At 40.9% G+C, this 477,298-nt stretch overlaps 7 protein-coding genes across 26 annotated transcripts; 6 read left to right on the forward strand and 1 right to left on the reverse strand.

Moving 5' to 3' along the window:
* The first annotated feature begins 531 nt into the window (after positions 1-531).
* suco (SUN domain containing ossification factor) lies at positions 532-43,790 on the forward strand. 7 transcript variants are annotated; one of them, XM_086283876.1, is made up of 25 exons: positions 532-779; positions 20,834-20,948; positions 22,721-22,822; positions 23,917-24,236; positions 25,012-25,152; positions 25,505-25,688; positions 26,640-26,751; positions 27,161-27,288; positions 27,539-27,606; positions 27,719-27,826; positions 29,249-29,354; positions 30,741-30,761; positions 30,997-31,052; positions 32,054-32,145; positions 32,412-32,477; positions 33,605-33,688; positions 35,646-35,715; positions 35,832-37,223; positions 37,374-37,461; positions 37,601-37,705; positions 38,675-38,829; positions 39,048-39,139; positions 39,254-39,292; positions 39,914-39,969; positions 40,401-43,790. In XM_086283876.1, exons 1-25 carry the CDS (start codon positions 727-729, stop codon positions 40,968-40,970), a joined length of 4,323 nt encoding a protein of 1,440 aa, XP_086140002.1. In that variant the 5' UTR covers positions 532-726; the 3' UTR covers positions 40,971-43,790. The 7 variants fall into 7 exon arrangements, 6 of the variants coding, with proteins under 6 accessions (XP_086140002.1, XP_086140004.1, XP_086140003.1 ...); XM_086283878.1 differs by lacking the exon at positions 39,254-39,292; XM_086283877.1 differs by lacking the exon at positions 30,741-30,761.
* A 1,529-nt stretch (positions 43,791-45,319) lies between these two features.
* On the forward strand, positions 45,320-51,079 carry mysm1 (Myb-like, SWIRM and MPN domains 1). The gene is made up of 20 exons (XM_086283882.1): positions 45,320-45,461; positions 45,636-45,708; positions 45,784-45,854; positions 46,227-46,301; positions 46,394-46,478; positions 46,621-46,719; positions 46,919-47,441; positions 47,521-47,755; positions 47,836-47,966; positions 48,048-48,151; positions 48,244-48,321; positions 48,410-48,492; positions 48,584-48,638; positions 49,286-49,336; positions 49,430-49,504; positions 49,604-49,792; positions 49,896-50,028; positions 50,206-50,311; positions 50,442-50,499; positions 50,614-51,079. The coding sequence occupies exons 1-20, from the start codon at positions 45,406-45,408 to the stop codon at positions 50,908-50,910; spliced, it is 2,577 nt and encodes an 858-aa protein (XP_086140008.1). The 5' UTR covers positions 45,320-45,405; the 3' UTR covers positions 50,911-51,079.
* A 396-nt stretch (positions 51,080-51,475) lies between these two features.
* On the forward strand, positions 51,476-62,510 carry oma1 (OMA1 zinc metallopeptidase). Its single transcript, XM_086283883.1, is given in 9 exon segments — positions 51,476-52,764; positions 54,484-54,712; positions 54,888-55,061; positions 55,167-55,274; positions 58,138-58,266; positions 58,411-58,485; positions 58,894-59,043; positions 61,017-61,120; positions 61,122-62,510. Coding segments are annotated over 9 exon segments (1,539 nt in total). The 5' UTR covers positions 51,476-52,426; the 3' UTR covers positions 61,354-62,510.
* Positions 62,511-105,352: 42,842 nt separating this feature from the next.
* dab1a (DAB adaptor protein 1a) lies at positions 105,353-333,250 on the forward strand. 11 transcript variants are annotated; one of them, XM_086281773.1, is made up of 18 exons: positions 105,353-105,751; positions 238,983-239,039; positions 280,387-280,670; positions 297,912-298,051; positions 299,718-299,816; positions 310,733-310,864; positions 315,503-315,622; positions 316,080-316,118; positions 316,565-316,627; positions 318,003-318,056; positions 322,347-322,493; positions 324,209-324,271; positions 324,390-324,486; positions 325,316-325,722; positions 326,349-326,544; positions 326,647-326,795; positions 328,196-328,292; positions 331,264-333,250. In XM_086281773.1, the coding sequence occupies exons 3-17, from the start codon at positions 280,601-280,603 to the stop codon at positions 328,274-328,276; spliced, it is 1,857 nt and encodes a 618-aa protein (XP_086137899.1). In that variant the 5' UTR covers positions 105,353-105,751; positions 238,983-239,039; positions 280,387-280,600; the 3' UTR covers positions 328,277-328,292; positions 331,264-333,250. The 11 variants fall into 11 exon arrangements, with proteins under 11 accessions (XP_086137899.1, XP_086137897.1, XP_086137903.1 ...); XM_086281771.1 differs by lacking the exons at positions 105,353-105,751; positions 238,983-239,039 and adding an exon at positions 251,462-251,792; XM_086281772.1 differs by lacking the exons at positions 105,353-105,751; positions 238,983-239,039 and adding an exon at positions 276,525-276,707.
* A 2,768-nt stretch (positions 333,251-336,018) lies between these two features.
* LOC147301179 (uncharacterized) lies at positions 336,019-346,500 on the forward strand. 3 transcript variants are annotated; one of them, XM_086281690.1, is made up of 21 exons: positions 336,019-336,146; positions 336,249-336,338; positions 336,696-337,864; positions 337,977-338,146; positions 339,015-339,203; positions 339,301-339,583; positions 339,688-339,806; positions 339,933-339,961; positions 340,076-340,110; positions 340,273-340,441; positions 342,155-342,314; positions 342,447-342,570; positions 342,673-342,707; positions 342,796-342,871; positions 342,991-343,025; positions 343,725-343,794; positions 343,876-343,935; positions 344,043-344,062; positions 344,250-344,295; positions 344,844-344,936; positions 345,036-346,499. In XM_086281690.1, the coding sequence occupies exons 2-20, from the start codon at positions 336,330-336,332 to the stop codon at positions 344,932-344,934; spliced, it is 2,889 nt and encodes a 962-aa protein (XP_086137816.1). In that variant the 5' UTR covers positions 336,019-336,146; positions 336,249-336,329; the 3' UTR covers positions 344,935-344,936; positions 345,036-346,499. The 3 variants fall into 3 exon arrangements, with proteins under 3 accessions (XP_086137816.1, XP_086137818.1, XP_086137815.1); XM_086281692.1 differs by having other exon boundaries at positions 336,088-336,338; positions 344,844-344,960; positions 345,036-346,500; XM_086281689.1 differs by having other exon boundaries at positions 336,089-336,338.
* On the reverse strand, positions 345,998-359,541 carry prkaa2 (protein kinase, AMP-activated, alpha 2 catalytic subunit). The gene is made up of 10 exons (XM_086281693.1): positions 359,361-359,541; positions 358,011-358,152; positions 356,101-356,194; positions 353,781-353,925; positions 352,146-352,233; positions 351,727-351,951; positions 351,168-351,330; positions 350,658-350,996; positions 350,398-350,524; positions 345,998-349,393 (listed from the first exon to the last, which is right to left on the reverse strand). The coding sequence occupies exons 1-10, from the start codon at positions 359,458-359,460 to the stop codon at positions 349,143-349,145; spliced, it is 1,674 nt and encodes a 557-aa protein (XP_086137819.1). The 5' UTR covers positions 359,461-359,541; the 3' UTR covers positions 345,998-349,142.
* A 1,840-nt stretch (positions 359,542-361,381) lies between these two features.
* Positions 361,382-389,549, forward strand: plpp3 (phospholipid phosphatase 3). Of its 2 annotated transcripts, none has more exons than XM_086281590.1 (7): positions 361,382-361,930; positions 373,748-373,902; positions 377,381-377,473; positions 378,088-378,275; positions 378,374-378,431; positions 381,918-382,094; positions 387,465-389,549. In XM_086281590.1, the coding sequence occupies exons 1-7, from the start codon at positions 361,792-361,794 to the stop codon at positions 387,591-387,593; spliced, it is 939 nt and encodes a 312-aa protein (XP_086137716.1). In that variant the 5' UTR covers positions 361,382-361,791; the 3' UTR covers positions 387,594-389,549. The 2 variants fall into 2 exon arrangements, with proteins under 2 accessions (XP_086137716.1, XP_086137715.1); XM_086281589.1 differs by lacking the exon at positions 373,748-373,902 and adding an exon at positions 374,282-374,439.
* The last annotated feature ends 87,749 nt before the right edge of the window (positions 389,550-477,298 follow it).

Below are 477,298 nucleotides of genomic sequence, written 5' to 3' on the forward strand. Positions count from 1 at the left end.
AGTTAAGATAATGTCCCATTATATGATATATAATAAATATAAAAAATTATGTCGGCAGAAAAAAATAATTAGCCCATTTCTCATTAAACACCGATAACCATTTTCCAGGATTTAAAAATATTTATGGGTTTAACTACTTGAAGGTGTTTTCCAGTGGTGAAGAAGGAAGTATACAGTGTACAAATTCTTTCACTCACCCTCATTCATACACCTCATATTTGAATGAATGTAAGTTAATTTACATTTTTTTAAAAAGTGCTAGGACTATATATTCACGTCGACACATTTCACAGTTGAGCAATAACTTTAACTATTGCATGCTTAAGTGATTTGCTTATCAAGAAATAGGTGACGCGTCCTGCTCCACAGCTACCAACTCATCCTCAATCGAAAGGGGTGGGGCTTTCAAATTAAACTAGTGTCGCTAAACGCCTTTTCATTGGGCTACGAATTCTCAACGCTTATTTGATTGGTTAGATTTTTCAGCGGGGGTTGAACATAGCGAGATCCAGCTACTCGTCAACAGCAGTGGCCACAGGAGCCTAAAAGGAGGCGGACAGCTGGTCCGCATAATGAAAAATAGCACCCCCTCAAGTGTGGGATTTGCTGTTTTTCATGTTTAAATTAACACAGGTACTTAAAGATTCTCTTCGGTGTGTTGTGTAGCCGTGATCCATTAGGAGAAAAACCCCAAGGAGCGAGGATGTTGGTCCCCGCGGGAAGATAATGAAGAGACTGCGCGTTTTGTTGGTGTGCCTCATTGTAGCTCTCCTGTGCTGGTAAGCTTTCATCGACATCTAATTCTACATCCTCACTATAATCAACATGTCAGGCAAAACACAGTCCTAACAATAGGTGGAGCAGGCTTTGTGATGCTCGTCCCCACGTAGCTTTGCTTGGTGTCTTCTGCCGCATAATATCCGTCAGTCATCAATGCCCCTGCTACACAGCTAACATTAACAACGTGTTACAATCTGTGGCGTTTTCTGGACTTTCTTATCCTAAGAACAGCTCTGAAATTGTTTTGTTTGTACCCAACTTACTGATAAGCTTTATTTATTAAATGACTTAAATTATGTCAGAAGGTTTGGTAGCCAGCTGTTGACTAGCGGCATAGCTAGCTAACCTAAAAACCAGTGAAGTCGGGCTACTTGTCAGGTAACATCAGTGACCACCAAGGCAAGCTGGAGGCGACCAACTAAACTCTTTATCTCTAAACTTTTTAATGCTAAAAAAATTCAGTCTATCTCCCCTTGATTTAAACTATATTTCATGACTGTTTATTTTCCAATGCCAAATCCATAAGGGCATCAACTGCTATCCTGAAATCGACCAGTCAGTCTGACCGGCTCATAAAAACTCGAGATGACATGTATGTTGTCATATGAAACAAAAAAGCAGCTAAATCAAGGAAATGCTACCATTGTTTGTCCAATGATTTATAAGTTACTACAGTTATAAAACTTCAATGTGTCTTTGTATATTGTGCAGAGAAAACCATACTCGCAAGAGCTAGCTTATTGTAAAATCATTGTAAAATCACCGAACTTCTACATACTTAACATAGATTTAACAGCGACATATTGGAGATCTGTTATTACATTCTGGTAAATAAGTTCCCCTCCTAAAAATGATAGTTGTTCTCCAAAGTATGTGCGCACAGAGGTCTGGTAGATTAAACAAATTCATGAGTTGTATTAATCTCGGAGGCATGCAGCAGGTAACAGTACGCAGGGTTTGTGGAATGGGATTAGCAGTCTGGCTAAAGTGCCACCTTTATCCAGATTGGTGACTCAGAAGCAGGTAGCTGTCCAGCTTTCTCTGCCATTCTGGTAATTTCTTTGTGATAAATATGTCAGTCTCACTTTATTTGAGAATGTAGATTCGTTTGCTCTTTAGGAGACTAAATAACCTAAAAAATAAATAAATAAAGACACATTTGATGTACGTGAAAATCCACCCATCCGTTTTCTTTGGCTTATCGGTGCTCAGGTTGTGGGTATAGCACAGCTTTTAACTTTTCCTGGGGGATACTGAGGTGTTCCCAAGACAGCCGAGAGACATGGTGTGTGGCGTAGGCCTCCCTTGGGGTAGAGGCGGAAATTTAAAACTCCCAAGCTGTACAAGAAAATTTCACGTTACTTAAAGTGTGTAGTACGTTTCCAGGAAATAATCACCTAATATTTGTGTTCCAAGATCCAGCAATGGTTCTGGTTGCTTTCCTGTAATGGTTATTTGATTCACACTGTTGACTATAGTGTTAAAGGAAGCATGTTTGTCCTTATTTCCTTAAAGCACTGAATTTTAGTAGTCATGTTTTATGGATCATGTCAGGCATTCGTCTTATATAATGTCTTCATGAATAAGTAAAACTTGCACTCCAGCACTTAGTGTACTGTAGCTCCTTCATAGGGTTGCATATTTTGAAAAAGAGTTGCATATTGGCACAAGCAAACAAGAGCTGTTATTGGATTGCAAACCTGGTACTTCATAGCTATTACACAAATAAGATTTGATTTGATGATGAATTGTTATTTATAAATTCCTAATTTAGTCATTTTAAGCACACTTTATATTCTTTTGTAAAGACCCAACATATTATATAGCAAGGAAGCTAACTATTCCAGCAGGCCTGCTGCTTGCAAGTCAAGTGTCTGCTTGCCTATATTAATGGGCCCTTTTTCCACTTTCCCACAAACTAATGACAATGCTGCTACACGTACAAACTTCATTAGTAATGCAAACCCTTTTTAGCGTGCAGCTTCTCACTCCTCCTTGCCAACTCTCACACGTCTTGGTAGGAGCAAAGAAATGGGGAATGTGATCCTTGCAGTAATCCGATGGTCTCCAAGGCAGCTGTGATTTTTAGGCTTTGAAAAGGGGGCTCTGTATTAGATTGCTGGTAACAAGTGTCTATGGGTAGGTGTGTCATGATCATTGACCTGATGCTTTTAATAACTCTGCTTGTCCTGCTTCAAATGACCTAGCCTGATGTTGTTTTTGTTGTTCTTTTATGGATCAAAATCTATGCTTTTATTTTATTTCTTTGTGTGTGTGTTTGTGGTTGAATTGTTGCCTGTTTTTATAGGGTGTTTTAAAGCTGCTTGGCAGTACATCTCTATGCTGCAGTACTCAGAGAAGCACAACAAAGTGTTCTGCATGTGTCATGCTGCCCCTTCACGTGTGGTCAGCAAAAGGGATCTTACTGTGCCCACAATAAGCTAGCTCAGACTGTTGACATCAGCATTGAGGGGAGGGGAGTGTGTGTGTGTGTGTGTGTGTGTGTGTGTGTGTGTGTGTGTGTGTGTGTGTGTGTGTGTGTGTGTGTGTGTGTGTGTGTGTGTGTGTGTGTGTGTGTGTGTGTGTGTGTGTGTGCGCTCTTGACACCGTTTGCATGAAACTGCATATTTCCAGGATGATTATCTGTAATGATAGCTCACCAGATATGTATTTTCTTCTTATTTAGATGCTAACTTTAGCGCAGAAATGTTGTCTGAGTCTGGTGGTTCAGCATTTAAGATAAGAGAGAGATAAGATAAAACTTTATTAATCCCTCGGGTGGGTTCCTCTGGGAAATTTGGTAAGCTGTGAATTGGGATTCATTAGAAGCAGAAGGTAACTTAAAACCCACACAGTCCTCACTCTACAGGTGATTTAGGAAAGTAAACGGGTTGGTCTTGCATGTGTTCTCCTTCTAGGTTAGCACCAAAGCAAATGAACAAACACGTCTTTTGGCATCACAAGCAGATGCAAATAAAACGCCAAAGCACCCTAAAGCAATTTTAACTGCACTAATATAATGACATATAAAAGTCCAAGTTAACAGCACAATTAAATTATTCCAGGTTAGAAACTGTTAGAACTTGTTTGACTTTCTGTTAGACAATTGGCATCTTTCTCTTAGTTGTATATTCTGGAAAATTACCCGAGATCCACAAAAGGTTTTCTTTATTTAATTTTTGGGGTGTGTACTCAACGCCCTTTACTGCATATATTGTCACCATCTCATTCTGTCCTTCTGAAGGATGGCATAGAAAGATAATTATTATATAACCTGATTAGTACTTAAGAGATACCTCTGCAACCAAGTGATCAGTTGGGGGTTTTCTATTATATTCCATTAGAGTGTAGATATTGTTAATCATCCAGTTGTTAACAAAATCAGCGAAACATACAAAGTTTTTGAACATGTTCATTTAAATTGGGCTGTGTGCTGATCGTGTTGAATTTTAATCTACTGACTTTTATGATTTTTTTTTTTTTTTTATGATTTTTTTATTTATTTATTTATTTTTAATTGTGCTGTTAACTTGGACTTTTATATGTCATTATATTAGTGCAGTTAAAATTGCTTTAGGGTGCTTTGGTGTTTTATTTGCATCTGCTTGTGATGCCAAAAGACGTGTTTGTTCATTTGCTTTGGTGCTAACCTAGAAGGAGAACACATGCAAGACCAACCCGTTTACTTTCCTAAATCACCTGTAGAGTGAGGACTGTGTGGGTTTTAAGTTACCTTCTGCTTCTAATGAATCCCAATTCACAGCTCCAGTCCTTGAGCAACTCTGAGGGTGAGGCTGTGTTTTGCAGTGCAAATATTTTGCTAGGAAGAAAACCTAATAGACGGCTCACAATGAGCAGTAGTTCAACAAATATAAGATGAGATCATTTTCTTTTCACTCTATATAAGCTGAAAGAGACAGAGTGTCAGGCTTCAGACTGCTCTGAATGCTCCGATTCAGGCTTTAACTTTACAAAGTTAAAAAGTGAGGATTTACTGACGTTTAGCAAATGCAACTTGCAATCTCACCCACCTGATGCTCGTACCTTGTGTTTTCAAGAAGCGTCCAATCAGAAGGAATTTGGCTTTTGTGTAATGTGTTCTTAAAATGAGAGGTGCTAAAATTGCTTGTTTCGGATAGTGGGTAAACTGAGGGGCTTCACCAATGCCCAGTAAAAGATTAATGAGGATTACTTGAGGCACTTTCATACAGTATTGTGCTACTAAAACAAAATGAAAGAAGTGGAAATAAGTTTAATAGAGCGTTTGTACAAAAAACATATTTCTTCACTGTGAGCTCCAGTTTCTGTCAAATTTTGCTGTTAGGGATTCTGAGTGCCTTACAAAGAAGGAAGTCAGGATATAGCTTGTGGACATTCTTGTTATAAGAACTGTGTTCTGCCCACATTGTAAAAGTTCCTTTTTGGTGGGGGTAGTTGTTACATAATACAGTCCTCCTTATGTTCCCCACATGCACCATGAGTACACACTCACGGAGCACCCATACTGGGAACTGTAAGTAAATGTCACAGTGAAAACTTTGTGTGCTTTGGCTGTTTCAGCTGGGAAATGGGAGGCTGGTTGGACCGTAAATCGGAAGGTTACAAAGGAGGCCTTGAAAGAAGACAATAATGCTTACTGGGCGTTCTCGTAGCTCACCCCCTCGCAGCTTCTCATTTCATCAGCTGGCTTGTGGCTGTACTGTGATGCGTCTGTGATTCAAAGAATGTAGCACAATGTCATAAGCTCATACATGTGTTACCTGCTCATCTGTCCATGTGAACGCAACTTGCATAATAGAAAAAGAATGGTCTGCAAAGATGCTTTTAAGGGTTATAAGTTTACATAGTGGTGTGCTATTTTGTTTTTTTCCTTCTTTATAGAAGTTGGACTCTAGGGACTCTAGGTTGAGTGTATACAAACATTGCTACTGCCTGCGCCTGCTCACTGACTATTTGGTACAGTAATTTGGGGGTTTATGGTAAGCTATTTACACTGTCTTTAATGACTGAGTTTAAACATAGAAACAAAACTTGCTAAATCTATGCATGTAGGAAGAAGGAATATATAAGTAATAGATTTGTTTTGTAACATAAGGGATTCCATCATGAAATATGCCAACTGGAGACCTGCTCATTGCTTCCATTAACTTGTTATCTTACCCTTCACTTAATTTGAGTGAAAAGGCAGTTTATCTCAGCTAAGGTCCTATTGATTTCAAATGCTGGATTTTAAAACGTTGAGGTATGTAACTGAACAGGTTTCTAAAGAGGGGGAATAAATAAATAAATCACAGCAAACATGACATTTGACCTAAAAGCCAGAAAAATCTGGAGTCATCCTTTTCATGTTACAAACCAAACCCAGGCACTATTGTTCGCAGCCTTTTCTCTTGAGTTTAATCCAAACCTTTTACACAATCCATCTCTTGCTTCTGTTTTTCACAAAAACAGGACAGAGCCAGGAAGTTTAGCTCGATCATTGTTTATTTCAGTCAGTATTGAATAAAATAAATTGCTTTCTGAATTTGTTTTTAAACTGATCATTTTAAAATGCGTTTGTTTTTCACAGCCAAAATGCGCAGCTTGAATGCATGATTTTTGGAAGCTGTAGGTAATCTCACTTTGTCTCTGCTTGTCTCTACTGCAAGCCCAGAGAATAGAAGCTGAGTAACACAGTCCAAATTTGTGTTGTTGTTGAACCAAGGTCTTGCCCTGCGGGCTGGTTGCTTTAGTTTTTATGTGAGGAGACAGAGCTGGACTGGCACTAAAGCACATGCCTTTGTTCCTGCCCACTGGCCATGGAGCCTGATGAGCACATAAAACTCTCTTGCTTTCTAGCCTTCTCATGTCCCAGCTGCATACCCCTCTGTATGCTAATGCTTTCTGCTGCCACTTTTTCTTTTAGCAGTCAACAACTGTGAAGTGTGCCACCAAGGCAGTGCTAGACAAAATGGTCTGATGTGGTTTATATAAAACTGCCCTGAACTTTTCTAGCCATTACCCAGAGTTGCTGCATGTTAAAACCCAAATGTCCACATCAGTTGCAATCTGCATTAAGACTTTACCCCTGTTTTTTACGTTGGTCTTGTCTTGTGTTAAAAGTTATGTGCAGCCCTTTCATTTACAGCAGTTTTGATTCTCCTTTGTTAAGATCAAGCCAACATGCCTGGAAAGAGAACCTTTTAATCAACAAGGTCTGTGAGATCTAGGTAAACCTGTCCATTAACGGTTGCCTTCACCTGATTGTTGTCTCCAAAGCTCCAGTGGTCTCTAACCTGATCTGCTTTCTGTGACATGAGTGTCTGATACTTGCTGGCTCTCTTGTGCTCCCCATGGCTTCTATGCAGGTCTCCTGAGGTGCACAAAGCCACCTGGTTGGATCTCTGTTGTCCCTGTCTGCAACCATCTGGATGAATCTATGCCCATCACCATCTCTTTATTTATTTGCTTTACACTTGAATCATTAACAAAAAAAATCACCTTTGAAATTAGACTTTTAAAAACCACCAGTCCATTTGTTTTTGATTGTTTACAGGTAGCCAGAATAATTGTAATAATGAGTTTTGCTGTTGTCAATCTGCCAACTTCACTTGTCAACTTGTCAATCAGAGCAACTTCAGACTTGGGTACTGCGTGATTTTTCCTGACATTTTCCAGAGCTTATGTTAAAATAGCTTTTGTCTTGATCTCTCACTTCCGTCACTTAAAAAAGATTTTAGTAATCACATTCAAAGTGTGATGTCCCTCAGTTGTATTTAAGACGCACAATACATATATGCGTAACTTTAAATTATTATTTTTTTTATCTCAGACCTGATGATATGAGGAGGAACGTATTTGCACAATCTTTCTTCACAAACATAATAATTTTCTGGGAAGTCGTTCAGTGAGCGCTGAATACGGGCCAACAGCCTGAGGCTTTGTCAGTGGTTTGAAAGAAAATACTACTGTTTGCTGCGATGGAGAATAGTATTCAGAGGGTGGAGATGTACGTCAGAAAACTAATAAAATATCACTGCATGTGTTTACTTGTATGACACAAGGGCATGGTAAAGGTTAGGGAGGGGATTCATTTCACTTGCTTTTCTTACTAGATCTCCTTTTCTTCTTGTGGTTACATTGTTTATGATTCCTGACTAATTAATGCTGCAAATAATTTACAACATTTGAAAGTATATGCTAAGTATATAATAAGTCTAAAATAATTCATAGAAGATGTGTTTTATCTTCAGTTGTGTTATGGGTCTGAGGTCATTTGTAATAGCTGTATACAGTAAATACTCCCAAGTTTGGTGTATAAATTTCCTTTGCTTTTTCTTGCCCTTTTTGAGAAAGGTACTACCTTTTTTCCGCCCTGTGAAAATCTTCTGTTTCTTCTTTTCTCCCTTCCCCCTCTCACTCACTGCTCTTCACTGTTTACCTTTTAGCTGCTACTGACAGGCTCTCATGCATGAGTTTTGTGTGTGTGTGTGTGTGTGTGTGTGTGTGGGACCATTTCTGTCCCTTTTTCTTGTTGGTATGGTTTGGTCTTCTAATGCATGAAGCGTGTCTGTCGGCAATTCCCAGCAGGAGGCCTTTTTTCCCACAAGGCTTAGACAATTTTAAAGATAAAGAGATGTTTTGCTGGAGCTTGTACATTAAGAGAATATCATCAAATCGTCTTTACTTTACTGAATCCAAATTGATTGATAAGCTGTTATTATATTAAAAATCAACATATCACAGCATTTTTCTTTGCAAGCTCCTTTGACTACGATGACCTGGATGACTGAGAACCTTCACAGACAACATATCACAGTACTTGTCACTTTCCAGTCTTTTATTTTTCAAACCTGGCTCCCTTCTGGGTTTTTACAGGGTCCAGTTTGCAGTGAAACATCTACGACAGATGTAAATGTTTCACCACGCTGCAGCACTTTGGTACACTTTGTGCCAAGTTGAATTTTTAATGGGTTTTTGTTCTCCTGCTGTGCTGGCTGATGTATCCATGCAGGCCAAGAATGCACATGTATTGTTGTATCCACAGCCACCCATGCTAACTCTCACTGGCAAAGTGGCTTTTCCTATCAAATTGGATTATATCACATGAGTGCATCTTTCAGTCCCATTGGTCTGGGTCGATGGTCCTGATGTCTCATCGGCAAGCCTCTGTGGGACGACTGCAGTAATGTACAATGTCACTGCTGCTAATGGGATCTTTTCTCTAGTAGAGATTTGTTTATTTTTGGCTATAATAGTTTTAAAGCGTGGTGTTTAACAGTAAATATGGGTGTCAGCTCAGTTTTTAATTAGTTTTCCTTGGCCTCATATAGTTCCTTAATCTTATAAAAATGAGTATAAACATATTTATGAAATGTGGAGGCTGAAGTAAGACAGACATATTTATTTATAAGCCATCATCATTCAGTGGAAATTTAAATAAAATGCCCTTACTAGGTTTAGTCCTATTTGATTATAATACAAAACTCAGTGTGGTATGTTTTTGATGTATTATACATCATATATGGAACACAGCAGGAGCAGGGCATTGGCAGCCAAAAAACACCGTTAAATCCTCCAATTTTCTCCTTGACTTTTTGGGTTAGTAGCACTCAGGACTAGCTGTTTATGTGTTTGCATTCATGCTAACCACTGCAGTTGAATTTCAGCAAAATTAAAAGGATCATTTTTATATTAATTTAGTTTTGTGTCAGACTTATAGGGAGCCAGATGGACAAAAAAGCCACATAAGACTCTGGAGCCCTGGGTTTGAAACCCCTGGGTTAGGCATTTAATCAGTAACAATTATAGTATCCAGTTCATGAATGCTAAAGTGCAAACATTTTCTGCAGGTTTTTCAGTGTGAAGTTTTAATGTTCATAGGGGAAACTGGTTGCATTTATTGATGATGATGATGATGATGATGATGATAATAATAATAATAATAATAATAATAATAATAATAATAATAATAATAATAATAATAATAATAATAATAATAATAAAAAAACAACAACAACAATTAATTGAATTATTTAAAAAATGAATAAAAATAACTTTATCCACAAAATCATACTAAACAATCTGGATATGTGACAAAGGGCTGCATGCATTTGTTTCCGTTTATGCAGTTTTATTTTTCTTACTAGATCGCAGAACTAAGCGAAACGTGAATGATGGTGAAAAAAAATCTGTGAATAATAAAATACAAATCTTATTTGGCTTTGTCTTTGCAAATGTGTTTAAAATTAGGTGCTCAATGGTGTTTTTGCGCAAACAGTCTTTGCCAGCGTGACTTTAAAATGTTTATCCAACTGGTGTTAAAATGGTTATTGCATTTTACTGTAGCTCTTTTATTTTGGATTCATTTTATTTGCAGCTGGATTCCAGAGTCCTGTTTTAGTCTTCCCTTTTTTTTTTTTTTTTTTTAGTTTCAGTTTTAGCTGTTTTTATGATAGGAGTGGCATTTATCAGAAGTTAAGAACCAGTTTTACAATAAAAGCAGTCATGCATGTAGAAGTGTCACTGTCAATAGGCATTTTCACCAAAGCCTCAAACTGGTTGCTTTACCAAATTAAGTAAAGACTAAAACTTAAGACTTTTTTGTCTTTTTTTTTTTTTCAGTTATGTTGGGTTTTTTCTTTCTTTTTCCCCCTCTAAAATATATTAATTTATTTGTGATTTATTCCCAGGTTTTTTATAAAATCAGTAGACTGCTGGCTGGTTTAGTGAATTATGCCTGTAGAAGCAGCAGTGCTGGTGACTTGGCCTACTTGGTGCACCATGGGATAGCTCCCAAATAGAGGTGTCTGTTCATTCAAACTACATCCTGGATAAAGGCTCCTGTGTAAATGTTGAAGGTGTGTCACAGTGCTGGTATACTCAGAGTGATCCGTATAAATCATAAAGACAAGTTTCACAAATACTTTAAAGTGGTTTGGATTATAAGCGTATGTGTCCTTTCAGGATCTAAAGTCTACTCAAGTGTGTTATTAAATTGTAATTATGTGATATTGAGAAGGAACAGGATGAGGTTTTGGCGTTATGTAACAAACTGTCACGTACACGTTAAAGTCTGACGTCTGTTTTAAGGGATGCAGAATAAAAGCTTTATCACTCTGAGCTTTAACCCTTTAAGACCTACCATAGAACCAAGTTCGCCAGAGCTTATATTATATTTTTACATGCTGTGGAGCCATTTTTGGGAGCATTTCAAGTTGCTATACATCAATACAACCATTATAGCCCAAACTTTAATAATATGTCTGCATTAGGTGCATAGTAATTACATAAATTGCAAAAAAGTGCAATAAACTACAAAAAAATTGAAAATCGTTTTTGTTTTTTTTAACATATATTTCTAGTTAGAGAAATTTAAGAGGCTTATCCCTCAAAACTGTAAATACAAAAAAGTTACACAAACTAGTTTCCCACCACAGGAAATTTATTTTGAGTGTCTTCATAGTTTTATTTTTGAAATACACCAATTTTTATATACTGCAGGAAAAACGAAAATAAATATTATAGTGCAAATTTGCAAAATAACAGCATATGCATCAAAATAAACTATTTCCAGCAGTGCAATATGAGTCTTAAGCATCCCAGAAACGACACAGAAAGTCATAAAGTCAAACATAACTTTTTAAAACACATAACAAGTAAAACACAAGCTCATAAGGCCCCGATCGTAAAAAACTACATTTCCGCAAAATGACGTCACTTCCGGTTTCGGGCAGGTCATGCGGTCATGTGATAGTTCGCGCTGATGGACGTAGGAAGTGTTACAAACAGCTGATGGATCGGCGAAGCGTGTTTCTGGAATATCATGTTTTTGTTGCTGCAAGTGATTTTTATGCAGTTTTTGCAAAGCTATATGTGGAAGGAAACTGTGACCTAGGACAAGCTGATGGCATAAGATGTAAGTACAACTCCTCCAGTTTCATATGCAAAAAAAATTATTGCGCTAGCTTACTTGGTTGCAGAGCTACCGGGATTTAAAAATAGTTACGCAAAACAGAGCGTGCCCGCTCCGATCGGCTGTAAAGGGTTAATACAGTTTAAATATTCATTTGTGACATGCAAATTTTGGCTCAGCGTCAGTTTTCGTATCAGACAGCTTTCAAATAAATGCAGTTAATTGAATAATAAAAGTGGCACATATGATTAAAACTTAACCAGAACGTCACTGATGATGTGTTTCATCTGGTACCCGATTAATCAAAGTTCTCATTATATTAGCTATAAAATCACAGATGTCACCTTGTTGTTGACCTTGGGACACCGTTTTAATTTAAGACACTAAGATCTGACAAGTACTCAAGGAAAGGCAGTATTTCTTGTGAAAATGGATAAGTGCCTGTAAAATGACTGATGTGGCCTTGACCTTAGAGCAGCGGTCCCCAACTTTTTTTGGCGCCACGGACCGGTTTATGACAACAATATTTTCACAGACTGGCCTTTAAGGTGTCGCAGATAAATACAACAAAATAAAACTAGTACCGGTACCGAAAAATAGATTTATTCATAACACACATGAAAAGACCGAGGAAAACAGAGTTAACGATAAAAACGATAACAAAATAACGCTGAAAACTGATTTAAAAAAACCCTGAAAACTATACATTTCACACCTGAGCCTCAACTCTCACGGGCTCAGGTACCAAACGACTCACGGACCGGTACTGGTCCGAGGCCCGGGGGTCGGGGACCGCTGCCTTAGAGCACACTTTGGGTGAGGACCCATCATGTCTTTATTGCGTGTACACTTGATTATAGTCTGACTAATATTTGATGAGGTGTAGCCATTAATAAATTTGTGAATTGTGGCTTGGTTAATGATGGACACATTGCCGAAACAAACTCATAGCCCATTGACCAGATAACCTAACTGGTGCTCTGCTCCTTCAAAACTAGCTCTAAATGGTCCATTAGACTCCATTATTTACTGTTGCAACTTCCTCAGTATTATTTTGTTCCACACTTAGTTGGGTTATCATAAAGCAGTTTTACGATTTAAATTGGTTGATCCCTCGTTAGCTGTTAACAGACGCTTAACCTTCACCTTTTCTATCTATCCATTAGTTGCGTTAAAGCTTTTGTGCAATTAGTCTGACAGGGATTTTTTTTCCAATTTGTCCTTTAATTTCAATCTTCTGTTCACTTAGTTGTTGCACAGACTTTTTTTCTTTTTACTTTCCAGCTACTGGGAAATCCTGACAGGTTAGGACAGCTGCGAACTCCACTTTGATTCTAAGGAAAAGACTGAGATATTTCAACCTGTAAGCAAAAATTAGGCAAGTAAGTAAATGAAGCAACACCCTCTGAGTCAGGTGTGACTGCTTTCTGATCTGATCTGATGCTTGATAAGTACAGGCCTGTATCTTTGTGTCAGAAGGCAGGGCTAGTTATTCTTAATGGCTGAAGTATATTGCAGTGCCTCTACTCCTCCAATACGTCAAGTCAGCACATAGCATTATAGCACTTAGGCAAATGAACCCAGTACTCAAACCCCATTACAGTAACTTGGATCACTCCAAGCGGAGGAAGGCAGTAAGAAAAATGCAGCATTGCTAATGTTTACAGGTTAATGCGTCTGCAGCACTAGGTAGTAAACATGAGCATTTGACAAGTGTTGAATATAGAGGGGGAAAATGCATTCAGTGATAGTTATCAGTCACCTTATAGGTGACAAAATAGGGTACAAATTTTGACATGGTTTTTCATGGAAAGGTTAAATTGCATGGCAAGTTTGTTGATCGCAGATGAGGAAAAAGATGAAATGATTATCAAAAGATTTAAAAAGAAAATGTAGTCTGCATAAAGACTATAAAAAGGCTGACATGAGACTGGAGATAATCAGAAAAGGGAGATTCAGTATTTTAAAAAGCAAATTAAGAATTTTGCGGTCAGCGGTGAGGAAAATTCTTTATTATCTTTGATAAAGAATTTTATCACTCTCGTTGCGTGACGCGAGTGATAAGGAACTCTCGGAGCTCTCAAGGCTGAATCATGTGAACAAGGAGCTGTGTAAACTAGTGCATGACCATGTAGTGCTTGAAAATGAAAAATCTTGAAGATCCCTGATGTACTTCACCAGCGGTCAATAAACCAGGCCAGAACACCTGCTTATACCAGCAATGTGCTGCAGCTAGACCCTGGTTAAGAACTCTCTGAGTTGGGAAGCGAGCAGTTTTCCAGTTCAGCCGCTCTGTCCTGGTGGCTACGAGGATGCATCAGTGAAGAGGATTATGGAGGATCAGCAAGCTTTAGAACAAACTGCTGTTGTCCGTTATTTCATGCTTCAATGTGGAGCAAAACTGGCGTGCACACAGACTCCAACTTGCACACGCAAACATGGTCAGTCCTCTTAAGGCCGAGCTTTAGGCACTGCCCTCTGTTTTCCTCCAAACAGTGACGGCATGTTTTTGTCTGCTTGGCAGATGCTCTGGCCTACTTTTCCAGGCAAGCCCTGGCACATCTCCACGCCCCATAATCCACCTCTGGCCACGTGGATCCTGGATTCTCTCCTCAGCTCTTTTACCTCTCCCATGTTCCTGTCTCTATTCAGTGTGAAAGTAAAACATTGTGTGTCTTTCTGTCAATTTCTGTGGCTAAGGAAAATAAATCCTCAGCAATTGGGATTTTTGAATTTCTTGTTTGTTCGTTTTTTAAAATTCTGTGTGTGGTTAGGCTGGGTTGGCTTTACAGTCAAATTTAAAGAGAAAAGTTGAACTCAAGTTTAAGCTGTTATTGACATGGTTTTCCTTCTTAACTCACTCCAGCCAGCAACTCCCCTCATATCTGGAATAATGTGAACATCACAAGACTCTCCTTTCCCTGTGGACACAGGACAGATAATGTAGTATTCACTCTGCTCTTTATTATGAATTTAAAACCATAGTAATTTGAGTAATTTAACCTTATTTGACATTTCTCCTTTTAACTTGTTGTTTGTGTCAAAATAGAAAGTTTTTCTTTAATGGATTTCTAAACTTATCATTTAAAATGAATATGTGTGTCAGGGAGAGTTTATGTAATGGAGAGCAACAAGCTGGTCAGAGATTTAGGTCAGGAAATCGAAAGACGGCAACTAATCTCCTGTGACTGACGTTGAAGGCTACATGTGCTGCAGTGTCATGTTGGGACCAAGATCAGTTTGTATGACAGGGCAGGATGATGACCTTTTGTATATGTTATTGATATTTCATTTAAAAAAAAACTAATTGGTGAAAGAGGAGAAAGGTCATAGGCGTACATCAATATGTCTGAAATCTTTAAGACAGAAGGAAAACTTCCTGCGTGACAAGAGATCAGAGGGCACTTTGCATGCCGTGCAGCTGGTGATAAAATTAGACTTGTTGTCGGCAGATTAAACAGTTCTCGCTTTGTTGCCTCTGCAGTTTTGTCTCCTGTGTCAACCCAGTCAGTTAGTATAGTACAGTTGATTCGATAAGGCTGAATCGTGTCTCCCGATTCTGAATGCGCCTAAAGCCAACAGGAAATATCAGGGGATTTGTGTGCTCGGAACCAGCACAGACATGTAGCTATTGCCTCTCTGTGCATCTGGCTATAAAGTGTTATCTTCATCATTATTAGGAATATTTCTTGCTTTTAGAGACTAATATGCAAAAGGCAAAAGACTTACTGAAAATCCTAGGACCGTATGAGTTCGGTCAGGAAACAAGAAGAGAAGCAGAATGGGGAAGACTCTGCCGACTGCTGACTCATGCTCTTCCTTCTTGAGGTTAACCCACTACTGGTATGTAATAAATGCCATACAGTGTGTTGCAGTGTTCTCCCCACTTCTTCACTTGTGGGTACTATGTTCCCCCTCCCACTGTTGCATACACTTTTGAATTTTAAAAAGTAGGTCACAGTATACCACCAAAGCTGATACTCTCACATCGGCTCTTTCTGCATCATCCCCATGAATGAATGGAGCCAGGCCAACCGTGCCTCCCACTTGTTTGACATTTTGGTTTGGGTTTAAATGTCTCAGTACAAACAGCATATTTTTGTCCTCTTGAATTGCTCCGTATACAACCCCAATTCAAAAAGCAGAACACTGTAAAGCTAAAAAAGGAACGCAATCATCTGTAAATATTGTAAACCCATATTTTATTCACAATTGAACTTAGAAAACTTAGCAAATGTTTACCTGCCTTTTACACAGTGTCCCACTTTTGGGGGGGAATTGAGGTTATTTATTAATCTTTGTATTTGAATGTTTTTCATTTGATTAGACACATTTATGACTTTGCAAGTTTCCCTTTAAACATTTTCCCAGTGAGTCACATTGGGGATGATTGTGAGATTTGCATTCATGATCAAGGAAGTTTATACAGACGTGTACTGTACTGTGAGATCTGTTTGTCACCCATCTGCATTTTACACAAGGGCGCTTATCTGAGAGATTGAATGATAGCTTTAAAAAATGATAACAAGCAGTGTTTAGTTGATGTGTTTAGTTGATGCATCACTGAGCATGCTTTGCACAGAAGCAGCAGCTGCAAAGTCACTTCTGAAGTCACCTTTTTTACTTTTTCCATTTGACCTTATTGGCCTTTATCTGAAACTTGAAAGTGAAAAAGTCTAGGTTTCATCAGGCAAAAATAAGGAAATAATCATATCAGAACTTGGCAAAGTATCCAGAGGATGTCCGATCTTTGCAAAATTTGAAATTATTCTAAGGCTTTGTGGCAGTTGTAGAACGGCTTTACGTAAGCAGATCATGCAGAGTCAAGAAATCACAGGACAAAGCTGCAGGCGTCTTATAGCTAAAGGTTTCTGACCAAAACCACACAGGATCTTGTTTTAAAAAGACAGCTCAGACTCCAAAATTATCTGGTACCTGTCACTTATTCTATTTCCTCTATAACAATAAAAGTACAGTTGGTGTGAGATGCACATTTAAAATTTATATGTTAAATTGATGGGTTTGCACTGTATTTCAGCTTCTGAATTGGTGTAATACATGCATAGAGGGAAAGTGAAAATAACATTATTACTTCATCTTACTCCTATTTTTGCTATATTGATTGTTTGTTTTCTTTCAGACTCTTAACTCAGACACAACCTCTTTTATCTTCCGTCTCATGATCGACTGCTTGTCTCTGTGTAATTCCAGGCCACGCATGCACTTTCAAGTTATAAATGATTTTTGGATAAGTCACGAAGACTAAAAAGGTGGAAGCAACCAAAAGGAAGCTGCACAGCACAGCTGTTGCATGTTGACGTGATGTGTTTTCACTGATTGTTAGCAATGCCATTATTGATTCTGCTTTACTGGTCAGATTATTTCCTTAACTCGACACACATGTGATTCAATAGATCTGCAATGCAACAGTTGATTGGTTTAGGAAAAGCTTGCACTACAAGCTTTACGACTATGTACAGGAAGAGAAATAAGGGAACAAAAACCATCACTGCAGAGAGTATGGAAGAGTTTTGCAGGCAAGGACCTGGTAAGCGATTTGAGGTGGCTGTAGCCTGAAAAGTTTAACAGAAGTCTATTATAATCCAAAATAAAATGAATTGGCATGTTGGTGTCAGGCACATGGCATGGATTTTCCTGGAATTTTTGTTTTTTCAGAAGATTTTTGAGTACATTTTGTTCCTTTTTGATATTAGGGTAAAGAGTCTGTATTTGACTGTGTGGGCATCTATGATTCATGTCTGTGTGTGAAACACTGGTTTAGCTTTTGAAGGCATGGAGTAGCTCTGACTTGACTAAACATGTGTTTTAATGATTTTTCTGCTCTTTAGTCAGCACGTGATTATTAGGTAACGAATCAATATTTTCATGAACGTTCATGTTTGTTTAAAATTGAAGTTAAAAGTATTTTAGGATAAAACCATTAATCATCCCTGTTGCATACATGGATGCCACGCTGACCTCAAGATATGCTAATGGTCTGTTACATAATATCGTGACGTCACTGAATGGGCGAGGTCTTCCCTTTACATTCATGTGTGTTTGAGTTATAAGGGGTCACAGGAGACATTTGAAACGCAACACAAAATAGCTTAAAGCTATGGATCTAAGTTTAGTCAGGAAGATACATTAGCTTGTGCTCCATATTTACTCCTTAGTGTCTGTCTAGTGATTGGCTCTTAGGGTTCCCCCTCTGGCTTTGTGGCTCATTTTATCACCTTTGGGGGAACGCTTACACTACGAGGTGTTAACACATATACGTTCGTGCACATATTTCATCATTTCATTTTGACAGCTGTGTCACGGTTTTTGCTGGCTTGGAGATGGCTATGCTTGTAAGCATGAACAATCCACATACAAAAGAGTCGATGAGTCTGTATGACTTTAATTTAAGAGCGATCTATAAATTTTTCTGTTTAACAAGATAAGATGTCTGTAGTACTTGAATAAATGAAATGACAATTAACAAATGTGGTTAAAATATGCTTGTGTAGCAACCTGTTTCTAAACCAATAGTAAATTTAATTCCTCGGTTTTAGAGTTTAATACTCTTTAGAATTGAGCTCTGGCACAGATATAACACTTTGCTCCTCTGCCCAATATATATATATATACTGGGGTAAAACCATAGACTGGGCTGTGATTCATTTTGTAATAAACTGAGTCATCTTTATTAACAATGGCTTTGTTGTATTACTAAATTGATCCCCTTTTAAATTTGTTGCATTTATTTTTGTAAGGACTTGTAGATAACATGTTATTCAGTTATATGGGGGGAAAAAAAGCACTTTATCAAATCACCAAATGTTGGCATCAGCCGTGTTATACTGGGGCTTGGTGAATCCCATCAGTAGAGCCTGACTGACTATAGCATTTGTTTTTAATGATATTATTTTTATTATTATACTGATGTGATAATGATATTTGATTGTGGGTTTGTTAATTTTTTTTTATTGATTTATTTTGTTCACTTTTAAAGTGAGAATTCAGTCGATCACCATAAAGCATGAACAGATTTCCCTTAGATTTATGTAATTATTTACACTCTGCCCAACTCTGCTCAGATCTGCTGATTGTGTTTTTGCTGCATCAAGTGTTTGTGTACACTTGATGAATGCTGTTACTGATAAATCAGCAAAAAGCATATATCGCCTGATGATATCGGGCCTGCCACCAAAGACACTAGACCTCAGTTTCTCTAATATCTGAAAGAGAAACAATCTAATTTAACCATCCCTTTAAGCCAGCTTCTTATTGCCTGACCTTCCTAAACAGAAGGTTTGGTGAATGTCTGTGCCCGAGATGATTATATTAGAGGGGTCAAAGCTTTCAAAAGATGTTCTTCTCATGTTTTTTGTTTTGTTTTTTTTGTTTTTTTGGTCTTGTCTATTTAGTCTCTTCAAACATAGAATATACAGATGGCAGGGCTCTCTGAGTGACAGGACACTGACTTGCACAGATGCTTGTCTGTCAGTGATTGCGTATGTTGCTCACTGTGCATCTCCTTACTCCTGACAGCCAGGCTGACAGAGCGCTAACATGATTGTCCATGTGCTTCGCTCTCTCCTGACATTTGAGCACTCAAGGCTAACTGTTTCAGCCTGAGGATCACATGGCACTTGCGAGTAGAGTTGTGTCTTTCTGTCTGTCTGTGCAACAGTTACTGATGGGTGTTTTTTATGCTTCAGGTTTGAGCTTTGTATGCTTACTTTCATAAGTGCACATGAGCTCTAGTTTAAATGAGCAGGCAGTTTCCATATTGTGGTTTCTTACATTGGAAGCTTTGACACGGTTTGTTGATTTTTCACCGACGTGAACTAAATTATTTAATCAGTTTAAGTTTTCTGTTTTGCTTCCCAAATGTGTGAGTTCTTTCTTTAAAGCTAAAGCCATTCAGTTTAACTAAATCTATAAGCCAAATGAATGGCTCAAAGTCTGTATGCTGACTAACTTGTTCACCCTGTTATAATATCAACTAACTGACAGATGGCTTAAGTTAACTTGTTAACACAGTTGAGACCTACCTCTTGTTTCATTTTGCTTTTCATTTCTACTCCACTAATATAGTAATAACTGAGAAACAGTTGTGCCTATCTTTCCCGCCTCCCTGCCTTGTTTCTTTGTTCGGTCTCTTGCTTTGTTTGCCTTTTATTAGCTCTGGTCTTGTGGTTTCATAACCTTTCCATCCTTGTTTGATCTCCTTTTTATTAACTTACTGTTGAAGTTGACATTCATTTGATATAAGGTTAACGTGCCCCCCCACCACCACTCGCACGCGCACACACACACACCCCACCCCAGTAATTTTTGAGATTATGTGAGTTTGAACACGCTGCAGGTTGGTGGAAGTTGGTGAACATAACCGCGAGTCATGGGAATCTCAATATCTCACAAAATGCTCATTTCACCTGAAGTATGAAACTTGTGTAATTTAAAAAAACAAAACAAAAACCACAATAGTGTGTGTCTTTGCAACTTTGTCAATTCAGTAAAAGTACTTTTATTCTCCTCACAGTCGGTGATTTAATGTGACACCATTAAGAGCTACGAATTAGCGAAATTTTCAGAACAGCTGGTGTAGAACACCTGCGTGTTTAAATTGATAGGCATTAGTAGTTTGACAACAAGATACATGAAGAAGCAGTGCAGAAAGTGCTCAGGCTACACTTTTTTTTTCACTTGACTTTCAGATGGCTAAAAGAATTACAGCAATATCCTAAGCCAAATTTGAATCAAAGAAAATAGTTTGCCTTGAGCAGCTTATAAGAATACACATGACAAAAGGAATTTGGTTTACCCTGTTTTGTTCATGCAATTCTGTTCCTGTCTGTCTCTCCTTGTAACTTAATGTGGACTCCTTCCTTTGGTTTTAGCCCTTGTTTTGAATCTCTACTTTTGCTCTCCTGTACTCGAAGCTTTCTTTGTTCTCCTATAGTCAGTGCTTTAATTAACTGTGTGAGTGGCTCTTTCCCCCAAGGCTACTTAGGCTAGCCTAAGTATTTCTATAGTAATCCTTGTTTTGTTTGTTTGTTTGTTTTTTAAGTGTGTGTGTGTGTGTGTGTGTGTGTGTGTGTGTGTGTGTGTGTGTGTATATAAAGGCTTATAAATGTTCTAACAAATCTTCTCTTGTTTGTCTTTCAGGTACCCTAGTCAACATGTCTATTGTTCAGAGCAGAGCTTGTCTGGCTCAGGTCAGCCTCGACAGGAGAAAGATCCTGATGGCCTCGAGCAGGAGCAGGACTCCACGCAAAACAAGGTGTGTAGAAGTTCTGGCCTTTTCATGTATCTCAGCTTTTGACTGTAACAGATTACAATTTGGAGACCTGTATAATCGTTCTTAATGTGAAAAACAGAAACGGTCATCTTAACACCAAGTTCTACCTGTGGGAGTTGGGTCATGAACTTTAGTGACCCAGTAAACGTTGACGAAAAATGGGCTGGTGTGTTTGCTAAGTTGGCACCTATTGATCCAGTTTTGCGCTCCAAGGCCCTTCTTTTTTGGCTAAGGTTCTTGTTATTTCAGTGACCTGCTGTTCTGAGTAGGAAAGTCTTCAATTAGCAGTGTTTAAATGGAGTACACCTTTAAGTGCTTAAAAACTCACTGATATCCTGGAGACCAATATGTTGGTCCGTCAGAAGTGGATCACTGTCTGCCCAACTAAAATTCCTGTTTTACAAATAAGGTTAGGGAGCATTTTCGAAGTATCCCTCCAGCAATTAATAATTATATATATTTTTGGGTAGGATCATATCAGACACTCTGAGCTTTTATTGCCTATTTTCTTTATCTTCTTCCTGTGATCTGATGGCTCACAAGTGCTGTATTTCAATTAATACTTTGCCAGTGTTGCGATGTTTATAATAGCCTAAAGATACCCAGCTAGCTGTTGAGTGGCAGATAAATGTGTCAACTAGTGTAAAACCCTCCAAAATCTTTCTAGTATTTACTTTTTTCTTCTTTACATCAATCACAACCCATCTTTATACATCAACTAGGTAACTATAGCTTACCAATACCTTCTAACATCTGGAAGAACGGCTCAGCTGATCACTTTAATGGAGTTTAGTGAATCTGGGCTGTTTTTAAACATGAATGGTACCGCTGAACATCTTTGCTTAAGGCAAACAAAAGAGTATTTGGATCTGAAAATAGCTAATTACATCAGACTTAACAAGCACAAAGAGAACCAGAAGACTTTATCTGGGAACACATTAAAAAATAGCTTCCTGAGACTATCCAAAGTGTAGTCAGTGGCTATCCAGGCCAAGACTTCCTGTTCCATCTGCCACCATCAAATGTTGATAAGATTAATAAAATGACAATCTGAGTAGTTGGCAGACAATAATCGATGGTTATGACACTGCATTTTGGAGAGAAAAAAATAGACAAAAAGTGGAACCAAATCCAGGTAAATGGTTACTCACAAAGCTGAGTAACCAGCCCAGTTACACGCAGTCAGAACCTGGTCTGCTCTGCAGAATCAGTCATAGAGGTTGATGTGATTTAGGTTAGGACCTGCCCTATGGGTTCAAAGCGCTACATGTTTTCTCAGGCTTTCATGGCTAAATATTGTCTAAACTGAAAGTAGTTCATACAAAGTGTGTCAATGTCATTGCAGCCATTCGAAGTAGGACGAGGAAAATTGTAGATCGCCTCACTTTTAAAAACATTTGAAATGCTTCTCTGTATTCATGTGTCAGTGAGTATCAGAAATGAATGATAATTTGGGGAAGTGAATGAGTTTTGGTATGCATTTGTGGGCACAGAAGAAAAAGAATCATTGTTTGAGGTCCAACAACAAACAGCTCTGCCAGCAGCCCTGGCAGTCAGTCATTAGCCTTATAATGTTGCCTTTGTCCATCGACAAAAGGCTTTTTCACATCAGCAGGTGGAAAGACCTTTTGCTTTTGACATTTTTACATACAAAAAAACTAATTTTTAGAATAAAACTCAATCTAGTAACAATGCCAGTAATGTCATTAACTTGTATTTCTTATCCTGTGTTCTTATTATTCATTTTCTCCTAGGTGGTGGAAGAGTGGAAGACAGACACATCATACGATATGGGGCTAGAAACCGAGAGAGCAGCACGAGAGAAACTACAAAAACAGAGCATACACCATGAAGAGGTAAAAAGACACATCAGTTATTGGACGTTTTCCAGAGTATCGCTCAAAAAGTTAAGTTACAGTGAACAGGATACTAAGGCAGGCTTTAAAAAAAGAAAAAGTGTCAATATAAAAAGGGAAATTGAGGTTGTAAATACCTTAAAGGTGGAGTGTGAGGCAGAGCTCAGCTTTTAAGTGTGCACCATAAACTCTTAAAAGTATATTATGTATGTGGGACACAAACACATGAACTGGAAAAGGAAAATGATAAATAATGTTGATCTTAATCTGATGGCACTGATCTAGGTGAGCAGTTAAATTGCATCAGAAATAGGGCTGTGCGATATGACCAAAACCTCATATCCCGATATAATACATCTATCGTCCGATAACTATATAAATCACAAAAATTTAACATTTTCTGTAAATTCTGTGAATCTCGGGCAGCTCGACTTGCGTGAAGTGTTTCCAGCTGGGCGTCATGTAGCTGGAGTCAAGTGTTTTAGATGCATGAAACTATATATATATATTTTTTTTTAGACATAAGTTGTAAAGGCAGCCATTTTCTTTGAGTATTTATTACACGACGTGCTGCGGGGAAGAGCATGTTCTAACGTTTGAGTCTAAGGTTTATTTATTTATTTATTTATTTATTTATTTATTTATTTATTTATTTATTTTAGCACCTGACTGCTATTTTTTGCTTCTCATCCGTAGATACTCTGCATACTCTTTCACGTGATTCAGTTTATTTTGAAAAGTCTCAACAGGATCTTGAGCTTTATTGTGAAGGGTTTATGTGGAAAATAAACAAGCGGACAGCGATGGTTTTACCGTCGTTGTTGCTAACGACAACGCATTAAAAACAGGCGCTTGTCCGTCTGAAGTGTGGTTATATTAAATATAAGAGAAAGAGAGAACTTTAAGAAATAAATATAACCACTACGGTGACTATCAAAACGATGAAAAAATATTGCCGTAAACGTTTATTTTGCGACACCACGAAACAAACGATAGCGTAAAATGAAACTGTAGATGTTTTTATATCGTCATCCGATATATGTCGTTATGTCGAACAGCCCTAATCAGAAATGTACTTTTTCTTCTGTTACCAGACTGTGAAGCCACAAGAAGCTGGAGAGGAAGAGACAAAGCTAGACCCAGAGTCGGATACTGTACCTGTTGCCCCTGAGCCAGAACCTACCCCAGATCCCCAGGCTGACTTGGGCCTGCAGATTCACACACAGGACCACGACCATGATGCCCCAGTGCTCGCCACTCCAGAACCAGTTCCAGCACAGGGCCAAGTGACCACAGATACCCCAGCAGAGACTTCAAGTGAACCAATTCCCAATCTAGACTCAAACCCAGACACATCCCCCGATGAAGCTGAAAACAAACCTACCTCACAGAGTGCTGGGCTGACCCACACAGGGTAAGCTCAGATTCACTTCATCAAGCCAATGATCTGGTGTCTTTCAAGAGAAGTTGGCTATAACCACAAAACTGAAATTGGAGAACTGAATTTCTAACCCTACATCGCTAAAAAAAACAAACATAGAACATGTTGTTCTTCTTAAGGTTAAAGCCAATTTCACGACAGTCCAGGTCTAACGTAATCCGTTTCAGTGCCACTATTGTCATGTCAGACATTGCAAATGTGTTTTGGTATTTTTGTTTGACTTATGTTTCCCTCAGTTGCTTTTTCTTCACAATTATTTACGCAAAGTGACTCATCACACACTAGAAGATGAGTCTAAAGAAGATCTGACCCCATGGATGTTTCAGTTATTTTTCATGGAGCATTGTGCTGGAGCAAGGGACTGTTTATTTATTTTCTAATGGTTTTTGTAATGGAAGTTTAAAAAAAATAAAGAGAATCATCCCTATGGACCTGGAACTTTGACCCAGATTAGTCTAAATATCTCCTACAACAACAACATGTCCTTCCCATGGTATCTTCTGTATTCAGAGCTGGGGCATTTCAATCAGCATTTCAAGTCCTAATCAGCTAGCCACCAGCAGCAGCCAACCACTCTGCCCCCCTCTTCCTTTTCTCTCCCTCCCGCTCTCATGCCTCTGTGTCATTTATCTCCTCCCCATTGTCCCCATCCCGCCCTCTCCCCCACCCTACCCTCCACCCTACCCTCCTGTCTACCTTCCCCAGTGTAAGGAGGTGTGGTAAACGCCATGTCCTTTCTTTCCCTCAGTGCAGTGCGGGTTGCCAGTGCAGGAGATGAATTCCCAGTAGACAGCTTTGTCTTTGCTGAGCACTCTGATTCACAGTGCGGGGTCATTCCCCCCGAACTGGCAACCTGTGAAAGCTCCCCTTTTGGCAGCCCTCTCCTCAGGTGAGTTTCTAACCACCAGAAGCCAATCAAAGCACAGAGACTGATAATGAAGGTACAAGCTACACCTCTCTGCTGTGCCCAACCGTCAACCGCTGGCCTTGCTCTCTACTTAATGTTGCTTTTTTTTTTTTTCTTTTAAAATTTCCCTTCTTTGTTTTGCCTGCTCCAACCAAGGATTTAAAAAAAAAAACAAAAAACGTCAAATTCAATTTTGTTATTATTTTTTTTAACTCACATATTTGACATAGCCTTAAACTTATATTTATTCCATGCCCTTCTGTTCCTTTATTCTTCCCCTGTCCATTTCTTTCTGTTCCCTCTACTCCACATTGGTCCCCTCTCTGTGATGTAGCATGGATGAGGCTGTCACAGAGGACCAGCAGACAGATCAGAGGCACAGCTCTGGTCCTGAAACAGAAATTCAGTCGACTCCAGGCCTAGTGGACCAGGAACAAGAGCGTGAGGTGCTCGAAGATGGGCTGTCTGTTTTGGAACAAGTGGGCAACACCTCACACCACCAACACAAAAAACAGCAGGTTAGAGGCTTTGTGGTGTTTGGGAATTGTTATTTCTGTTGTGAAAGAAGCAAATCGCATGTAGCATATGGCTTGAGGCATTACAAAACTGCTGGTATCATGATGGAAAATTTGACAGTTGGACACGTGGTGGGAGAAAAAACTTAGACCAAGGTACAGTCAACGTCCTTATTTCAGGTGAGATGTTCCTGAAATATGATCTGAGGGAGAAGTTTATTTTGGAACAACTGCAACGACATGAGCACTGAGCTTGGATATAATAAGATCGGTGGCCTGAGGCTGAGTAAGTCCACCTGTCCGCACAGACTGCAAAACTTTCCGAAACCTGCCGTCTAGGTGGCCATGAACATTATAAATATTCAGCATGCACATCTGTTCTAGCAAAGGGCAACATTTGAATGTTTCAGTTTGAAAATGTTGAGTCAGCCTGCTGTCAGTTGCTTTTTCATGGTTGAAGGACGATTGTATCTGGGGAAAGTATTTAGTTTCGGAGGACGGGAGGGCTTGTGTTCATAGTGTATTTGTACCTCATTTTGCTGATTTGGAGCTGAGATCTGATGACTAATCTGTATGTGGCTGGCAATGACTCTTGTTGGGCTGTTAGGGTGTTTTACATAAGAGGCTGTCTGAGTTGTGGATTTTCAGAATCAGGCTGTCTTGTGAGGCTCAAAGGGGCACTTACATAATCCATCAAAATATTAATCACAGCTCAGTGCATCTCAGTGCTTCAGTCACCACGGGCTAGCTTTACTACCACGAATAGAGGATGGGCATCTTTTAGTTGTTCTACCACATGCTATGCTTTTATAATAAGGTACTTGCTTAGTGAGTCACTGATGCCAACTAACCTTGTTAACAGAAATTCAAGGTTCACTTCTTCCACCATGTAAATATTTTTGCATATTTTTTGGTGTCTGATATTTACATTCTGGATATGTGTGTATGTTTCAGACAGGGGAAACAAACGCTCCCAGGGAGACTGATCCCTCTGTGCCCAGCAAAGAGGACATCCCTACCTTTGATGAATGGAAGAAGCAAGTCATGGAGGTGGAAAAGGAGAAAAGTATGTGGATTTATTGTACAGACACGAGACAGCTCGTACAGGGATGACTAGAGACACGTCACATGAACAACTAAATTCTTGTTTAAGGTTGGGTTCAGGCACCTCAAAAATAGCTTGCTGATGTTAATCTGACTGTGACACAACATGTTTATGCCATTGCTTCTGTAAAGAAGACTACTTACTACCCGTTTGTATGCTGCGTCTTTTCTCGGTTGCATCCTTCCTTATGTTCTGTTCCTGTATAGCTTCCTTCTTTTTTTCCCTTCCTTTTTACGCTATGCACACTGTGTGCAGCAGTCAGTGGAGCATGTGTTTATGCATGTTGTGCAATATGTCTATTCTTTGCGGTTTGGCACCACTCATTTTCAAGGCTCTCGAAAAGACCTAATGTAGTGCTTTCTCTGTCCAGGTCAGTCTCTCCATACCTCAACCAGCAGCAGCCCCCATCCAACAAAGAAGGTCCAGAAAAACTTCAAGAATAACTACGCTTCTGTAGAGTGTGGAGCCAAGATACTCTCTGCCAACAGTGAGGCCAAGGTTAGTCGCACATCACGCTCTGCCGCCTACACACAAACGCGAATCCTCACGTAATGCTGTCATTATGTGTCAACAGATGTGTCAAATGACTTTATACTTGTTCGCTTAGCATTTAAGCTGAGACCAGACATCTAAGCACGCATGAAACAATTTTTGTCACATTTTGACTGCAATTGTATAAGGAAACAAGCAAGATTAACAATGTTGGGGTGATGGTAGGATTTTAATTCAACTTTTTTTCTTCTTTCAGAGCACGTCTGCTATTCTCATGGAGAATATGGACTTATACATGCTGAATCCATGCAGCAACAAAATTTGGTGGGTCCCACAATAATGGTGGGGTTTAACTGAGCCCAATTTTTAGCTTTAAAAGTTTTATAATAATTATTATTTTTTTTGTTTGTTTGTTTGTTTTTTTGCTTCTCTACAGGTTTGTGATAGAACTCTGTGAGCCTATTCAAGTGAAGCAGTTGGACATTGCAAACTTTGAGCTTTTCTCATCTACACCCAAAGACTTTCTAGTTTCCATCAGTGACAGGTATTCACTTGTTTTTTTTTTTTTTGTTTGTTTGTTTTTTTTGTCCTTTTAAGCTAGTGTGCAATTGAAAAACTACACTCAGCATGCTGTCAGACAGTTATAGCAGACAAAGCTCTGTAAGCCCCATGCCACACCATTTACTTCCCCTGTTCATAACGGCATGTTCATGCATCGATTTTTAAAATTTTTTTTTTTTATCTCATTTCGTTATCTTAACCATGATATTTGTAGTATTTGCATTGACAAGCAGTGAAAAATAGTAACCACAAAGCTTCATATGTTCTTTTAAATTACTGACATAATACTTTTGTCCACACTGGGATTCTGTTAGGACTAACATTCATTTAAAGCCCCCCCTTTAATACCACAAACTCAGTTATGTAATGTTGCTTATTGCTACGTCAGTATGACTGTCAACAGATCTTTTTACTGTCAGTTTTGCTGACAGCCATGCGCCTCAGGTGTAGGGGGAAAAAACTGAAACAAACAGGCACCATGCCAAAAACGAAATTATGTACCGCTGCAGCAAGGCTCAAGCCGTCCCACAAACACGCATCTCACAAGCTGCGTAGCTGCACTAACCTGCTCAAATGATTTGCATAGGCCTTGCATCTACATTTCTAGTGTTGTATAGAAAGTAGTATATTTTCAGTTCATTTCCACATGAAATTAAAAGTCAGTAGATGAGCGAAGGAAGAGGAAAGCTCAATGTGTCACTAAAAAATATTAAAAACCAAATTTTTATTATTTATTTATTTTTAGCTAAGGACATACATAGTGGTTACCAACTTAAGCATATAGAGACCTTTCATGTTTCCCATTTCCAAACTTGCACTGGGGCTAAATAAAGTTTCACAATAGTTTTGCATAATTTTTTTTTGTTATTTTTTGCTCATAATAAATTAATATTAAATGTTTTTTGTTTGTTAGTTGTTTTTTTTTTTTAATCAAGTACTTTTCTTTCTATCATCACTGGCTGGATCATATTCAGTTCCTCCTAGAAGAAGTCAGTTGTGAACTGGTGGTATATATAAATACAACAGTTGCCTTACAGCTCTTTATATTGTAAGGTAAAGGTCCTACAATATTAGCAAGAAACTGACAGCTATCCACCATAACCCATTTAGAGATGAGGGGAAAGCCAGTACTCTATAATTAAAGCAGTTTCTTAACCAGTTTTGCATTCATTTTTGTCCCCTAGTATTATCACCTCTAAATTTAGTGCAGTCAGGGCTTGTGTTGTCTTTGTTAAAGATTTATATCTAGCGCTGTCTTGCTCCATAATGCCGATAATTGCCACTCTTAGACATGGCATGAATATAATGACATTTGTATCCACCCTGTGAGGTCATGCCAGATGACATGTTACAAAATCGATCTTCCTCACATTCACATCGTACGTTTCCCCTCTCTCTGTTGCAGATATCCTACCAACAAGTGGGTAAAGCTGGGAACTTTCCATGCTCGCGATGAACGGATAGTCCAGAGCTTCCCACTAGATGAACAGCTTTATGCTAAATATGTGAAGGTACTCCTGTTTACTTGCAGATAGAATAATAACATATCATAAAGTATACATAAAATGTCCCCATTTTCAGTGGTATATTAGAAATCTTAGACATGGATATACACACATACTGACATGGTTATATACAGAAGTTAAAGGTGTAGGTCCAGGGAGTGTCTTGTGACTTAATAGAAAGTTACTGATGACATCAGGGCAGTCATCTTTTGAATAGCTAAATTATGGTGACTGTGAGGGCGTAACTGTTTACATGTGAGAATTGCATAGTAGAGGAACTCGACGACTGTTTTGATTGTATTTAACATGTGAGCGTCACGACTGGCCGTCTTGGACTGTGTGGATTGTACTTACATCACGCTAGAGTTTATATTAAGCCGTGATCCTTTTTCAGGGCGCTTACAGTAGTTTCCACTAAAATGAATTTAAATTTCAGATGGTTAAACATTAGGTTTGCCACTGAATGTTAAGGAAAACTAAACAGACAAGAAGCATTAAAAAAATTTTTGTCCCTACGCTCATGGTTCAGATTCCTAAATGCTCCCATATCTGGGATTCTGTCTCCATCCGTAAGTCAAACCAGATGTGCCTCATTTCTGCTTAAATTGCAGCGTAACAAACAAAGCAAGGTGTTCATCGATGGATATCACTTTATTATCATTTTTTTCTTTTTTGTCATACACATAGCCTCCTAAGGAAATTTGTTGTCCATTGTATTTATGAAATCTGCTTCTTTCTGATTAAGTGTGTTAAAGGTTGGCTATGTAGTTATGTCTGTGAGCTTTCACACAACAGCCCATTATTATCTATAAAAATGGGTTTGAAAGTGTGATCTAAATCGGTGCTCTTCTAAACGGTCTCTTTCCTTACAATCACTTTTGCCAATAAATATTCAGTGTAGACTTGTTAAGCAGGTGATTAATACTTGGATAATTATCCTTTTTTATGTAACTCGTGGGTGTTTTGTGTAGGAGCTTACTGTTGATTCACATCTATTCTGAACCAGTTTTGTTTCTATTACATAAACTTGTTTTTTTTTTTTGTTTTTTTTTTAGATTTCAGCTTCATCTATTTTTAGTTTCTACTTCCTGAGCATCTTATTCTTTCTTTTTTTTCTTCTTTTTTTAATGAGTAGTGAGCCTGTAAGTCTGTCTGTCTTTCCCTCAGTCTTGCTTGTGTCTTTCTTGCAGCTTATTAGAAACATCTGTTTAGTGTCTTGCCTGTGTTCTGTTGCAGAATGGTGATCTTGCATATATCAGCTGTGTGTTTGTCGTAGAAGAGAGCTGAACCGTACACAGATTCTTGACTTCCTTGTAGCTTGAATCAGCTCTTACTGATTTCTTTTTCTTGTTTTATTTCTCTCTCCTTCTCTTTGTCTTCTTCTCGCATCAGATGTTCATCAAGTACATAAAGGTTAGCACTCTTCTCTTTCTGTCAGAGGTTATAATGGGCTGAAATAAGAACACTTTTATTTTTTGTATACTCAAATGGGCGAGTAGAGTTTCATCTTTAATGCATGTGGATAATAAACAAGTAAAACATGCACAAACTGTCAAAGCTTGGCAGTTCTACTAATTTGGTGGGTTGTGGGTTCATGGAGTTGTGCATATTTTTATACTGTTTAATAGCTTAACTATTGTACCTGCAGGTTGAACTTCTCTCTCATTTCGGATCTGAACACTTCTGTCCCCTCAGTCTTATCAGGTAAGTTAAAGAATTTCCTTTATCTTTCTAGACCTTTCTCTAATCTTATCAACCCATGGGTGGCTGTAGCTCATCTACTAATTGGGAGGTTGGTGGTTCGATCCCTAGCTGCTTCCTGGCTCTGCATGGCAGCTATCCTTGGGCAGGATGCTAACCACAACTGTTTTACAATGCGTTTATATAGAAAAAGCATAGGAAAAAGTGCTTGTGCGATTGGGTAAATTATGCAAATTGTAAGAAGCACTATTTAATAAAACCAAATAAAAGTTAATATTTTCTAACAGTTATGCCATTCCTTTTTTTTGAAGAAGAAGAAGAACAGTCTTATCGTCTTGTCTTGTTCCAGTTTACTTAATTAGATCTTGAAAGTTTCTGGAATCTGTCTTTTAAAACACAACCGCCTTTATCATAAGCAGTGTTGACAAACAAACACTTTGATTTTATTACATCAATGCAAATTGTTATCCAGGCAGCTGTAATTACAGGAGCGCCGCTATATCATGAAAGGTCTGTTATGATTAGATTTTGTTGTTTACTTATTAGGCACCACCTTAATAGTTGTTGTTGTTGTTTTAGATTAAATTCTGAATGTTGTAACACAGCTAAAATGCCTTTTCTTGCACAGTGAGTCTGATGATGAGGGTTCCTTAAGAATGTCCACTTTAAAGACTTTAACTGCACAATCACAATAAGGGAAAAAAAGGAATTAAAAAAAAAAAAAGAAACAAAAAAAAAAGATTGTTTTGGTGTTTTTTTTGAAGTTAATTTCCCTCAGATGGTACTTCTTATATACAGTCATCACTTGTGCGTCCATATCCAACACATTGTTCAGTTTCCGTGAGTTTTTATCTTTTATCTCAAAATGTGCTCAACTGGCATTGTTTTCTTAGAGCTGCATCAAAAAATTCCACTGCCTCCGCTGTGTGGTAATTTCAACTCTTGACCTTTTCTGTAGGTCTGTTTGTGTAACGTATTGTTTTGTTTTTTTTTGTGTTGTGTAGGGTGTTTGGTACCAGCATGGTGGAGGAGTATGAGGAGATAGCAGATTCTCAGTACCCCTCAGAGAGACTTGAGTATTTGGATGAGGACTATGGTAAGATGTTGACGTCGATTTCAAATGTACAAATTTCAAATTTGTATGTAAAAGACCAGAAATGGATGTGTTAACATTAAATGAATTCATACTGTACTTTCATCATTGTGCAAACCAGTGCCACAAATCTATAGGTTATACCAGGCTCAAAAAGCCAAAATACATTATTCTTCAAAGTAGTTACCAAATACATTACTTCGATTTCTTGCCTTTGTTTTCCAATTAATATGATTTTATTTTAACTGCTACCACGTGTTTCTCTTCAGACTATCCTCCTGGCTACCAACCAACAGAAGACAAGGCCTCCAAAAACCTGCTTGGTTCAGCAACCAGTATGTACACATACACACGTTCTTATAAATGCAGTCGTGAAAAATAGATTTTCACAGAACTTTATGCAGTTGAGCTGGTTCACTAGCTTGTTTGAACCACTTTTAGTGGCAATAACTTGAAGATCAGTGTCTCACATCTTTAAGGGGGAATTCTTCATGTTGGCGCAGCCCTCATGAGGTCCCTTCACACCATTTCAGTCAGATTGAGGTCTGGACTTGGCACCATTGTTGCACCCTGATTCTTTTTTTTAATATTTGCTGCTGTGCTCTGTATCTTATATTCCTGTAACGTAACCCAGTTTGGGCCGAGCTTTTGCTGTTGGTCAGATGGCTTCAGCACAAAAGCGGACAGCCCTACCTGATCGAATTTAAAAAAGGAATAAGAAAATGTGTCAACTGTCATGAAAAATGTTAATGAAAATGTTTCGTTACATGTCATCAAACTGCAGCTACAGTAATCTGGTGTTTCCATCCTATGTTAAAGAAGAACTATTTTATGATTTGTGCAAGTTTGGCTTTAATACTGTTGTATCCAGTCATAGTGCACACAGTTTTTTCAATTATCTCAGACCTCATACAGTTGTTGGTACAGCAGCCAACTTTATGGCCTGTTGGGTATGAACTCATTCACATACTGTTCAACTTGAAGTATTTTAACCCACTTGGTATCCTGCGTACACACTGTGGGCTTTTTGAGTTGCATAAATTTTGCTGCTTGGCTTTATTTATTTATTTATTTTTTCCGGAAACCACACACACATGCACAAATACACTGGTGCCCTTCTGTCTCCTGAGTTAGCGAAGGAGGGGAACGGTGCACCCCTGAAAATGTACCGTGCACACAAGTCTCAGAGCTCTAACCATAAACCATAAAAGGGCTTCAGAGTGGATGGACCCTGGAGGAAAGGCTTAAAATAAAACTCATGACAGTAAATCCAGGGGACATAATATAGAAGGAGAATACAGTCATCAGAGAGAATGGTTAAGAAAATAAAGCAAAAACATATGGCACAATATGTGGTTTGGCTTTGATGTGTTTGGCCTGAAGCTGCTGTCAGTCAGAAATCTCATGTCATGGAAAATAAATGCATTGCGTGGATGTTCTTCTTCTTTGTTTTTGTTTTTAGATGCCATCCTAAACATGGTAAACAACATTGCTGCTAATGTGCTGGGAGGAAAGCCAGAGCTGGAGACTGGAGCAGAAACGGGAGGTACTGATTTCTCAGAGGCCACTTTTTAGACCTTTTTTTTAAAGTTTACTTTTCTGGGTTTTTTTTTTTTTTGGGGGGGGGGGGTATTTTTCTACCATCACATTTTCACATGCAACACTTGAACAGTACACCATACACAAGTCAACATTTTCAGCCATCTTACATTCATCAGAGTATCTTAGACTTATTTATATTGCTTCATTTTTAATTTTCTTAAAAAAATAACCTCAAAATAAATCCATTCATACTGATTTTGGGGTTAGCCCAAATGGGCGCTGAAGTAACTTATATTTGCACTGCTCTAAGCATAAGTGTAAGGCAAAGTATAAACACATCCATGCACATGTGTAACATAAGCTAAAATTTGTTTGGCTTCCCATTCAACTGCCAATAAAGAGCTGATAAACTCAAGTTTCCTGTTTTATAGACATCACATTTAGGTGATCTGTTACTGTCTCTTTAAAAGTTAAAGTAAATTACAGATTTAAACTACAGATTGCCAGGAGAACGTTACACATGCTGATTAGGGGCACATTTTTTATGTGTGTAATGTACATGTAAAAATGGTCTAGTACTCGTGTTTCGCAAACTACTTGTGTAACTATACTAAGAGATACTTGGTCCACCTCTGCAGGTCAGATTTAATCAGCAATCTGACATTGATGGCTCAGCCTCTTCACATATTCCCCTTTGTTAGAAAAGACCTTGACTTGAATTCTGTTGCATGTTGCTCCCACACTTTAGCTCGAGGTAATATGACTGGTCTATCTGTATGAAGTGTTATGGAGCAGGGATTTCCGAGTCAGCACTATAAAAGACTTTTACCGAGATTGTTGAGCATGAATCATCCATCCAACAGGTTTTGTTTTGTGAAGGTGCGTGCACGTGTGAAAAGCTAATTGGAAATTCCGGTTAACAAACGTCCAGATTACATAATAGGTTTCACACCTTCCTGAGGTTTAGATGAAAACTTCCTTAATGTGAAAGCAAATTGTAGTTGTGCTTCTTCTATAGACCGTATAGCGTTATCTTATGAAATCCCTTTAAAAACAAATTCAAATGTATTTAACACTTATAAAGCAAACTGTAATGCTGTGTTTTCACTCCTGTACTCTGCTCTTACTGTGTGACTGCCTTTTTCCTCGCGTTCTCCAGCCAGCCTGTCTTTCCACATCTTGTTTAGATTAACTGCTTCAAAAACTGGGTCACTTTATTTCCTTGGCTAAAGTGCAAACATATGCATAGACTGAATGTTCATGTGTATATGTGCTAAGAGAGCCAGATGTTTACTTGGCTCTTAGCAGGAGGTCCCTAGCGGTATTTCAGCAGAACTTTGGCTATCTTTGTTTCAGTTCTTCTTGGCAAGGAGCTCAGCTAAATTAAGACAGTTAGGCCTATGACGCTGAGCTTTCTTCTAGTTCTGTCTACCACACAGAGCGCTATCAAAATGACTCCTTAGACAACTTTTCTCTAGTGTGGTTGACTTAAAGAGGGGAGGAATCTATTAACAGATTTGGCTCTTATGTTTCTTTATGCTTTTAAAAATTCATTGTATTTAGACCTGTTGGTTATGACAACTGATAAAAAAAAAAAAATACATTAAAAACCCCACAAATTCATCCTTTCAATTATTAGCACAACTCTATAGTGTCTTTTTACTGCTTGCTCTCTACAGTGGCTGTTTTTATTCCCATTTACACCCACTGAGTGAGGCAGAATTTGGGAGAGACACAATCAGTTCAAACTGGAACAGACTGGTTCACAGCATTTCTCCCTTTGCCTAAACATGGGCATTCCAGCCTGGAGGGACTGTGCACCTACACTGTCCCTCCTACAAGAGGGTGGAAAGAAACGAGCCACTGCCAAGTTAGAGGGTTCTACGCAATCTTAAAAACAGTAGCCAAGTGTTATTGCTGTGCTGTGTTTGTTAATTATTGTGTGTTTCTCCAACCCCCAGGTAACGCAACAGAGGGGGGTGAAAAGGAGAGCACAGAGTCAGCTAAACCAACTGAGGCCCTACACACAGTGTAAGAGCCATCAGAGATATACCTTTATTCATTTAAATTGAATTCAGTTCCACGTGATGAGCTTTTCAACTCCAAATCCCACAGAAAGCATGTTTTTTGTTTTTTCTTTTCTTCAGACTGCAACCTTCAAAGCCAGAACAACCTACAACAGAAGAGGTCTCTGTCTCTAGTGACTCCTCCACATCTTCCCACTCATCATCTGATCCACATAAGGATGTGGATCAGATTGTCACTCTAGTAGAGGAGGAGGAAGAGGATGAGGAGATCAGACTGTCAACTGTTACTCTATTGGAGGAGGAGGGAGAGGATGATGAAGAAGGGGAAAAGAGCGAGGAGGAGATGAGGAAGGAGGCAGACAGGAACCAGTGGGAGAGCCAGGCTTACTGTCCTTTCACCTCCTTCTCCTCCCTCTCTCTGTCTTGCATGGTCACTCTGCCTGAGCTGCTCCATCGCTGGTGCTCTGCCAGGCTGGCCAAGGAGAGACTGCGCAGCCTTAAGAAGAGGCAGCTTAGCACTCAAACACAGACTCACCCTACTGTGAGCACACCTGTCCTCACACACACACCTCCACTGATTCCTATTCCTGCCCCCACACCTATCCAAGAACCCCTTCCTCTCACAGAAAAAGCTCCAGAACTCGAGGTGCCTGAGAAGGGGCAAAATGAGTGCAAAGCTCTCAGTGAGGAGTACACCACTGACACGCCTCTCAGCACTGACACACCTGATTCATACACTCCCGAGCTCAACATCCTCCTAGAGCCCAGCAGAACCTCCACCATCCCCCCTCAGAGTTTCTCAGACAGCCACAGCTCCCTAACACAGCCTACCCCAACCCCAAAGGAGAACTTGTTACCTTTAGTTAAAGACGCAACCCTAGATCCTGTCCCCACTCCTCTCCTCCAAGCTGTCTCTATCCCAAAGACGCAGCACGCCAGCAGCGTCACCCCCACGCTTTCTGCCAGCACTCCCCCGTTATCTCAATCTTCTGAGACGGCTTCTCCTGTCGTCGCGGTTCCTCCTGTCAAAGATCAGCCTGTTCAGCCTCTTCCCACTGCTTCAAGACCTGAGGATTTTATCTCCCCTCCCACTGAGCTGCCAGCAGCTTTGCCTTCAAATGACATTCACACAGACTCAGTTAAGTCAGGCGTAGACAGCGGGGACTCGCAGAGACAAAATGTTCAGGCCTCCCAGACCCACGGGGAGCAGGCTGATTCACTTCCTCAGACAGGAGAGCCTCATCGGGTGGAAGAGACTGTAGAAGAGGAACTGCTGAATGCTAGTGGTAATGGCAACGCTCAGCGGACGGCTACAGACTTCTATGCAGAGCTGCAGAACGGTGGAGATTATAATGGTGGAGCAGTGAATGGGAACAGCGTGTTAGTTAACGGAGGCGCAGTCCACGGATCCAGCCAGAAAGAGAGTGTGTTCATGAGGCTGAACAACAGGATCAAAGCTCTGGAGATGAACATGAGTCTGTCCAGCAGATACTTGGAGGAACTCAGCCAGAGGTGAAACCACTGGCCATGTTGAACTTTTCAAATCTAAACTGCAACAAAAAGCAAAGTTTCAGTACAGATTTTACTGCCCTAATTTGTTTCAGATATTTGCAATCTGGGAGAGATTATTAGAAGTTATTTATATGTATCTGTGATTTCCAGATATCGTAAACAGATGGAAGAGATGCAGAAAGCGTTCAATAAGACCATCATCAAGCTGCAAAACACCTCCCGTATTGCTGAGGAACAGGTCTCATTGCATTAATCATCTTAAATCACAGTAAAATATGTTTGCAGTTAAGAGTCTTATTTACTCAATCTACTGACACCTGAGCAGCTGTGCTGACTAATATCTTCTTTTTTTTTTCTTTTTTTTTGTATATTTTCAGGACCAGAAGCAGACAGAGTCCATCCAAGTCCTGCAGAGTCAGTTGGAAAACGTCACTAAACTGATGCTCAATCTCACAGCTACAGTCAGCGAGCTGCAGAGAGAGGTATATTGCTATCGTTGATTGCTGAGTAGACTATCTATTGCTTAGTTTTTAACAGAATTGTCTTTTTGTGTTTGGCTTAAAACCTTGTTGCTTGTGTTCAGAGAAAGATTTATTCTTCCTGTTGAAAATAGATCATGATGCTTCTGGCTCATTAACATAATGTAGTTTAAACACCATCTGTTGTCAGATCTCTTGCTGTTCCAGATATAGTCCAGGTTTGATTTTTATGTTCGGAGTAATGATTTTAGTAGTCGGGACCTTGAAATCCATCTGAAATGGAGTATGCCAGATAGTAGGTACCAGCCAGAGTAACTAGAGGTGAAATGAAGTATAATGGAATATAACATTCGTTTTACCTACAAGTTTGTTTATAAGTAGATAAACAGACAATTTAAGTAGTTTTTTTTTTTTTCACATAAGTATAGTGTCTGTGTGAAACCTTAATATTCATGGCCATCATGTATTGTTTTAACTTTTTTTGTTTTGTTGTTTATTTAAAGTCTTTTGCTTCTTCCAAAACACGTGCAGAGTTTGACTTGAGTGGAAAACATTTTTCTGACTTGAATATTTCAACATGTTTGGCTTTGACTTTTCACCAAGGCACATTTTCTGAGCCCACATGATTAAATGCAGTTACATTAAAAAGGATAGAGGATAAAGTTTGTGTATCCTTTTTAGAATAACAATTTGTGGGTAGTTTGTCTTGGTTTTTCCTTCTCTCTCTCTCTCTCTCTCTCTTTTTTTTTATTTTATTTTTATTTTTTTTATTATATAAATTCACTGGGCCTTTTGCATACAGTGTTTAGGCCAAACTAAAAGTGCTTTTGGAGTAAGGTCACGGAGGACATGGTACAAAACATCACAACTGGGGAAAAGGACCACTCACGGTATCATAAGTCGACGTAGCTGTTGAATGTTTGATGTGTTGTGCATTGTTTCACTGTTGACTGCTGAAATCGTCCTCTGCAGGTATCGGACCGTCAGAGCTACCTGGTGGTCTCTCTGGTTCTGTGTCTATTTCTGGGGATCCTGCTGTGTCTGCAGTGCTGCCGCAGCTCGGCCCCCGGCCCCAGCACCAACTCTACTGCTCTTCCCAAGAGCAACCACTACCCCAGTCCCAAGAGGTTTGTCACCCGCATGCATGAATAGGATATTTTATTTCTGAAGCTTTGCTATGACATTTGTTAAGTGTTGTTCAGTGTTTTCGTATTAGACTGAATACTGAAGCTGTTGTCTGTCGGTTGCTGTCATTCCCGTCTTGCTACTAACTGTAGAAAGATTGACAATCAAGGAATGAATGTAGCATCTTGTAAATGTCAGTCATTTTTCCCTCCCTTATCAGATGCTTCTCCTCTTACGATGACATGAGCCTGAAGCGCAGGGTGACCTGCCCACTTGTTCGCTCCAAGTCGTTTCACCTGTCCTCTACAGAAGGTAAGAGGTCTTCTTCCTACGTGCCCATTCACTTTTCAAAAATCTCTCCTCCAACACACTTTTGTTTTACCCATATGTTTCCTCCTTTTGTTTTTCCAACTGAAACATAAGCAGCATTGAGATCTGACACTACAGTCACGCTGCAAACATCATGTAATCTTGCCTTTGGGCACTTTCAGGCTAACTGCTTTTGATCACTGCGTCTATTGCCACATATCTCTCCCCATCCAAACACTACTTAGCCTTGCTTCATTCTCTCCATCGCTCACTCTTTGTACCTTTGCTGTTGCTTTAAGACATTTTGCCAGGTTTAGTGACTGATATCCCTCTTGTTGCCACTGCCTAAAGCAACACACGCCCACAAGGAAAGGCTGGTGCAAGCAATAAAAGTATCAGCTCTTGAAACCTTAAACTCCCGCTGCTGTTCATTACCCCCTAATGACGTGCATGCGTGTGTGTGTGAGAGAGAGAGTTTGCCCTTGAGGGTGGGAGGCTGTCATTGCCAGCTTGCCACATGCAGGCATAAGGAGTGTAATAATAGAGCACAATGCTTTGCTGGCTCATGGTAGACATTTGCAAGTAGTATTCCTTAATAAAAACAACACCTGCTTTTCTATGATTTCAAATCTTGTTTTAACAACAAGCTATTACTACAATATGGATTTATGCCTTTTCATCTTTAAAACTACTTGCAAGGTCGCTTCATGCTTATTACATGTACGTATTCCTGTATCCCATTCCATCATTAACCTAGCCCCTTTCTCCCCTCCCCAGTAGGTCCAGATGACTTGTACATTGTAGAACCTCTAAGGTTTTCTCCAGAGAAAAAGGTACAGTGTCTGTTGGCTGTGATGGCCGTCGTATACAAGTACTGTGTTTTCTCGTCTCAATGAGTCTTTCTAATACGTCTGTTTTAGAAAAGGGAATTCTTTATTTTGTGGAGTAAATGAGATGAGGTATCAGCTGAGCAGTGGAAAGAATTGGCGAAATACCCATTAGCGTGTGTGTGTGTCTGTGTGTGTGTGTGTGTGTGTGTGTGTGTGTGTCTGTGTGTGTACTGCCAGCTTTATTCGCTTCAAGTTTTTAATATTTTTAGATAAGCAGGTTGAGTAGTATGTTTTTGTTTTCCTCATTTCCATCATTCCCTTTTGAACTTTCCCACCTTCCTCCGACTATTGTTTGTGACTTAACGTTATTAGTTGTTTAGTTTTCTGCTGATCTTTCTTAAGTAATTTCTCCATCTCTTATGTTTACCTTGCAGAAAAAACGCTGCAAGGCAAAGTCTTTGGACAAAGTTGAGACTCTGAAGGCATTCGATCCTTCTGCTCTCCTCACTAACGGGGATCCCAAGTTTAACAGCTTCCACCCGTGTCTCCCTGCGCCACCATCCTCAACACGCCCCCTACCTCTTCCTCCTCCTCCTCCTCCACCTCCTCCTCCCTTGCCTCCTCCCCCTTCAACACCACAGGAGGGCCCATTATTGCCCCGTCGCGCCTCTAAGGAGTTCCCCTCAGAGACTAGCAGCTGCAGCTCGTCCACCCATTCTGAGGAGTCGTACGCCAGCCGGCTCCCCCCTCCTTCTCCCGTCTTCCCCGCTGATGGCGTGTGCAACGGCCACGGCCTTTCTTTCCCCCTCAGCCAGCCGGTTGCTAAGTCCCGTCAGGAGAAGCGCTCAACGAAGCGGCGGAAGTCTCGCCAGACCGAGCTGCAGTTCCCGCACATGCCAGTGGGGAGCGTTGGTTCTCTGCCCAGCCTGCAGCAGCTTATGAAGGGAAACAAGGAGATGAGTGTCGGGACCATCGGGGTGACAGCCGTCACCGGACATGTCTGAATCCTCACGCGTCACCTTTACACGATTATCTGCTCACACCTGTGCACACACTACACGGTAGCAGACATGACAGACAGAAGAGGTCTTACCACAACCCAAAGAACCACATTTCCCATGAGCACCCAGGCGCACCGTGGAACTGAATTGGCTATGGCAGCAGTAGCTCAACATCATTCAGTTCTTATTCACTCCTGTCAAAGACCCGTTTACGGTTATGTGCCTTTATATCTGTTCTAGACCTTCTAACTCTTAAAAACATGAAATGTAAACAGTTGTTGATGTGCACAAAAAGACACTGTGATAGGAAGTGAAACACCAAGAAGAGTCAAAACTATTGAAGTGTGTTTGAGAGATTTTATTTTATTTTCATTTTTCTACTGGATAAGCACATTTACCCATGAAAGTGGAGCACCAGTGAATTCATTTCCCCACTCTGAGCACAGTGAGGAGAGGTGCTGGTCTCAACTCCGTGTTCCTTGAAAAGTATTAGGCTGCTCTTTGGGATGAAATATGTCATTATAAGAGGACTGTGGAGCATGACAAATGACTTCTCTTATTCTTATTTCCTCCTGTCTTTCATTGCCATCATTTAACCTTTTCCATCCTGCCTTAGTCTCTAAATGACTGCAGGTGTTTGTTTGGGACCAGTGGGTAAAACCGTCTCATTCTCGCCTTCTGTCTCTGTCAGTTTGTTCCAAACCAACCACGAGAGCTGAATGAAGAAAAGTCTACATGAGCGTATTAGCCCTTTTCTTTTCTTTTCTTTTTTTTTTAAGTGTCTCAATTAACTTCATAAAACAAATACAGTAGCAGCAGTCCAGCTCCTGTAGACCCTGCTCAGTTTGGGCTGGGCCCAAAAATGCTGTCACATTAGATTTTGTAACTGTGATAAAACAGCTCAGAGGCAAGAAGCTGTAATATATTGTTTCATTACTTTTATAGTTCTTTCATTTGTAACTGAGCCATGTTTCTCTTAGCATTGCTGGTTCGGCTTGTTTGAGTTGCTGTCAGAGCCAGTATGGGGCAAAGTGTTTCCTGTTAAGGGCACAGTTTACTGTAGGGTAACCTTGGGTAACAGAGCTGAATGTTTACGCACACCCTCTCGTGGACCTTGCAGATGGGTCTGACAGATCAGCTTTATTTATCTATTTATTTATTTAAATGAACAGAGAATTTTCTAACCTAGTCGCTGGTTTGCCAGTCTCCCAGTCTTGCAGCGTCACAGTGGCTCAATGCAAGTTTGTTACATAGAATTACTACTCAGTGGTACTGACACATACAGTCATGGTGGATGGCTCAAACACATTTGCTTTCTTTCGTTTTCTTACCTTATAACGTCGTCTAATTGTACTTGGCTCAGCCTGAAATATCGGACAGTAATCGCATTTTATATCCAGCAAAATAACAGTTAAAGGCTACATGTATGTTGGGAACACGCTGCTGCTTCTGTGTGTTTTCAGAGCTGCTGGAAAGTTGGAGATGCTTTTATTAAAGAAAAAAGAGAGAGGCTATAACAATGACTGTAGTACTGTGCTGTCTTCTGTCTGCCTTTTCAGCATCTCTGCTGGATTGGCTAACTGATTTTATGTTACCCTGGCTGTTTTGTTAATGTATATTCAATATAACAATTCAGCAAAAACACTGCAGGAAGCTGCAGATTTATTTTTGTTTGCTTTTAAAGAATAAATTTAACAGAGGTTTTTTTTTTTTTTATTCCCCCTTCTATTTATGCAATTTCATAGAGGTTCTGCATGGTTGGCGTTGGACGTCTTGACAGAATTTTCTTCTAATGCTACCATCCCATATGAGTGTCATTACCTGTTTTGACCAGCTTCTACTGCTCTTCTTTCCTTACATATCTTTATCCAGAAATGTCACCTCTGACCCCCTGTGCACGACTTCTGTCTGACTGTGAAGAAAACTTTAAATATGCCTGCTTTGATTAACCACTCTACCATGTTCCTATTGGCTTCAAATGCTTTTTCATTCTGCTTGCCTGCTTTTCTGTCTAGCTTTTTTGCTTTTTTTTTTTTTTTTTTTTCTTGTGCATTCTTACTGTGGTCGTACACTCCTTTTAAGTCTTTTTTTTTTTTTTTTTTGGATGTCATGTGTTTGCCCCACATCGAATGACAGCGGTCGTTTGTGAGGAAGAAATGAATTGTTGCTGAATAAAAGGGAACGCAGTAAAGATTAATCCAATTCAGAACACTATTAATGTGGTTACTTATATTCCAAGAGCCGAGCAAATCCAGAGGGTGGTTTGTTTGGTTTTTGTTTTTGTTTTTTTTGTTTTTTTTTTTAAATCCCTGTTTGAATGTGTAATATGTTTGTGTGTAAACCTGTACGCATGCGAGATTTTTTTTTCTTGTCGTGTGTGTGTGTCTGTGTGTGTGTGTGTGTGTGTGTGTGTGTGTGTGTGTGGGTCTGTGTGTGTGTGTGTGTGGGTCTGTGTGTGTGTGTGTGTGTGTGTGGGTCTGTGTGTGTGTGTGTGTGTGTGTGTGGGTCTGTGTTATGAAAAAGACTACTTTAAATCGATTTAAACACATAACACAGCAAACAACAAGAAAGCACTTGGAGAGAAATTCTAAATGCTCAGTGTGCACTTTGTATGACTCCTTATGCCGTTTTGTTTTTCTACCCTTTATGTCAAGTGCTACCTTCTCTCTATCCCTCTCTCTCGCCCTCTCTTTGTCTCTGTGAGTACTCTGAAGAGCTGCACAGTATTTTTGAGCAGGAGTGAGTTACTACAAAAAACTGTAGTGCCATTAGAAACTGTGAATTCTTTCTAAATAAAATGTTTTTGTTTCTTTTTGTCTTTCAGTTGGAGTTGTTTCATGTCAGATTTTAGCAAAATTGCTATTTCACTTCTGTTGTCCCTAGGCAGGAAACATTTATTAAAGAAAAGTAGTGATAGCAGTATACAGATTTGGGTATACACGTACTTCATAGAATCCCATCCTCAGAGTCTCAAAAGTAATTGGAAAGTTGGCTTAAAAAGAAATTAATAGCCATGTGACACCTGTTGTTTTGTTCTTTTATGATGAAATGAGTATCAGGAGCGACCACATCAATGATCTGGTGCTTTCTTAAAAAGAATGAATACGCTGTCCAGCTTAGCAACAGCAAGAAAAACCCTTCACAATATCTAACCAAATCAGTAACACCCTCAGAGAGAATGGCATATCCCCAAAATCTACAGTTAAAAGATGCTTTCATAAATGCAAATACAAAGGTTTTATAAAAAGGTGTAAACCACTGGTTACAGAGCAAAATGTGGCGAAGGTAAGGAACGCCACATGACACAAAGGATACTGCATTATCTGTCAAACATGGTGGGGGCAATGCTGTGTCATGGATGTGTATAGCTGCCACAGTAAATGGATCATTAGTTTACTGATGTGACTGCTGACAAAAGTAGCACGGGGCTATACTCTCTCCTTACGTTCAGCAAAAAGATGCAAAACCAATCAGAAAGAGCTTTATAGTGCTAATGGATAATAACCCAATACAGTCTCAAGGCAAAGAAATGGCATAGTCCAAGTCAGTGAAGATCCATGAAGAAGTAAAAACTAAAGGTGGTTGTGGTAAAAGTCTAGCAGAGTATCTCAAGGGAAGGGAAACAGAATTCGGTCATATCAAAATGCTGTAGATATCATCAAATGTGGATATGCTGTATCCGAAAGGATTCTCAACCTCTGGAAGACAATGAATGTAAGTTTTAAAAGGAATCCTCATATTTAAAGCTGTTTGTTTCTTCAATGACTTTGAACCCTCCCCGGGCTTTTATGCCTACTCATTCCTATGAGTTTCTAGGGAATCACTATCCATCTTTATTATGTTGGGGGAAGAAATATATCAATAACATATAAAATATTACATATGTAACAGCAGTATATGTTTAAATTTGATGAATTAGAAGTGTAATACAACTGAACATTAAAGTGCGCATCTTATGCTCATCATTATTTATTTACTTATTTATCTTGCGGTGGGCATCACAATGATTTGCGGTCTAAAATGAACCATTTTTACCTCTTCTCACTGCAGGGACAGCTTCCCTTTAAGGCTGACTTGCTGCCGCTATTAAACAGAAGGTTTAAGGGTGGGTAGTTGGGACTGTTGTGCTCATGATATCCTGTAATATGTCTCTGACATCATATAGATCCAAGAGAAAAATAAGAGCAATTAGAGAACTCTGAAGCCTGAACTTAAGGATAGCAACGTTTTTTATTTTTGTTTTTAATAAGCGTCCAATATAAAAAAGCATAATAAACCCACTTTAAGGTGAATTTAAACCAGAAGGTGGCAGTAAAGCAACTTTAAACATATTAAACGACATCCAGCCACAGGGTGTCGCTGTGAGTCACACTGGCCTCTGTTCTCCTCCAGTGCGCGTTCTCTGTTTTCTCTCTGCTGTTTACGTTTATCGAGTAACATGGAGGACGAGGTGGATGTTGACATCGAAGGAGATGACTTTGATAACAATATTGGGTAATGACGCCTGTTTATTTGGATTAATTGATGGCTGTGCTGTTTGGTGGGCTTCTGTGCTGTGGTCTACGCGAGTTAGCGGTGACCCGGATGTTGGCGCAGGATAACAGCAGCTGGGATTAGCTCTGGAGGCATCTGCTCTGCTGATCACAGCTTCTTTCCTCGCTGTTTTAGGGAGATGGACGGAGGAGGTTTGGTGCAGGAGCAGTTCATGCAGCCTACAGGGAAGAGCAGCGCCTGGATACTGGTATGACTTCGTCAAGCTCCGTTGTTTTTCTGGCTGTGGGTGCTCGTGTTGACTCTCCGTCTCTCCTTTGTACAGCCCTGGGAGCTGGACAGCTCCATCAGCCCGGAGAACAGAGAGGTGATAGAGAGGATGCTGCTAGAGGAACAGTATCCTTTTACTGACCTTAAACGCACTGCATAGTGATGCATTGAGGTTAACTACAGGAATCACAGGACGTAGCTGGGAAAGCTTCGGATTACCTAATAACTGCCCCATGCTGTGGCTAATGTAAACATACGGACAGATGACAAATTAAAAGAAAAAAATGTAACGCTTGACCTTACAGTAAATGGAATTACAGTGGGGGAATATGTTATATTATTTTATGTTCACTTGTCCTGTTGGTGCAGGAGTAACCCAAAACATCTCAACCTAGTTTCAACCAGTAGCTGAAGCTCCTTATATTGTGTTGATTACATAGTTTAAATACTAATTTTGTTGCTGGTTATGAAATCAGTTGTCCTCAACTATAATCGAAGATATTACCTGACAGGTAAGGAGATTCCCGACCACATTTGGCACAGTGATCCTCACAAAAAAAACAAAGTGAAAAAGTGAGTAATTTCTTCCATCAGCCTTGATGATGAGCGCAGTACACTGATTCCTCATTTCCTTGCTATTCATGAACTTGTCTGTGTGTGGACAGGTCTCCGGCCAAGAACATAGCTTCGTCTGCTGGTTCATCCTCTCGATGGTCCCAACAGGAGAAAGAACTGTTTGAGGAAGGCCTGGTATGCTTACACTGCAAGTTAACTTTTGTGTCTGAAATGTAATTTCTGTTTGGGAAGGTCAGCCTTTGATGGATTTAATAATTGTTTTAAGTGAGTCAGATTGTGTGTATTGTCCAAGTTGCCGAGGTGTGTTGTTCTACAGGCTCGGTTTGGTCGAAGGTGGACTAAGATTGCTAAGCTTATGGAAAGCCGTACCGTTCTTCAGGTTAAGAGTTACGCCAGGCAGTATTTTAAACATAAGGTAAGACAGTCCACCTGGATTATACTAACAGCACAAGACAGGTTTCTGTTATGTAAGCTTAGTTGTAGTCATCTGCAGATATAAACCTGCAATTTAGTCGAACTACATACGCTCTATGCAACCAGAAGGAGTCCTTAGCAATGGTATGTTGGAAAATAAAAATCAAGAATAAACAAACTTTTGTGTACACATTTTTCAGGCAAAATCAGATCCTGGTCCTGCGGCTCCCTCTGTAGCTCCCATAATACACCTACAACCTCCTCAGCCCACCTCCAGTCAAGTGTCTACTCTTGCCAACGCTGTCCGCATAGAGAAGCTTTCTGACGATGAGGATGAGGATGTAGACATCACTGACGACTTGAGTGATGACGAAGAAGGCAATAAACCACAGGCAGTCCTCAGCAGTGATTTCTGTGGGCCTGAGGAGAAAACAGATTCTGGGAGTCAAAGCCCCACAGAAGAACATGTAAGTCTGAGTGGGGTAGAGAGCATCCATGAGACGAAGGAGAAACCGAGCCACACCTCTCTTTCTCCGCAAAGTCTTCAACCCTCATCTTTCCCTGGTTGCTCAGAAGATCCTGGAGTAACAGAGCGAGATGAGAAGGTCAACAAGACGGCATCGGTATTTCCACAAAGCTGTCAGACACCGCCTCACGCAGACTCAAAGCAGATGTTCTCAACAGGCATTGCTCAACTGGAAGAAGCTTACAGTGATGGAATGGGTACTTCACACTTACTGTGCTTTGTGTATTTACCTCACTGTCATAGGAAAAATTAATGACACACATTATGATGTCCTAGATTCTTCAGACAAGATTGAGAAGAATCTAAATGATAGACCATACAATGACCAGGAGGAGGAGGAGAATGAAGATGATGAAGAGGAGGAGCTGAAGGCCCCCGAACAAGAAATAGAGATGGACACAGAGACCATCACCGAGGATGAGAAGCAGGCTATCCCAGAGTTCTTTGAGGGGCGACCATCAAAAACCCCTGAAAGATATCTGAAGATTAGAAACTATATCCTGGATCAATGGTAAACTAAGTTTACATGTTCGATAACTTTGTTTACACAACTTTGCACAGAAAGTGGTTATTACTGTTTTTGTCCACTAGGCTGAAGAGCAAGCCCAAGTACCTAAACAAGACATCGGTCCGCCCTGGTCTAAAGAACTGTGGAGATGTCAACTGCATTGGGAGAATACACACCTATCTGGAACTCATTGGAGCAATCAACTTCAACTGCGGTAAGTCTATTTCTCTGAGTCTTCTGATTTATGAATTTTTATCTTCTTTTTGATGTTAAAGCTCTGACTTCCTTTTTGTAGAGCAAGCTGTGTACAATCGTCCAAAGGTGATGGACCGCTCCAAGCATAAGGAAGGCAAAGATGTACTGGAGGCCTATCAGCTCGCCCAGAGGCTGCAGAGCATGGTCGGTACCCATAAAGCAATAGACTCTGACACTGGAAGCATTTAAATTTTAAGCATGCCAGAACTTGACTTGTAACTTCTGACTGGTTGTAGCGAACCAGGAAGCGGCGTGTGCGGGACATTTGGGGGAACTGGTGTGATGCTAAAGACTTGGAGGGACAGACATATGAGGTATGGACACTGCACAACAACTTTTAATCAAATTACGATTTACATTCTTACTAATATGTTTACTGATTCTGTGTTTTTTCTTTATCAGCATCTAAGTGCAGAAGAATTAGCTCTGCGGAGAGAGGAGATGAAGAAGCAGCCTAAACCTTACAAGATGTCCAGATACCGAGGGTGAGCACAGTGGACTGATGCAAAATGTACCAAATTATAAGCACAAGGAGGTTTATGATGTGGATGTTTATAATCCCACTCTATCCACCAGCTCTTTTGACCCCTTCCAGCTGATTCCCTGCAGATATTTTGAAGAGGATATAAAGGTCAGTGATCATTCTTATCAAGATTTTTCACCGATACACTGACTAACCACACCACTTTTAAAAAAAAAAACCCGGAAAAATCATGGATGTGTCTCTAATTGGCGTGGCCTCTATTGATCAGGTTTGTTCTGTTGCATCTTCCAGATACAGAATGGATACTAGACTATTTGTTTCTTGAGAAATTCTTCAGGAGATTTTTCAGTGTAATTAGTCCAGCTGGGGTAGACTAATGAGGGAGAGCCATTTTCATGGGGATGGGGAATGCTTAATCTGCAGTTAATGGGTGGTACATGTCAAAATTACATCCACATGAATACCACCACAGGACTTCTAATGGTGCCTTTGCTCCAATTGAAAGCACACATCCCAGGTTAGGTGGGCAAAGCTAAATTCAGTGTGATGTCAGTGTGTCTGTTGTTGGCCCTGTGAGGGACTGGCAGACTCTCCAGGGTGCTCATTGCCCTATGTCAGCTGTAATATACTTCAGCCCAGCCTATGTTGGATAAGGAGTAGGTGACTGGATTATTAGATATACCTTATATCTAATAAGATTATATTTTCTTCATTTTTTGTTGCATAAACTAAGAGGATCCTTTCTCCAAAGTAGTCATCATTTATTCTAAGCTGTTCTTTACTGATCACCCTAGGAACCATTCCAGGTTATAGTCTGTGCTGAGACTCTTCTCATCATGGATATGGTATGTTATACACACAGTCACAAGCTGATTAGTTTTTTTCATATATGTACAACAGATTTTACCTATACTGACAGATAACTTTTCTGTAATCAGCATGCACATGTGTCAAGGGGGGAAGTCATTGGTCTGCTAGGTGGAACTTTTAATGAAGAAGCAAAAGTATTGAAGGTAGGTCAAGAAGTCTGAACCAATGTGACAAACAGGATAAAACTCTAATCACATTATATTCAGAAAACTATATTTTGTGATTAATAAATCTGTGTTTAGATCTGTGCAGCAGAGCCATGTAACAGTGTGAGCACAGGTCTGCAGTGTGAGATGGATCCAGTGTCTCAGACACAGGCCTGTGATGTGCTGTCATCCCTGGGATTCAGTGTAGTGGGCTGGTACCACTCGCATCCCTCCTTCCACCCTAACCCTTCATTGCGAGACATAAACACGCAGCACCAATTCCAGGTAAAACTGACTGAATGAAATAAGTTTGCACATGAGTTACTTGTGAACTTCTGGTTTTATTTTCACTTCTGGTATTATTATTTATTTATTTTTAATCTTTCAGAGTTATTTTTCACGTGGTGGAGCCCCGTTTATTGGGATGATAGTGAGCCCATATGACCCAGCTAATGCTTCCCCCCACTCCCAGACTACCTGCCTATTGGTAAAAGAGAACCAGGAGCCTTCAGGCCCCCAGAGTAAGTCTAACACACACACACACACACACACACACACACACACACACGACTCAAACTTCAAAACAGTTAAGATCAAGAGGCTTTGAAATCAAGCTGACAATGTAGGTCAGTGATTTTGTGTACGCAGTAACACACTTTATCCTCTGGCTCAGTCTCTCAGCCTCTGTTCCTCCCCAGAGCTGCCGTACAGATTCGACTTCCTGTCATCACAAGACATCCCGGACTGGGAGCAGACGATGAGGAGGGCTCAGTGGATCATCCACAAATATTCTCAAGCACTAGGGTGAGTGAGACACAAGACTGTATTGTGTAATCTTGAACTGGTGCCCTAAAGCTGATCCTAAATTTTATTGAAATTGTTTTGGGTGGTGTGTCTAAGCATTTTATTTTTCATTTTTGCCGTGGCTGGTCAGGAGTGTGCAGATGGACAGACTATTTCGGAGAGACTCCCATCTCACATGTTTGGAGAAGGTCAGTTCGACCATCAGTCCTCCCAGTTTGCAAATTTCAGTGACTCTATGGAGTGACTTTGAGCTGCTTTTACAGTTTTAATGTGTGCCTAACTACACGACCTTCATCATGTAGATGCTGGCATCACTGGCGAGATACTTGGAACCCCTCCCAGATGAGGTGGGAGACTCCTTTCTCACCCAGATCCAGGCCCTTTTCAAATCTGACTTTATTTCCAAGCAGCAGTTGCCTGATTCTGAAGAAGGAGAACCTTTAAATATCTCATCCAAGCTGGTGGACTCGGGCGAACTAACTTTTGATCAGCCGATCAGCCCAGAGGAAGAGAAGGACCAAGAAGAATCTGAGACTACTGGCAGCACCGTGTTGCATTTAGGCTCTGTATTGTCGACCGAACATGACTATTTACTGTGAATAACCATACAGCAGCATACTTAATAGTGAATGACACCTTTTGTGAATACATTGTGGCATTCATTACTGGGTGTGTGTGAGATAGTTTTTGTCAGTGAAGTTATCATGAACGTTTTTTCTCAGTTTAACAGATTTCTTTTTGACATCAAAATAAAAATCTATTTTTATATTTCAGGTCTTTTTATGAATGTTCAGTGCAACACATGAATATATATTTTAATGATTTATGTTTAAAGTTTTGTCATTTACTCCTCACTAAGGTTTACTGTCCAAGGGGACAGTACTATGTTTTTAGAACATGTGGTGGCCAAGACATTCAAAGGGGCTCTTGATAAATCAGATAATCAGACAGGCAGTAGTACGGTTAGGTTAACTGGTGATTCTAAACTAGTTGTATGTGTATGATGGACTGTCCAGGGTGTACACTGGCTCTCATGCTATGGCAGCTGGGATAGGATGTAGCCCCCACCTGTGACTCTAAGTTGGATTAGCAGAAGAAAATGGATGGATAGTTACACTAAAGTGTAAAAATACCCTTAAGTGAAAAACCCGCATTCCAGTTCCCATTTATGTTAAAATTAGGATCAAAATAAACTGAAAATACCAAAAGTGAAAGTGCTCATGATGCCAAAGTAATCCCATGAAGCAATCGAACATTGATTGATCATTGATCAATCAGTGGTTTATTTCACTTTAATGTTGAAGCCGGAGCTAATGTTAAAAATACTTTATATACACAACTGGTTAACATAATCAGCGGTTTTCACACACTTGTGTTCATGTCTGAAGTTTGACAGTTATTGAGATTGGTAGTTATGGCATTAATCTGGCACACGATTTGGGAACCTCTACAATAAAATAGGATAATTTATTAGTTGATGTGTGTTATTTTAACTGCAAAAAAAGTTAAATAGTAAAACATGAAAATAAATGTGCTTGAGTACAAAGTAGAATATTTGCCTCCAAACTATGGTGGATTAAAAGCAGTAGCCTGGGTATGATTAAAAAAAAAAAAAAAAAAAAGACACACACTTAACATGTAAATATATTCAGTTAACTTCCAGCTCTATAATATAACGCTTAGCTCGTTTATAATATAACTTTGAGCTGTGTGTGCGGAACGTTCGTAACGGGGCTGTTTCTAGGTGGAATCATTTGGGAGGAGCGCGCGTTCCAGAAACTACAGTTAACGCTAGTTTGTAATTTTAAAGCGCGTCCTTTTGGCTCACCGGGCATTAATGTGTTTCAGCTCAGCGTGTAATGGTGTTAAAAACCAACTTTTGGACTGGTGAAGGCATTTCAGAGTTCCGCGGCTCCCCCCAATAACCAAATTTACGTGTACGTAAATTTCACTTCTAGCGATGACATTGACAGCTGAGAGCAGCTCCCCAGGTGTCACTACCGGATTTATTTTGACCTTTAGGATGAGATAACCGCATTGCGTTGACTGTTTTTGGTCAGTCCTCGTATAAATTAAAAAAAATTGTATCATTAAAAAATCAAATTAAATTAAAACATGGCTCTACTTTGCGGAAGTCTTTTCAGGAGCTGTCACTTCAGTTTGCTTTCGTCGCATCTTATCGGGAACCTCCGGGTATGCACACGAGCTGTTTACCCTCAGAGCAGTTGGCGAAATACCATAAGCACATCTGTACGCTTGAGAGCTTCTTTGACTGGACGGACAACGAGTTATCAGATTTACTCCAAAGCCACTGCTCCTCTTCCCTGTGGTCCTGTCCTGACCCCATGTGGACACTACTTCCACACTTCTGCCCGCCTGAGGGCCCTGCCTGCTCCCCTCATTTGGATGATAATCAAACCTCTGCAAAAGATTATGGCTATAATACTGGGCAGGTAGGAAAAACATAGTGTTTGCAGGAAGGTCCACAAGCTTTTGGATAGACACAGTTTTTGTAGTTTGTGCTTTGAACACCACCACAGTGGATTGTAAAAAATTTAAGGGTTCAAATGCAGTCTTTGAGCTTTTATTTAAGGGGTTTCAGAAAAGAATTGCAATAAATATTTAGAAATTACAGGCATTTTTATACATGGCCCCCTCTTCTGAATAATAATTTTACACAGTATCAATTATTTTGTTATGTAGCTCCTTGTCCAATTTGGGGACAAGGAGGCAGGCCAATACACCACAGACTTTTTCATCACCAAGTAATCTCCAATGAACCTTACCCCACTAACTGCATGTCTTTAGACTGGGGTTAGGAGCTGGAGTACAGAGAGAAAGACCCAAGTCATATGGTGGATTCAAACCCAGGAGCTTCTTGCTGTAAGGCAGTTGGGCTAACCACTGTGCTACCATGCTGGCTGATTGTGATGCTCCTTGGCTGTAGTCTCCGATAAAAGGCTGGCAGAATATTGTGAATCCAATGAAGCTTGGATGAAAATCCTTCTTTGGCTGAGAGTATAGCCCTCTAGACCCCAGATGTGCTAGTTCTATCTGTGGCCACATCATCAGTAAACTCGAATTAGTAATTTTTTGGCAGCTATACCTGCCGTGCCATAACATTGCCTCCACGATGTTTGACAGATCTCTGTAACCAGTGGTCTACACCTTTTTGAAAATCTGCTGTATTTCCACTTTTGAATGCATCTTTTAATTTTACACTTTAATGTCGTCTACCTATTTTTGTGCTTCTGACAATAAGGAACTTGGATAAAATTGGCTGTAAACAGCTAATGGAAGACTTTTGTTAAACAACTTGAATTAAAGTTGAAAGTTTGCACTTCAAACATAACTTAATCTTTTAAATAATATTAAGTAAAGTGTGGTGGTGTACAGGGGCAAAATCACAACCAATGTGTCACCCCCCCTAAAAAGTATAGACTGAAGTGGTTAATCAGTATAAATACGACACTATAGTCTATAATGGTCTACAAATTCAAATAGATGTAACATTTTAAATTTGGAATGTAAATAAAAAGCAAGACTTTAATAAGGTGTGTCAATAGAAAAGCTCTTAATACAGATGATAAATTGAGCATCCTTTTTGCTTTAAGGCATAATATCATTTAACAACACTTAATGTTTAATTAAATAATGAACACGCTCCTAATTGTTTTATCAACTGTTTTAATTATTGGATTTAAATAAGAACAAATAAATTACTGTCTAAATTGTTTCCATGCTTTATGTTTTAATTAACTGGTACAAAGTAATCCATGAAACCGAGTGACTGTGATGGTATCATTTAGCAGACATAGCAGACATTATTTTGTCTCCCCCTCCCTGCCTCCAACAGAATAGAGAGCAGGCATTTTTTTTGGCCTTTGAGCAGTACTACAAAATTTACCTGCCGAATTTATGCACGTTTTGGCACTTTATTTGAGGTTAGGCTTCTCTGGAAAGAAAAGAGGTTATTGTTCTGCATTATTATCTTACATTATTATGGGAAACTTTGGTTGCTAATCTTTCATCAGGCTTTTTCTCCGAGCATTTTTTTTTTAAACATGCTTCAGATAATTAATTTAGTTCTAATTGTTGGAATAAGGTGTTAAATGTACTGCCTGAGCTACATAAGGATTTACAGCAGCACTAAAGCCCCTCTTTTTGTACAGGAGCATAAGGAAGTGGTGGGTGGCCTTACCAGACAAACAGCAGCAGCTGGTGCGCAAATATGCATGGCAGAAGCGCTGGCAAATAGCAGGGGGTGCAGGTGTTGCTATTATGATTGTAGCCCTCTTCCTCCTAACGCACCTTGACGAGTCCCCCCTGACAGGACGGACCCGCCTTCTTGTGTTCAGTAAAGAGAACTACATGGAGATGGCAGCTCTGACTTCAGATGCGGTGAGAGACGTTGTGTTGCATGTGACATTGTGAGAAAATCACAAATATCCATTCCACAAACATTTCTAAGAAGATTTATTGAGTCAACAAGTAAGAAGGTGAATAGTTAAATGGAAAAAATTTCATTTTTAATGAAATTCTTCCTTAAATATTTGTTGTCATCTCTGTGTTTCAGTACATGGAGGAGTATGCAGAGCTGCTTGTTCCAGTCACTGACCCTCGTCACCAGGTGGTGAAGTGGGTGGTGCAGCACCTGGCACAAAGGAACAAGGACATCCCTGAAGTGAATGACATCAGCTGGACTGTCCATGTGGTGCAAAGTCCCAGCGTTAATGCCTTTGTACTACCGGTAAGTAAAGACAAGCTGAACACTAAAAATTTTACTATTATAAGGTGCAATCTAGTGTTTACACACCTACAAAGATTAAAAAGTTATTTCCCATTCTTTGAGTAGAATGGAAATGTCTTCATGTTTACTGGAATGCTGGAAGCCATTGCAGATGTTCACCAGCTCACTATTATACTGGGACACGAGATGGCTCATGCCTTACTGGGACACGCTGTAAGTACATAACGCTCCACGGACTGTTTGCTGTTATAGCATAGTTTGTACTCCACATCATAAATTTACCTTAAGACTTGACCTTGAGAGTGAATAGGTTTATTTTTTACAATTAATACAGGGTTTCTCTGGATCATTAAAAAGTCTTAAACTCTGAAATTGAATTCAAGAAAAATAAGACCTTAAAATATTTCATATTTCCCCAATATCTGCTGAAGGTATTAACTTTGGAAATGGTTTGTTTAAGCCTGGTATGTGTGGGAAAGAATATAATGTGAAGTACTGGGTTGTATGGATTGTTGAATTGTTGAAAATGGCTTGTGTATAAAAGCCTAAAAATAGTGCATAATTTTGACATTATTGGATCTTAATTCTTATTTCTTGAAGTCCTAAATGGACCTTAAAAAGCATTTATTTTGATTGTTAAAATGATGTTGGAACTAGAGCAGGGCGATATGGCCAAAAATATTTATCACGATATATATTTGAAAATTTGCGATAACGATATAACTGACGATATAATTGATGCGAGACAAAATACAACTCCACAACATTACTAGCGCAAAAAGACAACCTTCCATTTATTTTCACTTAAACAAGAAGCTGGTTTTTATGTACATTAAAGCTTTATAAAAATGTAACAGTGCAAATGCAAATGCCTTGCTGAAAGTTTAACCAAAAGGCATTTCCAGTAGAAATGGGCTGACATATCCTGAGCATAACCATGTATAATATCCACTGAAGTTAAAAAGAGGTGCTTTGCAACATCAAACTGCAGTGTGCAGTACGTATTTTTCGGACCATAAGGTGCACGGGATTATAAGGCACATTAAGCGAAACAAAGCAGTCAGATAAATCAAACTTTATTAAACTCATTCTTCTTGCTTCCTCCACTTCTGTACCATTGATTCATTAATGTTGAATTCTCTGGCAGCTGCTCTGTTCCCATGTTGTTGCAGTATATTAATGACTGACCTCGTATTGTGGATGGATTATCTCAGTTGTTCTTCTGACTGAAGTTTGGTCCGTTTACAGCATCCTGCCATGCGATTGCATTTGTCTCTAACTATCAGAAACCTTAACGTTAACCTTTTTAAGTGGAAAAGTGTTAGTGTTCGTCCTCCAGCTTCACTGTTTATATTATGCTAACATAGCTGTGTTGCTAGCGATCACGTAGCACATCATTAAATACCAGCTAGTCCAACTTCAGTAACCCTATAAACGTCACTGCTGTTTAGTTTCCTGTCTTCATTTATGTTGGAAGTGATAGCAGAGCTGTACGTTTGATTTTTTTCAGAAATCTCTCAGTCTCTCAGTCAGAACATGCTAGCGAAACTAGCGAGCTAACTTCCGCTAGCTTCCTGCTAACTTCTAACTCCGTTAAATGTAATAAATTTTGTTTTCATGGATGCCTGGAAGTTAAACTTCATAGTTACACCTGGTAAAGCAGCAATGCTGATCGTTTTATTAAAGATGAAAGAATTTAGACAATTTTTAATTCTCAGTGATGCTGCAGTGTTCGTTTGACCTGAAAAAGACGGAGTTTAGGACCCAGATTACTCCCAGATTTAAGAGCATCTTAGTCCGACAATAACGACGGCCGCTTGCATGTTCTGCAAAAAAATGTGCTTTGTCATGTATCTGACGGACAAACACCAAACCAGTTCCACATCACTGAAGTTGCACCATTTTTACAAACCAATTCTGGTTCATTTGTTTCACTCAACAATCGGCCATGTGCGTATGAAAACAAAGCCACTGCGCATGCGCGTTTTACTCATATTCTATCGCGATATTTCATTTTCCTATCGTTGCATAACATTATACCGGTATTACCGTGAACGGTATAATATGGCCCAGCCCTAGTTGGAACTATTTATTATAAGTGGAGTTATACAATAGGCAAAGAATTACGCCTGCCACTGGTATTATTAACAGAAACAAATTCCTTGATTGTATGTTTTCTCTCATGCATTGAGTGCACACTCTTCCGTAACAGACAAGCACTCAGTTGAATGCAGCAAACCTCACACCTGTTTAGCTTCTGAGGCTGAAGTGCTGCAGTGCACAAAGACCTGTGCAGTATGCTGACATCTAATAGGCTTAGCTGATCAGCAGCAGATGTTGCAGTGAATGAGTCACTGAAAACACTTAAAGTGCAAATATTGCTCAAGAACAAACTTTAGTCATTTATTAGCCCTTGGCACAGTCTTGGAGGTTCCACACAGCACTGTAAAATATGCATGTGGACCCCCTACAGGTGCAGAATATACTGCATTATACACTGAGATCTCCTGACTATTCATCACTTCTGCTCTGTCTCGGAAGTATCATATCAGCTGAAGTGGCATCTGTTGCAGTCTTGTTGCATCAGCCGTTGATAAAAGACTCGGTGACAATCACATCCAAACAGTCACTAATCCTGCCGGTGCTGTGATGACCAAAGTGACCTCAGGCACTGCTGTGCTTTATTAATTCTCCGCAGATGGCTGTCTTTTTCTCTCTCTCTCCAGCTTTAAAGCCCATTCTTCTTGTTCTAAAAAAGTGTCTAATGAAGTTGTGGGTATTTCAAGACTTTAAACGTCCTCAGAGGAAATGCTTGAAGGAGATTTTAATTAGATGAAGGGAATGAGCATCGATGGGCTTGGTATTACCCAGTAGGTGTGCTCTATTGGATTGGCTGTTAAAACCTCTAAATCTGTTACAGCGTAAATGTTCCACTAAAATAGATGGGAACAATCAATATGTTTCAGCAGCCTCAATCACCTCCCCAAAACTTTTTACCTCTATTTTTCTGTTCTTATATTTTTCTCTTTTATCCTCCTTCCTTCCTTTTCTTTTCCTTCCCTCACTGCCTCCACAGGCAGAACAGGCCAGTATGTCGCATGTCCTGGAGCTCCTGTCTGTTGTTCTCCTGATAGCCATCTGGGCCATGTGTCCTCACGACAGCCTGTCAATGCTGGGACACTGGGTACAGGGCAAGCTTAGAGAGGTGAGGAATTAATATTCATTATCTGAAAATGTATATGAAGTATTAAAGTTACAGCAGTTTAAAAAAATGACTGGAAGATAAAAATGTACAATAATCTTGTAGTTTTTACACACCTACACAGAAATCTGCTTTTTTCTTTTCTAGCTGCTGTTTCAACGCCCTTTCAGTCGGAAACTGGAGGCTGAGGCAGATCAAGTCGGATTGCAATTGGCTGCTAAGGTATCACTGTCACCAATTTGGTCACCATTTATCTGGCTCAAGCGGTGCCTTCTTTTGTGTTTTCACCTGTGTTTTTTCGTTGGTTGCATTCACTCCGATGATATTTTTAGGGTTAAAAACATGCAACCAGGCTAATGACTCGAGGAAAAGTGTTAAATCCAGCTTTTTGGAGCTTGAGATTGAAAGAAAAATTCAGGAATAATTTTAAAATGTTTTTACTTTTTATAAACTGTTCTTTATTTTAACCTCATTCAGTTTCCTCTAATGTTCCCCAATCATACAATCTGTCCACGGGACACTAGGGGGCACTGTTGTCAAAGGAAACTAAAGTGAAGATTTTTATCTCAGAACAAAACAGTGGGATGCCACTTCTTGTGTGTGTTTCTGAGGTGTGTGTATTATTTACAGGCATGTGCCGATGTGCGAGCAGGACCTGTATTCTGGCAGCAGATGGAACTCAGAGACCAACTATCAGGAGAGCCCACCTTGCCTGAATGGCTGTCCACACACCCATCGCACAGGAACAGAGTCGCTCAGCTGGACCGTCTCATACCAGAGGTATAGACACACGCAGTATTTTTTCCTTAGATTGTTTCCCCCTAAACTGTTGTGTCGGTTCTTAGTCATATGCTTGTCCCAACTTTGAAGTGAAGAAATCTGTGAGGCCTGTGTGGGGACACAGCCCTACTCCTTTCTGTTTTTCAGGAGAAACAGTGTAGCTTTAGGAGCTGTTGGAAAGATTCTTAATGGAACTAATGAAGCGTCTGGAGAGATATAAATCCACCTGCAGACATGGAGAGGAGGGCAGAAAGGAAGGAGAAACGTGGGGTTTTAGGAAGACAGCAAAAACATTTTGCTGTGCCAGGGCCTGGATGTCTGCTTAGCTGAATGTCTTGAAGGATTTGAGTTGAGTGCCTGAAAGAAAACAGCCCCACATTAGCAGCTCAGTGTTGGCAGTGTGACCAGCCAATCAATGGTATCTTAAGTCTATAAGGAAATCAACAACCAGTTAAGACAGCAGTTTCAGTTGTGAGGACTGTCAGCATCCACAGTCCTCACAACTTTTTCTGTGCGTGTAAGTGTTAGCAGAAAGGTGGATTAATAATCTATGTATTAGACAGCAGTGAGGTTAACCTTGACTGTTATTTGGACTGTTGGAGCACTGTCAGATGCTCCAAGCACAAAGACGAACAGATGGGTAAACCACTAATTGTCCATCAGGTGCCTATGTCGTTGAATATGTGCATGTTCTGTGTATGTGCTCGTGCACCCGGTCGTATCCCTGTGAGGTAGATTGACCTCTAGCAGCAGTTGTTGTCGAGACCAGGCTGTAGCCACAGGCAGTGAAGTGATGAAGACTGTTGTTTGGGGATTAATTGCCCTGCTTTGTGTGTGTGGTGCTGAGAAGACTCGGTTTCTGGTACCTCCAATGCTTAACTGTTCGATCCAGCATAGCAGCATGTATGAGTCAGTTAACAGCCGAGCTCAGTCTGGTGAAAGCGATGCATAATGTGATGTTTTTAACCTTGCAAAGGGTGACAGCCTCAAGCTACCTAACCCGACTCTTGTGGGGGCACTCCACCTCCACGAGCGCGCTCATCATCCTTAAGCACAGCACATCAAGTCCACCGGTAACATGAGAGGGAGAGCCTGTTGAGTGGGAAGTACACGTATGTGCTCAGTCTTGTAGGTGGTGCTAAGTGAGAGATTAATGACTTGGGATGTGCGTAGGTGTGTGAGACAGACGGAGAGAATATATTTATCGGCCGGGGTGTGATTGAAGTTTCCATTAGCTCCGTCACATACTGGAATATTTTTAACCATAACCATTTTAGCCAAGCTAGTTACATGGCTCTTTCATGCTAATGTTGGCCTACAATAGCTGCTTCCATGTCTTTTACTCAGAGACACTTTATAATTTTCTGTTTCTCTATAAAACCATAGAATGTATATAAAAGATGGACGTAGCTTCCAAGTCAGTGCAGAAGTGCATCAAAACTGCATTCTTTCAAATGGCCAGTAGTGGGCAGTACATCTGTTTGTGAAAAGAAGTCTATGAGGAAACGATGCTACTCCTCAGTAAACACTTTCCTCATGAGTTTTTGCTCTTAATTGCTAGTTTTAAGACTGATTTAGCATAGCACGAGGTTCGTTCAGTTAATTAAGATCCCATTAAGAGTAAAGTAGACATTAAAACAGGTATGCTTTAGGGCATAATTTAAAAGTCGCTCAAGTCAGATCCTCCACTTGTCAGATTTAGAAAAACTAAGACAAAACTTAAGTCCAAAGGAGGCTTTAAAAATGTGACTCTGCTGTAGCGTTTGAGCTTTTGACAAGCAGGAGGGCACATGACTGTTTGAAAGGTGTCAGATGGTAACTATAAATGTGACTTTGCATGAATTACGTTTAATGTGCCTGCACGTAAGCTAGCATTTTAGTTTGTACATAGAGTTTTCACCAGCCCTGGTTAATCTTGTTTTGTTTTGCTTAAAGTGTTTGTGTGTCTGTCCTTTTGCTTTATATCTGTTCAGGCTCTGGAGCTGAGGGAAAGATGCGTCTGTCCTGCTCTGCCTGCTACTGATCCTCGTGATGTTTTCTCCAAGAGCGTCCGTGTGTTGCTGAAAAACACCAGGGAGTGAAGGGCCAGAGAGGGGAGACAAACCTGTGTTGACCCACAGCCCCACCTCAGTCCCCACAAGACTGCCTGCAGCATTCATTGCCCAAACTGCACTTCCTTCTTCCCCAGATGCAGATCATTTAAGCAAAGGCCCGGTCCCAGCTGCAATTCCAGAGAGAGTTATGGCAGCCCGTGCCACTGCTACTGCTGCAGAGGAGGGATCCCAGCACGTATTGCAGAGCACCAGCTGACAGGGGTGTTAAATCATCACCAACTTCCTTGAATAAACTTGACTGACTATAGTGGAGTATGAACTGCAGCTAGCAACTTTTCTCTTATTGTCTATTAAATTGAAAAAAAAATGCACCTGAGTGCGTAGGTGCTAAAAGGGTTAAATTCTCACCCACCATTGCAGAGACTGCAGATACCACCACAATTGAGGGTGGAGCTGGCGGTTGTTTTACAAAGGAAGTGACTGCGGGTCATTATATAAATCAGTAGAAAATTGAGGTAAAAGGCTGACGAAGATAAATCAAGAATTTTATCCATGCCTAATGACTACAAAGATACCACATTAATTAGATAACCTTGAATAGGAAAATACTGAATTAATTAGCTTCCATACATTGCCAGATTAATATGTGCATTATTCATTGACACACGGCAACAGATGAGAGTAAGCACTTACGTGTGCTTGTTGGAGGCAGCGTCCATGGCATCCAGAGGACATCTACATTCTCATTATGACTACTGCATTCTCATGCCACACGCACAGCACTTTATCTGTTTTCTAGCCCGGGGGACTTAATGGTGTAAATTTATGCTGGGTTGTTTGCGGGTTTTAAAACACAGCGCACTGCACGGGAATGCCAATATCAGCCGTCAAGCTTTGAGAAATCTTTCATGGGATTTTGTAAAATCTTATTTAACAAGGCAAGTTGACTGAGAAAACATTCATATTTACAACAACAGCCTGCGGGAGAAGACATACTGTGAAGAGGGGAGGGCAGTTATGGTTCAAATCTTGGTAATGTTTTATGTGTGTGTGTGTGTGTGTGTGCGCGCGGAGACGAAATGGTACACTTGGTTACACTGTGAAATCAAAAATGATACTACTATGTTTTTTTTGGGTGGGGAGGTAAATTATTTCATTTGTGTCACGCTTTTTAGGCACCGAACCTGAACTAGCCTCCAAAAACAACAGTTGGGAGTCTTACACCTGCTGTGGAGGCTTTCTCTTACAGGGTAAAACACAGGGTAGGTCTATATTAGGGTTGGTTTCTCCTTTAGAGTAAGTGGTCAGTCCATAACAAGCCAATGAAAAGCACATATTGGTTTTTTCACATTCATAACTCAGCGGATATGTATTCTGTTTGCAGGTGACTAGCGAATAAAATTCATACTTGGATATCTCTTCTTTTTTTCTCCTTTATTCTAAAATCTATAAATTGACATCGATCAAAGGGGCGCATACAGCTAAACAAACAGAAATGTAATATGGATGTGCGTAAAATTATCTGCCTGTGTGACATTACGTAAGGGAACATCAAATGCCTCGCATCGTCACACCAACCAATTAGATTCTGGGGTGAAAGATGAGTTTCTTTTGAAGTGTGCGTGTGGCGGCAGCGGTTTACTTATTGATGCTTGGCTCCTGGGGAATATCCTTGCTGTCTGTTCACAGCTGATCAGAGAGATGTAAAGTTTTGAAATCTCATTGACCACATTATGCAAAGCCAGTTGTAATCAAATGGAAGCTACTAGGATATCCATCAGTCAGCCTCATCCCAGCTCTTTTGTAATGTCTGCCAACTGCTACAAGTTGTAGCTTCTTGAATACGAGATCAATTTTGTGTAAATTATGTGTATTAAACAGCTTTGGAGTATGGGCCTTTTCACTATCTGCTGCTGAACACAAGTTGTCTCTTTTGGCAATTTTGACCTTTTTATGGACTTTTGAATACACAGGTCCCATTCATTATAATGTAGATAATCTATTTCAGGGTCATATTGTTGCATGCACACTGTGGCAGCTGGATGCAGCTTCCTCCCCACTCGCAGAGAAATTGGAACATGAGCAGGCAACAGATGACACACTCACACCCAGAGGTAATTGTAATGAGCGTGATACAATACACACACTGCGCTGAGTAATTGTAGCCTACTGCTGGAGTCTAAACAATACTTTGACAGAGGGATTAATCAAGGGAAACAAAGAGACAGCAGTCAGATGGATTGAAAGGACAGAAATAGAAAACAAACTGGAACCATGGGGATTGACAGGAGAAAAGAAAAGATTTCATTTCAAGTGTGTGAAAGAGAGAATCTTTTGGGGTGATTTACATGCAAATCAGATGTTTAATTTTTAACATGCAGCACGAATCCTGCATGGGAAAGTCCTGTTCGATGTGGTTTCTCTGTTCGCATGCGCAGCCTTGAGCAGATAAGATCTTTTCCACAAACTAAGTTCAAAATCAAATGTCTACTTTATGTCTGTAAATTCACCTTAAGTCTCACATTGTTTTGAGTTTGTATAGTCTTCCACCCACTAGAGACATCAGACAGCTTCTGAGACCTCTGCAAACCGCTCACAGGTATTTTGAGGTATTGACATAAACACAGAACTGTTGAAAAGTAGAAGAAGGAACAGTGAAGGCAGCACACCCACACCACAGAAAGCTGAATGCTTGATAAGTGGCAAACTAAAGATGCTGTTTTCCCAACAAAAACACTCCCAGAGAGAGTAAAGGCAGTGAAAGAGCAACACAACACATCTGCTGTGTAGGTGGCTGAATGATGTCCCAGAATGCAGTCTGGCTAACCTTTGACCTCCCTGTGGAGTATTGCTCGAAGTGGCTCATCCACGGTTCCATTTCTTGGATCCGCCCCGACAAAGACAGACACACAAATGCAGCAGCTGGCTGTTATGTGCAGAGGGAATATGGTGATGGAAAAGCGTGTGTATGTGTGTCGCTGGTGTAAAAGTTGCTGCGTCCTTCCGCTGCACATTAATTATACATGTGGCATGTGGGTGTCTGATTGAAATGAATATTTTACTCCTTTTAATCACTGCCATTGCCAGAGTGATGGAGCATCTGGATGTGTTACCTGGGTAATTAAAGACGCTGTCTCAAACATGCACACATTCAAGTCTCAGAGGTTGTGTCTGCAGTATGAGACAGGAGCACCCCAGAGGCTTACTAATGAGTCAGAATTAGATTTGGAATGTTTTACAGCAATGAGGCTCATAGAAAAGTAAAGACCGCTTTTTAAAATATTTTGTTATTGTCGACATGAGCCATTAAAAAAAGTGCTAGACATTGTATAAATGTAATAAAAACAGAATGTGGCAGTTTTTAAATCACCTAAAACCTAAATTTGTTATTTGAAAATAGTGCTTTTTTGTAATTTGTACGCTGCATATTTTCTGTGGGCCCATTTATAGCTCAGGCTCTTAATGCAGAGCAGTGCTGTTGTGTTATATGCAGAATGTGGATTGCTGAAAAAAGCAATGTCTTCCCTAAAGAAGACATTGGTGAGCTAGCAGCACCGTTTAGGCTGAAGCGGCACTGTCTAGCCTCTTGATGTCACAGACTTCACAGATCCTGACTTTTTAAAACTCGATCTTTTTCTTAATTTCTTGCATTTTTATGCTAAAAACCATAATTCTTAATGTGTTCCCTGCAGTCTTTCACAGAGTGTTGAAAACCTTGCTATCTTTATTCATAGAAGGCTCCTTTTATACTCCAAAGACTCGTCTTGTTGCTGACTTGTTGCCAATTGACCTAATTGGTTGTGGGATGTTGATTTTCAAATGATTCTATTTTCTTTTTACTTTGTTTACCTAGTGTCCCAGGAGTTTTGGAAATGGGTTTGAATAGCCCAAGGCTTTTCCAACTCTCTTTTGGGCCGTGTGGCATGCAGAGTGTTGGGCTGAATGTGATCTTAGCAAAAAGAGTAGCTATTTTAAACTCCTCATATGCTTTCTGTAGTTATGCAATCTGAGCATATTACAGGAGAAGCCACAAGTATGAACTATATAAACTATTTGTGTATTTACTATACAGCTCTAAATATCAGTGAGAGTTAATCAGTTCATCTTTCACTTTTGGATGACATGATTATGGTGCTATTAGGATTTTTTGTGTTTCGTTCCCAGTTTAAAATTGTCACTTTATGTGCCTTTCTCTCTTCTCTGAATATGTCTGCCACCAACATTTTATTTTTAGCAAATAGGGCAAAACCATGTTGCTTAGAAAGGCAAGAGTTGTTCTTTCTCAGCCTGGAGTTGTTTAAGTAGGTTGATGATAGTCTCTTTTCTCCCACATACAAATTTTGTCTAGTGCAGCTTCATTATGAGTTGCACTACTGTGCAAAAGTCACCTTTCATTTCTTTATACTTTGCTTTGAAAGTGGGAAATAGGTAGAGTGATTTATTGAAACATCTGCAAACATAAATGTAAACAGAAAGTAGCAAAAATTTAGTGCGGACAATATTTGGTATGATCACTATAATTCATCAACAAAGCCTGAACTCTCTTAGGCAAGATTTCTTGTAATTTTTTTAAGTAGTCTTCAGCAATAGTTCTCCAGGCTTCTTATTCTTAAAGGGCATTCAAAGCTCGTCTTTGGCTGTTTTCTGCTTTAATAATGTCGAGATCGTTGGGTTTGTGGAGGCCAGTCAATGACTGATAATAGTCCATTGTGTTTTTTTCCATCCAGGTATACTTTTCCTGGATTGCCAATGAGTTTGGGATCATTGTCATGTTGAAAAGCTGTCATGCTGTTGCCACTTGGACGCTTTCCATACGGTGTTATATCCTGAATCTGACAGTACTATTCTACATTCATAATTCCATCAGTTTTGACAAAGTCCCCTAAGATGCAAACCATGGCAGAGCCTCTTCTCTATTTTATTACTTAGATACTCTCTGGACCGTCTCCATACATACTGATGATTTGAAGTTAACATTTCAAATTGGGATTCCTCACTCCCTCAGAACTGATTTGACTGATTTTCTGTCCAGTTCTTGTCCTTGTGTAATTTTGCAAACCAGCCTTTTCTCCCTGTTGGCTTTCGTTGAAAATCCTTTCTTGGCTTCTTGACAGCCATCCTTCCACTACAACCATTTCTGATGAGCTTTTGGTGAAGAGTAAAAAGTATGAACTGAATGACCAGATGCATCTCTCGGGTCCCATGCCAAGTCTTTGTTGGATTTCTTATCCTAAGAACATGACTTTCAGATACTATTTGTTTGCTGCAGATTTTTTAAGGCCTACTACTTCTTTCTTTATGACCTATATTTGTCTGGTTTCAAATTTGCACACCATGCTGAGATTTGCCAAGTTTTTCACCTATAGCACTTTGGGAATCACTTTCTTGGTGCAAAAATACTATTTTATGCCTGTCAAACTGTGTTATCTCTGTTATTTCTCATAGATTCAACTAAAGAAATGAGAAAAAAATAATGTGTTTTTGTGACAAAATCAGTTGCTAAGTTGTCTATTATGTGTAGACACATGACTGGGTCGTCCTTTGAGTTAGGTGTCTTTTTTATGCCTGAATGATTAGTGATCAGTGTTAAGTGGCTGGAGAACTATTGTTGAAGACCTCTTTAAAAGATAATTGACTCCTTGGAAGCAAAACGTAAGTAAATGAAAACTTTTGCAGTGTTGTATATCTGAAGCTCATATCTGCATTGCTCACACAGAACAGCTGAAATATTCGATTTCAGATACTCCTTAAAATAACACAGTAAAAACTGTAGCTGAATGAATCAATCTGGTGTTTTTTTACATGCTCTTTGGGCTGTGGGTTCCAGTGAGCTGAGCTTCTTTGTGAACAGCAGTGAAGAACATGTATGGGGTCATCAGGGCTATCTGGGTATGCTCTTTCAGCACACAATGCAGGTATTCCTCTAATGGCTCCTTGTGTCCCCTCAGTCTGTCTTATCATCTTGATCTATGCTTGTGTGCGTGTGTGTGTGCATAGCTGAACTGGTGGAGGTTTTTATAGTCTGGCTGCTCTGATGCTATTAGAGATTAGGATGTTAACACAGTCCCTCATCTGACTGCATCGATTTCAACCCTTGCGGTGGAATCACATTAATACTAACAACGTCAGGTTACAAGCTTTGTAGCTCTCTTTACCCCCCTCTCTCCTTTTACATCTGCTTCTCTGTCAGTGTTGATTTAAATTTGAATAACCAGCTTTCTTGTCAGTCTTTCAACAAGGAGAGGGGCCAGTTTAATGAATGGAACGATGGAAGGAAGATTGCAGAAGCAGAGGGAGACTAGAGGATGTGGAAATGACATGAGATGAAATTGTTTAAATCAGTCTTCCTCAGCTGCTTTGACACTAGTTGCGTTCACTGGTGGAGTGCATCAAGTCACAACTTAGGGTAAATGTAAAACTTTGTTTCATGGGAAATGGGAAAAATAAATAGCATGAATCAGTTTTGTCCATTTGTGGGCGGGCAATGAAAAATAATAATACTGAAAAAAAGGTTTGAAACTTAGCTGTGAATGCAAAATACTACATTTTCCTTCTTTAATACTTGCTATTTTTGTAATGAGTTTGAAGGCACAGTCTGAATATTTTGGTGTCCATCTCTCAATAGAGAAATGTTTGGTCCACTGGTATAAATCAAAGGAAAAACCAAAGTACTCTTTTCCATATCTGTGTCCGTCAGTGCAGTAGTGCATTGTATACTTCCTCTCACCTCCTCTGTGATCCCTGTGAATCCATCAAAACAACATGGGGGAGTAGGATTCAGACCAAAACACTGTCAGTCAGTGTCAGCCAAATTCAAGAAACTGTGACGGAGCAGTTGTGCATTTAGACCTAAAGTAAGCTACAATTGGAAAGCCCAGCAGGTATGTTTTGATGACTTCCACTTCAGGAGAACACCTTCAACACAGCTTTTAGGGAAAGTTTTCATATGGTGAACTCCCAAATCTCTGAGCCTCTCAATACATGTTTTTTTGTGGTACACAGTACAATACATAAAGGTACAGTAATAATATGACGGTACAAAAATTATAATGTAATCATTGATTCTGAACAGTTTCCTGTAATATTAATACTGTCACCAATGGTGATGAATTGAATAATGTATTTGAATAAGTCCACCTAAAATGTGAACTGTACAACAATACATGCTGGTACCCATGGGCCATAATTACTCTAGGCCTTGACTCTTAGTCAGGGTTCTGTATTAATGTTACTCACGTGTTACTCATAACATTGACGCTGTTTACCAAAAGGCCATTAATTTACAGCATTTATAAAGTTCAGATAATAATGATGGCTAACAAGGGCAACAAGAAATGCAGGGAGATTTTAACTGGGACTTTATCTAATCAGTCAAAGAGAAACCACCTGAGTTTACTGTAGGTCTCCGGCTCTGTTTTTACTACAATTACAGCATTAGTTGCGTCCATTATTAGTTAATATAGTCAGTTAGGTGCTAAAAATGTTTTTCAGAAGCACAGTTGGGATAATTTCCTTCTTTTACCATAAGGTTGCAGCACTGTGCACATCATGTCTTGGCGTTAATTCAGCTGGAGCCGTGGAGAGTTACAAGCTAGCAAAAGGTAAGATGGTTATTTTAACTTAAGGAAAATAATTATTCATGTTTGTAATAAAATAATACATAAGGAAAAATTAATTTTAATTCAGTTTGGCGAAAAGAGGCAACATTTTAAGAATTGTCTTCTAAAAAAGCCATGGTTAAAATAAACAGTTGGCTAATGCATTTACCTAAACATGCTGTTAATTGTCCTATAAACATGGTAAACCTCCAGCAGATTAACATTTATGAAGGCAAAAAAAAAAAATTAAGATACCACATGCTGAAGCCTGCCACTACATGATTTTGTTTGGCTAAAACATGCTGCATGTTAGATTTTCTAGGGTAAAGATGCTCTCAAAGTTGTTTTCTGGCTTTACAATGAATGCGAATGCATAGTATCACCTGACAGAATGAACAAGAAAGACATGCTATCTGTCTACTCCTAGTGATGGCTACTTTGGAAAAGAGGCCTGACTCAGGTATTACTGCCCGTGTGAGCTTGTGTGCATTTGTCTGCTTACAGCTACTTAAGAGGGATATTATGAGGGATTAAGTCTGGAATAAATTAGAATAAATTCACATTAATCCTTGTATGTTTGTTTTTAGTGACATTTGTTTTAAATTTGACATTATAATTCCAGCTTGGTGCTCGGGGGGAAACTAGCTTAACATTGTAAGCCACTGCAAGCTTTTAGCTAAGGTTCATAAAACAGACTTAGTGCCAAAACCTCTGTGACTGGGAATAACTGTGTGCTTTCTGTTGGTTTGAGTCCAGCTTAGTTCCGTGGGCTGTATATGTTTAATGAGTAACTTTGATAGCTGAGACTTGGAAATTGTGAAGAAAACCCCCACAGAGCCCTTATTAAACCAAAGCACCGGCTCACATTATGCCTCAAAGTCCTGCAGATCTGCCAAGAAAGTGAAGTTCCACACACGGTGTATGCTGAAGTGTGTGTCTGTAAATGTACATCTGTGTTATTCAGACATATGTGTAAGGGGGAGGGTGTGGAAAACCAGTGTTGAGAATCATATTATTTTTTTCAGCATATATTCTCAGTTCACTTCCCCTTCAGCTGTCCTCTCAGAAAACCCGTCTATCCATAGGTTCATCCATCCTTGCTCACGCTAAGCAGTGCTGTCTCGTTGCTATGGTTTCCATTATACTTCCTGCCTCCTTTGGTTTGAAGGACAAAGCACTGACAATAGGTAGATGGGTAGTATTTAAACAGAAGGGAAAGAGAAAGACTTAGTAAGCACACATATATGCTACTTTTTCTTTATTGTCACCCGTTGTTTAAGGTTATCGCTCACTCTCTGGTCTTTGAGCCACATCCCCTCAGTTCCAGGGGAGGTAGAAAGTCAGCTCAACACCAACACCTCCTTTGGCATTTGATGTTTAACTCTGTAGGCCGTATCTTTTAACTGATCAATAAGCAGGTGGTACAGCACTCCCTCTACTCTCTACGGGACAGGCTGCAGTTACACAGGACTGCACCAAACGAAATCAGCTTGCATCAGGGCTGTGTTATGCTCAATGACTGTGCTGCACACTGCCAAACAGTACAGGAAAAAGGATTTGCTCCCAGATCTATAACCAGCAATTGCACATGCACACGCAACTGCTTTTGTGTGTTCGCATTGTGTTTGTATAAAGTCTTCAGGCTGTCAGAAATTAGGCTAAAACTGTGGACTTTATATAGCTGACCTGGTTGGAGAGTGAGGAGGATTCACTGCAGATGAGTGGGAAGAAAGAGGGTCTTGGGGTTTGTGTGTGTGTGTGTGTGTGAGACTGAAAAAGGAAAGGAAGGAATAGAGAGAGCAATGGAAAGCGCTTAAACACAATCCTTTCCCTGCCACACGCATCATCCCCTTCACTGTGTGATTCACTCACCCCCTCGCTTATTGTAAGGTTCTTAGGGCCTTCCTTAACTTTTAATAAGAGTCTTTAATAAGTCCCCAGATCATGGCTTGGTCGGTCAGGGCTTCTATTTCAACACAGCTCTGCTTAAGCTTACTCTAAAATAGATCTGCTCCCTCTTTTCTCTTCCCCCCCTCTGCCCCCGTTCTCTCGTCTCTATATTTCTCCACGAGATTGTAAAAATATTTAATAAACTTTGGACGAATGAAACAAGGTTGTATCGACCTCTGTGGTTTGTGTGAATATAATCAGTCTGACAAAGTTGTTTGACAGGGGATATTCCAGTTTTAGTACTACTTCCATCCTGAAGGTCAAATGTGGCAAAAATGTGATGTGAGATTTGTGTCATGTTGTTGTTTAACTCTTTCCCTCATAAGGAGATGATATTTGACTGCCTCCCCTGTGCCCTTAACGGCAGATATAGATGTTGTTTGATGACAATTAGACCATTCTTTTTAACTAACATCTAATGCAAACCCAGCTATTTTGTTCTATAAGTATGCCTGACATGTAACAGAAACTGCTTGGTTTAGAAAAGCCCTTCAAGGGTTACTCCTAACAGGCTTTCAAGGAGTAAAGAGGGATCATTTGGATTCCTAAACCTTCTCAACCAGGTATGTCTAAACCTAATACTGAGTCCCAAACCTAAAGACAGTCTTTATCATGAAATGTAAGAAATTATGTTAGAATGACTTGCTTTTTTTGTCCATAAAGTGAAATCAGCACGAGGAAAACAAGCCACACACACATGAACCGAATTGCTAAAGCAGCTTGGAAAATATGTAATCTTGCAGTTGCCAATTTCTACATGGTTTACTTTGGTGATTTTTTTTGTTGCGTCTCTGTGTCATACTTAAGTCAGTCTCTTTGGCCTACTTAGGCGTATTGTAAGTAGCACACTGAGCTGCAAGTCCTTTCCCTGTAGACTCAGGCTGAATAATTGAGTGGTGCCGAGGCAGGGTAATAAGCTACACTGCCACTGTAATAACCTGCTGGACAATGTGTGAGTGTGCGCTCATGTTGCATGGGCGCGGTAATGGCTGCTATTACTCGAGGGCTGGGGAAGCAGACAGACGCTGCTTAAGGAACCAGACATGTTATGTGAGCATATGTGCTTCGGTGTCTTTCGCATGCAGGCTGCAGTACAGATGCATGACCAGTTTAGTAATCTCAGTATCTAATGAATCATCTAGAGTAGGTTTCTGCCACAATTTACATCAGTTTATTCCCCATATAGTGATTTTCTCTTAATATATGTATGTCGTTTTTTATTCACTCAGTTTGATATAATATGAATTAGAATGTGAATTACAATGATATCATATCTATAAATAACTTCTACACATTAATAGACGTACAGAGAAAAATAAGAAGTTTAAAGACAGACAGCTGAAGTTGCCATGTGTGACCAGATGTATCAAACAAAACAAAAAAAATGTCACTGACAGGTTTCATGTTAAATCTCATAATTGGTATGCTACTCAGTTTGACCCACTTTCAAAGGTGCTCTTGTTACCTGAAGGTAGAATTTTTATATACCAAATATTTTTTCTGCCCCCCACTGGTTTGCTTCAACTTTCTCCTCTTGTGTGTGTATATCTGAGAAATACTCCCCACTGTGAAATGGTACACACAACTCAGCAGTTTCCTCGCTGCCAAGCGCCAGTATCACTCTACAGCTGAATGAACCCCACCCCTGCTGTAATCTCAAACCAGCATCACTTAGATCCCATTAATTCTTAATGCACAGTCCTAAACCTGAAATTCTTCAAAACCTCCCTCAAGTTTCGCTCTGCTCGGTCCTCTTTTCATCTGTTTCTCTTTGGACGACAGACCGATTGGCTGCTTATTTGATTGATTTCTTGATTCTACTTAATAATTCAAAACTAAATGATAAACAAAATCCAGGTCCTTAACAGAGACTATACATCACATTGCCTGATGTCACCATCCTTCCTCCTTCTGCTTTGTACCTTTCACAGATGAAAGCAATGCCTCCTGGTTCCAAGTTCCAAGTTCAACTTTATTGTCACTTCAACCATATACAGTTTAAAAATACACAGTGAGGCGAAACAACGTTCCTCCAGGAACCAAGGTGCTACAAGACAAGTTAGTGCAAAAAAAAAAAAAAAAAATATAATATATCTAGTAATAATATTGTGCAAAAGAGCATTTACAGGTTGGTGTGTGCGATGGTTTGGTGGTGTAGGTCAGTGTGTTTGCGCTTTGTGTTGGTTAGTCAGTCCAGTCTCAATGTTTTGAGGTATTTGAGTTAAGCTGAGTGATAATGTTAGTGTATGTGTGTGTGTGCATGTTTATCAGTCAGTCCCTTTTTGCTGAGGAGACGGATGGCTTGTGGAAAAAAGCTGTTGCACAGTCTGGATGTGCGTGCCCGAATGCTTCGGTACCTTTTTCCAGATGGCAGGAGTGTAAAGAGTGTGTGAGAGGGGTGTGTCCGATCAGCCACAATGCTGGTGGCTTTGCGAATGCAAATGGTTACTGAAACATGACAAATCAGAAGGAGAGTGGAAGAAAAGCCATTCATCACAAAGTTGGAGTTGACAACAGTTTTTCTGCAGCGTTGTGCATAGGTGAGTGTTTTTTCTCCCCTGGCTCTGTGTACACTTTGAAATACCCATCTCTTGCTGTTGTACTAGTGTATATGAGAACTGTGCAGAAATATTGTTCTTTTTGTGTTGTGCACAAAACCGACTGCTGCAAACGAACACCCAGACATTTCTTCTTGGCAGCCGTGTCTCCCTCCTTTTGTCAGTCTGTCCATGTCTTCATTTTGATTCTGACGTTTATCCACCGCCCCACGTTGACAACCAATATAATACCCTGTCATTCATTCACCTTGTTGCTTGGCTTGGGTCGCTCTAACAGAATCACCCTATTACCCAACTAACTAACTTGTGATATCACACACACATACATACACAGGCATTGAGTTTAAGCTGTCTATGTGATGGATGTGCCCTCTCAGACAGGACTGCTGTGTGTTGCATCTCAACCTTCAGCCTCACCTTCAGGCTATTACTAAGGCAGTGCTCTGTGTGTGTGAAGAGGGAGAGTGTTTGATCATCAGGACTTTTACCCAAAGTACTGTGCACTGTGTTAAAACACACACACCCACACACACACACACACACACACACACACACACACACACAGGGAATCTCCCCTTTTCACTTTCTCTCTCTGTCACACACATGCACACACAGGCTCCTAGTGTCTGATAAAGACCTTTTTGGCAGAGGCTCTCCTCTGTGCTGTGGGCTCATTAATGCTCCGAGTGTGTCCCTGTGACTGAGGACTAAGCCCTCAGCCCTTATCAACAACAGCAGGCCTCGTCGGCTACACACATACACACCAACACGCACAAAAATAGACACACAATGGATTATGAAGAGTGTGGATAAGTCGCCAACATCAGCTCAGATATCCCCTTACAGGACAATGACAGACACCCCCTCTCCCATCCCACTGTCACAGTCATGGAGAGTGTGTTTGTGCTTAAGGGCTGGAGGGGAAGTGGATAGTACTGCTTTCCAATTGATCCGTTTGTATTTGTTGATCCATCTGTACACAGTCCCTATCATGGATAGGTCATTTTTGTCTGAGCGTGTTGGGTGCAAACTTGGGCATTGTTCGCCGTGTGTTATTTCAGCTCAGGATGACACAAAAGCTTACGCCTACTCTCCTTGCGAGTACTATTTGTTTCCTTTAGCGCACACACAGATGCTCGCCCAAACACAAACTGTGTGGTTATTTGCATATTTATTACTGCACTGTGCTTGTGCTCAACAAATTGATTGTCTGTGTGTGTGTGGTTAACTGGGTGTTGGTGTGGACTAACGTTACAAACCTGGTTCAGGAAGGACAGTATGGACAGATGCTGGTTTATGGCTATTTCACGTTGGCACAATTTGTTCAGCTTGGTGTACTATTATTATTCCTTTATCCTGATGCACAGCAACACCCACCTAGCACATTCAGCCACGTGCACATACCTGCATACCTGGGCAGAATGCTACACATGCATTACCACCATAGGACTTGTAAGGCATTTGAACTCTGGAGGGATTTTTACTGTAGTGGTTGTGTTCTCATTGCGTTGGGGTTTTTAATGGGTGTGCTTAGGTGTACATATATGTCAACAGGAAGTGCAGATACTGTCTTAAATGACATAATACTGTTTATTAGTGTATAAGCAACAGGTTATCAATAAAACAGGTTCCTTGTGGGTCTCTTTCTGCAGAGAGCATTTGATGATGGTAGGACTTTCTACAGAATAGTGGCACGAGCAGCATTTCTTCTTCAGCAAGATTGCAGCACTTGCTGTGTAGCAACAACTGAATGAACTGACTGTGGATGGTGTCATTATCCCAGATGGATAAAATTACTAAATTAATTTAAAAAAAAATATAGAATAAGTTGACAAATACAAATAAGTGGACTTTAAAACACCTCTATTTGGCATGCCTCTGTACTGTAGCAGCACTGTACTGTTTTTATCCTTTCATTGTTTTATTTAAAAAAAAAGTGTGTTATTAAAAAATTGTTTTTCAGGAATGCATGCACAAATTCTGCATTTTAATAAATGTTCTCATAGATTTTCAGTGGATTTTATTGGCCTGGGAGTCATGACAGTTGTTCCGCCTCTTAAAGCCCTCCGAGCAAAAACAATGCAAATTACCAAAATGTATGTTGTCATTTTTATTTTTATTTATTTATTTATTTTTTAGATGCACGGGTTTCATCTCATCACGTCCCTCTTTCTTCTTCATCTCACTCCCGAAATTACTCTTGGAGCAGCAGATGCAGAATTTACAGCATATACAAAAACATTGTTTTTAAATTTCATTCGGAGCTTTTTAATCTTAGCTCTTTATACAAGAGAACAAGTGGACCGGATGTCCTCTGGTGGGTTCAGATCTAATCATGTTGAAAGGCAGCCAGTGTTGCTTGCGGCGCTCGATAATTGGTTGACCTCAGAACCGCTCCAACTCTTTTTGAGGATTTGATATTTTAAAGCTGATGTTAAAATGGAAACGGCTGGTACTAACGATGGTTCTCCCTGCTTTGCTGTCTAATTCATCAGATTGTCCTCCTAGATTTGGAACAGTCAGGCGTCTGGCTTCTTACTCACAGCGATGTTATGATTAATATGGCTCATTAATAACTACATCTCAGGCCTGGAGAGATGGAGAAGCAGAGAGGGCAGGTTTTGAGTGAGAAACAGTGGGAAAGCTTTGTCAGTGATGTAACAACACTTGGAGAGGGAGCCGAACTTGAGAACACAATCTGAAATGAGTTTGTCGGTTTACTTGTCAATGGTTTATTATGTTGGAAAATTTGGGAAATTTATATATCTGCCTTTTTGTTTATGTGTTGAGTGGGCAGGATATGGTGGGCTATATGTGCTGTGTTAGTTTTGTGTATGTGTATGATTGTAGCCTTGGCATATCTGGTGCATGTGTGTGTTCCTTTTTTCTGTTAAGGGAATTGAGAAGCATCTCTTTAATTTGGCCTATAATTGAATTTGGCCCATGGGCATGCCATAATCTTCAGAGAGATGGCAGCAGATGAGAAGGGGATGAGAAGAAGTGGCAGAGAGAAAGAGAAGGGGACAAGAGGAGAGGCAGCAGAGAGAGGGAGAGGGTGGAGAAAAAGGAGGTGGCATATGGACGGGAGATGAGAAAATGTATAGTGGGAAGAAAAGGGGGATAGTAGGGAGGCAGGGGATGGGGGAGGACACAACATTGCATCCTCAGTCATCTGTGAGACTTCATAAGTACTGGGTGCATGGGTGAGTGGCTGGCAGTCAAGTCAATATGACATATGAATATTGCAGGAGCCATTCTCTCGCCTCCTGCCCTCCTCAATTATTAACGTCTGGCTCAGAGTTGGCTCAACTTTTACTTGAGGCATTCCTCTCCAATACTCCTGAAAACGAATGAGAAACACAGACAGATGGACAAATAGACATAAAGACAGCAGAAAAAAGGCAACAGTCAAGTAGACAGCGAGGCACACAATGTAGATGGAGCAGAAAGAGATGAGGTTTTCAACATTCCCGACAGTTCATGTCTGCAGAGAAGAAATGGACTTTGTTGGCTCATTTCAAACAGACCAAAATAAACGAAAGATCTGCAGCACTAGCCATACAGATGGCCACCCTGCTCAGGTCAGTGTGTCTTCAGGCAACATGTTTGATAACAAGATGTCTGTTACACTCCATATTCACAAATGTGCTAATGTTAAATGTTTTTGAAGGGTGTGAAAGAAATTAAAGATCTTACCCTTTGAAAAATATCAATACTGTGGAGTTGTGTGTAATGGTAATTTGCAAACATCAGGTTAAAAAACACATGGAAGTCATAAATAATTTGTTTAACTGTAATGGTTTCAGTTTTAAATTACAGATCAAAGCTCATTATATTTCTGATTTCTTTTTGTCTGCTTTATAAGGCCTGACTATACTTACTGACCACTTTATTAGGCACACCTGTTCTGCTCATTAGCAGAAAAAAATCGAATCAGCCAATCACTTGGGGCGATCGTGGCTCAAGAGTTGGGAGTTTGCCTTGTAATCGGAAGGTTGCCGGTTCGAGCCCCGGCTTGGACAGTCTCGGTCGTTGTGTCCTTGGGCAAGACACTTCACCCGTTGCCTACTGGCGGTAGTCAGAGGGCCCGGTGGCGCCAGTGTCCGACAGCCTCGCCTCTGTCAGTGGCTACAATGTAGCTTGCCATCATGTGTGTGATAGTGTGTGTGAATGGGTGGATGACTGAACGTGTAAAGCGCTTTGGGGTCCTTAGGGACTAGTAAAGCGCTATACAAATACAGGGCATTTACCATTTGGCAGCATTTGGGCGTGTAGACATCCTCAAGATGGCATACTGAGTTCCCTGTACCCAAAGATCCCAGTCCAATGCAGCACCTTTGGTGGAACAGGAGAGTCTCATCGTGATTGTGCAGACAACAAATCTGCAGTAACTGTGTGATCTTATCACATTAGTACGACCTAAGAAAACATGAGGATTTTTTCCAGCACTTGTTGCTACAACAAATTAGGGTAGTTCTGAAGGCAAATGAGGGTCCTGGCAAGGTGTACCTAATAATAAAGCAGCTGTTATATTTATATTAAACTAATAACTAGTCTGTTATGGTAACTTGTAGGGAATGTCATCATTTTTACTGCACCCCGTACTCAAGGGTGGAGTGCTAGAGAAAGCTAACACTTATTTTTAGGGCTATAATCTTTAAAGAGTGGTCGAAACATGCCCAGGGAGTGTCAGAAAGTATTTTTACTTTAAATTACATCATTGGTTTCTGAATTCATCTGAAACATATGGTTTGTGATATATATTTTTTTCAGTATAAATTGGAAATGTGCAAAAAAAAGGAGCTTAATCTATAATTGAGAAAACTTTTGTTTTGGTGCCATGCTGTCATCTTTCATCCATACTGCATAAGTGCACAGAAATGTAAGGTAGTAGTTATTCACAGCAGACTCTAATTGGCTTCAGTCATTGTGTCAGGAGGTGGACCCAGTCAACCTACGTGCTACGAGCTACACTGCTGATATGCTAAACATAAATTAAGCAGGATGTTTGGAGGATGACCATTAAAATGACTGATAACTAATGTCATTTCCAATTAGTGTTAAGTATGATTTAAAAGCATTAAAGTGTGACATTAAGCCTCTGAGTGTGTCACATCGGATATGCACAAGTTCATGACCTTAAATGTGATGAATCCATGAAATAAAGTTTTGAATAGGTCACAGCTGCTACACTGAGTGTGACTCTTTGTCCTTGAGTGACATCATCATTGGGCAAAGTGTTACCCTGATGCCAGCCTAGTTGCTGACATTATGGCTCTTGTTGGCCCTACTGGCAGGTGAGGTACAAAGATACCAAGGTGGGAGAGGTGGGCAAAGAGGTGCTGTAATGTAACAAGGCCAGAGGGTGGGGAGGGTCAAATTAATTGACAGGGTGTCAGCACAGCAACAGGGTGATCAGGGCGTAAGAGCTTCTACCCAGCTGGGTAGTAGATTTGGAAAGTGGATGTCAAGGTCTCCTATGCTGTTTACACACTTCACACAAAAAGTCCACATTCACAAACACACACAGGCACACACGTTGCCTGTGTTTTCAGTGCTGACCTTGTTGGGCTGACAGAGTTAGCAGGCGCAACACCTCTCTTTGGCAGCATCATCTGTTTGCTTAGAGCAGAGCAGTGCATTACTGTGTGTATGTGTGCTTATCTGCATTGTCTGTGACCCCCCCCCCCCTCATTGGACTTAGTGATTCATCCCTTACATATCCACAAGTTAAGGCATTGTAGAATAAACAGGAAAAGAGTGAGAAAGGGTAGAAAGAAACGATGGGTTTTCAGTTTGCTGTGTTACATTGTAGCTTGTTTTTCTGGCTTTGGCAATAACAGATCAGATAGTCAAGTTCAGTTCAGACAGTTAAGTTCAATCTTTGAACTTAACTCATGAAAGCAGAATTGACAAGTTACACACATGCAGCTTTAGGTTGTTTTTTTTCCAGCCTGCATCTTTATAATCTTTTTGCATCTACATTCAACGTGTGCTGTTCTGATTAGGTCCCTGCTGTGAACACGCAGAATCAGAGTATTTGCTCCTGAGTGAAGATAAAAGAGTGAGCTACATCTTTTTATTCCCAAGAGGCATCACCCATACAGAAAAGCAATAAAAAAAACCCCCCATAAGAATCACCCATTTAAAACAGCAGTGAATGCCTTGTAAGGCTTGCATGTCTCTCACTTTTACTCATGAAAGTGGGCATACGCTCATGTTTTGGCCTGTATAGTGTGAATGTGTTGTCCTAGTTCACCTAGCATTTTCTGACCTTTAGTCTTATTTTGGCTGAGGCTGATTTTTAGAGCATGAGCAGTTGGTCTGGTTACCGCGGCTCACTACATGTTCAATGTTGACTGAAATATACCAGCTAATGCTTGGTCAGATTCTTAAGCTTGTTTATTTTACCCAACGGATGCTTGCAATACACTGACTCGCTCACAAGTCAAACATGATTTTCATGGGGAAAAAAGGAATTTGTTGAATGTATTTATGTTTCCAAAGTAGAAGATTTTTTTTTTCCCCTAACACCTTAATTTTTGTCTTACTTTGATCACCTTTTAATATTTTGGTTCATCTGATTGTTGGGGTTTTCTCTGTTTTCCCTGTATTATTGGAGGGTCTTTACCTTACAATATGAAGTGCCTTGAGGCAACTGTTTGGTGCTATATAAATAAAACTGAATTGAATTTAATTGAATGTTTTAGAGTTGGTATTGTTACTTTATAATGTTAACAGAGTTTTTGTTACTGCTGCTTCCAGAACCATTAAAAGAGGCGACAAATATGTATACAGATGTTAAGAGTCATGCTTCATGTGATTCTAGGCTAAAACTAAGTGCACCCCGTGATTGTGTAGCATTTTGTAGAACCACCAGCAATAGCTTGATGTAATCATGGTCGACTCAATTACTGCAAGGTGCCCAGGTTGTGTGGCTATAAAACAAGCCCTAATCATCATCCCTCCTGACAGTAGGTATAAAGTCTTTGTGCTTTAAACCACAAAGATTGGTTTTCACCAAATGTGGTGCTCTACCGTCTTCCCAAACACCTCCACCTTGGTCTTGTCTCTTCCAAAGGATATGGATCCAAAAGCCTTGTGGTTTGTTGAAATGCAACTTTGCAAACCTAAGTCATGTTACCATGTTCTTTTTAGAGAGAAGGGGCAACCCTTCCCAACAAGCCGTACTTGTTTAGGGTTTTTCATGTACTCAGGAACTGTCATGAACTTCTCTGAGTAGTGCATTGTCTAAACTTGGACCCTGTGAACTTTAATTTTCACATGGCTCTATGGTGTATTGCCACTGAGCCTAACAATATGACTTTGGGTCCATATTGCTCTGCCCTAGGAGAAGGTATAGATTATTTTGAAGCTTTCTAACAAGGTATATTTCATATATCTATATATATCTATATATATATATCTATATATATCTATATCAAATTCAAATTTTATTTGTCACGTACACAGTCATACACAGTACGATATGTAGTGAAATGCTTGGACAACTGCTCGTGACCTAAAGAAAACAAAAAAGGAAAAGGCTATGAATAAGATAGGAAATAAATATGAAAAATTAAAAAGGGTAAATTTAACTAAGAAGGAATAAAATATAAATTAAGGTTAAAAATGAAATAACTGTACAACACAAATTAGAATGAAGGGTAAATTTAACTGGGAAGGAATAAGATAAAATATATAAATTAAAGTTGAAAATAAAATAACTGTACAACAAAATACACAATATAGAACTATATAAGAATGTATGAAGAAATCTAAATATAAATAAATATATACACAATAACAGCAGCTGTACAAGTATTAACCGGAAATGAAGAATATAGTGACCAGTGTTGTGCAAAAAAACAATGTGTGCAAAAACAATGTCCAGAAAGTCCAGTGTGTGTGTGTAAGAACCATATGTGTGGGTCAGTACTGTGTGGTGGTGTGATTGAGAGACCGTATCGCCTGCGGGAAGAAGCTCCTCCTCAGTCTCTCTGTGTTGGTCTTCAGGGAGCGGAATCGCTGTCCTGACCTCAGCAGAGAGAACAGTCTGTTGTTGGGATGGCTGAGGTCCTTCACGATCTTCCTGGCCTTGGTCCGGCACCGCCTGCTGTAGATTGAGTGCAGGTCAGGGACACTGGTCAGTATATATATATATATATATATATATATATATATATATATATATATATATATATATATATATATATATACTGACCAGTGTCCCTGAATACACAGACTCAGTCTGTGGATTTATCAGGAAATGCGTGGAAGATGTCGTCCCATCCAGAACAGTCAAATCCTTCCCAAATCAAAAACCCTGGATTAACGGAGATGTTCGCGCGGCACGGAACACCGCCTTTGCCTCCGCGAACACATCGGACTACAAACACGCACATTACCAACTCCGGAAGACGATCAAAGCAGCCAAACGTGAGTACAGGGACAGGGTGGAGCAACAGTTTGACAACCCTCGGAGTATGTGGCAGGGACTAAACACGATCACAGACTTTAGAGGGAAAACCAGCACACCGCAGACCACGGCCTCTCTGTGTGAGGATCTATTCTACGCTAGATTCGACACAGCGAACACCATGAGACCGGACAGTGTGCGCACCGCGGATGACGTCAGTGCGCACACTGTGTCTGAGGAGGATGTGCGGAAGTGCTTCAGGAAGGTGAACGCACGCAAAGCTACTGGTCCGGACGGGATTCCCGGCCGCGTCCTCAGGTCATGCGCGGCTCAGCTGGCTGGAGTGTTCACGCACATCTTCAACCTTTCCCTCTCTCTGTCTGTAGTCCCAGCCTGCTTCAAAATGGCCACCATCGTCCCTGTACCCAAATCCTCCACCATCTCCTCATTGAACGACTGGCGACCTGTAGCCCTGTCCCCCATCGTAAGCAAATGCTTCGAGAAGCTGGTCAGGGACACTTCATCTGCTCTGCACTACCCGACTCACTGGACCCTCTACAGTTTGCATACCGCCACAACAGGTCCACTGATGATGCCATAGCCCTGACACTACACACTGCCCTGTCACACCTGGAGAAGAGAGACACGTATGTGAGAATGCTGTTTGTAGATTACAGCTCAGCATTCAATACCATCGTTCCCTCGAAGCTGGACAGGAAACTGCAGGATCTAGGACTGAGCAGCTCCCTCTGCAGCTGGATCCTTAGCTTCCTGTCTGACAGACGCCAGGTGGTCAGACTGGGCAGCATCACCTCATCCCCCATCACACTGAACACTGGTGCTCCACAGGGGTGTGTACTGAGCCCTCTCCTGTACTCACTCTACACCTACGACTGCACAGCCACTAACAGCTCCAACATCATTGTGAAGTTTGCGGACGACACTACAGTGGTGGGTCTTATTACCAACAGTGATGAGACAGCTTACAGGGAGGAGGTCAGCGCCCTGACCCACTGGTGTCAAGACAACCATCTCACCCTCAACGTCGCAAAGACAAAGGAGTTGATAGTGGACTTCCGGAGGTGCAGAGAAGTACACACCCCCATCACCATCAACGGCGCTGCTGTGGAGAGAGTGAGCAGCTTCCGGTTCCTTGGCGTACACCTGGCTGAGGATCTTACGTGGTCAGTACACACAAACAAAACAGTGAAGAAGGCGCAGCAGCACCTCTTCTTTCTCAGGAGACTGAAAAGATTCGGCATGAGCCCCCGCATCCTCAGGACCTTCTATCGCTGTGCCATTGAGAGCATCCTCACTGGATGCATCACCACCTGGTATGGCAACAGCACCGCCTACAACTGCAAAGCTCTCCAGCGAGTAGTGCGGTGCTCTGAACGGATAATTGGAGGTGAGCTTCCCTCCCTCCAAGACATCTACAGGAAGCGCTGCCTGAGGAAAGCGGGGAGGATCATCAAGGACTCCAGTCACCCCAGCCATAAACTGTTCAGACTGCTTCCATCAGGAAGGAGGTTCTGCAGCATCCGGTCCCGTACCAGCAGACTGAGAGACAGCTTTTTCCATCAGGCCATCAGACTGCTGAACACGTCATAGACACCTCAGCTTCACTACTGGAACTTCAACATTATGCACTCCACACTGTATATAAATGCCACTTGTTTTGCACATATTCAACTCTGTATATTTTATATATTTTATTATTATTATTATTATTATTATTATTATTATTATTATTATTTTACTATTTAATTTGTAAAAATGTGTATACACACACACACACACACACACACACACACACACACACACACACACGTAGGAAAATATTTAGTATACACATCCAGAAATGCATACACTATTATATATTGTACATATATTTATTAGTTTCAGGTTGGCCATTCTTGTATTTTGCTCGTTTGTGTTGTTGTGTTTGCACATCTCTGTTGCTTGTGGGGCTCGCACACAAGAATTTCACTCGCATGTGCTGTGCCAGTGTGCCTGCACATATGATGTGACAATAAAAAGTGATTTGATTTGATTTGATATATATATATATATATACATACATACATACATACATACATACATACATATATAAAAAATAAATATTTTTTTTAACTTGCCTGGAAGGGTTTGAATATGTGTATGGACAGACTGGTAAGTGAGAATGTTTGTGTGCTCAGATTCAGAGTGGCTAAAATGCCTGTATTTGTGTAGCAGTGTCCCTGGCTGTGCGTTGCTGTTGTAGCAGTGATTGACGAGGAACTGTGAGTGTGCAGTATAGGAGCAGAGCTCAACCCCATTTGACTGATCTGTAAATATTCCCTCTTTCTGCTGCCTCAGCAAGTCTCTGCAGGAGCACAACACATGGATCACAATGGCAGGGTACAGGCAGGGAGGGAGCAAGAGGTGTGGGGAAAACTAACAAGTACAGGCGAATGATGCGGGCTGGGGGGCTGTGGGGACTGGAGAAATGGTTGGAGGAAACAGTGAGAGAAGAGTGGGGCTGCAGAGCTCTTTTCATCAGAACTGCAACACTGGGTCCTGAGGCCCTGTTGGAGCATAGCCAGAACCACAAAGCAGCAAACACAGAGGTTCAGTTTACTCTTTTTTTCCTGTTGTTCTTGCGCTCTGTGTATCTCTGTCCTTCTTTCATGTATCACATCTTAATCTAACAAACTCACAGTGGAAATTGCAGGGAAAGATGCGATGTGTCTCAGTTCATTAGGAGGTTTGAAATTCTGGTGCATAATCAAAAATATGAACAAAGTCGATGCTGGTTAAAAAGAGGGTAATTGGAATAATTATGTTTTAATAACTAGTGTGTTTAGGAAATATAGAGCTAAAGCTAAAAGACAGCAAATTTTTGGACTGAGAGCAACAGACACCAACAGAGAAACACAAAGAGAGAGAGGTGCAGGTAGCGAGGCTGTTACCTCAGTCTTGCTCTCCTGGGTGTTCAGTCACTCTCTCTCTGCAGTCATGGTGGGAGGCAAATGCTTGGCTTCAGATGAAATGGACATATTGATATTAAAGGCCGCCCCTGCAGTGGAGCATTCCTAGGTAATTGTCTAAAGTAAAAAGACATTTTAGTCATGACCTTTTTGAATCTATTTCTTTTACACATTTCTGTCTGATGCACTCATGCACTCACAGAAATGCGCATACTCTCATCTTCACATGCTGAGTGTTTTGGGGTGGAACTAAAATCTTTTAAAGCCACTTTGTAAGGTTGGTCCATTGGCTAATTCTATTCAGTGTGAAATGAAATTGCAAGCCTCGGTGAGGCATGTCCAAGTCTTGATTCAGAGGCCTGCAGCTTCTTTAAAGGCAGGATTTAAAAAGAGCAAAGGTTTGACACAAAGTGGCTTTGTTGATTGCATGAAATTAGGTCCTGCATATAGGCTTTTTACACAGCTCTGCTCTTTTTCTAGACCCTGTTCTCCTTCTTACTTATATAAAGCCTGCGAGCATTTCCATTACTCTTTTGACAGAAGCCTATGACAAAAGCGTTCCTGTGTGGTAATATGATTACATTAACATGGAGGAATGGAGCCAGTTGGTCCTAGAAAGCTCAAATCAAACAGGCTCTTGGAATGTCTGCTATTGCATTTAGCAAGACAAAGACAACTGGAGATCTTCCAGTGTTATTAGAGAGCTTTGTCATTCTTTTAACTTTGGTACCTGTTTATAATTTGTATCTATCCTCTTGTGTCTGTTTTGCATTTTCTCAAAGGGATTCTTGAGGCTCAAATACTGCCAAAATAGATCAAACTTAGCTACCAATGAACGTAGTAGCACTGTTATCTGCTGTCATGGCGTGGTTCACAAGCAATGTGTGCAGTGCACAGCATAGCAATAGAGACCAGAGTGCCTAGAGATGCACCGATCGACTGTCCAGGGACCAGAATTGGCGGATTTAGTGTTCTCAGTCCAGACCAGTTACTGAGTGACTGGCTGGTTGGCCTTACGCATGTCTGATTATGATCCTTTTCATACATGTACAACACGCACATAGTGGTGCAGGTAAGTAAATTGGTTTTAAGACATGTTTTAAAAGTGGTAAATCCCCTTAACCCTGCTGAACATGGATGTTTTAAAGAAGCTAACAAAATGAAAGTGGGTCTAGTTAAAGCTGACCAGAAATCAGAGTCAGCTGTAAGGGCCCATTTTATCCACTAGACATTGGTTGCATCATGTACTGACCGTGATGTCATCGCACACCTAAATGTATTTATACTTCCTGTATAGCCCATGTGCTGCAATGGCAAAACACACGGGGGTTACACAAGTACTCGACCAGCTGAAACGACACCAAAACATGGCTTGCACCAGTGGATGTGATGCCACTTTTGTCGTACAGTAAACAGCGAGTATAATGTTCCCGTACGCCAGCAGTTTCGATATGAGCAGTCAGAACATCAAAGCATTTACAAGCAAAATTATGGAGATGAGTAAAAAAGAGAAAAGAGTCAATGTCCTGTTACCTGGTGAAATTATAAACGTAATGGAAAATGATGTAAGCACATTTCTTTTGTTCATATAAATCTTTTGCTTTTGTTTGGTAACGTAAAATATGTTAGGTAAATGTCGATATATACAGTATGGCAGCATTTTTTTTTTAGATCCTGTAATTTAACTATTTACCACTTGAAGTAACTCTTAAAGCTCCTTTTTAAATGTATTCCAGGTCGTTTTATAGAACAAAATTGATGCGTGTGGATCAGAAGTTAGAGTCAGGGTGGTCTCCGCTTATGCAGCTACCCTTGAAATAACCCAGAAACCATTCTAATGTCAAACTTTGTCTTTATTGACATATACTGAGATTTGAAAACTGGTCATTAAGGATACAGGGGAGGTCGTCAAATGTGAAAAACTGTATGGGGGAAAGAGTTATTGCATTTTGGGGGAAATGATAACATTTAATAGGTTATTTCATTATGAAAATAACATTTTGCATTAAAGATTTTTTTTTTGTATATGTTACCAATTATAGTGGAATCAGAAAACATCAGCATTGGGAGGTCACCTTTAATGTCAGACTCACAAATCAAAAATCAGAATTAGCCAAGAAAATTATATCTTTAATGCGTTAAACTTGCTGCTGAAAGCCAATGGCCAAATGAGGGCTGGACGTATTGACAAAGTGGTTGTTGCACATGAAGGTTACCTTTCTCGCAGACGGTGCGACTCATGTCTTATTAATGTGTTTTTGATTTGGCAACTTATAAAAACTTAGTTGTGTGTTCTTTACCCTGGTGCTGTTACACCCCGGCACAGTTTAGGCATGTTTTTAGGCAATTAGTTCTTTTTTTGCTAGCAGAAAGAATTGACTTGTGTTGCATGAATAATTTGATTTGTATTGCATGAATTCAGAATTGAAATCATGCAATACAAAGTCGCTGGAGATTCGTTAATTGTTTTCCTTTTTGTGCGTGTGGGACTTAACTGTTCTGTTTTTCATTTGAGTGAGAAAAGCAAGTGTTTCATGCTCTTGAAACACTCTGTTGTTCCACCACTAAGTGCTATTGTTCTAGTTCAAGACAGCATTTAAACGTATGTATTAAATTTGTGTTTTGGTTAAAAATAGGCTGTCAAAACACCATCTGAAGTTGACAGGTCTGCACTGACACTCCTCTATATGGATATTATACAAAGCACTTTAAGACACTATACAGAGTATTATAGGAAGCCATTGAAGGCAAGCAGTGATGCAGGCTGCATAATTCAGTGCTATTCAGCTGTCATATTTTATTTTCAAGTCATACTTGAATTACTTGGGTAAACTGAGTGTAGACACACTTTGCATTGTTCTTCAGACTGGCATTGGTATGATGTGATTAAAGAAAGCGTTTAGTTTTTCTGTTCTTTTAAAGATTTTTCCATGTCTGTAGTTTGCTAGACAGGGTTGTATTTAGTTTGCCAGGTGATACATGAACCTACTTGACGATATTATTAAGCAAGAGATCTTTCTGAAGATAACAATTGAGCCTTTAAAACCTTTTCATACTTCACAAAAACCCAGATGAGATCATTGAACCATGAAACCAACAGCGAGTGATTCAAAGCACAGACAAATTTGTTCAGATGAAGGCTTATTGAGGGAGGTTTCATCAGACAAATTAATAATACTGAGACAGATATGAAAAGCACTGTGTTATATATACAAGTATTTTAAACTAATGTTGCCTGTGGAGTCCAAAGAACTGCTGAGAACATAGCAGTTAGGCATAAAGACTTGTTTTTAGACAGTGTTGTTTATAATGAATGCTGTACCACACTGGAGGCCATAAATGGACAAGAACATCACGTAGTGATGGTCTGAGCTGGAATATTGGAAAGTGAGAAAATGTATCAGACTATATGTTCTCTAAAGAGCACCATTATCAGTATACATTGAATTAACAGCTGGAACCTGATGGTAGAGTCTGAGCTATGTCAAGTGTTTAGAAACTGCTGCTATGAAAGGGTACATTTTAACTTGAGGAGCCAGCAGATCTCCCAAGTATCACTCTCTTTTACACAACATTCAAATTCAGCTGCTGTGGTAAGAAAAGCTAATGGATGCTCTTTAGGTTTGTACAGAGTAAGAGGTGCTTCAGCTAAGAAATATGCCGGAGATACCTTATCTATGTAAAAATAAATGCATAAATAGATAAAATTGAGTGGTGCTTATGATCCTGATTAGTGATTTTTGTGCACACTAATTTAGTTTAGTCGAAGCTAGTCTATAACAAATTACAGCAGCCCATATATTTGTGATATCAGGAAAATAACCTTTTCTGCTTTAAACTTATATTTAATCTTTGCACACTAAGTGTTTTTAGACACCAAGTTGTGGAAAGGTTTCAAATTTATTTTACATACTTCTCAAAGCTTAAGATTCATACTGAAGTTTCCAGTTTTTCTCTTGTAATTGTCTGTCATGCACTCTGCATGATAAAAGGGCTGCAGCCTTACTCTAGCACATTCACGCTGATGCTCTAGCCTGTCTCTAACAGTTTCATATTCCTGCCTAAAACTCAGTCTGGTGATGCAATGGATACCACTAAGCACAGAGCAGAATTTATTTCACAAGCTGACATTACTTTAAACTATTAGACCATATTTGGTTTAGCTTTATGTGCTTATCAGTTTGAGGATTTGATAGATGTGCGTGTGTACTGTAAATGTTTTTGCGGACACTGACGTTAGAAAGGACAGAAAGGACAATACGGCTATTGTGGTGATTGATCTTTAAAGTTGAGTGGTTTCACATCTGATATCAGGTCGGACAAAACATCCCACTCTTAACACGCCGGCGTGTCACTCTGTGTGTGAAAGCAAGGGGAGAAGTGGGCATTATAACCTCGTTATGACCCCAAGTTGTTCTCGTAATTAAAAGATAACCTTTAATGAGGCTTTGTCCTCAGAAGCGCTATCCGTGGAAATGTCACATTTAACCAGACGGGAACACATCCTGGGTTTGCACGCACATACATGCGCGCATTAATGTGAACACACACCCATAAGCACATACACATACAGTGGGGAATGTGTTAAAAGTGTCCTGTCATGCCATAAATGTCATCTGACTGTAACATTCAGGGACTGCCTCTGTGCTTTTTGCAGATGGATCGTGTGGGTGGGAAGGAAACGGGCTGGGAAAGATCAGCCTGTCACAATGTGTTGTCATCATGTATTGAGGAGAACAGTGAGCTGAACACATGAACAAATTAGTGTAATCTGCACATAGTTTTTTTATGAAGTCAAGTTGTCATAGCAGAATCTGTTCCATACAATTAAATATCTGATTATTGAACCTGATTTTCTTGACAAAACAATGTCAGAATCATTTCATTATCAGGGTCTCTGGCAGCTGTGCATTCTCTAGATTGGGTTTAAACCCAGCAGGGAGAAACTCTTTGCACAATCAGACCCACTGCTCTCTCTGTGTGCTCAGTTTCTTTTTGATCTCTCCTCTCTTTTCTCTTTTCTGCACGCTTTCTTCTATTTGCCTCCTTCCTGCTTCCTATCTGGCTTTTCTTTGAACAAAAACAACTTTTTCTGACAGTCCATTTATGAGGAGATGGATTGATGTGTGTAAGTTGTATTTTCAAAGATACACCCCCACTAAAAAGGAAACCTAAACACACACTCATACTTAAACACACAGATACACACACGGAGTACCGTTTCACATACTGCTAGATATCCATCGGGGAGCTATTGTTTGTAATAAGGTTAAACCTTGCACTGGTTGTGGTCACTGAGGTAAGCTCCTGAGCTGACATAGTTTTTTATTAGGAGTAAATAGATTTGGCTGGAAACTACTCCCCACACATTCATTTGACAAAAGCAATAAAGTCAAGCTGGAACTCTTATGACACTTGGATAGTTCTGCGGGGCTTTTATGATGCTGCTTTATTTAAATATCCATGAATATATCAGAAATGTATAGATGACTCTCCACGTCAGATAACTACTCGGATAATTTTGGAAGAGGAAATAGGATTTCTTTGAATGAGATGCAACAAATACTTGTAGGTTGCGAGTATATGAGAGACATCCCATGCACGTACACACGCACACAAATGCAATGTACATTTTAGCATGTTGGCATTAGGGGGGAAAAGTGACGTGTTTGGCTATTCATTGCTGCTGTAGCAGAGAGTGAGGATGTGTAAGTGTCATTTCACTGTAAATCGGTTTAGAAGTGAAACTGTCAGCTTGCATCAAACAGATATGTGACGACTTTTGAATGCTGAAGAGGTGCGTGTGTGTGTTTGTTTATGTTGGCTCTTCTGCACTGCAGCCTAATGCAGAGATGTACTCTTCTACTGTTAGATTTGTATTGTTGATTGTCATTTATGCTTAGAAATATTTACTTATATATGCTTAGAGTTTTGTAATTAGTTGTAGATTGGTAGAGGTTTTGATCCTTGATAGTCTGCAAACTTTGTGTGTATTAGACAGCACTTTGGGAGCATGAGAGGTCATACCGTGTCTTATTGTTTTATGGTAGGATTAACGTAGTTGCGTCTGTTCTAGTCTAAGTGCTCTTTGTTTAGATGAACTGCAGGACTTCCTCACCGTGTTATCTAGGATGAACCATCTAGGGTGAGGGGGAGGCTACCCTCTTCCTGACCAAGGATGTTTGACCCTTTGATCAGCAGTCCACACACACACACACACACACACACACACACACACACACACACACACACACACACACACACACACAGGCAAGGTACTCTTTGTGTGTATGTAGACGTCATATGTTAATGAACTTATGCATATTCATGTAACCTCAATAAAAGAACAGTGGTACGGGAGAACGGACGAGAGCAACTGGGGTCAAGCGAAGGAACGGTGCCTGTCCGGTTCTCTCCCGTGCACGAGAAACATGAAGAAGCTTGCCTACTTGTGTCTTGCTTTGCAGTGTAATTATATTGCCTTTAACGTTCCAGCGGATGGGTTCAAGCTACAAACCTATCATCTACTGTATTGGCTACATCCCACACCCTTGTGCATACACGCGCACGTACACACACGCTGGCTTGCATAGTGTCAAGATGTACCAGCAGACACAATCACATAGACATTCCCCCTGCATCTTGTGCTCTCGTCACGCCTCCCTGACATTTTCTCATTGTCTGAATCTGAGATGAATACACACACAAACAAACACACACATACGCAGTCGCACAAATTATACCACCCGCACGAACACGTTCTTTAGGTTAGAGGACAATTTGTTCAGCATCTGTGAAATTAGACATGGGGTTACAATGTAGCCTTTTCAATACTGATCACTGTCAAGTCTCTGCGTTAGTGTGTCTCTCTCTCTGTGTGTGTGTGTGTGTGTGTGTGTGTGTGTGTATTTGTGCATTTTATTCAGAAGAGAGTTAAAAGAAACTCATTGTGTTAAGTTGTTTTGTGAATTTGTAGTGAGCCCCAGTGGTTTAACTTAATTCATGTAGCATAAGCAGAACATCTTCACCTTCTATATATTTATGGACCTGCAACATGATGCTTTTTTTCTTCATGTGGCTGAAAAAACTGCTTTGTGTAGGAGTGACTAGGGCTGGGTATCGTCACTGATTTCTAGAATCGATTTGATTCCAATTCACAAGGTTTCGATTTGATTTGAATCGGGGAAATTTTGCCTCATATTATAATTCTGATCACTTATCAGTACATATCTATATTTTTTATATCTATAAAAAGAAAGCTGACACTTGTGAGACTTTATCAAAGGTAGCTCGTCTTCTGACACGTACTAAAAGATGTGAACACATTTCCCTGGTGCTTGCTTCTCTTCATTGGCTCCCTGTCCGCTTCAGAATTAACTTTAAAATTTTATTGTTAACTTACAAAGCCCTGAATGGACAGGCTCCCGGGTATTTGTCTGACCTCTTGCAGACTTATACCCCCTTTAGATCTCTTAGATCAAGTGATCTTTTGCTTTTAGCTGTACCAAAGTCGAGACTGGTTCATAGAGGCGATCGAGCATTTGCAGTTGTAGCGCCTAAGCTGTGGAATAATTTACCCCTATACATCAGACAGGCTCCCACTGTAAATCTTTTTAAATCTTATCTTAAAACGCATTTTTATTTACTGGCTTTTAATACAGCATGAGAGTTATTTGTTAATTCATATTTGGTGTTTGCTATCAATACTCTAAGTTATTTTATTAGGTATGTTGTATTCTTGTACAGTTATTTTATTATGTATACTGTTTTAGCTGTTTGGTGGTTTTAGAAATTTTGTGAGGTTTAACCTGAGATTCTGGCGTTTCGGGCAAAATAAATTTATATTTAAAAATCAATCAATTCAGGATTTTAATGAATCGATATCATGTTATCCAAGCCACAATTGATTTTAATCGATAAATCTATAATCAAAACCCACCCCTAGGAGTGACCGCCTTAGGCCTTCAAGGATCTGTAAGCCATTATGGACCTCCAACCTTTTATTTTCCATTAGTAAGCTATCACTTTGCAAGCCTTCTACTAATTACGTTTATTGTAACATTTACGCTTAGCTATGTTTGCAATGTCGTTTTGAAAAAGTAGTTTTCCACCTTGTTGTATGCAGATGCTGGGGGGCTTACTATATGACTAAAAAAAAAGCTTAAACCATGAATTTTATAGTAATATTGCCATAGAAAACAAAAGGGGGAGGAGGGGACAGATATCATATTAAGTGCATATAAAGCTTAGGATGATCGTATGTTTTGGTTGCCCCTCAGGCTCTGACATATTTTTCTGCTTCCATCAAGCATTAATATGCAGTCTGATGTTGACTATTACCCGTGTTGCCAACTGTTTCTGCTTGAGCTATGCTTGCTTGATCTCTGATGTGTTGCTGTTGTTTTTTTGTTTGTTTTTTGTCCTTGTTTAAGTGCAGCTAATTTTCCCGTCTTCATTATGGCAATGAGCAGCAATTACTGGGAGATATGTGACAGAACTTAACATTTTTTGTCAAATTTAAATCAAAGCAAACAAAATGTGATTTGTGTTTTTAAATCATCACCAGTCTTGATTATGTTTCTCTCTATCTTTAAGCTTCTGCAATTTCTATCTCCCATATTTTTTTCTATCCTCCAGCATGTTGTGGTTTTGGGAGTTTGGTTGTTTTTGTTTCCTGTGTACAGAATTGAGAGCAGAGGGTCATTTTAATGTTAGAGTATAAACTGAGTTAGTGAAAGGAAAAATAACTTTATGTGAACCCCTGTATTTGTGGGGTTACCAACAACCTCTGTGTAGCAAGTATTTTACTGCTGTGTTCCAGTTCAGATGCTGCCTGCTTCACAGGATACATCCCACTGGTGGGAGCAAAGGCCAAGGGGAAAATAATCCTCCAGTAGCTGCCCGTCAAACATTATGCCTGGTTTACATTTTATACAGTTTGTCTGAGGGCACTGTCACCTAACAGCATAAAGCTTCTGGGTTTGAATACACTGGTCATCTGGGGTCTTTTTGCATGTTCTGGAAGGCCTGGTCTCCTCTGGTTTCTCACTAGTTTTTCTCCAGGTTCCTCAATTTCCTCCCACAGTTGAGCTTGAATGGTAACTATACATTAGTTGTAGGCCTGAATGTGTGTTAATTGATGTCTTTCTCTGTCGTAGTTATGATTATCATGGAGCCTGCCCTGCATTCCACCCGTTCAACCCTATTTGGATAATGTTATTGTTGGGATACAACGATAACACGGTCGTGCAACACTTTCTGAAATTATGTTAATAAAAATCCCAACTGCTGCTCTGACAGAGTCAAATTTAGCTCGGTGTAATATAAAAATAATAGGAAATAATGATTAACCGCTAACGGAAAACAACATAATTTGACAGCACGCATGGAATGGGTCAGTGCTGTTTTCAATAGGAGTCTCATTTGAATTGTGTGTAATGCTGAGGGATGGAGTGAACAATGGCAGTGTCCTACTAACTCAAGCAGTAGAAGTTTGTGTCTAGAGAAACCTTTGAGCTAGAACAGTCTTTGTCAGCCTTTTCAGATGAATCAGGCATTAAAATGCAGACTTACCACACTGTATGACATTTTTCTTTGCTGGTGCTACATGGGCTGCTGTTGAAGGAAGCATTGGTGGTAGTAAAATCAGAGAACTGTATTAGAAGCCCCTGTCTCTCTCTCTCTCTCTCTTTCTGTGTGTGTGTGTGTGTGTGTGTGTGTGTGTGTGTGTGTGTGTGTGTGTGTGTGTGTGTGAGAGAGAGAGAAAGTGAGACTGGACTCTAGTTAATCAGAGCTGTCTCTGTGCTTGCTCCTTGAATCCCCTGTTGGTGAAAACTGAGTTTGTCTGGGAGCTAAAAGAGACTGGTGAATTATTAAAGCTTGCTGAAGCTTCACTCACAGAGAACCAGCAGACTACCGAGACGCCACAACACACACACACATATACACACTGAGAGGCCAGTTCAATGTAATACCCGCAGGGTACCGTACTCACAATCGCTACACATGAAGAATGTTGACTGTTCATGCTGAGCAAAGCTTGTGGATTTCACTGTTTGCAGCTGCAGACAGACTTTAGTAGCCTTTCAAACATCCAGCTATAGGCTACTCTTACTACAGCTCACTACAACAGGAAAAAAAAAATCATCCCACCTGGCTTACAACATTTTCAGCTTGTAGGCTGAACTCCAAGTCAGACGAGCTTTATGAAGAGCCTCTGCCTTGCACTCTAACCTTTTAAAGATTCATTCTCATGGCATTTCTGTTTTATTAGATGACCAGCTGATGTAAAATAAAAGGCAAAAGTTCTGGGTTACAACCCAGCTTTTTATTAGTAGCCACACACAGCCGGCTGTTTTCGATTTGGTTGTGAATTCATGCAGTTCACAGAAGTGTAAAAAAAAGTGACTCCAGGGGCTTGGATATGAAATTCTTGTCAAGAAAGACAGAACAAATGGAATTCATGAAAATGACAACCACCAACCTCTGTCCATCATACTGACTACTTTCAAAAATATCTGCTTGACATGCTTTTTATGGCTGTCTACATACTGCGATTGTTCTTAGTGTGGTGTACAAAAATGTGGATTAAAGCTGATTTGTTTGTCATCCATAGCATGCAGATATGTTTTGAACCACTATTCTGCTATAACCTTGGCTTTTGGTTCACTATCAAACTGCATTCATAGAAAAACACGGCACTACCCTTGGGAGTGTAAAGACATATTTTGATTTTTTTTATTCTTTTGAGCCTGTAAAATAAAAGAAACTGTGCAGTGTTGCAATCCTTTGTAGGAGGCATTGACATTTTTGTCTACAGCTGTCCTGGTAAGATGTATGTTGTATATTTATACATAGTAAGTCCCTGGAATCAAAGTGCTACTTCACTTTTCTCCCCCTAGGTTTCATTTTTTTTCTAGAGTAACATTCAACTGTACTGAGAAAAGACTTTGTTATTCTCTAAACATATGGGTGGAAAGAGCAGTTGCTACAACAATGTTGCAGCACATTTTTCCACTTGAGAAACAGTGAGTACAGAGAGAATAAAGCCACAGTTTATTGTGCCCAGTGGTTTAATTAAAACGCTAAAATGGAGCTCATAGTATGGGTCTTAAGCAGGAGCATGAAGTCGTTTGTGCCATCTAGATGAGCTGATGATCAGCTGATTCCTTTAAGTGCCATCTTCATAACCATCCACATAATAGAGTGCTCTTCCTAAACACTCTGCTCTATACATCTGCTGTGTGCCTGCCACATTGGCCACTAGTGTAGGGCAGGCTAAAAATGCCCATCTTTTTTAAATAGTTTACTTAATTTAAGCTGCATCAGCTGTTTATTATGACCAACGTGTTGTTCATGGATCCTTTTTACTTTTTTTTTAGATAAATCTTTCTCCTCACCCCACAGCTGGTTGGAAAAAAAAATACTTGTCACTCCCTGATCTTCTAGATATTCTGTTTATTGAAAGGGAGTTCTTCCTTCCCACTGTTGCCAGGTGCTTAATCATAAGGGATTGTTAATATTAGTTATTAACAATAGCTGTGCTTTTATAGCCTATTAGATAATATCAGTTAGGGTCTTTCCATAGTGGGAAAAGGTAATTACCAAAATGTTTACCAAATTACCTCTAAAATAGTTTAAACTCGCTGTACTGTCCCGTGAAGAAAGATTCCACCAATCTGCAATTTCCAGATGGTTGAAACAAATGTGTTCAATTATTTGCTAATGCTGTTTGATCAAGGTCTTGTATATAGTAATTGTAAAAGTCTTTGAAGGTGCAAGGGGTTACACAGTAAATGCCCACATTTACTATTTGCTATCATTTTCTAGTCTTGGGAGATTGCAGCTAATCTATTCTTGCAAGCCAGTGGCAAGTTGCAGCATTATCTGCTATGTGAGGCAGCCTCCATTGAGTGCTGCTAGTCAAGCTGGCATTCATTATCAAGCAGGTAATAACACAGAGCAGTGGGCCTAACTCAACCGGCAGTGGACTCATTAATATAAACAGGACCCTAAACCCAAACTCAATTTACTTGAAAGCCTCTTTGCAGACGGGGGTTCAGTGAAGAGCCTTTGCCGGAATGTGTGCGAGCGCGTGCGTCCGCATGTGTGTCTAAGAAAGGTATTAGTCATTCCTCTCCTACAGCCTGACACACCAGTGCACAAACAGTGCTGCGTGTGTGTGTGTGTGCATTACAAAGCTCCAATTAGATAGCTGATCAGTGGTGTATATTTAAGTAGTCACTCATCTCTTTTCGCTCCCTACCCCCACCCTCCCACCCCCCCATATCTGTGCCATTAATGAGTCCAATTAGCACATGCAAATATTTACTTCTAACCAGCATTTGTGATTTATCACACTGTTCACTTTTTAAAACAAACAGTCTGAGTCATTTGTGTGTATGTCCATGCACATACATATGTGTGTGCAGGTTTTCTTGCTTTATTCATGAGGGCACATCAACTCATTAGGCCCTCCTGTAGTGTAAGATCATCAGCAAAGCACAGAGAGGAATCAAAAGACAGTGAACATCACAATATAAATCTTTGCTGGAATTTTTTTTTACATTTTTTTTTGTTTTTAAGCTATGCAGACACACATACACCCCCATGTATCAGTCATTGATTTAAGATAAGATAAGATAAGATAGAACTTTATTAATCCCTCGGGTGGGTTCCTCTGGGAAATTCGATTTCCAAAAAAAGCACAGCAACGACCGAAGTTACAGTTACAGAATTGTTATATATATATATATATATATATATATATATATATATATATATATATATATATATATATATATATATACACACACACACACACACACACACACACACACACACACACACACACACACACACACACACACACACACACACACACATATATATAAATACAGAAACAAATATAAATAAAATATACAAAGGGGATAAATAGAATAAATAGGAATAAAAAATAAAAATACAAGTGAATTGCACATTTCAAGTATTGAGTCTATTGCACTGTTGACTATTTACAAAAAGTATTGCACAAGGTATTGTACAGTGAGGTGAAGAGGCACTACAGCTTAGTTGTTCCCCCCTCCTTTGTCCTCCTGTTTCCCCTCCCTCTCCCCTCCAGAGAGGAGTTAAACAGTTTGATGGCGTGTGGGACAAAGGAGTTTTTAAGTCTGTTAGTTCTTGTCTTTGGGAGAAGCAACCTGTCACTGAACAGACTCTTCTGGTTGTTTATGGCCGTGTGCAGAGGATGCCCAGCATTGTTCATAATGTCCATCAGTTTCTTTAGTGTCCTTTTCTCTGCCACTGTCACCAGAGTGTCCAGCTTCATGCCGACCACAGAGCTAGCCCTCCTGATCAGTTTCTCCAGCCTGGATGAGTCCTTCTTTGCTGTGCTGCTCCCCCAGCACACCACAGCATAGAAAAGTACTCCAGCAACCACCGACTGGTAAAACATCCTCAGGAGCTTCCTGCAGATGTTAAAAGACCTCAGCCTCCTGAGGAAGTACAGTCGGCTTTGGGCTTTTTTATACAGGTGCTCTGTGTTGCATGACCAGTCCAGTTTATTGTCCACCCACAGCCCGAGGTACTTGTACTTGTTGACCACCTCCACCTCCTCCCCCTCTATCTGAACCGGCAGTGGACCTTCTCTGGACCTCCCGAAGTCCACAACCAGTTCCTTAGTCTTTGAGGTGTTGCGACTGTAATGGGTACCACTCCAGTACCATCAGATTAATGACACCCAGGGAAACAGAGATGCTCTTTTGGGGAGTTATTGCTGAGAGGTACTTAAATCTGCTGCACATAGCATTTTAAAATATCAATATATCATTGGGCAATGTGTTATGATGCCTGGGTAGAATTGACATAAATAAATGGATGCTATTGTAGCTTTGTAGCCTTTTTTTCAACCTCCTTTGTGCTGTGATTCTCTTCAGAACATTCCCTGCAAAATATGACTAATTTACCTCAGATTTTACACGGTGTGGACACGCATTAATGAAACATGCAGATTTTTTCCCTATTGTTCAGCACCAAAATGGAATATGATGTACGTGTCCAAGTAGTCAGAGAAAATTGAGGTGCATATGTGCACTGCAGCTACTATGAACAGCACACATACCTGTTCCCCATCCTCTGCATGTTCTTGTTGAGCAGCCGTCCAATTTCCATTGGATCTCCAGGGAAGATGAAGAACTGCTGTTGCCGTCTAAGATGGTGGGATTAGACTATATAGGATAAGATTCAGTCTAAAGCAGCAGGTGAATGATACCCTAGACCGCCAGTATAGAAACCTTACCAGTAAGGTAGCTGGAGGGAAAACTTGGAGAGCCTACTATACTTTTACTTTCACTTGTGACTTGATTGTCAATTGGCTGCTTGTGCAGACCTTTGGATTTTGTGCCTCATATAATTTCCAAAGAAGCATACAGCCCACAGCCCACACTGTGAGGAGTCGCCATCATATGCATGTTATGGCTGAATGAAAATGATGCACCACACTCTAAACCATTACAGTTTCATATTCCTGACTAATCAGAACAGTGATACATTAATCTACAACAGTTAGTAGACGAAGAAAATGTTAAGATATCAGATCCATTTATACAAGAGCATGACGCAAAAAGACAATACTCACTAAAGCCATTAAAAGACATTATTATTATCTATATTTTTGCAATATAAAAATCCTAAGGTAAATTTCAGGGGAAGATGCAAATGTTGAGCAGCACGCTTTGCCATGTTGGCAGTTCGTGGAATGAATATGTGGGAGTTCAATGGAGCCCAAATCAAGGACTAATATATTCAAGAGTGTGTACCAATTACTTTTTATGATTATCTCTGGTCTGTAGGTGGGTGTGACGAATAGGAATTGGTTTATGTACTGCCATTTATGTGTTCATGTTCACGTGGGTCCTCTGTAAACTGTAATATATAAATTAATAATGTGGAGCAATAAAAGTGTAAAAAGCAGGAAATTATTGAATAGTTTGTATAGTAAAAGGCATATAATAGTGTCAGGCTGGTAAGCAGTGACTGTTATACACAGATGGTTTGGAAGAGCTGTTGGAAATCCTCATACTGACCAGAATTCATGATTTAGAACCAGGTAGAAAATAACTGCTGGAGGGTAAAGAACCAAAATGACTTTGCCTTTTGGCTAATTTCAGATGCGTAGTAATTTTGACTACTATTTCCAGCCACATACAGCAAAAACACCCTAATATGTAAGAAACAGTTTGTTACCTTCCTGCAAACCAAATAGTTGTTGGGTAATGTCTTATTACTAGCTGCAATACAAGGGAGTGATATGTGTAGTGCTGTGTTCGATGAGGCAAAGATATCGATTGTGTTGGTACTCTAGACTGAGCCATTAATGAAGCTGTAATGTTGTAAACCTGTGCCTATATGCAGAAGCAGTAGGTGAAAAGGGGTTTTAAATATTATATTACAACAGATTCAAAAAGCTTATAAATCATTTAAGTCAAAATTGATTAGTGTTTTCTTCTTTCCTGGTTACCATTAACATTATGTCCCTTTTCCCTATTTGGTTGGATAGGCTGTGTATTATTCTTAACCTGAAATAACTGCTGCATTTAGTAAAAAATGGTAAGTAACATTTAGTTATCCTTTAAAAATCACAACACACATTTTAAAATGTATTACCTATTAGAGGCTGGGTTCATCCCTGGCATCATAACAGGACTCACAAATCGCCGTTTCTCAGATAATCATGTTCTCTTAAGAAAAGAATTTGCATGATTTTGCAAATTTGCAGAAGTATAATCTTATAGTGAAACTCAGCTGAAATTTTATTTCAAGGATATCTTCCACAAATGCAGTTTTCTGTATAACAACATTTTCTTGAAATCTGACGTTCTTTAAGTGTATGCTGTGTGATCCTCCTTCATATGCTGGAAAGGATCACACAGCGTTTAGTCTCTACCTCCATCAACAGAGATGACTGGCAACATTTAACCTTTGATCTCCAAAGTGGTTCTTGCTGACTCCTCAAACCAGAGGACGATGAGAACACGATTTCTAATTATTATATCTCAGCTTCAGCATTCCAGTACTGCATGTTACCCTCTTTTTCTCACCCATCTGTCCCCTCACCTTGCTTCTTCACCCCCCCTTCACTGCCTTTTTTCTCTGTCGCTCAGCAACCATCCGTAATTAATGAGCTTTTACTGTTCGATCTGATCTACCTCAGGATTGGACACGTCTGATAAGCCGAATGGAATATACACACAGTCCTGCCCCTCTCTACTCAGCACTGCCTGGAAATATAATTACTTGAGAATGAATACACACACATATGCGCACACATTTTACACACACAGAATGAGTAAGCCCAGGTTAATACCAATCTTTTTCCTCTTCTCTGCACTAATTAGAAATGTACTGACGAGTCATTTGTTTGGAAGTTGAATGCACTGTGAGCTTGTTGTCGTTATTCAGAGACTCAGAAACTTAAATAATTAAATCTATTTAATGTTACGCTTTAGTGAGCGTATGTGTGTATGTTAATGACATGCTCTAATGCTCTTAATGAGCATGTGACAGTGCCAGGGAGATGGAACAGCATTCCACATCTAAATACCACTCAGCTAGTCATTACCTAAACGTAATCTATCTCCTCTATGTCAAATGCCAGTTAACACGCTTGCTTATCAATCTGCCCCTATGGCAACACTCGACAGCTGTCAATTGACTGCTCAAGTGGTTCCTCATAACAGTTTGGTCTCCATCGAAGAACGATGCAGGTGCATACATGTTTGTTTTCTCATAGTTTTGACACATGTAAGGGCAGAAGCACATCCTATATAAGCACTCATTCAGTTTGGAGTGAGGCAGCACAGTCAGGTTTATTGCTGTGACCATAGCAACAGCTGTGAGTAGAGATGGAGATGGAGATGACATTTTTTTGTGGTGATGTACTGAATGTCCTTGTTCAGATGAGAGAGGAGAGTGAGGGTTGAAAGCACAGTCAGACTGATGGAGAGACAGAGAAAGGGTAGAGAGGGCTGGAAGAAATTTTTAGAGAAGACTGAGTGAAGGCTTTATTTCATATCCTTTTAGCTGTTTGTTCTACAAGCCGGCAGAGCTCAGGGATGGACTCTTTATGAGTTTTTTATTTTCTCTCTGCTCCCATGAAAAGTGGCTTTCCCTGCTTATAGTGTTTCCTATGGAGACTCAATCGGATGTGAGCCCAACAACAGATGAGAGGTGCTGTTCACTTGCTCGGAAAGCTTTTAAAAAGTAATTATGTTTAAAAAAAAACCCCAAACAAAATACTAATAAAAATATGTTTTGCATTTTATTTAATTATCATATTCACACTAAAAAGCTGCTTTCATACATTCGCTGCAGTGCTTACCAAATGGGGAATCTCCAGGGCTAAAAAATTAAGCTAATGCTTAAGTGGCAAAAACTGCCGTTCCTCTAGGTGCCAACTGAGGCTGACTCCAAATCTCTATAAACACCCAAATTAAAATGCCCAACTGTACAGCATTAAAAAAAGGTCATTTACAGCCTCATTTGGCCTCTAGGGGGATAGCCATATTGATAGGTGTGCCAATTCAGATACCTAAAGCTGATCAGCTTCTCCCAGATTTCGCCTCCACTATTAACTTATTAAACTGGACCTCTTTGCTGTGTTTATGCTGTTGGTGCCTTTTGGAGCATTTTTATCTGGAATTATCTGGTACACAATATGGCTTAGTGTGAGCGCTACACCGTCCAAGAAGTGCAGCAGTTTTAGTGAGTGAAATATCTAAATCTAGTAATTTATAAGTCTGTCACTCAACACTAATGAGGTCATATTTCTGTTTTTGCATTGCACCTGTATAGTTGATTAAGGCAGCTTGCCTACCAAGTTAGCGTTATTTAGCACTCCATGATGCCAAAAAGTAAAAAGGATTCCAAAACACTAAGGTTGAAGCTTGAAGTTCAAAACCAGTGGCTGACATCTTGATGTCTGTGTCCATCTTTCATTCTGTCTATAGTACCTACGCCACAGAGATGCCTGTGACAGATCAAATGTTCAGTGCAGTGTTATGCTAGATTGCGAAGAATATTGCAACTGATAGTCCGAGTGTTGCATTTACATTAAGAGAGTGGGTGCCGTGTGTCCTGCACAATCTACCCAGGCAGCTACCTTGTTTAAACTGCACATAGTATTCCCAGTGGTGCGAATTTGTCTAAAGCGGACCGACTGTGTGCAACATGTGAGAGCTGTGGAAAATATTCTGACCTAATTCTCCCCAAATCGTCCAAAAATTACGTGTGTGCAACTTGGCTGGGACATGTTAGGAAATGAACAAATGTATAGACGAGCCAGTATTTGTAGCATGGCATGCTTACTTTTTCTGTGATGTCTAGATGTCCGTTTTAAAGAACTGCTGTTTTTAGGCATAAATATTAGCGTTCACTGTGTTGGCTAAAGCGACTATCAATTAGTTTCCAAAATAAATGCTATTTCAGTCAGTAAGAAACAATCATTTAGTTTACTTAAGACTGAAGTCATATACCACAATGTTACCACTTGAGGTTTAAATTAAATTGTAGTCACTGTGTGTCCTCAAAGCCTCAAATAGTGTTTCCTGCCTTGAAATGGTGTTAAATGTATGATGTCATAATTGACATTATGACTCTAAAAACAAAAGATATTGCAGTATTATTTTGTACTGCACTGCTTAGTGCCTGTCATAACAACAGACAGAATTTTGGTAAATTATTGATTTTCCAACACCTGTCCAAAGTGAGCCTTTCTGATACAGTGACTGCAGTCTCTTTTTCCTGGATTGCTCTTTTTTTTCCCCAATGGGCAATGCTCCACTTGACTTCCCCTCCCACTCTTTATGTGTTCATCTCTTTCCACTCCACTATGTGGGTCTCAGTGTGTGTAGTCTGTCTGTGGCTAATCTGTGTGTTAAGGAGGGCTGAATAAGCTTGTCTTTGTCAGGGCATTAGGTTTGGAGAGGATGAATACTTTAAATGATAAATAGTGGGGGTGAAGGTGGTGGTGTGTGGATTTAGATTAATCTGGGGCCACTGTGTCCCTCTTTTATTGCTGTCTTCTTGACTGTATATGGTTTTTTGTGATCTGTATGTTGCTTATTTGTGTTAAAAGGTAAGCAAAAAAAAAGAGTATCTGAGCTGAACAGAACTGTTTTGGGGTTTTTTTTTTCATCTCTGTATCTCTGTCTTTGTATAAAAAATATTTGGTAGAAATCAGCTAGGGGTATGGACAAATAGCTGTGATCATACAGTTCTACAAGTATGCCCATAAAAAATGAAAATCTTGTCTCATTTAGATCTGGCTGATCTCTTCTTCCAGGTAGTCTGCTTGGGCAGTACTTTTTTAGCAGCATCTTCTTGACACAACTGTAATGCTGTTAAGACTGTTGCTGATATTGGTGTCAGATCAAACAGAAGATTTTAGTGAAACATCATTCAGAAGCATGCTCATCAATTTTTGACATGCACTGGGTTATGTACCGTGAATTGATGCCCAAAGGGTTTACTGTATTGTTATGAGACATCTGACGGAGCATTTTTAACTCAAAGAGTGGCATTACATGCTTCCATTGGCCGCACCAATTGAATCTTCACTCACCAACTGACCTTCTTGCCAAATTTGGCTCCACTCAACTTTCTACTTTTCCCCAAAGTGAAGTCGATTGGTTGCTGTTTCGACACACTGAAGAAGATCCAGCGCACATTACAAATGCACAAGTGCAAGTTGTAAGAAGAGATTTTCAGAACATGTTTACAAAATAGCAGTTGGAAGGAAACTAACTTGAAGGGGTTACTGGCCAAGTTTAAATGAAATGTCTTTTTATTTCTTTAAAGGCAGACAGAGAACTTCACAATCAATAGACAGCCCACAGTCTGCAGGTTTTTATTCCAACTAAAATTTCACTCACTGACAAGTAATCATTATAGTAGAGAAAAAGAGAACAAAGTAAGAGCGTAAAATCACTTGAAGAGGTGACTAAAACTCCCAAACTTGAACTTAATCTTTATTTTACCTTTAGCAAAAGAGTGAAAATGGTCTTATGGACATGTTCGCATGAGATGATTGCTTGGTAGGTGCATGTTGCTGTTTCAAAAAGAAACAAAATGTATAGTTAAACACATTTGACTGAAGGATTGTAGCAACAGTGAAAGGGAGGGTTTACAAAATGGTCAAGGTGATAAGATTTTTATTGGGGATGAGGAGGAGAAATTAATATATCAGAGGGACAACTCAGGTTGAGTAGTTCAGAGACAAAGTTAGCCAGACATGCGGAAAAGAGGTAAACAATTCAAGGAGAAAATTCATGGATCTAGTAAAGGTGGACACGGAGAGGATTGGTGTGACAGAAGAGGATGCTGGGGATAGGGTACGATGAAGGCAGATCATCGACTGTGATAACTCCTAAAGGGAGGAGCCGAAAGAAGAAAAGAGAGAAACAGGTTTTTGACTTTCTTCTTGGTGCTTTTAAGGTGTCCTTTTCATCCTGTGTTCACTAACACAATCTTGCCTTGAAGATATATTAGTGAGAAGATAAGATTTTACCTACATCTCAGCTGCAGGATTTTCTTGTCTGATTGAAGGGAAATGCCTGAGCTGGGGATGAGAGTGATGTATACTTTAGTTAAATGAAGAAGAAAGTGAGGAAGACAGGATTCTGCTATTAGGTGGAATGTGGTAACTGTGCAAGAGGAAAGGAGGGGGGCAGCGGCAGAGCAAGAGTGAGCCAGGCGGGCTAGGTTGCTGACTCGGAGCTCTGCTGCGGTGAGCTTTGAGCTAGCGACTCTCTGAGCTTTCTGGCTGCTCATGTGTCTGTACACTGCTGTGGTGCAGACCGTATCGTAGCCACGCTAGCCTCCCTCCAGCACTTTAACAGCTCAGTCAGTCAGCAGCTCCTGTGTATTTCAGCGGCAGCTAGGCTTTACAATCTTTAAGTGTCTCTGTCTCTAGCTGAGGATTTCCTGTCTGTGGAAGGATTTTCTTCTCTCTCTTTCTGACCAAAGCAGAGAGAGGAGGAGAAGGACAGATAGTAAGAGGAGAGGAAAACAGGAGAAGGAAGAGCGACAGTGGGCCGGGAGTGACCTTCGTGGTGTGGTGGCAAAGCAGAGGAGGAGGAACGGGACTAAGCGGAGGATCCATCAGGTGTGTGTCAGCACTTAAAGGGATGAGTAAGAGAGAGTCTGCTCTGTGTTTGAATTTGTATTCGGAGGCTGTGAGTGACTAAGTAGAGAGGATACCTTATATGAGTTAAATAGACTTTATTTCTTTGCAGCAGCATGTTATTTTCATACTGAAATTCAGTGCAAGTGTTCAAGTTAACTAAGAAGTACAAAGCTCAGGAGAGGAGTTGTAAGAGTAGTAGATAAGCATTAAGAGGGAGATATTCTTCTGTGACATGTTGTAGATGAATACATCCTTACAGAAGTCAGATATAGAGATGCTGATATGAGGAGAGCAGAGGAAATATAAATGGAGAATACTGGAGATGGATGGAACAGGAGAGAGAGGGAGATGTATGTTGTGCCAGCCATTGCTCAGCGAGGATGACAGACGTGTTTGTGTGTGTGTTTTTTCTCACTGGCTTGGACTTGGCTGGCAAGAAAAACGTCTGTATCAGAATATCCATCACTTTGGGCTGGGCGCTGCCTCAAGGTTGCAGGCTAGAGAAGTATGCTCTCACAGATATTTGGGAGCATCTGTGCGTCTTTTAATTAATGTAATTTAGTACTTCTGTACAGTAATATCATAGTATTAGTTATTTTTTGGGGTACTGATATGTAGGAGTGTTCATTATGAAAAGATTAAATGTATTAGAGTATTGTCTCACTACAGGACTTGTTGCCAGATAAAAAGGTACAAAGCTGAAAATATTTTGAGCCGATATCAGATTAGTTGAGCGGAGTGACTGTACCTCAGTCATAAGGTGCAATGCTGCATGATGGATAGCCAAGTGGTGGTGCTTTTTCTCTTTCTGGCTACACCTTCCTTTTATTCATTTTGTCATGTTTGCTCAGCGGCACCTGAGCAGTACAGGATCAGTGCTGCAGAGCCCATGTTGAGAAAACCTCTTCTCCAAGCTCATTTTTAAAAAGTTAAATCACTCATTTTGGACGTTTTTAGCACTAAATTTCTACATTGTACACTCAGCTAGATGGGGATATCCAAGACAGAATATGCAAGTCATTCGATTGGCTTAGAGCCAGTCGAGTGTATCAGTAATTTCTTTTGTGTCTCTTTTGTGTGTGCATTTGTTTGTTCAACAGCCAAAGCCTGAACTTGAGGCCTAAGGGGACATGTACTATGGGTGCATGAGGGAGAATGAAAGGCTTGGTCTGCATGCCTTGAGGATGGTCTCATTCAGTATCTGTTATTTCGTTTCCTTTTTCCTTTTTGACAACCCATCATGTCTTTCTTAGGTAACATCTTGACTTTGACCTATTGAGAACTGGCTCAGACGGATCCGTGACTCAGCAGCCGGCACACACTTATCTACTTCCACATATATGTACGCTCTCCTGGGCTTTTGCTAGTCTTGAGGTTATTAAAATTCTGGCTTGCTCCTCTATTTCTATAGCTCAAAATTGGCACAGTGAAAATTGGCGCTGATGTAGAGTGGATATGAGTGGTAATATTACTTTGTGTGAAAAAAAAAACAGAGGTCTATTGTGTTGTACTGGCAGCTGTAATATCACATTGTTTGTTGTGCTACATTTTCTGTGTACAAGTGTGTCTGAATGTGCGTACAGGTGCTGTGCAGCTCTCATAACTTTGTACCCTTCGTACAGCAGAACATCATTTGTTAAACCAAGAGAGGAAAAATGTAATTACATTCTCCTTACACTGTCTGCCAACAAAGAGACAGGCTTTTTATATCTTGGATTTTACAAATCTCTTTCAATCATCAAATGGGCCAAATGTACCTAAAACGGTATGCTTTTACTGTATTCATTTGGCATGCAGCATGGCTGTGGGAATGAGAAAGTTATGCATACACAAATGTGTGTATGTTTGCAGAAGTGTGTTATCCATGTGAAGGCAAAGCTTTTCCTTGATAGGTCCTGACAGAGAATTCCATTTACCACGTAGGCGTTTGCTATATAGACTCTATGGATGAAGTTTGCTTTAAAGAACTGTAAATACATGTGAAGGCGCATAAATAAGCAATATAAATGCACATTTTTTTATGGTATTTATGTGTATATATAGGTGACGGCTCTATGAATGCACATATTTATCAAATGTACTGTGTCCTTTTGTGTCCTTTATGTGTTAAGAACCTTGGTCGTGGTAAATGAGGGAAGGGTGAGATGAAAAAAAGAAAGCTTCTCTTCTTCCATCCCTCTCTCTGGTGCTGCTTTGTGCTATCATGGCTGTAATGAAGGCTCATTTATCTCCATCTCAGCACAGTCTCATCATTCACATATGGCCTGCAGTAGCCCTGGATTGAGGATGAGTGTGTATTGCTTAAGGGATGGTCCTTTATGCATGTGTTGTCTGAGGATGGATGCTGGACGGGATGCAGAAACTGACCTGTTGATGTACCTGTTGAGTGGAATGAGTGAAATAGGTCAGATTTGATACGAAAGGGCAAACGTTTTCTGTGTTTGGTCAGCATTGTGAGGGCAAACGCTCAGCGTAGAATTGGATCAATGGACAAGGATTACATCCAGAGGTCAGGTTAAGTAAGCGTCCATTTGAGCTGTAGAGCCACCTCCTCATCCTGGAGCTGAGAGGCAACGAATGGAATAGGCAGATTGGGAGACAGACATACAGAGAAATAGTGGGACGTGTGTAGAGAGATAAAGGCTGAGTAATGTCATCATAGGCCCCAGGTCTGATTAAGAGCCTCTCTGAGCATTCCCAGACACTGTGCTGTGATAGGCCAAGGTCACTGCGAATCACTGCACAGTGCTGCAGATTGATGCTTAACTCCGTCAGGAAATGGCACAATCTAATTTGGCCAATGGGCTTCCTCCCTACTTCAGATGAAGAGGACGATTCTCCTCACCCTGGGGCCCTTTGAGGAAGTTTGCGTGTGAATGTCTGCTGGCTTGCAGCCTGTGTGGTTGAGTGATTGTACGTGTGTCTGGGTGCATTCATTCATTCTCTGCGCATTCTATTACTTCTCACCATGTGCAGATCTATATGGATGCATTTCGGTTTAAAAGTACTCCTGTCTATGTGTGTTTATGCCTCTCATACAGTATGTGTGCAACACCACACCTGTCAGCATGTGGTTAAGAAAGGCAAGCAAGTGATTGGCAGGCTATGATATTAGTTTGGGAATAATAAGACTGTGATAACTCAGCAGCGTTTCCCTCCAGAGAGTGACTCCCAGGTAATCACATTGACTCAACACAATCACTGTCTTGCATGGCAGTGCCCAGGACAGGACAAAGCTCTTTTTCATTTCCTCTTATGAATGTCATGGGTCCTGGTGTGCGTGAAGTGTGTTGGTGTGTGTATGGGAGTGATGCAGTTTAATAGCTTATGGTTATGAGTTTAGATTTCTTTTGGATGTATTTTGAAAACTGTAATGTCTCAAGGTAGGTGGCAAAGAGTTTACAGATATTGAAGTTGCATTTAAAAAAGCCTTAAAATAATGCTATACAGTGGTCCCTCGTTTATAGCGGGAGTCACGTTTTAAAAATAACCCCCGATAGGTGAAATCCGTGAAGTAGCCAGCTTTATTTTTTACAATTATTATAGATGTTTTAAGGCTGTAAAACCCCTCACTACACACTTTATACACTTTTCTCAGACAGGCATGAACATTTTCACACTTTTCTCTCTTGTTTAAACACCCTCAAAGTTCAAACCTTGGTAGAAAAATAAGTCCAGTATTATACAATGAAACAAAGATCAAACCCTGTTTTCAGGTCCAGAACATGGGAATAGAGCAGCTGAGAGAGTATTCAACATTAATGAATCAATGATATGGAAGTAGAGGAAGCAAAAAGAATGAGTTGAGTAAAGTATGACTTATCTGACTGTTTTGTTTCGCTTAATGCGCCTTATAATCCCAAAAATACAGTAACTTCTGCCTTTCTTTAGCATGTCCAGATGTCCAACTTTTTGAGAGATGGTTAGCATCTTCCTCTGCCCTTTTGGTGCTATCGCAGGTGCCTTTGATGCTGCAAAACGTTTCGTCGAAATTGTTGTGTTCGTTGGGGACAAAACATATAAACATGCAGTACAGCACTTCAGAAGCAGAATTTTGGCAATTGAAGATTTATGTAAATTTGACAAGCAGAACACATTCTGTACTGTACAGGAGACACAGCATGGAGGAGATTGATTGACAGTGGTCTACAGCCTATCATGACGCAGAACACAATGTGCTGTTAAAAGTATTTATTTTTGTGCATAATTGCACAAAGAAAATCTGCGAAACAGCGAGGCTGCAAAAGGTGAACCGCGTTATAGTGAAGGACCACTGTATATAGATGAAGTGTGGTCTCATTTTCCATATTTTGAGAGGTGCTGGTATTGGTACAAAAAAAGAATACTGCAAATTGTCCAGTTCCAGTCTGCGGCTGGTCCATTCTCTAAATGTAATGCAATAATTGTTTAACCTCGAGTGCTTTGTACATTTCTACTTGTGAGAACTGTTTATAAGTTTGAGAACTTTCTGCTCTGGACTCCTTGAGCCAGCATTGACTTTTAGAAAAGTACTATTGGAGCAGAACAAAACCTGTTAATAGAAAACAGAGGGTTGGCTTCCCTCCGAGACTGACGTTTAGAAATAATGTTGGTGCAGCAATAAATATGCACGCTAATTGTTTTTTTTTGTTGTTGTTTTTTTAATTTTCAGACTGATCCAAAGGAGTGTGTAAGTGAAATGCATTGCAGTAGAAACGTAAACATCAATTATGGTGCTGGAATATGTTGTGTTAGTTGCGTCAGTGAACACATATACTGTCTTCTTTCTGGAGAGGAGATGATTACAGTATTGGCAGAGTATACTTCTCTTTATTATAGGAGAATTTTTCTCTTTACATAATAATTAATATAGGGATATTTTTAGTCATTATTTTCACTGTTAATTAACATTTTGATTATTTGTCTTCTTTTTACACAGGTAATTGTGATACGTTTCATTGAATTGCTCATTTTACCTACTGTCTAAAACAAAGCTTCATTGATAGATTACAAGCAGTAAATGTGTACTGTTAACTATTAACTATAACTCTCTCCCTCTCTTTTGAGTTTACACCATATACAAATGATGAAGGCTGCTCTCTTTTTTTTTTTGTCTTAATTACTGATATTTTTCACCAGCTAAACAAATATTGATTAATGTACAGGGTGGGCCATTTATATGGATACACCCTGATAAAATGGGAATGGTTGGTGATATTAAAGTCCTGTTTGTGTCACATTAGTATATGTGAGGGGGCAAACTCCTCAAGATGGGTGGTGACCATGGTGGCCAATTAGAAGTCGGCCATCTTGGATACAACTTTTGTTTTTTCAATAGGAAGAGGGCCATGTGACACATCAAACTTATTGGTAATGTCACAAGAAAAACAATGGTGTGCTTGGCTTCAACGTAACTTTATTCTTTCATGAGTTATTTACAAGTTTCTGACCGCTTATAAAATGTGTTCAATGTGCTGCCCATTGTGTTGGATTGTCAATGCCACCCTCTTCTCCCACTCTTCACACACTGATAGCAACACCGCAGGAGAAATGCCAGCACAGGCATCCAGTATCCGTAGTTTCAGGTGCTGCACATCTCCTATCTTCACACCATAGACAATTGCCTTTAGATGACCACAAAGATAAAAGTCTAAGGGGGTCAGATTGGGAGACCTTGGGGGCCATTCAACTGGCCCACGACGACCAATCCACTTTCCAGGAAACTGTTCATCTAGGAATGCTCGGACCTGGCACCCATAATGTGGTGGTGCACCATCTTGCTGGAAAAACTCAGGGAACGTGCCAGCTTCAGTGCATACAGAGGGAAACACATCATCATGTAGCAATTTCAAATATCCAGTGGCCTTGAGGTTTCCATTAATGAAGAATGGACCCACTATCGTTGTACCCCATATACCACACCAAACCATCACTTTTGTTGTTCCAACAGTCTTGGAGGGATCGATCCAATGTGGGTTAGTGTCAGACCAATAGCGGTGGTTTTGTTTGTTAACTTCATCGTTCACATAAAAGTTTGACTCATCACTGAATAAAATCTTCTGCGTGAACTGAGGGTCCTGTTCCAATTTTTGTTTTGCCCATTCTGCAAATTCTGTGCGCCGATCTGGGTCGTCCTCGTTGAGATGCTGCAGTAGTTAGAGTTTGTAAGGGTGCCATTTGTGAGTAGCTAATATCCGCCGAAGGGATGTTCGACTAATGCCACTCTCCAGTGACATGTGGCGAGTGCTACGCTGTGGGCTCTTGCTGAATGAAGCTAGGACAGCCACTGATGTTTCTTCATTAGTGACAGTTTTCTTGCGTCCACATTTTGGCAAATCCAACACTGAACCAGTTTCACGAAACTTAGCAAGCAGTTTGCTAACTGTAGCATGGGAGATGGGTGGTCTCATAGGGTGTCTTGCATTGAAATCTTCTGCAATGACCTGGTTACTGCGTTCACCAGATATCAACACGATTTCGATCCGCTCCTCACGTGTTAACCTCTTCGACATGTCAATCAATGGCTGTGAACAAAGAGAAACTTGTAAATAACTCATGATAGAATAAAGTTACGTTGAAACCAAGCACATCATTGTTTTTCTTGTGACATTACCAATAAGTTTGATGTGTCACATGGCCCTCTTCCTATTGAAAAAAACCAAAGTTGTATCCAAGATGGCCGACTTCTAATTGGCCACCATGGTCACCACCCATTTTGAGGAGTTTGCCCCCTCACATATACTAATGTGCCACAAACAGGACTTTAATATCACCAAACATTCCCATGTTATTTCGGTGTATCCATATAAATGGTCCACCCTGTAGATTCATTTTTTCAGTTAAGTCTATGAAATCGGAATCTGAACCCAAGATGATGCCTGTATGTTGTCAGTCCAAGCAGTGAACAATGATTGGTAAACAAATGGTACTCAATCCAAATATAGATTTCTTTTTTAAGGCACCAAACTCTTCTGGTTTGAGCTGGAACCAGTAAATTTCATCATTATTATATTCCTTGAATCATCAGTTGGTAGATTTTTTTTTAGTGCAATCCCCACAAGCGCAAAGGTCAAGAGTATGTTGTTTTTACCTGTTTATTGATCAGTGCTTATGCAAGATGATAAGTACGATGAGTGTGCACTTCTGAGTTCCTGTTTAAAAAAAAAAAAAAAAAAAAAAATTAAATGGAAGAAAAGTAGTGAGGAAAGGTTGTAAGACAAAGGGTATTCTATCAGGAGGTTTAACACAGGAGATACCTCAGTGGTGAAGAGAGAAAGTGGAGGGCGCAGTGGACCAGGGTAACTATATAGCTGAGCTGGCCGATCGATAATACACTCGCTGATCCATAACATATTAATAGGAGGGAATACATTATTACTGTTAAGAGATGTCAGGTGGACAGGGCAAGCGTGCACACACACCTGAATGCTAGGAAATTTGCAGCTGAGCTTGGGTGAGGGACACAACACCGCATCTGGGCACAAAGCCAAAGAAAAACACTCAATCGTCTCCTCCATTTTTTTTTTGTCCTCCCCCCGATGTACCTTCTCTGCCCATTTCATTCCCAGTCTTAATATCCTGATTGAAGTGGTCACCTTTGCCTGTTGTCGTTAATGAGCAGCAGGTGTCTGAGTGCAGCTCACTCGACCATGGCCCCAGGAACCAACTCAGAGTTGTGCGTCTTCTTTATCAGCCTGGAAAAAGGAAAGACTGCAGTCCAAAGCAGTTTAATGGGTTTTCATTACTGCTTATAAGGAAGAGTAGAAATAGAAGAGAGGAAGGTGCAGGGCAGCATTAGGTGTGTCATTCAAAATGTGATGGTCGGGTGGTTTTCAGAGTGTTACTGCATTATCTTACTGTGTTTTCACCTTGTTTACTGAGCATTGTCGCATTAAATCCAGTATATGCTAGAGTTGCAGAGCTTTAGCTACATTTCAGATCCACACGAGAATAGACATCAGCAGTGTGCTTTTGCATGTATGAATGTGTGCGTATGTGTTTGCACAGTTATGTGTAGTCAGACTTGTTCTGTACTTTGCATTTCGTGCTGTCTGCGATGCCATGTCTGACAGCACCGTTCGGGCTGTGTGAGTTGTCCTTTGCAATTCAATGCAATGTAGTGCAGCAGATTGTGTGCTTTGAATACACAACTATAACCACTGGGTTTGACAGTGAAGGTGAAAAGACCAAATAGGTATGTTGGGAGTATAATGATCAGAATGTCTCCAAAATCCTTTCCTTTACGCCCTCTTATTTCTGCCCTAATGCTGAAAATAACACTGCAGTGTCTTACCATTCTCTGATATACTGGAATGAACAGCCCTGTAGGTGTAATAGAGTCACAATTAACTACATATTCCATAAAAACAAAATATTTGTGAGAAATGTAGCTATAGACATGCACATATGTCCCTCTTAAATGATGAAACTCACTTCGCTGGTCACTGCTCTCTCCACATGACTATATGCAAAACAGTATATATGTAGTTACTAGAAACATTACTTAACTTTGTGGCTGTGTGATGAACAGAGCTTTAAATTTTCCATCCAATAACCTTATTTTACATACTTATTCTGAGTCATTATGTTATGTTGCTGAAAATACATTCGAGATTCTGCATATTCATAAGCAGATATCTGTTTACAGACTTTAGGTGCTATTAAATCATTGCCATCTGTAAATCATAAATGTGTCATACTGGGTCAGTAAAACCTACTGTGTTGGGGGGTTTAAACATGCTATTTTTATGTTTACAGCTAAAAATAGCACAGGTTCATCACCATCTTTGGTCCCTTTGGGTTTTTCTTTTTCTAGTAAGTGTGCGAGGGTGAGGAGAGAGATGGAAAGTGTATGTTCGTGTCCAGCTTCAACTTTATATATTTATCTCTGAGCCACGGCTTAGCTTTAACTGGTACGGAAGGAAAAAAGATGGTGGACAGTTGGACAGTGAGGTGGATGAGGCAGAGCACATGCACAGGACTGATGCCAAGAGTCTGCCTCAAGGTTCATATCTCTGAAAAGCATAGATGTAGTAGGTCAAAATTCAATACAACAGTGCACGCATTGGAAGAATGATGTGAGTGTGTGTTAGAGGCAAACATAGTTTCACCGCTGATGTGAGAAAAGCAGATTGATGTACGTTCCTTTTCTCTTTTTTGTGTTGGTTCCTGTCTCTCCTCCTCCTCCTTCCCTCCCTCGCTGTCCCTTCCTCTCTTTCTGCGGTGTGAGCGTGGCGAGGCCAGATGAGTTGCTATGTCAGAGGGAATGCAGCAGTGAGGGAGGTGAAGCTTTATTTCTCTCTGAAAGGTGTATTTTTCTCTTGTCAACAGGCATGGCTGCATCCTTGACTCCCCCTCCCAATCTCCATCTTTTCCCTTATATTTCTTTCTTTCTGGCTTCGCTTCTCTCTCCCTCCCTCTCTCTCTCTCTTCCAGCCTCCTATCTGGAGCTGTACAGAGGACAGATTGAGGGTATTATTTTTCTGCGACTGAATTTTTCTGCCATGCAGTGATACTGAAGGTCCCACTCTGCTCCTGTGTCCAAGATAAATCAAAAACATTTTTCTACAGCTGCAATCAATGCCCTAGCCGCTTTTCAACCGCTTTGCCTTTTCCCCATCTCCGATACGTTTGCAGACATGTGCACACTCTTAAGACACACATCCACTCTCTTCTGTGTTTCTTCCTGAGGCGGTGGTTCTCTCTTGAACGCTGACATCAGATAGCCTCCCTGCAGCAGTCCACTCCTCTGGGAGGGATTTGCATCGTATTTGCATCTCATTACAGATTTAATAGAGCAAACTGTGCTCCTTCCTGAGTGAAAATGATGAGAGGGGAAGTAGAAAGGTGAAGATAGCTGGGGAGAGTCAGCCTACTGGTGATTGTCAGTGCCTCCGAGCAGATGTTACTGTATATCCCCTGTCTCACACCCAGCTGATGTAGCTCTGCAATTAACCATATCCTTAAAAAAATAAAGAAAATCGAATTATTTATTCTCTCACAAACACTTTCTCGTAAGCCAAAGACAATCTGGGATCAAAAGCTTTTAATAAAAGTCATTAAAAGTTAAAACCTCTGATGAATTATAATTGAAGCCAATGCAGATGTACTGAAAGCTGCTACTTGAAGCTGTATCCAGAGGTTTCCATGTTGTTCAGCAAATATATTTAGATAGATAGATAGTAGGGGTGCAACAATACTCGTATCGGTATTGAACCGTTCGATACAGTGCTTTCGGTTCGGTACGCATATGTATTGAACAATACAAAATTTTTAATTTATTTTATCAACTTTCTGACGATGCTGTCTGTGTTGAGAGCTCAGTGGATCTGCGTTCGACTACTCCGCCTAGGCTGCACTGTCGAGCGCTCGTTGCAACATAGCAAATGCCTCAACGCGAAATTGAACCTCCCCCACCCTCATTCAGATCTGGCGTTTGGAACTATTTTGGTTTTCATGTGAAGTATGACCCTGAAGGTAAGCGCGTCATGGACAAAAGTAAAACAGTATGTTGGATGTGCCACGCAATGCTCAATTACATTGGTGGGAACTAGTGCGTTAGTGCAGTTAGCTTGTTAACGTGCTGACGCCGTCCAGCCCCACGCACGGGGCAATCCGCGGTAACTCGTTAACGGAGATTTGCCACATTATGGCGTTAATGTCATTTTACCCAACTTTACCCGAGTCATTTAGACAGCCGTTAGCACATGATTCTCCTTATGGGAACCTGATATGTTTAATATGCTGCTGAGAATATAGCCCAGAAGAAGCGTATAGTATAGCTTTTATTTTGGAAAGAGCCATTTCTCTGTAATAAACTCTGTTTTCCAAAGATGAGTGATTTCTTGATCAGATAGATTTTTTTTTATTTTTTTTATTATTATGTTGTTTCAGCAACATTACATTTAAAAACTGTACTTTTGAGTTAAAATATATATTTATAATTTTAATAAATGACAAATTAAAAAGGCATGAATATTTTTTTGTATCGAAAAAATATCGAACCGTGTGTACTTTGTGTTTCGTTGTTTTGGTGAATAAAGTTCTAAAATGAATGCATTAATATGAGGACAGTAAAGTGCATGCTTTAAAATTCACAATTCAGAAGCCAATGTGAGGTGTCACAGTGGTTTCATCCCTCTTTAAATATAGGTTTGTACCTGTAATTAACCTATATTTCATGGTACCTGTGAAAATGTGAATATTCTTGGTTGGGAATATGTGTCTATACAACAGTACACCGCAGTAGGTTGTCGGTATCATTATTAAACCACATGTACTTTAAACACTTGATTTTTCACACAAAATAAGAGAAAACTTGTCGTGTAAAGATTCTGCTTGAAGTCCCTGTGCTTGTTTGCTTCATAAAGTTGGAGAAATTGATGAATGAAGCAACATCACCTGGTTGACAGACTGAGACTACTCAAATGACAAGCAGTGTGAATAGACAATGAGGCTCGTGCACTGTAAATATTCTGAAGTGAAACGGATGAGGATGGAGTAGAGAGCACGGGGGGATTTATTGGAAAGAGTAAAATTGTTAAACAGCAGACAGTTTGACTAAAGCAGGAAAAGCACAGGTAGAATTATTGAATTACATTGATTGGTGCATTCCTTTTAGCTGAGGTAGTTTCAGGAGTAGATAAAGCCGATAAACTTGTGGGAAATATATCTGCACTTGTGTACATTTGTGTTGCATATAGGAAGAAATCTAAAATGTCAACAGCAACTTTTATTTTAATTACAAATTCAACAAGAATAATGCTTAACGCGAGGTTGCATTAGATTAGGAGCATGGCCTTGTACGATATCAGGAGCTGTACTGTATTGATCTCTGTAGAGAATGTCCTTGCACCATACTTAGACACTTCAGTGGGAAAGCTGTTTCCTGACAAAGGAGCAAGAAGGGAGGATTAAAAAGAAGAAGGCTTTTCTACACACTAATTGTAGTTCTTAGTATTTGGTTTTCTACTTCACAAAAACATTTTCACATGCAGTTAATAAGGCAGAAAATATGATTTGTTTATGTAAATTCCTATCAGTCAGCGTGTGACAATCCTGAGATAAACCCTGCCGCATCACTCAGACTTTTTTTAATTACCTTATTGTGCTGTCTTTCCTCAGCAGCAGACTCCTGGAAGGAAGAGGCTTTTTCAATTAGGAATTCCTCCCCATCTGAGCTCCAGTTCCTGCCACACGCTTTGTTATTGTGTGTGTGCAAATTATTTGGTAACCTTTCTAATTTCACACTTGTTAGGTTTCCATGTAAAAGGCAACATTTTAGAAAGAAGCCCTCAGGATGGGTGAATGTCATTAGTAATTGTGTGTGTGTGTGTGTGTGTGTGTGTGTGTGTGTGTGTGTGTGTCTGTGTGTGTCTGTGTGTGTAAGTGTGGGCGATCATAGTATGCAGATTAGTGAAGTGAGTAAAATCAGGGGCAGGCTTGAGTTTTCCAACCACCTTTTCACAAACACATTTGGAAACACAGATGGAGATGCACAGAAAGCATGCCCATGCCGTTGCTTGCATTCCTGCAAAGAAATGAGGTGACCAGCTGTTTGCTGTTGTTCGTGATCTCAGACCTCCGCAGACATAATCTGCTGTGTGTGCTTCATGATGATGATTGTGCTCTCTTTCTGTCTGTTCCTCTCTCTCTCTAATTTATGTGTTGTTGTTGGAGCCGGTGCTGATAGGCCCAGAGATGGCATTTAGCTAAAGAGCAGAGAGGCTGTTAGCTTCTCCATTCATCTAATCAATCTCACTAATGAAACCACTGTCCTCTCCACAGCCTCTCTCTTCTCTCATCCTGCCCTCTACCCTCTCATCATTGCCTCACCTTGTGCTTTTATGCTTTTTACTTTCTAACTTTTACATTCTGATGGCACTCTGGTACCCATTATTGTTTTGTTTCCTTCCTTACCTCCTTCCATCCTCACTTCCTTTGTTCAGCTGTCCTAGATTTACCAACAGTGGAATCATTCCCAGTGAGGCAGCTTTTTCTGGTGTTTGCTTCCTCCATTTCAGCAAACCCTTGTCTCCTCCTCCCTCCCCCAGCAGAGTAGATAGATGGTGGATTGACCCAGTTAGGGTGAGAATGAAAGGAGGAGGGTATATGTGCCAAGGTGTATAGATCTGTGTACTTTACTATGGCGTGTGTGTTCTCCCACATGTGCACACAGCAGTCCACATGCCTACAGGACCAGATTAACTTGTTAGGAGGTGGCTCTGGGTGAAAATTGATTGGTGTCCCCTATTGTGTTAATTTCATAAAATGACACTTTAATTAGGTATGTGTACTATGTACACTCAGGGCCCTTAAAAAGAGAAAGGCATAAAATTACCAACACTGCATGGGCCACTTGAATTGATGTAATTGACTGGTAATTTTTGTGCAGTTATTTAAATTACCCAAAGCTAATAAACATCAAGTAAATTTGGGTCTTTTGGAGCCCTTGGTGGTCTGGGGCCTATGGATTGCTGCCCACTTTGCCTGGTTGATGGTGTTTCATTATTTCTCTTCTGGTGTACTTACTATAGATCCATGTAATGATGCCCAGTGAGATCATTTTGCATTTGAATGTAGTGGATGAGGTAAAGGCAAAAACACCACAGTATAATATGTTAACGGAGTCTAGATCACATCTCAAACAATTAGCTGAGTAACTGATTAGTTGAACCATTGTGTGCGTGCGCACTGCCCTCTTTCCACTCCCTGCAGGCATAGTGGCTGTGCCAGCAGTTTGCTACTGTTACGGTGTGTGGAGACAGACCGTGCGGAGGTGTGTGTTGTGGGTCCAGGTGCGAACACAGGTGAGGAGACGGGAGTGTACTTAAACTGAAAGCGAGCCTTTATTTGGGCTGATACAGAGGGGAGTAGACAAAACGTAACAGGGACAGAGACCGTAACTAACCAGAAAGCTAAACTGGAAAAACACTAACATGACTGACAGGAATAACTATGATCACTGTGAACAGAATGCTGTGCAGATGCATGAAAAACAACATAAACCAAATGGCTAACAAGAACTGCACAGAATCCTGAAAAACACTTAAGTTGACCAGAGGGGAGGTACACAGACGACACGAATACCCACAGGGATGATCGGGGGAAAGTGGAAACACATGAAGAAGAACAGCTGACACACGTGAACCTAATGACAGGACAGGGGCAGTGAAACTAAATACAATGAACAAAGAACACCAGACTCTTCCAAAAATAAAACAAGAAACATGGAGACATAGACATGACACGAACTTGACAACAAGGACCACGCAGACATGAAACACGACAGGTAGACAATACGGGGGGAGATGACAGAAACAACTAAAAAACAAAGGACTAAACTGCAACCTAGAAATTAACTAGATGAGCTAAACTAGAACACAAATGAATACAAAAGATACATAAAAAAACTCAAACACGACCCAGTACCGTGACAGCTGCAGCTTTCACTGTGACAAGACATGGCTGAAAATCGAAGAGCCTTGTGAATGAGGCAGACAAATGAAGTGAAATATAGAATTATGTCGTTTGCAGAGCTGACAGTGAGGACAATCCATGGACATTACAAAGCCTGTCTGTAAGAATGGAGACACAAACAGCTACACTCACCAGCCACTTTATTAGGTACACCTGTTCAGTTGCTCGTTAGCACAAGTATCTAATAAACCAATCATATCTGATATGATAGCGCCTTAATGCATCTAGTTGAATTAGACGAACAATTCAGATCAAAATTGGGAAGATGGATGATTTATTTGAATGTGGCCTGGTTGGTTGTGTCAGATGGGCTGGTCTGAGTGTTTCAGAAACTAGTAATCTGCTGGGATCATCCCTCACAACCATCTCTAGGGTTTGCATAGAATTGTCACAAAAAGACAAAAATATCCAGTGTGCTGTAATTTGCTGGGAAAAATGCTGTGTCAGTGGAAGACGTCAGAGGACAATGGCCAAGTGTTAAAACCAAGGTAAGCACAAGTGCATCTCTGAGTGCACAACTCACTGAAAACTGAGTTGTGCACTCATCTCAAACTGGTTTGAGGTCACTTTACTTAAATAACTTCCACAATCACCAGATTGTATTCAGTTAGGTCCAGATAAAAATTCAGACTAAAAATAAATAAATTTAACAAACCTCCTTTGGGATGTGGTGGAATATGAGAGGGCTGAATATGTGATGCTGTCATGTCAATGCAGACCACATTCTTTGAGAAATCTTTCCAGCACCTTGTTGAAACTGTGCTACAAGGACTTAAGACAGTTCTGAAAGCACAGGGGCTCCAACCCAGTATTAGCAAGATATAGCAAATAAAGTGACTGATGAGTGTATAAAGTAATATTTACATTATCCCTTTAAAGACAAATCAATTGTGTATTAGAGTTATTGAGACAGTGTGGTGTTCAGAGTAGTGTTTGCAATGCAATGCAACGCTTAATGTTATGTTATTGTTTTATAGTGTGACACTCTGACTATTGGAGAGCAAATTTAAAGCATTAGTTGACTGGAAAATATTTGGTTTTAGCCTTGGACTGTGTAGGGCCTTCAGGTCTTCAGGTTAAGATATTCTGATGTCAGTGTACTGCAAAAATTAAAGAAAGCAAGGCTAAGGTTAGGAGCTGGAAGCAACATTGAATGCTATTGCAAAGCAACAGTGACCTTTTCTGGAGTAAGGTATTCCTCATATTTTTTCTTTGAAAGTTATAAAATGCCTCTTTGTTAAAGAAGAAGACATTGCCCTTGGGCTTCCTGTTTCTTTTCCGCCCCAGTGAAATCTGTTTTTCGGTCTGTATATGTATGTGACTACATGCGTATATATTACTGCTTATATGTGTGAGTACTTAGCCTTGGGGTATTCACATGTGCTGGACAGAGACCCTACAGAGAGCCTTTGTGCAGAAGTCTTCCCTGCAGCAAGGTTGCCTTTTCCCTCTCTCCCCTCCCTTTCTCCATTTATCCCCTGCTCTTCTCCTCCTTCCACCACTGTTTGTCAGTCCATATCTGTGAAACATCCATTCATAGTATTCATTTGAGCGACTCACTCTCACACAGATACACACACTTAATTATATATTCTGTTTTCTGGATTGTTACCGGAACCATAACTGCTGCTTGTCAGATCCTAACCTTCACCAGACCTTAACCTAAACGTTCTTTTACACTGACCAAGCCCAAGTCTTATATATTTAATAATTTACATTATAGTAAAGAAAGCGCATACGACATGAATTAATATTTTGAAGGTATGTCAGTGGTTATAAGTTCAAAGTGGAGTGCACACCGGTGATAGCGAATGCACATATACATGCACCTTTATGCTTGGACGCGTGTGACTGTGACTTTGTGTATGTCACCTGGGTAATGGCAATGATTGTAATGTATAGATATGCTGACTTTTATTAGAGGTCGAAATATATCCTTCACAGTGAATTGCACAGACACACACTCATGTTCACACACAAAAACACGCAACCTTATACATTTAAAAGCTGAAAACCTTTCACTATTTTGTATATATTGTATCCGTGTTACATACTGTTTATAAGACTATAGAAGACACAAAACATTATTCATTTTGAATAGCACAATCACACAGATGCACAAAGGGACATTTTGTCCTTGTAATGCTTTGATGTACATCCAACCACTGCATTTTCAGGCACTCTGCGTGTGTCAGTGTGTGTGCATGTATGTGTGTGTGTGTGTGTAAACTGCAGGACAGCGATACCGTAATTCCCCTGCTGTCCCACTGTGAACAGAGGAGCCACGCTGCCACAGTTTTACCTTTTCAGTCTTTAATACATGTGTAGTTTTCACACTCTCACTCACATGCCAGTGTAAAGACACACACACTTCAGCTGGATGCACATCAATCATAGCTCCAGGCTCACCTGTCGTTGTCTTTTTTGTGTTTTATACAAACATTCTTCTCGTGGTCCACAGAGTAAAGACCCCAATCAGGATTTACATTCACAGCATTGCACCTTTTTGCTCCCATCCACTTGGGAGGAAAAAAAACACAACCCTTGGCGAAAAGCATAGCTTACAATGGTTTTCATTTTTGCAATTATGGCAAAAAAGGAAGCGATGAAATAGAGAAACAAAAATGAGTTCTTTGTGGAGAAGTTAAACTGATTTGTGAATGTGATGAAGGAGGAAAAGAACAGACGAGAAAGACGTAAAGAGCAGGAATGCGAAATTAGGACAATCATGGCAGAAGGAGGGACAGGTGAGGTGTGTGTGTGTGTGTGTGTGTGTGTGTGTGTGTGTGTGTGTGTTTGAGAGAGAGAGATGAGCCTGCATAAACAAGCACAGTGCTGAATGCTGATCAGGGACAATAAAACCTCCATTAAAGATTTATTCTGGAGAGACAGAAGTAGGGAGGGCCAGATGATAGAGAGAGGAAGACGTAAGGTAGAAAGCAGGGACGAGTGAGAGAGAGAGCACTCAGGTTTGTGTCACAGAGTGGATTATACCAAAGACACCTCTCTCCACCCATCACTGCGAGACACACACGTGCACACATACACACATATAGGTGCTCAGACTCTATGCATTTTAATAGCCCTGTCACCTCCAGCTATAATACCAGACAATAGCTTTTTGAACAGACACTCGTCTTCAGAAGTGTCTTTCATGCTTCCTGACAGGCTCAAGCAAGAGCTAACTGGCTAGATAACCACAATTATAGATCCCATCTGTGTAGTCGCAGAGCTACAGCAAACCTTAGCACAACAAGCCCGAGGCCACTCTGTCAAAACGTCACCTGGACCAGGCTGCGCTCCAGGCGAGACACCCGGGCACTTTTTAGTTAATATCTACAATAGGATTGTGGGGAGACGGGGAGGAGAAATGAAATGACATGGAGAAAATGTAACCTAATTCACCCCCCCCCCCCCCCTTCTCCAATGAAGTGTGCTGTCAGCTTTATCTCAGTGCTCCAATCCCATACCCCCCTCCCCTACAAGCCCCTTCTTTCATCCACTTTGAGATGATTGAGATTCAGAGTTGATGCTGATGACATTTGAGCAGGTACTTTACCGTTCCACTCACTAGTGACTGACTGGTCGACTTACAGTGGGGGTGAAATGCCAAATGTATGGAAAGAGGGGGGAGGAAGACAAGCTTGATGGGAAGAAGATGGATTTGGAAATAGAGAATGTGACTTAGAAGAGAAGAGGACAGAGATAGGGGGACAAAGAAGGATATTGGGGGGGTAGATGAGCTTGACGAAAGCATAATCGATGGAGAGAAAACGGGAGTTGAGAATGTATGTAAATGGAAAATTTTGAGGGGGAAGAAAGAGAAGAAATCACTATGACTAGACATGAGGAGGAATGAAATGGTGTGGGAGATATGAGAAGGATTAAAGGGCACAAAAAGGCCAGTTGGAATAGTAGAGGGCAGAGAGTGGGCTATTTACTCTAAAATCAACTTGAACTCAGAGGCGTGCATTTTAATAAAGAGGAGCAACAGAATCAATAGGAAGATCTCCATGTAGGCGTCGAGGATTGGTGTGTTCTCGTGTGTGCATGCACGAGCGTGCCTGACAATGTGATTATCAGTGTGTTTGAGAACACTGTGACAAGCATAATTATGTTTGATTAGTAAAGACCCCAGTGAGGGTTTGCATTATCAGGCACTGTGCTCCTTTGGTATTTTTCTAAGCCTCGATGGTGAGCTGCCACCACCCCTGTGTGTTTTTCTAATAGCCCAGTCTTATTACTTTTCTGTTGGACTTGTTAAAGTAGACGTTCTACATTGTAATGAGAGTATTTCAGTTTTTGTTTGTGCATCATAGAGGAGGCTTTCACACCAACCTCCTTAAATTATACCAGAACTTAACATGAAATAAAAAAGCAGAGTTGAGGCTGTACTGATTTGAAGTTGTCAGCACTGATAATTGTTGTCCTGCACTTATTAAGACAAGAGACTATTTTTGTAACATGGAGCATAAAACTATGATGATGCTTGGGGAAAAGAATAGCTTGGTGGGGGGAGTTTAAAATGGCAAAATACCTCAGCATTTTCCTTCTTTGTTTTTTACTTTCTGATCACGCTCCTTTTTCTCAGTCTTTGTGTGGGCCTGTTTGTTTCTTCCTAAGCATTTCTATCTGTGTTTGGAAGGTTTTGCAGGTAATTAACAATGTGATCCCCATCTAGTGTGATCACGTCTGAAGTCGAGCCAGTGCCTGCTATCCAAATGAGCCTCTTGATGGCAGCCAACACCTCCAGCCGTGTGCATGTGTTTGTTGGTGAATGTGAGTGTATAATAGATCAACTGTCCTCATGACACAAATGAGACCCTGGCCCATTTTCACTTCTCGTTTAGAGAGTTTAGAAATGTCTCACTTACTGTCACAGACACACATACTTTCACACATACACAAATGTCCAGGTTTTCATGCTTAATTTACAGATTGAGGTTCTTTAATATGTTCTTTAATTTATACATACACACATACTTCGACTTAGAGCTTTTTATTATCATTGTGCAGTTTTTTGCACAGCGAAATTGGGTAGCTGAACCACAAAGGTGCTAAAGTAAGAAGAAGAGAAACCAATATACAACGAAGGCGGAAAATAAATAAATAATTAAATAAATAGAACAAAATAAAAAACAGTGTATATGTATACATATGTGAGTGGAACTATATACATGGTGTATGTGTAGGAAACATTGAAACAGACTGGGACCAAAATAATTGCACATGAGCCAAAAATATTGCACAGAACATGGAAAGACTGAGATATTGCACATAGATGATCAACAGCAGTGTCAGGGTGGATGTGTTGGGGAAGTCTTTACACACCCTTAGTTTGCATTAAGAGTTCTGACAGCCCACGAGAAGAAGCTGTTCTGCATACACGTGCACACACACACTCTAACACCCATATAAACACTGAGTTGCACATTAATTATTTTAGGTGGTCTGAGTAGTCATCAGTCATCTAGTGTAGCCCCAACCTCTCCATAAATGGAAATCTAATGTCTGATGGCGCATACTGCACACATGGTACGCACAGACAACTAAACTAAACTAAAAGCTCACATAACACACAGAAATGCTTATATGCTTGTAAATTAGCATGAGTAAGTGTCTTTCAGTTGCCATCTGTAAGTTGGGAGAATCACAATCCCTTATGATCTTTCACCAAATGACTGTGGCTTAGCAGCTGTTTTCGTGCCACTCTGTGTATATTTTGTTTTTATATAACCCCAGCTCATCACAGTGATTATCTGCAGAAAACGAATTCAGCATTTCTTGATAAAATTATATTATATACTGTATATTTCCTAATTTAAGCTTCCAGTCTAGATTGTGTTTGCCTGAAGTAAATTCACTTGCTGTTATATAAAATTAAATTAGGTGCTGACCCAGTTTGAGTAGCTTTTTCAAGCAAATTATTATTTTTTTTAAAAACTTGCATACTAAATGCAATTTAGAACCATGCCCATTAACTGCATTGGGCAACCAGCAATTAAGCTTTAAGGAAGAATTTACAGCAAAATTAAATTTACATATTATTTCCCATGGCATGTACCGCTGTTTGTCCACCTGTTTCAGTTTGAAGCACTTTCCTTTTACATTAAAAAAAAATCAATCTTGTTGAGAACATGGAAACTCCACACTGAGATGCCCCAGCAAGTGCTGGATTCGATCCCCGGACCTCCTTGCTGTGAGGTGACAGTGCCAACCACAGCACCGCTTTGACGTCCATTTGTAAAGCCAATATCTCCATACCAGGCTATAGCAAAAGAATCTAGATAGATGAATAGCATTACCTACCAGTAGAAGAAATATGTAAATTAAATCCTTCAGTGAACTGTCCCTTTAAGGCAAGGTAAAGCTGGATTAGAGACTTTGAGTTACTTAGGAAACACTGCGCTGAGATTGTCACCCCATGAGGCTGGAGCTGTCCGTGGTGCTGAATCACTCAGGCTGTACTATACTTGTGTGCTGCATTATTCTGAATACTGCAGGTTATTTGGTGGTAATGGATAATATTCACAGATGTGTTGATGCAGTGTAAAACCAGTTTTGTTTTTCTATATTTTCGGCTCAGTAGATCATCTGTTGTATATCTTCTGTGTGACTTTGAACTACCACCTTCCAAAGTTACCCCCTGCTGGCAGACTTCATGTCAGACTTTGGCTTTCACACAAATATATATTTCAGTCCTGCTGAGAACGTTCCTAACTTGCTCGCACGTATCCTATATGTCTACTATAACCTACTTTCTTTCTTGTCTGTACTGTTTCCTGAATGCACATATTTCATCCTATGGCCTTTGTTCCACTTTCTTTTCATTTCTTTCATTACTTCTCTCTCTCTCCTTGGGGTTACTATAAGTGTCTCGAAGAAGTGATTTCATTATTGCCGACTACTTTTAACCAAGGTTTAATGAAAAGATGAGGACATTAGTATGTCCCCTAGCCCCTTGCTTGAACATCCACTCTGTCTTTTCCTCTCCCCTCTCTAATTCTGTTGATGGGGTGGGGCAGATGAATGTGTTGCCCTCACTCCAGCTTGCCAATAGCAGCCTGTGAACTGTTCGAGCTTATGACTTATTGTATGTGTGGGTCTTATCTTAGTTATTAGTTTATCTCCATGACTATCTGGGGTTTCATAGCTCTACTGCCTTTCGCTATCAACCCTCCACATATTAATCCATTTACTCCCTGTTCACCAGCTTTATCTTACTGAAGCCCACAGATAGTCTAAAGGCCATAGATAAGTCTGACATGCTCGTCTCCTTTCACACTAATTGAATTGACATCAGCTGCGCTGCATCACAATCAGACTCAACCCCTTGTGATATTTGACTTTTTTTGCTGTTGTTTTTTTTTAATTTCACTACCAGTCAGCCAGTGGTTCTGTATGCAGATTGCACTGCTTACTTCAACCATGATTGACAGAGAGAGTAAATTGTGCTTGTATTTGTGTGACACACTGAGTGGTGCTGATGTGTAGTGGGCGAGCCCTCCTGAGCAGGGAAATCGGCTTATTTCCAACAGCCTCTAAAAGCACCTCAGAGGTGCGTTAATGAAACAGCATGAAAGGGGGATGAACATTACTCTAATCCTAATTTTTGTCTGCTGCTGCCCTCCACCCTCACCCAGCCTCCCCCATCCTGCTAGTTTCTTTGTGTCTCTCATTTCCTCTTTGACTTGGTCAGTAATCAAGCTCATACGAGCAACATTTTTCTAGAAATACACATTTTTACTGTCTAGTGGACCAGTGGTTTGGAAATGTTAATGAGTTATTCTCCACACAGCTTTTGCTGGATGTCTGTAGTAAGCTGTGATTCTGGCTGCGTGCCCCGGTATTGTGACCAGGGTATTAGACAGTATTTGGAGACATTATACTCTGGCATTTTTTTGTACAGCCTGGAGGTATACTCAGATATATTTTTGCCTGGTGTCAGCCATAAAACCGATACCATCTCTGCCCTGTTGCTTCTCACCCTTTACTGGAATTTTACCCATTTATAAACAGGCAGAAAAATTGGTGTACTGTCGATAAGCAAATACATAAATAACAGAAATGGTGTATGTGTGAGAGAAGGGGGAGAGGTTATTTTGCCTCTCTTTTTTCTCTCAGACATTTACTATTTCTGATGAAGATGAAGCTGTGGGGGTTGAGCCATGGTGTTGCTTTGTGAGCTTTGGGGTAGGCTTAAATTTAATGGCTGGACTGGGGCTAAATGAGCTGAATTAATAGGGTCTGCTCTGAACACTTACATGCCTGCTAAACATACATTTGTGTGCATGCGTGTGGGTGTATGTGTGTGTCATTATTAATTGGGTCATCTTTCAACCATTTCATGCCCTCTAAGCCTAGAGTGTATGTGGGTTTGTAGGCTACAATATTTAATGTATTATTTCAGAAATATGTTTCTACTTTATTTACAGCATTGTTGTTTTTTAATTGATATTTTTGTTATTACTTTTAACATCCCGACACTTTGATGTTAGTGTTCTGAATTAATTTGTAAAGTATTTTCTTTTTGTCTCCCCCTGTGCACTCTTTACTTATCAGAGTTTTTGCAGACAGAAGCAGAATATCAATCATGGCTTTCACATATGTACCCCCCTGGTGATAGTGTGTGTGCGCACCAAGCTAAATGTTGGCTTAGAATTAAAGGGTCATTCCCTAGTGTATTCACTGAATCACTCGGGTGCAGGATCACTACAAGCAGATTCTGCTCCACATCCCCCAACTGCATCCTTCCTTCCCTTGTTCCTCTCTCTGCTCCAGCTCATTAACCCCCAAGTTTTTCCATCTACAGAGTCTTTCCTTCTCCACAAATGGGTATCAGCTTCCATCTCTCATCTGTCATCAATAATTCTTCTTCCCTTCCCCCTGCTCTGGATTGGAATGGTTCAGTCTGCGGCAACCTCAGCAGGGGTCTGACTCCCCACAAATAAGGCCAGCCATTTTGACATGAAAGGATACAGCTTCGGAAGAACAAAGATTTGTGTGCCTGAGTGTGCATACATGCATGTGTGTGTGTATATACACGTGTACATGTGATTTATACACTTGTGCACATTTGTTTTTCTGCTTGCTTGTTTTTCACAGGTCCTTTGAATAGTGTGTATATAAGGTGGAAATCCACGAGGATCTTTAGTACTGAACTTTTCTCTTGTTTGGCTTAGCTTGACCACTTCAGGAATCTTACATGTATTTGTATGCGACTGGGAGGAAAACACAGACGGGAAGATGAAACGGTTTTGCCACAAAGCCAGATGAGTGTGAGTTGCAAACAGAACTCTGGCTCTTTTGTCTCTGTCTCCTAATATCTGAGCTTCTGTCTCTTTCGCCTATGTTTCTTACTCAGATCACGTTGCCTCTAGGGTTAGGATTGGGCAGGATGTTTGCAGACAGATTATCCAGACAGTGAGAGGACCGTGTTCGAAGGGTCATCCAGACTGTCTTGTTCTATCCACGGGCAAAACACAAACAGAACAGCCATGACTCACTTTGCCTCACTGTAGGAAAACCTCGTGATAATAATTGAACTCAGGCCACCATCTGGCATCTCACAGCACAGGAAACTGCAAAGAATACCACTGATAGGTTGTGGGTAGTTCACACATATACACATATGGATGTATACCGCGTGTTGTGCAGGATATCGCACAAGTGTTTCCTCAGCAATATATTATCGGATTAGGCAGAATTAATGAGACCCAGGAGAATGATAAAACTCTTTTGCATCCTTCCCGTTAGTCATGCCACTATCCCATCCCTCTGCCTCTTTTGCCTCATCCTATAGCTCCCTGCACCCCAGATTTTTTTCTTTTTCTGTCTTCTTCCCTTCTTCCTATTTGCCACTCATTACCTTCTGCTCATGTCTTTTGGTACTTTTGTTTGGTTAAGAAAGAAAGGTTTTTGTATAGTTTTTTCTGTAACTCCTAAATTGACTGCCTTACTTTTTTAATCAGACAGTAGTGTTAGCACAGCACTTCAGAAAATGTCAAACTGACGTTGGCATATAATCGCATGCAAAGAATGTATACAGTACAGATACAAAATGTATATGCACACATTTAAACGCTCTTGTATGCTTAAGCATTTTTGACAGTTAACACAAAGCAGCGTTCTTGATGTGCCAGTAGTTGCATTTAATCTGTGCACATATGGTATTATGTGTGATTAAACTCTGCTTGATATGTGTGAAAGCAAGGAGAGGCTGGTAGATTTAACCAGCTGCCAGTCTTAATATGTGAGCTGGCATGAAAAGAGGAGCCATGAGATTCCCTCATCTTGCTGTCTGCTTTTCTTATTAAATACAGACTGCTTATAGGACTCCCCTCTCGTACACTGTGTGATGTGGGTTGTGTGTACAGACTTTGTGAATTTGCAAGTCTCAAGTGATATAGGAGTTGTTTTTTCATGATGCAAAATATACTTCATTATGAGTGACACCATGAACATGAGGACAGAGAGGGAAAGATTTTAAGTGTGTGTGTGTGTGTGTGTGCATGAAAGAATGTGTGTCCTTGTGTTTGTGCAGCCTTGGGGCTGCTTCTTGTGATGTTTTAAGCAGAGTTTCATGTCTTCCCTCATTAAATCAAAAAGAACAGGTTTTTTTTTTTTTTGAAGAATTGCCTGTGTGAGCAAGAAGATATGCCTGTGTGTGCTTTTTTTGTAGATTTTGAAATGCTCCATCAATGGCTCAGCTTCAGCAGGGCAATCACAAAGATCACAAATCACAGGCCAAAGTGCTTGGTCATACATGTTGTGACAGTGAGGGGCTAAAGAGCCTTGGCAGTTCATGTAGAAGCAGTTAATCATTTGCAGTAGGGTTGGATGAAGTATAAATTTCCTGGTATGGTGATTGGTATCCTCTCAAACAGTCTCTGTACTTAGCTCGTAGTTTTTTAGTTTTTGTTTTTTTAAACAGTTGGGCCTGTTCCAGCAAGAAGGACAGTAGTATTGTCCACAAGTTACTGTGTAAACCTGGGTACTTGATATTACTGTTTTGACAGTGTTGTGCCTTTACATTTGAATGCAAATGAACTGTGTGTCTGAGGCAACCATCAATCTCTGGAGCTGACCACAGGGGCCAGGCTCCAGAAACGGGTCAAGCTTAATAGTGCTCAACAGTGATGTTCCAAAAGTTAAAATATTATTGATATTTTCCATTTCTATTGATCATGATTCTTAATATTTCAACCATGCAAATTAGACTATATATAGTGGCATTGTGAAATGACGGTGTGCGCTTCTATAGAAGAAGAACTACTCTAACCACAATTCTTGAATGTCTGTTATTTTCTTATCTCGTCACTGTTGCCATGGAAATTTGTTAATCCTGAAGGTCAGGTCATTTAGTGAGAGCTAAGTTTCAGAAACCACCGAGTCTGTGTTTGCAGACAGGAACAAATCACTGTACCATATCGATAACTCTGCTGTACTTTACTACAGCGGTCTGCAACCTCTGGGCCGTGGAGTGATACTGGTCCACGAGTTGTTTGGTACCGGGCTGCGAGAGTTGAGGCTCAGGTGTGAAATTTGTGGTTTTCAGGGTTTTTATTGTTTTTTTTAATCGTTATTTTTTTTAAATTGTTTTTATGGTTAACTCGGTTCCCTGGGTCTCTCTCCATGTGTTTTTTGGTACCGGTACTGGTTTTATTTTGTAGTAATTATCCACCTCACCTTAAAGGCCGGTCGGTGAAAATGTTGTCGGACATATTGTTGGGGACTGCTGCTTTACTACACACACAAAGAAGGTTGGTTGATACCTGTGGATTCTGGGATTTGTATTGGGTTTATGGGTATGAGTACTTCTCTTTCTGGTAATAAATTATGTACACAGACTTGTAACATTTTGTATTTTCTTTGTTTTTCAACTGGATCGATTTTTTGTCATGATTTACCTCGTAGCTGGTTGGGTTGGTTCAAGGCTTAAAATGCTTTTATAAGGATTTTCGGAAACCTGAATTGAGAAGGTGAACAGGAAATTCAATCCCACAACCAAAGCTCTTAATAAAGTGGACAAGCGCAGTTGAGCTGTATATACTCCAAATTTTAAAAAGTCCAACTTTACAACATTAAAAGGGTTACTTACAGCCTGGTATAAAAAAATGTTGGCCTTTATGTTTAGAATCAGGGATGTGGTCACTTTAATTAACAGATGTGGCATCACTACACAGAGGCCCAGAGCTAGTTGTTGTCTGCTAGGCCTCACCTTCTCTAACTGGAATCACTGAACTGGATTTCTCCAGTATTTTTGTCTCATAAAAAATGTTTTCCGCCAAACTGAAATGGCAGATATTTCCACATTCAAAAAAATAAATAAAAATCTGTATAAATACTCAAATATTATCCAATTGAATGGCCTAGGAAACATGACCCACATGTATCTGCTTATGAAATGGTCTACAGGACTTTACCACAGGGAAAATGGACTCTGTTTTATGAAGGGAAAGGATCTGCCATTATCCCACAATTCACAGTGACACATCCAGATTTTTATGAAAACAAATGATCACCATGACTGACCCACATCAGCAACGTGCTTTCATATTATTAAAGAGGCTTGTGTAGGTGCAATCATAGTCTCTGAACTCTGTGGCTCTTTTTGTTTCCAAGTCCTGATAAATTGTCCTTTGCAGCAGGCCTTGACCTCCTGATATTTTCTGTCAAGGTCAAAATAAATGTGCCTGAAGGAAAAGAAGAAAAAAGAGGTAATTTCTTGGACTATTTGAGCACAGTCCCAGTTAAAGTGTGCAGAACACACAATAATTCCTCTAGAGTTTTGATTAATAGCATCGCATTTAATTCAAAGAGCTGAGTGGTGAGTGTCTGAGAGAGAAAGATGGACAGAGAAGAAAGAAGAAAGAAAGTGGAGACGGAGTGAGAAATAGGGGGTAGAAAGAGGCACTCAATCCCTTTGTATGACAGTTGCTTCAGCAGAGGATAAGCTATTGTTGACACTACATCGCTGAAACGACTTTCAATTCATTTCTGTTTAGTTTTGTTCAGTACGAGTCAACACCTCAGTTTAACCAGATTCTTTGCAGTTCAACTGAAATTCCTATTGTAGCTGTTTTATTAAAGTAATGACGATTTAGCAAAGGCAAACTCCTTCAAAGGAAGCTCTTTGAAAGTGAAGCAAGAAATAACAGCAAGTATTTTTGTATCTCAGCACAACATGGTGCAGTTTTAGAAGAAACATTTGTGATTTTGTGTTTTGTTGCATTGGTTTTTGTATTGATTTATTTGTGGAGGCCTTGTCTGAGATATCATTCTGTCTATATCAGTGGAATTGGTTTTCATTTTTGCTCAGTCTCTGGCCGGCAGCTTTATTTCAGGAACCATCTCTGGTGAAAGCGCGGTTGCAGTGTGAATTTGACCGGTGTTGTATACATCTGCTATGACCTGATAGTGCAACTGTTGGACCGCATAAACAAGCAGCTCCATTTTTTGTTAAAGATTTTGCTCAGCGCACCTTGTGAGAAATGAATTTTTAATATGCTGCATACAAGAAAAGTTTCTTCTCATATAAAATCTTAAAATCTCCCCTTTAAAAAGTCTTCTCAAGCAGAAATATTACATATATGTGTGCCTTCGATATGTTCGCCTGCCCTAAAGTGAGGCTGGCGAGATAAGAATCACACCATCCCATCTGCTGTACTCCCTGTCACCAGATCTTGTTTGTCAGTCCTGGTTATTCCATGTTCACTAAAACCGGTGCACATCTGTGTTCCTTGATTTGCTAAAAGAGAGAGAGAGAGTGCATATACATTGAGGTGAGTTAATTTGAACACCAGCCAACAAACATTTAATTTTCTCTGAAGCCCCACCTTCACATTCCCTCCACTCTGTATCATTAGCAGAATATATTAGTCTCCACCTTTTCAGCTTGCCAGCTAAAGCACCTATTAATATTCATATCCTGATCCTAATGGAACCAGAAAAGCCAAAAACAGCATTGGTTTTGGAAAAAATTAACTGCTCTCCAGATCCTATTAGGCCATAATGCACATACTACAGATAGATGCAGACATGCATATCCAGTACTGTGCAAAAGTCTTGAGCCGTCCTTCACTATTTTATATTTTGCTTGGAAAATGGGAAATAGCTATATGGATTTATTAAAACATGCAAACATAATTGGAAATAAGGTAAAACAGAGTTTGCACAAGCTTGAAAGTCAATATTTGGTATGACCACCTTTACTCTTCAACATAGCCTAAACTCTTAGGCTGGCTCTCTTGTACTTTCTTTAAGAAGTCTTGTTTCTTGGATGTTGGTTTTCGTTTGTTCTGTTCTACGCTTTCCTTGCTTGAGACTGAGACTATTTCTGATTAGACTTCAGCAAACAGTAAATGGTTTAACTGAAGCGCTAAATCCATCTCTCATGTCCTGTGTCAGGTCTTTGTTGGATTTTTCACTGTCTTAAGGACATGACTTTCAGATACTGTCCATCTGATGTAAATAGCTTTTTAGGTCTCCAGTCATCTAGCTTTCTGATTTTTTTTTTTTTTTTTTTTTTAAGACACACTGCATACCATGCACAAGATTTATTACATTTTTGTTAATAACTCTTTGGGAATTATTATGCGTTTTTGTGACAGAAAAAAGTGACTAAAGACAAAGTGATCTTAGCTAGGTTACCTGTTATGTGTAGGCATTTGTTAAGGCACTAATCAGTGACCTATGAATCATTAAAGCATAACAAAAGCACCTGACTCAAGGGACGAACCAAGTTTTTCTTTCCCCCCACACATAACAGGGAATTCTTTAGCGTAGATATAGTGACTTTAGCTAAATTGCCTGTTATGTATATAAATAACTTTTGGTTCGTCCCTTCAGTTAGGTGACTATTTTATGCTTGAATGATAGGTCACTGTTAAATAGCTTATCAAACAAAATTTACTCTGAAAATGGTCAGGTACAAGGACTGGACTGAAATCAGTGAAAAAGTAGCCAATGTCAAGAAATGGAAGACCTTCAAATAGCCTGTTGAACTATAGCTAAAGCTCATTTACAAAACAAGGCAAGAAAGTCTGACTCCCTGAAAGTAAAATATGAAGAAATGAGGAGTTTCTCAAGACCTTTTCACAGCACTGTTCACATACATATGGGTAATAATTTAAAAGGAACACCTTAAACCCTATAGTGAGGGGATTCAGTAGCTGTATTTTGCTTAGATGGATTTAGCTGGCACAGTTTATGGTGTTTTTTCTTTAATTTGTCACCTGTCTGTATAAACATAACACACCTAAGTTACCCACGAAAAGATTTGTGTGTTTTTGTAAATGTTTTAAAGGTGTGTGGGTGAGAAATACGAAATAGGCTTAGTTGTAGTGAAATTGAATTTTAATTGGCAGAAAATGTCAAGATCTAATCTGATTTCTGTTTTGATTTTATTTATGTCTCTATCTGGTGTAAATTGCAACATCTTATGTAATGGAGAGTCTAAAGTCATATTTTTCTTTTGCTTGCAGGCTAAAAATGCCTGATTTGTATTTTTATTTTAGCGGTTATATTAATGATAGCTATATAGATGTGTAATATTGTGCTTTTTAAATTGCCATTGAAATGCTTTTCTCTTTAATATGGAGTGTTTCAGCGGTGTGCAACACATAGATGTAGTCGGTAAGGTTGTCCTTCGCCATCTGTGCTGTAAAATGTGTTTTCCTGGATGCTGTGTAAATGGATTTAAGCTTTACTCACCCTCCCACTCAGCAGATCTCCCAACCATACTCAATCCTCCCTGCATGATGCTTCAGTATTTCTTCTCTACCGGGCTTCCGATAGTCTGTGTGTGTATTGACATGTATGCCGCATGTGTCTGTGCATGTGTGCACTGCGGTGTGCTTACTGTTGCTTTGCATGCTGTCCTGCACAACTGGCTCACATTTATATTCTGATTGTCTGTGATTTATGTGGCCCTCAGCTTGGATATATAAGCGTCCATATGTGTATTTGCAATCACTTATGTCTCCAGGCACATGTGAGTATGTGTGTATAGTGTGCTTTGTCATTCAGGGTGACCTCATACACCTACTAACCTGTCCATCCACATATCTTCAGGCTCTTTCACTTAATGTGTTTGTGTATGTGTGAACAGAAACATTTGGAGCAGGTTATATGGGACTTTGTGATAGTTTGTTGCTTGTTTGTTACACTCAGTGCGTGTGAGACTTTACTGTATGTAGCGATTTGTTGCATGAGATATTTGCTAGATACAGATGTGTTCATTAACGTTGTTTACTGGAATGCTGTTGCACCAGGTGTATTGATCCACACTAGGCTCTCTGAGTGCGTGTTTGTAGCAGTGAGACTATTGATCTGTACCACTCCCAATAGTGTTTATTCCTGCAGCAAGTCTGTCAAAAGCCAAGTGTAAGTAATCCCTCCTCTGTTCTTCCCCATTTTCTGCTTTTACCCCTCTTGTACAATTTGTCTCACTCAGTCAGATTCAAATATAGTTTTAAATGAATTTTTTTCAATTTTTCTTCCAGTTTGCTCTCTTGCTTTTATTTAAATTCTGTCAACTTGGTCTGTTTTAATCTCGTTGATTTATTTTCTTTGATTTGCTTTGTCACAAATCGCTGATAGATAGATGTCACCAAAGCCCATATTTCTTTGTATAACACAGAGATACTCTAGCATCAAATTACACTTGCTGCACTGTAACAAAATTCCACAGATAAATGTCTTTTTAGCAGCAAGTGGAGTCCTGTGTGTCGCTGTGTGTAGTAGTTTGCGTTTGAAGCTGTGGGGCTCAAGCTATCTCTCTAATTGCTTTTGACTTCCAGCCTTCAAACACATTACCATGACAAGGCAGACTCTGAATCCAACTGTATTACATTAATTGTTAGTCAGAGCTGCAGTTTGGCAGATGAAAGCACAATGACACATGCTTGCATATACACACTATCTTTAATGGTGCCTAATTGCCACCCGCATTTCAGCCAGTGCTTAGACAGTACTTTAATTTGCTTTAATGTTTAACAGTTTCTTTTATGTGGGCCTGATGCTGAAACACTGGTGTGTTTTAAAAAAACATTGCAGTATTAGATATACGAGGGCTTTCCCAATCGAGAGTATGCCAAGTTCAGTCTCCTGTACTAAGTCCAGTGGATAGGAGTATTTGTAACTGCGGCATTAGCATTTTTGCTGACTCCAGCATCTCAGATGGACTGTTGATTACAGAATAAAACTGTGCGTTACTGTATTGTGACAAAATAATCTCTAAGGTCCATAACTGGAATTTGTTTGTGGTGGGGAAACTGGCTTAACACCTTTGTTATCCAATATGAGTGGTCTGTCACCTCAGGAACTGGATGACTAGTCAGTGTTAACTGGCAGGTCTCATCAATCAGGCAGGTCCTAATCCCCTAAAATATTTTCAAGGTTTATAAAAAGAAAATTAAACGTATTTTGATAGAGGACCCATCATATACTTTAAATTAAAAAAGATCAGGACATTGTCTTTGTGCTAAATGTTAACTAAGCTTTGTAGCTGGTGTAGCCCTTATAACTTTAACTTTTTGCCTGTTCCTTATTTTTGACATTTGACTAACTCCATGTTATGATTTACTTATTTAGTCCCAGTGTTGATGGAGTTTTTCCTGTGTTTGTGTTTTGCCTTCATCTTTTAGATGAATTCGTTGTTATACTGAGTGACTTCTTGTGTACGACCTCCGGCTTTCAAGTAAAGACTCTTGTTTTGAACTTTTACCCGGTCTCCTGTGTGATCCCTGCATTTGAGTCTATTTCATATTTTATGATTGATACAATAGCAGTCTAATTTAAAGAATTGTCAGTGGCTGGGGCAAAATGTGTGTTTTATGGAAGCTTTATTGACTTAAGCTTATTTGTATTACTGCATTAATTGTGTGGTTACAGCATAGCTACAATAAAGCCGTATACCACACACCGCAGTCTACGCTGTAGCCTGATGTGCACCTTCACTGATAAGCAGCTTTAGCAACAGAGACTACAACAACCCTTTACACTAATATGCTGTGTAAACACAGTAGAGTGATAGGAAGTTGTATCTCGCTTGTTAACAATGCGTTACAATGTATGTTTTCGTATTTATATAGCCCTTTCTATCAATGCATAGACTCCTTCGGCTCTTAACCCTTTTTTTTAACCATCAGCCCAGTGGTAGGCCCATTTTACAAGCACTATTTAAGTGATGGTATCTCTGTTCCTTTATCATTTGCACAAGGGACAAAATTCACATGGTTTCGGAACAAAGAGACTAACTTTATGGGAATATTCGGTGTATTGGACTTGAATCTGATTCAAGACTTGAATCCTAAAGGGTTAAGTCTTCCCTCTTTCCTGCATTTCAGTAATAGTATAAATAGTATAAATGCAAACAGTTACAGTGCCATCTAGAGAATACTATAGGCTATATGGGGCCTATAGTATATAGGCGCTGGAAGCACTGTGAGAATCATGTTCTTTGATTTCTCCAGTGCCTTCAACACCATTCTTCCCTCGGTTCTAAAGGACAAGCTGGTGAACTCTGGAGTGGACCATCACCTCACTACCTGGATCCTGGACTACCTCACCGACCGACCACAGTATGTGAGGACTCAGGGCTGTGTGTCGGACAGGGTCGTCTGCAGTACGGGGGCCCCACAGGGAACGGTTCTGGCTCCGTTCCTCTTCACCATCTACACTGCAGACTTCTCCCACAACTCCACCCAGTGCTTCCTGCAGAAGTTCTCTGATGACTCTGCAATAGTCGGCCTCATCACTGATGGGGACGACAAGGAGTACAGAGGTCTGACCCAAGACTTTGTGGACTGGTGCCAGCAGAACTACCTCCAGATCAACGCCAGTAAAACCAAGGAACTGGTGGTAGACTTCCGCAGGCACAAGCATTCTCCACTGCAACCACTGAACATCCAAGGTATGGACATTGAGGCTGTGGACAGCTACAGGTACCTTGGTGTTCATCTGAACAATAGACTGGACTGGACTCATAACTCAGACGCCCTCTACAGGAAAGGGCAGAGCAGGCTGTACCTGCTGCGGAGACTCAGGTCGTTTGGAGTGGAGGGCCCACTCCTGAAGACCTTCTATGACTCTGTTGTGGCTTCTGCTATCTTTTATGGTGTGGTCTGCTGGGGCGGCAGCATCTCTGCTGGGGACAGGAAGAGACTGAACAGGGTGATCCGAAGGGCCAGCTCTGTTCTAGGATGCCCTCTGGACCCAGTGGAGGTGGTGAGTGACAGGAGAACGGCAGCTAAGCTGTCATCCCTGATGGACAACATCTCCCACCCCATGCAGCAAACTGTGACAGCACTGAGCAGCTCCTTCAGTGGGAGACTGCGGCACCCACGGTGTGGGACGGAGAGATTTCGCAGGTCTTTCCTCCCCACTGCTGTCAGACTCCATAATAAAGACTTTAACTGATCAAGCACACACATCCATACATATGCAATAATACTAAGTGCAATAATCCTTTCTGTCATCGTTGTATTTTTACTCAGTTGTATATAGTATTTGTATTCTATTTTTTATCTTATTGTATATTTATTTTATTTTATTCTACTGTATATAGTATTTTATTCTATTCTGTACAGTTGTGTACTGTATTTATTCTTATTGTATTCTAATTTTTGCCTCATAACTTTTGCACTGTCCACTTCCTGCTGTGACAAAACAAATTTCCCACGTGTGGGACTAATAAAGGTTATCTTATCTTATCTTATCTTATCTTATAGTATTCTCTCTGGATTAAACTTTACTTGGGTCAAAGGGTCTATGTTACATTTACTAACTGTAACAATTTCTGTGACAAAATTTTGAAAGATGATACTGTTTTTAGAGCTTTCTATAAAAACAAGGTATCTTTGCGTTAATGTTATCAAGCAGAAGTTAGAAGTCATCTCTTTCTTAATTTTTCCCTCGGGCACCATCATGGTTACAAATGACAAGAACAACAGAGAAAGTGACAAATCAAGACCCGGCGCTCACTTTGTATTACTGGCTGACTGTCCAGAAAGTTGCTAGATTTGTTGCTAGCCCTTTGGGTATAGCAAAAATGAAACCAACTGTAGTGTAACACATGATATTCCTCTCTCTCACATAGCTAAGCTGACATAGTATATATATGTGTATATATATATATTCAAATTAAAAAATAAAGCATACCCTGCAAATAGAGCTGGGCGATATATCGAGTTTTTAAAACATATCGATATATTTTTATACGAGATATAAGATGTGACAATATCGTTTATATCGATATAGTCTATGTTACGTTATAATTATACTTGTGGAGCCGCAAGTTTGCCTCTCTTTCGTCCACTTTCGTCTTTACGCAACGTTACTCGGCCTCGCCTCTCCTTCACTGAACACAACTCCCCCTCCTCCCCCATCGCTTCACCTGCAGGAAGCGACAAGATGGACACGGCAAATCTCCGTTAACGAGTTACTGCGCATCGCCCCGTGCGTGGGGCTGGACGGGGTCAATGTGTTAGCTAGCTAACCACGCTAACGAGCTAACCACGCTAACGCCATGCAGCCCAGAGGTGCTGCACGGACTAAAATCCTTTCATTTTCTCAAAAGTTGACAGCGCGCCTTATGTATGAATTCTGGTTGTGCTTGATGGCCGCGAACCGATTTTATGTGGAACACGGCGCTCAGCAATCTGTCAAAAAATGTTTTAGTACGACTTTGGTAAGCTACGGAGCTGCACCGCTTGATGGATTGTCGGAGCATTACGGCTGAGCCTCGCGGAGTGATACGTACTGTGCTTCAACGTAATATTACCCTACTGTGTATAAGGACCATAAATGGCACCTGTTATGAGACGTGGTTGCGAAGTGGATTTCAAACTCCAGGCTGTCAGTCACGCAGTAGAAGTTGGGAACAGAGCAGCTGTGAAATCTGTCTTTGTTATTGTGCTCAGCGTCTTTTAGTTTACATTTTGACTGCACAATTGTGAGCTTTTTGTTATGCACAAAAACAACATTGTTTTCTTTTATTTATGGAGCATTATTATTTAATAAATGCTCATAATTTATTTTTGAGTAAATTTTATGTACATCTGCTCTATGTTAATAAAAGTACCTGTGTGACATCTGGGACACAGCTTTGACTAAGAACTCTCTTTTTGTTCTTACTTTATGGCTTTAAAAAAATATATCGAGATATATCTTATATCGCCATCCAGCTAAAAAATATCGAGATATGAATTTTGGGTCATATCGCCCAGCCCTACCTGCAAATATTCAAATGACTGGAAATTTCCCTAAAACCTTAACATTTCAAGGGTTCAAGTGCAAAAACTTTTTTTATATATATATATAATTGACAGCAAAAATATACAGATTCATTATTGTACTATCATTACTCAGGACTGGTGCATTAAAAAAATCCCAAACCTGTTTTTATTTTTATTTTTTAGCTTTATTATTATTCTTATTTCTCACTGGGCAATGTTAGTACAATACATGGATTTGTGACGGAGTTGGGTATTCGAATGGATTTCACAGGATTGGAAGGAACCTGAGTAGTGGGAAGGGGCAATGGTTTAAAAGAGAGGTGAGATAGTAATAATAAGATTGGATAAGAAAAGGGAGGAGAGCGATGGAGGGCAGCATGGGTGTTATAAGGGAGGATAGAGGTGTTCAGGGTTGAGCAGTGAAGCAGAGAAACTGTTGCACGCTGAGCCTGGGTTGTGTGAGTGTATGTGTGTGTCTGTGTGTGCGTCCATGGGTGAGCTTGCAAGTAAGCATCTGCATGAGATGAGTTTTCAACCCGAGAACTCAAGGAGCCCAGAGTCCTCTCACTACCTCAAAGTCACTTTCCCTCCTCCTTCCCTCCTCTTTCTTCCCATCAGCCCAAAGTCACTAGCTCTCCTTCCCTCCTCTTCCCATACACTCTCTATCGCTCTCTTCAGGGGGTCCAGTCAGCTCGGGCATTAACATTCAGACCATGTCACACAACTCCCACCCATTGAACAGAGAGTATGACTAGGCCAGACCTGTCTCTTCTCTTCTCACCCCACCCTTAGTGGTAGCCTGAGTAGTAGCATTGTGCAGCATGTCATGTGTGATCCGCATGTTGAGACATTGGTGTGCGTGCATGTGATCAGACATACATGTCTGTTGTCTCTACTTTTCTCTTTTCTGTGCCGGCCTTGGGATCGCACCTCATTTCTAAATTTATCCTCAAAGTGTGCCACCTCTCCTGTGAGCTGCTGCTGGGATTCTGTTGAGGGGTGTTGGGAGGCAGAGGGGTGAAGAGGGGTGTAGAAACTGCAGAGAAGAAGGGAGCGAAGGGGGGGAGGGGGCATTAATCGGAGAAAAGGGAGGAGAAAAGTGGTAAATGAGGGAGGGAGTGTGTGGCGCATATATGTGGGACACAGCGGTTTTCATCCTTTTCTCTACCGTCTTCCTCGTTTCCATATCTCTTCTGCCATCATTCCATCCGTGTCCCAAGGCTGCTGGGTTTATTTGGGGGGAATTAGCATCGTGAATGTGTCATGTGTGTAAGTATTATCTGTGCTCAAGTCACAGCTTCAGTGGACTCCCTTCCATATTTGCATGGAAACATGCATGTTGTACTGAAAACAAGCTGTTTTGAGCTGCTTACAGTGTATCATGCTATGTCTGTGTGTAAGTAAGGCAGATCAAACCACACAAGCACATAGATTCACATGAATTTGACACTAGAAGTGAGTTTGTGTGTTGGGGAGCCTGATAAAGATATGTTTCCACTTGTGAATACCTGTGAATAGAAAATCAATACCCTCAGCAGAATTAATCACTGGACACACAGTGTGTGCACACAATAGTGGTGTACTATTGTGTGCACACCACTCGTGTAACACACACGACATTTGCTCACTTTATATAATATTAGCTGGAGAATCTACAGAGCTATAGCTTTGTAATCTACCTTGTACTAATTTACATCTTCATAGATGTTAAACAAAAGCTGCTATATTGAGAGAATATGTGGCTCTGTATATGTCAAAGTGTGTGTGTGACTTTTGCACAATAGCTGCCATGTGTGGTTAATCTCTCCCCGACAATAGCCTCCCTGAGCTGCCAGCTCTCAGGCCCACAGGCCTAGAGTGAAGCCTGGGGAGTGGGGTTGGAAGTCACCCAGCTGGGACTCAAGGGACTGCGCTTGGATTGCTTCCAACTCTCCCTGTGTGGGGATGATTGAGGGGGTTGCAAGGACACTACTGCTCGGCACAGAGGAGACCAAGAGAGGAAGGAGGATAGCAGAGGGGAGATAATGAAAGGAGGGGAAAACAGATGGAAAGGAATAGGAAGGACAGAGAGTGAGCAGAATGGGGGTAAGAGGATAGGCTGACAAGTAGTTATGGCTACAAAAAGCAGTAATCCTCATGCAGCAACAAAACAACAACAAAATGAAAACATTCACCATATGTTTGATTCTTGGGGAAATTTCTGTCAGTGGAGATTCTACTGCTTCTACTTTGCACAACATACCTAATTAACAATGCATTTGTTACATTTCCTTTCCAAAATATCAAACTGAATTTTCTTAAACTTGGAGTAGTAAATTTTGCTACACATCTAGCATTGCCCTTGAAAGAAGATGTTTTCATCGAATGCCCTTATAGGTTACTGTTTTGGTGCTGTGTGGTGCATCGGTAGTACTGGTCTTTAAGGGTCGCTGGAGCTATTTTCCTCATAATGTGCAGCATTTTTTAAATGCTTTTTAATGCATAAAGAAGTGTAGATTTTTTAATAGCTTCTTTTGTAAATGGCGTAGTATGCAGAATACATTAGTGATTAGAGTGATGAGAGATTGTGTGAGCATTGTGCTGCAGTGGACCAGTAGTTTACTAACTGTATTCTGTAAACCATATACAGAATTAGTGCTACATGTCATATGGAACCCACTCACAGATCTGAGATTCCTGCACAGGCCAACATCAACAGCAGTTAAAACTCAGGTTAAGGTTTGTAGGAATACGACATCCCAGAATAAGAAGCAACCTTCTTAAAAGGAATAAAACCTCAGAAGAGAATATAACACACCATGTACACAAGGTTAATGTTCCATTTGATCCCGCAGTCTCATAATTTAATCATCTTTCACTATGCCAGTTGCATAATGGAATAGGTTAAGAGGAAGCCAGCGCTTTCATTTGACTAAAATTGGGACAGTTTTTAATTTAAAAAATTTTTTTTCTTTACATTGGGTTGGATCTTTTGTTTTTTCTCTGATAAGGAAGGACACCTATTATAGGTATGAATATGATATGTGTTTAGATAAAAGCTATACTGTACTGATTCTCACCATGGTAGTGCAAAGGTGTGATATTTAAAAGGAAATAAAGTCTAATTTGTAAATGTATTCACCCAGTTTGAAATGAGCTTAATTGCCTCAATTTAATAACTCTCTTGACACCAAGTGCAAAGATACAGATGGTGCAGTTTCAGTGAGTTTCTCTAATTTCCCAACTGACACTGTAATCTATAAAAGAAAGAACACATTCAAAGTTCACCATCTGTATCTTTATGTGCCACGATGAGAGGGTGATAATTTTCCTCGAAACCTCAGACTATATGCGAATCCCATTTAACATGAATCACATTTCAGGCATGTGCTTAAGTATTATGTAATTGCGTCAGTTACAGCCTACATTGCAATGGAAATTAATTACAAAGTTCTCTCATCATTTCACCAAAATCAAATTTAGAACAATTTTTAAATGGGAATAGTGTTGCTATCATCTCAGTGCAGGATGAGCTATATTCATGGTTTTTATTGTTGTGCACCTGAATATGTGTCTTTAGAAAATGTCATGCCAAGCCTGTAGCAGGGTGAATGCCACCTCTGAGCTGACATACAGTCTTGATTTTGAACTAAATATAAATTTAGGCACACAAACTAACAGGTGGTGCTAACAGGTAAGGTAATTTATTTCTATAATCCGTAGGGATGGAGGTCAGCAGACAGCAGGTATTTCTGATACACATGAAGGGAACGACTGCTATAGCATTTACATTGTCATCATCAAATTTAGCAGCCATTCACTCACCCATTGTGCCTTGTCACTCCCATCAGGGTGGAAATGTAAGAGGATAATAGTGATCACTCAAAACAACTTTGTATTGATTTGTAGTGACCCTTCCTTCTAAGAGGACAAGTGTAATTGTAAAACATGAGAACCCATTACAGGTTGGGTTTTCTAGGCTACGTCCAACCTAGCCCGGATAAATTTGAAAACTGAGTTTTCATCTGAAAACGCTCCGCGTGCACGCTATCGTTTTCAGTCGTTTTCACAGAGTTGTGCATCCACATTGAAATGGCCGAAAACGCTTACGTTCCAGTACTGCGCATGCGTGAAACGCAAGACGATTTGACCTGCCCCATTTATGTCTGCCGTTTATTTACTTTCCGGCTATTTGAAACGACGCGCCAAAATGTTGAGAAAAAGCACCGAGTTTTTTAAATGGACTAACAATGAGGTGGACTTGTTGCTGCAAGTAACAGAAAAGTACAAAGTTGCAAAAGCGAGGGAGAATTAAAGAATCTGAAGAAAAGCTATCTGGAGCATGTGCTGATATTAATCTTTAATAGGGCTGTCAAAATTGAGCGCAAACAAAACAACTCAAGTTCAAATTTTATTCGCCACATGCAGTGGCAGGTTGTCTGCGGTGGAATGAACCCGCCCCCCGACCTTACACACACAACACAGACATCACATGGGGATACAAGTCAGAGAACGGTTGCATTACAGAAAAACCACTGAAATATACACTACAATGGGAAAGTACAAGAGGTAAAAAAGAGACCTCTACTCATGCTGGGCTATAGGAGGACAGCATGAGAACAGGAAATAATGTCCACAGTACAACATTATAGAGCACGTGACCAGCAACAGGGTTGGGTAGGGGATAAGGAGTAATCCCAGGCAACACAGCAGCCATCCTGCCACTGCGCCGTCTCTCCAGCGCGGGCCCAGACCCACCTCGTTTTCCCAGGAGGCAACAATCATCGAAGGCATTGGATGGGAGGGGGGATGTGTGAGTGCTTATCAGTGTAAGTGTATGTGTGTGCGTGTCCATAGTTCAGCTGAGACAGTGTCCTTCGCCCTACCAGGCTAAGTAAACAGTCTACCAGCCAACCCAGGTGGCCTTGCATGGAATGGAAAGAACAGTCAACACACAGTCATTATCAGGGAGTTTTTGTTCGGCTCCAGCCTTGAGCCCACAGCTGGCGCCGAGGGGATATCCGCATTATGATGTTGATGTTGTTGATTTTTCTTATATAAACCAGGGCCAAGCCAGCTCCGATCAGCAAGAACCCTGTCATCATGGTTCCGAATAGGTAGATATCTTCAGCGTCCTTGATCGACAGTCCCACGATCCTCCATTTCTGCCACCCGTCCATCGTGTAGGCAGGGAAAGTCCCTCCAGGGCACTCGGGCTCTCCCGAGGCCAGACTTCTCGTTGAGAAAAGGGTGTCAATAGCATTCAGAGACCAGTTGATCAAATCCATAATTCTCTTTTAGGTTTTAGAGAACAGACTGTGAGAGAGTGTTCCAGGGAAAGTAATACACACGAGACAAGACAAGGACACAAGAGGCTAAGCAGGGAAGATAAGGGGAAGGAGGAGAGGAGAAAAGTGCGACTGCCTTCGCCGAGAGCCAAACGAGAACTGCTGTGTAATGCCCTCCTAATCTTAGTTTAATTGGTCACATGACTGCGTCACATGACTAAAATGTGTCATCGCTTTCGAAAAGGCTCCAGGTTCGCTGTCCACACTGTGATGCAAAAACAGCGTTTTCAAATGTATCCGCTTTGGAGAGCGTTGTCAAAACGCTGCGTTTTCCTTCACTCAAAATGCCGTCTCAGTGTGGATGGAAGGCCAAAACGAAGAGAAAAAAATGCGTTTTCAAACGAAAATGTATTAGTGTGGACATGGCCCTAGAAGATGTCCATTTCCATTTATTTTTCGGAGTTCTTCTCCTTAACACTTCTTGCTAAGCACAGCCTTCTTGCTGTCATGCAAGTGCAACCAACGCACCAACAAGCCACACTTGCATTTATTTTCATCTTTCTCTGTACATTCGAAGACAAACATTTACTGTCTGTAACATCTGCTCCATAAACAAACACCAGTATGGGTGCTTCTGTTAAATAAGCTAGTGAGTTACCCAGGCTTTTAACTTGACGCCAGCTAATGAAGTCTTAGCGATGAATGCAATGAATACTGAGGAAGTGTTTGCCCCAGACTATCTTAAAATGTCAGATGGATACAATTAAAATTGTAAATGACTCTATAAACATTTCTTCTTTGTAGATCAGACCAAAATCTTGTGGCAGGCTTATACAAGTGAACACATATAGTACCTTTTTATTGTTCTAAGGAAAATGGTAGACTAGGAAATTCATCCTTGTGCTATTTACTAAGTATCTTCAGGCAGTTTTATGACCTTGTAGGTTAACTTCGTTTGCATGGCTGCATAATGTGATCAGGGCAGAGATCCCCTGTAACCTCAGCTGACTTATTGGTGATGAAACAGAAATGCTTCAGAGCTGTCTTGGCCTTTTGATATCACTGAAAATACAGCATGAATGAAGCATCTGAAATCCGCTCTAATTATTCTTACTGAGACCTCACCAGCAGGGATCTTGTGTGCATAAAAAAATGCGAGGGTGTATATGTGGACGTCTATAAAATATGTGCATGTCTGTTTTTGATGTCCTATTACCTTAATGTTTCTTTCGCTGCTGTTTTTAGCATTGCAAAACAGGATTTTTAAGCAAATGCATACTATTTCTGTTTTGCAGACACACAAACACAAAGCTGAACATTGCAGAGAAAATCTATGGTGGAAAATGTGTTTTCAATAAGACCAGGAACTTAGTGTAGTCTGCGTTAAGAGGAGAGCAAAATGAGCAGTTTTTCTCCAAGGAAATATCTAGAACGAGATTGGACAGCTACAGCACTATCAGAGATAGTACATGGTAAATGAGCTTAGACTGTGGTAGTCAACAGGGAGATAACTCTCTCTCTTGCTTCTATGCCGTTTCATATTTTTTTCCTCAGCTCTCATTCATTCCATCTTTTAATATAATTTTTTTTCCATTGCACTTTCCCTTGTGCGTACTGCTGTTAGAGCATATCCATCTTGTCATTTTTTTCTTCTTTAGGATGTGTATGTGAGAGAGCAACAGGGAAAGATGCGGCATCCCTATGTATTTAGCTGAGAGTGCATATGTGAGTGGATCTGTGTGTGTTTGTGACTGTTACAGTTATGCATGCCTGCCTTCCAGGCCGGGCATAAATCATCATTAGAGATGGCAGGAGTGTGTTTGTGTGTGGTTGTGCATACGTTTATGTGTGTATTTAACTGTATATGCTCATTCAGACAGGCCGACGGCAGCAACTGTAGCTTTCCATGCTCAACAGGCTGCCTTATTGTTACAGCTCTAATGCTCTGTTCCACTTCGTTTCCAAGGTTTCTGAGACCTGGGACAGACACGCACGCGCACACAGTGGACTGTCTCAGGGAGGGGGTGACCTTGCACAGTGATGAGAGACTGGTTGATGAACTCTGCTGAGAGAGTGTTTACTCCACCTCCATATAATGGCTTGCACAATGCTGGAGCGTGAGCAGTTGTGCAGCAGTGGACCAGTGGCTTACACATAAATGCATGGGCTATGCTATGCAGCCATTTTCTCATCCAAGATCTCAGGAAACAGAAGAAGATGCACACTGAGTTTGTGTCTTCAAGTCTGCAACGGGAAATGTTGATTGGGCCATAATTACCATATAATTCACGTTAAAGTCATGCCAGATGTGTCTGAATTAGAATTTTTTATGTCAGCACTTAATTTCTTTCCTTATGAGCTTGTGAGTATTTAGGGATCACCTGTTGAGCTGTGATGAAGCTTTTCCTACAAGTGCCAAGGTTTTTTTTATTATTATTGATGTACTATATTAATATTTCATTTTATTATTTGATACTATTTCTACAAATTTTTTGGAAATTATTAAATATTTTTTACCACCATTTTCACCAATTTATCAGAAGTTAAAAGTAAAAGTAACATTTTTTTAAATTGCTGTCCTGTTCATTGTAGGTGAAAGTCCCTGACTACACTGCCTAAATTGTATACTTGTACTCTATGTCAGTTTTTCAGGTGTTGCGCTTTGTAGATAGTCCTTGCACATTTTTGTTTGTGTTTTGCGCAATGTTTCAAACATGTTTTATGAATATCTTTCCAACTTTACTAAAGAGAAAAACTCCGGTACACACACACAGACGCACATATGGCTCAACTCACTATTATTTATTTGGGTGTGTTTTCAGAGTCTGTCTTCGCAGCGCAGACAGCTGAAGTGGTCCAATTAACAAGTTAAGATAGCAGCTAATTCATTCAGCATCCAACTGATCTGTCTGCGCCGAGATTAGCTGTATGCACTGCTTGAATCAGGTTATGTGGCTTCAACAGATGGTTTGAAATTGTATTTAGTGTGTGGACTGTGTCTACACTGTGTCATAGACAGCCTTGGAACTTGGGTAATACTAGATGAACATACAAAACTTGGTGATTGTTGTATTACAGTCATTTATAAATGATATTTAAGAGTCATGCAAATTATCGAGTCTCCTGAGAAAAATGGCAGAACAGGATGCCACAGGGAGATGGTCTAAAAATACAGGAGAAGCATTAGGAGAAGTGGACAGGTTCTGTGCAGAAATCCAACTCAAGCTGCAAGCTGCAGTACCTTGGTCCAAGGGCAAGGCAGATGAAGGAAACCCTCACGAGCATGCAACATGTAAACTTCAGAGACCCAGATTCATTCACTGTGCTTCAATCATGGAGTGGACCAAGTTTAAACTGTTCATCCATTTGTCTCTAAATGGTCAAGGGTTTCTAAAATTAAATCTAATATTGGCTGTTTAAAATGCACAGGTCCATTGCATACCTTGCACAGTTCACTTAATAAGAGTTTGACAATGATGCTAGTCTTACTATGGCACCGGTTGGCTAAACTTTAGTCTTACCTAAGACTATCATTGGAAAACACATGTTATGATGACAAATCAACCAATCAGCTCATGCACCAGGCAAAAATATAGACATTGACATTTTTAAAACTCTTTACCATTTTTGATGCACACTTCTTCACTAGTGTGCAAGAGAAGGAGTGCTAAAAAGAACTATTTTGTAATTGCACTATAAGCAGGTTAAAGAAGGTCGTTGTGTAGTTTCTACTCCGATGGTAGTAAAGGTCTAACTTCCACAACTTCCACAGGAAAACCTTTTAAATAGATTTTGTTATCAGACTGGTGATTTTATGCAGTTTTATATCCTAGAAGTATTAAAAATTAAGATGAATTTAGATGATGCTCAAAAACAACTGCCCAAATAAATGGTATAATTGAGAGCATTGTAAAAGACAAAGACAAATCGGGTTATTTCATATCAGTAAGTTTGTATCTGATATAAATCTAGATGTTTGCTTTTGCCACAGCTTTCTTAATTACCCCACGCTTCAGGGATAAAATGTCTTTTTGCATTTGCGAACCGAACCTCTAAAAAACAAACTGCAATATTTCATTGTTTCTGAGATTAACGAGTACCTCTATAAAGCTTGTCCAGATGGCACTGCAGTAATTTCTTTCTGACATCATCTCACCAGATATTTTAGAAAATGCTAGAGGAAATAAGTTTACTATATTTTTCTCATGAAAGTGACATTCATTCATTCATTCATACAGTACAAAGCATGAAATATTTTGTAATTAAGCAAAATGTGATTAAAGTTAAATCAGAGTAAATGTTTTTTGGACACGCTGACCAGGGTAATGTTGAAATCATTCAACAGTTTACAAAAAGTTATTATTAGCTACTGGTGAAATAAAACTGTAACAGTATTAAAAAATTCTTGCAATTTTCTAAATACATAGTTGCCAAAGGCAACTTTCAGAATGAGGGTTAGTGTTCAGAGAAATTAGTTCACAATGTATTGTATCACAATGTAATACACAATGTATTACTTATGTTGCCCATAAGGGGCATCAGGACTGATCAATTTGATTGATTGGTTCCTCTCTCTAAACACTCCACCCCCATCTGACTCATTTGTGTCCACCGATGTTGCGAATTGATCTGAAGAAGAGGCCAAAAAGTGGTCGGTCACCCACACACTCCCGTAGTAATAGATGAGCCTGGAGATGCAATAGAGGGGAAACAGGGTTAACCATTGGCTGGGGATTATTAATGATAATTTCCTGCTGCCCTCTAGTCACTGCAATCAGCTGCATTCATCAGGAAGCTCAATGAAACGAAGGAGAGAGATGGGAACAGTCTTATTTTCTGTCTAGCTTCTCATTCCCCTTTTGTTTTCATCTCATACTGGCTGATTTGTATGTCAGTCAGTGTCATATGCTCCATGCTAGTCATCTCAGCTTTCCGGCTTAGTATTAATATGTGTTTTGTTATCTGTTTGGATATTTCTCAGCATTCAAAACACTTTGACAATCCCTCTGCTTCTGGCTTCGTTCGTCTGGCAGGCTTCCAATGCTTTCACTGTCGTGTGTGTGTGTGTGTGTGTTTGTGTGTGTGTGCAAATGTGAGCGTGTGTGCATGCTTCTGTATCCCTGCCAGTCCCTGTGTTAAGGGAGGTATCACAACTGACACTTTCTTGTTCCTTCCTTTCATTTGTATCCCATCATTCATTTAGTGTGTGTATGTTTGTGTGTGTGTGTGTGTGTGTGTGTGTGTTAAAGGAGCTGGTAAAGACTCCTCCAGCATTGTGATCCACAGATCCATTATCCTCTGCCTACCTTCGGGCCAGCTGGGATCCTTTTCTGTGTGCGTTTAGGTGTGCGTGCGTGTGTGCGTGCGTGTGTATGTGTGTGTGTTGGACACCAGGCAAAGGAAAATCAATGGTATTAATTTGCGGAGGCAGTGGTGTGAGCTGAGGCAATCTGCTGCACACTGGGAGCCACGCTTTGCTCTGATTTACCGCACACACATACAGAACCTCCTCCTTTCCAATTCCACCTTCCCAAATCACACCTTCCCTCCTCACATCTCCGCTTTGGTTTGCATTCAGAGACAATATCAGTTTACAGGTTATGAGGCACACTGGAATGTCACGCTTCACTCGCTCCTTGCCTCTCTGTCTGTCACTCGCTCTCCCTCGCTCCCTCTCTCGCTCCCTTTATCGTGGTGCAGGTAATTAAAAGGCAGGCTGCTCCACGGTGGCAGCTGGGAGGAGAGGACTGGAGGGAAGGGCAGGTTATAGTCACTACTACACACTGGCCGCACACACACACACACACACACACACACACACACACACACACACACACACACATACACTACCTGTGCCAAACACACACCCAGCCATGCACACAATTCACATTATTTAATACAGTATAAAAAAATGTTACATATAGAGAAACTTGGTTATCTTTTGGTACAAAAAGATTAGTGTGTAGTAACTGTTCTGCAGGCAGCAAAACTCAAATTTTCTTTTAAAATTACAATAATGGTTATGGCTCATAAATGTTTTATTTCAGGACATTTTATGTCACAATTAATAACCAGCTGCAGCAGCGTGCCATCCAAAATTGACTCAAAATACTTTGTGTGACAAGTGACACGGGCGTACTACACACATACCTAACACTTTCCTGTCACAAATGTAACAATGGAAGAAAATTTTCAGTCTGTTAGAAATATTATCTCATCCTGTCTTCTTGTCAGGAGCTGCAGTGTGCATGAAGTGGATTTTCTCTCTCTGAGCTGAAATACACTCAGCCACCTGGCACAAACTCTAAACTAAGTCAATTATCATGTTTTATGAGTTATTAAAATCAGCATCATACACATATTTTTCACTGTGACAACTAAAACTGCATTTGATGAAGGCAGAGGGACATATTTCATATTTCTTTATGATGTTTGATGATCTCAGTGATGGTTCTGATGAATATGTCTGTCAGTTAATGTAGAAATACACATTAGGACAGCAATGTGCCTACAATACTCCTAGCTATTTATTACAGCAATTAGGGTGCATTTTCAGTTAAGCAGTGGATGTTTGGTACATTCACAAACAAAATGAGCTGCCAGTCTCCATTACTGTAGATCATCAGTATTTATCCTGGGATTTCATTCATGTACACAGGTTGTGATAAAACCCTATTTGTATTAGTTATGAGATTAAACTCTTTTTTGCTTCACACAGATGCAGTTATGAGATTGAATCACACACAGAATCAGACACGGCTCTCTCTCTCTTTCTGTGTCCAGCATTACAGCAGACATGACTAATCCACTGAAGAGTGTCTTAATCCAATCAGACCTGTTGTCTGCTGAACCAAGACACAGAGGGCAGCTGCCCTGATATTGTTAGAAATGTGAATACAATGCACAAACGCACACTTTCACACAAAACCTCTTTGCACTGATTTATGCTGTACGTTACATCATATAATTATTTTGTATTTTTTTTTGTGACTGTCAGTTCTTTGGATATTTTCCATCCTTCCATCCATCCTCTAATGGTTATCTGTATGGGGCTTTGCAGGGCAAGCAGTCTAAGCAGAGATTCCCAGACCTCTCTTTTCTAACCACCTTCTCGAAGTCTTCTGGCAGGACACTGAGGTGTTATCTCTCGAACATTTGCCTGGGGCCTTCTCCCAGTGTGACATGCTCGAAACACTTCATTTACAAGGCATGCAGGAGGCATTCTAGTAGATTTCTGAACTACATCAACTGGCTAGTTTGGATTTAGGGGAGGGGCACCTCTAATCAGATCACATTATGAATGACTGAACCCCGCCCCTGTAATTTAGAGCCCAGACAATCTTTGAAGGGTGCTTGCTTCTCGTATCTATAATCTCATTCTTTTGTTCGCTAGCCACCACTTGTACGGTAAGGGTCTGGCCGTAGATCAGCTGGTAAATCAACAGCTTTCCCTTCATGGTCTGCTCTCTCTTCACCACAACGAACAGCAGAACCACATTTCTCCAAAAAGCAGACACAGGGTCCTTAGACAACCGAATCTGACAGTGCTCTGCCTCTTGGCTGCACATAGAAACCACATCTATAAAAATTATGAACAGAATTGATAACAGCAGCTGCGGCAGAATCCACCACCCACCAGAAACAAGCTGAATTATTACTGGCAATAACTGTAGCGAGAGCTTGGTTTAAAACCCAATGTTGAAAAATGCAAAGGAGGAAAAAACAGCCCAGGAAAAGAAAATGATTCAGTATTATCCACTAAATTTTTACCACTACCTGTGTTGGTTTTCTTCAGCAATTATAAATCAACATCTAAGATGTATCATTATGAAAGGGAACACAAACTATATCAAAGAGAGTCTTAAGAAAAAAAAAGACTCACCATCACCTGTCCACCCATGTTAAACAAAATATCCAGTTTCAGTCTGAACAACGTGCATGGCCAAGAACGAACTCTGCCTCATCTAAATCCATTAGAGTTCAAAAAGATTTTTTTCAGGCCTTTTTTTTTTTTTTTAGAATTATTAAACTTATTAAGTAAGATATAGCTTTTTAAAGAGATGATTAGAATCAGTATTTTATTTTTGCTGTCATCTTCTGGATTTACTAGTGAAATTTCTTTAGAAACAATGTAAAAAAAAAACCAAAAAAACCCTCTAGCCAGACTCAGCCAAATATAGTCACGTCTTGGCTTCATGGTAGCAAGACTGCCTAGCAATCTAACTTTTTAAAGACATTTTAATATTCACGAATGGTTCATTTTGGAAAAAAAATAAACAAAAGCAACTTACATATATAATATAAACAAATAGATTTTACCTGGACCTTTAAGATCATATGAAAAATATTATTTTTAATATTGTGTTATGAATTTCATGCATACTATATTAGCCAGCTCTATCAACCAATTGCATGCTAGCTTGCATCCTGCCGGTCATGGGTATCATGCATGAGAGCACACAGTTTTTAATTGACTTTGGCTTATGTCTAAAATAATTTGGAAAAATGCGAGATGCCAGGTGGAGAACCAGGTGTAAATCGTCCACGTTGTTAAAATTCTCATTTATACCTAATGTAATTTTTTTAAAATTCAATTTCTATTTCACAGCTCAAAGCCTATTTTTGCTTTAAACGCTCACTGGTGTGATAAGCTTAGCTGTCATACACACAGACGCACATCTCACCCAGGTTTCACGCAAGCTACAAATACTAGGAAGAAAAAAACCCCACTGGTGATGTAGAGGGGTGATTTTAGTCATGTTGACTCCTCATTGACTATTTGCTGTTCTTGGTGGAGATTTTGATTGAGGACTGACGTTGCGTTATAGTTTTACTTTCTGTTGTCTCAGCTGGGGAGAAAACAAATCTTTTCCCCAGTTTTCTTTCATCTCCAAGACCTCAGACTCTTGCCTGTTATTAAATAGCTGAGGAGTCATTTTCTAGTCCTTGTGTCAGGAAGAAGAAACTCACACAAGACAAATGGTCCAATTCCACTTTAACAGACCCATTCATATTGTAATAGAGGGCTGCAACAAAGAAAGGAGAGAGATGGGATATTAGGAATGGCACAGTCAGCCTTACTCACTGTGTTTGACTGTGTGAGTGTGCGTGGGCAAGCGAGGGGAACTGAAAGAAGGAAAGATAGAGGGATATAGTGTGTGTGTGTGTGTGTGAGAGAGAGAGAGAGGTTTTTCTCTTTAATTCACTCTGTTGGAGATGTACTACCTCAGGGATATTCTGCCATCTGATCCACTTTAGTAGTGTGGCAAACAGCCAGGGCATCTTTTCAATTACAGAGAAATGGATAGTGTGTGTCCATGTGAGTGTGCATGCATGGGTCTGCGAGTGCGTATGAGAGCACAGAAGGAAAGACAAAGACACAGTAAGGTGGAAAGAGAGGTAGAGCGGGAAGAATAGAGAGAGTGCATAGCTTTTGAGAGAAACGGTAAATGTGAAACAGTAAAGGTGGCACCAAAGAGGGGCCTGTATTCCTGCATTGCTGGCTTGGGACTCATCAAGAGGGAAGAGACCTAGAGCAAGATGAGAAAAGCTGGGTAAGAGAGGGTGAACTGGAATAAGAGGGCTTTGGTATGGACCGAGAAAATACTGCTCATCCCCTGTCTTTAAGCTGAGCAATAATTTAAAATCTCGGCCGTCTGAAGCCTTGAATCCACATTGACTGGTCATCTTAAATCAAATCAGAGGGCTGGGCTGGATGCCGTGTGTGTATTTTTTTTTCATGTGTTAGTGTGGTCGTCCACATACACAGAGAACCCCTGGTCTACTCTGAATTATTGACAGTGGAGAATAATTGATTGGTTCACCTTCAAGCCTATCAGTCTCCGTTTGAGTGCACCACCTCATATCAGTATGCCTCCTCCTGTTTTACTCTCACTCCCTCACACACTGGCTTTGCCTTTTTATGCCCTTCTCTTTCTACTTCTATGGTGTATCTTAAATTGTCTGGCTGATGTAACAAAAGTATAGATTCAACATATTTTCTCAACAATTTTTAATGTGACCAGGATATGAGCTATCAGCTTATAAACGCCACTGTTAATAATTCTGGATTCATATATTGAAAAAAGCATACTCTGTAAAGGGTGACGTGGAAGTCTTTTGTTTTCCACTTCCTGCAAAAGTCCATGTGATGTAAATTTTGTCTTCAGATGGTGTGAGCAAGCCTTTGAGTACGTGTCCATGGATCTTCCAATTTCATGTGTTAGGACATTAAAGTGGATCTACTCTGTGTTTATCAGCCAGGTAGACTCCAAGCAGACTACAAAGTAGTAAAATAAGAACAACTACATGTTTGTGGTGTCTGCAGATAACTGCCTTTGCGGCCAGAAGTAAGTGTAATCCCAGCCTTAGAGGTAAATGTCCGAAAACCTCAGCACATAAACAGTGACGCTGAGTGGATTGCAGATTTTTCATAATTTGGTTTAACAAGTTCAATCTTCTGAGCTATCTTTGTCCATTTTCCCTTCTTATCACTCTTTAGTCCTTCATCCCAGGTGCTCTGACGGCCTTGCCCCTGATGCTGTGCAGCATGTGATCAGTCATGGCCACCTATAGTCCACTAGGACATGCATCCAATCAATAACACGATTCTCCAGGCAGGAGACAACCGTGACTTACAACTCCTGCTCTGTCACGCATGCACGCGCACATACACACACAAGCATAGAGGTGTGCACACACACACATGCTGGGCTGACATACAGCCCCACTGCTTTGACAGGGTGGAGATGAGGTGAAGATAGATGGATGGATAGATAGATGTAGGATGGAATGAAAGTAATGGAGAGAGGTGAATGGTGCCGATGTTGTTGTTGCTGGATCGCTGTCAGTGACGATGGAGTCTAGCTCTCTCTGTCGTGTTTTAGACCTTACTCAGAGCTGGACTGTTTATGATAAGTCTCCAGGTATGGATTTTTACATCCTCCATAACTCTGAAGGCTGCAGGATAGGGTGCCTGGCGGGTCTTAGAATTTAACACCCAACAAAATATAGAGCTCAATTACCAGCTTACTGTACAAATCTTCTAGCCACAGAATGCTCCCTCATCTCTTGGGCTGTTTGGGCCCTTTTTTTAAAGCCGCCATGAAGCGGCTCTTTCCCTCCTCTACAGTGCAAATGCCAACATGGCAGACCATAATAGGCTCTTTTTGAAAGCAGAGTGTGGCAAAGATGTCATATAACTTTGTAGTGTATCAACAACGGCGTAGCCTGCACTATTATTATTATTGGAAATACAGTAATCTGCTTATATGCGGCATGCAATTCAAATATTATTTATGCTTATTACATGGACTCTGTGCAGTTTCATTTGAAATTGTTGAAACGCTCCAAGCACAGCAAGTGATAGTGTATCACAGAGCAAACTGCACATTCTGATTCAGCATTATTTCAGCTACAAAGGCGCTGCTGCAAATCCCCTACTGGCAATTCTCAATTCTCTTTTCTTATGTTAGTGTAAACAGTCTGCATATACTACTTGTTGTATCCATATCAGTGTTGTGCTGGTGGGATGCATGCAGTACTCAGGTGTGTTATGCAACTATCTGAACCTGGATTAGACCAATGGGAGAGTTAGGATAGTGTAATCCTCTCTTGTGTACACCTCATTATCATATTTACACCACAGCTGTAAAGGTCTTGTCCTATGTAATAATCCTTCCGAGTCATAAAGAGAGACAGAGAGAAAGGCATTCTTGTTACATCTCTCTCTGCTTTCTCCTATGAATGTGCTGACTCCATCAGAATGTCTCACAGCTAAAAGAGAAGTCAATTAACCTGGATACGTCTTTGCTTGTGTGTAGGTAGTAGGTGAATTTGTGAGTTTTGCATGCATGTTTGGGTTCATCAGAGCCGGTGTGTGTTCCTTTGTGCATGTGTTAGTCCGTATGAATGACAGTCAGGGGTGCACTAATCCTGTCGCCTTAGCTTGTCATCACAGTCAGCTCACACAAACGGGATACAGAGTGTTGACACAGGCAGGAGCAAATACACAAAGCCACAAAAAAGTAAGTCCATTTCATCTTAGCCTGGATAATTAATCATTAAAATTTATTTCTACAAAGCGTGTTTGTTTTATGAGCTTCTGCATCACACTGTTCAGGCCTGCTAGCGTGCTTTGCTTTTACTGTCACATGCTGGCAGAAGAACACAACTTCTCTATGGGATAGATTCATTAGTTGCCCCTCAGACTCAGCTTCGTGTCTCTGTGTCTTAACTGTGACAATATGGAGAGGTAGAGCAGGAGAAAGAGAGTGGGTAATTGAGACAGACAGAGCAAGAGAGAGAGACTACAGTACTTGCCACCAGAGGTAATTAGCAGAGCAGCTGTTTGAGAAGGGGAAGCTATAGCCGTGACACTGCAGGAAGGAGCTGGGGGAATAATTAGCCGGTAACACCCGTCAAGCTTTCACAAAGCGGAGATGTGTTATTCTACTTCTGCTCTCCTGTGAGGAATGCCAGACCTCCACACACAGCCCAACACCTACTGACTTCCAGCTTGAAAATCCTTCTAGTAAGATGGAGTATGTCTATTCCATCTCACCAGATGCACATGCGAAGGCCTTCACAAGTGCACCTGGTGTGTGTGTGTGTGTGTGTGTGTGTGTGTGTGTGAGATATCTGCTCCATGGGCCATATTTAGACCATGTTAATTGGGTATTGATCATAGTTGGTAGTCAGTAATGATGTATGGTTGTTTCAGGTGAGACTGCTACCAGTAGAGTGCATGTTATGTATGTGTACATAACATATGCTTGCAGGTGTGTGTGTTTGTCAATAACCTTGCACTGTATTCGATCAAAGCTCCTCAGTGGAAAACGTTCTTCTTTTCCCTCTACGCCACGATCGATGCACTCCAGCTTAACTAGGCTGCACACCAATATGCAGATTTGAATACAGCAAAGGAAAAACAACTTAAGCAAATGACAATTTGTTCGGTGTTTGTGAAAGAAAAGCTTTAAATCAGTAGGTGAGGCTATAATTAATTATTTTATGTTCAATTTTATCTGGTTTCAGATTCAGTTTTTGCTTTAGTGCAGTGAATTGTTGCCTTTACACGTTCAGAAGCACATACTGAATAGAAGAGGGAGTAGTAACTGAAATTAGGCATATTTATTAGTAATTAGAAACTGAATGTTATTTCAGAGATGAAAAAAATATTTTTGAATTATTGATCATTGTATCACTTGATTCCAGTGTCCATGTTATGATAAAAACAAATTTAAATTGGCTCTGTATTAAAATTTTATAGTTGTATTATAGAATTTTATATTGGCTGGTTTTATCATTGTCACAGCCGTTGTCCAATATGGCTTAGTGACATACAGATTTGCTAGCACATTAGGATTATATCATCCTCCATCAGGGAACTGAAATTAAATTTAAACATGTATATCATGACATTTTTACCGTGTAATAACAATTTACATTGAGGCTGTCTGTGTGCAGGTAGATTGATGTTCCCCTCCAGTCACTCAGTGTGCAGTGCAGGGAGTCATCCAGGAAGACCTAACTGTACAGCAACAAATAAAGTTACCGCTACCATTGTCATTTGTCTCCATATATCCACCACTGTAGCAGTAACCTAGTTATAGCACACCTTGCCACAGTAATGCCATGTCCCCAGTGTCATGCCGTCTGCCTTAGAGACGTTCACTGTCTGTTCTGTATTCTTTTTCCTGGCGCTACTAAAATAATCAAGATTAAAAACTTAAATGGTTAATTACATGGATTTCTGTTTACTACTTGATAGTGCAGATTTAAAAAAAAAAGAAATGTAAGAAATGGGTATACTACATGAAAAAGTATAGTTATTTAAAAACCTTTGTCTTTGTCTTCTTGTGACTAATCTAAATAGAAAGAAAATTGGTCTTTTTTTATGTGACTGACTCTGTTCATTTAATAACGCTGCAGTGGAGTGAACTTGCATCCCAAATTACACGACCTTGTCAGGTAGTTGCAAGATTATTCAGCAGGCCTGCTTGCAGACTTTGGCCAGAGCTGTTTCACTGCTTTCTTTCTGCTGTAAACCTCAGATCTTACCTGTGTGTGCGACTGGAATTTTCTTTTCTAGGGCGTAGAGATCCAGGCTTTGCCACATCCATTTGAAACTCCTCCTCCATCAAATTGCTCGTCGGTATTGTGGATAAGTGGCTCTCCATTTCAGCATCCACTGTAGTCATGAATAGACTCCATGGTGTGTTGACTCTGCAAGAAGGCCTGTCAAGTTTGTGTCCACAGTGAGCCCCTTTTTTACCGTGCTGAAGCATTTATCAGCTGCTTTCTCCCCACACTCCCTCGGAATGGGTGAGGATGTGTGTGTTTGTGTATTTCCGTGCCCTAAGCGCTCTCTACCTAGAGATTACCCTTCATTTTGCAGGGAGCCACTCGAGCTGCTGACACAGCAACTTCCTGCAGAGAAACTCTGCATATGTATTGACTGTGCGTGTTTGTATTTGTGTGTCTTTCTCCGTGTCTCTCTCCTATTCCCGCCACAGTAAAAGGTAAGCTATGGAATGTTGTACCTCAGCTTGCCTTTGATACTGTCACACCCTTTCATTTCTTTCATTATTCTTCACACTCACGAGAGATTGGTATTTATTTTGCATTTTACCTTGTAAGCTTTAGGTCTGTTAAGGTTGTTCACAAGTCCTTCAAAACCCCGCTATCCCCCGTGTGTGTAAGTCAAAGTGCCTGTGTATGATTTTGTATGGGTGATGCTAGGGGGCGGCTTTTATTCCCAGCACTCCTGAGACAGCAGTCAGATGGGTCATAAATATACAGGAGCATCTGTTTGAGGTTCACACACACACATCCGCTGTCCTACTAACCGGAAGGGCGTTGGCTTTTTTTCCCCTCCCCTGACAATGCTGACACCTCCCAGTGGGAGCCTACATCGCAACTGGCAACTGGGACAGTTGGATTTACATATTCATGAATACTAATGAATGTGCTGGAATGGAAATTGAATGCTAAAACTTTCTCTTCTCAGGCCATATGGTGGACAGTGCTCAGGGAGGGACTTTAGTTCACTTTGAATTTGTTTATGCATGTTGTCATAGGAAGGATGAAGGGAACAGCTGAGTAGGAGGGCATTTAAGCAGAGTGTTTGAGTCAGCCGGTAGTTTAAGGCAGAAACTATGGGAGGTTGATGATGGGGTCACAGCATGGAACTTCAGACTTTTTTTGTTTTGTTACTTGATGCTCATAGAAGTTGTGAAAACTGTTGAACAGGGTCTGTAATTGTAATCTATTCAGACTACTTCAGTTCAGTTGAGCTTAAAGATCAGATTGTTCTGGGCGGTGGGTGATTGCTCTTTTAGCCTTATTTTATGAATGATTGCATTGCTGCTTCACCCATTTTAGCTCATCCATAGCTGCTGTTCTCTTCTCTTTGTTGTTTTTAAAAGTTCATCGCCTTTTGGAGATGTTAAAGTTAATGAAACAGTAGAGCTAGGCAAGAGTAAAACTGTCTCCATCTTACTGACTCTTACTCCGTATTCTTGTTATATTAATGGATACAACATTCACCCAACATCCCCTGGTGCTCATTCCCATCTGCCAGTAGTCCAACTGCTGACTGTTTTCTTGTGGTGTGTTTATGTAGCACAGTAATATGTGGTAATGAGATAAGAGATAAGATAACCTTTATTAGCCCCACACGTGGGAAATTTGTTTTGTCACAGCAGGAAGTGGACAGTGCAAAAGGTATATAGCAAACATTTGAATATAATAAGAATAAATACAGTACACAACTGTACAGAATAGAATAAAATACTATATACAGTAGAATAAAATTTAATAAAATATACAATAGGATAAAATTACTGTAATCACATTACACTTTTCTGTAGTGTAACTATGTAATGCAGTTCTTCACTCAGTTCTGTAGTCATATTACAGTTACAACTTGCATACTTAAGCTACAATCAGCTGATTTCAGTTGTTGTGCTGATAGGAGGAAAATGATCGAGGGGTCTACAACCTTTGTGGAGTGGAGTTAAGCACATTACTTTTTTACTGCACAAAAGAACAAGAAGGTGATGGTAAAGTGCAAGCAAAAACCAAATGCTGCTAACAGGACATCGACTCTTTGCGTGCTGCGAAAACACCATGTTAACACAAAGCTAGTTGCAAAAAACCCCCCAGAGTGATGTTAAAACTGAGGGTATCCCGACCTCAGCCAAACAACCAGAGTCTGAGCTTCAGCATGTAAGAAGCTTTTCAATGTTGCTGTTGGCTTTGAGTTATGAGAAATATTCTGTGTGTGTCCTCATTAGGATAGGGATTTGTGTAGGTGTGTGGTGGGACTCTGTCTTGCACTGTCACACAATTATCAGTTAACAATATACTTATTATAAGGTAACAAATTACTTTCTCCTGGGAGTGATTCGGTAACTAATGCATTTCTTGAAAACGTCACAAGTAATATGTGATAATTGCTTTTTAATTTTTGAGTAATGATGTGAGTGAAATAAATAGTAATGCACATCTAGCTCTGCGTGGGCTATAAGATAGCTTGTTTGCTCAAATTTATTGGCTGCGGGAATGGAGACTTCATTCTTAATACTGACCATACAGTGCCTGGTATCCATGACACAACACTGATTAGTCATATATGATGAAAATCTCTGTCATTATTCAACACAACCAAAAAGGAGGCAGGACCTCCTCCACAATGACTGATCTGATTAAACTGAATGCATTTGCCCGATTGCCGAACTGTCCTGACAGTCAGTGAGAAGCAAAGTCTGTGAGGCTGCTTACTGATTCAAGTAGTGGGAAAGAGATCAGACCTGAATTCTGTGTTTCTACCGCTGCTTTCAGTTTTTAGATCCTCTTATTTTAGCCTAGTATTGTTAACACAGTTTTGTGTGTTAACAATACTTCTGTCTCCATGTCTCCTTCTTACTGACTCCTGTTTCTTCTCATTTTCTTCTTATTCTCCTCACCCTTCATTCCCCTCATCCACTCGTACTCATGCCCACCTGACAAGACGAGCTCATAAGTGGCCCATAGCTGACTGCCGCTTTTAAGAATGCCATTTATTTTAGATCACACACATCGAACAATTGCAAAGTGTTGTCACCTCCACTAAAATTATAATTGCCACCTTTCCACAAAGAACCGAAAAGATGAAAGTACTCCTGCAAGCTTTCAGTTCCTCAGTGTGCGACACAGGTTAACACACGCACACACACACACACACACACACACACACACACACACACACACACACACACACACACACACACACACACACACACACACACACACACACGCAGTGAAGTACACAAGAGAGAGAGGATTCCCTTGAGATTTTTGCTTCTCAAACAAGAGACATTTGCAAGTGTTTCCTCTCATCAGACCTCCCTCTTTCCCAGCTCTACACCATCACAGAGGGAGGAATACAGGTTAAGTTGTGTGAAATCACCGTGACAGTACATGCAAATTTGTCACAGCCCACCTACAATGGAACCTGTCAATCTAAATGATTGTCTCTCTCCTTCTGTACAGGCTTACCTGTGTGCCTAATCAAGATGAACCTTTTTTTTTGGTGCCATTGGGATATTAACGTAGTTCTGCTTGAGGCTGTTAGGCTCCTGTCTATAACTCATCCAGCCAGTCGCTGTCCCTGGGCCTTTACGCTTTTTTTATTTTGTTAGCTGTGCACCCACATCTGCATGTATAAGTTGTAATTTGCATCTTTATGCAAGCCCTCTTTTCTGAACAACAATATACACATCCCTAAGAGCAGATTCACCCCTCAAAAATAAATTATATGCTTCCTCTTCGTGTGTGTGTGTGTTTTTATGTTTACACACATATTAGGTCTTACTTGAGAAGAATTCCTGATTTTTGACAGGAATAACACACTGAAATCTTACATCTTATGCTTTATATCCTGGCTATAGTTGTTGCATCAGATGTATACGGTTCTTCTTTAGATAGATACAGTGATCTTTTTGTGTTCCACCATATTTATTTAGTAACAATATCTTCTAGTCTCAGGAATCTACACTATGTGCATTATATGTTCCCTCATTTATTTCTAAAAATGTGGGATTGATAAAATTCTGCACACTTTGGGGCTGGCCTGGAGGTTTGCTTCTGCTTGTGAAGAGAAAGTGAACAGCAGTCACTTGTCCACCACAATCAGATGTTGGAAAGAAGTTGGATAAAGGAAATCTGTGAAAGACCTGTGTAGAACAGTAGCTGCCAGGATTAGTGCTGATTCCCACAGACAGGAAGTCTAAGAGTGGAAGTCTGGACTGAAGCCGAGGGTGGTGTTACACCCATTATTACACGGTACCCCCCGCAGTGCGATGGCAGTCACAGCGAATCACTGTACACAAGAGCACAAAGATTATACGGTATACACACCTGCTTACATAAGACACAGAAAGAGGGACAAACAAGCAGAAAGCTACCTGTTGTTTGCATAAGCACTTGGAACTCTTCTCAAAATTCTGTTTAGGGTCTTAACTGTATGGTTGTCAAGACCAAGCTGTACTCCTCTCTCTTAGTCGCTTGTTGTCTCTGTTGAAATGTGTAATCTGGGAAGGATTAACTCCCCAGCTTCTTTTATTTGCATGTTTGGGGATTGTTGTCATATTCCCAATTTACATGCTGATACCAAGTCATTATGATGTTTAACTGAGTTGAATAATGTAAATTATGCATCCTGTTACTCCGCTACTTGCCGCAGTGGTTGCACATGCACGTACACATGAATTTGGGCATTCGCATGCATACAGACACACTCACTGGGATCTTAAATGAATATGTATGTCCTGCAGAGGGACAAAGAAGAAAGATGAATAGTTGCGTTCTTGTACACACAGTTTCGCTATGTCTTCCAGGCAAAGTAGAATGAAGTAGCGAGGGGAAGTAAGAGAAAAAGATTGCAGAAAAGAGGTGAGGGGGGTCATCTATTCTCTATGGCATCGCTCTTCACATATTTCATCTTTCTTTCATGTTCTTTTACTTCCTCGCTTACTCCCAGTGGGATGTGCTAGTTTCTTTTCTTTCTCTTTCTTCCCTCTCATGTATCTCAGCAGGGATAACAAGTTAATGTGATGAAACCAAATGTAGTCGAGTGATGGCAGCAGAGGGAAAGATGTCAAGATTTCTAAAAGAGAGTGAGTGATGAATAGCTCCCAATCTTTCCAACAAACTTGATGTGGTATTATTCCCTTTTAAAGCCACTTGGTAATTAGAGAAGAACCCCATTTCTGCTTTCTCTCTACCTCTTACTCTGTTCCAATCCTTTAATCACTGTGTAAATGAAGTGATAAAAAGAGAGAGCAAGTGGATGTCTGGATTGAGATGGGGTTTTTCGGCCGCTGTGCTCTGTTACCAAGCAACAAGCAGAAAAGCCCTGAGTCACTAGGTTCCATGGTGAAAGCAGCTGACCTCACCAAAGTCGAGGTCAAAGGTCACCTCAGGCCATCTTCCAAGAAAATATTGACTCAGACAAATAAAGCAGCTGGAGTTTGTGTGCATTTATGAAGGAATAGAAGGAAATGTGTGTGGTTGTGTGCATGCTTTGTACGCGTAGTGTTTGAGATATATGTCAGTGGGGACTGATTTGTTGTTGGGTGTTCATGCACATGTGTGTCCAAGTTTGTGTGTGCATAAAGTTGAAGTGACCGGGTTAACAGCATTAGCATGTGAAGCTGAATTATTCATAGTGTGACAACCCATGAGGCATCTATCCTCAGCTTTACAAATGACTAACTTTCTCTCTGTATGGGGACACAGACTTCACGCTTCAGTGTATGGATGTTGAGGGTAGAGATTTCATGTTTATTTTATGGTTTTTACATGTGTCTAAACTTCTCAAGTGTGAATTATGCAAGGGGTTGGCATAGTGTTACTGTTGGAATGTCACTTTCTGCAATATAGAAGATAAAATAATTAAAAAAAACCATTTATTTGATCAAAAATCTTTAGACATTATGTAAATTTTAATGGGTTTTGGTAAAGCTAAGGTTACAAAGCCCTGTATTAGAAAGCTGCAGTGGGATTGGGATGTAGCAAGCCATTCAAGACTCAGTACATATGATGTGCAGAATAAATTAACTTCGTGTTTAGCATGATTATTGCAGGATGGAATGGAGGAACCCTGCAGGAAGGTGCAGAATTGAAACAAGATTAGGAAGGCCACAATTCAGACAATGCTTTATTGTATTATTACTGGTCTAAGCTCCAGATTACATCTACACGGGCGGCTCGGCCATGCAAATCTGTGCCATAAAGCTCCTGGTATACAATTTATGTGCTGATGTTAATGCCAAAGGAGGCATACAGCTCTGCAGGTACTAAGTCAGCACAGTGTTGGCAATGTTTATGCACTGTGCGTCTCTGCACTCGGTGATATACTCTTAACTACATTTCATCTGCCACTTTGTAGCAGAGTTTCTTTAATTTCTAAACACTTTCAGTAACACTGATTACAGTTGTTGTAGAATTTCTCAGGCTGACTTGCTGCCATGGTGGCATGCCATTATAACACCATGCTTACATGCTGTTTATAAAGGCACACTGCATGGCTAAGTGCTTAATTTTATACACCTGTGGCGATGGGACTGAAAACATCCGAATTCAAAGATTTCCCTTATGGACAAGAGTGCTGGCGTGTCTATATAGTATAAGTAAAAAAGTATGCAATATAATGTTTAGCAACTGTTCCATCCATTAATTGAGCATGTTAGTATGATAAAATTTGGTACTCAACACTAAACAGAAAGTACAACGGAGACAAAGGTCATTAGTTCAAATGTTCACTTTAAATGTGTTATTGTAATTCATCCTGAAAAAACACAAATGTACTGTGAACTCAGTGTGGCGTTGTGTGTTCATGTTGTATATTTTCCAGCTGCTAATAGTATGATGAGCAGCATTTACTTTAAATTTCATAGGAGATTATATTTATATGTAGAATAAAAAAATATTTGAAGTTGCTAATGCAAGACATCCCTGTTGTAACAATGCTATAATACGGGAAATATCTCTTTTAGTGTTTAGTACTGCACCTTAAAGAGTTACATATAGAGCTGAAATCTTAAACTACTTGTGAAAAAAGTTAACAAGTTAACTAATGACAACTTAATGGTTCTCTTTTAGCTGAAAAATTAGAATTTTTTTAAATAATCATATTTATTGATAAAATGATCTAACCTTTGCAAACTGGTCAGCCAGTAATTTCTCATCTTGAAGTTGATTTATGTGACTGTGCACCACAAAGAGTTGGTTGAGATTGGCGTGTTTCTTTCTGCGAGTGCTTTATCAAAAGTTTATGGAGAGAAGTGAACATTGCCTACGGTGAGACCTGAACACGCATTTGATGGTCCTGTGATCAGAGCTATTAATCAGCGCATAAGCAGACAGGCAGTGGGTGTATGGTGACTCAGCTCCTTCCTATTCTCACTGAGTGTCTATGTTCTTTTATTTCTGTGTGGGTTGGCCAGCAGCCCCCTGCGGCCCTAAACATTGAAGGCCCCCTTCCTGATTTCGTTTTTCTTTTTGCACATTTGCCCCACTTGTAATACTAATTGCCCCCTAAAACTAATAACTGGTTGTGCCACCCTTTGCAGTGAGATAGAGATAACAGGGTTTAATTACAGGCTTTGACTAGGCTTCTACTGGTGTGTTTTAGGTCAATTTCTTGGTCATTGTCCTGGTGCATAACTAAAGTGCATGAGCTTCAGGACATGAGCTGATGGCCGGGCATCCTCTTACAGGATTTTCTGGTAGAGAGCTGAATTCATGGTTCCATCAGTTACTGGAAGTTGTCCAGGTCCCGGAGCAGGAACAGACTTCCAATCCATCACACTACTGCCACCTGTTATTTTACTGTTCATTTGATGCTTTTTTATGTAACAGGAAACAAAGATGAGCCTTTATATTCTTTTTGGTCAGCAGCAGTTTTCACCTTAGAAATCTCCCATTGATGCCATTTTAGCCTAGTCTCTTTCTTATTGTTGAATCATGAACTTTGACCTTAATCGAGGTGGGGGGCCTGCAGTTCTCTGTTCTTTTGTGACTTCCTGGATAAGTTGTCAGTTGTAATGTCGGTATGACTGCCACACGTTTGAAGGTTAAGCACTATTCAGTGCTTATAGGTTTGCTGAAGGCCCAAAGCCTTAGAAATGGCTGTGTAACCCTTTCCAGACTGTTAGATGTCAATAACTTTGTTTGTCAGCTGTTTCTTTAGATTGTGGCATAATGTGCTGCTTTTTGAGATTATACAAATTCTATTTCTTGATTCATTAGGTCTGGCAGTGATCAGGCCAGGGTGTGGTTGTTAAAATTGAACTAAACTTTCCAGAAAACGTGTTATCTTCATCTAATATTGTTTTTAAAAATTGAAGCATGCACGTTTTGTGAAATGTGAAAAAAAAGAAATCTGTAAAAGAGTAAATACAGCACTGCATACCTAGACAAACAGACAGGCATACAAATAATTCAACTCAGGTTGTCTGACAGGTGCTCTTTATGTATGTGTGTCTTTCTCTCTATGCACCATGTTAAATCTACAGAACCCTTATTCATGTGGCCCTGGGGGCTGATATAATGCTTGAATGATGTTCTTACTAATGGCACTGCAAACGTATGCGCTTGCACGCATGCACTTACAGCAGTGCGTATGCCACGTACAAACATGTATTCCAACACAAGCATGCACGCCTTTACTCACATTAACAGCAATACAAATGGCTGCCACTCTTCTTCTGTCAAGCAGTGGGAGGGGAGACTGCGGTGGGGGGAACTGCCAAGACTGTGTATCAGAGGAGAAAACGGAGGGAGAGCGCAAGAAGAGAAGCAGAAATAGATGTGACTGTTATATACTGTCTGTCTCCAAATAGCTGTTGTTTCATTTGTCCAACTGGCACTGTCTTGTTTAGCCTGTGCTTTTCCAATATGCTAAACTGTTTATGTTTATGTGCAAGGAGGACAGTGAGCAGAGATGATTGGGTCAGACACCAGTCACTTGTTTACATGCAGCTGCCTCTAATCATCATGTCATGGGTGAGACACTGATTGTCGAGGAACAGACTGAGGCTGTTATAGGCAAAGCTTTTCTGTCCTATGACCCCATTGCTAGCTAGATTCCTATGACTCCAGCAATTTTAGGTTTATTGTGCTATCAGAATTTTTTTTTTTATAATGGAGTAAATGGCTAGTAATTTAAACATCACTTTTATATAATAATAATTGTAAGGTGCCATCATGCTATATAGCAGTTCATTGAATCATCAGCCTCAGTGAAATTGTATCACCCAGGCCTCATGCTGTACAACCTGCAACCATAGAAATTACCTTGATCTAAATACATTTGCATTTAGATCAAGGTAAATATTAAAGGTGGGCGTGCGAGTATTCTTCCACACTGGAATATTTCTCTTGTTTTGTGTGCAAATGAATGGCATTAATATGCAACCATGTAGGGGGATTATTCAGATGATGCCGAGATTATCACTGGCATCACATAATGTTTCATTTTGTGTGTGTGTGTGTGTGTGTGTGTGTGTGTGTGTGTGTGTGTGTGTGTGCAGCAAATTAATGGACATGACTTTTACAGGTTGGACAACAATGTCAGCCTTTTAATCCAATCACTGGGCTGCTAAATCAAATTATATGGAGAACCTAAGGAAAGGGTGTGTCTATACAACAGAGCTGAGCTCTATGCCTGGAAACAGGGTTACAAAGCCAGCCATGTTAGTCATCTAATATGGAAGTTTAAAGAATCCCTATTATGATTCTGGCCATGTCATACAATTTAGACATACAGTACTGTCTAAAAGTATTAAACCACCCTTTATTTCTTTATATTTTGCTTCCAAGGGGCCAGACTTTGTTGTAATTTAAATAAAGTGCCCTTGAACAATAGCTCTCAGAGCTTTTTGGATGTCTTTTATAGTCTTTCATTGGGCATTGGCTACTTTTTCCCTTATTTTTTGTTAAACTAACCCTGATCTATGAATCATTCAAGATTAAAAAGGCACCTAGCTCAAGGAATGAGGCAGTGTTGTGTCTACACATGACAGGCAACTTGGCAAATAACCCTTTTTAACTAATATCTTTAGACACTCTGTTGCAAAAAATGTTAAAAAAATTTAGGTGATTATCATCATTATTCTCTCTCCATCAGCTACAGCTGATGTGTCACGTGCCAGAGGACACCTTATGCACAGTCAGTAGACAGTAAGTCATGCTCACAGATTGAAATACAGTTTTCTTGATGAATCTATTTACACACTGTCATGAAATATTCTGCTTATGGTCCAGGAAGATGGTATAAATGCATTTTAAAACAGAATAAAATTGACAGTAATGAGGTTCAATTGTCTTGTAATTTGTGCAACAATCTTTTTAATGATGGATTGAGGACCTAACATGTCTGATATGGATTTGGCAGGTTACCATTTCCCATAAAGAAAGAGAAAATATGTAATTTAATAGTTTGACGATTAACTTTTAGAACTTCTATACCAGTTATGATCTACTAGTTTTTTGCCTCTCAGAATGAAAAGAAACACTAGGAAAGTCTCTAATTCAGGAGGAAGCTGGCTTTAAGGGAAGAGCTAAAATAGCATGTTTTGACTATGAATGTACAGATTAAATAACGATTGTTTTGAACTGTGATTCATGCAAACCTACTTGGATGAAGTCCAAAAACAATAAAAAGCTTTGAATGAGCTGCCAATTTGGTCCCTGTGGCTGTGGATAATTCACAGTTATCCCAATAGCAGTTCAGTTGAAGTAGGGAGGTCAAAATGTACAATTTAGATGTACTATTGTGATAAATGTGAAGGGTGTCTTATATGTTTGCATAGTCTTGTGATACCTATTAGGGATTTTACAAAACACACAAAGACCCCTCGAGTTTATAAGAGTCAGTGTAGAGAAGGAAATAAAAGAACAAATGACAAAACACTTGTCAGAGGAGAACAAGAATGCTGTGATAAACATGTCTGTGTATTAATCAAACAAAAAAAGAAATGGTTTCATCATTTATATGCCTTCTGCTGGCTTCTCTTTCATTTATTTCCTTTCCTGGACTAATGGATGGTGTCACATTATGTGTTTTGTGTGGGCTTGTTTGTTAATATTTTACAGTCACTTCCTAATGTGGCACCACAGAAATAGCTATGGACAGCACGTATGTCTTTCTAAGAATGTGAATGGGATGGGGAGCATGAGAGGAAGAGACAGAGGCTGCTTGAATTAAATGGGAAAAGCAATCATTTTGGCCAAATGCCAAGTCACCTCAAATGTAAAAAATGTGAAGCTAAGACTGGGGGGAAGAGAGTGCAAGAGAATAAAAAGATAAGGGACTTAAAAAGTGGGAAAGTAAAACAGGGAAAAAATGAAGCAGTCGGAAATGAAATAGACAAGTACCAAGCTGTGTATGTGTGGTACTCGAATGTAATGATATGTTCTCAGTGTCTGTGCTTTTCTGTAGGTTTGGCTTGATATGAAAAAAACAAAAACAAAAACCAGATGCAGATACAGGAAATGTTATTATTAATTTATCTGAGGGATTGGAAACAGAAAAAAACATCTTGTTGCATCAATTTGAACTAAAAAAAAACACCTTGTCACAAAGTTCTCATTTAAAAAGCCCCCGAGTACAATTAGCAAACTTCGTGTGGATGCTTAAATGGTTTTAAAAAATGTGAGGTTCACTTTGAATAAGGTTAGCTGCTATAATGCTGCTGAATGAGGTTAGCGCTGCCCTTGTATATCTAAATGGGGTTAGCAATTGCAGCTTGTGCTTTGGTAATCATGACGTTTGTTCTCTGCTGAATGCTAACGTCGATGCTAACCCAGTTTCATCAATGCTAACGCTGTCTTCGAAATCGAATTAATTCACAGGAGGATGTCAACAATAACCCCTAGAGCATGTATGAGAGGGAACAGCTGAATCCTGAGTGTCTTTGCTTCTTTTGACTCTGATACAAATGAAGTCTCGCCTCACAGTGCAGATGTTAAACGTATCCTTATAATTTTCTCCCATTTTACTGAAAATCAAATGCATATTCACTTCACATGCTGCAATGATTTAAGCTGCTTTTAATCTCTCATATGCATCAAGCATAATGGTTTAGATAAAAGCGACCACATGTATCAGAGTTAGCATGTGTGTAAAATAATCGTTAGCAAGAACTGCCTTTCCTTATAACAAGAGACTGGATTATAAAATCCAAACCCTTTGAAGTATTAATGTGTGTCTCTGTGTGGTTCTATATACAGCACATACTTGCACATTAGTGTGTCCATCCATGTGCACACACATGCACATGGATACCCTGATGGATTATTTTCTGTGTGCAAAATATCCAACTGCCTCAGCCAATTCTAATGAACCAATTATAGTAAAGTATTTTCCTCCTCTTCAGTTTGATAGTGAGAGTCATATTGTGGATTAAGCTGCTTTACTTTATTGCATCTCATTAACTTTACCCAAACAATGTTTGAAGTTTAAATCAGCTGTTAAAAAGAACATGGCATCAAAGTGAGGCTCAGAACCAAAGTTAACTAGCAAACTGCTACAGGAAACTAGATTTGATATTAAAATCAGAGATCGATGTAAGGGACATGAAAGAGAGTCATCTTTATATAAGTTCGACTATATGCACAAATTAGAGTTTTAGACTTGTAACATGCTAACAAATGAACGATGTTGATGTAGTATATGTGCATCACAAGCCTCAAAGATGCTGCAAAGTGCATAAATACATACAATATGAATACAAATGAATTTTAATATCTATTGTTACCAGTCCTCTCCTCTCCTTTTCTTTGCTTTTTCTTTTTGCAGTTCTTCCTCTTCATAGCAAGCTCTCTTTTTGGTTATAGAAACCTTTCAAGCAATCAATAGTAGACATAAATTTCCCGTCATTATTCACAGAGGGCACACCGTTGGCTTACTGGAGAACTGCTTCCAAGAATGGGTACAGTTCCCCAGCTACTAAATTCCCATGGATGTAGCTTCTGGGTCAGAAGAGTGAAGCTGGGGTAGAAGTACCAGTTGAACCTGTTTCTGATGACCACTTTTCACTTGATTTATAACTCCAGTAAACATTTTCAGAGTTTCGTGGCTTGTTTTAATCCAACATGATGCCCATTGTGCCGGCAGATTGTCTAACGTGTACCCCTCCTTTGCACAATTTCAGCCACCCTCCCAATCCTAAATTAGATAAGCGTTTAAGAAGGTGAATAAACTGGCACATAATGCTCTATTTTTTAAACTGTGTTGTTGAACAGATCCCGAAGCAGGATATAATTTTGGGTGTGTCTACAGTGCTAGTGTACGAATATGGAGTATCTAGTTTCTCAGAAAGACCAGCATACTTGGTTAACCAAAAAATCACCAACTGTCAATCGAGAGTTGACAAAGGGTTGGGCAATGTTACAGTGGGCTTGTCCATCTTTTACATACAGTCTTTGACACCACCATAAATTGGTATTAATTGCATTGAGCATTTCCAACCAGCATGCAGCAACAGGATAATATTTTTATTTAAAAAAACACAAACAGTGCTAGAAATCAGTGAATACAGTGTGCGTTAGTCATAGTATAATTGATATAAAGTTATAGCTGTTTGTTGGGGCTCTCACAATTTTTGTCAGTGGTATAAGGTGCTAGTATAACAGAGGTCAGATCATTTCTCAGAGCCTTGTATTTTCATCTTTACATATAATCTTCCATTTAAATCAGTAAAACATGAAGTGGGTTTTTTGTAATTTATTACTTTAAATAAGACTTCTGGCCTGTGCTCTGTGTTGCTATAGGAACCATAAAGGTCAATAGAAAGTCTTTTGAGTGGGTTTGTGAAGGCTCTGCGTAGGAGACAAATTTACCTGTCTGAACAACAGAGAGACACTCTTTTCTATCACTTTCCTTTTTTTCACATCTCTAGTGTTGTTTTGGTCCCTCCCTCACTATACACCCCTGTTTTTAAGCCTCTCCTCTCCCCTCCCTTCTCCTTAATCCTTCCCCTCACTGGTTTATAGACAGATCTCATCTCCTCTCTTGCACCACACATTGTACTTCAAGAAAGGCGCTCTCATCGACACTGACACCAATCTAATTGCCATTGCATCCTTATGAATATCTGTGAAGCGTTGTTGTATGTGTGTGTATGTGCGCGTGCTCAGTGTTTGCTACCGCAAAGCTATTACCGGAGCTGGTTCCCTGCTACATTGTGTGTTATTTTATAGTGTGTCTTTCATTGTGCACGGGCTGTAGCCAGTACTGCCTCATCAACTTACAGGTCGATAGAGTAGTTCTGAACAGAGGATGTCCGTCAATGATGGGAGGTGAGAGGAGGAGGGAGGAAAAAATGAGCAGGGAGGGTGAGACGGAGAGCAACCTTTCCATATTCAGTTCTCCTGTTGTTGTGTTCTGGCATGTCAAAGAGGAAGCGTTTTATGACTGGATCAGTTAACAGATGGGCATCCCAAATAGCAGCAAGATAAAATTTTGTTGCTCTGTTTTATTAATTTCTACACAAACCACACACAGCCGCACGCTATCGGAGAAAGAAAATCTGGTAAATTCTGCGTGCCGTTTTTAAACATGCACAAGTGTTTACACGTATGCATAAACACAAACTCAGGCATAAACAAATGTCTGCATTCTTGTGTGTGTACATGTTCCACAGAGCCTGATGAGACAGATGGCAAACGACTGGTGGATGAACCAAACTGTCCGTGTTATCTTTAGGTGTAATGGTGCGGTTAATGATTCTGCCTTGCTTGAACGGTATAGAATATTACATAAATTACAATGTATGCACTATCAGTTAGTGTGAGAGACAGAAGAATTTATCTTAGTTTGAGTAGCTGTTCATTAGCCTTCTCTCCTACTCATCAAGCGATACGAGTCGAAATCAGCTAGACAAAGCATCAAAGTTTTGCCCCGATACTTGTCTGTTGTTAGCCCGACCTGATTGGATTAGCTGGTTATTAGGATGCAGCAATGAGCTTCAAGGCTACGGCATGTTTTGTAACATCTGAAGCTCGTAGTAGATGGATTCAGTTACATGTCCTTGGAGAGACATGCAGTGAGAAAGGCTCACTGACTGTATGTGTTGTATTTAGTGCCTGTTTTAGGAGGCTGAGACAGCCTATCCTCCCCAACAGAAAACGCCATACTGCATCCTCACCTTTGACACTTTTGTCTATTTCTTTCATCTCTGTGTTTACAAAAATCTTACGTGAGCACTATCGAGGGCTATGTCACTTTGTTTGCAGCTACCTCTGCGATTCCCATGAGACTACACAAGGTACTGGGATTATCCCAGCCAGTCTCGCATCACCTGAACCAAGTCATCAGTTACTAATGTGTGCGTGGAAGCTTGTGTGTGTTTGGGAGAGTGCGGGTACACATAGGTTAAGAAGATGAGAGGATTCGCCAATATGCCAAGACAATATCTCTGTGGGCATTCATGTATATAGATGTATATGATTGTGGGCTCGTGACTGCAAAGGTGCTGGATTTGTTTAAGAATCAGGCAGAATAAACAAGTCGGTGGATATGCAGGTCCTGATAGTCAAACTGTTCATATTACAATTAAAAAAAAAACAAATGCTTAATGGCAAAGCCACCTCCCTGGTTGCAGTTATGTCCCTTGGGGCCAGGGATATAATAATGTGAAATTACGTAAATGCCTAAAATGTGTTAACATGCTTTGGAAATTACTCTTAAAAACAGCATGTTGTGATTCAAAAGTGGTTCCTCTTTATTACTGATTCAGGAACACAATTACCAGCTGATAATGTTGCAGCACATCACCTCCCTCTCATCAAGAAGGTGATAAGCAACGATGAAGATTGAGTTCATGTATTTAAAAACAAACATCATTTTTAGAGAACAAAGAAAATGTAAAATTTAGTGTAAATACGACCTATTATATGTTTGCCTTTCATTGTTTCATTGGATGGGAATTATAGAGATGGAGAGAACATGAAAGGCAACTTAAGAATGAAATGAGACACCTAAACAAAGACAAGGAGGCCAAAGTTAAAGTTAACTAAACTTTGTAGTATCTAATAATGTCACTACAAAGCGTGCAGTTATAATGCTTATGGCTGGGACAGTAGAAAGCGTTTTCTGAAACTAATGGGCTATATGGACATAGAAGTATCAGGTATTTAATTGTTTGATTGATTATTACTTTATACCAAATGTCTACTTTTAAAAACATTTTTACAGTATACATGGTTTCTGGTTTCAGCTCCCTCAAATAATTAGGTTTTCCAATTGTGAAATGCTAACATGCAGTAATGAGCTTGAAAACGAAGCAAATCAAAGTAATACTGCCTTATAAAGTAAATCTTTGAAAACTGCACTGGGCAACCTTGGAGAAATGAACAAAGTTGCTGAAGGACACGCTCCTTTTGTTCTAAGTCATCGTCCCAAAAATTATTTTTGGTTTGTAAATGAAAAGCTTATTATTGCAGACAAAGCTGCATTTCCCTATGCTGTTCATCATAGTGTATCGTGTTTTTAACTTTTTCAAATTGTATTTATTTGAATAAACTTATTAAGGAACACAGAGCTTAGCTTACAAAAGGTAATACAGTGGAACCCTGACTTACGAATACCCCATTTAACGAAAAATTCAAGTTACGAAGGCACTTAACGGCAATATTTCTGCCTGTGTTACGGCAAAATGCCCACATAACGAAATCCGCTGGCTCTGATTGGCTGAGCCCACAATGCCTTCCGAATCATGTGACAACCCCCTTGGTGTTTGTACTTGTGCTTTGCTGTTCCACTTGAACTTTGCTGTTCCACTTGAACGACGTATTGTTGTTGCAGTAAACAATTAGCCTATAGCCTATCATTCACTCAAAAGGCACGATGGGTGCTTCGACTTACGAAAGACCCTCGGGAACGAATTAATTTCGTAAGTCGGGGTTCCACTCTCTTATTTTGTTAACATATGATATAAGAATGAAAATACCCAAAGACCGAAAAGTGTTGACAAAAAATGTGAAGTAGTCAAATAAAGAAAACTGGGGGAAATGTAACGGCTGTAACTTATAATAAATTGAATCTACTATAGTGTGGATGTGAAAGAGTGTTGGCATAGACTCTGTGAGCATTCTTGTGCGGAAAGGTTTTTATATTTAACAGACTCAGCCAATCAGATTTAAGATCATAGGGTAGGGGTTGAGGGGTCAGGGGTGCAGTGAGAGCAGCACACTCTTAGAGCTACATACTGGTCTCATCTAAATGCTGGAGTCAGATTTTTAATTGTTGCTCTGGGTATTGATTCGCCTGTTGAGATGGGGAGCAGATTTGTGATCCAGCAGAGAATAGCGATGGGGTAAAAGGAGTAAGAGGTGAGGTTATTAGTGGCTGTATACTGCTAAACAGTCATTATAATGAAATTCCACCCACTTTTTATTTTGAAGTTTTACATATCAGGGAATAAAAAAATCATCTCGTCTTATGCAGGTCTTATAATGAGGTTAAGACAACCTCTGACAAACTAAAACACTACATATCAGTATCTTTGCAACAGCCAAAATAAGCCAAATAAGCTAAAATGCAGAAACTGTCTGTTGAAAAAAAGCTAAATGCACTATTACTGCTTTCATAGGAATTAAGATGGTAGTAGCAACCAGGAAAAAATGTGATTGCCTCCATAAAAGTATCTGAATGCTGGCTTGGTACATTCAGTTGTGTGTTAACACAATGCCAAGAAGGAGAGACATCGGCAGTAATCTTAGAGCATTTGTTGCTACACAACAGTCTGGAAGCAGTTATAAGACCATTTTCAAACAATTTTAATTCTACAGTGAGAAAGATTATTCATATGTAAGCATTCAAGAAATTTCCAGTTTTTCATCATTGCAAATTCACCAGAAAATCAAGAAAACAGCAGAATGGCTGCAAAAGAGAAGAGTCAAGGTCTTACCAATGGTCTAGTCAAACTGTAGACCTCAACCTGTGGCACGACCTTAAGGGAGCTGTGCATAAACCCCTGCAAACCTCACTGAAAACTACTTCAAGTTATCACTGCTAAAGGTGGTTCTATAAGCGCATGACTCATGGGGCATACTTAGTTTATCACATATTGTTTCTGCATTTTGATTTAGTTAAATAATAACATAGGATAATTACCAGATTTTAAGATGTAGTAAGCAGAAAATAATTGTTGTATGTCCTGATGTGTAAAACCTTAGAATTGATAAATGGTGTGCTTTGGTTTTTATTGTGACTGTATACACTTTTTACAGCACGCAGCCTAAAAATGTTATTTTAGAGAAGGACAGTCCAACCTCTAAAGGCTGGCAGGGACTATTTTTTAATATGTTTATTTACTCTCAGAGCATAGTAAATAAATTGGAATAGAGGATATCTGTTTTGTTGCCAATACAACTTAAAGTCCAATTTATTTTCTAGCACTAAATTGAAGGGATTGAAATAGCGGACCAAGCCCTAGCAAATTTGTCACAGACTTTGGATCACTGATTCTGATTATATATCTCATTTTCTCTCTCTAATATTGTGCTGCTTGTAATTTCCTTGCAAATAGCCAAAAAGGATCTATTAATGTTATCAAGCTTTGGGCTCTGATCTGTGATGATACATTTGAAGGTCAGTCCGCGTAGAAAAAAATGGAAATAAAGAGCATAATTTAATCTCAAGTGTATTTTAATACAACTAAACACGCAGGATGAATAGCAGGGATGACATGCGGTCCATTGTTTTAAAAGCTCATAGACTAATTGCTCTGCAACAAGGACCACTTTGGAATAAGAGGACCCTTCCAGAGGAACATATTGAAATAGAACCTGAATAGACTGGTGATATGCAAATGCCTTGTGGAAATGTCTTGTGTGTATTTGTGTGCGATAGAAAAAGTCAGAGAAACAGAGTGCTTTGATTCATGTGGATTCATTTCTGTTTTTTTTTTTTAATGAAATGTTTCTGTGTTCTGATCTCCTCGTTTTGAGGCTTAGTGGAACATCTCAGGCTAACCGTGTTTTGTGTCCCACAAAAGCTAATAATCACAGATGTGTTAGCCGTTTCATTTTTGTTTTCATAGAAAGTGCCAGACTTGCAGAGAAAAAGCAGCGCCACTTCAATTTGCACCTCGTCTTTAAAAAGTGTGTAAACAACACGACAAAGTGCTTATGTGTTACAGAGTTTTAACAACACCTTAATAGAGGGCTTGTGTGATTGCTTAAAAAGAATATGTGTGAGAATTCGGGGGGGGGGTAAACACTGTGTTGGTACTTACCGTATTTTTTTTTCCAGAGATGCGACGGAGATTAAAGATGACAGTGATTCATATAAGGTTGAACTGCTTCGATAGATAGCTGAAATGAAACGCTGACAACAAAAAAAGACTATTTTGTCCCTAATGTGGGGGATTGGACCTTGGTGACAGTCTCTATAAAGAGACTAAATGTCCTCCTCAGTGGCTCCCCTGTCCCAAAGTCTCTCTGCCCCCACTTCATACATATACATGGCTGCTAAATAGATGGTTCATGAATACTATCAGGGCTCGTCTGTGATAGCATTGTCTATAGACTTACGTGAGTGTGTTTGAAAATGCGTTAAAGACTTTTCCCCCCTCGTCATAAATACTATTACTGGCTGTTTGTATTCAGCCGGTTTGCATGTTCATCTCGGCTTGTCGTCTGCGCCCACTGGCAGCAGCCAATGAAACTTTGTGTTTATCAGCCTCAGCAGATCTGTATTTAGCTTTTCCCATTCACATATTTCAGCATTTTTATATTTTTATTTTTATCATTCACGCACAAACCCTGCACCGAACTTCTCATTTCAGAGTGATGCTAATCAGGCCAGGCTTTTCCTGTGAGTTTCCCCACCGACAGACTGACTAGGTCACTGCTATGGCGGTCCTAGAGGCCATTATAGTCCTCTCCAGAGAATCTCTGTATTTTTAGACACTAGTTCTTATTCTGCTCTGGACTGGAGAGGCGACAAATGGCTTTGTTATTTCTTATCACAAAATATCTATGTTACTTTTTATTAATTCATCTAAAAGTGTGGGTGCCTCCCTTATAAACATGTTACACAAATACAATCAAGCATTGGTATTTACATCACAGGTTGTAGAGATACCTAACAGCACACCAGTAATGGTTTCTCCCAACGAGAACACGTGCTTAGACCTGTCTTTTCTGGGTTAACCCTCTGTGCTGTTCATGTGTGTATGTGTATTGTCTCTACACATGTGTGTCTGTAGGGTTTTTTTTTAATCATTACGAGTGTCCATGAGGGTGAAATCTTTTTAATGCAGCTGTTTATCAGAGGAAAAGCCTGAGGGCAAGAATTTCTTTCTCTTTCTCTGGCGCACACACACACACACACACCTGCCCTTTAATGAAATGTTAGCTGCTGTGGAGTTTTGTAGTAGGTCTGTGTGTTTCGGTTGTGAGACTTTATTAGTAATGACTTAGTATTGTGTATGTTCAAGGGGAGTTTGCTGGGTTGGAATGAGCCGCCTGCAGCTTTCCCTTTATTACACTGTGCTGTAACTCAGCTGGAGAACTAGTCCCAAACCTGCTCTCTCACTCATTGCGTGTGTGTGTGTGCGAGCTTGCGTGTGTTTACCTGTAGCAGCTGCCACAAGCATGCTGTCTAATCATGTGATGTGTCACTCCTCACAGTGGAACAGATTCCACACTCGGATTGCTGTCACTCTACGAGGGAAACATCACACATCTCTGACTTGTCAGTGTTTTTAATTGCGTTGCAATCACACTGTGATATAGTCATCTGCAGATATTTACTGGACATGATGTATGACATATAGTGGATCTCGAATCTTTGATAGAAAAAATCAACTCAGATAAACAAAAGTAACTCACTAAATATGGAAAAAATGAAACCATATTTTTTTTTTTTTACAATAACAAGTGGTAGATTTACATAAGCACTTTTGACAGTCAGCACTAGATGCTCAACTTGCTGTTTGGTTGGGGCTTTTATCGAGGTAACTATGATCTGATTTTGACACCTTATCTTTTTTCTTTCCTCATGTGTTCTTTCCATACAGAGGAAAGCTGATTGGCAGCTTTGTGTGTCAAGTCAAAGCAGCATTTTTCAGATCACAAAAAAGCCACCTTTACAACCAGCTTGTGAAAGATGTTTTCCCTACTCTGTCAGAGGAAAGCTTTAAAAAAAAATCTGTTTTTCTTTTTGGCATATATAGAGCATATTGTATGTTATGTAAAAGACATTTGTCTGACAACTTATAAATTGTGTAACTACAAAATCCAATCTTTTCAAAGTCTCATATTCATACTAAAACACTAAAGCACATTAGGTCGTTTTCCGCTACAGGAAATTTGGAGTTAGCAGTCCTGATGATTAGTTACATTTTGAGAAGATGACACCTTGTATTTTCCTGTTGACCCACTACCTCAGAAGGAAAGAAAACATGAAGCTACAAGCCCATGAGGTTTTATGCAAATTTGTAGAGTGTTGTCACTTTGAAAACCTTTAGTTAGCACGGTGACACTTGAGTTGCAGAGAGGAGAGCGTCGAGAACATAAACAGGGCAGCAGAAAGATCCTTGAGACAGTTCTGGATTAGTAGAAGAGATCCTTGGGGAGAGTTGGAAGCTACCTGAATACAAGTTGATCATCCACAGCTGAAAATGACTGCTCAGGTTATGCTGCTCAGACAGTTTAAAAAGACATGTTAGGTTTATACAGCAACTTGTTGGTCCCCATCAACATGAAATCTTGATGACAGGGCTACAGTGATACAGCTTTAATTAATTTCACCTCTGCTGGTGAAAGACTTCAAAATGACAATGACTGGATTGCTACTGAGGCAGCTCTGTGAGGGGAGCAGTGAGGAGGTTGCCGCGTGTGACAACAGAGGCCGTGCTCTCTGACAGACCTTTCTCTAGTGCTGTCAAAAATGTATGACTCTAGGTGATGCAAAGTACTAATTAAAATTGATTTCAGAGCCCTGCTGGTGTTGTGCCCTTCTGTGATAGAGCTCCTCTCCCTTTGCATTTGTGCTTTCATTCGAATTTTAACAGATTTTCATGTCTCTGCTCTTTTACTCCTTTATTTCTCTTTTTGTGACAAGCAAATTGTCAGTGCATCTGCTAATGATGGCAGGAGTATTGTCATTTATTTCAGCGATACAATAAGTGTGCACATTGTCTGGCTGTATGTGCAAAAACATCCACACATATAATTAGATGTAAGGATTTCTCAAAATGACCTCATTAAAAGAAGTGATCATCAGTGGAGGGAAACGCTAAGTACTTTTGGAGAAATTGCAACCAACTAATGAGGACATTGCAACGACTTCCTCTTAAAAACCAAAACAATAGAGATGGAATATAGGAGACAAGCTAGAAAAAATGAGAAAAGTAAAAACAGGTGAAAATGGTCTTGACAGGTGTTGAGATGTGGAGAGATGGGTGTGGCTGCCGAGCAGTGTGATGGGAAAGCTGCAGGCTGAAGCGTTCAGTGGATAGCTGACAGTGAAAAACAGACCACAGACATCTATACATCAGCCCCTTGTTCTTCTTGACCACCTGTGTCTCTGAGCCATTCTGTCAAAGTCTAAACCAATAGATTGATTTTCCCTCAAAGCTTCTACCTCTGTCTTTTTTCATAGCTTTATTTTTCCTTCTTGAATATAGAGCTTGTCTTCCTGTAGCAGTTGAGTTCACATTCTCTCATCGCACTGCAGGATCCACAGTGTTCACGCAGAGTCCGCAGGTTTAGGCTCTGGTTTTGATTTGTGTTTGTGTGTGAGTTTCATAGTCATAGTTTGGTCCCGCCTTCACTGTTGTGATTGGTGTGGGGGTAGGGACAGGCTTAGGGCGTCGGGGGGTTCCCCGGAGGCATCTTCCTTGGGGGGCTCAACCCGGGGTAGCGGTCATGTCCGGTTAGGGGCTCTGTTGGCTCTCAGGTGACTGTTTCCTCGCGGCTGCGTGCAGCGGGGCTAGGGGAGGGTCTGTGCTGACGGACGTGGGTTACTGACCTGGTAGCCTGGCTGCCCCTGGGTGGGTCCGGGATGGGCGTGAGGTTCTGGGGGCGCTCCGTCTCTGGGCTGGGACCCGGACCGGGCCTCGGGGGCTTGGGTCCTGGTTGGTGTGTTGCCGGGGTTGTGGGCGGGTGGGTGCATGGGGGCCCAGCCCTGGAGCAGGGTGCCGCCGGTGCGTCGAGCCACCTGGGGGGCTCTTCAACTGGTGGGGGAGATTGTCACATCTTGCAGGAGCTTTCCTCTCCTCAGGAGCTCCCTCTGCAGGAAGGGGAGATACAGGAGAGGTGGAGGAAGATCTCAGCCTGGGTGTTTATTGTCTTATGTAGTCTGGAAGATGAGTGGATGGTGGGGTGGGTGCAGTTTTCTCTGTGGTGGGGTTGGGTGGACTGTCCCGGGCTCTGTGGGGCCGGGCGGCGCTGCTGCACTGGGCCCGGTCTGGATGGGCCTGGGCCCCCTTTCCCTGGCGGGTCGCGGAGTATGGGGGTGCCTACTGGGGTCAGCGGGGGAGCTGGCCCCAGGGAGGGGTCACTTGCCCCTCCCTTCCTTCCCTCCCCATCTCCAGCTGCCTCCCTCTTCCCGCTCCACCACAACCACCCACACATGCAGGGCCTTGGAGTAGGGGTATGTCACCAGGGTGCAGAGGAGGCTACCCCCCCCCCCCCCCCCTCTGTCCCCTTCTGGCTGCCTCTGCCTCAATTTTATCCCACAACTTAGACATTCACATTACTCACACTCTCATTACACATACATATAGGATCTTGGGGGTGGGCACGATACACGGAGTCCAAAGTACCATCAGGGTGTACACCTCACCCCTGGCATCGTTGCCCACCTCTCAATTTTAAATACACGTAGACATTGAGGGCTAGCAGGAGGGACCATGCGCTTACCTGCTGCTCTCTGGCAGGTAGCTCCAAGCCCTCCTGGGTTTTAAATGCACCTTAGAACACACATGCATCAACACTACAATGAGCGGGTGGAGGGAGGTTTGGAGTCTTCTCTCACCCCCATTCTCTGCGACCTGCTGGAGCAGGGGGGCTAGGACTAGGAGGAGGAGTTGGCCGTCCGACTGCGGTCTGGAGTGTGGAGCCTTCCTGCTGCTGCGGAGTCGGGGCGGTCTGCCTCCCCCCACCGCAGGGAAAAGGGAAACACCACCTGGGTCTGGGTGCAGTTCCCCCCTCCAGGGGCGGGGGCACCTAGACCCGGTTTGTAGAGTACGCTTGGGGAGTGTGATCGTGTGTACAACGTCTCTTTATGTCTGTCTCCACGTTGGTTGAGTGTGGAGTAAGTGCATATGTGAGCATGAGGGTGGGAATGGATGTTTGTATCTGTGTGTGCCTGTATGTCTGTGTCTATATGTCAGGTTGGGTGTCAGGCGCCACCTCTCTGGGGACATCTCAGGCCCTCCAAGGTTTGGAGGCCTATCTCCCCCTACCACCACTTCCCCTGCCAGTGGCGGACCCCCTCAGACATCGGTGCGTTGGTGGTTCTTTGTGTCCGGGGATGGGCGTCCAGGTACACACCGGCTCACTCCTTGGTGGCCGCTTATCGGGGCCTGGAGCCTGGGGCTCGCTCGGGCCACTTCGGAGGTGGGGTGCCCCCGGCCTCTCGGCCCGGGGCTCGGTCACTCAGGCGCAGCTGGCTGCCGGCGGAGCTCACGGGCGCGTCACTGCAACCCCCCCTGGCTTCTGCTCCGCGGCTGCTGAGTGAGCCCTCATCTGGGACTCTCCTCAGCTCTTTCCGGGACAGTGGCGCAGCTGCCCCTCTGTTGGTCTTCCTTGGTCTCTTGTGTTCTGGGGGCCTCTGGATGTCTGGAGTTTTGATCTCCTCCACACCTGCTTCACGCCCTGGAGGACGGGGCTGTGGCCCCCCCACACCCTCTAGCAGATTATTACATGAAGGAACCTTTTAAAAAACAAAAAACAAGCGCGTCCATGCTCACAGGTGTACACACGGGTGATCACACCCACAAACTACACCCTTTTTGGCTCCTACCTCAAAGCACACTGTGTTCTGTTGATCTTATGTGCTGCACAATAATGTTTAACATTTAGTATTTACTGTCATATTCCCATATATCATTGTGATGTTGTTTATTCTATTACTCTTGTTCTCTTCTGCTTGCTTTCTTTTTTCTTTCTCAGCAGGTGATCCAGGTGATTGATATATGCATTTTTTTTTCTCTGCCCGTTCTGTTGGTTTTTGTCTTTTGCCCTTCTCCCCCGTCCCTCTTCTCAGCTGTTTCTCTTTCCCTCTTTCTTTCTCCCCTTCTTTCCCCCAGTCAAGTCTGTCCCGTATTCAGTAAGTGAAAATAAAATAAACAATAAAAGGTGAATCAAATGGAAAAAAAAAAAAAAGAGATGGAATATAGGAGACAAGCTAGAAAAAATGAGAAAAGTAAAAACAGGTGAAAATGGTCTTGACAGGTGTTGAGATGTGGAGAGATGGGTGTGGCTGCCGAGCAGTGTGATGGAAAAGCTGCAGGCTGAAGCGTTCAGTGGATAGCTGACAGTGAAAAACAGACCACAGACATCTATACATCAGCCCCTTGTTCTTCTTGACCACCTGTGTCTCTGAGCCATTCTGTCAAAGTCTAAACCAATAGATTGATGCGGGAAACATTTTCCCTCAAAGCTTCTACCTCTGTCTTTTTTCATAGCTTTATTTTTCCTTCTTGAATATAGAGCTTGTCTTCCTGTAGCAGTTGAGTTCACATTCTCTCATCGCACTGCAGGATCCACAGTGTTCACGCAGAGTCCGCAGGTTTAGGCTCTGGTTTTGATTTGTGTTTGTGTGTGAGTTTCAAGCTCCTGATAGTGTGTTTACGTGTGTGTGCCTATTTGTTCTGTGTGCATGTTTTTTTGTGCCATGTGAATATATGTGTGTTTCTCTACCTGCCCAGGCTTGGGATTAAATGTCACTCTAGCAGATTGATGTTCTCTCTGATAGAACGCCACAGCAGGAATGAATCCATTGCATCTTGCAGATGGGAATAGAAAGACACACTTAGAAAAAAAACTAAGTCGACGGAGCACACGTGCTGCTTCAAATGCCGTAATTTTCATAGACGCACTGCCACATTCTTTCAACATTTTCCTCACAAATAAAGCGAGGCGTTGACTGTGCATGGTCCATATTCAACATAGGAGGAGATAGGTAACATCAGCAGAAAAGGGTAGTAGGTTAAACACTTCCTTTTTCAGCACATGCAGGGGTCACACACTGGTAATGTGCTGTTAGTGGCTGGCAATGCGCCACGCAGAAAGGGCACACTTTTATGGCTTCAGCAAAGTGGAATAGTGGATGACTGATTGTGGGTATGTATTAGTATGCATTTAGGCTTTTGTGAGAATGTGAACATATGAGTATGTGGATGAACGTGTGGCAAAGTGTGTGTGTGTGTGTGTGTGTGCATAAGTGTAAAGAGTGGGTGATTCAGGGAATAATGTACCTCTGCTGCAGTTCTGGCATTCATCCATTTTTGAGAATATTTCTATCAGGCTCTCCTCTGTGGGTGACCGCATTAATACCCGTGAATGAGCTTTTTATGTATGATTTCACTATTACATGCATATACCTTCATTGACCATTTTATTAGGTGCACCATGTTACCTTATTTATTTGTGGCATACATTTAAAAAGGAAATATTCCTCAGAGATTTTGGTCCACATTGATATGACAGCATCACACAGTTGTTGCAGATTTTTCGCCTGCACATCTTATGATATCAAATGAGATCTGCTCATGGAGGAGGCCATTTGGGTAAATTGAACTCAGTGTCATGTTCAAGAAACCACTTTGAGATATTTTGAATGTGGTATGGCACGTTATCAGAAGATGGGTCAACTGTGGTCAAAAGGGGATGGACAGGGTCAGCAAAAATACTCAGTCTGTGATGCTTAAACGATGCTCAGTTTGTACTGAAGGGCACAAAGTGTGCCAAGATAATATCCTTTGCATTATCACATCACCACCAGCAGCGGCCTAAACTGTCAGTAGAACCCAGGATGGATCTGTGCCTTCATGTTGTTCATGCCTCCTCATGATCCCATTATCTGAATCTAGCATCAGAAATCGAGTCTCATTAGTCCAGGCGATGCTTTTGTAATCTTCTGTTGCCCAATTTTGGTGAGTCTTTGTAAATTTCTGCTGTTTAAAGATTTGATTTGTTTAAAATGCAAGTACAAAGATGCTCTTTTGCCTACCTTGGTTGTAACTTTCCCTTTATTATGCTCACTTTGAAATTCAACATGTCCACATGTCTAAAGAAATATCTGCCTTGTGACTGGCTATTTAGATATTTAACAAGCAGTTGAGCAGGTGTACCTAATGAACTGTATATCTATACCTTGCAGTCATACTTGTACTGAAACAGTTCAATAAACAATAAGGTTGACAGAATATTTTACATGATCTTTTAATTACTGCAGTCATTTATCCAACAAAACTACCAAATATTTACAAGTTTCAGCTTCTGTTTTGATGCACTGTTTGTGTCTGACAAATTGTAGTGTACAAATAATGAGTCAGTAAAAAACAAATGCTGTTGGAGCCGAAATTACACTAGATGCATCGCCTATTTTTTCATCTACTATTTCCTTTTCTCTTCACTGCTTCTCCTGGAACAGCTGGAGCAGGTGAGCATCTTCTTATCACTTTCTCTTACCACTCCCACTCTTGTAAGCTGTGACTGATCCTAAACAAACACTTTTATGTGGTAGTATGTGTGAATGACACAAATCTCTAATATGTCCTCTTTGGGCTGTTTTTAAAATAAATAAATAAATAAATTGTGGCATAGGCTCCAGAGTGGCCATCAGTATTTCTTGCAGGATTTTATGGTAACAGTGTGTTTTCAGTACAATCACATGAGACTCAAAGTAATTCTAAATTTCTCATTTTTGCACTGGAAAAAACCTCCCCTGCATGCCACATTTACAGGTTTTAAGTCAGAACTAGTCATGCTGGAAAATGTAATTCACTTCACAAAGTCCCATATTGTCCAGGCTCTCAAGTTTATAAATAAGCCTATCTGGCCTCTACAAATCCTCAAAAAGAGGAAATGTTCTTAGCAGGCAGCAGCAGAGAAGCTGTCCTTGGTGCTGAACTCAAGAGATTTGAGAGCTGGAATATACTGTCTCAGCTTGAGTTTTCTGCTGGAACACTGTGGGTAATAAATGCGGTGCATGGGACTCATGATTGTATCTAAAACATTATGGGGAGTTGCTTCTGCTTTTTGTGTTGAGTAGACATTTTGGGGGAGAATTTGTTGTTGCACAGTATAAACTTTCTTGTGGCTGTGCAACTCTTGTTTGTTTTATCTGTCTTGCTTATACACTCATTATTTTTCTGAATGTTCTGTGTATTTGTTTTTCCCTCTCTCATTTTGAAGATCCCAGTGTGATTTTTGTTTTTTTGACCACATTCAGATGTTTGGGAAAACAATTAATTGCGGTTCCCGATCATTTCCGTGTTTGATGATTGGCTTACTCTTTATGAAACACACAGGTGGCACAGAATAATAAATAAATAAATATAAAGGCCCGTTTGGTCTTCTGCCTCTATGAATACTTTAAGACTGAGCTGCAGATCCAAGCTTCTGTGACTGTGAGGAATGAAGCATTACTTGATCTAACGCCAGCTGTGGAAATCTGATTGATTTGGCTTTGTCTACAGAACAGCAGTGGGTGTAGCAACATTGCATCATGATGCTGCTGTCAGACAAAAACCTCATACCTCCACTGTTGATGTTTTATCGTTCCTGACTGGAATTGAATCGTGCTTTTCTGAGTGCTGATGTTTTTTCCTTCTTTGTTTGTTTATTTTTTTTATGACCGCAAAGCCCTCAGGGACTCATTACAAACCAGTTGTGTAGTTTGAAAATGCCCAGACATCAATTGGAATATCTGACTGGATGGATCAGTACCTTACAACAACATACATTTCAGAAGAACAAGTCTTGAATCTGACAGCAGGAGTTTGGAGAGCGAATGGAAGTGTGTGTAAACAGATAGTGGGGAGCAGAGACGGCAGACTTTTCAGAACTGTCTTCACTTCCAGCTCATCTCTCTCTTCATGTACTGGAATGCTAGCTCACATCACACTGAGAAATGCCTCCAGCAGCATCATTCCTGCTGGTCCACACTTTTTAGCACAGTCAGATACAGGATATACATGCAGCATACAGTATACGCTGCTTTCCGATTTACACGCTTTTATCGCCAAAGAAACGTGTACACCATCTAAATGCTCCTATCCATCTGCCTTTTTTCCTCCTGGTACTTGTATGTGTATGCAAATGTATTTGTGTTAGCGCACGCATGTGTCCCTCTGCTGTAAAACACACGCTCATTAGATGTACGTTCTAAACACAGTAATTAACAAAGTCATTAAGGCTCAAGCAGCTCTCCTGCTGCGGGTGAGGAAAAGCCAGACAGTCTGATACACACACACACACACACACACACACACACACACACACACACACACACACACAGATCTGAATGTTAGCGTACATAGTTGTCATTCATCAACATATGCATAAAGAAATGTATATCCGACTCAACAAATTCAGAAATTAAGAAAAATAAAATATGCATGTATGACACAAAGAAACACCTGCTAATGCAAACGCACAACTGTCCTAATAAAATCCATCTTCACAGATTTCTATAAATACTTCATATAATATCCAAAAAGGTCCATGTCCTGCTCTCTTGATGTTGTGATATTCAACTGTAATATTATAATGTAAACCAGACGTGTGTGTGTGTGTGTGTGTGTTTCCAACACAAAATGCAGTATTTTAGATTTTCCACAAAACACTTGAATAACAATAACAATAACAGAAAGCCCCTCTCCCCCTGTCTGTCTGTGCTTTCTTTTCTCATGTTATTCACACATTTTGTCATTGTTTCGACTGTGGTTTTGTTTAGGTGAGGCTAAGGTCAAAACAAAATTTGACAAACTAAAGGGAGAGTGTGGTTCAGGGGATAGTGTGTTGTCCACTAATTGCAGGCTTGGTGCAATTAGTGGACAACAGCACTAAGTATGGACTTTCCAAAAAGTTTACTGAACAGGGTAAACTGCAGAGTTGTACCTTGGATGCAAGAGTGGAATTAGAATCTAATACTCATTTATTCATTTAGAATGTGAGGGTGGAACAAAAGACTTTACCATGACATGAACCGAAGAAGCAAACATTTACAAAGACCCACTTGTTAAAAACTGGTGTTAAAACGAGGTTTTTGTCTGAAGAAGAAATCTCTGCTGCCTGGTAGCCTCTCAAAAAACTGCCAAACAAAACTAGGTGTATCTCCAGCCTGCATAGAGCTGGGAACATACACCTTCTGATTTATCATAGTTCTTTGGTAGTACAAAAACTATCACAGGTTTTTACCCAGGGTGTCCAGTGATGCAGGCAGGGACACATTTTACCATTTACACCTCCAGGAGCACTGCTATACAGAAGCTGTCTGGTACATGACTTGATTGAAGAAGATGCTTGAATCAAGTTCATATTAACTGAGTGAGTACTATGTGAAATAAATTCACTGAACAAAATCTGTTTGGCTTTGAGGTCTGAAAGTTTTGTAAAAGGTTACTGAGAGCAGGAAACAATGAAGCAACACAGTTTGATCAGCTAAATCATTGGGGTCACACATGCCACCAAAGGAGCCACCAGCAGCACAGTAAATGGAAACATATAGTTGTATATACATGATACAAAGCTGCTGGCCTGTGATGGTATGTTGATTAAAATGTTGCTTGTAAAAACAGTAATAAAAAATCAATATCCCATTTGGGATTGTGTTGTTATAGTGAGTATCGGAACAGCTGTGATTCTGTTTCCACAGGTAATCACAGCTATTATAATATTTGGTGTCACAGCACAACCTCGACTGTGATATTGCATAAGCATGTTTGCATACAGTTGTTTTGTGTGACAGCACTCTACCGTGTTTGCTTCCAGGCGAGTTCATGTGGATTTGTTTGCAATGCTAATGCAATTTTAAACGACATAATGCGCTCGAATACAGAAACAGTCTAAATGACATTTTTTTATATGTCTCCATTATGTGTAAATATATATAAATGAATCTCTCATCTCTATCTGTTCCAGTGGATGACAGACAAATACATCTTAAACACCTGACAGAGAGTTAAAACTGTGGCTTCTTATTCTCTCTATGCCTGTGGGTATGCATGAATGACCATTTATAGACACACACACACACACACACAATAACTAACACAAACAAACAGTGTAAAGGCCATTTGCTACTTGCTGCATTCTGTCTTCATAACGCTCCTCTCACCAGGCAACTCACAGATCCCATAATTTAGCCCTTATCTTGCTGGTGGAGGTTGTTTGTAGGGGAATGTGTGTAGGTGTAAGTGTGTATGCTTTGAAGCAGCCACTTTTATGCTAACATAGACTGGCATAGAAATGGCTGCAGCGACTTTACACACTTATTTTTTTCACCACTACCTTGATTTGCTCTATTGTTTGAGTCTTAAATGTAGCTTGCTATCGCCAGTGTGTGAATGTGTGTGTGAATGGGTGGATGACTGGATATGTAAAGCGCTTTGGGGTCCTTAGGGACTAGTAAAGCGCTATATAAATACAGGCCATTTACCATTTACCATCTTAAAAACATTTGACATTTGCAATCATTCCTCACCACTTTGGCTAATAACTGCATATTGTTGAGTAGGTGGTGCAGTAAGACGGGAAATTGCAGGCATAGTATTATAAAATGTTAGTCAATCGTCAAAAGTTACTTACAGTTTAGATGTGAAAGTTTGACTTTAGTAATTATTGATGCAGAAAGCTACGTGCCAGTGGAAGAAGCTTAGAGGAGGTGGACTGGCTGACTTTCAGCATAAAAGCATATACAGAAGCCAGAAGCTGAGAACTGACATGGGATCAATGCAGCAGGTCTTATTTAGATTCCAATTACAGCCATTTGTGATCAATTGGCTCCTCTCCTCAACGGCAAACCAGGGCACTGCTTTGATCAATGGCCACACACACAGATGGACTGACACACCCAGAAACACAACCATAAACAGACTTTGTCATTCTGGGGGTGTGTGTGTGTGTGTGTGTGTGTGTGTGTGTGTGTGTGTGTGTGTGTGTGTGTGTGTGTGTGTGTATACACACACAAACCAGCACAGGTGCAAAACCATTCAAATGTGTTTGATCAATGCCCACTTGGCCTGAGAGCAGGAACTGCATTATTTCATGCTCTGTAGTTTGGATTGATCGCAGGATAAAATGATTAGTGAAGGAATCTTTTATGTTGTTATTTTCCTTTTCCCCTCACACCAAGCCTTGCAGCATTGATTGCAAGGATACGCATTTGTCCTTGAATGTGTGCTTGTGTGATCTTAGTTTGATATTGAGATACGCAACAGGTACATCTTGAAGGAGCTCACAGGTTTCAGTTGCATTTTATGGTGTTTTGTTGTGGTTTTTTGTAGCATTGTATACTATGTGGTACTAAGTTTTCCCTTTGAAAAGACAAGATTCTACTGAATCTTATATTTTTGAAACTTTTATCAATACATAAAGTTTCAACATAGTTCTTTCCACCCACTCTCAGTGGACAGTGGGTAGCAAAAGATTGCAGAGTAATAACACTTTTTCTTGAGTTTGGGGGCAATGGAAACATTTAGGCAGTTTGGAAATTGTAAATATTTTTTTCTTCTTTTATACTTTTAAAGACTACTCTGTACCAGTTTTGTTTAAGATAACATTTAGCTTAGCTTAACTTAACTTTGCCTTAATTTTAAAAATTGCAACATGGCAAGTTGAACTAATATGGCAAGCATGGACTTCCATGCATAGTTTGAACTTGGCTCTAATCAGGAAATCTGATGGGACCTAATTTTTGGAAATCTATAGACGTGAGAATGGTGCCAATCAATGATAATAACATTAATAAAGTTAAATTTGAACTGCAATTGAGATGATACTGGACTTGTTTTCCAACTAATATATATACAGGGATGATGATAATGATGATGATATTTATTATTATTATTAAATTCATATTAAAATCCTATATAGAACCAAGACTACTGTCCACAGTAGTCAAAATGAATGTAAGCATTTGTGTCAGGAGTTGGTCCATCACAAAATCACAAAAAGTTGATAGAGGATAGAGGGTTATTCTTTCTGTTAGTTTGTATTTAAATTGCAACAAATAAAATAAATTAGATCCTTAATTGTGGATTTCCAGTTGTGGTAGCTCTGCTCTCTGTTTCACCTTGAGTGAAACAAAATCTGCTCCATGCCGTCCTCGCACGCACGAGCATAGGAGGGCAGGTGAAAAATACAGTATGTGAGTCAACATAAGGAAGATACGTTAGCTAATCTCCCCTCCAGCGATCAAACCAGGATATTGCCAGTCTCACGAGGTGATAATTGGATGATCGGACTAAACAGCAGATCACCCAAAACTATTAGTTGTAAATGAGGGGGTGAAAGAAATCACTATAAAAAAAGAAGGTTTGCTGTCTGGCCCTTAAATAGACATGTAGTATTTGTTGAGTGGGAGGTGGAGTGTGAATAGTTTTCCATAAGAGAATATTTGTTTTGTTAAAGAACTGCTAAATGACCTCAAATCATTGCAGATGGCTTCACACAGATGCTCTGCCACAATATTCACATATACAGCAGCCCTCCCATGCACTCTTCCAGCATGCGTCTGAGTCAATATGTTTGCTTTGTTTGGCTGCGTTAGTTCATTTTGTTGACTTATTTTCTGCATCAGAAACAATCGCTGCAGAGATTGGGAAGGGGATTAATTTTATGCAAATGTATGCAAATAACTGTGACACAGAACTCCATCCGCATCAGTTCTATGCAAATTATGTTTGCTAAACAGCCATACTGGAAGAGCCCGCATTTCCCAGCCCCCTCACATCCCACCCACCCCTCAACCTTCTTCCTAATCCAAACTCCTCCCCCTTCCCTCCCCCGCCAGCATCGCTCTATGCTTCTCTTATTATCATTTTCCCATTTGCCCCCATTCAATCTCCCTTAATCCCCCTACACCGTTTTTCTTACTTGGCCGACCACTCTGCGCGGGCTGCTTTCCCCAGTCTCACCCAGTCCCCCAACCCCTACCCCTTCCTCCTCTATCAGCTCTCCTCTGTAATCCTCCTCTTCATTCCTCCCCCCTCTCATCCTTCTGTGTGCTGCATGGCTGTTAGTGGTGTGAGGAGGCACTAATGGGGCTTGAGGAAAACATTGTCATAGTGCCTGGAAAGCATACAGCCGGGAGCCATGCAGGAGGCAGCCAGGTAGGCCTGACATTAGACTTGCAAATGGAAGGTTAGCAAAACACAGAAAAGATGGATGATGAAGGTTAACGCAACAACTTGAGGAGATACAGAGTGCGATGGAACACCAAAAGACGCCGGGAGAGAGAGACAGAGGCGCTTCTCGGGAAGATGGCAAACAGTCTCATCCTCTGTCGCCCAGTCCTGCCAACACTTGGGGCGGGTGGGGGGTGTAGCGAGGGAGCGAGTGGCAAAAATAGGGTGTCTCTGTCCTCTCTCCATGCTCCAATCCTCTTTTCTGGTTTCCCGGTTTGAGGAGATTGTGGCATCACGCGTGACACTTCCTTCCTAAAGGCAAGGGGAAGTGTGCAGTTTCCATCTACCCATTTCAGATTTCCCAGAGAAGCTCATGACAAAATTAAAAGTAAATTTAAAAAAAGAAAAAGAAAATCAAACAACAAAAATGAAATAAAACTTGCCTAAAACTGGTTTTGTGCTAATTTGTAGTAGTCGCATTAAAAAAATTGTTGACCTGACAAAATTGAAACCTTAAAAAAGAGTTTGCCACACTGCAACTACAGTGCCAACGCAGAACAGCAGTGTTGACTTTCTTAAGGGGCGCGTGGCGCACTGAAGCAGTTGCTCACAGAAAGACGGGTGAGAGAGAAACTCTTTGCACCCAGCATGTGTGGAGCAGCCACACAGTCTCACACCTAAATGGCATTTGTGAGTAATATGATTTTCTCTACTGCAAGTGCAAGCAATGCAATACAGCTAAGTAATATCTCTCTGCAGAGCAATACTGGCTGTCAGCATTATATGGATGAGTTGATGTCTGTGATGTGTGTGTGTGTCTCTGTGTGTGTGTGTGTGTTTGTGTGAACGCTTGTCAGATCCATTTGGATAGCAGGTATAGCATTTAAAATGACTGTTCAGAGAAAGGAGGACAGAGTCTTGTGTTAGCCATGCATCATTTGACCAGTTGCATGGTTGACTGTGCCTCAGCCATTAGCAAGGAAGTGTGGAATGAAGGAAATCAAAAAATCAAAACCAGAGTACCACAATTGAACAGAAACTCACATTAGTAACTCTAGTAACATTATTCTGGGGTGGGGTTTAATATTTTGAAGGGGGGGATAGATTCTGAACTCTAATTTGTAAAAAAAAAAAAACTTACATTCTTTAAAGTTTCAGGTTTATGAGGGAAAAACATATCACATTAGGCTTGATTGTACAAGGCTTGCTGTGTTTTAGCCATTTGGAAACGCTTACAATTCTAGCCCAGAATTACAATATAGTCATTACTGGAGAGATTGTAATTTAATAAAACACTTCATTCTGCGGTAAAATATTGTTGCCTCACAGCAACAAGGTCCTGGGCCAGAATTTGCTTGTAGCCTGGGACTCCTTTTTCATTATGAACTTTGCATGTAACTGGAGTTTGTCGTTGTTGTCTTGTTTTTCCTCAAGGAAAACATTAACTTTGCTGTTTTTAAGATTATTTCATGGTAAAAAAAAAAAAGTGTTTGATTCTAAAACATGTTACTTGCTGCTTTGTTTACAGTCATTTTCTCCTGCAGTAAATGTTTGCATTTCTCACCCTGTTCAACACTTTCATAGGAAGCTTGGTGTGTTGTTTTTATGCTGCATTCTTATGTTGATTACACAGTTATCTTACCTACATGAATGATGGCTTAAATAAGACCAGTGCTGTTCTAAACTGGAATTGTCTTTTAGTTTAAACTGACAAAAATTCCAGCGCAAAAGGGACAGTCAAGCATGAAACATGGAGGGCAAAAGAGACACACACACACACACAGGGAAGCAGACAATACAGATTTATGTGGCAATACAATGGCATGGTAGTTGGTGACAGCCATTGTAGTGACATCAAAACTCAGCAGGCCTGCGGCTCTGCTCTCTGTGTGTCTGTATGTACAGACTCCAGTGTCTCCAGCACTTCTCATCTGTCATGGCTACAGATGGCTGCTGTGCCACCATGAGACGCTGCTCTTTGATTATGACAGACATTTCCCTGTGTATGTGTGCTTGTACATTGCTGTTTTTGAGGCTGATATGACAAGCTAGCTAAACGACCAAACTATATGCCTGCAGCTAACACCCCAAACAAATAACACGCAAATGTGACATACAGTATAAGCCCTCATATCCATTTCAGTTGTTTTGATCCCATGAGGCCTAATGTGTTACTGTCACTTTTGATACTATCCAGCAAAGTTGTCTGAAAAAAGCAACTTGGCTGTTCCTGTTGCCTGCTTTCTAATTCACGCTCCATTCTCATGCTGTAGCAGAGGAGTGAGTAACAAAGTGAGCAGAGATGGATGTGTCGAAAAGTGGCAACACAAGGAACAAGAATGCAAGAAAGAGAGAGAGTGAGAGGATGATAGAGTGAGACGGAGCGAGGAGTTTGATTCCTCCAGTTGTCAGAGGGGCTGCATTATTGATGTGCTGAGGAACCCACATTGTCGCCAAGATTCTCAGTATGTCACGTGTGTGTGTGTGTGTGTGTGTGTGTGTGTGTGTGTGTGTGTGTGTGTGTGTGTGTGTGTGTGTGTGTGTATGCCAGTGTGTGTGTAAGCCACACTAGTTTGTTGTGGTCGCACAAGTCCCACCGGAGTGCTACCTGTCAGCACCTCCATATCACAGGGAGCTCAGTCAGTGACAATAGTGTCTATGTTGGACTGACCACATGGGAAGGCTGTAGTCACACACACAAACTCACACACACTTCTGTACAGATTTGTGGGATGACATGATTGTGTCTTAGATGGGTTTTGTGTTATTCTGAGGATTCTCTTGGGTCTCAGATTCATTCTAAGTTTCCACTGTCTGCATGACCATAATTTGGCTTTGTCAGTCTGCATTATGAAGTTGGAGGTAGTTCGCTGAGCGATTGTGTGCACACGCATGTGCATGTCTGTTTGGATGATGAATCTCTGACATTGAGGGATGGGCCTTCTGCTCTGAGCTTTGTCTCATGAATTCTTTAGAAAGTCTCCTCAGCAGATAGAATATGTCACTATTAGATACAAGTACAGCGGTATGTGACCAATATTCATGTCACACTGTACATCCACAGGTGCACTGAGAAGAATTTCCAACGCCATTGCCAGCATGGAGACTCCATTATCTCCATTATCTCCTATTCTCATACAGAAATAAATGATTTAGCTTATTGTAATTAGTGATCACAAGTAGACAGCAGGTGAATAACAACGAGTAAAAAAGTAATTTCCTGGGTACTTTTTTACTGTTTGTGAAAAATTCTTTGTAGTTTCCAAAAAGAAAATGTCAAAACTCTTGTCTCCAGAGCCAGTGGGTTTTACTCAGAAGGTAGAGTGGTTCACCACTTAGACAGTTGCCAGCTTGACACTTCAGTTCGCATGTTGAAATGTCTTCGGACAAGATACTGACCTCCAAATTCCACCCAGATGCATCCGTCGCAATGTAACTGTTTGCGTATCACAGTCACATTCCACAGTGAATGAATAGTGGAATTGTACAGCGCTTTGAGGGCCCCGAAAAGCGCTATATAAATGCAATCCATCCATCCATTCGCTTCCGCTTATCCTTTTCAGGGTCGCGGGGGGCGCTGGAGCCTATCCCAGCTGTCATAGGGCGAAAGGCGGGGTACACCCTGGACAGGTCGCCAGTCTGTTGCAGGGCTAACACATAGGGACAGACAACCATTCACACTCACATTCACAATTTGGATTAATCAATTAACCTATCCCCACAAGCTGCATGTCTTTGGACGGTGGGAGGAAGCCGGAGTACCCGGAGAGAACCCACGCAAACACGGGGAGAACATGCAAACTCCACACAGAAAGACCCCGGCCTGATGGTGGAATTGAACTCAGGACCTTCTTGCTGTGCGGCAACAGTGCTAACCACCGTGCCACCGTGCTGCCTCTTAAATGCAATCTATTATTATTATTATTATTATTATTATTATTATTATTATTATTATTATTATTATTATTATTATTATTATTATAAGTTTGTGAATGCAATAATTCAAGAACGAGGCTACGTACATATACTACATATATCAGTGGCTCATGTGATTAGGTAGAGGATCATCAGGGGGTCCTTTGTCCCTCTTTGGGGGGGGGGGGGGGAACTCCCCCTGGGTTTATATCTGGGACTCTCCACCATTTGACCCTTAGAACTGAAGAAGCTTCTTGGATGAGAGGTGAAACGTCTTCAAGCAACTTAAAGAAGTCCAGACCCTTTTCTTTCCAAGCTTCCTAGACCAAATGCTACAAGGTTAATACAGAGGTCAGGGTTTGAATCTGCCTTGAGGCTATTTACTGTATGTCTTCTTCCAGCTTTGTTGTCTTTTCTATCAAATAATGGATAAAAGTCTAAAAAGATATATATTTAAAAAGAAAAAAAGACCAAATCATCTCAAACTGGTTTCTTGAACACAGCAATGAGTTCTCTGTAAACAAATGGCTTCTACAGTCACCAGCTCTCAATCCAGTAGAGCACCTTTGGGATGCAATGAAGCAGTAGATTCCCATTATGAATGTGCAGCAACTGTGTGATGCTATCATGCATGTATCAAAATGTGTACCAAAATCTCCTAGGAATGTTTCCAGCATCTCGTTGTTGCTGGAAGAATTAAAGCCATTCTGAAGGAAAGTAGCGGGGCAACAAGGTCGACCTAATAAGGTAGCTGACAAGTCTATACTTCCATTAAAAAGTCTTAATGTCTTAATGGAAATCTGTCCATAAATTGTTCAGTTATTGTGCTAACAAACAGACAAACAATCTAACTATTGGTAGCAGTAACATTTTGAGTACTGAATAACCGAGTAAGGTCAAGACATAACTTTAAACTTACTTTTAGCTTATTTATGTCTTTAAAGACCAATTTATTCTTTTAAAGGTCTATTTAATTTTTCTGTGAACCCTTGGAGGTTTTCCATCAACCAGTGTTATTTGTCCATAATATCATAATGTCATCTAGGGCTGTGCGATATGACCAAAATCTCATATCCCGATATAAGACATCTATCGTCCGATAACGATATAAATCACAAAAATGTAACATTTTCTGTAAATTCTGTGAATCTCGGGCAGCTCGTCTTGCGTGAAGTGTTTCCAGCTGGGCGTCCTTTACCCGGAGTGGAGTGTTTTAACCGATGCATTTAGACATAAGTTGTAACAGTGTATTTATTACACGGCGTGCTGCGGGGAAAAGCCTGTTCTAACGTTTGAGTCTAAGGTTTATTTTTTTAGCACCTGGCGGCTCTTTTTTACTTCTCATCTGTAAATAATCTGCTCTTTCACGTGATTCAGTTTATTTTGAAAAGTCTCAACAGGATCTTTAGCTTTATTGTGAAAGGTTTATGTGGAACATAAACAAGTGGACACGTGAAGGTGTTACCGTCGCTGTTGCTAACGACAACGCATAAAAACAGGCGCTTGTCCGTCTGTAGTGTGGTTATATTAAATATAAGAGAAAGAGAGAACTTTAAGAAATTAATATATCCACTACAGTGACCATCTGAACGATGAAAAAATATTGCCGTAAACAGTTTATTTTGCGACACCACGAAACAAACGATAGCGTAAAATGAAACGATAGATGTTTTTATATCGTCATCCGATATATATCGTTATATCGAACAGCCCTAATGTCATCTAATCTATATACGTTTCTACACTTTGATTGTGATTTCAAGTTGTTGCAGCTGAGGACATTTTAAAAGATGGTACAAATATCAGTGCTGCCGATTGGTTGGGTACTTAAGCACCTCTCGAGATTTATTTAGTCAATGCTAACCTTTTTTCTGCTAGGAAATAATGTCCATAATTACTCTATAAAAAACTTTAACGACCACGCAGAAAAAAAATACAAAAGGGCATTGCTGCTGTAAAGATTCTTTTTTTACTTTTCCAATGTCTTGTGAAGTTAAAAGTGCCATTATGAGCTCAGCAGTGCAACTATTTTATTTTATCAGTGAGCAATGATGGCTCGTATCCAGTCCAATATATTGTAGGTTTTTTCTTTTGTCTATACTGCAAAAGCACATTAAATACAAAGAGATGTACTGCTGTTTAGATGCGCATGCTTAGCAATTTCAATTAAATGTCAGTGCTCGTGGTAAGTTACAGCAAGTCTAGTAATAAATATGTTTGACTCAAATCATATTTCATCAGTGCTTTCTTGGCTTTTACGGCTGTGACCTTAAAGCATGTATAATCAGCCACTGGCTTTCGGTGGGCATGCACCACCATCAAAATGACACACACCCTCACCCTTCAACTTGTGCAACTCCCACTCGTATTTTGCTTTTATCACATACCATGAATTGAACTCTGGATTCCATTTCACAGGCGCTGTAATATAGGAACTTATAACTTTTTATGACAATTTGTTCATTGGCGAAGGAATTCACCTCAAGAATTATTGTCAGTGAAAAGCAATTATCTGAGAAAACATAACAGAAACCAAATGACAGATGGACAGATGAAAAACACGGGAAGAAAATACAGAGAAAGCAATAGATAGATGGAGAGATAGAGAGCCTATTGTGTTGGCTATCTTCCCAGAAAAGAGGGATCGATCAGCAGAACGGGAGAGCCTCCCTATTTCCTCCGTCAGTAGAATGAGTCAGGCTAATAATGGAAAGCAGTCATCATCTCCCTTTGCACTCTTCCTTCTTTCTTTCCCTTCATTCCATTTTTCTTGAAAAACAATCATAGTCTCGTCAGAGGGCCGCCTCGCTCTCCCACCAAGATCTGACATTTGAAAAGCAAACCCGTTTACCCAGAGATGTGGGCGTCAAACGGCAATGAGCCTTCTGAAACACTGACTCACGACATCCGGAGGTTGTCAGCACACACATGCACACACGCACACAAGTGGTTCTGTGCGTGAAACTGTCAAAATCCCTCAGTGTAGGCCTACATTAGAAACAATAGAGGAATCAAGAAGGCTGCAACTCAATGGTCCAATCACAACTGACGCATCCAGACCACCGCTACCTGCTACTCATAACGAGCTAAACGACCTTTCCACCGCACTCATTTCTGCCACTCAAACCCTGTCAGTCACTCTGCTCCAAAACACAATTACTGCCATTCAGGAATTTATGAGGCCAAATGTTTTCCTGTCATTTATTCACTATTTTTCCTTTGTACGTGTGCATACATGGTTTTGTTATGTGTCTTTCCTCTGAGAGTTATAATAAAATGAGTAAAGACTGTTGTAAACCTTTAATTTTCATGCTTCTCTCTTGGGATTTTTTTTCAAGAGTTTACCTTCACCCTCCACATCCTCTCGAGCTCTTCTCTGAGCCCTTGGTATTTCTCCAGCTTCTCGTGTTCCTTCTTCCTGATATTGCTGTCATTCGGAACCGCTACATCGATCACTACGGCCGTCTTCTTCTGTTTGTCTATATATATATGAAATATATATATGAAATTATTTTTGTTAATAAATACTAAAACTATTGATTGAAATCCTAAAAGCATCATGAAACTTTTTACTGAGGCCACAAAGGAAAGGCAGTTTTCACATAGACTACAATCAGACTTCTGAAAATGCAGTCAGCCTGCATTTCTACACTGCCTTTACTTTTCTGACTGATGACTCTGCTGTAAATATTGTTGTGTGCCTATTGGAGATATAAAAGTTGAGAGATATATATAGATATAGATATATATCTATATCTATCTATATATATATCTATATATATATATATATCTATATATATATATATATATATATATATATATATATATATAAAAACACCCAGCGCGCCCCTGCGGGCGGTTTATCCTTCAAGCTCGGGTCCTCTACCAGAGGCCTGGGAGCTTGAGGGTCCTGCGCAGTATCTTAGCTGTTCCCAGGACTGCACTCTTCTGAACAGAGATCTCCGATGTTTTTCCCGGGATCTGCTGGAGCCACTCGCCTAGCTTGGGAGTCACCGCACCTAGTGCTCCGATTACCACGGGGACCACCGTTACCTTCACCCTCCACATCCTCTCGAGCTCTTCTCTGAGCCCTTGGTATTTCTCCAGCTTCTCGTGTTCCTTCTTCCTGATATTGCTGTCATTCGGAACCGCTACATCGATCACTACGGCCGTCTTCTTCTGTTTGTCTACCACCACTATGTCCGGTTGGTTAGCCACCACCATTTTGTCCGTCTGTATCTGGAAGTACCACAGGATCTTAGCTCGGTCATTCTCCACCACCCTTGGGGGCATCTCCCATTTTGACCTCGGGACTTCTAGGTTATACTCGGCACAGATGTTCCTGTACACTATGCCGGCCACTTGGTTATGGCGTTCCATGTATGCCTTGCCTGCTAGCATCTTGCACCCTGCTGTTATGTGCTGGATTGTCTCTGGGGCATCTTTACACAGCCTGCACCTGGGGTCTTGCCTGGTGTGATAGACCCCAGCCTCTATGGATCTTGTACTCAGAGCTTGTTCTTGTGCTGCCATGATTAGTGCCTCTGTGCTGTCTTTCAGTCCAGCTTTGTCCAGCCACTGGTAGGATTTCTGGATATCAGCCACCTCCTCTATCTGCCGGTGGTACATACCGTGCAGGGGCCTGTCCTTCCATGATGGTTCCTCGTCTCCCTCCTCTTTCTTGGGTTTCTGCTGCCTGAGGTATTCACTGAGCACTCGGTCAGTTGGGGCCATCTTCCCAATGTATTCTTGGATGTTCCTTGTCTCATCCTGGACTGTGGTGCTGACACTCACCAGTCCCCGGCCCCCTTCCTTCCGCTTAGCGTACAGCCTCAGGGTGCTGGACTTGGGGTGAAACCCTCCATGCATGGTAAGGAGCTTTCTTGTCTTTATGTCAGTGGCTTCTATCTCCTCCTTTGGCCAGCCTATTACCCCAGCAGGGTACCTGATCACGGGCAGGGCGTACGTGTTGATGGCCCGGATCTTGTTCTTACCATTCAGCTGACTCCTCAGGACTTGCCTGACCCTCTGCAGGTACTTGGTGGTTGCAGCCTTTCTAGCGGCCTCTTCATGGTTCCCATTTGCCTGTGGGATCCCCAGGTACTTGTAACTGTCCTCTATGTCTGCAATGTTGCCTTCTGGTAGTTCAATCCCCTCAGTTCTGACTACCTTCCCTCTCTTTGTTACCATCCGACTACACTTCTCCAGTCCGAACGACATTCCAATGTCATTGCTGTATAGCCTGGTAGTGTGGATCAGTGAATCGATGTCTCGTTCACTCTTGGCATACAGCTTGATGTCATCCATGTACAGGAGGTGGCTGACAACTGCTCCGTTCCGTAGTCGGTATCCGTAGCCAGTCTTGTTAATGATCTCACTGAGGGGGTTCAGGCCTATGCAGAACAGCAGTGGGGACAGAGCATCTCCTTGGTAGATCCCGCACTTGATGGTAACTTGTGCTATGGGCTTGGAGTTGGCCTCTAGTGTTGTACGCCACATCCCCATTGAGTTCCTGATGAAGGCTCTTAGGGTCCCATTGATCTTGTACAATTCTAGGCATTCCAGTATCCAGCTGTGGGGCATAGAGTCATAGGCCTTCTTGTAATCAATCCAGGCAGTGCACAGGTTGGTCAGTCTGGTCTTGCAGTCTCGGCTGATTGTTCTGTCTACCAGTAGCTGGTGTTTTGCACCTCTGGTATTCTTGCCAATTCCTTTCTGTGTCCCGCTCATGTATTGACCCATGTGCCTGTTCATCTTAGCCGATATGATGCCTGACAGGAGCTTCCATGTAGTACTGAGGCAGGTTATTGGTCGGTAGTTGGAGGGGACCGGTCCCTTCTTGGGGTCCTTGGGGATCAGGTCCACTAACAAGCTGATATATATATATATATATATATATATATATATATATATATATATATATATATATATATATATATATATAGATATATATATATATATATAGATATATATATAGATATCTATATATAGAGATATCTATATATAGATATAGATATATATCTATATCTATATATATCTCTCAACTTTTATATCTCCAATAGGCACACAACAATATTTACAGCAGAGTCATCAGTCAGAAAAGTAAAGGCAGTGTAGAAATGCAGGCTGACTGCATTTTCAGAAGTCTGATTGTAGTCTATGTGAAAACTGCCTTTCCTTTGTGGCCTCAGTAAAAAGTTTCATGATGCTTTTAGGATTTCAATCAATAGTTTTAGTATTTATTAACAAAAATAATTTCATTTTGTGGGTTTTGGCCCTTTTATGTCTAGAAGGAGAAAGCAGGTTACACGTTAACGCTGGCGTACTGAGACTGACAAGCTGATACCCAAAGAGCGTGCAGTGTTCCTCGGGTTCTCAGTCAGATCTACTCTCACACATCATGTCTGGATTCAAAACGGCAAGACAGCAGGGTCAAAAACACTCACCTCAAGACTTCTACAGATTTCTTTAAACACCGCCATGGTTGTTACAGCGCTTTGGGTGCCTTGAAAAGCGCTATATAAATCCAATCCATTATTATTATTATTACATCAAAGTGACTAAGTCCATCTTTTATATATAGTACATGTTTCATCAGCAGTTATCATCTTTCACTAACATGTGCCATTACAATACATAGTAATGTGTATTATAATTTTGTTATTGGCCACGGCAGTCACTGTATCCTACTTCTGAAGTGACCCTGTTTATCTATGGAGGAGTTACTCAGCATCCTTATTGTGAATAAAAAATAAAGGGGGAAGACTCTATTGTTAGCTGTATTTATCAGTATGGGCCAAGTCTGCCCAGCACTTCAACTCAGGGTAGACACCACAGATGTGTATTTGTGCATATGTAGGTGTTTGTGTGTCAAAGACAAGCAGCTGTCATTCAGACATTAAGATCACAACAGGGATATGGCATCAGAATGTGACAGACATCAGTGTGACACTTTACAGCAGCAACTGGGAGTCTGCTGTCTGACATACTTGAAGGCAGAGAAATGCAGACAGAAGAATCGGCGGAGGAGAGGTGCAGAGGGTAGATACTCTGTAGACACTTAAATAGACAGATATAGAGAGGCTACTGCTTTTAACCTGACACGCTCTTTCTTCCCTCTTTCATCTGAAGCATCCCAGTCTGGTTCTCTTGCTCAATCGCGTATTCAGATCTTTGCGGCTATGTCATCATTCCCCTTTTTATCACATCAGCCCATCATTAAAAGACTAATTTGGGGCATGTCCTGTCCAACTTTTTTTTAATCCTTTGTTTTCACCATCTGCCATTTTATTTTTCTTCCTTTTTCTCCTCCTTCTCCTTCTCTTTTTTTTTCTTCTTTGTTTTCCTCCATCTCTTTTTTTCCTTTCTCAGATTGCCTTTCTGCTCGCTTCTTACGTTTCATCTCTTCTTCTGTTTAATGTTCACAACCAGATTGCAATCCAGATCACAGTGAGGGGCCATTAAAATTCAAAAACCTTGCACAATAATTTTTAAGGCTGCGTTTTAATAAAACTCTAATGAAGAGTACATTTTCATCTTTGCTCAGTAATCTTTCTTTTTCTCCCACACAGTTTACAGATAAACATATGAGAATTTTTGTATATCTCTGTAGCTAATATTGGAACATTTCTCTTTTGGTTACACATCTTCAAACATGAAAGCAACCAATAAATTCTTTTTTTTTCTCTCCGACTCTCATATATTGCTGTTGTTGGTCTCATATAACTCTGCTGTCACTGACTTGTCATAAAGTAGTTAATTTTTGTTTGTTTGTGGATTTTTGGTCTTTTATTTGCTAAGTGCTGGGAGCTGATGATCAGTAATGTTACGGGTTTTACTAGGAAAGAGCAAAGCTCTTAACAGGGGTACAGACCTCAGCTCATTGACTAATTCCCTACACACTTTTATCTATTAGGCAAATAACCTTTTTAAAGCTTGGACTGTGCTTGTAAAAGCCTGATTAATTGCTTAAAATGCTCCTACTTGTGTATTACTTAGCACAGTGGGTAAAAACAGACACTTTATAGTATTTGGGCTTTGTTGTCAGCATTCGGTGTGCCATATTCACTCGTATTTATTGCTCAGTGAGCACACGTGTACTCTTATCTTACATTTTCACATATGTAAGATTACATTTTCATATGTTTTTCAGTTTTTGACTTCTGTCAGTGTTTTGATTTGAGTTAACCATTAGCAGCATTGACTGTTTAGGCTAATGGGGGGGGGGGGGGGAGGTTTTCAGTTATTAAACAGACATTAAAACCATAGACTGTACGTAAAAGATGGATGTAGAAGATGTTGGCTTCTGCCATTTTTGCAATAAAAAATGACCGTGGGGGGTAGGCTGTACCTCACAGGAAAACTAGTAGTTGTGAAATAGTGTCACTTCTGGTATTAGCATTATTAGGTGTAGCAACACATTTTTCTGCTATCAGACTATAAGCATTATTTCTATTGCAAAGCACACCCTGTAATATCCAGTAGAACTGCAGTTTTTGGGACATAGATGTTAGCTTAATTTTTCAGCTATTGAGGTTACTGATTAGTGAAAAGTAAAACATAGCAGATGTTCTACAAGCTTCTCTGCCATTTCCTTGCTTACCCCAGTTGTGCGTCCTGTGAAAGTGAGCAGCAGCACACTTTTACCTTGAGGGGCTCGTAATACCTCTGTTGGACTACATGTCATGTTGAAAAATGACGCTAAACGACTGGGCTCACCAAACATCAGTAATGTGATAAACTGGAAGGTTGTTATTTAAAAATGAGGCAACTATTTTGTAAATATTTCTACGTTTTTTGCAAAGTCTCTCAAGAAACAGAGTTCTACTCCATCTGTACTTTATTTCCCTGAGCAGTTTCTCCCATCTGTGACGTGCACAAGTTGAGCTGTCAGGTACTTTCAGCTAGTTATTCGCCTGTCTTTGATCATGGCAGCAGGGTTGCCAAGTCAACACAAAATTGACATTTATAAAGAGACTGTATGCCCGTTTTGCTATTTCTGATCGTTCCTCACCTCCTGCTTGCAGTCAGCCTGAGTTGGATGGTGTGTGTATGTGCATGTATGAATTTGCATGTAAGCATGTGATTATGTTAAAAGTATGACATCTACTGCTGACAGGGAGGTTTTTACTTTGGCTCATAAGGATTCTGGCTGGCTAGTCTAGACGTTTACTCCTACACCTCGCTCTGTGGTGAGTGGAACTTTGAAGTTGATATCTAGATTAAAATAGACTGGAAAAGAGCAAGAGATGGACAGAGGAAGAATCAACATTCAACGTAGAGGTTATAGAAATTTTTTTTTTTAATGCGTTGCTGGGAAAACTAGAATGGATGCATATGCAAACAAAATAAACCATATTAAATTCATTTAGATACATGTAGATGTACTACATACATTGGAGGACTGAACAGTTTAAGTTGCATAGCAGTCTCATAATCTGATGTGTGTTCCTCTCTTCTTCCTCTATTTGTGTGTGTGTGTGTGTGTGTGTGTGTGTGTGTGTGTGTGTGTATAGATGAGTATCCATGTGCAAGACAGTGTTTTGCTTCTGGTTTTTTGTGCGAACTGCGGGTTTGGGAATCACTTAACTTCTGTCACTAGCTGTTATGTCTCTCCCAGCCGGAAGGACAGAAGAGGAGACAGAGGGGAAGAAGGAAAGCGACAGTGAGAAACAGAGATGGAAGCAAAGAGGCAGCCTAGGAGCTGAACAGATTTTACCTAAAAAGACAGAATTTTTCATTAAAAGATTCTTTGCCCTTGACTTTTTTCCTCTATTTTATACACATTTAAGCAGATCCATAGTTTTGATCATGTTTACTTGTATTTAGTTACTGTTTTCAAATTGAAGCACTTTTGTTGGGGTACTATGTGGCATTGGTAACACAAAAAACAATGTCTGAGCAGGGTTAAATATTCCTTTGCTCTTCCTCTCCCTCTGTCTCACCATATCCATGTCATATTTTTGAAGCAGCTGTAGCTTTTGGCACAAACACTTAAATACTATACCTGAAAGCGTGGGAATGTGCACCCTAGTGCATTGAGGCATAGACACACATGCACAAATGTGTACAAGGGCACCCAGTGTCTGTGTCATCCAGCCACCCCCTGAACAGTGAGATTCCCTTCTCTACATCCTCCTCCTCCTCCTCCTCCTGAAAGGTCAGGGCTCATCACTGTGTCAGAAGGAGTTTATTCATTCCTCTTCTATCACCAACGTCATTCTCACCAAGTCAGCTGTCAGAGTGGGTGAATGTCGTACACTTGTCAAAATCACGTCTTCGGGACTTCTTTTCTTCTTTTCCTTTGTAAATTTCTGCCTCTGGATATGTCTCCTCTTCCTGTGTTTTTTTCTTCTTCTTCATAAATATATGCAAACATACATATACATGATTGTCTTTGTTGTTCATCTGCTGGTTTGTGTTTCTGATTTCCTTGCAGGTGAGAAGAAGAAGCCATCCGATGCAATTTTCCCTTTTTTCTAGCCATTATCTTGACTCAGAGCTCAGTCTTTGTGGCTCTGCTGCATATTATCTAATTGCACATAGAAATTCCTTGTGCTGCTGGTGCAAATTTGTTTGCCAGACAACATACAAGGGAAAACTGAGTGAGAGAAAGGTAGAAGAAGAGGAATCGGTGGCAATTAACATCACCTCTTTACACAGACTACTTAAAATCCTTTCACTATCAGCATAAAGAACATTCTCTTTCTCCTCTATCTCCCTTTCCCGGGCTTCCTCACTCCTTTTTATATCCTCACCAAAATACGAGTCTTTGAACTTCCCTGTTGGAGTAGAGAAGCGTAGAGGAATCAAACAGCCCGTGTCTTTGCACACTCAGACGCTTGTTAGAGAATTGCCGGTGTCAAGATGCATTAAACAGGTCAGACTAAGAGCAGCATGATGTGGGCTAATTTAAGGCATTAAACCAAAAGAACATAAATGTTTTTGCCAAAAAGCCCAAAGCTATAGTCAAGACAGATTAGAGGTGGGAGCTGAGATCTAAAAAATAAGCTCAGACAGATGTGTTACACTAAAAGCAGAAATATTACATGCCAGAAGATGCAGCCTGGTGTACATTAATTACCCATCTTGTAAAAACCTGGTTTGAAATTAACAGTTTGTGGTTGCTGGCAGCCATAATGGCTATCATTAATTCTTGTCTACTTGCTGTTGTGGTCCTTCAGCCCCTATTGTCCTTAAAGCTGGCATTAATATGTGTGTAGTGTATTGGGTTTTCATTTCTGCTCCGCAACCAATTAGAGTGACAGCAGCTCATCTGTCTGGTTCAGTGGAGCATGTCTCGGGTTCTGTCCAAACCTGACCTCGCTGCTACTCCTGTGCTCCCCACAGAAAGCCTGCATTGCCACCATACAGTATGGTTACATGCAAGGCACAATTGCGGGCAGCTATGTCAAGTGTGAGGGGGTCCTCGGGGCTTCGGTGACCCACCATGCAGAGGATTTGTTCTGAGACTTTCAAAGTGAGTTACATGGAAAGCCACTGCAGTGATATGTGTGTGTGTGTTTGCGTGCGAGGGGACACCCTGGCTTTTCAATCGACCAGACAAAACGTGGCACCCAAAGTAAACTGAAGCTAATACATCAAGGGCGAACCACAAATCCCATCACTTTTAGAGGGCATGAAGTGCAAGACAATAAAAGAAAGAGAATGACAGTTATATAAAAGTTTCTTGCCTTGGCACCCTTGTTAGCAAAGAAAACGTGATAGATGATGGTAGAGAAACGGGGACAGAAAGCAAGAGACATCTGTAAAGACTTTTGATGCTGGTGCGAACTGAAATACACTTAAGTGTAGCTTATTGATGCGGATGCGGTTGATTTGATGCACTGGCTGATGTGAGTTTCCTTTCAACCTGCAGCACCGCCGGATCACAGGCCCAGACTCCCTGGGGAACTACACTTTACCAAACACACCACTCAGCTATGGATCGAAATAGAAAGCGAAGGATTTTTTTTTGGCTCTTTGTGTGTCTTTTTTTGTGACTTGTATAGGTCATCTACATCTACTCAGAGAAAATAGTCTGTTAAACTGGCTGCCAACTTCACCTTACATCAGACAGACAGACACTGTTGATACATTCAGTTCTGAATTGTACATAATAGAGCAAAATGCACGGAAGTTTTGGATCTCGTGTTCTCTTGTTCTGTAGTTTTACCTGTAAATGCACGGCTTTGTGTCTTTGCAGTTGGACTGATAGAGAGATGTACAGGACTGAGGTCTGTAGGAGCAGATGATGATTACTAGGGCTTCATGTGAGCAGCATGTACTGTTCTACTGCTGTCAGGGCATATAGGGAATCCATGGGGGGAACCTCACACCCACCCTCAATTACAGGCTCACACTGACAGCCAGCCTTTCCGCTCATCAGCCAGCCAGCCCACCCAGTCATCAACCAAGCCAGCTTCTCCTACCCCTACTCCCACTAAACACATTCCCTGCCGCTAGTCCCCTCACCAAGTTTCTAGTTAATCTTTGGGACCTCGCTCACTGTGTAGGGGGAGGCTGTAGACCAGACACACACCCTGCAGTTAAAAATGTTGTTGCCATCACTTCCTTATACCTAAACAATACAATACAGTAAATTGCCAGTGAATACCACGGCACTGGGCTGTAGATTTCCTGGTCAGATTTCCTGGTCTATAGAACAGGACTACTCCATAGTATAATAAGTGGTGTAAATACTAATGAAGTCTGCACATCGACAGAGCCCACAATGACAGGGGGTGACCTGTTAAGTACAGTCGTTGTATGATATGCCTATGCATTTCCGGTTCTGTCACTGTTTTTAAATCAAGTCACAGAAAATAGATCAAGTTGAAGAAAGAACACAACGTAGTAGCACAACGCAAAAATATAAATACTGAAAACATAGTCTATTTGCATACAATATGTAAAAGACACTACATGCAGTATAATCAACCCAAAAGCTTAGTTTCATGTTGGTGCTGTCTCATTTAGTTTTTCCTATTTAACTTGGAAATTTCCTTTTTACTTTCATGTCCTGTGTTAAGTGTAATTTAGTGTCTGTGTATGCATTTTTGTTTGGACAGAGAATACAAAGGGGTTTTCACGTACCATAAACATGCTCCCATGCAGTCCTTTAAAATCCCAACTGCACGTCGCTGGATGCAGATGACCAGTGAATTAGTTGAATGCTGATTGGTTGACAAGTGGGCCAGAATAGGGAGGGGAGCAAGAGCAGAGTTCACCAGGAACAGGAGAAGCATGAAAAAAAAAAGATTAAAAATATTGTATGAAAAGCACTGACATTGGCTGCAGTTGACACTCTTCATTGTTTTTAATATTCGGTTTCCACTTCAACTGTTTGTATGTTAGCTGTTCTGTCTTCTCCACGGTTAGCTGACAGACCAAAATAGCACAAACAAGAGTAGCCAACAGACCGGTTGTACCACATATTGTGTAGAATGCCTCCACTCACAACAAACACTCTCTTCAGGTAGACTGTCCGAGGACTGCCATCGTGTTACCCACACTCAAACATAAAACAAGCATCGATTTTACTTCCTATCTTGGTCTTCCTTTGTTTATACCTGTTGATTACTTTCATCTGCATCTCATGTCCCTCTGGTTTGTCATCCCCAGTTAGTCCTCTAGGATATGCTGTATATGGTCCTGGGTCTTTATCAAGTTATCTGTTTATTCCTAACAATGTGCTGCTTTTGTGTTCTTCTGTGTCTCTTAGTTTTCTGTGGAGGCACAGAAGAACACCTTGTGTTTAGTCTTTTTTGTTCACCCCTTGAATTTTGTTATTTGAATTAAAAATAGATATTAAATCATGCTTTTTGGTCCTTAATTGTGCCTATTACATCCTGCATTTGGGTCTTGTATATCACCGATTTCAATGGTAAATGAATTATTTTGTGAATTTCAATAATAAAGTAATAAAAGGCATACACTCCTTTTTCTATAATATTCTGTTCCATAACCAAAAGAATTTACCCATTAACTAGAAAAAAAAGTAACTGAATGGTTTCACGTAGATTCTGTAACATAATAAAGACAAATTACATCAAGAAATATTTTAGAATTTCCACACATTCAGAAGTGTTATACATATGTGCATATCTGCAGTAGAAATACTTAAATGTGAAAATGAAAACTGTCATGTGACTGTGATAACAGCTATGAACAGCATGTTTTCAGATTTTCAGTCAGTTCAGTTGCTGGTCTAGTGACCCCACCTCTAACTCCTGCTGCTTCCTGCTGCTCCTATGGTTTTACACCAGGGAATTCCAGCAGACGATAGAAGAAGGGGTTGATCTGCACCACCAACAATACAGAATGCAACTCTCACCATGTGCTACATTGCCTCTCAATATATGCTTTTCATGTACTTCTTCACCTACACCTGTATGTCAGCTTTCACCTCCCTTTATTTCTTCTGTCCTGCCAATATTCTGAAAGTTTAATTCTGTCTCATGTTTCTGTTTAAGTCCCACAGTGTGTATAAGAGATATATAAATGTATCTAAAGCTCAAGCCCATATCTATTTATACTGCAAAAAATTGTTGGAATATCTTGATATTCTTCTCCCTCTGATATTACCACTTATTTTGTGCTCTTTTCTTTTGTCCTTTTTCCCCCTCTGTCTGTCACTGTGCTCTCTGTCTCCTGGTTCCCTGAAGCCCTAATCAAGGCTCTCACATAAGGCACACAGAGACAGCAAGAAGAGAGCACAGAGACTCCCAGTTCACTAATAGGGCAGAGGTTGGAATCTGTCAGCTGTGGCCATAAAGTCTTTGGTGCTGTGCCTCTGACAGCATACTGCTTCTTCTGAGTAACCAGAAGACTAAAGTGCTAATTCAGATGGCACTGAACGGTCACAGGCTAACTGCTAGCGGCAATGCTATTTGGATGCGTCAAGAGACCAAAGAAGAATTCAAGTCTCTGGAACAAAAGTGTGTTGGGTTTTTTCTTTAAGAAGCCACATAGATGGCTGTTTTTCAGTTTTTTCCCCCACTTCTTTTAACATTTGTTCTATTCAGTAACTTCCACTTTCTCCCTCACGTGCTGTGGCTAAGGCTCAGCTAATTATAAATATGCAGATGTGAAGAATGAATGATTAATTAGGGTAATGCAGGGGGATTCAGAGTGCCGCCTTTTCCTTGTGGATACCAAATGACTTTAGCAGATTTGCATAGATCTTAACCTCATCTCACCGGTATAAATGAAGCCAAACAGTGCAGTGTCCACTTTAAATTAATGACTGTCTCCACAGAAGAAAGAAATAAAATAAAATCATCAATATAAAAATTAACATTAGTGCACTTTACACTGACAGGTTTGTCATTCCTAATCTGCGAAACAATTCACAGCTCAAATGTTCCAGTCACAGTGGGATTGTTGAGGAATTTCTGGGTCAACAAATGTGTTAGCTGATGTATTAGCTCAGCTTATAGCCTGACATGTTACATATAGAGTATGTTACACACATGGGGTCAGTGTGATGGATCATTTTTCCAACCTCTGACCGGTTTGATTTTCTCTCCTCTCTAATTGGGCGCAGGGGACCTGCTGGGTTCGAAGGGGCTTGTGATATGATCACACTGCTCTTGTGTTGTGGCAGCAAAACATCCAGCACATCTATGTGCACCCTTGGACATATACACAATTATAAAAATCTACAAATACACACAGAGATGATGTATGGTATTTCTTTTCAATAATAAGTATATGATATCAAAAAACACCAGTTTTGATCTATGAGGGGAAAAAAGCATTTGTCAGTTATCATTTTCTCATTAGTCAGCTTAAGAAGTTGGATCAATTTAATTATAATTAATAACGTTGATGTTAATTCTTGTCCTTGTACTACTAGAGCCAGAGCAATTGTCATTTAGTCAAAGATGAACCTTGTGTTAGCTCTCCAATTTCAAACCCTCCCCTCTGTTTCAGTGGAGCTAGTGACAAATGTGCAGCGAGACTGTATTTGAAATGTAGTCAGAAGAGATATTTCTGTTAATCTGAATTTGATAACCTCCAAACTGTGAGTATATTTGCATATTTTTAATTAAATATCTCAGTGTGTGTTTTTTTTCTTCTTCTTCCCTGTTTATTTATTTTTTGATAATCTACACCAGCTTGTCACTTCCTGGAGTCCTTGGCTATAACTAATTAATATTTGCTTTGGCTTGTCAGTTCGTGTTTGTCCATTTACTCATTATTTATGGTACACTTACTTAGAACATGTGTTTCTGGGAGAGTTGGCACTTCTGAGAGAGAGTTGCTGCCCCAAGCAAAAGGAGTTTAACCCAGATATCAAAGATATTTAGGCCCAAATTGGGTTACTTTGGCACTTGCATCTCTTACTCCATCCCTATAAGACTATTAATTCTTCCATTTTTTTTATCTGTTTATTTTCAATAGTAGGCTATATCTGCTCTGGCCTAGAACTGCCTCCAAATCACCCAGTAAAAATGGGAAAATTGTGCTGGGGAAAAAGACATGTGGAATGCCATATTTCGGATGGATGGATCTTTTCTGTCTCTTGAGAGAACTTGTAGGTACTACTGGCCTTCTTATGTGAAAATGTGTGCGTATGTGTACACCCTGTTTGAACTACATGTTCATGTTATCTGTTGCAAATTTACGTATCACTTCTCTGCAAGTATTTTCTCTGTATTTGGTTCCCTTGACCAGTCACACCTCTTCAGAATGGTTGCCATGACAGCCTTATAGCCTCAGCCACTGCAGGGCTGCCAGAGGTTTGTGTGTTTATTTTTTCTTACTTCCATTTCTGTGTTTCTACTAGAGATGGCACGATACCACTTTTTTATGTCCGATACCGATACCGATATCATAAATTTGGATATCTGCCGATACCGATATGAATCCGATATAGTGTTTTTTAATCAACAAAACTGTTTTTTAAAATATCTTGCTGCATTTTGCAAGTCTGCAAGTTCATACTCAAGTTTAAAACAACAACTACACTAAAGATATTCTGTTATACCTGTATACAAAAAAAAATATTTCATAGTTCAGCAATACTGATCAATCTAATAAACTTAGACCTACACCATCCTCCCTATTCTGGTATTTTAAAGAGTACTTAGCGTAAATATTAAGCAACCTAACTAATAGGGTTCCAACTCCCAGCAACAACAAAAATAAATAAATAAAAAATAGGGAACCACCCCTCACGCTCCACCTCATGATGCTTAATCGACGTAATCAACCTTAATTTGATGCAGTGTGAAAAAAAAATGCACAGAAATCAATTCTTTTTCAAGAAATATTAAATAGATTCAACATCTTTCTTCAACAAAATTGCAGACTGCACAGATGGTACCTTCCCAAAGTAAAAAGTACTATAGCTTACTAGGGTATATATATTAGACTTAATAGTTACTATATACAGTAATTGACTTCTATTCATTTTACATCAAATTAAAACTTTGGGTGTCAGATAATTATTTATTAAAAGCTAGACATTTTAAATGAGAATAAGAAAGAAAAGTATGTCTTTGTGCCCCCTTTTCCCAGTTAATGCCCTATCGGCCCCCCTGGCTAAACTTTGCTAGATCCGCCCCTGCACAGTTACCAGCCGTCAGCTACGTAGAAAAAGATCCTCGAGTAGAAAGTAATATTAAATAAATTGTAACAACAGCTTATCAAGCTTAAACGTGCTGCTGTTGTTCAGCCGCTGGTTTCCTCTTTCTGGTGCAAAGTGGACCAAAAACAAACAAGAGAGACAGACTCGCGACAGAAAAGCCGATCAGCTGATCATTTAAGCAGTTTCATGATTGAAGTAGCAGCCGGAGAGCGAGAGGCAGTCGCTCATTAAGCTTAACGTGGGAATGCTTTACAAACATTCAGAGATGGACTTACACACGTGCTTTACTTCTCTCGGGGATAACTTTGTCCGAGATGAAATGCCAGGTTGCTAGCGAAGCTCCACATGCTATCCAGACCACCGACAGGTCCCGCATGCCACAGCTGCTCTATCACGTGATGCATACTGCTCCGACTGCTAACGTTCTGAGGTGAGTTACGGCGTGTTGCAAGTTTTGCGAGGTGCTTTCGTGATATTTAATGGATCGGATTACATTTTTTATTTTTCTCCGATATCCGATCCAGTAATTTAGGTCAGTATCGGACCGATACCGATACGTAATATCGGATCGGTCCATCTCTAGTTTCTACCATAAACACATTGCTAGAGAAACCAAATAAGCAGTGATAAGGTTTCAGTTTAGTTGTGTGCCTGTGCCAATGTTCTTATCTGCGTGCGTGACAGGTAATAAGGCCAAGTTAAAAAAATCTCTTGCAAATTTCCTCAGCTTGATCAATAACTAATTGGTGGAGAAATGGAAAAATTAGCCTGTTCAGTATTTAGTCATTTACCATCAATATATCTTTCTGATCAGGTTAAAGTAACAATTTGCTTTTTATTGAAGTTGCTTCTCTCATTAATGTGTTACTGCTCTCTAACCCAGTGAGTTGAACCCTGCTTACCTGCATGTGTATGTACCTGTGTGTGTTTGTGTTGACTTGTGGTTACATGTTTAACTGTAATTTCCAAAGACATGCATTGTTCACTTGGACAATTTGCTTCATAAATGGACTTATTGGTTTGTATGAGTGCTCGAGAGCACAGAAACACAAAGTTACACATAATGGCTGTCAGTAACTGGAAACTCCTTCAGTCTCCACACCGCAACCTTCCACGCCAGTTGTTGTGGTATGGACCCGACATGCATTTACATTTCTCTGGAGGTGCACATCAAGTTACATAGAAGGTTGCGGCACACTTAATCACACATATGCAGGCTGAGGCAGCCACACAGTGTATCCACACACATACAGAAGATGGGAAGAATGTAGAACGACTTGTAAGTGTCGCAGTGGAAAGGAATAGAACCGGAGAATAGAGGAGGTGTGGACAAAGGGGCAGTCTGGGGTCAATTAGTATTCATAAAAGACAAATGAATCCATAGCTGTGGCCTAATTCCAATTACTTTTGATCACCTAATCAATTAGAGTTGGTTAGGGTTACTGTAGCTAAATAGAAAATTAACTGCGACATTCACCATTGGCGTCGAGATGACTTTTCATCAGCCCCCATATCGGACATGTTAATTTCCTCATCAAGGTGTAGAATGGAAGGATATTCGCCTGCCCGGTCAAAAATGCACACTACTGCACACACACATATGAAACCACACACAGTTATTACAGGCCCTTTATTAAATATCCCCGTGGCCCCTTAATAGACAAATAGCATCTGATTCTATCAAGCAGAGTAGAGAGAAGAGAGAGAAAATTAACGGAGTCCTCGGTGGCAGAGAGAATATGTAGCACTGAGTAAATGAGTAATTCAGAACTGATTGATTGTATGAGAGAGGTTGAAAAATGGAGAATAAGAGAGTGCAAAATAGGTGGAGATATTAGAGGGAGACAGAGATAAAAAAGGGACAGATTGCAAAAGAGGGGGAGGGAATGTAACAGAGGGGAAGAAAATGGACGATGGAGATGTGATTGATGGATAGCTCGAGAGAAAGATTCAGACAAGAGGGAGATAGAGTGCTAGTCACTTCCCAGATCTTAGGTTGATTGTTATTAAGTTTACACTTCTCTACGTTCTGTATGTCTTGTGTTACTGTTACTGCACCTTTTCCCATTTCCATCTGTAACCTAATTTAAGTTCAGCCATTGCCTCAGGCTTATGGAAGAGGAGTGGCAGCAATACCAGGTCAAGCCTGGGGAGGAAAAAAGCCCAGTGGTTAGCATTCCCTGAGTGTTAAAGCCACAGGGTCTGGAAGGAGATGGAGGTGAGAGGGTGCTTGGTGGGGGTAGGGAAAGGATGTCTGGAGGATACGTCTGTGTATACTTCTCAAAAAATTAAGGGCGCACCTTTTTGATTTTTGGTGTCAAGTCAAGTTGCTCTGTTTGGAGGAAATAATACAGTGCATCTCAGTAAAGCCTTACAACTTGAATATGTCATTCATCGAGATCTGATGTATTTATGCAAAACCAAACACTGACTTTGTTCAAATCCAAATTTAATCCAATTTTGTTCTTTCTTTTTTTTAATCACCCTTCCTGCTCAGTGTATTTGTGGTACCCACAACGGGTAAAGAAGAAACTGTTACTTTAGGTTTTAATATTGTCAGGTCCAAAACATTGCTGACCTTTTTAGCCATACTAGCAACATTTCTCTTGGGCAGGTCTGGATTGGGACAAAAAATTTGACCCATGCCTTTTTGGAACAGGCGGTCCACTGTGATCATCCAAAACAATGCAGATGGTCCAGTTAAATATGTGCACATGTTTGTGCAATTTTTTTAATTTGTGCTATTCCTTAAAGCAAGGAAATGGAATAATAGGTCAAAGTAGCCATTCATTTTTTACTGAATCCTTGATTCCTAATTATGTCCCTCCATCTATTCTCTTACCATATTAATTATACCTGCCTCTATCGCTTCCCTACACTGTTTTTGGGACTGCTGTCCCTCCTCCTAAATACTATACACAAATGAAAGTTAAATTTCTAATGTGACCATATGCTACATGGCCAGAGTGCAGCGGTGCTGTGTAGTGATGCTGGGCCAAAATTCATTGGTGATATACTGAGACTATGTGTAAATTTTTTGGATTGACGAAGCAAACTCTCAAAATTCTTTGGGAATCACTGGTGCTGTGTCCTACAGGGTAAAGCGAAGCAGGGCCGTTCAGCTTGTTAGAATTACAACTTTAAAAAGACAGCATCTGTGATAATGTACATCTCTGCACGTGACATAGATCATTTGGACACCTGTAAAGTCCCCAGTAATGCCGAACGATATATTGAGCATCGTCTTGCCTCAGGCAAGCCATGAAGTTAAGCTCAGTGCAATCTCAGGAGATTAGCTGATCTCATTCCCACCCCACATTAGCTGATGGCTCAGCTGACACCCTCCTACACATCTAACTGGTAAATCTCATAGAGGGCACCATTTAAGCTGCTTTACCCCAATTGCAGTTGCTACACAACTGCAAGCCACTTTGTAACCCACTTCCAGCATAGGTGCTCCTTCCTTGCCATTACTGACATTTTCAGTCTCATGTCTGAGTAGTTAAAAAAGCATTAACTGTGTGTAGCTCACATCTAAACAGATGTTTGCATGAATTTGTTTTCATTCCTGCAGATTCATTTCTTTCTGCCCTCCATGTCTTGCCCTGTCTCTAATTTGTCTCTCTTCTCCTCCCCCTCTATGTCTCAGCCTCTCTCCTGGTCTTTGAGGCCAATGGCCAAGACAGGCTTGCACGATGCAGTATTGATGTGGACGGTTAGTTAGCTCTTCCTCCCCATATAGTCCTTCCTGTCTAATTAGTGTCGAAGGAGAAGGGTATGAGCCGTGTGTGTATCTGTGTACATGTGTGTCCTAGCCTCTGCTCTCTTATCTCTAAGCTCTCATTAACCAGGCTTTGTTTTCCTTGGCTTCATTAGCATTCCCGTGACAGTGGCTGTTACCTCAGTACGAGGCTAAATGCTAGGCTAAACGGTACCCATAAGAAGTGAGTTTGCCCCTTTTCATTAACATTAGTCTGTTTACATTGGCTGTTTGTGTGTGCAGTGACACAGCTTTCCTTAATAGCGCTTTAGCAGTACCTCTACATATGTAAGTGTTTGCTTTAGCTGCTCTGCTTTAAAATTGTGGGAGAAAAATCTTTCCTCAGAATATGTTAGACTGTAGACACCCTTGGGTGAATTCACATGTCTGTGCCCATGAGGAATCCTGACTTGGGTATTAATATGAAGACAGCATCTGGACATGTTTCCTCCAGGTGTAGGACACTCTGCAGTCTTTAATATCACTCCCTGGCCATAATGCAGAGAGGAAACAGAGCAAATAGGAATGCCAGTAGGGTTGGCGATCTTCGGGGAGGTGGGGCCAGAAGAAGTAGAAAAATGGAAAATGTATGAGAATAGCAAGAGGCAGAGATGGGGCATATGTCATTATTGAGATGAGGTCTTCTCTGGGGAGAGTATAGCCAGTCGGGACTGATATATAAAGGAGACCAGAGTGTGACAAGAGGAAACCTCTGCTAAGGTGGTGCAGGAGCAAAGGGTCCAACTCCCATCCATAATGATCACCATGGAGACCATATAGCAGCAAGATGAAAAAATAGATATGTTCAGCAGTATCCAAGCCTTTCCTCCACCCATTCTCTACCCCCTTCTCCCACTAATAAATCGGTCACCACCCAACAACAATAAACAGGACTACAACTATAAAATTCAGCCATTGAAAACTCATATTGGGGTTTTTGTATATTCTCTGGTTAACTACAATTGTTTAGTATAGCTTTTACTTTTCTCACTACAAGAATATAATCAGTATGCTAATATCATTTTAATATAAATTTTGACAACACATTACTGTGTCATTCGGGTTTGATGAGATGCTAAAACTATAGTACTATTGTCACTGCATGTTTGCTAAAAGCCTAAAAGAAGGAAGTGATGCAAAAAATATTTGCATTTGTAGGATTGATTTGTGCTTGCAGATTTCATTTTTAGCTACAAATACAAACTGTTGAAGTCTCTGTGTACTTTCTTCACCCTCAGACAAATTGATGTTTAACTGCCAGCCTCATCCATAACTGCAAATATTTGTTAGTTAACTGTTTGAGGTCTAAGTACCTAATCCCAACTGTAACCCAGAGCAATCAGAATATTTCATTTTTGTTTTAATAAATTGTTATCAATCTTGACAATCAGGCAAGAAAGAAAATTATCATTGACTTTTCTACAAAAGAGGGTTCAGGATAGTTTTCCACTTATGACAAAAGACCTCAGAGGATTTACTGGAAACCTTTGTACAAGTCTTCTTTATGCAGTCACACATGGTAGATTTTTCACCCAACTGTTTTTCATTTATGCCCAGCTGCACTCTTGCCTATGGATTCAGGAGCACTTTAATTAATGTGATTTAAAAAAAGGTCTTAGCACATTCACACATTAAAGCACATTAAATGTGTCACACAAAATGCTTTCATACATTCAGCTACAATACTTGTGACCTTCTTTTATTTTCCGTGTGGCTGGTAGATCTTGACAGCTCTGTATACCGTTTTTGTTGCTTTTTTTTTTGGTCTTGACTTATGTTCGCTATTGAATTAAAACAGTGAAAATAGCCAAACAATCAGAAACCATCAATCTGTACAGTGGTGCATTTTTTAATGTTATATCAGTGTATGATATTCTAACTTTTCTGCATGGTTACTCCATTTAGAGCACATGGAGTTCCCTGCACCAAAAACCGGGGCCTGTTTTAATGAATGTGGAGGGTGTGTTATTGATGTAATGCTACTGTCAGTCCCACCGCAGCTTTAAAGCAAGGCTAAAGGAGATTAATGGGAGAAAAACTCTTTAACTATCAGAAACACTCTTTCATGTCAGCTTTACTGAATGTGCGAGTACTTCAAAATTAAAGAACGTGGGCTTTTTCCGATGCATCATTTTGTACCACTGTTAAAAGAAACATAACAGGAATCTGTTGTTAAAGAGACAGAGCTTTTTCAGCAGGCAGTTGAGTAAATCATCCATGATGTGCAGCCACAAGACATGCATTTTGAGTAAGAGCTGTCTCCTCTGTCAGATGAATATTGCTCAGGGTTTGAGTGTGGCGAGACAGATGTGAGAAATTATGAAGAAAGCCGTCATACCTTCTATCCATCCGTCCATCCTTCTCTTTTTCTCCCCACCCCCTCTCCTCTTTCCTTATCACCGTTCATTCCCTTCTCTCTCTAAACCGCCCACTTACATTTTCTATCAGGAGCCCAGTGCTTACATATCCTTGCAGAAGCTGAAGTGGTCATTACTCACAGCTTAGCCCATCACTGTTTGCTGTGAAATAGCTCACAGTGTGCTAACATGCGTTCAGAAATGCAATTAGCATAGCGATTAGCACAGCTATTTCACATGTTAACCCATCCAGCACCTCTCTCAGGACCCCTACAGTCAGAACTGACAATGCACCCATGCAATCATTCCCTCTGAGGTGGAAATACTGTAAAGCGAACAGGGATATGTGAAAGGGAATTGTGTGTCATAAATACACAGCATGTAAGAAACTGCACAGAAATTCAGTTCCCATTTCTCTTTTCCTTCCTGTTTCATTTTCCTTTTTTTTTTTTTTTTCCTCTGTGGCCCTTCCATTTCAGCATCATGTAGTCCTTATCTCTGTATCAGTTTGGCCTCTTTGTCCACAATATGTCCCCAAGGATCCTTTCACTAAATGGAAAACCCCTCACTGATGGAATTACACACACACACACACACACACACACACACACACACACACACACACACACACACACACACACACACACACACACACACACACACAGGCAATATAACAATGTTATCTCAACGGCATGCCCGGTGACCCCCCTTAAAAGATCCCTGCCATGGCTGTATAAACATAACCTCAGTAATTCACTCACACACTGCTTTCAAACACACACGCGCACAGACACACAAAGAGAAGGTCTAAATAATTTACGGGTAGAGACGTCTAGCCCCTAGCATGAATAAGTAAGAGGCAGCCTACTGGCCTATTGCACCTCTCTCATGGCCCCTCTGACCACGTACACAGTTTAATCAGCTCATAAATATTGCATTGCTTGCTTACTTGATAGTGTCACTAATTCATTCATGTATTCATTTTTGTTTTCATTTAACTACCACTTAGTGAGTTCACAAAGTGTGGTGTTAAGACAGAGAGTAGAGATACTTTTTCACATGCATTCGAACAGTTGAAATGGGAGAAAATGCATATATTTAAACCACTGAAGCTGTAATTAAGCACCATTAAACTACACCGTGTCTCTTATAATTTGAGTTTGACTTTTATAATTTTTGACTGAGAATGACTTATTCTAACAATAGCTAGTGCTTATTTCCAGCTCTGTAGTTTTTCATTCGTGGACAGGAATAGCATTGCATGATTTAGAGTTCAGAGTAATGTTTATTCATATTATACTTCATTTTGGTGCAGCTGCACAGTTCATCCACTATCTCAAATAAGCTATTTAACCCTCGCTTTAATTGAACGTTCTTCTGATTGGCTGCACCTCACAAATAGGTTTGAACAGCAGGTGGCTGGAGCTTCTGTGCTCACATTCTGTGGTAAACATTCCATGCTTAATATCAACATCAAAGGAAATAGGGGAAAACATAAGAGGTCCACTTTAAAGGGAGCTGCAGACAGATTAGGGAGACTAGCAGCGATGTGCCGACCAGAGACCGCTGAATGTCAATGAAATCCGGCAAACTGTAATGATTAGAAGTAATTGGTAGCAATACAATGCATTTGGGAGCATCACCGATGACCCTATGATGAGATCAGAAATGTACAAGAGGATTACCTATGTAATCAGAGCCTGAAATGGCCACTAGCAACCAAATATGAGTTTATAATGGCCAAAAAATGAAGCTACTTTTGGCTGCTCACTTATTCTCAAGGGGCCGCCACAGCAGGTAACTCTGCGTATTGGATTTGGCAGATTTTTATGTTGGATGCCCTTTCTGACGCAACCACGAGGAATTTGTATCTCCTCCCAGGAAGAGACAACACAATAAGTGATTTGCTTTATATGTGGACAGTGCTTAAAGGAATTGTTCATTTCCATTGTTTCCAGTGTCATTTTTTTTATTCTTGGATTCCATGAGATTGTTTTGCATGATTGACTGCTTAAAAGGACTTTTTTTCATGATGCAGCACCTCAATGCATCCACTGTCTGAAACAAGCTACAGCCAGAGCTGTGATGGTCTTCGGATATCCCATCTGATATTCTGAAGAGCCAAAAGTAGAAAAAACTGGCAGAAAGGTAGTGTTAGAGCTGTCTTTTGACTATGTTTACACATTTTTATGTTTATTGTGTGTATCACCCATTGTAGAAGTATATAAATGTTAGACAAATTCAGCTATGTTTTCACAAAAAACAAAGACTAAAGATTGAAAGCATTTTGTTCTTTGGACTCTTACAAGAGAGTAAAAAAAACGGTTAATATTATGTGCACACACTTATTGCATTGCACTTTTAGGATATATAAAATGACCCCAAACATGACAAAAGGTAACCTAGCTATGATGTTATATTGGCTGATGTAAATACAAATCTCTTATAGTAAAATAAACATGCATCTACAAACAGCACTACTGAAATTCCTTCATTAAATAGCTTGCCAAAGTTCTTTAACTCACTATCAACATATTGATTTTCTTCATACATAAAAGTTGGCTTTTTAATTAGATGGTACATTTCCCAAATTGACACTAAACTTTTAAGTGATATAATAGACACCAGAGACTTTTTACATTCAACACACAAAATGCAAAACAATTAGTTTAACTTAGAAATCAATTCAAATAGTCCATAATGAATTTACCTCCATAATCCATTGCTTCATCTCATAGAAGAGTGTCCATGAAATTAGCAGATGGATAGCTGGCAGTTAAAGTTTAATAGTGCAGTGTTCCCTGTCTGTTTAGAAATAAACTGTTCATCAGAGCTTCAGAATTAACAGATTAGCTCATCAAAGGTCTGACGGAGGGCTCAGTGAAGCCAAAAGCACCACCACAAAGACACCCAGAATGTGTAAACTACAGTTTAGGGCTACCCTAAACTACTTGTAGATAATGACAACTTTTAGTTTAGCAAAGAACCAGCTTGCTTAATGTTGAAATAATAAATTTTAAATTGATTTTAATTAAAGATAAATGACCAAACACAATTAGCAAAAGCAAAAACACTGTAGTTTCCTCTGTTACTAAAACATTGCATATATATAGTTTTTACTCACAATGTATTACAGACCTAAATAAACAAATTAAAATACTACTTTAAGTCTTTAGCTGCATAAAGTTAACAAGAGTCACTGATAAGGAGTGTATTCTGAATTTTGACATAATGTTATTGGCATCTAACTTTGTTTGTTTCTTCCAGCTGTTTAGAGAAGTCTTTTTCCTGAGTTAATTACCTAACTGTTGCATCGGACAATGGCAAGATCCATTTGGTAAATATGTAATTATGAAGCAGGAACTTTAATTATAATTACCTTTAAAGAATTTGCCACAAAATGAAGACAGGCTCTAACTCCAAATAATACTGCAATCCTTCTTTTGGACAGATGAGATGGCTGAAGGGTGGAGTTACAGTTTACCTGATTTCTTTTCAAAAGTGTACAAAGTGTGTGTGGACACACCATAGCCATAGCTACATATAAAATCTAACTTGTTTAATTATCAAAAAAACTATTAAACTATTGGGAACAAGGTAAGAAAGTTTTGACTATGTGTTGTACTGCCACATTTTGCCTATAATGCATGATATTGGTGTGGTGGGCATATCTAAATAAAACTGTAAGGAAGAATAAAGAAACCAGCAATCTTACCAATATCTGAAAATGGCTTCTGTTTCTTTTTCTCCTTCTCTCTTATTGTGTGCGAGTGTCAGCATAGCAGTTGCATAAATCATGTTCAACTCTTAATTCACTGAGAAAAACCTGTCACATCATTTTCATAAAGTTAGGCTGCTATTCAACTCTTCTTTATCCCCTCACTCAAGTGCCTGTCCCCGATTTCGACCTATTTGTCTCCGCTGGCAGAGTCTGCTGCTCTGTTACATTCTGAAAGTTCAATGGTCAGGAGGACATCCTTGCTCTAGCAGCACAGATCGTGACAAATAGGGAAAGGAGCGGGGTTGTGGGGCTGAATAAGAGGAAAATCAATGAGTGGGAACACTTTTATTTTTATTTTTTGCTTCTTGTCTTTTTGGGGTTTTTTTCCACATTTCTTTCTTTCACACTTAATTTCTCACAGTAGAGGGTTCTTCTGTTCTGCAGATATCTCTGTGATTCGACTGTTGGTAATTAAACTAACCGTCTGAATGACTGATGCAGATCTAGATAAAGGACTTATCCGTGGCTCCCTTTCACAGAAAAATCTTTTGGAGCAAGTGTAGAATGACAGTTTTAAAACTTGACTAAGGTTCTCCAGAGCAAATCTCTACTGTACATGTATAATGTATGGTGATATGTAAAGCAAGAGAGCCATTGAGAAATACTAAGGCAAAGGTGTAAGAAGAGTGAAAGAGACAGATAAAGAGGTGAAGGGAAAATGGCTATAGAGAGAGAGGTAAGGGGAGAAAGAAGGTGAAATAGCGTAAAACGCTGAGCACAGGGTGCTGCATGTTGGCGGGTATCAGGGGGAGTATTTGGTGGCTGGGAGCCAGTATGAGTGAGATGAAGGGAGGCGAGTCTGCAGAGCCAATAAATTACGGGCCTTCAAGCCCCACTTTACATTAATGGAATGTGCAGCGCTGCTCTCTCCAGTCTGCTGCTGAGATTAAAGAGTAGGGAAATGGCTGTGGACAGGCTCTCCCCAGCCTGGGCTCTTGGTGTGTTATGGGCCCAGAGAAATCCACAGAGTGGCCCCATGGTGCACATGCCCACAAAGCAGTGAAGACTCCACATATAGGTCTGGACTTTGCGTTTTAGTTGTAATATCATTACAACAAAACCTCCCAAGCATCTTTAAATTGTCATCACAAGCTATTGGCTTTTGGGTGCTCTCAGAGAATTTTCTTCTTTTTTTTAGAATCCCCCTCACGTTGGTGTTTATGTGAAATACTGTATTAAAGATCAGTTTCCAGGAAAGTCAACCTGGATACAGTGCGGTACTCTGAAGATTTCTTACAGATTATGTGGGATAAAGTGTGCGAGTACCAAAGAATGGCTGAAGCATATCCACCTAAACCCTGCTCTCTTTCAGCCTCTAAACCCATTACTCCACTATTCATCTCTCAATTGAACTGTGCCACTGTTGTGTCTCTGGCTTTCTCCTGGTGGCTTTACACTTGTTTGATGTAATCAGATGCATCTGGGAAGATTCAATTAAAATGCCGTTGCCTTTCTTAACTACTTCTCATTGCTTGCATGTCTCCTGCCAGTCTTTTAAAGTGATTACACACAATTATTTCAATTAGATGTCAGGAAGTAGTGCCATCATCATCAGACAGTAATCAGGTTGTGGAGGAGCGGTGGGAGCCATAGAGCGACAGCTCCTCTCATTCTCTTTCATTAAACATGGAGGAGAACATTGCTGTGCATTTTCTCTTTTCTTTTATAGTTTCCTTCTATTTTTCCAAAATGTGGCACACTTTTAGAAATGGAAGAAATACACTTTTTTGCCCCCTGCAAGCTGCTATCATGTCTGCTAATGAATTAAATCCATTTCTGGATCACTTTCTGAGAGACGGGTGAAGCTGAGGGATCGAGTGAGACACAAAGGAACAGGCCTCCCGTTTTCTCCCGGACAGAGCCAAATACACAGCCTTCTGGCTATGCTTTCCAGTGAGGAGCAGTCAGTATGATATGAGTTCCTCCCATTTTACAGATAATTTCAAATTCAAATTGATGTTAGCACGTGGAATGACATAGATACATGCGATTCACCCCCACAACCAACCCACCCCAATACCCATTTTTGTCTTGCTGCTCGATTCACATATGCACTGCAACTCTGAGACATTAACCGGCAAACCTTTACACAAATGTGTGAATCAGTCAGATAGGATATTCAAATATTATACCCTACCAACTGTCTTACACAAAACTGATGTAATGTGTGATTGTACTCATGTGTGAATAGAGCAGATTATTGTCCAAGTCCTCCTGCAAACACTTCCCAGGTATGTCTCCTCACCTAAACCCTATGGGGTATTTCCAGTTATCAGAATATATATATTGCAAACTATTGCCCGTGTTTTGTTTCCTCCTAAGTATAGGCAGTCAGTTATTATTAAGCTTTGAGTAAAATAAACAATATATGAAAAACAGCAGTCCTAAGATTCTTGCTAATTAACATTTATAAAAATACAAACAATAACAGAGAAATTTCTATGTCTTTGTATGTTGTTCAGCAGGAGCTCCTGCATGAAGCTGTGTGAGATGTTTATGGTGGTCTGTGTTTCTGTTGGAGCTCCAGAATGCTTGGGGAGCAGAATATGCCATAGCAGTTCTTATGGGACTCTGGTATCGTAACAAAGCTGCTGTGGCCCCTTGTGATAACAGAGGCTTTGCAGGAGGAGACATGCACAGCATAATGAACAACCCACCACCACTGCAGCACACGGTGCACATACACTCATTTACACCCATGTACACGTACATACAAGGTCAGAAGCGCACTGGTGTGTCTTTTTCCTCCTATATTATTTCACACACACGATAATCAACAATACACAAAAGTGCATACACAGTTATGAGGCAGCTCAGACCTCTGCAGCACATGCTTGGTTGCTTAGCCAAGGCCACGCTGACTGCATGCCTTAAAGCAGCATCAGTATGCTACAGGCATGATCCAGTGTCTACACCTCTCTGTTCTCCCTCCCTTCGTCCATCTCTCTTTTACGCCTCCCTCTCGGTTTTACATCTTACCTGCACCACTTTCTCCATGCAAACTGGGCTCTAGTATTCTCTCTGTTCCTGGTTGCTCCTTCTCTAAGTGTAAAACAATCAGATCAATCGTTTTAGCTAGCCCAACTGCTGTGTATTCATCTTTTTTGCAATTTTCAACCTTCTTATTTATAAATTGTGTGTATCTTCTTCTACTCCCTCACTGTTTTATATCTCTCTACACTTCTTTGTCTGTTTGTATCACCATGGTCTTGCTTCACTGCAGACTGGGCTTTTGAGTTTCCAGGTCCAAGTGGAGAGCAGCATGTTTGGATAATTATTCCGTTAGGATCAAGCCATACTGGTTAATGTTGTTTTTTTTGTTTGTATTGTAACCAGGGAATGGGGCCATTAATTGCCCCGCTGATGGCTGTCATCATCCACACCCCTCTAAGTCCGACACACAGGGGTAGAGTGTGTGTGTCTGTGTGTGTCTCAGCGGGTGTCTGATGGGAGGGTGCTCAAGTGTGGAGGACTCATCATGGGTTATTAGGAGCATGCAGGGGGGCCATCAAGCGTGAGAGATAGAGAGATAGAGGCAGCAAAGAAATGAAAACAGAGAAAATGGTTAAAAGTGAATAATTTCTAAAGCAAACTATTGCTGGAACAGAACTTTAGCTATGATGAAGTAGCTTCCTGCTCCTCGGGATACTTTTTGTCATTTTGGACAAACTTTTGTTGCTATGAATACTGTGTTTTGGGGAAGACAATGAATAATGTTAGATTTATGATGAGGACTTAAGTAGTTGGATGATACAGTTTTAATTTTGTCTCTGTACACAAACATTTTAAATTATTTTTAGTGAAGAAAGAAGACCAAGATACCCTGTACTCTGTATGATGTCACTGAGACCAGACCGGACCCACCCACCATCTATTTAAGTCTTTTGTTTACACTTAGCAGTCATTCAGAAGTTATTAAAGTAGGAATGGCCTTTAAAGGAAGAGAAACTAAAAGGACTTCTTTTAGTCAGTGAATAAACTCGGGAACTGCGGCATGAGGATAAATAAGAATTAAAACCCCAGCCAGACAAACTAGTTGATGACAACAGTCATGAGGGAAAAATGAGTATTGCAATTGGTCGCTGGAATTTGCAGTGAAATCAATTGCTAAAGCCTCAGTCATGCAGCACTAGAGACTGGTCATCGACCCCCCTGGACCCCCTGATAACCAGTGGTTGCTAGGGAAAACTGCAGTTGTTGAGAAAATGAAAATGATCGCAAAGGGTTACTGAAAACCTCCTTGCAACTGTTTTGATCACTAGAAGCTGCCCAAAGTTTCTATGAAACACTACAATTAATGTATCGAAGAAGTTAGGGTTAGTATCTTTCCCAAGTGTGGAGCAGCCAGGTATCAAATAACCAACCTTCTGATTAGTAGATGACCTACTCCATCTCCTGAGCTACAGCCACCCCTTGTACACTTCATCCTTCTAGTTTTATGAGTGTATACCTGCCAAAAATCACCAGCAGCTGGGTTCCACTCGCAGCCTTTCTTGCCCATTGCCTCTGGGTTTGGCAAACTATTTGGTTCACTGGATCATGAGCACATCTTTTGCTTCTCTGCACCCTTCTCTTCTTCATTCTGGTACAAATTAGTCTTAGTTATGTCTGTCCAAAGACTCTTATTCTAGATGTTTCGAGGAATCTAGCCTTTCTCGGTCTTGAGTGTTACCTGCAGAGATGGGCAGTAACGCGTTACTTGTAACGAGTAAAGTAAGGGATTACTATTGCAAAAACGGTAATTAGATTACCGTTACTTTCCCATAGGAACGCTGCGTTACTGCGTTACTAAAACCGTGATTTTTTTTTTGCGAGAATGTCTCACGACAGTGACGTAAGCGAGTGCGCCGTTAGTGACAACAGCTGTGTGCAGATCAACAATGGATCACATATCGATTGTGGGAGAGAGTATGAGCGTGCAGCGTTTAAAGCGTGGAAGTACTGACCTTACTTTGAGTTTGATTCCATAAAAAGTGACAAAACCATTAGCGTCCATTGTGCGTGGGAAGAAAACTTCTTTTTACAACGAAAAAAAACCCTAAACAAGCACCGAGTGCGCAACGACGTAATGGGAAATTCACAGAGAAACTCGCGGATTCTTCAACTGACCTCAGCACACCTGCACCAGGGTAAACCTCCACCTACCCCAGTCCTGCTTTACAGGTGAAAATAGAGCAAAAGGACCGCTGAGTCTTTGACTTTATTTATTTTCTGCTGTGTTTTACTTGCATCTATTTGAAAGACTAAGTGTAAACACAAAAAATATTTTATTTTATGTGCTGGAATGTGCAGAAAATAGCTTTAAATGTTAAACTAATTTATTCAAGTCAGAGAATGTTGCATATAATTAAATTTTTGCTTGATGCATAAAGTTAAAAGATTAAAACTGATAAAACAAGTTAAAAAAAGAGACTTTTCCATTTGATTACATTTTGTATGATGGATTATGCAGAAAAAGTAGAATTGGGCTGAAAGATCTATCGCTTTATCACCTCTTCAGGTTGTAAATCATGTTTTTAAAAAGTAACTAAGTAACTAAGTAATTAATTACTTTTGAAAATAAGTAATCAGTAAAGTAACGGGATTACTTTTTGGGGGAAGTAATCAGTAATTAGTTACTGATTACTTTTTTCAAGTAACTTGACCAACACTGGTTACCTGTAGTAAATTATTAATAGCCCTGCTTCCCTTAGAATGTTCATGACTTGGTGAATATTTTTCCCCCACCAAGGAAATAATTCTGTGGTCCTCGCTTTACTTGTCTTCTGTTGTCTTTAGGTTCCTTTGGTATTTCTGGTGTGCTCAGTGCATTCATTCTTTATAAAAATAAATAAAGTTTCATCTAGTTCTTTAAAAGATCTGCTTTATTTTAGCCTTCTTTCTTTGCATCAACACTTTTGGAATGGTATATTAAGAGTTAATGTGAACAGTGAATATCCTTAATGCATATTCAACTCAATCTGTAATGGAAAAAGAAAGGTGACACCTGGCTATGAATCTGCTTATCAGCAGAGGTGGAAAGAGTACTAAAATATTTTACTCAAGTAAAAGTACTATTACTTTGCTGAAATTTTACTCAAGTACAAGTAAAATTACCTGTCTAAAAATGTACTCAAGTAAAAGTAAAAAGTAGCTCATTTAAAATGTACTCAGAGTAAAAGTTACATAGTTTTCTGTCAGCAGGAGGACAGCCGCTTCCGAGTAGTGCAAAAAAAGACAGTGGGATATAAATCTCAAAGTAGTTCTTTTTTAGTGAAAAGAAAAACTTTACAAATTAAAGTGCAGTGGCAGTTAAACTGCAAGTCTATACATGAAAATGGATAATGGTCACCAAACCAATCAACCAAACTGTCAGGTATCACAGTGTTTTCAATACAAAACCATATCATTACTTCACATGAGAATGTGTTCTAAACTGTCAAATAAGAGAACAAATCCTGAACTGAACGGCAGCTGCTTTAAAAATGTTTTTTAATTTTTTAAACATGGCCCTGCCCTACTGTACCTCTAGATTAAAGTTCCTTTGTATCCATCCTAGAGTGTTACTCTCTGAACTTCCTGTTAATTTTGAGGAGCAGTTGATTTTCAGAGTTAGTAGAGTTCATCCTTGCTCACTTTGCAGTGAACAGTAGTCCAGCACAGCTAAAGAGACGTTCGAAGGCAGCTGAGGCAGGCAGGCCAGTGTTAAGTTTGAGAGAAAGTTTTTTGATATCCTTAATAAGACATCAATGCATTACATAGCTACCGCTGGTAAATTATACCAATATACCTTGTGTTTTTTTTTTTTTATTGGACAGTAACAGGCTAGTTAACGGGAGGTTGCAAGTGCTAATTAACAAGTAACAGAAGTCAGCTGTCTTTGACTAATCTAAGGTAAGTGAGCGCTCTGTTATTCTTTTGCCTGCAGTGTGAACATATGTGGGTTAAGTAAGAAAGTAGCCACTTCTGTCTTTAAATTAACTATTTTTTTAAATAAATTATTATTATTAACAAACAGGAAAAACGTAGGTAAACACATTTTCTTTTGGCAATTTACCAACCCAGTAAAAAAATGTAAGTTGCGTGGACAACAACGTGCCCGATTACAGCAAGTTGCTAGTACCAACCAACGTTATCTGTGTTCTTCACAGATGTCTTAACTTAATGTGATTAATTTGAACACAGCCTTTTTGCTACCATAACGGTACGAGTTGTATTTAACTTACCTCTACATGCTTGCGCAGGTTTGATGTGGAATTTTTAAAAGCTGCCAACTCAGTCTCTTTGGGCAAACACAGCTTACACTGCATAATAAAGCTGTTGCCTTTCTTGCACTTGAAGCCGAAATGGTCCCTTAAATACGGTCAGGGGTTCACATCCGTTTCTTCGAGTTCAGGGTCAGCAGAATTCGACGGGGCTTCTTTTTTCACTGGATCTGTAACACCGATGTCAGACTCCATCTTTAACGTGACCTTAGCGCCAATTTGTTCTACTACCCATCATTCCCTGCAGTATTTCCAAAGCGCAATGGGTTTTTTTTTTTTTTTTTATTTACTCAGTAACGGGTGTGATTGAAAACGTAGCGAACTACAATACTTTATAAAAAATATACTTAAGTAAAAGTAAAATTACAGACTTGAAAAATGACTTTAAAAAGTACAAATACACAAAAAAACTACTCAATTACAGTAACGCAAGTAAATGTAATTCGTTACTTTCCACCTCTGCTTATCAGTTATTTGTCTGATCAATTTCAAGTCTGTAAAAATGGAGAAACTTTATAAAAATTGCGCTAATTAACAGTTAAAACAGTATTTTATTTAAAACCAAATAACACAGGGATTCTTTCCAATTCAATTCAGTTTTATTTATATTGCACTAAATCACAACAACTGCTGTTTCCTCAGTGGTTATGGCATCTGTCCTCATGTCTAAGTCGTTGGCTTGGTCGGGAGTGTTAAAGACTAATGAGCTAGTGGGGTGGGGGTGGGTGGTACTGATTCAGGGCCATAACCACCGAGGAAACAGCAGCTGCTATCAAATTCCTTAAAAATGGCAGGGTGCCAGGTCTGGACATAGTGTCTGCGGAACTGCTTAAGCACGGCGGCATCAATGAAATAACGGACCTTTTCAATTCATCCTGGTCATCGATGCGAGTGCCAGAAGAGTGGCGAAAAGGAGTCATTATAAAGCTCCCCAAAAAAGGCAACCTGGCAGACTGCAACAACTGGCGAGGAATCACACTCCTTTCTGTTCCAGGCAAAGTGTTTAGCATTGTCCTCCTCCGAAGACTCCATAAGGCGGTGGACCAGAACCTCCGCCTCTCAATTACTTTCGTCGATTTCACAAAGGCATTTGATAGTGTCCATCGAGATTCCCTGTGTAATTTTGCCCGGTCATATGGCATCCCTGAGCAGTTTGTCAAAATATTCTAAACTCTATACCTTCATTCCAGTTGCTGCATTCGCACAGAGGAGGGCTACACGGATTTCTTCACCATCGAGACCGGTGTGAGGCAAGGGTGTATCCTCTCTCCCTTCCTCTTCCTTCTTGTCATTGACTTTGTTATGCGGAGTGCCATGGACCAAGATGGCTTTGGGATACCCTGGCATCCACCAACACGCCTGAATGACCTCGACTTCGCAGACGACATCGCTTTGTTGGCCGACATCCAGAAAAACATTATTACTATGGCATCATGCTTGGAGCAAGAGGCAGCCAAGGTGGGCTTACGGATCAATGGAAACAAGACCAAGGTCATGAGGATAGGTTACGTGTCGAATTGTAAAAGCGGGTGCGTTTTTTCAGCGGCTCCAGACGACCTGGTCGACCTCAAATATCGGTCTGGCGACGAAGATTCGCCTGCTCAACTCCATCGTTATACCTACCGCGATCTACGCCTGTGAGACGTGGAAAACATCAGCCAGAATCACCAAAAGACTCAATGTGGCCCAGCAGCTATGGCTAAGATGGATCCTGGGGGTCTCCTACTGCGACCATGTCACCAACGAAGAAGTACACCGTCAAACTGCCACACGTCCCCTCCAGGACATTGTGACTGAGCGGCGTGTGCGCTTTGGAGGCCATGTTCTACGTCAACCCCCACATTGACTGCCTAAGCTCGCCATCACATGGAACCCACCCCATGGAAGATGCAAACCAGGTGCCGCCAACATCAACACCCAAACGACCCTATTTGAGCAAGCACTTGGCAACAATGGGAAGGAAAAACTCCCTTTTAACAGGAAGAAACCACCATGCCGTTATCAGAGTAATTTTCTCAGGTGTTGCAAAGGTACTCAAACCACAGAAGGCATTGCATTACTGATTTAACTGGTTTGGGTCGGTTGGGGGACAGGAAAAATCGCTGCACGTAGATAAAATGTGAGAAGAACAAGTGGCGCTGCTGCATTTAGTAATAGATATGAAATGGTTAGATCATTTTACACACACACTTACACATATATACATATGGTGCACACACTGGTCGCTGTCATTGGCCACTGTTAATTTCCTGCGACGCACATCACAGCACATGAAGACAGATAAGAATAAAGGATAAGAATCTAGACAGCCTTGTACGCCATGATTAATTTATTTCATATTCTGCTTGCCTAGAATAAATGTGCAGTTAATATTTTATATTCCTATGTCTTTCCTCATGATTCCAACATGATTATGAGGGAGACACGTAGTCGGTGTGCATGTTTGGGAGGCGAGAGAGCGAGAGTGTGAAGGAGACAGAATGAAATCATACGTTCTGTGAATCGCATTGTTAATACTCTTTGTGTCTGTGCAGTGTTGCTAATGTGACGTTTAAGTAATTGAAATTGAAAACAAAATTAGATTGAAAGAGACAATTAAATGGGAACAGGAGATGACTGGAGTAGAAGAAGACTCTGAGGAGAGAGGGAATCACAGCATTACCATATGTAGTTCAGTGTGGGGGAGGAAACAAGTCCTGACACAGTTTTTTTTGTTTGTGCATCTAAACAATGCAAGAATAAATAGAATAAACCTATCTGTCTTTATTTTTTTCAGTTTAGCAGCAAGAAAATAAACTATATAGTTTAGTATTGTAGATCATGTGAATTACTCTTTTGGCCTCAATAACGGGCTGAATGCATACATACACAGAGATAAAGAGAGAGTTACAGATTTCATATAAATTAATAATACTACCCTTGAAATTATGTTATTGTTCATAATTGAAATCTTAAAATAAGCATGCTGAGAAGTCATTGGGTATTAATAGTATAATTTGCCAGATTCACAAAGCAATTGAAGACTCAAAACGCTTCATCATTCTACACTAAAATTATATGATGGAAGTCCCACGCATGCCTCCCTTTGAAGGTGTATGTAGTAATTGTATTTCTGTGAATATACCGTATTTTTCGGACCATAAGGCGCACTGTCGATGAAGGGCTCTGTTTTCATACATAGGGCGCACCAGATTATAAGGCGCATTAGGCGAAATAAAACAGTCAGATAAATCAAACTTTACTCAACTCATTCTTCTTGCTTCCTCCACTTCCGTATCATTGTTTGATTAATTTTGAATTCTCTTGCAGCTGCTCTATTCCCATGTTGTTGCAGTATATTAATGACTAACCGTGTTTTGTGGATAGATTATCTCAGTTGTTCTCCTGACTGAAGTTTGGTCCATTTACAGCAGCCTGCCATGCAATTGCATTTGTGCCTAACCATCGAGAACCCTCACGTTAACTTTTGTCGAGTGGACAAAAGTTAGCGTTCATCCTCCAGCTTCAGTATTTATGTTATGCTAACATAGCTGTGTCGCTAGTGATCATGTAGCACATCATTATAGACCACCTAGTCCATCTTCAGTAACCCTACAAAAGTCACTGCTGTTTGTTTTTTTTTGTCTTCATTTATGTTGGAAGTGATAGCAGAGCTGTATGTTTTAATTCTTTCAAAAATCTCTCAGTCAGAACATGGTATATCATGTTTAGGTGGACACTAGCGAGCTAACTTCCTGCTAACTTCTAACTCCGTTAAATTTAATAAATTCAGTTTTCATGGATGCCTGGATGTTAAACTTAATTGTTACACCTGGTAAAGCAGCAACGCTGATCATTTTATTAAAGATGAAAGGATTTAGACAGTTTTTAACTCTCAGTGATGCCACAGTGTTCGTTTGACTTTGGGACCTGAAGCGGACAGAGTTTTGGTCCCAGATTACTCTGCGAGGCTCCTGACTACGGTAGCTGTAATGCTCCGACGATCCACCAAGCGATGCGGCTTCGTAGCTTACGAATGTCGTATTAAAACATATTTATGCACCACATAAAATCGGTTCGAGGTCAGTAAGCACAACCAGAATACATACATAAGGCGCACTGGATTATAAAGCGCACTGTCGATTTTTGAGAAAATTAAAGGATTTTAAGTACGCCCTTATACTCCGAAAAATATGGTACATACAAATGTCTCCACAGATTAATGCAGAGAAATATTTTATGGTGATGAAGTCAGCATGTTGCATTTGGACCTGCATGTCAAAAAAAGCTGACCAGTTGACCCAGCCTCTCTTTGTGAGGGAAGTTTGGATGGAAACTCTTGATCTGAACTGGAATCATTAACCTGTGCTTCAAATCCCTGCTCTGCGCCTGTAATGATGTTGAATATTAGAGTTAAAAAAGGCATATTTCTGTATGAAAATGAATAGTCTCTTTACTGTAGACAAAGACACATGTTCCTGCCTTTTTTCCTTTACATACTCTTGTCATATGGTTGCAGTAGGAGTAAAGGAGCAAGTGGCGATAATAGGAAGTAAGAGCCATAGGCTGATGGAAAAGTTAATTAGAGGCCAGGACAGTCATCTCCACCTTCTGACCCATTTCCACCCCTCCCATCATCTCCATCTGCATCTGTCATTCACATTCCCACGACTGCTAATGAGCGTATTCTGAGGCATACATTATGTCTGCAGCTGTACCTTTTTCCCGGTTTAGTGCAGCTCATCTGTTTTTTTTTTCTCCATCAGAAAGAGCGAGCTATTCGTTCCCACCATGTCTCCAATTAGAATCCCCTCAATTCATGTTTCTATCATTTCTCCCTCTTCTCTCTATCCTCTTGTTTCTCTCATCTGCCGGTGTTGGAAGCAGGTTGTAAAACAGCGTGCCTTATCCAAATGGAGACGAGCCCTGCGGTCACCGTAGTTTTGTTACTGAGGCAGAGTCACATTATTCTCTTTAGTCTGCTTGTGTGTACGCTTATGTGTGTATATGTGTGTTTTGAGGCTGTGCATGACATTAGCCTCGCAGTCACAGGTAATGATCTCATATCCCCGTTGGTGACTGGAGGCACACAAGGAGAATTATATACACACACACACTGTGAAAGGGAAAGATGTGGAAAAGAGATTGGTATTGTAATGGTACTCTAATGGGTTACCTGACAAGTGCTTTTTCTTAATGTTGTATCCCTCTCTCCCCCCTTCCTTTTTTCTCCCTCGCTCTCTTCTACAGGTGCATTTTCCCTCTTTGAGGAGCAGTGATATGGACACCAGGTGTGGTGACGCTAAGGTATGCATTCACTTCTGAGAGCACACACACTTGTGTGCTTTTAACACGTTATGAGAGGCGCTGCCCTCTCATCTTATTTGTTCAATTCTACCTTTTATTCAGAAAGTTGACCAAAAATGTGACACTTTGACAGAACGCTATGCACTGTGTAATACACTTTAGTGTCTGTGTGAATACAATACCCTGTGTGAAGCTAACAGTAGTGTAAACTCATACTAAATGCTATAGACAAATTAGTACCCCAATAAAGCATCAGACATCCATGGATGTTGTTGTCTGGACTAAATGTGGTCAGCCACTCACAGTCTTTAAAAATATGCCCCTTTGCTTTTAAATGTGGCAGTAAATGGAAAGGTGAAGAGTTTTGACAGAGACCTAAACAGAACTATAATTTTAACCATAAATTCATGCTTACACACAGTAATTTTCCATTGATTATAGGGCTGAAAGATGCCTAAATGGTACTAAGCTTTCAGAAATGGGTTAAACATTGTTTCAAAACTGAAATTTTAATATGTGTACAGATCACAACTAGTTGTTGTTTTTTATTTTGTTTGGTTGTGAATTGTTGTGATCTGATATCCACACAATGTCGGCTCCAGGTACACGTACAAATATTACTAATGGCAGCTTATCTTTTTTTCAACTATGAAAAGTACATGTAAGTGTTGTTCCCAAATGCTTAGGTGGAACAGTGGTGAACTGGTAAGCAATGTGTCATATGACATACTTGATGCCGCATGGATAAAAATCAGCCAAAGAGACGGCGAAGAACTCATGTATTTAAGAACAACGTTCCATCATTTCCCATTTTTATCTCAACTTCAATGGAATATCTTTCAATACTAAAACTAAAAAATGCTGTTTATCAAACAATTTCTGATACATGAAACTGTAAATAAACAGCACAGTGAAGGTGGTCCTCATCCTAAAACATTCCCCTCCCTCAGTACTCCACACATGCAGAGGAGTTCAACCTGGATAGCCAGCCAGCAAAATGTTAATGCGGACGGCTTTTCAATCTGTCGCGATGATGCTGTATTTAATGTGATCCATTGACGGTTTCTTGTAAACCTAGTTTTTCATAGAGCTTTTAATCAACACTTAATTGTTTACGAATGTGCTACAATATGATAATTCAAAGAACAGACATAGTTTGACATCTTCAAGAAAAGAATTCATGAAAAATAATCAAAGTTAGATAAATCGCATCTGTTTTTTACATATTAATTTAGAAGTTTCAAAGTTTTTGGAAGCATAAAAATTAATAAGAAGAAGCAAAGCATAGAAGTTTTGAAATTAGGTTTTCACATGCTGTACCACACATAGGAATGTCTTTTTCTAAATATCTTTTCAGTGTCCTGCAAAAATGTCTCAATTCTTTTCACGTTTTTAACCAAATCTTTATTTTGTTTAGATGTCTGGACTGTTTTCAAGGAGCTGTTGCTGGGTTGGTGGTGGCCAATTCCCAAAAGTCTGCTGCTGCAAAAAAAAAGAAAAAAAAGAAAAAGGAAAAATGAATGACCCAAGAAAACCCAGAGGAAGGGGGGAAAAGTGTCATGAAGGCACCTTTTGCAAAAAATCTGAGCCTGCTTTTGAAAAATTAGTTCTGGATGCTAACATTACACTTTATACTGACCCAGGTTATTTAGCTGGTGCCAATTTGAATATAGTTTCAATCAGACAAATTATACCTGCTGTTAAATTTAACATTTCTTTAGATTTGAATCCACCTGCTATCAGATTAGATGTTTTTTTTTCTCTTCTTGCAGCCTCTCACCCCCCTCAGACACACAATGATGCCCTTATATTCCTGGCTCTCAATTTTTCTATTTATACCCACTGAGATGAGCAATGAGCCCCAGGCATCCCTCACTCACTAACCAAAGTACACGTTGACTCACACTGGCACAGAAACACAATTTCTCCCTGAAACACAAGTATACACGTGTTTTGAGTTAAAGTTGAGGTGGAGGGTACAGAGTTTCATCAGCTGTGTATCTGGCCATATCTACTAAAGTAATGCAGTTAGCAATAGTGTGTAGCCTCAGAAAACACAGAGGACTGGAGTTCCTGCTGTGTCCTTGCTTTCAGCATTGTGCTTCACAGCATCAAAAGGAAAAGGCATTCTAAAAACCAATACCATTTTCTATTCTGCAATTTTTTAAACCTGCCTAGGTTTGTAAACCTAGGCAACATGAAAATGCTATAAATAAAAGAGACAAGGCAGTCTTAGCAGAGCCATCAAGAGACATAATCCTGAAACAACTTTGGGATGTGTTTTCATTACTGTCACAAAGCACAATATTTGCATTTTTTTTAATTCAACAGTGTAAGCAAATTTTATATTAATCTATAAAGTCACTTGACATTTTTTCTGAATCTGACACACAGAAAAGAGTGAGAAAGACACTGTGGGGTTAATACCAGTGCTATAAAGGAAACCTGTTCTGAAGTGTGTGTCTAGTAATTAACTTCGGCAATCAAAAAGCAATTAGCAGCAAACCATTAACCTGTTGTTTTTTTGTGACCTCAACTAAAAGGTGTGTTTATCACATTAAATACACGCCTGCATGCCTACATCTGCACATGTCCAGACATACTGGACAAGCTATCAAGCACAGAGGGAAGCAAAGAAAGCTTGAGTACTACTGTGTAACTGAACCAGTAAAAATGAATGAAGACAACATCCATGAGACTCAGCCTATTCTGCATTATTTACAATATTGAGCATGCACTAAAACTGTTGTCAGCTTGACTATCCAAACTTCACCTGTTATAATAGGATACTCACTAACAAGTGAGCATTTTAACTCTTCAGTACAGCTTGAGGTTGCAATCGTATGCCAATATAATGGTATAAAAACTGACGATTTTTTTTTTACATATATTTGCTCATTGTCAGTATTTAAAAAAGCATGTAATGTAAAAACCATAAATTAGTATTTTATATTTATCAGAAACTGCATTAAAAACACAATATCTATAAATGTGCTTTTGTTTTTGTGTGTATATTAGAAATATTTGAGATAGCAGACAGCAGTAGACACATTGCCAGTATAGGAGAATGTCTGACTAGCAGGTGCTTAATATGTTTGCTCCATATTCAGTTAGAAATCAAATAAAAGGCTTTTTCTTGAATAATTTTCATGAACACAAATAAACAGAAAAATAAATCAGAGCTGCAAAACAGTCTACAAAACTGATGGAAATTAAAGCTTCACTGACAACTTAATTCATGGACAAAACACATCAGCTCATGCTAATGTTGCTGGTAATGTTATCACCACTGTGCCTGTCACTTAAAATCCTGTTAATCTTTTCCTGCTAATAACCTTCTTTAATTACTTCCCAGGCCCAAATTATGTTCCTATTATGATACATATATACATGCATATAATATTTAAGCATGGGGTTTGTGTATTTCTGTGCTTATTTTCTAATTTTTTGAAAACTCTTATGCAGGGGTGTCAAACATAAGGCCCAGGGGCCAAAATTGGCCTGCCAAAGACTCCAATCTGGCCCACTTAACAACTTTAGAATATATGAAGTACATGAATATATGAAGTACTTTTAACTGTCTTTTCACATGTTTTGCAGCTGTTCCTATTGATAAAGCCCCCACCACCACCACGAGTAAAACTGGTGAATTGGTATCAATCCATAACATAACATTAGTATCACAGATATAAACTAATCTGAAAACCTGGTTTAGGGTGTCTAGACTGAAAGTAAAGTGAGTTTAGGATGGTGGTAGGGCTCATAGCTGTTATTATAGAGGGATGGGATACCCTTTCCCCCCCCCCTCGTTCAAGGTAGCTAGAGGGCATCTATGTGTGTAGATTCCCATGTCTGTATATGCAAATGTTTTAATGAAACATGATGAAATATGATGGAAGCTTTCAGAGGCAGAAGCCCTCAAAGTTACACATCCTGATAAAAGCATAAATGTGTGACATTTCTGCCTCACGTTGTTGTGTTTAACCCCCTGCAGGTTGGTGCACATGCACAGACGCGCTCACACACAAACCAAATCATCCCAAGTCAACTACTCGAGTCAACCTTGTTCTGGTGTTGAGAGTGCATGAGAATACATACGAGCCACTCACCCAGCTTTGAGGTCACTGCCCCAAGTGCTCAGATTACCACAGACACCACCGGTCACTTCACCTTCTACTTCTTGTCAAGCTCCTCTCTCAACCACTCTAGGGGGCATTTCCCATGTTGATACTCTGCACAGATGTTCATGTATACTATACCAGCCACTTTATTATAGCATTCCACGTATGCCTTGCCTACTCGCATCGTGCACCTTGCTGTTATGTGCTGAATTATCTTAAGGGTATCGTTGCACCGCCTGCACCTGGGGTCTTGCTTGGTGTGGTAGACCCCAGCTTCTGTTGATCTCATGCTCAGAGCTTGTTTCTATGCTGCCATGATTAGTGCCTCTGCGCTGTTTTTCGGTCCTACCAACCATTAGTAGGATATTTCTATAACAGTCAATATATATATTCCTTTCTGATCTATTTTCCATCTCAAAAAGCCATCTCTCCTCATCTCCACATGCTCTTTTCCTCCCTTCACATCTGTCAGGTGTTTGATATCCTGATACATCTGAGTTATTGAAGAGTGGCATGCTTTGATAGCTGCAGTTGAACTGTGATATTTCATCTTCAGAAGGGGTTCCAGTGTCATATCTCCATGCCATCAACCTCTGCTATCCCTCTCACTTTTTAGTTCCTTCTTTCTGACACACACACACACTCGCACGCACACAACTCTGGATGTGTGGCGAAATACAGGAGAGAGTTGATGAGATAGGTCATTGTATCCTTGTGTGTACGTTTGGCTCATCACTTAATCTTGTTTTGTTGAGACCCATCTTGTGTAGATGGGTCTCTCAAATTCACCTCCAGACATATTGATGCCTTGTCAGAGGAGACTGTGTCATTCATAGGTGTCAAGTGATTGTAACAGTTTTATTGTATAGTCATGTGACCACAGTGGGCATATTTGATTGCAGTATAGAGGTACAAGACTTCGAACACATGGCTACAATTGGCTCTTTAACAAGTGAAACAACTTGTGTTCAGCAGACACACAAATAATAATCACTCAACTCCTTTTCTGTTGGGTTGGGTTATTCCATCTCGATGGTAGTGCATCTATAACTGACACCACTGACATCACATCTCTGTTGAGTTGTGATAAGATATGGTTTGACCTTCTATGCAGAAATATCCCCAGTCACAGCTTATGTTTAACCCTGAATCTGAATTATAGCAGGTCAACATGTTAGAGGCCTCAAGGTTCTACCCAAGCTTTTGCTGAACTGACTGTCCATAGTACCACTGTACTGTGTAGCGTTTACATCAGTTCAGCTCTGCAGAACTATGCTCAGGCAATTAGAGAGCTGCTTTTGTTGCCTTTAACGAGTTTGACCAGTTTTGCTGATAATATGCACAAATTTCCATTCTTTCTGCGCTTCTTTTTTTCTTTCCCTTTTTATTTTTGGTCTCTGTCCCTATTTTTCTTTTTTCCTCTCCTATCTCTTTCTTTGTCCCCTTGCTGAATATGTGTGAATTAGAGAAATCCTAATCCTCTGAAATAAATATTCTTTTTGAACAGTACACTGGAGCTGACTGTCAGATTATATCCATCTGGACATTCCCATGGATTACCCTAAAAGAGTTGTATGTGTCCACGGGAATGAATGGTTATGCGTGAGTATGTGACAGGTGTTAGTGGAAGGTGAGAAAGCTATCTACTGATTTAGCAACATCCAGTGCTTGGCTGTAGCAGGGTACACTACAAGTCAAATGAATTTAGAATACAAAATATGAGTCAAAGTTACAATCTAAATATCTAGTAATTAACAGACAGTTACATTCTTCAATCAACAGAGTACATGAAGTTATTACTTTTTAAAGCCTGCTGTCATCATAAAGAATACTTATAGTTTAGTTGAATGCAGGTCTAATTATCTATTGCTACTGCACCTACTTATACTGCGTACTAGTGACATGCAGTGACTTTTGCAAGCTGAAAGAAATACTGTTCCCCAACTGTTTGACAAAATATACTGTACCAGATTAAAAAAAAATATGTTGCCTTTCTTTTGTTCTTCTATATAAGCTGTGATGAGTTTGAAAGGTGAAGCCAGTTAGGAGGTACCTTAAACCTGTATTCTGTTCAATGGCCAGTAACCTTTTGATATTTTTATTTTAAGATTAATTTTTGTAATGCAGCAAAGTGAAAGCAAAATATTCTGTGGAACTATAAATTTAGTTTAATTCTTATCTGGTCTGCTGGTTTTTATGGGAACTTGGTGCTACGTAAACGCTAATCAAAACATCGTCATTAGATAAACTCTTTTTCTGGCATCAGTGTAGTACAAATTTCAAAGCGTTAAATATGTTGTTCACTTTGAGCAATCTGACTCAATACATTAAAGATAGCATTTAAATGAATATATTCTGCAATATGTACTGAAATACATTTTAAAGTAACACTCCCAGCACTTCCCACATGAGGAATTATCTGTTCAACCAAGCTGAGACAGACGGACAGAGACTGAGAGCAGAGAAAGGTAAGCGAGAGAAGAGATACTGAGGGAGGATGATACGGCAAAACGGGCAGAGATACTGAAGTGTGGGAAGGAGATAGAGAGGAGGGCTCTGCATAGATAGAGAGAGCTGACTACAGTTAGCACAAGGAGCGAAAGGATGATGTTAGGAGAGAGTGGTGAGGCACTGCATGAGGTTATATGATGGGGTGAAAAGTTTAGGGAGAAATGTGAGGTGGAGAAGGAGTATTTATTATTCAAATGAGGTTTAGAAGCACAGGAGTAGATTTATGAACAATATAAATATGTCCCTGTGAACTTCATGAGAGCTACTAACATTTTACCCATTTTATAACCACAGAGCTTGCACGATATTCAGTCACTCAGCATCACATTGTCACTCCTGGTCAAATGTCAGTATCTCTTGGCTTGAAGATCTAACCAGTAATCATAGAAAGAACATGAAGGATTGATAGTAATGAGACAACAAAATATACGACAAAAAACCCCAAAATCAAAACACAGGGCGTCGCGTTCATGGGGATGTGTTACTTGAGGTTTCTGTGAGATGATGAAATACGATTGACATCCCTTTTAGAAGCTAAAACTTGCGCAGTGGCTATAAAAAAACAATTGTGGATGGTGATAACATTTATATTTCATGGCAATAGCCAAAAATAGAATCCAAGTATTGTACCAGGAATATGCATTTTAATATATCCATGTTTTTTTCTTCTTTTAGGAGACTCTTCTGTTACCATCATATCTGTACCTTTGTTCTGGCCTAATTTAGATTATTAATGCTAGTCTCTGCTAGTCTCACACTAGTCTGAACACATCTTAAGTAATGGCTGTAGTTATACTTTGAGAGTAATCCAATCGTTCTTTGTTGATCTAACAGATAAAGCAGTCCTCTCTATTTCTTCACTTTCTCAAACAGTTAGATCCAAAAATATTAGAATAGATTTTTCTTTATCTGAGGAGACCATTAATTTGCATGTTTTGAAGAAAACTTTGAAATAATCCAAAAAGATATAGAATTTATTGCACTTAAATAAATATATGTGTTAGTATATGTGTAAATCTATGTGTAGGCATCGGTGGGGTATATATCTCTTTTCAAAGGAACAGTGATATTAAGAACTAAAGGAAGAAGAGTGAAGAAGTCTGAAGCTAAATTGTTATTCTAAGCAAAAAGGACTTTTTCTGCATCTGATCCCGGCCAGACTGAAGTTTTCTAAGGGGTATGCGTCTGGGTGAAAAAACACTTTGTGAAAACTGCACCAGTTCTATCCGAAGCACAGTCAAGCAAACCACGTTACCCACAATATCATGTGTATAAGCCTTTTGCAGAGATAGAAAAGCACATTTGAAAGTCCTGTAAAGAGAAGACTACTCAGTAATGATTTCCTGGGATAAGCAGCAGTCGCTAAAGTCCTTCTCAGGAGGTGAAACAAAGGCCAAACCCTATTTAACTGTTCTAGTGACAGTAGATAATTGGAAAAGTTTGTTAATGAATTGGAACAGAAGGGTACAGCAATGGAAGGCTTTCTTTACAGAGATGAACAGGAGAAACAATGATGCTGCAAGATACACTATGTGAGAAAAATATTGGTCCACACCTTTTAATCTTTGAGTTGAGGGGCTTTCAATCCAATGGCCACAGATGTATAAAATTAAGCACCTAGCCATGCAGTCTGCTCTGACAACCATAGTGACTGGGTTGTTCAAAAGAGCTTATTGAATCTGAATGTGGTACTGTAAGAGGATGTCACTGCTGCACGTCTTCCCTTCCAGATATTCCTCGAGTGGCTGTAAGTGGTATTATAGCAAAGTAGAATTGTTTAGGAACCACAGCAACTCAACCACAAAGTGATAGAACATATAAAATTACAGAGGAGGGCTGCTGACTGCTGAGGCACACGATGCGTAAAAGTCGCCAACACTTTTTTTTTTTTTTTTCTTGCCTGTCCCGTTTGGCTCTTTTGCCATCAGAATTATTGTCTAAAGGCAAAGAAAGATGCCCAACGGATTTACTTTACCAAATTGACCATCCCAGCCTTGCCATAATGGTCCATTTGATTCACCTTTTATTGTTTATTTTATTTTCACTTGCTGAATACGGGACAGACTTGACTGGAGGAAAGAAGGGGAGAAAGAAAGAGGGAAAGAGAAACAGCTGAGAAGAGGGACGGGGGAGAAGGGCAAAAAACAAAAACCAACAGAATGGGCAGCAAAAAAAAAAAAAAAAGCATATATCGATCACCTGGATCACCTGTTGAGAAAGAAAAAGGAAAACAAGCAGAAGAGCAGAAGAGAACAAGAGTAATAGAATAAACAACATCACAATGATATATGGGAATAACAGTAAATACTAAATATTAAACATTATTGTGCAGCACATAAGATCAACAGAACACAGTGTGCTTTGAGGTAGGAGCAAAAAAGGGTGTAGTTTGTGGGTGTGATCACCCGTGTGTACACCTGTGAGCATGGACGCGCTTGTTTTTTTAAAAGGTTCCTTCATGTAATGATCTGCTAGAGGGTGTGGGGGGGCCACAGCCCCGTCCTCCAGGGCATGAAGCAGGTATGGAGGAGATCAAAACTCCAGACATCTAGAGGCCCCCAGAACACAAGAGACCAAGGAAGACTAACAGAGGGGCAGCCGCGCCACTGTCCCAGAAAGAGCTGAGGAGAGTCCCAGATGAGGGTTCACTCAGCAGCCGCGGAGCAGAAGCCAGGGGGAGTTGCAGTGACGCGCCCGTGAGCTCCGCCGGCAGCCAGCTGTGCCTGAGTGACCGAGCCCCAGGCCGAGAGGCCGGGGGCACCCCACCTCCGAAGTGGCCCGAGCGAGCCCCAGGCTCCAGGCCCCGATAAGCGGCCGCCAAGGAGTGAGCCGGTGTGTACCTGGACGCCCATCCCCAGACACAAAGAACCACCAACGCACCGATGTCTGAGGGAGTCTGCCACTGGCAGGGGAAGTGATGGTGGGGGGAGATAGGCCTCCAAACCTTGGAGGGCCTGAGATGTCCCCAGAGAGGTGGCGCCTGACACCCAACCTGACATATAGACACAGACATACAGGCACACACAGATACAAACATCCATTCCCTCCCTCATGCTCTCATATGCACTTACTCCACACTCAACCAACATGGAGACAGACATAAAGAGACACTGTACACACGATCACACTCCCCAAGCGTACTCTACGAACCGGGTCTAGGTACCCTTGCCCCTGGAGGGGGGAACTGCACCCAGACCCAGGTGGTGTTACCCTTTTCCCTGCGGTAGGGAGAGGCAGACCGCCCCGACTCCGCAGCAGCAGGGAGGCCCCACACTCCAGACCGCAGTCGGACGGCCAACTCCTCCTCCTAGCCCCCCCGCTCCAACAGGTCGCAGAGAACGGGGGTGAGAGAAGACTCCAAACCTCTCTCCACCCGTTCATTGTAGTGTTGATGCATGTGTGTTCTAAGGTGCATTTAAAACCCAGGAGGGCATGGAGCTACCTGCCAGAGAGCAGCAGGTAAGCGCATGGTCCCTCCTGCTAGCCCTCAATGTCTACGTGTATTTAAAATTGAGAGGTGGGCAACGACGCCAGGGGTGAGGTGTACACCCTGATGGTAACTCGGATTCCGTGTATCGTGCCCACCCCCAAGATCCTATATGTATGTGTAATGAGAGTGTGAGTAATGTGAATGTCTAAGTTGTGGGATAAAATTGAGGCAGAGGCAGCCAGAAGGGGACAGAGGGGGGGGGGGGGGGGGTAGCCTCCTCTGCACCCTGGTGACATACCCCTACTCCAAGGCCCTGCATGTGTGGGTGGTTGTGGTGGAGCGGGAAGAGGGAGGCAGCTGGAGATGGGGAGGGAAGGAAGGGAGGGGCAAGTGACCCCTCCCTGGGGCCAGCTCCCCCGCTGACCCCAGTAGGCACCCCCATACTCCGCGACCCGCCAGGGGAAGGGGGCCCAGGCCCATTCAGACCGGGGCCCAGTGCAGCGCCTCCCGGCCCCACAGAGCCCGGGACAGTCCACCCAACCCCACCACAGAGAAAACTGAACCCACCCCATCATCCACTCATCTTCCAGACTACATAAGACAATAGACGCCCAGGCTGAGATCTTCCTCCACCTCTCCTGTATCTCCCCTTCCTGCAGAGAGAGTTCCTGAAGAGAGGAAAGCTCCTGCAAGATGTGACAATCTCCCCCACCAGTTGAAGAGCCCCCCAGGTGGCTCGACGCACCGGCGGCACCCTGCGCCAGGGCTGGGCCCCCATGTACCCACCCGCCCACAACCCCGGCAACACACCAACCAGGACCCAAGCCCCCGAGGCCCAGCCAGTCGCCAACACTTTGATGACTTTTGAGTTCCAAAAGTCTCATAGCGTTAACATCAACACAGAAATTGGGCACCGTGAGCTTCGTCGCATGGGTGTCCATGTCTAAGCATGCTGTTGGAAACATTCACCTTCACTGGATGGATTACATTCTGAGTGAGTGAATGCTCTGCCATTTGCTTTGTTTCTATGTGATGTAGGTTCATATTTATGCTGAGCATCATGGAACTGGCAGTCTCCTGATCATTCTCTGAACTGGGTTACTTTGATAAAAGCTAGCATTATTTGTATTGCAAGAATGTTTTCGAAACATGGCAAGATCATGCTACGCATGACGTATGAAGTGGCAAAAACTAATGCTAAGATGTTCTGAAATTAATTTGTCTGGAAAAAATACTTTTAGACCTTTTTGTTTATTCCTAAGTAGTATTTTTAACATATTCCACACTATGCTCGTGTCATACTCTTACATTAAAATAAAGACCTCTATCTTTGTTTGAACACGGAAGAGATTTTAGGTGGAGGAGTGCCGAGTGTCTTCCAGTGTTTGCAGAGATCAGAGGAATCGTGTCCGTGCTGAAGCTCCTAAACTCCCCACAGAAGCGCAACACATTTGAGAGTAGGGGATGATGATTTAAGGCCAGAGACTGGGGGAGAAAGAGAGAAGATGAGGTGCAGGAATAAAAAAGTAAAAGGGAAGGATTAAATGAGGACAGGCTGCACAAGATTAAGGCTTATGGGAGACTGGAGGAAAATCATGCAGCTGAAAAATATGATTCAGTCAGCTCAGTATAGTTGCATCACTCTTATAATTACATTTTTTTTTGCCATTCTTATACTAATTAATCAACAACATTAAGGAAGATGTATTTTCTGTCTTTAGGACACTTTTCTTTCATTTCTTCAAAACTTTGAACTTGAACTTGAAAACTTTAAGTGTGTGCTCCCACTCTCTGAGCAGGAAGGTTAGACACCATGGTGAATCTGCCAAGTGCATGACTCAGAAATGATTTGGGCTGCATGACTTAACTGTGGGTGGTTAACCAATCAATAGTCTGTACTGAATGACTGGGTGATGACTGGCTGGTGCATTCATGTTTCGGTGAGTGGGTTTTGTATGCCAGCAATACTTGGTGTGCAGAAAAAGAGTTGATGTGTGATGATGGTGAATTTTGGACAGTACAGTCATCTTAAAACTTGCCTCTAAGCTACATCCAGTGCTGTCTGTTCCAACAGTGATGCAGCCTCTCCATTCACAAGGACTTTGTTTCCACGTGTCTTCATTTTAAACCTAAATCCACCAGTAAGCTCCTCCTCCACACTCATCCACTTTTTTTTCTTTCTTTTTTTGTGGTCATTATAGTTCTGTAATAGACATTTTTAAATCCTTCACCATCACCCAGTGCTTCTCTTTTTCTCCTCTTCACTCCTACCTCCCATCTCCCCTTACTCCTTGAAAGCTGGAAATCAGGACAGTTCAGCAGCGGAGGGGTTAAGATGAACCCAGCCTTGTGATTGGCTGCAGGCCGGCGGTCTGAACCAGCCTACAGATAGAGGTAACCAGGCAACCTCAGAGAGAGAGAGGGAGAGGAAAGAAGAGGGGGGCATAGGACCGAGGAGCGGAGAAAAAAAAGCGCTGAAAGAAGCCTGGCATAGTTTTGTAAGGATTGTGGGAAAAGATGTAAGGAAGCTCGCACGCGCTCTCTCCGGCATGGAAAACTGGATTACTCTCCCTGCTGAAACACACTGTGGATGTCTGAATAAACCAGGAGGGGATTCACGGGAATGAATGGAGACTAAAGCCTTTTCTGAAAATGGGAACTAACAGTGCTCTTTTTCGCAGTAGTGCAAAGGTAAGTGCGTCAATGCAAACAGCCCGAATGGAAACGAACAGAACAAGTGGCAAATTTCGTCCTGTGCGTAAGGTCCTGCCAGCGTGTACTTTTTAGATCGCTGTGTGATAGTTGAATGTGATCAGAAGCCTGTGGATTCTGTGTGCTCTGCCACTGACACTGCAATGAATTATCTATTGCTGCTGCTGCTGCATCGGGATTTTAGCGCATGTATGTATGTGTGTGTTTGTGTGTGTGTGTGTGGATTGAAGCTTGTGGGGGGAGTGACCCTCTCAGAGAAATAGTAGAGGGAGGCTGTGTGTGTGCTGTAAAGCGGGAGGGAAGACAGCGGTTTGGTGCATTTGGCGTGTGTAGTTTTACGGGGCGTCCCCACACTCGGAGATTCCGCAACAGATTTACGCGCTTAACGACTATAAAGTGTCGAAACCATAAGTTTTATTCCTTTCTCTCTCTGAAACACACGTGTTTCCTACCCCACTTGGGCAAAATTTGACATAGGAGTGCCCTGACTTTATAGTTACCGTATTATACTTTGTGGGATTTTTCTTGAAGATAGCTTTTTTACGTGTCTTTTGTGACCTTACTGTGATTGAGCTTTTTTTTTTTTTTTTAAATAAACAAGTTTATAAAAAAAAACTTTTTAATTCTCTTTTGTGTATGGAGGTCTTCTGATGTATTGGCGTTTGTCCACGTTTTAGAGGGCTGTCTCACAATAGAAGGGGTATGAAATGTACTGAAACGCAAAACATGATGAGATTCTGTTGATGAAGTGAAAGTGTAGAAATCCATGCAATGGTGTGTGAGCTACAGATGGTCCTCAATCACTAGGTTTTGGTTGATAGGGTAAGAGAGAGGGCGACAGATCCAGGGGAGGAGAGTTGAATGGGCAACCCGGTCAGGTTGCTTTGGGGGGGCCCAGGATCCGCTGCAGCTAAAAGCCGCATTAATCATGAAACCGTGGCGCTCTGCAGACCCTCACTCTCTTCTCTCTCCCTGTCTGGCGCACAAGCTGCATCAGCTTTATATACATCGTAGTGTATTGCTTTGATGTAGCTCGTGTAACTGGTTTATGCCATTGTGAATACTTGTTTTATACCCATGTTTCAGATTATATTTTTCTTGCGATACAGTCATTAGGGATATGGTAATATCAGTGCGTCATGGTTGGTCCAACCCAAGCCCATCTCCGTGTATATGTTTACCCAACAACTGCTCTTTTATTGTCAGGTGCTGTCAGTTTACTTGAGTATTTTGAATTTATGGTGCTCTGCTGTACTGCACTTCAGATGGAAACACTTCACCTATTATGCCACTCCTGATACCTGTTGTTAGTTCACAGATAAAATGCCCACACCAGACCAGTGCCAATTTTTAAATAAAACTTGCGACATGCTACTTTTAGCTCTAAACGTTTGAGTGACAGACTATTTTACTGGAGTTACTCGATTTGAGTAAAGGATTTGGATACTTTTTCCTCTTCTGCCAAACAGACCTACTTCTGCCTGTATAGACCCAGCTGGCGACTCCAGGTTGTCATAGAAACCCTCAGAGTATTGTGAGGAAACTCAAAGAAAACACTGTTGAAGGCTCTCTTTCTTCCTCTTTCAATTCTCAGCTCCGTCTGTCCCATGTACAGCCTCCCTTTTGCCTATTCTCAGTCACTTTTCAGAACCCAGGCTGCGTCCTGCAATTTTAGTTTTTATGTGTACTCGATAATGGTAGACAACGCTCCTGAATGAATGTTGGACTAAATCTTAAAGAGAAAAGGGTTCTCTAAGTTTATGTAGTCTTGAAGTCATGAAATCTTTGGAAGCTGGAGCTTACTGTTCTGTTCCTAAAGCGTCTCACTGCCTTTGTAAAAGCTGGCTTGTAGCTGATTTTGTATCTCAGTTGGAAAACCTTCTTTTCACCCCATTGTTTTGTGATCTACAGAAACTCTAGCGACACCATGTAAATCACTGCATAAAATCACAAACTGTCGGAAAATAAAGCACCATCTAAAAAGGATTGCAATGAGCTCAAGGTCTTGCTTTAACTGTGCATCGTGTGAAGTTTAAATGGTACGACTGCTATCACAGAGAAATGTTGAGGCCTTTGTGTAGACCTGGCTGTTTGCTGATCACTGAGCTTTAGTTCAAGTACAACTTAATTTGCTTTTAGCTGCAGGCGGGTAGACCACAAAGTTTTTGTGTTGGCCAAAAAATAATACATAGTGAGGTATTTTTTAATTAGTTATGTTTCACATTATTATACTGAAGCACCATCATGAGAGGTGAAAGGAGTAAAGGTAATATAGCATACAGTATGTTAGTCCATTTGTTCTTTGTAATGAACAGAGCTTGACTTATAATTCACGTTGTTGCCTTTTTTGCCGAGGCACCCCAGTGACACTTGTTGCTATGGATACAATTCAACATCACAATAAAGTGACAGCCTATTCAAGTTACCTGCTGGATGTGACAGAGGCTGTGTGTGTCTCAGTGGCATTTCGTTAAATTAGCTGTGGCGAAAACAATGAGCTGGCAGCTGCAGTGGAATTATACTTGTGCATGTAGATAACTAACATTCATCAAGTTCCCTGCCTTCATTATTTTCTTTTCCTGTTTGACCTGGAAACTTGAGGGGAGTGTCCCCCCCCCCCCCCCCCCCCCCCCCCCCAGCTTTATATCTTATGTCACAACACAAAATAATTCCCAATTCTATATTGTCTTTAGGACTAGTTCATACTCAGGTTTAGTTACTCTTGGGTCTATTTTGAACCAGTATGTTTAAAAAGGGACAGTTTCATTAGAATTTAAGATTGTGTAGTAGTAAAATTAATATGCATGTACTAGTTTGGTCTGCTTCCTAGGTAGATATCCCAAAAATAAATATATTATTCAGTTCAAAGGTGAAATTGTGTAAATGAAATTTGTGTTTGACCTTTCCCAAAGCAATGCCAGCTTTTACACACAGCTCTTCTTCAAGTCTTTTTGTCTATTGCCAAAGGAAACAGTTTTCCTTTGATAGCTTTTAGACTCTCTAAAACACCCCAGATGGGACTTACACAGCCTCTCTCTTAGGAAGCCACTGCCTTTCAATTAATGCATTACGGTCACTGGAGCTTTTCCACCTGTAGAACTGTAAATTAAGTCAAGTTCATTGGAGTATCTCAGTGCCGAAAGCCGGGTTTGATTTCCTTACACTATAAGCTTCTAATATTATGTTTGAAAGAACTTTAAGACGAACTCCTCCCATTTTCTTAGATTTAAACCGTTGTCAAAGGTATAATCTTAAATAAAATAAAACCCTGCTCATTCTTATATTTACTTTTCTGTGGTATATTAAACAGGTGGCAACATGTTAAGTAAGGGTATTTTTTCAGTAGGGCTTCCACTGTTTCACATGGAGGGAGGGGGGAGAATTGAGTGGCTCTTGGCTGGGTGCCCTTCTCATTGATCCACTTTCTGCATGTGTGTGTGTGTGTGATCGCAGTCTCATATAATTAGCATTGAGAATATCTTTACAGCCCACTGGGACTCTATGTGTACGTATGTACCCTATTTCTTGCCATTTATTAACTATGAAGAAAACTGAGAGTGTGTTTGTGTCTGACAAATCAATATCCACCCAGACAAACACATTTTTAAGCCGTATGTGCACAAAGCTGTCATTACCACCAATCATGACTACCTTTTGAACACAAACAGCCACACTAAAACACATTACACGCATGCACACCCCCACAGAGGGCCTGTGAGTGAGCAGGGCAGTCCATCCAGAGGTTCAGATTAAGCTGCCAACTAATCTGCCTCTGCAGTCTGTAATCTTCTTAAAACACTTGCAATCTGTCCACAGCACTGGGATTAGCATCTGCAGAGACAACAATGCACTTTCACTGTCCTTATATTTGACCACAAAAAGACTGCTTTATGGGTTTAGCATCCTCTGCTTTGCTCTGAAATGGGATCAGTAGGAAAAAAGAATGCTGTCTGTTATTTCCGCTTTTTACTTGTATGGGTTGGATCGTACCTGTTACAGGTCAGTTGGGATAATGCATATCTGTAGGCTTAGAGGTTTTTTCACACCAATAGCTTGCTGTGGGGAAACAAAGACACATTTTCTTTGTAAAACTGACCTGTTTTAAAGTGCACAAGGAAAGTTTGTAGTCCAGGATGAACCACAGAGTCACTCCTACAGACCAACAAAACATATTCTGCTTCAAAAAAACTGAACAACCATGCTATTAACCTTTTTGGTGAATCTTATCAAGTCCTTTTTAACCCTTTCTTTATCATTACTTCGTCCTTTCTTAATCTGTTTTTGATTTTGCATCCCTGCCCTGTTCAGGGTCTACCCTATCTCTCAGTCTGTATTTCATTATTTCTCCTTCCCTCTCTCTCCCTCCATCATTCTCTTTCTGTAGCATAGCTTCAGGGATCCTCTTGTTTCAGATAAGATGCTGATTATGGAACTAAGGCTCTTGAGTTCCTCTTTTTTCCCTGCTTACATTCACATCGACATTAGCATTTCTCAGCATCATTATCACATTGAATCCCCCCCCCCCCGTCCCGTCCTTGATTTACACATCGGTCCTCCTTTTCTTTTTCCAGCGAGTGCCACTTTGGGGTAAAATCACAAAGGTGTTCACGTTGTTAATGAGTTTTAACAGCAAACAAAAGCACTTTATAGGAGGCATTTTCAGGAGGTGAAGACACACATACACATGGGGGCGCGGGCACACACACAGACTGAAGTCACAGCACATTAACACTTCAATTAATTCAGCGCCTTACATTCTAATTTCCACAGAAGTCAAGATCCCTGACCACCCCCTTCCCTCAAACCACACACACACACACACACACACACACACACACACACACACACACACACACACACACACACACACGCACACACAGCAGTGATGTACGGTGCTCTATGCCTCAGCAGACCCCAGCAGTATTACATGCGCCTTATGACATTTTAGGTGCTGGAGAGAGCACAACAAACAAAGCATCGCAAATTACATTTTAATTTGCGATGCTTTGCCTTTTACTCAGGCATATACAAAGGAGCAGAGATGCCTCGTTTTGTACAATATTCTTTATTCAAAGAATACAATAGATAATGAATGCGTCTATGGTGTGAAGGGAGCATGGGAGTGGGCCCTTAGATTTGCTGAGGGGGGTTGCAAGTGACTCTTCCCTGTGGATCGGCTCCACTGACTTCCACACTCACTGGGAGACTGCAACAAAGTTAGAGAAAGAAATAGACAAAGACAGGAGTGGAAAGATGTTTTCCTCAGAGGATTGCCTCTTTGTATTTCTCCTCCTATTTCTTTCTCTCTTTTCCCTTCTCATGATTTCTCTCCATCTGCGCTTTTCTGTTGCTGCTCACTAATGAATTTTTAACCGTCCCATGATTCTCTTCTTTGTTTCTCTCTTACTGTTGGTGTTTGTAAAGATTAGGCGTAATTCAATATCCATCATCATACACCGTCTCCTCCATGAAATTCACAGTGATGTTTCATAGCATGTTTACTTATTAAAGCAGGAAGCTGTGTACCAGTCATGTAAAGGTGCTATATCCTGTCTGACCCTGTCTGAAAGACAAAGTGCTGGTAACCTAATTAAATTCCTCGTAGGACATGTTAGGATTGCTTTGCGTGCTAAACATCTGTTCTAAGTAGATGAAATGGGAGGTAGAGTCTGGCATCTGTGTCTAGGACAGAAGAGTTGTTTCTGGGTTGGAACCATAGCACTGGCTGCTTCCCTGGAGCACCTGGTGCCTGGCTCATATAGTGCTTGCTGGGCTTAGAGGAGAGGGTGGGTGCCCAGATGCTCCTGCGTTCAGCCTGCAGAGCTAAAACTGAAGTATGCTGCCACACTAGCATATACTCATGCGTGCCACACATGCACCTCCTGCTTCAGCTCATGGAGCTCAGCACTTCAGCTTCACAAAAACACATTTGTAAACACTGAATGGAGTCTTATCTAGTTTCATGGATCATGAAATCTGCTCAACCCATAAACCAGGTTCAGTTTCAGTTCAAGTGGAGGCATAAAAATGATCAAAATTGGATTTGGATTTTGCATACAGTATTAATTTCACAGCAGGAAAACTGCTCCAGTGTTTTTTTTATGTCTTTTTCTCACTTATGTGTTGTACTTATAGCCAATCTTTTGCAAAAATCGTTTCAGTTTGTAGATACTACTCAATAGGAAAACTCATAAAAAAAATCATGATAACAGACAAAATGTTTATTCATGAAAAAAAATTAACTGAAGCATCAAAGAAAAGAAGCTCAGAGGAGGTTAAGGTGAAGCTTACTAGTGTAAATGATTCTGCAGAGCTGTGAGTGGTCATTTAATTGCATAGCTTTAACGGTTTATCCTCTGTGCTGACTCATCAACAACTTGTACATCTAAGAACAAACAGACTTGTAGAAAATGTGCTATCGGTTACTTTTTCATTTTGTAATGAAAAAAAGTTGTTTGAGGGGTTTGCAATGTTGACCTTGTGTACAAAAATAAAATTAAGTGTTACAACCTTAGGTTAATTGCAAATGTAGAGTGAAAATGTTGCAAATTGCAGTTATGGGATATTTTGCAGGATTTGCCTTCGTGCTCTCAGGTGGTTTCTCTAAATAATAATAATAGATTGCATTTATATAGCGCTTTTCAAGGCACCCAAAGCGCTTTACAATGCCACTATTCATTCACTCTCACATTCATACACTGGTGGAGGCAGCTACAGTTGTAGCCACAGCTGCCCTGGGGCAGACTGACAGAAGCGAGGCTGCCATATCGCGCCATCGGTCCCTCTGGCCAACACCAGTAGGCAAGTAGGGTAAAGTGTCTTGCCCAAGGACACAACGACCAGGACAGAGAGCCCAGGGATCGAACCGGCGACCTTCCGGTTACAGATGCGATTCCCAACCCCCTGAGCCACGGTCGCCCCGTTAAGCTAGTTCTGCCTCTTTTATGTCAGTTGAACGGAGGGAATGGATGGATGGATGGAAAGGTAGGGAGTGAAATAGGTCAGAATGTGACTTAAATATGTTTGTGTTTAACCCTTTCATGTATGAATTATGACAACCTCAATCTTCATTTTTTTCTTAAATATTTTTATTCATCTCTATGCATGAAAAAAAGATTTTGGAGCTTCATTTTTCAACCATGTATTTTTCAAAGAGTTTTTTACATGTCTACTTAAGTGGACAACACTGGCTGACCAGTGGGTGACAGGGTATGGAGTGACACATCAGTGTCCAATGTAGTGGTTTATGTGCAAGTATACCATCAACACTGACACAAATACAAGAAAACAGCTATCCACTGTAGTGACCACTATGAGTAAAAGGGTTAATAACTGTCTGTAAGATGTAAAATGCTTATTTTTGTAACATTGGCTATATACATTTAACAAAATGTGGCCTATTTTGAGACAGACTGTTAGATTAAGCTAACTGGGAGCCGCACGGGAGAGTGAACTTATAGAAAGATTTTATAATCAGCCGTCTCTTATACTCACTGCCACATTCAGAGCAGATCAGACCATACAGCGGCTGATTTCTATCAGAGGCCTGCTCTTTAACATCTATTAATTAGATCTGATTTAAATGTATGGTTTTTTTCTTTTTTTTAGAAATATTTTTGCCTTGATTCCTGAGCACGCATGCACCAGTTCCAAAACTGAACCCACTAAGCCCCCACTTCACCATAACAAATCCCAATTTAATCCATGCATGCTGCTTTTCTTTTTGCTCATCAACCAGGCACACGCGCATACGCACACACACACGCACAGAGTGGGGGGTGCAACCAGAGTATAACTAAAGAAGTAGGGTAAATTTAAAACAATACTCGTGTCAGTAGAGGGTATATTGTGCCAATAATGATCGCAAAGAATCACTGCATGTTTTATGCTGCTTTTTCTTGTGTTGATCTTTGCATACTACTGTAGTTCATTATAATGACTTGAACTGAAATAGGGCATCATGTGACAGAATCATAGCGTGTGGCTACTCTTAGGCCCTTAAGGTTTGCCATGTCATTAGGATTGTCTTGGTGGCTTCGAGTTTTGGAGATTTGCAGCATGCATATCACTGAGGCTGTAAAAGGCAGTTTATATTTTATTGCAAAAAGAAAGCGGAGCTCGATAATGTAGAAATCTTTTATTTTTTTGAGATATCACACTTGGCACCACCCACGGACGCTAACCCAGTGGTGCTAATTAATCAGTTCTTCTTTGCCGCTCAGTCAGAATTTCTTCAGTTTAAATGTGAATCCAAATAGATAAAATGTTCCAGAAAGATTGGAAAAAAAATTGAGCAGTCATGTAAAAATAGTAAGTGGAAATCTTTATTTTAGACAGATTAAAAACATAGACAAGCAAACATTTCATCTGATCAAACAAATGACGTTTAAAAATAGATATTTTGAATTGATTTGAATTATTTAAGTAACTAAAAATGACATTTCATACATTTGGAAAAATAAGTTCACCTGTGCAGTTTTTGCACCTTCAAATCTAAATCATAAGAATCAGGAATCCCGATCAGAGGTCAAGGATGTGTGGTGTGTGTAGTGTTATTATGCTCAGATCTAAAGATCTCCAACATATTTGGAAGAAACCATTCCCTTGTAAGGACGTTTGGCAGATTTAGTAGTGCAGTTTTGTTGACTGACTGTAAATATTACAGTTGTTGGTATCAAAATACATGGATCTGCAGTAAGGGTGGGTAACCTTACAGTCCTGCCTCATGTAAATAAGACTAAACTTTCGTACTTAACAAACGCTAAGCAAAGGCTTGAGTAGTTGTGACACAATTACATCTGTCCTCTATCCCAAAAGATTTTCATATGATCTTTTTGACAGTTTCTCACCCCTAATTTGCAATTGGATTACATAAAATTTGACCCGCAGGGCTGGCGTGCAATAAAAAAGCCCTTGCTGTTCTAAAAAGAACAGCTTATCGTCAAACTGACGTGGAACATTTATGAAAGACCAGGTCTTTGGGAATAACGTACTTTAACCAGATAAATAAAAGATAGATTTGATTTGCCACAATAACAGTAAACAAAAAGAGCTTTTCAGGGGATGATCCTCATCTGTATGAAGATTTAAATTGAACTGGAAGTTGACCTTTTAACAGTATGAAGATCTTAAGTACTGCTGAAACCCAATGTAATAGCTCAAGAAAAAAAGGCACAGATTTGAACCTCATGTACATATTTTGAGGGAGTTTAAAACACACAGTTTATGAAACTGTAGTGTAGAAAGCTAAGAATGTTAAAGACTGGTCAGTGTCTGGCTTCTGAGCCATACTATGTTATTTTATTCAAGTATATCACCTTTGCTTTACACCACTGTATCAAAGCAGATTTAATGTTGACTGGACAGACCAGCAAGCAGCACCCAGACTGTAATCTGTGCACTGTGGGAGAGAAATAAGTAAGAGATGTTTTGTTCCATCTCTGTGAGTGATCACTTTACATGTAAATATATCCCCAATCACAGCACAACTATAAACTTTAACTAGAGCGAACAGTGATATTGTCAGACAGTATTGGCACACACACACACACACACAAAAAAAATCAGTAAAGTATACTTTTTATAGTTGCAGCATTGTCACTATTATATTATGTTCAGTAGGTATAATTTATAGTTCACAAACAATGCAGTAATGCATGTTTACACCTTAATCTTTATTTGTGTCTTTAAGTACCCCAAAAAGTATCCTGTACATAAGATTTATTACTTTTATTATGATCTATAAAGCTGCTAATTCCCTTGTACGTGGAACATCAGCCCCCTTTCTAATGACTAAACATTATCCCTCCAATACCACAATTTGCACTTTATCCACTTTTAAATGTTGTTTACAGGCATTCGTGTAAGAGGATTTGACCCACAGACACATAAATACACATTAGAGATGAAATGACGCAGTCCTCACTTGACTGCTGAAATTTACAGCTCAAATCAGCTTATAGCCAGTTAGTATGGCTTTGTGCTTTTGAATAAGCTGTGGTTTAGTATTAGTGACTGTGTGCAAATTCATTACAAGCATACAATAAATGAAAACAAAGATGCATTCTTAATTTATGAAAGCTAAAAGAATTTAATTCTCCATAAAGCAGTTTTAAAAAACTGCAAGCCAGGAGACCCTAAAAAAAGTCTGACGGGAGGAGCTTTGATATTATATTAACTTCTTATGGCCAAGCCACTGGCAGTCAGTAAACAGTTGCATTCTTTTCCAACAGAAACAGAGCACTATGGGCACCCCATTTGAGTCTCCCCTCCACCTGTGCAATTTAAGTCCAGTATTTACTGGTCTGCTGAGAAAAACAAGTATTTCCTTGGCTGGGTATTGGCTTTGCTCTCCAGCAATTTGTCCTTTGGCTATTCAATTTCACACTGAACTCAGGGAAAGAACATCTTGTGTGAACTAGTGGGTTGGTAGTGCTTTATATGAACTGGCATAGTTTTTATGTGTGTGACCAGTAAATCAAATCGGTAAAGCAAAAGCTGCTTAAAGGTGTATAGAACTACAGATTTAGGTGTTTACTTTCAGAGGAATTAGTGGGACTGCCAATCTGTTTATCTAACAGATACTCAGCATATCCACTGTCAATTTAAAAAGTGTCTTCGGCAAACGAACCAAGCATTGGACTTGGATGTAAGATCCAGTGAATAAGTATTAGCAGTAAATATGCACCGAAAGTGAATTTAGCAGATTTAGTGATGCTGCAACCGTGTATGTGTGTGTGTGCGTGCCTGTGTCAGGGACCCTCTTTAAGGACGAATGGAGGATTCAATCACCTGCTCACAGGTCATTTGTGCTTCTTGATCGAATTGAACTGAGCATCTATCAGAGAGACACACTTGACTGGACTGGTGGACACATACACACAGACACACCCATATATATATATATATATATATATATATATATATATATATATATATATATATATATATATATATATATATATATATATATATATATATAATGGTGCATTTCATGGCTCCCTTACCCCTAGGCCATGACCCTTCTTTCCATCTATCTCACTCTCCTGCTCATTTTTACACATACTCCCCCCCTGCATCCATTCTCAGTATGAGCATTTAGATAGGAAGCCTTCAATTAGCTGGATATGCTTATAGATAATAACTTCTCTGTCAATAGAAGCTGATGGCTGGTGAGTATGATAAGTAATTTTTGGTAATGAGGATGTTAAAAGACCACCCATTCAGCCTTGAGGTCAAGTTCACAGTGTGTGACTGTGTGTATTTATATGCACACGTGAGCTCATAAAACTCGCACCGTAAAGGTGATGGTTTCAATCACACAGCCATGCCAGCCGTGGTGGGACCTGACAGGAATATTTGACAGAGACTCATTTAGAAGTTGTTAATTTGTTCGAGAATGAGTGTGCCACCATATTTGGTGTGTGGTTTTCTGTCATTAACAAAAGCACACATGATTTTTCCTGCACTTGGCAGCTTCACATTGCCCCAGTCTTCTGTGCCAGCTGGTAATAGCACTGGTACTGTAGAATAGATTGTACTTATAAACAGATTTCTTCATTTATCTTTCTTTCTTATACTTTCTTGTGCCATGTTATAAATGTAAGCTGGCAGACCAAGAATGGAAGGGCTATTTTACTGCTTCATACTTCATAAAGCACAACATGGGTTTTAGAGTCGGTGATGAGTCTACAGTCTCATCCTTCTCTTTCCCTTCTCTCTGGAGACTGTGGTCACCTAGAGAAAACAGACGCTTACCTTGGCCTTTGGTGTAAATCGCCCCTCAAATGAGTTCTTACCGTGATCCCCTCACATTGCCTTGGATGACAGCTCTCTTGAGGGAACAATTTAATGATCCCTTGTCTGATGAACACAGGCCAGAGGAATGAATGGAAATGTGTTCTGAAGGGAATATTTGAAACCTGTATTGTCTATCAGGTGGCCTTCCATGAGTGCGGACCTCTTCACCAGAGTGGATTGACCCCTGCAATTTATTACATACACCGCTGACATCTATCACACCTCAGCCCTCAGGGACACTTGTGCAATAATAATATCAGAGCAGCCACATACAACTGGCCATGTGACTTCTTTTCCTGCTGCTGTGGATCCCTGCATGGTATATTAAATGACTGTCTGTGTGGTTTCTCCTTTTGTGATCTTCTGTTCAACATGTTTCATCCTACATCGACTTAAGCTGTTTTCACACGTGTGCGTAATCCGGAACTTTTCTAGGCGTCGCACAACAGTGGTTCAAAAACACAGATCTTCAGAGATGAACAGGTCTGTAATCTGCCCACTCCCTAGTATAAGGTCTGTGTTAGGTCTTGTGCCAGTGTCTAAGAGACAGGTAAAGGTCTGGTACATTCACTCCTAGCAAAGTAGCATCATTTTTTTTCATCCCAACCGGTCACAGCAGATGGCCACCCCTCCCTGAGCCTGTTTCTGCCGGAGGTTTCTTCATGTTAAAGGGGAGTTTTTCCTTCCCACTGTCGCCAAAGTGCTTCAGGGCTCGCAAAATCGCTAGCCCGACGACCCGGAGCTAGCAATATCTCCGGTCGGGCGACCAAAATCTATCTCAGCCCCGCCCGTCGGGCTATATAATAACCCAACGGGCAGGGCTGAGATAGATTTTGGTCGCCCGACCGGAGATATCGCTAGCTCCGGGACGTCGGGCTAGTGATTTTGCGAGCCCTGTGCTTGCTCATAGAGGGCCACATGATTGTTGGGTTTTTCTCTGTATGTATTATTGGTGGTGGCTGTAGCTCAGGAGGTAGAGCAGGTCATCTACTGATTGGAAGGTTAGTGATTCGATCCCTGGGTCCTCCAGTTTGCATCCCAAGTATCCTTGGGTAACATACTAACCCCAAATTGCTCTCTGATGCGTCCATCGGAGTATGAATGTGTATGAATGGTAGTTAAGAAGCACTAAGAACTTTAGAAAACAGTGCTTGTGTGATTGGGTGAATGTGGCATGTTGTATAGAGCACTTTGAGTACTCCGGGAGAGTAGAAAAGCTCTATATAAGAATCAGTCCATTATTTTAGGGTCTACCTTACAATATAAAGCACCTTGGGGCGACTGTTGTTGTGATTTGGCGCTGTATAAAATTGAAGTGAATGTGTCCTTCCATTTTGACGGTTACTCGGAGAACTCAGTCACATAAACAATATATCCCATAATTCTCCAAAGTTCATATGAGAATAAATCTTAGGTGTAGAGCTGATCGTGTGCTCTGGTTCTCTGGTGCTCCAATAGAATTTCGGGACGTAAGGCTGAGAGTATGATCCAGTATCCATAACCCCATCAATATCCTGAAGGACTCCTTCCTGATCCTTCACCTTCTCTCTAATCACAGCTGCTTTTACCCAATTTTTCCAACTTAATGTGTATGCTGCTTCTTAAAACCTTCCACCAGATCATCTAACACAGTGATATTTTAATATGTTGATTTCATGCATGAATAGCCCAAAGCCTGTTTTTCATAAAAGGCATACAGTAATCTGTAACACCTTCAGCTTGGATTAAGTCTTAAATACTATCACATTATTTTAAAGGCTGTGGTAACACAGGGCTAATGAACCAAGAAGTAACTAGGATGACCCAGTTTTAAGTTCTGGGGAGCTTCTTATATCACGTGTAAAAATGTTCTCACAGACACAATCATTTTTAAAAAATGATCATTCACTGTTGCCATAGTTATTTGTCATTTGATTATGATACAAATTACAAAAGAGTTCACATGTGTTGCAAATAGGAACTGAATCAGAGCCACACTTATTGAGCGCTGCTGGACTGTATAAAATAGGCAGCTAATAAATTATGGAAGTGATGAGAACATTTATTAGAGAACCCTTGAGCTCACCGTGGGCATTAATTAAAGCTTCCGCTGCAAACTAAGTTTATATTACATCACTCCAGCAGCCTAAAAGAAAAGTGAAAGCACTTCTTCTTTTTTTATTTTTTGGGGGGGGGGGGGGGGTTTGAAACAGCTGAAGTTCAGCAAATTACTGAGCTAAACACTAAAGCGATTTGAGTACAATGTTGCAGTGAAGAAGCACAAACGGTAACAAAACAACTTCGGTGTTGGATAACCTCACAGTCAGAGCCATCCTTCGTTATCACTTCTGCTTTTATGCCACCAAGATAGAAATAGTTGAAACATTTATTTCAACCCTTCAGAAATCAGTGGGTGATATCACGGTAGCTGATGTAAATATATAAAGCCAATGTAAAAGTGAAATTTACTGGCCACATGAAGTTGGCTCCAAAACTGAGTCAGTTCCTGTAGAGTATCATTTTAAAGTACCAAACTTTAAAGGATAGATGGACATTATTACAGATTGGTTAAAATATGATTTCATTTCTACAGCTGTATTCCACACTTGTGAAAACAAATTCTTATAAAAACTACACTGTTTACACGGTATTGTTTAAGACAGTCCCGATCAAAAGTTTAAGAACACTTAAAAAAAGGCAAAAAAATTAATTTTGCATGGTTGGATCTTAACAAGGTTCCAAGTAGAGCTTCAACATGCAACAAAAAGAAATGGGAGTGAGACGAAACATTTTTTTAAGCATTGAGCATGCAATTTATTGAAAACAACGCTTAAACTGAAACAGGCTGTTTTACAGCTGATCAAAAGTTTAAGACCACATGTCCAAAAAAAAAAACCATAACCCCACCAACACAGAAATCAAAGTTCCAGACATGAACTCAGTAATGAGTAGCTCCACCTTTATTGTTGATCACTTCAATAATCTGTTGCGCCATGCTTGATGTAAGCATTTCCACGGGGTGAGTAGGAACATTTCTCCAAGTGGTGAAGACGGCACAAAGGACATCTACTCTCTGGAACTGTTGTCCATTTTTGTAAACTTCCCTTGCCATCCATCCCCAAAGGTTCTCAAGTGGATTTAGATCACCAATCGTTACCACACAGACGAGGGCCCTCAGTCATGAGAGATGCTCTCTGCAACCTCTGGACATAGCCAGCAGCTGTTTGATGCCTCCGCACTTCTTGAAGCTCCATTGTTCCACTGAAGGAAAAAGCACCCCAGACCATTATGTCTGGGGACCACTGTGGCGCATAGAAAACATCTCAGGTGGGATTTCCTTGTCATTTCAGTAACGTTGGAAACCATCAGGTTCATCAATGTTAAATTCTTTTCTCATCAGAGAATAAAACTTTGCAAAAGAGCACCAAACATGGGACATTGAAAGCTGGAAGAAAGTTCAAACCGTCAGTTCTGTGGTGTTCAAAGGGACGAGGGCTTTGAAGAGTTTTTTTTTAATTTTTTAATTTTAATTGTAATTTTTTTTTGAAGCCCTTCAGTCTCAGATGGCGTCTGATGGTTATGGGGCTACAGTCAGCCTTAATTTGGGTCGAGGATCGTCCAGTGTCTTGACAGACAGCTAATTGGATCCTCCGGCTCAGTGCTGGTGAAATTTTTTTGGGTCCTCCACTTGACTTCTTTGTTCCAAAACACTTAGGATCATTTAAGAAATTCCAAATAACTGTCTTACTGTAGACACCCTGCTTATTCAGTTCAACAACCCAACCACATTTAGAATGGGAAAGCTTTTTTACCTATGCCATCAAAACATCATGACAGTATGACTATCTGACAGGAAATGACAATGAGTCCACATTTTTGCACAGATTTGGCCTTTTAAAGGCATGTGGTCCTAAACTTTTGATCGGCTGTAAAACGGTCTGTTTCAGTTTAAGTGTTATTTTCAATAAACTGCAAGCTCAAAAAATGTTTTGTCTCACTCCCATTTCTTCTTGTTGCATGTTGAAGCTCTACTTGGAACCTTGTGAAGATCCAACCATTCAAAATATGATTTTTTTTTTGCCATTTTTCAAGTGGTGATCTGGACTATATAAATGGATGATTTCTTTATGGACGATTAAGACTGTGGCAATTATTGAAACACCTCATACTGAAACAGCCACACCTCATCGGATGGCTTAAGCATTGACGTGTTTGTCGTTAAGTTTGTGGAGCCATTCTCAAGTGTGCTTTGTGACTGGGGCAGGAAGATTCCCAAGGGTGTTGCTGTAAATTAAGACAACAGCAGAATAGGGAGGGAAGGAAGAAACGAGGAACAATTCCAGGTGTTGCAGAGCATTTAATCACTCACCTGTGTGACTAATGAGACCACACCACACAAACACACCCATATGTGCTCACATGTACATGCACACCCACAGACTGGTGGGACTAATTACCCAAACTCTACTACGGTGAACACACTGCCACAGCACAACTGGTAAGCCTCATTGAAATGCGTATGCAAATACACAACAGCTTGCCGTTGCTTCTTTAACTCATTACGCACTCGTCTCCTACTCTTCTCTTTACTCTGTCGCCATCCGAAGGAGTCACGGGAGGAGGATTAGTGAAAAGAGAGCAGAGCATTACCTAGTAGGTCAGATAGAAGCAGCTATTCTCCATGCAGGCTGTGGCTGCAGGCAGTGCTACAGGTAACAAACACATCAGTCACATACACAGCACACCTGTTACTGTACAGATGGCAAGCCCTGGGAGAGAGGCAGGCAGAGCAATGAAGAAAGATGAGCAATCAGACACACAGGGAAACACAGAGGAGAAGACAAAGAAGAGGGAGGAATGATATTTTTCATGGGTAGATTGTTAAAGCAGATCGAGGACAGGGAGATTTAGGGGGTGTTGCCGGGTCAGGGGAGCTGTACCTGTTTGTGTACAGCTGCGATAACGGGAATAGGGCTGAGGGAAAGATGGAGGACATAAGAGGAAGGAGCGAAAAAAAGGAGGGATTTCCTCACCTGTGCTTTCTGCCTGGAGCAGATAGTACTGTGTAATCTAGTGAGCCTCTCTCTATGCTCTCTGTATATCATTATACATACTCACATCTGCATCTTTTTTATCTCTTTTTCTCGTCCAGCTTCACATAAGAAATAATCCTCATCATTACCCATATCCTTATCAAAGACACCGTAACATTCTGAAAAGCTGCCTCTGCTCTTGAGATCTGAAATGATCATTTTGTCCTCTGTAATCATTGAATAAAAAGGTTTTAGTGTATGTCTGCGAGTATATGAATGTGTGTGTGTGTGTGTTTGTAAAATATAAATGTGTGTGGAGATGTGGCTGTGCCCCAAGCTACATATCTTAATCTCCTATCTATTAGTATATTCAGAATTCTCCTTTAGCTGGTGGAGGCATCTGATAGGCTAATTTAAAACCCCCGCTGGCCTTCATCCTGCTCCTGGAAGTGAAGAGGACAACGTGTCTTGGGAGTGAGATGAGAAGGAAGAAAGAAATACTCCAGCCTTTTTCCTCACAGCCTCTCTCATGACTAATCTAGCTGAATTCTGAGTGAGGTAGTCGAGGTGGTTTGGAAAATACAAATTTTCAATCAAAATTGACCTAAAAAATATACTGTTATGATGCTATGGAGGGGATTTCCATGCACAATAGATGCATGTATTTATTTAAATACTGTAAAACCAAATTTTTAGTATTATGATGCTTATATAACTTTAAATATTTAAACATTTGTGATGATTTGAGAGACCTTTTTAAGAATGTAGTAGAATTAAACAAAAAAAAAGCCTTTTAACTGATCAAATAATCACATTTGTATTCCAGCAAGTCAAAGAAATCCTTGAGTGGTTATCTTTTTGTTCTTTCAAATGCACTACTCCAACATTAATTTCTTGTTCAGTAGCTCTGCCGTTGTAAGACTTAAATGTGACATTTTGAGACATTTATGAATGTAGGTGTTCTTTCCTGTTTAACCACATAAATTCAGTGAGACATTAAAAAAGTCCAATCTAGCACTGGTAGTATTTTCAGGGTGCAAAAATCCTAAAAATAAGAATATTTCTTCTTCACGTTTCCATTCAAATTTTATTCTCTCATAATAGAAGCAAATGCTACAATTAATTTTATGTGTCTTATTCCTGAAGTAGAATCTACTGGCTGTGATATTAATCCACACAGATGCAATGGAGCTCATGCAGGGCACACAGTCAGCCTCAGCTTTTCTGTGAGTTTGGCAGCGGGCAGTGTTGTGTATACACTGTGTGTGTTTGTGTTTTAGTGTGTGTTTCAGAGAGAAAGAGAGCAAGGAGGAGGAAAGGGAGAATCAGATTGCCTATTCCAGTCACACAGATTATCTTCCACTTCTCAGCCTGTGACAGCACATTTCCTTCCCTCTTCATGCTGGTTGCCTCTTCTCTACCAGCACTCTCTCTCTCCTCTCCCTCCTCCTCCTCTTCAGCCTTCCCTCTCAAATGCAAATGTAAATTAAAATTCGCTTTATTTGCGTGACAATGATCTTTATGTAACCCAACTGACATAAAAATAATAATATTAGAATTCTTGTTGTTCCTTTACCTTTTGCATCACCATTTTTACTCTCCTCTTCTTTTCTCCCTGCCCCCCCTTTTTCTTTCCTTCCACCTCTTCCCTCTGTGCTGGTGTATGTATTGGTATCATTAGCGGCATCACCATGATGGATGACACTAAGAGGCTGAGGCCCAGTGGGGTGGAGCTCTGTTTAAGCACACAATCATTACCTGTGCCACATACACATAAGCCATTTTCACACGTGCACTTGCAGACCTGAACTTTTCTAGATGTTTACCAAGACGTGACAGAGAAACGTGTGAGAATGCAAACGCCCGATGCATTTGGATCGGACATCAGTCGTCTCTTAGCCTGTCAGCTATATTGGTATAAAGCCTGTGTGATATCAGATTATGCCCAGTTCTACCAGTATGAGAACAACTGTGAAATCACTCGGTGGGTGTCGTGTGTACTGCTTCCTCTATTCTCTTCTACCTGCTACCCTGGTAGCACCATCATCTAAACTGAATGGAGTCTTGTAGATAGTGAGAATTCATCGGAAGTAGTCCGTCTCTTGTTGTGTGCTTCAAGTGAAAAAGGACATCAAAGTGTTTGTGTGAAAATGGTTGCACATACAGAAGCAAGCATGGATGTTTCGCACCGATACTGTCTGTGTGTGTAGCTGAACATCTGTCTTTAACTATTGCACGGCTTCTTTTGCATGACTTTTACATGAATGTTAACATCCCTTCCTTCTTTCTTCTGTTTTCGGTCTCATATACACATATACAAACACTCACTCTCAGAAACACACACAGCATTTTCTGAGTTTTAAGAGCTTTGTATCGACTCCGAGCCCCGTGGGGAAGTGAATGCCAATAGCCCCTCCGCTCTGTGAGTGTTCAGACAGCCCAGCAGTCCAATAGACCACGGGGTGCTAAAAGGGGCTATTTCAAGAGCTGGCAGAAAGTTTTCACCTCCAGGAAACTTTCACAGAGATTTTTGCACGTTGTCATAGTTGTGTACTTGTGTGTGTGTTTGGCTGGAAATGGTTGCCCACAAGTTCAAAAGAGTTGGGAATTCAAAGAAGGAAATTATGCAAATTGTGTCCTGACTATGACAATCCTGCTGTGATTCACTTTCAGGCTGATGACATCAGTGGATGCTGTATTCTTTATCTGGGCTTGGTGTGCCATGTGCATGTCTGTCTTTGTGAAAGAAAGATGGATGGATCTCCAGAAAGTACATAACTGTAAGATATGAAAGTATTAAATAGCCAACCTGCTGTGCTAGATTTGGAGCTGTTACTCCCATGTGAAGTGGGTGGGAGCGGATCATGTTGTCAGAGTCCATAAAAAACAACAAGGCCTTATCAAACACGGACGCTCGGTTAAGATTGATTTTGTTTGGCTGTCTGTATTAACTGGAAGGGCAGGCGACTGTGACAGTGTGCGTGGGCGATTAGACACACGGGCAGGAGGCAGGAGCTGTAACTGACTGATGGCCATTAGCGGTACAAGGTAGCACAGGGGAGTGCTAGGTGGGAGATGCGTTTCTACCCCCTTGGGAATTTCTTCCTGGGGTTCAACCTAGGCATTCCCTCAGCGCACTAACTGGCCTCAGAGACCAGAGGTGGAGAATCTGTTCCTGCTGCTCTGCTCTGACAGATTGACTGACATAGACATTCGTAAAATTCTCCAGATGTGTGTCTTGGTACGAATTGCAGGCAGTGAGCTGTTGAGTTAAGGCTCGCCAGCGGCTTGCAGTTGAAGAAGTTTTGGGATGTCACTTTTGAAGGTCTAGCCTGAAGCATTCTTAGCTTCTTTTAGTCTCTACTTTCTCTGCTCTGCAAACATCTAGTTCTTTCCCTTCTCTGTATCCTGTCTTTCCTTTCTGACTCAAAAGCAAGTAGAGAGATTAGGCAGAACTTTGGGATTTTACACCTACAAGAACTAAAACATCCTCGTGAGATGCTACAAAGAGTACCACTACTGGGCATATGAAAATACTGTAATGATCCACATTAATTATGACCATGCCCGATGTGTTTTTGGTTCTTTGCAGTCCATCGTAGTAGCTCCAGCTTCCTGTTGGGTTATTAAAAAACAATCAATATTTGGATACTTACTAGCAGATTAGTTACTCCTTTAAGTTGCATATTGTAGCATCATGGATCAGACCAGTGCCAACCAGGAGCACTGTTCAAAATGTATCAAAATTACTTCTTTACATGTGCTAATTTCTCAAGCATCTAACACTATAATAGCAATCATTTACTTACTGTTTAATCTGTCAGGAGTCTGTGTGTTGTTGATGTTATTGAAAACCTGTAAAGTGGCTATGGATGCATAAATCAAACTTGAAAATCTCTTACTGTACTTCAGTCAACTCGATTGAAATACCTAGAGAGATGAGCAGCATGTAGCAGGGGTAAGCTAGGTTAATGTTAAATCAACCAGCTGGCAGGTGCCTCTGAACAGAGTATGCAAAATGTCTGCAATTTCCATAGTTTGAACAAGAAAAAAATGACATCAAATCAAATGGCTACACAACTTTATTGCTTCAGTGGAGGATATAAATTAGATCTGACTAGATTTGTTGGCCATATCTAACAATTACAGTCAGAACCATTTTTAATCTATTAATGGTGATGAAGTGCTCAAGTTGTATTCTCCTCATGGCTTCACATCAAATAGTTTTAACTGTTAATATAAAATATGCATACGGTATCTGCAAGATGGGATCGTGCTTTGTTTATCATAGTTAATGTCAGTACAGCTGCTGGAGACAGCTGTTCAGATCCAACAGATGTCCACAAATAATATCGCACAACCTTTGTCAGTCAGTTTTTTCCAGTATTCCATTGAAATGTATTCATAGACAAAGCGGGCCAATGTCTCTGGTAGTTCATCACATTATTGTGCTGGTAATGGTAAGTGTTGGAAATGGGTGAAATTAAGGCAAAGTTGATGTGAACATTTGCAACATAAGCTCTCAGTTTTCTGACAGGATTGTTACAGTTTACACATCAGCAGGTATCCACTGGTCCAACTGGTCCGACTGACTCTGCGCGGGCATCTGCAAAATAATCCCCCATAGACATCTGCAACTTATATATTCAGCTGTGGCTTCTATTAGCATTATAGATGTTTTCCTTCAAATAGCTCAACTGGAGTGCAGTCAGATAAGTTTTTTCTTTTCATGTCAGAGTAAGAGTCTCCAGCTACTGGCACTTGCTGGTACTACAGCAGATTTTTAGTAGCTAATACATTATAACTAATATATTGAATCAATTACAGTACTAAGACCAATTTATTGATTATATCTAAAGAGATAATTGTCATTATAATAAAACTTGTATATAAGCAGTGGGAGAGGTTTCATCCTATTTTTTTATTGTGTAATATTTGTAGGAGAAAATGTCCACATACACAATAAAGCAACAGTAATCCCATGTCTGTATTCCCCTTTACATCCATCAATCTCTCTCTCAATGTCTGCCTTTAGAGGCACAGTTTGACAAGCCTGTGGTATGTCCGTGTGTGTGTGTGTGTGTGTGTGTGTGTGTGCGCACATGTGTTTGTGCAACAGCACCGTGCGACACCATGATTAAGTGTTTTGAATAATTGATGATTGCATCCCTCATTAAGTCTTACTCTTGTGCTCCAGCAGGCTCTGGCTCTATTTTTATGCACCAGAATCCTCCTCTCTTCTCTTCCACTCCACATATGTAGCAAATCCATCACTCACTTTAGGCTCTGCTGATGGGCGTCCAGAGGGGCTGTAAGGGATCTAAATCATATTGAGTAGACACTTTTACCAGGCCAGCACCAGAATGCAGTGATGATGGTTTTGTAGAAAAAAAGAGTGACCTCTGGCTTTAGAGCTGCTGGGGATATTCTGACTGCAACGGGCCAAACTCTAAATTATGCCAGTATTTAGCCAAGCATGGTTCATTTCTCTACCTCCATTGCAAAACCTCCTATGCACTTCTTTATTGTGCCTTCTGTCATTCCGTATACACAATTTATTTATTCATTCACCCACCACTGATGCATAAAATTAAATAGGTAAAGACCCCATGAAAATGAATAAAAGTTATATATTTTTTTGTATCTGAGGGGTCAGGGAAATGGTAGTCACGGGGTATGGTGTATGTTTGCACTGTGCTCCGTCATTCGTGAAAATCCATTTCCATATTGCTGACAATTGCCTGTTTCTTTTCACTACAAGCAACCATAAATCACTGAATCATTCCTGTGAGGGATGAAGCTACAATTCCACTTCCACATGTTGCTTAGTGTTGGGAATGGGAAATAACATCCAGCAGGTCTGCCTGTGTGAAGGCCATCTGAAGTCATACCGCTTCAGAGACAAATAGGAGAAAGGCCACAGCACAACCAAATAAAAGGATGCATTACTAAACGATGTCACACCGTAAATCCAACCTTACACATCAGCAAATAGTTTGGGCATGTGTAAATAGAGAAGCTGAGAATGATGTGGGTTGCTGTAGTAGAACAAGGGAGTAGAGATGAAGGAGGCAGTGAGAGGATCAGTCAGTCAGACATGCAGACACAGAGGTGGAATCAGAGTGCAGGTTTGGTGATAAAGGCATATCCACAGTCTGTCGGAAAAGCTGCTGGTTCCTCTTTGCATGAAAAAGACAGTCTTACACACATTGCTTAGCAGGACCAATTTAAAATGTAGCACATTAACAAGTCAGAGGAGACACTCACACTCACATACACAGGGGAGGTGCAAGGAGAACGGGATTCGTTTTCATCTATTTCCCCTTAAAACATGAGAAAGGAGGAAATCCCAAAAGAAAGCACAACCCTTTGATATCTACAGCCCTGTGTCTGTATCCGTATGTGTATATTTTGTGTTAAATTGTGATATGCACGTGCAAGTGAGCCTGTCATCTTGTGGGGTATTCTATTTTTGGCAAGAGGTTGTGGGTGGGAAAGTGTGTGTGTGTGATTGTGTGCATGTGTGTATGTTTACCTTTTCCTGATGAGACCCCCACTGAATGTTCCTTCTAGTCATTCATGCAGGCAGGGAGCCATGTGGAGCACCTAGAGCAGCTCAGAACCCGTGTCTCTTGCAATGTGTTGTTGTGCTGAATGGTGGCCTGGCTGACTGCCTGCTGAACTAGAGGCACACTTGTTCTTATAGGACTCCAGGCTGGTGTTTCAGCCACTAGACAGCTGCAGTAACAATTTTGAGGCCTTCTTTTTTGTCATGTAACCGCTGTTGGAATTGCAATTTTTCTTTTTCTTCCCCCAGCCCCAAAAGGAATTCTCAGAAATTCAGCTAGGCTAATGTGCAGCGTGGGTGGACTGGCTATTTAGATCAATGTCAAAAATGCCCTTTTACCACGCAGCTGCTATATAATACTTTAGCTTCATTATGACGTGGTGAGCGGTGATCACATGCATTTTGACAGTTGCTTCTCAGCGTGTGATAACTGCGTTGACCCATGATACCAGGGATGGATAATGCTAACAAATGCAATATGTGGCTGCACAAGTAGCTAGAGTGAGCTTTAATTTTTAAAAAGCAATTAAAAATCGACATCTTTTGATGATATTGGGGTAATTTTGGATCAAGGCTGTCGCTCAAGAGTATTTCCATCATATTTATGAATTTCTGGTTGGCCTATAAAATGTCAGAAAATATTGAATATCCTCACCATATTTTCAATAGTTCAAAGTATCAAGGTGGTGATGTTGCCAAACCAACAGTCCAAAATATTTTTGGTTTCTATTACATGAGACAAAAAGGGAACATTTTCCTGATGTGAAAATCCATCACTAGATAATGCTATAAAAACTAAGTACAAAAACGGCTAATGCTGTTACTGATTAATCAGCTAAAGGTTACAGTCTTGTTTTAGATCAATAAAAATGTCATCATGCTGATAAAACATCCTAGTGCCAAAGTTGCTTCATGATAAGAATTTGATCATTGAGGAGTTCACAGATGATTTCACGGTGCAGTATGCCTCTGCAACTATCCCTGCAACCACTTCACTGGCATTACTTCTGCATTGCCAGATGAACTTTTACATGTCCAAAGCATTTAATGATTTATTGATTATTATCTATGAAGTTACCCTGATACAAAATTTATCAGGAAATTGCATTTCTTTTCATCATTGCTTTATATCTGTCTGCACAAATCCCTCATCAAAAAGGAGATTAGATTGTGGAAAGTACACTTCTTTTATTGTTATATGCTGGACAAAGTGCAGTGATATGCAGCATCTTTGCATAGCATTGGACTTTAGTCCAGACCTCATGTTTTTTGCTCTTTTTTTTAATCCCACACTCTCCCAGTCTTTTTACAGAAGTGCAAACAACCTTTTATATCATACACCAATAGGCACGCCTTCTCTTCTAACCTCTATTAGTTGATCTTTTACCCTTCCTTCTCTTCATTTCCTTCATTTCTGCTCCACTGTTTTGTTCCTCGCCTCGTCTTCCTGAGCTTTTTGGACTACCGAAGTTGAGTGGACACTATATATTTTTATCTGCTAAGGCTCATGAACTGGTAGGTTTTATATCTTTAAGTTTTATACTTTTTCTGGACAGAACAGAAATTTATTGACATTTATTTCTCTCCTCGGCTTGATGGTGTGCTCTGTCAGTTGACATTTAAAAGGTGTATGTAGCCGTTTGGGTCTTTAAAACTACATGTGATTTTGTTTGTTTTATATGGTTAAAACGAACACCGTTCATTCACTGTAAAAACATCTGAAACCTAGCAGAATGTAACTTGGTTGACCTTTAGTACCAACATTGTTATTCATCAACGAATACACCTCAGAGGAGAAGCGTGCTGCTGATAAGGACTCGGTGCAATGGTGTCAGGATACAAAGGTAGCACTGATAAAGTGTGAGTGTGCGCGTAGGCTGGACAGAGCACAAGTATTGAGAACAGCGTGTGCGAGTAGTGTAGAGGGGGTCTTTATGATTATTCATTATTGAGATGGCAGGAGAGCCAAATGAGTGGAGCCAGCAATCTAACTCTGAGCCTGATGGACGGAACACAATTACCCTGTAAGAGTGAGAGGTGGGAGAAAGGCGAGGTGGATAGAGAGAGCACGCCCTTTCTCTCTCTCTTCCTTTCTTTTTTTCTTTCCACTAACTTGGCATACTTTCCTGTAGCTGCAGATGATTTCTGGGCATTAAGCTCCTGTTGGCAGCATCCTGTTTATGAAGTCATACACACATACAGTACAGTGAAGCGCGTGCACACACATACAGATCGTCACATGTCCCGCTAGCGCCTGTTGGCAGCGCCCCATTTACGGACGTCCAATTTACTGCTCATTCCCTTCTCCTCCTTGCCTGCACTATGCCTCTCCTCTGGCGTGGCTTCAGATTGCTGTCTAAATCCAGACACACTAAGCCATGTTCACATCCTGCTCTGCTGCTACATTTAGCTTGCGCGCTGATTCCAGGTCAAACCACCACTACAGCGTTCACGATGGCTTTTGATGGTGCTGCTCTTTCCTTCACTTTATCTGTGCGTGCTTTCAAGGCAGGGAATTTGTACAGCTGAAGCTAGACATGGACTGTGTTTTGAGAAATTAGCTTGTTCTCCTCTCCAGGGACGGTAGCTTAAGATGTAGAACTCTTCGCCGAGTCTCTAGAGAAACAACCATATGTCTGGAGAGCTGTGCTGCAGCAGATTTTTCATTTTCAGTCTCACAATCCTGTTTCTTGCTCATTTTCACCAGTGAAGTAGTGGCTGTTTTGCTTGTAATGCTTGGATGGGTAGAACATCTTTAAATAAGTGAGTTGTTCTCTTACAGGAGTAATTTTGCAGACAGGATGTAAACTGTGAACCCATTTCACAGTTTAAAGTTGGTCTAAATTTGTTTGTGAAATCAAAGTTGCACTACAGAAACTTGTCTACGAGGTCTTATTTGTGTGTGCGTTTGGTTGTAGATTGTGCGTGTGCAGTGAGAATTGCTGGACTGCCTCGTCTCTGGTCCAGTTTGAGGATTAACAGACTGCTTCTTTTTTTTTTTAAACACAAGCTCCAGATGCTTCATGAAAGACTTCACAGCTAGAAGGAGGAGAACAAATTCAGAGAACAAAAAAAGGAAGGAGAAGAGACGGACAGGGGACATGTTCAGGGTTGAAGCTGAAGCTGCTCAGACCCCATCCTTTCTTTTCTGATTTTACTTCCTTGGGCTTTTTTCTCTCCCCTTTTACCCCTCGCTCATTGTCTTTCTCACCCGCTCTATGTTTCCTCACCCCTCACTTTTTTTCCACTCTGTTCGTTTCTCTTCCCTCTAACCCTTCTCTCTTCATACTCACTCTCTCTCCATCCATTTGGTGGAACAGTGCTGCTGATAATGCCTGTAATTGGAGTGACTCACACTTTTCCAGTGTGTTTGGACCAGATAAAGAATATTGTCAGCATTTTGCCGACATGGCCTCTGCTGGCAGAATTAAATGGACTCTGTTCTGTTCTGTCTGCAGCAAATTAAAAGCCTCTCAATTCATCTGTTCTCGCCCAAGGCTTACAGGGGCCTCCTATTCACACAAAAACACCGTGGAGAGGGGGAGGAATAGAATAAGAGAGATTTCCCTCTTCCCCAAGAAGCACAAGTCTTTTGGTTTTGTTTAAATCGGCACTCGGCCACTGTTAGATGGAGACGGAGAAGGAAAGAGAGGTCAAGACTTATATTCTAAGAAGATTGGAAGAGCAGCTCAGAAGGTAGTCAGATTCATTATGTAGCATGTCAGCTTGCAGCTGCCCGTCTTTGTGCTTTACCATCTCCAAGTAAGAAAAAAAAGCTATTCTGGATTTGTGTGCACATGTAAATGAGCGTGCTTTCATGCATTCACACAACAGCATTAAAGTGTGAATCTGAGTGTTTTTGGCTGCTAAGTTATGGTAGTCACTGCCAGTCAACACTTAGGAATAAGTAGCAGCAGATGGGCAGGAAAAATACAAAATGCTGGGGCCAAAGGGGCCTGTCAGTCCTAAGAAGGGCAGCTGGAATTAGCATTAAAAAGAAATTAATACAACCTTGGTCTTGTTAGTTTAAGCTTCTGTTCGTGCTCGTAATAATAACACTGGAACCCTCAAGTTAATTGCTAAGATATCAGATAATTGCTGTCAGGATACAGAATGCATAAATATTAAAAAAAATTGACCTGTTAGAAAAGATAAAGGGAGCAAATTGTCTGTCATAATTCTCTATCACTGTTTCGACTTCCTGGTTCAGCTCTGTAGGGTGCTGTAGCAATGTTTCAACCCGAGCATATTATTTTCAAGCTAATAAAAACACTTTGGAAGCTTTAACAGAACTATGAAGAAGTAAAGCAAATGTTGTGAATTATAATTGTTTTATCTTTTGTTGTTCAGCAAGTATGGGTCCACTTATGGTCATTAAATCGTTCATAGCTGTAAACAAGGTTAACCGTGTTCCCCTGCTGTTATTTCCTGTTACTTTTGGTTCAGACTCAAAGTGAGAAATAAAATCCCCAGTGAGTCTTTTTCTTTCCTCTCACCAGCAGCATTGTGTCATTGTCATAGAAGTAGCGAGAGCAGCGCCAATGCTGCTCTACTGTTCTATCTTTGCGGCATGCGGTATGGCAGGTAGATGTTGCTATCACAGGCACCGGGTCTAACAATTTTTCTTCCTGAAACCTTTAGTTTGTGCAAACAGAGTTTTCCTGTGCAATAAGAGATTGTTGCAACATGTTGGAGGTGAACTCATGCTTGGCTTTACCTGCAAATAAAGCGGTATAGATATTCTGTTGATACTACTTTGCTGGTTCCACCTGCTTGTTGAAAACACTTGTGTTTCTTACCCTGTCTGACATTAGGTTAGTGACTTCCCATGTCATAGCCAAACATTTGGGGAGTATAGGAAGATAAAACCAACATAATAATGATCTAACAGATTACGTCATGTGTAAACGTTTGAATGCATTATTAGTACTTTTAAATCTGACTCCTGGTTACCTGGCTTCAAGAGGAAGAACATTTTCTCAAGAAAATTTCTTGCTGAGGCACATTATTGATAGAAAGCAGAAAGTGTAGTGGAGGTCTCTCTAGTCTGTTACCATTGGCAACATCTTCTCAAAGCAGATCAGAGACGAAGTCATTCTAATGCCTGCTGAGAACTCTTTCTAGGTCTCACCTGCCAAGAGTAAGCGCAACCTCACCGACGCCAACCTCTTTCTCCCTGTCTTTTCTCCTCCAGCTCTCTGTGGGTGTGTGTAGGATGTTGTGTCAGGGCTAAAGCCCATCCCTCTCCCATGAGCCTGTGTGCCCACACACACACCTGGCGCCTCCACGCACACACCCGGCGGCCACGCACGCACAGCCGGCACTGACGCTGTGAACTGGACCCTCGGAGCCCAGCCGATCCCAGCTGAGCCAAGCGGAGCGGAGTCTAAACCAGTTGGAGCCTGAGGATGTCAACAGAGACAGAGCTACAACCAGCGGTCAGGCCCAGCAGCGTAAGACGGGACTCCAAGAGGAAAGGTAAGTGCAGCATCAAAGTCAGGAACAACTTTGAAGATATTACTGTTTACTCATCTTAACTGATGAGTAACTGAAAGGGTAATGTGGTTAATTCACTGATTACTCTGCAAGGAGAGAAAAAATCTTTTTCTCTTGTGACATGAAAGTAGTTTCACATCACAAGAGAAATCCCTCATCATAGCAGCATTTTGACATTAAAGTCAAAAAAGCACAATGAAAGTGACTCAGCATGCACAATACTGGCAGCCAAGTAACCACAGACTGTATATAAAAAATAGACATAGCCCGAGGTTCTGAAAAGTAAGACCGTTGCGGAGGTGCTTTCAGTCTGCTTTCTCTCTAATCATCAGCAGTTGGTGACTTCTCTGGTTATAAAAAGAAGTCAGACAGTGTAGGATGTTTTTTTTCTCTTTTGGGTTTGATTTAATACCTCAGTAGGCATTTACTTAGTGAGTTTCTGATCTTAGCTGGTAGTTTTGAGTTTTATCGAATACACCATAATATGTGTTCTGGTCCCATTTAAAGTAAAATGTGGTAAAGCTGGGTATGGCATAAAGAATGGCTATCTAGTGACTTATTGTTGCTAAAATTCTGTTGTCCTGAGTGTTTGGATCAGATCTGCCACCTGTCTGTTTTCAAATGCTCAACTTGAGATTTAAAAACAGGAATCCACAAAAAAACAGTGTATGACCTCAATGTGTCCCAGTATGGTGACTGGTCCATGATTTATGTACAGTTAATAGCTGTAATATGTTGAAGTTTTATTTTTTGTTTTTGTTTTTTGTTTTTGTTTTTTTTAACAAAAACTAGGCTAGAATTCAGAAGAAGTGTGTGAAAAGTTAAGTACATCCCATCCATTTGTTAAACAAATGTCGTTGAGATCTGGACTTTGGCCACTACAACACATTGATTTTTGGTGTTTTATTTTAATTTTTCTTTTATTTTTAGCCATTTTGTTATAGATTTGCTGGTGTGCTTGTGTTCATTGTCTTGCTGCCAAATTTAAGCCGCCAGACAGATTTCCTCACACTTGACTTTAGAATAATTTGATATAAAGAGAAGTTCATGGTTTACTCTGGGTCATATGGCTGTAAAACAAGCTCAGATCTTTACTTCTCCACCACACTTGCTTGACAGTAGGCATTTGTGCTGGTACGCTTCAGGTTTAATAAAAAGTGGTGCTGTGGATTATGGCAAGAGATCACTACCTCAGTTCAAAGGACATTGTTCCTGAGTCCATTCAGATGCAGCTTTTCCAATCTTTTAGAGATAAGAGCCTTTTCCTGACAACACTTCACTCATTCAGTCTTTTTCTAATTGTACTCTCATGAACTTTAATATTTAATATGCTCACTGAGGCATGTTTAGTCTGAGATGTGGCTCTTGGGTTTTTGCAGTTTCTGTGAACATTGCATGTCTGACCTGGGAATGAATTTGCTGGGACGTCCACTCCTGGGAAGACTGGCAGCTGTCTTGAATGTTTTCCAGTTGTGAATTATCTTTCTCACTATAGAATTGTGAACTTCACATTGTTTGGAAATGGCCTTATTACCCTTCACAGATTGATGTGGTGATGCAATTGCTTCACTAAGGTCATTACTGATGTCATTCCTTCTTTGTGTTGTGTTAACATACATCTGAATACTCCAGACCAGCGAACTGCCAAAGCCTCTGTTTTTATGGAGAGGATCACACTTGCTGATTATCAGTTAATGAGGTGCAGTTAATTAGCAGTACTTTCTGTTTCTACAGGAATCAACCGACAAGAAAAAGTAAAGGGTGTACTTAGTTTTTCCACATGTGGCTTCTGCATTTTGGGTTCATTTCTGTGACATAAATAATGACATGATGCAATTTTGTTATGTGCTGTTTTTACATTTAAAAAAAAAAGTAAGACCTGGGAAGGAACAGATGATTCATTTTATTATGCCCTGATATGTAAAATGTTAGAATTGAAAAAGGTGACCTTTTAATCTCATATTACTGTATCAGATCATGAAGGCAAGACTACTCTGAATTTAATAAATCACTACTTTTTAAGGTAGTACCTGCAGCCCTGACTAGAAATGATTGTTATACACACACTCATATACATGCAAACACAGCTTTGTGAGCTACTTTTTTCTCTTTATTAATTGTGTCTTTGTGGATTAGGATACAGAATGCAGGGCTGCTGCCGTTCATAGTTAATTAACAGGTGGTGTAGCACAGTAGGCTTCCACTAAACAGGTGCTGGGATGTTGTGTTTGGTGAGAAGCAAAAAATATCCAGGTGTGAAAAGCTCCAGAGGCAGGTAGCTAGCAGGTGTATGAGAGCAAGCCTGGGCGGTCTCAGAGCAGAGGTGATGCCAGGGGCCAGGCTGGCAGCCATCACCCAGCTGCTCGGTGCCACCTGCCCGACTGTAAGAGTGACGCCCAGCATTCTCTGAATAAGCATCTGATTGATGTAGCAAAAACTTTGGACGCCGTTGGGAATGACACTTAATGGATGCACGCAACTGCACAGAAACACACACTCGCTATCACCTGCAGCAGATGCCTCATTGCACATGGTGCGCCTGAGCCCCTGCAAACAAGCATTGGTTCCCCCATACACAGTGTATGAGGGAACACTGAATGCCTCTCATGTCCTATTTAGAAATAGTATTGTTCTGCTGCAATGGAGATCATGTTCATCATTCAGACTGCTCTCCATATTTGGAAGATGCGAACACACACACACTCACACACACACACACACACTGGGACTGGGATTGAAGCCCAGAAGAGCATATGAGAGGGAAGATGAATGGTTTGCCTTCAGCATTGAGACTTAAGGGTTTTCACTTTCTTTCTCTCTCTCCCTCTCTCTCTCGCACACACACACACACACACACACACACACACACAGTTGTACATATATCTCACCTTATAACTCGTCTCTATCTGTATGTCTCTCTTACAAATGGGATGTAGAATTTGCTCAGCCACAGACCTGTTGAGATTGGTTCATTCATCTCTCTTCTGATCTGGGTCTTTCTTCTAAACAGGCAGACACAAGCACACCCAATCTACACAAACAGACATGAACACACATACACACACACACTCTCAGCAGGGTGATGAAAGTCAAATGCAATCATATACCACACACAAGCAACGGGCATGATTTTGGAATAGGAAACCTTAATGTGCTTCATGTGTAAGACCTGTGTTTATGCAGAACATATACATGTTTTTGTCCAGTCCTCTGGTTTCTGTCCCTCTGGAGTGGCTGAATTTAAATGAAAATTGATCCACAGAATAGATGGTTGTCATTAGGGTGTAAATAGTGGTTTTGTTGTAGTGAAAATCCCTGAAGGATAGTTCCTTACTCCTCTAATGTCCTTCCTCTCCCGTTCTCATCGTTCTTTCTCCCACTCCACAGACTCCTAAATGACCTTGTCCTGTATAAGTGAGACACAGAGCAGAGACTGATCATGAAGAGAGGGAGGAGTGAGTGAGACTAATGAGTCATTGCGAATGAGAGCTGTTTAATCTCGGGCCTTTGTTTCTGAGTTCTTTGGAGAAGAATGTAATGAAAAAGACTGTGGGACTGCTATGTGTCATACATTTATCGCAGATGTTGTGTGATCGGTGTGTGGGTCTGTGCGCATGTGTTTTTTGTACAAGTGCAGTTACGCTTCCATTGCTAGCTCAGGGGTCACTTTTCTAAGAGCTCTTTTCTTCCCTAGCAGAAGGTTTTATTGAATTACTATGACAGGGTAGAGATAACCTTTGATATTTAGCATTTACATGACCGTAGTGAAATAATTGCCAAGTTATGATACTCTAACAGTAAATTAGTCAGTCTTATTGGTCAGACTTGATCCCTGAAGTAGACATAATTGTCTTTATTAAGCCCTAATAAATCCAGAGAGATTGGATCTTTCCACCTTGCTATTCCCCTCTGATTTTTTTTTCCTATCGCCTCCCTCCTCTTCTGTTTGTATCACATTTTTGCACGCTGTTTATTTCCCTCTCTGCTGATTCCAACCTTGACGTTAAGGGGATGAGCAGACTCCAGTAGTATGCCAACGTTTTTTTTTTAAGAAACTCATTTTGATATTCTTCATTATTAATAAAACATGGAGTTGACAGTCTGCCAGTACAAACACTTTTATGTGAATGTCAAATTAGAACAGCAAGCCAATTTGACATTTGTGAAGAGCCAACAGCTGCAGACAGTTTTGTCTCCACTTTAAACTTTTACATTTCAGCGCCCACCTGCTAATGAAGTGTGATGTACCATTGCCGAACTCTGGAGAATCTTTGAATTGCATTTTCGCCTTTTACCGCAAATCATTCTGACATTACATCGCTGTAGCCTTTCAACAACGATGCAGTTGTGAAAAATGCAGTGCAGTTAAAATAATTACTGAATAGATTTAAGCTGTTAGTAAATGGGTACTGAATGCATGCTATGCTTTTGGTTCACCCACCAGAGGATCTAAAGTTTCTTGTCAAAACAAGAGTAGGTTGAGTCACTCGTATAACATTGAACAAAAACAAATTGTCTGCATCGTTTATTCACAGTTGATGGAGCATCAATTTTCATGTTGCCTCCTGCCTTTTGATAAAGCTAAATGGAAGAAAAACTTAAAATCGTAAAAAAACCCTCTGGTTTTCTCTTTGAAGCTGGCGTTGTGCCCGTATTGTTGTTCCAACAAGTGTGGTCATTGTCGGATTCGTGAATGAACGTTTGCGGCTTGTCAAATGTTGCTAAATTGTTACTGTCATTCTTAAGCTTGTCTTTCAAAAGCAGTCGCATTGGCACGTAACCATCAATCATTTGGATGATTTGATTGTGCTTCGTTTCCTAACCGCTACATGTAAACATTACAAAACTGACTTTTATACTTATACAGAGTTTTGTCATTTTCATTTGCGGTATTGCATTCATAACGTTATCAAATGCTCAAATAAAACATCGACTAGTGCATGTCTGTCTTTCCTAATGCGACATCAAATATGAATACAAGTTATAATAACTTCCGCTGCTGTCAAAACTCGCAGTCATCACAACTTTGAAAAATCACGATTCGGGATTTGGCTGGATGTGTGGGAGGGTGTTTCTACAGTGTAGCTGGCAGCCACCGGCATGAAAAGAGTGGTTAAGGGTTATAGCTGTGCAGCTGTTAGCCTTTGTGTTAGTGTGTGTGGATTGTGTGGGTGTGTGTTTGCTTGTCTCTGGTGTGCGATTAGCAAACACATTATCTTCTTCGTGTGGATATTATGCACACATCCAGTCTATCTGGCACAATCACCGCAGCCATTTACTCTAACATCTTTCCCTGGGGAATCTTAGAGCACAAACAACGGCATTTTGAGTGTGTGTGTGTGCCTTCTATGAGAGGTAATCAGATCTGTTCCCTCCAATCAGACAGAGATTGAATTGAATTGGCTGTCTGCTGTTGTGGTTGTCATTGGAGGCCAATAGTGAATACTTGGGGATATAAGACAAAAAAAACAACACTCACTTTCACATAGTGACACACACTTTGCAAACATGGCCTTTCTCTCAGTTTGCACTAAAACTATATTTAGAGGTAATTGCCTCTTCTATCTCCTCTCCTGTCATCCCCTCTCATCATTTTATCCCTGGAAAACGTGTGCTCTATTTATCCATCCACTTTTTTCTTCCCTATAATAACTTAAGAGGGGCACTAAGGGTGGTGAGATGTGATCTGGTTTTTTTTTTTCCCAAGCAGGTGTCTCATTCCTCTCAGCAAAGCCACATCCTCTAACTGTGCAGCAGCTTCAATGATACGCTCTTCTGCCCTTATTCCTGAGTGTTCAAAAAGCTTCATCCAAGGTTTAAGATGTGACCACACCAATTTAGCATTCAGAATGCCTGACTCAGAAAGAAAATTACATATCGGTAAAAGCCTTTTATTTGCTTTCCTGAGTCTTGGACTGTGTGTGTGTGTGGCTGCAGGAGCTTGTGATCCTCACAGTATGTTCAGCTTAGTCCTCTCCTCCACACAAGTTGGTGTGGCTTTGCTCACCGCATCACTAACTACTGTCTCCATAGCAACAGTTTGCTCCCTGCTCATAATTTGCACAAAAGGAAAATGTCCCAATGTCGCACAGGCTCTAATAGAGGCCGATAGTCTCACCCTGCTGTGCTGGTTTAAGGACTGTGTGCTGAAAGGGCATTTCTTATTTGTTAGAGGTTTGGTAGGCTGCTGTTTTCTATTTCCATTTTCATAACGCAGTGTGTTTAAGGCTCATTTAAGAGACATGCTGTAAAATATAGCTAAATCTATGCTGTAAATTATTACTTTGTTTGAAAAGTATAACTCAGTCACTTCATTCTCTTGTAGGGGTTATAAGTGAGCTAAAGGTTTGCTATGGAGTTCTTGACCTTTTATTGTTGCACAGCAGCATGTTTGTGTCCCCGTGTTGTTTGTCTTTGACTTTCTGCACACTCCATCAAACCAGATAATCGACTATCCTGAGAGTAATTTCGCATTATTCCACTGATCAACTGGTGGTGGTATACGGCAAGACACGCACCACATCAGCAGCTAACACAGGGTTGAAGACAAGCAGATGTAAAGAATATGGGTTTGAAAAATCTGCTTTGCAAAAGGTGCATGTACATGTAATCCTCTTACAGTGTGTTCCTACTAACGCTGTATGTCATTTTGTGTCTCTAAAGGAAATTTAAGAGAACAAGTGTTGTCACATTTATTATTTTCATTTTGATTTGTACTGAAAGACAAAACAACCTTGGAGATATGGCTAAAATCTCTCTTCAGCTCAACTTGATTGCAGGTTGTCTGGTGTACCAGTTTGGTAGTGTATTCACTTCTGCTGGTTAAGATGTTTTAGTTACAGTGATATCATCTAAACTGGTCGAGCTGGGTAAGTTTTTAAGTTTTTTACAGCTAAATAGCTTGGGGTACTATGCATTGGTGTTTTTCCGCATAATTTATCACTTTGTGCACTTTTCATTCCATTAATGTTTCTTTTGAAGCACATTTTTCAAGCCAAGGTGCAGCACGACATGGAAAAAAGCCCCTTTCTTATAGGCCTTTCCTTTGTAACAGTTTCCTAGTAGACTTTCCTGGCTGTGTTTTTGCGGGTAATCCTGTTTATACATTTCCTGCTCCATTATATGTGTGTTAGTTGTAGCCTACATTCCCATTGGTTATTGCTTTAATTGATATTCACCTCAGAGTTGGCATTTGATACGTTGTTACCCACCAGCTTTATATTATGAGCAGTTTTTACTCCTGTCTCTACAGGTAGCTAGATTTCAAATTTCAATGCTCTCTGGTGCCACATCACTACTAGTCTCTTACTGTTTGCAATTTCATTAAGTATATACTCCTGGATAATACGAAGTGCAATTGAAACATTTAAATCCCAGTGTACACGAAGCATGCAAATTAAATATCTTGTCACATAAGAGACTGAAATTTGTGTGATCAGATGATCTGATACATTTGAAGTTTAATGCTAGCAGATGCATATTTTCTAACTACACAGTCGCTGCATTTTTTTTAGATCTCTCCTTACATGTTTCTTTGTTGTTAATGTATCTGACAAAAAATAGAAAATTAAAATTTCCTTTCTGTTTCTACTGTTTTTGCTGGAAAAACATGTCATTTAGTTTTAAAAAAGAGAAGAAATCTTCTTTTACTTAAAAGAGTTGACGACAACGTGAGGAGATTACACACAGTAATAGAAACAATCTAACAGATGGGAGAACTTCCTCTCCTTTTTCAGGCTGAATAATGTTTGCCAGTCTTCTTTTACTCCATCCTCTCTTCCAGGACTCTTGCTGAGAGAATTAAAGGAGAGGGTTCATTAAGCAAGATGCAACACAGAAAAGTAGAGAGGGGAAGGACAGCAACTTCAAGTGATTCCATATTTTGCCGGATATATCACAGGGAGGAGAGAAGGCTTTGTTCTAGCACCCTCGTTTTGGCATGAAAGGAAGACTGCTGAAAGGAGTTACCTGTGTTTCCTAATGCTTTGAAAGCAGTAGTGACAGACACACACACACACACACACACACACACACACACACACACACACACACACACACACACACACACACACACACACAGATGTTCACAATCCTCCAACAAACATGCCTCCTGTTCACACAGAATGCGGAATTTAAGAAACAAGTAGTTTTCCCACTTTTCACTCAGATTTGTCTCTTAGTGCTTGAACTCACTGACCTGTGTGTAGGGATGGGTATTGATAAGACTTTCACGATTCCGATTCCATTTTCGATTCTGTTTAACGATTCGATTGTTTATCGATTCTTTTTAAAAAAGGAGAACACTAAGGTCGATTAGCTTAGAACTTTGTTTTATATCTTCTCTTTGAACAAGATAGAAATTTAGGAGTAACATGGCCTTACAAACCCAACAGTGAGATCTTAAGAGATCCAGCCTACGGCTCTTCAATGGGGTGTCACAGGGTCCCCAGGAAAAAAAATTGTAAATGTGAAATAATAAAATAAATATTCTTCTGTAGCAATAATAAAATATAACATAAATTATTCAGTAGCAATTACACAAGAATATCCAGTAATGTCCCTGCCTACAATTAAACACATTCACTTGCCGAAAATCGGGGGCATCTGCTGTGGCAAATGGGTGCAAACCTTCTACCACAAACTTAGTCACTGCTCGGTGACATTCATCTATCCTGGCCTGAAAGGAGACGCTGCCGGTAGACTGCAGCGAGAACTGCCAGCATCTGAGCCAGACTCTGCCTGTCTCATCATGGTCACCTAAATGCACAGTAATGGCAGGTTTTGTAATAAGGCAGATCGCGCTAACGTAATATGCACTGTTAGTTGATTATTTACCTGCCGCATTGACGGGAGAGGACGTGCAAACGTTACCGCTGCTGCTGGGTTGAGATTCACGAGTCCAGAGCGGAATTAAAAACACGACATTCATTTAAGGTCATCGCGTGTTTTGTGAGCAAATGCTTTTGCATATTCGTAGTGTTTCCTCCCTTAAATGAAATATCTACTTTGCAAGTATTGCAAGTTGCCCTGTAGTCATCCGTTCTCGTAAAGTATAACCAAACTTTTGAGCGTTTAAGCCGCTTAGGCGCCCTGCCAGGTAAATGATGCTCCGCAATGTGGTGACGTCATTCGGGGCGACTGGAATCGATAAGGGAATCGTTTGCAAAAATGGCAAACAATTCCAAGGAATTGAAACAGTGGGAACGGGTTCTCAACAAGAACCGGTTTTCGATACCCATCCCTACCTGTGTCTGTGTTTTCACGAAAGGGACAAGGGGAACAACAATGACAAAAAAGTAAGTGGTGCCTTCTCTATTTCTTCTGATAAAAGGAGGTATTTTGTGGAGGCTCATAGTGCAGGACTTTGGAGAGCTACCTGTTCTTCTGCAGCAGGATGTGAACATTTCTGCACTCGTGGAATCGACTGCTTGTGTATTAGCAGCTGCTGAGGTGCATTCGTTGAAGCACTCTGTGGGTGGAACAGCTTCAACATCTCACATGACAGGATGCTAGCTGCATGTTTACACACACCAACCCCTGATACACAGATATCAGAAAACATACACGCACATGCATGTTCACAGACACAGTTACATACACACACACTCATGCACATTTTCAGGTTCCCCTTTGCTTGCGAGAACAATTACCTTCTAATTACTGCCAGAGAGAGAAAAGAGCTTGACTACCAAGATTTCTAGATATACACAGGACTGCTTGGATAGTTGGGAAAAGAGACTGAGATATGGGAAGGAAAAAGACTCATAGCCTCATGTTAGTTTAGGTATCATATTAATTCATAACAGGGAGAAAATAGAGAAGGTTGAGGTGAAAATGAACGGTAAGGAAGATCTGTGAGAACTTCTAATCAGCATAGTGAGTACATAGAGTTAAATACTTTTTTAGGATTACAAAGAACCTAAAACACAGGTTTGTCAGTAAGCATGCAATCATCCTGACAGGATTGTGAACATAGAGGCGAGACCAGTGCTGCTTTTGCTATTTTTTAGTGTATTAATAGCTTTCCTGGATTTTTGCTTTAGTAGCAAGCGAGTGTAAAAACTGAGCATACCATAGTTTCCGGTAGGAAACAAAGTCAAGCTGGGATAGTCCCAGTAGATGAGGTGATGTCAGGGCCTGTCCATTTTTCCTGATCATATAATGTCCAGATAGTATTTCTAATAAAGTAAAATAAAATATTTATATAACACCTTTTGAAACCGGGTTTACAAAGTGCTTTGACAGATTACTACATCCAAACAGAAAGTGAGAGATAATAAACTGAATTAAAACTGAGTAATGTTAAAGAAGTTAATACGTAAAAAAAAAAAAACACCCATTGTCCTGAAAAATCGAAAACACAAATTGGCACAAAAAGAATTTCTCAAGAAAAGAGAATAAATAACACACCATTAATTAGAAAACAATAAGAGATGACAAAAACAAGAGACATCACATGAGAGCAAATTTATAAAAATATTTTTTTATAAATTTGAAAGACAGTCCTGAGATTTGAAGGACATCACGGCTAATAGTTGATACTCCTGTATGCAACTCAACTCTTCCTTCCACGTCTCTCTCATTCTGTTGATTATATCATCTTGAGTGAAATTAACTGTAGTCAGGTAGATGCATTTACAATGTGGCTTTATAAAAAGCTCAATGGTCTAAAAAAACAAGCAAATAAAAAAACATTTTAGTCCAAGGACAGTGCGCTCAAATAAAAGAAAACACTTCTTAACAACCCAAACACTGTGTGATAGAATTAAGAACTATGGTTTCAAAATAATATTTTACAAAAGTATTTTCTAGTTAATAAATAATCCAGTCAAAAGACACTAGTCATTAGAAGTCATTAGACAACTACCAATGAAATGCTTATGTCAAAGCTGCCATCAATATAGTTTTTGTTTTTTATCTATGTTATTTCAGATTTACTGTTTTACAAAAAAAGCTGAAAAATTGCAAAGCACATCATTATTTATTTTTAATAAGATGCAAAATTGCAGTAATTTACTTGAATTCTTAAATAGAAAAACTGAAACGTATGCGGCTGAATGTTCTACTAGACTTCTCAGAGAAGTCCAGTGTCTTGGTTCAAATATAGGTAAAATATAAATCCAATTGAGTGAATTTAGTTGCTTTTGATAGATTTCTAAAAAAAAACAAAAAACAATTTGTGGTCTAATAAATTTGATAAATTCAGCAATGTTATGTTTCATGTTATAGAAATGATGATAGGGGAAATATGGGATTACCTCATTATACCAACCCCTACAGAAGTAAATACAGCAGATTTAAATGATCTTCAAAAATTAAATAAGTAAACTTACCATAAATGTGTCTATAAAGTGTGCCATAAAAATAAGATTTTATCTGAAGGTCTCATGTGTCTTTCCCAACTGTTACCATACAATCGAGTCAAAACTTTTTTCTGTTTGCTTTTCCAAAAGTCACCTTGACAGAAGGTGTGAGTGTCTGACTGTGTGGTGGTAATGGGCAATGTGCTCCGTCTGTCCCTAACTTATTTTTCAGCTCTAATTTGTTCTGTGTTTTCTGCCAGCGAGGATGGCTGGATGCCTCAGGACACATGTGCAGCAACACACATGCGCAGGGAGCTCAGGTCTCTGACTGCGTCCCTGTCATCCAGGTGGGTGGGAGAGAGGTGAGAGTGGGGGAAAGGAAGCACAAAACGGACCCTGAAAAAAGGAATTCAGATAAAAGGGGGGGGGGGAGACACCGCTCTACCTGTTTAATCTTATTTGCTCCCTCTGAAATCTCCTTTCATGATTGTGGTTCATAGTCAACAGGTGAGCAGCAGCTCTCTTCAAGAATGGATGCTAAGTTAGTCACACTGATTACACAAATCAGTCCTATCAAGATCATTCGCAACACGAACGGTTCAAAGAAGCAACTTCATTTGGCAGACACAGCCGCAGTCGTGTTGGAAATGGGACCGAAAAACGTACATGAGCAAAAGCGCAGCGCTCATTTATTTGATTGAGTGGCCGCAGTGCTTCATCATCTCATTTTACAGCTGCTATTTCACTTCAGCTACTATGGTTGTGTTTTTGTAGCGTGCGCTTATGTGCATACTCAGTCAAGTGTAAGCTTTTGTGTGCCAAATCAATCTGCCAAAATTAAGCATGGAGCTGAAGGGGAAACTTGTTGTTTTCTTGGCACATACTGTTTTGTGGATTTAAAAGAGTCTGTCTGAGATTGGGTATGAGTGAGCGCTTCATCTGAACAAGTCTCTGATAGGTAAGGAAAGCACAAAACCCCACACGTGTTGACACAAACGCACACAGACATTCAGCGGCAGGGTTTAGAAGCAGGATTAATTGGAGAGTAACTGCCGGGTTCCCTCATGTGCTGTTGAGTGTTTGTTGGGAACCATCCCAGCTGCAGTTAAGAGCCTCTGGGTGCTTCTTCATCTGGAGCACAGTGAATCAAGCTCCACACTTTACCAGCCACTGCAAACAATGCTGGCCTTATGAAAGTAAATGCGTGATAGTGGCAACAACATTTGTGTAGCTAATTAATTTCCGAGGAATATCAGATGACATGATGCCCAAAAAAACCTCCTCTTACAGCAAGAAATCAAATAAAGTCTTGAGTTCACTTTTCTTTGCTATTGAGGTGCCGCATCTCTCCCATATTCTTACTCAGTGGTCTCAAACTAATAGCCTCTGTCTCTAACGTCTAATGAAATTAATGAACTAGACTGTTATGCCTTATTGGCCTTACACTTAAAACCTATACACTCATTGCCAGCCTTAAGCCTGGATGATCAGAATGTTTTTGAATGAAAATCTGCACTGCTGAGGAGAGCCCTGCATACATCTGTGACAGGCCTGGATACATGAGAATGTATCTGCATCAATCTGTAAGTCTAACATACATTTGATACAGCTTGATAAAGTGAGAAGTACCTAGAAGACAGACAGTTAGGCAACTTGTAAACAAACCCACAGGTAATCTGGCTGTGGTCCACTTAGACCGTGCGCACTTAAGAAGCTTTGATTGCGCACAGTTTGTCTGATGAGGATTCAGTATCATGATTTTGGTGCATTGGGTTTATATGGTGTTGTTATTACAATAGATGATCCGTGTTGTCTTGGACCTGTCAGACTTCATTCTAGCTATGATTTCTAAATCCAGACAGTCGCTCTGGTAAGTAAAATGTCATCATAATTGAAATGAGTGACAGCCAAAACTACAAAAAAATCAGTAATAACCTGATTTGCCAGGAAGAAAGACATTGGCAAATATTTAAGTAAATAAGATTTCAATATGTCACCCATGTAAAGAGGTGGAATTACGCAGAGACTAAGAAGGGTTGGGAGAAGAGGCGAAAAGGGGGAAGACGGGGATGGACGGGCGCACAGGAGGCGAAAGGTTACAGTTGCCAGGGGCGATGCTAGGGGCTTTCCTGAAGGGCTAGACGCACTGTACCAGCAGTCACCTGCCATCTATCACATGTGAAAGTTTGTGTGTGTGTGTGTGTGTGTGAGTGAGTCAGGGAGGTTCTGCCTGTCATATCGCTCTAAACATGACTGACATTTATCCAATGGAGGCTTCGCTCATTCATCCATCCATCACGTTTTTCCATCCTTTGCTCTTCGCTTTATGTCCTTCCCTCCCTCTCTGCTTGTTGCTTCAGACAGACAGTTATGAACAAACCCTGCATACCAAGTGCTACCGCAAACACACACGTACACTCGATACGCAGCGCTTGACTGTAGCGTAAAAACTTGAATTCCAGATATTGCGATAGCAGCGTAGCACTGCAGTGTAGTTTGCACAGATCTGAGAAAAGATTGCATGTTTTTGTGTGTTTGTTGACCTGTGGAGCAGCCGTGATTGATGTTCCAAAAGCTTCTTTCATTAGTGTTATGGTATGGTAAGTGGGATGCGTGTGAGCGTGAGTCTGTAAGTGCTTTGTGTGCGAGTGTGAGGCAGGCACACAAGTTTGCGTTTGTGTGTCTGTGGAGCAGCCGTGACAGATGAAATGGAAGATTCTTTCATTAGTTGTGTTTGAAGCTCAGCAGGGTCACAGAAACAGCGAACATTTAATTACAGCAGACTGAATGCTTCCCCCACTGACTGACACACACACACACACACAGGCACACAGACAGGCACACACACACACACACACACAGAGGGAGGTCTTTCATGGAACATGCTCCCAAAAGGTAATATTATAAACCACTCAGCAGGAGTGGTAACCTTGGACCCCTCTCTACCTTTTCCTTTCTTTTTTCCCATCTTGACTTTATTTCAACTTCTCTCTCTCACTCTCACTCTCTGTCTATCTCACTCTCTCACTCGTCCTTTCATTGTGAGCTAAGTATAGCAGCAGTAATGGTGATGGGTGCAGATGGAGCAAGCATGTCTTAAATGTCAAACTCAAATGAAAATCACTGTTCCAGTGAGACAGAGTCATCTGGACACAACCAGTGTTATTTAACTCTCATACATATAAATACACACAGATGAAGTCCTACACAGTGTGGACTGCTATAACAATGAACAAATGGATCCTCAGAAGGGCATAAAAAGTACAATCAAATTATACAGTATCTGACAAAACAGTCTAAATTAAGATAAAATACCAAATTGTGTTTTTCACTAATCCTCTCACTGAAACATTAAAATCAAGTTTATTTGGTTTATAATTAAATGAATAAAGTTGCTCTAATTGTATGATATAAAACTCATCTGAACCCCTTTTTATTTTTCCTTTAAGGGCTTTAAAATTGGCTAAATCATCTTAATATTCACTATGAGCTTGTTCCGGCTCTTCATTAAATCTACTTAGAGATTACATAGAGGAATACTTAAACTCGAGCTTTTGCTGCAGTGCCACCTTTTTCTTTGATAAGTGATTTATATTCTTGAACTTGACCCCACTTTCTCTGTCAGGAACACACATGCTACATTTTTTTAGGATTCAGTGATTTTTGTGAACATGCCATGAAGTGGGAATATTGTGGATGTTTTCTAAATTGCGCTTTATGGATTTCACATTCAGCCTGGTGTACTTGGTTTCCTACCAGTGCAAACGCTTTTGCTTACTGGAATTGAAGGTTTGGATTAGAGGTGTTAAAAATCTGAAACTGTGACCAGAATCACGACACAAACAAGTACAAGAGTGTCGGGCCTTGTTAGAGCATGTCAGTGTTTGAATATTCGCTGAATTGAAAATAAATCTTATTGTTTGTTCATGGGGCAGTTGTGATCAAGTAATTAGTCCTGTAGTAAAAAGAATGTGTTTTATTTCACTGTTTGTTATTTTCCCCCTCTAAAAAAATAATTGTATTAATCAAACCTCAGCTTCAGAGAGTTGTTAGTTTGTTGCACAGTGAAGAAAGGTTTTTGACACTTTTTGAGATCTGGAGCGATTTTTTTGTGAATGTTTCCTGACAGACAGCTCGTGCAGTATGTTTCATGTCATTGTCACAGTGAGAAGAGATGATGTGGAACTAGTGGGTGTGGAAATCTGGGGGTTGCCATCACACTACCAGAGTATTATTGTCAACATACTTATATGAGTGTGTGTGTGCGCGCTCGTTTTACAGCATCGTTTCATATTTAATGAAGGCAATATTTAAATGTCTCCAAAATGAACATCTCCTTGTTGAACAACACAGTCCTGCAGAGGTTTAGTCACTTACTTTGATCTCAGATATGCTGAGACGTGACACAGTAGAGAGAGCTGCTCTCTCTTACTCTCCCCAAAATAAGGACTGATATTCTTCGGCTCTTTTGTCTCTTAGGACTATGAGACAGACAGTTGTGATTTACTCCAAGTAGCAGTGTGACTGAGTGTGTCTGTTCAATGATTCAGAGGGATGAGTTCATCTGCAGCCTTTGAGTGTGTGTCTCTCTATGTGTATGTTATTTTTTTATCAATGGAAAATAGTAAGTGTAAGTGAGTTTTTTTTTCCTTTCTTGTAGTTTGTCAAGTTTTTCTTCCCATAGGATGAAGCTTCTTAGACAAATTAATATTCACAAAATAATCTGTGGCAGCCTTGGACGTTTCTATTTGCGGTTTTAACAAAGCAGGGTTATTAATACAAAGGCTAACCGACCATCGTGTGATAACGAGGCCTTATATTGAATTGTCCTCAAATACTTTCCAACTTGTTAAATCATTTGATTGATTGATTCAAATGCAGATTTAAAAAATACTCGTGTTCGCTTGTTTTCGCGTCAGGGCACACAAACGAAGTCGTGGGAGGTTTGTGTTGCACAAAAATGATTCAATAGCTGCACGTAACGTGATGGTCTTAAAAGGGCACATTTCTCTTATGCTGCAACGCTGTAGGGACTCGGTGTGAATGGAGGGAGTGTGAAAGAAAGACGAAAGGAGGAGTGGGACCTCTCCATCACTCCGGCTGTGACCTTCCAAGAGTCACGCTCTTATAGAGTACAGAACTAATGCCTCAATATATTATCTGAATATGCTGCATTATCATTATGCCTCTCTCTCAGAATCACACTCAAAGTCTCGCATATACACACTCAAAAACAGAACACGGAGACATGCAGAGATGCTCTGGTGTTTGTCTGTACAACTTTTGGTGTGTGCGTGCACGCTGCAGGTCAGAGAAATAGAAACTGAGAGGAAGAAAGAATGAGAGAGTATGACACAAAAGAGTTTGTCCTTATGAGTAACGGTTCTCTCTCCCTCTCTCTGTGCTCTGTATTGTGTGTAAAGAGGTTTGGAGGAGATAACACAGAGACTTCCTGGACAAGAGCAAGGTCAACACATGCACGCCATCGCTGACACTTACTAATACATGCGCACAGTGCTGGCAATCTGGTACACAGTAGCAAGTGAGAAGAGACGAGGGACTGCTGGAGACGGGGGAGATAAGGAGGAAATGTCACACCATTATTTTGTATGAGAAATGGCCAAAGATGTGAACAGTCAGAGTTTCGTCTAATCCTGCCAAACACTGAGCGTCAATGAGTGTACTGCCCATTATCATTCATATGATACCACAGTTCAGTGCATGTGATCTGAGTTAGTTTTGGACATTAGTGGCTTTAAACTATACCATAGTTGGGTTTTTTTTTTCTTTACTGTTGAAGTATTCTGGGGTTTGTGTGATTGATGATCCTGAGGTAATAGCACTGGTCTGAGGTAGATTGAGGTCCTTGACTTGAAGATGTACTGTAGACTGCAAAGTGAGTGTGTATGTGTGTCTGCAGGGCAGGATCGCAGCGAGACAGCTCTCATCAGGCGTTTTAAGGGCGATGGCGTCCGCTACAAGGCCAAGCTCATTGGCCTGGACGAGGTTACCGCCGCCCGTGGAGACAAACTCTGCCAGGACTCGATGATGAAGCTCAAGGTAAGAAGAGTATTTCTCCTCCTCTTGATCTGTCTCAAATTACAAATTAATTGTACCATTTTAAACTCGCTGTTAAAACAAACTTTCCACGGTAGTTGCGAGCAATTAAAAAAAACCAGAGGACGTCAACACCCAGAATTAATGTTATATTACAGCCTGCAGCTGCATGAAGTTCTGTGACCCACAAAAGACATCAGTTGCCAGCTTCATGCATATTCTGAAGTTCAACATTTAAATATGCATGTTTTGTTCATCATAGCATTACTGCGCTTTTGACGGTGTGCGCATGCATATAGAGTTTGTTGCCGTCTTTCTATGCAAATTGCTATAAGCGAGAAGTTGAATAGGAAGGATAGAAAATGGGGTTGTTATAATTTATAGGGATGACGATGATCAGTGCAAGAGGAAGTAAAGGAGGTTAGCCATATGGATGAGAAGGGGATTGGGATGAATGTCTCATTTGCAAGGACAGAAACAATTAGAGGGAGGGGTAGACAGATGGGGCAGTTAGCAGCGAGGAGATGGCATATAGGAGGGGAATCATTTGGATGATAGGTGAAAGAGAGACATGAGTGAGGATGAAGATGAAGAAAAATAGGCCATTTTCTATTCAGGCCTAATGAACGACCTTGTTTTCTGAAATAATTGATTGCAGAATTATGAAAAACAGGCTTTGAAATTCTGTTACATAAAAAATGTTGAAATTTTTCCCCAAGAAGTCGCATCTTTAAACAAAACCTAGATTTTGCATCTTGTCTCTACAAATGTATGCTGAAAGAGTTTGAAAACGCTGTCGGAGTGAAGAGTGCCTCATTCATTATTAATTTCCCTTTAAATCATATTGCAGGAGATATTTGAATTGAGAAAATTACATTTACGCTTTGTTTACGTGTAGTGAAAACTCTATCCAGCGGAGACCCGTAAGGGTGAGAAGAGGACCGACAGCTCATTGATCAAACAGCTTCCCTCCTCCTCATTTATTCAGACAGAAAATCCATCAACTCCTTTTCTCTGATCTCTCCACCTTTTCTTTCATACTGCTCCTCCCTTTTCTATTCGGAATCTGTCGTTTTTGTGATCCTGCTTCTCTCCTGTCTTCTTTTTGTGACTCGCCTATGCAAATGGTGACGAGGTGAAAATGGAGAGAAACTTAAACCTTTACATATACTTACAGCTATAAATAATCAGTATGTCGTTTGACTGTATGCTGAGTGCATCGTAGCAGTTGTACTGTGTTAAAAGCACGTTCCCAAAGCTTTTAAACAAGTTATATAAATTAAGTTGTTCCATTCAGCAGCAAGCTATTTTTAAGCAAAGCAACTTTTTATTATTAAATAAAAACTATCATAACATTTCTGACATTCTCAATAAACTAGTAATTGATATCGATCTCCTTTCACATCATCCCTAGTTGTTTTGTAGAAAGAATGCATGGTGCCCTGGTACACAATATAGTAAAGTGTTGTTTGTTGGATGAGAATAAATGAGAAACCTGCCACAAATAATTTAAAGATTATAAATTGATGCCAGTATATGAAACTCATTGCTGATTTTTCAAACACATAGTTATTACCTTTATTGACAGTTGTTGGCAACTGCATGTACATTTCTATACTGCTTCTGACATGGTTGTATGGATTGTGTTTCTGTGTGTGTGCATCCTCAGGGAATAGCTGCAGCAGCACGGTCTAAAGGAGAACACAAACAGAAGGTGTTCCTGACCGTTTCCTTTGGAGGGATCAAAATCTTTGATGAGAAGTCAGGGGTAAGTTCTGAAGCAAATTTGATTCTCTTTACTTGTGGGTCTGTGTTTGTGTGTGTGTTTGTGTGTCCGTGCACTTGTGTTTCATCTATTAATGAGGCATCTCCATAAGAGGGAGGGGCCCCTGGGGAAATCAGGAGGCCCTAATTGAAACCCTGAGAACAAGGCCTCAGTAGATGAGAGAACATGGCCGTCCCATTGTCTTCCTGTGTGCAAACAGCAACTACACTGGTTTTATATTATGCCCCAGGATTAGGCATTTTCCATCTTACATGGCTTCTTCTTTGGTTAACCGATATGATCTGTCCAGACTTCATCGACTGTTTTCAGTCAATCCCCTGGTTCATTTTTTAGCTCTGTTTACTGTCTGTTAACTGACCCTGACTCTCCCTCTATCACTTAATTTGCTAGGCGTTTTTCCCAGTGGCTGATAAGATCTAAGACTTACTTAAATCCATGCAAAAAAGCAATAAAACAAGAAGTGTAATATTGAATTTACTGGCAAGTACCAGCAACCCGTAGATAAATTTGAAGCAGACGCAAGTAGAGAAGAAGATTAATGTAGTTATAGAAAGGCCAGTGTGTAGGATTTAGTGGCTTCTAGTGGAGGTTTGCATTGGAACAAATTTAATGGACCTTCCTTCCTCTTGCTTCCCAGCTCAAATCTACTACTCCTACTGTAGAAACAAGGCCGTTGCACATAACGGATTCCTTGGAAGTGCATACAAAAACATAGTTGCAGGTTATTATAATTATGACTACCATATTCCATCTATGGTAATAGTAATGCCTATAACCTACACAGGGTTCTTTAAATGCCATTGCAGAGTAAATATGATTGTAAATCAGGGAAAATGACCAGGCTTGTTTAGGATTATTTGATTGGTGTTATTTAGGCTCAAACCTGTGGTACCTGTCATTGTATCCTTAATCAAGAACTATAATATCTACCTTTCCAAGAATGTGGGTCCTCTGGTGACTAAAGTGGCCTTTTCCCCCTGTTTTCTGTGTCTAATAATGTAGAATTACTTCCCTGTTAACTCTTTACCCCTTGAAAGCCTACTAGGAGTAACCCTTAAAGAAGTTTCTCTCATATTGCATCAGAAGTTAATGAGGGTGGTGTCTGCCCTTGGAAAAACAGGGAAAATATTGCAGTGGTTGTCAAACCAAATCCTTTTTGATATTTGTTTATGTTTTCGTTAGGGGTCCAGAGGAAGTCATCAAATATTGCCTTTATGTGGGAAAAGAGTTAAATTCTATAAGCGTGTAAAAATCTGTCCCAACGAATTAATGTTGTTATTTTGAGGTGTTTGGCTGAGTTGTGCTGCAGCAATTCTTTCCATATGTTTGTTTTTATATTCATCTTGGCAGCTCCAGAAAACCAGGCTTATTTTTTAAACATAATACAGCAACTGTTTTTTGATGTGTACATATGCAGCGTGAGCTGTCTGTTTCACTGTCTGGCTCTGAGTGTGTCTGATTGTGAATGTAGACTGGTTTAGATAGAATATAAAGCTCGCCGCTCCATACCGAGCTTTAGTGGGTGACACGGTAAGCCTAAGATTTACACTTTGTCGGGAGCCGGAATGAGCTGACACTGTATGTGTGTGTACCCAGCAGTGATTCAAAAGTACCTTGTATTAGACAGGCAAGACTCAGTAAACAACGACCACCCACGTGGCAGCCATGTTGAATACAAGCACATTCAATCCTTTGTACCTCTTCTTATAACACTCATAATCCTTATCGTATTTCTCTTCTTGATGGCTCAAAATTTAGACACTGAAGGATAACAAGAGCTAAATAGAAAAGTGAGTGATAGATGCAGAAGTAGAGAGCTAGAGTTGGGAGGAGAAGAAGCAAGAAAAGTCCAAGGGGAAGGAGGAGGGGAAAAAAGGATGTGAAAAAGATAAATAGAGGAAGCGCGTGATTGAGGAGCAGAAGCAGACTGAAACAGAGTTAGAGGGATAGGTGGAGAATCAGTAAGCATATGTCAAAGTAAAGCTTTCTACAGGGAGACCTTGTCCTCTGTCTCTGCACATTAATATTAACTATAGAGATATGCTGTCCTTACTATCAGCCCTTCAACCACTCCTAATGGCAAAGGAGGGAGGGAGAGAGGGAGACGGGAAGAAAGAGAGAATGACTCTGCTGAGGTTCAGGGATCTTGACAGTCTCATTCCCCTCCTGTGCATCAGTCAGCCAGATGGGCGGATGGATGTATGGGTGAACGAATGGATGGATGGCCTCTCTCTTGGAGTAGGGAAGGTCGTGCAGGATGGAGGGAGGTGGTGCTTGAGATGGAGGAGAATAAGAGGGGAGACATTAATCTAACAGAGGGCAGGCCAGCATGCCTCTCTTCCTGTCAGCCTCTCTCTTAAAACACACACATGTGCATATACATAGAGACACTTGTGCATTACTACCCTCTTCAACCCCTCTGGCCAAGTCTCAGAAAGGAGACAATACCAAGGCAGATGAAAAACTAGCATGAGTGAATTGCTGAAATGGTTAGTTTGCTCGCTGCTCCTCAGAGAGTGAAATCAGAAAGATCAACTTTTCTGCCAGTAGAAAAGACTACAAACAACTGGCGTCCAGACAATTCAATAAATTTCATTTGGGTCTTATCAGATATATTGTCACTGAATGGACCTACCCAATTTATAGTATTATTTGGTCTGTGGGGCTAGAGGAATGAAAGAGGCTGAAATTAGAGAAGGCCATAGGATGAGCCTTGGGGGGGGGGTGGCTGTGAATTAAGCAGTGCTTGTTTTCAATGAACAAGTTTCATCATTAATCGTTTTACACTAAGGATGAGAAAAGGTGGCAAACAGGGGATACAGGAATGTGATTTTTGACATCAAAATTTGTATTAAATCCCAACTATCTATGAACATGTGCTGACTGATGTGTGACAAATTCTTTTTAGGTTTTAATACGAAAATAGACCTATAGCCTTGTAATGTTACCAAACTTAAGCTGGTATTCGATCATTTTTAAGCATGCGGTAAGAAAACTGCTCCACTGGCAAAACACCAGGAAGGTTGTGAGCACCAATTGGAATTCGAACTTGGCCCATTTTACATTGGAAGGCAGAGGGTTAGATCAAGTTTTAGGTCAGACTGTGCCTAAGAAATCAAACAGATCTGTTGCTCTGATGTTTATCACGAACATCTTTAAACATGGTATGCAACCATCTTTCCCCACTGTTGCCTTAAAACCTTGTCAGTGTGGTTAAAGAGCGAACAGGTCTGATAAAGCAATTTCTGTGTCCCTGAACTCTATTTTCCAACAGCTCTGGCATCTGTTTGTCAAACACAACTCAGCCTTTTCACATCCAGACTCTTTCACGTGGAAGTTGAACATTGTCTGCGTAAATGGTCCTTGACTTCTTGTTGGAGAGAAGCCAGGTGGTCACAACGTAACTACAAACTAATTCACCATTAAGAATGAGGCCAAACAAGAGTGCATGTTATCCTCACTCATGCATTCGTTGTACACAAATGCAAAGTTAGCAGGAGACTCAGCAGGAGCCACAATGGAAACTAAGCCGGGTTGAAAATAAACTGGACTCGTGCTCTAAGCTGTCATTGATATGCCACCAGCTATATCACGTATCCACCATCCTTCTGTACTGATTTGTCTTTGTGTTTGGCACAAATACCCTACATTTGTGCTAAACATATACTACATTTACATAATAATATATTCTACGAGTGGGCTCCTATTTATAAATGTCACAATGAATCTATTCAAAACAAGCATTCAGACAGAAAATCACATTTGTTATATCATCATCATCCCTCTTTTCCTTCTACAATTAAAATTTAAATACATTTATTTTATGTTTGATGTTCAGATGCTTTTCCAAAACTTTAAAGAATCACTGCAGATGTGCTTTTTAAATCAATTTAATGTTTAATATGAAGTTCCCATAATAAATGTAGCTGATTAAAAACAAATATTTAAAAGAAATATAAACCACCAGTGATAATCAAAATTTCTGAAATTCCAAGTATGCAATTATTTTTCATCTGACGGAAACTCTTTTTATTTAAAACAGTGGACTCTCTTGATCTACAGTGTAGAGGTGGGCACAGGACGCTGCTTTTTATTTTTTAATCAAATGCAAAAAATAGAAAAAGACATGTAGGTTTATGCTTTAATCTTAAAAAGTACTTTAGGAAAAGATTAGAAAAAAGGGAAATCCTTACACACATTAAGGATTATATGTGATCTGATTGACACTGGCCAGGGGTGGGTACACATCACAAATCACACACCAGTGTTAATTCATAGCTTGCCTGATTTTAGCATATTAGAGGGGTTATGTCTGTCAGAGCATATCTTAACCTAATTAGTTTTACTTTGACATATAGTCAGAGTTAACAGGGAAGTAATACTTTGACCTAATTAGTTTTACTTTTATGCCCAGCTTGGCCACAGTAGTTCAAAATCTGTTTCATAAAATATGGTTATAGTCACATCTTTAGTGCCTTTAGTTGAGGAAAAAAACACCTCAGTATTGTGTCCTTTTAATTTCACTTACATTATCCATTATTTTCAGCCAATGCATGATGAACTGTGCGTATATAGTATTAAAATTAGTATCATGCTTCTTTCTTTGATTCTATATTCATACAGTTTTCTGATGTAGTGACCTTAAACCAGTGATTGCGAATGAAAGTTTGCTACACCCTGTGCTCTGGTTTATTAATATTAGCCGCCAGCACTTTTTAAACACACCTACAGAGAGGCCACAAGTGCTCTGATCATTTCAATCTCCTGCTGTAGCTTCAGCCTTTATTCTATTATGAACAGAGTAGTGCAGGTGCATGGCTACGGCCAGATAACATGGCGCCAGATCTTCAGAATGTACTTGAATTTACAAAATAATACATAAATAAAAGTTACACGATTTATATGCATTCAATTTATTTACTTGTCCAACTTGGTGGTTGTGGAATAGCTGAAGTCTATCCCAAGCTGTTACAGGGTGAAATGTAGAACTCCTGTCCATCACAGGGCTAGCATAGAGAGACAGACAATCACTCACATGCAAAGATCCACACACAAGACTAACCAGTTAACCCAGCATGCATGCTTCTCAGACCATGCTAACCTAAGTCAGCTCACCGTGATTAATGTCTAACAAAGGAAAAATAATGGCCTTTCACAAAAAATACGCTCAAAAAGTAAAAAGTGTGCTACTTTATTCTATATAGACAAGCTAAACTCCTAAACTTCTGGTCTCAGATTTGCTTAAAAACCTTTCATCTAATTAGAAATCCCAGTCTTCAATTAATTCAATACAAAATATTACATAGAGTGCACTATACAGGTCATCGGATGTTCAAGATGGGCTTTACGTCTACCAACAACTGCTCACACTGCCAAACCAATTCACCGGACAATTATATCCACGCTCTTTGGTTCTGTCCACCAGTTCAGAAGTTTTGGCGCGAGATATGTGAAGACTTATCGAAGTGTCTGAAATGTAACATTCCAACTTCCCCCTTAGTGTGTTTGTTGGGCAGCTTAGATAATGTCACTTCAGAAAAGAATATCGCCCATATGGTTTTCACTGCCCTATGCATAGCCAAGAAAACAGTCCTCATGAACTGGAAAAATAAAAATAATCTTAATTCTAACCAATATAGAAATTATCTATTAGATTACATTAGTCTTGATACAGCCTCTGCCACCACATCAGATCAATTGCTCTGGGCTCCTTTGATCAGCTCCATCACCTAGTGGGGGTGGGGGGTCATAGTTTGGTCCCGCCTTCACTGTTGTGATTGGTGTGGGGGTAGGGACAGGCTTAGGGCGTCGGGGGGTTCCCCGGAGGCATCTTCCTTGGGGGGCTCAACCCGGGGTAGCGGTCATGTCCGGTTAAGGGCTCTGTTGGCTCTCCGGTGACTGTTTCCTCGCGGCTGCGTGCAGCGGGGCTAGGGGAGGGTCTGTGCTGACGGACGTGGGTTACTGACCTGGTAGCCTGGCTGCCCCTGGGTGGGTCCGGGATGGGCGTGAGGTTCTGGGGGCGCTCCGTCTCTGGGCTGGGACCCGGACCGGGCCTCGGGGGCTTGGGTCCTGGTTGGTGTGTTGCCGGGGTTGTGGGCGGGTGGGTGCATGGGGGCCCAGCCCTGGAGCAGGGTGCCGCCGGTGTGTCGAGCCACCTGGGGGGCTCTTCAACTGGTGGGGGAGATTGTCACATCTTGCAGGAGCTTTCCTCTCCTCAGGAGCTCCCTCTGCAGGAGGGGGAGATACAGGAGAGGTGGAGGAAGATCTCAGCCTGGGTGTTTATTGTCTTATGTAGTCTGGAAGATGAGTGGATGGTGGGGTGGGTGCAGTTTTCTCTGTGGTGGGGTTGGGTGGACTGTCCCGGGCTCTGTGGGGCGGGGCGGCGCTGCTGCACTGGGCCCGGTCTGGATGGGCCTGGGCCCCCTTTCCCTGGCGGGTCGCGGAGTATGGGGGTGCCTACTGGGGTCAGCGGGGGAGCTGGCCCCAGGGAGGGGTCACTTGCCCCTCCCTTCCTTCCCTCCCCATCTCCAGCTGCCTCCCTCTTCCCGCTCCACCACAACCACCCACACATGCAGGGCCTTGGAGTAGGGGTATGTCACCAGGGTGCAGAGGAGGCTACCCGTCCCCCCCCCCCCCGTCCCCTTCTAGCTGCCTCTGCCTCAATTTTATCCCACAACTTAGACATTCACATTACTCACACTCTCATTACACATACATATAGGATCTTGGGGGTGGGCACGATACACGGAGTCCAAAGTACCATCAGGGTGTACACCCCACCCCTGGCATCGTTGCCCACCTCTCAATTTTAAATACACGTAGACATTGAGGGCTAGCAGGAGGGACCATGCGCTTACCTGCTGCTCTCTGGCAGGTAGCTCCATGCCCTCCTGGGTTTTAAATGCACCTTAGAACACACATGCATCAACATTACAATGAGCGGGTGGAGGGAGGTTCGGAGTCTTCTCTCACCCCCGTTCTCTGCGACCTGCTGGAGCAGGGGGGCTAGGACTAGGAGGAGGAGTTGGCCGTCCGACTGCGGTCTGGAGTGTGGAGCCTTCCTGCTGCTGCGGAGTCGGGGCGGTCTGCCTCCCCCCACCGCAGGGAAAAGGGAAACACCACCTGGGTCTGGGTGCAGTTCCCCCCTCCAGGGGCGGGGGCACCTAGACCCGGTTTGTAGAGTACGCTTGGGGAGTGTGATCGTGTGTACAACGTCTCTTTATGTCTGTCTCCACGTTGGTTGAGTGTGGAGTAAGTGCATATGAGAGCATGAGGGTGGGAATGGATGTTTGTATCTGTGTGTGCCTGTATGTCTGTGTCTATATGTCAGGTTGGGTGTCAGGCGCCACCTCTCTGGGGACATCTCAGGCCCTCCAAGGTTTGGAGGCCTATCTCCCCCTACCACCACTTCCCCTGCCAGTGGCGGACCCCCTCAGACATCGGTGCGTTGGTGGTTCTTTGTGTCCGGGGATGGGCGTCCAGGTACACACCGGCTCACTCCTTGGTGGCCGCTTATCGGGGCCTGGAGCCTGGGGCTCGCTCGGGCCACTTCGGAGGTGGGGTGCCCCCGGCCTCTCGGCCTGGGGCTCGGTCACTCAGGCGCAGCTGGCTGCCGGCGGAGCTCACGGGCGTGTCACTGCAACTCCCCCTGGCTTCTGCTCCGCGGCTGCTGAGTGAGCCCTCATCTGGGACTCTCCTCAGCTCTTTCTGGGACAGTGGCGCAGCTGCCCCTCTGTTGGTCTTCCTTGGTCTCTTGTGTTCTGGGGGCCTCTGGATGTCTGGAGTTTTGATCTCCTCCACACCTGCTTCACGCCCTGGAGGACGGGGCTGTGGCCCCCCCACACCCTCTAGCAGATTATTACATGAAGGAACCTTTTAAAAAAACAAAAAACAAGCGCGTCCATGCTCACAGGTGTACACACGGGTGATCACACCCACAAACTACACCCTTTTTGGCTCCTACCTCAAAGCACACTGTGTTCTGTTGATCTTATGTGCTGCACAATAATGTTTAACATTTAGTATTTACTGTCATATTCCCATATATCATTGTGATGTTGTTTATTCTATTACTCTTGTTCTCTTCTGCTTGCTTTCTTTTTTCTTTCTCAGCAGGTGATCCAGGTGATTGATATATGCATTTTTTTTTCTCTGCCCGTTCTGTTGGTTTTTGTCTTTTGCCCTTCTCCCCCGTCCCTCTTCTCAGCTGTTTCTCTTTCCCTCTTTCTTTCTCCCCTTCTTTCCCCCAGTCAAGTCTGTCCCGTATTCATTAAGTGAAAATAAAATAAACAATAAAAGGTGAATCAAATGGACCATTACGGCAAGGCTGGGATGGTCAGTTTGGTAAAGTAAATCCGTTGGGCATCTTTCTTTGCCTTTAGACAACAATTCTGATGGCAAAAGAGCCAAACGGGACAGGCCAAAAAAAAAAAAAAAAAAGACAAGCTAATGGAGTTATTTCCATGTTTAATTCAGTTCAAATATTGTTTCACACACGTATATTACAGAATTAAAGCAAGAAATAAAGAAACCTGGGTTAAATAACCAGACCTGATTTGAATCTGATAAAAAAAAAGCTAATTAAATCTTTAAGTTTAACTGCTAATCTCCCATCATGTTGTTCCTACTGGCTTAAGGCTGGATGGCCTCCACAGGCCCTTTGATGATGTCTCCCCTCCAGGAGAGAGAGATGTGACGATCGGAGATATTAGAGAGACAGTATCCTGCTGTTTCCCCTCTTCACTCCCAGAATAACAAGGAATATCTTGGTTCAGTGGCCAGCAACTGCTGAAGGGCATGCTGTCCACAGTCCCTCAGAGACACCGACGCTGTGTGTGAAAGATTGTGAGACTGGTACAGCACATCAACAGCGAGAAAAGCAGACCTCAGACCCAGTGTCAACTCTTTGAATCCACCTGTTTTTACGCAGTGTTTGAGCATCTATATCCAACTAAAGCAGGCCATGTTCAAAACATTAGATGACATCAGCCAGTATATAAGCTGTTAAATGAAAATGAAAAATTAAAGAAATGGGAGAAACACACGTTATGTAATTTATCCACCAGAGGACAGTTATGGCAACACACATCCAGCTTATCCATGCAGAGTCAGGCAGATTGGACAAAGTAATCCACGACTACCTGTGATAAGAAAACAATGCTTTTAAGCAGCATTGTCACATTGTTTTTTCTACCCTTTTCTCTAGCATGACACTACAAAAACATTCAAACCACCATAAAAATGCTAGTAACAGTCTTGTTGGCATAAATGTCTCATGAAGTGAAATCAAGTGTTGAATATTTCCATCATTAGTTTTGGAGCTTCAGTGGTGTTTTGACAAAATTTGAAATTATATGTGTAAAGTTCAATTTGTCATTTCCTTCCACGACCAGCATCTTAACTTGTTTTACCTTTGTGAGTAGAGTTTTGATTTTATTTTTCTACTCTAATTAGAGTTTGGCAGATATGTCAGATAGAACCGAGGTCCGCTACTTTATCATAACTTATTGAATCTTCCCATCCGTCCATTTGGACGGTGGGAGGAAGCCGTCTTCCCATTGCACTAAATTTTCTTCTGAAAGGTGGCACTTTCACCTTTGTACTTGTCTTAGATGTCAAGCACACAGAGAACCTAAAACCAGAAAGGGAGGTCAGTAATATGTTTTTAATGCTAAAAAAGTGACGTTAACTAGACCAAAGCTTCTGTGAACGTTTTCAGCTTTTTATTAAAAAAGCTGGTATTGATTATATGTATTTTTCTACTGTCTAAGCTCTACTTGCTACCAAGACAAAGTGAAGCAATTGAATTTATGCAGTCATTTAATTCTCTGCTCTCTTTGAATCAGAGTCCCTCTTTGTCACCGCACCACCCACCCAGAGATAATTCAATAACCTCTGCAAATGAGCTGTGTGTGTGTGTGTGTGTGTGTGTGTGTGTGTGTGTGTGTGTGTGTGTGTGTGTGTGTGTGTACATGTACATCCTTAGCTGCCAATTTCAGGTCAATCAGAGGTGATAATAACAATCATTACTCCAATTATTAAATTTAGAAGACATGACTCACAGAATGATTATCTGTTTCTGCTGAGGTGGTTGGTGTCTCTCTGTGTGTGTTTGTGTGTCATAGGTCCCGTGTTATACTAGTGTCACTCTACTCTGCCATGTCGCACTTCTGGAGTAGCTTCAGAGAGAGCAGATGTGTGTGTTTAGCCTCTGATGTATAAGGCTCCAACCCCTAGCATGCACTCAAGGGCTACTGGGTTATTATGTTGACTCTGTGTCTCTGCTCCCAGCATGCATCTGGCATAGACAATAACAACAAAGCAGACATTTAGTGTGACTAACAGAGGGGCTATTGCATATTATGCTGTGAATTGTGAGCGTGTGTTTGTGTTTGTGCGTGTTGTGAGTGAGGGCACAGATGAAGTGATCAAGTCGACAGCTTGCCGAGCTGTGATTGTCACTGATCCCCCCCTCTGTCCTCGGGAAAAACAGTGCCATCTGCCACGGGGCACAGGCAATGCCAGCTTGGCACTCCCCACCCAGACTAAACTAGAGAGGGCAGGGGAGCTAGAAACAATTTAATGTAGGATACAAGGTCTCCGTGTGACTGTGTGTTTTTGTGAGTATATACTTAAGGGGGTTTACATGAGATGATTATGCTTCCCACATGGTTTGGAAGTATAGATGAGTGCATCCTAACTTTCAGTTACTGGTTTGGAGCAGACAGTTAAATTTTTAACAAAGAATAAATAAACTTGCTTTTTATAAAGACGTAGAGTCAGTTTGCTTCTTATGTGTTTTTAAAACATATATATATATATATGTAAATACAGGGCTTTTTGTTTGCATCTTTACAATTTAAAGCTCATCTGTATCATTATGTCATTCCCTGCTACAGGTCCTCCAACACCACCATGCTGTCCATGAGATCTCTTACATTGCCAAGGACATCACGGACCACCGAGCCTTTGGCTATGTCTGCGGAAAAGAAGGGAACCACCGCTTTGTGGCTATCAAAACCGCGCAGTCGGTTAGTATTTATGTACATTCAGTCCAATAAGCGGAAAATGACCCCAAACCCCCACCTTTCACCTTCACCATTTTCTGAGCTCTTCCGACATTTACATTTGGAAATATCTAAACTAGTGCTGTCAGCGTTACTCTCGTTAAAATGACGTGAATGGGGCTGGACAGCGCTAACGCGTTAACGAGCTAACCGCGCTAATGCATTGATGCCTTGCAGCCCCACGCACGGGGCGATCAGCACTAACTCGCTAATAGAGATTTTCCGCGTTAATGCAGTTATGGCGTTAATGTCATCTTAATGAGATTAACGCTGACGGCACTAATCTAAACATAGTAAATAAGTGATGCTGGCCAGTGCTGATGTTACAGTCCTACTCCACTGTTATAGCTTGAAGTCTTTGGCGCTTCTGAACTGTTGGTCATGATTTAGATTTTCTAAAACTGAAAACAGAGCCCAGAGGATGTTCAGTATAGTTTCCTCTCACCCCGCATGAATAACAATATGGTATTTTATGGATTTTTCATCCAACGACACAAAAAGACGTTGTGTAGCCCAGCTCTCTTTGTGTTTAGGTTAATTTATGATTCATCAGGCTCTTTGCTCAGTAACATGAACCTCTTGACATTTAGATAAGGACCCTTGAATACCAGCTCATGTCGCTTTGTGCTGTTCATCAAACAAACTGTTTACCGAGTAGATCTGCAGCTTTAGGTTTTGTGTGTTCAGAACAGCGCAGCTTCGGTTCTGCGTCGGCATACTCTATATAATATTGAGTACTTCTTTCAGACCTTTTATGATTGTTGCTGCTGTTGTTGTATGCGCCTGGCTTGTTTCGTCTGGATTCAGCTGGCTCTCTCTGTAGCCATATTGATTTCCCATAGTGAGTCGATGAGGGTTTGAGTGTGTGTCACCAGCCCTAATGGCATATCCATCCTCCTAGGGCCATGAACCGTGGCTCTTTGACTGAGACAGATATGCGCCAGTCTGCACTCACAAATACAGCAGCCGCATTTCCATTAAAAAACAGTTGTTCAGAAAATGTTACCCTGCGTAACAGTGAAGCACAACGGTAAGTTCTCATCCGTCAGCTACGCTGCCTTTTGCCTGATGTGTGCCTGAGGAAAGGTCATAATTATGTTTTACTTCCATTTTCAGGATTTGAACCAGCCATCACTAACACTCAGACTATTAGTTGTGGAGCAGACAATAAGAGGGATGGAGGCACAGAGCTCATGGCCGAGGCTGTAATTGGAAAGTAACTGCTTTGATGTGAATTAACAAAGTGTCTCTGTTGTCATGAAGACTAAGACTTAAAGATGTTCCGAACAGGCCAATTTAAGGTCGCGTTCAAAAGTAATTGGCTTACCACTCAAATCAAAGTCTCAGGACAAGAAAGACATGTTTTATTTAGCCAGTTTTAGTGAAGATAGCAAGACTCTAATTGTGAATAGAGGATTGTCAGTCATTGTTATAACTTTTCTAAAAAAGTTGCAGCTGTAATTAGCATGACTCGCTTTGTTGTTTCAAAACCTAGGTTTCAATTTGTAGAGAGGCTACAGAGAGTTCAAATGTAGTTTAATGTATTACATAATTTATGACACAGTAACAGATTTAGCCAGTAAATCCTTTATTTTGAGCCCATAGAAATTATTTAAACAAAGTTAACAACATGAGTCTTTTTCTCTAAGTAGTCCACTTTTGCACATCCTCGTTTTTATTTTTCTGATCATTTTTCTAATGCACATGCTTCCTCGTGTAAATTCTCCTAAAGGTTTTCAACATGACTTCCAGATTTAACGATTTTCTGAATTTCATAAAACAGAAATAATTGAATTGAATTTAGACAAGACAGGTTTAACAAAAATCAGTTCACCAAGAAATACGTTCAGGAATATCCTCAAGATATTCCGCTAACAACCAACAGCAGAATTCAATTTGGGCAATGAGAGTGAATCTCTTGCATTAATATTTAGTAGAATTGGAGACTCATCTTCTGCTCTAAAATCCTGATCCGGGCAGATTTTATTAGAACTGTGTCTGCAGTAAAAGTCTTTATCGTTACTTTTTGTTGGAATCATTTATCAGGTTTGCCGTAGGCTATGAATTAGTCATCTGTGCTGAACTGAGGTTATCTCATCTCTCTGGTCCTATGAGCAGGCCACTCCTCCTCAAAGTTTTCTGCATTAGCACTTTTAGAATTCAGTGATTTTCTCTGCTCACTCTCTTTTCATACCTTGAGGTTTTGATCGAGGAAAAGCAAAAAAGAATGGGAGAGAAATCACAAGAGAAAGTGAGGATTAGAGCACGTATTGTCAAATGTAAAACGGATCTGAATTTAAAAGAGTGACAGTATGTTTCAGTGTTGGCTCAGCGGGAGAGAAGTTTACCCCAGTGTGTATGTCATGTGCCTTATTCGGCTCAGAATATCTTGCAGAAAGCCAACACTAAAATAGAACTACATTTTGCACAACATTCAGTCTATGAACTCTGGCTGCACTCCGCATAGCTCCAGTCAATAATTGATTAGGTTTGAAAGACCGTTGTACTATAAGACTCTTTGTTATTGCGCTGTGACAGTAGTTATAGGTTGTGAGTCATCTCGCTGGTTTGTTGTCACCACTTTTGTTCATTCGAGGAAAGAGGTACAAAGGTAACACAAGGCTACAATTTTTGCTGCGTGAAGCAATAGATCATGCAGTGACTGTGTTCACCCCCTGCCCGTTTCCATGAAAGTGTGCAGACAGCAATGTCTTAAACATACTTACGTGTTCTGAGTTACGTCACTTACGCCTCAAGGTCAGTGTTTAATTACTTGAAGTGGCACAGAAAAAAAAGTGGCACAGAATTTTTGGCATCCTTCCCACTGTCGCCAAAGCACTTGCTCATAGCGGTTCATATGATTGTTGAGGTTTTCTCTGTTGTATTATTGTAGGGTCCACCTTACAATATAAAGCGCCTTGAGGCGACTGTTAGAGGTGGGCGGAACAATCCAAATATCAATAGTGTCGATACCAACTCTGGTATTGGTATCGGATCGATACTAGCCAAATAGGATCGATACTTTGTTTCAGTAAGTAGCCCACTGAATTGTGTTAAATTATAGATTTTGGGGGAATTAAACAATACACCTCATGCACCCTATGAAACATGTCAAACAACAGAATTTGACCCAAAACGCTTTAGAGAAGTTGGAAGATGTGTTTTGTTGTGATAACTAAGTATTATAGAACGTAAAAATCAGAGTGAGTTAGTGGTGATGAGCCGTCTCTTAAGTCATCACACACTGTCTCCCGAACATAAGCTGCCTTTACAGGTTAAAAGTATCGGTACTGGTATCAGCACTTGGTTTACTTGGTATCGGATCGATACTAAAATCTGCAGTATCCCACAGCACTAGTGACTGATGTTGTGATGAACAAAATTGAATTACATTTTTTCTTATTTTTATACTGTGAAAAGATTCCTGAAAAGCTAGACAATTAGTCTTTCTTCTGTTACAATTTTATTTGGGCAATTTAAATTATGAGGGTGTATTCTGCTGGATCAGCTTTCTGTAGGTAGAAGTTGAAGTATAATCAAAGAAGAGCACTTTGTGTAATATATCTTTGAGAATGAAAACTTGTCAGATCCCGTACAGCAGTTTCTAATGCCTATTCTTTTTTCTTTTTTTTATCTCTACTATGTATCTACAGAATTACAAGTTAAATCTACAAGGAGCATTTAAAATGTTGCACGACTCTGTCTGTAAAATGCAAAGAAACCTGATTTTTATCCTAGATGACTTCTCCTTTTAAGTTAAATCACTCTATGGTCCTGTTCTAACCAGTTGTGCTTGTTTTCCTGCAATGCATACTGGATGTCCTCTAGTGTCTAGAAGTGGTGGCCCTTTGATAAGTCTTGGGGAACCACATCTAATTAGTTGGCACCACAATTCAGGTGTTTCCGGTGAGTGTTGTCCCTCACATGGTTCAAGACATTACAGTAGAGCCTCAGTCTGGAGGATTACCTCAGAGTGCACAACCCTGTGAAGGTAAAAAGCAGAACCTGCTCTTGGTCACACTCCTGACTGATGTGCTTTCTTCCACCTTTTACTCCAGAAACAGCTGTTCTGTATTTGGGTCACAGTCAGCGATCAGGGTCTCTTAATGGGTCATGTCAAACTCACTCACATCTTCACGGAAAGCTTCATAACTCAAAAAGAAAGCTCAGTAGAGACACAGAAGAGGCCTCTTCTCTGTGCATGTTTGTCAAATTGCAAATGCAAATCTGAAAAACTTGCAAGGGTAATGATCAGAATCACCTTTACTTGTCTTAAAAGTCAGAATTTACTAAAAAAGTTGAAGAGAAATGTGCACTTGTTAGAATTTAAAGCAGGGTGTGTGATAAAGTGACAGTGAGATGGGACAGATTAAATGTTTTGGCCTGAGGCCTCTGCATCATTAAAGTGAATGAGGTGGTATCTTTTTCCGCACTGTTCATGTCAGTCTGATCATGGCCTTAAACTCCTGTCGTGAAGTTGGGCAGGGAAATTAATCATCACATAACGAGAATGAACATGCAGTTCTTGAGTTCTGATCGGTGTTGTGCTCCTGTTAATGTGTGTGCCTGTGTTAATGGTTGGATAATGTGTCCTCGTCCTAGGCTGAACCTGTGATTCTGGACCTGCGGGACTTGTTCCAGCTTATCTATGACATAAAGCAGAGAGAGGAGAAGGAGAAGAAGGCCCAAAAAGACAAGCAGTGTGAGCAGGCGGTGTACCAGGTACTCTTCTCAACTCTCTGGTATTTTTTTTTCTTTTAAACAATTTCCTTAATCATCTGCCATAAGTATGATGAGGTTCATGTGAGAGACTCTTGACAGATGAGTCAGGTAAGACTTAAAAAAACATCAAAGAGTAACATACGGAGCACCCACTTTCAGGTTTCATCAGTGGTACCATCTGCCCATTGTGCTTATTCACCTTCCTCTGTTCTGTCTTCTGTACGTCTCCTGTTTAATTTTCTCTTTATCTCTCTGTCTCGCTCGTTCTCTGATGATTGCCAAATGATTATCTGAATGCTGGGAAGCCGCTATGTCTCGCTGTGCTTTCCGCCTACTCTCTCTACTTCACCGGCTTAACTCTCCGCCTCTTCCCTCTCTTCTGTCTTCTCACCCCTGCTCCTCTCTCCTCCCCGTTTGATCTCTCCCTCTCTTTCCTGCTGCCGCCGCTCATCTGCAGACAATACTGGAGGAGGATCTGGAGGACCCTGTCTACCAGGTAACTTCTTGACCAATCCCATTGCTGCTGTCACCTGCTGCATTTCTAGCCAGTCAGCTTGCTCCTCTGTGTGTGCACTGTGGGGAGACAGCTCCTGTTTGGGTAGATCTTCGTAATAAGCACAACACACGCTGTTTAGGGGTTTGCCGATGTATACAAAGAGACAGTAGGAAGCACTCATATCTGTGTGTTCGTGAGTCTGTAGCTGTGGGTGCATGATTAGCTGAGAGATGTGTTTGTTTTCTCAGTTGCTCTGGGTATTTATTACTGCTTAAAGCCTCCTCCGTGTGTCACTGGGATCTCTTCTTCAACTGCTTTTTAATGAGAACCTATTGACAATGCTGTTTGACTAATCACCTCTGCAGTTTTCTCTCAGTTTCTTTATCTTCCAATTTCCCTCCTGCTTCTTTTTCCCCCCTCTCTTTCCCGTGCTGCTGATGTTGTAGTACATTGTGTTTGAGGCGGGACACGAGCCCATCCGTGACCAATCAGAAGAGAGCATTTATCAGGTACTCACAAGCTCATCTTGTTTGCTTGTGTCTTATGTAGCTTTAAACTACAGTTACTGTGGTTAATCTGCTGACAGGGAGTTCCTAAAAGCGTTTAAGCTACAGAGATTTAATCACCTATTTACTGTCCAATCGGTACAAGCTGCATTACTCTTTAATGGGATAAATATACTGTGGCCTGCTCATAGAATTAATTGCCGTTTTTACACATGAAAACAGCAATTGTAGATACAGGAAATAAAGACTTTAAGAATCTGAGGCAAACAACCAGCCAACACTCTCCAGAGGGCCCTGATAGCTAAAGCTAGCTACTCCTGGGAGATGAGGCTTTCTCTGGGTGCACTCCTCAGAGATGTGGGTAGACCTCCGAGGGATAAAGAGGGGGAGGGTTGGGTGCGCGTGGAGGGGATGTGGAGGTTATTCCTGTTGTGTGTGTGGAAGGAAGACCCCTCCTCTTTTTCTCGCCTCCCCTCCCTCTTTTCCCAAGAAGATGAAAGAAAGCGGGGGAAAGAAAGATTAATCACCAGCCTCTCGTTTGATCTTTAAATAAAATGGATTGAAATAGAGGGAGCGCTGGCGCGTGCACAATCGTACGCAAACAAATACACGTACAAACAAACCCCCACACACACATCATGCGTAAAAAACGTGCGGCTCAGCCAGCCTCCAGCCACAGAGGAACTAATGTATGAATAAAGATGGCAGCTTCTGGAAATAAACATGTGAAAGAAGTAAACAAGGCATTGAAAGGAGGAGAAAGAATGGGACAGGCTGTGCTAGATAGATATCCACATTTTTCCTCTGTGCTATTTTTTGTTTTTCATTTACCACTCTGATTAGAGCACATCCAGCTGGGGAAGAATAAAACTTTGTTTCAAGCCTTGTGCCACTGTAGGAGAAATCAAACCATAGGAATCTCAGGATTCATACATATCAGCATTTTGCTATCGCTGCTCATTGTTTCTTCTCATTACACACAGACTCAGATCTATCTGACTGTGTGACATAGAAATATTACATGTCTCCATGTGTGTGACAATGTGAGTTATTACATGTCTGTGGATGTGATAAGCTGCCTTATCCATTCTTTATTAGAGAGAGAGAGAGACCATCGCCACAGGCTGATAGTCTTCTGATTAACCTAGTAAATGAGTTCTCACTCAAAAGATTTTAATTCTGATTATCCCTGCACACACACAAACACTTTACTAGTGATTGATATGATTCCAGGAGAGGCAGGTTACAGGGTTTTGTGTTGGCATCCAGTTTGTCGCAGTGCTGGAACAGTGATGAAGTGTAAAGTTTTATTGCTTAATTACTCCAGAGGTAACAGGCTCTCTTGGCTGTTCTCTGAATCTATTGGTCGATTGTATAGGTTCCCACCAGTCAGCAGAAGGAAGGGGTCTATGACGTCCCAAAGCGACACCCAGTGAGTGACCGTGTGTATGCCCGTGCCCGACCTCCCACCCCCCTCAGCCTGCCTCCCCCTCTCAGACAAACCTCTCAGCTGTCCCACGTGTTACTCAACGTGGAAAGCCTTTCTGCTTCAGCGCTCTCCCATCATGCGGTCATGTGGAAGCTCTAATTTCGCATTTTATTCTACTTCCTTTTAATATATCTCCCACACAGTGATCAGTATGTCTAATTTTCCCCTGAGAGGTTTGCTGGGATCCAGTGCCTCATGCAGTGTGCTGTGCTATTGTACTGCTTGTGCTGTAGTTATGGTGGCTGGTGCCGTTCTCCTCGTGCCCCGTGGTGCCTGCTCCTTATGGTTAACTGGGATAATGTGTGTGTTTGGATGTTTGTGTCATGTCAGCTTTCTCAGTGAAGCATGCTTGGCTGTGGTTTGGCCAGTCATGAAGCTTGCATGATGTTATCCCAGACTGCACTGATCACGTATTTTGTCACTGTTATATTTTCGTAAAAATGATGTTATTACGTCTGACTGTAAATGTGCATGACATCATATATTTAAAATATACTTGAGCTTTGTTGAGCAGTTTTTCACCCTGTCTGTGCCTTTTGAGTGAATGTTTGCAGTGGAAATCTGTATTCCTGTTTGCGTGTGTACATGCAAGCCTCTGTTCACACTGCCGGTAGTTATAATGAAAGATGACCTTGACCACTGTCAGGCTGTGCTATACCTCAGCTGCTCTTTATCTGCCCATAAAGATGGAAGTTATATTGCGGCCTGATTTAATCTACTAAAATCTTCACACTCACAATAATCAAGCTGTTGATCTGCTGGTGTGTGTTTTGGTTTATGAGTATTTGAGCTTATATTATTTGAACACACACTCCCATTTAGCTCTAATTATTTTGTAGAGCTCACCACCAGTGCCTGAAATCTCTTTGTGTATTCCACTGCTGTAATAGATTGCTAAACTGGACTCCTCAACGTCACTACTGGCAGTGACGATCTCACTCTATGAATTTTGGTAGTCTTGAAATCAGTCTCGCAGTTTTCTGGCTGTATATTATCCCCAGATTTAGTAAGAAGCTTACAGGCACTATAGTATTTCTGTTCTCTCCTCACCCAGCCCACAACACATGCTGTTATTTGGATTGCCTTTGTGTTGGCAGGTGTCTGAACGTGAACAAATCCAATATTTCTCTCTTGTTGTGCAACCAATTGGGCTAGTCAGTCCATTGTGGCTTAAATAAACCAGATTCAAGTCTTTTGTGCTTCCCAGTCAGTTGGAATGTGAGCATAGATCACAGAAATATAAATGGACCAGAGAATTTTTTTTAATTTCCTTTGTGGCAGACAACTTGTAGGGTAATTTGCAGATACTTTCATTTAAATTAAAAATAAAATCCGGGCATCAAAGGGTTAAAAAGTGCTGCTGCGCTGATCTCTCTGTGGATTAAATGTTTCGAGCATGTTGCTCTTCAGTCAGTAGTGTGACACCAGAAGTCAAACTCTAGCCATCTTATCATATTGTAAATATATGCACGCTCCTGATGTCCAAGTAAGGTTTATTTATATAGCACTTTTTAAGACATTAAGGTGTTAAAAACACAGTCAAAATGAACACATCTGAATCAAGTAACACACACAAAAACATGACCCTGTCTGAATATGATTTTTTTAAAGGATACCACAGAGTTAAGGGTGCAAATTGAGAGAAGTAAGCTGTTCCACAGGTTTGGAGTTTACAGCTCTCATTAGTTTTCAGATGGGTACGTGGAATCACAAAAAGAGCTCTACCTGTGGATCTACAGATCCAGTTTGGTAAATATGGAGTTATTATGGTGAAAGGAATTTAAGGGAAATTTTATGGTTATATGAAGTGACAACTTGGTTTTCAGTGTTGCTAAAATAAAGTTGAAATAATGTGTAAACATAGACATTAGGATGTAATCTTCTTATTCTGCTGTCTATGGCAGAAATGTTGGTAGCTGAGTGACCAGACACAGCAGCAGGTTTGTTATTTGTAGTGGATTCAATATTTATTTTATTGACAATAGAAATTCACCGTCCTCTCAGAGGGACTGACAGTAGACAACAGTGCAACATGACATCGATGTACACAGTACACCTAGATGAAATGATCTCATCGGCTGAAATGTGACCTCCTGTCTAAAGCAGTCTCTTCTCTTGTTTAATCTGTCACCGTCTTAAATGATGGCAAATCAATAAAACACACACACGCACACATAAAGCGATTCCAATCTACTGAGCCCTTGACCCTCTGGGACCTGAGCGAGTCTGTTGAATCAACAGCAGCCCTCAACACCTTAGAGTTCACATGCAGAGGTCAGTGTATTTCCACCACACATCATGGCCAACTCAAACACTGTACTACCTTAATAGAATATGACTGTAGACTGCTTATAAAAGATGGACAAGTGATTACTTGGTGACTTATTAGTAAAACACAAGATTGCCGTTAATAAAACTGAAGTGCAGACTTTGTGCTGTTTGTATGGTAAGCACACAGAAAGGCATATTTTTTGTTAGGTAATTGCAGTTATTATGAAGGGGGAAATGAGTGATAGAAACCCGAAGTAGAAGGCTGTGAATGTGTTTATTCCAGTGTTAAAACTGGGTATTTTAACACTGGACTTTAAGGAGATTGACTCACTTTGGTATCAACCTGAATTTGAAAGTTGCAGAACTGCAGATATTGGCACTCATGCATTGGCTTCAGTAGCATGATCAGTGACATCATCACAAATATTTAGCTTGTTGTTGATTTTGTGGCATTTGGAACAAGTATTCCCAACAGGGAAGATGATGGAAAAACTATCCAATGGCAACACTCATAACACGGTTGATGGGCGTTTCTTCTCTGCCTTCTTTATTTATATATCACCAAACAACTGATACTGGCATACATATTGGTCGGGCTCTATAAATTACATTGTGTGTGTTTGTGTGTGTGGTGGCCTGTGAGACAGAAAGGGAGAAAAAGAGCTCTAAAAATTAGTTATTGTTATCCATTGTGTGTCCGGTTGTGTTATGAGTTTCGTTGTGTGTGTGTGTGGCTTTGCGTGTGGCAGGTCAGCAGGGGTTTTTTTTTGGTGCGTGCCAATGTGATCAGTCACACGGCAGGGGATCAGCAAGGTGGTGTTAATTAAAGGGGATGCGTTAATTGTATGCAGAACACATGTGCACAGGTAATTACTGTTTCCCTAGAGACGGCTAATTGATAGGTGGCGGCAGTACTGATAAAGATAAAGGGCCAGGTAAAGAGATGGCGAGAGTGTATAATGGGCGCAGAGGGATAATTGGCAGGGCAAAAGAGAGAGAGGGTGGTCAGACTGGGAAAGTGAAGGAAGAAAGATGGAGAGAAATAGGCAGCAGCAGAGTGGAGCTTTAAGTGATGAACACAGCAGATCCTGCATGATTTAAAATATGCTCCACCCATCCAAAAAACATCAGATGGATTAAAATTTAGATTTTTAATAAAAATTAATATGGTTAGTATTGAGCAATCTGTTATTGTTCTTTTCACTGTCAACTATTGCTGGCCATATCTCATGCTTTCCTGCAACGAAAATAATACATTCACGATTGCTGTCATTCAGTGAATACTATAGCTCTGCCAGACCAATCTGACGTCATTTTTTAGTGCCAGTGTTGGTGAAAGGAACCGCAAAGCCCATCACTGTGCTGTAGCCTACAAAATGTAGTTGTTTTGTGCAATCAGATTGGAGTGCAAAATACATGGGAGTAGTGTGTTGGTATGACCCTTTCACATGTCTTATTTTCCCCGGCTATAGGTTTTTAATGGCAAATGGGCTTTTTCCAATTATGTACTCCCTCACTGTGCTCTCACATGAAGCATGTTAGTTAAACCAGCTCTGTTTTCTATGTCTGCCTGCTTGTCAGTCTCACACTGTGGTTCCTGACGCATGGGAGCAGGCTTTACAGAAACACAAATAGGGTTTAAACCCCAGCTCAGTGCTGTAGTTTAGACAAAAGGTAGGGATGATCTTTAAACCTCTTTAAATCTTCACTTGGTCTAAGTCAGACAAGAAGAACACTGTTCTGTGACTGCGTGTGTGTGTGTGTGTGTGCGCGTCCGTGCGTGCGTGTGTGTGTGCATCACTAGAACACCTGCAATCCATCATGTTCCTCTCTTTAAAGAGACTCATTCCACCTCCCTCTGTCCTCCTCTTTCTCTCAGCGTGTATGAAAGATAACTAACATGTTTGTGTGCGAGAACATTTTCATCCCACCTGCCATCTAACACTGGGGTTGTGATTGCAGAATGGACATAAAAGAAAACCCCACCACCACCATCACCATCATCAACATCATCATTCTCATGAACAACCCCTTCACCAAGAACAAACCGAACAGCAGCAGCAGTCGCAGTCACATATGATAGACTTAGACCTGGATATGGTGACTCAGGTAAGTTGTTACAGTATACTAACATGCACTTTGTAGTTCAAACTAATGCAATGTTCAAAGCTCTAAACAGGGAACATACTGTCCTGAGCGTTAGTTGCCGTGAACTACTCTTTAATCACGTCCTCAGATGATCTTTGGTGTTCGCATCCTCGTCTGTACCTCCAACTCTGTTCTTCTGTACTCATAAGTGACCCCAACTCTTAACCTCTGTCATTTATGAATAAAACATGCAACCTTGTTGTTGCCATAGTAACCAGGTTCAGGCAGGAGTAAAGTCAAGAGCCGCATGGGTGCACCCATGCATTCATGCCGCCGTGGTGTCCATGTGTGAAAGAGGACAAGCCAATGGAATAGAGAGAAAAACTCTCACTTAGCTCAGAGCGGAGGTCCTTTAAGGGCGGAGTAGACGTAAAGGTCATAGTGTCTGTCAGAGAACTGGTGTGGGGGTCAGCAGGGTTAGCCGACAGCAGCGGTCATCGCGGCTCCGAGCACATTAATAAAGCATTCATAACACTATGATAATCACAGCAACCTGACCTCACCAACCCGCCGCCGCACACGTAAAGAATATTGAGCGAATGGAAACTGGACAGAAGGTCTATAAATATTCAACTTCCTGTGCTGTTTGAACACTCTCTGCAGTACATTTTCCCCGTGCATGTGGTTTCACATTAAAGAACATCAGCACGGGCTCTGTCATTGACGAATGATTCATTGATGAATGCCAGAGGAAATTTATTGTAAAGTTAGAAAAACTCTTAAAATGTGTTCTGTGAGTGGAAATCCTTTTATCAGTGCCTGTGAATGCACTATTTTGTCTATCTTGGATATCTGGCTTATCTTGTTGATTCCATTTTGTCTGCTTTGCTAAACTCTGCTGCAGCCGTAGTATATATTACAACTTCCTATCCCTCTTAGTAAAAAAAAAGCCTTCTAGACTAATAATGTAAAACACCATGCTCACAGATCCATTTTCTGATACGTGTAAAAAGAACTTTGTGGTCTATGCGTGACCCAGGAGAGTGAACAAAAGGGAAGATATTCTAAGAACATTCATTATCTCTAAAGAATTTATCTGCATCCATGATTTATGCTAATCTCTGACCATGTGTTCAAGGCTTAAATTCCTTTATCAACTAAAAATAGACTATCCTTCACTTGCCACCAGCCTAAAGATATTAATAATGTGCAAAAAAAGAGGCAGATACTAAAGTGAAGGATCATGTGAAACTGTGAAAGGAAACAGAGTGGTACAGAACCAATCCGGATTGAATACAAAGGCTGCTGTCTCCGATAGTTATTCCCTCTGGGACATACCACATATCGTCCACAAGAAGGAAACATTAATGACTTGTCCAAAAGACGACGCTGCTACAATAATGATACTAGAGGGTGTGGTAGTCTGCTTTTAGATCCACTGATGGAAAGAATCTTTATCTGAAGCAGATGACAAAGATTGTGATAACTCCTGGTAGGTATGCCATCATAATCAATCATTTCATCTCATTATCCCATCTCTCCACACCCCTCTTTTACCTCTTCTGTTGCTGCCAAAGTCCTCAGGTAGGTAGCTCTAACATACCGAGCTAATGTCGCGTCGCATGCGGTGTATGATGCACGTTGCACTGGAATGTAGAGCGATTCAGAAATTGCATGTAGTCTAATATTCCCGCGATTGTGCCTGACTGCTATTATGCGCTTTCTCTAATTCTCAGAATATCAACCAATTAGAAATTTTTGGAGACATGTCTACGCCTCCTGACATCACCTCTCCATCTGTGAGTAGCCGTTATACATACACAGTCTGTGATTTACATCTTTTGAAATAATACCGGCATCTCCACTGAGTTGTCTCCTTTTCGTTGTCCGCCTGACCTCCAACCACAACCTGCACAGACTCCCGCCTCTCCAGCCAACACCCTGGACCCCTCACAGGGCTTGCAGCCTCCCACGGAACTGTTTGCTCCCTTCAATCCTGCGTCTGTGCCCTCAGGTAAGACCTTGTTTACGTTCTGCTTAAATACAAGGCTTCTAAAAGCCAGTGGGTAACAAGCTCAGCAGGAGAGACATGAAGGCAAACTGGAGACTAAGAAGATTCAGATGCAGGGGGCATCTGAAGAAGAGAAGAAAAGGGGTTGTGCTGAAATAAATATAGAGCGATGGAGTAGAAGCGAAACGTAGACGAGAGAAAGAGGAGAAAAGGTGGCATTGGTTGTGTGTTGAATATGAAAAGCATTATTATCCCGCGGCCTCAGATGCTGCTGATTTACTTGTGGCTGAGCCAACTGCGTCAGACGGGGGAAAGTAATAAAACATGCCGCGATGATTGTAGTGAAGACTTCTTTGTGCACAGAGCTACTGTGTATCTCTTTTATTCACTCCCCTCATCACCTCTGCTTGCCTCCTCTTTTCAGTTCTCTGTGCATGTGTCAGAGCAGCCAAGGTTAAATGTCAACTTTCTCCACTGTAGTTAGCAAGCAGAGACTAGAACCAGGAGACTAGTGAGTGTGAAATACGAAACAGCTTTTACTGATGAATCTGAGTGATTTTAATGAGTGTGTTGAGTTCTACCTTTTCATAATGACTCTGCCTCATTCTGGAGGTAATTATAATAGTTCACCATGACCATTAAGAGACACTGCATTAGCTGCGGGCAAAAGTAGGGCAGCACTCTCTGGTGATGCATGTGCAGGTTTGTGTGTGGAAAAGCAGGCTATGCACTGTGGATATTCGAATCACTTTCTCTTTTGTCTTCTTTTCTTACTCTTTTAAAATGGCGCAGAAAAAAATGAAATAACTTATCTCAATCCACTCACAACCAGGTTATGTGACGATGGGAGCAGTACCTCCTGGCCACTGGTCCCAGCAGGCTTTTGCTGCCCAGACTCCGCTGGCCTTCGGGGTCCAATCTCCTCTAGGCCCGGTAGCCCAGGTGCTGCCAGGTGGCCAGCCTCTCATCTGGGGCCAGGCCAACATCTTCCCTGCCACCCAGCAGCAGTGGGCAGCCATGGCAGCAGGAGCCTTCCCCCCCACAGCCTACCTCCCAGCCCAGCCTGTGGGCACCCTGCCCGCCGCCATGTTCCAGACTCTCACCCCCGTCACGACTGTGACTCCAGCCGGCGAGAGCCATTCGAGCACTGGAGCCAGTGCTTCAGCTCCTTCCCCTTCAGCATCTTCGAGTCCACAGCATGGGGAGAGAGGAAAGAAGATGGGAAAGGAGATGTTCAAGGTGGGGAACTGATGAATACAGAGACGATTTTTACAAATAGTCTTCATAGTCCCATTCAAAATAAAAACTAAATATTAGTTTTTGCTCCTTGAATAATTTATCACAGTTAATTTTCTAATTTAAGTATTTTTTTAGAGTTGCACTATGTCTGGGACCAGTTTTTAATTGCTTGGGTAAGTCTGAAACAAGCCTTAGGGTGCAAAGAGTCATAAAAGTGGGACATGTAAGTACAAATGGACAGTCATACATATTTGGGTTGTATTTGATCATTTTAGCTATGTTGAGCAAATTAGCCTCATTTAACCCTTTAAAGGCTTCCAAAAAATTACATTTTTGGAAATACATTTTGGTTCACATAGTTAGGCCACATACAAACACATCAAAAATGCACATTTTTTCGGATTCAACTAATCTGTAGTGTAAATACATACATATTCATATCAGAATTTTTCACTTGTAAAATCTCATCTATGAGAGAACATATTTCCCCAATCTGGTGGTGTTTTCATCAATAAAAAGGCTGCAAAACAGGCAGTGATTTGTACAGTAACCTGAAACAAAGGTCACTAATTGATTGTCCACACTTTCAATGTTAACCTTGCTGACCAGTCTCTGTCTTCCTTTAGGATTTTCAGCTGGCGAAGCCTCCGGCCATGCCTTCGAAGAAGGCTGATCAGCCCAGTTTAACAGGAACCTCAGAGGCGTTCAGCACTTACTTCAGCCGTGTGGGCACTGCCCAGGACACAGATGACTGTGATGACTTTGACATTTCTCAGATGAATCTGACACCAGTCACCTCCACAACACCATCCACCAACTCCCGTGAGCGCTCTCTCCGTGTCTGTCTGTGCTGTGTAACACGCTTTTTCTCTTATCACCATCCAGCGTGTAGTTACGCCTTAATTGTTCTGTCCTCCTCTGCAGCACCCACCCCAGCTCCCAGGCAGAGCTCTCCCTCAAAATCCTCAGCCTCTCACGTCAGTGACCCCCCCACCGACGCCACAGACCCCCCCACCGACGACTCGTTTGGCGAGGCAGAGGGCAGTCCCAGTCGCAGTGGAGAGGAAGATGCTGTAAGTGTGGTGTGGTTTGGTGTGTGAGAAATTTTTGGAGTAAGCCAAGTGTGTGCGCCTTTTTAATAAGTCACTTCTTATGCTGCTATAACCTGCACAGCTTGTTGAGATCTGCTGATAAATAGCCTTTGTAGCCGTGTTGGCGGGCCAGGTAATCACTCTCGCTGATTAGGGGGCCGACGCTGTTGTGTCCTTTAGTGTGAGAGTGTGTGTTGGTGTTTGTGTCAATGCATATGAAAATGTGCACGTCCAGTGTGGGTTACTGTGGAAAAATGAGCAGTAGCATGCATGAGTATTGGGTTGAGTGTGTGCATGGTCAACACAGCGTTAAATTAGCTGGTGAAATTGTCAGAGACATCATTAAGCTGTTATTAATACCAGCAAGGTAGCATCCATACATCACTACTTCTATGTGGACAGACTCATCTGTGGTGAGATATAGGAAGCGTAGTGCCCCAATTCTTCTTCCAGGGGCAATTAATATTTATTTTACCTGTAGCACCTTAATCTGGGGCAGAAAAATGGGTGAAATTAAGGAGGAGTGAGAAGATGGAGAGAAAATAGAAAGATAAAACGAAAGAAAATGGGGGAAAGAAGGATAGAACGTCAGATTCTTAGGGAGTGCCTTTGACCAAAGTCCTTGTAGAATCTGTGACCTTCTAAGAAGCAAGACTTTTCTAGTTCTTTCCCTGCCATTTTCTTCCTGTCTTCCAATTACTCTTTTTTTTGTTTCTTTCAAGCTTGCTTCTCTCCTCCCTCTCGTCCTTCACTCCCCAGGCGTGAAACATTAGTTTTATGCCTCCAATCCAGCTATTATTGAAAAAATAGAGGACTTTCACACTGCTGAAAATGTCACCAGCCCTGAATAAGACACAGAAGCTTTGACCAACCCAAAGACATGTGCATTGGTGGCGACACTGAGTGAGTGCGGCGAAAAGGTTACAAAAAAAAAAAAAAAAAGCGAGAGGACTGGAAAGATGGAGCAAACGCAGAAAAACAACCTCCCACCCTTTTGTGGGTTGAGGTGCAAAAAGCAGAAGTGTTTTAGGAAAAAAAGCAGTGGATCAATAGAAGTAACTCCACAAAGGTTTTCATAACACACCACTGTAAATGAGTGCATGTTTACTGTTTGTGTGTATTTGCAAAGAAGTTTCTATAAAAGGAAAAGCTGCGATGGGCTGTGGTTTTCTACTCTAAGTGTCTGTGTTCCTCCTTCAGAGCATTAACAGCTTTACTCTTTGCTTCCTGTTTGCTCTGTTCTTGTAGTTTATCAATCAAGCGTTCTGTCCTTCAGATTTATTCTTCTCTGTCTGTTTTCCCTTTATTTCCTTCTTATACTCTTCCATGGACCTTCCTTTCCACCCTTTCCTCTTCCTTCCTTTCCGTCTTCCACTCTTTAGGCATGTGGTTCTGGGTCGCCCTGCCCCAGCGAGACAGCAGAGCCCAGCCCAGATCAGGCCAGTCCAGAGGCTGGGAGCTAGATAGCAGCAGGGCAAGGTAGGTATCAATACCTCTCCTTCCCCTCTTAACTCCTTCAACTCTCTGCATGTATCTCTTCTTCTCATTTACTGTTGCACCTCCCTTACATAAGTGTGTTGCATCTTTCTGTTTTGTTTTTTTTGCATCAGTGGTTACATTTTCACTGTTTTACCTGTTTTCATTGCCTCGTTAACACAAGTTCAAAGGATGGCACACGTGTGGTTTGGTTTTAATGCTTTATCATGTGTGGGAATTTTTTGTTTTGTAAGTATCTGTTGATGATGAAGGTGTTGTGCATGTGTGACTTATTGGAAACAGTGTGCGACAAGTTCATCACGCAACATCACTTTGGCCATAGTGCTCTCATTGTGTTCTGTCATTCTGATGTGCACCTAAATCACGCTCAGTTCTCTAAATAGCACACGTCTCACTTGGAAATTCAATAGCGTGTGACAGCCAATCAGAAACTGTGCACTTCAGTGAGCAGGATGTCTTTTGGGATTTGTGTGCAATATGCTGATCTCAGTTGTTTGGCTTAATTTGATCAGGATGTATGCTCACATTTTATGCATTATATACAGTGTGCAATGTCACTTAAGCACCAGGCACCAATGTTAACCGTTGAGCGATATAGACAGGCAGTCACTGATGACGGGCATGTTTTCACACTTTTTGCACTTTGTTCTACAGTGAAATTCACAACTTTCATAAGCTTGAACGTTCTATGAGAAGCATGTCAATATGCGGTTTGCCTATTCAATGACACACAAACACACACACACACACTCCAAGAAAAAGAGCCATTTTGATCCCTGCCTCCCTACCCGGTGTCCTCTCCCACACAATTCCCGACTGTGGCTCCTTAATGATAGCTGCTGGCACTCACACCAGAAAAAAATGTGATGGTTTTGTTTTCATCAGCTAATACTGGAGCGCCAAGATTAATGACTGCCCCGATATAATTGGCATTAATTAAAACCCAAGGAGCCTTCAAGTCCTTCCCCACTCCGGGAGAGGAGGAGGGGGGCAAAGCAGCTTCCCTCCCCTGTTGGCCTTGCTCCTCATTCAGACGCTATGAAAGCTGCATGGCAGCAGGTGGATGTGGCACTTAAGTACGAGAACGAATTTTAGAATACTGAGCAGGAAATCTGGTTATGATCTAGCAGCTATGGCCAGAAGCTTCTAGTCTGTCCTCTGTAGTAGGTGGACTGCTTTGGTCCTGGTCCAATTACGCTGTTCCCATATGGTGTTTACTTGCTCAATCACATCGGCTTTAGACATCTTCTCAAACACACACACCTGTGCAGTAGTCCCGGCTATTCCCTGGACAAGCACACCTGTGATCGATACTGTCACCACCTGTGCTCATATTGGAGCCAAAAATATGCGTGTGCTTGTGTGAGTGTGTTGCTGCTGGCCATGACCGCCTGTCCTGTCCTCCCCCTCCCACTGCGTGTCTCCGACAGACATGTGTTCAGGCTAGTGGGAGTGTAAGTGTTTTTTCTGGGGTGATTTCATCATGTCCAGTGAACGCTCCCGAGTCTCAGCCATGAAATGGCCTGCTTCCACGGTTCACTGACCAATCTCACATTGCTCCCCCTGCCGAGGGCCTACCACACGCATGCACATAAATGTCCACACATGTACCAGCCAGGCCGGATATTCTGGCCTTGAGGCTGCTGCCACGCCAGCAAATCACTCATACCTCCACCGAGGACTTGTACTCGCTCTCTCGGCTGGGGATGAAGGAGCTGAAGCCGCCTCAGATGGCAGTGCCTGTTAGATGATGCAGGGTGACACCGCTGGGCTGTGGCTCTGGTGCATTGGCTGAGCAGTGTGTGCTTGCTGTCACTGCTTGTCTCAGCCTCTTTGTCACCTTTCTCGGGGCTGCTGGCAGCTACTTTCTGCTGACTGTCTGGCCTTGGCCAGCCCTGCAGTTACAGCTTTGTATGCCAAAGACCAAAGCCTTAACTAAAGCAGCCCTCCCAGCATCAACCCAAGTATTCTTTTTTTTAGATGAAAGCTGTTGCAGATTGTGCATTATGTAAGTTTAAGCACAAGTAGAAGTGAGAGGTTCAATCATTCGTTGCTTATCTATAAAATGTCAAACAGCATATTCAAAAAAAAGAAAAACATAATGGTTTTCCAGAACCCAGTTTAACATATTTTAATGACTTCTTTTTATCTAGCTGAGCCTCCAAAACAGAACAGCCCAACGTTGAGTCATACTGTGACAGAGACACACCTAACTACGAGCAGTTTGCTCAACTAAACCTTCTTCTAATAGGGGAGCTGTGGGCAGCCCCAAACTCTAAATGAGTTTTCTGCTCTGGAGAAGTCTCCCAGAATATAATAGGAAAGTCAGTAGCCTCCAATCAAGTTGTCTACATGGCAGATTGAGTGGCTGGCTATAATTATGTGTACAATAATAACGACCCCATTGTGAGTGACTGCAGCAGGGTGTTCCATCATCCACTGTTGTCTTCCAGCTCAGCTGGAGAGAAATGCAGACATGATGACTCATAACTGGTTTTTCAAGGCACTACCTCTGATTCTTGCTGGTCCTGGAGGGAGTTTGAGGTGGGAGAAAATATGCATTTACATGGACACTGTGATAACAACACAGGCAGGCACGCGCACACAAATGGCTTTGAGAGTGATGGACCTATGAACGGCCTAAGAGGTAAGAGGAAAAGTGACCGAAGGTCTCCTTCAATGCAGTGTGCTACTGCCACCTGGTGGTGATGTCAGTTATAGGAACTTGCAAACCACTGCAAAACTAGAGCTAACTTGTCAGGGCTTGCAGGTTGCTGATACTTGCAGTTCAGTCAGTTGAGAGAATGAATCATAAATCCGGGCACTCCCTTTTTATTATGTAACACTCAGATGAAACACAGAGGCCAGACACTGACATTACAGATATAGCAAGCCTTTGAAAAAAACAAAGGAAAGTAAAAATGTGGTAATTTTTTTTTTCTTTCATTGACAGAAGAGGAAGGACCCTCTCTATGCCCAGATTAACAAAGGGAAGAAATAAAGAGACACACAGGAAGACAGACCTGACCAGCACTGAGAGAACAGGAGGAGAACCCTTAACCTCTGTTTGTGTGAGTGCGTGTGTGCGTGCATGTCTGGCACATCCCCGCCTGGCCAAGCCCTTCTTCTTCTCCTTCAGCTAACAACCTCCCAGGAGGAGCTTCCACACTCCCACAGTCCTCCTCCTCCTCCTCCTGTCTGCAGTCTTTCCTCCTCCTGAGAGGGGAGAGCCCTCTTGGTCATTCACTCCAGGCAGGAAGGGATATCAATCACTGAGACGGATCCAGTTCTCCCTCCACTGCGCAGTCTTCTCCTCTCCTCCCTTCTCCCTGTGGCGACTCACACTCAGCCTTACAGATAGAACCTGCTCCTCCCCTCTCTGCCCCCCCGTTCCCTTCCTCCTCCTTTGCTCTCTTTCCTCTGCCTCCTGTGTCTGGCCAGAGACTGTGCTGCCAAGAAGGGACTGAATCATGCAGTGCCTCCCCGTCTCTGACACTCCCTCACACACGCACGCTCATCGGGATTAGAACGATCACCTTTTGTTTTAATGGACAGAATCTGCATCTGTAGTGAGGAGATCCCATAGGAGGAGCTAGACTATTAATGGGCCTATCAGGGATGGCCCGTTACTGGGATCACTGCTTCTGATTGCTTGGCTGGTTCGGGGAGTTTAACCCCATTCTTGTGAGTGTCTGCTGGATCACTATGCAGAAACAGACTCTCTGGGAGCTACTCACACACCAACGACATACATCTTGCACACAGGAATCAGCTTACATACTCTCACACATGCAAACACATACACACAGTCCTTCTCTGACATGCATACACACAGTAATTTGCCAAACGTCTCTCCTCGCAGACAGACTCATACAGAGGCCAGAGGACCAGACATGCTGAAGAAAAGACACTGAGAGGGAAGTGCTGCAAGTTAAACAGATTCTGTGATTGAACTGTTCATTCTCTATAGCTTTTGTACAATACTGATTAAAAAAGAAGAAGAAATTGAAAAATTTGAATTTTTATTTTATAAGTCAATCAAGCCGCTGGGGTCAGCTCTATAGGAGATATAGAGTCAACATGGCTTTAAGGCATCTGATCGTTGGTTTGCCAAACTCATTTTGTAAATAATGATAACAACCATTTTGTCCACTGGACTTCTGTGCCATAAAATAGGAAGGCTTCAGTTATGCAACTCTTGACGTTAACCCAAGCAATACCAACATATGTTTTCTTTTTCCTGTTGTCTGTTTCATTCGCCTCACCCCCCCTCTTTTGTGCATAGATGTTGTGAACCATTAATTACTCTGGTTCCAGCCCTAAAGCCTGCACCGTGCCCTGCTGTGTCTTCTTGAGTTCCCACCCAAAAACACTATATCGCGGTCCTGAGCTTTTGTATCACAAGACTATCATTTTTATGTTGCAGGCAACAGTCAGGGTCTCACTCACTCACTGTAGCCCAGACTGCTTCTCTCCTCCATCACATTCTCCCAGACTAGTCTCAAAGATAACAGCGATGCTCTGCCCATCTGTCTGTCTGTTGGTCAGGTGCCAAACTGCTGCTGTCTGAGTGTGGACTGCAGCATCCTCTGCTACAACTACATCAACTGTGATGCCAATGACTCCCTATTTTATGGCCAGAGTCCCCATATCATTCGAGAACTCTTTTGGACTATGAAGCTGATTAACTTTAAAACTTTGAGAACTAGATGATGAGCAAAGACGTTGAATAAAAAGGGAAACGTTGCTGTTTGAGTACATAACATTTCTAGACCTATTTTAACTTTACCTCAGCTAACAGTTTCTTAATGTAAATTGACACATTATTTTTATCTTTATGAATATGACATTCTACAGTGGGTTTTTAGATGATTTTTTTGGTTCTATCTTGATTTACGTATTCCACCATGTATTACTGTTACAAATAAACACATCCCAAATGACTAATACGTGTGTTTATGCCTCTGCTTTTGTGTGCGAGCAAGAAAGAGTGAGCCTAATGGTGTGTGCCTAGCAGAGGTGACCCCCCCCCCCCCCACACACACACACACACACACACACCACCTCCACCATCAAGTGCCACAGCATTTTGCAATAATTTAACACTGCTTTAATGACCTGTCACATTCTGCTACACTCTATTGCAAGCTGTCATAAGCTTTATTAGCAAGCAACCGCAAAACAAGAACTCTAACCTTCCTACTCTTGTTCTGTTTCTCACTTTCTACCCACAGAAAGGGTTCAGACACGAGTACACCCTTAATGCACTGTTCTGTAAATTCAATTGAACTAGAACTTTACACATTTTAAATGAACCATTTTACACACAAAATGCTGTCACTGTGCTATTTGGTTGTGGGATTAGTTAGGTATTTGAGATGCTTATCTGTAGGATTTCTGACACCTGTGCAGGTGAATGGAATTGCCTTGTTATTCCTTAAACATTAAAAAATTATATCTGACAGCTTTTGTCTTCCCTCAAACAGTGTCCTGGGTACTCCATAATCTATAAACCCTACTGTGTGCAGCTTATTTGAGAACATTTCAGCTGTGAAAGCTGTCAAAACTGACATCTGCAAATTGTCCAAGATGAGCAGCAGGCTGTGCTGGAAAGATGAGCAGCAGTTTGACCATCTTTATGTATTTTTCAAGAGAGCACCACAGCTATAGTCTTCTCCATAGAAACCAAAAAGTTGCAGACATGTTTAAAGGCAGATGCTACAGGTTAATAATAAACAAAAAACCGAACACCATCAAGACAACCGTTTTATTATACATGATGAGCCTTATCTTTAACTATCAAATGTATCAGCTATCTAAATATCTTCTAATTTGCCTTTTGAAATTTGTACACTGGATGAAGCCAGTTTAAAGTTTGCATATCAGTGTGAAATGTTTTTACAGATCTGATTTTGAGTAGCTCATTTTTTTTACTTGAGAAAATTTTGTCAACAGATAAGATAAGATTTTCAACATGCTTCTAGGAATAGAATGCACCATGAATCACATACTCAAAGTTTTTTGAATGAAGGATGCGGTAAAAACCTTCCACATACAGATGGGAGTAAAACTTAGATCTTTCCCTGAAAAAAAAGAAAGAAATGGCGTTAAAAGGTATCCAATGTAAAATTGCAAAAACAAAAATTGTTTTTAGTTTACAAGATTACCTACAATCATTTAATTCTTCTGTAATGCAAATTTTCTGGAATGTTTTATTTAAATATGCAAATACAATCACCTTAAACATGCACCAGTTATAATACATTTCAAAGCACAAGGCCGCAAAATAAAGACTTCATTCTGTTATTTATAGAATGAAGAATATTATTTATCCACTAGACTGAGCAAAGACATGCTATGTACACCAAACAGCTTGAAATCTACACTCATTGACCACTTCTTTAATTAAACCTGTTCAACTAATAGTTAACACACAGAGCTAATCAGGGACATTGTATAAGCTGACTCCTTTTAGACACGTAGACATGATCAAGATGACCTGAAGTTTAAAAAAAGCATCTGAAAGGAAGAAAGATGATTTAAGTGAACGTGGCAAACTGCTGCTCTACGGGGATTTTACCCCCCAAAACGATCTCTAGGGTTTATAGAGCAATGGCCCAAAAAGGAGAAAATATCCAGTTAGCGAAATGCCTTGTTGATCAGAGGAGAATGGCCAGACTGTTTTGAGCTAAAAGGAAAAGAACATAACTCCCTTTACAACCAGGGTATGCAGAGGAGCATCTCTGAACACAGTGCTCCTTGAAACACTACAGCAGTAGTGGCACCACGTGCAGGAAATTTAGGCTACATCACCAAAGTTGGACAATGGATGATTGAAAAAACATTCCCTGGACTGATGAGTCTGGATTTCTGCAACAACAAACAGCATCAAAAATAGATTTCTCCTGCCTTGCAACAACAGTTCGGGGCGGTGTTGGTATAATGGTGTGTGGGATATCTCAAAAACTTTGGGTTCTTTAGTACAAACTCAGTCAGCATTGTTTAAAAACTACAGTACAATCTGAGTACTGTTGTTGTCCATCCCTTTATGACCACAGTGTGCCCACCTTCTGATGGCTGCTCCCATTAGGAATGCACCATGTCACGAACCTCAAATCATCTCAAAGTGGTTTCTTAAATAGCCTCTAAAGTCACCACATCTCAGTCCAATAGAGCAACTGTGTGATGCGGTCATGCTGGTAAGGACCAAAATCTCTGATGAAAGTTTCCCGCACTTTTGTTGAATCTGTGAGAATTAAGACAAAAAGAGATCCTCCTTAGTACGAGTAAAGTGTACCTAATGAAGTGACCGGTGAGTGTACACAACTTGGTAGTGAGTTAAGCGTATGAGAGACTATAGTCTGCTACAGTTACAAAGCTGCCAAATAAAGACAACGCTTACAGAATGTATTTATGTCACATTATTGACACATTTCTTCGGTCATCTCATTTTCTCTACGTTTAATTTGAATGATTCGTTTAGGCGACAGTTAATAAATCAAAGATTAAACTTTTATACCACATCCTCTCATAACAGCAAAATACACTGTTCTTATAAGAGAGATTAGCATTCTTAAAAAAATGAGTCACTTTGAAAATAAACACAAAAAAAATCTCCATCCGCTTGGTTTCATGAGAGTGACTCACGTCGTGCCAGCCGGGCGACATTCCTGAAGAAGAGGGAGAAGAATCCAAGAGCTGTTGACAGTCATCGTGCTGTGGCGTAAAATGCTCAGCAGGACTAGTTTGACGAGCCTGACTGTTTTTTACTCAATCGCACTCCTCCTCTGAAACCATCTCGGGTGCGCATGGGACGCAGATTTGTCTCGATCAGAGGTGAAGCACGCAGGAAACTGGAACAGTGAATACACTATTTAAAGTTTCTTTCTTCCTTTTTTATTTTAAATTAATTTCTTTGTTTTTTTCCAACGGACACAGGATGAGAAGCTGAATAAGAGAACGATCTCTATTCGTACAGGAGGTTTTTTTTGGTCGTTTCTGTGGATATTAAAACGCGCAATGGATCAGGTATGTCCCATGACGCTCGTAACATTATGATGATTGGATAATATGCTATTGATATATTTAAAGTTGTGTTAGCAGACATAAATCCTGGCAATACTGTAAACTGACATTTGAAGAAAAAAAAGATCAAAGCTTACAACAACATTAAGTAAAGTGAGACAGAGTTTTAGCTCTGTACGCTGTAACGTTGTTACTACAATGATGACATAGTTTATCTTACCGGATTAAGACCAAAACTAAACTCCTCTTAATAATAAGTGATTTGGGATTTTGTTCTTACTCCAAATATGTTAGAGAAATAAAATTTACCTTATTTAGGTCCTGTATTGAGACTATTGTACTGTGTGATACTTTCATCAGGAGGAACAGATTGACTTTCAGGCCATAAGGGCCAAGTTTCAACAAGAAGAATTCATACTGAAGAAACCCAAGATAAAACCTGTTCTCCCAGAGAAGTCAAAGGTGGTCTCTCCTCCCCAGAGCCCCAGTCATTACCTCCCTTCAGGTGCACGCCCCTCCCTGCTGACCACCATTAATGAGAACTTGGAAAGAAAGGCACTATTTGCCCCAAGAGTGGTCTTCAAAGATGATCCGAAAGAGAGCAAAAAACCTCTCATCGACGATAAAGACAAAAGTGAAGGGAAACGGAAAGGTGGTAAGCACAAAACACTCAAAGGGAGCAGGGAGAATCTTCTTAAAGATTCCGTGGATCAAAAGAAAGTTAATAAGAAAGACAAGACGCTTCCTTCGGTTGTCCCTGTAACTCAGAAAGAGAGTACTGCAGAGCTGGTGCCAGCCGCACCCCCACCTAAAGTCACAACAGAGAAAAAGAAGCCTTTCAGTCTTTTCAAAAAGTCAAAACGAGATTCAGTGTTGATCTCAGCTGATCCAATTCTGGACACCCCAAGCTCAGATATTGCTGGACTAGCTCCACTCCTCCCAGTGCCTTCTGAATCTGGTGGGGAAACAATACCTAATTCAACATCAGAGCCCCATCTACCAGACAACCCCACCTTACCAGATCACAGTGCTGATGTAGAAATGTCCCCAACCTCTACTACTCTTGAATCTTTTGCCTTCAACCTACCTCCTCCTCTCATACCTGAGAGCCCACCACCTGAAATCCCAATCTTGACCAGTGAAATCCCACCTGAAATAGAAAATCCCACTTTTCCTATTTCTAGCCAAGATGAAGCTATTACCAGTCCACCCAGTGTCTCTCCACCTCTTCCACCCAGCTGTGTCATCTCTGGTTCTCCTTCCCTGGTTTCTTCTCCATCTCCATCACCCGCCGAGCCTGAGATTACATCTGAGATTGGGAAAGATGATATTTCTATAACTGCTGTGGAGAAACTTCCTTCTCTAGCCACAAACCCTCCATCTGTTCCACCATCTCCCAAACCAGAGCGTCCAGTCTCAGCACTCTCTGCCCTGGAGAGGGCAGAGGATATGAGTCCTGGAAAAAGAACACCACCAGGTGACCAGAGGATTTTCAATGCTCTACAGAATGCACGCAAGAAGACCAACAGGTAAAGAACACAAACAGCAGGAACACACACAGTTTCATTCCAGCAGTTACGAAGAAACATCTCTGTTTACAGCTCAGTCACTAACAAGATGTAATTTCTCACCTGCTCTTAGCCCCTTGATATGTGACATCCACTCCTATTCTGTTACCCCTCCACCTGAGGAATCTTCCCAGTGTCAGAGCCCCACTGAAAGTCTCCCAGAACTCCCACCCACTGATTATGAAGATCGAACAGGCAATGCCGTCCCATCGAAACCAGCACAAGTCAATGGCATTGACCACCGTAAGTCCAATTAACATAACCACAGTAGAGCTCCCCTCCCCCCTCCTCTCTTCCCCACCTCTTACTTTTCCGTGGATTTACTTCACCTCAAAAGAAGTTGAGAAGAATTTATCTCATCATCATCAGGTATGTGCTGTAGGCCTGCAAAACATAATTTAATAGCTTAGAGTTTTAGCTGCAGAAAATACCTGGCCACAAGGTCGCCTCAGGTGGTGACATTCTTCTTTTGTGCCAGAAATAACTTAGCAGAAGGCAGGGCAGAGCTGCAGAGGTATGTTTGCTATGTCAGAGGTGCAGTGACAAACAGTTCAACGTCTGTTAAGCACAGTGCAGAAAGAGCAGGAAGTCTGCTGCTCTGTTTCATTTGCATTGCATTTTTGAAATTGTGCATACAGGTTTTTATGTCAAGCTCGTTTAATATGATGAAGTCTACTGTTACAAATTACAGATGAGTACCTTTGACATGGTTTCTAATCTTTTATTCTGCAACAGCAAACAGTTTTGTACAGCTTCAAAAGGCAGCTAGCGGGCAAGTTTCTAGAGATGTGTTTTGTATTTTAATTAAAGTAGCAAAATTGAATTATACTGCACATTTCTTATAAATGCATTAGCTCTGCTCTACAGAGTTATACAAGAACAACTTCCACAGTGGGTTTGACTGGTTTTGTTTCCTTACATATGCAATTCTTATTCTTTTTCTTGCCCTATCTCTATTTCTGTGTTGGAAAATTCACTTTCAGATGTAGTTTTGATGTTGAATGGTTCTTTTTGACTTAAATGAGATTAAAGTTCAAAATCTTTTAGCAATCATATCTAGTCATAACCTTCTAAACTGTTATATGTTCATATGTAATGTCATTCCTTCCAGGACAGCCCTCTCCATTGTTGCAAGAAATCACTGAGGGACCTGACCCTGTCCCTGAGGCGATTCCCCCGCCTCCACCCAAGATGACTATTTCAGATAATGGGCTTCTGAATTCTTCTGTAGAGGAACCTGCCATACCTAACTCTGCCAACTTGAGTGAATTCATTCCTCCACCTGTCATGGGAGTTAATGGTGTGGTCACCAGTGCTAGACTCACAATTTAGAGAAAAGCTAAACTTCAGTGGCCTGTTCTTGTAATGCGTCATAATCCTTTATGCTTCTTCTGCAGATATCCCTGCTCCACTTGAGTTTTCAGAGACCTACACCCCTGATGTCCCAGAGGTTGACAATGTGGCTTCAGGCATTCCTATTCCCGAGCTGCAGGGATCAGAGTTGGAGTATGAGATGTACCCAGGTGCAGATGTTCCAGACGGTTATGACCCGCCAAAGGCTCACAGTAATGTTCCGCAAACCGAGATCCACACAGAGACACCATATGGAGACATATCCCAAAATAATCCACTACCAGAATCATCTCATGCTCTCGGTCAGGACTTACAACAGGCGTCAGAGTAAGACATGCAAATTTAATCTATTTTATTTCTCATTAAAATGGTTCTTAATCCCTGACAAGTTAGTATTCATTAGTGTTTGTTCAACTTTTTGTCCCACGCAGGCCCCAACCAGAAGACGATGTTTATCAGAACACGGAAAATGCGTACGAGTATATCGCCACACCTGATGGTGACAAGAAAAAAGTCAAGACTAAAGTCAAGAAACGCAAAGAGCCAAAGAGTAAGAAACTATTTATACTAGAAAAATAGGAATTGTGCTCAAATTAATACAGTAATATTAGAAACTGCCTGGAAGGGTTGCATCTTTGGTATTGTACATAACTGTGTCCTTCTTTTTAAACCACAGATCCATATGTTGAGTCAATGCCAGTAACGGTAAGCTGCAGTGTAAAATCAAGACTTTATTTTTCTTCATTCAAAAAGATAAGCTTTCTTTATGCAATTTTAATTCAAAGTTAATTAATCCACATTCTTTATTCTTACTTATAGGTTCAAGAGAAAACCAAGACGTTGAGGTTTGGCAAGTAAGGCCTAATTTTTTTTATCCAGAGATTTTTTAATTTCTCTTATCCCCGGGGAATTAGCGATGAGAGTGTGATTTGCTTTTGTTTCACTCATATTCTCCTCTGCTATTAACCAGTAGTCCTTTTCTAACTGGATGATCCTCTTCATTCTGCCTTCCTCAGGAGTGAAAAGAAAGCAGCTGCAGAGGGGCCTGATGAGAAGGAGCTGAAAAAGAAAGAAAAGCAGCGGCTAGAAAAGGAGAAGAAGGAGCTAAAGGAGAAACAAGAACGGGAAAAGAAAGAACAGAAAGAGAGGGAAAAGAGGGAGAACGAGATGAAGAAGAAATTCAAGGTAAGTGAACACGGAAGGTTAAGAAACATCGGGGGAGGGTGGGGTATATGTTCGGGCATACAAACCTGTCTGGATTCATTCCTGGCAGTGGAAGAGTTGAAGTGAGCAACATGTGCAAGCTCAAACAGAATACGAGCAAACATTTGTTTTGTCTGTGATATTTCTGACAGAACACCTATGGGCCATTCTTTATTTCTGCATGTTCTTCTACAATATTACTGTTCTGAACATGTTCTGATTAATGTTTGTGTTGTAGCAGAAACTGTTGTAATAATTAACATAGGGATGAACCCAAAAAAGATGCAACAACTCTATAAATGCGGTTTTGTGTCTACTTTAGCTCTGGTTTTTTTTTTTTTTAACACAACAGGCAGCTGGCTTTACCAGAAACACAAAAAATGGAGTAAATGCCAGCAGCCCAGTTAATATCATTAAGTGTAAAACCCAAGGATTACAAGATTAATGTCACATTTGTCACACGCTGTAAGTACTGTACATGTAAGAAGCACGTCAACATTTATTATGTCATCATGTGCTGCTTCTTTGCTCTATTCCTCTATTGATAAAACACAGACAGTTTTAATAATCATATCAATTCAAAGCCTGGTGCCTCTCCTGCTGATGCTTTGACAGTCTTACAGCTTAGCTGTGGTAAATATCATACATCTGGCAACTAAATGGTTTGATATGTCAAACCTTTTTTTGTGATTAGTGCGAAATGGTTACCTTGCTGAGATTGTGTTCCTATGCAATTCTCAGTGGAACTACTTTGATTTTAAATCTTACCCATATCCCCCCTGGACTTATGTCCCTTTTGAAACAGTGCTTTTTCCTAATAAAGACAGTATTGTTGTACAGTATAAAATCTTTTAATCTACCTTTTGCAGATAGGTCCAAGTCCTATCTGCAAAAGGCAGTCTACCTCTAATTGTACTTGTATCATCAGTACTCATGATTGCTCGTTGACAATCATGACATCATCATCCTTTCATAACGAGACTGTGCACTGTGGAGAAATTGTGATGGGGTTGTTGCCTTTGCAGAAGACATAAAAATATCCTCCGATCAATGAGAGAGAAAGAGAAAGAGAGAAGTTAGAAGAAAACAACAACAACAATAACAACAATCCCCAAATCAGATGATGGAATTCAAGTAAATCATCACTCCATTTCTCATTTCTCCAATTCTTGATCAGATTATATTGGGCATCCACAGGGCAGTTAGATGGCAGTCTTGTCACTCAAATACCTTCAGATCAGCAAATGCAAGCCTGTTGGCTTTGAGAAAGATGCCTTTGTAAAAAATAATACACATTTCTTACTTATCAGGAACAAAATCACGTATCGAGAGTAAGTACTGTGAACATAACAGCAGGTTAAAGATAAACTGCTCCTCCCACTCTGACACTTAAGAAGTCTACTATAGGTCTGTAAATTCTGACTGTTAAAATGAAGAGTAACAGCATGCATCAGGCAAATGGGAGTCATCTCAGTGTTTCTGCACAACAACAAACTATTTGTCAGGAGACTGCTCTTTAATAGAATAAATTACACGATTAGCCCACCATCCAGCTAGTGAACACATGTATTTGTTTTGTGGTATAAAGCCTCTTGTAGTGTTGTTTTCAAAAGTGCTACATGAATATTGTTTATTGAGGTTATTTGAGTGCAAGTGGAGGAATATTCAGTGTTAACATGTAACTGTGTTTGTTAGATCACAGGACAGGAGGATGCCCTTTACCAGGCAAGAGTAGTTGTAACTGCAAAGGGACGAAAGACTGATCTCCCCGTCAAAGCAGGAGACACGATCAGCATTATTCGAACAGCAAACTGCCCCAAAGGAAAGTGGCTGGCCAGAGACAGCACCAACAGCTGTGAGTTAAAAAAATAAACAATCAAGATTAAAAGGATAAAAGGATGCAAGAACCTGTTTTTGAAACATAAGTGCTATAATCTGAAATGACATCTGAAATGACTGAATAACGACCATGTGAATGTGTTTTTAGATGGGTATGTCGCCGTTGACCATGTGGAACTGGACATCAAGGAGATGTTAGAGCTGGGAAGGAAAACTCATCCCGGGTCAAACAATAACTTTATCGAACCAGACGGTGCCCGCATGATTTCACAGTAAGAGTTTCATACAATAACAAGCTATCATGTGTAACCTTCTACTACTGTTATTACCTTTAAGTTAAAAAGTTATTTACAGATGATTTTTATTTCCCCCAGTGACTCAAACCATTATCAATTACCAGGAGAAAGCTGTAAGTGTTTCCCGTTTCTACCCAAGATAACAAAATACAGTGAAATTATTCAGCAGCAGTTTAATATTTTTGATGTTGACATGCTCAGTCACAGACGACAGTGAGGAGTGGAGCGGTGATGATGATGAACCTCCCTCTGGTTCTCCAAGTACACAGGCTGTACTGTGAGTAAATGCTCAATTATGCTCTACTTTTGGTGTTTACTGCTTGTTTCTATTGAGGACAAGAGTTAAGGTGATCAATCTGCTATTAACAGTTTTTTTGGCACTCTTTTTTCCTGCAGAGGTCATACCCGGACATTTTCCATGCCAGATGTGGGTAAGACATAACAACTTAGGCAGCACCATTCCCCAGTCAGCTCTTGTGAAAAAACAAGTTTGGGAAGATCTTTAATTGTTTACTGGAAACATACATTAAACAAAGCATAATGAATCACTTACTGAATTACTCACTTAAAAGTCACCTTTCAGTACAATACAAAAATTAATGGGACACTTGTGTTTGTCATGTTGATTTCCTCAATTTGTTATCTTGATGTGGGTTAACAGATACAGTAAACAAAGATACTACAGACTTGATATTTTGCAGCAGCTGTTTCAGAGAAACACAGGAAGGCTTATGTGAGGTTGCAACACAACTGCGAGTGTGTGAGCGCCCTCAGTATAAAAAACACTCAATCTGAGTCCATAAACAAGTCCTTGAGGACTTACTGATGTTCTGGATGTTGTATCAAGTTTCTATCCAATTATAATTTCTTCACAACTACCGAAATTACAAAACTGCACCCTTCTAAACTTCTTTAATGAACAATGGACTTTTCATTACGGCATTCTTTAAACGTTAATTCCCTGCAATGTGACTCATTAGACAAGCAGGTGCTTAAACAGGAAGCTGCTAGTAAAATATGTAATGGCTAATCTTAGGTCTGGTAACTTAGGAATTATTTCCTTGGTGTAACTGTTGTATGTTTACTTGTATACAGTTATTTATCTGTCGCTTGTGTGATTTCGTCTTTAGGAAACAAAGACCTTAGCGTGAACCACCAGCACAGTCACAGTGACATGGGTCATGATAGCTCCCACAACCAGTGAGTTCACCTGTTTCACTCTTACAGAAACACATACAGACACGCGCAGACTCATATAATTCTTTTTATTTCTCCTTATAGAGCACTTCAGAGGTTGTCCACATTTTTCCATTCACAAAAAAATGTAGAGCCAGCTGCAAGGTAGGCATGGTGGAGAAAAATGTAACAATGTTGTCCATCCACGAGCGTGCATGTACACACACATCCAGAGCTTCTTTTCAATTTTTGTTTTTTCTTCTTTTTAACAGCACCGATGAACCAGTAATGAGTAAGTAATGCCCTAAAAATCACATTTAAAAAGTCACTAATGTACTACTTTTTCAAACCTAATGCTGATGCACTTTCAGGCAATACACTTATGCCGGAAGAAGCATTTAAAAAAAAAACATTCATAAAGTATTATCATAAAGTTTTTATAAACTGATTTTTAAATTGCAATATCAATACATCTTCAGGTTACACTGCAGGTTCTGTGAATGCGGCACAAGAAGCAAATCACACGTAAGTACAGAAAGAATAACGCACATAGAAAAATGTCAAACATGCTGTCCGACCTGTAGACGGAGAGGGTTCCTTCCTTTTTGCCTGGAACAGCTTGATAAGCATGAAAAGAGTAAATGTCTTCCTTTTTTTTAATCTCTGAGAGAAAGAAAGCTTTTAACTCCACCTTAACGCCACCAGGAAGTTAAGCCAGGTTGACTCCTGACAGAACAATGAGTTGTTAATTCTCAAGTAGGTCCCTCCTCTGTGCTTAGTGCAACAGACAGCATTTACATAACAAGAGCACTTAAAGAGAAGAGCACAGAAGAGTATATTGCATATACTCAATATACCCAATATTTCCATGGGTAATATAAAGCTTTTACTACTTTTTACATTTGGTGTGACCTTGACCTTGACCAGAAATTCACCAAAATAAAATCATCTCGAGCTGATTGAAATAGAACCAATTACATACTCCCTCCCTTCGAGGGAAGAATGAGTTACTGGGTTAAGAATATAAGGTGATAGATGAAAGACTGAGTTTTTTTCATGTTTTTTTTCTACAGGCCTGAGGCTGTGTCAGCAGGAGATACAGATTTTGTTCCGGATACACTCATTTTACCTCCTCCTGTCATGTATGCCGATGGAGTGGAGTGAAGGTAAAGTGGCCTTCATACAACAAGGCAAGGATGAATCACTCTTCACTGTCCATCACTGTGCACATGCCATGATGACATGATGTTTTTCTGTCTTAACAGCTGAACAGAAACTCCCCCAGGTGGAACTGCATTTGTCTGCAGCATTACCTGCTGGACTATGATCTTATTTATCCAATGACTGCATTCGTGAAGTAGAATTAAATTTAACAACAATGAGAATTATATCATCTGGGCAAACGGAAATCTTTCTTCTGTTCTTTCAAATGCTGCAATGTGGAACCAGCATGGGACAGTTGATCTGCTTGCTTTAAGTGATCACGGTGAACTGCGTTGCACAGACACACACAGTATTTGTGGACAATGTGATCCTGGAAACTCTCGTAGGGACAATGAACTGCTTTCTGTGCAAAAACCAGAATGGAAAATATATTTAAAGTGGAGGAAATAAGGGAAAGAACAACGGAATGGAAACAGCAGTTTTTCTTATCAGATGGAAGTGTGTGTAGCTAAGAAATACTGGAAAAAGCTTCATTTGTTTTAAGATGCATCCATTAGAAACAATTAACCAGCTGTAAGCAGCAAGTAATGTGAGCTAATACCAGTAATATTCCTGGTTTATGTTTATCTACAGTACTCCAGCATTTAAAAACATTGTTTGTATTTTTTGCACATAAGCTTTTGCTAATTTGTAATTTGTACACTCATTATTGTTTTCAGTGTCAACTGTGGTATTTGGAAGGGACTATGTGACTACTCATGCTACAATACATATGACCTTTGAGTTTGACTTCTTTTTCATTGGACCCAAATAACCAGCATGCTGTGTAATATAATAGGTATAAAATATAGCATTTGCTCTGTATTGATCATAGCTGCAACTTCTAGAGGGATATCCATCAACTGAATTTTCTTTACTTTTTATAGAGCTTTTACCTGCCTCTGACACTAACAGTTCCCTATAAACAGATGAATAAGTATTATAGATAAACAACATAATGTGATGATTACTTGAGGTCATTTGCAACCGGCATTTGTAGTGGGTGTGAGTTTGTGTGACTCTATGAAAGCACGTTAAGACGGAATTTTTTTTATGTTTATTTTTTTTCCAATAAATATTCATTAAAGTGCAAATCAATACAGCAATATCATGCAACGCATAACATGAGAAATCCAAACCTCAATCAGACAGAAAGACATATAGAGACAGTATCAACACGCACGCATACAGGCAATCACAACAACCAGCGTGCACCCACATACCTAACACACACACGCACACACACACACACACACGGTGGTATTTAGGGTTACACTGATCATAAGAACCCCACTACAGAAAATACTCACTTTGGTACAACATGTGAAATTTGTATTTAATTAGGCCCTTTAGCATTTCTTCTGGCACTAAACACAAATTAGCTTACATGACTATCATGCCACTGGTATTTGCATACAGTTGTGATGGTAGACTACACCTGACAGTAAACACTGGTTATGTCAGAGGAGTTTTTAAATCTCACCCATGACTTCTGCTGGATAGTGCACTTCAATCATACATATTTTTGCAAGTGTTTTTTAGGAGCATCAGTACCCGGAATTAAAGCATAAAGGCCCATATATTATATATTGATGTGACTGAAGATGCTTACAATAGAGAAGTAATTTAAGACACAGCAATAGTGTAAAATAGATGGCTGACAAAGGCTGTGGACTAGTGTTTACAAAGGTGTATATGCAGCAGCATATTGGAGCAGGGAACACAATTTCTCCTTGACAAAGAACAATGAGCAGTGTATGAGCTTACAGACAGAACAAATACACAGAACATGTAAATAAAGGGTTTCAGGGTAGCAGAAAGTGGCTTTCACTGGTTCAACCAGACCTCGGTCTACTACCAAGTAGAACCAGGTGAGAAAAGCGACCCGATATTGATCTGGGAAAGCGTGGTGTTTGAATCCAATGTGAAACGAAAAGGCAGCACTTTTTAGACAAATGTGCATTTGTCTGTGCTCATCTCACAGGGTTGACGTGTTGGAGAAGAAGTTCCACAACTTTATTTTGAAAGATTTCTGCAGATTTAATATTTTTCTGTCGTTTCAGTTATTTCGTTTTTTTACTGCACATATTTATATCAGTGTATATTTCTAAGTGCTGTATTTACACTTTTGTAAATCTCTGTGACACCACTCTGCAGAACAGTAACTGCCTCAGTGCCACTGACTTCTACGTCTTACTGCAAACACTAGAAAGGCAACGGTCCAGTATCCCCACATCAAAACAGCAGGTTTAAAACCAGAAGAACATAGTGAGAGAAAGAGAGAAAAGGATTTATATTAGCAGCACCAGCATTCAGTTTACATTCAGTCATAAATGATTTTGATATAATGTTATGCCTGACTATAGCAATACACAACATCACTATGGAAATCTGACAGGACATTACAGAACGGTGGCGTGCATCAATAGCAACCAGCAACAACAGTTACAGTAAAGTTTGCAGTGCAGTAAACAGTAAGTGTGCAAACTGTCGGCCACAGCAAATGAGTTTTACAGTGCAGACTGGACAGCAATGACTAATTGAAACAGATAACAGCTCAGACAGCTGCACCACGCCGAACCGTCATGGTTTGTCTCTCGCCACTCACTTTTCTGATTCTGTCACCTCTCTGACATCCCAGACATCACAATTATACTGAAGAGCCTTTAAACACACCAGTGTTAAGTACCATACTTATCTGAGCTCACAAACACACACTTGTATGGAAAACTTCCACAACACACTCCATACCAATTAATGCGTTGCATTGTTTAAGGCAACTGTAGAAAAGTTCATGTGGCTTATACACTTGTGCAACAGATACACACCGTCTCACATCTATTTTTTGCCCTCCTCAGTGTCATTCTGTTTTGAAATTTAATGGCTTACTTAAGTATTTTAACAAGTTAGAAAAAAAAAACTGGCCACACCAGCCAATAAAAATAGTTTTAAGATCTCACATTAAGCATCTGTCTCAATTTCTAAGGGGTATCTGCCTAATTTAAAAGCTTAATAATATAATAATAAAACAAAATGTTAGTTTTTACCTAAAAACAGCTATAATGCCTGTCTTTATTCAGCTTACTACATATGTGACTGAACTGAACACCCCTATGATAACTAAGCAAGTGTCTAAGTGTCTTCATTAGGGACTTGCATGTAAAGGGATCTGTTGGGTGTGTTGCATATAAAAGACTGCTTTAAATAGCAGGGTGATTGAATGCTTTGAAATATATCTGGATATCCCCCCGAAAAAAAACCCAAACTCTTGTAAGATGGTCTGCATCTGTCTTCAACACCAATGCAACACATACTCGGCGTCATGCAGAGCATCATTCTACTATCCCGCTGTCTCAAAGAGCTTCGCTACTCATCTACAATCAATTCAAAATCAAGTAAAACTATGTTGAAGTAGTAATTAAATTAAAAAACTATAATGCCTAAAAAAACCTCTTAAAAATAAATATGGGTCTGACCGCTAAAATATAAATCTTAAAGATGTATAGTAATTTATTTGGTATTTCTCTGTCAAACTTTTCAGCTACATAATGATTGTAATATAAATATAATACAAGGATAACAAAATCTTCCTCATAAACAACATAAATTAAAAAAAATAGAATTTTACATTTTGCGATACTCTCTCTGACACGATTTAATGTCGAGTTTAACAACTTTGCCTCAGTGAAGATTTAAGACCAGATGCAAAACTGACCTTTGATCGGTGGTACAGTGGGTGAAGGAAATTCAGCAACTGATAATCAGCCGAAGATGTTTGTGGGAGAAGTGACAGTGAGCTTGAGCTTTGCTGAACTCTGACCACTCGCTTCTCACTTTACAGGCCTCCACTAGTTCATAGATTCCCCTCAGCTGCAGCCTGATGTGTAAGACATCAAGACTTTGACCCAATGACTGTCAAAACAAGAAATAATAACCCCCACTATTTTACCCCCTCATTCTCTCTCTCTTCATCCGAGGCGAATGCCACACCTGCCTTGCCATTTACATTTCCAATCGCTTCCCCCAATCCAGTAAAACAGAACAGATGGAGAAGAGACAGAAAGAAGAAGTCACTCCAAACATCTACACTCCCTACATCCTCGATCTGTGATTAGCTTAAAAACCCCACTGACATCCAGGTTACAGTGACCTAAGCAAGTCAGCAGGGCTCAGCGTGCTAGCGTAGTGATCAGACTGGCACACATTTCAAAGAAGTCCATGGTGTGTGATCCCTGACGTGGGGTGAGCAGATGGGAGCTACCAGACAGGGATCCCGGGAGAGAGGAGCTGAGCTGGGGCAGATCAATCGCTGGGGTTGCCGAGTCAATGCTCAGTCTGGGCCTGTGGAGACCGGCTGTGGAACCTGACCTCTGAGGAGTGGATGAGCCCGATTTAAAGCCCACTGCCTCGATGATGTCATCTAGAAGCACAGCAACAGCAAATATTAGTAGTCATTCATAAAGTAACTACTACGTTAACTTTTGTTTTATTAAACTTTGTGAGAAATATCTGTGAGACAGTACACAAATCAGTCCAGCTATTTCGAACCAGTGCTGAATGCTAAAAGAGGTCATTTAAAACAAAAGACACAAAGCTAATGGTACATTTTGTCTTAAAAACGATGTCAATGCATTTTTTAATAAGTAGTGGTCCTCTCTTCCTGAAGTGCAATTCTGTGCTAAAGCAAGTACAAGATGACTCATTCACCTGATTTGCATAACCATAAAAATATATATCTGTCATCTAAATAATAATGTCATCTATTGGATGTATGAAGTTTCTTATAGCCTTTTAAAATATTTTAGGCTTCAAATGACGTGATATTAAATCTGTTAAATTTTTTAAAATATAGTTACGTATCCTCAGAAGAAGATTTAATCTCATTATTGACAAAAAGAGTTAATATTATATGCACAATCCAAGACCAGAAATCTCTGCAGTGGATGATTTAAATGGTCTAAATGTAAATAATAGATCACAGACACCCATCTACTGAGCATCAAAGGCACCGGTGAGGTGAGGTGTCTACGCAGAAAGGATACTAAAAGACATCTTGCAAGTAATACATTAGTACCAACACACTTCAAAACGGTTTCTTTCCTCAGGCTGTAGGATTGCTGAACCCACTCTCAACGCTTTAACATGAAAAAGGAGCTTTTTCATAAAACAACTTTTTTCTTTTTTTTATGTTTTGTGACTACAGCTGCAATTTTCTTAGACAACCTTGTGAAGTGCAGTTCACGCCTTTATTCATTTCAGCTCAACTTTAGAATGACAAAATTAAGGACAAACATCAGCAGCTTTACACCTGCACAAAGGCCACGCATGTTTTATGATTTGGAAAATGTGTATTTTATTTTGGTTTTAAATTAGTCATGTATTGATTGTGACTAGATTGTGAAACCTGCTTAATGTGTTACTAACCATCAATGCTCTTGAAGTCAAGGAGGTAGGATCTGTTGTCCACTTGATAGAGCTGCAGGCTCATTTTCACCAAGTTGCCTGTCACTGGATTCTTCCTTCGAACTCGCAAATGGTATGGGTTCACCACCTGACACACACACACACACACACACACAAAAGAGTCAATAAATATATAAATAAATATTTTAAAAACAGCCAAAACAGAGACTCTGTTTGTGTGGGGTTCTTTGCAGTGATGTGCTTTATGTATGTATAAGCACCTTCCAGTCAAAGTTTAGCTGCTTCATAGCTCTGTACACCTCAGCCATGATATCATAGGGTCTGCTCTGACTCCTGATACCCAGGTGCCACTTAGCCTTCTTCACTGCCAGTGGTTTAGGCCGAGTGGTGTTGAGAGCATCCAGAGGACAACGCGACTTTGGGCTGTCAGCCAAGAGCGGAGGCATCCTCTCTGGGTGAGGTTTAACTCCAGGGGGCAACGGCATTCCCTCCTCTATAAAGGAGCCCTGTGGAGGACTGGACGCCAAATAGAATTCACTGGCCTGGGTCATGATGCGCCTGTTATCTATGATGAGGTGATAGGCTACGGATAACTGATCCTGCGTAAACAGAAGGATGACGAAAAATAAAGTGAAGACCAATAAGATAATTCACTCCCAACAGACCATTATACTACTGAAACCTACAAACGTTGTTTACAGCTTTCATAATATATCAGGTTAAGTTTATCAAACATAGAAAACATGTACTAGAACAAAGACAATGAGCACCTGTGGGTCTCCACTGTACAGGCTGGTCACAACCTCAGATTCAGTGCATTCAAACTTTTCGCACACTTCCCTGACAGCCTCTTCATCCAGAACAGTCGCATCATATGATGGATCCTCTGGGAAAAGGTAGCCTGGTAGGTCCTGCTTAAACCATTCATGTTCCCTATCAAAAAACATTGATCAACTCAAACGCTTCATCCCAAACTCAATACTGACATTATCAGACACGCAAGGTATGACTTTTAGCTTGCTTCAAGCTGGATTATCAAACAGAGGAGTCTGTAATAAAATAATCCTGTGCCACATTACAGAGCTAACAGTTATAAAAGAGTGGACAGGGAACTAAATATTTGACATATTGAGGAAAGAAAATAAAGCTATAACTTGAGTTATAAAGCTATGGCATTTTCTTTTGTGGCAACATTAGTTAAAGAACTCTTTTTTTTTTTTAAAGAAAAAAAATGATATATGAAGAGAAACATACAGTATAATATTAATAAAAAAGTGTTAACAATATAGCTAAAGGAGGCCTCTGGATTCAAGACAGTGGGGTCAGTACCTGATGTCTTTGATGGTGGCTCTCTTCAAAGGATCCACCTGCAGCATGAGCATCAGCAACGAGGCCACAGAGCGGGTCAGATACTCTGGGATGTAAAAGACACCTCCTCTGATCTTCTTAAACAGTGTGGGGACATGCTCATCATCAAAGGGCAGGGTGCCACACAGCAGGGCATACAGAATCACACCACAGCTCCAGATGTCAACTTCTGGGCCTGCATAGAGTCTAACAGAGAGATGAAAGGATGTGACAGTTAAAAAAAAAAAAAAAAAAAAGCCAGATGCTTAACCACCAGAAACGCTTTTTTTCCACAGTGATTTATAGGTTAATGGTTAAACGGTTTGTTTATGACTTATCCCATGAGGCAGTTAAAAAAATAGTTGGTTGTATGATCACACACAAAAAATAGACGTACAAACCTTCCTGAGATGACCTCTGGAGCTGCATAATTGGGTGAGCCACAGCTAGTTCGTAGGAATTCTCCATCTGACATCATGTTTGACAGTCCTGTCGGACAATCCCAGTTAAATGGCAAGAGAACATTAATATCTCTCCGTCTTTATTCTTACAGTAACAAGCATAACAACAACAAAGCATCTTAGTATGGAGATGAGCGACCAGCTGCCACCAGAACAGCTTCAGCTTTAGAACTCTTTTAAGGTGTTCAAGTACCCTCAAAAGATATTTCATCATTTGGTGGAGATGGGGGGTGGAGAGCAGTGAACCTATATCATTCTATCAATTTTCTTAATTTCTAATAATGGACAGATATATTTTCTTCTTTCCATTCAACTTAGGGTTTCAAGGGAGTGAAACCTATCACTGTCTATCTGTCATGTCTGTGACAGAGTGCCAGTCCAGCACAGAGCTGGCACAACGAGAAAGACTAGTCATACTCACCCCTATTGCCAATTTAGAATCACAAATTAACCGACAATCATGTCTCTGGAGGCAAAACTTCACACAGAAAGACCCAAAACAGCACAGTATATGACTATGTTTTCCATCCTCATGAATCCAGTCAGTGACCACTAATGGCCTATAAACAGGGTACTGTAATCCTTAAAGCGACAACTCTAGGAGTCAGGATAGAAATGTTTCATCCCAGGATGAAGTAATAAGGCATTGATTTCTAGTGACCCTTTCCTCTAAAAGAACAGAAGGGCTAGTCAAACCCTGCCAGCAAAAAGATCCCAACAACACAACAGATCTCCAGCACCCCTCCTCGCACGGGTCAAGGGTTCAGGTTTTTCCCCTAATCTGTCACCTGTCTGCAGGTTAAATTTGAACATAGCCCAACAGGGAGTTACACACTGCGGACACTACTGAGACCTTTATCCTTCTTTACTCTCCAAGACACTAAGCTCTAAACACACAGCTCGTTTAATTGGATGAGCCTCTCTCTGCCTACCAGGGTCTCTGCCAAACATTAAACGTCAGACCCTTTGTGTTGTGCTGACCTTCCCTTTATCTTTTATCCCTGGTCCCTTAACACTCCCTTGCTCTGCTTGCCAGTATTTTTTGCTCTCAGCCAAAACACTTCTCCTGCTGTACTCCACTGCCACACCCCGCCTTGATTCCTTCCCTATCAGATGACACTGGGCCTCAAGGCTTCCTGCCAGACTTGATATGAAACCTTGCCGTTGCTAAGGGATGTCTCTCCACCCCACACGCCCTGCTGCGCATAAGGGCCCTTGTGTGTTTTTGAAATATTTCTCTCTTTCATGGTCATATTACATCAGGATTTTTAACTTAAATTGCAAAAATTAAGGCCTTAACTGATAAGAGGCATTCTCAAGTGAAATTTTCCTTATCATTTAATAAAGCTAAAAGGTGCACAATTAGATTTCACATTTTTCTTCAAGTTAACAAAGTTACTGCATGTGTTGAATCATAAACAGCTGTCACTTGGCTTTATTTAAACTATGTAATTTTACTCTGTCACCCTAAACAAACCTCAGTATTTTATCTGTCCTCTTATCATGAATTTACAAAAGATTCTATTGTCAAGCTTGTTTTTATGTCTCCCCCTCTAGCTATAACTGTTTTCTTACCAAAGTCTGCTATCTTGGCATTCTTATTGGCATCCAATAGGACATTCTCAGGTTTGAGGTCTCTGTGAACCACCATGTGCCGGTGACAGTAGTCTACAGCTGAGATAATCTGCTGGAAAAGGCGGCGTGCTTCAGTGTCCTCCACCTGAAAGACACAAAATGAATGGACTTGACTGATCTGAGTGATGATGTTCCCTCTGATCTACAAGTATGCAACTGGGTCAGTTGCAACAGGACCCAACTTTAAAAACATTTCTAGCAGATTTTGTTGAGCCAGTGCAAAAAAAAAAAGCACTAACATTTAGAGTTATTATGGAAAACATTCATTTACTGATTTATTAGAAATGGAAAACATTTCAGACTGTGTTTTCTATGCATGTAATTAATTTAAGATCAATAATAATTAGCCCATTTATCTCTTTTAAGTGCCCTTAATGACCTGAGGGAATAGCTAGCTTTGTGGATGCTAAATGTAAAAAGCTAGTGATTTTAAATAGTCTGGTTTTCTAAACTGTAGAACGCTGCCTACGGACTAGTGGATAATGGGCTTTAACACAAAAGGTAGTGACAACAGAGTTCATGAAAAGAGAAAGAAGCACAAAAAAGATCAAAAGATTAAAAAAAACAGCAATAAAAGCAAAGACAGTGGACAGTTTCATTGCTTTTAACACTAGTTTCACTTCACTATAATGAGTGACTTTGGCTCGCTCTCCTTGGCAGAAGCAGGACTAAAGGACCAACAATAGCACAAACATGTACAAGAGTAGAAGTAGTGCACATTCTGGATGTTTCTGACCCTGGCGACATAACCAGGTAAGACATGCAACGTTCTGCAAAGCTGTGTGTAGGTGCTGTGTGGGACTAATGCATAACCATGCAGTCCATTAAGAGTCACGCTACTTCGATTTCAAAAGGTGAAGTTCATAAACATCAATAGAAAACTATGAATGGCTTTACTAGACTTTACTAGGGCAGCTTTTCGTGACTCGCAGTTCAAAATAAACCATATTTATGTCATACTAGGCCTGTGGAACCTATCAGTTAATATGATGTCTGAAACAAGCCATTTTAGCCATCTTTACCCTCATTTTAAACCAACTTTCTTCTGATTGGTTGCCCCTCAATCAATCAGAAGAAAGTTGCCCCTCGGGCAGCACGGTGGCACGGTGGTTAGCACTGTTGCCGCACAGCAAGAAGGTCCTGAGTTCAATTCCAACACCAGGCCGGGGTCTTTCTGTGTGGAGTTTGCATGTTCTCCCCGTGTTTGCGTGGGTTCCCTCCGGGTACTCTGGCTTCCTCCCACCGTCCAAAGACATGCAGCTTGTGGGGATAGGTTAATTGGAAAATCCAAATTGTCACTAGGTGTGAATGTGCGAATGAATGTGAGTGCGAATGGTTGTCTGTCCCTGTGTGTTGGCCCTGCGACAGACTGGCGACCTGTCCAGGGTGTACCCTGCCTCTCGCCCTGTGACAGCTGGGATAGGCTCCCGTGACCCTGAAAAGGATAAGCGGAAGCGAATGGATGGATGGATGGATGGATGGATGGATGGTTGCCCCTCGTAAACAGAAAATCTAAGAAATGTTTTTTATGCTCACAGGTAGAGCTTTGTGCTCTAGAGACATCTGCTTTCATTGACACCCACAGAGCTAAGGGCAGAAAAAACTGCCTGAAATTAAATGTTTAGACGAATCTAAAGCATGAAACTTTGGCTCAAAGGAATTACTTTCACATAAATTGACTTCATCTAAGTTTTTTAAAGTTTGCCCATGTTTAACATGAGCATCCACTATTACAGTGTAATACGATGTAATGTATACATGACAAAACAAGGAGAGACGTTGTAAGTTGCACTTGAAAACAGTGCACATGTTTAGGAACATAGTTTAAATGTACATTATAAGTTAATTAAAATATAGATACCTACTCAAAATGACAGTAGTAAGAAGATATATTTAAAGCTAAAGCAAGACCATACAGTTTATAATATATATAATGTGAAGGATGTGGATTTAAATAATGTGAAAAAATACAGTCAACACAAAGTTAAGTATAAATACACTCAGCTATTTTTAACAGCAAGTCTACTTGGATTACTGCACAACCCCAGGAAACAAACCATCATCAGATTTTTGCTTGATATGTTTACCAAATATATGCAACAATTGCTTTTAAACTGTCAGAACTGTTTAACCAGTCAGGCTTCTGTTTAGTCAGCTAACCATGCCACTGGATAATAAAAGAATTTCTGATGATTCATTGACCACTGTACTCAGCCAGGCTGAAATCTACCAGCAAGATAATAGAAGAATGTCATCTTACCCGTCCATTCTTGCAGATGTAATCAAACAGCTCACCTCCCGACACATACTCCATAACCATGAAAAAATCTGTCGGGGTGCTTATGACCTGGTACCTGACAACAACAACAACAACAAAAACAACAACAAAAAAAAAATGTTGTATTACAATGAACTTTTAATACATTTATTAGTTGATTTCACCTTCTATCTTCTATTTTCACCTTTTATTCTCAAAAATTAAAAAGTGAGATCACTTAGACATGTCCCTTTTTTATAGGTAGATTAATTTTTAATCAAAATAACATTAAAATAATTAAAACTCTTGTACCTGACATAGTCAGTAATGGAATCGTTAATTAGAAATTACATGTTTTTAATTGAATTGCTTGTCCAGTTTTTTGAGTATATCAGGAAAAGATTATGATGGGCAAAAGACATTAGCAGAAGAAGGATATATGGCTTTTTCTTTGCAACTCTGCCTACAAGGGAGGTCTCCGGGAGCTGCTTCTTCACTGCTGATCCCAGAAATAGTATTTTGTGGTTACCAATTAGTGAAGCTGCCAGTTTAGGACCCATGGGGTGTCTGTTTCTCAAAATAGAGTATCTGATGCATTTGTTTCCTTGCTCTGTGTTGCAGGCCTCTCATTCCACTTTCTATTTAGGTTCAAGTTTTTGTGGTTTTATGTAGGGGGTAGGACACACCTTCCTGTGGCATCTTCAGTTATCGAGCAGGCAAGAGTTGATGTTCCAGTAACTCAGCTAACCAAATGAACTGTTTCTTTAATCAACACAGCAGTTATCAGATGTGCTATCATATTTGGAGAGGTTTCTTCTCATGATCATTTTTGTAACTTGTGCAACAGGACACAGGAGTCATTGTTGCTATTAAAAAATCACCAGTCAGTCATATTTGTCATTCATGACATTTCTGATTAATTTACTGGAAATAAGAACAAATGTGCTTTTCTTTCAAAACAAAGACACAGATGGGTGAACCGGAATGTCTAAACCTATATCGTCTACATAAACAATACACAGCATTAGTACACAGAAACAAAGGCACAGCAAGGCTGTGATATTGGGTTGCTTTCATAAAGGTCAGGTATGTTAAATTGCAGGCACAATTTCATGAATGGTTGCCGGTGGTAGAATATAAACTTTATCACAATCTATTTCAATACTGTCAAGCTGGGTGAAGCCTAACACCACAGGGACTATGGGAGGAGAAACATTAAGACAAATAACTTTTTTCTTCTAACAGTTGAGAGTGTGGCAGCTTTTATAGTCATGGTCAGTATGTTAAACTGCTTCCACGTCTGTACAAGAAGTGTACACAGTGTGCATGTGTTTATTACTGTATACGTCTCTGACACTGACTTCCACAGCACTCCAGCTTATGACCTGACAACTCGCATATCTGCCATTGCTTAGAGTTTTACAGTGGACTAACCATAACCCTAGACTAAAAATATCACAAACAATGTTGAGAGGGACGGACAGACATGGACTAACAAGGGGAAAGAGGCCAGGGAGATAGAAGGAAAGAGAAAGAAGGACAACAAAGTCACAGAAAAATCCATGAGGAGAGAGGGATTTAGACATGCTCCTTCATTACAACAATATCCAGCATATTAACTGGAGATTTGTCCTAGCCAGAGCACATTTCTTTATCTAGCTCCAAGCTTGTGTGCATGCACTGGTATGTTTGTGTGTTTTACCTCCTGTGACCCTTGTGGGTATGCTCAGTAGAGTACAGCTCTAGGAAACACATGTAAACAAGCAAAGCATGCCACAACACACAGCAAAGAACCCACGTTACAACAAGCAATAATAAAAGAGAGCCCAGTTATCTCTCTGCAAAGCTTGTCAGTCTTCACTGAGTCTGAGTCTTAAATCTGACAGACGGATGTGTCGTCTTTCTGTACTTACAGCTTGATGATGTGTGGGTGTCTGAACAGCTTAAGATTCTGGATCTCTCGTTTGATCTTCCCCACAACATCGAGACTACGGATCTTCTGTCTGTTCAGGATCTTCACAGCCACTTTATGGCCTGTCAACTGATGCTCGCCAACTAAAAACAACAGAATACAGACATGAAAGAGACAGACCACAGAGGCTAAAAAAATTAATAAAAAATAAATAAATCACATAACCTACTACATAAGCAGCTTGGTGTGGATTAAAAGGGTTACACTTTGATTTGGAGTCCTGTTGCGTAGGAAGCTTGCACAAAGTAGTGAATGAACTGCGTTTGTTATATTGAGCTTTTGCTCTCTTTTGTAACCCCTATTTTCTTTCCATGCGTTTGTTTATAGTGTTGGAGCTATCTGCCTGCTGGAGGCTCTGAAACCAAGCTGTTATTGCAGCTGCCAAACACTGCACACGAAACTCAGAGTCAGATACGAACTGGGGCATGAACTGCTCCACAACTAACACACAAGCAGTAACCTGAAACGAGCAAGCATTACATACACACACACACACAGTCATTTTTTATTCTTTCACACATGACTTTACACAGATTTTCTCCTAGTGGTTTGGGAGTGTGAGCAAAATCATTTTCCTTGATGATGATGTTCAGAAATAGCCATGGTAGCAAATGTTTTTAGCAGCACACGCAAGAAACAGGCGGGGTGAGCATAGAGTTAAAGCTCACAAGGTCATGCTGAGTGTCAGAGAACTAGCGAAGGCTACCCTAATAATAATCTGTTATACGCATCCTATTGAAGCTTTAAGATTGTTTAGGGTTTGCTCGACTTGACAAGCACTTAACAAGCTACCACCGGCTAGCAGAGAATAACACATCGGACTAGCTTGCAAAATTAATGTCAGTTCAACGTTAGGTTCCCACGGTGGGTCAAACGGTAAGCTTCAATCGTCCTTTGTCGCCAGACAGGGAAAAGGACAGCCACCACCGCACAGTCCTTATTACTTAACGATATACCATAATAATGCGAGTGTAACTGTGCATCTCTATGCATCCAGGTTTTATCACCTGCCATAGCTGATAACAGCAGCTACTGAAGGGGGCTTCGGTGAAAGAATTTGACTTTGAAGCGGTCAGATTCTCAGACTACAGTACGTTTAAAATCCAGTCTGTTGCCGTGGTTAAACCGCTCAACTACGCCAACTGCTTCACTGACCACCAGCAAGTTGAACACGAAGCGTTAAAGGGGTGGTAGGGGAGTGGGGGCACAGCGACTACTTGGCATTAACTACTCCAACTGAAGGCACAAACGTACACATGAAGCCTGGCATGACACAGAAACAGGACTTAACTCTTCACTTTGCCGAATGTCCCCACTCCGAGCGTGTCGCCGAGGATGTAATGGCCGATCTTTACCCTGCCTTCGTGTTTCTGTTGTTGCCTCTCTGCCATCTTCTCCGTTACCGACGGCTTGGCTCGCTCGGTGAGGTGGGAGAACTGCCTGCCTGGCCTGTGCAGCGCACGGGGGGCGGGGAAGAGGGGGGGGGGCGGGGCACTTCAGAGTGAAGAACCACCAACGGCGGAAAACGCGCGCACGCACGCGAATTATCCCTCCAAGAACCAGGCGCGCTCTCCCACCTACCCTGCACGGAGCAACCAACAGGGTGTTATGTTGAGTTTAGTAGCCCAGTCAAATACTAACCCTCACGGTCTAAATATATAGATGTGTGTATATATATATACAGTGGGGCAAAAAAGTATTTAGTCAGCCACCGAATATGCAAGTTCCCCCACTTAAAATGATGACAGAGGTCAGTAATTTGCACCAGAGGTACACTTCAACTGTGAGAGACAGAATGTGAAAAAAAATCCATGAATTCACATGGTAGGATTTGTAAAGAATTTATTCGTAAATTAGGGTGGAAAATAAGTATTTGGTCACATCAAACAAGGAAAATCTCTGGCTCTCACAGACCTGTAACGTCTTCTGTAAGAAGCTTTTCTGTTCCCCACTCATTACCTGTATGAATGGGACCTGTTTGAACTCATCATCTGTATAAAAGACACCTGTCCACAGCCTCAAACAGTCAGACTCCAAACTCCGCCATGGCCAAGACCAAAGAGCTTTCGAAGGACACCAGGAAAAGTATTGTAGACCTGCAGCAGACTGGGAAGAGTGAATCTACAATAGGCAAGCAGCTTGGTGTGAAAAAATCAACTGTGGGAGCAATCATCAGAAAATGGAAGACATACAAGACCACTAATAATCTCCCTCGATCTGGGGCTCCACGCAAGATCTCATCCCGTGGGGTCAAAATGATCATGAGAACGGTGAGCAAAGATCCCAGAACCACACGGGGGGACCTGGTGAATGACCTGCAGAGAGCTGGGACCAAAGTAACAAAGGTCACCATCAGTAACACACTACAACGGCAGGGAATCAAATCCCGCAGTGCCAGACGTGTTCCGCTGCTGAAGCCAGTGCATGTCCATATCTCTCTATCTCTCTATCTCTCTATCTATCCTCATATTTCGTGAGTAATTACTAGTATGGGTTTTTCTTCTTTATTCCTAAATGCAAAATGTGGAGTTCACCACTAGATGGCAGCATACGTATGATTCATCAATACCTGGTATGAGTTTCGGATTTCTTTCTACTCCTATTGTTAAACATACGCAACAAGCAAGCAATATTTATTTATATAGCCATTTGCCCGGACAAGAACGGCATCGAAAGGAATCTAGGACAAAACAACAATGTGAAAAAAGAGGAAACGGGAATACGATGAAAATACACAAAATAACACAAGGCTCGAGCTTCTCAAATTGGACAACAAATAGTGTTCGCTCACCAACATATTATATTACATTATGTTATATTATAAGATTTTTTTTGTATTAAACATAAAATCGTCTGGAAACAGAAATTTCCTGAAGTTAAAAAGGATTAAAATCACGAATTACAGACTTCCCGTCTTTGTCTCTGTATGGAGACTGGACAAATATATATAAGGTTTCGACACATTTTTCACATGAAAAACAAATATCAATATTTTAATTAACATTTGAACTTTAATTGTTGCAATATTATATTTTTGTTCATCTTTTAAAATAAACACTTTATTGAAAATTTAAAAAAAAAACTCTAGCACTATATACTGGAACATATTCTCTTTATTTTGTCTGTCCAAGAACAAAGATTTTTAATAGTCTCAACTCAAAAGCGCTTCGGTTGTTTTGCGCCTGTTACCGTGAGTAACCGCTAGGAGCAGTTTATCCGCAACGGTGGTCAGTCCACTGCTGGTCTCCACTCTTCCAAGTTTTTCAAGCAGGGATGGAGACGATTACTCGTTAGCAGAGAGAGGAGGAGGGCTGCTGTGGGAACTAAGAGAGCGGGGGGAGGAGGAGGAGAAGAAGGATTGATATAACAAGAGCGGCTGTCGATGCGCAACGCAAGTCTCACTCCAAGTCTTTGAAACAAGACAGATAAAGGGGAGCGGGCTTTCCATTCAGTACCAGTGCAGGCAATTTTTTAAAACTAAGTTCGTGCCGCGGGTCAGTTCTCCATTTAGCCTACTACTCATCTGACTTTTAATTATTTTGTAAAACTGAAATACGAGAGAGCGAGTCATAAACAGATCAGAAACTCCGAGAGAGCTGCGAGTTGGGAAGTTTGTTTCCCGTTGCTTTGCATGACATTTCTTCCAAGGACTTGAGAGCCTGACACAGTTTCTTCATAGACCGTGCGGTGTGGGATTTTGATCTGAAACGGGGACTCATCAAATGCAAAATTACATGTATGAGAAAGCAATGGCTCAAGAAACAAGGAACGGAGGAACCTCTACGTTAAATAACAACAATGGTGTTGACAACAGTAAGAAGAAGGTGCTAATAGTGCTCGATGTCTTCTGCCTTCTACTTGGTAAGTTCACACAGATATGTTTACACGATGCTTTCCTCTCTGTTACCATTTAAACTGCGTATCTCACATCAGCTTTTGTAGAGTACATGCAAAAAAAAAGTGAAGACAGAAACTTCTGCACATTGCACTCACAATAAAAGTCATCTTTAGAATAGATAAACGGTGCCCGCCTTTTCTCAAGTCTGCCAATAAGAGTATTATCATTTTAAAAGTATTGCCCGTTATCTGTAACTGCAAAACAACTTCAGCTGCTACATCCCCTTATCATCCAGTACCAACGCAACACCCCCGGGCAGTGGAAGTGCCGAATAAAAAAAAATCAAACAACATTTCAGGAGTTCGCACTTTTAATTTTCTTTAATTCACCCCAGAATCACAATCAGTTTGTAAACTGAGAAGAAGAGAAAACTTCTTTTCTTTGTTGTTGTCAAGACAGGTAGCTTCTCTCATCGGAGATAACTGTCACCGGGTAATATACTGATCATTTCAAAGTCCATGGAGTGTCACTGTAATTGATCAGTTGTCAACATGCCTTGGGCATAAATATTTTCAAGTGTTCTAACCTGCCCTTAAAAATAGCCAGACAACACCCACCACTTCCCCCAGTCTGTTCTCTGATAACGATGATCATCTGACCCCAAATCAGATGAACATGTTTATCAGTCCAGCTAAAGCTGGCCATAGGCTGAGTTGCAAGGTGACTGAAGTAAAAATCAAAGTGTAATTAAAATACTGACTAACAGCTCACAAAACATTCCCCAAAGCTAATGTCACATCAGGGTTTTTTTTGCATTAGCTCTCATTTGCTCCCACAGAAATTTTAATGTGTGTTAGTTCTAAGTTCAGTGGGCATCCCATACAGACTCAGTGTGCTGCCTTTGTGTATGTGTGTCTGGTGTCTGTGTGTGTGTTGTTTTGCTGGTTTGTTTTTGGCTGTTGTCACTGTAGCCCAGTCCTTTTAGTGTTGAGCGCCAGTAACCCCCCCCCCCCCCCCTTCTTTTCACACTATTTTCATTCCCCCCATCTCCCCTTTCTCTTTTTTGGAAAAGGATTACGGGAGTTCTGCTTAACTTCTACACATTCACTCCTAGAATCTTGCCAATCCCTGGCCAGCTGCCCCTGATCTCTTCACTTCAAATTACTTTCTTTCTTTCTTTCTTTCTGGCTCTCTTTCTCCCTCTCTGTCCAGGGGAATGCGTGGAATAATTGCTTAAGCATGTGTTGTGGTAGGGGAAGGCCTCTCCAATTTGAGTGAGGGATCGAAAAGTGGGACCAGTGGCTGACCGGGCTTTAGAGGAGCAGGTGGGAGACACACCAATAGCGCAATATAAAGGAACCAGTAAAGTACCGATGAAGTATGCAACACTACCACACAGGAGCTGGATTGTATCATCCAGTATGTTACAAATGGTGCACATTAACTCCACATAAGTGCTGTGAGGTAGAAGCAAAGCTCGCTGACAGACAAAGTTTTCCATTGGGTTTATACTAGTTTTCTTATTAAAGAACCCCAGACAGAGATACACTGTTTCATCTGCACTCATATAACTGTAGATGAGCTTTGATCACATGTGGACTGAATTTCCTGCACAAACCAACTTCCTTTATTGGTTAAAGCTCTACAGACAGTTCTCCATTGCCTTGTTAGGACACACACACGCACTCACAGACACGCATGTATGCCTGTAAACTCACACAATGCATGTAAGAACACAGTAACAAATGGTTACAAAGATTCTCCTTTGTTATGCTAAACACAATCTGGCTGCTCAGTGATGATTGGTTGGCCCACTTCAGGGGTTTGGGGGGAGTTGCGGGTTTGGTGCGAGGGGGTGACTGGGGAGGGGGTTAAAAGAGAGGGAGAAGAGATCAGTAGAAAGGGAGGGTTATCAGGGCATCCTGAATGAGGAAGGAGGAATGCGGGTGTGTTGTCGAAGAGCTCAGCGGAATGCTTAATGGTTGATAGCTTTTGTTCTGAGCCTGTTTATGGCTAAAAAGTAGTGTACACTACTAAAACTGGGAAATAGATAAGTATCTCATTACCTTTAATTAGTTCCTATTCTGCCAGCTGGGCTCTACACGCAGAGTCTCTGCAGTTACATCTTCCTATAGGATGTTAATGTGCCCAACTGACACACCCTTAGGCGCAGATAATGAGTGTCTGCATAAAAGACATCTGAGACCATCTATAGCTGCACACAAGGACAAAAGAAAACATCTTTAAATGTTTAATGAAGAAGCCATCCCAGTTGGTTTTGCTGAAGAAAACTGATAATGCAAAAGTACAGCAAGATTAGAAAGGCATTGAAAAAGCATACTCACATTCTCTCCAGCACTCAACTACCAAGACCAGGGTTACGGCATATAGTTTTGGCAGCTGAGCGCAACCGTCATCTGCTGATTTCACTCTGGATCAGGTTCCACTCCTACAGAGCAGTCGAGTTGATTTAGCAATGCTATAAGGAGCGTGCACACAAACAGTATACACTCACTATAAATACACAAACTCGACCGCAGATTTCGTATTCCCTTTTGGCGACTCACTGCCCAATAGTCTTCTCTTGGCTGTTTGAAAAAAAAAAATGTTTATTGTGAGAACACTTTGCAACGAGACGCAGACTAGAGCCCTCTGGAACCCAAGCATCCAAAAGTAGTCTCACTTAAACCATGATTAAGTTTTACACAATGCACAGGGGATTATACTTTATGTGTTTGCTTCTGCAGAACTGGTTTGGGATGGAGCGGTCTTTTTGTAAAACATAAACATGGATTCATTGACTCTATATATGCTTCTTTTAAAGGATCACGATCTGTCTCCTTATGATGATCTGTGAGGCAAAAAACTATATATATAATGTTTTAAAACGTTTAATTATGTGTTTATTGCAAAATTTGGAGCTCTGATACAGTCAGGTGTTCAGCGGTCTGCTTTTCCACAAATCACAGACAGGTAGCCAAGAAGAGCGTAACCTTTTGGCCTCGAGGAATCAGCTTCATAACTGGCCCCGGAGCGTTAACCCTTCTGTATTCGACTCCTGCGTTCCCATCAGCTGCTATAACATTACAGCAGTCAGTCACACAGCCTCTCATTAAAGTCAGAGAGGTTTAACCTCCACCTCTCCAGGCCTCAGCCACTTCAATCCTGAGCCGCTCTACAAATATTTTTGAGAATTTCACAAATTCTTCATCTGGCTGTAGCTCTGTGCCCAAAGACTCTGGATGGGACATCTGGTGCAATTTTGGGAGTAAGTGAACCAGGGGGCATATAGAGTGTGTGTGTATAGTGGAGCTCAGGAAAGGGTGGGAAACGGAAAGGTAGTGTCGGTCGGAGGTGGGTGTGGTTGTGAAATGAAATCCTGTCTCTTTTTTTTGCCTCCTAGTCCATTTCCACATCTATCTCCATTCCTTCCCCGTGTTCCTTCTCTACCGGAGCCAGTCTTCTGTCTTCATAATAGTCTCAGAATAACAAGGGAAAGATCAATAATGAACAAAATAATATTAGAAGAATATTGATATGCATGGATTATACAGTCTGTGTCTGTTAGAAAACTACATTGAAGCAGCATGTGAGTCTATCACAGAGAAACTGAAACACAGGCTCCAATCCAAAGATGCTGACCTTAATCCAAGGGTAAATATTCTCAGGGATTCTGCACAAGTCTTTCAGAGGTGGGAGCCATGAACATGTTCTTAGAAATATATTTGGCTGGGATTTATTGGGATCTGTTTAAGACATTAGGTGAAAGGTCAGAAAGAAAAGAGACTCACATATGATCAATATCTGCAATGCTCTTTGTGTGACATTAGTTACACTCATGTGTCACCCACAGCAGACACTTAATAGACATGCACAGAAGAATATGTCTCAGGATTTAGTTTTGACAGTAATCAGATTGAGTGTTTATTGTGAGAACACTTTGCACATCATAACACAACATAGCTTGATTACTCGACTATACTTTTGTCGTTATGATATCTAAATGTTATCTGTGCCCAGCCTGTGATGAGTGTTTGTTAGCGGCTTCAGGACAAGGTGAGGTTATGGCTCTTAAGAAGGTGACGAGGTGACGAGTGTCCTCTGGCAGAAGATAAAGATCAGCAGATGTCCCTGACAACAGAAGCCTAGGGCTACTATCTCTCCTAGATAAGATGCTAATATAAGTGCACATTTTTGGGAAGATCTATGTTTTTCGTGCATGTTGAGATGAAGAGCACCAGTGGCATCAATGCCAGACAGGTCTGCAACATTTTCCGACTGTCATTGTGACATGCGGTGGGTTTCTGTTGGTGCAAGAGTTAACCACCAAACCCCTGGGGTATGTGCCTTAGCAGGGCTGTGATTAGAGGTGCGTGGGTGTGAGCGTGTGCATGTGTGTCCTTTGGGATTCGGGAATAAGAGAGAGGGCACCCAGAGCTGTCATTAAATGGACCATATAGCCTGAAGGGTGAAGCATTTTGTATTCACTCTGTGGGTAGCATGTGTGAGGCATGTGTGGCTCGATTTATAGACCTGTGTCCCATGTGGCTCCCGTGGGCAAGCTGAAGGCATAAGCTTGACCAATTTGCCTGTAGCTGTTCACACTGCTATACAAACCAGACACATTCATCTCCTTTACCTTTTTTTATACTGTCGCCATCCTGGCACACAAATTGCACAATAAAACAAAGACACCAGCTTGTAGTTTACGCTTTGACAACAATAGTGTAGTAATGCCTCTCATTCTCATGTCTCATCTATGATTATATCCCTCTCATATAAACACTTTTCAAACTGCTTATTTAAGTCATTTTGGATTACTGGGCAGGACCTTACAATAAGCTTTTGTTAGCAGTCAATTTTGAATGTGTTTAAACTTGTGTTTTAGCCTTCACCAAGAAATGTAAATGTATATTTCACAGAATTCTGCATGTGGGCAACAAACATCTACTTGCCCATTACACCCATGGAAATATTAACTCTTAGACTTTCTACTTTTTCCACAGTTACTTTTTTGATTTAACCCAGTGTTTTTCTAGACCCTATTTCTACTTCTATTAGTCAACATGTGATGAACAACAATGGCACTAGCCCTTTAATGTAAATTAGAGCGCAAGCGGCAGATGATCTGAAGTTATGGGCCTCATTAAATCTCTTTCCCCCCCCACAATATCCTTTCTTGGGCCTGCTTCCTGCTGTTACACAGGCCCCTCTGTCTGTCACTTTCTCTTACTGCATATACAGTCTTCTGTATTTGTGTGTGTGCTGTGTGCATCTAGGGATGGGGGTCAGGGCGATTTCTCTGTTTCGGAGAGAACAATACCCCTTTTGATGCATCTCAGCGCTCTTTGTTTCGTTAACAGGGACCAACAGACCAGTGGCAGACTGAAGGAGGATGAAATAGAAGGGAGGGGTAATAAGTGAATGAGGGAGAGATGAGAGGGCGTAAGAAGCTTCTTACTGGGTACTCAAGGTCGCTTTATTATCTATCAGTGGTTTATGGCTGTTGCTGCTTCTAGCTTTATTGTTGACTGGATTGTGGGCTGTAGTGCTTATCTGCTCAGAGCTGTGTAGTAATCAGCTCAGCATCTTTAATGGCACAGGCCTTATCTAAGCTGCAGCCACTGAGCTCTATCCTGTTTACATACAGAGCAGCCCCCTGGCTGAAGAGGATCCATGTAACACTAGAAAACATCATGCTTTACATTTGTACTGTAGCAGCAGTTTAACATCTTGTGTACACAGTTATTAAAAAATGGTCTGGGGTATAAGCTGAGGTGAGCTGGAATGAGAAGACAGTCTTGTGTTAAGTTCAGGGGAGCATTACCCAGAGATAGAAGCATCAGGTTTCAGAGAATCCATAGCCCTCCTCTGCACAGCCAGGCTTTTGTCCCAAGGGGTAATAATGCCATTATGGCAATCGTTGAGAAACGCCTAGCCAGCCATCTAACCAACCAGCCAGATAACGTGATCTGGCCCTGGACGGTGCTCATGTTTCTCTTCATTGGAGCAGCTGTGCATTTGTCTTTTTTGCTGACAGTGCAGCCAAGCATTAAATAAGTCTCCATGACTTTTAACTGATCTTTTTAAAACAAATTATGAATATCCTCTCGCATTCCCTAGTTTCTGATGTGGACCAAAGGTGAATTTCTCTTCATCTCTACAAATGCACTTACAAGCCAAAAGCAACACAGGGCCAGCAGCAGCACTCAGAAGTTGCCCACACAGGTGCCTGCTGGTAAAAGACCCTAGAGTGTGTCCCAACAGATGCCTGTGTGTAAAAAGGCATTTATTCCTGTGAATAAAATCTCTCTGAGTAAGCACATGCTTCAGCCAGCGGCCCCCCGGTCGCTACAGCATTCACACAGGGGGGGAAAAAGGGATTCACTCTGCGCACCACTCTGCTGACCTCAGCCACTCCTGTGTATCTATGTGTGCGTCTGTGTTTGTGTAATTGTGAGCTTTGTACATGCGTGAGACACATCAGCAACCTGTGGAAACAAAGAAACTAATATCTCGAGCCAAACATCTGTATCGGTGCATGTTTGTGCACGCGTTTATAAACGTATGTTTCCTAAACAGTGATTATGTGTATGGTAAAAGCACGGGTGGTTTATATGGAGCCGAGTTTGTTTATTTGGATTGCGAGGACATTTTTAAAGCCCTTTGTGGTCGACGGCTTAAAATTTTTTCAGAAAGAAGTTGGCTGAAGTCGCCAGTGAAACCACAGTAATCCACTTTCACACCCACATAGCCACACACACAACCGCACACTCTCGAAGATACAATACACAGCGTCACAGTGACATTTGGATCCTGTAGGCTATAGTATAATCCTAGAGTTATGTCACATCTCTCACCTATGACCTTTTGCTCTTCCGGGATCTGTCTTGAATGTATGCACACTATCTCTAAATATGTGGAAAGCCTCACATAGTCTTGCTCATGGCTTTAGTGACCTTAAGATAGGGCTAACTGGGTGGGCTTGCCTAACTGTAAAGTGTTTGATGTGTGACAAATTTCAAAACATCCGAGGCATCTGCTTGGCATGCCATTTTTAAAACCTCAGGGGTGACAGTACAAATGATAATGAATATGTGTCCTCTGTAAACACTTAGCTTAAGATTGAGACTGGAATTACTATTAAATAAATTAATAGAAACAGTTAAAAATACACTATGTACCACTGTTTTAATAGAAAATTTGCCACTATGACAAACTGTGTGCGTTACAAACACAGTCTCACTACTGACACACACAATTCCCATTTATAGTGCACATGCACACTGTGTAATTGCAATGTCACTTGCAGCTGGATGAGAGCATTCATTCATCAACAATCCCGGACTAAAGGACGCTCATAAAGAAAGACACTCCTTCTCATTCACACACATATCAAATAACCGCAAGATAATATCTCTCCACACTTCTCTTTAGCAATGTAGGGCACTTTAAAACGTCATTTTACAAATGCAGATTATGTCGTTTGGTATTTACAAATCAGAATTATAAAAGTATTAAGAGTTTCTTCAGTAGCCTGAAAAATATAAATGCTTTGACATGTCCACACAGGCAAAGATCATGTTGTTTATAGGTTTTTAAAAAGTTCCACTTAGTTTAACAGAAAAGAAAACATTTTAACCTGTTACTAATTCGCTCAAAATGTCACAGATTGCTTAAATTGTCCAAAATTTGTTATCGCAGAATCCATGTAAATCTAACCACATATTTAGAGACTGCATTTTGCACTTGGCATGTTGCAATAATTGGTGCGACATGCAGATTTCAGCTACGGAAGTGAGCGGAGCTGCTATCTGATCTGCTAAAATAGAGGTGAGAAAAATCAGAGAAGAAGCGACTAAACAGTTTGATTGATTGACTGTTCAGTCTATAGAGTCACAACCCACTATAGACACTATAGACACTATAGACCCGGCCCTCTCTAACCCTCCTCTGAATTGTCCTTGTTCCCACTCCTTCTTAGAACGAGTCACATATTGCTTATTGAGAGACAGGAGGAGGAAATCCTCCATTAGTGCAGACTACAATACCTTTTCCTCTGCCCTGCTCCGCCTCCCATTTACCTCTCACACTCACTGCTGACAATCAGCATCACTCACTAAAATAACGATATCATTCTAATTTTGCTTCTGAAAGCCATGAAAACCTATTACAATATCAATAGAAACCCAGAACGGTGAGAAAGTCATGAGAACCAAAGTGCGGGAACCTCGCTACCATGGACTCGACATACACGCTGGTGTTCTACAGGGATATTAGTGCAATGTCAAAGGGTATTAACCTTTTAAGCAATGTAGAGCTTTAGCTGGCACTGGAATAACAATTGTTTCCTGTTGTGCCAAGTATAGGCAGGCTTAAGGTAAGAAAAGAAAGTGATAGCAAATTCATGATCATTGCCTTGCAGTCTCAAGGAACTTTGAACTGTATAGTAAAGAAGACTGTTTAAAAACCCTAAATTCTTCATTTTAGCTATGTAACATTTTGATAAAGTAAATCCTTTTTTTTCTTACTAAAAAAATCAGTCTTAGCCCTGCTAATCGAAGCTCTCGCTGACTACGCCAAATTTAGCTCCAAAGCCAATCAAACGGACGCCTGAAGGATAATCTCAGTCACATAAACAAATGCGCACACATACACACTCGATCGCATACAAAGAAAACTACATACATACATTTAAAAACCCCAACCCAACCAAAACGCACGTGGACATATTTTTATCATGTGTTTGTCATTTCCAGCAGGCAGCAGAGCGTGAGCATGTGAGTGGATTTACGAATGGAAAATAAGTCCAGTGCCCTTACTCGCTCTCTCACTCACACACACACACACACACACACACATACATACACAGGCCCTGCCATGACCTCTGCATATAAACACAGATTCAACCAGCCAAAGGAATTCCTCTCTCTCTCTCTCTGACCTGCGGTAAGTCTTTAGTGGTCTGCAGCGGTTCTCTGAAGAGAGAAGTGCATGACAGGATCTGATAAGACAAATAGAACTGTTCCCAAACTCACTAAGCCACCCACTTTGGTTATGTGTGTGTGAGTGCATTTATGTTTTTTTCCCCTGTTGAATTCTTCATACTTTCAGACCCTCCCTGTCTTTCTCTAGCTCGCCATTGAGGAAATTTTTAGACCCCAATTATTCTTTACATGCCAGTTTGTGTGCTAAAAACAGTTCCTTGGCTTAATAGTGTGTAAGGCTCATTTCCTATCAAAGCACACACACAACTTCTTCAAATGAATGTTTCCTCTGTTTCGGTAGTTGAAGTATGAACTGCATCGTCGCGTAAAAGCGACCTCTTGACAGAACTTGTAAAGCAGTTGTTTTTTTTAATTCAGTGATGCACCACAGGTCTTTGCTAAAGCCCATCCCACTTCTTTCTGTTTCCTTCCCTTCTGTCTTGGTTTTTCCCTCCTCTGACACTCCTCCACCACTTTTCCTCTCTCTGTGGGTCAGCAGGTCTCCCGAAGGTCATTTGCTCTTGGGGAAAAGGGGTCATATATCTTCACGCCACTGTTTGTAGAGGAGGTTCAGATGTGACATAGGGTTAACACTGGTGCGCCTTTGAATTTGTGCTGAGAGTTTCATGGACTGACTGTGGTATGAGGAGAATGCCAACATACAGGGTGCTTTAAGGGCGACAGCATGGAGGGGTGGGTGGGCAGCGCAAAAGAGCCTGGCATCTCAAGGCTGTGCAGCGGGCAGACAGAGAGGCTTTCATGACTTCTCAATAGGTAGTGTCGAGGTGTTCAATTGCTCAATCTCGCTTTACTTTTTCAGTCATTCAGCTGGTCAACTCCCGAGTTTCCCATGGTATTCTCCCATCGGTTTAGCCTTTAAGCACTGGTTAGCTTGTGTGTTTTTGTCTGAGTGTGTCTGTTAAGCCCATGAACTTCTTTCATGCCTCCTCATTAGCATGTGAATCCTCCCTCCACAAGCAGGCCAGCATGGAAGGATGGAGAAAGACAGGAAAGAAGGGGGAAGAAAAACGCAAAACCCCAGGAAAAACAGGGAATGCTGTGAGAGAAACCAGAAACTGATTTTTGGAAATGTTTTATTTTCTAGGCTGACTGTTTACCCAACACACCCCAGTTTATGCCTAGAGTTAACATGTGACGGTTCTCACTTTGTTTAAAGTATCTGTAGCCAAGTTCCCAGGCAGATTATGCTGAAAGTCTTGTATGAACAGAAACACGCTGGAATCTCCTCATCTTAAGTTGTGTTGATCGTCCCGCCCTGCCTTGCCTGGGCAATTCTGTGCTCACCCACATCTCCTTCTTCCTGTTGTATGCACAACATGGTTCTCAGACACCACTGTAGCCTGGGCTAGCCTTGTGTGGGCCCACCAGTGCCCTGATGAATTCTGCATGCTGTTTGTGCAGGTGTCTGCTTCAGTGACCATTACATCTGCTGACCTATGTTGACCAGTGGAAAGAGAGTCAATGAGAAAAAGAGCTTAATTCACACTAAAATCAGCTATAATAATACAAAAACGCTTTAAACTCTGCTGGCAAAATTTGTCTTCAGAGGAAGCAAAACAGCATAAAATCAAGAAAAAATTTTTTTTTCTTGACTGTAGCTATATTACATGGCTTAAACATATACACATTGATCTGGCGAGCACCTGAGACAACACTGTCTTCTTTTAGTTTCATTATGCAAGTCTGAAAGCTGAGTGTGCTTCTCTCGGAGGCATGCACAAGAATGTGTGTTTTGAGGTTTGCGTGAAGTTCATCGGAGTGCTGTGCTCCTCAGTACAGACCGGTAACATGATCTTCATCACCCATCACTGGCGAGAAGACAGCTGTGGCTCTCAGCAGCATTCATGAGTAGACCTGGATCTTAAACCAAAACATCAAAGGAAACCATGATGTGAGCTAACCACATGAACCACATGTGGGACTACTTTCTGAGCAGTCTGACATTGAATGTATATGTTGGTGTGTCTGGATGTGGGTCTTCAGGACACCTTCTTGTCTTGACTTCTCTCTATTTATGAGCAACTGTGAACACATAGCTCACATTTTGCATGAGAACATGTTCTTATGCAAAAGATGTTCCAGATTTGGGTGGGCTTTCTTTTGTTTTTCTTGGTATTCACACATTTTTAAATCCCTCAAAGAAGAATTTGAAAGTCCCAGCCAGCGTTTACACGCCTATATTTGTATTGCTTTGATTTGGAGATGTGTATTTCTTTTCCCCCTTGTCAGGAGTATATTAGTCCATGTGTGTGAGACTGGTTAGGAAAGCAGACATCAAAATGAATTTTTACTAATGGCTAATCATGGCCCTGCATTGTTATTAGTTGTGAAATTCTTTAGATTGTTATGGAGTGTTAAAGGAGTAGTACAAGAGGGATGTCCCAGAAATGTTTCTTTTTCTTTACTAGATATTTTGAAACTCTTTTCCCTAAAACTATGCAAACTTTATTGACAATATCCCCCTGTTGATTGGTTTCTTTCTTCTTTAATAATGAACCAATAGCCTTGAGTGTGAGTGTGTGTTTGCTCTGTGAGGAATGAGTGAAGCTACAGGATAAAGCTCAGTTCTCAATGGCCTGTTGTCGCACTGTCAACTAGAGCAGCAGGAGACAGTTTGTCGAGTAAACAGACTGTTTACTGTGAGCACACACACCTGTGAAAGGTTTTTGTCTTCTAATTTGTTTTCTAATGATACTTTCTCTTCAGCTTACAGGTAAGTAAACTGAGCTATGTGACAGTATGATTCCCCGTATTAGATGTGACTGTGAGTCGGCTCATGTATTTGCATAGGTTCATGCAGCTATCCATGTGTTTGTGTATGTCTGTGTGTAGCTATGCTGCCAGCGCTGGTACTCCATCGTACCGCTATTCGTCCTTACCACAGGGGGTTTTACTGCAGCGACTCCAGCCTGTACTACCCCTACAAGAGAAGCACCGTACCTTCCTCAGTCCTCATTTCTGTTGGCTTGACACTGCCTGCGGTGTCCGTAAGTCCATCCGACATAAAAAGCACTTGGCGATGGGAAACTCTGAAGGCGGAAATAGGAAGGGCTCGAGGTTTATGAAGGTGGCTGTGAAGGAGTGACTCTGCTACATAAGCTCTACCAAAGTTTAGATAGGCTTATAACTTTTTTCTGAAGCTGCAAGTGCATCTGATTTTGGAAAACAGTCACTCCTTTGCTCTAAGCTGTCCACCTGACTTCCTTAAGCCCCAACCACTTCTGCTATCCCATGATCCCCAGTGCCGGCATGCTCCTTGTGCTCCCGCCGTTCTCTCCTGTTTGTGTCTGTGTAACTGACCTGGTGCTTTTATTATTTCTTTCTTCTCTCCCTCTTCCTGTCCTTCTCTCTTTGTGTCTTTTGTAGCTAGCCTGCCTTTCCTGATCATTGAGACTAGCACCATACAGCCGTACCAGCGCGGGTTTTACTGTTCGGACGAGTCCATCCGGTACCCGCGAAAAGAGGGAGAGACCATTAGTGATGCTGTGCTTTGTGGTGTTGGCATTCTTATTGGCATCTTCTCCGTAAGTCGATCTTTACACCTCCCTTGGTTTAATCCTTGTAAAGCTCTTAGATACGTCATAGTAGGGTTACTCAATTGTGACAAAAATCATCATTATGGCTATTTTGGTTAACGTCGAGGTCTAAATTATTTAACTTTGGCTCTGGAAACATCATACATTTATTGACATTCCAAAAAGCAAAAGGTCTTATAGCTCAGTGGATTTTTAATCTATGAATATAGTTTAACTGAACTAAGATCTTCACTAAAGATCTTTGAAAGTAAAGAAAAATCAGATCGTCTGGACCGGATTAGCACCTTGGCCCTGTCACAAGTGGCTCTTCACATAGAGCCATAGGCAGCTATCAGAGACCAACGGAAGTTCCGCGCTGCTTCAGTATTGTAAATAGTAAATAGGCGGTATTCTCTTGTTAAGTCATAATCGTGCAGATTGTAGCTTCACAATGTCAACTGGAGAGCTAAGAACATACACCAGATGTCTCAAGGTGTGGATTCCTTCCTATGGAGCAAAATTGATATCCGGTTAATATCCCCAGTAAGTACAGAGATCGGTGGGGCTGCTTATTTATTGCAACAAATAATGCATTTTGGTCAATATTGGAATGAAGATTATATAAAGATGACTCATCAAAATATCTACATCTTTTAACACGGGATCTTCTTGAACTTGGTGGGGAGTGAGTCAGTGTTTTAGGTAGAGCAGACAGAAGCTGGATTTAAAGCATAAGACAAAAGAAAACGATCATTAAGAAACCAAAACGCATAGTCCCAAACCTAACATAGAGCCTTCATCAAATTTTTGTTTTTATCATGCAGTGTTATCTAAAATTCTCCAGTTTTTTCCTTTAAATGTGCTTTTTTGTTTCCCCCTCCATTCTATAATGCTTTCTTCTTAATACTTCATTCTTCAGGAGCTTTTTCCAAGCCATTTATAATGGCCTGCATTTTATTACTTTACTAAGTGAGTGAGTCAGTCGGTAGTGAGAGGCCCCCCAAGCGATATTAGGAAGTGTATGTTGGTGTATATGTGTGTTGATGCCTGCATGCCAAATACCAAAGAGATTTTATGAGCTCTTACTCCATTCTCATGGCTGACTCCGTGCCCTCTGTGCCCTGTACATTACTACTGGTAAATATGTCAGCGCTCTGTTCGCTACCACACTGGTAGCCTCGAGCGTCTCACTAGTTAGCAACAGCATGAAATTCCCATGACTGGAACCGTGCTCCAGAAAACGGGAATGGTTCTGGTGTTGTGCCAGCAGATTAGAGGGGGTCAAGTTTAGTGGAAACATGTTATAATGACTTGTGGTGGGGTGCATGACAATTACTGCCACGTGGTCAAGCTAAATGATCTTTACAGCCCCCAGACTCCTATGTGGCACAGCCCCCTCATAAGTTCCCAGACTGAAACATTGCTTCGCTGTCGCCTCGGTGCCATCAACTTAGTGGGCGCCCACGCACGTACACGCTGGACCAGCTCAGCTCTTCTGCTTATTGGATCCAGGACCCTGTTCTTGTGTTAGTTAGCTCCCTCACATGTTCACGTGTGGGCAAAGCTGGCGTGTCTTACACAGCTGTATTCCATTAGTGGCGTCTACTGCCATGCCGACACCATTCCTGTAACACACGCGCTGTCTCCCATGCTGGCACAGGCACATGGATACGCATATATGCACATATATACATGCAGTGGTAGCAGATTCCACTTGGGTCTCTTGTTTATCTCTGTTGAAAGGAAAATCCCAATAGCCCTGCTGGTCAGACAGATTCATGTCTGGCAGACTCTGTTTCCACAGTTAGAAGTTATGAGTTACCATGCATAACGATGATCTAAAAAAAAAAAGATTAGATTCTCTGGGATACTCAGAGATGCTCTATACAAGCAGATATATAAACTAAGACAGGGGGTAGAAACAAGAGAAGAGATTTGAATGCTGGCAACAAAAATAAACAATTGTGGCCTGTATTAGTCTCCTGTGGTTTTAATCTCCACCTCTGATCTGAGTAATTCAATGACAATAGCACAGACAAACATACAGTACACCACCACGTTTATTTTGCCTGGCTGTGAGCTGAGCTGAGCACCTAATACCCAGAATAGATGTGTTTGTCAAGATTAACAGCACACACAAAGAGTACATGTACACAGTAAAAGAAGCTAATAATACGAGGGTACATTGTGTGGAAAGACTGCCATAGGCAGTGTGAATGTGTGCACATTCATCTGTGCACATAGTGCTGTTTACATTCACAATGTCTGCAGGCATAACGATGTGCAGGTAAATACTTTTTAAAGAAATTAATCAGAAGACTAAAGCCTTTTGTGGGAAGAAGAAGGAAAGAGCAACTGGTTTATTAGTCCAGGAACCCAGGTGGTACAGACTTATTGACATCTTTGTGCCTCAAGGCATGACTTGGCGCGCAAGCCCCTTCAGTATAGATGAGGTCTTTTCAATGGGCCTTACCTCTACTCAGCATTTCCTGGTTAGACTACCACAGGACTCACAATTAGCTCACTGGACTAAAGCTCCATAAAAAATTATATAGATACCTGTTTTCCTTTTTCATTGACGTTCACTTTCTTTTTTTATTCTTTACATCCGACGTGGAAGACCGGATCATATCATTGAACCTTTGCTCACATTCACATCATATTCAAACTGCCTGAGGGAAAGGCAGGCCATGCTCATCTTTTATGTTTGTTTATGTGTGACTTTGCACCATTTATTGTCCTGTCTTTCCTGTCTGTTACATCCTTCATAATCTCTCTGTTACTTCAACCTGGAATTGAGTTAGATTTCCTGCATGATAACTCAAAAGTTACAATTTTATTGCATGGTTTTATGTGTCTGAAACTAATGTAGTGCTGTTTGATTCGGCAACGTCTTAAAAAAATTGTAATGAGTGTTGTGTGCTGTATCTGAAAAAAATGTTCCTTTTAGATTGTGATTGGAGAATGCTACAGGATTCACCAGCTGCACCAAGGAACCAAGTCATTTGTGGGGAATCCCTACGTTGCAGCTCTCTACAAGCAGGTCAGCTCTGCATCTGACTGGCATCATACGTGTTCTAATAATTTCTTACATAGTAAAGCATTTTTTTAAACATCTCAATTTTATTGCCAAACCTAACATTGTATGTATGTAATTTTTATGTAAGGCACATAGTCGACTGTAAATTCTAATAACAGCTATTGAATGTTTTGAAGGAACTAAAACATTATCTCAAAAGTGGGATAGGAAACATGTTTTTTGCATCAACACCAAAAAATATTATAAACCTTCAGTGCAATATAACTGAAGTGATATGAGACCTTTCTGTGGTCTCTGGACCAGCCTCTTGAGGAAGTCAAAAACAGTACTGAGTGTAGTGAATTACTCAGAAGACATAATTAGTAACAGCTGTTAAAATCTGTTAGCGATACAACGTTTACATCAGCCACAAAATTTTTGGTCTTAGAATAGCATGCTACATTTTAAAAACTCATATCCTGTGTACGATAAATCTGCCAGCATTATTGTTTTAGGTACTTGTGCTGTGTAAGTGTAGAAGTCTTAAAACCATAGCAACAGTAATGGAGACAGTTCTTATCTAACAATCAGTTACAGTCATCTGCTTTATCTAATCACTGTTGTGTGTCATCTTGCAGATAGGTGTGTTTCTCTTTGGCTGCGCCATCAGCCAGTCATTCACAGACATTGCCAAGGTGTCTGTAGGTCGGATGAGACCCCACTTCTTAGATGTTTGCAGACCAAATTTCTCCACTATTAACTGTTCATTGGGGTACATCACCAACTATACCTGCACTGGGGAAGAGAGTGAAGTACAGGAAGCTAGGTTTGTGTAAACAACGATGCACACACAGTATGAACAGAATATAATATGTTTATTAATGTACTCCTTCAGAGTTTAAAAGTTACGGTTTCTCTCCACAGGAAATCCTTCTTCTCAGGACATGCCTCGTTTTCGTTATTCACCATGCTCTACCTGTGTGTAAGTAACCATCAAGCTCTGATATTCTAACATTCATGCAGGCACACATATGCTGACAATCAGAGAAACAATGATTTGCACATAGATGGAGTTATGGAAACAAGGCTGGGCTCTGATTAGGGGATTTACTGCTTGAAGAAAGAGAAAAACATTGTTCTTATCCACTGCTCCACCTCCTCTTCTTCATCTCCTCACTCATTTTTATACTCTTTTTTTAATTCCTTGGGGAGAAGGATGGATGCACTCCACCTGTTTTCTTCAAAACAGTTGCATGCATACTTCCTGTTCTCACTCATCCCTTTCCACATCTTTCTCTCAGTCCACCTGTTGTGGGTGTCTGGTAGGGTTTAGCACCCCAGAGGCATTTCAAGCTACACAAACACACAAACACACATCCCAATCATCTCCCTTTCTTCCTTTGTTTACAGACCACAAATTTTAATCTCCCTTGTATGCTACAGGGATTTAAGAATAGAGTCAGTGTTTTGGATTTGGCTGGCCTGGTTACCAGGTGGTCTTGGTTCTCAGAGTGAAGACACTTGAATATCCCATGTATTATAGTGGATTGCAGTGCAGTGCAGTGAGAGGTTGCTGTGGGTATTTCCCAGCCTCTGGGTGAACCTACAGCTGCACTCTGGTCAGACGAAGGAAAAGAACTGCATAAAACGCAGGGGGAAAGTAGCAAGGGAATGGAGATGTGCTGCATCCAGACCACACAGTGACACACTAGTCAAAGACCAATGTTCCAGCTGTGGTAAACTCAGGACTGCCAGCATCAGTCCAAATATGAATGGAGTTGAAAAGAGGCAGAACAGCTTGTAGTTGATGTTTTTGAATACAAAACCGTCCTGAAACAAAGACCACAAAGTAGGCCCACGCAGTGGTAAAAGGAAACTGCTGCTTTTCCACTCAAAGAAGTCCCCTCTTGAAGTCTGCCTAAATATGCATTCTTGTAGACGTCACTAAGAGCCAAACTCTAAATTAAAACCAAAGGAATATGAAGAATATAGAAGTTTGACAGTTGAGGACACGTGGTAGCTAATAAGAATTAATGTCAGGGATTAATACTCAATACTTAAAACAATTAAATGAATAGAATATAAATAGAAGATGGAACAGTTTCATATGCAAATGTTGCTTTTTGCACAACCGTTCTAGTGAAAATAGGTTATCAAGGCTGCCTTTTTCCTCATCAAAGCCTCTAGTGGCATACATATTTCTTTTCTTTGGTGCTTTCGCTCACTCATCGCTTTCCACTTTGAAAGTGTCATTTCCACATTGGGGCTGCCACCTCGTCCTCTTTCTCACAACCTCAATTCATCTGCTAATTGGCATTTAGTGAAGTTGAAGCACTTAATTTCCTGACAAGCATGCCTCAGTGCTGCATCTCTGACTGATGTGGTTTGAGCTGTGCCTTAACAGCATCATAGGCTTCAGAGACAGCACACCCATAACTGGCGCAGACCACATGGCATGCTGTTCAGCAACACCACAGCCACAGAAAACAAGCATATGCGTGCATTTGTGTGTGCCACTGAACTATCTTTTGTTTTGGCTAATGCACACTCAACATCTGCGTATTCTCAGAATGAGAAAACGAAGTGTTTGCGTGAGTTAGTTGTGACTATACGATATCTCACTGTTTCTGGGCCAGAATGCATGTTGGTGGTTAAATAAAAGACAATATTTGTATTCAAGTTAAAAATGGCTCTAACCACAGCTGTGTTAATGTGCCACAACATGGTGTGAACCAAAAGAAAAGAGGAGAATGGGGCACGCATGTAAAGCGAGACCTTGCTTTCTAATTCTTTCTCACTTTGTTGTGTTTGTTCATGTTTTTTTTTAATTTAACATTCACTCTGAATTGGTGCAAGAGGGACAAGGCGAGAAGATCTTACTGGATTCCTTTAGAAACCACCAGACTTTGTGTCGCTTTTGGCTCCATCTGTCATGGGAATTTATTCCTTTTGTTGTGTTTTGTTGGTATTTTCCTCATATCTAACTAGTCAAGACAAATTCTGGGAACAAGACTCGGTTAAAAAGGCAGAGGTCATGTTGGATTTAAAGAGGAGACACTGAACTTTATTTTAGATGATCATGAATGCTCTCACATGCTTTGTGTGACTTAGTGTGTTGAACCAGGCTTGGACTGGCTTATTTGGGTTACCTCAGTGTGTTCGAATTAGATATGGGCACACTGACTGGTAGGTTGTAATATCTCATGTTTTGACTAAGTTCAAGTTTTCATTATTGTTCCCACATCCTTCATTAAAACTTTGTTAAACTGAAAAGGTTCACAGGCTGTGCAAAGTTGTTTTTTTTTTTAGCTAGGTTTCATTCATAGGTGCATTACGTCAGTCAAAAGCTCTTATCAGTAGTTCTAACTCACTACCTGACAACCATTGTATAGGAAGCCTGAAGTCTAAACATCCCTGCCAGCGAGGAGGAGAACAAGAACAGAAGGGATGGGAGGGATCGTTTCCTCAGCTATCGTAAGGATAAGAACAATGATAGGGTGTCGTAGAGGAAATGTGAGAGAGCTTTATGTCCACACCTACCAGGGCTAGTGGTTGGGGGTTGCAGGCCGGCACTGTCTGCAGGAATTGTTAGACTGACTGATTATAGGACACAAGTATGGAGGTCTAGGCTGGGTAGACCTTGGCTGAGGCTCGCCCTCCCAGGCCCTCTGTCTCTGGTTGTGAGAGACAGGAAGTCAGGGGTATGAGTGGTGGAGAAACACAGGATGTCTGAGGAACCTGGGCTGACCTCACCGCTGTGCATGTTAAGTGGATAAAAAAAGAGCAAGAGCGTGTATGACTTTGCTCTTGTGTAAGTGACTGAAAGTGGCCTTGGATTTAGTTTTTCCTGTTTTGGTTCTCCCCTGTCTTCATCATGACCCAGAAAATGGGCTGCAGGCGGAGTGTAAGGGGGTGCATCCGTTTTGTCTTCTGTTTGCACTATAAGAGGGTAAAGAGTTCATCCCAAGTGTTGAAGCATGCATGGCATGGTATGTATATATATATGCGTGTGTGTGTGTGTGTGTGTGTGTGTGTGTGTATTTGTGTGTGTGTGTGTTCAGTGGCATACTGTGGTTGTATTGTTTTTACAGCTGGGATCTTGAACCATGAATCAGTCATGTCCGGGTCTCATGCAGTCAAGTGTGTGTGTTTCAGAAGACAGTATGTATTTCTCTACGGATCTGGCAAGCGCCTGCCCACTTTGGGTCAGTCTAGACCTCTCAGACAGTAATAATATACACACACAGACACCACAGGTGCAGGGTTATAAAGGCAGCGTTTAGTGTCTTTTATGAAAACTAGTCAGGTGTGTGTGAGGGTTTATTACTGCCTTCTGATAATTTAGGTTATATGTTTTACACCAAATACACAGAACATTTTCTGTTTGTCGAAGGGAATTTATGTCAGAGCATGTGCACAGTTTTGCATATTAAATTTGGTTCTTCTCTTCTCTCCTCCTTGCTTCCAGTTCTACATACAGTCCAGGTTTACATGGCGTGGCGCTCGTCTCCTCCGCCCATTGCTCCAGTTCACTTTGCTGATGATGGCTTTCTACACTGGCCTATCACGCGTGTCCGACCACAAGCACCACCCGACCGATGTCCTGGCAGGATTTGTGCAGGGAGCCCTGGTGGCCTACTGCATAGTGAGTTCACACAACACCACACAATACATTCAAACGATTTGAGACATACGAGAAATGCAACATAATTAGAAACAGGGAGAGTGTCTGACATTTACACCTTTTCTATTACTGATCATTGTGGATCCTACAACCAAAGCAGTCTTCAAATAAAGTTTGCCTCAACTTATCTTCCTTATTCCACTTTTTCTTCTCTCTGCTTTTGGTAAAAGGAGAAACGGAGCAGGCAATGAAGTGAGGACAATCTGATTCCCTTTAATGAATAACACATTGCTTGGAGCCAAGCCCTAGTTAAGAAGTGTGTTCGTGAGTGTGTGTGTTGGAGTGAATCTTTGCCTCTTGGTGGGATTCCATACTCTACAGCCATTCTTGCTACTTTAGTGACATATTGTCACAGGAGTTGCCAGATGATTTTCATAACCCTCGTCATTGCACTAAGCTAGATGGAGCCAAGGAAAATGGAATTTGGGTCAAGAAGAAAAAAAAAAGGGGGGGGGGGTGTGTAAAAAGAAAAAGAGAGAGAGGGGAGGGGAGAGAGGATTAGCCTTTGAAACAGGAATGAGGCTGTTAATTATTTGGGTTTTTTATTTGGTGGCTCTGGTTCTATCAGCACAGCAGGACTCAGCTAAACTCTGCTGCCTGTGGCAAAAATACAGACGTGAACACACACGCGCACGCACACACTTACCTTTCGACAGGATCCAAATCATCAAAGTGGAAAGTTAGGTTCATAAGATTGAGCAAGACCTCAGTAGTGGCGCCTAGCAGACCTTGGCAGAGCTAAAATGTACAAAGACACTCACACAAACACACACAGAGAATAACACACAGTCCTTCAATACCTGGATTAGAATTCATGAGCAGAAACCAGCAAGTAAAACAATAACTGTAATGGCCTGGCGAAACCAGTTCTCCTCCAGCTGGGAGCAGCCTTCTGACGACATCAGCCTTGACAAGTAAAGAAATTATGTTTTTTAGAAATATACGCATTGAACTCTGAATTGGCAAATTTGGGGGAGGAGTGAAGGGAGGAAAGTGACTAGAGAAGAGCCTTGTCTGACATCTTGGCTTGGGATGAGCATGGGTTTAATCCAACTCAACTATCCCACAAACTTTCTGCTTTTGCATGAAGAGAGACAGCTTAATCCAGACGTACAGACACATTATTCATGTCCATATACTTACAACACATATAATGTACACACACACACACACATGCGCACACAGTCAAACCCCTGCCGATTAAGGCAGTGAGGTTACTTTTACAATCCGTGACGCCTCTTCTGATTTGCCAGGTTTTAGTAGAAACACACATCTGTGAGTACTTTACTTCAGCGCTTTCTGCCTCTCAGTAAGCAGTGGAGCAGAAAGCGCCTGATAGGAGATGAGTGGAGGCAGGACAGAGAAGATGTAAAGCCTGTGTGGCTTTCAGATGCCAGCAGAAAGTTTTAAGATCTTTAGATTCTAAGTAAGAAACTACACAAGTTTAATCATTTTTTGTAAATGTAAAATGAAGAATAATCATGATGAAGAAGGTAAAAGAATTTAGGAGTTTCATGGTATGCAGTCCATTAATCCAGTCTGAACCTTTCAACATGAAAATGTGATTTTCCAGTCACTTCATGATACGCAAAGGTCTGACTTGATGAAGTGAAGAAAAAATGAGACGAATTAGTGGATTTTCTTGCTAGTCTGTTATACTGTTATACTGTGAAACAGCATCTTCCTTTCCAAATAAATTTAGCTGACTCACTGCAAAGATGTGTGTTGTGCCGGGACGTTATTGTTATGGGCTACAGTTAATTCTTTCATCGCTGTGCACCCCCACTGATTGCCGGTAAATGAACAATTCAAATGTTTATGGACACATTCAGATGTAGTGATGTGTTATACTGTGGCTTTGTAGACTTTACTTTGTGCTTTACTGTAAGTAAAGTGCTGCTTTAAACCCTGTTGTCTGTGCACACAGATAAAGTCTCTGAGTTAAATACACCCATAGTTTTTAAAAATACCACAACAGGAAGTATTACTGTCTCACCTGGTACTTACTATAAGACACAGTGACCCAGTTTTCAATATGAATTGTAATAAAGGTCAAGGTGACTGAATCCAACAAGAACCAGCTGTGATGAGGAAGGAAGAAGGGGGCAGCGTTTATTTGTTTTTCTAAGTTCGTTGTCATTTGCGAAAAGGCGTCAGGTCAGGCATAAAACTCCCCCCGAAAAAACAAACCAAGGCGCTCAGAGAGCGAAGCAGTCTTTGTGTGGTCCCGATGAACTCATATAGAAACAGGAAGTAAACAGATATAACCTAAATGTAAATTTGGAATTCTATTTGTGCCACCAGATAGCCTACACTGTAATTTTTATCTGTTCAGGGACATTTACAGTAAGATACGTGCTTGAAGTGTGAGACGATGCCATTGACTGATAACATTCTTAGAATTATGCAGTTGTATAATAGCTGTAGCTGCTCCTCCGAACTCTTCTGGTGTAAATGGAAAATGTGTGGTTATAATATAATTAAAGTTGATTTCATGTGCATGCAAACTAATAAAAAACATTTTATATATGTCAGGTTCTTCTAAGTAATAGAAGACACTGACTTAGCTAACTTCCTGTGTGACTCTGCTTTTAACTGTGTGTAAAGATATGCGATTAAAAGTACAAAAGTTTTTTTTTATGCAGTTGTCACGAAAAAACACCAAACTGCTGTGTATGCACTATACAGCACAATGGGGCTAGATGCTTTAGGTGCATTAGTGTATATTATGCAAAGGAAGTGGTGTGGTCATGATAAGCCTTCCAACAGGGTAGGTCAAGGTCAAGTGTGATTGGTCTTGAATCATGTAGCAACAGGGCCTGATGTAGCTGGCCATGAGAAATCCCCATGATAAGTATGGAAAGTTTCCCATATCTCTGAGTCACCTCAGCTGTATGGCCGCATATCCATTAACACTCTATGAGTCATAGCATTTATAATATGGCATTTAAGACACAGTGCCCAAACCAACTGTTGTATACACCAAGGGCCATTTAAAGTCCATGAAAGCACCCATCTGTTATGAAGGTGTCATTCTACATATCGCCCTTCTATCAAATGTCGCTAAGTGTCCTTATAGTCTGGAAATATCAAGCTTAAATAGCGGAGAATGGGACACTTTTTGTTTTATAAATAGATCAGTGACTGCATGTCAAGTATTTTGGGCAGAAAACCCAGATGAACACTAAACTGGCTACTGTTTGTCCCTTGAGACAATTTCCATATGACAGCATCATTTCCAATCCATGTAAAATCCCTGAGGGAAATATTCATTTTATTTCCTTGTACTGCTGGTTCCCAGTAAAGGTTCCCTTTTACATAGTTTAGTGTTGATGGGAGCTTCTCCCCCCTGGACTCCATCGCACAGGCCATTCACTCGGCCCGGACTGGCATCATGGAAGGAAAAGCTGCTGTACCTGCCAATTATGTGTGTGTGCTTTCATGTATTTGTGTGTGTTAGTCCACAGCTGAAGCCAGTTTTGCTCATGACTGACCTCTGCTCCGTGTAAGTGGAAACGGTAATCCACTGATACAGTGGGCTAGAGTTTCCATGGGCCCACTTCCTGTCCACTCTTGCCCCATTTTCCTGTTTGGCATATGATGTCATTGTGATCTTATGTAAAGCTTTTTTTCTTATTTTTTTTCTCCTTTCCTTTATTCACCACCAAATTAGTTTTTTGTTTTTTTGTTTTTTTTTAAATCCCTCCTATATTAGAGTGAGCAATACTAAGATCACTTCCTTCAGTCAGATTACTCAGTGTTGCCAGTCTGGGACTGAACATGGTGGAGGAAATGCAGAAGGGAGTTCCTTGTCACTAAAAAGTATCAAGATTACAGATGCTTTTTAACCACAAAGGGCATTCCTCATCCAACAAAAAAGAAAAAACCTGGGTTTAGGAGCAGATCATCTTCTAGCCGATGCCCACATTGCATTCTGCAGATACCCCTGACTTCTCATTGGGACATCAAGATATAATGCAAAATTCACTTTAACATTTCTCAAGAACATCCCGCCCATAAGAAAATACATGTGCATGTTAATATTCTTGTATCGAGCATAGATTGTATGTAGTCACTGGTTCGAGAACACCTCTTTTGAAGACTTGATTTCAAGAATGAAAGGATGTAGTTCTAAGGTGCATACATAGACTGTATGCGTGCACTGCACAGACATAGATACCTGCTAATTCATGCTAAGTTACATGCAAACTAAATACTAGAATTTCAGTCTCCAAAACTGGAGCCTTGAACTCAAATGAAAATAGAAAGCACCAGAATAACAAACACAGTCAAGAGGTTCAGTTTGGAGGCTTGAATTAGCTGTGATAAAGCTTAAAGACAGCTAGGGACCTGGATAGCACCCTACCTGTCACTCAAATGTCTCAGCACTAGTGGTACACAACTTTAGCACTTAAAATTTTTAAGCTAGTGGGTTATAAAAGCAATTTTTCCTTGTAAAGTTTTGAAAAGCTACAGGTACTTTTTTTGGTAAAAATCTGTCTTTTACCCTGTGGCTGGTTGTTTGACAGTAGCATGATGATGTGTGCGGGGATTGATATGCTTTATTTTTCTACTTGGGATGATGCCACTTGTCACAGAACTAGAACTAGAAGTAACCAGTCCCCACTGAAGCAATTGTTTATGACCAGAATAAACATTTATATTTATATCCAGCTTCCGGTCAGCATGTGATCAGAGTAGATGTAGGAATGAGCTGCTCGCGTGAATTTTAACAGCCTTTTCCTTAATTTCACCCCTCCAACTGCCACTTTAAAGTCGCCCATCTCCACATCTCCATGACTTTTCCCCTCTTAGCCTGTTTGTGTCCATGTCTTTAAACCTTCTATCAGGATAATATATTTATGGAGTGTCACAAAAGTGGAATAGTCAGCCAAACTAGAATAATTTGAACAGCTTTGTAATAAATACAGTCTACCAGCATCACACTTTTTCAGATATCTACAAGCCAGACCGTTTATTCATTCCCATATTTCAAGCTCAGGTCCTGTACCAGAATCTACACTTTTAGAAACTATTCTACAACTTAATCCGACCAATAGAGGGCTGACTTCTCTGCTGTACAATAAAATGTAATACTTCACACATATCTTGGAATCAGACATCCTTGAAATGCCTCTGTAAGACTGACTAAAGCATAGTCAAATCAAATGAGATAAGTTAAACACGGTATATGTAAATTAAAACAGTAACTTGGCTGTCCTTCACTGTGTGCCATTTGCATTAAACCAGCACTGCGAAACTTTTTTTTGCACACAATCCAATCTTTGTTTAGTTCTCTTTTCACATCTTATCTCACTTTGTGTCCACCAGGTGTTCTATGTGTCAGACCTGTTCAAGCCAAGGGTGAAGCCGGCCACACCCCCGCCCTCCCCGATTAAGAAGGAGCTGCTCCCTTCATCTGACATCATTGAGAGAAACAACCACCACAACATGGTGTGAGGGAGCCCACATCGTCTTGTGACTGAGGAGCCAATCGCAGCACTGCTCACCTCCCATCGGACAGTAGAATGTAGCGACAAGAGACAATTGCTGCTTGTTGAATGGCATCCTCCGCCCTTTTGCAGTGCCCCAGCTGGAGGCACTTTGTGGACTAGGGTATCAGATTTGAGATTTGCACTTCAGAGTCCACTCTCACTATCCAGACTTATTATTTACTATAACTACTAATCAGCATTTGAGCCCATCCTTTTGAGCACAAAAAAAAAAAAAGAATTGGAAGCTGAAAGACAAAATTAATTAAGAAGATGATAACTTGATAGACAGAGCTAAGGGTGGAAAAAAAGGCAAACCCCCTGCCTAGGGAGAGAGGGATTTCCAGTGAAGCTTCCTCCCCAAACTCTCTGTGGCCTTGGAACAGCAAAGGAAAACAACTTCCTTACCTAAGGGAAGGAAATTACTGCAATAATTAGCAGCGTAGAAATGATAACAATATAGAAAAATATAACTTATAGCACTGTTTTAACTCCATTGTCCATTATCACCACTTGCTGCCTGAGATGTCTGTCTGAAAAGATCTTGATCATGCTGACATAATGAGACAGAAATATTGACTCCGAGAAGCAAAACAAACCCAGGTTGGTAGTTTCATACTAGACTTCATATGTGGGGGAAACATAGTTTTCATAATAGAAACTCTGTATCTACAGTCCACTGTATGGATCACACACTGATCTTAGTAGGCCTTTATAACAGGCTACAGAGGAGTCCTTTTATTTCAAATCTTAGGCCCTGGAAAGTCAGGCCCTCTGACCTCATTGACCTCTGTCTCCAGATCAGCACATCAAGCTTTTTTTAGTGGATTTCAGAGTGGCCCAAGCCCGGGATGTTGCATTTTTGAGAGTTAGATGAAGTAAAGGGGGTTAAATTCTATGGAAGGATGGGGGCAGACCTCACAGCACCCGCCTGCCTGTACAAAAGGCGTGGCTGTGCCACCACTTCTTGGTGATGGGGCTATTCTCTGTAGCTTCCTAAACCAGAAGGTGATAGGTGGGTGGAATGAAAGGGTGTGGTCTGTTACCATGCACAGAGGGTGATTTACAGCAAAGCTGGCACATTATTTTGGGATGATTTGGGCTCTTTCCGCTGGCAGGGAGGGGCTCTCACCCACTCAATCACTCATTGGCAGTGGATGTCTGTCTCTCAAAGTGTGTGTGCGAGTGTTTGCATGTGCGTGTGCATTCTTATCTTGGTATGCTCGTGCTTGTTGTCAGTGTGATTGCGTGTGTTCGTTTGAATGTGCCCTGTGAAAAGGAGCCCCCTCTTGATAAACTGTGTCAAATGACAAGCGTGAATGTGTTCCACTGTATGTCTGAGAGCAGGTGAGTTATAAAAACTGTGGATCTAATATTTTTATTCTCTGCTAAGAAGCATCTTTAACCTTGTATGTTTATAGCCTGTCCTGTGTAATCACTAACAGTTGTACAGTACAGCATACAGAAGTCCTTTTTATTTACAGCCAACTCAGATATCCTCCAACAACACACTCCGCCATGTTGCACATCTTTCTCATTGTATAGTCCGTCCTATCATTTTACTCTCTCTTTTTTATAAATATATAAATAATGTATAGATCACTAAAATTAACCCTGTAAGATATTGTTTCTTAACATGTTTAGATATATCCACTATACAGACCTGTGTTCTTTACAAAATGCTGCTTAAAAGCATCGATTGACAGATTTTTGTATTTAGATAAATAAACTATTGTAGATTGTAATAGTTACATTTGTAATATGCTAAAAAATACACCCCCTACTTGTATTAAAATTCATAGTATTTTTGTATTGTCTTGTCCTCTTTTGTACAAAATAAATAGCAGTAATGGTGTTTTTTCTGCTATATGTACTTTGCTTTATTACATGTGCTTTTCAATAAAAAAAAAACAGCTCATATGAACACACTTTTGGAGTTTGGTATGTTTTCCCTGACAGATGGATTTGATGTTTTTTTTTTTTTTTAATTTGAAATTGGCAGTTCACAAGGCTTGCCATTTAGGATCTGCCCAGACTGAGTCATCTGGCCATCCTCAAGTTCTTACACCTGCCAATTTCTCCTGCATCCATCATAGGCAACTATGTGAGTCAGCTGTTCCATTATTTCCTGATGTATCCCAGAACTGGACATTCACTAGACTATAAACTAAAATTATGTAAAGATTTGGGTCACCATGTGCATTTCAGAGAGGCCAGCCATGAGAAAAGAAGCTGTTGAAGTGTTAATTTGTCAGTGAAAACACATTTAGAGGAAGACTCGTCTCAGGGGGTAGAACAGATTATCTACTAATCAGAAGATTGGTGGTTCGATCCCTGGCCCTCCACTCCATGTACTTAAGTGTACAAGATGCTGAACCCCAAATTACTTCCAAGACATCTATGGGAGTATGAGGCTTGTAGTAGTGGCTGCTTGGTTACAGTATAAAGGTGCTATATAAGTACAAGTCAGGAGCAATTCATGTAATATATAATAATAGTGAATGACACTGATAATGAGTAGTTTAACCAAGAATTAGTTTATTGATTTTGATATGAATTGCCTTAAACTGCAGTCCTGCTACATGAATTATAGCTGATCTCAATGCCAGCACACATAAGCTGATACCCATCTGTCCCTATAATTGGAAAATCTGATATTTAATTGCTTGAATTGCCTCACAATGCTGTGATTGCAGCCATCCCCCAACTCTCTGTGACTTCATAATGTCACTTTTATTTACTGCAAATAGTATTTCACCACCAATTTAGGTATTGCTCATCAATGCTGGTGCACAGTAAGACAGTGACTCACCTTTAAGGTTATACTCAGTATCTTCCATTGGCCCACTTTCTTTTGCCAATAACTCTGCATGAATGCAGGCACAACATAAAAATGCACGCTGAGAAAAGGCCGAAGAAGTGCTTGTGAGTTCATGACCTCAGAGGCTGGCGTCATCAAGTGCGTGTGCGTGTCTGTGTTTATTCCAAAGCAAAAAGAGAAAAGAGTAGAGCAGAACACTGTGTGCTTTTGACAGAAGAAATATGTGTTTAATGCAAAGGCTACAGATTTCTTCATGCACAACATGGCCAACAAACAAAACAAGAAAGAAAGAAAGTGCATAACTGGTGCTTAAATGAGACCAAAGTGTTGAAAAGCAATTATTCAGAGCCATCACTTGACTGATGTCATCATTATTGTGGCATGCATTTCCCCCCCTCAGTGTCTTGTAAAGTATTGTCTTACAGCTGGTCTGAGGTCAGTTGTAAAGAATATAGCACCAAATGGATACTGCTGGTGAACAGCTGGTAGACCTGGGGTCAGCCATGCATGGCTGTAATAGTAGAGCGCCTGCTGCTGAGGCGAAGAGGCCCATGTTGTGGTCGTGTTTGGCAGCAGCAGAGCAGAACTGCAGAACTGGCAGAGGGCTGTCACAGGGAGGCCAAGGCATTACACAGATCTGTACCTCTCTCTCAGTGTGCTGGGTGTGTGTCACCTCACCATGGCAAGCTGTAGTACATCCTTCTTGCTCTGTTTACTTTTACTTATTACTCATGTTTTACTCATGTTTTACATGAATAATAAGTAAGTGCTTTTTACTCTTGTTTTACTTGAGTAAGTAATCACTGATACGCCCACTCTCCTCTAAAACGCGAACAATTCTGTATCACTGTTGGAACGTCAAACCCTTTTGGTAATGTTGACATTGTAACTCTTGTTAAATGGATTACGTCTTCCTCTGTGGGCTGAGAAATATCTCCACCCAATGTCTTATAAAAGCTTTTCACAACCTAATTTGGATAAACTCAATAATGTGTGGTGGCTGTATTAAAAACAAGGCTTTTTCCCCCTCCACCGTTTCCAAAAGGTTTATACTTCAATGATGCACAGATTTCAGCATCGATACAGGGAATTATGAAAAATGATGGAATATGAAACCTGTTTGAGTTATAAAGCTAATTAGACTATATTTGGATACACTTGGATGTGGAGAATAAGAGTTATTTGCTTGCTGGCACTTGCCAGGAGCAAGTTAGCTTTGTTCTGCACTGCTGGACCTTGTTAGAAATTCCAGCGTAATTGAAGTGGAGAACCTTTCCTTTATAACAGATTGGTAACATATGCAAGCACATGCAGTGTACTGAATGACTAAAAGAAGACATCACGCACTGAAAGCAGTTTACTGGTAGGTAAAGTAAGGCAGCAATGTGAGAGAAATCATTTTCAATTTATAATTGTGAACCAGAATGTGTAAAAGTGGTTATAGTGGCTTTCTACTGGTTATCCAAAGCAGGGCTTACTAACAGACTTCTTTTCTTGCAATCAAGTGGTCACAGTCAAAATGCCCTGAGCAAAATGGCCACTGACACACATGATATAAAAAGCATCACATCACAACAAGAGCGCTACTGTAGGTGGCTTTGGTTTGGTTTGAATGTTTCAAGAGAGTGTGTGAGGGCGATGGAGCAGAGCTGCGGTGAGGGTGGTACCTCCAGGAGTGCCTTGAGCAAGCTTGGAGCTCAGAGGGTCTTTTCTCTGCAGGGAACTGAGTCCGGGGAAACACACGAGCTGACCGGCCAAAGAAGAGCGACCTGGGCAACACTTCCCTGAGGTAAATGTAAAGGACTCCCTGCAGCCAAATGTTTACACTGAGGCAGTGTCTGTTTTGCAGGTTTTAAGCACACGTGAGGCGTGTAGACATAATATAACACACCCATAGGGGAAACTATAAGAAAGAATAAAAAAGAGAAAGGGCTAAGAGTTTCTACTGCACTGAGTTGAAAATGATTATTGGAATACTTTCCTGCCTCCAAAAATTCTGAAACATAAGAAAATGAATGACAGTACATTAGCAACAACATTCTTTTTTACCTGCCAGTCCTGCGCTTCAGTGCCAGAGACAGCTTCTCATAACAAATATCTCCTAACCCCCCCCCCAAAACACTGATAATGGGCAAAATGGAGCAGCCTCTAAATAAATGACAAGAAGAAGCATTAACCCAGTTTTTCATAAATCTACAATATTACATGCATATCACTGATTAAAATAAGGCCACAGTGGAGTGAAGGATGAAGCTATCATTCAATAGGCACATGTGGAGCCAGCATGAGGATTAATATCTAGGATTAATACCCTGTTTTTATGATGATGATCCTAGACTAGAACACTGTGTCTTTGTCTCAGCTGGGGAGATAATTTAACACTTTTTTGATGAAACCTCAATCCAGTGAGTGTTAAATGGAGCTCGATGTGATTCTGGCATTAATTGACACAGACCGGAAGAATGGATTAACCTATTTATTGTGCTCCAGTTTTTAAGGTTTTAGATAAGTGTGCAATATATGGGCAATCAGTGCATAACTCTGCTGAGAAATATTCAGTTTGTTTGTGTTTGACAGGGTTTTAGCCTTGATGAAAACATCCATCTGCCAGTAAAGCCACAACTTTGGTCCAGACTGATAGATCTCAACAGTGATTGAGTTTCCATATTATGTACAGACTGCACACTACTTTGAGACTGTCTGACCTTTATCTCAAATACCTCACTGACACTCAGGCATTCAGACAATGAATCCTAGTGACTTTGGGAGTATTTTCCTCTGAACCCATATTTGTGAGTTTAAGTGTAATATGTCATCACCCTGGTACATTCGGTTTCCTTCAGAATTTTTTTGCTGTACTTTCTCTTAATTGCTAATATTAATGAAAACAGCTATACTTAAGAAAGGGTTTTGGTTTTTCCAGCAGTGTACAGTGGGTGTCACAGCTCTGTTCTGGGACTTCCCCACCCTTTCTCGTGCATACATTCAGGAGGCGGAGAGTCACGACATTATGACAGAAACAGGAAAGCAGAAGCGGGTCTTGAAGGGGGTTGCAAAACCAGTCACAAATGCACAGCTACAGCAGGCAGGCTAAGGTCTCATGGTATGGTTTTTGTTGCTACTACTGTCATTACAGTGATGGGTTTCAGTTTTGCAATCCTGTGTTTTGTGGTTTATACCTTGATTTAGTTTTACTTAAATCGACATCCCTTATCTCATTTTTCTGTTAGTGCCCGTTCCCCCACGTGAGTCATTTTGTCTTTGTGGTTAGTGTTTGTCTTTTGGTTAATTCCTGTTTAATTTCAAGGCTGGTTTTCATTCATGTCTTGCATTAGTGCGACTTCTTCCTCTGTGACTGCCCGCCCTACCCTAATTGTTCTCAGTAGCTTCCACCTGTGTCTCCTTCACCTTCTGTTTGTTAGTATTTAATCAGCCTTTAGCGTGTAGGTCCCTCTTTGTGCTCACGAGATTGTTTCTTCTTGCTTCTCATGTTTTCTGTTTATGTTCCTTGTATTATATTTAATAGTCTCAGGGTGTTAAACGTCACCAAGGCTGCTGCTGATGGAACAATCCACTAGATTCTCCTGTATCTAAATGAAATAATAATAAAATAATCCTGATGACTTTTCTAGTCTTACTGACCTAAACACTTACAGCACACACTTTTAGCAGTGCTTTTCCTATAAAACACATTCATAATGCTGAGCGAATCCAGATTAAATACTGTGGGCATGTTTAACTCACTTCACAATACAGTCCTCAGGTATGCTGTGAAGGTGTTAAACATGCTTTAAATGCATGTGGCATTTCAGTCCTAATGGCATTTGGACTGAAAACATGTTAGCCTCCAGGTCTATGGCTGTCAGCTGCAACTGTCAACACACTTGACTATAATAGATTCTAAAACACACATTTGTAATTTTCTGTCTTACTTCTAAAATGTCACTTTTTCATGGACATGAAAGTATCTGCTCTTTTCACGCACACAATAGAATTACCCTTATGTGAGATAGCGTCTGTGCCCGGTTAGGGAGCTGGATGGAAAAAGAGCGTGAGGAGAGGGTAGGATAGAAAGTTAATAAATTTCGCAGATGTCAGCTGTACATGGAGGCAACAGGTGATTATGTCATCTTCACATAAAAGGCCTCTGTGTCTTCCTCCCCCTGTTGCTCCTTGTTTCTCATCCAAAATTCTTCTCAGCATGCGTTAGAAAGCCACATTTCTCATCGTCCTTACAAATCCCAATTTCTAGGTTTGCGCTTAAAAATGTGGCCTTATTTCCTAACCTAAATGCCACTGTCTTAGTACTCTTACTTCCACTTGTGACACACTGTATGGAAAACACATCTTCCCCCTCCCATCTGCCCCCTTTCTTGGCCCATGTGGACAAATAGACAGGTCAAAAAAGGAGCAGCGGGATTTGGTTGCTCTGAACTTTTTTACAAGACATGATCTTTACAGCTGAAAAAGTTTTATTGATCGTTACTTTCATTTTTTTCTCAGTGAGACAGAAATTATTGTACCAAACACTGGTGGAGAAACTTTAAATGGAAAAACATACTGACATCTTGGCCTTTTAAAATGAGCGTGCACGCACACACAAACACGCACACAGGCAAACACTCTCTGATGCAGTCAGACAGCTAGTGTATGCAGAGGCAGGGTTTCTACCAAGAATCAGCTTTCACCTGTCAAGTGTCTTTAGAAGAGAAGGATTGAAGAGATGGAGAAGAATGGAGAGGAGGAAGGCAGACGAGTGAATACTGAGAAGGAAATGGGGTTGGATGACTAAGATGCATGCCTTTATAATCCTTTAAATGCACAAAATAGAATTAGGCTAACAGCCTTTTTCTCTCTTCAAGGTTGCCAGAAAAACAATTTTGTCATACAGCCAAACTTGCTTAAACCCTTACAGTTCACCTGCTCACGCAACACTCTGCTGAAACCCATAAACGCTTCATTGTATGTGTGTGTGCTGCCACATGCACACACAAAAACAGAACCCACAGAGGAATTCTCCTGCGGTGTGGAGCCACGGGGTGCTTATTAGGAATCAGAACATAGCTCAGTACCTCTGGCTGTGATCCAGAGGCTGCTGCCTGATTTACTGGTCATCCGTGTTAGTGTGCGTCTGTGCAGCATTTTTGTATCTGTTGTGTCATCCTGCTAGGAGCCAACTGTGAGGTCAGCGCCCAGGGACCATGCATCTTGCTGACAAAGAGCTGAGTACCTGCTCCAGACATTTGGTCCATCCATCATACTCATAAAGCTGTGATATTCTCTTGCAGGAATTTACAGGAATATGTGTGTCTTTAGGGTGAAATCTGTAATTGACCATTTACCGTAAAGTAGCTTGTGACCCAGTTATAGTATCAATATGTCTTTCTCTGCTACAGACAGAGGGCAACAAAGATGAGTTAAGATTTGGAATGCACTAGACTGGGACAGAATTGGGAAAGCTCCCACAGGTCCTCTAACACTGATGAATATCTGGTCTCACACATGCATGAGTATGTTTGCTTGTATGTATTGTTATTCATAGCTTGGCTAAACAGTCATTTTTGAATTTCTCTGAAAATTGGTGAAGTTTTTTGAGATGACTCTCCCAACATATGTGATTAAGACTGTTTGCTCAAAGGGGTTCCAAATGTTTTTGATGTAAAGTGTTTTTGTTTTTTCATATACACGTATGCCTCGTAGTGACTGCCAGGGTAAAAAATTGCAGGATTGCGGTGGCCAATTGACAGTTTCTTAAATCTTATCAAAATATGCAGATCAAGCGAGGAGTATGGAAGTAGAGAGGAGATTAGGTAGACGTCAGCTTGCATATGTCTCTGCTTGGTTTTTTCCCCCCGTAACTACTAAACCACAGCTTACGTATCTGAGTTACAAGAAATAGTTCAACCACAAGGACAGGACACTTGCATATGCCCCCTGACGTGTGCAGATGCTACACGTAATAAAACAGAGTGAGTCAAACTGAAAGATAAAAGAGACACCATTTTCACTGCACATTCCCCATCCCTGCTGAAGACTTTAATTGAACACAGCTACAGAAATCCTGAGGTGTGGTACAGGGTTGTAAACTGTCCACAGCCAAATGGGGGTTTGTTGTCTTTCTGAGGCCTCCAGAGCAACAAGATAATGTCTCCTCTGAGAGCCTGAACAATAACTGTCAATGAGTGTTTTATGGCCTCTCTGAGAGACAATGTCATTGATGTCTTTATTGCCTTCACATGTTGAACGACTCGATTTCTAAGTGAGAAAAATAGTCTACTCCTCCGATGCCATGACTGCTGACAGGCTGACATATTATTAAGTAGACATACTTTCCAAATGTGAATTTTATTACCTTCTGTGTTTTGCTGTTAATGCTTACACTGCAACATGTCAGGAGCAGTAGCATGATTGCTGTCAAATTGATAGGCATAATTAAATAGTGGTAATTATTGTAAACAAATGAGAATGTACTTCGAGATAATTGTTATTTCAATTGTTTTCTTTCCCCCTCAAAGTTAAACCGCACTATTTCTTCCTGACACAAACAGAATGTTGTTAATTGCTCTGTTTGTGGCTGGAACAATAGCATGTCTCGTCTCTCTCATGCATTCTTCACACATTCTTCTCTCTGTGTATTTATGTGTGTTTTGTTCTTTTGCAACCAAACCCAGCTACATTTTAAAGCAAAACACGCATGTCTACACGAGACATTTCAGTTGGTTTTAGGAAAAATAAAAAACGGATAGCTCACTGCCTCAATTGGTCATGTGCCATTTAAAAAAATTATTACTTAAAGCAGCGGTCACCAACCTTTCGTGCGCCACGGACCGGTTTATGTCCGCCAATATTGGATTGGCCTCCAAGGTGTCGCGGATAAATACAACAAAATAAAACCAGTACCGGCACCCAAAAAAGACTTATTCATAACGCACGGGAAAAGACCGAAACCGAGTTTACGATAAAAACGATTAAAAAAAATAACGATGAAAACCGATAAAAACCCTGAAGACCATATATTTCACACCCGAGCCTCAACTCTCGCGGCCCGGTACAAAACGACAGAAAAATTTCTCTTCTGTTTTTTTCTTCTCTCAACAGGTGATCCAGGTGATTTTTTTTAAGTGCCCTTTCTAACTGTCCATCCCCTCTGTTTTTCTATTTTCTTTCTTTCTTTCTTTCTTTCTTTCTTATCCCCCAGTCATGTCTGTCCCGTCTGAAACAACTGAAAATAAAATAAAAATAAATACATAATAATAATAATAAATGTCAATCAATTAAATTAAATCAAGAATTTAAGCAACTGGTCAGATTCCATATTATTATTACTCTGAATGTTTCACGAATCTAAAAATCACTGTTCATCGCTTTAAGAAATTCTTACAAATCCAAACTGCCCATGGTTTTAAAAATAAACATTTCTATAGACAGAGTAAAACCCAGCTGTTGCTGACGTCCCTTTACAGATGTGTCTTATCTTTGTTGTTGATGGGAAAATGATTTTTGGCTGTTTAAAAAAAAATACAGAGCTTCAACTTGCTTGCCTATTACCAACTGTGTAATAGGCAAGTAATTTTATGGTAAGCAAGCCTGCAAAATGTTTGATTAATCTTGTCGCTCATCACATAGATAATGAGCAAGTCTGATGTTATTTTATATACACAATGTGTCTTTAGGGACACCAGTAAATAAACTGGTTCTTATATAGCACTGTTCTACTCTACCAGAGCACTCAAAGCATTCGGTACAGCTTGCCTCATTCATTCATTCATACAAGCATTTTTTTTCTATGCTTTTTCTACACAAATGTTTGGTTTTTTTTGTAACATTCACACACATTGAGGCTCCCGTACATGCACTGGAGAGCAACTTGGGCTTAGTATTATTGGCATTTGGCATGCAGATTGGAGCAGCCAGGGATCAAACCACCAACCTTGGGATTAGTAGATGACCTGCTCTGTAGAGAGCTACATCCCACCACTGATGGTTATAAATGTATTGTTCTTGTCTAGAGAAACAGTTGTCATTACTTTAAACAAGGGGATTTAGGCATCAGAACTAAATGACAACTAGCTGATTAAGTTTAGGAAATTATCATGACTTGTTGGGTTATCATGACTAACCCTACATGTTCAAAAATGACACCAAAAGGTATCCAGCATGTCTGAATGTGACCAAACATCCATATTTTGGTAGGCTGAACTGTACTGAGATGATTACTTATCATTCTGTGTTGTATTAGTTATTCACTCGTGTGGATGCCACTTTACTGTGGCATGTCACTTTACTTTTTCAACTAGGAGGGTGGAAACTTTGTTGTCGAGAGACTTATCTTCTTGTTGGACTCACTGAGCATTCTTTGAGGAGGTTCATTTCTTAACACGTATGTTTTTATTTGGGAAAAGGGGGGAAAAAAGGGATTTTCCTGTCATCTTAAGCAGATTAAAAAGCATTCTATTTGAAAAGCAGCTTATCCCACAGGCAGTCTTTTTTACTGGAAGGTCAGTAGTTTGTATGTTTCCATGTAAAACTGTAGTAGTATCCAAAGCCTGACTACCTTATTTATGTCATCATCTAAAAGATTTAGCCATCATTAGGTGGCTTGTTTTCTACAGAAAAAAAATTTAATTCCCAAGAAAATATTCTAGTCCACAGAAGCCAGGAATCACATCTGCAGTGTGTTGTTGTGCTGAACGAGTTACATGAACATCAGCTCTCTTACATGCACGCAGTTGTCTTTGCAGCGAAAAGAAAATAGAAACCAAGCCAAATCAACAAAGTAAAGAAGAGATGGTGTAAACAAGAGGAAGAAGAGCAAAACTAAGGGAGATAATTTGTTAAAACGATGGGATGTGTGGTAACAACTGTTCAAAGGATCTGAAGTTTCATGTTATGAAACTAGAAAATTATTAAAACCTGGAAAATGTGCAGATTTATGAAGTGTGGCAGATTTCTCTCCTTTGATCTCCCGCCCTTGCTTTCTTCAAGGATGCAGATGGTATTCGAGACTGAAAACAGGCCACTCACGGGTTACACATTGTTATTTCTTCCTCCTGCCCTTCATCTACCTTCAGCGCTGGTCCTTTAACTCCTCCTCCTCCTCCTCCTTACTCCCACTTGTCTTCCTGACATCTGGTTTCAATCTCTGTTGAGATTGCGAACGTAAGTGGTGCATCAACAGCAATCCCCTCCGTCTCCCTGTGACGTTGTGTTGCTCATTTCCCAGCAACCTTTAATGAAAGATTTGGTTAAGCAAGAATCTTGGGATGGATTGGGGGTTACAAACGTTTGTATCAGAATGTCATAAATAAAATGATGTTTTATATGAGTCCCCGCGGAGCGTGAAGAAAAGTTAAAGAAATAAAAACAAAATGAGTGGAGACAAACGGCAGGACACTGACCATGACCTTTAAAGAGAAAAGGTCAGAGATCACGATGGAAGACTATATGTTAGAGCTCATGGGTTAACAGGTAGAGCAGAGAGCAGTGGGATAAAAGGTAAAGAGTTGTTTATGGCTGTTGCTGCTGAAGAGGGCAGAGAAAGGGCAGACCTACATTATCTGGTCGAAGTAGTCTGTCTGTCTGTCTTGGCTTCCTGCTGTGACCCAACTCCTCCCCTCAGGTCTCTGTCTATTATCTATTGTCTGTCACTTTGTCTGTCTCTGTCTGTGGCTGCCCTCCACTGTTTGGGTCCTCAACACCCATAAATATTTTTTTTTAGCTTAGCATTCATTGTTGCTATGTCAGCAAAATATTCAACAAAACATATAACACAATACAGACGGTGTCTCATCCGGTGATAGAACCTTCTAGTGCTGCCCTTCCCTAAAGTGTTTTTGCAAGCAAGAGGCAGATTCAGAAAAGTAAAAGCAGCAGAGGACAACATAACATAATGAAGTGCCACCAACCTTGGGATTAGTAGATGACCTGCTGCGTCCTGAGCTACATCCCACCACTGATGGTTATAAATGTATTATTCTTGGCTGGAGAAACAGTTGTCATTACTTTAAACAAGGGGATTTAGGCATCAGAACTAAATGACAACTAGCTGATTAAGTTTAGGAAATTATCATGACTTGTAGGGTTAACATGACTAACCCTACATGTTCAAAAATGACACCAAAAGGTATCCAGCATGTCTGAATGTGACGAAACATCCATATTTTATCCAAGTTTATGTCAGACAAAGATTAACATTTTAATTAAGGCAATATATCAGTAAAATCCAATAAAATTATATTTCTCAACTAGCTACATTGCTGTATGTGTCAAGTGGTCCTAATCTGGAGTTTTGTGTTTCATGACACTAGCACAACTTTGAGTAAAGGCCAATTTTTACCAACCATCAGTGTCTGGTGCGAGCTGACATGGCTGGGATGCAAGGCATTATTGTTATTCAAACACTACATCAATGATACTGTATATCAGTATAGGTTCTCAGAGAAGCCCAGATTATACAAACAGAGATGTTGCATTAGCTTGAAAAGATGAGACATTCGGGAAAAAACTTTCAAAAAACCTTGTTTCGATTTCTTTGCTTGACTTCTAGTTTGATACAAACCGTGTCTGAGTGGAGATACCCATTGTTCTGATGTTGTTGTTTCTATACCTGTTGGAGAATGCTGCATTGTTCCCTTGGTGCCAGTGTTAAAATGGTGACTGTGCAGTTGGAGGGTGAGACGACGTATGAGTGACCACAAACGGGGCTGAACTTGTGTCTGAAAAAAACTGAACAGCAGCATTGTTCAGATGAACTTCCTTTGTAAGTCAAAAGTTGGAACTCATTCAGGGACCACAGCATAGAGAAAAAGTTTGAAGCCAAATAAATTGTCTGCGTCTCTCATTTCAACTCAAACTTTGACATGACCAAGCAGATGACTCGTTGAAATGCTGGAGACAAGAAAAACCCTCATTTTTTAACCTCTTATTGTGAACACATGTCTAGCATTTGTCACAAACCAAATCTCTTGAAAATCAGTTGAAAATTTCAACAGTACTGTGTAAAACTCTTGACCCACCTTTCATTTCTTTATATATTTCTTCTAAGCAGCAAGATTTTCTTGGAATATTTTTCTAAGTGGTCTTGAGCAACAGTTCTCCAGGCTTTCTGGAGGTCTTTCAAAGTTTTCTTTGGACATTTTCTGCTTCTTGAAAAAAAAAATTCCAGTGAAGTCCTTGTACCTAACCATTTTCAGATTTTTATTTTTCATTTTTTAGTGGTTAAGGCACTTAACACAGGCGGTTCTTCCCATTTATCTAACATAAATCTTCATTAAATAGAAAAGATTAAACAGTGTAACAGGCATAAAACAGTACTTTTGCACCATCAAGATGATTACCAACGAGATTTAAGCTGAAAGCTTGACATACTTTAGCATGACTTGCAATGTGTCCTTGAAAGTTTTGAGAAAACTTAATGAGTGGAAGAAAAAATAAATAGTTGCAGGCCAAACAAAAAAGAGAAGAAAGTCATGTCCTTAAAAAAGAGTGACTAATCTGCCTGACACAGGACCTGACATATGCATCTGGCTCTTCAGCTGATCCATCCATTGCTGAAGTCTCATCATCTCCTTTGAAGGATGGCTGTCAGGAAGCCATTCCTAATGAAGAGAAATGGGAAGAAATGACTGAGGTTGTCAGATTACACAAGAACTGTACTAAAAATTTGAGACAACAGGTCTGATGGAGTGATGAATCTAAACATGAATTTTTTGTCATCAGTATTTACAGAGATTTTTAGAAGAGAGGTACAACAGTGAGCGTCTATCTGCAAAACATAGCCGAGGTTCTGTAATCGTTCGGGGTTTGTGTTTCAGCCAGTGGTGTTGATGGAATTATGAACACAGAAATGTACTGTCAGATTTTTATCCATAGTGTAATACAATATGGAAAGCATCTGATTGATGGAAATAAGAAATTTAGGAAATAAGATGTGGACCCGAAAGTTAGAGAGAAAGAAGGGTGGATGCTTTTGCTAAGGATTGACACAGAACAGCATGTGTCCATTTTGAGGAATCTGAAGGTTTATGCTGAGTGTGTGTCCAGGTTAGGGCCCAGATCCAGCTGGGTAAAGTCCTGTTTCCTTTACCCCGTTTTGCAGCAGCATTGGTCACCAACCCACAATCCTTCATTCACATACGGACATGCAGTTTCTATATGCAGGACTCAGTCGGAGCTCTCGTGGCTCTTACCTAAAGGAAGAGAAGCAAACGCAGAAGCACAGAGACACACAGAGAGACAGAAGCAGGGGCCTTCGAGCTGGGAAACGTAGCTCTGACAAGGAGAGCAGCTAAACTCAAGCAGAATGTGGGCCAAGTTCCCAGGAGAGAGTGTGTGTTTGATTTTTTTTTAATATTTATTCACAGAAGCACCATTTATACAGCTTGACCGGCGAGGTGAAATATGAATGCGATCTGCAGTAAGTCTGTTGAATCTCATGGCTCAGAGTGATTTAAACACATCTGAATGTCACTGCCTTTTTCTTGCAGCTGGCCATAAAACAAGATAGCAACAAACTGTCTGAGCAAAATGCCTCTCCAGACAAACTGTCTATTTAAATTGTGTAAAACATTTCGACATTTGTTTGTCTGACTGCCTGATGACAATTGTATTGTGAGAAGCGCCATTTAACCGTACTGCAAATCATGTACTTACTGTCCCTGTCAACTGAAGTATAACATATGGCAAACACATACTCCAGCAAAAGTATTTTTTAAGATAAAACATCTGTGATATTTCTCAACAGTTATCTCCTGTGATGTGAAAAAAATATGTTCAAACAGAAGAGGATAACTTTTTTCATATCTGAGGACATTTTTAAATGTTGAAACAGTGCTTGTAACATTTTTCATAATTTATTATTATATATATTAAAAATACATGGACTACACCCCTACATTTATCAAACCTTGAAATCTTGAAAATTATAATCAAGGTTTCCACATTAAGTTGTGCTGTGGTGGTTAGCACTGTCACTTCACGACAAGGAGTTCCTGGGTTCTCCCTGTGCCCCTGTGGGTTCTCTCTCAGTACTCTGGCTTCCACCCACAGCCCAAAGACATGCATTTTAGGTTGAGTGGCGATTCTTAATTGGCCCCTCTATTAGCCCTAAACAGATTGATGATCTATCGAGAGTATACCCATCCTCTCACCACAGAAAGCTGGTACAGACTCCAGCCCTCCCGGTGACCCTGAATTGGATAAGTAGAAGGGGGAGGGGTCTGCTTCTCTCCACCCCAGGGAAGAGGGTAACACTACCTGGGTCTGGGTGCAGTTTCCCACTCCAGGGGCAAGGGTACCTAGAGCTGGGGTATAGAGTACGCTTGGGGAGTGTGATTGTGTGTACAGTGTCTATTTATGTCTGTCTCCATGTTGGGTAAGTGCTGAGTGTTTGTATATGTGTGCATGAGGGTGGGAATGGATGTCTGTATCTGTGTGTGCCTGTTTGTCTGTGTCTATATGTCAGGTCGGGTATCAGACGCCACCTCTCTGGGAACATCTCGGGCCCTCTAAGGTATGGAGGCCTATCTCCCCCCACCATTTCCCCTGCCAGTGGCAGACACCCTCAGACATCGGTGCATTGGTGGTTCTTTGTGTCCGGGGATGGGCGTCCAGGTACGCACCAGCTCACTCCTGGTGGCTGCTTGTCGGGGCCTGGAGCCTGGGGCTCGCTTGGACCCCTTTGGGGGTGGGGTGCCCTCGGCCTCTTGGCTTGGGGCTCGGTCACTCTGGCACAGCTGGCTGCTGGCGGAGCTCACGGGCACGTCACTGCAACCCCCCCTGGCTTCTGCTCCGCAGCTGCTGAGTGACCCCTCATCTGGGGCTCTCCTCAGCTCTTTCTGGGGGAGTGGCACAGTTGCCCCTCTGTTGGTCTTCCTTGGTCTCTTGTGCTCTGAGGGCCTCTGGATGTCTAGAGCCTGGATCTTCTCCATACCTGCTTCATGCGCTGGAGGATGGGGCTATGGCCTCCCCACACCCTCTAGCAGATCATTACATGAAGGAACCTTTTAAAAACAAGTGTGTTCATGCTCACAGGTGTACACACGGGTGCTCACAGACACAAACTACACCCTTTTTGGCTGCTACCTCAAAGCACACTGTGCGCTGTCAGTGTTACGTGCTGCACAATAATATTCAATATTTAGTATTTACTGTTATATTCACATAGATCATCGCGATGATGTTGTTATTGCTCTCTTTTTTTTGCTTGTTTTCTCTTTTTTCTTTCTCAACAGGTGATCCAGGTGATTGATATATGTATTTTTTGTCTGTTTGTTTTGTTGGTTTTTGTTTTTTGCCCTTTATCACCGTTCCTCTTCCCCGCTGTTTTTCTTTCCCTCTTTCTTTCTCCCTTTTCTTTCCCCCAGTCATGTCTGTCCAGTGTGTAGCAAGTGAAAATAAAATAAAATAAATAATAAAAAAAAAAAAAAGGATAAGTAGAAGAAAATGGATGGAGATTGGGTTCCACATTAGGTGGCAATAATTCACAAGTAAAAGTCTTATTTTGTTTAAACTGCTGTGGGTCTTGTCTAGTGAAGTGGGTGGTGCCATCATGCTGTAAGACATTCAGAAAAAGGGAGGCTAAAACTACCTAAGAATTGGCCAAAAAAATATGTCCTAAAATATAATAGAATAACTCTTTCCAATGTAAAGAAAATTATCTAAAAGTGGTGGAAATTTCAAATGACTGCCAATTTGTCCATGACTGGCATGCCCCCCAAAACATAAAAGCAGGCCTTTTGCAATGTAAAAAGAAATACAACTTCATCATCATGCAGGTAAAGCCGCATCTGTTGGTGTCAAAGATCATGTGTCTGAAAGTGACACATTTGACTGGCATGGGAGGCATGCCAGGAAAAACCTTAGAGCGCATGAGAGCGAAACCAAAGTTTGACAATGAACATACAGCCAAAGATCCGGCTGTTTGGAAAAGTGAACTCTAGACAGATGAATCAAAGACAAAGGTTTTTGGCTGCAGTAACAGCAGATATTTTTGTCTCAGGCAAAGGCAGACAATAACCTTTTCATACCAGCTGTGAAGCACAATGGTGGAAATGTGGTTTGGGGATGTTCCACTGTCTCAGGGACAATGCTGCTTATAGTTATTGATCCAGCAATGAATTCGGTTATACCACATTTTTCCACAGGCCCCGAAATGAAAGACGATCAGATGTTGAGGCATGCCATTATGTCAAAAAAAAAAAAAGCCAACATTTTCCATGATGTGTGCTCTCTTTTCCCCATTTTTGCACATTTGCTGGATTCATAATCTTTAAAACCAATAATCTATAAATGAGATAGATTTACATTTATTTACAGAACTCATCAGAACAGTGAGGGCCACAACAAACTCAGACTATGGGTTGCTTAGTTTGGTGACGAGATCTTCTTCTAAAACATTTATCTTATTTTATTTACATAACCAAGTTATTTTTTTCTATGAACCTCGTTATACTAGCTTTCTCTCTGTTAATATGTGGTGTCTGTGCTGTTTAATGATAAAAATCTAATGTCAGTCTCAGTAAATAACATCTTAAGCTCATCTTAAGTTTATTTAAACTGTATCTGATTATACAGTCATGTTAAAATGAAAGTACACCCTATTTCAGTCCTCTTGTTTTTGGGTATGAGGATATAATTTATCTGGTATTAGCAACCTCAGGCACATGACATATTACACTGTGCCATTATTTATTTAACAAACACTGAGCCGAAATACAGAAGTACTTCATACAAACTAAGTAAACAATTACTACCTTCATAGGAAGTAAGAAGGTATGTAGAAAGCAGACAGGTGCTGATAAGCACATGCACTTGACTAACTTTTCATAAGCTCGAGCACCTCTACAAACACAGAGGGTTTGGAAGTTTGCTGGTCTGGAAGATTCAGGTGTGTGTTAACATGCCACGCTGTCAAGCTGATTGTGAGATCATGGGTCTAGTCCACAGGTGTCCAACTCCAGGCCTTGAGGGCCGGTGTCCTGCAGGTTTTAGATGCTTCCTTGATCCAACACAGCTGATTTAAATGGCTAGATTACCTCCTCAACATTTCTTGAAGTTCTCCAGAGGCTGGTAATGAACTAATCATTTGATTCAGGTGTGTTGACCCAGGGTGATATCCCTTGAGGCCCTTGAGGCCTGGAGTTCGACACCTTTGGTCTAGTCCAATCAGCTTTCTGCCAGCCTTCTTTAGGCCAATCAGCCTTCACTCTGTGTACTTTAAATCTCACTACCCATCTGTCATTCTTCCTTGGAGTCAGCACCGTACAACCACCTCCTCCCTATCACCGCCTCTCATCACTCAGGCTCCATTCAAGCCTCCATCTTCATCTCCACCACCGGCATCTAGACTCCGGGGGATCCTGCCCTAATCTCTATCACCACTGAGATTCTGTTCTGTTGTTCTGGGCCATCGGGGTCTAACAACCAAATACCTCAAAATGAATTCTGTACATCATAACTCAAGTCCAGTTTCTTCTATTGAGCTATCCTTATTGAACTGTGAGCAGTTGGTAAAGAGTTGTGGTGAAGGGTTGAGGTTTTGAGATTGTTTTGCAGCCACACAACTTGGGCACCTTGCATTCACTGAATCGACCATTAGCTCTGCTGTATAGCAAACAATTCTAGAATCAAAAGTGAACCATCTGTTTGACAGCTAAAGCGTGGCACAAACTAGATCATGCAACAGAACAATGGCAGCGAGCGTGGCAGCAAATCTACAACAGCATATCTGAAAAACAAAAGAAGAAGGTGTTGCAATGGCCAAGTCAAAGTCCAGACCTGAACCCGACTGAAACACTGTGGCAGAATCTTACAACAGACTTCAGTGAACTGAAGCAACCTTGTAAACAAAGGCAGACCAAACTTCCTCCTCAGTGATGTGAGACACTGATATATCCTGATATTTAAAACCTTTTACACGCTTATAACATGAAATCTAAAATCTTAGAGCTGAAAAGTGTGTGGTGCCATGTTTGCATGACTGTACTGGTATCATTTGCACAACCTAGCTTGTCTAGCTGCTCAACTAAAAACCGTAATGTTGACTGGGTAAACAACTGCCTTCTAACATGGGACATTTTCTCCAATTAAATACATGTAAATACATGCATTTCTACATGCAGAAACATCAATCAAACTCCACCCGAACTTCAACTGCACCATTAAAAACAGGCCTGTCTCTGAACATGTCTTGCATGCGAGACGTTTTACACACAGCAGATAGGGTTCCTCATTTGTGAGAACATCCACGACACATGAAACTACTTGGCTTCTAGAATTCGTACACTAAGTGTTTCCTGTCTGAATTGCGGGTTGCCACAGAGCAGCTGTAGAATGTGCGGACAGAGACTGAGGTTTACTTTTAATTGGGTCTGGTAATCCTTCTGTTTATGGCCTAATTACAGTAGGAGGAGCTGTCACTGCACATTCCTTTAAAACGTGTGAGGGTGTTGTGTAAGTTTACTCCACTGTAAATATTGCAGCATCAGTCTGTTTGTGTAATTAGACCGTTAATAGCTGCTTGATGGTTCCTGTTGATACGAATACTCAAGAAAACACACACAACGGTTACTTGCCAAACCACTCAGACCGTAGATGAAACTAGTCGCTGTGTAAAGACCTCAAAAGTTCACCACCCTAGTGACCTAAGCGGCTCTGTTTAACAAGACATTTGCACTTTTATCCTCAGCAGAACTTGCACGCAATCAAACTATTTGTTAGAAACACTTTTATATTACTTACTTATTCTTATTCTTTTTCTTTTATTACCAGTGTTTGAATAGTTTTGTTTCTTTGTGTTTGTTGCATGTGTTTGCGGTTCCCGTGTTTGTGGTGAAGACCAGAACTTTGTTACTTCTGACACTCAGAGCCTGGGAAAACCACGCTCGTATTCACCCCTCCGCGTTTCTCTGGCTTCACTTACACTATGTCTTTTTGTGTTTTGTGAAGTTTGTGCTGCAATTTCCAAACAGTCTCTTCTCGCTGCTCCTTCTCTGAAACCTCCAAGATTAGCTCAGTGTTAAACTCGATCTGGCACAAGCAAGCTTTCCCAACACTGAAACTTAACTCAAGCACCCTCTCACGCTATTAAAGAGAAGTAGAGAAAGAAAGGATGAGATGGGAGAGGGATAGAAATGTGGCTCTCCAGTTTCTGAGAAGTGTCCGTTGTTATTAATGATGAAGAGAAGATGGGTTCCACTGGGAGGTGGAGGAGGCTGGGCGCTGGGAGGGAGAGAAGGGTTTCTGATTGTGGTCCTACATACACACAGTCACGCAAATGTCATTTAGTTCCAATTTACTTAAAGACATCTTACTAAAACACAACAATATAATAAACCTTGCAGGCCAAAGCGAGTGCACGTAATAAGGACCAGACGGGCAAATGAATACCATGAGATGAACTTGGAACTGAAACAACAGCAGTACGTTGTCTCCCTGTCCCGGTCATCCTCTGAACACTGGGGGGTAAAATGGGGTCAGAAAACTAAGGAAAGAAGTCACAGTAAGTTTTCCTAAAGGGCCTTGGCTAATATTATGACAAGAAAAATGCGAACAGAGTAAACACAGAAGTTTGAACTCACATAGTTTTACAGAACTTACTGTACGTCGAGGGAACTTTCCGGTCTGAAGAAGGCCATCTAAAAGATTCGAGGATCCACGATTACCATAAATGTTTTCATCAGTTACAGTGACAAAACATTCACCAAGTGAGCCGGAATCATGATGCGTGTTTCAGCAACCGTCATTACGCTGATACATCTGACCCTTCAGTGTGTAAGAGTTCATCATCATCATGCCAGATTGCTTAGACTGAGACTAAACAGATACCCGGAGGAGTGCATCAGACAGACACATTTTCTTCAGCCAAGACAGAATTCCTGTTGCATGACTGGTGAATTTTATCCCAAACCTTGGGAAGTCCACACTTACATTGGGATCATCTCATGCAATTAATTATTACAGGCTTGCTTTTTGAAATAAAAGGCAAAAAAAGAAATTCATTGTCTCGATTACAGAACAATAAAATAACAAGCGTAAGAATTTAAATAAAAACAAATCTAATAAATCAGTGACCTGATCTTCAAATCAGAAGAAAGCACAATAGCAGCTGTGGAACCTCACAGTTCATTTAATGTATTTTACAGTTTTATGCGCGTTACTATTTCATATTACTTCAGACTCATTTCACAACTGTAGATATTATTTTGATTATTTATGATACTTGATACAACAAAAAAAAGAAAACCACCCACCAGTACATACGCAATATTTCAACCAATTATGGAGTAAAAGCAACAAATTTAAAAGATATAAATATGCAGACTTCATAATTTAACATATGTTAATTTAATTAGAATCAGCCCCATCTCACACAACAAAGCATATTATTGCTTCAGTTATAATGCTATGCAAGTGCCTTTCTGCATTGTGAGTAATTTTACTCCTAATGCTTTATTTATATTTTGCTGTTATTTTAAAGTGATGTCATTATTCTTCATATTGACATAAGTACAGACCAAAGGATCACAAATGCCAGAATTCCATTATTTATAGCCGCTCTAGCATTACATCTATAAACCTTTCTCTGTATTTTGTGTTTTGTGGGGAAAACGCTGCGCTCGTTCTCTGACCTTGCCATTGGTGAGCAGTATCACATTACCAGGAAAACTCTGTGAAATCATTCATAGTCCAACCTTGCCAAAAGTGCTACCATAGTGTGTTGTGATAGTCTAAGACAGGCAAACAGATATCATTTTATGGCTACATTTTTTCTTAGTCTTTTAAAGGTCCCTACATCTTGGACTTCCACCTGCATGTTACTGTGTTTACTGTAAGGATATTTTAATGGTGGCTGAGGTTGTGGACATATGCAGAACTCATGATTTCACCCAGTAACAGCACTTCATTGATGTGCTTGGCTGTTTTCTAAATCAGTAAAGATGTTGAAAGTTCCAGAGGAGGCTGTGTGGTTTTTTTTTTTTATCCTTATCTGATTAAGTGAGAGTAAATCTCAGAGCCCCCCAATAACTCGTTCATGTGGATGAGTTATTCTGTCTAAATTGCTTCTGTGGTTTATGATTTGAGATAAGGGAGGGGGAGCCATGACCCACAGATTACTGTTTGGGATGAGCTGTGGTCAGCTCACTGTCAAAGCTTTTTTGTTTGTTGGCCATTAGTTAAACTAAAGTTACCCTGTTTGACATTTACCCCTGTTTATCTATGACCTTTCACCTTCTCCGGATCAAATGTCACAGTTAGAATGTTAAACGGGAACTACACAACGTCTCCAAATTTTGGGATTTTATACAACTTTTCATGAGTTTCAACCATTTGTGTAATTTAACATTAAAAAGATAGTAAAGGACAAAAAATGAAAAATGGAATCATTTGTCACAAATCATTAATGGAATAATTAATAACTAATGCAAGATCACATTTAAAAAGTTGATTATTTGTTTTAGCAACTTTATTAGCAATTATGTTATCTGCCTTGCTGATTGAAGAATCAGTGCATTTAGCTACTAAAATGTCTGAATTATCTGAGTTCTGCAGCTCAAGAATAAATGACGTTAAATCAGTTTTTTAGAAGTCATTGGTGTTCTTTTATTTTGAAAGAAATAAAAACTGTTTTTGATGGGAAACAGCCAAAATTTAACGCATGCAGTACATGCAGAGAATAGTACATGCCTGTGTATGAACTCTTCAGCTTATAACCTTCATTTCCAAGAACTGCCAACTCTGTGGTCCTGAGTTTTGAACCCGAGTTTCATATCTTTAGTATTCTGAAACAAGGAATTTGTCTCGTTGTCATGGTGCAAAAACTGTGGTACAGAAAGCATAGCACACATTCTATGTATATTTTTTCAGTGCATATAATATATACATCTCCCCACTCTCCTGCCTCCCTCGCTTCCCCCCCTTCCTGACACCATGACACCCCCCTCCTCCAATCCCTCTCTCAGCAGCAAGACATCTCCCCCCCTCCCCTCCTCCCAAACATCTCCCAGTGTCACAGTGGATCAGGTCAGGAGGCAACTGAGGAAGCTTCGCCCCAGAAAGGCAGCAGGCCCAGACAAGGTGTGTCCTAGGATGCTAAAGGCGTGTGCTGCTGAACTTGGGGAGCCGCTACAACGAGTCTTCAACCTCAGTCTGCGACTGGGGAGAGTGCCCGCCCTATGGAAGACATCCTGCATCGTCCCGGTCCCCAAAAAGAACCGGCCCAATGAGCTGAATGACTTCCGACCGGTGGCACTGACGTCACATCTTATGAAGACTCTAGAGCGGCTCTTCCTCAACTTCCTCCGACCACAGGTACAACATGCCCAGGACCCACTACAGTTTGCATACAAGGCGGGTGTCGGAGTGGAGGATGCCATCCTGTACCTCCTACACAGAGCCCACTCACACCTGGATGGGGGAAAAGGCACGGTCAGGATACTGTTTCTTGACTTTTCCAGTGCCTTTAATACCATCCGGCCCTGTATGCTTCAGGAAAAACTGAACAGGATGGAGGTGGACCCCTGCCTGGTGGCTTGGATCTCCGACTACCTCACCGACAGACCACAGTACGTCAGGCTGAAGGACATCACGTCTGACACAGTGGTCAGCAGCACAGGAGCACCACAGGGAACTGTGCTGTCCCCTCTTCTCTTCACCCTGTACACCTCTGACTTCTGCTACAACTCTGAATTATGCCATATTCAGAAGTTTGCAGATGACACGGCCATCATGGGGTGTATCTGGGATGATCAGGAAGAGGAGTACAGAAGTCTGGTGAGGAACTTTGTCGCATGGAGTCACACAAACCACCTGCAACTCAACACCTCAAAGACTAAGGAACTGGTTGTGGACTTCGGGAGGTCCAGAGAAGGTCCACTGCCGGTTCAGATAGAGGGGGAGGAGGTGGAGGTGGTCAACAAGTACAAGTACCTCGGGCTGTGGGTGGACAATAAACTGGACTGGTCATGCAACACAGAGCACCTGTATAAAAAAGCCCAAAGCCGACTGTACTTCCTCAGGAGGCTGAGGTCTTTTAACATCTGCAGGAAGTTCCTGAGGATGTTTTACCAGTCGGTGGTTGCTGGAGTACTTTTCTATGCTGTGGTGTGCTGGGGGAGCAGCACAGCAAAGAAGGACTCATGCAGGCTGGAGAAACTGATCAGGAAGGCTGGCTCTGTGGTCGGCATGAAGCTGGACACTCTGGTGACAGTGGCAGAGAAAAGGACATTAAAGAAACTGATGGACATTATGAACAATGCTGGGCATCCTCTGCACACGACCATAAACAATCAGAAGAGTCTGTTCAGTGACAGGTTGCTTCTCCCCAAGACAAGAACTAACAGACTTAAAAACTCCTTTGTCCCACACGCCATCAAACTGTTTAACTCCTCTCTGGAGGGGAGAGGGAGGGGAAACAGGAGGACAAAGGAGGGGGGAACAACTAAGCTGTAGTGCCTCTTCACCTCACTGTACAATACCTTGTGCAATACTTTTTGTAAATAGTCAACAGTGCAATAGACTCAATACTTGAAATGTGCAATTCACTTGTATTTTTATTTTTTATTCCTATTTATTCTATTTATCCCCTTTGTATATTTTATTTATATTTGTCTCTGTATTTATATATATGTGTGTGTGTGTGTGTGTGTGTATATATATATATATATATATATATATATATATATATAACAATTCTGTAACTGTAACTTCGGTCGTTGCTGTGCTTTTTGGAAGTCGAATTTCCCAGAGGAACCCACCCGAGGGATTAATAAAGTTCTATCTTATCTTATCTTATCTCTATTTAAATATTCAGATATTCAATTATTTCTATTTTTGATGCTTGGTGTTTTAGTAGCCTAGTGTCTTCCTGTATCTTGTCAAGTCTCTATTAGATTATGTCTGTTTGGTACTTCCTGTTGCTTTTGACAGTCATTTGTGTCTCGTATTTTGTTTTACTTCCACTGTTGTCTTTGATTCGTTCCAGCTGATTCCGGCCTTAAAGTTATTTCCACTCCTCCCCGATTGGCCTCCTGTCAGCATGTATATTTACTGTTTTGGACTTAAGTTGGACTTTATCAGCCAGATAATCTGCTGGCTTGCTGTTTCATCAAATAAGCCTCTGTAGTCTGAATTCATGTGCTTTACTCTTCACATTGCATTTCATGACAAGAACCTTTATTTTCTTTGGCCAATTACCAATCCACGGCTAACCAAATAAATTGGATTATTTAATCATGACAACAGTTTTCAGTTATGCTACTTTGCACTACTATTTTTTTTCTTTTTTAATGAAGACCTATTATACTTTCTACATAATAACTTTCATCAGGTAACAGGGCATGGTGCTGGATCATGTGATTAATATTGAAAATAGAGCTCTGTTAGTCTAAATGGATATTCCATTAACATCCTTGTTATTTATGAGAAATGGTTAAATCAATTATAAATGTCATTTGTAACATATTCAATCAATTTGAATATATCTGATGAACACAAATCTGTTTTTGTTTAAAAATCAAGGACATCCCTAAGCGATCCCAAGCTTTTGGGGAGTAGTTTATGTGAAATGAAACTTCTGTCATACTTTAACTTCTCTATATTCAAAGGTTAAGTACATCAACATACTCCTATGTTAAAACGTTAATAGTTGCACTGTGGCTCATGTAGTCATTGTAATTTTAGCAGGGCTTGAGAGGTGAAGTCCAAAGAACACCTCACAAAACAGACTTGGTCGAAATTTCACAAAAGAAGAAAATCTAAAACTGGCCTCCTGCCGAAGTCGTTTGTGCACAAATATACATGCATCAAACACCATCTAGCCTTGTACGGGTAAAATATGTGAGGTGTATTTTCAAAGGTGAGTGATAATTTATCAGAAACACATGCCAAGCTTTTCAGCTGCACGCTCTGCTCCCAGTTCTGTGCCTCATTTATTTGTACCTCTTTGCTCTCTCTCACTTCTTCTTTATCTGCACGGCTGCCAAACTGTGAAGAAATTTCGTTTTCATTTCTAGCATCCCCCTCCTTTAGTTTCCCCCTCTCAGTCATGGGACTGCAAGGCCTGCATGGTAAGTCTATACTTTCAATTGCTCCACACTGCTTATGTGTAACTTAATAAAAAAAAAAGAAATTCAGACCTGAGGTGTGTTCTGACCATAACGATCCACTCACTGAGCCAACAACTGCTCCTTCTTAGCATTCTCCTCCATCCTATCGCTCTATAAATCCCTGTTTCCCGAAGTCCTGCCCTTTGTTATCTTCCGGTAAATCAAAAACACATCCCGTTTCAATTTTAAAGTGATTTCGTGGATGAAATGATAAAACACATTCCCCCTGAGTAACACAGTCTCTGGAGCAGATACTCTTGGTCAAAAAAAGACCATTTGCGTATTTTGCTGTACAGCGTACCTGTCTGTGACTTTGATTGCATGGAGGAAAAAGGCAATAAAAGTTGGTGCTGCTAGATGATCACAGGATCAGGGAGCGAGGTGATGAGGGATACATAAGTCGAGGTGGCAGAGGGGTTGTTTTTCACCACCTCTCCCTCGTCTGGCCTTCTCTCCGGTGCTCAGCGGGAATATTACACACCCCGTCTACTGATCCACATATTACACATTCCTGTGTGAATAAAGAGAAGGGGGAGATGGAAAAGGAGGGCAAAGACAAGGACAAGGAGAGGGAGATTTTACACAGATGGGTGGGCATCAGAAGAAGAGAAAGAATGATACTGGCATGCCATGCATGGGAACATATAATTCAACCAAAAGAATGACAAGTTAACATCAAAACTGACACACACTTGCTGATAAACAGCTGTTATGACCTGGACATATCTCCTCATCAATGAGAAAGTTCAAATGTCACACATAAGCATGAATATGGACTCTAGACTCTGATATATGAACATGTGTTCATATCGCATCAGGCTTATTCAGGCAGTTCAATTAGAACCTCTGGCATCTTGTGTCTGGATGAACTCTTTTTGTTGTGTTCCTGGAGATGTTCCTGAGCAGTATGATGGGAAGCATTGTCTTTCTGCAATGCAGGACTGCTATCAGTGGCGCTTAGGTGGGTGGTATGTATGACAGTAACATGAATACCAGGATCCCTGAGATTTGGTGCACCTGTTAGTTAGTTAGTTTGCCCAACCAGTCTACATTGTTTTTTTGGACTTGGAGAAGGCATTCGACCGTGTCCCTCGGGTCCTGTGGGGGGTGCTCTGGGAGTATGGGGTGTCTGGCCCATTTCTACAGGCCATTCAGTCCTTATACAACCGTTGCAAAAGCTCGGTCCGCATAGCCGGCAATAAGTCGGACTCATTCCTGCTGGGTGATGGGCTCCGCCAGGGCTGCCCTTTGTCACCAATTCTGTTCACAATTTTTATGGACAGAATTTCTAGGCATAGCAAAGTGGCGGAAGGCTTTCACTTGGGTGGTCTCAGGATCTCATCTCTGCTTTTTTCAGATGATGTGGGTCTGTTGGCTTCATCGGGTGATGGCCTCCAGCTCGCCTTGGAACGGTTCACAGCTGAGTGTGAAGCGGTGGGAATGAGAATCAGCACCTCCAAATCTGAGGCCATGGTCCTCAGCCGGAAAAGGGTGGAGTGTCCACTCCGGGTCAGGGACGAGTTCCTGCCCCAAGTGGAGGAGTTTAAATATCTCTGGGTCTTGTTCACGAGTGATGGGAGAAGGGAGCGGGAGATCGACAGACGGATTGGTGCTGCGGACGCTGTACCGGTCCGTTGTGGTGAAGAGAGAGCTGAGTGTAAAAGGGAAGCTCTCAATTTACCGGTCGATCTACGCCCCTACCTTCACCTATGTCACGAGCTGTGGGTAGTGACCAAAAGAACGAGATCGCGAACACAAGCGGCGGAAATGGGCTTCCTCCGAAGGGTGGCTGGCCTCTCCCTTAGAGATAGGGTGAGAAGTTCGGCCATCCAGGAGGGGCTCAGAGTAGAGTCGCTGCTCCTCCACATCGAAAGGAGCCAGTTGAGGTGGATCGGGCATCTGACAAGGATGCCTCCTGGGCGCCTCCTGGGTGAGGTTTTCCGGGCATGTCCCACCGGGAGGAGGCCCCGGGGCAGACCCAGGAAATGCTGGAGAGATTATATCTCTCGGCTGGCCTGGGAACGCCTTGGTGTTCCCCCGGACAAGCTGGAGCAGGTGGCTGGGGAGAGGGAGGTCTGGGCTTCTCTGTTTGGGCTGCTGCCCCCGCGACCTGGCCCCGGATAAGCAGGAGAAAATGGATGGATGGACGGACTCAAAGTGGTGTGAGAATGCAACCTCTCAAAATCTCTATGAAAATCTATTATATTGTCAAGATCCTTTTCTCTCTCTCTTTTTTTAAATTAGCTGGCAAAGGTTCAGTATGCAGCATGTCGAAGTTCACTTCCCACCCCCTGTTTCAAGACCATGACCACGAAGCAAGATTAAAAATTCCAGTCCAGTTATTATTTATGAAGAAACTGCTCCTTAGTCGAGGAGGAAAATTACCTTGTAGAAATTAAAAATATTATGAAAAATATGGGAAGGCAAGAGCGACTGTATGAGTGATGAAGAGAGGATACGGGGGAGTGTGAGATAAATTCAGAAAATGGCGAGGGCAGATAAAGGTGTTGAGGAAACATCGTCCTCCCTCGACAGACTATGCACTGGAGATCAAAAGGGCATCAGTGGGAGTGATAGCGAGACGGCAGTCTATCTGCAGCCCTGCAATCATCAAGATATTTCATTAGAGATACTGAATGCAGATGTCAGAGTCAAGGGGAAAGACAACAGAGACGGACAGGAGGATAAATGAAAAGAAAATCTTAATCTGACCTGTGAACTCTCCTCTAGCAGAGCACAGGGGTGCTGTCAGGAAAAAGGAGCTCTGTGTGCGTCACACTTTGCACAAAAGGCCTTCACTCAGCTCATCCACTCAGCTTATCTCCTCTCTTACTAAACGATCCCATTTCCACAGGAAAAGAGTGAGGCTGAGAAGGAGAAAGATGTGGGGTGTGGTGACCGCTGTGAACTAACAAAACTTTAACACCGGTAGTTTTCTGAGTGCTAGCTTGAGCCACAGTGGGTGAACAAAAACAGAGGGGTGGAAAACTGCAAAGATAAACGAAGAAGTGGAAAAGATTTCAATACAGCTGAATGCGAAAAGAAGTAGACGTTAACCAGTTAAGACAGTTCCGTGCATGCTTACATCCACGAGTGGGATGATATTAAGGACTGCTGCAGAGCTAAGAATCATGAGGCTATGTGGGTGGAGGTGGAAAAATGAATAGATGGCACAAAGCGAGAGATAATCTCATTCTGAGGGGGTGGGATGCACATTAATGCTTCCTGTTCACTCAGTACATTCTAAATAGTTATAGCACAACTGGATTAAGGAACAAATTAGGGACTGTATGTGATTCTAGCTTTATGAAATTCTAGTTTTAGGTCACAGCAAACCATAAAATGGATATAAATTTGAAGAGAAAATGAGAAGCACAGTTTTCTTTTCTTGGTTGGAGAGGTCTGCTCACAACATCCGACCACTTTATATTTTTGGATTGGGCACTCAACCCGGGATAAAGACCATCACGCTATCTTCCTGTCTGGAACTTCCTGTTTCCTGTGTTCTAGGAAATGAAATACATATGTGTTATATTTATCCATCGGAGAATGTCTATTAGAGTCATAGCTAAAATATGGTTTGGATCTAAATGTTTAATCCTCATGCTTCAGGCTAATAGCTGCACAACATTCAACATTTCTTGATCTCACACATGCTGTTCGCGTCACTACTTCCCTTTGACTCTGTAGTTTGACATGTGTAAGTATTAATAACAGGCTCTTTAACCCTGGCACATTCTCTCCACCTACTCTCTCACTTTGATCTATGTGTGACAGCCACACATAAATAGAGGTGTCGGCTCAGGTTGCTTAACAGAGATGGAATTTCCACTGGCAGGTGTGTTTAGGTGTGTTTTGAAATGCACCAACTCTGCAAAGGTCTAAAACACACAAAGCTCTCCTGCATTTAATTGTTTAAATTGAAGTTGCCAAAGTCGATACTATTTATTTAACAGTGGCTCACAGTTGCTATATGTAGATCAGAAATGCTGCTTTTTTTGACAGAAGCCTTGAAGCTTTGAATTTGGTATTCTGGCCATTTACACCTTGTTTTATTTTTGTTTTTAAAACTGACTTTGTTGGATATTTAGATGGCTGGATAACACTGGTACTAATCAGTAGACTTGGTTAACAAGGCCAAATAATAATTTATTGAGATATTAAATGGGATGGTCACTTTAAAGTAAAATCAGCCTAATGGATAAACTGAACAGGATGCTGGACATTTTAAAACAACACATCATGGCCCCCAGTTTGTTGTTGCAGTTCCAGACTTACCTGCTCTTTGTCTCCTCTTGGGCATGCTCCAAGGAGGATCCAGGCAGGCATAACTGCTTCCCATCTCCAGTCAGTGACAGTATTTAAAACTGGCTCTCATCACCACTTGCCATCTGATTTTTAACCTTCTTCGTGTGTTAGTGTTGTTCAGGCTGCTTACAGTTCAGATTTATATTTCAGCATGTCCTGTAACCTTGTACCCGCACTTACATGCTTTTTCTCCTTCTACTCCTCTGTATCTGGTTTGGTGAACCTTCGGTGTTGAAAATATTAACTTGCTGGTCTCAAGCCCACACAGTTGGGGGTTACATCAGGAAGGACATCTGGTGTAAAATGTTTGTCAAAAACAAACATGTGGATCACTGAGAATGACAGAGGATAAGAAAACTTGGTGGTGAAATAGGAAGTACAAGAAAGTCTTTAAAGAAAGAGGTTAGCAAAGACAGAAGTACTTGGAGGCTTGGAAGGAGAAAAGGATTTGTATCAATTGACTAAACAGAGAGATGGATCTGGCAAAGCTACGGGAAAGAGCTGTTGAAGGTAGGTAAAGAAGAAGATGATCAGCAAGCAGCTTTATGGCTTCTTGCTAAGAAAGAGCACTACAGATACAATGTTTGCTTTGTGAGTGTGTTTGTAGCTCTAGAGAAAGCATATAACAGGATGCCAAGAAAAGAAGCTGGTACTGTATGAGGAAGGATGGAGAGAGTGGAGACAGGTATCATTTGTGACAGAAGGATAGCAGCAAGATTGAAAGGGAGGGTTTACGAGATGGTGGTGACACTTGCTATGATGCATGGTTTGACAGAGCTGCAGATCCTCATTGTGAGTGAACAGGATGGACAAGATCAGAAAAGAGTACATCACAGGGACAGCTGGTTTAGAGACAAAGTTAGAGAGGTAGGACGGAGAAGGTTTGGACAGATAGTGGATATTTTGGGGAAAGGATGCTGAATATAGCTGCCAGGGAAGAGAAAAAGAATCAGATCACAGAAGAAGGTGGTCCAAACAAGCAATAAAAATCAATTTATACAAGTGTGGTATTTTAACATTTTTGTCATTTGCCTCATTTGACTCTCACAGTTCTCATGATATCAACACTGGTTTTGGGGGACACCATGTTTTATGGTCCTAAATTAAGGCCCCAGCATTAAGGGGTGCAGGGTTTTTGAGGGATGGACCTAGATTAAAGCAGTCACAGAGCTGAGTGTTAAAGATGAGTTAGGATAATCAGTTTGAGTGCGGTGGCTAATAGGCTCATGAATCCAAAACTGTCAGTGTAAAGACCTCTGGTTGATTGGGAAAAGGGGAACCACATGCTATAAACACAACTCAAACCCCAAACCAAGAGTCTGCAATCATACAAGAATACAGAATGAACATGCAGGCTTGAAATTACATACCCACACCCACAATGTGACTCACATGTACTTTACATGCAAACACATCAGACATGCTAGAACTGTATATGCACACATATAGAGGCTACAAATGTGCTTCCAATGCATTTTTTAAAAGTGAACTGCTCATAGTTGTTGGCCGGATTCTTACTCCTACAAACAGATGTATGCCTCATCCTGGCCTCCATTCGCAAACCATAAGGAGTCCAGAGGAGACAGAACAGAGCTTAAGAACATCTAAGAACCCTGAATTGAGCTGGACATTTGCTTATAAAACACAAACAACAGCATGAGTGGATCTGAAGAAATCCGAGTTGGCTTATGTGACAGGGTTCAATCTCAGTTCTCTGAGCTTTACACAGAGACAAAAAAAGGAGGAGTGGGTGGGTTAGGGAAATTATAATAAATGTGGCAGTAATTTAGATTCCTCACAGTGTTGTCAGATACGCCACAAAACACTTCCAGCTTTACAGAATAGGTTATTTACAACATTCAAATATTTTCAATGTGTCCTTTGTGACAGGTAGACTAGACTAGGTAGGTTTGTTATTATTTGTTTGTTATTTGTTATATAATTCAGTAATATCCCATCACTTATTAATGTTTCCTTTAAAAGCTTAGTTTGATGATATTGTAAGTCAACCACTGTACTATCTTTTTTAAATCTTCTATTGATCACTGGACTAATAAATAACTGCACTGCAAGGCCAGAACACCCCATCTAGTGGATGGCATCATAAATACACCAGGCAAGACGCTCAGTATCTTCTGAATGGCAGCTAATTAGGACAAGGGGAAATTCAACTGTTCAATAAGATCTAAGAAACAGCTATTAAAGTGTTAGGGTATATCCTGAACCAAGTTAATGGAAGGCATGTCTCTCTGAGCCTGCCATTAAGACTAATGGGAAAATAAAGTCAGCAAACTCAGCACTTTGTGTTGGAGGACAGAATGCAGCAGGATGTATACATTCTACATTGGGCAAATGCAAAGAAGGAGAGAAAGCTGTAGAGGCATGATTGCTATGAAAGACTCCTGTGGTATGGCAGCTATCATTTGCGCAGCAAACACCTCTCTGTAATATCATCCACCTGACCCTGCTGGAAGCATCCTAAGCAGATTCATTTCTCTGGTCTGTCTCCCACTATCTGCTAAATCCTCCACCTCATGAACTCCACTCAGACACACTTCCACTTCTAGTTTCCCACCTGCAGGGCAGACACACTGTCGCTCCAAGTGCGCAAACACATGGCCAGTCAGTGGGGTGAAAGTTTGCTCTTCTCTTTTTGTTAGTGAGGGGGTGCATGGGAAGGTTCTTCCAGGAACAATAGACTCATAGACAGGGTTATTTATAGAGAGGAGGGGACATAGTCCTGGGATGACCAGTGAAGGCAGTTGCATAGTTCCTGGCACTGTGAGAAGGTTTGATGGCTGTGCCAGTTGACTGGCGGGGGTACATCCTCTTTCTCTTCCTTGATGGCCGTCAGCTTCCTCTTCATGTCTCCTTTAGTTTTAGTTTTTCCTGTCGGCGGGTGCTGTGACTCATATTGGATGTGTGGTTTTCTTACATCTGTAGCTGCCACATAAATCATTTGTTGTCTGGGATATAGCTTTGCATTCGTCCATGTGCATCCGTGAGCATACATGACTTTTCCATGTTTATTCAGAGCTTGCAGGCTGACGACCTGGATTATCCTCTGTGGATTGTCGACAATGGCACATATTGATGGAGCTACTAACAAGAACATATTTTGTTTTCTCTTATATGCAACCTAATGAATAAAAGTTATCATTATGAATATATAAAGTCAAGAATGCTCCAGTGGTCTTTTAAGCTTGTTACAAGTAGTCAAAGATTTAGGCTTGATGCAGACCAGAGACAGGAATCCACGCATACCTTTAGAGGCATGCCTAGCAATGGTCATTTTTAACCGTACATATTTTTTGATATTACATCATTTTTTTCCCATGTACTCATACTTTTATTTACATACCTCCAGCTTATCAGTTTCCTCTTTCTCCACAAGTCGTCTTACATAAGGTGCTCTACTTTTTTAAGCTTATGCTGATATTGAAGTGTTAGCTCTTACTGGAAATGTTAAAACAAAAAACATGTGTTGTGTTTAATTGGTGAATCATATGCCACTGGCAAGATGTGAGCATTCAAAGTAAGAAGCAAACAATTGGCAGATGTTGAAAATGACTTTGTTTCTGGCTGGTCTTTCATCTGGTCGGTGTGATCTTTGATCCTCTTATAGACTACATCTACATTACGCATAATTTAGTGCAAGCCAGAATGATTCTTTGTAAAGATAAAACAATCCAGTTAGAAGTTCTGGTTAAAAGCAATGCTGTCTATAAAGTCAAAATGCATTAGCACATTAGCAAAACATTTGGATGAATTACTTTGCCTTTAATGAACATATCAAAATATTCTGGAATGTCTCGGTTCAAACTCTTGCCTTAGAGTTTTGCCATACAGTTTATTAAATCTTATCCAAACTCATCTTAATAGTGAGAGTGAAAAAAAAAAGGTATTGCAGGTTCTCAAAAAGGGAAGCTGGGAAAATTTATCACCATGCAATCAGGTGCTTTCATGGTCTGCCAGCACTGAGGCCAAACTCTTTCCATTTCTCTTAGACAGAAAGACAGACAGGCTGGTCGGGAGGAGGAGAAAGAGCGAGCTTTATATGATTTGTGACCGAGGGCCTCAAAGAGAAAGTATGTGCATTAGGTCACACCATGGTCACCTGCTACATTTCTCTCAGCCTTTACCTTCTGGCAATCTGATATATACAGTACTGTAAATGATATACACCAGAAACACAGAGGCTTCATGTAAGAAAGGCTCAAAACTGTGCAGTTTGTTGTGTATTCTATATCTTCAGTGTCCTGATGGAGGACACAGAGGTGGGTGGTCATTCTGTGGGAGTGTGGTATGTCCCCATGTTTACTACTTGGAATATAACTCCAATGGGGATAACCACAGTGTCTCTCTGGCTCCAGCTATATTGGTTTAGACCAGTCAAACCAAATTGCAGATGATTTACTGCTGCTTGATATCGGTGCCTCAGTGTGTATATACAATATTTATGCAAATGACTGCACGTGGGTGTGTGTGTGTATACAACGGAAGTGCATTATGCACTTATCTTAATGTTGTTGACTTACTATTGTTTAGTATGTTTCTTCTGCAGTCACACAGCCCTTGCATCACTCTTCTCTTTGTTTGTTTTTTGGAATTTGTCTGCAGGATGTCTTTTGCAGATGTCACAGATCAAACTGTCCTCACTATCTGTGCTGTGGAACGTTCCCAGCTCAGATGCTGGTTGTTTTCTTCACTCCTCTACTCTGGGTTCTGGGAGGCCGGAAGCTCTTGTGTTTGGGTAATGTTTCTGCACCCTAGAGCACAGACCATTTGGTCAGCACCTGATATGGTCATATCAGTCTCAGATTCCGGCAGTTGTGCAACTGTATTATGTATATAGTGGACAAATTGGTTTAAAAAAGGCTTCAAACACCCATTTGATCTGCTTTGCTTTAACACTCAGCTTTTTGTCCATCAAAATCATTTTTAGACCAAAAAAAAAAAGTCACTGAATCTCTCAAAACTGCTGACCACCACCTCAGAGCATAAACAAGCATGTGTTTGTTCAGCCAGAACATCCTGAATCCTCTGGGAAGACCTACATTGTGTGTTGGTTATCCTAGTCTGTATGTGTGTTGTTCTGCTTTCTGTTTTTGTGGTGTCTTTTTGCAGAGTTTAGAGGGGCTGTGCTGCAGACCTCCACAAAGGAGTCAAAGATCGAGTCCTGGGAGAGACAGCGAGAGGCGAAAGAGAGACAGAGAGGAGCTCTGGGAGGAGAACTGAGATTAAACAAACAGAGGTGATGATGGCTGGATGTCATAACGACCAGTCTAATCTCTCAGGTTTATAGGGGCAAAGTTATGATGAGCACCAAGATATGCAGCTGATAGTGGAGAATGGTGGTGGATGGGGTTGAAGTCATAGCATTTAAGCAAGAGAAAGATTGGGATGGGAGTAAAGTGGGTTGCATGTGAATAGCTGATTGAACGTTTAGTGATGCACAGTTTGTCAAAATACCAGCATGCTACACGACCATCTCTATGGGATGGGATCCCGTCCCATGAACAGCTTGTACAGATTATTCACACAGCATCAGACATAGATTACACTGACAACTGTGTAAATTTGTTGCATGCATGCAATTCTGCTGAACCTTCCCCATAGCAGCATGTCCTGTAAATCTTTGAGGTGAATTTAATTGGTCAATGTGGACATCCTGAAAGATTGCACCAAGAAAAATCCCAACAGAATGAGGGAAGAAAACTTGTATTTCTTCTTTACGGCCATACTCTGTTAACCAGGCCGTCATTGCACAGGTAATACTAAGCTTAAACACAAAGCTCCTGCTCCAGCAGAGTTTGTCTGATATTTGTTCTGTACTGAATTCTGGTACAGCAACTTTATTTTAAAACAAAAAACAGTGATTTCTACCCATGACATAGATTCAGTGTGTAAGTGAAACATTTGGACCAACATCTGGGATTGCTACATTACAAAACAGTGAGTCAGTATCATGAGAATGCCTCTTTTTCTGGATGAAACAACCATAAAAATGTGCTAAAGCTTACAAATAAAAGGATGACGCATAGAGTGGTAGATTTCCTGCGTACATTTCCTGAGTACGAAATGTCGGGTTCAACCGAGTATTAACATATTGTAAGATCTCATCACAAGTACGGTGATGATGCATCGAAGATTAAAGCCTCCTAAGACCCGAACTCTTCCACGGCATACATTTTTAATTTCTCTTTGATATTTGGGCTGATTGGGACCTGATGAATGTAAAAACAAAGAATTACCAGATTTTTTTTTTAACCTAATTTTTGTTTCAAAGAAAAATGAGAGCCACATATGAGGATATTCGTTTAAAATTTCAATAGAACAGTAGCAGTATAATGTCCTCGTTAGTAGATATCAGGCCCTTGAAGAGCAAAATTGAGTATTTTGGTCTAAATAACCCAAAATGTGATGTCCACATATGTGGACGCCAGGTCCTAGGAGGTTAAACCTCTCAGATCACATCAGCAGGTGGTCTGGACTGCATGTGTCCAATTGCTGTTAGCACTGTGTATGTGTATCTTACTTAACTGGATATCTTACATCTCAAAAAGACCCCAGATATATGGAGATATGAACATCTTGGCATTGTGGCTTGCCTGGAACATGCCAAAGAGTAGACCCAGTTTGTTTCAGTTTCCTCTTCTGGGAATTTGCTGCCTCTTGCCATTAAAAAACATCACATTTGGCCTTTGGAAATAGAAATTATAAGTGAAATGATTTACATATAGTGTGGGGAAGTAAGATCTGATTAAAAGTGATCACTTGAGACACAGATAAAGATGTATTTTAAGTATCTGTTGAAGGACTTTGAGCTGTCCAGTTTTGCCAGGTATAAACTGTATCCATGAACAGTGAGAAGGTCACCAGCGTTGTTAAAACTCATACAGATGGGATAATAACTGCATCTTTCAAATTTCATGGTTCTCTGTCTAGAGTGGCCATAAATGGAAGTTCATAGTGGCAGTACGAGAAATTCGGACTCATCCTCCGAGCACCCTTTTTCATGAACAGAGGCCTTTTTCACAACATTTAGTAATGACAAGGAGGAAAAGGACAATTAAAGTGACCAGTGTTAAGAATGAGCCTGTTCCATGCAGCAGCTCAGGAAACCTGGACCTACCAGATTTTGGATTGGGCTTACCTAAATGGAATAAAGCTATCAACGACATTATTAATTCCACATGTGCTTTTCCTTCTTTAGGCCAAAGATGCGAACTGGCCCGCTATAAGAAGGTTAATGTTGCTAGATCTAGGCCACACTGCTAGCAAGACCAGAAATAATGGGCCTAACCGTATGTCTGGAGTGCCACAACAACCTATTGCCTATATTACACAATATTATCCTCATCTCCACAAGGGATAATCGGCAGTGTCTGTTGCCCATTTAGGCTTTACCTTACTGAGTGTCACAGCTTCCCATATCCACCATAGGTTTATACATAAATAAAATAATAAAAGGCTCACGTAAAGTGATATGTGAGTGATCTAAAACAGAGACGTGAATTATTGGATGGAGAGTAGTGTAAATGACCTTCAGTTTCGCAACTTTATTTTTTTTGGCAAAATGATATGTGAAGGAGGAAAATGGAAAAAGCCTGAGTCAACTCCATTAGAGGTTACATGTTAAACTGAATTATATGCGCTTGTTCTGTTTTCTCTTTGTTCTTTTAAGGCACGCTAACAAGAGGTAACTGCAATCAGCTGTAAAATATAAAACCAATGTACCATGGCCGCTAGCGCACGTGTATGTTTCTGTGTGTTGCTGAAATCAAGAACTGGGACGTGTTACACATTTTTGGCTTGGAACTCTGCATTGTTTCAATTGTGTTGGGAAGTCTTTAATTCAAACCAGGGGCTAAAATTTTACACACACAAAACTGGAAACCAACACAGAGAGTGCAAGTGAGCAACACAAGGTCTCTCATTTATCAATGACTCATCCTGTGTCATTCAGATATCACAGCTCATATGACTCCATCTGGTGCTGTTCAGCGGATTCGGAAGCGTTCACGCCAGGAGAAGCTCATGGAATAAAGCAAAACAAATCAGCCATGAGCTTCTGATGCAGGTAAAATCTGCTTTAACTGAATCCTTTGCCGTGACGCTGCAATGGGGTGGACGACATAAAGGAGGGATGGAGGCCTCTCTAATGTTTAATATAGCAAATTGTTAATTACATTTTTGTTTCTCTATCATTTTTCAGCAATGATTGTCTTTTTAGTGAACCATGGGTGGTTATCAAACACGCCCTGGTAGTGCATAAACTTGCATAAACAAGTGAATATTGCGGATTAATTACAGATTTAATAGAAAACATTTATAAAACGAAGCCGCATTATCGTCAGTCGCTTAAGCATAAAAGTTTTTGAATCAAAGCTAAGAAAGTAAATCTTTTTTAAAGAAACAACAAAACGGAACTACTATTATTCAAAATTTAAACAAAGAGGCAGCTTTGTTAGCATCCTCCAATAAATAATTAAATAAATAAATAAACAAAATAAAGACAAGATGATAATGTTTCCTCTGGCAGTGTTTCATCGGCTGTTCTGTGCTGCAGTCTCTACATCATTCACCAAGATAAATTCCAAACATAAATACAAGACTACTTTTGTTCTCTTTTAACGAGCCAATACACAATAAAGGTTATGTACCTTTAAGTATTTATATTTAATGGACCCTAACTGACCAGGTAAATACATTTGCATGCTACCAACAATGATGTTCCAAAGGTACTCGGACTATGATCAATAGAAGTTCTGAAAGATTAGATAGACAGCCCTCTTTGGTGCCATTACAGTTTTAAAGATAATTACATTAAGTTGTTTCAAACAGTAATTCATAGGATAATCTGCCCCATTCATCTGCCCCAGTCTCCTCTCTTCACTGACACTGTGAGGCAAATGAAAGGCAACTTATGGAGTGTAACCAGCTGTTCGCATCAACAACCTTCCAAGAATATCTACTGATTTCTTCAAAACTTGTTTAACTTTGAAAACTTAAAACAAACCAAACAAACCAGTATATGCATATCTTTTGTGCCTTGAATTGGAAAGTATATCATCCATGATCACCGATCTGTTTGATATCATTTTAACTAGGAACAAATGTCTTTGCTGTAACTCTAGTCTTCCATGGGATTCAACACGCAATCATCTACAATTAGATGATGGAAATTTAACGCCTGAAACGAGAATTATTTGCACTTCACATTTTAGTTTTGGATTTTTCTTTTGGATGAATGCCATGATGGAAGGAGACAGAACTGGAAGGTGGATTTTTTAGGTGAAAGTGCATACAGAGAAAAATAAACTTGGATCATCCAAGGCCTATAGATGCAGAAGAAGAGAGAGGGATGGATAGATGAGGTGAAAAGACAGAAAGCAGAGATCTCCTGGTGAGGCTGGCCTACTGTCATGTTGATGTAAAGGTAAAACACTGATCAGTGGGAGGTGGAGCTGCCAAGGCTACACGAACCTACAGAGGCTCAGCATGTATCTCAGCCGGAGGCACTATTTCCAGGCATGTTGAAGTATCCCTTTCTGAAACATGTGTTGGCAATCTTTACAAAACATTGGGGTGCATGGAGGGTGAAAAGGGGGGAAATGTAAGTATCTGAGTAGAAAAAGAAGCAGGAGGTTTAGTGGGTAAAAGGATATTGGGGGTAGATGGAGGGGGAAATGCAAAAAAGGGTCACAGAGTGTAATTGACTTCCAAGAAGTATGAGTCTGTTTTCCATCCAAATTGAAGTTGTTTTGAATTTAACTGCAACTTTAAGATGAGCTCTGTAAGAAAAAACGGCACTGTAAACCATCCAAAGTGAAACATGTCTTTGTGAGACGTCACGATTCCTGCCTTTTATTAGTTTAAGATACTCGTGCTTTTTTTAAATTTCACTTTCAAATGAAACTTGAGCAGATCAACGATATGAATAACATCATTACCACCGTATTATATAAGTTGTAGCACTCAAGGTCTCAGCTGGAGCCAATCTACTCGACACACCCAGAACTCGCATGCATGAACACAGTCATCAAGCTGTCACATTAGTGAGCATGCAGCACGGTTTCGCCCACATTAATTAGGTGATGTAATGTCCAACATAGGAACCTCAAGCCTAGATGCATTAAGTTACACTTAAAGCATTCAGAATATATAATTTGATGCCATTTATCGTCCTCCTTTCGGTTCTCCTTTATGGTCAAAGGTCATAAAATTTATTTTAAGGGTAATGTTACGAAATCTGCGTCTGCAAATTAACCGATGATTTACGACTTGAGTTTAACCAATAAAAGAGGATAAAAGACTGAAGTGATAGGAACAGTGGACTTTATGTGTGAAATAAAACTGGAAATGAATATGACATAGTCCTCTGATATATAGTTACATTTGACTTTTGTGATGTTTTCTAACTTAACTGGAATTCATTTTGGTGTCATACTCATATGCTTTATAATAGAGCAGCAGACTGATGTTGGAAGAATCCTGTCTCTCTCACAGGGCTGTAAAAACATGAAGAAAAATCCCGTTCTGGGTTCTGTCTGTGTCTATGTTCCCCATGAGCTGCGACAACATGCAGATCAAAGACCAACACTCCCGGGAGGAGAACGTGCTGCTGTGCTGCGGTTTGGCTCTTTGGTTAGATGTTGGAGAGTCAATTGGCAGGTAGGAAACCAGAGTTTGTGAATGTGCGTGAATAAGTGTGTGCGCACACACACAACCAGAGGTGGATAGGAGAAAAATTCAAGGTAACAAGAGTTCAAAAGTTCACTATAAGTTGAAAAATCCCTGTTGACTTTTCAGATATGCTGAAATCGTTCAACATTATGCTAATGCCACTGGGTTCAGAAACAGGCTGGCTGTGCAGCTCTGAACATTTTAAACTCCAAATGCACTCTGAAAGGGTGAAAGCTGGATTGCCAACCACCCAGGGACTCATTACTTCAGAGGCCTCAACATCGCTTGAATGCTTGGAGTGTGATCAATTGCAAGTTTGTCAGGAAGTCTTACTATAGACGTAGAATCCCCATGAACGTGTCCTTCACTTAACATCTTGTGACTCTGATCCCTATATTGCTACAGTGCAAGCTGCACTTTCTGTGGCTTCTGTGCTTTGCTTGACATTGTTGGGGATGAATGTGATTTTTCCAGATAAGCTGAAAATAATGACGAATGCTGACCTTGATGTAATAAGGTAATAAGAATCTTTCATTATGAACACATGTGGAGACCAGTGTTGTAGTTTACCACATGCACATACACAATAATACTGGAGATCCAGCCCCTTTATCCGCTTCTGAGCGTGTAATCAGGCCTCCCAGGCCAAGGGCTTCTGAGAGACCAACGCTGGTTTGAGCAATGGGATCAGAAAGAGGTTTTCAAGAGAAGTCCTCTGGGCTCAGGGCTGGGGGTCCTCAGTGGGGGAGTCCACCTGTACATGTGTCAGAGGCAAATAATGGCTGTCCTCTAGTTATTACATGATTTCTGGGTAAACCAAAGGAGGAAATTGCCTCCAGGATCCAGCTAAGTTTTTGTAGGGGGGCTTTATGTTTGTGTGTGTGTGGCATATGACCAACTGCTCCACTGAAAGCCAGCCTCGCTCACTTTCTTTTTTTCTTCTCTTGTTTCCCTCACAGTTCTGACACACTCGATAGTCCAGGCAGCAGGGTCTCCTCCAAAGCACTGACTCTATCTAAGTGGAATGTGTGAGCTGGATACTCTTAGACAGACTTTCACAAAAGCAAGTGCAAAGCCACATGCACGCACATAAACATGAATAGGTAAGGCCTGCACATCCACACAGCTGTCTTTGGTGGTGGGATATTTGGCAGCAGCAGGTGGTTTCAAAACACTTACGGGAATCATGGCCATTCCCTGACCAAGGCCTCATCAGTGGCACATTTGTGTCACCAATGTTTGTGAAAATTAATTAGTTCTCAGAAGAGCAACTGACCTGGTTTAACTTTTCAGCGTAATGTTTGGGAGCTCTGTTCACACCTACAGGAGGATATTTTAGAGTCTCCAGTTCACTAAACCTCCATGTGGGAGGAAATCTGAGGACCTGGAAGAAACCCATGCAAACACATGGAGAACATGCAAACTCTACGCAGAAGGCCTGCTGAGGCCCAGCAGTGATCTAATGTGGCACTTTCTATATGCACATCCTCAGACTCACTGATAATCCATCCTGGGTGTACTCACCCTGTCACCTAATGCATGCTAGGATTGGCTCCAACCCACTTGGTGACCCTGAACATGATCAGTGCATGGGTAATAAATAAAGGATGGATACATGAATGGCTAGGCTGAAATCAGATGCATAACACAGACATGGTAACATATGTGATGCCTGTATTGAAATCAATCCACATGCTGGATTTGGATTTAGACCACTTCATGCCAAAGGAACTTAGGCATGATTTCACTTGGCTTTACGCTGATCTCTGGCTTCTTTGTCCTCCTCCTCATATTTTATGGAAAACTGGGTCATGGACTTTTCACCGTTTTGTGTTTTTGTGGTAAAACTTGGTGATAAAGCACTTTTTTGTAACAGTCTTTATTTTCATTAGTACTCTACGTATGGTTTCTGTGCTTGTAAATCTTATTGAGTGGGAAAAGTTGATTCACAGGAACTATCCTCACTGCCAGTAAACTATAAAGTAGTGAGAACTACTACTAGGCTGATGATGAGGCTGAATGAATGTACCTTCCATCACTTTCCCATCTAACTTTATGCATGAAGACCAAAACTGATTTTGTGTACCAGTCTGTGTAAGGGCTTTTTCAATAAACTCTTTTTAGTAAAGCATTTTAACAATGAATTCTGTGGTCACTGACTTTTGACTTTTGGAACCAGCTTCAAGTGCCAGCTCCAGCTGTTGTCAGTTTTTTCAACAAAACTGGTTCATGTTTTCATGAAGAAGTTTTCTTAGAGGATGGATGGATCACTCCAAACACATACTTTAAGTATCTGCATGAACACAAATAAGCTAAAAGATACAGAGAGGACAGATCTAATTGCAGTTCTGTTACAGTACTTCTAGCTTAACCTCTTAGTTTGTCTCTTCACATATTCAGCCACTCCCTTCTCAAAAATAGATGCACACCAAGTTTAGAGCTGCAGCCGTTAATCATACTGGAAAGAACATTATCCTGTTTCACTCAATGAGCAGGGAGACAGGTGTGTAGCTATAGCGTACGTAGTATCTGCTACTTGTACCTGGCAACACTGCAGGCTGGCAGGATTTGGAGGAGTCGTTGTCACTATCATTTATAGCGACCGGGTTTGAGGATCAAAGCATTGCCTACATTACTGAACTTTAACCCAGGAGTAAGTGGAGAAGGTGTGCGTGCCTGGCACACTTAAGTCCATACAATCTGGATCTGTACTGACTCTGAATCTGTCAGAATCAGTCCACATGAATACAACATCACAGCAGTCACCCTGGATCTAAAGTAATGTGTTTTTGATGGTTGCAGGAGACACTATGATTTCGTCCATGGGGTGACTCAGAGGAGACCTGGCCCATAGTCCAAGCCACACATTGTTGCCGTTACTGTCATGACACTCAGGGAGCAGATGAGGTAAATAGGTGTGTCGAACACTCTTGATTACGCATGCATGGACCTTGGATTCCCTTCAGTGACAGAAGTTTCAGGATTATTGATGAGCTATTTCCACATGGGTCAGAATGAGGTTTGATGGCTGAGCTGACTAAAATTCTCCAAGAAGAGCAATCCAAGAGTGACTTGGAATTGAATGCCTTCTAGAATGAATGCCTGCAGACGATGTTGACTGACATAAACCACTGCTCTTTGCAACAGCTGAGCTTGCAGTGCATGTGTGCATGCGTGTGTGTGCATCTGCACCTGTCAATGAGCCCTGAAGGCAGCATGAATGGAACTTGCTGGTGTGTGAGTCAGAGTGGCGTCTACTGGAAATAAGTGCACAAGGCAGTTTGCTTTGGATCCTCATTTAAACCTCATAAATATATAGCGGGCCTTTAAACACTAATTCAGCCCATCAGTCTTTCTGTGGGGCATCAATAAAACCTTTACATCATCTTAAAATAATTAGTATTGATGCCATCCATTTCATATTAAAATTAATGTATCAGGCATGGCTGCTGCTGCATAATGCTGAATTTGCAACGTAGTTTCAAATAATGAAAGGTATTCCTGCACCGATAAATATACAGGTAAATAAATTAAGGTAATTAATAAATTAAATATTTATAAAATTGTGGGCTGAATTCACAGGAAATGACAGGCCTAATGCATTTTTGACAAACAGGGATAGTGCACATCTAAAACAATTTAAGCTAAAAGACAATGCCAATCCTTATTCTCTGGCATCTGTAACTGAACAAATAAGAGACTTTCATACTGAGGAAAACAATACACATTCACATCCACATGTGTATGCACATTTAGTGTGTGTACTAATTTGTGCACAGGCATCTAGACACAGGCATTGTCCTCTGCACTCACAAAGCTGTGCAATCTTTAAAACAGGATTTCACCTAAAACCCCAGAAGTAAAAATTTCCTAAACACAGCAAAAAATGAGACCCTGACATTTACCTGAGGAAACCCCAGTGGGCCCCAGTGAGATTTGAGACAGGATCTTCTCAAATCTCACTGACCAGACAGTGCAGCGTTTTTACAACCACTCTAGTTTAATTAAAGCCAGCATGTTTTGTAGTGTTTGTTGGCTTTTGAAGACTATGTTCAGAATTTTTCCCAGTTTCACAATAACTCTGCTATCTAAACACAGAGGTGGAAGATTAAGCATGGACACCAGCTGCTGGTCAGGGAAATCCATCATTGTTGTTGCAAAACATCTCAGGCAGTTGGCAACAGCAGTGCACTGAAATGAGAATGTACAATTAAACAACCTATGCTGGAATGTCTCATTTGTGTCTTAAGACTTCCTCACTGAGGTTTTGTGTTTGGTTACCCTTTTGTCCATGTGACTCACACTACAAAAACAAATCCTCCTCTCAATTTCCCAACACAAAAACTCAGAGTATATAAACCAAATCAAAGAAGGGGAACGCAAATGCATGCTTGCTGTATGTTCACTTCGTATGTGATGACAGGATGTGTTCTTCCCATTGTCAGTGGTACTCCATACTTCAGCTAAATCAGCTTCTAGCCTTAGATTGTAGTCTTTGGACCACCACAAACAGTGTATGCGGTGTCATTTAACGAGAACTCGACCTGGATGCATTAATGCTTTTAGCAGTGCAAGTACTTAACACATTCAATTGTTGATCCTGACTTCTAGACTTTATCAAAGTGGCGTTTCATCAATTATGGTTCTCAGATATTAATCGTCCAATCATGGGATATCACTATGGATGCACCAATCAGCCTAAATTATTCTGAATCAGCAGCTTTTCTTTTGTAGTCTTTTCTGCAGGAAGTAAATGCAGGATGGATGCATACAGCTCTCCTCTGCCTTGATGACTTGAAGAATACCACACATACTTTAAATATGCAAAAGCACATTATGCTTACATTCATATTCCAAACCACTGTTTCCTCTTGTTGCATGGTTGTGTAGTTTTCTCACTACTTTACTGTCTTAAACAGTGATAAAGTTTGAGTACAGCTGCTTTGCTTGGTGGGTTGGTCTCCCTGCTGAAGGGTGGGTTGCAAAGGAGCATCAAGCTTAGGGTTTGATCCAGTTCCTGTTTGGAGGTGAATTCAAAACAGAATTTAGCGATTTAGATCACTATGTCTATCCTGTCTTTTCAGACACGCTCCAGAACAAACAGGAAATCGTTTAGCCCTTGGGACATTGCAGTTCCCATGGCAATAATTCCCACAGTAAAGGTTCTGACCCCATCACCCTTGACCTCTGACCTGAATGCTCTTTTACCCATTAGAAACTGGAGCGTTTGCTCGAGGTCTGCCAGATTTAAAACAAAGGACACATCAGTACATCTGGCCTAAAACTGTTCAGGTCAGGATCTTCTTGGGCTGGGAAGGACACCATTATCAACTCTTAAACTTTAAATAAAAGTTTTTTTTTAAATGAATTAAATCACTTTTTAAAGCTGGCCAAAAAAGATGAAGAAGAAGAAAAACGAGCAGCCAATCAGATTGTTTCTTAGCACAATACAGTACTGCTTTGGCAAACTTCCATAGCCACTTTAAAAGAGCAAAGAAGCAGCAATGATGCTCAGCTGATTTTTAATTGAACACAGCTTTTGTTTTATCTCACAAAGCTTCTACTGTGTTATCTCCCCCACTCTCATCCCCTAAGCCCCCCTCTGGCCTATGAGAGGTCTGGGTTGTCCATAAAGCCAGAGGTCAGTGTTAATGGCTCAATAATGTGTGGATTGTTGTGGTGGAGGGGCAACGCAGGTTTTCAGGCCAGCAGGGAATGCATCCCTCTCTGATGAGAAGAAACACAAAGAAGCTTTGTGAAGAAAATTAGGAGAAAAGAAGCGAGGAGAGAATATTATCTAAAAGGCCACATCATACCAGAGAGATGTTTTTATGAGTCTTCCATTTCCAAAGTGGATTTGACGTTTTACACATGCCTGGTTATTAAGTGCCCTTATGCAATTAATTGCCAGGAAAAGAAAAGTCTGTTTTTCTTACGCTGGACTTGAGGATTATTATCTTTCCCTGCAGCCACACCTGAGATGTGTGCGTGTGCTTTTCAAAATAAAAAGTGCATTCATCTCTAATGCACCTTCCTGGACATCACTCACAAAGGAAGGTGAGGATGAAAGTGTGGCACTGAAATTTGAAAAACTGCTAAGTAAGTGGCTTCCCTTACACCCTGAAGTAATATAACAAATCCAATTATCTCTCTCTCTCACACACACACACACACACACACCTACCAAAGTACCGACTGTGTTTAAGGTTTAAAGACTTTCCTCAACAGACATTTCTTCAAAGACTTGCAGATATATATGTGTGCACGTGTGTCTAGGTGATATGGTGCTGAAATTTCCTCTCATGACCTGACTTCACACAGTGACCACCAGCCGCATGTAATGACTTCACCTCTCTGAGGCCCGTTAGAAAAACACACATTAGTGAAACTTGGATTGAACAAGTGTGCTTGGGCCTGTGTGTGGGGGGCTGTGCATTAACACACGTGCAACACACACACACCATACTATATAGCACATGAAAACGTACATCTGATTCTTCTGTAAATATTTGACCAAGCTGTATCTCTGAACTGTGGATGCTGAAAGAAAGGGATAGAGGAGGGAGGGAGGAAAAATGAGACAAGGGGAAAGAGTTGGACTTCCCCTAAATCCCTCTAAAAAGCTGTGACACCCTGCATGTGATTTTTCTACTTATAACTTTGCTTGACTCACTGCCTTCCACATTCTTAGCACCTTTTGTGGCGTCCCATGATACATATTAGCTAATAACTCTAAATCACATTTCCTAAGGTATGTCTAAGCAGGGATATAACTGCTCCTCTGTGACTCTGTGACCGGGGTGGTCATGAGTTATGATTATGCATAGCTCTCTTCTCTCCAGCACTGGACTCTGTAAGCTTCTTTTAAAACAGCCCTGGTATTCTTGTCTAAAATTGTTTAGAGCGGATGACATGATAGGTATTTATCCCTGAGGATGCCAAACTATTTTGTGTGCGCTTCAATTTTAGATTGACTTGCAACTTTAGGCCACGTATTCATTAATGAAATGAATTTGGCAAATTAACACAGCTCCACTATATGCTGGTCAGAAGATGGCCCGAGCTCAGACCTCAGACATCCAGAAATTGTAAATTCAAGCCACAGTGCTGTTTACCCTCGTTACGCGACATTATATCCAAACACATTTGCTCTCCAACTTGGAGAACAGGAGACGAATTGAGGATAAAAACTGGTGAAAGTAGCATGCCATGTGTTAATTTAATCCACAAGCTGTGGGGGGGAATATTCTCAGTGTTAACCTTTAGGAAGCAAATGTTCAGAGTGTAAATGTGTGAGAAAAGGCCCCACAGAGGGAGATTGAGAAATATTACAGTGGGCAGAAAGGCAAGGGACTGTTTTTCTTAAAAAATGTTTTCACAAATTGAAAAAAATAATTGTGGTGTAACCCACCAGTATTTCATATGTCAAAAGTAGCCTTAGTGGGGGTCTTAACTGTGAAAACAGTTTATTCCTTCTGCTCCACTTAGTAATAGTAGTAGCGTATAGTGGTAGCAGCAGGTTTACTGGTACCGTTTGATATTGACAGTCACATTCAAGCTTTAAATGTTTGAAATACCTCTGGCTTTATTATTCTTAAATGGCTTTGATTATTTTAAACAGTTTAAATAGTGCAAGGCTTTCTGCCTGACCAGCTCCCAAAACTTCATAACTACAAGAGATAGCCACAAGAAATTTTAAGAGCTGAAAAACATGTTTGATGTCTGTACAAACTGCACGCAAATCAACGTTACACACACTCCAAGTGTCGCAAGCTTAAATGAAACTTTTTGTTCATCAATAACATGGCTTCATCATTTTAATAGCAAACTTGTACCAATTTGATGTCTATGATGCAGAGTAAGAGGAAGAGTCAGTTTTTAACACTCCCACATGTGAGTGTCTGGCTGTGATATAGAGAAAAAAAATTGAATACACGAAGACATAGACCCATATTGGATAATATAGTTCAGGTATACGACACTGACCAAATACCTTTAAGTTTGTTTCTTTGGTTTGTTTTTTTGTATACTTGCAATTTGTGCTTGCAACACGACCTAGATTGCAGATGTTTTTCTTTAACCTATTGCACTTGGGGCTGTGCCTGCTACAATACTTATGGGTATTCAAAACATTTGCTGCTACAGTTATATACTGAGCAGTAAGCTTGGTGTCAGGAGCAGCACTAACACAAAGGCTGTTTGCCATCAGTTCTTTCTAAGTGGGTCACAGTGCCTTTATCAGGCCATCCAGCAGACTAAGCTGGATCTGCCTGAAACCGGAGTGGAAAATACCTGCAACTCGCTCCGCAACAAAAAAAACCCATTTCCCATTTTTGGACTCGATTGAAACTCAGTGTGTGTATGTGCGCAGCAAGAGAGCACCTCATATCAAGAAACACAAAACGCACACGCATGCAGGGGCGCTTTTACAAACACAAGTGATGGATTTACCGTGCCCGACTATGAGACTCCAAACTCTTCCCATCCAATACTTAGGACTTCTGTGTGTGTGTGTGTGTGTGTGTGTGTGTGTGTGTGTGTGTGTGTGTGTGTGTGTGTGTGTGTGTGTGTGTGTGTGTGTGTGTGTGTTTGTCTATGCAGGCATGTGTGAATGTGCACCTAAGATGATGGAAAGAACGTGGCAATCTTTGGCCTAAATAACAATGAATGCGTAGACACATAAATTGCGGTCCCAGAAGTGCAAAAATTCATAGCAGGAGCTCAGTGTGACAAAAGAGCATGTGAGAGGATTTTGGGAGAGAATGTGGCTCCCAGCGCAGTGATACATATGCAGGTATAATATATACATTCCCCATAAGAGAGGCTGAGAACAGGGGAGAGAGTGAACATCTGGCGCCATAGGTACAACTGGTAATTCAGCATTATGCTCAAAAAGTTTGTTTGCTGCTGACTGATTTTTTTTATTACATATTTATATTTATTTATCACGATGGATGCATATTTACTGCCATATTTACGGTGGCCCCGAGAGGCCAAACTTAAGACTCCAACTTAAGAAAATACCAGCAATAAGAAAAATGCAACAAAAGCACATAAAACACAACGGAAATAGAAATGGAAACAGGAAAAAAGAAAACAGAAATAGAAAAAACGAAAACAGAAAGAGAAAAAACTGATTTCCAAAAGCACAAGCACTGGTTATTGTCTCCCCAGAAACACTTCCCTTGTGCTTTTGCTGTTTTGTTTTTTTTTTCCAATTTCTTTTTTTGTTTTTTCTATTTCCGTTGTGTTTTGTGTGTTTTTGCAGCTTTTTTTTATTGCTGGTGTTTTCTTAAGTTGCAATCCGTTTGGCATCTCAGGGCCACCGTGCAACCACTAACGAGAGGTCCAGTTTGTAGCTACCACACCCGTAACTATAAATCAATTTTAAATTTATCAGTCAGTAAACATGCTTTTTCAATACTTACTTAAACTAACAGGAGTCTATGATGACTGCCTTGCTTTTGTAGCCAGCCTCCAGTGGCCATTCAAAGAACTGCAGAGGTTGCCGCTTACCTGTGTGTCACAGGATAGCATCAACCTCTGCTGTTTATTTTCCTCAAACTGGAATCATAATTTCTGAAAAGAAGATTTAAGACTAATACTTGGGACCATATTCAGTAGGAGCTCATAAATGAGATGAAAAGTTAGGTCATTTTCAATATAGTCTTCTATAATTTTGGCCTTAAGAGGAGCCACTCCCTGCTGCCGACTAGAAAAACTGCATGGCTCAGACAATTTCAAAGTGAACCCAGAGGCCAATCCATATTTTAGACACAGTCCGGTTTAGAATTTGGACCGTTAGGTCTAAAATGGAATATTACATTTTTTTTTCTCAGTTTTATAGTTACATTTTCCACACTCAGCAACTAAACCTTTTGGAGGTATAAAACAGTTCATGTAAAGTTTGATGCCAGAGAGCTTTTCCATACCTTATGTTCCTACGTTGTTTCTGTGGATGCACAACAACACAAACATCATGTGTAACTGCATGATGTCAGTTAAATACAGAGCTGGATGATCAAATATAACATTCAGGAATATCAAGACAGCAGCAGTGATCTTTTTCTTTCTTTTCTTTTTTTTTTTTTTTTACACAGGTTGGTGTGGAAACGGGTTCACACAGACTCATCATGAGTTGACGCTGATTTATGCTGAATCACCCCCTATAGACTTGGAGCGTAAGCATGTGGTGTGCCATACTGTGTGTGTGTGTATATATTCACACAGTATATCAGAGAAAACATCAAATCAGAGCCAGATTTTTTTTTAAGTGATTTCATTATTTTTAGTTCTTCAGACACATTGATCCTAGAGTGACACAGCAGGGTCTGATTTCCCCCCTTGCTTAACCCGTCTGTCTAGACCCAAAACAGCATCACCACCCACCAATAAATTGCGTCAGCCCATGATATAATGCACCATGTGCTCTTACAGTCTTCCACTGAGAGCAAGCTTACAAAATACTACCCACAGCTACTTCGACTGTTGGGTGCTTGGGAAATTACACATGATCGTTGCCCCACTCACCTTCTTTCTTTTACAACTGGGTGTCATCCAAACTCACCCACAAAGAGCTGAATTTCCACACTGATGCTGTTTTTTCCAAGACAAGTCTCAAATTCGTCAAGACATGCTCTGGTCCGATGTTATTGCAGTTGAGTGAGTCAAGGCACCATTTCAATCATTGTTAAAGACGATTTAAACAACATTCAGAACCACCGTGTGTCACACTGGAGCACCAGCATCTCAAACCCTCTACTGAGTGGTAGAGTGGATCACTCCCTGACTCCTCGAGTCCACATACCAAAGTATCCCAGGGTCTCGATCAGACTGTGAATAAGTGTGTGTGAATGATAGAAAGCGCTTAGGTGTACATATATTGTACAAATGTGTGTGTAATTTAAGTTTTAAGTGCTCAGCTGAATACAGAATACAGAAAGGTGCTAATGTAAGTACCAATGTATTTACCATTTACTCAACACTCTCTTCATATTCCAGTCTGACACACTGGATAGCTTTGGACAATGTGGAAATTTTTAAGGAGGGCAAAATGAAACAGACATACGCCACTGTTATGTTTTATGTCTGTAAGATAGTTATTTTTTTTGTTTACACGGTGTTATGGTCTGGCTCTGAGACCACGGTAAACTAAAGCAATGCTTGGAAAGCAAATGAACTGTTAACCAAGTGTAGCAAAAAGGCAAATCTAAAAAATAAGACAGAAAAAAACTGTATGATGACAAAAAGAGAAAGAAAGAAACTGAAAATACTACATGGGGGAAAGGTGAAGTGTGACAGAGTGGTGTCAGGAAGTCTACAAGGAATAAACACACAGGCAAAAACAACAGAGAATCATGGTATAGACATATTAATGTAATTATAATGTATGCTACAGTTAGGGGTGCTGCACTGTATTAAAATCAGAATATTGTAAGTGCAATTACAAAAGCTGTTAATTGGAGATTTTCCTATATGGGTGCTAAGTGGCCTCTTGGGCTGTATGTGTGTGTGAGGCGGCTGGTTCTGGGTATTAGCTGCTCTGTGAGTGTGCCGCTGACAGGAAGTTCCCACTGCTCTGACTATCAGGGCGGAAAATGAGTGTTTGTCATCCACTTTATGCACAACTCTCTCTCTCTCTCTCTCTCTCTCTCTCCCGCTCTCTCTCTCTCTCTCTCTCTCAGTTTGTCTATCTCTAACACACATACACACACACATGCGGATCACCATGGATCATTGCTTCCCATCCTTTTTCCCACAGTGGCAGCAGACTAACAGGGATCTAGCTGTTTAACTGAGCCTTAGGTGTTGGCTTATGCTGTTTCTAGTGTTTGGAAGTGTGCTGAAATGCCACTGATATTTCATGAGAAAGTTTTCCTTGCTCTTACTGTGACATTTAGCTCCAACAACTGTGGTTGCTAACACTAAACCAAAAACAAGTTGCATATAAGACTGAGGTTTGATTTCAATTAATTGGACTCTAGCCACTGGACTCTTGCTGCCTGAAAACCTTAGTTATTATGCTGTAGATGAATCCTTCACTCATGCACCTTTCTTGTGATACATGAGTATACACATTGTAATGCAATGGAAGTCTCAGTTAGCTAAAAAGTTAAATAGGCATTTGAAACATTGATTATTTGTGATTCTGGAGAACTTTTCTTTAATATGCTGGGAGTTCAACAGGTTTACAGGGAAAGCATAGTTTTATTTGTCCAGTGGAGGTTTTTAGATGTTGATCTCGAAGCATGAAAAAAAAGCAAAAGGGGGGTGCATGGAAAGGCGATGTAATATTTAATGAATTTAGAAAGGCTTATTGTTAGTTTCATTTTTGAAGCCAGAGGTGTTCAGTCAAAGAGGAAATATAAATATGTGTGATAAAAGCCTCCTGGCTTGGAGGAGTTCTCCTTTTGTAGTCGTGACCTAATTTCAGTAGAGAGTAAAGAGGTGCAAGGTGGGCTGAATCTCAGAGAGTGTGAAAAAAGGTGCGCCTGAAGTTTTTGTGTAAGTGAAAATGCAAAGAGCCATGGAAAGTTCAAGAAGTCATACCATTTTTTTAAATATTGCCCATAAATCATCCTCAACTTTGCACAGCAACATCACCATCAAAGACTAAAGTTAGAGCTGACCTGAGATTTGTTAAGTTCTAAAGCAAGAACTGTAAAAATCTGTATCAGTTTACAGGAAACTGAGCTGTGTCCCAGTCTCTGGAGCACTGTAATACTTTTCGTCCATGCTATGTTATGTTTGTGTGGGAACTCAGATTTTGTATTTTGTAGCTCGACATAGGTTTAAACTTGAAATCTTCTTCATAATTGTTTTTCTTTCATTCAAAACATGCACTATTTAAATTCGATTACCAAAATGTCTGAAAAGCAAAGTTGTGTTCTTAAATGGCATTCTGAAATACTGACAGGCTCCACAAAACACAAAGAACAAAGCACTCACAAAATGCTCATGAAAGATGGTAAAATCTCTTGATTTTATCCCTTTTACCATTTGGTTTTTCATTGATTTTTCAAATATTTACACATGAGTGTGATTATTGTCCCCTGCAAGCTTATGTGATTCATGGGAGACTGAGAATGGGACCTTTTCAAGCATGATTGCTGGGAAGGCTTTGATCAGACAACAGTCATGCAGCCTAAAGCTACAGAAACTGCTGGCATGATGCAGCTGGCAGAAGACAAAACTGTTAAGCCCAATTACTGCAACAAAACATGCTTAAATAGTTAATTCATTCAAAAAAAGGGGTACATATTGATTCTGTTAACATGAAATGCAAATATGTGTCAAATCAATAATTACATTCTGAAACACTACAGTATTTTTCAAAGGCTAAGATGAGTAACAAGTAATGTATAGGAGATTTTAGTACAAGTACAGAAGGATTTAACCATTGTTTTCACTATGTGATGATAAAAAATATGGAACATAGACACGAGTGTCTTTAAAATGAATGGCCAAAAATCTGACAGAAGGGGGAAAAGCAATCCAAATGCAATTTTCCCAACATGAAACTTGTGCTATGGTGGCCCCAGGCAAACCCCCTTTATCGAGACCCCAGGAAAGGTACTAAATTTGATTTAACCCTGAACATTTACTAAACTGACAGATTAAGAGTTCATACATACCACTCATGTTACTCAACCTCAAGGCCTAAATGTGGTCCCTATTTTTTGTTCCCTGCAGACCTGACTTCCCTTGTTGACTTATTTTATTAACCTTTCTCATTTATGCATTATTTTGTAAGAGAGAATTTGCCCGTGTTTTCACACATAAATCCAGACTCCCACAACAAATAGATGCAATATTGCACAGACGCAGGTCAGCGCAAACTTGACCTGCACACACTCTTTTATTGTTAATATGTCAGTACTTAACCATGGTTTCCATGAATGCCACTCGATCTGAGTGAAATATTCTTGACAGTACTTTTGAAAATTTGATTTGGCTTTATTAGTGGACACGGCCCAAATGACAATATCATGAATTCCTGAGCTTCAGCAATTACTGGAATGTATTTTTGTGTGTCTATATGTTAATGTGCCTGACCCCTGGCATCTGAGCATACATGCCTGCAGCAATAAATCTGACCCACTAATTTATACAGGCTAAATCATTTTAGGAATGTGAGTGCAATACTGTGAATGCATGTGGAGGGGGTGGAGGTTATGCACAGTACACATCAGTAATGAAAATAAAGCTTTAATGCATGCATGTATAGTAAAAGGCCAAACACTAAGGGGTCACAAATAGGGCTGGGTATCGTCACTGATTTCTAGAATCGATGTGATTCCGATTCACAAGGTCCCGAATCGATTCGATCCACGATTCGATTTGAATCTGGGAAATTTTGCCTCAGACAGTCAGAAATATTATAATTCAGATCAGTACATTTACATATTTTGTATCTATAAAAAGGAAGCTGACACTTGTAAGTCTTTATCAAAGGTGTGAGCATCACAGCAGATGCCTTTGTGTCAAAGCAGCTGAAGATAAAACACAGAAAAACATGAAGGTGCTTTTCCTGGCCTGGGATTTTATAAAAATATTCTGCAGTACATCAAAAACGAAAGAAAACCATTAATCAACATATGAACATTACCTCTGAAGTTACAGCGGTTTTATTAGAGACACGGCTAAGCGTTTTGCATTTTGTATAATTTTAAAAAGTTTTAATTTGTTCAGAAGCCTATTGAACAGCAGAAATTAGGTTTTCTTTACGGAAGTAGGTAAAAGGGAAAAAAAACAGCGGCCGACAGCGCAGTAAACAACGGAAGACTTGTGTGTAACAAGCAAGCGAATAATGCAGAAAACAGATTTTTAGACAGAAAACTGTTCTTGAAGTACACACACAGAGAGAGAGAGAGAGAGAGAGATGTGCATGAAGTGTGATTTTATCGTGTTGGAAGCAAAACAGCAAAACTAAGAGGGAATTCATGACGATGTTTATGTGAAGCGTAGTTTGGATCTTCTTTTGCTGCTGGTTCGGTCAATATTGTTTGGAGAGAGATAAAACTAACAGCTTTAGAATCAGCGCAAAAGGCCATAAACACAAAGCGTGTCATGAATCGCTGTGCGGCAGACAGGAGTTGGACCCAAAATGCAGGACTCACAGACTCGGGGAGGTGAACTCAAAACACAGCTTTATTTGCTGGTAGAACAAACATACAAAACTAGACTAAACTGGGAAACCATAAACTAAGAACTCACAGGGAGACACAGGGAGATCCACACACAGCATGAGGGACGACGCGACACTGACTCAGAGAAACACAGGGTTTAAATACACTGGGAAGTAACGAGGGGAATGAGACACAGAAGGAGGGCACAGCTGGGAGAAATCAGGACTGACGAGACAAGCAAAGCAGGACGCATTCACATGAGACACGGACCATCAAAGTAAAACAGGAAGTATCACACAGAGACGCGAACTTGACACAGTGGAGACAGCAACTAAGAAATACAGAGACATAAACCATAAGGCAGAGGTCTAAGAACCAAAATACACAGGGAAATACTCAGCTGGGAACACAAGAGACTAGACTAGAGAGAGTAACAAAAAACCAACCATGAGAACATAATGCACAATGCAGAGTGACAGAAAACAAGAAACTCAAACATGCAAAGACACACAATTACACAGAACAGAGGGGACACAGAGAGACATGAAGGGCAAGGGATCAAAACTAGAAGCCATAGAATAAATCACACACAAGTACAATAATACAAAAATCACAAAGAACTAAAAACGCTGGGTCAGGAGACCCAGGACCGTGACAAAGCGTGGACCCGCCGAAACATCGGAATCAGCGAGCTGTCGGCTTTCAGGCCCGACTGTGTCCGTGCCGTCGGGTGAGAAAGGCGACATCTCACTGATTCTGATCCACGCTTTGTCTTTGTGCAGAATCCGTGTACCTGCTCTCTTTTACTGTTTTAGCTGTTTGGTGGTTGTTTAAATTTTGTGAGGTTTAACCTGAGATTCTGGCGTTTTGGGCAAAATAAATTTATATTAAAAAATCGATTCAGGATTTTAATGAATCGATATCACATTATCCAAGTCAGAATCGATTTTAATCGATAAATCGATTATCAAAACCCACCCCTAGTCACAAATCACGGCCCCACATAGAGGTTCAAGGCCTCTCGGAGAGCTGGCAACACCATCGGGAACGTTCTGTCCTGTTACTGTTTCGCTCCGTTCCGCTTTCTCTGTCCATGCAGCAGAAGCAGAGACAAAGGGGCAAAAGCAAGTGGAGAACAAAAACAGAGAGGACAAGATTCTAGGAGTAAGTAATCCATGCCAAGAAAACTCCATTATTGAAAGCAGAGCAAGAGATGGAAGCCTCTCCAGAAATAGGAACCTTCTGTGGTGTCATGGTCTCCGTGCCTGCCCGGTCGGCCCCACAAGGCTACAATTGCTGTTGCTGTTTTCTCCCTCTCTGCCTGGGCGGAGCTCACTGTGGGCTCCCGCCCTTGGCCCACACACACACCTGACAACACTCACCCATCATCACCGGGAGCACTATTTGAGGCTGGAACACAGATCCTCTCGTCGCTGGATGATTGTACCCCTAACGTTAGTGTTCTCACAGCTCTTGTGCTTCATATCCGTGACTTGTGATTTGTTGGTGACCTGCCTTCTCGTCTGCTTCAGATCTCCCCCCCCGGACCTGCGACCTCCCTGCTACGGGAAAGTGTGTGAGTGTGAGCGGAGAAGACGTGAGCGAGTTACCCTGTGATTCCCCCCGGAGTTTTTGGATCCCTTCACTGTACATATATTGCACTGCACTGTAAATAAACCACACCTTGGAGATACCTTACCGCTCTGCGTTGAATCCCTGTACCAGATCGTGACAGAATCATCCAGCCACGGAAATGGATTCAGCAGACCCAGCGGTCTCGACTCCCACCCTCGCCACTTTGGCCGCGATGCTGGCACGCCACGAGCAGATGTTCATTCACCTTCGAGCAGAGCTCGCGAACCTCACACAGGCCGTGGCTCAGCTAACACCGCTACCGGCCGCTCCTCTGGTCGCCGCTCCTCCGTTGGAGGCGCCAGTTCCAGCTGTAAGTGTCGCGCCACCTGTTCCCTCACCTGTTCACGTTGACAGATTCCTCCCTACTCCCAGGGCTTTCACGGGAGAGATTGATAAATGTGCTGGTTTTCTCACTCAGTGTACCCTTCAGTTTCGCCAGCAACCGCAAGCCTTTTCTACTGATGGTGCTAAAATCGCTTATATCGTCCAGTTACTCCAGGACCGTGCTCTAACCTGGGCTCAAGCTGCGCTTCAGGCGGAGCCGGACATCACCTTTTCTGACTTTCTGACTAAGTTTAAAGGTGTGTTTGACAGGAAAACCACAACTGCCACCGCCGGCCAGCGCTTGCTTGCGCTTAAACAAGGTAAACGCAGCATGGCTGATTTTTCTATTGACTTTTCTACCTTGGCTGAACAGGCGAAATGGGGGGAAGAGGCCCTTAAAAGTGCATTGCTCACTAATATTAATGAGGAAATAAGGAATGAACTTATGCTCCGAGAACTACCTTCCTCCCTGGATGCGCTTTTGGTTTTGTGTATGCGGGTGGACGATCAGGTGCGCGCACATCGGAGCGCACGCGCGCGTTCGGGGCATGCCCCGCTGGACTTTTGTGGGACCCCTACTGCGGCCCATGGGTTGTGTGACGCCGACGCCGGGGATGGGGAAGAGCCCATGCAGCTTGGGCGCTCGCGGCTGTTGCCCGCGGAGCGCCAGCGCCGCCTTGCCTCCGGTGAGTGCGTTTACTGCAGCCGTAAAGGCCACTCTGTCTCCTCCTGCCCAACGCTGGCAAAAGGGCGCGCTCACCAGTGATCGTGAGGGTGCTGGTGGGCGATCTGTCGAGTGAAAGCCCTCTCCCCAGACTTCTTTTACCGGCTACTCTGCGTGTTCGGACTGTTTCTCATTCTCTCTCCGTTCTCATTGACTCTGGGGCTGAGCAGAACTTTATTGACACCTCACTCGCCGCCAAACTGAACATCGCCTTGGAGCCTCTGTCACGCCCCCTCCGCGTTCACGCACTGTCGGGCCAGCGCCTGCCTGACATCACTCATGTTTCTGAATTCCTTTCATTATCTCTCTCTGGCAATCACACAGAAAGGATTTGTTTTTTTTCGTTTAAGGCTCCTCTCACTCCGCTGGTTCTGGGTCACCCCTGGCTTGTCCTCCACAACCCGCATATCGACTGGGAGAAGGGTGCCGTACTAGGTTGGAGTGTGGCCTGCCATATGAACTGCCTCCGGGCTGCGGCTTCCCCCGTTTCGCTCCCACCCACGGCCTCGCCGTCGGACGCCCCGGACCTCTCGATGGTTCCGCGGGTTTATCATGATCTGCGGGATGTTTTTTGTAAGGATCGGGCGCGGTCCCTTCCCCCGCACCGCCCGTACGATTGTGCCGTCGATCTTCTTCCTGGAGCTCCGCTGCCGTCTAGCCGCCTGTACAGCCTCTCCCGGCCTGAGAGGGATGCTATGGAGCGCTACATCTCGGAGTCGCTGGCGGCGGGGTTGATTCGCCCCTCCTCTTCCCCTGTCGCGGCTGGGTTTTTTTTTGTGGATAAGAAGGATGGTTCGCTGCGGCCGTGTATTGACTTTCGGGGCCTTAATCAGATCACTGTTAAGAACAAATACCCTTTGCCGTTGCTTTTCTCCGCCTTTGAACTGCTTCAGGGCATGACCGTCTTTACCAAGCTGGATCTGCGCAACGCTTACCACCTGGTGCGCATCAGGGAGGGGGATGAGTGGAAGACCGCGTTCAATACGCATCGGGGCCACTTTGAGTATCTCGTGATGCCGTTTGGGCTGACTAACGCCCCCGCGGTGTTTCAGGCGATGGTTAATGATGTCCTTCGTGATTTTGTTAACCGTTGTGTGTTTGTGTACTTAGATGACATCTTGGTCTTTTCTAAGACGCTCGAGGAGCACAAGGTCCATGTCCGGCAGGTCCTGCTACGCCTTCTGGAGAACCGGCTCTTTGTGAAGGGGGAGAAGTGCGACTTCCACGTGTCGTCTGTGAGTTTTCTGGGCCACATTATCGAGAAGGGGGACTTGCGGACAGATCCGGAGAAAGTGCGAGCTGTGGTGGAATGGCCTACTCCTCCTGATCGCCGCCAAGTGCAACGTTTTTTGGGATTCGCCAACTTTTACAGACGGTTCATTCGTGATTTCAGCAGAATCGCTCTCCCTCTCACTAAACTCACCTCTCCCAAGGTTCCCTTCCAGTGGGATTCTGCCGCTCAGCGAGCCTTCGCCCTGCTCAAGGACAGGTTCACCACCGCTCCCATACTCCGGCAACCGGACCTTACACGGCAGTTCGTTGTGGAAGTGGACGCGTCGGACTCCGGGGTTGGGGCAGTTCTGTCTCAACAGATGGACGGTAAGCTGCACCCGTGTGCCTTTTATTCTCGCCGTCTCTCCCCAGCAGAGTGTAACTATGACATCGGGGACCGGGAGCTTCTGGCCGTCAAGCTGGCCCTGGAGGAGTGGAGACATTGGTTGGAGGGAGCAGCACAACCATTCATCGTCTGGACGGATCACAAGAATCTGGAGTACCTGCGCTCGGCTAGACGTCTCAATTCCCGGCAAGCCAGGTGGGCACTGTTTTTCGCTCGTTTTGACTTCACTATCACCTACAGGCCAGGAACACGGAACGTAAAGCCAGACGCCCTGTCCAGGCAATTCTCCATCACTGGGGAGGACTCGGACCCTGAGCCTGTCCTCCCGGCCGCCTGCGTAATTGGAGCCATCTCCTGGGAGATCGAGGGGCTCATCCAAGAGGCGCTGGAGACCGAACCGGATCCTGGCACTGGTCCACCTGGTCGCCTCTTCGTTCCTTCAGCTGTCCGCTCTCAGGTTCTCCAGTGGGCTCACACCGCCCGCTTTTCATGCCATCCTGGGGTCCTCCGCACCTGCTCGTTCCTCCGACGTTACTTCTGGTGGCCTGCTATGACTAGGGATGCCAAGGAGTATGTAGCCGCCTGTTCGACCTGCGCCCGGAATAAGCTTTCGAACCGCCCTCCACCGGGTCTTCTGCAGCCTCTCCCTACACCAGCTCGACCATGGTCCCATGTTTCTTTGGACTTTGTCACGGGCCTGCCGCCCTCCGCTGGTAACACCACCATACTTACCATTATCGATCGTTTCTCCAAAGCTGAACACTTCGTCGCCCTCCCGAAGCTCCCCTCGGCCTTGGAGACGGCCCGGCTCCTCACCTCCCATGTGTTCCGTCTTCACGGGATCCCCGAGGACATCGTCTCGGATAGGGGGCCACAATTCACGTCCCGTGTTTGGAGGGAGCTCTGCTCCGCACTGGGGGCCAAGGTCAGTCTGTCTTCCGGTTTCCATCCACAGAGTAACGGGCAATCGGAGCGGGCCAACCAGGAGCTGGAAGCTGCCCTCCGCTGTGTCACTTCGCACAACCAATCGACCTGGAGTGAACAGCTTCCATGGATCGAATACGCCCACAACAGCCACACATCCTCCGCCACGGGCAAGTCTCCCTTCGAAGCGTCCCTGGGCTATCAACCACCTTTGCTCCCGGCCATCGAAGGTGAGCACTCCGTTCCTTCTGTACAGGCTCACCTCCGCGGGTGCCGTTGTGCCTGGCGGACGACTCGGGCTGCCCTGCTCCGTACTAAGGAGCGGAACAAGACCCTCGCTGACCGTCGCCGGACACCGGCCCCCGTGTACACCATCGGTCAACAAGTATGGCTGGCTACCCGTTTTGTGCCGCTACGGACTGAGTCGAAGAAGCTGTCTCCTCAGTTTATTGGCCCTTTTCCCGTTGAGGCCATTGTGAACCCTGTGTCTGTCCGCCTCAAGCTGCCGCGCAACATGCGCATTCACAATGTCTTTCATGTGTCTCAGGTCAAGCCGGTGCTCTCCAGCCCGTTGTGCCCTCCCTCCAGGGCCCCGCCGCCCCCCCGGCTCGTGGATGGTCAGCTGGTCTACAATATCACCCGCATCATGGACTCCCGGTGCCGGGGTCGGGGTTTTCAGTACCTGGTTGACTGGGAGGGCTACGGGATAGAGGAACGCTCCTGGGTGCCTCGAGCTGCTGTCCTGGATGTTGCCATGCTCCGGGACTTCCACCGCAGGCATCCAGGTAAGCCTGGTGGGTCACCGGGAGGCTCCCGTTGAGGGGGGGGTACTGTCATGGTCTCCGTGCCTGCCCGGTCGGCCCCACAAGGCTACAATTGCTGTTGCTGTTTTCTCCCTCTCTGCCTGGGCGGAGCTCACTGTGGGCTCCCGCCCTTGGCCCACACACACACCTGACAACACTCACCCATCATCACCGGGAGCACTATTTGAGGCTGGAACACAGATCCTCTCGTCGCTGGATGATTGTACCCCTAACGTTAGTGTTCTCACAGCTCTTGTGCTTCATATCCGTGACTTGTGATTTGTTGGTGACCTGCCTTCTCGTCTGCTTCAGATCTCCCCCCCCGGACCTGCGACCTCCCTGCTACGGGAAAGTGTGTGAGTGTGAGCGGAGAAGACGTGAGCGAGTTACCCTGTGATTCCCCCCGGAGTTTTTGGATCCCTTCACTGTACATATATTGCACTGCACTGTAAATAAACCACACCTTGGAGATACCTTACCGCTCTGCGTTGAATCCCTGTACCAGATCGTGACATGTGGCTCCCATGAAACACATTTTGATTGTGAAGCACAGATTAAACCAACGCTAGTGTTATTTATTTCTTCCCATGACATCTGCCCAGTTACATTATCTTCAGCTTATTTCAAAGGTACATCATGTATTCTACATTAAACACCATCAGTGGTTCCACATTCAGACTGAAATCAATCTTTCATAACAGCTAACTTTTGAAAATCCATGGTTATTAAGTTTAATGACACAACATGTTTAGGGGATTATATGTCCTATTGAACACAATATTCCTGTGGTGCAAAAATGATTGATTATCTAACTTGGGTGATCGCAAAGACTTAGTCAGCTTTCACTGATTTGCGTGAATAAATGTCTACAAAAACATCTTGATTTACTGCAGACGCTAGCAGAAACAATTATACAAAACAGGGCAACTTAGACCATGCATAAGCAGTCGAATGTGGACTGGCCTTTATGTCTGGCCAGTATAATATTTTGTTTGTACAGTCTTTGTGCTCTAATTATGTCTGTGGTTACTTAATAATCCACTCACTGCAGGAGAGTGACCAATAGCTCTCTGTTATGTAACACACTTTTAGGAATATTTTGGTACTATTTCTGAGCTGAGTCATTAGCACTATAATGTCTGTGTGCTCAATATAAAGCTGCAGGGGTGTTCAGTATGTAGGAAAAACATCTGTATTATTATATCTTTAGTGTAAACGGACAATTCTGAATCAGCAGGTTCAGACTAGTCTCCCAACCTGGTTAGCCTCCAGATTTATTTCTATTTCTGTTTATTTATTAGGGACAATGCAGTTTGAGCTAGTTCCAAAAAAGAGCATGAAACTGACGTGCTGCACTTAACTTTTATTTCTAAAGCTAATTTCCAACCCTTGTTGGGCTTTTACATTCTTAAATGCACAAACAAGATTTACAGCATTCAGTGACATAAAAGCACAATAAACTATTAACACAAAACTACAACAAATACACATTAGAAAATGAGTCATATAAAGGGAACGTTCAAGTATTGTTACTGTGTTTACTTTTTTGGTAAATAACGTGTTGCTGCAAATGTAACATTAAGTGCATAGATCAACTGTTTTGTACAGAAGTAACGGCTCAGCCTGGAACATTATAAACAAATCACTGACTGAAGACAGTAAAGCAGAACTGGAATCTGGACCCTGTGATTGTGGTTGTGTTCACTTACTGACCCGCTGAAGTGCATTTGAACCGGGCAGTTCATTCCACATTTTGGTTACAATTTTGGAAAAGCCAGACATTTACATTTTGTAATATACAGACCTTACCTTTTGTGGATATTGGCGTTATCTCCTCCATAAAGTAACCAAAAAGAAGCTCGCACAGCTCCCCCTAAGTGGTGCCTTGAGCCAACCAAAAGCTGGGTCACCATTCTCCTCTTTGCCATCTGTGCTGTGGAGCTGGCCTTAGCTTGCAGGTGCTTGCAGGTGCTTCATTAACTCTGAAGTAAAGCGCATTACAGTTGACGGAAATGTGCTATCACCAGATATAACTGCATTTCACTCCAGTGGGTTTGATACTTTACAGCTACAAATTCAAGATAATGGAGAAATCACATTGCAAATATACTTTTACTAGCTGAGCTACTAGCGTACAAAGACAGGATTGGGTGCCTTCCTCTTATACTGCCAATAAGTACAAGCAATTAAGAACAAATTCCCTTTTCATGTGCTCAGCTTTTAACAGTAACAGACTGCGTTTGATCACTTCACTTGCAAAACTAACATCTCGCATTACTTGTTGCAATAAAAATAATCTCAGTACATTTTTCCCAACACTGAATCTGACCAACATGATCAATTACACTTGGACAAGCTGAATAAACTATTCAGAAAGTAACTATAAATCTTTGAACTAATGGAATCTGATAATTCTTGCATTTAGCTATCAGCAGCCACCACAAAAAATAGAAGCATAAAGAGAATGCTAACCAGGTCCAGAAGAAACAACACCCACCTGTCATCATCACTAAAGCTTTTTATATTTATTGTTTAATACATTTTTCAAAAATTAAGCATAATAAACAGCATATTGTGAATTTACAATTGCAGTTATATGCCTGGATATTTTTTGGTTGTGCACCGCGGTTTCCTGGATTCTGTACAGGAAGACTCCAGGTTATTAGACTACTGTAACTGCAGCCTTTAATTTCATAATAAGCTTACATACAAGTGGTTCTTTTTATTTCCACTCTCCGCAATAAAGTGAATAAACATGCGTCTCCAAATGTCAAGCTATATATTTAATGCTTTGGGGATTAACACCATTTCCTGTAAAGGTGCCAGCATCATTTGCATGTTATTAGACCTACAAAGGTACACATATAGCAAACTTGCTGTTATAATAGGAAACCTATGCAGAGTCAATTTACACATGTTAAACAAAAGAGAGAACTTCAATCGCAAATACTACCATTAAAAAATAATTTGACTGGGATTTTATTGGTGTCTTTGTTGGTTGTGATGTTTGTAAAGGCCAAGCAGGCACCAACTACATCCATTTTTAAAGGTGAACCACTTAACTGACACTTAATTGAATCCTACATATTAGCTCTAATCATAGAAATACAACTAAAGAGTTGCCTTCAGCTATAGAAACCAAATAAGGGAATGATTATTGGAACATTTAAGTTGTGCGATTCTCTTGATATAGTTAGGAAAGATTCAATAACAGTGTTTCCAACATGAAATGTAAAGATGAAAGCTACAAATTATTGCTGTTATTTACTGTGTTATGTTTAACATGAATGCAATAGAAAGTGCTGCATATCCTTTACAGATGTTCTTTTTTATTAAAACACACTTTGATATCTTCTTCAGAATTGTAAAAAAAAGCCACAAAATGGAAACATTATTGGAAGATATTTGTTTTATCCACATGGAATCTGGATTCAATCAGAATCAAATTCTTGTTTGTTGGTACACTGAAAGAGAATCAATCAAACTTCAATCTGATTGCTTAATAATAAACTTAGTCATTAGTTAAAAGACTTAAATTCCACGAGTGTATGTGAGCATATATTGTATATTTGTGCATGATTTTTTTTTATTTATTTATTTTTTGTTAGAGGCAGGGTGGTATTTAAACTGGCTTAGCAAAGGCATAGCCAAGAACATAAACAAATAGTGGAGCAGTTCATGTTGTGCTTTTTTTCAGCCAAATAATAAGCTCTCACGAAATACACCAGAGGTGAACTCACCCCATATCTCCCCTCTTTTTCTTCCCTCTGTAAACTTGCTTGCTCTCATTTTGACTCTTAATTCAGTAATGAATGCTTAACTAATTCAACACAGATTGAGCAACATGACATACCGTAATCTGATTTTTTGACTTTTTTTCGTGTGTGTGTGTGTTTATGTGTGTGTGATCTGGACCCAGAGGCTGTTTGTCTGACTTCACTCTATCGTGGCTTAACTTGACCCAAAATATAATTTAATTTAAAACATTCGAGCAATAATTTCACGGCACAAATATGGCTCCAATGAAACCTAATTCTCCAATCCCAAAGGTGCGTACAGTAAGGGTGAGCTGAACCTTCAGTGGTGTTCAAATTCTCACTCTCTCTCTCTCTCTCTCTCTCTCTCACACACACACACACACACACACACACACACACACACACACACACATGCATGCATGCACGCCTATCAAAAAGTGTGTGGAGGATTATGGCTCAGACTTTGCCAGAGCTTTTCCTGCTCAACATGAAACTGTCAGAATGTATCTGTCAGCACAAACTTTAATGTCAAACCTATTGTTGAGTAATTATGGATCCCACTGGGGTTTTTGGGCTGAAGCTGGCGCTCTTGTTGTTAATGTAGTGACTCCTGCTGGTCAGTCTCGATGCCCATACAGAATTAGGTGGACACTAAGGGAATGGGTTTTCTTTAACAAGATCTTCTCTGCTGAGTTAGTTCTAGTTTGGTGACTACATTTGGGTTTGTATGAAAACTGCAGTGTTATGTAACTAAAGTTGTAAAGGTTGTAACTTATTTTGATGGAAGCTCAAGGAAACATTCAAAAGGTTCAGTCCAACCAATAATTGCTTAAAAAATTTAACCCAGAATCACAAATATGAACCTATTGGACAGTGAGGAAAAATAAAGAAATAACTCAAGTTATGAACATCTGATATTTTATCGCAGAACAAACTGGTGGGCCATTCAATTTACAGGTAGATTTTCAAAAAAGAAGGGTGGAAATCTTGAAGCTGTTTAATTGATGTCTGACATACCCTGTTTTATAATGGCCTTACCGCAGAATCAAATTTCCTCACATGCCATATGTGACGTGCATGCATGCATGCATGCATGTCCTCATGCAGGCTTGTGTTTACATGTTTGTGCCTTTGTGTGCTTGTAGGTTTAAAACAGGAAATTGGAGGGGGGAAAGCATTTTAGTAGATCCTGTTTAAGGAGACCACTGACCACAGGCAGACCACAGCGTGAGAGGAATATGACCACAGGCTGCACGGTGAACCAGAAGAAATTAGAGCAGGTCAGACACCCAGCACTGTAGCACAATAGGATGGTTAAAATGGGCAGTGAATGTATAAGCATAAAGGAGCTTAGTGGTGCATAATATTTGATTTTATAAACAATTAAATGTGGAAACCTAGGCAGATAGTAGATTTTCTGTTCTCTCTTATGAAAACAATAATTATTTCACTTTTCATTTCACTCAAGGTCATTAGCTTCCAGACAGATAAGCAAGGTCAAGATGGTATCCTATCTGCTCTCCCGTTTCTGGGAGCAAAAAAAAAAAGACAAGAAAAAGTGACAGGAAAAAAAAACAGAGAGTGATGGTAAAGAGGGGGGTGGCAAGATTCTCAGGAAATTAAGACACAAGCAAGAGTGGCCTGTGGAGAGAGAGAGGCAGATGATGGAGAAAAGGGGATTGAGAATATGAAGAGGAGGGAGGCTCAAATCAAAACCACATGTAGGCTGAATCTCCAGTATTGTTCCCAACTAAAACCAGCTGGTCGCTCTTGGCTTATCCATCAAAATAAACATTCCCCCGATTGCCACGAGCTACACAGGCCTGTTAGTTATTAAAGTTTAGAGTTTTCTTACACCCTGCAGCCACACTTGCTCAATAAAAGCACACACAAACAAGCCTCCATAAATACGTACGCAAGAAACACTATAATTTTCAAAACAATCACAAGGTGCGATGAGATTATTCAATCATATACACATATTATATCCAGACAAGGACTTATGTTTGCTCCACATTTGCCTCTTTTTTTAATATATATTCAACCTGGGTTCATTGGCTCAAGGACAAAGCATTCTGAAACAATTACTTCAGGACTACTGAAGATGAATCAGAGATTTGTTTTGCTCTTTGCTGGCGTCATGGCTGTGATTAAGGTTCTCATCAATTTACAAACCGCACTTCAAGTCCATTAAAGGTTTCCTTCTGCTGAAAATGTCAAAGGTCTATGTTCGGTAAGGACGCCAAGTGACCTGTTGCTAGTGAGGGGAGTGCTTCAAAAGTCAATCAGCGAGCGGCCGGTAGCTTTTGATTCGCAGGAACTCCACTGAGAGATAAGGGGGTAATTTATGAATAGTGGCAGCTACTTTCATGCCTTGTTTTATTTCTCTTAATGAGTTCTCTTGGTTCTAACACGCACTGCTTAAAAGGGCTGTGTTAGGCTGCTTCTAATTCACCAGTTCACTGAACAGTAACAGTCAAGATCCTTCTAGAAGCAAGTCCTACCACTCAGCACTTATTTGGAAAGGAAAGAGCCGTGCATTTCATTTTAATGGACAACAAGACATAAATGCATTCAGACAAACATCTTTTTGAAAGTGATTTAAGAAGTTTGTTGTCTTTGCCCTAAATGTAAATATTTTTTCAAGAATGTATGTACTTCTACTATGCATTTGCAAAGTTGATTGACAGTAAACTTACTCACCCAAATCTTTACTATAAGTATTTTTGATGGCTACCACACAGTTTAAACTGTCATAAACCTTTGCTGTTCAGCTTGCAGTGCAACATCATGAATGGCTCACATGTTTTCTGGCTGCATACTTGCATTAAAAATAGATCAGACACTAAGCTACAAGAATTTTGTCAAACTTTTGTAGGCATTTTACTGCAAATTAAAACAATGCATTTGCATCTGGAATAAACTCACAGAAGGACTGAATGTCCTGTCTCTAGAAATAAAATGCATCATTTTATACATTGTTATATGGAGAACATATATGGGATTCCAGCTGTAAATATGAGTCACTATGCATACTGCTAGCATATCTGGTTACAAAATAAACACACCTTCATTCACAGTGAACCAGTCAAGTGCAACACACAGAATAACTTACATATATGACTGTCATCACCAAGAGACTGTTCACAAAGAAAAAGATAAGGTAGGATGCAGAAAGATAAACTAAAGGTGCACAGAGTACAGAGAATCATTATAGGTATGCAGGTATGCAAGTTGCAAGCAAATAGGTAAGCATTAGGCAATAGGCAAAAAACAAAAAGGGGAAAAGAGAGGAGGGAAGTTGCTCTTTTTGTGACGCAGCAGAGAATAGTTATGCTGTTGTCTGTCTGACTCTTTTGCCACTGTCTATTGTCTTACTATCCATGTGTTTCCTACCATCAAGCTCATATGTGTCAGACAGAGTTGTACTAACAGGACTGGGATTAACCCCTGCCAACAGACAAGAACATAAAGACTGGAAGGTTTGGGTGGCCTTGAGCAGTAATGTGGTGTCCTTCCTCTTCAAACTCAATCCACACATTAGCACTGTGTCTGATTCTGTTTCAGCCTTTTACAGATGAAGATGGACTGAATAACATCGATTGTGCATTTCTGTGTTTTCTGAACCGAACCTAGGGCCATTTCTGTTGCGCCACTGAGCTGCTCCATATCCCCCAGCAGGCTTTGCTGTAACCAGTGCCAAGAAAAACAACCCAGGCTTTAAACCTGGAGAGGCCATATCCTGAAGCCTCAAAGCTCTGTTCATGCGTGTGTGGCTGTTTGTGTGTTTTAGCAGGAAGCGATTGGATCAGCATGCAGATGAGTTTGAGTGAGCGTTCGGGCACCTATGCGCAGATGTGTTTGTGATGAAAACAAGATTGAATGCATGCAGGCACAATGTAATCAGAGTTAAAACACTTGTGTGCACATGTGTTTACTTCCATAAATAGTCCGTGATAATTTTGTGCTCTCTTTTTGTTGACGCGTTTTAACGAGAACTGTACATTCCTGAGTTCAGGCCAGGTTAACGCAGAAAGGTCCAGAAGTGATTATGTCACAGTTAAACAGACAAACTGCATCACATGATCAAGAAGCAGTAAAAATTCTCTCAGTCACATCTTTCCACTTAAATTTCTACATAGTAGATGCACAGTCAACACACTAGAAAGACAACCACTGTTTAGGTCTGTCTATAGAATGAGCTGCTCATTGTGCAATCATCAAAAAAACAGTGCTAAAACAATCACTGTATAGTTAACTGCAACTCAGCAATTATCTTATTGAGTCAATGTATTCTGCAGCAATTGTATCTTTTGTCTGAAGGTCATAACTAGTTTAGCAACTTTAATATTGAGAGCAGACCAATTTATCCTGCATAACAGATTCATATTCAGCTTGAACCCGTTAACACTTAACTGTTAAGCAACTTTACACCCTTTGTTCTATCGTATTAGTCTCTGCTGCCTGGAAGCAAAGAAAGAAATCTTGTAGATCCCTCTTATAATCACACCCATGAAACAAAAGGAAAGAAAAGTTTGCCTGCTGAGATCTCCAAGAAGGTTACCGAATTCTTCTGCATGACCAAACTGAAACTACAAGAAAATTCGAAAAATACTGAGTGTGACTCTTTGATATCAAAGTTAACTTTGAAGTTAAAAGTCTTTTAGCTTTGTAAGAAAATACGTGTATAGATGTGGCATAACCTCAGCCCTCAGGGGTAGGTACTGAGAAGGAAAGGAAATCGAGCAGGGTGGCTGTAGCTCGGGTGGTATCGTGAGTTGGTACAATCCTCTGCCTCACCACGTATCAAAGTGTCCTTGAACATGACATTGAATCTCAAGTTGACGAGCATGTGTGCAGATGGGGAAGTGGGACATATATTGTAAAGCCCTTTATAGTGCTGCTAGGTTAAAAAGAGCGATGTAAGCGGAGGTCTTTTACTATTACAGAGATTCCCCATTGATTCCTTAACACAAACTGCTGACTGTTCTCTTTCTGGGACAAACTGTCTCCTACTCGCTTGTTGCTTTCCTGTTGCTTCAATAAAAGACTCAACAGTTTTACTCAGGATGCAGAGTTCACTGACAGATCTCTTGAGCTGTCTCTTTTCTCCCTTTAAGATTTCCACTCCAAACCAAATGAACTACCGGGTGGGAGTATATCAAATTTATACATCTGATGATTTTCTCAATGGCAGAAACATGCTTTCATCAGTAGGAGTATATAGCAAGCTCACTTCTGCAAATGAGCTCAGGGACTTTGGAAAGCCTGTGTTGTAAGATTTTAACAAAGTAGTGGGATTGTTTCCTGTAAGCTTCCTGCTGTACTTCAAAGGTAACTCTGGTTAGGGAAATATCTTAGATATAAACTGCAGCTGTGGAAGTGGACTTGACTCCCCACACACGCTGCATCCCTCTGTGTGGCAGAAACTCCTGCAAACTTTTCATTCATTTACATGATGGGAAGATTGATTATATCTATTTTGATATCAAAAGTGTTTTCAAACTGATTGAACAAATATGCAGAAGAAAATGGATGGATTTATTATCCATAAAGAGAAAGTATAAACAAAATGGTAAAAAAGTAATGGTCACTCATTAAAGGAATGCTCAATGTAGAACAGCAACCATGCCACTTTAGTCTGTCCGGCAATAAAGCTCCATTTGTAACACTGAGGATTTCACAGCACATTACAGCTGTGCAAAGGAAATTTCACAATTCTTGATACCAAAATCAGTAGATGATAGAAAATGAACTTTTTAACAAATGTAAATATGCCAGATTATAGCCTTTGGCTAATTTCCATCTGCAGACCCTCTGGCAGGTTGGTGTAACACAGAAGTTAGTAAAAACATACAGAGACACTATTTACAGACCATGTATATAGAGAAAAGGACAGAAACAGTGATCACATCATATTAGAACAAACAATGACAACAAGAATGGACAACAGAGGACAATATCAGTTATACTGGATAAACCCCAATATTGCACATGCCCTGAATGTCCTGATATTTCACTGACCAATTACACCAATAACTGTTTCCCTTTTTGTAACGCACTAACTCTATTTCACGTCCACCATATAATCATGATTATGACCAACATTGTATTTTGTAAGAATTACGCTGTGTTCCAGTTACCATGGAACTTGGATCTCGAGTAAGTCAGTAAGTCAAAGTAAGTCAAAAATGCACAACAGTGGCAGCACAGACTAAAAGTTTACAGTTTTACAACCATTTATGTTCAGTGCCGCCATCTTGGATTGCCAACTGGTTTTGTTGGTCTGCTACAACTTTCTGAATGGGAAATCAAAGTTGAGGGGGTGTGCCACAAAATAATTCTGTCTGATTTGATCTGACTCTGGCAATAAAAAAGATCACATGAAGTAATGCATTAAAATATAAAATGCTTGATGTTAGCCAACATAATGTTATTGTGGCTAACATGACAAATTATCCAAATTACAACATTTACTCTAACTATTAGCTGGATTAAGTTCATGCCAAACATCTCTACTGGATTAAAGTCTGGACTTTGACTTGAGCACTCCAAAATCATCATGGACTTGCTGGTGGGTTTCTAATCATTGTCCTGCTGCTTAATCCATGTCCATGTCCTTGAGCTTCAGGATGTGAACTGATAGTCAGACACTCTCCTTCAGGATTTTTTGGTAGAGAGCAGAATTCAGAGTTCCATCAGTTTTTGCAAGTCACCCAGGTCCTGAAGCATCAAAGCAGCCCCAGACCTTTACACATCCACCACCATGTTTGGGTGTTGACCATGATGTTCTTTTTATGAAATGCCATATGTGTTTTACACCAGATTTAACGAGACACAAATCTTTCAGAAAAGTCAACTTTTGTCTCATCAATCTAAAAGTCTTGAGGATTATCAAAACGTTTTTAGCAAATGTAAGAAAACCCTTTGTATACGTTTTGGTCAGCACTTGTTTTTGCCTTGGAACTCTCTTGACTATGCAATTTTTGAACGAGTCAGGCCTGTAGCTTTTCAGATGTCGTTTTGGCTTCTTTTATGACCTCCTGTATGAGTCGTTCATGTGCTATTGGAGTAACTTTGGTAGGCTGGCCACTCCTGGGAAGGTTCACTACTGTTCCAAGTTTTCTCCATTTGTGGCTTGTCATCATTTTTACTGGAGTCCCAAAGGGTTAGAACTAGCCCTTTCCAGACTCGTAGATGTCAGTGGCATCTTGAGTTTCTTTAGATCGTGGCATGCTGTTGTGCCTTTTGAGATATTTTAGCTTACTTCACTTTGTCAGTCAGTTTCTATTTAAGTGATTTCTTGATTCAACAGGTCTGGCAGTAATCAGGCCTGGGTGTGGCTGGTGAAAGTGAACTAGGTAGGTTTGGATATATTTTTTCTCCGTAATGAATGAAATTATCTTTTTAAAAATGGCATTTCATATTTACTTGAGTTATCTTAGTTTGATGATATGTTTTTATGATTTATTTATTATTGGATTCAGAAATTAACAGCTTATTTTTCCTAATTTCCTCTAAGAAAGCTTAGATATTGGGTTAGCTCTTAGCAGGACTACTCAAAAACCATAGACAGTTACTTCTGTACTTTTCTGGTTGATTAAAATTAATATCAGATTAAATAACAGGCAAAATGTCCAGTTTTTCATATGCTCATATCAAAAAACATACGATGTTGATTTTTTTCAAGACAATGTCCCAAACAAATGTGGCGCCAGACTTTTGATCTGGAGACTGGTGGAAAGGGGATTTTTCAGCCTTGGTGGGGGTATGTAGTCTTTGGCTGCTCTTGTTGATGTAGTGATGCTTTCATCACAACGCTGGCATGCTTTACAGAACGTGTGCTTCATAACCATAGTCAGATGGTACCCTTTGTAATGATGTCCTGAAGTTTTAACACAATAATGCCACATGGCGAGAAACATGACATGACTTCCACTCCACATGTTGAGGTGATTAAATCTAATGGCCCTATTCTTATGTCGCATTAATGAGCAAAGCAAACTAAGTGTTACCTTCTTTGCGGGCTCCCTCTCAAGAGCCAGAGTGTAACAGGCCTCAGGCTGTATGTGATAAAATACTTGTCAGCTAGGGAGTCAACATGATTTCATATGTTGTTTTATAGTCTTTTCTCCCTATCTTCATGTCAGCACACACACACACATACACACATGGGGGGTAGCCAGTTGTCTTGGGCTTCCCAGCAGTGTGGTCCCAGTGGAGGTGTCAGCCAGTTAGGGGTCAGAACTGTGAGTGCTATTGAGGCTTTGTTGGTGATATACTTTGCCAAAGTGTGCTAATCTCACAGAAACACTGCCTCATAGTGTAAACACACCTGCGTCCTGTCATGATGCCAATTCTACTCCTCCTCCTTATTTTCCCTAAATGTTCATCTCCCTCCTCACATTCTTCACTATCCATTGTTCCACTTTTTATTAGTCCTTTTCTCCCATTCTGTTGATTTACTAAAGTTTTGTAAACTATACCAAAGTTATATTAAACTCACGCCTTTTATATGAACAGATGATTATACAGATCAGAGGTGAGAGTGTGAAGAGGGAAAAATATACATTTTGTTTGTAAATTTGTCATAGGAGATATGGGTATGTGCCTGTTGGTGTTGAACTCTTGTTGTCATAGAAAGCTGGTATTAACTTGCTATATACTCATCTCCTATGAGATAATCTGTTCACTGGGCACACAGTGTAATTATACACCATTATTCCTCCATCATGGTCTCTGCAGCATAACTGTATCATGTAATAAGGACTGTAACAGATAAATGAAAAGGGCTTCCAAACATGAGATAAGATACTGTACCACAGGGAGGTCAGAGGTCCCGATGAGGGCCGAACAGAAACCCCAGGATGAGGTTAAGATGAGGTCAGGATAATTTGGACCGGACACACGATCCAGCTGGAGGTCAGAGGTAACCTGATCACTGTGTCAGGATAGCTAAATGGGGGGTTGTTTTTCTGTCTAATATATCTCATCTGTCACATTCACACAGTGTGGGTATTTTTAAGTAATGAGTCAATACAAAATGCAGTTTTTAAATAATTTCATTTATTAGGGGGAAAAACATTATGCAAGTCTTGCCTCACAGCAAGAGTTCAATTCCACCATCAGGCCGGGGTCTTTCTGTGTAGAGTTTGCATGTTCTCCCCGTGTTTGTGTGGGTTCTCTCCGGATACTCCGGCTTCCTCCCACAGTCCAGAGACATGCAGTCAGTGGGGATAGGTTAATTGGAAACACCAAATTGCCCATAGGTGTGAATGCGAGAGTGAATGTGAGCGTAAATGGTTGTCTCTGTCTATGTGTTAGCCCTGCAACAGACTGGCGACCTGTCCAGGGTGTAGCCTGGACAGGCTCTGGCGTCCCCCGCAACCCTGAAGAGGATAAGCGGAGGCGAATGGATGGATACCTTGTTAAATCATAAATTAACTGTGATTTAAGACGTTTTTTTGGAAAGCTGAGTTCACTTTTGCTCAAGCCTGATTAATGTCAGACCTGCTGAAATAAGGAAATCACTTAAATAAAACCTGACTGAAAAAGTGAAGCAGGCTAAAAGATCTCAAAAAGCACCACATCATGCCACGATCTAAAGAAACTCAAGAACAGATGAGAAATGAATTCGATGACATCTGTCAGTCTGGAAATAGTTACAAAGCCATTTCTAAGCCTTTGGGAGTCCACTGAACCACACTGAGAGCCATTATCCACAAATGGATAAAATCAGGAACAGCAATCAGGAATCCCTCACTTAGCTCAGTTAAGATCAGTGCTCGTGATTCAACAATAAGAAAGAAACTGGGAAAAAATGGCCTCCATGGGAGAGCTCCAATGTGAAAACCACTGCCGACCAAAAAGAACATAAAGGCTCGTCTGACATTTATTAATAAATATTTTGATGAACTTAAAGACTTTTAGACAGATGTGTCACGGTCCCCGTGTCTCTCTGGTTGGCTCACGCTGGCTACAGGTTTTGTTGTTGTTCGTTTTTGTTTTCTTTGTCTCTCCTCCTCCTCTCTGCCTGGATGGAGCTCGTTACGGGCTCTCGCTCTTGGCCCACGCACCTGTGTGATTGTGTCCACCTGCTGCTGATCTGGCTGATTTCCCCAGCTGCTATTTAAGGCAGTGGCACAGAGCAGCTCACCGCTGGAACGTTGAACCTCCTGAGTTCGTGCTCTTGGCATTTTCAAAAGAATCCACTGTATGTATTTTGCTGTGGAACTAACGTTAACTTCTGTGCGTAGATATCCCTCTTCTGGACCAAATCACGGGACCTGCCCGGGTGTGGCAGCGTGTGTGGAGTTTTGGAGCGAGTGCGGCTGAAGAGGAGTGCGTGTGTGCAGAGGAGCTGTGGCGGTGACTGTGGGGAAGAGGAAGCGTGTGTGTGGATTTCCCCCCCTCCTTCTCTCCCTGGAGCCCTGGACCCCCCTCCCAACTCACTGTACATATATATAGCACTGAGGTGATCCTTGTTGTAAATAAATCTCCTTTTGTTCTCTTAGAAAGAACTGTCTGCGAGTGAGTCCGTTCAGTAGCCATGACAAGATGAGACAAAAGTTGACCTTTCTTAAAGGTTTGTGTCCTTTTCCATCTCGCATTGAACTAACCTGGCATTTCATTAAAAAGAACATCATACCGACAGTCAAATCTTGTGGTGATACTGTGCTATACTGAACTTTCATGACTTGGAGAACTGCTATAATTGATGGAACCATTAATTCTGCTGTCTACCAGAAAATCCTGAAAGAAAATGCCCGGCCATCAGTTCCTGCTCTCAGGTTTTGAAGTGGCCTATAAAGTCCAGACTTAAACCTGATTGAGATGCTTTGGCATGACCTTCAACTGGCCGTTCATGCTAAAAAACCCTCCTGTGTGCCTGAGAAAAACAAATCAGCAAGGAATGTGAAAGACTCATTGTCACTTATCTGCAGAGATGGGCAGTAACAGTACAGTTACTTGTAACTGTAATCTGATTACTTTTTCAAGTAACGAGTAAAGTAAGGGATTACTATTCCATAAGCGTGCTGCGTTACTAAAACTATGATTTTTGATTTTTTTTTTTTTTTTTGCGAGAGTGTCTCATGACAATGACGTAAGCGAGTGCGATGTTTGTGGCAACAGCCGTGTGAAGATCAACAATGGATAATATATCGAGTGCCGGAGAGCTTATGGCCGTGCAGCATTTAAAGCATGGAAGTACTGACCTTACTTTGAGTTTGATTCCGTAAAAAGTGACAAAAACATTAGCGTCCTCTGTTCACTGCGTGGGAAGAAAACTTCTTTTTACAGCGAAAAACCCACCCCCCCTTAAACTTCCAAGCAAGCACCAAGTACGCTGCCACGGGAATGTGAAATTCACCGAGAAACTCGCGGATTCTTCCACTGACCGCTGCGGCACATCTGCACCAGGGCAAACATCCACCTGCCCCACTCCTGCTATACAGGTGAAAATAGAGCAACAGGACTGCTAGTCTTTGATTTTATTTATTTTCTGCTGTGTTTCACTTGCATTTATTTGAAAGGGTGAGTGTAAACACAAAAAACTATTTTATTTTATGTGCTGGAATGTGCAGAAAATAGGTTTAAATGTTAAACAAATTTCTTCCAGTCAGCGAATGTTGCATATAATTAAATTTTTGCTTGATGCATAAAGTTAAAAGATTAAAACTAATAAAACAAGTTTTAAAAAGAGACTTTTCCATTTGATTACATTTTGTATGATGGATTATGTAGAAAAAGTAGAATTGGGCTGAAAGATCTATTGCTTTATTACCTATTCAGGTTGTAAATCATGTTTTTAAAAAGTAACTAAGTAATTAATTACTTTTGAAAATAAGTCATCAGTAAAGTAACAGGATTACTTTTTGGGCGAGGTAATCAGTAATTAGTTACTGATTACTTTTTTCAAGTAACTTGACCAGCACTGCTTATCAGAAACATTTACATTTTATTTCATTCCACAACCAGTTAGGGGGCAGTTACTTTTTCACATAAGGCCATGTAGGTTTGGAAAGGTTTTATCCCTTAATAAATCAAACTATTACTTGAAAACTGCATTTTGTATTTTTCTCAGGTTATGTTTGTCTAATTCTTGAAATTTTATTGATGGTCTGAAACACGTAAGTGTGACAAATTTCTTCCAGAAATCAGGAAGAAGGCAAATACTTTTCTTTTTTTACAGCACTGAGTCTGTGCAGACAACACAAAAGGTTGACAAGTGAATAAGCTCCATCATCTGGCTCATTTCTAACCTCCTAAATCTCTTTAAAAAATGGGTGTAGTTTAAACTTCACTTTTAAAAAGTTATAGCTACATTAGGCTATGAGTGAAATGACGGGAGGTCTAGATTATATGCAGATAAATCTGCAGGTAAGACGGCCACATGTGCCCTTTTGTTTTTTTTGCTAAGTTTGTGTGGCTTCATTGCATCAATACAAACACATTCATCATTATTATTATAGGATCTTGAAACATTTCTGAACTCCAATGACAACCTTCTGAATAAGCCAAGTTAGTGATCTAGTGCTGTGGTGCTGTCATTAGCTCTTACACAAGAACTGATGGATTGAAGTGACCTTGGGATTGAGTCTCCATAAACCTGCTGAGTAGGGTTGAATTACATTTGTAATAGAGACAAAAGACAAAATAAATAACACACATGTGCTCTTGGAAAGGTTACACAAGTTATGTAAGCTAATAAATACAGAAATAGTGCTTTCTTTATGAGATCATTCTGGCAAGAACTAATCCACACAATGAGATCTAGATAACCAGGAACATCCCTCAGTTATTGTTGCATGGAAAAAAAACAACTCATCCAAACTTTTCCAACAAAGGCACATGATACCATGTATGTTATTTTTTTAGCCAGTATATGGTTAAATCAAAAACAAAACCTTTTAAGTTGTGAAATAATTCTTATTCCCTTTTTCCAGTCATGTTTGTTTAGTGATATTATCAGGTAGTCCATGTGGTTGCCTGCATTTGTGAATTACCATTGGAAATTACAGGAGGGGGGGGGGGGGGGGGGGCATTGTTGCTGTGATGGCATCAGCCACACATGGGTAAAATCAGTCCATACATTCACCTCATTAGTTTCGTTTGCAGTTATTTCAGTAATATGTCTTCACTTAAACCTAACTGTGATACTATGAAGCACGCACATAATAGTATTGTGTGGTTTTTAAAAAAAACAATTTTGTTATATTAATTATGTTTCTGTTTCTTTGAGTTACCTGGTTTGGGGAGGTGGCTGTTTCCTGTCTGGGCAGAAGGTGTGGCCAAGGGCTGAGGACTTTGAAAACACAATGCCTGCTCAGCAGCAGACCAACCAAGTGCTTGTCAGTGTTTTAGGTTTAGTTATGTTATTTTGTGCTTAGTTAGTATTTGTTTTGGTTTTGTTTCCCCCTATTGTGTGTAAATGGTTTGGCCAATAAAAGTTACCCTCCTGTGTCTTTATTTTTTAGGTCAGTTTGTGAGTTAAGTTGTGTCTTCTTTGTTTGGTTAAGTTTCTGGAAGTTCACAGAGTTATATTTAGTTGACCTCTTTTATCGGCCCGCTAATTATATTTTGGACTTTATCTTTTTAAACTTTTTGGGGGGTTAAAATTTTTAAAAAGCCCATTTTAAAAACATTTTTCCTGTGTCCTCTATGCCTTTGCTGCTTGGTCCCTCACATTTGCCCACTCCAGGATTAAACACTCATTGCCAAAAGTTTAGTCACCAGGGAGGTGACGTCGTGATACGTACTGTTGCAACATTTCCACGAATCAACACTCTAATGCCCTCAGTGGGAGATGTCTTATCAGTTGATGATAGGAAAGGATGAGTAATATATATACAGTGGGGCAAAAAAGTATTTAGTCAGCCACCGATTGTGCAAGTTCCCCCACCTAAAATTATGACAGAGGTCAGTAATTTGCACCAGAGGTACACTTCAACTGTGAGAGACAGAATGTGAAAAAAAAAAATCCATGAATCCACATGGTAGGATTTGTAAAGAATTTATTCGTAAATCAGGGTGGAAAATAAGTATTTGGTCAATAACAAAAATACAACTCAATACTTTGTAACATAACCTTTGTTGGCAATAACAGAGGTCAAACGTTTACTATAGGTCTTTACCAGGTTTGCACACACAGTAGCTGGTATTTTGGCCCATTCCTACATGCAGATCTTCTCGAGAGCAGTGATGTTTTGGGGCTGTCGCCAAGCAACACGGACTTTCAACTCCCGCCACAGATTTTCTATGGGGTTGAGGTCTGGAGACTGGCTAGGCCACTCCAGGACTTTCAAATGCTTCTTACGGAGCCACTCCTTCGTTGCCCGGGCGGTGTGTTTTGGATCATTGTCATGTTGGAAGACCCAGCCTCGTTTCATCTTCAAATTTCTCACTGATGGAAGGAGGTTTTGGCTCAAAATCTCACGATACATGGCCCCATTCATTCTGTCCTTAACACGGATCAGTCGTCCTGTCCCCTTGGCAGAAAAACAGCCCCATAGCATGATGTTTCCACCCCCATGCTTCACAGTAGGTATGGTGTTCTTGGGATGCAACTCAGTATTCTTCTTCCTCCAAACACGACGAGTTGAGTTTATACCAAAAAGTTCTACTTTGGTTTCATCTGACCACATGACATTCTCCCAATCCTCTGCTGTATCATCCATGTGCTCTCTGGCAAACTTCAGATGGGCCTGGACATGCACTGGCTTCAGCAGCGGAACACGTCTGGCACTGCGGGATTTGATTCCCTGCCGTTGTAGTGTGTTACTGATGGTGACCTTTGTTACTTTGGTCCCAGCTCTCTGCAGGTCATTCACCAGGTCCCCCCGTGTGGTTCTGGGATCTTTGCTCACCGTTCTCATGATCATTTTGACCCCACGGGATGAGATCTTGCGTGGAGCCCCAGATCGAGGGAGATTATCAGTGGTCTTGTATGTCTTCCATTTTCTGATGATTGCTCCCACAGTTGATTTTTTCACACCAAGCTATTGTAGATTCACTCTTCCCAGTCTGGTGCAGGTCTACAATACTTTTCCTGGTGTCCTCCGAAAGCTCTTTGGTCTTGGCCTTGGCGGAGTTTGGAGTCTGACTGTTTGAGGCTGTGGACAGGTGTCTTTTATACAGATGATGAGTTCAAACAGGTGCCATTCATACAGGTAACGAGTGGGGGACAGAAAAGCTTCTTACAGAAGACGTTACAGGTCTGTGAGAGCCAGAGATTTTCCTTGTTTGAGGTGACTAAATACTTATTTTCCACCCTAATTTACGAATAAATACTTTACAAATCCTACCATGTGAATTCATGGATTTTTTTTCACATTCTGTCTCTCACAGTTGAAGTGTACCTCTGGTGCAAATTACTGACCTCTGTCATCATTTTAAGTGGGGGAACTTGCACAATCGGTGGCTGACTAAATACTTTTTTGCCCCACTGTACATGCTGGCTAATTGAGTAGGATCAATCAAAATAGTGGCCCTAGAGCCTGGAATAACTTCTGTAAGATCCACTGTATGTGTTTCTGTTATGTAGCTGCCTCTCCACTCTCTTTGCCTGCCTCACGTCTGACCTATGATAATGATCCATCTATGCCTCACCTCTGACCCCACAAATTTAAACCAGGTGTATGCAATGTGAGCGCTGAGGGGAAGCATGGTGGTGTTTGTGTGCATGGAGGACTCCTGCCTATGTTGAGTGACAGCGCTGAACTGCTGCTGGTACCAAAGGGCTGAGGTAGGGGTGCAAAGCTTGAAAAGAGGAGGGGAGACTTCTACTTTTCTCTTCTCTGTTTTTCCCAACTCACTAAAGAGTGAAAAAAAAGAACATATTTTACCAGCATTAAGAAAATTAAAGTAACAGATAGCAAACTGTGTTTAAACTCTTTCACCAGTATTTCAGTGGTTCTGGATGTACACACAAAAAAGGCCAGATGCCTTGCACAGGGTTATAATTTCCAGGGTTCAGGTGCTGGTCTTGCCCTCTTTGACACACGGGGCACCAGGTAAACAACCTGCTGATAGGAAATCCTGTCTGTCAAACACCAGCAAGGCAGTGACGTCAGACTCCTGACCCCAGAGTCACAGCTTCCCCCCCTCCACCCAAAACAACAAGAAGAACTGTCCTGTCCCACCCCACTCCACCCCAACACACACACACACACACACACACACACACACACACACACACACACACACACACACACACACTAAAAAACTACAAATATGAGGCATTTGATGGAGGTGCTTCTAAAATAGAAGATTCCAGCTGCTTTCTAGAGCTATGAATATAGATCTTACTTGACAGGATTAATGATACGCTGGTGTTGGCAAACTAATTAAATCCAGTTGAAATCAATAATTAATGACAGTGACAGTGTAATAAAAAGACATTACAGTAATAAACAGATAAAGCCAATGAATCTCTATAAGCCAGCACTTGGTGACACCAAAAGGAACAAAAGGAAACCTCTGACAGAATTTTACTTAGGGAGTCTGATTGGGGAGGGGACAGCAAAGAAAGAAAATGAAATCATAGAGAGACAATAAATAGTATAACATTAATCTGCAGAGATTTCAACAGAACAGTACTGGAAGAGAAAACACAGAGCCGTATAACCACCAGAGAGCTGTGAGATAAGGTTAACGACTTGTTCGATCATGCCAAGAACAGAGTGATAAAAGAGTACAAGTGAAGAGAGTAGAGCAGAGGTGCTACAGAGAGCACAAGCAATATAATCACATGAATTAGTCCAAATGCAGTTTTTCATTATTATTAGCACTGTATAAAAAAATAAATTACTAATATTGAAAAATAGTGGTCATTTCGACTCAGCACCTGGGTTGAAATACCACAGAGAGTAAAAGATCTGGATGAACAGATCCCATAAGATGACTTAGTTTCTTCCTTTTTCCGCAAAGATTATTTTCAAGTAACGACTTGTCTGCCAAACCTGACACTATTTTCCTTATCCCTAGACATGAACCACAATCTGTGATCTGGCAAATCCTCCTTCCAAGTCTCAGTCTCATAACAGATTTTAAAACAATGACAGCAGAGTTTTCAAACAATTTTCTATCAGCCCCACTGCCTGAAAGTGTGTAATAAGAGTAGAGGGTGCTATACTAAGACACTCAGGTGAAATACTGAACTAAGAGTATGCTACATGTTGCTGGAGTCTCCTGGTTGTGTTTCGCCCTCTGAAGCACAATGACTACCAGAACCTGGCAAACATTAGAAGAGTCAGAAAAAGCTGTTAACGCATGTTTCTGTTGTTAAGTCATTAGTCAGTCTTTCGTTGGCCAGGAAGGATCAAAGCCCAGGGGCCCTCTGTATTTATGAGCGTTGAGGTGTATGGTAGCCAATTGCTAGCTTTATGTGTGGCTGTGTTTATGTGCAAATAGGTTGTGTGTGTTTTTGTGTATATCTGGGTTCTTGCCTGGAGTTATCATACTGCTGTGGATGGAGGGGCTGGAGTCAGTGCTGCCACAGGATGCTATTTTCTCCAAAGGCTTGTATTAGTGCTGAAGTACTGATGTGCTCTGATCCACAGCCAGGCAAACAAAAACTGTGTGTATGTGAGGTGTGTGACAATGCCTGTGTGCTGGCCTTGCTTTTTGAAATGTGTTTAGTTTGGACTGACAAGTAAAACAGCAGATTGCCAGGGAATGAAACACTCCTATCTGGCTAGAAGAGGCCTAGTGGGGGTCTCAAGTAACTGATCTGAGTGCAGTGGGTGGTAGTAAATGGTTTGATCAAGAGGTCAGTTCGCTGGCTGGGGTCCTTTAGGGCCCAAACCGTGAGATTCAGTATTGTTTCAAATGCCAAGTGAAGCACAGCCTCAATGATGTGTCAAATTGGCTTTCTGAACTGATCTTCAAACAACAAACACACACAGAATAAACACACTTATTTCCTCTTCTCTCCTTTCCCTTTATCTGCACTCAAAGCCCCTGAGGGCTCTCTTCAAAGCAGACTTCTGCTGGTTCAACTCAAAAAGACTCCACACAGCAAAAGTGTTCTCCTTTCAGTCCGCCTTTCACTTCCCTTAATTTTCATTTTACCTCTGTCTGTTTCCCTACTGTCTGTGTCCCTCCTCATTTCCTCTCATCCCTGGTAGCAGACCATATGGTATTCTCATTCTGTATTCAATATGATAGTTGGTTGTGGGACTGTCACTCGGTTTTGAAGCAGACATCCGTATTAAGAGCAAAATGTGGTGCCTCCCTGGCTCCTACCGTTCTCTTTGACAGAGCAGATCTGTGATACCGGAAAACAAACTCACAAGCCTGCAACTCGAGCAGTGGACTGTGATGTCCTTTAATAAGCTGAGTGGGAGGTCAACTTAGAGTGGGTAGAAAGCAAGATGTTTTGAAATGACTTGAAGTGGTAAGAGGAAGGGACAAAGGATAGAGGCGATCAAGAAACAGAAGTTACAGTATCTTTAAGTACTGAATACTTGAATGTTGTCATTTTAAAGGCAGAAAAATACATGTACATTTTTCATTGTCAACATATTCTGCATATACTTCCAACTTCTAAGAAAATACAAATCTACAAAGATGAAGTGTTCGTTTGAGTTGAATGAATGATTTTCCAGCAAACAGTACAGAGTATTTCCAAGTGTAGGACAATCAACAGCAAAATGCAACCATAAATATAAATCAATCGTGACTTTTCTCTTTTTGAGGCAAAGGCGGAAGCAGCATAACATTATGGTGCTGTAAAACATCTTAACATGGAGGCCCTGCTGGATGGTTGGGTCAACAAGGTGACACTGACAATGAAAACTGTATCCTGTGTCTTAAAACATCACTCAGCATAGATAGCTGGGGTAAGCAACATGTCTTTAGCATCATTGGACAAAAAAGAAATCCATGAAAACCTATCAGCATTTTGTAATTTAAGTGGTCTGAGAAGGAGACTATTGCACATCCTCTGGTCTCTACTTCCAGACATTGGAAAATTGCTTGCTACAGGAGATTTGGATCTTCTCAAAATAGATCAGACGAGTAGTATTTGTATTATAAGGAGTGAAAAAGACATTTTGGTGCAACAAATTTAGCAGAGAACCTTTACCCTGGAAAGCTATGTTTGATGGGCGCATGAATTGTGGGAAGTGAAAAGAGCTGTATTCCTACGGTGGCCCTGAGAGGCCAAACGGACTGCAACTTAAGAAAACAGCAGAAATAAGAAAATACTGCAAAAGCACACAAAACACAACGGAAATAAGAAAAAACAAAACAGAAATAGGAGACAATAACCCGACGGACCAGTTGCAGGAACCCAAAACATGGTAGGTGTGTTTTATCATGATTCATACAATTTCCATTGTCGTTTTTCCTATTTCCGTTGTGTTTTGTGTGCTTTTGCAGCGCTTTTTTTAATTGCTGGTGTTTTCTTAAGTTGCAGTCCGTTTGGCCCCTCAGGGCCATGCATGTTTAGCTAGCTCTATTTGCCTACTGGTTGCTGAGCAGGTCATGTAGAGTAAAAAGTTAAAGATGCTTGAAAAGTTCTGCAGAATTCAGAAAATCACAGCCCGGTAAACAGTGGCATTTAAAGACGGACTCAAATGAATTGCTAAAAGACAATTAATCCTAATCAAAGCATAACAAGCTATAATATGCACATACATACAAATTCATAAGATCCATATTCAATGGGTTCTTATAATCTTCATGTCCTCTTCCCTGTGAAGCTGCAGTCCCTCTGGGGAGGGTAGGAGACGGAATTGCTTCATCCATGCCAGACCGGTCCCCTGAGGTCCGCTTATCAGCGCCGCCAGCCTGGTGCATCCTAACCACTACAGATTCTTATTGTTGTACTACTACAAAGAGGGATGCTTTGGTGTTGGAAGACTGGAAGTGACAAATTTACCTGGACAAGTGCCACTTTCCACTGAAGAGAAACACATGTGTTCCTCTCTCTGACTTCAAATAAATGAGTGTGTTTTTGTGTATTTTCAGTACTTATGAGAGGGCTCAGTCTCTTCAAATGTGACCAGCCTTAACTGATGAAATCCCACGGCAATTTAATACAGCTTTACTCTGCTGTTGCTGCAACACCTCAACATAGGCATGGGGATCCCAAAGAGACCATTACATCATATCTATCCAAATTAAATGAACAGTTGCTAAAAGGTCTCAAGAGACACTTGGAGTCCAATGCTGTGGTCAGGACCAGAGGTTACCCTGTGTAAAGATGAATCATCTGAGGTGCGAGGTACAAAATGTTTAAAGCATGAATGCCATTCTAAATAAAGGCTGTAGGGATATTCAGGTCCCTGGTGTCTAAATCTTGAATGTAGATCCTTAACTGTACATAAGTAGAAACCCAAGAGGAAGATACACACCCTTCAGCATCCTCATCTGCATCTCAACAGTTCCTGTTTTTGGGACCAACTATATGTGGTACAGTGAATGTAGAAGCACAAGCACATACACGCAAAACTGCCAAGCGAAGGAGGAAGGAGGGCTGTTGAGATTCTTTAAACAAAAAGACATTTTTAGAAAGGTCCTCTTGAGTGGGGAAACAAAGAAGGGAAGTGACATGATGTTGCACAGGAGGGAATGTGAGGGTCACCGGTGGCATAATGGACACACCTATGGAACGGTCTCATACATAAACAATCTTATTTTAACACACACACACACAACAAGGTTCTTTGAGCTGCTCTCAAAATAGCCGTTTCCTTGTCTCCCTACTTATTTGCTGATATTAGAATCATAAGGATGTTTGGTATCCACTTTGTCTTTCCTTCAGAATAATCTACCAGAAATCCACTGTGGTTTATCAAGGGATGTTTTGATTATCTGCCGTGATCCACCTGGAAACCTGTGATAATAGATGAGATAACATGCTAGGAATAATTCTGTCCTAGCTACTTAAATAGTTAAATGCATTGCAGTGGAAATGGCTTGATTGTTGGCAGATATTAACGTGGAAATTATTACAATCCACATGTGCCACATGCTCATTACAACATATTTCTCTCCAATGGGATACTGTTGTGTTTACAGGAAGTGTTTATCAAACAACAAACCCACTTTTTCATCATCTAAACATGGATCTCGGCTACGCGAATGGCCAACAGAATAAAACACAGTAAAAATAAACTGTCCAAAAATATAACTTTGAAAATCTTTATGTAAATGCGAAGTTTTTGACATATTTGGAAACATTTGCGCCTCTTTGAAACTTCCATAGTTGTCCACCAGTATGTATCATTGGCTTGATTTCAAACCACTCTTTCATGTGGAGTGCATTCAAATGTGATGTGTTTGAGAGTTTTATTGCATGTAATGCCTGTTTAAAATACACCTGCAACAGTTCAGCTTGATGTAATGCTCTTTTTGAGCAATCCCTTTGTTTGCACAATCTAGTTAGATACTTCAATTTCAGCTTCAACATTACCTTCGAGAACTCTTTGATATGATGCAACAATCGTGGTTGGATTAATGACTACAAGCTGCCCCATCCCTCCGGCAGTGAAGCAACCCCAAACTATAACATTTCTTCTACAATACTTTGCTGTTGGTATGGGATTTTTCCCCTAAAAAACTCTCTTTGATTTGTACAAAACTGTGGCCATACAACTCTGTCTTTGATTCATCTGTCTGGGGCACATTATTCCAAGAGCTCTTGAAGTTCATGTCCATTGCCAAACTTTGTTGTCACTCTAATGTTCTTTTAGGATAAGATATTTTTTTTGGTATGCCTTTGAGATTCAGCCAATTGCTTTTTCATTGTAGACGCATGTACCCTGACACCAACAACTAACTAAACCTGCAGATCCATTGATAAAGTTTTGGGCTTCTCTAACACTTCTTTTGATAACAAGCCAAGTTTCTGGTCTAAGGCCAAAATTTTCATTTGAAATATGGAACACCTTTTTGGATTTTGTTATATTGGGATAGGGATTAGTTAGTTAGTTTTATGGAGGCCTTAAATAACTCTTTAGATTTTGTCAAAATGTCTCTGCAAGCCTCAATAGCAAAGACCTCAGCAGACACTACATGTCAACGGGTTACATAATACAGTCTTTTCCCGTCACGTCCAGAGAAAGTCAAGCTCATTGGCTGTAGTATTCTCAATCTGGAACCCCTTTTTCTAAATTTATTGATTTGGTACTTAATATCGAGGTTTATTTGCTTTTTCAATTCGACTGACACATTGTTTTTAAATGATGAAAACAACCATGTAGTGTCAGCTTGATTTATTTAAGTATATCGCCTTTAATAAAAAGGTATCAATCGTTGTTCTTGTTCAAATCATTAGCTTCCAAGGGGCTTACATTTTCTTGTGATAGTTTGGTTACTCTAAACAAAACTTAAGGAAACAGTCAGACACTTCCTGAAAAATGCCTATTTGCTTTCTTTTTCACACAGAGCCAGGACTGTTACAGAGGTAGCAAGTAAACAAGCAATCTTACGAGGACGAAGAAGCATATGCATATGTCTGCCTGAATTTTCTTTTAAATCAGACAGAAAGTTGTGTAAAGTTCTAAACCTATCCTTGAACGGGTGATGTGGAAATACAGAAAGGCCTAGAGAGGCTGGTCTCTCTCTTTTTCTCATTTGTGAAGACACACATCCACACACAGATACACACAGCTCACACATCTGTTATAGGTTAGATCTGTTACAGAGAGTATGAATCTCAAAACCAGTGGGGGTAAAGCCATCAATCATACCTCCCTCTTGCTTTTTCTCTCTTTTAATGACACTTGAGGCAACAATAGGGGAAAAGTTTGTGTTTATTGTAACGTTAAAGGTAAAGCCTTTTTATTCTCAAAATAGAAAGAACAGAGGAACTACAGGCAGTTTGGCT

Source organism: Aulonocara sp. 'chitande type north' Nkhata Bay, linkage group LG23 (genome assembly GCF_057382095.1).
Source record: "Aulonocara sp. 'chitande type north' Nkhata Bay isolate Kocher_YH1m ecotype deep benthic linkage group LG23, A_spYH_male_GT1.1, whole genome shotgun sequence".
Taxonomy (NCBI): domain Eukaryota; kingdom Metazoa; phylum Chordata; class Actinopteri; order Cichliformes; family Cichlidae; genus Aulonocara; species Aulonocara sp. 'chitande type north' Nkhata Bay.

Coding starts and splice junctions, on each gene's coding strand:
- plpp3 (XM_086281589.1), top strand. CDS start 361,792: ATGCAAAATTACATGTATGAGAAAGCAATGGCTCAAGAAACAAGGAAC. Junction 361,931..374,281: donor TGTCTTCTGCCTTCTACTTG/GTAAGTTCACAC, acceptor TGTCTTTTGTAG/CTAGCCTGCCTTTCCTGATC. Junction 378,432..381,917: donor TCACCATGCTCTACCTGTGT/GTAAGTAACCAT, acceptor CCTTGCTTCCAG/TTCTACATACAGTCCAGGTT.
- LOC147301179 (XM_086281690.1), top strand. Junction 342,571..342,672: donor GGTGCCCGCATGATTTCACA/GTAAGAGTTTCA, acceptor TATTTCCCCCAG/TGACTCAAACCATTATCAAT. Junction 344,296..344,843: donor GCACAAGAAGCAAATCACAC/GTAAGTACAGAA, acceptor TTTTTTCTACAG/GCCTGAGGCTGTGTCAGCAG.
- mysm1 (XM_086283882.1), top strand. CDS start 45,406: ATGGAGGACGAGGTGGATGTTGACATCGAAGGAGATGACTTTGATAAC. Junction 48,493..48,583: donor AAGATGTCCAGATACCGAGG/GTGAGCACAGTG, acceptor TCTATCCACCAG/CTCTTTTGACCCCTTCCAGC. Junction 50,500..50,613: donor ATCTCACATGTTTGGAGAAG/GTCAGTTCGACC, acceptor TTCATCATGTAG/ATGCTGGCATCACTGGCGAG.
- dab1a (XM_086281773.1), top strand. CDS start 280,601: ATGTCAACAGAGACAGAGCTACAACCAGCGGTCAGGCCCAGCAGCGTA. Junction 298,052..299,717: donor ACTCGATGATGAAGCTCAAG/GTAAGAAGAGTA, acceptor GTGCATCCTCAG/GGAATAGCTGCAGCAGCACG. Junction 326,796..328,195: donor GCAGTGGAGAGGAAGATGCT/GTAAGTGTGGTG, acceptor TCCACTCTTTAG/GCATGTGGTTCTGGGTCGCC.
- suco (XM_086283876.1), top strand. CDS start 727: ATGAAGAGACTGCGCGTTTTGTTGGTGTGCCTCATTGTAGCTCTCCTG. Junction 26,752..27,160: donor GGAGGTGGAAAAGGAGAAAA/GTATGTGGATTT, acceptor TTCTCTGTCCAG/GTCAGTCTCTCCATACCTCA. Junction 30,762..30,996: donor TGTTCATCAAGTACATAAAG/GTTAGCACTCTT, acceptor TTGTACCTGCAG/GTTGAACTTCTCTCTCATTT.
- prkaa2 (XM_086281693.1), bottom strand. CDS start 359,460: ATGGCAGAGAGGCAACAACAGAAACACGAAGGCAGGGTAAAGATCGGC. Junction 356,195..358,010: donor CACCCACACATCATCAAGCT/GTAAGTACAGAA, acceptor TGTTGTTGTCAG/GTACCAGGTCATAAGCACCC. Junction 350,525..350,657: donor AGCTAAACTTTGACTGGAAG/GTGCTTATACAT, acceptor TGTGTGTGTCAG/GTGGTGAACCCATACCATTT.